Below are 559,813 nucleotides of genomic sequence, written 5' to 3'. Positions count from 1 at the left end.
ACTCAAACTCCGGTCAAATCCCTTTACCGGACTCCTACTAGGCTTAGGAAGCTTGGTGTCCCTGCCAAGGTAAGGTCGAACCTCCTGCCGAGCCATACACTCGAACTCCGAACGAGTCCTCTCGCCTAACTCTCCTACTAGGCTTAGGAATCTTGGTCTCCCTGCCGAGGTAAGGTCGAAGGTCTTGCCGAGCCTTACACTCGAAATCCGGCCAAGTCCCTTTGCCTGACTCCCACTAGGCTTATGAAGTTTGGTCTCCCTGCCGAGGTAAGGTCGAACATCCTGCCGAGTCTTACACTCGAACTCCGAACAAGTCCCCTCGCCTAACTCTCCTACTAGCCTTAGGAAGCTTGGTCTCCCTGCTGAGGTAAGGTCGAACGTCCTGCCGAGCCATACACTCGAACTCCGAACAAGTCCCCTCGCCTGACTCCTACTAGGCTCGGGAAGTGTGGTCTCCCTGCCGAGGTAAGGTCGAACGTCCTGCCGAGACTTACACTCGAACTCCGGCCAAGCCCCTTTGCCTGACTCCAACTAGGCTTAGGAAGCTTGGTCTCCCTGCCGAGGTAAGGTCGAACATCCTGCCGAGCCTTACACTCGAACTCCGAACGAGTCCTCTCGCCTAACTCTCCTACTAGGCGTAGGAATCTTGGTCTCCCTGCCGAGGTAAGGTCTAAGGTCTTGCCGAGCCTTACACTCGAAATCCGGCCAAGTCGCCTCGCCTGACTCCTACTAGGCTTAGGAAGCGTGGTCTCCCTGCCGAGTTAAGTTCGAAAGTCCTGCCGAGCATTACACTCCAACTCAGAACAAGTCCCCTTGCCTAACTCATCGACTAGGCTTAGGAATCTTGGCCTCCCTGCCGAGGTACGGTCGAATGTCCTGCCGAGCCTTACACTCGAACTCCGGCCAAGTCCCTTTGCCTGACTCCTACTAGGCTTAGGAATTTTGGTCTCCCTGCAGAGGTAAGGTCGAACGTCCTGCCGAGCCTTACACTCGAACATTGGCCAAGCCCCTTTGCTTGACTCCTACTAGGCTTAGGAAGCTTGGTGTCCCTGCCAAGGTAAGGTGGAACCTCCTGCCGAGCCATACACTCGAACTCCGGCCAAGTCCCCTCGCCTGACTCCTACTAGGCTCAGGAAGCTTGGTCTCCCTGCCGAGGTAAGGTCGAACATCCTGCCGAGACTTACACTCGAACTCCGGCCAAGTCCCCTCGCCTGACTCCTACTAGGCTTGGGAAGCGTGGTCTCCCTGCCGAGTTAAGGTTGAACGTCCTGCCGAGCCTTACACTCGAACTCCGGCCAAGTCCCTTTGCCTGACTCCTACTAGGCTTAGGAAGCTTGGTCTCCCTGCCGAGTTAAGGTCGAACGTCCGGCCGAGCCTTACACTCGAACTCTGGCCAAGTCCCTTTGCCTGACTCCTGCTAGGCTTAGGAAAATTGGTCTCTCTGTTGAGGTAAGGTCGAACGTCCTGCCGAGCCTTACACTCGAACTCCGGCCACGTCCCTTTGCCTGACTCCTACTAGGCTTGGGAAGCGTGGTCTCCCTGCCGAGTTAAGGTTGAACCCCTGCCGAGCCTTACACTCGAACTCGGGCCAAGTCCCTTTGCCTGACTCCTACTAGGCTTATGAAGCTTGGTCTCCCTGCCGAGTTAAGGTCGAACATCCTGCCGAGTCTTACACTCGAACTCCGAACAAGTCCCCTCGCCTAACTCTCCTACACGGCTTAGGAATCTTGGTCTCCCTGTTGAGGTAAGGTTGAACGTCCTGCCGAGCCATACACTCAAACTCCGGTCAAATCCCTTTGCCTGACTCCTACTAGGCTTAGGAAGCTTGGTCTCTCTGTTGAGGTAAGGTCGAACGTCCTGCCGAGCCTTACACTCGAACTCCGGCCAAGTCCTTTCACTTGACTCTCCTACTAGGCTTAGGAAGATTGGTCTCCCTGCGGAGGTAAGGACGAACGTCCTTCCGAGCCTTACACTCGAACTGCGGCCACGTCCCTTTGCCTGACTCCTACTAGGCTTATGAAGCTTGGTCTCCCTGCCAAGGTAAGGTCGAACATCCTGCCGAGTCTTACCCTCGAACTCCGAACAAGTCCCCTCGCCTAACTCTCCTACTAGGCTTAGGAATCTTGGTCTCCCTGCAGAGGTAAGGTCGAACGTCCTGCCGAGCCATACACTCAAACTCCGGTCAAATCCCTTTGCCGGACTCCTACTAGGCTTAGGAAGCTTGGTGTCCCTGCCAAGGTAAGGTCGAACCTCCTGCCGAGCCATACACTCGAACTCCGAACGAGTCCTCTCGCCTAACTCTCCTACTAGGCTTAGGAATCTTGGTCTCCCTGCCGAGGTAAGGTCGAAGGTCTTGCCGAGCCTTACACTCGAAATCCGGCCAAGTCCCTTTGCCTGACTCCCACTAGGCTTATGAAGTTTGGTCTCCCTGCCGAGGTAAGGTCGAACATCCTGCCGAGTCTTACACTCGAACTCCGAACAAGTCCCCTCGCCTAACTCTCCTACTAGCCTTAGGAAGCTTGGTCTCCCTGCTGAGGTAAGGTCGAACGTCCTGCCGAGCCATACACTCGAACTCCGAACAAGTCCCCTCGCCTGACTCCTACTAGGCTCGGGAAGTGTGGTCTCCCTGCCGAGGTAAGGTCGAACGTCCTGCCGAGCCTTACACTCGAACTCCGGCCAAGCCCCTTTGCCTGACTCCAACTAGGCTTAGGAAGCTTGGTCTCCCTGCCGAGGTAAGGTCGAACATCCTGCCGAGCCTTACACTCGAACTCCGAACGAGTCCTCTCGCCTAACTCTCCTACTAGGCGTAGGAATCTTGGTCTCCCTGCCGAGGTAAGGTCTAAGGTCTTGCCGAGCCTTACACTCGAAATCCGGCCAAGTCGCCTCGCCTGACTCCTACTAGGCTTAGGAAGCGTGGTCTCCCTGCCGAGTTAAGTTCGAAAGTCCTGCCGAGCATTACACTCCAACTCAGAACAAGTCCCCTTGCCTAACTCATCGACTAGGCTTAGGAATCTTGGCCTCCCTGCCGAGGTACGGTCGAATGTCCTGCCGAGCCTTACACTCGAACTCCGGCCAAGTCCCTTTGCCTGACTCCTACTAGGCTTAGGAATTTTGGTCTCCCTGCAGAGGTAAGGTCGAACGTCCTGCCGAGCCTTACACTCGAACATTGGCCAAGCCCCTTTGCTTGACTCCTACTAGGCTTAGGAAGCTTGGTGTCCCTGCCAAGGTAAGGTGGAACCTCCTGCCGAGCCATACACTCGAACTCCGGCCAAGTCCCCTCGCCTGACTCCTACTAGGCTCAGGAAGCTTGGTCTCCCTGCCGAGGTAAGGTCGAACATCCTGCCGAGACTTACACTCGAACTCCGGCCAAGTCCCCTCGCCTGACTCCTACTAGGCTTGGGAAGCGTGGTCTCCCTGCCGAGTTAAGGTTGAACGTCCTGCCGAGCCTTACACTCGAACTCCGGCCAAGTCCCTTTGCCTGACTCCTACTAGGCTTAGGAAGCTTGGTCTCCCTGCCGAGTTAAGGTCGAACGTCCGGCCGAGCCTTACACTCGAACTCTGGCCAAGTCCCTTTGCCTGACTCCTGCTAGGCTTAGGAAACTTGGTCTCTCTGTTGAGGTAAGGTCGAACGTCCTGCCGAGCCTTACACTCGAACTCCGGCCACGTCCCTTTGCCTGACTCCTACTAGGCTTGGGAAGCGTGGTCTCCCTGCCGAGTTAAGGTTGAACCCCTGCCGAGCCTTACACTCGAACTCGGGCCAAGTCCCTTTGCCTGACTCCTACTAGGCTTATGAAGCTTGGTCTCCCTGCCGAGTTAAGGTCGAACATCCTGCCGAGTCTTACACTCGAACTCCGAACAAGTCCCCTCGCCTAACTCTCCTACACGGCTTAGGAATCTTGGTCTCCCTGTTGAGGTAAGGTTGAACGTCCTGCCGAGCCATACACTCAAACTCCGGTCAAATCCCTTTGCCTGACTCCTACTAGGCTTAGGAAGCTTGGTCTCTCTGTTGAGGTAAGGTCGAACGTCCTGCCGAGCCTTACACTCGAACTCCGGCCAAGGCCTTTCACTTGACTCTCCTACTAGGCTTAGGAAGATTGGTCTCCCTGCGGAGGTAAGGACGAACGTCCTTCCGAGCCTTACACTCGAACTGCGGCCACGTCCCTTTGCCTGACTCCTACTAGGCTTATGAAGCTTGGTCTCCCTGCCAAGGTAAGGTCGAACATCCTGCCGAGTCTTACCCTCGAACTCCGAACAAGTCCCGTCGCCTAACTCTCCTACTAGGCTTAGGAATCTTGGTCTCCCTGCAGAGGTAAGGTCGAACGTCCTGCCGAGCCATACACTCAAACTCCGGTCAAATCCCTTTGCCGGACTCCTACTAGGCTTAGGAAGCTTGGTCTCTCTGTTGAGGTAAGGTCGAACGTCCTGCCGTGCCTTACCCTCGAACTCCGGCCAAGTCCCCTCGCCTAACTCTCCTACTAGGCTTAGGAATTTTGGTCTCCCTGCAGAGGTAAGGTCGAACGTCCGGCCGAGACTTACACTTGAACTCCGGCCAAGTCCCTTTGCCTGACTCCTACTAGGCTTAGGAAGCTTGGTCTCCCTGCCGAGTTAAGGTTGAACGTCCTGCCGAGCCTTACACTCGAACTCCGGCCGAGTCCCTTTGCCTGACTCCTACTAGGCTTAGGAAGCTTGGTCTCCCTGCCGAGTTAAGGTCGAACGTCCGGCCGAGCCTTACACTCGAACTCCGGCCACGTCCCTTTGCCTGACTCCTACTAGGCTTGGGAAGCGTGGTCTCCCTGCCGAGTTAAGGTTGAACCCCTGCCGAGCCTTACACTCGAACTCGGGCCAAGTCCCTTTGCCTGACTCCTACTAGGCTTATGAAGCTTGGTCTCCCTGCCGAGGTAAGGTCGAACATCCTGCCGAGTCTTACACTCGAACTCCGAACAAGTCCCCTCGCCTAACTCTCCTACACGGCTTAGGAATCTTGGTCTCCCTGCCGAGGTAAGGTCGAACATCCTGCCGAGCCATACACTCAAACTCCGGTCAAATCCCTTTCCCTGAATCCTACTAGGCTTAGGAAGCTTGGTCTCTCTGTTGAGGTAAGGTCGAACGTCCTGCCGTGCCTTACACTCGAACTCCGAACAAGTCCCCTCGCCTAACTCTCCTACTAGGCTTAGGAAGCTTGGTCTCTCTGTTGAGGTAAGGTCGAACGTCCTGCCGAGCCTTACACTCGAACTCTGGCCAAGTCCCCTCGCCTGACTCCTACTAGGCTCAGGAAGCTTGGTCTCCCTGCCGAGGTAAGGTCGAACATCCTGCCGAGACTTACACTCGAACTCCGGCCAAGTCCCCTCGCCTGACTCCTACTAGGCTTGGGAAGCGTGGTCTCCCTGCCGAGTTAAGGTTGAACGTCCTGCCGAGCCTTACACTCGAACTCCGGCCAAGCCCCTTTGCCTGACTCCAACTAGGCTTAGGAAGCTTGGTCTCCCTGCCGAGGTAAGGTCGAACATCCTGCCGAGCCTTACACTCGAACTCCGAACGAGTCCTCTCGCCTAACTCTCCTACTAGGCGTAGGAATCTTGGTCTCCCTGCCGAGGTAAGGTCTAAGGTCTTGCCGAGCCTTACACTCGAAATCCGGCCAAGTCGCCTCGCCTGACTCCTACTAGGCTTAGGAAGCGTGGTCTCCCTGCCGAGTTAAGTTCGAAAGTCCTGCCGAGCATTACACTCCAACTCAGAACAAGTCCCCTTGCCTAACTCATCGACTAGGCTTAGGAATCTTGGCCTCCCTGCCGAGGTACGGTCGAATGTCCTGCCGAGCCTTACACTCGAACTCCGGCCAAGTCCCTTTGCCTGACTCCTACTAGGCTTAGGAATTTTGGTCTCCCTGCAGAGGTAAGGTCGAACGTCCTGCCGAGCCTTACACTCGAACATTGGCCAAGCCCCTTTGCTTGACTCCTACTAGGCTTAGGAAGCTTGGTGTCCCTGCCAAGGTAAGGTGGAACCTCCTGCCGAGCCATACACTCGAACTCCGGCCAAGTCCCCTCGCCTGACTCCTACTAGGCTCAGGAAGCTTGGTCTCCCTGCCGAGGTAAGGTCGAACATCCTGCCGAGACTTACACTCGAACTCCGGCCAAGTCCCCTCGCCTGACTCCTACTAGGCTTGGGAAGCGTGGTCTCCCTGCCGAGTTAAGGTTGAACGTCCTGCCGAGCCTTACACTCGAACTCCGGCCAAGTCCCTTTGCCTGACTCCTACTAGGCTTAGGAAGCTTGGTCTCCCTGCCGAGTTAAGGTCGAACGTCCGGCCGAGCCTTACACTCGAACTCTGGCCAAGTCCCTTTGCCTGACTCCTGCTAGGCTTAGGAAACTTGGTCTCTCTGTTGAGGTAAGGTCGAACGTCCTGCCGAGCCTTACACTCGAACTCCGGCCACGTCCCTTTGCCTGACTCCTACTAGGCTTGGGAAGCGTGGTCTCCCTGCCGAGTTAAGGTTGAACCCCTGCCGAGCCTTACACTCGAACTCGGGCCAAGTCCCTTTGCCTGACTCCTACTAGGCTTATGAAGCTTGGTCTCCCTGCCGAGTTAAGGTCGAACATCCTGCCAAGTCTTACACTCGAACTCCGAACAAGTCCCCTCGCCTAACTCTCCTACACGGCTTAGGAATCTTGGTCTCCCTGTTGAGGTAAGGTTGAACGTCCTGCCGAGCCATACACTCAAACTCCGGTCAAATCCCTTTGCCTGACTCCTACTAGGCTTAGGAAGCTTGGTCTCTCTGTTGAGGTAAGGTCGAACGTCCTGCCGAGCCTTACACTCGAACTCCGGCCAAGTCCTTTCACTTGACTCTCCTACTAGGCTTAGGAAGATTGGTCTCCCTGCGGAGGTAAGGACGAACGTCCTTCCGAGCCTTACACTCGAACTGCGGCCACGTCCCTTTGCCTGACTCCTACTAGGCTTATGAAGCTTGGTCTCCCTGCCAAGGTAAGGTCGAACATCCTGCCGAGTCTTACCCTCGAACTCCGAACAAGTCCCCTCGCCTAACTCTCCTACTAGGCTTAGGAATCTTGGTCTCCCTGCAGAGGTAAGGTCGAACGTCCTGCCGAGCCATACACTCAAACTCCGGTCAAATCCCTTTGCCGGACTCCTACTAGGCTTAGGAAGCTTGGTCTCTCTGTTGAGGTAAGGTCGAACGTCCTGCCGTGCCTTACCCTCGAACTCCGGCCAAGTCCCCTCGCCTAACTCTCCTACTAGGCTTAGGAATTTTGGTCTCCCTGCAGAGGTAAGGTCGAACGTCCGGCCGAGACTTACACTTGAACTCCGGCCAAGTCCCCTCGCCTGACTCCTACTAGGCTTGGGAAGCGTGGTCTCCCTGCCGAGTTAAGGTTGAACGTCCTGCCGAGCCTTACACTCGAACTCCGGCCGAGTCCCTTTGCCTGACTCCTACTAGGCTTAGGAAGCTTGGTCTCCCTGCCGAGTTAAGGTCGAACGTCCGGCCGAGCCTTACACTCGAACTCCGGCCACGTCCCTTTGCCTGACTCCTACTAGGCTTGGGAAGCGTGGTCTCCCTGCCGAGTTAAGGTTGAACCCCTGCCGAGCCTTACACTCGAACTCGGGCCAAGTCCCTTTGCCTGACTCCTACTAGGCTTATGAAGCTTGGTCTCCCTGCCGAGGTAAGGTCGAACATCCTGCCGAGTCTTACACTCGAACTCCGAACAAGTCCCCTCGCCTAACTCTCCTACACGGCTTAGGAATCTTGGTCTCCCTGCCGAGGTAAGGTCGAACATCCTGCCGAGCCATACACTCAAACTCCGGTCAAATCCCTTTCCCTGAATCCTACTAGGCTTAGGAAGCTTGGTCTCTCTGTTGAGGTAAGGTCGAACGTCCTGCCGTGCCTTACACTCGAACTCCGAACAAGTCCCCTCGCCTAACTCTCCTACTAGGCTTAGGAAGCTTGGTCTCTCTGTTGAGGTAAGGTCGAACGTCCTGCCGAGCCTTACACTCGAACTCTGGCCAAGTCCCCTCGCCTGACTCCTACTAGGCTCAGGAAGCTTGGTCTCCCTGCCGAGGTAAGGTCGAACATCCTGCCGAGACTTACACTCGAACTCCGGCCAAGTCCCCTCGCCTGACTCCTACTAGGCTTGGGAAGCGTGGTCTCCCTGCCGAGTTAAGGTTGAACGTCCTGCCGAGCCTTACACTCGAACTCCGGCCAAGCCCCTTTGCCTGACTCCAACTAGGCTTAGGAAGCTTGGTCTCCCTGCCGAGGTAAGGTCGAACATCCTGCCGAGCCTTACACTCGAACTCCGAACGAGTCCTCTCGCCTAACTCTCCTACTAGGCTTAGGAATCTTGCTCTCCCTGCCGAGGTAAGGTCGAAGGTCTTGCCGAGCCTTACACTCGAAATCCGGCCAAGTCCCTTTGCCTGACTCCTGCTAGGCTTATGAAGTTTGGTCTCCCTGCCGAGGTAAGGTCGAACATCCTGCCGAGTCTTACACTCGAACTCCGAACAAGTCCCCTCGCCTAACTCTCCTACTAGGCTTAGGAAGCTTGGTCTCCCTGCCAAGGTAAGGTCGAACGTCCTGCGAAGCCTTACACTCGAACTCCGGCCAAGTCGCCTCGCCTGACTCCTACTAGTCTTAAGAAGCTTGGTCTCCCTGCCGAGTTAAGGTCGAACGTCATGCCGAGCCTTACACTCGAACTCCGGCCAAGTCCCTTTGCCTGACTCCTGCTAGGCTTAGGAAGCTTGGTCTCTCTGTTGAGGTAAGGTCGAAAGTCCTGCCGAGCCTTACACTCGAACTCCGGCCAAGTTCTTTCACTTGACTCTCCTACTAGGCTTAGGAAGCTTGGTCTCCCTGCGGAGGTAAGGTCGAACGTCCTTCCGAGCCTTACACTCGAATTCCAGCCACGTCCCTTTGCCTGACTCCTACTAGGCTTATGAAGCTTGGTCTCCCTGCCGAGGTAAGGTCGAACATCCTGCTGAGTCTTACACTCGAACTCCGAACAAGTCCCCTCGCCTAACTCTCCTACACGGCTTAGGAATCTTGGTCTCCCTGCCGAGGTAAGGTCGAACGTCGTGCTGAGCCTTACACTCAAATTCCAGCCAAGCCCCTTTGCCTGACTCCAACTAGGCTTAGGAAGCTTGGTCTCCCTGCCAAGTTCAGGTCGAACGTCTGCCGAGCCTTACGCGTGTACTCCGGCCAAGTCCCGTCGTCTGACTCTCCTACTAGGCTCGGGAAGTGTGGTCTCCCTGCCGAGGTAAGGTCGAACGTCCTGCCGAGCCTTACACTCGAACTCCGGCCAAGCCCCTTTGCCTGACTCCAACTAGGCTTAGGAAGCTTGGTCTCCCTGCCGAGGTAAGGTCGAACATCCTGCCGAGCCTTACACTCGAACTCCGAACGAGTCCTCTCGCCTAACTCTCCTACTAGGCTTAGGAATCTTGGTCTCCCTGCCGAGGTAAGTTCTAAGGTCTTGCCGAGCCTTACACTCGAAATCCGGCCAAGTCGCCTCGCCTGACTCCTACTAGGCTTAGGAAGCGTGGTCTCCCTGCCGAGTTAAGTTCGAACGTCCTGCCGAGCATTACACTCCAACTCAGAACAAGTCCCCTTGCCTAACTCATCGACTAGGCTTAGGAATCTTGGCCTCCCTGCCGAGGTACGGTCGAATGTCCTGCCGAGCCTTACACTCGAACTCCGGCCAAGTCCCTTTGCCTGACTCCTACTAGGCTTAGGAATTTTGGTCTCCCTGCAGAGGTAAGGTCGAACGTCCTGCCGAGCCTTACACTCGAACATTGGCCAAGCCCCTTTGCTTGACTCCTACGAGGCTTAGGAAGCTTGGGGTCCCTGCCAAGGTAAGGTGGAACCTCCTGCCGAGCCATACACTCGAACTCCGGCCAAGTCCCCTCGCCTGACTCCTACTAGGCTCAGGAAGCTTGGTCTCCCTGCCGAGGTAAGGTCGAACATCCTGCCGAGCCTTACACTCGAACTCCGGCCAAGTCCCCTCGCCTGACTCCTACTAGGCTTGGGAAGCGTGGTCTCCCTGCCGAGTTAAGGTTGAACGTCCTGCCGAGCCTTACACTTGAACTCCGGCCAAGTCCCTTTGCCTGACTCCTACTACGCTTAGGAAGCTTGGTCTCCCTGCCGAGTTAAGGTCGAACGTCCGGCCGAGCCTTACACTCGAACTCTGGCCAAGTCCCTTTGCCTGACTCCTGCTAGGCTTAGGAAACTTGGTCTCTCTGTTGAGGTAAGGTCGAACGTCCTGCCGAGCCTTACACTCGAACTCCGGCCACGTCCCTTTGCCTGACTCCTACTAGGCTTGGGAAGCGTGGTCTCCCTGCCGAGCCTTACACTCGAACTCGGGCCAAGTCCCTTTGCCTGACTCCTACTAGGCTTATGAAGCTTGGTCTCCCTGCCGAGGTAAGGTCGAACATCCTGCCGAGTCTTACACTCGAACTCCGAACAAGTCCCCACGCCTAACTATCCTACACGGCTTAGGAATCTTGGTCTCCCTGCCGAGGTAAGGTCGAACGTCCTGCCGAGCCATACACTCAAACTCCGGTCAAATCCCTTTGCCTGACTCCTACTAGGCTTAGGAAGCTTGGTCTCTCTGTTGAGGTAAGGTCGAACGTCCTGCCGAGTCTTACACTCGAACTCCGGCCAAGTCCTTTCACTTGACTCTCCTACTAGGCTTAGGAAGATTGGTCTCCCTGCGGAGGTAAGGTCGAACGTCCTTCCGAGCCTTACACTCGAACTGCGGCCACGTCCCTTTGCCTGACTCCTACTAGGCTTATGAAGCTTGGTCTCCCTGCCGAGGTAAGGTCGAACGTCCTGCCGTGCCTTACCCTCGAACTCCGGCCAAGTCCCCTCGCCTAACTCTCCTACTAGGCTTAGGAATTTTGGTCTCCCTGCAGAGGTAAGGTCGAACGTCCTGCCGAGACTTACACTTGAACTCCGGCCAAGTCCCCTCGCCTGACTCCTACTAGGCTTGGGAAGCGTGGTCTCCCTGCCGAGTTAAGGTTGAACGTCCTGCCGAGCCTTACACTCGAACTCCGGCCAAGTCCCTTTGCCTGACTCCTACTACGCTTAGGAAGCTTGGTCTCCCTGCCGAGTTAAGGTCGAACGTCCGGCCGAGCCTTACACTCGAACTCTGGCCAAGTCCCTTTGCCTGACTCCTGCTAGGCTTAGGAAACTTGGTCTCTCTGTTGAGGTAAGGTCGAACGTCCTGCCGAGCCTTACACTCGAACTCCGGCCACGTCCCTTTGCCTGACTCCTACTAGGCTTGGGAAGCGTGGTCTCCCTGCCGAGTTAAGGTTGAACCCCTGCCGAGCCTTAGACTCGAACTCGGGCCAAGTCCCTTTGCCTGACTCCTACTAGGCTTATGAAGCTTGGTCTCCCTGCCGAGGTAAGGTCGAACATCCTGCCGAGTCTTACACTCGAACTCCGAACAAGTCCCCTCGCCTAACTCTCCTACACGGCTTAGGAATCTTGGTCTCCCTGCCGAGGTAAGGTCGAACATCCTGCCGAGCCATACACTCAAACTCCGGTCAAATCCCTTTCCCTGAATCCTACTAGGCTTAGGAAGCTTGGTCTCTCTGTTGAGGTAAGGTCGAACGTCCTGCCGTGCCTTACACTCGAACTCCGAACAAGTCCCCTCGCCTAACTCTCCTACTAGGCTTAGGAAGCTTGGTCTCTCTGTTGAGGTAAGGTCGAACGTCCTGCCGAGCCTTACACTCGAACTCTGGCCAAGCCCCTTTGCCTGACTCCTACTAGGCTTAGGGAGCTTGGTCTCTCTGCCAAGGTAAGGTCGAACGTCCTGCCGAGCCATACACTCGAACTCCGGCCAAGTCCCCTCGCCTGACTCCTACTAGGCTCAGGAAGCTTGGTCTCCCTGCCGAGGTAAGGTCGAACATCCTGCCGAGACTTACACTCGAACTCCGGCCAAGTCCCTTTGCCTGACTCCTGCTAGGCTTATGAAGTTTGGTCTCCCTGCCGAGGTAAGGTCGAACATCCTGCCGAGTCTTACACTCGAACTCCGAACAAGTCCCCTCGCCTAACTCTCCTACTAGGCTTAGGAAGCTTGGTCTCCCTGCCGAGGTAAGGTCGAACGTCCTGCGAAGCCTTACACTCGAACTCCGGCAAAGTCGCCTCGCCTGACTCCTACTAGTCTTAGGAAGCTTGGTCTCCCTGCCGATTTAAGGTCGAACGTCATGCCGAGCCTTACACTCGAACTCCGGCCAAGTCCCTTTGCCTGACTCCTGCTAGGCTTAGGAAGCTTGGTCTCTCTGTTGAGGTAAGGTCGAAAGTCCTGCCGAGCCTTACACTCGAACTCCGGCCAAGTTCTTTCACTTGACTCTCCTACTAGGCTTAGGAAGCTTGGTCTCCCTGCGGAGGTAAGGTCGAACGTCCTTCCGAGCCTTACACTCGAATTCCGGCCACGTCCCTTTGCCTGACTCCTACTAGGCTTGGGAAGCGTGGTCTCCCTGCCGAGTTAAGGTCGAACGTCCTGCCGAGCCTTACACTCGAACTCGGGCCAAGTCCCTTTGCCTGACTCTTACTAGGCTTAGGAAACTTGGTCTCTCTGTTGATTTAAGGTTGAACGTCCTGCCGAGCCTTATACTCGAACTCCGGCCAAGTCCCCTCGCCTAATTCTCCGACTAGGCTTAAGAAGCTTTGTCTCCCTGCCGAGTTACGGTTGAACGTCCTGCCGAGCCATACACTCGAACTCTGGCCAAGTCCCTTTGCCTGACTCTTACTAGGCTTAGAAAGCTTGGTCTCCCTGCCGAGTTAGGATCGAACATCCTGCCGAGCCTTACACTCGAACTCCGAACAATTCCTCATGCCTAACTATCCTACTGGGCTTAGGAAGCTTAGTATCTATGCCGAGGTAAGGTCGAACGTCGTGCTGAGCCTTACACTCAAATTCCAGCCAAGCCCCTTTGCCTGACTCCAACTAGGCTTAGGAAGCTTGGTCTCCCTGCCAAGTTCAGGTCGAACGTCTGCCGAGCCTTACGCTTGTACTCCGGCCAAGTCCCGTCGTCTGACTCTCCTACTAGACTTAGGAAGCTTGGTCTCCCTGCAGAGGTAAGGTCGAACGTCCTGCCGAGCCTTACACTCGAACTCTGGCCAAGCCCCTTTGCCTGACTCCTACTAGGCTTAGGAAGCTTGGTCTCCCTGCCAAGGTAAGGTCGAACGTCCTGCCGAGCCATACACTCGAACTCCGGCCAAGTCCCCTCGCCTGACTCCTACTAGGCTCAGGAAGCTTGATCTCCCTGCCGAGGTAAGGTCGAACATCCTTTCGAGACTTACACTCGAACTCCGGCCAATTCCCCTCGCCTGACTCCTACTAGGCTTGGGAAGCATGGTCTCCCTGCCGAGTTAAGGTCGAACGTCCTGCCGTGCCTTACCCTCGAACTCCGGCCAAGTCCCGTCGCCTGACTCTCCTACTAGGCTTATGAAGTTTGGTCTCCCTGCCGAGGTAAGGTCGAACGTCCTGCCGAGTCTTACACTCGAACTCCGAACAAGTCCCCTCGCCTAACTCTCCTACTAGGCTTAGGAAGCATGGTCTCCCTGCTGAGGTAAGGTCGAACGTCCTGCGAAGCCTTACACTCGAACTCCGGCCAAGTCGCCTCGCCTGACTCCTACTAGGCTTAGGAAGCTTGGTCTCCCTGCCGAGTTAAGGTCGAACGTCATGCCGAGCCTTACACTCGAACTCCGGCCAAGTCCCTTTCCCTGACTCCTGCTAGGCCTAGGAAGCTTGGTCTCTCTGTTGAGGTAAGGTCGAACGTCATGCCGAGCCTTACACTCGAACTCCGGCCAAGTCCTTTCACTTGACTCTCCTACTAGGCTTAGGAAGCTTGGTCTCCCTGCGGAGGTAAGGACGAACGTCCTTCCGAGCCTTACTCTCGAACTGCGGACACGTCCCTTTGCCTGACTCCTACTAGGCTTATGAAGCTTGGTCTCCCTGCCGAGGTAAGGTCGAACATCCTGCCGAGTCTTACACTCGAATTCCGAACAAGTCCCCTCGCCTAACTCTCCTACACGGCTTAGGAATCTTGGTCTCCCTGCCGAGGTAAGGTCGAACGTCCTGCCGAGCCATACACTCAAACTCCGGTCAAATCCCTTTGCCTGACTCCTACTAGGCTTAGGAAGCTTGGTCTCTCTGTTGAGGTAAGGTCGAACGTCCTGCCGTGCCTTACCCTCGAACTCCGAACAAGTCCCCTCGCCTAACTCTCCTACTAGGCTTAGGAATCTTGGTCTCCCTGCAGAGGTAAGGTCGAACGTCCTGCCGAGCCATACATACAAACTCCGGTCAAATCCCTTTGCCTGACTCCTACTAGGCTTAGGAAGCTTGGTCTCTGTGTTGAGGTAAGGTCGAACGTCCTGCCGTGCCTTACCCTCGAACTCCGAACAAGTCCCCTCGCCTAACTCTCCTACTAGGCTTAGGAATCTTGGTCTCTCTGCAGAGGTAAGGTCGAACGTCCCGCCGAGCCTTACACTCGAACTCTGGCCAAGCCCCTTTGCCTGACTCCTACTAGGCTTAGGAAGCTTGGTCTCCCTGCCAAGGTAAGGTCGAACGTCCTGCCGAGCCATACACTCGAACTCCAAACAAGTCCCCTCGCCTGACTCCTACTAGGCTCGGGATGCGTGGTCTCCCTGCCGAGGTAAGGTCGAACGTCCTGCCGAGCCTTACACTCGAACTCCGGCCAAGCCCCTTTGCCTGACTCCAACTAGGCTTAGGAAGCTTGGTCTCCCTGCCGAGGTAAGGTCGAACATCCTGCCGAGCCTTACACTCGAACTCCGAACGAGTCCTCTCGCCTAACTCTCCTACTAGGCTTAGGAATCTTGGTCTCCCTGCCGAGGTAAGGTCGAAGGTCTTGCCGAGCCTTACACTCGAAATCCGGCCAAGTCCCTTTGCCTGACTCCTGCTAGGCTTATGAAGTTTGGTCTCCCTGCCGAGGTAAGGTCGAACATCCTGCCGAGTCTTACACTCGAACTCCGAACAAGTCCCCTCGCCTAACTCTCCTACTAGGCTTAGGAAGCTTGGTCTCCCTGCCGAGGTAAGGTCGAACGTCCTGCGAAGCCTTACACTCGAACTCCGGCCAAGTCGCCTCGCCTGACTCCTACTAGTCTTAGGAAGCTTGGTCTCCCTGCCGAGTTAAGGTCGAACGTCATGCCGAGCCTTACACTCGAACTCCGGCCAAGTCCCTTTGCCTGACTCCTGCTAGGCTTAGGAAGCTTGGTCTCTCTGTTGAGGTAAGGTCGAAAGTCCTGCCGAGCCTTACACTCGAACTCCGGCCAAGTTCTTTCACTTGACTCTCCTACTAGGCTTAGGAAGCTTGGTCTCCCTGCGGAGGTAAGGTCGAACGTCCTTCCGAGCCTTACACTCGAATTCCGGCCACGTCCCTTTGCCTGACTCCTACTAGGCTTGGGAAGCGTGGTCTCCCTGCCGAGTTAAGGTCAAACGTCCTGCCGAGCCTTACACTCGAACTCGGGCCAAGTCCCTTTGCCTGACTCTTACTAGGCTTAGGAAACTTGGTCTCTCTGTTGATTTAAGGTTGAACGTCCTGCCGAGCCTTATACTCGAACTCCGGCCAAGTCCCCTCGCCTAATTCTCCGACTAGGCTTAAGAAGCTTCGTCTCCCTGCCGAGTTACGGTTGAACGTCCTGCCGAGCCATACACTCGAACTCTGGCCAAGTCCCTTTGCCTGACTCTTACTAGGCTTAGAAAGCTTGGTCTCCCTGCCGAGTTAGGATCGAACATCCTGCCGAGCCTTACACTCGAACTCCGAACAATTCCTCATGCCTAACTATCCTACTGGGCTTAGGAAGCTTAGTATCTATGCCGAGGTAAGGTCGAACGTCGTGCTGAGTCTTACACTCAAATTCCAGCCAAGCCCCTTTGCCTGACTCCAACTAGGCTTAGGAAGCTTGGTCTCCCTGCCAAGTTCAGGTCGAACGTCTGCCGAGCCTTACGCTTGTACTCCGGCCAAGTCCCGTCGTCTGACTCTCCTACTAGACTTAGGAAGCTTGGTCTCCCTGCAGAGGTAAGGTCGAACGTCCTGCCGAGCCTTACACTCGAACTCTGGCCAAGCCCCTTTGCCTGACTCCTACTAGGCTTAGGAAGCTTGGTCTCCCTGCCAAGGTAAGGTCGAACGTCCTGCCGAGCCATACACTCGAACTCCGGCCAAGTCCCCTCGCCTGACTCCTACTAGGCTCAGGAAGCTTGATCTCCCTGCCGAGGTAAGGTCGAACATCCTTTCGAGACTTACACTCGAACTCCGGCCAATTCCCCTCACCTGACTCCTACTAGGCTTGGGAAGCGTGGTCTCCCTGCCGAGTTAAGGTCGAACGTCCTGCCGTGCCTTACCCTCGAACTCCGGCCAAGTCCCGTCGCATGACTCTCCTACTAGGCTTATGAAGTTTGGTCTCCCTGCCGAGGTAAGGTCGAACGTCCTGCCGAGTCTTACACTCGAACTCCGAACAAGTCCCCTCGCCTAACTCTCCTACTAGGCTTAGGAAGCTTGGTCTCCCTGCTGAGGTAAGGTCGAACGTCCTGCGAAGCCTTACACTCGAACTCCGGCCAAGTCGCCTCGCCTGACTCCTACTAGGCTTAGGAAGCTTGGTCTCCCTGCCGAGTTAAGGTCGAACGTCATGCCGAGCCTTACACTCGAACTCCGGCCAAGTCCCTTTCCCTGACTCCTGCTAGGCCTAGGAAGCTTGGTCTCTCTGTTGAGGTAAGGTCGAACGTCATGCCGAGCCTTACACTCGAACTCCGGCCAAGTCCTTTCACTTGACTCTCCTACTAGGCTTAGGAAGCTTGGTCTCCCTGCGGAGGTAAGGTCGAACGTCCTTCCGAGCCTTACTCTCGAACTGCGGACACGTCCCTTTGCCTGACTCCTACTAGGCTTATGAAGCTTGGTCTCCCTGCCGAGGTAAGGTCGAACGTCCTGCCGTGCCTTACCTTCGAACTCCGAACAAGTCCCCTCGCCTAACTCTCCTACTAGGCTTAGGAATCTTGGTCTCCCTGCAGAGGTAAGGTCGAACGTCCTGCCGAGCCATACATACAAACTCCGGTCAAATCCCTTTGCCTGACTCCTACTAGGCTTAGGAAGCTTGGTCTCTGTGTTGAGGTAAGGTCGAACGTCCTGCCGTGCCTTACCCTCGAACTCCGAACAAGTCCCCTCGCCTAACTCTCCTACTAGGCTTAGGAATCTTGGTCTCTCTGCAGAGGTAAGGTCGAACGTCCCGCCGAGCCTTACACTCGAACTCTGGCCAAGCCCCTTTGCCTGACTCCTACTAGGCTTAGGAAGCTTGGTCTCCCTGCCAAGGTAAGGTCAAACGTCCTGCCGAGCCATACACTCGAACTCCAAACAAGTCCCCTCGCCTGACTCCTACTAGGCTCGGGATGCGTGGTCTCCCTGCCGAGGTAAGGTCGAACATCCTGCCGAGCCTTACACTCGAACTCCGAACGAGTCCTCTCGCCTAACTCTCCTACTAGGCTTAGGAATCTTGGTCTCCCTGCCGAGGTAAGGTCTAAGGTCTTGCCGAGCCTTACACTCGAAATCCGGCCAAGTCGCCTCGCCTGACTCCTACTAGGCTTAGTAAGCGTGGTCTCCCTGCCGAGTTAAGTTCGAACGTCCTGCCGAGCGTTACACTCCAACTCAGAACAAGTCCCCTTGTCTAACTCATCGACTAGGCTTAGGAATCTTGGCCTCCCTGCCGAGGTACGGTCGAATGTCCTGCCGAGCCTTACACTCGAACTCCGGCCAAGCCCCTTTGCCTGACTTCTACTAGGCTTAGGAAGCTTGGTCTCCCTGCCAAGTTAAGGTCGAACGTCATGCCGAGCCTTACACTCGAACTCCGGCCAAGTCCCTTTGCCTGACTCCTACTAGGCTTATGAAGCTTGGTCTCCCTGCCGAGGTAAGGTCGAACATCCTGCCGAGTCTTACACTCGAACTCCGAACAAGTCCCCTCGCCTAACTCTCCTACACGGCTTAGGAATCTTGGTCTCCCTGCCGAGGTAAGGTCGAACGTCCTGCCGAGCCATACACTCAAACTCTGGTCAAATCCCTTTGCCGGACTCCTACTAGGCTTAGGAAGCTTGGTCTCTCTGTTGAGGTAAGGTCGAACGTCCTGCCGTGCCTTACCCTCGAACTCCGAACAAGTCCCCTCGCCTAACTCTCCTACTAGGCTTAGGAATCTTGGTCTCTCTGCAGAGGTAAGGTCGAACGTCCCGCCGAGCCTTACACTCGAACTCTGGCCAAGCCCCTTTGCCTGACTCCTACTAGGCTTAGGAAGCTTGGTCTCCCTGCCAAGGTAAGGTCGAACGTCCTGCCGAGCCATACACTCGAACTCCAAACAAGTCCCCTCGCCTGACTCCTACTAGGCTCGGGAAGCGTGGTCTCCCTGCCGAGGTAAGGTCGAATGTCCTGCCGAGCCTTACACTCGAACTCCGGCCAAGCCCCTTTGCAGAACTCCAACTAGGCTTATGAAGCTTGGTCTCCCTGCCGAGGTAAGGTCGAACATCCTGCCGAGCCTTACACTCGAACTCCGAACGAGTCCTCTCGCCTAACTCTCCTACTAGGCTTAGGAATCTTGGTCTCCCTGCCGAGGTAAGGTCTAAGGTCTTGCCGAGCCTTACACTCGAAATCCGGCCAAGTCGCCTCGCCTGACTCCTACTAGGCTTAGGAAGCGTGGTCTCCCTGCCGAGTTAAGTTCGAACGTCCTGCCGAGCGTTACACTCCAACTCAGAACAAGTCCCCTTGCCTAACTCATCGACTAGGCTTAGGAATCTTGGCCTCCCTGCCGAGGTACGGTCGAATGTCCTGCCGAGACTTACACTCGAACTCCGGCCAAGCCCCTTTGCCTGACTTCTACTAGGCTTAGGAAGCTTGGTCTCCCTGCCAAGTTAAGGTCGAACGTCATGCCGAGCCTTACACTCGAACTCCGGCCAAGTCCCTTTGCCTGACTCCTGCTAGGCTTAGGAAACTTGGTCTCTCTGTTGAGGTAAGGTCGAACGTCCTGCCGAGCCTTACACTCGAACTCCGGCCACGTCCCTTTGCCTGACTCCTACTAGGCTTGGGAAGCGTGGTCTCCCTGCCGAGTTAAGGTTGAACCCCTGCCGAGCCTTACACTCGAACTCGGGCCAAGTCCCTTTGCCTGACTCCTACTAGGCTTATGAAGCTTGGTCTCCCTGCCGAGGTAAGGTCGAACATCCTGCCGAGTCTTACACTCGAACTCCGAACAAGTCCCCTCGCCTAACTCTCCTACACGGCTTAGGAATCTTGGTCTCCCTGCCGAGGTAAGGTCGAACATCCTGCCGAGCCATACACTCAAACTCCGGTCAAATCCCTTTCCCTGAATCCTACTAGGCTTAGGAAGCTTGGTCTCTCTGTTGAGGTAAGGTCGAACGTCCTGCCGTGCCTTACACTCGAACTCCGAACAAGTCCCCTCGCCTAACTCTCCTACTAGGCTTAGGAAGCTTGGTCTCTCTGTTGAGGTAAGGTCGAACGTCCTGCCGAGCCTTACACTCGAACTCTGGCCAAGCCCGTTTGCCTGACTCCAACTAGGCTTAGGGAGCTTGGTCTCTCTGCCAAGGTAAGGTCGAACCTCCTGCCGAGCCATACACTCGAACTCCGGCCAAGTCCCCTCGCCTGACTCCTACTAGGCTCAGGAAGCTTGGTCTCCCTGCCGAGGTAAGGTCGAACATCCTGCCGAGACTTACACTCGAACTCCGGCCAAGTCCCCTCGCCTGACTCCTACTAGGCTTGGGAAGCGTGGTCTCCCTGCCGAGTTAAGGTTGAACGTCCTGCCGAGCCTTACACTCGAACTCCGGCCAAGCCCCTTTGCCTGACTCCAACTAGGCTTAGGAAGCTTGGTCTCCCTGCCGAGGTAAGGTCGAACATCCTGCCGAGCCTTACACTCGAACTCCGAACGAGTCCTCTCGCCTAACTCTCCTACTAGGCTTAGGAATCTTGGTCTCCCTGCCGAGGTAAGGTCGAAGGTCTTGCCGAGCCTTACACTCGAAATCCGGCCAAGTCCCTTTGCCTGACTCCTGCTAGGCTTATGAAGTTTGGTCTCCCTGCCGAGGTAAGGTCGAACATCCTGCCGAGTCTTACACTCGAACTCCGAACAAGTCCCCTCGCCTAACTCTCCTACTAGGCTTAGGAAGCTTGGTCTCCCTGCCGAGGTAAGGTCGAACGTCCTGCGAAGCCTTACACTCGAACTCCGGCCAAGTCGCCTCGCCTGACTCCTACTAGTCTTAGGAAGCTTGGTCTCCCTGCCGAGTTAAGGTCGAACGTCATGCCGAGCCTTACACTCGAACTCCGGCCAAGTCCGTTTGCCTGACTCCTGCTAGGCTTAGGAAGCTTGGTCTCTCTGTTGAGGTAAGGTCGAAAGTCTTGCCGAGCCTTACACTCGAACTCCGGCCAAGTTCTTTCACTTGACTCTCCTACTAGGCTTAGGAAGCTTGGTCTCCCTGCGGAGGTAAGGTCGAACGTCCTTCCGAGCCTTACACTCGAATTCCGGCCACGTCCCTTTGCCTGACTCCTACTAGGCTTGGGAAGCGTGGTCTCCCTGCCGAGTTAAGGTCGAACGTCCTGCCGAGCCTTACACTCGAACTCGGGCCAAGTCCCTTTGCCTGACTCTTACTAGGCTTAGGAAACTTGGTCTCTCTGTTGATTTAAGGTTGAACGTCCTGCCGAGCCTTATACTCGAACTCCGGCCAAGTCCCCTCGCCTAATTCTCCGACTAGGCTTAAGAAGCTTAGTCTCCCTGCCGAGTTACGGTTGAACGTCCTGCCGAGCCATACACTCGAACTCTGGCCAAGTCCCTTTGCCTGACTCTTACTAGGCTTTGAAAGCTTGGTCTCCCTGCCGAGTTAGGATCGAACATCCTGCCGAGCCTTACACTCGAACTCCGAACAATTCCTCATGCCTAACTATCCTACTGGGCTTAGGAAGCTTAGTCTCTATGCCGAGTTAAGGTCGAACGTCGTGCTGAGCCTTACACTCAAATTCCAGCCAAGCCCCTTTGCCTGACTCCAACGAGGCTTAGGAAGCTTGGTCTCCCTGCCAAGTTCAGGTCGAACGTCTGCCGAGCCTTACGCTTGTACTCCGGCCAAGTCCCGTCGTCTGACTCTCCTACTAGACTTAGGAAGCTTGGTCTCCCTGCAGAGGTAAGGTCGAACGTCCTGCCGAGCCTTACACTCGAACTCTGGCCAAGCCCCTTTGCCTGACTCCTACTAGGCTTAGGAAGCTTGGTCTCCCTGCCAAGGTAAGGTCGAACGTCCTGCCGAGCCATACACTCGAACTCCGGCCAAGTCCCCTCGCCTGACTCCTACTAGGCTCAGGAAGCTTGATCTCCCTGCCGAGGTAAGGTCGAACATCCTTTCGAGACTTACACTCGAACTCCGGCCAATTCCCCTCGCCTGACTCCTACTAGGCTTGGGAAGCGTGGTCTCCCTGACGAGTTAAGGTCGAACGTCCTGCCGTGCCTTACCCTCGAACTCCGGCCAAGTCCCGTCGCCTGACTCTCCTACTAGGCTTATGAAGTTTGGTCTCCCTGCCGAGGTAAGGTCGAACGTCCTGCCGAGTCTTACACTCGAACTCTGAACAAGTCCCCTCGCCTAACTCTCCTACTAGGCTTAGGAAGCTTGGTCTCCCTGCTGAGGTAAGGTCGAACGTCCTGCGAAGCCTTACACTCGAACTCCGGCCAAGTCGCCTCGCCTGACTCCTACTAGGCTTAGGAAGCTTGGTCTCCCTGCCGAGTTAAGGTCGAACGTCATGCCGAGCCTTACACTCCAACTCCGGCCAAGTCCCTTTCCCTGACTCCTGCTAGGCTTAGGAAGCTTGGTCTCTCTGTTGAGGTAAGGTCGAACGTCATGCCGAGCCTTACACTCGAACTCCGAACAAGTCCCCTCGCCTAACTCTCCTACTAGGCTTAGGAATCTTGGTCTCTCTGTTGAGGTAAGGTCGAACGTCCTGCCGAGCCATACATACAAACTCCGGTCAAATCCCTTTGCCTGACTACTACTAGGCTTAGGAAGCTTGGTCTCTGTGTTGAGGTAAGGTCGAACGTCCTGCCGTGCCTTACCCTCGAACTCCGAACAAGTCCCCTCGCCTAACTCTCCTACTAGGCTTAGGAATGTTGGTCTCTCTGCAGAGGTAAGGTCGAACGTCCTGCCGAGACTTACACTCAAACTCTGGCCAAGCCCCTTTGCCTGACTCCTACTAGGCTTAGGAAGCTTGGTCTCCCTGCCAAGGTAAGGTCGAACGTCCTGCCGAGCCATACACTCGAACTCCGAACAAGTCCCCTCGCCTGACTCCTACTAGGCTCGGGATGCGTGGTCTCCCTGCCGAGGTAAGGTCGAACGTCCTGCCGAGCCTTACACTCGAACTCCGGCCAAGCCCCTTTGCCTGACTCCAACTAGGCTTAGGAAGCTTGGTCTCCCTGCCGAGGTAAGGTCGAACATCCTGCCGAGCCTTACACTCGAACTCCGAACGAGTCCTCTCGCCTAACTCTCCTACTAGGCTTAGGAATCTTGGTCTCCCTGCCGAGGTAAGGTCTAAGGTCTTGCCGAGCCTTACACTCGAAATCCGGCCAAGTCGCCTCGCCTGACTCCTACTAGGCTTAGGAAGCGTGGTCTCCCTGCCGAGTTAAGTTCGAACGTCCTGCCGAGCGTTACACTCCAACTCAGAACAAGTCCCCTTGTCTAACTCATCGACTAGGCTTAGGAATCTTGGCCTCCCTGCCGAGGTACAGTCGAATGTCCTGCCGAGCCTTACACTCGAACTCATGCCAAGCCCCTTTGCCTGACTTCTACTAGGCTTAGGAAGCTTGGTCTCCCTGCCAAGTTAAGGTCGAACGTCATGCCGAGCCTTACACTCGAACTCCGGCCAAGTCCCTTTGCCTGACTCCTACTAGGCTTATGAAGCTTGGTCTCCCTGCCGAGGTAAGGTCGAACATCCTGCTGAGTCTTACACTCGAACTCCGAATAAGTCCCCTCGCCTAACTCTCCTACACGGCTTAGGAATCTTGGTCTCCCTGCCGAGGTAAGGTCGAACGTCCTGCCGAGCCATACACTCAAACTCTGGTCAAATCCCTTTGCCGGACTCCTACTAGGCTTAGGAAGCTTGGTCTCTCTGTTGAGGTAAGGTCGAACGTCCTGCCGTGCCTTACCCTCGAACTCCGAACAAGTCCCCTCGTCTAACTCTCCTACTAGGCTTAGGAATCTTGGTCTCTCTGCAGAGGTAAGGTCGAACGTCCCGCCGAGCCTTACACTCGAACTCTGGCCAAGCCCCTTTGCCTGACTCCTACTAGGCTTAGGAAGCTTGGTCTCCCTGCCAAGGTAAGGTCGAACGTCCTGCCGAGCCATACACTCGAACTCCAAACAAGTCCCCTCGCCTGACTCCTACTAGGCTCGGGAAGCGTGGTCTCCCTGCCGAGGTAAGGTCGAACGTCCTGCCGAGCCTTACACTCGAACTCCGGCCAAGCCCCTTTGCCTGACTCCAACTAGGCTTATGAAGCTTGGTCTCCCTGCCGAGGTAAGGTCGAACATCCTGCCGAGCCTTACACTCGAACTCCGAACGAGTCCTCTCGCCTAACTCTCCTACTAGGCTTAGGAATCTTGGTCTCCCTGCCGCGTTAAGGTCGAACGTCATGCCGAGCCTTACACTCAAACTCCGGCCAAGTCCCTTTCCCTGACTCCTGCTAGGCTTAGGAAGCTTGGTCTCTCTGTTGAGGTAAGGTCGAACGTCATGCCGAGCCTTACACTCGAACTCCGGCCAAGTCCTTTCACTTGACTCTCCTACTAGGCTTAGGAAGCTTGGTCTCCCTGCGGAGGTAAGGTCGAACGTCCTTCCGAGCCTTACTCTCGAACTGCGGCCACATCCCTTTGCCTGACTCCTACTAGGCTTATGAAGCTTGGTCTCCCTGCCGAGGTAAGGTCGAACATCCTGCCGAGTCTTACACTCGAACTCCGAACAAGTCCCCTCGCCTAACTGTCCTACACGGCTTAGGAATCTTGGTCTCCCTGTTGAGGTAAGGTCGAACGTCCTGCCGTGCCTTACCCTCGAACTCCGAACAAGTCCCCTCGCCTAACTCTCCTACTAGGCTTAGGAATCTTGGTCTCCCTGCAGAGGTAAGGTCGAACGTCCTGCCGAGCCATACACTCAAACTCCGGTCAAATCCCTTTGCCGGACTCCTACTAGGCTTAGGAAGCTTGGTGTCCCTGCCAAGGTAAGGTCGAACCTCCTGCCGAGCCATACACTCGAACTCCGAACGAGTCCTCTCGCCTAACTCTCCTACTAGGCTTAGGAATCTTGGTCTCCCTGCCGAGGTAAGGTCGAAGGTCTTGCCGAGCCTTACACTCGAAATCCGGCCAAGTCCCTTTGCCTGACTCCTACTAGGCTTATGAAGTTTGGTCTCCCAGCCGAGGTAAGGTCGAACATCCTGCCGAGTCTTACACTCGAACTCCGAACAAGTCCCCTCGCCTAACTCTCCTACTAGGCTTAGGAAGCTTGGTCTCCCTGCTGAGGTAAGGTCGAACGTCCTGCCGAGCCATACACTCGAACTCCGAACAAGTCCCCTCGCCTGACTCCTACTAGGCTCGGGAAGTGTGGTCTCCCTGCCGAGGTAAGGTCGAACGTCCTGCCGAGCCTTACACTCGAACTCCGGCCAAGCCCCTTTGCCTGACTCCAACTAGGCTTAGGAAGCTTGGTCTCCCTGCCGAGGTAAGGTCGAACATCCTGCCGAGCCTTACACTCGAACTCCGAACGAGTCCTCTCGCCTAACTCTCCTACTAGGCTTAGGAATCTTGGTCTCCCTGCCGAGGTAAGGTCTAAGGTCTTGCCGAGCCTTACACTCGAAATCCGGCCAAGTCGCATCGCCTGACTCCTACTAGGCTTAGGAAGCGTGGTCTCCCTGCCGAGCTAAGTTCGAACGTCCTGCCGAGCATTACACTCCAACTCAGAACAAGTCCCCTTGCCTAACTCATCGACTAGGCTTAGGAATCTTGGCCTCCCTGCCGAGGTACGGTCGAATGTCCTGCCGAGCCTTACACTCGAACTCCGGCCAAGTCCCTTTGCCTGACTCCTACTAGGCTTAGGAATTTTGGTCTCCCTGCAGAGGTAAGGTCGAACGTCCTGCCGAGCCTTACACTCGAACTCTGGCCAAGCCCCTTTGCCTGACTCCTACTAGGCTTAGGAAGCTTGGTCTCCCTGCCAAGTTAAGGTCGAACGTCATGCCGAGCCTTACACTCGAACTCCGGCCAAGTCCCCTCGCCTGACTCCTACTAGGCTTGGGAAGCGTGGTCTCCCTGCCGAGTTAAGGTTGAACGTCCTGCCGAGCCTTACACTCGAACTCCGGCCAAGTCCCTTTGCCTGACTCCTACTACGCTTAGGAAGCTTGGTCTCCCTGCCGAGTTAAGGTCGAACGTCCGGCCGAGCCTTACACTCGAACTCTGGCCAAGTCCCTTTGCCTGACTCCTGCTAGGCTTAGGAAACTTGGTCTCTCTGTTGAGGTAAGGTCGAACGTCCTGCCGAGCCTTACACTCGAACTCCGGCCACGTCCCTTTGCCTGACTCCTACTAGGCTTGGGAAGCGTGGTCTCCCTGCCGAGTTAAGGTTGAACCCCTGCCGAGCCTTACACTCGAACTCGGGCCAAGTCCCTTTGCCTGACTCCTACTAGGCTTATGAAGCTTGGTCTCCCTGCCGAGGTAAGGTCGAACATCCTGCCGAGTCTTACACTCGAACTCCGAACAAGTCCCCACGCCTAACTCTCCTACACGGCTTAGGAATCTTGGTCTCCCTGCCGAGGTAAGGTCGAACGTCCTGCCGAGCCATACACTCAAACTCCGGTCAAATCCCTTTGCCTGACTCCTACTAGGCTTAGGAAGCTTGGTCTCTCTGTTGAGGTAAGGTCGAACGTCCTGCCGAGCCTTACACTCAAGCTCCGGCCAAGTCCTTTCACTTGACTCTCCTACTAGGCTTAGGAAGATTGGTCTCCCTGCCGAGGTAAGGTCGAACATCCTGCCGAGTCTTACACTCGAACTCCGAACAAGTCCCCTCGCCTAACTCTCCTACTAGGCTTAGGAAGCTTGGTCTCCCTGCCGAGGTAAGGTCGAACGTCCTGCGAAGCCTTACACTCGAACTCCGGCCAAGTCGCCTCGCCTGACTCCTACTAGTCTTAGGAAGCTTGGTCTCCCTGCCGAGTTAAGGTCGAACGTCATGCCGAGCCTTACACTCGAACTCCGGCCAAGTCCCTTTGCCTGACTCCTGCTAGGCTTAGGAAGCTTGGTCTCTCTGTTGAGGTAAGGTCGAAAGTCCTGCCGAGCCTTACACTCGAACTCCGGCCAAGTTCTTTCACTTGACTCTCCTACTAGGCTTAGGAAGCTTGGTCTCCCTGCGGAGGTAAGGTCGAACGTCCTTCCGAGCCTTACACTCGAATTCCGGCCACGTCCCTTTGCCTGACTCCTACTAGGCTTGGGAAGCGTGGTCTCCCTGCCGAGTTAAGGTCAAACGTCCTGCCGAGCCTTACACTCGAACTCGGGCCAAGTCCCTTTGCCTGACTCTTACTAGGCTTAGGAAACTTGGTCTCTCTGTTGATTTAAGGTTGAACGTCCTGCCGAGCCTTATACTCGAACTCCGGCCAAGTCCCCTCGCCTAATTCTCCGACTAGGCTTAAGAAGCTTCGTCTCCCTGCCGAGTTACGGTTGAACGTCCTGCCGAGCCATACACTCGAACTCTGGCCAAGTCCCTTTGCCTGACTCTTACTAGGCTTAGAAAGCTTGGTCTCCCTGCCGAGTTAGGATCGAACATCCTGCCGAGCCTTACACTCGAACTCCGAACAATTCCTCATGCCTAACTATCCTACTGGGCTTAGGAAGCTTAGTATCTATGCCGAGGTAAGGTCGAACGTCGTGCTGAGTCTTACACTCAAATTCCAGCCAAGCCCCTTTGCCTGACTCCAACTAGGCTTAGGAAGCTTGGTCTCCCTGCCAAGTTCAGGTCGAACGTCTGCCGAGCCTTACGCTTGTACTCCGGCCAAGTCCCGTCGTCTGACTCTCCTACTAGACTTAGGAAGCTTGGTCTCCCTGCAGAGGTAAGGTCGAACGTCCTGCCGAGCCTTACACTCGAACTCTGGCCAAGCCCCTTTGCCTGACTCCTACTAGGCTTAGGAAGCTTGGTCTCCCTGCCAAGGTAAGGTCGAACGTCCTGCCGAGCCATACACTCGAACTCCGGCCAAGTCCCCTCGCCTGACTCCTACTAGGCTCAGGAAGCTTGATCTCCCTGCCGAGGTAAGGTCGAACATCCTTTCGAGACTTACACTCGAACTCCGGCCAATTCCCCTCACCTGACTCCTACTAGGCTTGGGAAGCGTGGTCTCCCTGCCGAGTTAAGGTCGAACGTCCTGCCGTGCCTTACCCTCGAACTCCGGCCAAGTCCCGTCGCATGACTCTCCTACTAGGCTTATGAAGTTTGGTCTCCCTGCCGAGGTAAGGTCGAACGTCCTGCCGAGTCTTACACTCGAACTCCGAACAAGTCCCCTCGCCTAACTCTCCTACTAGGCTTAGGAAGCTTGGTCTCCCTGCTGAGGTAAGGTCGAACGTCCTGCGAAGCCTTACACTCGAACTCCGGCCAAGTCGCCTCGCCTGACTCCTACTAGGCTTAGGAAGCTTGGTCTCCCTGCCGAGTTAAGGTCGAACGTCATGCCGAGCCTTACACTCGAACTCCGGCCAAGTCCCTTTCCCTGACTCCTGCTAGGCCTAGGAAGCTTGGTCTCTCTGTTGAGGTAAGGTCGAACGTCATGCCGAGCCTTACACTCGAACTCCGGCCAAGTCCTTTCACTTGACTCTCCTACTAGGCTTAGGAAGCTTGGTCTCCCTGCGGAGGTAAGGTCGAACGTCCTTCCGAGCCTTACTCTCGAACTGCGGACACGTCCCTTTGCCTGACTCCTACTAGGCTTATGAAGCTTGGTCTCCCTGCCGAGGTAAGGTCGAACGTCCTGCCGTGCCTTACCTTCGAACTCCGAACAAGTCCCCTCGCCTAACTCTCCTACTAGGCTTAGGAATCTTGGTCTCCCTGCAGAGGTAAGGTCGAACGTCCTGCCGAGCCATACATACAAACTCCGGTCAAATCCCTTTGCCTGACTCCTACTAGGCTTAGGAAGCTTGGTCTCTGTGTTGAGGTAAGGTCGAACGTCCTGCCGTGCCTTACCCTCGAACTCCGAACAAGTCCCCTCGCCTAACTCTCCTACTAGGCTTAGGAATCTTGGTCTCTCTGCAGAGGTAAGGTCGAACGTCCCGCCGAGCCTTACACTCGAACTCTGGCCAAGCCCCTTTGCCTGACTCCTACTAGGCTTAGGAAGCTTGGTCTCCCTGCCAAGGTAAGGTCGAACGTCCTGCCGAGCCATACACTCGAACTCCAAACAAGTCCCCTCGCCTGACTCCTACTAGGCTCGGGATGCGTGGTCTCCCTGCCGAGGTAAGGTCGAACATCCTGCCGAGCCTTACACTCGAACTCCGAACGAGTCCTCTCGCCTAACTCTCCTACTAGGCTTAGGAATCTTGGTCTCCCTGCCGAGGTAAGGTCTAAGGTCTTGCCGAGCCTTACACTCGAAATCCGGCCAAGTCGCCTCGCCTGACTCCTACTAGGCTTAGTAAGCGTGGTCTCCCTGCCGAGTTAAGTTCGAACGTCCTGCCGAGCGTTACACTCCAACTCAGAACAAGTCCCCTTGTCTAACTCATCGACTAGGCTTAGGAATCTTGGCCTCCCTGCCGAGGTACGGTCGAATGTCCTGCCGAGCCTTACACTCGAACTCCGGCCAAGCCCCTTTGCCTGACTTCTACTAGGCTTAGGAAGCTTGGTCTCCCTGCCAAGTTAAGGTCGAACGTCATGCCGAGCCTTACACTCGAACTCCGGCCAAGTCCCTTTGCCTGACTCCTACTAGGCTTATGAAGCTTGGTCTCCCTGCCGAGGTAAGGTCGAACATCCTGCCGAGTCTTACACTCGAACTCCGAACAAGTCCCCTCGCCTAACTCTCCTACACGGCTTAGGAATCTTGGTCTCCCTGCCGAGGTAAGGTCGAACGTCCTGCCGAGCCATACACTCAAACTCTGGTCAAATCCCTTTGCCGGACTCCTACTAGGCTTAGGAAGCTTGGTCTCTCTGTTGAGGTAAGGTCGAACGTCCTGCCGTGCCTTACCCTCGAACTCCGAACAAGTCCCCTCGCCTAACTCTCCTACTAGGCTTAGGAATCTTGGTCTCTCTGCAGAGGTAAGGTCGAACGTCCCGCCGAGCCTTACACTCGAACTCTGGCCAAGCCCCTTTGCCTGACTCCTACTAGGCTTAGGAAGCTTGGTCTCCCTGCCAAGGTAAGGTCGAACGTCCTGCCGAGCCATACACTCGAACTCCAAACAAGTCCCCTCGCCTGACTCCTACTAGGCTCGGGAAGCGTGGTCTCCCTGCCGAGGTAAGGTCGAATGTCCTGCCGAGCCTTACACTCGAACTCCGGCCAAGCCCCTTTGCAGAACTCCAACTAGGCTTATGAAGCTTGGTCTCCCTGCCGAGGTAAGGTCGAACATCCTGCCGAGCCTTACACTCGAACTCCGAACGAGTCCTCTCGCCTAACTCTCCTACTAGGCTTAGGAATCTTGGTCTTCCTGCCGAGGTAAGGTCTAAGGTCTTGCCGAGCCTTACACTCGAAATCCGGCCAAGTCGCCTCGCCTGACTCCTACTAGGCTTAGGAAGCGTGGTCTCCCTGCCGAGTTAAGTTCGAACGTCCTGCCGAGCGTTACACTCCAACTCAGAACAAGTCCCCTTGCCTAACTCATCGACTAGGCTTAGGAATCTTGGCCTCCCTGCCGAGGTACGGTCGAATGTCCTGCCGAGACTTACACTCGAACTCCGGCCAAGCCCCTTTGCCTGACTTCTACTAGGCTTAGGAAGCTTGGTCTCCCTGCCAAGTTAAGGTCGAACGTCATGCCGAGCCTTACACTCGAACTCCGGCCAAGTCCCTTTGCCTGACTCCTGCTAGGCTTAGGAAACTTGGTCTCTCTGTTGAGGTAAGGTCGAACGTCCTGCCGAGCCTTACACTCGAACTCCGGCCACGTCCCTTTGCCTGACTCCTACTAGGCTTGGGAAGCGTGGTCTCCCTGCCGAGTTAAGGTTGAACCCCTGCCGAGCCTTACACTCGAACTCGGGCCAAGTCCCTTTGCCTGACTCCTACTAGGCTTATGAAGCTTGGTCTCCCTGCCGAGGTAAGGTCGAACATCCTGCCGAGTCTTACACTCGAACTCCGAACAAGTCCCCTCGCCTAACTCTCCTACACGGCTTAGGAATCTTGGTCTCCCTGCCGAGGTAAGGTCGAACATCCTGCCGAGCCATACACTCAAACTCCGGTCAAATCCCTTTCCCTGAATCCTACTAGGCTTAGGAAGCTTGGTCTCTCTGTTGAGGTAAGGTCGAACGTCCTGCCGTGCCTTACACTCGAACTCCGAACAAGTCCCCTCGCCTAACTCTCCTACTAGGCTTAGGAAGCTTGGTCTCTCTGTTGAGGTAAGGTCGAACGTCCTGCCGAGCCTTACACTCGAACTCTGGCCAAGCCCGTTTGCCTGACTCCAACTAGGCTTAGGGAGCTTGGTCTCTCTGCCAAGGTAAGGTCGAACCTCCTGCCGAGCCATACACTCGAACTCCGGCCAAGTCCCCTCGCCTGACTCCTACTAGGCTCAGGAAGCTTGGTCTCCCTGCCGAGGTAAGGTCGAACATCCTGCCGAGACTTACACTCGAACTCCGGCCAAGTCCCCTCGCCTGACTCCTACTAGGCTTGGGAAGCGTGGTCTCCCTGCCGAGTTAAGGTTGAACGTCCTGCCGAGCCTTACACTCGAACTCCGGCCAAGCCCCTTTGCCTGACTCCAACTAGGCTTAGGAAGCTTGGTCTCCCTGCCGAGGTAAGGTCGAACATCCTGCCGAGCCTTACACTCGAACTCCGAACGAGTCCTCTCGCCTAACTCTCCTACTAGGCTTAGGAATCTTGGTCTCCCTGCCGAGGTAAGGTCGAAGGTCTTGCCGAGCCTTACACTCGAAATCCGGCCAAGTCCCTTTGCCTGACTCCTGCTAGGCTTATGAAGTTTGGTCTCCCTGCCGAGGTAAGGTCGAACATCCTGCCGAGTCTTACACTCGAACTCCGAACAAGTCCCCTCGCCTAACTCTCCTACTAGGCTTAGGAAGCTTGGTCTCCCTGCCGAGGTAAGGTCGAACGTCCTGCGAAGCCTTACACTCGAACTCCGGCCAAGTCGCCTCGCCTGACTCCTACTAGTCTTAGGAAGCTTGGTCTCCCTGCCGAGTTAAGGTCGAACGTCATGCCGAGCCTTACACTCGAACTCCGGCCAAGTCCGTTTGCCTGACTCCTGCTAGGCTTAGGAAGCTTGGTCTCTCTGTTGAGGTAAGGTCGAAAGTCTTGCCGAGCCTTACACTCGAACTCCGGCCAAGTTCTTTCACTTGACTCTCCTACTAGGCTTAGGAAGCTTGGTCTCCCTGCGGAGGTAAGGTCGAACGTCCTTCCGAGCCTTACACTCGAATTCCGGCCACGTCCCTTTGCCTGACTCCTACTAGGCTTGGGAAGCGTGGTCTCCCTGCCGAGTTAAGGTCGAACGTCCTGCCGAGCCTTACACTCGAACTCGGGCCAAGTCCCTTTGCCTGACTCTTACTAGGCTTAGGAAACTTGGTCTCTCTGTTGATTTAAGGTTGAACGTCCTGCCGAGCCTTATACTCGAACTCCGGCCAAGTCCCCTCGCCTAATTCTCCGACTAGGCTTAAGAAGCTTAGTCTCCCTGCCGAGTTACGGTTGAACGTCCTGCCGAGCCATACACTCGAACTCTGGCCAAGTCCCTTTGCCTGACTCTTACTAGGCTTTGAAAGCTTGGTCTCCCTGCCGAGTTAGGATCGAACATCCTGCCGAGCCTTACACTCGAACTCCGAACAATTCCTCATGCCTAACTATCCTACTGGGCTTAGGAAGCTTAGTCTCTATGCCGAGTTAAGGTCGAACGTCGTGCTGAGCCTTACACTCAAATTCCAGCCAAGCCCCTTTGCCTGACTCCAACGAGGCTTAGGAAGCTTGGTCTCCCTGCCAAGTTCAGGTCGAACGTCTGCCGAGCCTTACGCTTGTACTCCGGCCAAGTCCCGTCGTCTGACTCTCCTACTAGACTTAGGAAGCTTGGTCTCCCTGCAGAGGTAAGGTCGAACGTCCTGCCGAGCCTTACACTCGAACTCTGGCCAAGCCCCTTTGCCTGACTCCTACTAGGCTTAGGAAGCTTGGTCTCCCTGCCAAGGTAAGGTCGAACGTCCTGCCGAGCCATACACTCGAACTCCGGCCAAGTCCCCTCGCCTGACTCCTACTAGGCTCAGGAAGCTTGATCTCCCTGCCGAGGTAAGGTCGAACATCCTTTCGAGACTTACACTCGAACTCCGGCCAATTCCCCTCGCCTGACTCCTACTAGGCTTGGGAAGCGTGGTCTCCCTGACGAGTTAAGGTCGAACGTCCTGCCGTGCCTTACCCTCGAACTCCGGCCAAGTCCCGTCGCCTGACTCTCCTACTAGGCTTATGAAGTTTGGTCTCCCTGCCGAGGTAAGGTCGAACGTCCTGCCGAGTCTTACACTCGAACTCTGAACAAGTCCCCTCGCCTAACTCTCCTACTAGGCTTAGGAAGCTTGGTCTCCCTGCTGAGGTAAGGTCGAACGTCCTGCGAAGCCTTACACTCGAACTCCGGCCAAGTCGCCTCGCCTGACTCCTACTAGGCTTAGGAAGCTTGGTCTCCCTGCCGAGTTAAGGTCGAACGTCATGCCGAGCCTTACACTCCAACTCCGGCCAAGTCCCTTTCCCTGACTCCTGCTAGGCTTAGGAAGCTTGGTCTCTCTGTTGAGGTAAGGTCGAACGTCATGCCGAGCCTTACACTCGAACTCCGAACAAGTCCCCTCGCCTAACTCTCCTACTAGGCTTAGGAATCTTGGTCTCTCTGTTGAGGTAAGGTCGAACGTCCTGCCGAGCCATACATACAAACTCCGGTCAAATCCCTTTGCCTGACTACTACTAGGCTTAGGAAGCTTGGTCTCTGTGTTGAGGTAAGGTCGAACGTCCTGCCGTGCCTTACCCTCGAACTCCGAACAAGTCCCCTCGCCTAACTCTCCTACTAGGCTTAGGAATGTTGGTCTCTCTGCAGAGGTAAGGTCGAACGTCCTGCCGAGACTTACACTCAAACTCTGGCCAAGCCCCTTTGCCTGACTCCTACTAGGCTTAGGAAGCTTGGTCTCCCTGCCAAGGTAAGGTCGAACGTCCTGCCGAGCCATACACTCGAACTCCGAACAAGTCCCCTCGCCTGACTCCTACTAGGCTCGGGATGCGTGGTCTCCCTGCCGAGGTAAGGTCGAACGTCCTGCCGAGCCTTACACTCGAACTCCGGCCAAGCCCCTTTGCCTGACTCCAACTAGGCTTAGGAAGCTTGGTCTCCCTGCCGAGGTAAGGTCGAACATCCTGCCGAGCCTTACACTCGAACTCCGAACGAGTCCTCTCGCCTAACTCTCCTACTAGGCTTAGGAATCTTGGTCTCCCTGCCGAGGTAAGGTCTAAGGTCTTGCCGAGCCTTACACTCGAAATCCGGCCAAGTCGCCTCGCCTGACTCCTACTAGGCTTAGGAAGCGTGGTCTCCCTGCCGAGTTAAGTTCGAACGTCCTGCCGAGCGTTACACTCCAACTCAGAACAAGTCCCCTTGTCTAACTCATCGACTAGGCTTAGGAATCTTGGCCTCCCTGCCGAGGTACAGTCGAATGTCCTGCCGAGCCTTACACTCGAACTCATGCCAAGCCCCTTTGCCTGACTTCTACTAGGCTTAGGAAGCTTGGTCTCCCTGCCAAGTTAAGGTCGAACGTCATGCCGAGCCTTACACTCGAACTCCGGCCAAGTCCCTTTGCCTGACTCCTACTAGGCTTATGAAGCTTGGTCTCCCTGCCGAGGTAAGGTCGAACATCCTGCTGAGTCTTACACTCGAACTCCGAATAAGTCCCCTCGCCTAACTCTCCTACACGGCTTAGGAATCTTGGTCTCCCTGCCGAGGTAAGGTCGAACGTCCTGCCGAGCCATACACTCAAACTCTGGTCAAATCCCTTTGCCGGACTCCTACTAGGCTTAGGAAGCTTGGTCTCTCTGTTGAGGTAAGGTCGAACGTCCTGCCGTGCCTTACCCTCGAACTCCGAACAAGTCCCCTCGTCTAACTCTCCTACTAGGCTTAGGAATCTTGGTCTCTCTGCAGAGGTAAGGTCGAACGTCCCGCCGAGCCTTACACTCGAACTCTGGCCAAGCCCCTTTGCCTGACTCCTACTAGGCTTAGGAAGCTTGGTCTCCCTGCCAAGGTAAGGTCGAACGTCCTGCCGAGCCATACACTCGAACTCCAAACAAGTCCCCTCGCCTGACTCCTACTAGGCTCGGGAAGCGTGGTCTCCCTGCCGAGGTAAGGTCGAACGTCCTGCCGAGCCTTACACTCGAACTCCGGCCAAGCCCCTTTGCCTGACTCCAACTAGGCTTATGAAGCTTGGTCTCCCTGCCGAGGTAAGGTCGAACATCCTGCCGAGCCTTACACTCGAACTCCGAACGAGTCCTCTCGCCTAACTCTCCTACTAGGCTTAGGAATCTTGGTCTCCCTGCCGCGTTAAGGTCGAACGTCATGCCGAGCCTTACACTCAAACTCCGGCCAAGTCCCTTTCCCTGACTCCTGCTAGGCTTAGGAAGCTTGGTCTCTCTGTTGAGGTAAGGTCGAACGTCATGCCGAGCCTTACACTCGAACTCCGGCCAAGTCCTTTCACTTGACTCTCCTACTAGGCTTAGGAAGCTTGGTCTCCCTGCGGAGGTAAGGTCGAACGTCCTTCCGAGCCTTACTCTCGAACTGCGGCCACATCCCTTTGCCTGACTCCTACTAGGCTTATGAAGCTTGGTCTCCCTGCCGAGGTAAGGTCGAACATCCTGCCGAGTCTTACACTCGAACTCCGAACAAGTCCCCTCGCCTAACTCTCCTACTAGGCTTAGGAATCTTGGTCTCCCTGCAGAGGTAAGGTCGAACGTCCTGCCGAGCCATACACTCAAACTCCGGTCAAATCCCTTTGCCGGACTCCTACTAGGCTTAGGAAGCTTGGTGTCCCTGCCAAGGTAAGGTCGAACCTCCTGCCGAGCCATACACTCGAACTCCGAACGAGTCCTCTCGCCTAACTCTCCTACTAGGCTTAGGAATCTTGGTCTCCCTGCCGAGGTAAGGTCGAAGGTCTTGCCGAGCCTTACACTCGAAATCCGGCCAAGTCCCTTTGCCTGACTCCTACTAGGCTTATGAAGTTTGGTCTCCCAGCCGAGGTAAGGTCGAACATCCTGCCGAGTCTTACACTCGAACTCCGAACAAGTCCCCTCGCCTAACTCTCCTACTAGGCTTAGGAAGCTTGGTCTCCCTGCTGAGGTAAGGTCGAACGTCCTGCCGAGCCATACACTCGAACTCCGAACAAGTCCCCTCGCCTGACTCCTACTAGGCTCGGGAAGTGTGGTCTCCCTGCCGAGGTAAGGTCGAACGTCCTGCCGAGCCTTACACTCGAACTCCGGCCAAGCCCCTTTGCCTGACTCCAACTAGGCTTAGGAAGCTTGGTCTCCCTGCCGAGGTAAGGTCGAACATCCTGCCGAGCCTTACACTCGAACTCCGAACGAGTCCTCTCGCCTAACTCTCCTACTAGGCTTAGGAATCTTGGTCTCCCTGCCGAGGTAAGGTCTAAGGTCTTGCCGAGCCTTACACTCGAAATCCGGCCAAGTCGCATCGCCTGACTCCTACTAGGCTTAGGAAGCGTGGTCTCCCTGCCGAGCTAAGTTCGAACGTCCTGCCGAGCATTACACTCCAACTCAGAACAAGTCCCCTTGCCTAACTCATCGACTAGGCTTAGGAATCTTGGCCTCCCTGCCGAGGTACGGTCGAATGTCCTGCCGAGCCTTACACTCGAACTCCGGCCAAGTCCCTTTGCCTGACTCCTACTAGGCTTAGGAGTTTTGGTCTCCCTGCAGAGGTAAGGTCGAACGTCCTGCCGAGCCTTACACTCGAACTCTGGCCAAGCCCCTTTGCCTGACTCCTACTAGGCTTAGGAAGCTTGGTCTCCCTGCCAAGTTAAGGTCGAACGTCATGCCGAGCCTTACACTCGAACTCCGGCCAAGTCCCCTCGCCTGACTCCTACTAGGCTTGGGAAGCGTGGTCTCCCTGCCGAGTTAAGGTTGAACGTCCTGCCGAGCCTTACACTCGAACTCCGGCCAAGTCCCTTTGCCTGACTCCTACTACGCTTAGGAAGCTTGGTCTCCCTGCCGAGTTAAGGTCGAACGTCCGGCCGAGCCTTACACTCGAACTCTGGCCAAGTCCCTTTGCCTGACTCCTGCTAGGCTTAGGAAACTTGGTCTCTCTGTTGAGGTAAGGTCGAACGTCCTGCCGAGCCTTACACTCGAACTCCGGCCACGTCCCTTTGCCTGACTCCTACTAGGCTTGGGAAGCGTGGTCTCCCTGCCGAGTTAAGGTTGAACCCCTGCCGAGCCTTACACTCGAACTCGGGCCAAGTCCCTTTGCCTGACTCCTACTAGGCTTATGAAGCTTGGTCTCCCTGCCGAGGTAAGGTCGAACATCCTGCCGAGTCTTACACTCGAACTCCGAACAAGTCCCCACGCCTAACTCTCCTACACGGCTTAGGAATCTTGGTCTCCCTGCCGAGGTAAGGTCGAACGTCCTGCCGAGCCATACACTCAAACTCCGGTCAAATCCCTTTGCCTGACTCCTACTAGGCTTAGGAAGCTTGGTCTCTCTGTTGAGGTAAGGTCGAACGTCCTGCCGAGCCTTACACTCAAGCTCCGGCCAAGTCCTTTCACTTGACTCTCCTACTAGGCTTAGGAAGATTGGTCTCCCTGCGGAGGTAAGGTCGAACGTCCTTCCGAGCCTTACACTCGAACTGCGGCCACGTCCCTTTGCCTGACTCCTACTAGGCTTATGAAGCTTGGTCTCCCTGCCGAGGTAAGGTCAAACATCCTGCCGAGTCTTACACTCGAATTCCGAACAAGTCCGCTCGCCTAACTCCCCTACACGGCTTAGGAATCTTGGTCTCCCTGCCGAGGTAAGGTCGAACGTCCTGCCGAGCCATACACTCGAACTCCGAACAAGTCCCCTCGCCTAACTCTCCTACACGGCTTAGGAAGCTCGGTCTCTCTGTTGAGGTAAGGTCGAACGTCCTGCCGTGCCTTACCCTCGAACTCCGAACAAGTCCCCTCGCCTAACTCTCCTACTAGGCTTAGGAATCTTGGTCTCCCTGCAGAGGTAAGGTCGAACGTCCTGCCGAGCCATACATACAAACTCCGGTCAAATCCCTTTGCCTGACTACTACTAGGCTTAGGAAGCTTGGTCTCTGTGTTGAGGTAAGGTCGAACGTCCTGCCGTGCCTTACCCTCGAACTCCGAACAAGTCCCCTCGCCTAACTCTCCTACTAGGCTTAGGAATCTTGGTCTCTCTGCAGAGGTAAGGTCGAACGTCCCGCCGAGCCTTACACTCGAACTCTGGCCAAGCCCCTTTGCCTGACTCCTACTAGGCTTAGGAAGCTTGGTCTCCCTGCCAAGGTAAGGTCGAACGTCCTGCCGAGCCATACACTCGAACTCCGAACAAGTCCCCTCGCCTGACTCCTACTAGGCTCGGGAAGCGTGGTCTCCCTGCCGAGGTAAGGTCGAACGTCCTGCCGAGCCATACACTCAAACTCCGGCCAAGCCCCTTTGCCTGACTCCAACTAGGCTTAGGAAGCTTGGTCTCCCTGCCGAGGTAAGGTCGAACATCCTGCCGAGCCTTACACTCGAACTCCGAACGAGTCCTCTCGCCTAACTCTCCTACTAGGCTTAGGAATCTTGGTCTCCCTGCCGAGGTAAGGTCTAAGGTCTTGCCGAGCCTTACACTCGAAATCCGGCCAAGTCGCCTCGCCTGACTCCTACTAGGCTTAGGAAGCGTGGTCTCCCTGCCGAGTTAAGTTCGAACGTCCTGCCGAGCGTTACACTCCAACTCAGAACAAGTCCCCTTGCCTAACTCATCGACTAGGCTTAGGAATCTTGGCCTCCCTGCCGAGGTACGGTCGAATGTCCTGCCGAGCCTTACACTCGAACTCCGGCCAAGCCCCTTTGCCTGACTTCTACTAGGCTTAGGAAGCTCGGTCTCCCTGCCAAGTTAAGGTCGAACGTCATGCCGAGCCTTACACTCGAACTCCGGCCAAGTCCCTTTGCCGGACTCCTACTAGGCTTAGGAAGCTTGGTCTCTCTGTTGAGGTAAGGTCGAACGTCCTGCCGTGCCTTACCCTCGAACTCCGAACAAGTCCCCTCGCCTAACTCTCCTACTAGGCTTAGGAATTTTGGTCTCCCTGCAGAGGTAAGGTCGAACGTCCTGCCGAGCCTTACACTCGAACTCTGGCCAAGCCCCTTTGCCTGACTCCTACTAGGCTTAGGAAGCTTGGTGTCCCTGCCAAGGTAAGGTCGAACCTCCTGCCGAGCCATACACTCGAACTCCGGCTAAGTCCCCTCGCGTGACTCCTACTAAACTCAGGAAGCTTGGTCTCCCTGCCGAGGTAAGGTCGAACATCCTGCCGAGACTTACACTCGAACTCCGGCCAAGTCCCGTCGCCTGACTCCTGCTAGGCTTAGGAAACTTGGTCTCTCTGTTGAGGTAAGGTCGAACGTCCTGCCGAGCCTTACACTCGAACTCCGGCCACGTCCCTTTGCCTGACTCCTATTAGGCTTGGGAAGCGTGGTCTCCCTGCCGAGTTAAGGTTGAACCCCTGCCGAGCCTTACACTCGAACTCGGGCCAAGTCCCTTTGCCTGACTCCTACTAGGCTTATGAAGCTTGGTCTCCCTGCCGAGCTAAGGTCGAACATCCTGCCGAGTCTTACACTCGAACTCCGAACAAGTCCCCTCGCCTAACTCTCCTACACGGCTTAGGAATCTTGGTCTCCCTGCCGAGGTAAGGTCGAACGTCCTGCCGAGCCATACACTCAAACTCCGGTCAAATCCCTTTGCCTGACTCCTACTAGGCTTAGGAAGCTTGGTCTCTCTGTTGAGGTAAGGTCGAACGTCCTGCCGTGCCTTACACTCGAACTCCGAACAAGTCCCCTCGCCTAACTCTCCTACACGGCTTAGGAATCTTGGTCTCCCTGCCGAGGTAAGGTCGAACGTCCTGCCGAGCCATACACTCAAACTCCGGTCAAATCCCTTTGCCTGACTCCTACTAGGCTTAGGAAGCTTGGTCTCTCTGTTGAGGTAAGGTCGAACGTCCTGCCGTGCCTTACACTCGAACTCCGAACAAGTCCCCTCGCCTAACTCTCCTACACGGCTTAGGAAGCTTGGTCTCTCTGTTGAGGTAAGGTCGAACGTCCTGCCGAGCCTTACACTCGAACTCTGGCCAAGCCCCTTTGCCTGACTCCTACTAGGCTTAGGAAGCTTGGTCTCCCTGCCAAGGTAAGGTCGAACGTCCTGCCGAGCCATACACTCGAACTCCGAACAAGTCCCCTCGCCGGACTCCTACTAGGCTCGGGAAGCGTGGTCTCCCTGCCGAGGTAAGGTTGAACGTCCTGCCGAGCCTTACACTCGAACTCCGGCCAAGCCCCTTTGCCTGACTCCAACTAGGCTTAGGAAGCTTGGTCTCCCTGCCGAGGTAAGGTCGAACATCCTGCCGAGCCTTACACTCGAACTCCGAACGAGTCCTCTCGCCTAACTCTCCTACTAGGCTTAGGAATCTTGGTCTCCCTGCCGAGGTAAGGTCGAAGGTCTTGCCGAGCCTTACACTCGAAATCCGGCCAAGTCCCTTTGCCTGACTCCTACTAGGCTTATGAAGTTTGGTCTCCCAGCCGAGGTAAGGTCGAACATCCTGCCGAGTCTTACACTCGAACTCCGAACAAGTCCCCTCGCCTAACTCTCCTACACGGCTTAGGAAGCTTGGTCTCCCTGCTGAGGTAAGGTCGAACGTCCTGCCGAGCCATACACTCGAACTCCGAACAAGTCCCCTCGCCTGACTCCTACTAGGCTCGGGAAGTGTGGTCTCCCTGCCGAGGTAAGGTCGAACGTCCTGCCGAGCCTTACACTCGAACTCCGGCCAAGCCCCTTTGCCTGACTCCAACTAGGCTTAGGAAGCTTGGTCTCCCTGCCGAGGTAAGGTCGAACATCCTGCCGAGCCTTACACTCGAACTCCGAACGAGTCCTCTCGCCTAACTCTCCTACTAGGCTTAGGAATCTTGGTCTCCCTGCCGAGGTAAGGTCTAAGGTCTTGCCGAGCCTTACACTCGAAATCCGGCCAAGTCGCATCGCCTGACTCCTACTAGGCTTAGGAAGCGTGGTCTCCCTGCCGAGCTAAGTTCGAACGTCCTGCCGAGCATTACACTCCAACTCAGAACAAGTCCCCTTGCCTAACTCATCGACTAGGCTTAGGAATCTTGGCCTCCCTGCCGAGGTACTGTCGAATGTCCTGCCGAGCCTTACACTCGAACTCCGGCCAAGTCCCTTTGCCTGACTCCTACTAGGCTTAGGAATTTTGGTCTCCCTGCAGAGGTAAGGTCGAACGTCCTGCCGAGCCTTACACTCGAACTCTGGCCAAGCCCCTTTGCCTGACTCCTACTAGGCTTAGGAAGCTTGGTCTCCCTGCCAAGTTAAGGTCGAACGTCATGCCGAGCCTTACACTCGAACTCCGGCCAAGTCCCCTCGCCTGACTCCTACTAGGCTTGGGAAGCGTGGTCTCCCTGCCGATTTAAGGTTGAACGTCCTGCCGAGCCTTACACTCGAACTCCGGCCAAGTCCCTTTGCCTGACTCCTACTACGCTTAGGAAGCTTGGTCTCCCTGCCGAGTTAAGGTCGAACGTCCGGCCGAGCCTTACACTCGAACTCTGGCCAAGTCCCTTTGCCTGACTCCTGCTAGGCTTAGGAAACTTGGTCTCTCTGTTGAGGTAAGGTCGAACGTCCTGCCGAGCCTTACACTCGAACTCCGGCCACGTCCCTTTGCCTGACTCCTACTAGGCTTGGGAAGCGTGGTCTCCCTGCCGAGTTAAGGTTGAACCCCTGCCGAGCCTTACACTCGAACTCGGGCCAAGTCCCTTTGCCTGACTCCTACTAGGCTTATGAAGCTTGGTCTCCCTGCCGAGGTAAGGTCGAACATCCTGCCGAGTCTTACACTCGAACTCCGAACAAGTCCCCACGCCTAACTCTCCTACACGGCTTAGGAATCTTGGTCTCCCTGCCGAGGTAAGGTCGAACGTCCTGCCGAGCCATACACTCAAACTCCGGTCAAATCCCTTTGCCTGACTCCTACTAGGCTTAGGAAGCTTGGTCTCTCTGTTGAGGTAAGGTCGAACGTCCTGCCGAGCCTTACACTCGAGCTCCGGCCAAGTCCTTTCACTTGACTCTCCTACTAGGCTTAGGAAGATTGGTCTCCCTGCGGAGGTAAGGTCGAACGTCCTTCCGAGCCTTACACTCGAACTGCGGCCACGTCCCTTTGCCTGACTCCTACTAGGCTTATGAAGCTTGGTCTCCCTGCCGAGGTAAGGTCAAACATCCTGCCGAGTCTTACACTCGAATTCCGAACAAGTCCCCTCGCCTAACTCTCCTACACGGCTTAGGAATCTTGGTCTCCCTGCCGAGGTAAGGTCGAACGTCCTGCCGAGCCATACACTCGAACTCCGAACAAGTCCCCTCGCCTAACTCTCCTACACGGCTTAGGAAGCTCGGTCTCTCTGTTGAGGTAAGGTCGAACGTCCTGCCGTGCCTTACCCTCGAACTCCGAACACGTCCCCTCGCCTAACTCTCCTACTAGGCTTAGGAATCTTGGTCTCCCTGCAGAGGTAAGGTCGAACGTCCTGCCGAGCCATACATACAAACTCCGGTCAAATCCCTTTGCCTGACTACTACTAGGCTTAGGAAGCTTGGTCTCTGTGTTGAGGTAAGGTCGAACGTCCTGCCGTGCCTTACCCTCGAACTCCGAACAAGTCCCCTCGCCTAACTCTCCTACTAGGCTTAGGAATCTTGGTCTCTCTGCAGAGGTAAGGTCGAACGTCCCGCCGAGCCTTACACTCGAACTCTGGCCAAGCCCCTTTGCCTGACTCCTACTAGGCTTAGGAAGCTTGGTCTCCCTGCCAAGGTAAGGTTGAACGTCCTGCCGAGCCATACACTCGAACTCCGAACAAGTCCCCTCGCCTGACTCCTACTAGGCTCGGGAAGCGTGGTCTCCCTGCCGAGGTAAGGTCGAACGTCCTGCCGAGCCTTACACTCGAACTCCGGCCAAGCCCCTTTGCCTGACTCCAACTAGGCTTAGGAAGCTTGGTCTCCCTGCCGAGGTAAGGTCGAACATCCTGCCGAGCCTTACACTCGAACTCCGAACGAGTCCTCTCGCCTAACTCTCCTACTAGGCTTAGGAATCTTGGTCTCCCTGCCGAGGTAAGGTCTAAGGTCTTGCCGAGCCTTACACTCGAAATCCGGCCAAGTCGCCTCGCCTGACTCCTACTAGGCTTAGGAAGCGTGGTCTCCCTGCCGAGTTAAGTTCGAACGTCCTGCCGAGCGTTACACTCCAACTCAGAACAAGTCCCCTTGCCTAACTCATCGACTAGGCTTAGGAATCTTGGCCTCCCTGCCGAGGTACGGTCGAATGTCCTGCCGAGCCTTACACTCGAACTCCGGCCAAGCCCCTTTGCCTGACTTCTACTAGGCTTAGGAAGCTCGGTCTCCCTGCCGAGTTAAGGTCGAACGTCCTGCCGAGCCATACACTCAAACTCCGGCCAAGCCCCTTTGCCTGACTCCAACTAGGCTTAGGAAGCTTGGTCTCCCTGCCGAGGTAAGGTCGAACATCCTGCCGAGCCTTACACTCGAACTCCGAACGAGTCCTCTCGCCTAACTCTCCTACTAGGCTTAGGAATCTTGGTCTCCCTGCCGAGGTAAGGTCTAAGGTCTTGCCGAGCCTTACACTCGAAATCCGGCCAAGTCGCCTCGCCTGACTCCTACTAGGCTTAGGAAGCGTGGTCTCCCTGCCGAGTTAAGTTCGAACGTCCTGCCGAGCGTTACACTCCAACTCAGAACAAGTCCCCTTGCCTAACTCATCGACTAGGCTTAGGAATCTTGGCCTCCCTGCCGAGGTACGGTCGAATGTCCTGCCGAGCCTTACACTCGAACTCCGGCCAAGCCCCTTTGCCTGACTTCTACTAGGCTTAGGAAGCTCGGTCTCCCTGCCAAGTTAAGGTCGAACGTCATGCCGAGCCTTACACTCGAACTCCGGCCAAGTCCCTTTGCCGGACTCCTACTAGGCTTAGGAAGCTTGGTCTCTCTGTTGAGGTAAGGTCGAACGTCCTGCCGTGCCTTACCCTCGAACTCCGAACAAGTCCCCTCGCCTAACTCTCCTACTAGGCTTAGGAATTTTGGTCTCCCTGCAGAGGTAAGGTCGAACGTCCTGCCGAGCCTTACACTCGAACTCTGGCCAAGCCCCTTTGCCTGACTCCTACTAGGCTTAGGAAGCTTGGTGTCCCTGCCGAGGTAAGGTCGAACATCCTGCCGAGACTTACACTCGAACTCCGGCCAAGTCCCGTCGCCTGACTCCTGCTAGGCTTAGGAAACTTGGTCTCTCTGTTGAGGTAAGGTCGAACGTCCTGCCGAGCCTTACACTCGAACTCCGGCCACGTCCCTTTGCCTGACTCCTATTAGGCTTGGGAAGCGTGGTCTCCCTGCCGAGTTAAGGTTGAACCCCTGCCGAGCCTTACACTCGAACTCGGGCCAAGTCCCTTTGCCTGACTCCTACTAGGCTTATGAAGCTTGGTCTCCCTGCCGAGCTAAGGTCGAACATCCTGCCGAGTCTTACACTCGAACTCCGAACAAGTCCCCTCGCCTAACTCTCCTACACGGCTTAGGAATCTTGGTCTCCCTGCCGAGGTAAGGTCGAACGTCCTGCCGAGCCATACACTCAAACTCCGGTCAAATCCCTTTGCCTGACTCCTACTAGGCTTAGGAAGCTTGGTCTCTCTGTTGAGGTAAGGTCGAACGTCCTGCCGTGCCTTACACTCGAACTCCGAACAAGTCCCCTCGCCTAACTCTCCTACACGGCTTAGGAATCTTGGTCTCCCTGCCGAGGTAAGGTCGAACGTCCTGCCGAGCCATACACTCAAACTCCGGTCAAATCCCTTTGCCTGACTCCTACTAGGCTTAGGAAGCTTGGTCTCTCTGTTGAGGTAAGGTCGAACGTCCTGCCGTGCCTTACACTCGAACTCCGAACAAGTCCCCTCGCCTAACTCTCCTACACGGCTTAGGAAGCTTGGTCTCTCTGTTGAGGTAAGGTCGAACGTCCTGCCGAGCCTTACACTCGAACTCTGGCCAAGCCCCTTTGCCTGACTCCTACTAGGCTTAGGAAGCTTGGTCTCCCTGCCAAGGTAAGGTCGAACGTCCTGCCGAGCCATACACTCGAACTCCGAACAAGTCCCCTCGCCGGACTCCTACTAGGCTCGGGAAGCGTGGTCTCCCTGCCGAGGTAAGGTTGAACGTCCTGCCGAGCCTTACACTCGAACTCCGGCCAAGCCCCTTTGCCTGACTCCAACTAGGCTTAGGAAGCTTGGTCTCCCTGCCGAGGTAAGGTCGAACATCCTGCCGAGCCTTACACTCGAACTCCGAACGAGTCCTCTCGCCTAACTCTCCTACTAGGCTTAGGAATCTTGGTCTCCCTGCCGAGGTAAGGTCGAAGGTCTTGCCGAGCCTTACACTCGAAATCCGGCCAAGTCCCTTTGCCTGACTCCTACTAGGCTTATGAAGTTTGGTCTCCCAGCCGAGGTAAGGTCGAACATCCTGCCGAGTCTTACACTCGAACTCCGAACAAGTCCCCTCGCCTAACTCTCCTACACGGCTTAGGAAGCTTGGTCTCCCTGCTGAGGTAAGGTCGAACGTCCTGCCGAGCCATACACTCGAACTCCGAACAAGTCCCCTCGCCTGACTCCTACTAGGCTCGGGAAGTGTGGTCTCCCTGCCGAGGTAAGGTCGAACGTCCTGCCGAGCCTTACACTCGAACTCCGGCCAAGCCCCTTTGCCTGACTCCAACTAGGCTTAGGAAGCTTGGTCTCCCTGCCGAGGTAAGGTCGAACATCCTGCCGAGCCTTACACTCGAACTCCGAACGAGTCCTCTCGCCTAACTCTCCTACTAGGCTTAGGAATCTTGGTCTCCCTGCCGAGGTAAGGTCTAAGGTCTTGCCGAGCCTTACACTCGAAATCCGGCCAAGTCGCATCGCCTGACTCCTACTAGGCTTAGGAAGCGTGGTCTCCCTGCCGAGCTAAGTTCGAACGTCCTGCCGAGCATTACACTCCAACTCAGAACAAGTCCCCTTGCCTAACTCATCGACTAGGCTTAGGAATCTTGGCCTCCCTGCCGAGGTACTGTCGAATGTCCTGCCGAGCCTTACACTCGAACTCTGGCCAAGCCCCTTTGCCTGACTCCTACTAGGCTTAGGAAGCTTGGTCTCCCTGCCAAGTTAAGGTCGAACGTCATGCCGAGCCTTACACTCGAACTCCGGCCAAGTCCCCTCGCCTGACTCCTACTAGGCTTGGGAAGCGTGGTCTCCCTGCCGAGTTAAGGTTGAACGTCCTGCCGAGCCTTACACTCGAACTCCGGCCAAGTCCCTTTGCCTGACTCCTACTACGCTTAGGAAGCTTGGTCTCCCTGCCGAGTTAAGGTCGAACGTCCGGCCGAGCCTTACACTCGAACTCTGGCCAAGTCCCTTTGCCTGACTCCTGCTAGGCTTAGGAAACTTGGTCTCTCTGTTGAGGTAAGGTCGAACGTCCTGCCGAGCCTTACACTCGAACTCCGGCCACGTCCCTTTGCCTGACTCCTACTAGGCTTGGGAAGCGTGGTCTCCCTGCCGAGTTAAGGTTGAACCCCTGCCGAGCCTTACACTCGAACTCGGGCCAAGTCCCTTTGCCTGACTCCTACTAGGCTTATGAAGCTTGGTCTCCCTGCCGAGGTAAGGTCGAACATCCTGCCGAGTCTTACACTCGAACTCCGAACAAGTCCCCACGCCTAACTCTCCTACACGGCTTAGGAATCTTGGTCTCCCTGCCGAGGTAAGGTCGAACGTCCTGCCGAGCCATACACTCAAACTCCGGTCAAATCCCTTTGCCTGACTCCTACTAGGCTTAGGAAGCTTGGTCTCTCTGTCGAGGTAAGGTCGAACGTCCTGCCGAGCCTTACACTCGAGCTCCGGCCAAGTCCTTTCACTTGACTCTCCTACTAGGCTTAGGAAGATTGGTCTCCCTGCGGAGGTAAGGTCGAACGTCCTTCCGAGCCTTACACTCGAACTGCGGCCACGTCCCTTTGCCTGACTCCTACTAGGCTTATGAAGCTTGGTCTCCCTGCCGAGGTAAGGTCAAACATCCTGCCGAGTCTTACACTCGAATTCCGAACAAGTCCCCTCGCCTAACTCTCCTACACGGCTTAGGAATCTTGGTCTCCCTGCCGAGGTAAGGTCGAACGTCCTGCCGAGCCATACACTCGAACTCCGAACAAGTCCCCTCGCCTAACTCTCCTACACGGCTTAGGAAGCTCGGTCTCTCTGTTGAGGTAAGGTCGAACGTCCTGCCGTGCCTTACCCTCGAACTCCGAACAAGTCCCCTCGCCTAACTCTCCTACTAGGCTTAGGAATCTTGGTCTCCCTGCAGAGGTAAGGTCGAACGTCCTGCTGAGCCATACATACAAACTCCGGTCAAATCCCTTTGCCTGACTACTACTAGGCTTAGGAAGCTTGGTCTCTGTGTTGAGGTAAGGTCGAACGTCCTGCCGTGCCTTACCCTCGAACTCCGAACAAGTCCCCTCGCCTAACTCTCCTACTAGGCTTAGGAATCTTGGTCTCTCTGCAGAGGTAAGGTCGAACGTCCCGCCGAGCCTTACACTCGAACTCTGGCCAAGCCCCTTTGCCTGACTCCTACTAGGCTTAGGAAGCTTGGTCTCCCTGCCGAGGTAAGGTTGAACGTCCTGCCGAGCCATACACTCGAACTCCGAACAAGTCCCCTCGCCTGACTCCTACTAGGCTCGGGAAGCGTGGTCTCCCTGCCGAGGTAAGGTCGAACGTCCTGCCGAGCCTTACACTCGAACTCCGGCCAAGCCCCTTTGCCTGACTCCAACTAGGCTTAGGAAGCTTGGTCTCCCTGCCGAGGTAAGGTCGAACATCCTGCCGAGCCTTACACTCGAACTCCGAACGAGTCCTCTCGCCTAACTCTCCTACTAGGCTTAGGAATCTTGGTCTCCCTGCCGAGGTAAGGTCTAAGGTCTTGCCGAGCCTTACACTCGAAATCCGGCCAAGTCGCCTCGCCTGACTCCTACTAGGCTTAGGAAGCGTGGTCTCCCTGCCGAGTTAAGTTCGAACGTCCTGCCGAGCGTTACACACCAACTCAGAACAAGTCCCCTTGCCTAACTCATCGACTAGGCTTAGGAATCTTGGCCTCCCTGCCGAGGTACGGTCGAATGTCCTGCCGAGCCTTACACTCGAACTCCGGCCAAGCCCCTTTGCCTGACTTCTACTAGGCTTAGGAAGCTCGGTCTCCCTGCCAAGTTAAGGTCGAACGTCATGCCAAGCCTTACACTCGAACTCCGGCCAAGTCCCTTTGCCGGACTCCTACTAGGCTTAGGAAGCTTGGTCTCTCTGTTGAGGTAAGGTCGAACGTCCTGCCGTGCCTTACCCTCGAACTCCGAACAAGTCCCCTCGCCTAACTCTCCTACTAGGCTTAGGAATTTTGGTCTCCCTGCAGAGGTAAGGTCGAACGTCCTGCCGAGCCTTACACTCGAACTCTGGCCAAGCCCTTTTGCCTGACTCCTACTAGGCTTAGGAAGCTTGGTGTCCCTGCCAAGGTAAGGTCGAACCTCCTGCCGAGCCATACACTCGAACTCCGGCTAAGTCCCCTCGCGTGACTCCTACTAAACTCAGGAAGCTTGGTCTCCCTGCCGAGGTAAGGTCGAACATCCTGCCGAGACTTACACTCGAACTCCGGCCAAGTCCCGTCGCCTGACTCCTGCTAGGCTTAGGAAACTTGGTCTCTCTGTTGAGGTAAGGTCGAACGTCCTGCCGAGCCTTACACTCGAACTCCGGCCACGTCCCTTTGCCTGACTCCTATTAGGCTTGGGAAGCGTGGTCTCCCTGCCGAGTTAAGGTTGAACCCCTGCCGAGCCTTACACTCGAACTCGGGCCAAGTCCCTTTGCCTGACTCCTACTAGGCTTATGAAGCTTGGTCTCCCTGCCGAGCTAAGGTCGAACATCCTGCCGAGTCTTACACTCGAACTCCGAACAAGTCCCCTCGCCTAACTCTCCTACACGGCTTAGGAATCTTGGTCTCCCTGCCGAGGTAAGGTCGAACGTCCTGCCGAGCCATACACTCAAACTCCGGTCAAATCCCTTTGCCTGACTCCTACTAGGCTTAGGAAGCTTGGTCTCTCTGTTGAGGTAAGGTCGAACGTCCTGCCGTGCCTTACACTCGAACTCCGAACAAGTCCCCTCGCCTAACTCTCCTACACGGCTTAGGAATCTTGGTCTCCCTGCCGAGGTAAGGTCGAACGTCCTGCCGAGCCATACACTCAAACTCCGGTCAAATCCCTTTGCCTGACTCCTACTAGGCTTAGGAAGCTTGGTCTCTCTGTTGAGGTAAGGTCGAACGTCCTGCCGTGCCTTACACTCGAACTCCGAACAAGTCCCCTCGCCTAACTCTCCTACACGGCTTAGGAAGCTTGGTCTCTCTGTTGAGGTAAGGTCGAACGTCCTGCCGAGCCTTACACTCGAACTCTGGCCAAGCCCCTTTGCCTGACTCCTACTAGGCTTAGGAAGCTTGGTCTCCCTGCCAAGGTAAGGTCGAACGTCCTGCCGAGCCATACACTCGAACTCCGAACAAGTCCCCTCGCCGGACTCCTACTAGGCTCGGGAAGCGTGGTCTCCCTGCCGAGGTAAGGTTGAACGTCCTGCCGAGCCTTACACTCGAACTCCGGCCAAGCCCCTTTGCCTGACTCCAACTAGGCTTAGGAAGCTTGGTCTCCCTGCCGAGGTAAGGTCGAACATCCTGCCGAGCCTTACACTCGAACTCCGAACGAGTCCTCTCGCCTAACTCTCCTACTAGGCTTAGGAATATTGGTCTCCCTGCCGAGGTAAGGTCGAAGGTCTTGCCGAGCCTTACACTCGAAATCCGGCCAAGTCCCTTTGCCTGACTCCTGCTAGGCTTATGAAGTTTGGTCTCCCTGCCGAGGTAAGGTCGAACATCCTGCCGAGTCTTACACTCGAACTCCGAACAAGTCCCCTCGCCTAACTCTCCTACTAGGCTTAGGAAGCTTGGTCTCCCTGCTGAGGTAAGGTCGAACGCCCTGCGAAGCCTTACACTCGAACTCCGGCCAAGTCGCCTCGCCTGACTCCTACTAGTCTTAGGAAGCTTGGTCTCCCTGCCGAGTTAAGGTCGAACGTCATGCCGAGCCTTACACTCAAACTCCGGCCAAGTTCTTTCACTTGACTCTCTTACTAGGCTTAGGAAGCTTGGTCTCCCTGCCGAGGTAAGGTCGAACGTCCTGCCGAGTTATACACTCGAACTCCGGCCAAGTCCCCTCGCCTAATTCTCCGACTAGGCTTAAGAAGCTTCGTCTCCCTGCCGAGTTAAGGTTGAACGTCCTGCCGAGCCATACACTCGAACTCTGGCCAAGTCCCTTTGCCTGACTCTTACTAGGCTTAGAAAGCTTGGTCTCCCTGCAGAGTTAGGATCGAACATCCTGCCGAGCCTTACACTCGAACTCCGAACAATTCCTCATGCCTAACTATCCTACTGGGCTAAGGAAGCTTAGTCTCTATGCCGAGGTAAGGTCGAACGTCCTGCTGAGCCTTACACTCAAATTCCAGCCAAGCCCCTTTGCCTGACTCCAACTAGGCTTAGGAAGCTTGGTCTCCCTGCCGAGTTCAGGTCGAACGTCTGCCGAGCCTTACGCTTGTACTCCGGCCAAGTCCCGTCGTCTGACTCTCCTACTAGGCTTAGGAAGCTTGGTCTCCCTGCAGAGGTAAGGTCGAACGTCCTGCCGAGCCTTACACTCGAACTGTGGCCAAGCCCCTTTGCCTGACTCCTACTAGGCTTAGGAAGCTTGGTCTCCCTGCCAAGGTAAGGTCGAACGTCCTGCCGAGCCATACACTCGAACTCCGGCCAAGTCCCCTCGCCTGACTCCTACTAGGCTCAGGAAGCTTGATCTCCCTGCCGAGGTAAGGTCGAACATCCTTTCGAGACTTACACTCGAACTCCGGCCAATTCCCCTTGCCTGACTCCTACTAGGCTTGGGAAGCTTGGTCTCCCTGCTGAGGTAAGGTCGAACGTCCTGCGAAGCCTTACACTCGAACTCCGGCCAATTCGCCTCGCCTGACTCCTACTAGGCTTAGGAAGCTTGGTCTCCCTGCCGAGTTAAGGTCGAACGTCATGCCGAGCCTTACACTCGAACTCCGGCCAAGTCCCTTTGCCTGACTCCTGCTAGGCTTAGGATGCTTGGTCTCCCTGCCGAGGTAAGGTCGAACGTCCTGCCGAGCCTTACACTCGAACTCCGGCCAAGTCCTTTCACTTGACTCTCCTACTAGGCTTAGGAAGCTTGGTCTCCCTGCCGAGTTAAGGTCGAACGTCATGCCGAGCCTTACACTCGAACTCCGGCCAAGTCCCTTTGCCTGACTCCTGCTAGGCTTAGGATGCTTGGTCTCCCTGCCGAGGTAAGGTCGAACGTCCTGCGAAGCCTTACACTCGAACTCCGGCCAATTCGCCTCGCCTGACTCCTACTAGGCTTAGGAAGCTTGGTCTCCCTGCCGAGTTAAGGTCGAACGTCCTGCCGAGCCAAACACTCAAACTCCGGTCAAATCCCTTTGCCGGACTCCTACTAGGCTTAGGAAGCTTGGTGTCCCTGCCAAGGTAAGGTCGAACCTCCTGCCGAGCCATACACTCGAACTCCGAACGAGTCCTCTCGCCTAACTCTCCTACTAGGCTTAGGAATCTTGGTCTCCCTGCCGAGGTAAGGTCGAAGGTCTTGCCGAGCCTTACACTCGAAATCCGGCCAAGTCCCTTTGCCTGACTCCTACTAGGCTTATGAAGTTTGGTCTCCCTGCCGAGGTAAGGTCGAACATCCTGCCGAGTCTTACACTCGAACTCCGAACAAGTCCCCTCGCCTAACTCTCCTACTAGGCTTAGGAAGCTTGGTCTCCCTGCTGAGGTAAGGTCGAACGTCCTGCCGAGCCATACACTCGAACTCCGAACAAGTCCCCTCACCTGACTCCTACTAGGCTCGGGAAGTGTGGTCTCCCTGCCGAGGTAAGGTCGAACGTCCTGCCGAGCCTTACACTCGAACTCCGGCCAAGCCCCTTTGCCTGACTCCAACTAGGCTTAGGAAGCTTGGTCTCCCTGCCGAGGTAAGGTTGAACATCCTGCCGAGCCTTACACTCGAACTCCGAACGAGTCCTCTCGCCTAACTCTCCTACTAGGCTTAGGAATCTTGGTCTCCCTGCCGAGGTAAGGTGTAAGGTCTTGCCGAGCCTTACACTCGAAATCCGGCCAAGTCGCATCGCCTGACTCCTACTAGGCTTAGGAAGCGTGGTCTCCCTGCCGAGCTAAGTTCGAACGTCCTGCCGAGCATTACACTCCAACTCAGAACAAGTCCCCTTGCCTAACTCATCGACTAGGCTTAGGAATCTTGGCCTCCCTGCCGAGGTACGGTCGAATGTCCTGCCGAGCCTTACACTCGAACTCCGGCCAAGTCCCTTTGCCTGACTCCTACTAGGCTTAGGAATTTTGGTCTCCCTGCAGAGGTAAGGTCGAACGTCCTGCCGAGCCTTACACTCGAACTCTGGCCAAGCCCCTTTGCCTGACTCCTACTAGGCTTGGGAAGCGTGGTCTCCCTGCCGAGTTAAGGTTGAACGTCCTGCCGAGCCTTACACTCGAACTCCGGCCAAGTCCCTTTGCCTGACTCCTACTACGCTTAGGAAGCTTGGTCTCCCTGCCGAGTTAAGGTCGAACGTCCGGCCGAGCCTTACACTCGAACTCTGGCCAAGTCCCTTTGCCTGACTCCTGCTAGGCTTAGGAAACTTGGTCTCTCTGTTGAGGTAAGGTCGAACGTCCTGCCGAGCCTTACACTCGAACTCCGGCCACGTCCCTTTGCCTGACTCCTACTAGGCTTGGGAAGCGTGGTCTCCCTGCCGAGTTAAGGTTGAACCCCTGCCGAGCCTTACACTCGAACTCGGGCCAAGTCCCTTTGCCTGACTCCTACTAGGCTTATGAAGCTTGGTCTCCCTGCCGAGGTAAGGTCGAACATCCTGCCGAGTCTTACACTCGAACTCCGAACAAGTCCCCACGCCTAACTCTCCTACACGGCTTAGGAATCTTGGTCTCCCTGCCGAGGTAAGGTCGAACGTCCTGCCGAGCCATACACTCAAACTCCGGTCAAATCCCTTTGCCTGACTCCTACTAGGCTTAGGAAGCTTGGTCTCTCTGTTGAGGTAAGGTCGAACGTCCTGCCGAGCCTTACACTCGAGCTCCGGCCAAGTCCTTTCACTTGACTCTCCTACTAGGCTTAGGAAGATTGGTCTCCCTGCGGAGGTAAGGTCGAACGTCCTTCCGAACCTTACATTCGAACTGCGGCCACGTCCCTTTGCCTGACTCCTACTAGGCTTATGAAGCTTGGTCTCCCTGCCGAGGTAAGGTCGAACATCCTGCCGAGTCTTACACTCGAATTCCGAACAAGTCCCCTCGCCTAACTCTCCTACACGGCTTAGGAATCTTGGTCTCCCTGCCGAGGTAAGGTCGAACGTCCTGCCGAGCCATACACTCGAACTCCGAACAAGTCCCCTCGCCTAACTCTCCTACACGGCTTAGGAAGCTCGGTCTCCCTGCCAAGTTAAGGTCGAACGTCATGCCGAGCCTTACACTCGAACTCCGGCCAAGTCCCTTTGCCGGACTCCTACTAGGCTTAGGAAGCTTGGTCTCTCTGTTGAGGTAAGGTCGAACGTCCTGCCGTGCCTTACCCTCGAACTCCGAACAAGTCCCCTCGCCTAACTCTCCTACTAGGCTTAGGAATTTTGGTCTCCCTGCAGAGGTAAGGTCGAACGTCCTGCCGAGCCTTACACTCGAACTCTGGCCAAGCCCCTTTGCCTGACTCCTACTAGGCTTAGGAAGCTTGGTCTCCCTGCCGAGCTAAGGTCGAACATCCTGCCGAGTCTTACACTCGAACTCCGAACAAGTCCCCTCGCTTAACTCTCCTACACGGCTTAGGAATCTTGGTCTCCCTGCCGAGGTAAGGTCGAACGTCCTGCCGAGCCATACACTCAAACTCCGGTCAAATCCCTTTGCCTGACTCCTACTAGGCTTAGGAAGCTTGGTCTCTCTGTTGAGGTAAGGTCGAACGTCCTGCCGTGCCTTACACTCGAACTCCGAACAAGTCCCCTCGCCGGACTCCTACTAGGCTCGGGAAGCGTGGTCTCCCTGCCGAGGTAAGGTTGAACGTCCTGCCGAGCCTTACACTCGAACTCTGGCCAAGCCCCTTTGCCTGACTCCAACTAGGCTTAGGAAGCTTGGTCTCCCTGCCGAGGTAAGGTCGAACATCCTGCCGAGCCTTACACTCGAACTCCGAACGAGTCCTCTCGCCTAACTCTCCTACTAGGCTTAGGAATATTGGTCTCCCTGCCGAGGTAAGGTCGAAGGTCTTGCCGAGCCTTACACTCGAAATCCGGCCAAGTCCCTTTTCCTGACTCCTGCTAGGCTTATGAAGTTTGGTCTCCCTGCCGAGGTAAGGTCGAACATCCTGCCGAGTCTTACACTCGAACTCCGAACAAGTCCCCTCGCCTAATTCTCCTACTAGGCTTAGGAAGCTTGGTCTCCCTGCTGAGGTAAGGTCGAACGTCCTGCGAAGCCTTACACTCGAACTCCGGCCAAGTCGCCTCGCCTGACTCCTACTAGTCTTAGGAAGCTTGGTCTCCCTGCCGAGTTAAGGTCGAACGTCATGCCGAGCCTTACACTCAAACTCCGGCCAAGTTCTTTCACTTGACTCTCCTACTAGGCTTAGGAAGCTTGGTCTCCCTGCCGAGGTAAGGTCGAACGTCCTGCCGAGTCTTACACTCGAACTCCGGCCAAGTCCCCTCGCCTAATTCTCCGACTAGGCTTAAGAAGCTTCATCTCCCTGCCGAGTTAAGGTTGAACGTCCTGCCGAGCCATACACTCGAACTCTGGCCAAGTCCCTTTGCCTGACTCTTACTAGGCTTAGAAAGCTTGGTCTCCCTGCCGAGTTAGGATCGAACATCCTGCCGAGCCTTACACTCGAACTCCGAACAATTCCTCATGCCTAACTATCCTACTGGGCTTAGGAAGCTTAGTCTCTATGCCGAGGTAAGGTCGAACGTCCTGCTGAGCCTTACACTCAAATTCCAGCCAAGCCCCTTTGCCTGACTCCAACTAGGCTTAGGAAGCTTGGTCTCCCTGCCGAGTTCAGGTCGAACGTCTGCCGAGACTTACGCTTGTACTCCGGCCAAGTCCCGTCGTCTGACTCTCCTACTAGGCTTAGGAAGCTTGGTCTCCCTGCAGAGGTAAGGTCGAACGTCCTGCCGAGCCTTACACTCGAACTCCGGCCAAGCCCCTTTGCCTGACTCCTACTAGGCTTAGGAAGCTTGGTCTCCCTGCCAAGGTAAGGTCGAACGTCCTGCCGAGCCATACACTCGAACTCCGGCCAAGTCCCCTTGCCTGACTCCTACTAGGCTCAGGAAGCTTGATCTCCCTGCCGAGGTAAGGTCGAACATCCTTTCGAGACTTACACTCGAACTCCGGCCAATTCCCCTCGCCTGACTCCTACTAGGCTTGGGAAGCGTGGTCTCCCTGCCGAGTTAAGGTCGAACGTCCTGCCGTGCCTTACCCACGAACTCCGGCCAAGTCCCATCGCCTGACTCTCCTACACGGCTTAGGAAGCTTGGTCTCCCTGCTGAGGTAAGGTCGAACGTCCTGCGAAGCCTTACACTCGAACTCCGGCCAATTCGCCTCGCCTGACTCCTACTAGGCTTAGGAAGCTTGGTCTCCCTGCCGAGTTAAGGTCGAACGTCATGCCGAGCCTTACACTCGAACTCCGGCCAAGTCCCTTTGCCTGACTCCTGCTAGGCTTAGGAAGCTTGGTCTCCCTGCCGAGGTAAGGTCGAACGTCCTGCCGAGCCTTACACTCGAACTCCGGCCAAGTCCTTTCACTTGACTCTCCTACACGGCTTAGGAATCTTGGTCTCCCTGTTGAGGTAAGGTTGAACGTCCTGCCGAGCCATACACTCAAACTCCGGTCAAATCCCTTTGCCTGACTCCTACTAGGCTTAGGAAGCTTGGTCTCTCTGTTGAGGTAAGGTCGAACGTCCTGCCGAGCCTTACCCTCGAACTCCGAACAAGTCCCCTCGCCTAACTCTCCTACTAGGCTTAGGAATATTGGTCTCCCTGCAGAGGTAAGGTCGAACGTCCTGCCGAGCCATACACTCAAACTCCGGTCAAATCCCTTTGCCGGACTCCTACTAGGCTTAGGAAGCTTGGTGTCCCTGCCAAGGTAAGGTCGAACCTCCTGCCGAGCCATACACTCGAACTCCGAACGAGTCCTCTCGCCTAACTCTCCTACTAGGCTTAGGAATCTTGGTCTCCCTGCCGAGGTAAGGTCGAAGTTCTTGCCGAGCCTTACACTCGAAATCCGGCCAAGTCCCTTTGCCTGACTCCTACTAGGCTTATGAAGTTTGGTCTCCCTGCCGAGGTAAGGTCGAACATCCTGCCGAGTCTTACACTCGAACTCCGAAGAACTCCCCTCGCCTAACTCTCCTTCTAGGCTTAGGAAGCTTGGTCTCCCTGCTGAGGTAAGGTCGAACGTCCTGCCGAGCCATACACTCGAACTCCGAACAAGTCCCCTCGCCTGACTCCTACTAGGCTCGGGAAGTGTGGTCTCCCTGCCGAGGTAAGGTCGAACGTCCTGCCGAGCCTTACACTCGAACTCCGGCCAAGCCCCTTTGCCTGACTCCAACTAGGCTTAGGAAGCTTGGTCTCCCTGCCGAGGTAAGGTCGAAAATCCTGCCGAGCCTTACACTCGAACTCCGAACGAGTCCTCTCGCCTAACTCTCCTACTAGGCTTAGGAATCTTGGTCTCCCTGCCGAGGTAAGGTCGAAGGTCTTGCCGAGCCTTACACTCGAAATCCGGCCAAGTCGCCTCGCCTGACTCCTACTAGGCTTAGGAAGCGTGGTCTCCCTGCCGAGTTAAGTTCGAACGTCCTGCCGAGCATTACACTCCAACTCAGAACAAGTCCCCTTGCCTAACTCATCGACTAGGCTTAGGAATCTTGGCCACCCTGCCGAGGTACGGTCGAATGTCCTGCCGAGCCTTACACTCGAACACCGGGCAAGTCCCTTTGCCTGACTCCTACTAGGATTAGGAATTTTGGTCTCCCTGCAGAGGTAAGGTCGAACGTCCTGCCGAGCCTTACACTCGAACTCTGGCCAAGCCCCTTTGCCTGACTCCTACTAGGCTTAGGAAGCTTGGTGCCCCTGCCAAGGTAAGGTCGAACCTCCTGCCGAGCCATACACTCGAACTCCGGCCAAGTCCCCTCGCCTGACTCCTACTAGGCTCAGGAAGCTTGGTCTCCCTGCCGAGGGAAGGTCGAACATCCTGCCGAGACTTACACTCGAACTCCGGCCAAGTCCCCTCGCCTGACTCCTACTAGGCTTGGGAAGCGTGGTCTCCCTGCCGAGTTAAGGTTGAACGTCCTGCCGAGCCTTACACTCGAACTCCGGCCAAGTCCCTTTGCCTGACTCCTACTACGCTTAGGAAGCTTGGTCTCCCTGCCGAGTTAAGGTCGAACGTCCGGCCGAGCCTTACACTCGAACTCCGGCCACGTCCCTTTGCCTGACTCCTACTAGGCTTATGAAGCTTGGTCTCCCTGCCGAGGTAAGGTCGAACATCCTGCCGAGTCTTACACTCGAACTCCGAACAAGTCCCCACGCCTAACTCTCCTACACGGCTTAGGAATCTTGGTCTCCCTGCCGAGGTAAGGTCGAACGTCCTGCCGAGCCATACACTCAAACTCCGGTCAAATCCCTTTGCCTGACTCCTACTAGGCTTAGGAAGCTTGGTCTCTCTGTTGAGGTAAGGTCGAACGTCCTGCCGAGCCTTACACTCGAGCTCCGGCCAAGTCCTTTCACTTGACTCTCCTACTAGGCTTAGGAAGATTGGTCTCCCTGCGGAGGTAAGGTCGAACGTCCTTCCGAGCCTTACACTCGAACTGCGGCCACGTCCCTTTGCCTGACTCCTACTAGGCTTATGAAGCTTGGTCTCCCTGCCGAGGTAAGGTCGAACATCCTGCCGAGTCTTACACTCGAATTCCGAACAAGTCCCTTCGCCTAACTCTCCTACACGGCTTAGGAATCTTGGTCTCCCTGCCGAGGTAAGGTCGAACGTCCTGCCGAGCCATACACTCGAACTCCGAACAAGTCCCCTCGCCTAACTCTCCTACACGGCTTAGGAAGCTTGGTCTCTCTGTTGAGGTAAGGTCGAACGTCCTGCCGTGCCTTACCCTCGAACTCCGAACAAGTCCCCTCGCCTAACTCTCCTACTAGGCTTAGGAATCTTGGTCTCCCTGCCGAGGTAAGGTCGAACGTCCTGCCGAGCCATACACTCGAACTCCGAACAAGTCCCCTCGCCTAACTCTCCTACACGGCTTAGGAAGCTTGGTCTCTCTGTTGAGGTAAGGTCGAACGTCCTGCCGAGCCTTACACTCGAACTCCGGCCAAGCCCCTTTGCCTGACTCCTACTAGGCTTAGGAAGCTTGGTCTCCCTGCCAAGGTAAGGTCGAACGTCCTGCCGAGCCATACACTCGAACTCCGGCCAAGTCCCCTTGCCTGACTCCTACTAGGCTCAGGAAGCTTGATCTCCCTGCCGAGGTAAGGTCGAACATCCTTTCGAGACTTACACTCGAACTCCGGCCAATTCCCCTCGCCTGACTCCTACTAGGCTTGGGAAGCGTGGTCTCCCTGCCGAGTTAAGGTCGAACGTCCTGCCGTGCCTTACCCACGAACTCCGGCCAAGTCCCATCGCCTGACTCTCCTACACGGCTTAGGAAGCTTGGTCTCCCTGCTGAGGTAAGGTCGAACGTCCTGCGAAGCCTTACACTCGAACTCCGGCCAATTCGCCTCGCCTGACTCCTACTAGGCTTAGGAAGCTTGGTCTCCCTGCCGAGTTAAGGTCGAACGTCATGCCGAGCCTTACACTCGAACTCCGGCCAAGTCCCTTTGCCTGACTCCTGCTAGGCTTAGGAAGCTTGGTCTCCCTGCCGAGGTAAGGTCGAACGTCCTGCCGAGCCTTACACTCGAACTCCGGCCAAGTCCTTTCACTTGACTCTCCTACTAGGCTTAGGAAGCTTGGTCTCCCTGCGGAGGTAAGGTCGAACGTCCTTCCGAGCCTTACTCTCGAACTGCGGCCGCATCCCTTTGCCTGACTCCTACTAGGCTTATGAAGCTTGGTCTCCCTGCCGAGGTAAGGTCGAACATCCTGCCGAGTCTTACACTCGAACTCCGAACAAGTCCCCTCGCCTAACTCTCCTACACGGCTTAGGAATCTTGGTCTCCCTGTTGAGGTAAGGTTGAACGTCCTGCCGAGCCATACACTCAAACTCCGGTCAAATCCCTTTGCCTGACTCTTACTAGGCTTAGAAAGCTTGGTCTCCCTGCCGAGTTAGGATCGAACATCCTGCCGAGCCTTACACTCGAACTCCGAACAATTCCTCATGCCTAACTATCCTACTGGGCTTAGGAAGCTTAGTCTCTATGCCGAGGTAAGGTCGAACGTCCTGCTGAGCCTTACACTCAAATTCCAGCCAAGCCCCTTTGCCTGACTCCAACTAGGCTTAGGAAGCTTGGTCTCCCTGCCAAGGTAAGGTCGAACGTCTGCCGAGACTTACGCTTGTACTCCGGCCAAGTCCCGTCGTCTGACTCTCCTACTAGGCTTAGGAAGCTTGGTCTCCCTGCAGAGGTAAGGTCGAACGTCCTGCCGAGCCTTACACTCGAACTCCGGCCAAGCCCCTTTGCCTGACTCCTACTAGGCTTAGGAAGCTTGGTCTCCCTGCCAAGGTAAGGTCGAACGTCCTGCCGAGCCATACACTCGAACTCCGGCCAAGTCCCCTTGCCTGACTCCTACTAGGCTCAGGAAGCTTGATCTCCCTGCCGAGGTAAGGTCGAACATCCTTTCGAGACTTACACTCGAACTCCGGCCAATTCCCCTCGCCTGACTCCTACTAGGCTTGGGAAGCGTGGTCTCCCTGCCGAGTTAAGGTCGAACGTCCTGCCGTGCCTTACCCACGAACTCCGGCCAAGTCCCATCGCCTGACTCTCCTACACGGCTTAGGAAGCTTGGTCTCCCTGCTGAGGTAAGGTCGAACGTCCTGCGAAGCCTTACACTCGAACTCCGGCCAATTCGCCTCGCCTGACTCCTACTAGGCTTAGGAAGCTTGGTCTCCCTGCCGAGTTAAGGTCGAACGTCATGCCGAGCCTTACACTCGAACTCCGGCCAAGTCCCTTTGCCTGACTCCTGCTAGGCTTAGGAAGCTTGGTCTCCCTGCCGAGGTAAGGTCGAACGTCCTGCCGAGCCTTACACTCGAACTCCGGCCAAGTCCTTTCACTTGACTCTCCTACTAGGCTTAGGAAGCTTGGTCTCCCTGCGGAGGTAAGGTCGAACGTCCTTCCGAGCCTTACTCTCGAACTGCGGCCGCATCCCTTTGCCTGACTCCTACTAGGCTTATGAAGCTTGGTCTCCGTGCCGAGGTAAGGTCGAACATCCTGCCGAGTCTTACACTCGAACTCCGAACAAGTCCCCTCGCCTAACTCTCCTACACGGCTTAGGAATCTTGGTCTCCCTGTTGAGGTAAGGTTGAACGTCCTGCCGAGCCATACACTCAAACTCCGGTCAAATCCCTTTGCCTGACTCCTACTAGGCTTAGGAAGCTTGGTCTCTCTGTTGAGGTAAGGTCGAACGTCCTGCCGAGCCTTACCCTCGAACTCCGAACAAGTCCCCTCGCCTAACTCTCCTACTAGGCTTAGGAATATTGGTCTCCCTGCAGAGGTAAGGTCGAACGTCCTGCCGAGCCATACACTCAAACTCCGGTCAAATCCCTTTGCCGGACTCCTACTAGGCTTAGGAAGCTTGGTGTCCCTGCCAAGGTAAGGTCGAACCTCCTGCCGAGCCATACACTCGAACTCCGAACGAGTCCTCTCGCCTAACTCTCCTATTAGGCTTAGGAATCTTGGTCTCCCTGCCGAGGTAAGGTCGAAGTTCTTGCCGAGCCTTACACTCGAAATCCGGCCAAGTCCCTTTGCCTGACTCCTACTAGGCTTATGAAGTTTGGTCTCCCTGCCGAGGTAAGGTCGAACATCCTGCCGAGTCTTACACTCGAACTCCGAAGAACTCCCCTCGCCTAACTCTCCTTCTAGGCTTAGGAAGCTTGGTCTCCCTGCTGAGGTAAGGTCGAACGTCCTGCCGAGCCATACACTCGAACTCCGAACAAGTCCCCTCGCCTGACTCCTACTAGGCTCGGGAAGTGTGGTCTCCCTGCCGAGGTAAGGTCGAACGTCCTGCCGAGCCTTACACTCGAACTCCGGCCAAGCCCCTTTGCCTGACTCCAACTAGGCTTAGGAAGCTTGGTCTCCCTGCCGAGGTAAGGTCGAAAATCCTGCCGAGCCTTACACTCGAACTCCGAACGAGTCCCCTCGCCTAACTCTCCTACTAGGCTTAGGAATCTTGGTCTCCCTGCCGAGGTAAGGTCGAAGGTCTTGCCGAGCCTTACACTCGAAATCCGGCCAAGTCGCCTCGCCTGACTCCTACTAGGCTTAGGAAGCGTGGTCTCCCTGCCGAGTTAAGTTCGAACGTCCTGCCGAGCATTACACTCCAACTCAGAACAAGTCCCCTTGCCTAACTCATCGACTAGGCTTAGGAATCTTGGCCACCCTGCCGAGGTACGGTCGAATGTCCTGCCGAGCCTTACACTCGAACACCGGCCAAGTCCCTTTGCCTGACTCCTACTAGGCTTAGGAATTTTGGTCTCCCTGCAGAGGTAAGGTCGAACGTCCTGCCGAGCCTTACACTCGAACTCTGGCCAAGCCCCTTTGCCTGACTCCTACTAGGCTTAGGAAGCTTGGTGCCCCTGCCAAGGTAAGGTCGAACCTCCTGCCGAGCCATACACTCGAACTCCGGCCAAGTCCCCTCGCCTGACTCCTACTAGGCTCAGGAAGATTGGTCTCCCTGCCGAGGGAAGGTCGAACATCCTGCCGAGACTTACACTCGAACTCCGGCCAAGTCCCCTCGCCTGACTCCTACTAGGCTTGGGAAGCGTGGTCTCCCTGCCGAGTTAAGGTTGAACGTCCTGCCGAGCCTTACACTCGAACTCCGGCCAAGTCCCTTTGCCTGACTCCTACTACGCTTAGGAAGCTTGGTCTCCCTGCCGAGTTAAGGTCGAACGTCCGGCCGAGCCTTACACTCGAACTCCGGCCACGTCCCTTTGCCTGACTCCTACTAGGCTTATGAAGCTTGGTCTCCCTGCCGAGGTAAGGTCAAACATCCTGCCGAGTCTTACACTCGAACTCCGAACAAGTCCCCACGCCTAACTCTCCTACACGGCTTAGGAATCTTGGTCTCCCTGCCGAGGTAAGGTCGAACGTCCTGCCGAGCCATACACTCAAACTCCGGTCAAATCCCTTTGCCTGACTCCTACTAGGCTTAGGAAGCTTGGTCTCTCTGTTGAGGTAAGGTCGAACGTCCTGCCGAGCCTTACACTCGAGCTCCGGCCAAGTCCTTTCACTTGACTCTCCTACTAGGCTTAGGAAGATTGGTCTCCCTGCGGAGGTAAGGTCGAACGTCCTTCCGAGCCTTACACTCGAACTGCGGCCACGTCCCTTTGCCTGACTCCTACTAGGCTTATGAAGCTTGGTCTCCCTGCCGAGGTAAGGTCGAACATCCTGCCGAGTCTTACACTCGAATTCCGAACAAGTCCCTTCGCCTAACTCTCCTACACGGCTTAGGAATCTTGGTCTCCCTGCCGAGGTAAGGTCGAACGTCCTGCCGAGCCATACACTCGAACTCCGAACAAGTCCCCTCGCCTAACTCTCCTACACGGCTTAGGAAGCTTGGTCTCTCTGTTGAGGTAAGGTCGAACGTCCTGCCGTGCCTTACCCTCGAACTCCGAACAAGTCCCCTCGCCTAACTCTCCTACTAGGCTTAGGAATCTTGGTCTCCCTGCCGAGGTAAGGTCGAACGTCCTGCCGAGCCATACACTCGAACTCCGAACAAGTCCCCTCGCCTAACTCTCCTACACGGCTTAGGAAGCTTGGTCTCTCTGTTGAGGTAAGGTCGAACGTCCTGCCGAGCCTTACACTCGAACTCCGGCCAAGCCCCTTTGCCTGACTCCTACTAGGCTTAGGAAGCTTGGTCTCCCTGCCAAGGTAAGGTCGAACGTCCTGCCGAGCCATACACTCGAACTCCGGCCAAGTCCCCTTGCCTGACTCCTACTAGGCTCAGGAAGCTTGATCTCCCTGCCGAGGTAAGGTCGAACATCCTTTCGAGACTTACACTCGAACTCCGGCCAATTCCCCTCGCCTGACTCCTACTAGGCTTGGGAAGCGTGGTCTCCCTGCCGAGTTAAGGTCGAACGTCCTGCCGTGCCTTACCCACGAACTCCGGCCAAGTCCCATCGCCTGACTCTCCTACACGGCTTAGGAAGCTTGGTCTCCCTGCTGAGGTAAGGTCGAACGTCCTGCGAAGCCTTACACTCGAACTCCGGCCAATTCGCCTCGCCTGACTCCTACTAGGCTTAGGAAGCTTGGTCTCCCTGCCGAGTTAAGGTCGAACGTCATGCCGAGCCTTACACTCGAACTCCGGCCAAGTCCCTTTGCCTGACTCCTGCTAGGCTTAGGAAGCTTGGTCTCCCTGCCGAGGTAAGGTCGAACGTCCTGCCGAGCCTTACACTCGAACTCCGGCCAAGTCCTTTCACTTGACTCTCCTACTAGGCTTAGGAAGCTTGGTCTCCCTGCGGAGGTAAGGTCGAACGTCCTTCCGAGCCTTACTCTCGAACTGCGGCCGCATCCCTTTGCCTGACTCCTACTAGGCTTATGAAGCTTGGTCTCCCTGCCGAGGTAAGGTCGAACATCCTGCCGAGTCTTACACTCGAACTCCGAACAAGTCCCCTCGCCTAACTCTCCTACACGGCTTAGGAATCTTGGTCTCCCTGTTGAGGTAAGGTTGAACGTCCTGCCGAGCCATACACTCAAACTCCGGTCAAATCCCTTTGCCTGACTCCTACTAGGCTTAGGAAGCTTGGTCTCTCTGTTGAGGTAAGGTCGAACGTCCTGCCGAGCCTTACCCTCGAACTCCGAACAAGTCCCCTCGCCTAACTCTCCTACTAGGCTTAGGAATATTGGTCTCCCTGCTGAGGTAAGGTCGAACGTCCTGCCGAGCCATACACTCGAACTCCGAACAAGTCCCCTCGCCTGACTCCTACTAGGCTCGGGAAGTGTGGTCTCCCTGCCGAGGTAAGGTCGAACGTCCTGCCGAGCCTTACACTCGAACTCCGGCCAAGCCCCTTTGCCTGACTCCAACTAGGCTTAGGAAGCTTGGTCTCCCTGCCGAGGTAAGGTCGAAAATCCTGCCGAGCCTTACACTCGAACTCCGAACGAGTCCTCTCGCCTAACTCTCCTACTAGGCTTAGGAATCTTGGTCTCCCTGCCGAGGTAAGGTCGAAGGTCTTGCCGAGCCTTACACTCGAAATCCGGCCAAGTCGCCTCGCCTGACTCCTACTAGGCTTAGGAAGCGTGGTCTCCCTGCCGAGTTAAGTTCGAACGTCCTGCCGAGCATTACACTCCAACTCAGAACAAGTCCCCTTGCCTAACTCATCGACTAGGCTTAGGAATCTTGGCCACCCTGCCGAGGTACGGTCGAATGTCCTGCCGAGCCTTACACTCGAACACCGGCCAAGTCCCTTTGCCTGACTCCTACTAGGCTTAGGAATTTTGGTCTCCCTGCAGAGGTAAGGTCGAACGTCCTGCCGAGCCTTACACTCGAACTCTGGCCAAGCCCCTTTGCCTGACTCCTACTAGGCTTAGGAAGCTTGGTGCCCCTGCCAAGGTAAGGTCGAACCTCCTGCCGAGCCATACACTCGAACTCCGGCCAAGTCCCCTCGCCTGACTCCTACTAGGCTCAGGAAGCTTGGTCTCACTGCCGAGGGAAGGTCGAACATCCTGCCGAGACTTACACTCGAACTCCGGCCAAGTCCCCTCGCCTGACTCCTACTAGGCTTGGGAAGCGTGGTCTCCCTGCCGAGGTAAGGTCGAACGTCCTGCCGAGCCTTACACTCGAACTCCGGCCAAGCCCCTTTGCCTGACTCCAACTAGGCTTAGGAAGCTTGGTCTCCCTGCCGAGGTAAGGTCGAACATCCTGCCGAGCCTTACACTCGAACTCCGAACGAGTCCTCTCGCCTAACTCTCCTACTAGGCTTAGGAATCTTGGTCTCCCTGCCGAGGTAAGGTCTAAGGTCTTGCCGAGCCTTACACTCGAAATCCGGCCAAGTCGCCTCGCCTGACTCCTACTAGGCTTAGGAAGCGTGGTCTCCCTGCCGAGTTAAGTTCGAACGTCCTGCCGAGCGTTACACTCCAACTCAGAACAAGTCCCCTTGCCTAACTCATCGACTAGGCTTAGGAATCTTGGCCTACCTGCCGAGGTACGGTCGAATGTCCTGCCGAGCCTTACACTCGAACTCCGGCCAAGCCCCTTTGCCTGACTTCTACTAGGCTTAGGAAGCTAGGTCTCCCTGCCAAGTTAAGGTCGAACGTCATGCCGAGCCTTACACTCGAACTCCGGCCAAGTCCCTTTTTCCGGACTCCTACTAGGCTTAGGAGTCTTGGTCTCTCTGTTGAGGTAAGGTCGAACGTCCTGCCGTGCCTTACCCTCGAACTCCGAACAAGTCCCCTCGCCTAACTCTCCTACTAGGCTTAGGAATTTTGGTCTCCCTGCAGAGGTAAGGTTGAACGTCCTGCCGAGCCTTACACTCGAACTCTGGCCAAGCCCCTTTGCCTGACTCCTACTAGGCTTAGGAAGCTTGGTGTCCCTGCCAAGGTAAGGTCGAACCTCCTGCCGAGCCATACACTCGAACTCCGGCCAAGTCCCCTCGCGTGACTCCTACTAGGCTCAGGAAGCTTGGTCTCCCTGCCGAGGTAAGGTCGAACATCCTTCCGAGACTTACACTCGAACTCCGGCCAAGTCTCGTCGCCTGACTCCTGCTAGGCTTAGGAAACTTGGTCTCTCTGTTGAGATAAGGTCGAACGTCCTGCCGAGCCTTACACTCGAACTCCGGCCACGTCCCTTTGCCTGACTCCTATTAGGCTTGGGAAGCGTGGTCTCCCTGCCGAGTTAAGGTTGAACCCCTGCCGAGCCTTACACTCGAACTCGGGCCAAGTCCCTTTGCCTGACTCCTACTAGGCTTATGAAGATTGGTCTCCCTGCCGAGCTAAGGTCGAACATCCTGCCGAGTCTTACACTCGAACTCCGAACAAGTCCCCTCGCCTAACTCTCCTACACGGCTTAGGAATCTTGGTCTCCCTGCCGAGGTAAGGTCGAACGTCCTGCCGAGCCATACACTCGAACTCCGAACAAGTCCCCTCGCCTAACTCTCCTACACGGCTTAGGAAGCTTGGTCTCTCTGTTGAGGTAAGGTCGAACGTCCTGCCGTGCCTTACCCTCGAACTCCGAACAAGTCCCCTCGCCTAACTCTCCTACTAGGCTTAGGAATCTTGGTCTCCCTGCAGAGGTAAGGTCGAACGTCCTGCCGAGCCATACATACAAACTCCGGTCAAATCCCTTTGCCTGACTCCTACTAGGCTTAGGAAGCTTGGTCTCTCTGTTGAGGTAAGGTCGAACGTCCTGCCGTGCCTTACCCTCGAACTCCGAACAAGTCCCCTCGCCTAACTCTCCTACTAGGCTTAGGAATCTTGGTCTCTCTGCAGAGGTAAGGTCGAACGTCCCGCCGAGCCTTACACTCGAACTCTGGCCAAGCCCCTTTGCCTGACTCCTACTAGGCTTAGGAAGCTTGGTCTCCCTGCCAAGGTAAGGTCGAACGTCCTGCCGAGCCATACACTTGAACTCCAAACAAGTCCCCTCGCCTGACTCCTACTAGGCTCGGGAAGCGTGGTCTCCCTGCCGAGGTAAGGTCGAACGTCCTGCCGAGCCTTACACTCGAACTCCGGCCAAGCCCCTTTGCCTGACTCCTACTAGGCTTAGGAAGCTTGGTCTCCCTGCCAAGGTAAGGTCGAACGTCCTGCCGAGCCATACACTCGAACTCCAAACAAGTCCCCTCGCCTGACTCCTACTAGGCTCGGGAAGCGTGGTCTCCCTGCCGAGGTAAGGTCGAACGTCCTGCCGAGCCTTACACTCGAACTCCGGCCAAGCCCCTTTGCCTGACTCCAACTAGGCTTAGGAAGCTTGGTCTCCCTGCCGAGGTAAGGTCGAACATCCTGCCGAGCCTTACACTCGAACTCCGAACGAGTCCTCTCGCCTAACTCTCCTACTAGGCTTAGGAATCTTGGTCTCCCTGCCGAGGTAAGGTCTAAGGTCTTGCCGAGCCTTACACTCGAAATCCGGCCAAGTCGCCTCGCCTGACTCCTACTAGGCTTAGGAAGCGTGGTCTCCCTGCCGAGTTAAGTTCGAACGTCCTGCCGAGCGTTACACTCCAACTCAGAACAAGTCCCCTTGCCTAACTCATCGACTAGGCTTAGGAATCTTGGCCTCCCTGCCGAGGTACGGTCGAATGTCCTGCCGAGCCTTACACTCGAACTCCGGCCAAGCCCCTTTGCCTGACTTCTACTAGGCTTAGGAAGCTTGGTCTCCCTGCCAAGTTAAGGTCGAACGTCATGCCGAGCCTTACACTCGAACTCCGGCCAAGTCCCTTTGCCGGACTCCTACTAGGCTTAGGAAGCTTGGTCTCTCTGTTGAGGTAAGGTCGAACGTCCTGCCGTGCCTTACCCTCGAACTCCGAACAAGTCCCCTCGCCTAACTCTCCTACTAGGCTTGGGAATTTTGGTCTCCCTGCAGAGGTAATGTTGAACGTCCTGCCGAGCCTTACACTCGAACTCTGGCCAAGCCCCTTTGCCTGACTCCTACTAGGCTTAGGAAGCTTGGTGTCCCTGCCAAGGTAAGGTCGAACCTCCTGCCGAGCCATACACTCGAACTCCGGCCAAGTCCCCTCGCGTGACTCCTACTAGGCTCAGGAAGCTTGGTCTCCCTGCCGAGGTAAGGTCGAACATCCTGCCGAGACTTACACTCGAACTCCGGCCAAGTCTCGTCGCCTGACTCCTGCTAGGCTTAGGAAACTTGGTCTCTCTGTTGAGGTAAGGTCGAACGTCCTGCCGAGCCTTACACTCGAACTCCGGCCACGTCCCTTTGCCTGACTCCTATTAGGCTTGGGAAGCGTGGTCTCCCTGCCGAGTTAAGGTTGAACCCCTGCCGAGCCTTACACTCGAACTCCGGCCAAGTCCCTTTGCCTGACTCCTACTAGGCTTATGAAGCTTGGTCTCCCTGCCGAGCTAAGGTCGAACATCCTGCTGAGTCTTACACTCGTACTCCGAACAAGTCCCCTCGCCTAACTCTCCTACACGGCTTAGGAATCTTGGTCTCCCTGCCGAGGTAAGGTCGAACGTCCTGCCGAGCCATACACTCAAACTCTGGTCAAATCCCTTTGCCTGACTCCTACTAGGCTTAGGAAGCTTGGTCTCTCTGTTGAGGTAAGGTCGAACGTCCTGCCGTGCCTTACACTCGAACTCCGAACAAGTCCCCTCGCCTAACTCTCCTACACGGCTTAGGAAGCTTGGTCTCTCTGTTGAGGTAAGGTCGAACGTCCTGCCGAGCCTTACACTCGAACTCTGGCCAAGCCCCTTTGCCTGACTCCTACTAGGCTTAGGAAGCTTGGTCTCCCTGCCAAGGTAAGGTCGAACGTCCTGCCGAGCCATACACTCGAACTCCGAACAAGTCCCCTCGCCTGACTCCTACTAGGCTCGGGAAGCGTGGTCTCCCTGCCGAGGTAAGGTTGAACGTCCTGCCGAGCCTTACACTCGAACTCCGGCCAAGCCCCTTTGCCTGACTCCAACTAGGCTTAGGAAGCTTGGTCTCCCTGCCGAGGTAAGGTCGAACATCCTGCCGAGCCTTACACTCGAACTCCGAACGAGTCCTCTCGCCTAACTCTCCTACTAGGCTTAGGAATCTTGGTCTCCCTGCCGAGGTAAGGTCGAAGGTCTTGCCGAGCCTTACACTCGAAATCCGGCCAAGTCCCTTTGCCTGACTCCTGCTAGGCTTATGAAGTTTGGTCTCCCTGCCGAGGTAAGGTCGAACGTCCTGCGAAGCCTTACACTCGAACTCCGGCCAAGTCGCCTCGCCTGACTCCTACTAGTCTTAGGAAGCTTGGTCTCCCTGCCGAGTTAAGGTCGAACGTCCTGCCGAGCCTTACACTCGAACTCCGGCCAAGTTCTTTCACTTGACTCTCCTACTAGGCTTAGGAAGCTTGGTCTCCCTGCCGAGGTAAGGTCGAACGTCCTGCCGAGTCTTACACTCGAACTCCGGCCAAGTCCCCTCGCCTAATTCTCCGACTAGGCTTAAGAAGCTTCGTCTCCCTGCCGAGTTAAGGTTGAACGTCCTTCCGAGCCTTACACTCGAACTGCGGCCACGTCCCTTTGCCTGACTCCTACTAGGCTTATGAAGCTTGGTCTCCCTGCCGAGGTAAGGTCGAACATCCTGCCGAGTCTTACACTCGAATTCCGAACAAGTCCCCTCGCCTAACTCTCCTACACGGCTTAGGAATCTTGGTCTCCCTGCCGAGGTAAGGTCGAACGTCCTGCCGAGCCATACACTCGAACTCCGAACAAGTCCCCTCGCCTAACTCTCCTACTAGGCTTAGGAATCTTGGTCTCCCTGCAGAGGTAAGGTCGAACGTCCTGCCGAGCCATACATACAAACTCCGGTCAAATCCCTTTGCCTGACTCCTACTAGGCTTAGGAAGCTTGGTCTCTCTGTTGAGGTAAGGTCGAACGTCCTGCCGTGCCTTACCCTCGAACTCCGAACAAGTCCCCTCGCCTAACTCTCCTACTAGGCTTAGGAATCTTGGTCTCTCTGCAGAGGTAAGGTCGAACGTCCCGCCGAGCCTTACACTCGAACTCTGGCCAAGCCCCTTTGCCTGACTCCTACTAGGCTTAGGAAGCTTGGTCTCCCTGCCAAGGTAAGGTCGAACGTCCTGCCGAGCCATACACTCGAACTCCAAACAAGTCCCCTCGCCTGACTCCTACTAGGCTCGGGAAGCGTGGTCTCCCTGCCGAGGTAAGGTCGAACGTCCTGCCGAGCCTTACACTCGAACTCCGGCCAAGCCCCTTTGCCTGACTCCAACTAGGCTTAGGAAGCTTGGTCTCCCTGCCGAGGTAAGGTCGAACATCCTGCCGAGCCTTACACTCGAACTCCGAACGAGTCCTCTCGCCTAACTCTCCTACTAGGCTTAGGAATCTTGGTCTCCCTGCCGAGGTAAGGTCTAAGGTCTTGCCGAGCCTTACACTCGAAATCCGGCCAAGTCGCCTCGCCTGACTCCTACTAGGCTTAGGAAGCGTGGTCTCCCTGCCGAGTTAAGTTCGAACGTCCTGCCGAGCGTTACACTCCAACTCAGAACAAGTCCCCTTGCCTAACTCATCGACTAGGCTTAGGAATCTTGGCCTCCCTGCCGAGGTACGGTCGAATGTCCTGCCGAGCCTTACACTCGAACTCCGGCCAAGCCCCTTTGCCTGACTTCTACTAGGCTTAGGAAGCTTGGTCTCCCTGCCAAGTTAAGGTCGAACGTCATGCCGAGCCTTACACTCGAACTCCGGCCAAGTCCCTTTGCCGGACTCCTACTAGGCTTAGGAAGCTTGGTCTCTCTGTTGAGGTAAGGTCGAACGTCCTGCCGTGCCTTACCCTCGAACTCCGAACAAGTCCCCTCGCCTAACTCTCCTACTAGGCTTGGGAATTTTGGTCTCCCTGCAGAGGTAATGTTGAACGTCCTGCCGAGCCTTACACTCGAACTCTGGCCAAGCCCCTTTGCCTGACTCCTACTAGGCTTAGGAAGCTTGGTGTCCCTGCCAAGGTAAGGTCGAACCTCCTGCCGAGCCATACACTCGAACTCCGGCCAAGTCCCCTCGCGTGACTCCTACTAGGCTCAGGAAGCTTGGTCTCCCTGCCGAGGTAAGGTCGAACATCCTGCCGAGACTTACACTCGAACTCCGGCCAAGTCTCGTCGCCTGACTCCTGCTAGGCTTAGGAAACTTGGTCTCTCTGTTGAGGTAAGGTCGAACGTCCTGCCGAGCCTTACACTCGAACTCCGGCCACGTCCCTTTGCCTGACTCCTATTAGGCTTGGGAAGCGTGGTCTCCCTGCCGAGTTAAGGTTGAACCCCTGCCGAGCCTTACACTCGAACTCCGGCCAAGTCCCTTTGCCTGACTCCTACTAGGCTTATGAAGCTTGGTCTCCCTGCCGAGCTAAGGTCGAACATCCTGCCGAGTCTTACACTCGAACTCCGAACAAGTCCCCTCGCCTAACTCTCCTACACGGCTTAGGAATCTTGGTCTCCCTGCCGAGGTAAGGTCGAACGTCCTGCCGAGCCATACACTCAAACTCTGGTCAAATCCCTTTGCCTGACTCCTACTAGGCTTAGGAAGCTTGGTCTCTCTGTTGAGGTAAGGTCGAACGTCCTGCCGTGCCTTACACTCGAACTCCGAACAAGTCCCCTCGCCTAACTCTCCTACACGGCTTAGGAAGCTTGGTCTCTCTGTTGAGGTAAGGTCGAACGTCCTGCCGAGCCTTACACTCGAACTCTGGCCAAGCCCCTTTGCCTGACTCCTACTAGGCTTAGGAAGCTTGGTCTCCCTGCCAAGGTAAGGTCGAACGTCCTGCCGAGCCATACACTCGAACTCCGAACAAGTCCCCTCGCCTGACTCCTACTAGGCTCGGGAAGCGTGGTCTCCCTGCCGAGGTAAGGTTGAACGTCCTGCCGAGCCTTACACTCGAACTCCGGCCAAGCCCCTTTGCCTGACTCCAACTAGGCTTAGGAAGCTTGGTCTCCCTGCCGAGGTAAGGTCGAACATCCTGCCGAGCCTTACACTCGAACTCCGAACGAGTCCTCTCGCCTAACTCTCCTACTAGGCTTAGGAATCTTGGTCTCCCTGCCGAGGTAAGGTCGAAGGTCTTGCCGAGCCTTACACTCGAAATCCGGCCAAGTCCCTTTGCCTGACTCCTGCTAGGCTTATGAAGTTTGGTCTCCCTGCCGAGGTAAGGTCGAACGTCCTGCGAAGCCTTACACTCGAACTCCGGCCAAGTTCTTTCACTTGACTCTCCTACTAGGCTTAGGAAGCTTGGTCTCCCTGCCGAGGTAAGGTCGAACGTCCTGCCGAGTCTTACACTCGAACTCCGGCCAAGTCCCCTCGCCTAATTCTCCGACTAGGCTTAAGAAGCTTCGTCTCCCTGCCGAGTTAAGGTTGAACGTCCTTCCGAGCCTTACACTCGAACTGCGGCCACGTCCCTTTGCCTGACTCCTACTAGGCTTATGAAGCTTGGTCTCCCTGCCGAGGTAAGGTCGAACATCCTGCCGAGTCTTACACTCGAATTCCGAACAAGTCCCCTCGCCTAACTCTCCTACACGGCTTAGGAATCTTGGTCTCCCTGCCGAGGTAAGGTCGAACGTCCTGCCGAGCCATACACTCGAACTCCGAACAAGTCCCCTCGCCTAACTCTCCTACTAGGCTTAGGAATCTTGGTCTCCCTGCAGAGGTAAGGTCGAACGTCCTGCCGAGCCATACATACAAACTCCGGTCAAATCCCTTTGCCTGACTCCTACTAGGCTTAGGAAGCTTGGTCTCTCTGTTGAGGTAAGGTCGAACGTCCTGCCGTGCCTTACCCTCGAACTCCGAACAAGTCCCCTCGCCTAACTCTCCTACTAGGCTTAGGAATCTTGGTCTCTCTGCAGAGGTAAGGTCGAACGTCCCGCCGAGCCTTACACTCGAACTCTGGCCAAGCCCCTTTGCCTGACTCCTACTAGGCTTAGGAAGCTTGGTCTCCCTGCCAAGGTAAGGTCGAACGTCCTGCCGAGCCATACACTCGAACTCCAAACAAGTCCCCTCGCCTGACTCCTACTAGGCTCGGGAAGCGTGGTCTCCCTGCCGAGGTAAGGTCGAACGTCCTGCCGAGCCTTACACTCGAACTCCGGCCAAGCCCCTTTGCCTGACTCCAACTAGGCTTAGGAAGCTTGGTCTCCCTGCCGAGGTAAGGTCGAACATCCTGCCGAGCCTTACACTCGAACTCCGAACGAGTCCTCTCGCCTAACTCTCCTACTAGGCTTAGGAATCTTGGTCTCCCTGCCGAGGTAAGGTCTAAGGTCTTGCCGAGCCTTACACTCGAAATCCGGCCAAGTCGCCTCGCCTGACTCCTACTAGGCTTAGGAAGCGTGGTCTCCCTGCCGAGTTAAGTTCGAACGTCCTGCCGAGCGTTACACTCCAACTCAGAACAAGTCCCCTTGCCTAACTCATCGACTAGGCTTAGGAATCTTGGCCTCCCTGCCGAGGTACGGTCGAATGTCCTGCCGAGCCTTACACTCGAACTCCGGCCAAGCCCCTTTGCCTGACTTCTACTAGGCTTAGGAAGCTTGGTCTCCCTGCCAAGTTAAGGTCGAACGTCATGCCGAGCCTTACACTCGAACTCCGGCCAAGTCCCTTTGCCGGACTCCTACTAGGCTTAGGAAGCTTGGTCTCTCTGTTGAGGTAAGGTCGAACGTCCTGCCGTGCCTTACCCTCGAACTCCGAACAAGTCCCCTCGCCTAACTCTCCTACTAGGCTTGGGAATTTTGGTCTCCCTGCAGAGGTAATGTTGAACGTCCTGCCGAGCCTTACACTCGAACTCTGGCCAAGCCCCTTTGCCTGACTCCTACTAGGCTTAGGAAGCTTGGTGTCCCTGCCAAGGTAAGGTCGAACCTCCTGCCGAGCCATACACTCGAACTCCGGCCAAGTCCCCTCGCGTGACTCCTACTAGGCTCAGGAAGCTTGGTCTCCCTGCCGAGGTAAGGTCGAACATCCTGCCGAGACTTACACTCGAACTCCGGCCAAGTCTCGTCGCCTGACTCCTGCTAGGCTTAGGAAACTTGGTCTCTCTGTTGAGGTAAGGTCGAACGTCCTGCCGAGCCTTACACTCGAACTCCGGCCACGTCCCTTTGCCTGACTCCTATTAGGCTTGGGAAGCGTGGTCTCCCTGCCGAGTTAAGGTTGAACCCCTGCCGAGCCTTACACTCGAACTCCGGCCAAGTCCCTTTGCCTGACTCCTACTAGGCTTATGAAGCTTGGTCTCCCTGCCGAGCTAAGGTCGAACATCCTGCCGAGTCTTACACTCGAACTCCGAACAAGTCCCCTCGCCTAACTCTCCTACACGGCTTAGGAATCTTGGTCTCCCTGCCGAGGTAAGGTCGAACGTCCTGCCGAGCCATACACTCAAACTCTGGTCAAATCCCTTTGCCTGACCCCTACTAGGCTTAGGAAGCTTGGTCTCTCTGTTGAGGTAAGGTCGAACGTCCTGCCGTGCCTTACACTCGAACTCCGAACAAGTCCCCTCGCCTAACTCTCCTACACGGCTTAGGAAGCTTGGTCTCTCTGTTGAGGTAAGGTCGAACGTCCTGCCGAGCCTTACACTCGAACTCTGGCCAAGCCCCTTTGCCTGACTCCTACTAGGCTTAGGAAGCTTGGTCTCCCTGCCAAGGTAAGGTCGAACGTCCTGCCGAGCCATACACTCGAACTCCGAACAAGTCCCCTCGCCTGACTCCTACTAGGCTCGGGAAGCGTGGTCTCCCTGCCGAGGTAAGGTTGAACGTCCTGCCGAGCCTTACACTCGAACTCCGGCCAAGCCCCTTTGCCTGACTCCAACTAGGCTTAGGAAGCTTGGTCTCCCTGCCGAGGTAAGGTCGAACATCCTGCCGAGCCTTACACTCGAACTCCGAACGAGTCCTCTCGCCTAACTCTCCTACTAGGCTTAGGAATCTTGGTCTCCCTGCCGAGGTAAGGTCGAAGGTCTTGCCGAGCCTTACACTCGAAATCCGGCCAAGTCCCTTTGCCTGACTCCTGCTAGGCTTATGAAGTTTGGTCTCCCTGCCGAGGTAAGGTCGAACGTCCTGCGAAGCCTTACACTCGAACTCCGGCCAAGTCGCCTCGCCTGACTCCTACTAGTCTTAGGAAGCTTGGTCTCCCTGCCGAGTTAAGGTCGAACGTCCTGCCGAGCCTTACACTCGAACTCCGGCCAAGTTCTTTCACTTGACTCTCCTACTAGGCTTAGGAAGCTTGGTCTCCCTGCCGAGGTAAGGTCGAACGTCCTGCCGAGTCTTACACTCGAACTCCGGCCAAGTCCCCTCGCCTAATTCTCCGACTAGGCTTAAGAAGCTTCGTCTCCCTGCCGAGTTAAGGTTGAACGTCCTTCCGAGCCTTACACTCGAACTGCGGCCACGTCCCTTTGCCTGACTCCTACTAGGCTTATGAAGCTTGGTCTCCCTGCCGAGGTAAGGTCGAACATCCTGCCGAGTCTTACACTCGAATTCCGAACAAGTCCCCTCGCCTAACTCTCCTACACGGCTTAGGAATCTTGGTCTCCCTGCCGAGGTAAGGTCGAACGTCCTGCCGAGCCATACACTCGAACTCCGAACAAGTCCCCTCGCCTAACTCTCCTACACGGCTTAGGAAGCTTGGTCTCTCTGTTGAGGTAAGGTCGAACGTCCTGCCGTGCCTTACCCTCGAACTCCGAACAAGTCCCCTCGCCTAACTCTCCTACTAGGCTTAGGAATCTTGGTCTCCCTGCAGAGGTAAGGTCGAACGTCCTGCCGAGCCATACATACAAACTCCGGTCAAATCCCTTTGCCTGACTCCTACTAGGCTTAGGAAGCTTGGTCTCTCTGTTGAGGTAAGGTCGAACGTCCTGCCGTGCCTTACCCTCGAACTCCGAACAAGTCCCCTCGCCTAACTCTCCTACTAGGCTTAGGAATCTTGGTCTCTCTGCAGAGGTAAGGTCGAACGTCCCGCCGAGCCTTACACTCGAACTCTGGCCAAGCCCCTTTGCCTGACTCCTACTAGGCTTAGGAAGCTTGGTCTCCCTGCCAAGGTAAGGTCGAACGTCCTGCCGAGCCATACACTCGAACTCCAAACAAGTCCCCTCGCCTGACTCCTACTAGGCTCGGGAAGCGTGGTCTCCCTGCCGAGGTAAGGTCGAACGTCCTGCCGAGCCTTACACTCGAACTCCGGCCAAGCCCCTTTGCCTGACTCCAACTAGGCTTAGGAAGCTTGGTCTCCCTGCCGAGGTAAGGTCGAACATCCTGCCGAGCCTTACACTCGAACTCCGAACGAGTCCTCTCGCCTAACTCTCCTACTAGGCTTAGGAATCTTGGTCTCCCTGCCGAGGTAAGGTCTAAGGTCTTGCCGAGCCTTACACTCGAAATCCGGCCAAGTCGCCTCGCCTGACTCCTACTAGGCTTAGGAAGCGTGGTCTCCCTGCCGAGTTAAGTTCGAACGTCCTGCCGAGCGTTACACTCCAACTCAGAACAAGTCCCCTTGCCTAACTCATCGACTAGGCTTAGGAATCTTGGCCTACCTGCCGAGGTACGGTCGAATGTCCTGCCGAGCCTTACACTCGAACTCCGGCCAAGCCCCTTTGCCTGACTTCTACTAGGCTTAGGAAGCTTGGTCTCCCTGCCAAGTTAAGGTCGAACGTCATGCCGAGCCTTACACTCGAACTCCGGCCAAGTCCCTTTGCCGGACTCCTACTAGGCTTAGGAAGCTTGGTCTCTCTGTTGAGGTAAGGTCGAACGTCCTGCCGTGCCTTACCCTCGAACTCCGAACAAGTCCCCTCGCCTAACTCTCCTACTAGGCTTAGGAATTTTGGTCTCCCTGCAGAGGTAAGGTTGAACGTCCTGCCGAGCCTTACACTCGAACTCTGGCCAAGCCCCTTTGTCTGACTCCTACTAGGCTTAGGAAGCTTGGTGTCCCTGCCAAGGTAAGGTCGAACCTCCTGCCGAGCCATACACTCGAACTCCGGCCAAGTCCCCTCGCGTGACTCCTACTAGGCTCAGGAAGCTTGGTCTCCCTGCCGAGGTAAGGTCGAACATCCTGCCGAGACTTACACTCGAACTCCGGCCAAGTCTCGTCGCCTGACTCCTGCTAGGCTTAGGAAACTTGGTCTCTCTGTTGAGGTAAGGTCGAACGTCCTGCCGAGCCTTACACTCGAACTCCGGCCACGTCCCTTTGCCTGACTCCTATTAGGCTTGGGAAGCGTGGTCTCCCTGCCGAGTTAAGGTTGAACCCCTGCCGAGCCTTACACTCGAACTCCGGCCAAGTCCCTTTGCCTGACTCCTACTAGGCTTATGAAGCTTGGTCTCCCTGCCGAGCTAAGGTCGAACATCCTGCCGAGTCTTACACTCGAACTCCGAACAAGTCCCTTCGCCTAACTCTCCTACACGGCTTAGGAATCTTGGTCTCCCTGCCGAGGTAAGGTCGAACGTCCTGCCGAGCCATACACTCAAACTCTGGTCAAATCCCTTTGCCTGACTCTTACTAGGCTTAGGAAGCTTGGTCTCTCTGTTGAGGTAAGGTCGAACGTCCTGCCGTGCCTTACACTCGAACTCCGAACAAGTCCCCTCGCCTAACTCTCCTACACGGCTTAGGAAGCTTGGTCTCTCTGTTGAGGTAAGGTCGAACGTCCTGCCGAGCCTTACACTCGAACTCTGGCCAAGCCCCTTTGCCTGACTCCTACTAGGCTTAGGAAGCTTGGTCTCCCTGCCAAGGTAAGGTCGAACGTCCTGCCGAGCCATACACTCGAACTCCAAACAAGTCCCCTCGCCTGACTCCTACTAGGCTCGGGAAGCGTGGTCTCCCTGCCGAGGTAAGGTCGAACGTCCTGCCGAGCCTTACACTCGAACTCCGGCCAAGCCCCTTTGCCTGACTCCAACTAGGCTTAGGAAGCTTGGTCTCCCTGCCGAGGTAAGGTCGAACATCCTGCCGAGCCTTACACTCGAACTCCGAACGAGTCCTCTCGCCTAACTCTCCTACTAGGCTTAGGAATCTTGGTCCCCCTGCCGAGGTAAGGTCTAAGGTCTTGCCGAGCCTTACACTCGAAATCCGGCCAAGTCGCCTCGCCTGACTCCTACTAGGCTTAGGAAGCGTGGTCTCCCTGCCGAGTTAAGTTCGAACGTCCTGCCGAGCGTTACACTCCAACTCAGAACAAGTCCCCTTGCCTAACTCATCGACTAGGCTTAGGAATCTTGGCCTCCCTGCCGAGGTACGGTCGAATGTCCTGCCGAGCCTTACACTCAAACTCCGGCCAAGCCCCTTTGCCTGACTTCTACTAGGCTTAGGAAGCTTGGTCTCCCTGCCAAGTTAAGGTCGAACCTCCTGCCGAGCCATACACTCGAACTCCGGCCAAGTCCCCTCGCGTGACTCCTACTAGGCTCAGGAAGCTTCGTCTCCCTGCCGAGGTAAGGTCGAACATCCTGCCGAGACTTACACTCGAACTCCGGCCAAGTCTCGTCGCCTGACTCCTGCTAGGCTTAGGAAACTTGGTCTCTCTGTTGAGGTAAGGTCGAACGTCCTGCCGAGCCTTACACTCGAACTCCGGCCACGTCCCTTTGCCTGACTCCTATTAGGCTTGGGAAGCGTGGTCTCCCTGCCGAGTTAAGGTTGAACCCCTGCCGAGCCTTACACTCGAACTCCGGCCAAGTCCCTTTGCCTGACTCCTACTAGGCTTAGGAAGCTTGGTCTCTGTTGAGGTAAGGTCGAACGTCCTGCCGTGCCTTACACTCGAACTCCGAACAAGTCCCCTCGCCTAACTCTCCTACACGGCTTAGGAAGCTTGGTCTCTCTGTTGAGGTAAGGTCGAACGTCCTGCCGAGCCTTACACTCGAACTCTGGCCAAGCCCCTTTGCCTGACTCCTACTAGGCTTAGGAAGCTTGGTCTCCCTGCCAAGGTAATGTCGAACGTCCTGCCGAGCCATACACTCGAACTCCGAACAAGTCCCCTCGCCTGACTCCTACTAGGCTCGGGAAGCGTGGTCTCCCTGCCGAGGTTAGGTTGAACGTCCTGCCGAGCCTTACACTCGAACTCCGGCCAAGCCCCTTTGCCTGACTCCAACTAGGCTTAGGAAGCTTGGTCTCCCTGCCGAGGTAAGGTCGAACATCCTGCCGAGCCTTACACTCGAACTCCGAACGAGTCCTCTCGCCTAACTCTCCTACTAGGCTTAGGAATCTTGGTCTCCCTGCCGAGGTAAGGTCGAAGGTCTTGCCGAGCCTTACACTCGAAATCCGGCCAAGTCCCTTTGCCTGACTCCTGCTAGGCTTATGAAGTTTGGTCTCCCTGCCGAGGTAAGGTCGAACGTCCTGCGAAGCCTTACACTCGAACTCCGGCCAAGTCGCCTCGCCTGACTCCTACTAGTCTTAGGAAGCTTGGTCTCCCTGCCGAGTTAAGGTCGAACGTCCTGCCGAGCCTTACACTCGAACTCCGGCCAAGTTCTTTCACTTGACTCTCCTACTAGGCTTAGGAAGCTTGGTCTCCCTGCCGAGGTAAGGTCGAACGTCCTGCCGAGTCTTACACTCGAACTCCGGCCAAGTCCCCTCGCCTAATTCTCCGACTAGGCTTAAGAAGCTTCGTCTCCCTGCCGAGTTAAGGTTGAACGTCCTTCCGAGCCTTACACTCGAACTGCGGCCACGTCCCTTTGCCTGACTCCTACTAGGCTTATGAAGCTTGGTCTCCCTGCCGAGGTAAGGTCGAACATCCTGCCGAGTCTTCCACTCGAATTCCGAACAAGTCCCCTCGCCTAACTCTCCTACACGGCTTAGGAATCTTGGTCTCCCTGCCGAGGTAAGGTCGAACGTCCTGCCGAGCCATACACTCGAACTCCGAACAAGTCCCCTCGCCTAACTCTCCTACACGGCTTAGGAAGCTTGGTCTCTCTGTTGAGGTAAGGTCGAACGTCCTGCCGTGCCTTACCCTCGAACTCCGAACAAGTCCCCTCGCCTAACTCTCCTACTAGGCTTAGGAATCTTGGTCTCCCTGCAGAGGTAAGGTCGAACGTCCTGCCGAGCCATACATACAAACTCCGGTCAAATCCCTTTGCCTGACTCCTACTAGGCTTAGGAAGCTTGGTCTCTCTGTTGAGGTAAGGTCGAACGTCCTGCCGTGCCTTACCCTCGAACTCCGAACAAGTCCCCTCGCCTAACTCTCCTACTAGGCTTAGGAATCTTGGTCTCTCTGCAGAGGTAAGGTCGAACGTCCCGCCGAGCCTTACGCTCGAACTCTGGCCAAGCCCCTTTGCCTGACTCCTACTAGGCTTAGGAAGCTTGGTCTCCCTGCCAAGGTAAGGTCGAACGTCCTGCCGAGCCATACACTCGAACTCCAAACAAGTCCCCTCGCCTGACTCCTACTAGGCTCGGGAAGCGTGGTCTCCCTGCCGAGGTAAGGTCGAACGTCCTGCCGAGCCTTACACTCGAACTCCGGCCAAGCCCCTTTGCCTGACTCCAACTAGGCTTAGGAAGCTTGGTCTCCCTGCCGAGGTAAGGTCGAACATCCTGCCGAGCCTTACACTCGAACTCCGAACGAGTCCTCACGCCTAACTCTCCTACTAGGCTTAGGAATCTTGGTCTCCCTGCCGAGGTAAGGTCTAAGGTCTTGCCGAGCCTTACACTCGAAATCCGGCCAAGTCGCCTCGCCTGACTCCTACTAGGCTTAGGAAGCGTGGTCTCCCTGCCGAGTTAAGTTCGAACGTCCTGCCGAGCGTTACACTCCAACTCAGAACAAGTCCCCTTGCCTAACTCATCGACTAGGCTTAGGAATCTTGGCCTACCTGCCGAGGTACGGTCGAATGTCCTGCCGAGCCTTACACTCGAACTCCGGCCAAGCCCCTTTGCCTGACTTCTACTAGGCTTAGGAAGCTTGGTCTCCCTGCCAAGTTAAGGTCGAACGTCATGCCGAGCCTTACACTCGAACTCCGGCCAAGTCCCTTTGCCGGACTCCTACTAGGCTTAGGAAGCTTGGTCTCTCTGTTGAGGTAAGGTCGAACGTCCTGCCGTGCCTTACCCTCGAACTCCGAACAAGTCCCCTCGCCTAACTCTCCTACTAGGCTTAGGAATTTTGGTCTCCCTGCAGAGGTAAGGTTGAACGTCCTGCCGAGCCTTACACTCGAACTCTGGCCAAGCCCCTTTGCCTGACTCCTACTAGGCTTAGGAAGCTTGGTGTCCCTGCCAAGGTAAGGTCGAACCTCCTGCCGAGCCATACACTCGAACTCCGGCCAAGTCCCCTCGCGTGACTCCTACTAGGCTCAGGAAGCTTGGTCTCCCTGCCGAGGTAAGGTCGAACATCCTGCCGAGACTTACACTCGAACTCCGGCCAAGTCTCGTCGCCTGACTCCTGCTAGGCTTAGGAAACTTCGTCTCTCTGTTGAGGTAAGGTCGAACGTCCTGCCGAGCCTTACACTCGAACTCCGGCCACGTCCCTTTGCCTGACTCCTATTAGGCTTGGGAAGCGTGGTCTCCCTGCCGAGTTAAGGTTGAACCCCTGCCGAGCCTTACACTCGAACTCCGGCCAAGTCCCTTTGCCTGACTCCTACTAGGCTTATGAAGCTTGGTCTCCCTGCCGAGCTAAGGTCGAACATCCTGCCGAGTCTTACACTCGAACTCCGAACAAGTCCCCTCGCCTAACTCTCCTACACGGCTTAGGAATCTTGGTCTCCCTGCCGAGGTAAGGTCGAACGTCCTGCCGAGCCATACACTCAAACTCTGGTCAAATCCCTTTGCCTGACTCCTACTAGGCTTAGGAAGCTTGGTCTCTCTGTTGAGGTAAGGTCGAACGTCCTGCCGTGCCTTACACTCGAACTCCGAACAAGTCCCCTCGCCTGACTCCTACTAGGCTCGGGAAGCGTGGTCTCCCTGCCGAGGTAAGGTTGAACGTCCTGCCGAGCCTTACACTCGAACTCCGGCCAAGCCCCTTTGCCTGACTCCAACTAGGCTTAGGAAGCTTGGTCTCCCTGCCGAGGTAAGGTCGAACATCCTGCCGAGCCTTACACTCGAACTCCGAACGAGTCCTCTCGCCTAACTCTCCTACTAGGCTTAGGAATCTTGGTCTCCCTGCCGAGGTAAGGTCGAAGGTCTTGCCGAGCCTTACACTCGAAATCCGGCCAAGTCCCTTTGCCTGACTCCTGCTAGGCTTATGAAGTTTGGTCTCCCTGCCGAGGTAAGGTCGAACGTCCTGCGAAGCCTTACACTCGAACTCCGGCCAAGTCGCCTCGCCTGACTCCTACTAGTCTTAGGAAGCTTGGTCTCCCTGCCGAGTTAAGGTCGAACGTCCTGCCGAGCCTTACACTCGAACTCCGGCCAAGTTCTTTCACTTGACTCTCCTACTAGGCTTAGGAAGCTTGGTCTCCCTGCCGAGGTAAGGTCGAACGTCCTGCCGAGTCTTACACTCGAACTCCGGCCAAGTCCCCTCGCCTAATTCTCCGACTAGGCTTAAGAAGCTTCGTCTCCCTGCCGAGTTAAGGTTGAACGTCCTTCCGAGCCTTACACTCGAACTGCGGCCACGTCCCTTTGCCTGACTCCTACTAGGCTTATGAAGCTTGGTCTCCCTGCCGAGGTAAGGTCGAACATCCTGCCGAGTCTTACACTCGAATTCCGAACAAGTCCCCTCGCCTAACTCTCCTACACGGCTTAGAAATCTTGGTCTCCCTGCCGAGGTAAGGTCGAACGTCCTGCCGAGCCATACACTCGAACTCCGAACAAGTCCCCTCGCCTAACTCTCCTACACGGCTTAGGAAGCTTGGTCTCTCTGTTGAGGTAAGGTCGAACGTCCTGCCGTGCCTTACCCTCGAACTCCGAACAAGTCCCCTCGCCTAACTCTCCTACTAGGCTTAGGAATCTTGGTCTCCCTGCAGAGGTAAGGTCGAACGTCCTGCCGAGCCATACATACAAACTCCGGTCAAATCCCTTTGCCTGACTCCTACTAGGCTTAGGAAGCTTGGTCTCTCTGTTGAGGTAAGGTCGAACGTCCTGCCGTGCCTTACCCTCGAACTCCGAACAAGTCCCCTCGCCTAACTCTCCTACTAGGCTTAGGAATCTTGGTCTCTCTGCAGAGGTAAGGTCGAACGTCCCGCCGAGCCTTACACTCGAACTCTGGCCAAGCCCCTTTGCCTGACTCCTACTAGGCTTAGGAAGCTTGGTCTCCCTGCCAAGGTAAGGTCGAACGTCCTGCCGAGCCATACACTCGAACTCCAAACAAGTCCCCTCGCCTGACTCCTACTAGGCTCGGGAAGCGTGGTCTCCCTGCCGAGGTAAGGTCGAACGTCCTGACGAGCCTTACACTCGAACTCCGGCCAAGCCCCTTTGCCTGACTCCAACTAGGCTTAGGAAGCTTGGTCTCCCTGCCGAGGTAAGGTCGAACATCCTGCCGAGCCTTACACTCGAACTCCGAACGAGTCCTCTCGCCTAACTCTCCTACTAGGCTTAGGAATCTTGGTCTCCCTGCCGAGGTAAGGTCTAAGGTCTTGCCGAGCCTTACACTCGAAATCCGGCCAAGTCGCCTCGCCTGACTCCTACTAGGCTTAGGAAGCGTGGTCTCCCTGCCGAGTTAAGTTCGAACGTCCTGCCGAGCGTTACACTCCAACTCAGAACAAGTCCCCTTGCCTAACTCATCGACTAGGCTTAGGAATCTTGGCCTACCTGCCGAGGTACGGTCGAATGTCCTGCCGAGCCTTACACTCGAACTCCGGCCAAGCCCCTTTGCCTGACTTCTACTAGGCTTAGGAAGCTTGGTCTCCCTGCCAAGTTAAGGTCGAACGTCATGCCGAGCCTTACACTCGAACTCCGGCCAAGTCCCTTTGCCGGACTCCTACTAGGCTTAGGAAGCTTGGTCTCTCTGTTGAGGTAAGGTCGAACGTCCTGCCGTGCCTTACCCTCGAACTCCGAACAAGTCCCCTCGCCTAACTCTCCTACTAGGCTTAGGAATTTTGGTCTCCCTGCAGAGGTAAGGTTGAACGTCCTGCCGAGCCTTACACTCGAACTCTGGCCAAGCGCCTTTGCCTGACTCCTACTAGGCTTAGGAAGCTTGGTGTCCCTGCCAAGGTAAGGTCGAACCTCCTGCCGAGCCATACACTCGAACTCTGGCCAAGTCCCCTCGCGTGACTCCTACTAGGCTCAGGAAGCTTGGTCTCCCTGCCGAGGTAAGGTCGAACATCCTGCCGAGACTTACACTCGAACTCCGGCCAAGTCTCGTCGCCTGACTCCTGCTAGGCTTAGGAAACTTGGTCTCTCTGTTGAGGTAAGGTCGAACGTCCTGCCGAGCCTTACACTCGAACTCCGGCCACGTCCCTTTGCCTGACTCCTATTAGGCTTGGGAAGCGTGGTCTCCCTGCCGAGTTAAGGTTGAACCCCTGCCGAGCCTTACACTCGAACTCGGGCCAAGTCCCTTTGCCTGACTCCTACACGGCTTAGGAATCTTGGTCTCCCTGCCGAGGTAAGGTCGAACGTCCTGCCGAGCCATACACTCAAACTCCGGTCAAATCCCTTTGCCTGACTCCTACTAGGCTTAGGAAGCTTGGTCTCTCTGTTGAGGTAAGGTCGAACGTCCTGCCGTGCCTTACACTCGAACTCCGAACAAGTCCCCTCGCCTAACTCTCCTACACGGCTTAGGAAGCTTGGTCTCTCTGTTGAGGTAAGGTCGAACGTCCTGCCGAGGCTTACACTCGAACTCTGGCCAAGCCCCTTTGCCTGACTCCTACTAGGCTTAGGAAGCTTGGTCTCCCTGCCAAGGTAAGGTCGAACGTCCTGCCGAGCCATACACTCGAACTTCGAACAAGTCCCCTCGCCTGACTCCTACTAGGCTCGGGAAGCGTGGTCTCCCTGCCGAGGTAAGGTTGAACGTCCTGCCGAGCCTTACACTCGAACTCCGGCCAAGCCCCTTTGCCTGACTCCAACTAGGCTTAGGAAGCTTGGTCTCCCTGCCGAGGTAAGGTCGAACATCCTGCCGAGCCTTACACTCGAACTCCGAACGAGTCCTCTCGCCTAACTCTCCTACTAGGCTTAGGAATCTTGGTCTCCCTGCCGAGGTAAGGTCGAAGGTCTTGCCGAGCCTTACACTCGAAATCCGGCCAAGTCCCTTTGCCTGACTCCTGCTAGGCTTATGAAGTTTGGTCTCCCTGCCGAGGTAAGGTCGAACATCCTGCCGAGTCTTACACTCGAACTCCGAACAAGTCCCCTCGCCTAACTCTCCTACTAGGTTTAGGAAGCTTGGTCTCCCTGCTGAGGTAAGGTCGAACGTCCCGCCGAGCCTTACACTCGAACTCTGGCCAAGCCCCTTTGCCTGACTCCTACTAGGCTTAGGAAGCTTGGTCTCCCTGCCAAGGTAAGGTCAAACGTCCTGCCGAGCCATACACTCGAACTCCAAACAAGTCCCCTCGCCTGACTCCTACTAGGCTCGGGAAGCGTGGTCTCCCTGCCGAGGTAAGGTCGAACGTCCTGCCGAGCCTTACACTCGAACTCCGGCCAAGCCCCTTTGCCTGACTCCAACTAGGCTTAGGAAGCTTGGTCTCCCTGCCGAGGTAAGGTCGAACATCCTGCCGAGCCTTACACTCGAACTCCGAACGAGTCCTCTCGCCTAACTCTCCTACTAGGCTTAGGAATCTTGGTCTCCCTGCCGAGGTAAGGTCTAAGGTCTTGCCGAGCCTTACACTCGAAATCCGGCCAAGTCGCCTCGCCTGACTCCTACTAGGCTTAGGAAGCGTGGTCTCCCTGCCGAGTTAAGTTCGAACGTCCTGCCGAGCGTTACACTCCAACTCAGAACAAGTCCCCTTGCCTAACTCATCGACTAGGCTTAGGAATCTTGGCCTCCCTGCCGAGGTACGGTCGAATGTCCTGCCGAGCCTTACACTCGAACTCTGGCCAAGCCCCTTTGCCTGACTCCTACTAGGCTTAGGAAGCTTGGTGTCCCTGCCAAGGTAAGGTCGAACCTCCTGCCGAGCCATACACTCGAACTCCGGCCAAGTCCCCTCGCGTGACTCCTACTAGGCTCAGGAAGCTTGGTCTCCCTGCCGAGGTAAGGTCGAACATCCTGCCGAGACTTACACTCGAACTCCGGCCAAGTCTCGTCGCCTGACTCCTGCTAGGCTTAGGAAACTTGGTCTCTCTGTTGAGGTAAGGTCGAACGTCCTGCCGAGCCTTACACTCGAACTCCGGCCACGTCCCTTTGCCTGACTCCTATTAGGCTTGGGAAGCGTGGTCTCCCTGCCGAGTTAAGGTTCAACCCCTGCCGAGCCTTACACTCGAACTCCGGCCAAGTCCCTTTGCCTGACTCCTACTAGGCTTATGAAGCTTGGTCTCCCTGCCGAGCTAAGGTCGAACATCCTGCCGAGTCTTACACTCGAACTCCGAACAAGTCCCCTCGCCTAACTCTCCTACACGGCTTAGGAATCTTGGTCTCCCTGCCGAGGTAAGGTCGAACGTCCTGCCGAGCCATACACTCAAACTCTGGTCAAATCCCTTTGCCTGACTCCTACTAGGCTTAGGAAGCTTGGTCTCTCTGTTGAGGTAAGGTCGAACGTCCTGCCGTGCCTTACACTCGAACTCCGAACAAGTCCCCTCGCCTAACTCTCCTACACGGCTTAGGAAGCTTGGTCTCTCTGTTGAGGTAAGGTCGAACGTCCTGCCGAGCCTTACACTCGAACTCTGGCCAAGCCCCTTTGCCTGACTCCTACTAGGCTTAGGAAGCTTGGTCTCCCTGCCAAGGTAAGGTCGAACGTCCTGCCGAGCCATACACTCGAACTCCGAACAAGTCCCCTCGCCTGACTCCTACTAGGCTCGGGAAGCGTGGTCTCCCTGCCGAGGTAAGGTTGAACGTCCTGCCGAGCCTTACACTCGAACTCCGGCCAAGCCCCTTTGCCTGACTCCAACTAGGCTTAGGAAGCTTGGTCTCCCTGCCGAGGTAAGGTCGAACATCCTGCCGAGCCTTACACTCGAACTCCGAACGAGTCCTCTCGCCTAACTCTCCTACTAGGCTTAGGAATCTTGGTCTCCCTGCCGAGGTAAGGTCGAAGGTCTTGCCGAGCCTTACACTCGAAATCCGGCCAAGTCCCTTTGCCTGACTCCTGCTAGGCTTATGAAGTTTGGTCTCCCTGCCGAGGTAAGGTCGAACGTCCTGCGAAGCCTTACACTCGAACTCCGGCCAAGTCGCCTCGCCTGACTCCTACTAGTCTTAGGAAGCTTGGTCTCCCTGCCGAGTTAAGGTCGAACGTCCTGCCGAGCCTTACACTCGAACTCCGGCCAAGTTCTTTCACTTGACTCTCCTACTAGGCTTAGGAAGCTTGGTCTCCCTGCCGAGTTAAGGTTGAACGTCCTGCCGAGCCATACACTCGAACTCTGGCCAAGTCCCTTTGCCTGACTCTTACTAGGCTTAGAAAGTTTGGTCTCCCTGCCGAGTTAGGATCGAACATCCTGCCGAGCCTTACACTCGAACTCCGAACAAGTCCCCTCGCCTAACTCTCCTACTAGGCTTAGGAATTTTGGTCTCCCTGCAGAGGTAAGGTTGAACGTCCTGCCGAGCCTTACACTCGAACTCTGGCCAAGCCCCTTTGCCTGACTCCTACTAGGCTTAGGAAGCTTGGTGTCCCTGCCAAGGTAAGGTCGAACCTCCTGCCGAGCCATACACTCGAACTCCGGCCAAGTCCCCTCGCCTGACTCCTACTAGGCTCAGGAAGCTTGGTCTCCCTGCCGAGGGAAGGTCGAACATCCTGCCGAGACTTACACTCGAACTCCGGCCAAGTCCCCTCGCCTGACTCCTACTAGGCTTGGGAAGCGTGGTCTCCCTGCCGAGTTAAAGTTGAACGTCCTGCCGAGCCTTACACTCGAACTCTGGCCAAGTCCCTTTGCCTGACTCCTACTACGCTTAGGAAGCTTGGTCTCCCTGCCGAGTTAAGGTCGAACGTCCGGCCGAGCCTTACACTCGAACTCTGGCCAAGTCTCTTTGCCTGACTCCTGCTAGGCTTAGGAAACTTGGTCTCTCTGTTGAGGTAAGGTCGAACGTCCTGCCGAGCCTTACACTCGAACTCCGGCCACGTCCCTTTGCCTGACTCCTACTAGGCTTGGGAAGCGTGGTCTCCCTGCCGAGTTAAGGTTGAACCCCTGCCGAGCCTTACACTCGAACTCGGGCCAAGTCCCTTTGCCTGACTCCTACTAGGCTTATGAAGCTTGGTCTCCCTGCCGAGGTAAGGTCGAACATCCTGCCGAGTCTTACACTCGAACTCCGAACAAGTCCCCACGCCTAACTCTCCTACACGGCTTAGGAATCTTGGTCTCCCTGCCGAGGTAAGGTCGAACGTCTTCCGAGCCATACACTCAAACTCCGGTCAAATCCCTTTGCCTGACTCCTACTAGGCTTAGGAAGCTTGGTCTCTCTGTTGAGGTAAGGTCGAACGTCATGCCGAGCCTTACACTCGAGCTCCGGCCAAGTCCTTTCACTTGACTCTCCTACTAGGCTTAGGAAGATTGGTCTCCCTGCGGAGGTAAGGTCGAACGTCCTTCCGAGCCTTACACTCGAACTGCGGCCACGTCCCTTTGCCTGACTCCTACTAGGCTTATGAAGCTTGGTCTCCCTGCCGAGGTAAGGTCGAACATCCTGCCGAGTCTTACACTCGAATTCCGAACAAGTCCCCTCGCCTAACTCTCCTACACGGCTTAGGAATCTTGGTCTCCCTGCCGAGGTAAGGTCGAACGTCCTGCCGAGCCATACACTCGAACTCCGAACAAGTCCCCTCGCCTAACTCTCCTACACGGCTTAGGAAGCTTGGTCTCTCTGTTGAGGTAAGGTCGAACGTCCTGCCGTGCCTTACCCTCGAACTCCGAACAAGTCCCCTCGCCTAACTCTCCTACTAGGCTTAGGAATCTTGGTCTCCCTGCAGAGGTAAGGTCGAACGTCCTGCCGAGCCATACATACAAACTCCGGTCAAATCCCTTTGCCTGACTCCTACTAGGCTTAGGAAGCTTGGTCTCTCTGTTGAGGTAAGGTCGAACGTCCTGCCGTGCCTTACCCTCGAACTCCGAACAAGTCCCCTCGCCTAACTCTCCTACTAGGCTTAGGAATCTTGGTCTCTCTGCAGAGGTAAGGTCGAACGTCCCGCCGAGCCTTACACTCGAACTCTGGCCAAGCCCCTTTGCCTGACTCCTACTAGGCTTAGGAAGCTTGGTCTCCCTGCCGAGGTAAGGTCGAACATCCTGCCGAGCCTTACACTCGAACTCCGAACGAGTCCTCTCGCCTAACTCTCCTACTAGGCTTAGGAATCTTGGTCTCCCTGCCGAGGTAAGGTCTAAGGTCTTGCCGAGCCTTACACTCGAAATCCGGCCAAGTCGCCTCGCCTGACTCCTACTAGGCTTAGGAAGCGTGGTCTCCCTGCCGAGTTAAGTTCGAACGTCCTGCCGAGCGTTACACTCCAACTCAGAACAAGTCCCCTTGCCTAACTCATCGACTAGGCTTAGGAATCTTGGCCTACCTGCCGAGGTACGGTCGAATGTCCTGCCGAGCCTTACACTCGAACTCCGGCCAAGCCCCTTTGCCTGACTTCTACTAGGCTTAGGAAGCTTGGTCTCCCTGCCAAGTTAAGGTCGAACGTCATGCCGAGCCTTACACTCGAACTCCGGCCAAGTCCCTTTGCCGGACTCCTACTAGGCTTAGGAAGCTTGGTCTCTCTGTTGAGGTAAGGTCGAACGTCCTGCCGTGCCTTACCCTCGAACTCCGAACAAGTCCCCTCGCCTAACTCTCCTACTAGGCTTAGGAATTTTGGTCTCCCTGCAGAGGTAAGGTTGAACGTCCTGCCGAGCCTTACACTCGAACTCTGGCCAAGCCCCTTTTGCCTGACTCCTACTAGGCTTAGGAAGCTTGGTGTCCCTGCCAAGGTAAGGTCGAACCTCCTGCCGAGCCATACACTCGAACTCCGGCCAAGTCCCCTCGCGTGACTCCTACTAGGCTTAGGAATCTTGGTCTCCCTGCCGAGGTAAGGTCGAAGGTCTTGCCGAGCCTTACACTCGAAATCCGGCCAAGTCCCTTTGCCTGACTCCTGCTAGGCTTATGAAGTTTGGTCTCCCTGCCGAGGTAAGGTCGAACGTCCTGCGAAGCCTTACACTCGAACTCCGGCCAAGTCGCCTCGCCTGACTCCTACTAGTCTTAGGAAGCTTGGTCTCCCTGCCGAGTTAAGGTCGAACGTCCTGCCGAGCCTTACACTCGAACTCCGGCCAAGTTCTTTCACTTGACTCTCCTACTAGGCTTAGGAAGCTTGGTCTCCCTGCCGAGTTAAGGTTGAACGTCCTGCCGAGCCATACACTCGAACTCTGGCCAAGTCCCTTTGCCTGACTCTTACTAGGCTTAGAAAGTTTGGTCTCCCTGCCGAGTTAGGATCGAACATCCTGCCGAGCCTTACACTCGAACTCCGAACAAGTCCCCTCGCCTAACTCTCCTACTAGGCTTAGGAATTTTGGTCTCCCTGCAGAGGTAAGGTTGAACGTCCTGCCGAGCCTTACACTCGAACTCTGGCCAAGCCCCTTTGCCTGACTCCTACTAGGCTTAGGAAGCTTGGTGTCCCTGCCAAGGTAAGGTCGAACCTCCTGCCGAGCCATACACTCGAACTCCGGCCAAGTCCCCTCGCCTGACTCCTACTAGGCTCAGGAAGCTTGGTCTCCCTGCCGAGGGAAGGTCGAACATCCTGCCGAGACTTACACTCGAACTCCGGCGAAGTCCCCTCGCCTGACTCCTACTAGGCTTGGGAAGCGTGGTCTCCCTGCCGAGTTAAAGTTGAACGTCCTGCCGAGCCTTACACTCGAACTCTGGCCAAGTCCCTTTGCCTGACTCCTACTACGCTTAGGAAGCTTGGTCTCCCTGCCGAGTTAAGGTCGAACGTCCGGCCGAGCCTTACACTCGAACTCTGGCCAAGTCTCTTTGCCTGACTCCTGCTAGGCTTAGGAAACTTGGTCTCTCTGTTGAGGTAAGGTCGAACGTCCTGCCGAGCCTTACACTCGAACTCCGGCCACGTCCCTTTGCCTGACTCCTACTAGGCTTGGGAAGCGTGGTCTCCCTGCCGAGTTAAGGTTGAACCCCTGCCGAGCCTTACACTCGAACTCGGGCCAAGTCCCTTTGCCTGACTCCTACTAGGCTTATGAAGCTTGGTCTCCCTGCCGAGGTAAGGTCGAACATCCTGCCGAGTCTTACACTCGAACTCCGAACAAGTCCCCACGCCTAACTCTCCTACACGGCTTAGGAATCTTGGTCTCCCTGCCGAGGTAAGGTCGAACGTCTTCCGAGCCATACACTCAAACTCCGGTCAAATCCCTTTGCCTGACTCCTACTAGGCTTAGGAAGCTTGGTCTCTCTGTTGAGGTAAGGTCGAACGTCATGCCGAGCCTTACACTCGAGCTCCGGCCAAGTCCTTTCACTTGACTCTCCTACTAGGCTTAGGAAGATTGGTCTCCCTGCGGAGGTAAGGTCGAACGTCCTTCCGAGCCTTACACTCGAACTGCGGCCACGTCCCTTTGCCTGACTCCTACTAGGCTTATGAAGCTTGGTCTCCCTGCCGAGGTAAGGTCGAACATCCTGCCGAGTCTTACACTCGAATTCCGAACAAGTCCCCTCGCCTAACTCTCCTACACGGCTTAGGAATCTTGGTCTCCCTGCCGAGGTAAGGTCGAACGTCCTGCCGAGCCATACACTCGAACTCCGAACAAGTCCCCTCGCCTAACTCTCCTACACGGCTTAGGAAGCTTGGTCTCTCTGTTGAGGTAAGGTCGAACGTCCTGCCGTGCCTTACCCTCGAACTCCGAACAAGTCCCCTCGCCTAACTCTCCTACTAGGCTTAGGAATCTTGGTCTCCCTGCAGAGGTAAGGTCGAACGTCCTGCCGAGCCATACATACAAACTCCGGTCAAATCCCTTTGCCTGACTCCTACTAGGCTTAGGAAGCTTGGTCTCTCTGTTGAGGTAAGGTCGAACGTCCTGCCGTGCCTTACCCTCGAACTCCGAACAAGTCCCCTCGCCTAACTCTCCTACTAGGCTTAGGAATCTTGGTCTCTCTGCAGAGGTAAGGTCGAACGTCCCGCCGAGCCTTACACTCGAACTCTGGCCAAGCCCCTTTGCCTGACTCCTACTAGGCTTAGGAAGCTTGGTCTCCCTGCCAAGGTAAGGTCGAACGTCCTGCCGAGCCATACACTCGAACTCCAAACAAGTCCCCTCGCGTGACTCCTACTAGGCTCGGGAAGCGTGGTCTCCCTGCCGAGGTAAGGTCGAACGTCCTGCCGAGCCTTACACTCGAACTCCGGCCAAGCCCCTTTGCCTGACTCCAACTAGGCTTAGGAAGCTTGGTCTCCCTGCCGAGGTAAGGTCGAACATCCTGCCGAGCCTTACACTCGAACTCCGAACGAGTCCTCTCGCCTAACTCTCCTACTAGGCTTAGGAATCTTGGTCTCCCTGCCGAGGTAAGGTCTAAGGTCTTGCCGAGCCTTACACTCGAAATCCGGCCAAGTCGCCTCGCCTGACTCCTACTAGGCTTAGGAAGCGTGGTCTCCCTGCCGAGTTAAGTTCGAACGTCCTGCCGAGCGTTACACTCCAACTCAGAACAAGTCCCCTTGCCTAACTCATCGACTAGGCTTAGGAATCTTGGCCTACCTGCCGAGGTACGGTCGAATGTCCTGCCGAGCCTTACACTCGAACTCCGGCCAAGCCCCTTTTCCTGACTTCTACTAGGCTTAGGAAGCTTGGTCTCCCTGCCAAGTTAAGGTCGAACGTCATGCCGAGCCTTACACTCGAACTCCGGCCAAGTCCCTTTGCCGGACTCCTACTAGGCTTAGGAAGCTTGGTCTCTCTGTTGAGGTAAGGTCGAACGTCCTGCCGTGCCTTACCCTCGAACTCCGAACAAGTCCCCTCGCCTAACTCTCCTACTAGGCTTAGGAATTTTGGTCTCCCTGCAGAGGTAAGGTTGAACGTCCTGCCGAGCCTTACACTCGAACTCTGGCCAAGCCCCTTTTGCCTGACTCCTACTAGGCTTAGGAAGCTTGGTGTCCCTGCCAAGGTAAGGTCGAACCTCCTGCCGAGCCATACACTCGAACTCCGGCCAAGTCCCCTCGCGTGACTCCTACTAGGCTCAGGAAGCTTGGTCTCCCTGCCGAGGTAAGGTCGAACATCCTGCCGAGACTTACACTCGAACTCCGGCCAAGTCTCGTCGCCTGACTCCTGCTAGGCTTAGGAAACTTGGTCTCTCTGTTGAGGTAAGGTCGAACGTCCTGCCGAGCCTTACACTCGAACTCCGGCCACGTCCCTTTGCCTGACTCCTATTAGGCTTGGGAAGCGTGGTCTCCCTGCCGAGTTAAGGTTGAACCCCTGCCGAGCCTTACACTCGAACTCGGGCCAAGTCCCTTTGCCTGACTCCTACTAGGCTTATGAAGCTTGGTCTCCCTGCCGAGCTAAGGTCGAACATCCTGCCGAGTCTTACACTCGAACTCCGAACAAGTCCCCTCGCCTAACTCTCCTACACGGCTTAGGAATCTTGGTCTCCCTGCCGAGGTAAGGTCGAACGTCCTGCCGAGCCATACACTCAAACTCCGGTCAAATCCCTTTGCCTGACTCCTACTAGGCTTAGGAAGCTTGGTCTCTCTGTTGAGGTAAGGTCGAACGTCCTGCCGTGCCTTACACTCGAACTCCGAAGAAGTCCCCTCGCCTAACTCTCCTACACGGCTTAGGAAGCTTGGTCTCTCTGTTGAGGTAAGGTCGAACGTCCTGCCGAGCCTTACACTCGAACTCTGGCCAAGCCCCTTTGCCTGACTCCTACTAGGCTTAGGAAGCTTGGTCTCCCTGCCAAGGTAAGGTCGAACGTCCTGCCGAGCCATACACTCGAACTTCGAACAAGTCCCCTCGCCTGACTCCTACTAGGCTTAGGAAGCTTGGTCTCCCTGCCGAGGTAAGGTCGAACATCCTGCCGAGCCTTACACTCGAACTCCGAACGAGTCCTCTCGCCTAACTCTCCTACTAGGCTTAGGAATCTTGGTCTCCCTGCCGAGGTAAGGTCGAAGGTCTTGCCGAGCCTTACACTCGAAATCCGGCCAAGTCCCTTTGCCTGACTCCTGCTAGGCTTATGAAGTTTGGTCTCCCTGCCGAGGTAAGGTCGAACATCCTGCCGAGTCTTACACTCGAACTCCGAACAAGTCCCCTCGCCTAACTCTCCTACTAGGCTTAGGAAGCTTGGTCTCCCTGCTGAGGTAAGGTCGAACGTCCCGCCGAGCCTTACACTCGAACTCTGGCCAAGCCCCTTTGCCTGACTCTTACTAGGCTTAGGAAGCTTGGTCTCCCTGCCAAGGTAAGGTCGAACGTCCTGCCGAGCCATACACTCGAACTCCAAACAAGTCCCCTCGCCTGACTCCTACTAGGCTCGGGAAGCGTGGTCTCCCTGCCGAGGTAAGGTTGAACGTCCTGCCGAGCCTTACACTCGAACTCCGGCCAAGCCCCTTTGCCTGACTCCAGCTAGGCTTAGGAAGCTTGGTCTCCCTGCCGAGGTAAGGTCGAACATCCTGCCGAGCCTTACACTCGAACTCCGAACGAGTCCTCTCGCCTAACTCTCCTACTAGGCTAAGGAATCTTGGTCTCCCTGCCGAGGTAAGGTCGAAGGTCTTGCCGAGCCTTACACTCGAAATCCGGCCAAGTCCCTTTGCCTGACTCCTGCTAGGCTTATGAAGTTTGGTCTCCCTGCCGAGGTAAGGTCGAACGTCCTGCGAAGCCTTACACTCGAACTCCGGCCAAGTCGCCTCGCCTGACTCCTACTAGTCTTAGGAAGCTTGGTCTCCCTGCCGAGTTAAGGTCGAACGTCCTGCCGAGCCTTACACTCGAACTCCGGCCAAGTTCTTTCACTTGACTCTCCTACTAGGCTTAGGAAGCTTGGTCTCCCTGCCGAGGTAAGGTCGAACGTCCTGCCGAGTCTTACACTCGAACTCCGGCCAAGTCCCCTCGCCTAATTCTCCGACTAGGCTTAAGAAGCTTCGTCTCCCTGCCGAGTTAAGGTTGAACGTCCTGCCGAGCCATACACTCGAACTCTGGCCAAGTCCCTTTGCCTGACTCTTACTAGGCTTAGAAAGTTTGGTCTCCCTGCCGAGTTAGGATCGAACATCCTGCCGAGCCTTACACTCGAACTCCGAACAATTCCTCATGCCTAACTATCCTACTGGGCTTAGGAAGCTTAGTCTCTATGCCGAGGTAAGGTCGAACGTCCTGCTGAGCCTTACACTCAAATTCCAGCCAAGCCCCTTTGCCTGACTCCAACTAGGCTTAGGAAGCTTGGTCTCCCTGCCGAGTTCAGGTCGAACGTCTGCCGAGCCTTACGCTTGTACTCCGGCCAAGTCCCGTCGTCTGACTCTCCTACTAGGCTTAGGAAGCTTGGTCTCCCTGCAGAGGTAAGGTCGAACGTCCTGCCGAGCCTTACACTCGAACTCTGGCCAAGCTCCTTTGCCTGACTCCTACTAGGCTTAGGAAGCTTGGTCTCCCTGCCAAGGTAAGGTCGAACGTCCTGCCGAGCCATACACTCGAACTCCGGCCAAGTCCCCTCGCCTGACTCCTACTAGGCTCAGGAAGCTTGGTCTCCCTGCCGAGGTAAGGTCGAATATCCTGCCGAGACTTACACTCGAACTCCGGCCAAGTCCCCTCGCCTGACTCCTACTAGGCTTGGGAAGCGTGGTCTCCCTGCCGAGTTAAGGTCGAACGTCCTGCCGTGCCTTACCCTCGAACTCCGGCCAAGTCCCGTCGCCTGACTCTCCTACTAGGCTTATGAAGTTTGGTCTCCCTGCCGAGGTAAGGTCGAACGTCCTGCCGAGTCTTACACTCGAACTCCGAACAAGTCCCCGCGCCTAACTCTCCTACTAGGCTTAGGAAGCTTGGTCTCCCTGCTGAGGTAAGGTCGAACGTCCTGCGAAGCCTTACACTCGAACTCCGGCCAAGTCGCCTCGCCTGACTCCTACTAGGCTTAGGAAGCTTGGTCTCCCTGCCGAGTTAAGGTCGAACGTCATGCCGAGCCTTACACTCAAACTCCGGCCAAGTCCCTTTGCCTGACTCCTGCTAGGCTTAGGAAGCTTGGTCTCTCTGTTGAGGTAAGGTCGAACGTCCTGCCGAGCCTTACACTCGAACACCGGCCAAGTCCTTTCACTTGACTCTCCTACTAGGCTTAGGAAGCTTGGTCTCCCTGCGGAGGTAAGGTCGAACGTCCTTCCGAGCCTTACACTCGAACTGCGGCCACGTCTTTTTGCCTGACTCCTACTAGGCTTATGAAGCTTGGTCTCCCTGCCGAGGTAAGGTCGAACATCCTGCCGAGTCATACACTCGAACTCCGAACAAGTCCCCTCGCCTAACTCTCCTACACGGCTTAGGATTCTTGGTCTCCCTGCCGAGGTAAGGTCGAACGTCCTGCCGAGCCATACACTCAAACTCCGGTCAAATCCCTTTGCCTGACTCCTACTAGGCTTAGGAAGCTTGGTCTCTCTGTTGAGGTAAGGTCGAACGTCCTGCCGTGCCTTACCCTCGAACTCCGAACATGTCCCCTCGCCTAACTCTCTTACTAGGCTTAGGAATCTTGGTCTCCCTGCAGAGGTAAGGTCGAACGTCCTGCCGAGCCATACACTCAAACTCCGGTCAAATCCCTTTGCCTGACTCCTACTAGGCTAAGGAATCTTGGCCTCTCTGCAGAGGTAAGGTCGAACGTCCTGCCGAGCCTTACACTCGAACTCCGGCCACGTCCCTTTGCCTGACTCCAACTAGGCTTAGGAAGCTTGGTCTCCCTGCCAAGGTAAGGTCGAACGTCCTGCCGAGCCATACACTCGAACTCCGAACAAGTCCCCTCGCCTGACTCCCACTAGGCTCGGGAAGCGTGGTCTCCCTGCCGAGGTAAGGTCGAACGTCCTGCCGAGCCTTACACTCGAACTCCGGCCAAGCCCCTTTGCCTGAATCCAACTATACTTAGGAAGCTTGGTCTCCCTGCCGAGGTAAGGTCGAACATCCTGCCGAGCCTTACACTCGAACTCCGAACGAGTCCTCTCGCCTAACTCTCCTACTAGGCTTAGGAATCTTGGTCTCCCTGCCGAGGTAAGGTTGAACGTCCTGCCGAGCCTTATACTCGAACTCCGGCCAAGTCCCCTCGCCTAATTCTCCAACTAGGCTTAAGAAGCTTCGTCTCCCTGCCGAGTTAAGGTTGAACGTCCTGCCGAGCCATACACTCAAACTCTGGCCAAGTCCCTTTGCCTGACTCTTACTAGGCTTAGAAAGCTTGGTCTCCCTGCCGAGTTAGGATCGAACATCCTGCCGAGCCTTACACTCGAACTCCGAACAATTCCTCATGCCTAACTATCCTACTGGGCTTAGAAAGCTTAGTCTCTATGCCGAGGTAAGGTCGAACGTCCTGCTGAGCCTTACACTCAAATTCCAGACAAGCCCCTTTGCCTGACTCCAACTAGGCTTAGGAAGCTTGGTCTCCCTGCCGAGTTCAGGTCGAACGTCTGCCGAGCCTTACGCTTGTACTCCGGCCAAGTCCCGTCGTCTGACTCTCCTACTAGGCTTAGGAAGCTTGGTCTCCCTGCAGAGGTAAGGTCGAACGTCCTGCCGAGCCTTACACTCGAACTCTGGCCAAGCCCCTTTGCCTGACTCCTACTAGGCTTAGGAAGCTTGGTCTCCCTGCCAAGGTAAGGTCGAACGTCCTGCCGAGCCATACACTCGAACTCCGGCCAAGTCCCCTCGCCTGACTCCTACTAGGCTCAGGAAGCTTGGTCTCCCTGCCGAGGTAAGGTCGAACATCCTGCCGAGCCTTACACTCGAACTCCGGCCACGTCCTTTCACTTGACTCTCCTACTAGGCTTAGGAAGCTTGGTCTCCCTGCGGAGGTAAGGTCGAACGTCCTTCCGAGCCTTACACTCGAACTGCGGCCACATCCCTTTGCCTGACTCCTACTAGGCTTATGAAGCTTGGTCTCCCTGCCGAGGTAAGGTCGAACATCCTGCCGAGTCTTACACTCGAACTCCGAACAAGTCCCCTCGCCTAACTCTCCTACACGGCTTAGGAATCTTGGTCTCCCTGTTGAGGTAAGGTTGAACGTCCTGCCGAGCCATACACTCAAACTCCGGTCAAATCCCTTTGCCTGACTCCTACTAGGCTTAGGAAGCTTGGTCTCTCTGTTGAGGTAAGGTCGAACGTCCTGCCGTGCCTTACCCTCGAACTCCGAACAAGTCCCCTCGCCTAACTCTCCTACTAGGCTTAGGAATCTTGGTCTCCCTGCAGAGGTAAGGTCGAACGTCCTGCCGAGCCATACACTCAAACTCCGGTCAAATCCCTTTGCCGGACTCCTACTAGGCTTAGGAAGCTTGGTGTCCCTGCCAAGGTAAGGTCGAATTTCCTGCCGAGCCATACACTCGAACTCCGAACGAGTCCTCTCGCCTAACTCTCCTACTAGGCTTAGGAATCTTGGTCTCCCTGCCGAGGTAAGGTCTAAGGTCTTGCCGAGCCTTACACTCGAAATCCGGCAAAGTCGCCTCGCCTGACTCCTACTAGGCTTAGGAAGCGTGGTCTCCCTGCCGAGTTAAGTTCGAACGTCCTGCCGAGTGTTACACTCCAACTCAGAACAAGTACCCTTGCCTAACTCTCCGACTAGGCTTAGGAATCTTGGCCTCCCTGCCGAGGTACGGTCGAATGTCCTGCCGAGCCTTACACTCGAACTCCGGCCAAGTCCCTTTGCCTGACTCCTACTAGGCTTAGGAAGCTTGGTCTCCCTGCCGAGTTAAGGTTGAACGTCCTGCCGAGCCTTACACTCGAACTTCGGCCAAGTCCCTTTGCCTGACTCTTACTAGGCTTAGGAAACTTGGTCTCTCTGTTGATTTAAGGTTGAACGTCCTGCCGAGCCTTATACTCGAACTCCGGCCAAGTCCCCTCGCCTAATTCTCCGACTAGGCTTAAGAAGCTTCGTCTCCCTGCCGAGTTAAGGTTGAACGTCCTGCCGAGCCATACACTCAAACTCTGGCCAAGTCCCTTTGCCTGACTCTTACTAGGCTTAGAAAGCTTGGTCTCCCTGCCGAGTTAGGATCGAACATCCTGCCGAGCCTTACACTCGAACTCCGAACAATTCCTCATGCCTAACTATCCTACTGGGCTTAGGAAGCTTAGTCTCTATGCCGAGGTAAGGTCGAACGTCCTGCTGAGCCTTACACTCAAATTCCAGACAAGCCCCTTTGCCTGACTCCAACTAGGCTTAGGAAGCTTGGTCTCCCTGCCGAGTTCAGGTCGAACGTCTGCCGAGCCTTACGCTTGTACTCCGGCCAAGTCCCGTCGTCTGACTCTCCTACTAGGCTTAGGAAGCTTGGTCTCCCTGCAGAGGTAAGGTCGAACGTCCTGCCGAGCCTTACACTCGAACTCTGGCCAAGCCCCTTTGCCTGACTCCTACTAGGCTTAGGAAGCTTGGTCTCCCTGCCGAGGTAAGGTCGAACATCCTGCCGAGCCTTACACTCGAACTCCGGCCACGTCCTTTCACTTGACTCTCCTACTAGGCTTAGGAAGCTTGGTCTCCCTGCGGAGGTAAGGTCGAACGTCCTTCCGAGCCTTACACTCGAACTGCGGCCACATCCTTTTGCCTGACTCCTACTAGGCTTATGAAGCTTGGTCTCCCTGCCGAGGTAAGGTCGAACATCCTGCCGAGTCTTACACTCGAACTCCGAACAAGTCCCCTCGCCTAACTCTCCTACACGGCTTAGGAATCTTGGTCTCCCTGTTGAGGTAAGGTTGAACGTCCTGCCGAGCCATACACTCAAACTCTGGTCAAATCCCTTTGCCTGACTCCTACTAGGCTTAGGAAGCTTGGTCTCTCTGTTGAGGTAAGGTCGAACGTCCTGCCGTGCCTTACCCTCGAACTCCGAACAAGTCCCCTCGCCTAACTCTCCTACTAGGCTTAGGAATCTTGGTCTCCCTGCAGAGGTAAGGTCGAACGTCCTGCCGAGCCATACACTCAAACTCCGGTCAAATCCCTTTGCCGGACTCCTACTAGGCTTAGGAAGCTTGGTGTCCCTGCCAAGGTAAGGTCGAATTTCCTGCCGAGCCATACACTCGAACTCCGAACGAGTCCTCTCGCCTAACTCTCCTACTAGGCTTAGGAATCTTGGTCTCCCTGCCGAGGTAAGGTCGAAGGTCTTGCCGAGCCTTACACTCGAAATCCGGCCAAGTCCCCTTGCATGACTCCTACTAGGCTTAGGAAGTTTGGTCTCCCTGCCGAGGTAAGGTCGAACATCCTGCCGAGTCTTACACTCGAACTCCGAACAAATCCCCTCGCCTAACTCTCCTACTAGGCTTAGGAAGCTTGGTCTCCCTGCCAAGGTAAGGTCGAACGTCCTGCCGAGCCATACACTCGAACTCCGAACAAGTCCCCTCGCCTGACTCCTACTAGGCTCGGGAAGCGTGGTCTCCCTGCCGACGTAAGGTCGAACGTCCTGCCGAGCCTTACACTCGAACTCCGGCCAAGCCCCTTTGCCTGACTCCAACTAGGCTTAGGAAGCTTGGTCTCCCTGCCGAGGTAAGGTCGAACATCCTGCTGAGCCTTACACTCGAACTCCGAACGAGTCCTCTCGCCTAACTCTCCTACTAGGCTTAGGAATCTTGGTCTCCCTGCCGAGGTAGGGTCTAAGGTCTTGCCGAGCCTTACACTCGAAATCCGGCCAAGTCGCCTCGCCTGACTCCTACTAGGCTTAGGAAGCGTGGTCTCCTTGCCGAGTTAAGTTCGAACGTCCTGCCGAGCGTTACACTCCAACTCAGAACGAGTCCCCTTGCCTAACTCATCGACTAGGCTTAGGAATCTTGGCCTCCCTGCCGAGGTACGGTCGAATGTCCTGCCGAGCCATACACTCGAACTCCGGCCAAGTCCCTTTGCCTGACTCCTACTAGGCTCGGGAAGCGTGGTCTCCCTGCCGAGGTAAGGTCGAACGTCCTGCCGAGCCTTACACTCGAACTCTGGCCAAGCCCCTTTGCCTGACTCCTACTAGGCTTAGGAAGCTTGGTGTCCCTGCCAAGGTAAGGTCGAACCTCCCCCGAGCCATACACTCGAACTCCGGCCAAGTCCCCTCGCCTGACTCCTACTAGGCTCAGGAAGCTTGGTCTCCCTGCCGAGGTAAGGTCGAACATCCTGCCGAGACTTACACTCGAACTCCGGCCAAGTCCCCTCGCCTGACTCCTACTAGGCTTGGGAAGCGTGGTCTCCCTGCCGAGTTAAGGTTGAACGTCCTGCCGAGCCTTACACTCGAACTCCGGCCAAGTCCCTTTGCCTGACTCCTACTAGGCTTAGGAAGCTTGGTCTCCCTGCCGAGTTAAGGTCGAACGTCCGGCCGAGCCTTACACTCGAACTCTGGCCAAGTCCCTTTGCCTGACTCCTGCTAGGCTTAGGAAACTTGGTCTCTCTGTTGAGGTAAGGTCGAACGTCCTGCCGAGCCTTACACTCGAACTCCGGCCACGTCCCTTTGCCTGACTCCTACTAGGCTCGGGAAGCGTGGTCTCCCTGCCGAGTTAAGGTTGAACCCCTGCCGAGCCTTACACTCGAACTCGGGACGAGTCCCTTTGCCTGACTCCTACTAGGCTTATGAAGCTTGGTCTCCCTGCCGAGGTAAGGTCGAACATCCTGCCGAGCCATACACTCGAACTCCGAACAAGTCCCCTCGCCTGACTCCTACTAGGCTCGGGAAGCGTGGTCTCCCTGCCGACGTAAGGTCGAACGTCCTGCCGAGCCTTACACTCGAACTCCGGCCAAGCCCCTTTGCCTGACTCCAACTAGGCTTAGGAAGCTTGGTCTCCCTGCCGAGGTAAGGTCGAACATCCTGCCGAGCCTTACACTCGAACTCCGAACGAGTCCTCTCGCCTAACTCTCCTACTAGGCTTAGGAATCTTGGTCTCCCTGCCGAGGTAAGGTCTAAGGTCTTGCCGAGCCTTACACTCGAAATCCGGCCAAGTCGCCTCGCCTGACTCCTACTAGGCTTAGGAAGCGTGGTCTCCTTGCCGAGTTAAGTTCGAACGTCCTGCCGAGCGTTACACTCCAACTCAGAACGAGTCCCCTTGCCTAACTCATCGACTAGGCTTAGGAATCTTGGCCTCCCTGCCGAGGTACGGTCGAATGTCCTGCCGAGCCATACACTCGAACTCCGAACAAGTCCCTTTGCCTGACTCCTACTAGGCTCGGGAAGCGTGGTCTCCCTGCCGAGGTAAGGTCGAACGTCCTGCCGAGCCTTACACTCGAACTCTGGCCAAGCCCCTTTGCCTGACTCCTACTAGGCTTAGGAAGCTTGGTGTCCCTGCCAAGGTAAGGTCGAACCTCCCCCGAGCCATACACTCGAACTCCGGCCAAGTCCCCTCGCCTGACTCCTACTAGGCTCAGGAAGCTTGGTCTCCCTGCCGAGGTAAGGTCGAACATCCTGCCGAGACTTACACTCGAACTCCGGCCAAGTCCCCTCGCCTGACTCCTACTAGGCTTGGGAAGCGTGGTCTCCCTGCCGAGTTAAGGTTGAACGTCCTGCCGAGCCTTACACTCGAACTCCGGCCAAGTCCCTTTGCCTGACTCTCCTACTAGGCTTAGGAAGCTTGGTCTCCCTGCCGAGTTAAGGTCGAACGTCCGGCCGAGCCTTACACTCGAACTCTGGCCAAGTCCCTTTGCCTGACTCCTGCTAGGCTTAGGAAACTTGGTCTCTCTGTTGAGGTAAGGTCGAACGTCCTGCCGAGCCTTACACTCGAACTCCGGCCACGTCCCTTTGCCTGACTCCTACTAGGCTCGGGAAGCGTGGTCTCCCTGCCGAGTTAAGGTTGAACCCCTGCCGAGCCTTACACTCGAACTCGGTACGAGTCCCTTTGCCTGACTCCTACTAGGCTTATGAAGCTTGGTCTCCCTGCCGAGGTAAGGTCGAACATCCTGCCGAGTCTTACACTCGAACTCCGAACAAGTCCCCTCGCCTGACTCCTACTAGGCTCGGGAAGCGTGGTCTCCCTGCCGAGGTAAGGTCGAACGTCCTGCCGAGCCTTACACTCGAACTCCGGCCAAGCCCCTTTGCCTGACTCCAACTAGGCTTAGGAAGCTTGGTCTCCCTGCCGAGGTAAGGTCGAACATCCTGCCGAGCCTTACACTCGAACTCCGAACGAGTCCTCTCGCCTAACTCTCCTACTAGGCTTAGGAATCTTGGTCTCCCTGCCGAGGTAAGGTCTAAGGTCTTGCCGAGCCTTACACTCGAAATCCGGCCAAGTCGCCTCGCTTGACTCCTACTAGGCTTAGGAAGCGTGGTCTCCCTGCCGAGTTAAGTTCGAACGTCCTGCCGAGCGTTACACTCCAACTCAGAACGAGTCCCCTTGCCTTACTCATCGACTAGGCTTAGGAATCTTGGCCTCCCTGCCGAGGTACGGTCGAATGTCCTGCCGAGCCATACACTCGAACTCCGGCCAAGTCCCTTTGCCTGACTCCTACTAGGCTCGGGAAGCGTGGTCTCCCTGCCGAGGTAAGGTCGAACGTCCTGCCGAGCCTTACACTCGAACTCTGGCCAAGCCCCTGTGCCTGACTCCTACTAGGCTTAGGAAGCTTGGTGTCCCTGCCAAGGTAAGGTCGAACCTCCTGCCGAGCCATACACTCGAACTCCGGCCAAGTCCCCTCGCCTGACTCCTACTAGGCTCAGGAAGCTTGGTCTCCCTGCCGAGGTAAGGTCGAACATCCTGCCGAGACTTACACTCGAACTCCGGCCAAGTCCCCTCGCCTGACTCCTACTAGGCTTGGGAAGCGTGGTCTCCCTGCCGAGTTAAGGTTGAACGTCCTGCCGAGCCTTACACTCGAACTCCGGCCAAGTCCCTTTGCCTGACTCCTACTAGGCTTAGGAAGCTTGGTCTCCCTGCCGAGTTAAGGTCGAACGTCCGGCCGAGCCTTACACTCGAACTCTGGCCAAGTCCCTTTGCCTGACTCCTGCTAGGCTTAGGAAACTTGGTCTCTCTGTTGAGGTAAGGTCGAACGTCCTGCCGAGCCTTACACTCGAACTCCGGCCACGTCCCCTTGCCTGACTCCTACTAGGCTTGGGAAGCGTGGTCTCCCTGCCGAGTTAAGGTTGAACCCCTGCCGAGCCTTACACTCGAACTCGGGACGAGTCCCTTTGCCTGACTCCTACTAGGCTTATGAAGCTTGGTCTCCCTGCCGAGGTAAGGTCGAACATCCTGCCGAGTCTTACACTCGAACTCCGAACAAGTCCCCTCGCCTAACTCTCCTACTAGGCTTAGGAATCTTGGTCTCCCTGCAGAGGTAAGGTCGAACGTCCTGCCGAGCCATACACTCAAACTCCGGTCAAATCCCTTTGCCGGACTCCTACTAGGCTTAGGAAGCTTGGTGTCCCTGCCAAGGTAAGGTCGAATTTCCTGCCGAGCCATACACTCGAACTCCGAACGAGTCCTCTCGCCTAACTCTCCTACTAGGCTTAGGAATCTTGGTCTCCCTGCCGAGGTAAGGTCGAAGGTCTTGCCGAGCCTTACACTCGAAATCCGGCCAAGTCCCTTTGCCTGACTCCTACTAGGCTTAGGAATTTTGGTCTCCCTGCCGAGGTAAGGTCGAACATCCTGCCGAGTCTTACACTCGAACTCCGAACAAATCCCCTCGCCTAACTCTCCTACTAGGCTTAGGAAGCTTGGTCTCCCTGCCAAGGTAAGGTCGAACGTCCTGCCGAGCCATACACTCGAACTCCGAACAAGTCCCCTCGCCTGACTCCTACTAGGCTCGGGAAGCGTGGTCTCCCTGCCGACGTAAGGTCGAACGTCCTGCCGAGACTTACACTCGAACTCCGGCCAAGCCACTTTGCCTGACTCCAACTAGGCTTAGGAAGCTTGGTCTCCCTGCCGAGGTAAGGTCGAACATCCTGCTGAGCCTTACACTCGAACTCCGAACGAGTCCTCTCGCCTAACTCTCCTACTAGGCTTAGGAATCTTGGTCTCCCTGCCGAGGTAGGGTCTAAGGTCTTGCCGAGCCTTACACTCGAAATCCGGCCAAGTCGCCTCGCCTGACTCCTACTAGGCTTAGGAAGCGTGGTCTCCTTGCCGAGTTAAGTTCGAACGTCCTGCCGAGCGTTAGACTCCAACTCAGAACGAGTCCCCTTGCCTAACTCATCGACTAGGCTTAGGAATCTTGGCCTCCCTGCCGAGGTACGGTCGAATGTCCTGCCGAGCCATACACTCGAACTCCGGCCAAGTCCCTTTGCCTGACTCCTACTAGGCTCGGGAAGCGTGGTCTCCCTGCCGAGGTAAGGTCGAACGTCCTGCCGAGCCTTACACTCGAACTCTGGCCAAGCCCCTTTGCCTGACTCCTACTAGGCTTAGGAAGCTTGGTGTCCCTGCCAAGGTAAGGTCGAACCTCCCCCGAGCCATACACTCGAACTCCGGCCAAGTCCCCTCGCCTGACTCCTACTAGGCTCAGGAAGCTTGGTCTCCCTGCCGAGGTAAGGTCGAACATCCTGCCGAGACTTACACTCGAACTCCGGCCAAGTCCCCTCGCCTGACTCCTACTAGGCTTGGGAAGCGTGGTCTCCCTGCCGAGTTAAGGTTGAACGTCCTGCCGAGCCTTACACTCGAACTCCGGCCAAGTCCCTTTGCCTGACTCCTACTAGGCTTAGGAAGCTTGGTCTCCCTGCCGAGTTAAGGTTGAACGTCCGGCCGAGCCTTACACTCGAACTCTGGCCAAGTCCCTTTGCCTGACTCCTGCTAGGCTTAGGAAACTTGGTCTCTCTGTTGAGGTAAGGTCGAACGTCCTGCCGAGCCTTACACTCGAACTCCGGCCACGTCCCTTTGCCTGACTCCTACTAGGCTCGGGAAGCGTGGTCTCCCTGCCGAGTTAAGGTTGAACCCCTGCCGAGCCTTACACTCGAACTCGGGACGAGTCCCTTTGCCTGACTCCTACTAGGCTTATGAAGCTTGGTCTCCCTGCCGAGGTAAGGTCGAACATCCTGCCGAGCCATACACTCGAACTCCGAACAAGTCCCCTCGCCTGACTCCTACTAGGCTCGGGAAGCGTGGTCTCCCTGCCGACGTAAGGTCGAACGTCCTGCCGAGCCTTACACTCGAACTCCGGCCAAGCCCCTTTGCCTGACTCCAACTAGGCTTAGGAAGCTTGTCTCCCTGCCGAGGTAAGGTCGAACGTCCTGCCGAGCCTTACACTCGAACTCTGGCCAAGCCCCTGTGCCTGACTCCTACTAGGCTTAGGAAGCTTGGTGTCCCTGCCAAGGTAAGGTCGAACCTCCTGCCGAGCCATACACTCGAACTCCGGCCAAGTCCCCTCGCCTGACTCCTACTAGGCTCAGGAAGCTTGGTCTCCCTGCCGAGGTAAGGTCGAACATCCTGCCGAGACTTACACTCGAACTCCGGCCAAGTCCCCTCGCCTGACTCCTACTAGGCTTGGGAAGCGTGGTCTCCCTGCCGAGTTAAGGTTGAACGTCCTGCCGAGCCTTACACTCGAACTCCGGCCAAGTCCCTTTGCCTGACTCCTACTAGGCTTAGGAAGCTTGGTCTCCCTGCCGAGTTAAGGTCGAACGTCCGGCCGAGCCTTACACTCGAACTCTGGCCAAGTCCCTTTGCCTGACTCCTGCTAGGCTTAGGAAACTTGGTCTCTCTGTTGAGGTAAGGTCGAACGTCCTGCCGAGCCTTACACTCGAACTCCGGCCACGTCCCCTTGCCTGACTCCTACTAGGCTTGGGAAGCGTGGTCTCCCTGCCGAGTTAAGGTTGAACCCCTGCCGAGCCTTACACTCGAACTCGGGACGAGTCCCTTTGCCTGACTCCTACTAGGCTTATGAAGCTTGGTCTCCCTGCCGAGGTAAGGTCGAACATCCTGCCGAGTCTTACACTCGAACTCCGAACAAGTCCCCTCGCCTAACTCTCCTACTAGGCTTAGGAAGCTTGGTCTCTCTGTTGAGGTAAGGTCGAACGTCCTGCCGTGCCTTACACTCGAACTCTGGCCAAACCCCTTTGCCTGACTCCTACTAGGCTTAGGAAGCTTAGTCTCCCTGCCAAGGTAAGGTCGAACGTCCTGCCGAGCCTTACACTCAAACTCCGGCCAAGCCCCTCTGCCTGACTCCAACCAGGCTTAGGAAGCTTGGTCTCCCTGCCGAGGTAAGGTCGAACATCCTGCCGAGCCTTACACTCGAACTCCGAACGAGTCCTCTCGCCTAACTCTCCTACTAGGCTTAGGAATCTTGGTCTCCCTGCCGAGGTAAGGTCGAAGGTCTTGCCGAGCCTTACACTCGAAATCCGGCCAAGTCCCTTTGCCTGACTCCTGCTAGGCTTATGACGTTTGGTCTCCCTGCCGAGGTAAGGTCGAACATCCTGCCGAGTCTGACACTCGAACTCCGAACAAGTCCCCTCGCCTAACTCTCCTACTAGGCTTAGGAAGCTTGGTCTCCCTGCTGAGGTAAGGTCAAAAGTCCTGCCGAGCCTTACACTCGAACTCTGGCCACGTCCTTTCACTTGACTCTCCTACTAGGCTTAGGAAGCTTGGTCTCCCTGCGGAGGTAAGGTCGAACGTCCTTCCGAGCCTTACACTCGAACTGCGGCCACATCCCTTTGCCTGACTCCTACTAGGCTTATGAAGCTTGGTCTCCCTGCCGAGGTAAGGTCGAACATCCTGCCGAGTCTTACACTCGAACTCCGAACAAGTCCCCTCGCCTAACTCTCCTACACGGCTTAGGAATCTTGGTCTCCCTGTTGAGGTAAGGTTGAACGTCCTGCCGAGCCATACACTCAAACTCCGGTCAAATCCCTTTGCCTGACTCCTACTAGGCTTAGGAAGCTTGGTCTCTCTGTTGAGGTAAGGTCGAACGTCCTGCCGTGCCTTACCCTCGAACTCCGAACAAGTCCCCTCGCCTAACTCTCCTACTAGGCTTAGGAATCTTGGTCTCCCTGCAGAGGTAAGGTCGAACGTCCTGCCGAGCCATACACTCAAACTCCGGTCAAATCCCTTTGCCGGACTCCTACTAGGCTTAGGAAGCTTGGTGTCCCTGCCAAGGTAAGGTCGAATTTCCTGCCGAGCCATACACTCGAACTCCGAACGAGTCCTCTCGCCTAACTCTCCTACTAGGCTTAGGAATCTTGGTCTCCCTGCCGAGGTAAGGTCTAAGGTCTTGCCGAGCCTTACACTCGAAATCCGGCCAAGTCGCCTCGCCTGACTCCTACTAGGCTTAGGAAGCGTGGTCTCCCTGCCGAGTTAAGTTCGAACGTCCTGCCGAGTGTTACACTCCAACTCAGAACAAGTACCCTTGCCTAACTCTCCGACTAGGCTTAGGAATCTTGGCCTCCCTGCCGAGGTACGGTCGAATGTCCTGCCGAGCCTTACACTCGAACTCCGGCCAAGTCCCTTTGCCTGACTCCTACTAGGCTTAGGAAGCTTGGTCTCCCTGCCGAGTTAAGGTTGAACGTCCTGCCGAGCCTTACACTCGAACTTCGGCCAAGTCCCTTTGCCTGACTCTTACTAGGCTTAGGAAACTTGGTCTCTCTGTTGATTTAAGGTTGAACGTCCTGCCGAGCCTTATACTCGAACTCCGGCCAAGTCCCCTCGCCTAATTCTCCGACTAGGCTTAAGAAGCTTCGTCTCCCTGCCGAGTTAAGGTTGAACGTCCTGCCGAGCCATACACTCAAACTCTGGCCAAGTCCCTTTGCCTGACTCTTACTAGGCTTAGAAAGCTTGGTCTCCCTGCCGAGTTAGGATCGAACATCCTGCCGAGCCTTACACTCGAACTCCGAACAATTCCTCATGCCTAACTATCCTACTGGGCTTAGGAAGCTTAGTCTCTATGCCGAGGTAAGGTCGAACGTCCTGCTGAGCCTTACACTCAAATTCCAGACAAGCCCCTTTGCCTGACTCCAACTAGGCTTAGGAAGCTTGGTCTCCCTGCCGAGTTCAGGTCGAACGTCTGCCGAGCCTTACGCTTGTACTCCGGCCAAGTCCCGTCGTCTGACTCTCCTACTAGGCTTAGGAAGCTTGGTCTCCCTGCAGAGGTAAGGTCGAACGTCCTGCCGAGCCTTACACTCGAACTCTGGCCAAGCCCCTTTGCCTGACTCCTACTAGGCTTAGGAAGCTTGGTCTCCCTGCCGAGGTAAGGTCGAACATCCTGCCGAGCCTTACACTCGAACTCCGGCCACGTCCTTTCACTTGACTCTCCTACTAGGCTTAGGAAGCTTGGTCTCCCTGCGGAGGTAAGGTCGAACGTCCTTCCGAGCCTTACACTCGAACTGCGGCCACATCCTTTTGCCTGACTCCTACTAGGCTTATGAAGCTTGGTCTCCCTGCCGAGGTAAGGTCGAACATCCTGCCGAGTCTTACACTCGAACTCCGAACAAGTCCCCTCGCCTAACTCTCCTACACGGCTTAGGAATCTTGGTCTCCCTGTTGAGGTAAGGTTGAACGTCCTGCCGAGCCATACACTCAAACTCTGGTCAAATCCCTTTGCCTGACTCCTACTAGGCTTAGGAAGCTTGGTCTCTCTGTTGAGGTAAGGTCGAACGTCCTGCCGTGCCTTACCCTCGAACTCCGAACAAGTCCCCTCGCCTAACTCTCCTACTAGGCTTAGGAATCTTGGTCTCCCTGCAGAGGTAAGGTCGAACGTCCTGCCGAGCCATACACTCAAACTCCGGTCAAATCCCCTTGCCGGACTCCTACTAGGCTTAGGAAGCTTGGTGTCCCTGCCAAGGTAAGGTCGAATTTCCTGCCGAGCCATACACTCGAACTCCGAACGAGTCCTCTCGCCTAACTCTCCTACTAGGCTTAGGAATCTTGGTCTCCCTGCCGAGGTAAGGTCGAAGGTCTTGCCGAGCCTTACACTCGAAATCCGGCCAAGTCCCTTTGCCTGACTCCTACTAGGCTTAGGAAGTTTGGTCTCCCTGCCGAGGTAAGGTCGAACATCCTGCCGAGTCTTACACTCGAACTCCGAACAAATCCCCTCGCCTAACTCTCCTACTAGGCTTAGGAAGCTTGGTCTCCCTGCCAAGGTAAGGTCGAACGTCCTGCCGAGCCATACACTCGAACTCCGAACAAGTCCCCTCGCCTGACTCCTACTAGGCTCGGGAAGCGTGGTCTCCCTGCCGACGTAAGGTCGAACGTCCTGCCGAGACTTACACTCGAACTCCGGCCAAGCCACTTTGCCTGACTCCAACTAGGCTTAGGAAGCTTGGTCTCCCTGCCGAGGTAAGGTCGAACATCCTGCTGAGCCTTACACTCGAACTCCGAACGAGTCCTCTCGCCTAACTCTCCTACTAGGCTTAGGAATCTTGGTCTCCCTGCCGAGGTAGGGTCTAAGGTCTTGCCGAGCCTTACACTCGAAATCCGGCCAAGTCGCCTCGCCTGACTCCTACTAGGCTTAGGAAGCGTGGTCTCCTTGCCGAGTTAAGTTCGAACGTCCTGCCGAGCGTTACACTCCAACTCAGAACGAGTCCCCTTGCCTAACTCATCGACTAGGCTTAGGAATCTTGGCCTCCCTGCCGAGGTACGGTCGAATGTCCTGCCGAGCCATACACTCGAACTCCGGCCAAGTCCCTTTGCCTGACTCCTACTAGGCTCGGGAAGCGTGGTCTCCCTGCCGAGGTAAGGTCGAACGTCCTGCCGAGCCTTACACTCGAACTCTGGCCAAGCCCCTTTGCCTGACTCCTACTAGGCTTAGGAAGCTTGGTGTCCCTGCCAAGGTAAGGTCGAACCTCCCCCGAGCCATACACTCGAACTCCGGCCAAGTCCCCTCGCCTGACTCCTACTAGGCTCAGGAAGCTTGGTCTCCCTGCCGAGGTAAGGTCGAACATCCTGCCGAGACTTACACTCGAACTCCGGCCAAGTCCCCTCGCCTGACTCCTACTAGGCTTGGGAAGCGTGGTCTCCCTGCCGAGTTAAGGTTGAACGTCCTGCCGAGCCTTACACTCGAACTCCGGCCAAGTCCCTTTGCCTGACTCCTACTAGGCTTAGGAAGCTTGGTCTCCCTGCCGAGTTAAGGTCGAACGTCCGGCCGAGCCTTACACTCGAACTCTGGCCAAGTCCCTTTGCCTGACTCCTGCTAGGCTTAGGAAACTTGGTCTCTCTGTTGAGGTAAGGTCGAACGTCCTGCCGAGCCTTACACTCGAACTCCGGCCACGTCCCTTTGCCTGACTCCTACTAGGCTCGGGAAGCGTGGTCTCCCTGCCGAGTTAAGGTTGAACCCCTGCCGAGCCTTACACTCGAACTCGGGACGAGTCCCTTTGCCTGACTCCTACTAGGCTTATGAAGCTTGGTCTCCCTGCCGAGGTAAGGTCGAACATCCTGCCGAGCCATACACTCGAACTCCGAACAAGTCCCCTCGCCTGACTCCTACTAGGCTCGGGAAGCGTGGTCTCCCTGCCGACGTAAGGTCGAACGTCCTGCCGAGCCTTACACTCGAACTCCGGCCAAGCCCCTTTGCCTGACTCCAACTAGGCTTAGGAAGCTTGGTCTCCCTGCCGAGGTAAGGTCGAACATCCTGCCGAGCCTTACACTCGAACTCCGAACGAGTCCTCTCGCCTAACTCTCCTACTAGGCTTAGGAATCTTGGTCTCCCTGCCGAGGTAAGGTCTAAGGTCTTGCCGAGCCTTACACTCGAAATCCGGCCAAGTCGCCTCGCCTGACTCCTACTAGGCTTAGGAAGCGTGGTCTCCTTGCCGAGTTAAGTTCGAACGTCCTGCCGAGCGTTACACTCCAACTCAGAACGAGTCCCCTTGCCTAACTCATCGACTAGGCTTAGGAATCTTGGCCTCCCTGCCGAGGTACGGTCGAATGTCCTGCCGAGCCATACACTCGAACTCCGAACAAGTCCCTTTGCCTGACTCCTACTAGGCTCGGGAAGCGTGGTCTCCCTGCCGAGGTAAGGTCGAACGTCCTGCCGAGCCTTACACTCGAACTCTGGCCAAGCCCCTTTGCCTGACTCCTACTAGGCTTAGGAAGCTTGGTGTCCCTGCCAAGGTAAGGTCGAACCTCCCCCGAGCCATACACTCGAACTCCGGCCAAGTCCCCTCGCCTGACTCCTACTAGGCTCAGGAAGCTTGGTCTCCCTGCCGAGGTAAGGTCGAACATCCTGCCGAGACTTACACTCGAACTCCGGCCAAGTCCCCTCGCCTGACTCCTACTAGGCTTGGGAAGCGTGGTCTCCCTGCCGAGTTAAGGTTGAACGTCCTGCCGAGCCTTACACTCGAACTCCGGCCAAGTCCCTTTGCCTGACTCCTACTAGGCTTAGGAAGCTTGGTCTCCCTGCCGAGTTAAGGTCGAACGTCCGGCCGAGCCTTACACTCGAACTCTGGCCAAGTCCCTTTGCCTGACTCCTGCTAGGCTTAGGAAACTTGGTCTCTCTGTTGAGGTAAGGTCGAACGTCCTGCCGAGCCTTACACTCGAACTCCGGCCACGTCCCTTTGCCTGACTCCTACTAGGCTCGGGAAGCGTGGTCTCCCTGCCGAGTTAAGGTTGAACCCCTGCCGAGCCTTACACTCGAACTCGGTACGAGTCCCTTTGCCTGACTCCTACTAGGCTTATGAAGCTTGGTCTCCCTGCCGAGGTAAGGTCGAACATCCTGCCGAGTCTTACACTCGAACTCCGAACAAGTCCCCTCGCCTGACTCCTACTAGGCTCGGGAAGCGTGGTCTCCCTGCCGAGGTAAGGTCGAACGTCCTGCCGAGCCTTACACTCGAACTCCGGCCAAGCCCCTTTGCCTGACTCCAACTAGGCTTAGGAAGCTTGGTCTCCCTGCCGAGGTAAGGTCGAACATCCTGCCGAGCCTTACACTCGAACTCCGAACGAGTCCTCTCGCCTAACTCTCCTACTAGGCTTAGGAATCTTGGTCTCCCTGCCGAGGTAAGGTCTAAGGTCTTGCCGAGCCTTACACTCGAAATCCGGCCAAGTCGCCTCGCTTGACTCCTACTAGGCTTAGGAAGCGTGGTCTCCCTGCCGAGTTAAGTTCGAACGTCCTGCCGAGCGTTACACTCCAACTCAGAACGAGTCCCCTTGCCTTACTCATCGACTAGGCTTAGGAATCTTGGCCTCCCTGCCGAGGTACGGTCGAATGTCCTGCCGAGCCATACACTCGAACTCCGGCCAAGTCCCTTTGCCTGACTCCTACTAGGCTCGGGAAGCGTGGTCTCCCTGCCGAGGTAAGGTCGAACGTCCTGCCGAGCCTTACACTCGAACTCTGGCCAAGCCCCTGTGCCTGACTCCTACTAGGCTTAGGAAGCTTGGTGTCCCTGCCAAGGTAAGGTCGAACCTCCTGCCGAGCCATACACTCGAACTCCGGCCAAGTCCCCTCGCCTGACTCCTACTAGGCTCAGGAAGCTTGGTCTCCCTGCCGAGGTAAGGTCGAACATCCTGCCGAGACTTACACTCGAACTCCGGCCAAGTCCCCTCGCCTGACTCCTACTAGGCTTGGGAAGCGTGGTCTCCCTGCCGAGTTAAGGTTGAACGTCCTGCCGAGCCTTACACTCGAACTCCGGCCAAGTCCCTTTGCCTGACTCCTACTAGGCTTAGGAAGCTTGGTCTCCCTGCCGAGTTAAGGTCGAACGTCCGGCCGAGCCTTACACTCGAACTCTGGCCAAGTCCCTTTGCCTGACTCCTGCTAGGCTTAGGAAACTTGGTCTCTCTGTTGAGGTAAGGTCGAACGTCCTGCCGAGCCTTACACTCGAACTCCGGCCACGTCCCCTTGCCTGACTCCTACTAGGCTTGGGAAGCGTGGTCTCCCTGCCGAGTTAAGGTTGAACCCCTGCCGAGCCTTACACTCGAACTCGGGACGAGTCCCTTTGCCTGACTCCTACTAGGCTTATGAAGCTTGGTCTCCCTGCCGAGGTAAGGTCGAACATCCTGCCGAGTCTTACACTCGAACTCCGAACAAGTCCCCTCGCCTAACTCTCCTACTAGGCTTAGGAAGCTTGGTCTCTCTGTTGAGGTAAGGTCGAACGTCCTGCCGTGCCTTACACTCGAACTCTGGCCAAACCCCTTTGCCTGACTCCTACTAGGCTTAGGAAGCTTAGTCTCCCTGCCAAGGTAAGGTCGAACGTCCTGCCGAGCCTTACACTCAAACTCCGGCCAAGCCCCTCTGCCTGACTCCAACCAGGCTTAGGAAGCTTGGTCTCCCTGCCGAGGTAAGGTCGAACATCCTGCCGAGCCTTACACTCGAACTCCGAACGAGTCCTCTCGCCTAACTCTCCTACTAGGCTTAGGAATCTTGGTCTCCCTGCCGAGGTAAGGTCGAAGGTCTTGCCGAGCCTTACACTCGAAATCCGGCCAAGTCCCTTTGCCTGACTCCTTCTAGGCTTATGACGTTTGGTCTCCCTGCCGAGGTAAGGTCGAACATCCTGCCGAGTCTGACACTCGAACTCCGAACAAGTCCCCTCGCCTAACTCTCCTACTAGGCTTAGGAAGCTTGGTCTCCCTGCTGAGGTAAGGTCAAAAGTCCTGCCGAGCCTTACACTCGAACTCTGGCCAAGCCCCTTTGCCTGACTCCTACTAGGCTTAGGAAGCTTGGTCTCCCTGCCAAGGTAAGGTCGAACGTCCTGCCGAGCAATACACTCGAACTCCGGCCAAGTCCCCTCGCCTGACTCCTACTAGGCTCAGGAAGCTTGGTCTCCCTGCCGAGGTAAGGTCGAACATCTTGCCGAGCCTTACACTCGAACTCCGGCCACGTCCTTTCACTTGACTCTCCTACTAGGCTTAGGAAGCTTGGTCTCCCTGCGGAGGTAAGGTCGAACGTCCTTCCGAGCCTTACACTCGAACTGCGGCCACATCCCTTTGCCTGACTCCTACTAGGCTTATGAAGCTTGGTCTCCCTGCCGAGGTAAGGTCGAACATCCTGCCGAGTCTTACACTCGAACTCCGAACAAGTCCCCTCGCCTAACTCTCCTACACGGCTTAGGAATCTTGGTCTCCCTGTTGAGGTAAGGTTGAACGTCCTGCCGAGCCATACACTCAAACTCCGGTCAAATCCCTTTGCCTGACTCCTACTAGGCTTAGGAAGCTTGGTCTCTCTGTTGAGGTAAGGTCGAACGTCCTGCCGTGCCTTACCCTCGAACTCCGAACAAGTCCCCTCGCCTAACTCTCCTACTAGGCTTAGGAATCTTGGTCTCCCTGCAGAGGTAAGGTCGAACGTCCTGCCGAGCCATACACTCAAACTCCGGTCAAATCCCTTTGCCGGACTCCTACTAGGCTTAGGAAGCTTGGTGTCCCTGCCAAGGTAAGGTCGAATTTCCTGCCGAGCCATACACTCGAACTCCGAACGAGTCCTCTCGCCTAACTCTCCTACTAGGCTTAGGAATCTTGGTCTCCCTGCCGAGGTAAGGTCTAAGGTCTTGCCGAGCCTTACACTCGAAATCCGGCCAAGTCCCTTTGCCTGACTCCGACTAGGCTTAGGAAGCGTGGTCTCCCTGCCGAGTTAAGTTCGAACGTCCTGCCGAGCGTTACACTCCAACTCAGAACAAGTACCCTTGCCTAACTCTCCGACTAGGCTTAGGAATCTTGGCCTCCCTGCCGAGGTACGGTCGAATGTCCTGCCGAGACTTACACTCGAACTCCGGCCAATTCCCCTCGCCTGACTCCTACTAGGCTTATGAAGTTTGGTCTCCCTGCCGAGGTAAGGTTGAACATCCCTCCGAGTCTTACACTCGAACTCCGAACAAGTCCCCTCGCCTAACTCTCCTACTAGGCTTAGGAAGCTTGGTCTCCCTGCTGAGGTAAGGTCGAACGTCCTGCCGAGCCTTACACTCGAACTCCGGCCAAGCCCCTTTGCCTGACTCCAACTAGGCTTAGGAAGCTTGGTCTCCCTGCCGAGGTAAGGTCGAACATCCTGCCGAGCCTTACACTCGAACTCCGAACGAGTCCTCTCGCCTAACTCTCCTACTAGGCTTAGGAATCTTGGTCTCCCTGCCGAGGTAAGGTCTAAGGTCTTGCCGAGCCTTACACTCGAAATCCGGCCAAGTCGCCTCGCCTAACTCTCCTACTAGGCTTAGGAAGCTTGGTCTCCCTGCTGAGGTAAGGTCGAACGTCCTGCCGAGCCTTACACTCGAACTCCGGCCAAGTCCCTTCGCCGGACTCCTACTAGGCTTAGGAAGCTTGGTCTCTCTGTTGAGGTAAGGTCGAACGTCCTGCCGTGCCTTACCCTCGAACTCCGAACAAGTCCCCTCGCCTAACTCTCCTACTAGGCTTAGGAATTTTGGTCTCCCTGCAGAGGTAAGGTCGAACGTCCTGCCGAGCCTTACACTCGAACTCCGGCCACGTCCCTTTGCCTGACTTCTATTAGGCTTGGAAAGCGTGGTCTCCCTGCCGAGTTAAGGTTGAACCCCTGCCGAGCCTTACACTCGAACTCCGGCCAAGTCCCTTTGCCTGACTCCTACTAGGCTTATGAAGCTTGGTCTCCCTGCCGAGCTAAGGTCGAACATCCTGCCGAGTCTTACACTCGAACTCCGAACAAGTCCCCTCGCCTAACTCTCCTACACGGCTTAGGAATCTTGGTCTCCCTGCCGAGGTAAGGTCGAACGTCCTGCCGAGCCATACACTCAAACTCCGGTCAAATCCCTTTGCCTGACTCCTACTAGGCTTAGGAAGCTTGGTCTCTCTGTTGAGGTAAGGTCGAACGTCCTGCCGTGCCTTACACTCGAACTCCGAACAAGTCCCCTCGCCTAACTCTCCTACACGGCTTAGGAAGCTTGGTCTCTCTGTTGAGGTAAGGTCGAACGTCCTGCCGAGCCTTACACTCGAACTCTGGCCAAGCCCCTTTGCCTGACTCCTACTAGGCTTAGGAAGCTTGGTCTCCCTGCCAAGGTAAGGTCGAACGTCCTGCCGAGCCATACACTCGAACTCCGGCCAAGTCCCCTCGCCTGACTCCTACTAGGCTCAGGAAGCTTGGTCTCCCTGCCGAGGTAAGGTCGAACATCCTGCCGAGACTTACACTCGAACTCCGGCCAAGTCCCCTCGCCTGACTCCTACTAGGCTTGGGAAGCGTGGTCTCCCTGCCGAGTTAAGGTTGAACGTCCTGCCGAGCCTTACACTCGAACTCCGGCCAAGTCCCTTTGCCTGACTCCTACTAGGCTTAGGAAGCTTGGTCTCCCTGCCGAGTTAAGGTCGAACGTCCGGCCGAGCCTTACACTCGAACTCTGGCCAAGTCCCTTTGCCTGACTCCTGCTAGGCTTAGGAAACTTGGTCTCTCTGTTGAGGTAAGGTCGAACGTCCTGCCGAGCCTTACACTCGAACTCCGGCCACGTCCCTTTGCCTGACTCCTACTAGGCTTGGGAAGCGTGGTCTCCCTGCCGAGTTAAGGTTGAACCCCTGCCGAGCCTTACACTCGAACTCGGGACGAGTCCCTTTGCCTGACTCCTACTAGGCTTATGAAGCTTGGTCTCCCTGCCGAGGTAAGGTCGAACATCCTGCCGAGTCTTACACTCGAACTCCGAACAAGTCCCCTCGCCTAACTCTCCTACTAGGCTTAGGAAGCTTGGTCTCTCTGTTGAGGTAAGGTCGAACGTCCTGCCGTGCCTTACACTCGAACTCTGGCCAAGCCCCTTTGCCTGACTCCTACTAGGCTTAGGAAGCTTAGTCTCCCTGCCAAGGTAAGGTCGAACGTCCTGCCGAGCCATACACTCGAACTCCGAACAAGTCCCCTCGCCTGACTCCTACTAGGCTCGGGAAGCGTGGTCTCCCTGCCGAGGTAAGGTTGAACGTCCTGCCGAGCCTTACACTCAAACTCCGGCCAAGCCCCTCTGCCTGACTCCAACTAGGCTTAGGAAGCTTGGTCTCCCTGCCGAGGTAAGGTCGAACATCCTGCCGAGCCTTACACTCGAACTCCGAACGAGTCCTCTCGCCTAACTCTCCTACTAGGCTTAGGAATCTTGGTCTCCCTGCCGAGGTAAGGTCGAAAGTCCTGCCGAGCCTTACACTCGAACTCTGGCCAAGCCCCTTTGCCTGACTCCTACTAGGCTTAGGAAGCTTGGTCTCCCTGCCAAGGTAAGGTCGAACGTCCTGCCGAGCCATACACTCGAACTCCGGCCAAGTCCCCTCGCCTGACTCCTACTAGGCTCAGGAAGCTTGGTCTCCCTGCCGAGGTAAGGTCGAACATCTTGCCGAGCCTTACACTCGAACTCCGGCCACGTCCTTTCACTTGACTCTCCTACTAGGCTTAGGAAGCTTGGTCTCCCTGCGGAGGTAAGGTCGAACGTCCTTCCGAGCCTTACACTCGAACTGCGGCCACATCCCTTTGCCTGACTCCTACTAGGCCTATGAAGCTTGGTCTCCCTGCCGAGGTAAGGTCGAACATCCTGCCGAGTCTTACACTCGAACTCCGAACAAGTCCCCTCGCCTAACTCTCCTACACGGCTTAGGAATCTTGGTCTCCCTGTTGAGGTAAGGTTGAACGTCCTGCCGAGCCATACACTGAAACTCCGGTCTAATCCCTTTGCCTGACTCCTACTAGGCTTAGGAAGCTTGGTCTCTCTGTTGAGGTAAGGTCGAACGTCCTGCCGTGCCTTACCCTCGAACTCCGAACAAGTCCCCTCGCCTAACTCTCCTACTAGGCTTAGGAATCTTGGTCTCCCTGCAGAGGTAAGGTCGAACGTCCTGCCGAGCCATACACTCAAACTCCGGTCAAATCCCTTTGCCGGACTCCTACTAGGCTTAGGAAGCTTGGTGTCCCTGCCAAGGTAAGGTCGAATTTCCTGCCGAGCCATACACTCGAACTCCGAACGAGTCCTCTCGCCTAACTCTCCTACTAGGCTTAGGAATCATGGTCTCCCTGCCGAGGTAAGGTCTAAGGTCTTGCCGAGCCTTACACTTGAAATCCGGCCAAGTCGCCTCGCCTCACTCCTACTAGGCTTAGGAAGCGTGGTCTCCCTGCCGAGTTAAGTTCGAACGTCCTGCCGAGCGTTACACTCCAACTCAGAACAAGTACCCTTGCCTAACTCTCCGACTAGGCTTAGGAATCTTGGCCTCCCTGCCGAGGTACGGTCGAATGTCCTGCCGAGCCTTACACTCGAACTCCGGCCAAGTCCCTTTGCCTGACTCCTACTAGGCTTAGGAAGCTTGGTCTCCCTGCCGAGTTAAGGTTGAACGTCCTGCCGAGCCTTACACTCGAACTTCGGCCAAGTCCCTTTGCCTGACTCCTACTAGGCTTAGGAAACTTGGTCTCTCTGTTGATTTAAGGTTGAACGTCCTGCGGAGCCTTATACTCGAACTCCGGCCAAGTCCCCTCGCCTAATTCTCCGACTAGGCTTAAGAAGCTTCGTCTCCCTGCCGAGTTACGGTTGAACGTCCTGCCGAGCCATACACTCGAACTCTGGCCAAGTCCCTTTGCCTGACTCTTACTAGGCTTAGAAACCTTGGTCTCCCTGCCGAGTTAGGATCGAACATCCTGCCGAGCCTTACACTCGAACTCTGAACAATTCCTCATGCCTAACTATCCTACTGGGCTTAGGAAGCTTAGTCTCTATGCCGAGGTAAGGTCGAACGTCGTGCTGAGCCTTACACTCAAATTCCAGCCAAGCCCCTTTGCCTGACTCCAACTAGGCTTAGGAAGCTTGGTCTCCCTGCCAAGTTCAGGTCGAACGTCTGCCGAGCCTTACGCTTGTACTCCGGCCAAGTCCCGTCGTCTGACTCTCCTACTAGGCTTAGGAAGATTGGTCTCCCTGCAGAGGTAAGGTCGAACGTCCTGCCGAGCCTTACACTCGAACTCTGGCCAAGCCCCTTTGCCTGACTCCTACTAGGCTTAGGAAGCTTGGTCTCCCTGCCAAGGTAAGGTCGAACGTCCTGCCGAGCCATACACTCGAACTCCGGCCAAGTCCCCTCGCCTGACTCCTACTAGGCTCAAAAAGCTTGATCTCCCTGCCGAGGTAAGGTCGAACATCCTTTCGAGACTTACACTCGAACTCCGGCCAATTCCCCTCGCCTGACTCCTGCTAGGCTTGGGAAGCGTGGTCTCCCTGCCGAGTTAAGGTCGAACGTCCTGCCGTGCCTTACCCTCGAACTCCGGCCAAGTCCCGTCGCCTGACTCTCCTACTAGGCTTATGAAGTTTGGTCTCCCGGCCGAGGTAAGGTCGAACGTCCTGCCGAGTCTTACACTCGAACTCCGAACAAGTCCCCTCGCCTAACTCTCCTACTAGGCTTAGGAAGCTTGGTCTCCCTGCTGAGGTAAGGTCGAACGTCCTGCGAAGCCTTACACTCGAACTCCGGCCAAGTCGCCTCGCCTGACTCCTACTAGGCTTAGGAAGCTTGGTCTCCCTGCCGAGTTAAGGTCGAACGTCATGCCGAGCCTTACACTCGAACTCCGGCCAAGTCCTTTCACTTGACTCTCCTACTAGGCTTAGGAAGCTTGGTCTCCCTGCGGAGGTAAGGTCGAACGTCCTTCCGAGCCTTACTCTCGAACTGCGGCCACATCCCTTTGCCTGACTCCTACTAGGCTTATGAAGCTTGGTCTCCCTGCCGAGCTAAGGTCGAACATCCTGCCGAGTCTTACACTCGAACTCCGAACAAGTCCCCTCGCCTAACTGTCCTACACGGCTTAGGAATCTTGGTCTCCCTGTTGAGGTAAGGTTGAACGTCCTGCCGAGCCATACACTCAAACTCCGGTCAAATCCCTTTGCCTGACTCCTACTAGGCTTAGGAAGCTTGGTCTCTCTGTTGAGGTAAGGTCGAACGTCCTGCCGTGCCTTACCCTCGAACTCCGAACAAGTCCCCTCGCCTAACTCTCCTACTAGGCTTAGGAATCTTGGTCTCCCTGCAGAGGTAAGGTCGAACGTCCTGCCGAGCCATACACTCAAACTCCGGTCAAATCCCTTTGCCGGACTCCTACTAGGCTTAGGAAGCTTGGTGTCCCTCCCAAGGTAAGGTCGAACCTCCTGCCGAGCCATACACTCGAACTCCGAACGAGTCCTCTCGCCTAACTCTCCTACTAGGCTTAGGAATCTTGGTCTCCCTGCCGAGGTAAGGTCGAAGGTCTTGCCGAGCCTTACACTCGAAATCCGGCCAAGTCCCTTTGCCTGACTCCGACTAGGCTTATGAAGTTTGGTCTCCCTGCCGAGGTAAGGTCGAACATCCCTCCGAGTCTTACACTCGAACTCCGAACAAGTCCCCTCGCCTAACTCTCCTACTAGGCTTAGGAAGCTTGGTCTCCCTGCTGAGGTAAGGTCGAACGTCCTGCCGAGCCTTACACTCGAACTCTGGCCAAGCCCCTTTGCCTGACTCCAACTAGGCTTAGGAAGCTTGGTCTCCCTGCCGAGGTAAGGTCGAACATCCTGCCGAGCCTTACACTCGAACTCCGAACGAGTCCTCTCGCCTAACTCTCCTACTAGGCTTAGGAATCTTGGTCTCCCTGCCGAGGTAAGGTCTAAGGTCTTGCCGAGCCTTACACTCGAAATCCGGCCAAGTCGCCTCGCCTGACTCCTACTAGGCTTAGGAAGCGTGGTCTCCCTGCCGAGCTAAGTTCGAACGTCCTGCCGAGCCTTACACTCGAACTCCGGCCAAGTCCCTTTGCCGGACCCCTACTAGGCTTAGGAAGCTTGGTCTCTCTGTTGAGGTAAGGTCGAACGTCCTGCCGTGCCTTACCCTCGAACTCCGAACAAGTCCCCTCGCCTAACTCTCCTACTAGGCTTAGGAATTTTGGTCTCCCTGCAGAGGTAAGGTCGAACGTCCTGCCGAGCCTTACACTCGAACTCTGGCCAAGCCCCTTTGCCTGACTCCTACTAGGCTTAGGAAGCTTGGTGTCCCTGCCAAGGTAAGGTCGAACCTCCTGCCGAGCCATACACTCGAACTCCGGCTAAGTCCCCTCGCGTGACTCCTACTAAACTCAGGAAGCTTGGTCTCCCTGCCGAGGTAAGGTCGAACATCCTGCCGAGACTTACACTCGAACTCCGGCCAAGTCCCGTCGCCTGACTCCTGCTAGGCTTAGGAAACTTGGTCTCTCTGTTGAGGTAAGGTCGAACGTCCGGCCGAGCCTTACACTCGAACTCCGGCCACGTCCCTTTGCCTGACTCCTATTAGGCTTGGGAAGCGTGGTCTCCTAGCCGAGTTAAGGTTGAACCCCTGCCGAGCCTTACACTCGAACTCCGGCCAAGTCCCTTTGCCTGACTCCTACTAGGCTTATGAAGCTTGGTCTCCCTGCCGAGCTAAGGTCGAACATCCTGCCGAGTCTTACACTCGAACTCCGAACAAGTCCCCTCGCCTAACTCTCCTACACGGCTTAGGAATCTTGGTCTCCCTGCCGAGGTAAGGTCGAACGTCCTGCCGAGCCATACACTCAAACTCCGGTCAAATCCCTTTGCCTGACTCCTACTAGGCTTAGGAAGCTTGGTCTCTCTGTTGAGGTAAGGTCGAACGTCCTGCCGTGCCTTACACTCGAACTCCGAACAAGTCCCCTCGCCTAACTCTCCTACACGGCTTAGGAAGCTTGGTCTCTCTGTTGAGGTAAGGTCGAACGTCCTGCCGAGCCTTACACTCGAACTCTGGTCAAGCCCCTTTGCCTGACTCCTACTAGGCTTAGGAAGCTTGGTCTCCCTGCCAAGGTAAGGTCGAACGTCCTGCCGAGCCATACACTCGAACTCCGAACAAGTCCCCTCGCCGGACTCCTACTAGGCTCGGGAAGCGTGGTCTCCCTGCCGAGGTAAGGTTGAACGTCCTGCCGAGCCTTACACTCGAACTCCGGCCAAGCCCCTTTGCCTGACTCCAACTAGGCTTAGGAAGCTTGGTCTCCCTGCCGAGGTAAGGTCGAACATCCTGCCGAGCCTTACACTCGAACTCCGAACGAGTCCTCTCGCCTAACTCTCCTACTAGGCTTAGGAATATTGGTCTCCCTGCCGAGGTAAGGTCGAAGGTCTTGCCGAGCCTTACACTCGAAATCCGGCCAAGTCCCTTTGCCTGACTCCTGCTAGGCTTATGAAGTTTGGTCTCCCTGCCGAGGTAAGGTCGAACATCCTGCCGAGTCTTTCACTCGAACTCCGAACAAGTCCCCTCGCCTAACTCTCCTACTAGGCTTAGGAAGCTTGGTCTCCCTGCTGAGGTAAGGTCGAACGTCCTGCGAAGCCTTACACTCGAACTCCGGCCAAGTCGCCTCGCCTGACTCCTACTAGTCTTAGGAAGCTTGGTCTCCCTGCCGAGTTAGGGTCGAACGTCATGCCGAGCCTTACACTCAAACTCCGGCCAAGTTCTTTCACTTGACTCTCCTACTAGGCTTAGGAAGCTTGGTCTCCCTGTTGAGGTAAGGTCGAACGTCCTGCCGAGTCTTACACTCGAACTCCGGCCAAGTCCCCTCGCCTAATTCTCCGACTAGGCTTAAGAAGCTTCGTCTCCCTGCCGAGTTAAGGTTGAACGTCCTGCCGAGCCATACACTCGAACTCTGGCCAAGTCCCTTTGCCTGACTCTTTCTAGGCTTAGAAAGCTTGGTCTCCCTGCCGAGTTAGGATCGAACATCCTGCCGAGCCTTACACTCGAACTCCGAACAATTCCTCATGCCTAACTATCCTACTGGGCTTAGGAAGCTTAGTCTCTATGCCGAGGTAAGGTCGAACGTCCTGCTGAGCCTTACACTCAAATTCCAGCCAAGCCCCTTTGCCTGACTCCAACTAGGCTTAGGAAGCTTGGTCTCCCTGCCGAGTTCAGGTCGAACGTCTGCCGAGCCTTACGCTTGTACTCCGGCCAAGTCCCGTCGTCTGACTCTCCTACTAGGCTTAGGAAGCTTGGTCTCCCTGCAGAGGTAAGGTCGAACGTCCTGCCGAGCCTTACACTCGAACTCTGGCCAAGCCCCTTTGCCTGACTCCTACTAGGCTTAGGAAGCTTGGTCTCCCTGCCAAGGTAAGGTCGAACGTCCTGCCGAGCCATACATTCGAACTCCGGCCAAGTCCCCTCGCCTGACTCCTACTAGGCTCAGGAAGCTTGATCTCCCTGCCGAGGTAAGGTCGAACATCCTTTCGAGACTTACACTCGAACTCCGGCCAATTCCCCTCGCCTGACTCCTACTAGGCTTGGGAAGCGTGGTCTCCCTGCCGAGTTAAGGTCGAACGTCATGCCGAGCCTTACACTCGAACTCCGGCCAAGTCCCTTTGCCTGACTCCTGCTAGGCTTAGGAAGCTTGGTCTCCCTGCCGAGGTAAGGTCGAACGTCCTGCCGAGCCTTACACTCGAACTCCGGCCAAGTCCTTTCACTTGACTCTCCTACTAGGCTTAGGAAGCTTGGTCTCCCTGCGGAGGTAAGGTCGAACGTCCTTCCGAGCCTTACTCTCGAACTGCGGCCACATCCCTTTGCCTGACTCCTACTAGGCTTATGAAGCTTGGTCTCCCTGCCGAGGTAAGGTCGAACATCCTGCCGAGTCTTACACTCGAACTCCGAACAAGTCCCCTCGCCTAACTCTCCTACACGGCTTAGGAATCTTGGTCTCCCTGTTGAGGTAAGGTTGAACGTCCTGCCGAGCCATACACTCAAACTCTGGTCAAATCCCTTTGCCTGACTCCTACTAGGCTTAGGAAGCTTGGTCTCTCTGTTGAGGTAAGGTCGAACGTCCTGTCGTGCCTTACCCTCGAACTCCGAACAAGTCCTTTCGCCTAACTCTCCTACTAGGCTTAGGAATCTTGGTCTCCCTGCAGAGGTAAGGTCGAATGTCCTGCCGAGCCATACACTCAAACTCCGGTCAAATCCCTTTGCCGGACTCCTACTAGGCTTAGGAAGCTTGGTGTCCCTGCCAAGGTAAGGTCGAACCTCCTGCCGAGCCATACACTCGAACTCCGAACGAGTCCTCTCGCCTAACTCTCCTACTAGGCTTAGGAATCTTGGTCTCCCTGCCGAGGTAAGGTCGAAGGTCTTGCCGAGCCTTACACTCGAAATCCGGCCAAGTCCCTTTGCCTGACTCCTACTAGGCTTATGAAGTTTGGTCTCCCTGCCGAGGTAAGGTCGAACATCCTGCCGAGTCTTACACTCGAACTCCGAACAAGTCCCCTCGCCTAACTCTCCTTCTAGGCTTAGGAAGCTTGGTCTCCCTGCTGAGGTAAGGTCGAACGTCCTGCCGAGCCATACACTCGAACTCCGAACAAGTCCCCTCGCCTGACTCCTACTAGGCTCGGGAAGTGTGGTCTCCCTGCCGAGGTAAGGTCGAACGTCCTACCGAGCCTTACACTCGAACTCTGGCCAAGCCCCTTTGCCTGACTCCTACTAGGCTTAGGAAGCTTGGTGTCCCTGCCAAGGTAAGGTCGAACCTGCTGCCGAGCCATACACTCGAACTCCGGCCAAGTCCCCTCGCCTGACTCCTACTAGGCTCAGGAAGCTTGGTCTCCCTGCCGAGGGAAGGTCGAACATCCTGCCGAGACTTAGACTCGAACTCCGGCCAAGTCCCCTCGCCTGACTCCTACTAGGCTTAGGAAGCGTGGTCTCCCTGCCGAGTTAAGGTTGAACGTCCTGCCGAGCCTTACACTCGAACTCCGGCCAAGTCCCTTTGCCTGACTCCTACTAGGCTTATGAAGCTTGGTCTCCCTGCCGAGGTAAGGTCGAACATCCTGCCGAGTCTTACACTCGAACTCCGAACAAGTCCCCACGCCTAACTCTCCTACACGGCTTAGGAATCTTGGTCTCCCTGCCGAGGTAAGGTCGAACGTCCTGCCGAGCCATACACTCAAACTCCGGTCAAATCCCTTTGCCTGAATCCTACTAGGCTTAGGAAGCTTGGTCTCTCTGTTGAGGTAAGGTCGAACGTCCTTCCGAGCCTTACACTCGAACTGCGGCCACGTCCCTTTGCCTGACTCCTACTAGGCTTATGAAGCTTGGTCTCCCTGCCGAGGTAAGGTCGAACATCCTGCCGAGTCTTACACTCGAATTCCGAACAAGTCCCCTCGCCTAACCCTCCTACACGGCTTAGGAATCTTGGTCTCCCTGCCGAGGTAAGGTCGAACGTCCTGCCGAGCCATACACTCGAACTCCGAACAAGTCCCCTCGCCTAACTCTCCTACACGGCTTAGGAAGCTTGGTCTCTCTGTTGAGGTAAGGTCGAACGTCCTGCCGTGCCTTACCCTCGAACTCCGAACAAGTCCCCTCGCCTAACTCTCCTACTAGGCTTAGGAATCTTGGTCTCCCTGCAGAGGTAAGGTCGAACGTCCTGCCGAGCCATACATACAAACTCCGGTCAAATCGCTTTGCCTGACTCCTACTAGGCTTAGGAAGCTTGGTCTCCCTGCCAAGGTAAGGTCGAACGTCCTGCCGAGCCATACACTCGAACTCCAAACAAGTCCCCTCGCCTGACTCCTACTAGGCTCGGGAAGCGTGGTCTCCCTGCCGAGGTAAGGTCGAACGTCCTGCCGAGCCTTACACTCGAACTCCGGCCAAGCCCCTTTGCCTGACTCCAACTAGGCTTAGGAAGCTTGGTCTCCCTGCCGAGGTAAGGTCGAACATCCTGCCGAGCCTTACACTCGAACTCCGAACGAGTCCTCTCGCCTAACTCTCCTACTAGGCTTAGGAATCTTGGTCTCCCTGCCGAGGTAAGGTCTAAGGTCTTGCCGAGCCTTACACTCGAAATCCGGCCAAGTCGCCTCGCCTGACTCCTACTAGGCTTAGGAAGCGTGGTCTCCCTGCCGAGTTAAGTTCGAACGTCCTGCCGAGCGTTACACTCCAACTCAGAACAAGTCCCCTTGCCTAACTCATCGACTAGGCTTAGGAACCTTGGCCTCCCTGCCGAGGTACAGTCGAATGTCCTGCCGAGCCTTACACTCGAACTCCGGCCAAGCCCCTTTGCCTGACTTCTACTAGGCTTAGGAAGCTTGGTCTCTCTGTTGAGGTAAGGTCGAACGTCCTGCCGTGCCTTACCCTCGAACTCCGAACAAGTCCCCTCGCCTAACTCTCCTACTAGGCTTAGGAATTTTGGTCTCCCTGCAGAGGTAAGGTTGAACGTCCTGCCGAGCCTTACACTCGAATTCTGGCCAAGCCCCTTTGCCTGACTCCTACTAGGCTTAGGAAGCTTGGTGTCCCTGCCAAGGTAAGGTCGAACGTCCTGCCGAGCCATACACTCGAACTCCGGCCAAGTCCCCTCGCGTGACTCCTACTAGGCTCAGGAAGCTTGGTCTCCCTGCCGAGGTAAGGTCGAACATCCTGCCGAGACTTACACTCGAACTCCGGCCAAGTCCCGTCGCCTGACTCCTGCTAGGCTTAGGAAACTTGGTCTCTCTGTCGAGGTAAGGTCGAACGTCCTGCCGAGCCTTACACTCGAACTCCGGCCACGTCCCTTTGCCTGACTCCTATTAGGCTTGGGAAGCGTGGTCTCCCTGCCGAGTTAAGGTTGAACCCCTGCCGAGCCTTACACTCGAACTCGGGCCAAGTCCCTTTGCCTGACTCCTACTAGGCTTATGAAGCTTGGTCTCCCTGCCGAGCTAAGGTCGAACATCCTGCCGAGTCTTACACTCGAACTCCGAACAAGTCCCCTCTCCTAACTCTCCTACACGGCTTAGGAATCTTGGTCTCCCTGCCGAGGTAAGGTCGAACGTCCTGCCGAGCCATACACTCAAACTCCGGCCAAATCCCTTTGCCTGACTCCTACTAGGCTTAGGAAGCTTGGTCTCTCTGTTGAGGTAAGGTCGAACGTCCTGCCGTGCCTTAGACTCGAACTCCGAACAAGTCCCCTCGCCTAACTCTCCTACACGGCTTAGGAAGCTTGGTCTCTCTGTTGAGGTAAGGTCGAACGTCCTGCCGAGCCTTACACTCGAACTCTGGCCAAGCCCCTTTGCCTGACTCCTACTAGGCTTAGGAAGCTTGGTCTCCCTGCCAAGGTAAGGTCGAACGTCCTGCCGAGCCTTACACTCGAACTCCGAACAAGTCCCCTCGCCTGACTCCTACTAGGCTCGGGAAGCGTGGTCTCCCTGCCGAGGTAAGGTTGAACGTCCTGCCGAGCCTTACACTCGAACTCCGGCCAAGCCCCTTTGCCTGACTCCAACTAGGCTTAGGAAGCTTGGTCTCCCTGCCGAGGTAAGGTCGAACATCCTGCCGAGCCTTACACTCGAACTCCGGCCACGTCCCTTTGCCTGACTCCTACTAGGCTTGGGAAGCGTGGTCTCCCTGCCGAGTTAAGGTTGAACCCCTGCCGAGCCTTACACTCGAACTCGGGCCAAGTCCCTTTGCCTGACTCCTACTAGGCTTATGAAGCTTGGTCTCCCTGCCGAGGTAAGGTCGAACATCCTGCCGAGTCTTACACTCGAACTCCGAACAAGTCCCCACGCCTAACTCTCCTACACGGCTTAGGAATCTTGGTCTCCCTGCCGAGGTAAGGTCGAAGGTCTTGCCGAGCCTTACACTCGAAATCCGGCCAAGTCCCTTTGCCTGACTCCTGCTAGGCTTATGAAGTTTGGTCTCCCTGCCGAGGTAAGGTCGAAGGTCTTGCCGAGCCTTACACTCGAAATCCGGCCAAGTCCCTTTGCCTGACTCCTGCTAGGCTTATGAAGTTTGGTCTCCCTGCCGAGGTAAGGTCGAACATCCTGCCGAGTCTTACACTCGAACTCCGAACAAGTCCCCTCGCCTAACTCTCCTACTAGGCTTAGGAAGCTTGGTCTCCCTGCTGAGGTAAGGTCGAACGTCCTGCGAAGCCTTACACTCGAACTCCGGCCAAGTCGCCTCGCCTGACTCCTACTACTCTTAGGAAGCTTGGTCTCCCTGCCGAGTTCAGGACGAACGTCCTGCCGAGCCTTACACTCGAACTCCGGCCAAGTTCTTTCACTTGACTCTCCTACTAGGCTTAGGAAGCTTGGTCTCCCTGCCGAGGTAAGGTCGAACGTCCTGCCGAGTCTTACACTCGAACTCCGGCCAAGTCCCCTCGCCTAATTCTCCGACTAGGCTTAGAAAGCTTGGTCTCCCTGCCGAGTTAGGATCGAACATCCTGCCGAGCCTTACACTCGAACTCCGAACAATTCCTCATGCCTAACTATCCTACTGGGCTTAGGAAGCTTAGTCTCTATGCCGAGGTAAGGTCGAACGTCCTGCTGAGCCTTACACTCAAATTCCAGCCAAGCCCCTTTGCCTGACTCCAACTAGGCTTAGGAAGCTTGGTCTCCCTGCCGAGTTCAGGTCGAACGTCTGCCGAGCCTTACGCTTGTACTCCGGCCAAGTCCCGTCGTCTGACTCTCCTACTAGGCTTAGGAAGATTGGTCTCCCTGCAGAGGTAAGGTCGAACGTCCTGCCGAGCCTTACACTCGAACTCTGGCCAAGCTCCTTTGCCTGACTCCTACTAGGCTTAGGAAGCTTGGTCTCCCTGCCAAGGTAAGGTCGAACGTCCTGCCGAGCCATACACTCGAACTCCGGCCAAGTCCCCTCGCCTGACTCCTACTAGGCTCAGGAAGCTTGGTCTCCCTGCCGAGGTAAGGTCGAATATCCTGCCGAGACTTACACTCGAACTCCGGCCAAGTCCCCTCGCCTGACTCCTACTAGGCTTGGGAAGCGTGGTCTCCCTGCCGAGTTAAGGTCGAACGTCCTGCCGTGCCTTACCCTCGAACTCCGGCCAAGTCCCGTCGCCTGACTCTCCTACTAGGCTTATGAAGTTTGGTCTCCCTGCCAAGGTAAGGTCGAACGTCCTGCCGAGCCATACACTCGAACTCCAAACAAGTCCCCTCGCCTGACTCCTACTAGGCTCGGGAAGCGTGGTCTCCCTGCCGAGGTAAGGTCGAACGTCCTGCCGAGCCTTACACTCGAACTCCGGCCAAGCCCCTTTGCCTGACTCCAACTAGGCTTAGGAAGCTTGGTCTCCCTGCCGAGGTAAGGTCGAACATCCTGCCGAGCCTTACACTCGAACTCCGAACGAGTCCTCTCGCCTAACTCTCCTACTAGGCTTAGGAATCTTGGTCTCCCTGCCGAGGTAAGGTCTAAGGTCTTGCCGAGCCTTACACTCGAAATCCGGCCAAGTCGCCTCGCCTGACTCCTACTAGGCTTAGGAAGCGTGGTCTCCCTGCCGAGTTAAGTTCGAACGTCCTGCCGAGCGTTACACTCCAACTCAGAACAAGTCCCCTTGCCTAACTCATCGACTAGGCTTAGGAACCTTGGCCTCCCTGCCGAGGTACAGTCGAATGTCCTGCCGAGCCTTACACTCGAACTCCGGCCAAGCCCCTTTGCCTGACTTCTACTAGGCTTAGGAAGCTTGGTCTCTCTGTTGAGGTAAGGTCGAACGTCCTGCCGTGCCTTACCCTCGAACTCCGAACAAGTCCCCTCGCCTAACTCTCCTACTAGGCTTAGGAATTTTGGTCTCCCTGCAGAGGTAAGGTTGAACGTCCTGCCGAGCCTTACACTCGAATTCTGGCCAAGCCCCTTTGCCTGACTCCTACTAGGCTTAGGAAGCTTGGTGTCCCTGCCAAGGTAAGGTCGAACGTCCTGCCGAGCCATACACTCGAACTCCGGCCAAGTCCCCTCGCGTGACTCCTACTAGGCTCAGGAAGCTTGGTCTCCCTGCCGAGGTAAGGTCGAACATCCTGCCGAGACTTACACTCGAACTCCGGCCAAGTCCCGTCGCCTGACTCCTGCTAGGCTTAGGAAACTTGGTCTCTCTGTCGAGGTAAGGTCGAACGTCCTGCCGAGCCTTACACTCGAACTCCGGCCACGTCCCTTTGCCTGACTCCTATTAGGCTTGGGAAGCGTGGTCTCCCTGCCGAGTTAAGGTTGAACCCCTGCCGAGCCTTACACTCGAACTCGGGCCAAGTCCCTTTGCCTGACTCCTACTAGGCTTATGAAGCTTGGTCTCCCTGCCGAGCTAAGGTCGAACATCCTGCCGAGTCTTACACTCGAACTCCGAACAAGTCCCCTCTCCTAACTCTCCTACACGGCTTAGGAATCTTGGTCTCCCTGCCGAGGTAAGGTCGAACGTCCTGCCGAGCCATACACTCAAACTCCGGTCAAATCCCTTTGCCTGACTCCTACTAGGCTTAGGAAGCTTGGTCTCTCTGTTGAGGTAAGGTCGAACGTCCTGCCGTGCCTTAGACTCGAACTCCGAACAAGTCCCCTCGCCTAACTCTCCTACACGGCTTAGGAATCTTGGTCTCCCTGCCGAGGTAAGGTCGAAGGTCTTGCCGAGCCTTACACTCGAAATCCGGCCAAGTCCCTTTGCCTGACTCCTGCTAGGCTTATGAAGTTTGGTCTCCCTGCCGAGGTAAGGTCGAAGGTCTTGCCGAGCCTTACACTCGAAATCCGGCCAAGTCCCTTTGCCTGACTCCTGCTAGGCTTATGAAGTTTGGTCTCCCTGCCGAGGTAAGGTCGAAGGTCTTGCCGAGCCTTACACTCGAAATCCGGCCAAGTCCCTTTGCCTGACTCCTGCTAGGCTTATGAAGTTTGGTCTCCCTGCCGAGGTAAGGTCGAACATCCTGCCGAGTCTTACACTCGAACTCCGAACAAGTCCCCTCGCCTAACTCTCCTACTAGGCTTAGGAAGCTTGGTCTCCCTGCTGAGGTAAGGTCGAACGTCCTGCGAAGCCTTACACTCGAACTCCGGCCAAGTCGCCTCGCCTGACTCCTACTACTCTTAGGAAGCTTGGTCTCCCTGCCGAGTTCAGGACGAACGTCCTGCCGAGCCTTACACTCGAACTCCGGCCAAGTTCTTTCACTTGACTCTCCTACTAGGCTTAGGAAGCTTGGTCTCCCTGCCGAGGTAAGGTCGAACGTCCTGCCGAGTCTTACACTCGAACTCCGGCCAAGTCCCCTCGCCTAATTCTCCGACTAGGCTTAGAAAGCTTGGTCTCCCTGCCGAGTTAGGATCGAACATCCTGCCGAGCCTTACACTCGAACTCCGAACAATTCCTCATGCCTAACTATCCTACTGGGCTTAGGAAGCTTAGTCTCTATGCCGAGGTAAGGTCGAACGTCCTGCTGAGCCTTACACTCAAATTCCAGCCAAGCCCCTTTGCCTGACTCCAACTAGGCTTAGGAAGCTTGGTCTCCCTGCCGAGTTCAGGTCGAACGTCTGCCGAGCCTTACGCTTGTACTCCGGCCAAGTCCCGTCGTCTGACTCTCCTACTAGGCTTAGGAAGATTGGTCTCCCTGCAGAGGTAAGGTCGAACGTCCTGCCGAGCCTTACACTCGAACTCTGGCCAAGCTCCTTTGCCTGACTCCTACTAGGCTTAGGAAGCTTGGTCTCCCTGCCAAGGTAAGGTCGAACGTCCTGCCGAGCCATACACTCGAACTCCGGCCAAGTCCCCTCGCCTGACTCCTACTAGGCTCAGGAAGCTTGGTCTCCCTGCCGAGGTAAGGTCGAATATCCTGCCGAGACTTACACTCGAACTCCGGCCAAGTCCCCTCGCCTGACTCCTACTAGGCTTGGGAAGCGTGGTCTCCCTGCCGAGTTAAGGTCGAACGTCCTGCCGTGCCTTACCCTCGAACTCCGGCCAAGTCCCGTCGCCTGACTCTCCTACTAGGCTTATGAAGTTTGGTCTCCCTGCCGAGGTAAGGTCGAACGTCCTGCCGAGTCTTACACTCGAACTCCGAACAAGTCCCCTCGCCTAACTCTCCTACTAGGCTTAGGAAGCTTGGTCTCCCTGCGGAGGTAAGGTCGAACGTCCTTCCGAGCCTTACACTCGAACTGCGGCCACGTCTTTTTGCCTGACTCCTACTAGGCTTATGAAGCTTGGTCTCCCTGCCGAGGTAAGGTCGAACATCCTGCCGAGTCATACACTCGAACTCCGAACAAGTCCCCTCGCCTAACTCTCCTACACGGCTTAGGAATCTTGGTCTCCCTGCAGAGGTAAGGTTGAACGTCCTGCCGAGCCTTACACTCGAATTCTGGCCAAGCCCCTTTGCCTGACTCCTACTAGGCTTAGGAAGCTTGGTGTCCCTGCCAAGGTAAGGTCGAACCTCCTGCCGAGCCATACACTCGAACTCCGGCCAAGTCCCCTCGCGTGACTCCTACTAGGCTCAGGAAGCTTGGTCTCCCTGCCGAGGTAAGGTCGAACATCCTGCCGAGACTTACACTCGAACTCCGGCCAAGTCCCGTCGCCTGACTCCTGCTAGGCTTAGGAAACTTGGTCTCTCTGTTGAGGTAAGGTCGAACGTCCTGCCGAGCCTTACACTCGAACTCCGGCCACGTCCCTTTGCCTGACTCCTATTAGGCTTGGGAAGCGTGGTCTCCCTGCCGAGTTAAGGTTGAACCCCTGCCGAGCCTTACACTCGAACTCGGGCCAAGTCCCTTTGCCTGACTCCTACTAGGCTTATGAAGCTTGGTCTCCCTGCCGAGCTAAGGTCGAACATCCTGCCGAGTCTTACACTCGAACTCCGAACAAGTCCCCTCGCCTAACTCTCCTACACGGCTTAGGAATCTTGGTCTCCCTGCCGAGGTAAGGTCGAACGTCCTGCCGAGCCATACACTCAAACTCCGGTCAAATCCCTTTGCCTGACTCCTACTAGGCTTAGGAAGCTTGGTCTCTCTGTTGAGGTAAGGTCGAACGTCCTGCCGTGCCTTAGACTCGAACTCCGAACAAGTCCCCTCGCCTAACTCTCCTACACGGCTTAGGAAGCTTGGTCTCTCTGTTGAGGTAAGGTCGAACGTCCTGCCGAGCCTTACACTCGAACTCTGGCCAAGCCCCTTTGCCTGACTCCTACTAGGCTTAGGAAGCTTGGTCTCCCTGCCAAGGTAAGGTCGAACGTCCTGCCGAGCCTTACACTCGAACTCCGAACAAGTCCCCTCGCCTGACTCCTACTAGGCTCGGGAAGCGTGGTATCCCTGCCGAGGTAAGGTTGAACGTCCTGCCGAGCCTTACACTCGAACTCCGGCCAAGCCCCTTTGCCTGACTCCAACTAGGCTTAGGAAGCTTGGTCTCCCTGCCGAGGTAAGGTCGAACATCCTGCCGAGCCTTACACTCGAACTCCGAACGAGTCCTCTCGCCTAACTCTCCTACTAGGCTTAGGAATCTTGGTCTCCCTGCCGAGGTAAGGTCGAAGGTCTTGCCGAGCCTTACACTCGAAATCCGGCCAAGTCCCTTTGCCTGACTCCTGCTAGGCTTATGAAGTTTGGTCTCCCTGCCGAGGTAAGGTCGAAGGTCTTGCCGAGCCTTACACTCGAAATCCGGCCAAGTCCCTTTGCCTGACTCCTGCTAGGCTTATGAAGTTTGGTCTCCCTGCCGAGGTAAGGTCGAACATCCTGCCGAGTCTTACACTCGAACTCCGAACAAGTCCCCTCGCCTAACTCTCCTACTAGGCTTAGGAAGCTTGGTCTCCCTGCTGAGGTAAGGTCGAATGTCCTGCGAAGCCTTACACTCGAACTCCGGCCAAGTCGCCTCGCCTGACTCCTACTAGTCTTAGGAAGCTTGGTCTCCCTGCCGAGTTAAGGTCGAACGTCCTGCCGAGCCTTACACTCGAACTCCGGCCAAGTTCTTTCACTTGACTCTCCTACTAGGCTTAGGAAGCTTGGTCTCCCTGCCGAGGTAAGGTCGAACGTCCTGCCGAGTCTTACACTCGAACTCCGGCCAAGTCCCCTCGCCTAATTCTCCGACTAGGCTTAGAAAGCTTGGTCTCCCTGCCGAGTTAGGATCGAACATCCTGCCGAGCCTTACACTCGAACTCCGAACAATTCCTCATGCCTAACTATCCTACTGGGCTTAGGAAGCTTAGTCTCTATGCCGAGGTAAGGTCGAACGTCCTGCTGAGCCTTACACTCAAATTCCAGCCAAGCCCCTTTGCCTGACTCCAACTAGGCTTAGGAAGCTTGGTCTCCCTGCCGAGTTCAGGTCGAACGTCTGCCGAGCCTTACGCTTGTACTCCGGCCAAGTCCCGTCGTCTGACTCTCCTACTAGGCTTAGGAAGATTGGTCTCCCTGCAGAGGTAAGGTCGAACGTCCTGCCGAGCCTTACACTCGAACTCTGGCCAAGCTCCTTTGCCTGACTCCTACTAGGCTTAGGAAGCTTGGTCTCCCTGCCAAGGTAAGGTCGAACGTCCTGCCGAGCCATACACTCGAACTCCGGCCAAGTCCCCTCGCCTGACTCCTACTAGGCTCAGGAAGCTTGGTCTCCCTGCCGAGGTAAGGTCGAATATCCTGCCGAGACTTACACTCGAACTCCGGCCAAGTCCCCTCGCCTGACTCCTACTAGGCTTGGGAAGCGTGGTCTCCCTGCCGAGTTAAGGTCGAACGTCCTGCCGTGCCTTACCCTCGAACTCCGGCCAAGTCCCGTCGCCTGACTCTCCTACTAGGCTTATGAAGTTTGGTCTCCCTGCCGAGGTAAGGTCGAACGTCCTGCCGAGTCTTACACTCGAACTCCGAACAAGTCCCCTCGCCTAACTCTCCTACTAGGCTTAGGAAGCTTGGTCTCCCTGCGGAGGTAAGGTCGAACGTCCTTCCGAGCCTTACACTCGAACTGCGGCCACGTCTTTTTGCCTGACTCCTACTAGGCTTATGAAGCTTGGTCTCCCTGCCTAGGTAAGGTCGAACATCCTGCCGAGTCATACACTCGAACTCCGAACAAGTCCCCTCGCCTAACTCTCCTACACGGCTTAGGAATCTTGGTCTCCCAGCCGAGGTAAGGTCGAACGTCCTGCCGAGCCATACACTCAAACTCCGGTCAAATCCCTTTGCCTGACTCCTACTAGGCTTAGGAAGCTTGGTCTCTCTGTTGAGGTAAGGTCGAACGTCCTGCCGTGCCTTACCCTCGAACTCCGAACATGTCCCCTCGCCTAACTCTCTTACTAGGCTTAGGAATCTTGGTCTCCCTGCAGAGGTAAGGTCGAACGTCCTGCCAAGCCATACACTCAAACTCCGGTCAAATCCCTTTGCCTGACTCCTACTAGGCTAAGGAATCTTGGCCTCTCTGCAGAGGTAAGGTCGAACGTCCTGCCAAGCCTTACACTCGAACTCTGGCCAAGCCCCTTTGCCTGACTCCAACTAGGCTTAGGAAGCTTGGTCTCCCTGCCAAGGTAAGGTCGAACGTCCTGCCGAGCCATACACTCGAACTCCGAACAAGTCCCCTCGCCTGACTCCTACTAGGCTCGGGAAGCGTGGTCTCCCTGCCGAGGTAAGGTCGAACGTCCTGCCGAGCCTTACACTCGAACTCCGGCCAAGCCCCTTTGCCTGACTCCAACTAGACTTAGGAAGCTTGGTCTCCCTGCCGAGGTAAGGTCGAACATCCTGCCGAGCCTTACACTCGAACTCCGAACGAGTCCTCTCGCCTAACTCTCCTACTAGGCTTAGGAATCTTGGTCTCCCTGCCGAGGTAAGGTTGAACGTCCTGCCGAGCCTTACACTCGAATTCTGGCCAAGTCCCTTTGCCTGACTCTTACTAGGCTTAGGGAACTTGGTCTCTCTGTTGATTTAAGGTTGAACGTCCTGCCGAGCCTTATACTCGAACTCCGGCCAAGTCCCCTCGCCTAATTCTCCGACTAGGCTTAAGAAGCTTCGTCTCCCTGCCGAGTTAAGGTTGAACGTCCTGCCGAGCCATACACTCAAACTCTGGCCAAGTCCCTTTGCCTGACTCTTACTAGGCTTAGAAAGCTTGGTCTCCCTGCCGAGTTAGGATCGAACATCCTGCCGAGCCTTACACTCGAACTCCGAACAATTCCTCATGCCTAACTATCCTACTGGGCTTAGGAAGCTTAGTCTCTATGCCGAGGTAAGGTCGAACATCCTGCTGAGCCTTACACTCAAATTCCAGACAAGCCCCTTTGCCTGACTCCAACTAGGCTTAGGAAGCTTGGTCTCCCTGCCGAGTTCAGGTCGAACGTCTGCCGAGCCTTACGCTTGTACTCCGGCCAAGTCCCGTCGTCTGACTCTCCTACTAGGCTTAGGAAGCTTGGTCTCCCTGCAGAGGTAAGGTCGAACGTCCTGCCGAGCCTTACACTCGAACTCTGGCCAAGCCCCTTTGCCTGACTCCTACTAGGCTTAGGAAGCTTGGTCTCCCTGCCAAGGTAAGGTCGAACGTCCTGCCGAGCCATACACTCGAACTCCGGCCAAGTCCCCTCGCCTGACTCCTACTAGGCTTAGGAAGCTTGGTCTCCCTGCCGAGGTAAGGTCGAACATCCTGCCGAGCCTTACACTCGAACTCCGGCCACGTCCTTTCACTTGACTCTCCTACTAGGCTTAGGAAGCTTGGTCTCCCTGCGGAGGTAAGGTCGAACGTCCTTCCGAGCCTTACACTCGAACTGCGGCCACATCCCTTTGCCTGACTCCTACTAGGCTTATGAAGCTTGGTCTCCCTGCCGAGGTAAGGTCGAACATCCTGCCGAGTCTTACACTCGAACTCCGAACAAGTCCCCTCGCCTAACTCTCCTACACGGCTTAGGAATCTTGGTCTCCCTGTTGAGGTAAGGTTGAACGTCCTGCCGAGCCATACACTCAAACTCCGGTCAAATCCCTTTGCCTGACTCCTACTAGGCTTAGGAAGCTTGGTCTCTCTGTTGAGGTAAGGTCGAACGTCCTGCCGTGCCTTACCCTCGAACTCCGAACAAGTCCCCTCGCCTAACTCTCCTACTAGGCTTAGGAATCTTGGTCTCCCTGCAGAGGTAAGGTCGAACGTCCTGCCGAGCCATACACTCAAACTCCGGTCAAATCCCTTTGCCGGACTCCTACTAGGCTTAGGAAGCTTGGTGTCCCTGCCAAGGTAAGGTCGAATTTCCTGCCGAGCCATACACTCGAACTCCGAACGAGTCCTCTCGCCTAACTCTCCTACTAGGCTTAGGAATCTTGGTCTCCCTGCCGAGGTAAGGTCGAAGGTCTTGCCGAGCCTTACACTTGAAATCCGGCCAAGTCCCTTTGCCTGACTCCTACTAGGCTTATGAAGTTTGGTCTCCCTGCCGAGGTAATGTCGAACATCCTGCCGAGTCTTACACTCGAACTCCGAACAAGTCCCCTCGCCTAACTCTCCTACTAGGCTTAGGAAGCTTGGTCTCCCTGCCAAGGTAAGGTCGAACGTCCTGCCGAGCCATACACTCGAACTCCGAACAAGTCCCCTCGCCTGACTCCTACTAGGCTCGGGAAGCGTGGTCTCCCTGCCGACGTAAGGTCGAACGTCCGGCCGAGCCTTACACTCGAACTCTGGCCAAGTCCCTTTGCCTGACTCCTGCTAGGCTTAGGAAACTTGGTCTCTCTGTTGAGGTAAGGTCGAACGTCCTGCCGAGCCTTACACTCGAACTCCGGCCACGTCCCTTTGCCTGACTCCTACTAGGCTTGGGAAGCGTGGTCTCCCTGCCGAGTTAAGGTTGAACCCCTGCCGAGCCTTACACTCGAACTCGGGACGAGTCCCTTTGCCTGACTCCTACTAGGCTTATGAAGCTTGGTCTCCCTGCCGAGGTAAGGTCGAACATCCTGCCGAGTCTTACACTCGAACTCCGAACAAGTCCCCTCGCCTGACTCCTACTAGGCTCGGGAAGCGTGGTCTCCCTGCCGAGGTAAGGTCGAACGTCCTGCCGAGCCTTACACTCGAACTCCGGCCAAGCCCCTTTGCCTGACTCCAACTAGGCTTAGGAAGCTTGGTCTCCCTGCCGAGGTAAGGTCGAACATCCTGCCGAGCCTTACACTCGAACTCCGAACGAGTCCTCATGCCTAACTCTCCTACTAGGCTTAGGAATCTTGGTCTCCCTGCCGAGTTAAGTTCGAACGTCCTGCCGAGCCTTACACTCCAACTCAGAACGAGTCCCCTTGCCTAACTCATCGACTAGGCTTAGGAATCTTGGCCTCCCTGCCGAGGTACGGTCGAATGTCCTGCCGAGCCATACACTCGAACTCCGGCCAAGTCCCTTTGCCTGACTCCTACTAGGCTCGGGAAGCGTGGTCTCCCTGCCGAGGTAAGGTCGAACGTCCTGCCGAGCCTTACACTCGAACTCTGGCCAAGCCCCTTTGCCTGACTCCTACTAGGCTTAGGAAGCTTGGTGTCCCTGCCAAGGTAAGGTCGAACCTCCTGCCGAGCCATACACTCGAACTCCGGCCAAGTCCCCTCGCCTGACTCCTACTAGGCTCAGGAAGCTTGGTCTCCCTGCCGAGGTAAGGTCGAACATCCTGCCGAGACTTACACTCGAACTCCGGCCAAGTCCCCTCGCCTGACTCCTACTAGGCTTGGGAAGCGTGGTCTCCCTGCCGAGTTAAGGTTGAACGTCCTGCCGAGCCTTACACTCGAACTCCGGCCAAGTCCCTTTGCCTGACTCCTACTAGGCTTAGGAAGCTTGGTCTCCCTGCCGAGTTAAGTTCGAACGTCCTGCCGAGCGTTACACTCCAACTCAGAACAAGTCCCCTTGCCTAACTCATCGACTAGGCTTAGGAACCTTGGCCTCCCTGCCGAGGTACGGTCGAATGTCCTGCCGAGCCTTACACTCGAACTCCGGCCAAGCCCCTTTGCCTGACTTCTACTAGGCTTAGGAAGCTTGGTCTCTCTGTTGAGGTAAGGTCGAACGTCCTGCCGTGCCTTACCCTCGAACTCCGAACAAGTCCCCTCGCCTAACTCTCCTACTAGGCTTAGGAATTTTGGTCTCCCTGCAGAGGTAAGGTTGAACGTCCTGCCGAGCCTTACACTCGAATTCTGGCCAAGCCCCTTTGCCTGACTCCTACTAGGCTTAGGAAGCTTGGTGTCCCTGCCAAGGTAAGGTCGAACCTCCTGCCGAGCCATACACTCGAACTCCGGCCAAGTCCCCTCGCGTGACTCCTACTAGGCTCAGGAAGCTTGGTCTCCCTGCCGAGGTAAGGTCGAACATCCTGCCGAGACTTACACTCGAACTCCGGCCAAGTCCCGTCGCCTGACTCCTGCTAGGCTTAGGAAACTTGGTCTCTCTGTTGAGGTAAGGTCGAACGTCCTGCCGAGCCTTACACTCGAACTCCGGCCACGTCCCTTTGCCTGACTCCTATTAGGCTTGGGAAGCGTGGTCTCCCTGCCGAGTTAAGGTTGAACCCCTGCCGAGCCTTACACTCGAACTCGGGCCAAGTCCCTTTGCCTGACTCCTACTAGGCTTATGAAGCTTGGTCTCCCTGCCGAGCTAAGGTCGAACATCCTGCCGAGTCTTACACTCGAACTCCGAACAAGTCCCCTCGCCTAACTCTCCTACACGGCTTAGGAATCTTGGTCTCCCTGCCGAGGTAAGGTCGAACGTCCTGCCGAGCCATACACTCAAACTCCGGTCAAATCCCTTTGCCTGACTCCTACTAGGCTTAGGAAGCTTGGTCTCTCTGTTGAGGTAAGGTCGAACGTCCTGCCGTGCCTTAGACTCGAACTCCGAACAAGTCCCCTCGCCTAACTCTCCTACACGGCTTAGGAAGCTTGGTCTCTCTGTTGAGGTAAGGTCGAACGTCCTGCCGAGCCTTACACTCGAACTCTGGCCAAGCCCCTTTGCCTGACTCCTACTAGGCTTAGGAAGCTTGGTCTCCCTGCCAAGGTAAGGTCGAACGTCCTGCCGAGCCTTACACTCGAACTCCGAACAAGTCCCCTCGCCTGACTCCTGCTAGGCTCGGGAAGCGTGGTCTCCCTGCCGAGGTAAGGTCGAAGGTCTTGCCGAGCCTTACACTCGAAATCCGGCCAAGTCCCTTTGCCTGACTCCTGCTAGGCTTATGAAGTTTGGTCTCCCTGCCGAGGTAAGGTCGAACATCCTGCCGAGTCTTACACTCGAACTCCGAACAAGTCCCCTCGCCTAACTCTCCTACTAGGCTTAGGAAGCTTGGTCTCCCTGCTGAGGTAAGGTCGAACGTCCTGCGAAGCCTTACACTCGAACTCCGGCCAAGTCGCCTCGCCTGACTCCTACTAGTCTTAGGAAGCTTGGTCTCCCTGCCGAGTTAAGGTCGAACATCCTGCCGAGCCTTACACTCGAACTCTGGCCAAGTTCTTTCACTTGACTCTCCTACTAGGCTTAGGAAGCTTGGTCTCCCTGCCGAGGTAAGGTCGAACGTCCTGCCGAGTCTTACACTCGAACTCCGGCCAAGTCCCCTCGCCTAATTCTCCGACTAGGCTTAAGAAGCTTCGTCTCCCTGCCGAGTTAAGGTTGAACGTCCTGCCGAGCCATACACTCGAACTCTGGCCAAGTCCCTTGGCCTGACTCTTACTAGGCTTAGAAAGCTTGGTCTCCCTGCCGAGTTAGGATCGAACATCCTGCCGAGCCTTACACTCGAACTCCGAACAATTCCTCATGCCTAACTATCCTACTGGGCTTAGGAAGCTTAGTCTCTATGCCGAGGTAAGGTCGAACGTCCTGCTGAGCCTTACACTCAAATTCCAGCCAAGCCCCTTTGCCTGACTCCAACTAGGCTTAGGAAGCTTGGTCTCCCTGCCGAGTTCAGGTCGAACGTCTGCCGAGCCTTACGCTTGTACTCCGGCCAAGTCCCGTCGTCTGACTCTCCTACTAGGCTTAGGAAGATTGGTCTCCCTGCAGAGGTAAGGTCGAACGTCCTGCCGAGCCATACACTCGAACTCCGGCCAAGTCCCCTCGCCTGACTCCTACTAGGCTCAGGAAGCTTGGTCTCCCTGCCGAGGTAAGGTCGAATATCCTGCCGAGACTTACACTCGAACTCCGGCCAAGTCCCCTCGCCTGACTCCTACTAGGCTTGGGAAGCGTGGTCTCCCTGCCGAGTTAAGGTCGAACGTCCTGCCGTGCCTTACCCTCGAACTCCGGCCAAGCTCCTTTGCCTGACTCCTACTAGGCTTAGGAAGCTTGGTCTCCCTGCCAAGGTAAGGTCGAACGTCCTGCCGAGCCATACACTCGAACTCCGGCAAAGTCCCCTCGCCTGACTCCTACTAGGCTCAGGAAGCTTGGTCTCCCTGCCGAGGTAAGGTCGAATATCCTGCCGAGACTTACACTCGAACTCCGGCCAAGTCCCCTCGCCTGACTCCTACTAGGCTTGGGAAGCGTGGTCTCCCTGCCGAGTTAAGGTCGAACGTCCTGCCGTGCCTTACCCTCGAACTCCGGCCAAGTCCCGTCGCCTGACTCTCCTACTAGGCTTATGAAGTTTGGTCTCCCTGCCGAGGTAAGGTCGAACGTCCTGCCGAGTCTTACACTCGAACTCCGAACAAGTCCCCTCGCCTAACTCTCCTACTAGGCTTAGGAAGCTTGGTCTCCCTGCTGAGGTAAGGTCGAACGTCCTGCGAAGCATTACACTCGAACTCCGGCCAAGTCGCCTCGCCTGACTCCTACTAGGCTTAGGAAGCTTGGTCTCCCTGCCGAGTTAAGGTCGAACGTCATGCCGAGCCTTACACTCGAACTCCGGCCAAGTCCTTTCACTTGACTCTCCTACTAGGCTTAGGAAGCTTGGTCTCCCTGCGGAGGTAAGGTCGAATGTCCTTCCGAGCCTTACACTCGAACTGCGGCCACGTCTTTTTACCTGACTCCTACTAGGCTTATGAAGCTTGGTCTCCCTGCCGAGGTAAGGTCGAACATCCTGCCGAGTCATACACTCGAACTCCGAACAAGTCCCCTCGCCTAACTCTCCTACACGGCTTAGGAATCTTGGTCTCCCTGCCGAGGTAAGGTCGAACGTCCTGCCGAGCCATACACTCAAACTCCGGTCAAATCCCTTTGCCTGACTCCTACTAGGCTTAGGAAGCTTGGTCTCTCTGTTGAGGTAAGGTCGAACGTCCTGCCGTGCCTTACCCTCGAACTCCGAACATGTCCCCTCGCCTAACTCTCTTACTAGGCTTAGGAATCTTGGTCTCCCTGCAGAGGTAAGGTCGAACGTCCTGCCGAGCCATACACTCAAACTCCGGTCAAATCCCTTTGCCTGACTCCTACTAGGCTAAGGAATCTTGGCCTCTCTGCAGAGGTAAGGTCGAACGTCCTGCCGAGCCTTACACTCGAACTCTGGCCAAGCCCCTTTGCCTGACTCCAACTAGGCTTAGGAAGCTTGGTCTCCCTGCCAAGGTAAGGTCGAACGTCCTGCCGAGCCATACACTCGAACTCCGAACAAGTCCCCTCGCCTGACTCCTACTAGGCTCGGGAAGCGTGGTCTCCCTGCCGAGGTAAGGTTGAACGTCCTGCCGAGCCTTACACTCGAACTCCGGCCAAGCCCCTTTGCCTGACTCCAACTAGACTTAGGAAGCTTGGTCTCCCTGCCGAGGTAAGGTCGAACATCCTGCCGAGCCTTACACTCGAACTCCGAACGAGTCCTCTCGCCTAACTCTCCTACTAGGCTTAGGAATCTTGGTCTCCCTGCCGAGGTAAGGTTGAACGTCCTGCCGAGCCTTACACTCGAACTCCGGCCAAGTCCCTTTGCCTGACTCTTACTAGGCTTAGGAAACTTGGTCTCTCTGTTGATTTAAGGTTGAACGTCCTGCCGAGCCTTATACTCGAACTCCGGCCAAGTCCCCTCGCCTAATTCTCCGACTAGGCTTAAGAAGCTTCGTCTCCCTGCCGAGTTAAGGTTGAACGTCCTGCCGAGCCATACACTCAAACTCTGGCCAAGTCCCTTTGCCTGACTCTTACTAGGCTTAGAAAGCTTGGTCTCCCTGCCGAGTTAGGATCGAACATCCTGCCGAGCCTTACACTCGAACTCCGAACAATTCCTCATGCCTAATTATCCTACTGGGCTTAGGAAGCTTAGTCTCTATGCCGAGGTAAGGTCGAACATCCTGCTGAGCCTTACACTCAAATTCCAGACAAGCCCCTTTGCCTGACTCCAACTAGGCTTAGGAAGCTTGGTCTCCCTGCCGAGTTCAGGTCGAACGTCTGCCGAGCCTTACGCTTGTACTCCGGCCAAGTCCCGTCGTCTGACTCTCCTACTAGGCTTAGGAAGCTTGGTCTCCCTGCAGAGGTAAGGTCGAACGTCCTGCCGAGCCTTACACTCGAACTCTGGCCAAGCCCCTTTGCCTGACTCCTACTAGGCTTAGGAAGCTTGGTCTCCCTGCCAAGGTAAGGTCGAACGTCCTGCCGAGCCATACACTCGAACTCCGGCCAAGTCCCCTCGCCTGACTCCTACTAGGCTCAGGAAGCTTGGTCTCCCTGCCGAGGTAAGGTCGAACATCCTGCCGAGCCTTACACTCGAACTCCGGCCACGTCCTTTCACTTGACTCTCCTACTAGGCTTAGGAAGCTTGGTCTCCCTGCGGAGGTAAGGTCGAACGTCCTTCCGAGCCTTACACTCGAACTGCGGCCACATCCCTTTGCCTGACTCCTACTAGGCTTATGAAGCTTGGTCTCCCTGCCGAGGTAAGGTCGAACATCCTGCCGAGTCTTACACTCGAACTCCGAACAAGTCCCCTCGCCTAACTCTCCTACACGGCTTAGGAATCTTGGTCTCCCTGTTGAGGTAAGGTTGAACGTCCTGCCGAGCCATACACTCAAACTCCGGTCAAATCCCTTTGCCTGACTCCTACTAGGCTTAGGAAGCTTGGTCTCTCTGTTGAGGTAAGGTCGAACGTCCTGCCGTGCCTTACCCTCGAACTCCGAACAAGTCCCCTCGCCTAACTCTCCTATTAGGCTTAGGAATCTTGGTCTCCCTGCAGAGGTAAGGTCGAACGTCCTGCCGAGCCATACACTCGAACTCCGGTCAAATCCCTTTGCCGGACTCCTACTAGGCTTAGGAAGCTTGGTGTCCCTGCCAAGGTAAGGTCGAATTTCCTGCCGAGCCATAGACTCGAACTCCGAACGAGTCCTCTCGCCTAACTCCCATACTAGGCTTAGGAAGCTTGGTCTCCCTGCCGAGTTCAGGTCGAACGTCTGCCGAGCCTTACGCTTGTACTCCGGCCAAGTCCCGTCGTCTGACTCTCCTACTAGGCTTAGGAAGATTGGTCTCCCTGCAGAGGTAAGGTCGAACGTCCTGCCGAGCCATACACTCGAACTCCGGCCAAGTCCCCTCGCCTGACTCCTACTAGGCTTGGGAAGCGTGGTCTCCCTGCCGAGTTAAGGTCGAACGTCCTGCCGTGCCTTACCCTCGAACTCCGGCCAAGCTCCTTTGCCTGACTCCTACTAGGCTTAGGAAGCTTGGTCTCCCTGCCAAGGTAAGGTCGAACGTCCTGCCGAGCCATACACTCCAACTCCGGCAAAGTCCCCTCGCCTGACTCCTACTAGGCTCAGGAAGCTTGGTCTCCCTGCCGAGGTAAGGTCGAATATCCTGCCGAGACTTACACTCGAACTCCGGCCAAGTCCCCTCGCCTGACTCCTACTAGGCTTGGGAAGCGTGGTCTCCCTGCCGAGTTAAGGTCGAACGTCCTGCCGTGCCTTACCCTCGAACTCCGGCCAAGTCCCGTCGCCTGACTCTCCTACTAGGCTTATGAAGTTTGGTCTCCCTGCCGAGGTAAGGTCGAACGTCCTGCCGAGTCTTACACTCGAACTCCGAACAAGTCCCCTCGCCTAACTCTCCTACTAGGCTTAGGAAGCTTGGTCTCCCTGCTGAGGTAAGGTCGAACGTCCTGCGAAGCCTTACACTCGAACTCCGGCCAAGTCGCCTCGCCTGACTCCTACTAGGCTTAGGAAGCTTGGTCTCCCTGCCGAGTTAAGGTCGAACGTCATGCCGAGCCTTACACTCGAACTCCGGCCAAGTCCTTTCACTTGACTCTCCTACTAGGCTTAGGAAGCTTGGTCTCCCTGCGGAGGTAAGGTCGAATGTCCTTCCGAGCCTTACACTCGAACTGCGGCCACGTCTTTTTACCTGACTCCTACTAGGCTTATGAAGCTTGGTCTCCCTGCCGAGGTAAGGTCGAACATCCTGCCGAGTCATACACTCGAACTCCGAACAAGTCCCCTCGCCTAACTCTCCTACACGGCTTAGGAATCTTGGTCTCCCTGCCGAGGTAAGGTCGAACGTCCTGCCGAGCCATACACTCAAACTCCGGTCAAATCCCTTTGCCTGACTCCTACTAGGCTTAGGAAGCTTGGTCTCTCTGTTGAGGTAAGGTCGAACGTCCTGCCGTGCCTTACCCTCGAACTCCGAACATGTCCCCTCGCCTAACTCTCTTACTAGGCTTAGGAATCTTGGTCTCCCTGCAGAGGTAAGGTCGAACGTCCTGCCGAGCCATACACTCAAACTCCGGTCAAATCCCTTTGCCTGACTCCTACTAGGCTAAGGAATCTTGGCCTCTCTGCAGAGGTAAGGTCGAACGTCCTGCCGAGCCTTACACTCGAACTCTGGCCAAGCCCCTTTGCCTGACTCCAACTAGGCTTAGGAAGCTTGGTCTCCCTGCCAAGGTAAGGTCGAACGTCCTGCCGAGCCATACACTCGAACTCCGAACAAGTCCCCTCGCCTGACTCCTACTAGGCTCGGGAAGCGTGGTCTCCCTGCCGAGGTAAGGTCGAACGTCCTGCCGAGCCTTACACTCGAACTCCGGCCAAGCCCCTTTGCCTGACTCCAACTAGACTTAGGAAGCTTGGTCTCCCTGCCGAGGTAAGGTCGAACATCCTGCCGAGCCTTACACTCGAACTCCGAACGAGTCCTCTCGCCTAACTCTCCTACTAGGCTTAGGAATCTTGGTCTCCCTGCCGAGGTAAGGTTGAACGTCCTGCCGAGCCTTACACTCGAACTCCGGCCAAGTCCCTTTGCCTGACTCTTACTAGGCTTAGGAAACTTGGTCTCTCTGTTGATTTAAGGTTGAACGTCCTGCCGAGCCTTATACTCGAACTCCGGCCAAGTCCCCTCGCCTAATTCTTCGACTAGGCTTAAGAAGCTTCGTCTCCCTGCCGAGTTAAGGTTGAACGTCCTGCCGAGCCATACACTCAAACTCTGGCCAAGTCCCTTTGCCTGACTCTTACTAGGCTTAGAAAGCTTGGTCTCCCTGCCGAGTTAGGATCGAACATCCTGCCGAGCCTTACACTCGAACTCCGAACAATTCCTCATGCCTAATTATCCTACTGGGCTTAGGAAGCTTAGTCTCTATGCCGAGGTAAGGTCGAACATCCTGCTGAGCCTTACACTCAAATTCCAGACAAGCCCCTTTGCCTGACTCCAACTAGGCTTAGGAAGCTGGGTCTCCCTGCCGAGTTCAGGTCGAACGTCTGCCGAGCCTTACGCTTGTACTCCGGCCAAGTCCCGTCGTCTGACTCTCCTACTAGGCTTAGGAAGCTTGGTCTCCCTGCAGAGGTAAGGTCGAACGTCCTGCCGAGCCTTACACTCGAACTCTGGCCAAGCCCCTTTGCCTGACTCCTACTAGGCTTAGGAAGCTTGGTCTCCCTGCCAAGGTAAGGTCGAACGTCCTGCCGAGCCATACACTCGAACTCCGGCCAAGTCCCCTCGCCTGACTCCTACTAGGCTCAGGAAGCTTGGTCTCCCTGCCGAGGTAAGGTCGAACATCCTGCCGAGCCTTACACTCGAACTCCGGCCACGTCCTTTCACTTGACTCTCCTACTAGGCTTAGGAAGCTTGGTCTCCCTGCGGAGGTAAGGTCGAACGTCCTTCCGAGCCTTACACTCGAACTGCGGCCACATCCCTTTGCCTGACTCCTACTAGGCTTATGAAGCTTGGTCTCCCTGCCGAGGTAAGGTCGAACATCCTGCCGAGTCTTACACTCGAACTCCGAACAAGTCCCCTCGCCTAACTCTCCTACACGGCTTAGGAATCTTGGTCTCCCTGTTGAGGTAAGGTTGAACGTCCTGCCGAGCCATACACTCAAACTCCGGTCAAATCCCTTTGCCTGACTCCTACTAGGCTTAGGAAGCTTGGTCTCTCTGTTGAGGTAAGGTCGAACGTCCTGCCGTGCCTTACCCTCGAACTCCGAACAAGTCCCCTCGCCTAACTCTCCTATTAGGCTTAGGAATCTTGGTCTCCCTGCAGAGGTAAGGTCGAACGTCCTGCCGAGCCATACACTCGAACTCCGGTCAAATCCCTTTGCCGGACTCCTACTAGGCTTAGGAAGCTTGGTGTCCCTGCCAAGGTAAGGTCGAATTTCCTGCCGAGCCATAGACTCGAACTCCGAACGAGTCCTCTCGCCTAACTCCCATACTAGGCTTAGGAATCTTGGTCTCCCTGCCGAGGTAAGGTCGAAGGTCTTGCCGAGCCTTACACTTGAAATCCGGCCAAGTCCCTTTGCCTGACTCCTACTAGGCTTATGAAGTTTGGTCTCCCTGCCGAGGTAAGGTCGAACATCCTGCCGAGTCTTACACTCGAACTCCGAACAAGTCCCCTCGCCTAACTCTCCTACTAGGCTTAGGAAGCTTGGTGTCCCTGCCAAGGTAAGGTCGAACGTCCTGCCGAGCCATACACTCGAACTCCGAACAAGTCCCCTCGCCTGACTCCTACTAGGCTCGGGAAGCGTGGTCTCCCTGCCGACGTAAGGTCGAACGTCCTGCCGAGCCTTACACTCGAACTCCGGCCAAGCCCCTTTGCCTGACTCCAACTAGGCTTAGGAAGCTTGGTCTCCCTGCCGAGGTAAGGTCGAACATCCTGCCGAGCCTTACACTCGAACTCCGAACGAGTCCTCTCGCCTAACTCTCCTACTAGGCTAAGGAATCTTGGTCTCCCTGCCGAGGTAAGGTCTAAGGTCTTGCCGAGCCTTACACTCGAAATCCGGCCAAGTCGCCTCGCCTGACTCCGACTAGGCTTAGGATGCGTGGTCTCCTTGCCGAGTTAAGATCGAACGTCCTGCCGAGCGTTACACTCCAACTCAGAACGAGTCCCCTTGCCTAACTCATCGACTAGGCTTAGGAATCTTGGCCTCCCTGCCGAGGTACGGTCGAATGTCCTGCCGAGCCATACACTCGAACTCCGGCCAAGTCCCTTTGCCTGACTCCTACTAGGCTCGGGAAGCGTGGTCTCCCTGCCGAGGTAAGGTCGAACGTCCTGCCGAGCCTTACACTCGAACTCTGGCCAAGCCCCTTTGCCTGACTCCTACTAGGCTTAGGAAGCTTGGTGTCCCTGCCAAGGTAAGGTCGAACCTCCTGCCGAGCCATACACTTGAACTCCGGCCAAGTCCCCTCGCCTGACTCCTACTAGGCTCAGGAAGCTTGGTCTCCCTGCCGAGGTAAGGTCGAACATCCTGCCGAGACTTACACTCGAACTCCGGCCAAGTCCCCTCGCCTGACTCCTACTAGGCTTGGGAAGCGTGGTCTCCCTGCCGAGTTAAGGTTGAACGTCCTGCCGAGCCTTACACTCGAACTCCAGCCAAGTCCCTTTGCCTGACTCCTACTAGGCTTAGGAAGCTTGGTCTCCCTGCCGAGTTAAGGTTGAACGTCCGGCCGAGCCTTACACTCGAACTCTGGCCAAGTCCCTTTGCCTGACTCCTGCTAGGCTTAGGAAACTTGGTCTCTCTGTTGAGGTAAGGTCGAACGTCCTGCCGAGCCTTACACTCGAACTCCGGCCACGTCCCTTTGCCTGACTCCTACTAGGCTTGGGAAGCGTGGTCTCCCTGCCGAGTTAAGGTTGAACCCCTGCCGAGCCTTACACTCGAACTCGGGACGAGTCCCTTTGCCTGACTCCTACTAGGCTTATGAAGCTTGGTCTCCCTGCCGAGGTAAGGTCGAACATCCTGCCGAGTCTTACACTCGAACTCCGAACAAGTCCCCTCGCCTAACTCTCCTACTAGGCTTAGGAAGCTTGGTCTCTCTGTTGAGGTAAGGTCGAACGTCCTGCCGTGCCTTACACTCCGACTCTGGCCAAGCCCCTTTGCCTGACTCCTACTAGGCTTAGGAAGCTTAGTCTCCCTGCCAAGGTAAGGTCGAACGTCCTGCCGAGCCATACACTCGAACTCCGAACAAGTCCCCTCGCCTGACTCCTACTAGGCTCGGGAAGCGTGGTCTCCCTGCCGAGGTAAGGTTGAACGTCCTGCCGAGCCTTACACTCGAACTCCGGCCAAGCCCCTCTGCCTGACTCCTGCTAGGCTTATGACGTTTGGTCTCCCTGCCGAGGTAAGGTCGAACATCCTGCCGAGTCTGACACTCGAACTCCGAACAAGTCCTCTCGCCTAACTCTCCTACTAGGCTTAGGAATCTTGGTCTCCCTGCCGAGGTAAGGTCGAACATCCTGCCGAGCCATACACTCAAACTCCGGTCAAATCCCTTTCCCTGAATCCTACTAGGCTTAGGAAGCTTGGTCTCTCTGTTGAGGTAAGGTCGAACGTCCTGCCGTGCCTTACACTCGAACTCCGAACAAGTCCCCTCGCCTAACTCTCCTACTAAGCTTAGGAAGCTTGGTCTCTCTGTTGAGGTAAGGTCGAACGTCCTGCCGAGCCTTACACTCGAAGTCTGGCCAAGCCCCTTTGCCTGACTCCTACTAGGCTTAGGGAGCTTGGTCTCTCTGCCAAGGTAAGGTCGAACCTCCTGCCGAGCCATACACTCGAACTCCGAACGAGTCCTCTCGCCTAACTCTCCTACTAGGCTTAGGAATCTTGGTCTCCCTGCCGAGGTAAGGTCGAAGGTCTTGCCGAGCCTTACACTCGAAATCCGGCCAAGTCCCCTCGCCTAACTCTCCTACTAGGCTTAGGAAGCTTGGTCTCCCTGCTGAGGTAAGGTCGAACGTCCTGCGAAGCCTTACACTCGAACTCCGGCCAAGTCGCCTCGCCTGACTCCTACTAGTCTTAGGAAGCTTGGTCTCCCTGCCGAGTTAAGGTCGAACGTCATGCCGAGCCTTACACTCGAACTCCGGCCAAGTCCCTTTGCCTGACTCCTACTAGGCTTAGGAAGCTTGGTCTCCCTGCCGAGTTAAGGTCGAACGTCCGGCCGAGCCTTACACTCGAACTCTGGCCAAGTCCCTCTGCCTGACTCCTGCTAGGCTTAGGAAACTTGGTCTTTCTGTTGAGGTAAGGTCGAACGTCCTGCCGAGCCTTACACTCGAACTCCGGCCACGTCCCTTTGCCTGACTCCTACTAGGCTTGGGAAGCGTGGTCTCCCTGCCGAGTTAAGGTTGAACCCCTGCCGAGCCTTACACTCGAACTCGGGACGAGTGCCTTTGCCTGACTCCTACTAGGCTTATGAAGCTTGGTCTCCCTGCCGAGGTAAGGTCGAACATCCTGCCGAGTCTTACACTCGAACTCCGAACAAGTCCTCTCGCCTAACTCTCCTACTAGGCTTAGGAAACTTGGTCTCTCTGTTGAGGTAAGGTCGAACGTCCTGCCGAGCCTTACACTCGAACTCCGGCCAAGTCCCTTTGCCTGACTCCTACTAGGCTTAGGAAGCTTAGTCTCCCTGCCAAGGTAAGGTCGAACGTCCTGCCGAGCCATACACTCGAACTCCGAACAAGTCCCCTCGCCTGACTCCTACTAGGCTCGGGAAGCGTGGTCTCCCTGCCGAGGTAAGGTTGAACGTCCTGCCGAGCCTTACACTCGAACTCCGGCCAAGCCCCTCTGCCTGACTCCAACTAGGCTTAGGAAGCTTGGTCTCCCTGCCGAGGTAAGGTCGAACATCCTGCCGAGCCTTACACTCGAACTCCGAACGAGTCCTCTCGCCTAACTCTCCTACTAGGCTTAGGAATCTTGGTCTCCCTGCCGAGGTAAGGTCGAAGGTCTTGCCGAGCCTTACACTCGAAATCCGGCCAAGTCCCTTTGCCTGACTCCTGCTAGGCTTATGACGTTTGGTCTCCCTGCCGAGGTAAGGTCGAACATCCTGCCAAGTCTGACACTCGAACTCCGAACAAGTCCCCTCGCCTAACTCTCCTACTAGGCTTAGGAAGCTTGGTCTCCCTGCTGAGGTAAGGTCGAAAGTCCTGCGAAGCCTTACACTCGAACTCCGGCCAAGTCGCCTCGCCTGACTCCTACTAGTCTTAGGAAGCTTGGTCTCCCTGCCGAGTTAAGGTCGAACGTCATGCCGAGCCTTACACTCGAACTCCGGCCAAGTCCCTTTGCCTGACTCCTGCTAGGCTTAGGAAGCTTGGTCTCCCTGTTGAGGTAAGGTCGAACGTCCTGCCGAGCCTTACACTCGAACTCCGGCCAAGTTCTTTCACTTGACTCTCCTACTAGGCTTAGGAAGCTTGGTCTCCCTGCGGAGGTAAGGTCGAACGTCCTGCCGAGCCTTACACTCGAACTCCGGCCACGTCCCTTTGCCTGACTCCTACTAGGCTTGGGAAGCGTGGTCTCCCTGCCGAGTTAAGGTCGAACGTCCTGCCGAGCCTTACACTCGAACTCGGGCCAAGTCCCTTTGCCTGACTCCTACTAGGCTTATGAAGCTTGGTCTCCCTGCCGAGGTAAGGTCGAACATCCTGCCGAGTCTTACACTCGAACTCCGAACAAGTCCCCTCTCCTAACTCTCCTACACGGCTTAGGAATCTTGGTCTCCCTGTTGAGGTAAGGTTGAACGTCCTGCCGAGCCATACACTCAAACTCCGGTCAAATCCCTTTGCCGGACTCCTACTAGGCTTAGGAAGCTTGGTCTCTCTGTTGAGGTAAGGTCGAACGTCCTGCCGTGCCTTACCCTCGAACTCCGAACAAGTCCCCTCGCCTAACTCTCCTACTAGGCTTAGGAATCTTGGTCTCCCTGCAGAGGTAAGGTCGAACGTCCTGCCGAGCCATACACTCAAACTCCGGTCAAATCCCTTTGCCGGACTCCTACTAGGCTTAGGAAGCTTGGTCTCTCTGTTGAGGTAAGGTCGAACGTCCTGCCGTGCCTTACCCTCGAACTCCGAACAAGTCCCCTCGCCTAACTCTCCTACTAGGCTTAGGAATCTTGGTCTCCCTGCAGAGGTAAGGTCGAACGTCCTGCCGAGCCATACACTCGAACTCCGAACAAGTCCCCTCGCTTGACTCCTACTAGGCTCGGGAAGCGTGGTCTCCCTGCCGAGGTAAGGTCGAACGTCCTGCCGAGCCTTACACTCGAACTCCGGCCAAGCCCCTTTGCCTGACTCCAACTAGGCTTAGGAAGCTTCGTCTCCCTGCCGAGGTAAGGTCGAACATCCTGCCGAGCCTTTCACTCGAACTCCGAACGAGTCCTCTCGCCTAACTCTCCTACTAGGCTTAGGAATCTTGGTCTCCCTGCAGAGGTAAGGTCGAACGTCCTGCCGAGCCATACACTCAAACTCCGGTCAAATCCCTTTGCCGGACTCCTACTAGGCTTAGGAAGCTTGGTCTCTCTGTTGAGGTAAGGTCGAACGTCCTGCCGTGCCTTACCCTCGAACTCCGGCCAAGTCCCCTCGCCTAACTCTCCTACTAGGCTTAGGAATTTTGGTCTCCCTGCAGAGGTAATGTCGAACGTCCTGCCGAGACTTACACTTGAACTCCGGCCAAGTCCCCTCGCCTGACTCCTACTAGGCTTAGGAAGCGTGGTCTCCCTGCCGAGTTAAGGTTGAACGTCCTGCCGAGCCTTACACTCGAACTCCGGCCAAGTCCCTTTGCCTGACTCCTACTAGGCTTAGGAAGCTTGGTCTCCCTGCCGAGTTAAGGTCGAACGTCCGGCCGAGCCTTACACTCGAACTCTGGCCAAGTCCCTTTGCCTGACTCCTGCTAGGCTTAGGAAACTTGGTCTCTCTGTTGAGGTAAGGTCGAACGTCCTGCCGAGCCTTACACTCGAACTCCGGCCACGTCCCTTTGCCTGACTCCTACTAGGCTTGGGAAGCGTGGTCTCCCTGCCGAGTTAAGATTGAAGGCCTGCCGAGCCTTACACTCGAACTCGGGCCAAGTCCCTTTGCCTGACTCCTACTAAACTCAGGAAGCTTGGTCTCCCTGCCGAGGTAAGGTCGAACATCCTGCCGAGACTTACACTCGAACTCCGGCCAAGTCCCGTCGCCTGACTCCTGCTAGGCTTAGGAAACTTGGTCTCTCTGTTGAGGTAAGGTCGAACGTCCTGCCGAGCCTTACACTCGAACTCCGGCCACGTCCCTTTGCCTGACTCCTATTAGGCTTGGGAAGCGTGGTCTCCCTGCCGAGTTAAGGTTGAACCCCTGCCGAGCCTTACACTCGAACTCTGGCCAAGTCCCTTTGCCTGACTCCTACTAGGCTTATGAAGCTTGGTCTCCCTGCCGAGCTAAGGTCGAACATCCTGCCGAGTCTTACACTCGAACTCCGAACAAGTCCCCTCGCCTAACTCTCCTACACGGCTTAGGAATCTTGGTCTCCCTGCCGAGGTAAGGTCGAACGTCCTGCCGAGCCATACACTCAAACTCCGGTCAAATCCCTTTGCCTGACTCCTACTAGGCTTAGGAAGCTCGGTCTCTCTGTTGAGGTAAGGTCGAACGTCCTGCCGTGCCTTACACTCGGACTCTGGCCAAGCCCCTTTGCCTGACTCCTACTAGGCTTAGGAAGCTTAGTCTCCCTGCCAAGGTAAGGTCGAACGTCCTGCCGAGCCATACACTCGAACTCCGAACAAGTCCCCTCGCCTGACTCCTACTAGGCTCGGGAAGCGTGGTCTCCCTGCCGAGGTAAGGTTGAACGTCCTGCCGAGCCTTACACTCGAACTCCGGCCAAGCCCCTCTGCTTGACTCCTGCTAGGCTTATGACGTTTGGTCTCCCTGCCGAGGTAAGGTCGAACATCCTTCCGAGTCTGACACTCGAACTCCGAACAAGTCCTCTCGCCTAACTCTCCTACTAGGCTTAGGAATCTTGGTCTCCCTGCCGAGGTAAGGTCGAACATCCTGCCGAGCCATACACTCGAACTCTGGCCAAGCCCCTTTGCCTGACTCCTACTAGGCTTAGGGAGCTTGGTCTCTCTGCCAAGGTAAGGTCGAACCTCCTGCCGAGCCATACACTCGAACTCCGAACGAGTCCTCTCGCCTAACTCTCCTACTAGGCTTAGGAATCTTGGTCTCCCTGCCGAGGTAAGGTCGAAGGTCTTGCCGAGCCTTACACTCGAAATCCGGCCAAGTCCCTTTGCCTGACTCCTGCTAGGCTTATGAAGTTTGGTCTCCCTGCCGAGGTAAGGTCGAACATCCTGCCGAGTCTTACACTCGAACTCCGAACAAGTCCCCTCGCCTAACTCTCCTACTAGGCTTAGGAAGCTTGGTCTCCCTGCTGAGGTAAGGTCGAACGTCCTGCGAAGCCTTACACTCGAACTCCGGCCAAGTCGCCTCGCCTGACTCCTACTAGTCTTAGGAAGCTTGGTCTCCCTGCCGAGTTAAGGTCGAACGTCATGCCGAGCCTTACACTCGAACTCCGGCCAAGTCCCTTTGCCTGACTCCTACTAGGCTTAGGAAGCTTGGTCTCCCTGCCGAGTTAAGGTCGAACGTCCGGCCGAGCCTTACACTCGAACTCTGGCCAAGTCCGTTTGCCTGACTCCTACTAGGCTTATGAAGCTTGGTCTCCCTGCCGAGGTAAGGTCGAACATCCTGCCGAGTCTTACACTCGAACTCCGAACAAGTCCTCTCGCCTAACTCTCCTACTAGGCTTAGGAAACTTGGTCTCTCTGTTGAGGTAAGGTCGAACGTCCTGTCGAGCCTTACACTCGAACTCCGGCCAAGTCCCTTTGCCTGACTCCTACTAGGCTTAGGAAGCTTAGTCTCCCTGCCAAGGTAAGGTCGAACGTCCTGCCGAGCCATACACTCGAACTCCGAACAAGTCCCCTCGCCTGACTCCTACTAGGCTCGGGAAGCGTGGTCTCCCTGCCGAGGTAAGGTTGAACGTCCTGCCGAGCCTTACACTCGAACTCCGGCCAAGCCCCTCTGCCTGACTCCAACTAGGCTTAGGAAGCTTGGCCTCCCTGCCGAGGTAAGGTCGAACATCCTGCCGAGCCTTACACTCGAACTCCGAACGAGTCCTCTCGCCTAACTCTCCTACTAGGCTTAGGAATCTTGGTCTCCCTGCCGAGGTAAGGTCGAAGGTCTTGCCGAGCCTTACACTCGAAATCCGGCCAAGTCCCTTTGCCTGACTCCTGCTAGGCTTATGACGTTTGGTCTCCCTGCCGAGGTAAGGTCGAACATCCTGCCAAGTCTGACACTCGAACTCCGAACAAGTCCCCTCGCCTAACTCTCCTACTAGGCTTAGGAAGCTTGGTCTCCCTGCTGAGGTAAGGTCGAAAGTCCTGCGAAGCCTTACACTCGAACTCCGGCCAAGTCGCCTCGCCTGACTCCTACTAGTCTTAGGAAGCTTGGTCTCCCTGCCGAGTTAAGGTCGAACGTCATGCCGAGCCTTACACTCGAACTCCGGCCAAGTCCCTTTGCCTGACTCCTGCTAGGCTTAGGAAGCTTGGTCTCCCTGTTGAGGTAAGGTCGAACGTCCTGCCGAGCCTTACACTCGAACTCCGGCCAAGTTCTTTCACTTGACTCTCCTACTAGGCTTAGGAAGCTTGGTCTCCCTGCGGAGGTAAGGTCGAACGTCCTGCCGAGCCTTACACTCGAACTCCGGCCACGTCCCTTTGCCTGACTCCTACTAGGCTTGGGAAGCGTGGTCTCCCTGCCGAGTTAAGGTCGAACGTCCTGCCGAGCCTTACACTCGAACTCGGGCCAAGTCCCTTTGCCTGACTCCTACTAGGCTTATGAAGCTTGGTCTCCCTGCCGAGGTAAGGTCGAACATCCTGCCGAGTCTTACACTCGAACTCCGAACAAGTCCCCTCTCCTAACTCTCCTACACGGCTTAGGAATCTTGGTCTCCCTGTTGAGGTAAGGTTGAACGTCCTGCCGAGCCATACACTCAAACTCCGGTCAAATCCCTTTGCCTGACTCCTACTAGGCTTAGGAAGCTTGGTCTCTCTGTTGAGGTAAGGTCGAACGTCCTGCCGTGCCTTACCCTCGAACTCCGAACAAGTCCCCTCGCCTAACTCTCCTACTAGGCTTAGGAATCTTGGTCTCCCTGCAGAGGTAAGGTCGAACGTCCTGCCGAGCCATACACTCAAACTCCGGTCAAATCCCTTTGCCGGACTCCTACTAGGCTTAGGAAGCTTGGTCTCTCTGTTGAGGTAAGGTCGAACGTCCTGCCGTGCCTTACCCTCGAACTCCGAACAAGTCCCCTCGCCTAACTCTCCTACTAGGCTTAGGAATCTTGGTCTCCCTGCAGAGGTAAGGTCGAACGTCCTGCCGAGCCATACACTCGAACTCCGAACAAGTCCCCTCGCTTGACTCCTACTAGGCTCGGGAAGCGTGGTCTCCCTGCCGAGGTAAGGTCGAACGTCCTGCCGAGCCTTACACTCGAACTCCGGCCAAGCCCCTTTGCCTGACTCCAACTAGGCTTAGGAAGCTTGGTCTCCCTGCCGAGGTAAGGTCGAACATCCTGCCGAGCCTTTCACTCGAACTCCGAACGAGTCCTCTCGCCTAACTCTCCTACTAGGCTTAGGAATCTTGGTCTCCCTGCAGAGGTAAGGTCGAACGTCCTGCCGAGCCATACACTCAAACTCCGGTCAAATCCCTTTGCCGGACTCCTACTAGGCTTAGGAAGCTTGGTCTCTCTGTTGAGGTAAGGTCGAACGTCCTGCCGTGCCTTACCCTCGAACTCCGGCCAAGTCCCCTCGCCTAACTCTCCTACTAGGCTTAGGAATTTTGGTCTCCCTGCAGAGGTAATGTCGAACGTCCTGCCGAGACTTACACTTGAACTCCGGCCAAGTCCCCTCGCCTGACTCCTACTAGGCTTAGGAAGCGTGGTCTCCCTGCCGAGTTAAGGTCGAACGTCCTGCCGAGCCTTACACTCGAACTCGGGCCAAGTCCCTTTGCCTGACTCCTACTAGGCTTATGAAGCTTGGTCTCCCTGCCGAGGTAAGGTCGAACATCCTGCCGAGTCTTACACTCGAACTCCGAACAAGTCCCCTCTCCTAACTCTCCTACACGGCTTAGGAATCTTGGTCTCCCTGTTGAGGTAAGGTTGAACGTCCTGCCGAGCCATACACTCAAACTCCGGTCAAATCCCTTTGCCTGACTCCTACTAGGCTTAGGAAGCTTGGTCTCTCTGTTGAGGTAAGGTCGAACGTCCTGCCGTGCCTTACCCTCGAACTCCGAACAAGTCCCCTCGCCTAACTCTCCTACTAGGCTTAGGAATCTTGGTCTCCCTGCAGAGGTAAGGTCGAACGTCCTGCCGAGCCATACACTCAAACTCCGGTCAAATCCCTTTGCCGGACTCCTACTAGGCTTAGGAAGCTTGGTCTCTCTGTTGAGGTAAGGTCGAACGTCCTGCCGTGCCTTACCCTCGAACTCCGAACAAGTCCCCTCGCCTAACTCTCCTACTAGGCTTAGGAATCTTGGTCTCCCTGCAGAGGTAAGGTCGAACGTCCTGCCGAGCCATACACTCGAACTCCGAACAAGTCCCCTCGCTTGACTCCTACTAGGCTCGGGAAGCGTGGTCTCCCTGCCGAGGTAAGGTCGAACGTCCTGCCGAGCCTTACACTCGAACTCCGGCCAAGCCCCTTTGCCTGACTCCAACTAGGCTTAGGAAGCTTCGTCTCCCTGCCGAGGTAAGGTCGAACATCCTGCCGAGCCTTTCACTCGAACTCCGAACGAGTCCTCTCGCCTAACTCTCCTACTAGGCTTAGGAATCTTGGTCTCCCTGCAGAGGTAAGGTCGAACGTCCTGCCGAGCCATACACTCAAACTCCGGTCAAATCCCTTTGCCGGACTCCTACTAGGCTTAGGAAGCTTGGTCTCTCTGTTGAGGTAAGGTCGAACGTCCTGCCGTGCCTTACCCTCGAACTCCGGCCAAGTCCCCTCGCCTAACTCTCCTACTAGGCTTAGGAATTTTGGTCTCCCTACAGAGGTAATGTCGAACGTCCTGCCGAGACTTACACTTGAACTCCGGCCAAGTCCCCTCGCCTGACTCCTACTAGGCTTAGGAAGCGTGGTCTCCCTGCCGAGTTAAGGTTGAACGTCCTGCCGAGCCTTACACTCGAACTCCGGCCAAGTCCCTTTGCCTGACTCCTACTAGGCTTAGGAAGCTTGGTCTCCCTGCCGAGTTAAGGTCGAACGTCCGGCCGAGCCTTACACTCGAACTCTGGCCAAGTCCCTTTGCCTGACTCCTGCTAGGCTTAGGAAACTTGGTCTCTCTGTTGAGGTAAGGTCGAACGTCCTGCCGAGCCTTACACTCGAACTCCGGCCACGTCCCTTTGCCTGACTCCTACTAGGCTTGGGAAGCGTGGTCTCCCTGCCGAGTTAAGATTGAACCCCTGCCGAGCCTTACACTCGAACTCGGGCCAAGTCCCTTTGCCTGACTCCTACTAAACTCAGGAAGCTTGGTCTCCCTGCCGAGGTAAGGTCGAACATCCTGCCGAGACTTACACTCGAACTCCGGCCAAGTCCCGTCGCCTGACTCCTGCTAGGCTTAGGAAACTTGGTCTCTCTGTTGAGGTAAGGTCGAACGTCCTGCCGAGCCTTACACTCGAACTCCGGCCACGTCCCTTTGCCTGACTCCTATTAGGCTTGGGAAGCGTGGTCTCCCTGCCGAGTTAAGGTTGAACCCCTGCCGAGCCTTACACTCGAACTCTGGCCAAGTCCCTTTGCCTGACTCCTACTAGGCTTATGAAGCTTGGTCTCCCTGCCGAGCTAAGGTCGAACATCCTGCCGAGTCTTACACTCGAACTCCGAACAAGTCCCCTCGCCTAACTCTCCTACACGGCTTAGGAATCTTGGTCTCCCTGCCGAGGTAAGGTCGAACGTCCTGCCGTGCCTTACCCTCGAACTCCGAACAAGTCCCCTCGCCTAACTCTCCTACTAGGCTTAGGAATCTTGGTCTCCCTGCAGAGGTAAGGTCGAACGTCCTGCCGAGCCATACACTCAAACTCCGGTCAAATCCCTTTGCCGGACTCCTACTAGGCTTAGGAAGCTTGGTCTCTCTGTTGAGGTAAGGTCGAACGTCCTGCCGTGCCTTACCCTCGAACTCCGAACAAGTCCCCTCGCCTAACTCTCCTACTAGGCTTAGGAATCTTGGTCTCCCTGCAGAGGTAAGGTCGAACGTCCTGCCGAGCCATACACTCGAACTCCGAACAAGTCCCCTCGCTTGACTCCTACTAGGCTCGGGAAGCGTGGTCTCCCTGCCGAGGTAAGGTCGAACGTCCTGCCGAGCCTTACACTCGAACTCCGGCCAAGCCCCTTTGCCTGACTCCAACTAGGCTTAGGAAGCTTCGTCTCCCTGCCGAGGTAAGGTCGAACATCCTGCCGAGCCTTTCACTCGAACTCCGAACGAGTCCTCTCGCCTAACTCTCCTACTAGGCTTAGGAATCTTGGTCTCCCTGCAGAGGTAAGGTCGAACGTCCTGCCGAGCCATACACTCAAACTCCGGTCAAATCCCTTTGCCGGACTCCTACTAGGCTTAGGAAGCTTGGTCTCTCTGTTGAGGTAAGGTCGAACGTCCTGCCGTGCCTTACCCTCGAACTCCGGCCAAGTCCCCTCGCCTAACTCTCCTACTAGGCTTAGGAATTTTGGTCTCCCTACAGAGGTAATGTCGAACGTCCTGCCGAGACTTACACTTGAACTCCGGCCAAGTCCCCTCGCCTGACTCCTACTAGGCTTAGGAAGCGTGGTCTCCCTGCCGAGTTAAGGTTGAACGTCCTGCCGAGCCTTACACTCGAACTCCGGCCAAGTCCCTTTGCCTGACTCCTACTAGGCTTAGGAAGCTTGGTCTCCCTGCCGAGTTAAGGTCGAACGTCCGGCCGAGCCTTACACTCGAACTCTGGCCAAGTCCCTTTGCCTGACTCCTGCTAGGCTTAGGAAACTTGGTCTCTCTGTTGAGGTAAGGTCGAACGTCCTGCCGAGCCTTACACTCGAACTCCGGCCACGTCCCTTTGCCTGACTCCTACTAGGCTTGGGAAGCGTGGTCTCCCTGCCGAGTTAAGATTGAACCCCTGCCGAGCCTTACACTCGAACTCGGGCCAAGTCCCTTTGCCTGACTCCTACTAAACTCAGGAAGCTTGGTCTCCCTGCCGAGGTAAGGTCGAACATCCTGCCGAGACTTACACTCGAACTCCGGCCAAGTCCCGTCGCCTGACTCCTGCTAGGCTTAGGAAACTTGGTCTCTCTGTTGAGGTAAGGTCGAACGTCCTGCCGAGCCTTACACTCGAACTCCGGCCACGTCCCTTTGCCTGACTCCTATTAGGCTTGGGAAGCGTGGTCTCCCTGCCGAGTTAAGGTTGAACCCCTGCCGAGCCTTACACTCGAACTCTGGCCAAGTCCCTTTGCCTGACTCCTACTAGGCTTATGAAGCTTGGTCTCCCTGCCGAGCTAAGGTCGAACATCCTGCCGAGTCTTACACTCGAACTCCGAACAAGTCCCCTCGCCTAACTCTCCTACACGGCTTAGGAATCTTGGTCTCCCTGCCGAGGTAAGGTCGAACGTCCTGCCGAGCCATACACTCAAACTCCGGTCAAATCCCTTTGCCTGACTCCTACTAGGCTTAGGAAGCTTGGTCTCTCTGTTGAGGTAAGGTCGAACGTCCTGCCGTGCCTTACACTCGGACTCTGGCCAAGCCCCTTTGCCTGACTCCTACTAGGCTTAGGAAGCTTAGTCTCCCTGCCAAGGTAAGGTCGAACGTCCTGCCGAGCCATACACTCGAACTCCGAACAAGTCCCCTCGCCTGACTCCTACTAGGCTCGGGAAGCGTGGTCTCCCTGCCGAGGTAAGGTTGAACGTCCTGCCGAGCCTTACACTCGAACTCCGGCCAAGCCCCTCTGCTTGACTCCTGCTAGGCTTATGACGTTTGGTCTCCCTGCCGAGGTAAGGTCGAACATCCTGCCGAGTCTGACACTCGAACTCCGAACAAGTCCTCTCGCCTAACTCTCCTACTAGGCTTAGGAATCTTGGTCTCCCTGCCGAGGTAAGGTCGAACATCCTGCCGAGCCATACACTCAAACTCCGGTCAAATCCCTTTCCCTGAATCCTACTAGGCTTAGGAAGCTTGGTCTCTCTGTTGAGGTAAAGTCGAACGTCCTGCCGTGCCTTACACTCGAACTCCGAACAAGTCCCCTCGCCTAACTCTCCTACTAGGCTTAGGAAGGTTGGTCTCTCTGTTGAGGTAAGGTCGAACGTCCTGCCGAGCCTTACACTCGAACTCTGGCCAAGCCCCTTTGCCTGACTCCTACTAGGCTTAGGGAGCTTGGTCTCTCTGCCAAGGTAAGGTCGAACCTCCTGCCGAGCCATACACTCGAACTCCGAACGAGTCCTCTCGCCTAACTCTCCTACTAGGCTTAGGAATCTTGGTCTCCCTGCCGAGGTAAGGTCGAAGGTCTTGCCGAGCCTTACACTCGAAATCCGGCCAAGTCCCTTTGCCTGACTCCTGCTAGGCTTATGAAGTTTGGTCTCCCTGCCGAGGTAAGGTCGAACATCCTGCCGAGTCTTACACTCGAACTCCGAACAAGTCCCCTCGCCTAACTCTCCTACTAGGCTTAGGAATCTTGGTCTCCCTGCAGAGGTAAGGTCGAACGTCCTGCGAAGCCTTACACTCGAACTCCGGCCAAGTCGCCTCGCCTGACTCCTACTAGTCTTAGGAAGCTTGGTCTCCCTGCCGAGTTAAGGTCGAACGTCATGCCGAGCCTTACACTCGAACTCCGGCCAAGTCCCTTTGCCTGACTCCTACTAGGCTTAGGAAGCTTGGTCTCCCTGCCGAGTTAAGGTCGAACGTCCGGCCGAGCCTTACACTCGAACTCTGGCCAAGTCCGTTTGCCTGACTCCTGCTAGGCTTAGGAAACTTGGTCTCTCTGTTGAGGTAAGGTCGAACGTCCTGCCGAGCCTTACACTCGAACTCCGGCCACGTCCCTTTGCCTGACTCCTACTAGGCTTGGGAAGCGTGGTCTCCCTGCCGAGTTAAGGTTGAACCCCTGCCGAACCTTACACTCGAACTCGGGACGAGTCCCTTTGCCTGACTCCTACTAGGCTTATGAAGCTTGGTCTCCCTGCCGAGGTAAGGTCGAACATCCTGCCGAGTCTTACACTCGAACTCCGAACAAGTCCTCTCGCCTAACTCTCCTACTAGGCTTAGGAAACTTGGTCTCTCTGTTGAGGTAAGGTCGAACGTCCTGTCGAGCCTTACACTCGAACTCCGGCCAAGCCCCTCTGCCTGACTCCAACTAGGCTTAGGAAGCTTGGTCTCCCTGCCGAGGTAAGGTCGAACATCCTGCCGAGCCTTACACTCGAACTCCGAACGAGTCCTCTCGCCTAACTCTCCTACTAGGCTTAGGAATCTTGGTCTCCCTGCCGAGGTAAGGTCGAAGGTCTTGCCGAGCCTTACACTCGAACTCGGGCCAAGTCCCTTTGCCTGACTCCTGCTAGGCTTATGACGTTTGGTCTCCCTGCCGAGGTAAGGTCGAACATCCTGCCAAGTCTGACACTCGAACTCCGAAAAAGTCCCCTCGCCTAACTCTCCTACTAGGCTTAGGAAGCTTGGTCTCCCTGCTGAGGTAAGGTCGAAAGTCCTGCGAAGCCTTACACTCGAACTCCGGCCAAGTCGCCTCGCCTGACTCCTACTAGTCTTAGGAAGCTTGGTCTCCCTGCCGAGTTAAGGTCGAACGTCATGCCGAGCCTTACACTCGAACTCCGGCCAAGTCCCTTTGCCTGACTCCTGCTAGGCTTAGGAAGCTTGGTCTCCCTGTTGAGGTAAGGTCGAACGTCCTGCCGAGCCTTACACTCGAACTCCGGCCAAGTTCTTTCACTTGACTCTCCTACTAGGCTTAGGAAGCTTGGTCTCCCTGCGGAGGTAAGGTCGAACGTCCTGCCGAGCCTTACACTCGAACTCCGGCCACGTCCCTTTGTCTGACTCCTACTAGGCTTGGGAAGCGTGGTCTCCCTGCCGAGTTAAGGTCGAACGTCCTGCCGAGCCTTACACTCGAACTCGGGCCAAGTCCCTTTGCCTGACTCCTACTAGGCTTATGAAGCTTGGTCTCCCTGCCGAGGTAAGGTCGAACATCCTGCCGAGTCTTACACTCGAACTCCGAACAAGTCCCCTCTCCTAACTCTCCTACACGGCTTAGGAATCTTGGTCTCCCTGTTGAGGTAAGGTTGAACGTCGTGCCGAGCCATACACTCAAACTCCGGTCAAATCCCTTTGCCTGACTCCTACTAGGCTTAGGAAGCTTGGTCTCTCTGTTGAGGTAAGGTCGAACGTCCTGCCGTGCCTTACCCTCGAACTCCGAACAAGTCCCCTCGCCTAACTCTCCTACTAGGCTTAGGAATCTTGGTCTCCCTGCAGAGGTAAGGTCGAACGTCCTGCCGAGCCATACACTCAAACTCCGGTCAAATCCCTTTGCCGGACTCCTACTAGGCTTAGGAAGCTTGGTCTCTCTGTTGAGGTAAGGTCGAACGTCCTGCCGTGCCTTACCCTCGAACTCCGAACAAGTCCCCTCGCCTAACTCTCCTACTAGGCTTAGGAATCTTGGTCTCCCTGCAGAGGTAAGGTCGAACGTCCTGCCGAGCCATACACTCGAACTCCGAACAAGTCCCCTCGCTTGACTCCTACTAGGCTCGGGAAGCGTGGTCTCCCTGCCGAGGTAAGGTCGAACGTCCTGCCGAGCCTTACACTCGAACTCCGGCCAAGCCCCTTTGCCTGACTCCAACTAGGCTTAGGAAGCTTGGTCTCCCTGCCGAGGTAAGGTCGAACATCCTGCCGAGCCTTTCACTCAAACTCCGAACGAGTCCTCTCGCCTAACTCTCCTACTAGGCTTAGGAATCTTGGTCTCCCTGCAGAGGTAAGGTCGAACGTCCTGCCGAGCCATACACTCAAACTCCGGTCAAATCCCTTTGCCGGACTCCTACTAGGCTTAGGAAGCTTGGTCTCTCTGTTGAGGTAAGGTCGAACGTCCTGCCGTGCCTTACCCTCGAACTCCGGCCAAGTCCCCTCGCCTAACTCTCCTACTAGGCTTAGGAATTTTGGTCTCCCTGCAGAGGTAATGTCGAACGTCCTGCCGAGACTTACACTTGAACTCCGGCCAAGTCCCCTCGCCTGACTCCTACTAGGCTTAGGAAGCGTGGTCTCCCTGCCGAGTTAAGGTCGAACGTCCTGCCGAGCCTTACACTCGAACTCGGGCCAAGTCCCTTTGCCTGACTCCTACTAGGCTTATGAAGCTTGGTCTCCCTGCCGAGGTAAGGTCGAACATCCTGCCGAGTCTTACACTCGAACTCCGAACAAGTCCCCTCTCCTAACTCTCCTACACGGCTTAGGAATCTTGGTCTCCCTGTTGAGGTAAGGTTGAACGTCCTGCCGAGCCATACACTCAAACTCCGGTCAAATCCCTTTGCCTGACTCCTACTAGGCTTAGGAAGCTTGGTCTCTCTGTTGAGGTAAGGTCGAACGTCCTGCCGTGCCTTACCCTCGAACTCCGAACAAGTCCCCTCGCCTAACTCTCCTACTAGGCTTAGGAATCTTGGTCTCCCTGCAGAGGTAAGGTCGAACGTCCTGCCGAGCCATACACTCAAACTCCGGTCAAATCCCTTTGCCGGACTCCTACTAGGCTTAGGAAGCTTGGTCTCTCTGTTGAGGTAAGGTCGAACGTCCTGCCGTGCCTTACCCTCGAACTCCGAACAAGTCCCCTCGCCTAACTCTCCTACTAGGCTTAGGAATCTTGGTCTCCCTGCAGAGGTAAGGTCGAACGTCCTGCCGAGCCATACACTCGAACTCCGAACAAGTCCCCTCGCTTGACTCCTACTAGGCTCGGGAAGCGTGGTCTCCCTGCCGAGGTAAGGTCGAACGTCCTGCCGAGCCTTACACTCGAACTCCGGCCAAGCCCCTTTGCCTGACTCCAACTAGGCTTAGGAAGCTTCGTCTCCCTGCCGAGGTAAGGTCGAACATCCTGCCGAGCCTTTCACTCGAACTCCGAACGAGTTCTCTCGCCTAACTCTCCTACTAGGCTTAGGAATCTTGGTCTCCCTGCAGAGGTAAGGTCGAACGTCCTGCCGAGCCATACACTCAAACTCCGGTCAAATCCCTTTGCCGGACTCCTACTAGGCTTAGGAAGCTTGGTCTCTCTGTTGAGGTAAGGTCGAACGTCCTGCCGTGCCTTACCCTCGAACTCCGGCCAAGTCCCCTCGCCTAACTCTCCTACTAGGCTTAGGAATTTTGGTCTCCCTACAGAGGTAATGTCGAACGTCCTGCCGAGACTTACACTTGAACTCCGGCCAAGTCCCCTCGCCTGACTCCTACTAGGCTTAGGAAGCGTGGTCTCCCTGCCGAGTTAAGGTTGAACGTCCTGCCGAGCCTTACACTCGAACTCCGGCCAAGTCCCTTTGCCTGACTCCTACTAGGCTTAGGAAGCTTGGTCTCCCTGCCGAGTTAAGGTCGAACGTCCGGCCGAGCCTTACACTCGAACTCTGGCCAAGTCCCTTTGCCTGACTCCTGCTAGGCTTAGGAAACTTGGTCTCTCTGTTGAGGTAAGGTCGAACGTCCTGCCGAGCCTTACACTCGAACTCCGGCCACGTCCCTTTGCCTGACTCCTACTAGGCTTGGGAAGCGTGGTCTCCCTGCCGAGTTAAGATTGAACCCCTGCCGAGCCTTACACTCGAACTCGGGCCAAGTCCCTTTGCCTGACTCCTACTAAACTCAGTAAGCTTGGTCTCCCTGCCGAGGTAAGGTCGAACATCCTGCCGAGACTTACACTCGAACTCCGGCCAAGTCCCGTCGCCTGACTCCTGCTAGGCTTAGGAAACTTGGTCTCTCTGTTGAGGTAAGGTCGAACGTCCTGCCGAGCCTTACACTCGAACTCCGGCCAAGTCCCTTTGCCTGACTCCTACTAGGCTTAGGAAGCTTAGTCTCCCTGCCAAGGTAAGGTCGAACGTCCTGCCGAGCCATACACTCGAACTCCGAACAAGTCCCCTCGCCTGACTCCTACTAGGCTCGGGAAGCGTGGTCTCCCTGCCGAGGTAAGGTTGAACGTCCTGCCGAGCCTTACACTCGAACTCCGGCCAAGCCCCTCTGCCTGACTCCAACTAGGCTTAGGAAGCTTGGCCTCCCTGCCGAGGTAAGGTCGAACATCCTGCCGAGCCTTACACTCGAACTCCGAACGAGTCCTCTCGCCTAACTCTCCTACTAGGCTTAGGAATCTTGGTCTCCCTGCCGAGGTAAGGTCGAAGGTCTTGCCGAGCCTTACACTCGAAATCCGGCCAAGTCCCTTTGCCTGACTCCTGCTAGGCTTATGACGTTTGGTCTCCCTGCCGAGGTAAGGTCGAACATCCTGCCAAGTCTGACACTCGAACTCCGAACAAGTCCCCTCGCCTAACTCTCCTACTAGGCTTAGGAAGCTTGGTCTCCCTGCTGAGGTAAGGTCGAAAGTCCTGCGAAGCCTTACACTCGAACTCCGGCCAAGTCGCCTCGCCTGACTCCTACTAGTCTTAGGAAGCTTGGTCTCCCTGCCGAGTTAAGGTCGAACGTCATGCCGAGCCTTACACTCGAACTCCGGCCAAGTCCCTTTGCCTGACTCCTGCTAGGCTTAGGAAGCTTGGTCTCCCTGTTGAGGTAAGGTCGAACGTCCTGCCGAGCCTTACACTCGAACTCCGGCCAAGTTCTTTCACTTGACTCTCCTACTAGGCTTAGGAAGCTTGGTCTCCCTGCGGAGGTAAGGTCGAACGTCCTGCCGAGCCTTACACTCGAACTCCGGCCACGTCCCTTTGCCTGACTCCTACTAGGCTTGGGAAGCGTGGTCTCCCTGCCGAGTTAAGGTCGAACGTCCTGCCGAGCCTTACACTCGAACTCGGGCCAAGTCCCTTTGCCTGACTCCTACTAGGCTTATGAAGCTTGGTCTCCCTGCCGAGGTAAGGTCGAACATCCTGCCGAGTCTTACACTCGAACTCCGAACAAGTCCCCTCTCCTAACTCTCCTACACGGCTTAGGAATCTTGGTCTCCCTGTTGAGGTAAGGTTGAATGTCCTGCCGAGCCATACACTCAAACTCCGGTCAAATCCCTTTGCCTGACTCCTACTAGGCTTAGGAAGCTTGGTCTCTCTGTTGAGGTAAGGTCGAACGTCCTGCCGTGCCTTACCCTCGAACTCCGAACAAGTCCCCTCGCCTAACTCTCCTACTAGGCTTAGGAATCTTGGTCTCCCTGCAGAGGTAAGGTCGAACGTCCTGCCGAGCCATACACTCAAACTCCGGTCAAATCCCTTTGCCGGACTCCTACTAGGCTTAGGAAGCTTGGTCTCTCTGTTGAGGTAAGGTCGAACGTCCTGCCGTGCCTTACCCTCGAACTCCGAACAAGTCCCCTCGCCTAACTCTCCTACTAGGCTTAGGAATCTTGGTCTCCCTGCAGAGGTAAGGTCGAACGTCCTGCCGAGCCATACACTCGAACTCCGAACAAGTCCCCTCGCTTGACTCCTACTAGGCTCGGGAAGCGTGGTCTCCCTGCCGAGGTAAGGTCGAACGTCCTGCCGAGCCTTACACTCGAACTCCGGCCAAGCCCCTTTGCCTGACTCCAACTAGGCTTAGGAAGCTTCGTCTCCCTGCCGAGGTAAGGTCGAACATCCTGCCGAGCCTTTCACTCGAACTCCGAACGAGTCCTCTCGCCTAACTCTCCTACTAGGCTTAGGAATCTTGGTCTCCCTGCAGAGGTAAGGTCGAACGTCCTGCCGAGCCATACACTCAAACTCCGGTCAAATCCCTTTGCCGGACTCCTACTAGGCTTAGGAAGCTTGGTCTCTCTGTTGAGGTAAGGTCGAACGTCCTGCCGTGCCTTACCCTCGAACTCCGGCCAAGTCCCCTCGCCTAACTCTCCTACTAGGCTTAGGAATTTTGGTCTCCCTGCAGAGGTAATGTCGAACGTCCTGCCGAGACTTACACTTGAACTCCGGCCAAGTCCCCTCGCCTGACTCCTACTAGGCTTAGGAAGCGTGGTCTCCCTGCCGAGTTAAGGTCGAACGTCCTGCCGAGCCTTACACTCGAACTCGGGCCAAGTCCCTTTGCCTGACTCCTACTAGGCTTATGAAGCTTGGTCTCCCTGCCGAGGTAAGGTCGAACATCCTGCCGAGTCTTACACTCGAACTCCGAACAAGTCCCCTCTCCTAACTCTCCTACACGGCTTAGGAATCTTGGTCTCCCTGTTGAGGTAAGGTTGAACGTCCTGCCGAGCCATACACTCAAACTCCGGTCAAATCCCTTTGCCTGACTCCTACTAGGCTTAGGAAGCTTGGTCTCTCTGTTGAGGTAAGGTCGAACGTCCTGCCGTGCCTTACCCTCGAACTCCGAACAAGTCCCCTCGCCTAACTCTCCTACTAGGCTTAGGAATCTTGGTCTCCCTGCAGAGGTAAGGTCGAACGTCCTGCCGAGCCATACACTCAAACTCCGGTCAAATCCCTTTGCCGGACTCCTACTAGGCTTAGGAAGCTTGGTCTCTCTGTTGAGGTAAGGTCGAACGTCCTGCCGTGCCTTACCCTCGAACTCCGAACAAGTCCCCTCGCCTAACTCTCCTACTAGGCTTAGGAATCTTGGTCTCCCTGCAGAGGTAAGGTCGAACGTCCTGCCGAGCCATACACTCGAACTCCGAACAAGTCCCCTCGCTTGACTCCTACTAGGCTCGGGAAGCGTGGTCTCCCTGCCGAGGTAAGGTCGAACGTCCTGCCGAGCCTTACACTCGAACTCCGGCCAAGCCCCTTTGCCTGACTCCAACTAGGCTTAGGAAGCTTCGTCTCCCTGCCGAGGTAAGGTCGAACATCCTGCCGAGCCTTTCACTCGAACTCCGAACGAGTCCTCTCGCCTAACTCTCCTACTAGGCTTAGGAATCTTGGTCTCCCTGCAGAGGTAAGGTCGAACGTCCTGCCGAGCCATACACTCAAACTCCGGTCAAATCCCTTTGCCGGACTCCTACTGGGCTTAGGAAGCTTGGTCTCTCTGTTGAGGTAAGGTCGAACGTCCTGCCGTGCCTTACCCTCGAACTCCGGCCAAGTCCCCTCGCCTAACTCTCCTACTAGGCTTAGGAATTTTGGTCTCCCTACAGAGGTAATGTCGAACGTCCTGCCGAGACTTACACTTGAACTCCGGCCAAGTCCCCTCGCCTGACTCCTACTAGGCTTAGGAAGCGTGGTCTCCCTGCCGAGTTAAGGTTGAACGTCCTGCCGAGCCTTACACTCGAACTCCGGCCAAGTCCCTTTGCCTGACTCCTACTAGGCTTAGGAAGCTTGGTCTCCCTGCCGAGTTAAGGTCGAACGTCCGGCCGAGCCTTACACTCGAACTCTGGCCAAGTCCCTTTGCCTGACTCCTGCTAGGCTTAGGAAACTTGGTCTCTCTGTTGAGGTAAGGTCGAACGTCCTGCCGAGCCTTACACTCGAACTCCGGCCACGTCCCTTTGCCTGACTCCTACTAGGCTTGGGAAGCGTGGTCTCCCTGCCGAGTTAAGATTGAACCCCTGCCGAGCCTTACACTCGAACTCGGGCCAAGTCCCTTTGCCTGACTCCTACTAAACTCAGGAAGCTTGGTCTCCCTGCCGAGGTAAGGTCGAACATCCTGCCGAGACTTACACTCGAACTCCGGCCAAGTCCCGTCGCCTGACTCCTGCTAGGCTTAGGAAACTTGGTCTCTCTGTTGAGGTAAGGTCGAACGTCCTGCCGAGCCTTACACTCGAACTCCGGCCACGTCCCTTTGCCTGACTCCTATTAGGCTTGGGAAGCGTGGTCTCCCTGCCGAGTTAAGGTTGAACCCCTGCCGAGCCTTACACTCGAACTCTGGCCAAGTCCCTTTGCCTGACTCCTACTAGGCTTATGAAGCTTGGTCTCCCTGCCGAGCTAAGGTCGAACATCCTGCCGAGTCTTACACTCGAACTCCGAACAAGTCCCCTCGCCTAACTCTCCTACACGGCTTAGGAATCTTGGTCTCCCTGCCGAGGTAAGGTCGAACGTCCTGCCGAGCCATACACTCAAACTCCGGTCAAATCCCTTTGCCTGACTCCTACTAGGCTTAGGAAGCTTGGTCTCTCTGTTGAGGTAAGGTCGAACGTCCTGCCGTGCCTTACACTCGGACTCTGGCCAAGCCCCTTTGCCTGACTCCTACTAGGCTTAGGAAGCTTAGTCTCCCTGCCAAGGTAAGGTCGAACGTCCTGCCGAGCCATACACTCGAACTCCGAACAAGTCCCCTCGCCTGACTCCTACTAGGCTCGGGAAGCGTGGTCTCCCTGCCGAGGTAAGGTTGAACGTCCTGCCGAGCCTTACACTCGAACTCCGGCCAAGCCCCTCTGCTTGACTCCTGCTAGGCTTATGACGTTTGGTCTCCCTGCCGAGGTAAGGTCGAACATCCTGCCGAGTCTGACACTCGAACTCCGAACAAGTCCTCTCGCCTAACTCTCCTACTAGGCTTAGGAATCTTGGTCTCCCTGCCGAGGTAAGGTCGAACATCCTGCCGAGCCATACACTCAAACTCCGGTCAAATCCCTTTCCCTGAATCCTACTAGGCTTAGGAAGCTTGGTCTCTCTGTTGAGGTAAAGTCGAACGTCCTGCCGTGCCTTACACTCGAACTCCGAACAAGTCCCCTCGCCTAACTCTCCTACTAGGCTTAGGAAGCTTGGTCTCTCTGTTGAGGTAAGGTCGAACGTCCTGCCGAGCCTTACACTCGAACTCTGGCCAAGCCCCTTTGCCTGACTCCTACTAGGCTTAGGGAGCTTGGTCTCTCTGCCAAGGTAAGGTCGAACCTCCTGCCGAGCCATACACTCGAACTCCGAACGAGTCCTCTCGCCTAACTCTCCTACTAGGCTTAGGAATCTTGGTCTCCCTGCCGAGGTAAGGTCGAAGGTCTTGCCGAGCCTTACACTCGAAATCCGGCCAAGTCCCTTTGCCTGACTCCTGCTAGGCTTATGAAGTTTGGTCTCCCTGCCGAGGTAAGGTCGAACATCCTGCCGAGTCTTACACTCGAACTCCGAACAAGTCCCCTCGCCTAACTCTCCTACTAGGCTTAGGAAGCTTGGTCTCCCTGCTGAGGTAAGGTCGAACGTCCTGCGAAGCCTTACACTCGAACTCCGGCCAAGTCGCCTCGCCTGACTCCTACTAGTCTTAGGAAGCTTGGTCTCCCTGCCGAGTTAAGGTCGAACGTCCGGCCGAGCCTTACACTCGAACTCTGGCCAAGTCCGTTTGCCTGACTCCTGCTAGGCTTAGGAAACTTGGTCTCTCTGTTGAGGTAAGGTCGAACGTCCTGCCGAGCCTTACACTCGAACTCCGGCCACGTCCCTTTGCCTGACTCCTACTAGGCTTGGGAAGCGTGGTCTCCCTGCCGAGTTAAGGTTGAACCCCTGCCGAGCCTTACACTCGAACTCGGGACGAGTCCCTTTGCCTGACTCCTACTAGGCTTATGAAGCTTGGTCTCCCTGCCGAGTTAAGGTCGAACGTCATGCCGAGCCTTACACTCGAACTCCGGCCAAGTCCCTTTGCCTGACTCCTACTAGGCTTAGGAAGCTTGGTCTCCCTGCCGAGTTAAGGTCGAACGTCCGGCCGAGCCTTACACTCGAACTCTGGCCAAGTCCCTTTGCCTGACTCCTGCTAGGCTTAGGAAACTTGGTCTCTCTGTTGAGGTAAGGTCGAACGTCCTGCCGAGCCTTACACTCGAACTCCGGCCACGTCCCTTTGCCTGACTCCTACTAGGCTTGGGAAGCGTGGTCTCCCTGCCGAGTTAAGATTGAACCCCTGCCGAGCCTTACACTCGAACTCGGGCCAAGTCCCTTTGCCTGACTCCTACTAGGCTTAGGAAGCTTGGTCTCTCTGTTGAGGTAAGGTCGAACATCCTGCCGAGACTTACACTCGAACTCCGGCCAAGTCCCGTCGCCTGACTCCTGCTAGGCTTAGGAAACTTGGTCTCTCTGTTGAGGTAAGGTCGAACGTCCTGCCGAGCCTTACACTCGAACTCCGGCCACGTCCCTTTGCCTGACTCCTATTAGGCTTGGGAAGCGTGGTCTCCCTGCCGAGTTAAGGTTGAACCCCTGCCGAGCCTTACACTCGAACTCTGGCCAAGTCCCTTTGCCTGACTCCTACTAGGCTTATGAAGCTTGGTCTCCCTGCCGAGCTAAGGTCGAACATCCTGCCGAGTCTTACACTCGAACTCCGAACAAGTCCCCTCGCCTAACTCTCCTACACGGCTTAGGAATCTTGGTCTCCCTGCAGAGGTAAGGTCGAACGTCCTGCCGAGCCATACACTCAAACTCCGGTCAAATCCCTTTACCTGACTCGTACTAGGCTTAGGAAGCTTGGTCTCTCTGTTGAGGTAAGGTCGAACGTCCTGCCGTGCCTTACCCTCGAACTCCGAACAAGTCCCCTCGCCTAACTCTCCTACTAGGCTTAGGAATCTTGGTCTCCCTGCAGAGGTAAGGTCGAACGTCCTGCCGAGCCATACACTCGAACTCCGAACAAGTCCCCTCGCTTGACTCCTACTAGGCTCGGGAAGCGTGGTCTCCCTGCCGAGGTAAGGTCGAACGTCCTGCCGAGCCTTACACTCGAACTCCGGCCAAGCCCCTTTGCCTGACTCCAACTAGGCTTAGGAAGCTTCGTCTCCCTGCCGAGGTAAGGTCGAACATCCTGCCGAGCCTTTCACTCGAACTCCGAACGAGTCCTCTCGCCTAACTCTCCTACTAGGCTTAGGAATCTTGGTCTCCCTGCAGAGGTAAGGTCGAACGTCCTGCCGAGCCATACACTCAAACTCCGGTCAAATCCCTTTGCCGGACTCCTACTAGGCTTAGGAAGCTTGGTCTCTCTGTTGAGGTAAGGTCGAACGTCCTGCCGTGCCTTACCCTCGAACTCCGGCCAAGTCCCCTCGCCTAACTCTCCTACTAGGCTTAGGAATTTTGGTCTCCCTACAGAGGTAATGTCGAACGTCCTGCCGAGACTTACACTTGAACTCCGGCCAAGTCCCCTCGCCTGACTCCTACTAGGCTTAGGAAGCGTGGTCTCCCTGCCGAGTTAAGGTTGAACGTCCTGCCGAGCCTTACACTCGAACTCCGGCCAAGTCCCTTTGCCTGACTCCTACTAGGCTTAGGAAGCTTGGTCTCCCTGCCGAGTTAAGGTCGAACGTCCGGCCGAGCCTTACACTCGAACTCTGGCCAAGTCCCTTTGCCTGACTCCTGCTAGGCTTAGGAAACTTGGTCTCTCTGTTGAGGTAAGGTCGAACGTCCTGCCGAGCCTTACACTCGAACTCCGGCCACGTCCCTTTGCCTGACTCCTACTAGGCTTGGGAAGCGTGGTCTCCCTGCCGAGTTAAGATTGAACCCCTGCCGAGCCTTACACTCGAACTCGGGCCAAGTCCCTTTGCCTGACTCCTACTAAACTCAGGAAGCTTGGTCTCCCTGCCGAGGTAAGGTCGAACATCCTGCCGAGACTTACACTCGAACTCCGGCCAAGTCCCGTCGCCTGACTCCTGCTAGGCTTAGGAAACTTGGTCTCTCTGTTGAGGTAAGGTCGAACGTCCTGCCGAGCCTTACACTCGAACTCCGGCCACGTCCCTTTGCCTGACTCCTATTAGGCTTGGGAAGCGTGGTCTCCCTGCCGAGTTAAGGTTGAACCCCTGCCGAGCCTTACACTCGAACTCTGGCCAAGTCCCTTTGCCTGACTCCTACTAGGCTTATGAAGCTTGGTCTCCCTGCCGAGCTAAGGTCGAACATCCTGCCGAGTCTTACACTCGAACTCCGAACAAGTCCCCTCGCCTAACTCTCCTACACGGCTTAGGAATCTTGGTCTCCCTGCCGAGGTAAGGTCGAACGTCCTGCCGAGCCATACACTCAAACTCCGGTCAAATCCCTTTGCCTGACTCCTACTAGGCTTAGGAAGCTTGGTCTCTCTGTTGAGGTAAGGTCGAACGTCCTGCCGTGCCTTACACTCGGACTCTGGCCAAGCCCCTTTGCCTGACTCCTACTAGGCTTAGGAAGCTTAGTCTCCCTGCCAAGGTAAGGTCGAACGTCCTGCCGAGCCATACACTCGAACTCCGAACAAGTCCCCTCGCCTGACTCCTACTAGGCTCGGGAAGCGTGGTCTCCCTGCCGAGGTAAGGTTGAACGTCCTGCCGAGCCTTACACTCGAACTCCGGCCAAGCCCCTCTGCTTGACTCCTGCTAGGCTTATGACGTTTGGTCTCCCTGCCGAGGTAAGGTCGAACATCCTGCCGAGTCTGACACTCGAACTCCGAACAAGTCCTCTCGCCTAACTCTCCTACTAGGCTTAGGAATCTTGGTCTCCCTGCCGAGGTAAGGTCGAACATCCTGCCGAGCCATACACTCAAACTCCGGTCAAATCCCTTTCCCTGAATCCTACTAGGCTTAGGAAGCTTGGTCTCTCTGTTGAGGTAAAGTCGAACGTCCTGCCGTGCCTTACACTCGAACTCCGAACAAGTCCCCTCGCCTAACTCTCCTACTAGGCTTAGGAAGCTTGGTCTCTCTGTTGAGGTAAGGTCGAACGTCCTGCCGAGCCTTACACTCGAACTCTGGCCAAGCCCCTTTGCCTGACTCCTACTAGGCTTAGGGAGCTTGGTCTCTCTGCCAAGGTAAGGTCGAACCTCCTGCCGAGCCATACACTCGAACTCCGAACGAGTCCTCTCGCCTAACTCTCCTACTAGGCTTAGGAATCTTGGTCTCCCTGCCGAGGTAAGGTCGAAGGTCTTGCCGAGCCTTACACTCGAAATCCGGCCAAGTCCCTTTGCCTGACTCCTGCTAGGCTTATGAAGTTTGGTCTCCCTGCCGAGGTAAGGTCGAACATCCTGCCGAGTCTTACACTCGAACTCCGAACAAGTCCCCTCGCCTAACTCTCCTACTAGGCTTAGGAAGCTTGGTCTCCCTGCTGAGGTAAGGTCGAACGTCCTGCGAAGCCTTACACTCGAACTCCGGCCAAGTCGCCTCGCCTGACTCCTACTAGTCTTAGGAAGCTTGGTCTCCCTGCCGAGTTAAGGTCGAACGTCCGGCCGAGCCTTACACTCGAACTCTGGCCAAGTCCGTTTGCCTGACTCCTGCTAGGCTTAGGAAACTTGGTCTCTCTGTTGAGGTAAGGTCGAATGTCCTGCCGAGCCTTACACTCGAACTCCGGCCACGTCCCTTTGCCTGACTCCTACTAGGCTTGGGAAGCGTGGTCTCCCTGCCGAGTTAAGGTTGAACCCCTGCCGAGCCTTACACTCGAACTCGGGACGAGTCCCTTTGCCTGACTCCTACTAGGCTTATGAAGCTTGGTCTCCCTGCCGAGTTAAGGTCGAACGTCATGCCGAGCCTTACACTCGAACTCCGGCCAAGTCCCTTTGCCTGACTCCTACTAGGCTTAGGAAGCTTGGTCTCCCTGCCAAGTTAAGGTCGAACGTCCGGCCGAGCCTTACACTCGAACTCTGGCCAAGTCCCTTTGCCTGACTCCTGCTAGGCTTAGGAAACTTGGTCTCTCTGTTGAGGTAAGGTCGAACGTCCTGCCGAGCCTTACACTCGAACTCCGGCCACGTCCCTTTGCCTGACTCCTACTAGGCTTGGGAAGCGTGGTCTCCCTGCCGAGTTAAGATTGAACCCCTGCCGAGCCTTACACTCGAACTCGGGCCAAGTCCCTTTGCCTGACTCCTACTAAACTCAGGAAGCTTGGTCTCCCTGCCGAGGTAAGGTCGAACATCCTGCCGAGACTTACACTCGAACTCCGGCCAAGTCCCGTCGCCTGACTCCTGCTAGGCTTAGGAAACTTGGTCTCTCTGTTGAGGTAAGGTCGAACGTCCTGCCGAGCCTTACACTCGAACTCCGGCCACGTCCCTTTGCCTGACTCCTATTAGGCTTGGGAAGCGTGGTCTCCCTGCCGAGTTAAGGTTGAACCCCTGCCGAGCCTTACACTCGAACTCTGGCCAAGTCCCTTTGCCTGACTCCTACTAGGCTTATGAAGCTTGGTCTCCCTGCCGAGCTAAGGTCGAACATCCTGCCGAGTCTTACACTCGAACTCCGAACAAGTCCCCTCGCCTAACTCTCCTACACGGCTTAGGAATCTTGGTCTCCCTGCCGAGGTAAGGTCGAACGTCCTGCCGAGCCATACACTCAAACTCCGGTCAAATCCCTTTGCCTGACTCCTACTAGGCTTAGGAAGCTTGGTCTCTCTGTTGAGGTAAGGTCGAACGTCCTGCCGTGCCTTACACTCGGACTCTGGCCAAGCCCCTTTGCCTGACTCCTACTAGGCTTAGGAAGCTTAGTCTCCCTGCCAAGGTAAGGTCGAACGTCCTGCCGAGCCATACACTCGAACTCCGAACAAGTCCCCTCGCCTGACTCCTACTAGGCTCGGGAAGCGTGGTCTCCCTGCCGAGGTAAGGTTGAACGTCCTGCCGAGCCTTACACTCGAACTCCGGCCAAGCCCCTCTGCTTGACTCCTGCTAGGCTTATGACGTTTGGTCTCCCTGCCGAGGTAAGGTCGAACATCCTGCCGAGTCTGACACTCGAACTCCGAACAAGTCCTCTCGCCTAACTCTCCTACTAGGCTTAGGAATCTTGGTCTCCCTGCCGAGGTAAGGTCGAACATCCTGCCGAGCCATACACTCAAACTCCGGTCAAATCCCTTTCCCTGAATCCTACTAGGCTTAGGAAGCTTGGTCTCTCTGTTGAGGTAAAGTCGAACGTCCTGCCGTGCCTTACACTCGAACTCCGAACAAGTCCCCTCGCCTAACTCTCCTACTAGGCTTAGGAAGCTTGATCTCTCTGTTGAGGTAAGGTCGAACGTCCTGCCGAGCCTTACACTCGAACTCTGGCCAAGCCCCTTTGCCTGACTCCTACTAGGCTTAGGGAGCTTGGTCTCTCTGCCAAGGTAAGGTCGAACCTCCTGCCGAGCCATACACTCGAACTCCGAACGAGTCCTCTCGCCTAACTCTCCTACTAGGCTTAGGAATCTTGGTCTCCCTGCCGAGGTAAGGTCGAAGGTCTTGCCGAGCCTTACACTCGAAATCCGGCCAAGTCCCTTTGCCTGACTCCTGCTAGGCTTATGAAGTTTGGTCTCCCTGCCGAGGTAAGGTCGAACATCCTGCCGAGTCTTACACTCGAACTCCGAACAAGTCCCCTCGCCTAACTCTCCTACTAGGCTTAGGAAGCTTGGTCTCCCTGCTGAGGTAAGGTCGAACGTCCTGCGAAGCCTTACACTCGAACTCCGGCCAAGTCGCCTCGCCTGACTCCTACTAGTCTTAGGAAGCTTGGTCTCCCTGCCGAGTTAAGGTCGAACGTCCGGCCGAGCCTTACACTCGAACTCTGGCCAAGTCCGTTTGCCTGACTCCTGCTAGGCTTAGGAAACTTGGTCTCTCTGTTGAGGTAAGGTCGAACGTCCTGCCGAGCCTTACACTCGAACTCCGGCCACGTCCCTTTGCCTGACTCCTACTAGGCTTGGGAAGCGTGGTCTCCCTGCCGAGTTAAGGTTGAACCCCTGCCGAGCCTTACACTCGAACTCGGGACGAGTCCCTTTGCCTGACTCCTACTAGGCTTATGAAGCTTGGTCTCCCTGCCGAGGTAAGGTCGAACATCCTGCCGAGTCTTACACTCGAACTCCGAACAAGTCCTCTCGCCTAACTCTCCTACTAGGCTTAGGAAACTTGGTCTCTCTGTTGAGGTAAGGTCGAACGTCCTGCCGAGCCTTACACTCGAACTCCGGCCAAGTCCCTTTGCCTGACTCCTACTAAACTCAGGAAGCTTGGTCTCCCTGCCGAGGTAAGGTCGAACATCCTGCCGAGACTTACACTCGAACTCCGGCCAAGTCCCGTCGCCTGACTCCTGCTAGGCTTAGGAAACTTGGTCTCTCTGTTGAGGTAAGGTCGAACGTCCTGCCGAGCCTTACACTCGAACTCCGGCCACGTCCCTTTGCCTGACTCCTATTAGGCTTGGGAAGCGTGGTCTCCCTGCCGAGTTAAGGTTGAACCCCTGCCGAGCCTTACACTCGAACTCTGGCCAAGTCCCTTTGCCTGACTCCTACTAGGCTTATGAAGCTTGGTCTCCCTGCCGAGCTAAGGTCGAACATCCTGCCGAGTCTTACACTCGAACTCCGAACAAGTCCCCTCGCCTAACTCTCCTACACGGCTTAGGAATCTTGGTCTCCCTGCCGAGGTAAGGTCGAACGTCCTGCCGAGCCATACACTCAAACTCCGGTCAAATCCCTTTGCCTGACTCCTACTAGGCTTAGGAAGCTTGGTCTCTCTGTTGAGGTAAGGTCGAACGTCCTGCCGTGCCTTACACTCGGACTCTGGCCAAGCCCCTTTGCCTGACTCCTACTAGGCTTAGGAAGCTTAGTCTCCCTGCCAAGGTAAGGTCGAACGTCCTGCCGAGCCATACACTCGAACTCCGAACAAGTCCCCTCGCCTGACTCCTACTAGGCTCGGGAAGCGTGGTCTCCCTGCCGAGGTAAGGTTGAACGTCCTGCCGAGCCTTACACTCGAACTCCGGCCAAGCCCCTCTGCTTGACTCCTGCTAGGCTTATGACGTTTGGTCTCCCTGCCGAGGTAAGGTCGAACATCCTGCCGAGTCTGACACTCGAACTCCGAACAAGTCCTCTCGCCTAACTCTCCTACTAGGCTTAGGAATCTTGGTCTCCCTGCCGAGGTAAGGTCGAACATCCTGCCGAGCCATACACTCAAACTCCGGTCAAATCCCTTTCCCTGAATCCTACTAGGCTTAGGAAGCTTGGTCTCTCTGTTGAGGTAAAGTCGAACGTCCTGCCGTGCCTTACACTCGAACTCCGAACAAGTCCCCTCGCCTAACTCTCCTACTAGGCTTAGGAAGCTTGGTCTCTCTGTTGAGGTAAGGTCGAACGTCCTGCCGTGCCTTACCCTCGAACTCCGAACAAGTCCCCTCGCCTAACTCTCCTACTAGGCTTAGGAATCTTGGTCTCCCTGCAGAGGTAAGGTCGAACGTCCTGCCGAGCCATACACTCGAACTCCGAACAAGTCCCCTCGCTTGACTCCTACTAGGCTCGGGAAGCGTGGTCTCCCTGCCGAGGTAAGGTCGAACGTCCTGCCGAGCCTTACACTCGAACTCCGGCCAAGCCCCTTTGCCTGACTCCAACTAGGCTTAGGAAGCTTCGTCTCCCTGCCGAGGTAAGGTCGAACATCCTGCCGAGCCTTTCACTCGAACTCCGAACGAGTCCTCTCGCCTAACTCTCCTACTAGGCTTAGGAATCTTGGTCTCCCTGCAGAGGTAAGGTCGAACGTCCTGCCGAGCCATACACTCAAACTCCGGTCAAATCCCTTTGCCGGACTCCTACTAGGCTTAGGAAGCTTGGTCTCTCTGTTGAGGTAAGGTCGAACGTCCTGCCGTGCCTTACCCTCGAACTCCGGCCAAGTCCCCTCGCCTAACTCTCCTACTAGGCTTAGGAATTTTGGTCTCCCTACAGAGGTAATGTCGAACGTCCTGCCGAGACTTACACTTGAACTCCGGCCAAGTCCCCTCGCCTGACTCCTACTAGGCTTAGGAAGCGTGGTCTCCCTGCCGAGTTAAGGTTGAACGTCCTGCCGAGCCTTACACTCGAACTCCGGCCAAGTCCCTTTGCCTGACTCCTACTAGGCTTAGGAAGCTTGGTCTCCCTGCCGAGTTAAGGTCGAACGTCCGGCCGAGCCTTACACTCGAACTCTGGCCAAGTCCCTTTGCCTGACTCCTGCTAGGCTTAGGAAACTTGGTCTCTCTGTTGAGGTAAGGTCGAACGTCCTGCCGAGCCTTACACTCGAACTCCGGCCACGTCCCTTTGCCTGACTCCTACTAGGCTTGGGAAGCGTGGTCTCCCTGCCGAGTTAAGATTGAACCCCTGCCGAGCCTTACACTCGAACTCGGGCCAAGTCCCTTTGCCTGACTCCTACTAAACTCAGGAAGCTTGGTCTCCCTGCCGAGGTAAGGTCGAACATCCTGCCGAGACTTACACTCGAACTCCGGCCAAGTCCCGTCGCCTGACACCTGCTAGGCTTAGGAAACTTGGTCTCTCTGTTGAGGTAAGGTCGAACGTCCTGCCGAGCCTTACACTCGAACTCCGGCCACGTCCCTTTGCCTGACTCCTATTAGGCTTGGGAAGCGTGGTCTCCCTGCCGAGTTAAGGTTGAACCCCTGCCGAGCCTTACACTCGAACTCTGGCCAAGTCCCTTTGCCTGACTCCTACTAGGCTTATGAAGCTTGGTCTCCCTGCCGAGCTAAGGTCGAACATCCTGCCGAGTCTTACACTCGAACTCCGAACAAGTCCCCTCGCCTAACTCTCCTACACGGCTTAGGAATCTTGGTCTCCCTGCCGAGGTAAGGTCGAACGTCCTGCCGAGCCATACACTCAAACTCCGGTCAAATCCCTTTGCCTGACTCCTACTAGGCTTAGGAAGCTTGGTCTCTCTGTTGAGGTAAGGTCGAACGTCCTGCCGTGCCTTACACTCGGACTCTGGCCAAGCCCCTTTGCCTGACTCCTACTAGGCTTAGGAAGCTTAGTCTCCCTGCCAAGGTAAGGTCGAACGTCCTGCCGAGCCATACACTCGAACTCCGAACAAGTCCCCTCGCCTGACTCCTACTAGGCTCGGGAAGCGTGGTCTCCCTGCCGAGGTAAGGTTGAACGTCCTGCCGAGCCTTACACTCGAACTCCGGCCAAGCCCCTCTGCTTGACTCCTGCTAGGCTTATGACGTTTGGTCTCCCTGCCGAGGTAAGGTCGAACATCCTGCCGAGTCTGACACTCGAACTCCGAACAAGTCCTCTCGCCTAACTCTCCTACTAGGCTTAGGAATCTTGGTCTCCCTGCCGAGGTAAGGTCGAACATCCTGCCGAGCCATACACTCAAACTCCGGTCAAATCCCTTTCCCTGAATCCTACTAGGCTTAGGAAGCTTGGTCTCTCTGTTGAGGTAAAGTCGAACGTCCTGCCGTGCCTTACACTCGAACTCCGAACAAGTCCCCTCGCCTAACTCTCCTACTAGGCTTAGGAAGCTTGGTCTCTCTGTTGAGGTAAGGTCGAACGTCCTGCCGAGCCTTACACTCGAACTCTGGCCAAGCCCCTTTGCCTGACTCCTACTAGGCTTAGGGAGCTTGGTCTCTCTGCCAAGGTAAGGTCGAACCTCCTGCCGAGCCATACACTCGAACTCCGAACGAGTCCTCTCGCCTAACTCTCCTACTAGGCTTAGGAATCTTGGTCTCCCTGCCGAGGTAAGGTCGAAGGTCTTGCCGAGCCTTACACTCGAAATCCGGCCAAGTCCCTTTGCCTGACTCCTGCTAGGCTTATGAAGTTTGGTCTCCCTGCCGAGGTAAGGTCGAACATCCTGCCGAGTCTTACACTCGAACTCCGAACAAGTCCCCTCGCCTAACTCTCCTACTAGGCTTAGGAAGCTTGGTCTCCCTGCTGAGGTAAGGTCGAACGTCCTGCGAAGCCTTACACTCGAACTCCGGCCAAGTCGCCTCGCCTGACTCCTACTAGTCTTAGGAAGCTTGGTCTCCCTGCCGAGTTAAGGTCGAACGTCCGGCCGAGCCTTACACTCGAACTCTGGCCAAGTCCGTTTGCCTGACTCCTGCTAGGCTTAGGAAACTTGGTCTCTCTGTTGAGGTAAGGTCGAATGTCCTGCCGAGCCTTACACTCGAACTCCGGCCACGTCCCTTTGCCTGACTCCTACTAGGCTTGGGAAGCGTGGTCTCCCTGCCGAGTTAAGGTTGAACCCCTGCCGAGCCTTACACTCGAACTCGGGACGAGTCCCTTTGCCTGACTCCTACTAGGCTTATGAAGCTTGGTCTCCCTGCCGAGTTAAGGTCGAACGTCATGCCGAGCCTTACACTCGAACTCCGGCCAAGTCCCTTTGCCTGACTCCTACTAGGCTTAGGAAGCTTGGTCTCCCTGCCAAGTTAAGGTCGAACGTCCGGCCGAGCCTTACACTCGAACTCTGGCCAAGTCCCTTTGCCTGACTCCTGCTAGGCTTAGGAAACTTGGTCTCTCTGTTGAGGTAAGGTCGAACGTCCTGCCGAGCCTTACACTCGAACTCCGGCCACGTCCCTTTGCCTGACTCCTACTAGGCTTGGGAAGCGTGGTCTCCCTGCCGAGTTAAGATTGAACCCCTGCCGAGCCTTACACTCGAACTCGGGCCAAGTCCCTTTGCCTGACTCCTACTAAACTCAGGAAGCTTGGTCTCCCTGCCGAGGTAAGGTCGAACATCCTGCCGAGACTTACACTCGAACTCCGGCCAAGTCCCGTCGCCTGACTCCTGCTAGGCTTAGGAAACTTGGTCTCTCTGTTGAGGTAAGGTCGAACGTCCTGCCGAGCCTTACACTCGAACTCCGGCCACGTCCCTTTGCCTGACTCCTATTAGGCTTGGGAAGCGTGGTCTCCCTGCCGAGTTAAGGTTGAACCCCTGCCGAGCCTTACACTCGAACTCTGGCCAAGTCCCTTTGCCTGACTCCTACTAGGCTTATGAAGCTTGGTCTCCCTGCCGAGCTAAGGTCGAACATCCTGCCGAGTCTTACACTCGAACTCCGAACAAGTCCCCTCGCCTAACTCTCCTACACGGCTTAGGAATCTTGGTCTCCCTGCCGAGGTAAGGTCGAACGTCCTGCCGAGCCATACACTCAAACTCCGGTCAAATCCCTTTGCCTGACTCCTACTAGGCTTAGGAAGCTTGGTCTCTCTGTTGAGGTAAGGTCGAACGTCCTGCCGTGCCTTACACTCGGACTCTGGCCAAGCCCCTTTGCCTGACTCCTACTAGGCTTAGGAAGCTTAGTCTCCCTGCCAAGGTAAGGTCGAACGTCCTGCCGAGCCATACACTCGAACTCCGAACAAGTCCCCTCGCCTGACTCCTTCTAGGCTCGGGAAGCGTGGTCTCCCTGCCGAGGTAAGGTTGAACGTCCTGCCGAGCCTTACACTCGAACTCCGGCCAAGCCCCTCTGCTTGACTCCTGCTAGGCTTATGACGTTTGGTCTCCCTGCCGAGGTAAGGTCGAACATCCTGCCGAGTCTGACACTCGAACTCCGAACAAGTCCTCTCGCCTAACTCTCCTACTAGGCTTAGGAATCTTGGTCTCCCTGCCGAGGTAAGGTCGAACATCCTGCCGAGCCATACACTCAAACTCCGGTCAAATCCCTTTCCCTGAAACCTACTAGGCTTAGGAAGCTTGGTCTCTCTGTTGAGGTAAAGTCGAACGTCCTGCCGTGCCTTACACTCGAACTCCGAACAAGTCCCCTCGCCTAACTCTCCTACTAGGCTTAGGAAGCTTGGTCTCTCTGTTGAGGTAAGGTCGAACGTCCTGCCGAGCCTTACACTCGAACTCTGGCCAAGCCCCTTTGCCTGACTCCTACTAGGCTTAGGGAGCTTGGTCTCTCTGCCAAGGTAAGGTCGAACCTCCTGCCGAGCCATACACTCGAACTCCGAACGAGTCCTCTCGCCTAACTCTCCTACTAGGCTTAGGAATCTTGGTCTCCCTGCCGAGGTAAGGTCGAAGGTCTTGCCGAGCCTTACACTCGAAATCCGGCCAAGTCCCTTTGCCTGACTCCTGCTAGGCTTATGAAGTTTGGTCTCCCTGCCGAGGTAAGGTCGAACATCCTGCCGAGTCTTACACTCGAACTCCGAACAAGTCCCCTCGCCTAACTCTCCTACTAGGCTTAGGAAGCTTGGTCTCCCTGCTGAGGTAAGGTCGAACGTCCTGCGAAGCCTTACACTCGAACTCCGGCCAAGTCGCCTCGCCTGACTCCTACTAGTCTTAGGAAGCTTGGTCTCCCTGCCGAGTTAAGGTCGAACGTCCGGCCGAGCCTTACACTCGAACTCTGGCCAAGTCCGTTTGCCTGACTCCTGCTAGGCTTAGGAAACTTGGTCTCTCTGTTGAGGTAAGGTCGAACGTCCTGCCGAGCCTTACACTCGAACTCCGGCCACGTCCCTTTGCCTGACTCCTACTAGGCTTGGGAAGCGTGGTCTCCCTGCCGAGTTAAGGTTGAACCCCTGCCGAGCCTTACACTCGAACTCGGGACGAGTCCCTTTGCCTGACTCCTACTAGGCTTATGAAGCTTGGTCTCCCTGCCGAGGTAAGGTCGAACATCCTGCCGAGTCTTACACTCGAACTCCGAACAAGTCCTCTCGCCTAACTCTCCTACTAGGCTTAGGAAACTTGGTCTCTCTGTTGAGGTAAGGTCGAACGTCCTGCCGAGCCTTACACTCGAACTCCGGCCAAGTCCCTTTGCCTGACTCCTACTAAACTCAGGAAGCTTGGTCTCCCTGCCGAGGTAAGGTCGAACATCCTGCCGAGACTTACACTCGAACTCCGGCCAAGTCCCGTCGCCTGACTCCTGCTAGGCTTAGGAAACTTGGTCTCTCTGTTGAGGTAAGGTCGAACGTCCTGCCGAGCCTTACACTCGAACTCCGGCCACGTCCCTTTGCCTGACTCCTATTAGGCTTGGGAAGCGTGGTCTCCCTGCCGAGTTAAGGTTGAACCCCTGCCGAGCCTTACACTCGAACTCTGGCCAAGTCCCTTTGCCTGACTCCTACTAGGCTTATGAAGCTTGGTCTCCCTGCCGAGCTAAGGTCGAACATCCTGCCGAGTCTTACACTCGAACTCCGAACAAGTCCCCTCGCCTAACTCTCCTACACGGCTTAGGAATCTTGGTCTCCCTGCCGAGGTAAGGTCGAACGTCCTGCCGAGCCATACACTCAAACTCCGGTCAAATCCCTTTGCCTGACTCCTACTAGGCTTAGGAAGCTTGGTCTCTCTGTTGAGGTAAGGTCGAACGTCCTGCCGTGCCTTACACTCGGACTCTGGCCAAGCCCCTTTGCCTGACTCCTACTAGGCTTAGGAAGCTTAGTCTCCCTGCCAAGGTAAGGTCGAACGTCCTGCCGAGCCATACACTCGAACTCCGAACAAGTCCCCTCGCCTGACTCCTACTAGGCTCGGGAAGCGTGGTCTCCCTGCCGAGGTAAGGTTGAACGTCCTGCCGAGCCTTACACTCGAACTCCGGCCAAGCCCCTCTGCTTGACTCCTGCTAGGCTTATGACGTTTGGTCTCCCTGCCGAGGTAAGGTCGAACATCCTGCCGAGTCTGACACTCGAACTCCGAACAAGTCCTCTCGCCTAACTCTCCTACTAGGCTTAGGAATCTTGGTCTCCCTGCCGAGGTAAGGTCGAACATCCTGCCGAGCCATACACTCAAACTCCGGTCAAATCCCTTTCCCTGAATCCTACTAGGCTTAGGAAGCTTGGTCTCTCTGTTGAGGTAAAGTCGAACGTCCTGCCGTGCCTTACACTCGAACTCCGAACAAGTCCCCTCGCCTAACTCTCCTACTAGGCTTAGGAAGCTTGGTCTCTCTGTTGAGGTAAGGTCGAACGTCCTGCCGAGCCTTACACTCGAACTCTGGCCAAGCCCCTTTGCCTGACTCCTACTAGGCTTAGGGAGCTTGGTCTCTCTGCCAAGGTAAGGTCGAACCTCCTGCCGAGCCATACACTCGAACTCCGAACGAGTCCTCTCGCCTAACTCTCCTACTAGGCTTAGGAATCTTGGTCTCCCTGCCGAGGTAAGGTCGAAGGTCTTGCCGAGCCTTACACTCGAAATCCGGCCAAGTCCCTTTGCCTGACTCCTGCTAGGCTTATGAAGTTTGGTCTCCCTGCCGAGGTAAGGTCGAACATCCTGCCGAGTCTTACACTCGAACTCCGAACAAGTCCCCTCGCCTAACTCTCCTACTAGGCTTAGGAAGCTTGGTCTCCCTGCTGAGGTAAGGTCGAACGTCCTGCGAAGCCTTACACTCGAACTCCGGCCAAGTCGCCTCGCCTGACTCCTACTAGTCTTAGGAAGCTTGGCCTCCCTGCCGAGTTAAGGTCGAACGTCCGGCCGAGCCTTACACTCGAACTCTGGCCAAGTCCGTTTGCCTGACTCCTGCTAGGCTTAGGAAACTTGGTCTCTCTGTTGAGGTAAGGTCGAACGTCCTGCCGAGCCTTACACTCGAACTCCGGCCACGTCCCTTTGCCTGACTCCTACTAGGCTTGGGAAGCGTGGTCTCCCTGCCGAGTTAAGGTTGAACCCCTGCCGAGCCTTACACTCGAACTCGGGACGAGTCCCTTTGCCTGACTCCTACTAGGCTTATGAAGCTTGGTCTCCCTGCCGAGGTAAGGTCGAACATCCTGCCGAGTCTTACACTCGAACTCCGAACAAGTCCTCTCGCCTAACTCTCCTACTAGGCTTAGGAAACTTGGTCTCTCTGTTGAGGTAAGGTCGAACGTCCTGCCGAGCCTTACACTCGAACTCCGGCCAAGTCCCTTTGCCTGACTCCTACTAGGCTTAGGAAGCTTAGTCTCCCTGCCAAGGTAAGGTCGAACGTCCTGCCGAGCCATACACTCGAACTCCGAACAAGTCCCCTCGCCTGACTCCTACTAGGCTCGGGAAGCGTGGTCTCCCTGCCGAGGTAAGGTTGAACGTCCTGCCGAGCCTTACACTCGAACTCCGGCCAAGCCCCTCTGCCTGACTCCAACTAGGCTTAGGAAGCTTGGTCTCCCTGCCGAGGTAAGGTCGAACATCCTGCCGAGCCTTACACTCGAACTCCGAACGAGTCCTCTCGCCTAACTCTCCTACTAGGCTTAGGAATCTTGGTCTCCCTGCCGAGGTAAGGTCGAAGGTCTTGCCGAGCCTTACACTCGAAATCCGGCCAAGTCCCTTTGCCTGACTCCTGCTAGGCTTATGACGTTTGGTCTCCCTGCCGAGGTAAGGTCGAACATCCTGCCAAGTCTGACACTCGAACTCCGAACAAGTCCCCTCGCCTAACTCTCCTACTAGGCTTAGGAAGCTTGGTCTCCCTGCTGAGGTAAGGTCGAAAGTCCTGCGAAGCCTTACACTTGAACTCCGGCCAAGTCGCCTCGCCTGACTCCTACTAGTCTTAGGAAGCTTGGTCTCCCTGCCGAGTTAAGGTCGAACGTCATGCCGAGCCTTACACTCGAACTCCGGCCAAGTCCCTTTGCCTGACTCCTGCTAGGCTTAGGAAGCTTGGTCTCCCTGTTGAGGTAAGGTCGAACGTCCTGCCGAGCCTTACACTCGAACTCCGGCCAAGTTCTTTCACTTGACTCTCCTACTAGGCTTAGGAAGCTTGGTCTCCCTGCGGAGGTAAGGTCGAACGTCCTGCCGAGCCTTACACTCGAACTCGGGCCAAGTCCCTTTGCCTGACTCCTACTAGGCTTATGAAGCTTGGTCTCCCTGCCGAGGTAAGGTCGAACATCCTGCCGAGTCTTACACTCGAACTCCGAACAAGTCCCCTCGCCTAACTCTCCTACACGGCTTAGGAAGCTTGGTCTCTCTGTTGAGGTAAGGTTGAACGTCCTGCCGAGCCATACACTCGAACTCTGGCCAAGTCCCTTTGCCTGACTCTTACTAGGCTTAGAAAGCTTGGTCTCCCTGCCGAGTTAGGATCGAACATCCTGCCGAGCCTTACACTCGAACTCCGAACAATTCCTCATGCCTAACTATCCTACTGGGCTTAGGAAGCTTAGTCTCTATGCCGAGGTAAGGTCGAACGTCCTGCTGAGCCTTACACTCAAATTCCAGCCAAGCCCCTTTGCCTGACTCCAACTAGGCTTAGGAAGCTTGGTCTCCCTGCCGAGTTCAGGTCGAACGTGTGCCGAGCCTTACGCTTGTACTCCGGCCAAGTCCCGTCGTCTGACTCTCGTACTAGGCTTAGGAAGCTTGGTCTCCCTGCAGAGGTAAGGTCGAACGTCCTGCCGAGCCTTACACTCGAACTCTGGCCAAGCCCCTTTGCCTGACTCCTACTAGGCTTAGGAAGCTTGGTCTCCCTGCCAAGGTAAGGTCGAACGTCCTGCCGAGCCATACACTCGAACTCCGGCCAAGTCCCCTCGCCTGACTCCTACTAGGCTCAGGAAGCTTGATCTCCCTGCCGAGGTAAGGTCGAACATCCTTTCGAGACTTACACTCGAACTCCGGCCAATTCCCCTCGCCTGACTCCGACTAGGCTTGGGAAGCGTGGTCTCCCTGCCGAGTTAAGGTCGAACGTCCTGCCGTGCCTTACCCACGAACTCCGGCCAAGTCCCATCGCCTGACTCTCCTACTAGGCTTAGGAAGCTTGGTCTCCCTGCTGAGGTAAGGTCGAACGTCCTGCGAAGCCTTACACTTGAACTCCGGCCAAGTCCCCTCGCCTGACTCCTACTAGGCTTAGGAAGCGTGGTCTCCCTGCCGAGTTAAGGTTGAACGTCCTGCCGAGCCTTACACTCGAACTCCGGCCAAGTCCCTTTGCCTGACTCCTACTAGGCTTAGGAAGCTTGGTCTCCCTGCCGAGTTAAGGTCGAACGTCCGGCCGAGCCTTACACTCGAACTCTGGCCAAGTCCCTTTGCCTGACTCCTGCTAGGCTTATGACGTTTGGTCTCCCTGCCGAGGTAAGGTCGAACATCCTGCCAAGTCTGACACTCGAACTCCGAACAAGTCCCCTCGCCTAACTCTCCTACTAGGCTTAGGAAGCTTGGTCTCCCTGCTGAGGTAAGGTCGAAAGTCCTGCGAAGCCTTACACTCGAACTCCGGCCAAGTCGCCTCGCCTGACTCCTACTAGTCTTAGGAAGCTTGGTCTCCCTGCCGAGTTAAGGTCGAACGTCATGCCGAGCCTTACACTCGAACTCCGGCCAAGTCCCTTTGCCTGACTCCTGCTAGGCTTAGGAAGCTTGGTCTCCCTGTTGAGGTAAGGTCGAACGTCCTGCCGAGCCTTACACTCGAACTCCGGCCAAGTTCTTTCACTTGACTCTCCTACTAGGCTTAGGAAGCTTGGTCTCCCTGCGGAGGTAAGGTCGAACGTCCTGCCGAGCCTTACACTCGAACTCCGGCCACGTCCCTTTGCCTGACTCCTACTAGGCTTGGGAAGCGTGGTCTCCCTGCCGAGTTAAGGTCGAACGTCCTGCCGAGCCTTACACTCGAACTCGGGCCAAGTCCCTTTGCCTGACTCCTACTAGGCTTATGAAGCTTGGTCTCCCTGCCGAGGTAAGGTCGAACATCCTGCCGAGTCTTACACTCGAACTCCGAACAAGTCCCCTCGCCTAACTCTCCTACACGGCTTAGGAATCTTGGTCTCCCTGTTGAGGTAAGGTTGAACGTCCTGCCGAGCCATACACTCGAACTCTGGCCAAGTCCCTTTGCCTGACTCTTACTAGGCTTAGAAAGCTTGGTCTCCCTGCCGAGTTAGGATCGAACATCCTGCCGAGCCTTACACTCGAACTCCGAACAATTCCTCATGCCTAACTATCCTACTGGGCTTAGGAAGCTTAGTCTCTATGCCGAGGTAAGGTCGAACGTCCTGCTGAGCCTTACACTCAAATTCCAGCCAAGCCCCTTTGCCTGACTCCAACTAGGCTTAGGAAGCTTGGTCTCCCTGCCGAGTTCAGGTCGAACGTCTGCCGAGCCTTACGCTTGTACTCCGGCCAAGTCCCGTCGTCTGACTCTCGTACTAGGCTTAGGAAGCTTGGTCACCCTGCAGAGGTAAGGTCGAACGTCCTGCCGAGCCTTACACTCGAACTCTGGCCAAGCCCCTTTGCCTGACTCCTACTAGGCTTAGGAAGCTTGGTCTCCCTGCCAAGGTAAGGTCGAACGTCCTGCCGAGCCATACACTCGAACTCCGGCCAAGTCCCCTCGCCTGACTCCTACTAGGCTCAGGAAGCTTGATCTCCCTGCCGAGGTAAGGTCGAACATCCTTTCGAGACTTACACTCGAACTCCGGCCAATTCCCCTCGCCTGACTCCTACTAGGCTTGGGAAGCGTGGTCTCCCTGCCGAGTTAAGGTCGAACGTCCTGCCGTGCCTTACCCACGAACTCCGGCCAAGTCCCATCGCCTGACTCTCCTACTAGGCTTAGGAAGCTTGGTCTCCCTGCTGAGGTAAGGTCGAACGTCCTGCGAAGCCTTACACTTGAACTCCGGCCAAGTCCCCTCGCCTGACTCCTACTAGGCTTAGGAAGCGTGGTCTCCCTGCCGAGTTAAGGTTGAACGTCCTGCCGAGCCTTACACTCGAACTCCGGCCAAGTCCCTTTGCCTGACTCCTACTAGGCTTAGGAAGCTTGGTCTCCCTGCCGAGTTAAGGTCGAACGTCCGGCCGAGCCTTACACTCGAACTCTGGCCAAGTCCCTTTGCCTGACTCCTGCTAGGCTTAGGAAACTTGGTCTCTCTGTTGAGGTAAGGTCGAACGTCCTGCCGAGCCTTACACTCGAACTCCGGCCACGTCCCTTTGCCTGACTCCTACTAGGCTTGGGAAGCGTGGTCTCCCTGCCGAGTTAAGATTGAACCCCTGCCGAGCCTTACACTCGAACTCGGGCCAAGTCCCTTTGCCTGACTCCTACTAAACTCAGGAAGCTTGGTCTCCCTGCCGAGGCAAGGTCGAACATCCTGCCGAGACTTACACTCGAACTCCGGCCAAGTCCCGTCGCCTGACTCCTGCTAGGCTTAGGAAACTTGGTCTCTCTGTTGAGGTAAGGTCGAACGTCCTGCCGAGCCTTACACTCGAACTCCGGCCACGTCCCTTTGCCTGACTCCTATTAGGCTTGGGAAGCGTGGTCTCCCTGCCGAGTTAAGGTTGAACCCCTGCCGAGCCTTACACTCGAACTCTGGCCAAGTCCCTTTGCCTGACTCCTACTAGGCTTATGAAGCTTGGTCTCCCTGCCGAGGTAAGGTCGAACATCCTGCCGAGTCTTACACTCGAACTCCGAACAAGTCCCCTCGCCTAACTCTCCTACACGGCTTAGGAATCTTGGTCTCCCTGCCGAGGTAAGGTCGAACGTCCTGCCGAGCCATACACTCAAACTCCGGTCAAATCCCTTTGCCTGACTCCTACTAGGCTTAGGAAGCTTGGTCTCTCTGTTGAGGTAAGGTCGAACGTCCTGCCGTGCCTTACACTCGGACTCTGGCCAAGCCCCTTTGCCTGACTCCTACTAGGCTTAGGAAGCTTAGTCTCCCTGCCAAGGTAAGGTCGAACGTCCTGCCGAGCCATACACTCGAACTCCGAACAAGTCCCCTCGCCTGACTCCTACTAGGCTCGGGAAGCGTGGTCTCCCTGCCGAGGTAAGGTTGAACGTCCTGCCGAGCCTTACACTCGAACTCCGGCCAAGCCCCTCTGCCTGACTCCTGCTAGGCTTATGACGTTTGGTCTCCCTGCCGAGGTAAGGTCGAACATCCTGCCGAGTCTGACACTCGAACTCCGAACAAGTCCTCTCGCCTAACTCTCCTACTAGGCTTAGGAATCTTGGTCTCCCTGCCGAGGTAAGGTCGAACATCCTGCCGAGCCATACACTCAAACTCCGGTCAAATCCCTTTCCCTGAATCCTACTAGGCTTAGGAAGCTTGGTCTCTCTGTTGAGGTAAGGTCGAACGTCCTGCCGTGCCTTACACTCGAACTCCGAACAAGTCCCCTCGCCTAACTCTCCTACTAGGCTTAGGAAGCTTGGTCTCTCTGTTGAGGTAAGGTCGAACGTCCTGCCGAGCCTTACACTCGAACTCTGGCCAAGCCCCTTTGCCTGACTCCTACTAGGCTTAGGGAGCTTGGTCTCTCTGCCAAGGTAAGGTCGAACCTCCTGCCGAGCCATACACTCGAACTCCGAACGAGTCCTCTCGCCTAACTCTCCTACTAGGCTTAGGAATCTTGGTCTCCCTGCCGAGGTAAGGTCGAAGGTCTTGCCGAGCCTTACACTCGAAATCCGGCCAAGTCCCTTTGCCTGACTCCTGCTAGGCTTATGAAGTTTGGTCTCCCTGCCGAGGTAAGGTCGAACATCCTGCCGAGTCTTACACTCGAACTCCGAACAAGTCCCCTCGCCTAACTCTCCTACTAGGCTTAGGAAGCTTGGTCTCCCTGCTGAGGTAAGGTCGAACGTCCTGCGAAGCCTTACACTCGAACTCCGGCCAAGTCGCCTCGCCTGACTCCTACTAGTCTTAGGAAGCTTGGTCTCCCTGCTGAGTTAAGGTCGAACGTCATGCCGAGCCTTACACTCGAACTCCGGCCAAGTCCCTTTGCCTGACTCCTACTAGGCTTAGGAAGCTTGGTCTCCCTGCCGAGTTAAGGTCGAACGTCCGGCCGAGCCTTACACTCGAACTCTGGCCAAGTCCCTTTGCCTGACTCCTGCTAGGCTTAGGAAACTTGGTCTCTCTGTTGAGGTAAGGTCGAACGTCCTGCCGAGCCTTACACTCGAACTCCGGCCACGTCCCTTTGCCTGACTCCTACTAGGCTTGGGAAGCGTGGTCTCCCTGCCGAGTTAAGGTTGAACCCCTGCCGAGCCTTACACTCGAACTCGGGACGAGTCCCTTTGCCTGACTCCTACTAGGCTTATGAAGCTTGGTCTCCCTGCCGAGGTAAGGTCGAACATCCTGCCGAGTCTTACACTCGAACTCCGAACAAGTCCTCTCGCCTAACTCTCCTACTAGGCTTAGGAAACTTGGTCTCTCTGTTGAGGTAAGGTCGAACGTCCTGCCGAGCCTTACACTCGAACTCCGGCCAAGTCCCTTTGCCTGACTCCTACTAGGCTTAGGAAGCTTAGTCTCCCTGCCAAGGTAAGGTCGAACGTCCTGCCGAGCCATACACTCGAACTCCGAACAAGTCCCCTCGCCTGACTCCTACTAGGCTCGGGAAGCGTGGTCTCCCTGCCGAGGTAAGGTTGAACGTCCTGCCGAGCCTTACACTCGAACTCCGGCCAAGCCCCTCTGCCTGACTCCAACTAGGCTTAGGAAGCTTGGTCTCCCTGCCGAGGTAAGGTCGAACATCCTGCCGAGCCTTACACTCGAACTCCGAACGAGTCCTCTCGCTTAACTCTCCTACTAGGCTTAGGAATCTTGGTCTCCCTGCCGAGGTAAGGTTGAACGTCCTGCCGAGCCTTACACTCGAACTCCGGCCAAGCCCCTCTGCCTGACTCCAACTAGGCTTGGGAAGCGTGGTCTCCCTGCCGAGTTAAGGTCGAACGTCCTGCCGAGCCTTACACTCGAACTCGGGCCAAGTCCCTTTGCCTGACTCCTACTAGGCTTATGAAGCTTGGTCTCCCTGCCAAGGTAAGGTCGAACATCCTGCCGAGTCTTACACTCGAACTCCGAACAAGTCCCCTCGCCTAACTCTCCTACACGGCTTAGGAATCTTGGTCTCCCTGTTGAGGTAAGGTTGAACGTCCTGCCGAGCCATACACTCAAACTCCGGTCAAATCCCTTTGCCTGACTCCTACTAGGCTTAGGAAGATTGGTCTCTCTGTTGAGGTAAGGTCGAACGTCCTGCCGTGCCTTACCCTCGAACTCCGAACAAGTCCCCTCGCCTAACTCTCCTACTAGGCTTAGGAATCTTGGTCTCCCTGCAGAGGTAAGGTCGAACGTCCTGCCGAGCCATACACTCAAACTCCGGTCAAATCCCTTTGCCGGACTCCTACTAGGCTTAGGAAGCTTGGTCTCTCTGTTGAGGTAAGGTCGAACGTCCTGCCGTGCCTTACCCTCGAACTCCGAACAAGTCCCCTCGCCTAACTCTCCTACTAGGCTTAGGAATCTTGGTCTCCCTGCAGAGGTAAGGTCGAACGTCCTGCCGAGGCATACACTCGAACTCCGAACAAGTCCCCTCGCTTGACTCCTACTAGGCTCGGGAAGCGTGGTCTCCCTGCCGAGTTAAGGTTGAACGTCCTGCCGAGCCTTACACTCGAACTCCGGCCAAGTCCCTTTGCCTGACTCCTACTAGGCTTAGGAAGCTTGGTCTCCCTGCCGAGTTAAGGTCGAACGTCCTGCCGAGCCATACACTCAAACTCCGGTCAAATCCCTTTGCCTGACTCCTACTAGGCTTAGGAAGCTTGGTCTCTCTGTTGAGGTAAGGTCGAACGTCCTGCCGTGCCTTACACTCGAACTCCGAACAAGTCCCCTCGCCTAACTCTCCTACACGGCTTAGGAAGCTTGGTCTCTCTGTTGAGGTAAGGTCGAACGTCCTGCCGAGCCTTACAATCGAACTCTGGCCAAGCCCCTTTGCCTGACTCCTACTAGGCTTAGGAAGCTTGGTCTCCCTGCCAAGGTAAGGTCGAACGTCCTGCCGAGCCATACACTCGAACTCCGAACAAGTCCCCTCGCCGGACTCCTACTAGGCTCGGGAAGCGTGGTCTCCCTGCCGAGGTAAGGTTGAACGTCCTGCCGAGCCTTACACTCGAACTCCGGCCAAGCCCCTTTGCCTGACTCCAACTAGGCTTAGGAAGTTTGGTCTCCCTGCCGAGGTAAGGTCGAACATCCTGCCGAGCCTTACACTCGAACTCCGAACGAGTCCCCTCGCCTAACTCTCCTACTAGGCTTAGGAAGCTTGGTCTCCCTGCCGAGGTAAGGTCGAACGTCCTGCGAAGCCTTACACTCGAACTCCGGCCAAGTCGCCTCGCCTGACTCCTACTAGTCTTAGGAAGCTTGGTCTCCCTGCCGAGTTAAGGTCGAACGTCATGCCGAGCCTTACACTCGAACTCCGGCCAAGTCCCCTCGCCTAATTCTCCGACTAGGCTTAAGAAGCTTCGTCTCCCTGCCGAGTTAAGGTTGAACGTCCTGCCGAGCCATACACTCGAACTCTGGCCAAGTCCCTTTGCCTGACTCTTACTAGGCTTAGAAAGCTTGGTCTCCCTGCCGAGTTAGGATCGAACATCCTGCCGAGCCTTACACTCGAACTCCGAACAATTCCTCATGCCTAACTATCCTACTGGGCATAGGAAGCTTAGTCTCTATGCCGAGGTAAGGTCGAACGTCCTGCTGAGCCTTACACTCAAATTCCAGCCAAGCCCCTTTGCCTGACTCCAACTAGGCTTAGGAAGCTTGGTCTCCCTGCCGAGTTCAGGTCGAACGTCTGCCGAGCCTTACGCTTGTACTCCGGCCAAGTCCCGTCGTCAACTCTCCTACTAGGCTTAGGAAGCTTGGTCTCCCTGCAGAGGTAAGGTCGAACGTCCTGCCGAGCCTTACACTCGAACTCTGGCGAAGCCCCTTTGCCTGACTCCTACTAGGCTTAGGAAGCTTGGTCTCCCTGCCAAGGTAAGGTCGAACGTCCTGCCGAGCCATACACTCGAACTCCGGCCAAGTCCCCTCGCCTGACTCCTACTAGGCTCAGGAAGCTTGATCTCCCTGCCGAGGTAAGGTCGAACATCCTTTCGAGACTTACACTCGAACTCCGGCCAATTCCCCTCGCCTGACTCCTACTAGGCTTGGGAAGCGTGGTCTCCCTGCCGAGTTAAGGTCGAACGTCCTGCCGTGCCTTACCCACGAACTCCGGCCAAGTCCCATCGCCTGACTCTCCTACTAGGCTTAGGAAGCTTGGTCTCCCTGCTGAGGTAAGGTCGAACGTCCTGCGAAGCCTTACACTCGAACTCCGGCCAATTCGCCTCGCCTGACTCCTACTAGGCTTAGGAAGCTTGGTCTCCCTGCCGAGTTAAGGTCGAACGTCATGCCGAGCCTTACACTCGAACTCCGGCCAAGTCCCTTTGCCTGACTCCTGCTAGGCTTAGGAAGCTTGGTCTCCCTGCCGAGGTAAGGTCGAACGTCCTGCCGAGCCTTACACTCGAACTCCGGCCAAGTCCTTTCACTTGACTCTCCTACTAGGCTTAGGAAGCTTGGTCTCCCTGCGGAGGTAAGGTCGAACGTCCTTCCGAGCCTTACTCTCGAACTGCGGCCACATCCCTTTGCCGGACTCCTACTAGGCTTAGGAAGCTTGGTGTCCCTGCCAAGGTAAGGTCGAAACTCCTGCCGAGCCATACACTCGAACTCCGAACGAGTCCTCTCGCCTAACTCTCCTACACGGCTTAGGAATCTTGGTCTCCCTGTTGAGGTAAGGTTGAACGTCCTGCCGAGCCATACACTCAAACTCTGGTCAAATCCCTTTGCCTGACTCCTACTAGGCTTAGGAAGCTTTGTCTCTCTGTTGAGGTAAGGTCGAACGTCCTGCCGTGCCTTACCCTCGAACTCCGAACAAGTCCCCTCGCCTAACTCTCCTACACGGCTTAGGAATCTTGGTCTCCCTGCCGAGGTAAGGTCGAACGTCCTGCCGAGCCATACACTCAAACTCCGGTCAAATCCCTTTGCCTGACTCCTACTAGGCTTAGGAAGCTTGGTCTCTCTGTTGAGGTAAGGTCGAACGTCCTGCCGTGCCTTACACTCGGACTCTGGCCAAGCCCCTTTGCCTGACTCCTACTAGGCTTAGGAAGCTTAGTCTCCCTGCCAAGGTAAGGTCGAACGTCCTGCCGAGCCATACACTCGAACTCCGAACAAGTCCCCTCGCCTGACTCCTACTAGGCTCGGGAAGCGTGGTCTCCCTGCCGAGGTAAGGTTGAACGTCCTGCCGAGCCTTACACTCGAACTCCGGCCAAGCCCCTCTGCCTGACTCCTGCTAGGCTTATGACGTTTGGTCTCCCTGCCGAGGTAAGGTCGAACATCCTGCCGAGTCTGACACTCGAACTCCGAACAAGTCCTCTCGCCTAACTCTCCTACTAGGCTTAGGAATCTTGGTCTCCCTGCCGAGGTAAGGTCGAACATCCTGCCGAGCCATACACTCAAACTCCGGTCAAATCCCTTTCCCTGAATCCTACTAGGCTTAGGAAGCTTGGTCTCTCTGTTGAGGTAAGGTCGAACGTCCTGCCGTGCCTTACACTCGAACTCCGAACAAGTCCCCTCGCCTAACTCTCCTACTAGGCTTAGGAAGCTTGGTCTCTCTGTTGAGGTAAGGTCGAACGTCCTGCCGAGCCTTACACTCGAACTCTGGCCAAGCCCCTTTGCCTGACTCCTACTAGGCTTAGGGAGCTTGGTCTCTCTGCCAAGGTAAGGTCGAACCTCCTGCCGAGCCATACACTCGAACTCCGAACGAGTCCTCTCGCCTAACTCTCCTACTAGGCTTAGGAATCTTGGTCTCCCTGCCGAGGTAAGGTCGAAGGTCTTGCCGAGCCTTACACTCGAAATCCGGCCAAGTCCCTTTGCCTGACTCCTGCTAGGCTTATGAAGTTTGGTCTCCCTGCCGAGGTAAGGTCGAACATCCTGCCGAGTCTTACACTCGAACTCCGAACAAGTCCCCTCGCCTAACTCTCCTACTAGGCTTAGGAAGCTTGGTCTCCCTGCTGAGGTAAGGTCGAACGTCCTGCGAAGCCTTACACTCGAACTCCGGCCAAGTCGCCTCGCCTGACTCCTACTAGTCTTAGGAAGCTTGGTCTCCCTGCTGAGTTAAGGTCGAACGTCATGCCGAGCCTTACACTCGAACTCCGGCCAAGTCCCTTTGCCTGACTCCTACTAGGCTTAGGAAGCTTGGTCTCCCTGCCGAGTTAAGGTCGAACGTCCGGCCGAGCCTTACACTCGAACTCTGGCCAAGTCCCTTTGCCTGACTCCTGCTAGGCTTAGGAAACTTGGTCTCTCTGTTGAGGTAAGGTCGAACGTCCTGCCGAGCCTTACACTCGAACTCCGGCCACGTCCCTTTGCCTGACTCCTACTAGGCTTGGGAAGCGTGGTCTCCCTGCCGAGTTAAGGTTGAACCCCTGCCGAGCCTTACACTCGAACTCGGGACGAGTCCCTTTGCCTGACTCCTACTAGGCTTATGAAGCTTGGTCTCCCTGCCGAGGTAAGGTCGAACATCCTGCCGAGTCTTACACTCGAACTCCGAACAAGTCCTCTCGCCTAACTCTCCTACTAGGCTTAGGAAACTTGGTCTCTCTGTTGAGGTAAGGTCGAACGTCCTGCCGAGCCTTACACTCGAACTCCGGCCAAGTCCCTTTGCCTGACTCCTACTAGGCTTAGGAAGCTTAGTCTCCCTGCCAAGGTAAGGTCGAACGTCCTGCCGAGCCATACACTCGAACTCCGAACAAGTCCCCTCGCCTGACTCCTACTAGGCTCGGGAAGCGTGGTCTCCCTGCCGAGGTAAGGTTGAACGTCCTGCCGAGCCTTACACTCGAACTCCGGCCAAGCCCCTCTGCCTGACTCCAACTAGGCTTAGGAAGCTTGGTCTCCCTGCCGAGGTAAGGTCGAACATCCTGCCGAGCCTTACACTCGAACTCCGAACGAGTCCTCTCGCTTAACTCTCCTACTAGGCTTAGGAATCTTGGTCTCCCTGCCGAGGTAAGGTTGAACGTCCTGCCGAGCCTTACACTCGAACTCCGGCCAAGCCCCTCTGCCTGACTCCAACTAGGCTTGGGAAGCGTGGTCTCCCTGCCGAGTTAAGGTCGAACGTCCTGCCGAGCCTTACACTCGAACTCGGGCCAAGTCCCTTTGCCTGACTCCTACTAGGCTTATGAAGCTTGGTCTCCCTGCCAAGGTAAGGTCGAACATCCTGCCGAGTCTTACACTCGAACTCCGAACAAGTCCCCTCGCCTAACTCTCCTACACGGCTTAGGAATCTTGGTCTCCCTGTTGAGGTAAGGTTGAACGTCCTGCCGAGCCATACACTCAAACTCCGGTCAAATCCCTTTGCCTGACTCCTACTAGGCTTAGGAAGATTGGTCTCTCTGTTGAGGTAAGGTCGAACGTCCTGCCGTGCCTTACCCTCGAACTCCGAACAAGTCCCCTCGCCTAACTCTCCTACTAGGCTTAGGAATCTTGGTCTCCCTGCAGAGGTAAGGTCGAACGTCCTGCCGAGCCATACACTCAAACTCCGGTCAAATCCCTTTGCCGGACTCCTACTAGGCTTAGGAAGCTTGGTCTCTCTGTTGAGGTAAGGTCGAACGTCCTGCCGTGCCTTACCCTCGAACTCCGAACAAGTCCCCTCGCCTAACTCTCCTACTAGGCTTAGGAATCTTGGTCTCCCTGCAGAGGTAAGGTCGAACGTCCTGCCGAGGCATACACTCGAACTCCGAACAAGTCCCCTCGCTTGACTCCTACTAGGCTCGGGAAGCGTGGTCTCCCTGCCGAGTTAAGGTTGAACGTCCTGCCGAGCCTTACACTCGAACTCCGGCCAAGTCCCTTTGCCTGACTCCTACTAGGCTTAGGAAGCTTGGTCTCCCTGCCGAGTTAAGGTCGAACGTCCTGCCGAGCCATACACTCAAACTCCGGTCAAATCCCTTTGCCTGACTCCTACTAGGCTTAGGAAGCTTGGTCTCTCTGTTGAGGTAAGGTCGAACGTCCTGCCGTGCCTTACACTCGAACTCCGAACAAGTCCCCTCGCCTAACTCTCCTACACGGCTTAGGAAGCTTGGTCTCTCTGTTGAGGTAAGGTCGAACGTCCTGCCGAGCCTTACAATCGAACTCTGGCCAAGCCCCTTTGCCTGACTCCTACTAGGCTTAGGAAGCTTGGTCTCCCTGCCAAGGTAAGGTCGAACGTCCTGCCGAGCCATACACTCGAACTCCGAACAAGTCCCCTCGCCGGACTCCTACTAGGCTCGGGAAGCGTGGTCTCCCTGCCGAGGTAAGGTTGAACGTCCTGCCGAGCCTTACACTCGAACTCCGGCCAAGCCCCTTTGCCTGACTCCAACTAGGCTTAGGAAGTTTGGTCTCCCTGCCGAGGTAAGGTCGAACATCCTGCCGAGCCTTACACTCGAACTCCGAACGAGTCCCCTCGCCTAACTCTCCTACTAGGCTTAGGAAGCTTGGTCTCCCTGCCGAGGTAAGGTCGAACGTCCTGCGAAGCCTTACACTCGAACTCCGGCCAAGTCGCCTCGCCTGACTCCTACTAGTCTTAGGAAGCTTGGTCTCCCTGCCGAGTTAAGGTCGAACGTCATGCCGAGCCTTACACTCGAACTCCGGCCAAGTCCCCTCGCCTAATTCTCCGACTAGGCTTAAGAAGCTTCGTCTCCCTGCCGAGTTAAGGTTGAACGTCCTGCCGAGCCATACACTCGAACTCTGGCCAAGTCCCTTTGCCTGACTCTTACTAGGCTTAGAAAGCTTGGTCTCCCTGCCGAGTTAGGATCGAACATCCTGCCGAGCCTTACACTCGAACTCCGAACAATTCCTCATGCCTAACTATCCTACTGGGCATAGGAAGCTTAGTCTCTATGCCGAGGTAAGGTCGAACGTCCTGCTGAGCCTTACACTCAAATTCCAGCCAAGCCCCTTTGCCTGACTCCAACTAGGCTTAGGAAGCTTGGTCTCCCTGCCGAGTTCAGGTCGAACGTCTGCCGAGCCTTACGCTTGTACTCCGGCCAAGTCCCGTCGTCTGACTCTCCTACTAGGCTTAGGAAGCTTGGTCTCCCTGCAGAGGTAAGGTCGAACGTCCTGCCGAGCCTTACACTCGAACTCTGGCGAAGCCCCTTTGCCTGACTCCTACTAGGCTTAGGAAGCTTGGTCTCCCTGCCAAGGTAAGGTCGAACGTCCTGCCGAGCCATACACTCGAACTCCGGCCAAGTCCCCTCGCCTGACTCCTACTAGGCTCAGGAAGCTTGATCTCCCTGCCGAGGTAAGGTCGAACATCCTTTCGAGACTTACACTCGAACTCCGGCCAATTCCCCTCGCCTGACTCCTACTAGGCTTGGGAAGCGTGGTCTCCCTGCCGAGTTAAGGTCGAACGTCCTGCCGTGCCTTACCCACGAACTCCGGCCAAGTCCCATCGCCTGACTCTCCTACTAGGCTTAGGAAGCTTGGTCTCCCTGCTGAGGTAAGGTCGAACGTCCTGCGAAGCCTTACACTCGAACTCCGGCCAATTCGCCTCGCCTGACTCCTACTAGGCTTAGGAAGCTTGGTCTCCCTGCCGAGTTAAGGTCGAACGTCATGCCGAGCCTTACACTCGAACTCCGGCCAAGTCCCTTTGCCTGACTCCTGCTAGGCTTAGGAAGCTTGGTCTCCCTGCCGAGGTAAGGTCGAACGTCCTGCCGAGCCTTACACTCGAACTCCGGCCAAGTCCTTTCACTTGACTCTCCTACTAGGCTTAGGAAGCTTGGTCTCCCTGCGGAGGTAAGGTCGAACGTCCTTCCGAGCCTTACTCTCGAACTGCGGCCACATCCCTTTGCCGGACTCCTACTAGGCTTAGGAAGCTTGGTGTCCCTGCCAAGGTAAGGTCGAAACTCCTGCCGAGCCATACACTCGAACTCCGAACGAGTCCTCTCGCCTAACTCTCCTACACGGCTTAGGAATCTTGGTCTCCCTGTTGAGGTAAGGTTGAACGTCCTGCCGAGCCATACACTCAAACTCTGGTCAAATCCCTTTGCCTGACTCCTACTAGGCTTAGGAAGCTTTGTCTCTCTGTTGAGGTAAGGTCGAACGTCCTGCCGTGCCTTACCCTCGAACTCCGAACAAGTCCCCTCGCCTAACTCTCCTACTAGGCTTAGGAATCTTGGTCTCCCTGCAGAGGTAAGGTCGAACGTCCTGCCGAGCCATACACTCAAACTCCGGTCAAATCCCTTTGCCGGACTCCTACTAGGCTTAGGAAGCTTGGTGTCCCTGCCAAGGTAAGGTCGAAACTCCTGCCGAGCCATACACTCGAACTCCGAACGAGTCCTCTCGCCTAACTCTCCTACTAGGCTTAGGAATCTTGGTCTCCCTGCCGAGGTAAGGTCGAAGGTCTTGCCGAGCCTTACACTCGAAATCCGGCCAAGTCCCTTTGCCTGACTCCTACTAGGCTTATGAAGTTTGGTCTCCCTGCCGAGGTAAGGTCGAACATCCTGCCGAGTCTTACACTCGAACTCCGAACAAGTCCCCTCGCCTAACTCTCCTTCTAGGCTTAGGAAGCTTGGTCTCCCTGCTGAGGTAAGGTCGAACGTCCTGCCGAGCCATACACTCGAACTCCGAACAAGTCCCCTCGCCTGACTCCTACTAGGCTCGGGAAGTGTGGTCTCCCTGCCGAGGTAAGGTCGAACGTCCTGCCGAGCCTTACACTCGAACTCCGGCCAAGCCCCTTTGCCTGACTCCAACTAGGCTTAGGAAGCTTGGTCTCCCTGCCGAGGTAAGGTCGAAAATCCTGCCGAGCCTTACACTCGAACTCCGAACGAGTCCTCTCGCCTAACTCTCCTACTAGGCTTAGGAATCTTGGTCTCCCTGCCGAGGTAAGGTCGAAGGTCTTGCCGAGCCTTACACTCGAAATCCGGCCAAGTCGCCTCGCCTGACTCCTACTAGGCTTAGGAAGCGTGGTCTCCCTGCCGAGTTAAGTTCGAACGTCCTGCCGAGCATTACACTCCACCTCAGAACAAGTCCCCTTGCCTAACTCATCGACTAGGCTTAGGAATCTTGGCCTCCCTGCCGAGGTACGGTCGAATGTCCTGCCGAGCCTTACACTCGAACACCGGCCAAGTCCCTTTGCCTGACTCCTACTAGGCTTAGGAATTTTGGTCTCCCTGCAGAGGTAAGGTCGAACGTCCTGCCGAGCCTTACACTCGAACTCTGGCCAAGCCCCTTTGCCTGACTCCTACTAGGCTTAGGAAGCTTGGTGTCCCTGCCGAGTTAAGGTCGAACCTCCTGCCGAGCCATACACTCGAACTCCGGCCAAGTCCCCTCGCCTGACTCCTACTAGGCTCAGGAAGCTTGGTCTCCCTGCCGAGGTAAGGTCGAACATCCTGCCGAGTCTTACACTCGAACTCCGAACAAGTCCCCACGCCTAACTCTCCTACACGGCTTAGGAATCTTGGTCTCCCTGCCGAGGTAAGGTCGAACGTCCTGCCGAGCCATACACTCAAACTCCGGTCTAATCCCTTTGCCTGACTCCTACTAGGCTTAGGAAGCTTGGTCTCTCTGTTGAGGTAAGGTCGAACGTCCTGCCGAGCCTTACACTCGAGCTCCGGCCAAGTCCTTTCACTTGACTCTCCTACTAGGCTTAGGAAGATTGGTCTCCCTGCGGAGGTAAGGTCGAACGTCCTTCCGAGCCTTACACTCGAACTGCGGCCACGTCCCTTTGCCTGACTCCTACTAGGCTTATGAAGCTTGGTCTCCCTGCCGAGGTAAGGTCGAACATCCTGCCGAGTCTTACACTCGAATTCCGAACAAGTCCCCTCGCCTAACTCTCCTACACGGCTTAGGAATCTTGGTCTCCCTGCCGAGGTAAGGTCGAACGTCCTGCCGTGCCTTACCCTCGAACTCCGAACAAGTCCCCACGCCTAACTCTCCTACTAGGCTTAGGAATCTTGGTCTCCCTGCAGAGGTAAGGTCGAACGTCCTGCCGAGCCATACATACAAACTCCGGTCAAATCCCTTTGCCTGACTCCTACTAGGCTTAGGAAGCTTGGTCTCTGTGTTGAGGTAAGGTCGAACGTCCTGCCGTGCCTTACCCTCGAACTCCGAACAAGTCCCCTCGCCTAACTCTCCTACTAGGCTTAGGAATCTTCGTCTCTCTGCAGAGGAAAGGTCGAACGTCCCGCCGAGCCTTACACTCGAACTCTTGCCAAGCCCCTTTGCCTGACTCCTACTAGGCTTAGGAAGCTTGGTCTCCCTGCCAAGGTAAGGTCGAACGTCCTGCCGAGCCATACACTCGAACTCCGAACAAGTCCTCTCGCCTGACTCCTACTAGGCTCGGGAAGCGTGGTCTCCCTGCCGAGGTAAGGTCGAACGTCCTGCCGAGCCTTACACTCGAACTCCGGCCAAGCCCCTTTGCCTGACTCCAACTAGGCTTAGGAAGCTTGGTCTCCCTGCCGAGGTAAGGTCGAACATCCTGCCGAGCCTTACACTCGAACTCCGAACGAGTCCTCTCGCCTAACTCTCCTACTAGGCTTAGGAATCTTGGTCTCCCTGCCGAGGTAAGGTCTAAGGTCTTGCCGAGCCTTACACTCGAAATCCGGCCAAGTCGCCTCGCCTGACTCCTACTAGGCTTAGGAAGCGTGGTCTCCCTGCCGAGGTAAGGTCGAACATCCTGCCGAGACTTACACTCGAACTCCGGCCACGTCCCTTTGCCTGACTCCTATTAGGCTTGGGAAGCGTGGTCTCCCTGCCGAGTTAAGGTTGAACCCCTGCCGAGCCTTACACTCGAACTCGGGCCAAGTCCCTTTGCCTCACTCCTACTAGGCTTATGAAGCTTGGTCTCCCTGCCGAGCTAAGGTCGAACATCCTGCCGAGTCTTACACTCGAACTCCGAACAAGTCCCCTCGCCTAACTCATCGACTAGGCTTAGGAATCTTGGCCTCCCTGCCGAGGTACAGTCGAATGTCCTGCCGAGCCTTACACTCGAACTCCAGCCAAGCCCCTTTGCCTGACTTCTACTAGGCTTAGGAAGCTTGGTCTCTCTGTTGAGGTAAGGTCGAACGTCCTGCCGTGCCTTACCCTCGAACTCCGAACAAGTCCCCTCGCCTAACTCTCCTACTAGGCTTAGGAATTTTGGTCTCCCTGCAGAGGTAAGGTTGAACGTCCTGCCGAGCCTTACACTCGAACTCCGAACAAGTCCCCTCGCCTGACTCCTACTAGGCTCGGGAAGCGTGGTCTCCCTGCCGAGGTAAGGTTGAACGTCCTGCCGAGCCTTACACTCGAACTCCGGCCAAGCCCCTTTGCCTGACTCCAACTAGGCTTAGGAAGCTTGGTCTCCCTGCCGAGGTAAGGTCGAACATCCTGCCGAGCCTTACACTCGAACTCCGAACGAGTCCTCTCGCCTAACTCTCCTACTAGGCTTAGGAATCCTGGTCTCCCTGCCGAGGTAAGGTCGAAGGTCTTGCCGAGCCTTACACTCGAAATCCGGCCAAGTCCCTTTGCCTGACTCCTGCTAGGCTTATGAAGTTTGGTCTCCCTGCCGAGGTAAGGTCGAACATCCTGCCGAGTCTTACACTCGAACTCCGAACAAGTCGCCTCGCCTGACTCCTACTAGGCTTAGGAAGCTTGGTCTCCCTGCCGAGTTAAGGTCGAACGTCATGCCGAGTCTTACACTCGAACTGCGAACGAGTCGCCTCGCCTAACTCTCCTACTAGGCTTAGGAAGCTTGGTCTCCCTGCCAAGGTAAGGTCGAACGTCCTGCGAAGCCTTACACTCGAACTCCGGCCAAGTCGCCTCGCCTGACTCCTACTAGTCTTAGGAAGCTTGGTCTCCCTGCCGAGTTAAGGTCGAACGTCCTGCCGAGCCTTACACTCGAACTCCGGCCAAGTTCTTTCACTTGACTCTCCTACTAGGCTTAGGAAGCTTGGTCTCCCTGCCGAGGTAAGGTCGAACGTCCTGCCGAGTCTTACACTCGAACTCCGGCCAAGTCCCCTCGCCTAATTCTCCGACTAGGCTTAAGAAGCTTCGTCTCCCTGCCGAGTTAAGGTTGAACGTCCTGCCGAGCCATACACTCGAACTCTGGCCAAGTCCCTTTGCCTGACTCTTACTAGGCTTAGAAAGCTTGGTCTCCCTGCCGAGTTAGGATCGAACATCCTGCCGAGCCTTACACTCGAACTCCGAACAATTCCTCATGCCTAACTATCCTACTGGGCTTAGGAAGCTTAGTCTCTATGCCGAGGTAAGGTCGAACGTCCTGCTGAGCCTTACACTCAAATTCCAGCCAAGCCCCTTTGCCTGACTCCAACTAGGCTTAGGAAGCTTGGTCTCCCTGCCGAGTTCAGGTCGAACGTCTGCCGAGCCTTACGCTTGTACTCCGGCCAAGTCCCGTCGTCTGACTCTCCTACTTGGCTTAGGAAGATTGGTCTCCCTGCAGAGGTAAGGTCGAACGTCCTGCCGAGCCTTACACTCGAACTCTGGCCAAGCTCCTTTGCCTGACTCCTACTAGGCTTAGGAAGCTTGGTCTCCCTGCCAAGGTAAGGTCGAACGTCCTGCCGAGCCATACACTCGAACTCCGGCCAAGTCCCCTCGCCTGACTCCTACTAGGCTCAGGAAGCTTGGTCTCCCTGCCGAGGTAAGGTCGAATATCCTGCCGAGACTTACACTCGAACTCCGGCCAAGTCCCCTCGCCTGACTCCTACTAGGCTTGGGAAGCGTGGTCTCCCTGCCGAGTTAAGGTCGAACGTCCTGCCGTGCCTTACCCCCGAACTCCGGCCAAGTCCCGTCGCCTGACTCTCCTACTAGGCTTATGAAGTTTGGTCTCCCTGCCGAGGTAAGGTCGAACGTCCTGCCGAGTCTTACACTCGAACTCCGAACAAGTCCCCTCGCCTAACTCTCCTACTAGGCTTAGGAAGCTTGGTCTCCCTGCTGAGGTAAGGTCGAACGTCCTGCGAAGCCTTACACTCGAACTCCGGCCAAGTCGCCTCGCCTGACTCCTACTAGGCTTAGGAAGCTTGGTCTCCCTGTCGAGTTAAGGTCGAACGTCCTGCCGAGCCTTACACTCGAACTCCGAACGAGTCCTCTCGCCTAACTCTCCTACTAGGCTTAGGAATCTTGGTCTCCCTGCCGAGGTAAGGTTGAACGTCCTGCCGAGCCTTACACTCGAACTCCGGCCAAGTCCCTTTGCCTGACTCTTACTAGGCTTAGGAAACTTGGTCTCTCTGTTGATTTAAGGTTGAACGTCCTGCCGAGCCTTATACTCGAACTCCGGCCTAGTCCCCTCGCCTAATTCTCCGACTAGGCTTAAGAAGCTTCGTCTCCCTGCCGAGTTAAGGTTGAACGTCCTGCCGAGCCATACACTCAAACTCTGGCCAAGTCCCTTTGCCTGACTCTTACTAGGCTTAGAAAGCTTGGTCTCCCTGCCGAGTTAGGATCGAACATCCTGCCGAGCCTTACACTCGAACTCCGAACAATTCCTCATGCCTAACTATCCTACTGGGCTTAGGAAGCTTAGTCTCTATGCCGAGGTAAGGTCGAACGTCCTGCTGAGCCTTACACTCAAATTCCAGACAAGCCCCTTTGCCTGACTCCAACTAGGCTTAGGAAGCTTGGTCTCCCTGCCGAGTTCAGGTCGAACGTCTGCCGAGCCTTACGCTTGTACTCCGGCCAAGTCCCGTCGTCTGACTCTCCTACTAGGCTTAGGAAGCTTGGTCTCCCTGCAGAGGTAAGGTCGAACGTCCTGCCGAGCCTTACACTCGAACTCTGGCCAAGCCCCTTTGCCTGACTCCTACTAGGCTTAGGAAGCTTGGTCTCCCTGCCAAGGTAAGGTCGAACGTCCTGCCGAGACTTACACTTGAACTCCGGCCAAGTCCCCTCGCCTGACTCCTACTAGGCTTAGGAAGCGTGGTCTCCCTGCCGAGTTAAGGTTGAACGTCCTGCCGAGCCTTACACTCGAACTCCGGCCAAGTCCCTTTGCCTGACTCCTACTAGGCTTAGGAAGCTTGGTCTCCCTGCCGAGTTAAGGTCGAACGTCCTGCCGAGCCATACACTCAAACTCCGGTCAAATCCCTTTGCCTGACTCCTACTAGGCTTAGGAAGCTTGGTCTCTCTGTTGAGGTAAGGTCGAACGTCCTGCCGTGCCTTACACTCGAACTCCGAACAAGTCCCCTCGCCTAACTCTCCTACACGGCTTAGGAAGCTTGGTCTCTCTGTTGAGGTAAGGTCGAACGTCCTGCCGAGCCTTACAATCGAACTCTGGCCAAGCCCCTTTGCCTGACTCCTACTAGGCTTAGGAAGCTTGGTCTCCCTGCCAAGGTAAGGTCGAACGTCCTGCCGAGCCATACACTCGAACTCCGAACAAGTCCCCTCGCCGGACTCCTACTAGGCTCGGGAAGCGTGGTCTCCCTGCCGAGGTAAGGTTGAACGTCCTGCCGAGCCTTACACTCGAACTCCGGCCAAGCCCCTTTGCCTGACTCCAACTAGGCTTAGGAAGTTTGGTCTCCCTGCCGAGGTAAGGTCGAACATCCTGCCGAGCCTTACACTCGAACTCCGAACGAGTCCCCTCGCCTAACTCTCCTACTAGGCTTAGGAAGCTTGGTCTCCCTGCCGAGGTAAGGTCGAACGTCCTGCGAAGCCTTACACTCGAACTCCGGCCAAGTCGCCTCGCCTGACTCCTACTAGTCTTAGGAAGCTTGGTCTCCCTGCCGAGTTAAGGTCGAACGTCATGCCGAGCCTTACGCTTGTACTCCGGCCAAGTCCCGTCGTCTGACTCTCCTACTAGGCTTAGGAAGCTTGGTCTCCCTGCAGAGGTAAGGTCGAACGTCCTGCCGAGCCATACACTCGAACTCCGGCCAAGTCCCCTCGCCTAATTCTCCGACTAGGCTTAAGAAGCTTCGTCTCCCTGCCGAGTTAAGGTTGAACGTCCTGCCGAGCCATACACTCGAACTCTGGCCAAGTCCCTTTGCCTGACTCTTACTAGGCTTAGAAAGCTTGGTCTCCCTGCCGAGTTAGGATCGAACATCCTGCCGAGCCTTACACTCGAACTCCGAACAATTCCTCATGCCTAACTATCCTACTGGGCATAGGAAGCTTAGTCTCTATGCCGAGGTAAGGTCGAACGTCCTGCTGAGCCTTACACTCAAATTCCAGCCAAGCCCCTTTGCCTGACTCCAACTAGGCTTAGGAAGCTTGGTCTCCCTGCCGAGTTCAGGTCGAACGTCTGCCGAGCCTTACGCTTGTACTCCGGCCAAGTCCCGTCGTCTGACTCTCCTACTAGGCTTAGGAAGCTTGGTCTCCCTGCAGAGGTAAGGTCGAACGTCCTGCCGAGCCTTACACTCGAACTCTGGCGAAGCCCCTTTGCCTGACTCCTACTAGGCTTAGGAAGCTTGGTCTCCCTGCCAAGGTAAGGTCGAACGTCCTGCCGAGCCATACACTCGAACTCCGGCCAAGTCCCCTCGCCTGACTCCTACTAGGCTTGGGAAGCGTGGTCTCCCTGCCGAGTTAAGGTCGAACGTCCTGCCGTGCCTTACCCACGAACTCCGGCCAAGTCCCATCGCCTGACTCTCCTACTAGGCTTAGGAAGCTTGGTCTCCCTGCTGAGGTAAGGTCGAACGTCCTGCGAAGCCTTACACTCGAACTCCGGCCAATTCGCCTCGCCTGACTCCTACTAGGCTTAGGAAGCTTGGTCTCCCTGCCGAGTTAAGGTCGAACGTCATGCCGAGCCTTACACTCGAACTCCGGCCAAGTCCCTTTGCCTGACTCCTGCTAGGCTTAGGAAGCTTGGTCTCCCTGCCGAGGTAAGGTCGAACGTCCTGCCGAGCCTTACACTCGAACTCCGGCCAAGTCCTTTCACTTGACTCTCCTACTAGGCTTAGGAAGCTTGGTCTCCCTGCGGAGGTAAGGTCGAACGTCCTTCCGAGCCTTACTCTCGAACTGCGGCCACATCCCTTTGCCGGACTCCTACTAGGCTTAGGAAGCTTGGTGTCCCTGCCAAGGTAAGGTCGAAACTCCTGCCGAGCCATACACTCGAACTCCGAACGAGTCCTCTCGCCTAACTCTCCTACACGGCTTAGGAATCTTGGTCTCCCTGTTGAGGTAAGGTTGAACGTCCTGCCGAGCCATACACTCAAACTCTGGTCAAATCCCTTTGCCTGACTCCTACTAGGCTTAGGAAGCTTGGTCTCTCTGTTGAGGTAAGGTCGAACGTCCTGCCGTGCCTTACCCTCGAACTCCGAACAAGTCCCCTCGCCTAACTCTCCTACTAGGCTTAGGAATCTTGGTCTCCCTGCAGAGGTAAGGTCGAACGTCCTGCCGAGCCATACACTCAAACTCCGGTCAAATCCCTTTGCCGGACTCCTACTAGGCTTAGGAAGCTTGGTGTCCCTGCCAAGGTAAGGTCGAAACTCCTGCCGAGCCATACACTCGAACTCCGAACGAGTCCTCTCGCCTAACTCTCCTACTAGGCTTAGGAATCTTGGTCTCCCTGCCGAGGTAAGGTCGAAGGTCTTGCCGAGCCTTACACTCGAAATCCGGCCAAGTCCCTTTGCCTGACTCCTACTAGGCTTATGAAGTTTGGTCTCCCTGCCGAGGTAAGGTCGAACATCCTGCCGAGTCTTACACTCGAACTCCGAACAAGTCCCCTCGCCTAACTCTCCTTCTAGGCTTAGGAAGCTTGGTCTCCCTGCTGAGGTAAGGTCGAACGTCCTGCCGAGCCATACACTCGAACTCCGAACAAGTCCCCTCGCCTGACTCCTACTAGGCTCGGGAAGTGTGGTCTCCCTGCCGAGGTAAGGTCGAACGTCCTGCCGAGCCTTACACTCGAACTCCGGCCAAGCCCCTTTGCCTGACTCCAACTAGGCTTAGGAAGCTTGGTCTCCCTGCCGAGGTAAGGTCGAAAATCCTGCCGAGCCTTACACTCGAACTCCGAACGAGTCCTCTCGCCTAACTCTCCTACTAGGCTTAGGAATCTTGGTCTCCCTGCCGAGGTAAGGTCGAAGGTCTTGCCGAGCCTTACACTCGAAATCCGGCCAAGTCGCCTCGCCTGACTCCTACTAGGCTTAGGAAGCGTGGTCTCCCTGCCGAGTTAAGTTCGAACGTCCTGCCGAGCATTACACTCCACCTCAGAACAAGTCCCCTTGCCTAACTCATCGACTAGGCTTAGGAATCTTGGCCTCCCTGCCGAGGTACGGTCGAATGTCCTGCCGAGCCTTACACTCGAACACCGGCCAAGTCCCTTTGCCTGACTCCTACTAGGCTTAGGAATTTTGGTCTCCCTGCAGAGGTAAGGTCGAACGTCCTGCCGAGCCTTACACTCGAACTCTGGCCAAGCCCCTTTGCCTGACTCCTACTAGGCTTAGGAAGCTTGGTGTCCCTGCCGAGTTAAGGTCGAACCTCCTGCCGAGCCATACACTCGAACTCCGGCCAAGTCCCCTCGCCTGACTCCTACTAGGCTCAGGAAGCTTGGTCTCCCTGCCGAGGTAAGGTCGAACATCCTGCCGAGTCTTACACTCGAACTCCGAACAAGTCCCCACGCCTAACTCTCCTACACGGCTTAGGAATCTTGGTCTCCCTGCCGAGGTAAGGTCGAACGTCCTGCCGAGCCATACACTCAAACTCCGGTCTAATCCCTTTGCCTGACTCCTACTAGGCTTAGGAAGCTTGGTCTCTCTGTTGAGGTAAGGTCGAACGTCCTGCCGAGCCTTACACTCGAGCTCCGGCCAAGTCCTTTCACTTGACTCTCCTACTAGGCTTAGGAAGATTGGTCTCCCTGCGGAGGTAAGGTCGAACGTCCTTCCGAGCCTTACACTCGAACTGCGGCCACGTCCCTTTGCCTGACTCCTACTAGGCTTATGAAGCTTGGTCTCCCTGCCGAGGTAAGGTCGAACGTCCTGCCGTGCCTTACCCTCGAACTCCGAACAAGTCCCCTCGCCTAACTCTCCTACTAGGCTTAGGAATCTTGGTCTCCCTGCAGAGGTAAGGTCGAACGTCCTGCCGAGCCATACATACAAACTCCGGTCAAATCCCTTTGCCTGACTCCTACTAGGCTTAGGAAGCTTGGTCTCTGTGTTGAGGTAAGGTCGAACGTCCTGCCGTGCCTTACCCTCGAACTCCGAACAAGTCCCCTCGCCTAACTCTCCTACTAGGCTTAGGAATCTTCGTCTCTCTGCAGAGGAAAGGTCGAACGTCCCGCCGAGCCTTACACTCGAACTCTTGCCAAGCCCCTTTGCCTGACTCCTACTAGGCTTAGGAAGCTTGGTCTCCCTGCCAAGGTAAGGTCGAACGTCCTGCCGAGCCATACACTCGAACTCCAAACAAGTCCCCTCGCCTGACTCCTACTAGGCTCGGGAAGCGTGGTCTCCCTGCCGAGGTAAGGTCGAACGTCCTGCCGAGCCTTACACTCGAACTCCGGCCAAGCCCCTTTGCCTGACTCCAACTAGGCTTAGGAAGCTTGGTCTCCCTGCCGAGGTAAGGTCGAACATCCTGCCGAGCCTTACACTCGAACTCCGAACGAGTCCTCTCGCCTAACTCTCCTACTAGGCTTAGGAATCTTGGTCTCCCTGCCGAGGTAAGGTCTAAGGTCTTGCCGAGCCTGACACTCGAAATCCGGCCAAGTCGCCTCGCCTGACTCCTACTAGGCTTAGGAAGCGTGGTCTCCCTGCCGAGGTAAGGTCGAACATCCTGCCGAGACTTACACTCGAACTCCGGCCACGTCCCTTTGCCTGACTCCTATTAGGCTTGGGAAGCGTGGTCTCCCTGCCGAGTTAAGGTTGAACCCCTGCCGAGCCTTACACTCGAACTCGGGCCAAGTCCCTTTGCCTCACTCCTACTAGGCTTATGAAGCTTGGTCTCCCTGCCGAGCTAAGGTCGAACATCCTGCCGAGTCTTACACTCGAACTCCGAACAAGTCCCCTCGCCTAACTCATCGACTAGGCTTAGGAATCTTGGCCTCCCTGCCGAGTTAAGGTTGAACGTCCTGCCGAGCCTTACACTCGAACTCCAGCCAAGCCCCTTTGCCTGACTTCTACTAGGCTTAGGAAGCTTGGTCTCTCTGTTGAGGTAAGGTCGAACGTCCTGCCGTGCCTTACCCTCGAACTCCGAACAAGTCCCCTCGCCTAACTCTCCTACTAGGCTTAGGAATTTTGGTCTCCCTGCAGAGGTAAGGTTGAACGTCCTGCCGAGCCTTACACTCGAACTCCGAACAAGTCCCCTCGCCTGACTCCTACTAGGCTCGGGAAGCGTGGTCTCCCTGCCGAGGTAAGGTTGAACGTCCTGCCGAGCCTTACACTCGAACTCCGGCCAAGCCCCTTTGCCTGACTCCAACTAGGCTTAGGAAGCTTGGTCTCCCTGCCGAGGTAAGGTCGAACATCCTGCCGAGCCTTACACTCGAACTCCGAACGAGTCCTCTCGCCTAACTCTACTACTAGGCTTAGGAATCCTGGTCTCCCTGCCGAGGTAAGGTCGAAGGTCTTGCCGAGCCTTACACTCGAAATCCGGCCAAGTCCCTTTGCCTGACTCCTGCTAGGCTTATGAAGTTTGGTCTCCCTGCCGAGGTAAGGTCGAACGTCATGCCGAGTCTTACACTCGAACTGCGAACAAGTCGCCTCGCCTAACTCTCCTACTAGGCTTAGGAAGCTTGGTCTCCCTGCCAAGGTAAGGTCGAACGTCCTGCGAAGCCTTACACTCGAACTCCGGCCAAGTCGCCTCGCCTGACTCCTACTAGTCTTAGGAAGCTTGGTCTCCCTGCCGAGTTAAGGTCGAACGTCCTGCCGAGCCTTACACTCGAACTCCGGCCAAGTTCTTTCACTTGACTCTCCTACTAGGCTTAGGAAGCTTGGTCTCCCTGCCGAGGTAAGGTCGAACGTCCTGCCGAGTCTTACACTCGAACTCCGGCCAAGTCCCCTCGCCTAATTCTCCGACTAGGCTTAAGAAGCTTCGTCTCCCTGCCGAGTTAAGGTTGAACGTCCTGCCGAGCCATACACTCGAACTCTGGCCAAGTCCCTTTGCCTGACTCTTACTAGGCTTAGAAAGCTTGGTCTCCCTGCCGAGTTAGGATCGAACATCCTGCCGAGCCTTACACTCGAACTCCGAACAATTCCTCATGCCTAACTATCCTACTGGGCTTAGGAAGCTTAGTCTCTATGCCGAGGTAAGGTCGAACGTCCTGCTGAGCCTTACACTCAAATTCCAGCCAAGCCCCTTTGCCTGACTCCAACTAGGCTTAGGAAGCTTGGTCTCCCTGCCGAGTTCAGGTCGAACGTCTGCCGAGCCTTACGCTTGTACTCCGGCCAAGTCCCGTCGTCTGACTCTCCTACTTGGCTTAGGAAGATTGGTCTCCCTGCAGAGGTAAGGTCGAACGTCCTGCCGAGCCTTACACTCGAACTCTGGCCAAGCTCCTTTGCCTGACTCCTACTAGGCTTAGGAAGCTTGGTCTCCCTGCCAAGGTAAGGTCGAACGTCCTGCCGAGCCATACACTCGAACTCCGGCCAAGTCCCCTCGCCTGACTCCTACTAGGCTCAGGAAGCTTGGTCTCCCTGCCGAGGTAAGGTCGAATATCCTGCCGAGACTTACACTCGAACTCCGGCCAAGTCCCCTCGCCTGACTCCTACTAGGCTTGGGAAGCGTGGTCTCCCTGCCGAGTTAAGGTCGAACGTCCTGCCGTGCCTTACCCTCGAACTCCGGCCAAGTCCCGTCGCCTGACTCTCCTACTAGGCTTATGAAGTTTGGTCTCCCTGCCGAGGTAAGGTCGAACGTCCTGCCGAGTCTTACACTCGAACTCCGAACAAGTCCCCTCGCCTAACTCTCCTACTAGGCTTAGGAAGCTTGGTCTCCCTGCTGAGGTAAGGTCGAACGTCCTGCGAAGCCTTACACTCGAACTCCGGCCAAGTCCCCTCGCCTGACTCCTACTAGGCTTAGGAAGCTTGGTCTCCCTGTCGAGTTAAGGTCGAACGTCCTGCCGAGCCATACACTCAAACTCCGGTCAAATCCCTTTGCCTGACTCCTACTAGGCTAAGGAATCTTGGCCTCTCTGCAGTGGTAAGGTCGAACGTCCTGCCGAGCCTTACACTCGAACTCTGGCCAAGCCCCTTTGCCTGACTCCAACTAGGCTTAGGAAGCTTGGTCTCCCTGCCAAGGTAAGGTCGAACGTCCTGCCGAGCCATACACTCGAACTCCGAACAAGTCCCCTCGCCTGACTCCTACTAGGCTCGGGAAGCGTGGTCTCCCTGCCAAGGTAAGGTCGAACGTCCTGCCGAGCCTTACACTCGAACTCCGGCCAAGCCCCTTTGCCTGACTCCAACTAGACTTAGGAAGCTTGGTCTCCCTGCCGAGGTAAGGTCGAACATCCTGCCGAGCCTTTCACTCGAACTCCGAACGAGTCCTCTCGCCTAACTCTCCTACTAGGCTTAGGAATCTTGGTCTCCCTGCCGAGGTAAGGTTGAACGTCCTGCCGAGCCTTACACTCGAACTCCGGCCAAGTCCCTTTGCCTTACTCTTACTAGGCTTAGGAAACTTGGTCTCTCTGTTGATTTAAGGTTGAACGTCCTGCCGAGCCTTATACTCGAACTCTGGCCTAGTCCCCTCGCCTAATTCTCCGACTAGGCTTAAGAAGCTTCGTCTCCCTGCCGAGTTAAGGTTGAACGTCCTGCCGAGCCATACACTCAAACTCTGGCCAAGTCCCTTTGCCTGACTCTTACTAGGCTTAGAAAGCTTGGTCTCCCTGCCGAGTTAGGATCGAACATCCTGCCGAGCCTTACACTCGAACTCCGAACAATTCCTCATGCCTAACTATCCTACTGGGCTTAGGAAGCTTAGTCTCTATGCCGAGGTAAGGTCGAACGTCCTGCTGAGCCTTACACTCAAATTCCAGACAAGCCCCTTTGCCTGACTCCAACTAGGCTTAGGAAGCTTGGTCTCCCTGCCGAGTTCAGGTCGAACGTCTGCCGAGCCTTACGCTTGTACTCCGGCCAAGTCCCGTCGTCTGACTCTCCTACTAGGCTTAGGAAGCTTGGTCTCCCTGCAGAGGTAAGGTCGAACGTCCTGCCGAGCCTTACACTCGAACTCTGGCCAAGCCCCTTTGCCTGACTCCTACTAGGCTTAGGAAGCTTGGTCTCCCTGCCAAGGTAAGGTCGAACGTCCTGCCGAGCCATACACTCGAACTCCGGCCAAGTCCCGTCGCCTGACTCCTACTAGGCTCAGGAAGCTTGGTCTCCCTGCCGAGGTAAGGTCGAACATCCTGCCGAGCCTTACACTCGAACTCCGGCCACGTCCTTTCACTTGACTCTCCTACTAGGCTTAGGAAGCTTGGTCTCCCTGCGGAGGTAAGGTCGAACGTCCTTCCGAGCCTTACAGTCGAACTGCGGCCACATCCCTTTGCCTGACTCCTACTAGGCTTATGAAGCTTGGTCTCCCTGCCGAGGTAAGGTCGAACATCCTGCCGAGTCTTACACTCGAACTCCGAACAAGTCCCCTCGCCTAACTCTCCTACACGGCTTAGGAATCTTGGTCTCCCTGTTGAGGTAAGGTTGAACGTCCTGCCGAGCCATACACTCAAACTCCGGTCAAATCCCTTTGCCTGACTCCTACTAGGCTTAGGAAGCTTGGTCTCTCTGTTGAGGTAAGGTCGAACGTCCTGCCGTGCCTTACCCTCGAACTCCGAACAAGTCCCCTCGCCTAACTCTCCTACTAGGCTTAGGAATCTTGGTCTCCCTGCAGAGGTAAGGTCGAACGTCCTGCCGAGCCATACACTCAAACTCCGGTCAAATCCCTTTGCCGGACTCCTACTAGGCTTAGGAAGCTTGGTGTCCCTGCCAAGGTAAGGTCGAATTTCCTGCCGAGCCATACACTCGAACTTCGAACGAGTCCTCTCGCCTAACTCTCCTACTAGGCTTAGGAATCTTGGTCTCCCTGCCGAGGTAAGGTCTAAGGTCTTGCCGAGCCTTACACTCGAAATCCGGCCAAGTCGCCTCGCCTGACTCCTACTAGGCTTAGGAAGCGTGGTCTCCCTGCCGAGTTAAGTTCGAACGTCCTGCCGAGCGTTACACTCCAACTCAGAACAAGTACCCTTGCCTAACTCTCCGACTAGGCTTAGGAATCTTGGCCTCCCTGCCGAGGTACGGTCGAATGTCCTTCCGAGCCATACACTCGAACTCCGGCCAAGTCCCGTCGCCTGACTCCTACTAGGCTCAGGAAGCTTGGTCTCCCTGCCGAGGTAAGGTCGAACATCCTGCCGAGCCTTACACTCGAACTCCGGCCACGTCCTTTCACTTGACTCTCCTACTAGGCTTAGGAAGCTTGGTCTCCCTGCGGAGGTAAGGTCGAACGTCCTTCCGAGCCTTACACTCGAACACCGGCCAAGTCCCTTTGCCTGACTCCTACTAGGCTTAGGAATTTTGGTCTCCCTGCAGAGGTAAGGTCGAACGTCCTGCCGAGCCTTACACTCGAACTCTGGCCAAGCCCCTTTGCCTGACTCCTACTAGGCTTAGGAAGCTTGGTGTCCCTGCCGAGTTAAGGTCGAACCTCCTGCCGAGCCATACACTCGAACTCCGGCCAAGTCCCCTCGCCTGACTCCTACTAGGCTCAGGAAGCTTGGTCTCCCTGCCGAGGTAAGGTCGAACATCCTGCCGAGTCTTACACTCGAACTCCGAACAAGTCCCCACGCCTAACTCTCCTACACGGCTTAGGAATCTTGGTCTCCCTGCCGAGGTAAGGTCGAACGTCCTGCCGAGCCATACACTCAAACTCCGGTCTAATCCCTTTGCCTGACTCCTACTAGGCTTAGGAAGCTTGGTCTCTCTGTTGAGGTAAGGTCGAACGTCCTGCCGAGCCTTACACTCGAGCTCCGGCCAAGTCCTTTCACTTGACTCTCCTACTAGGCTTAGGAAGATTGGTCTCCCTGCGGAGGTAAGGTCGAACGTCCTTCCGAGCCTTACACTCGAACTGCGGCCACGTCCCTTTGCCTGACTCCTACTAGGCTTATGAAGCTTGGTCTCCCTGCCGAGGTAAGGTCGAACATCCTGCCGAGTCTTACACTCGAATTCCGAACAAGTCCCCTCGCCTAACTCTCCTACACGGCTTAGGAATCTTGGTCTCCCTGCCGAGGTAAGGTCGAACGTCCTGCCGTGCCTTACCCTCGAACTCCGAACAAGTCCCCACGCCTAACTCTCCTACTAGGCTTAGGAATCTTGGTCTCCCTGCAGAGGTAAGGTCGAACGTCCTGCCGAGCCATACATACAAACTCCGGTCAAATCCCTTTGCCTGACTCCTACTAGGCTTAGGAAGCTTGGTCTCTGTGTTGAGGTAAGGTCGAACGTCCTGCCGTGCCTTACCCTCGAACTCCGAACAAGTCCCCTCGCCTAACTCTCCTACTAGGCTTAGGAATCTTCGTCTCTCTGCAGAGGAAAGGTCGAACGTCCCGCCGAGCCTTACACTCGAACTCTTGCCAAGCCCCTTTGCCTGACTCCTACTAGGCTTAGGAAGCTTGGTCTCCCTGCCAAGGTAAGGTCGAACGTCCTGCCGAGCCATACACTCGAACTCCAAACAAGTCCCCTCGCCTGACTCCTACTAGGCTCGGGAAGCGTGGTCTCCCTGCCGAGGTAAGGTCGAACGTCCTGCCGAGCCTTACACTCGAACTCCGGCCAAGCCCCTTTGCCTGACTCCAACTAGGCTTAGGAAGCTTGGTCTCCCTGCCGAGGTAAGGTCGAACATCCTGCCGAGCCTTACACTCGAACTCCGAACGAGTCCTCTCGCCTAACTCTCCTACTAGGCTTAGGAATCTTGGTCTCCCTGCCGAGGTAAGGTCTAAGGTCTTGCCGAGCCTTACACTCGAAATCCGGCCAAGTCGCCTCGCCTGACTCCTACTAGGCTTAGGAAGCGTGGTCTCCCTGCCGAGGTAAGGTCGAACATCCTGCCGAGACTTACACTCGAACTCCGGCCACGTCCCTTTGCCTGACTCCTATTAGGCTTGGGAAGCGTGGTCTCCCTGCCGAGTTAAGGTTGAACCCCTGCCGAGCCTTACACTCGAACTCGGGCCAAGTCCCTTTGCCTCACTCCTACTAGGCTTATGAAGCTTGGTCTCCCTGCCGAGCTAAGGTCGAACATCCTGCCGAGTCTTACACTCGAACTCCGAACAAGTCCCCTCGCCTAACTCATCGACTAGGCTTAGGAATCTTGGCCTCCCTGCCGAGGTACAGTCGAATGTCCTGCCGAGCCTTACACTCGAACTCCAGCCAAGCCCCTTTGCCTGACTTCTACTAGGCTTAGGAAGCTTGGTCTCTCTGTTGAGGTAAGGTCGAACGTCCTGCCGTGCCTTACCCTCGAACTCCGAACAAGTCCCCTCGCCTAACTCTCCTACTAGGCTTAGGAATTTTGGTCTCCCTGCAGAGGTAAGGTTGAACGTCCTGCCGAGCCTTACACTCGAACTCCGAACAAGTCCCCTCGCCTGACTCCTACTAGGCTCGGGAAGCGTGGTCTCCCTGCCGAGGTAAGGTTGAACGTCCTGCCGAGCCTTACACTCGAACTCCGGCCAAGCCCCTTTGCCTGACTCCAACTAGGCTTAGGAAGCTTGGTCTCCCTGCCGAGGTAAGGTCGAACATCCTGCCGAGCCTTACACTCGAACTCCGAACGAGTCCTCTCGCCTAACTCTCCTACTAGGCTTAGGAATCCTGGTCTCCCTGCCGAGGTAAGGTCGAAGGTCTTGCCGAGCCTTACACTCGAAATCCGGCCAAGTCCCTTTGCCTGACTCCTGCTAGGCTTATGAAGTTTGGTCTCCCTGCCGAGGTAAGGTCGAACATCCTGCCGAGTCTTACACTCGAACTCCGAACAAGTCGCCTCGCCTGACTCCTACTAGGCTTAGGAAGCTTGGTCTCCCTGCCGAGTTAAGGTCGAACGTCATGCCGAGTCTTACACTCGAACTGCGAACAAGTCGCCTCGCCTAACTCTCCTACTAGGCTTAGGAAGCTTGGTCTCCCTGCCAAGGTAAGGTCGAACGTCCTGCGAAGCCTTACACTCGAACTCCGGCCAAGTCGCCTCGCCTGACTCCTACTAGTCTTAGGAAGCTTGGTCTCCCTGCCGAGTTAAGGTCGAACGTCCTGCCGAGCCTTACACTCGAACTCCGGCCAAGTTCTTTCACTTGACTCTCCTACTAGGCTTAGGAAGCTTGGTCTCCCTGCCGAGGTAAGGTCGAACGTCCTGCCGAGTCTTACACTCGAACTCCGGCCAAGTCCCCTCGCCTAATTCTCCGACTAGGCTTAAGAAGCTTCGTCTCCCTGCCGAGTTAAGGTTGAACGTCCTGCCGAGCCATACACTCGAACTCTGGCCAAGTCCCTTTGCCTGACTCTTACTAGGCTTAGAAAGCTTGGTCTCCCTGCCGAGTTAGGATCGAACATCCTGCCGAGCCTTACACTCGAACTCCGAACAATTCCTCATGCCTAACTATCCTACTGGGCTTAGGAAGCTTAGTCTCTATGCCGAGGTAAGGTCGAACGTCCTGCTGAGCCTTACACTCAAATTCCAGCCAAGCCCCTTTGCCTGACTCCAACTAGGCTTAGGAAGCTTGGTCTCCCTGCCGAGTTCAGGTCGAACGTCTGCCGAGCCTTACGCTTGTACTCCGGCCAAGTCCCGTCGTCTGACTCTCCTACTTGGCTTAGGAAGATTGGTCTCCCTGCAGAGGTAAGGTCGAACGTCCTGCCGAGCCTTACACTCGAACTCTGGCCAAGCTCCTTTGCCTGACTCCTACTAGGCTTAGGAAGCTTGGTCTCCCTGCCAAGGTAAGGTCGAACGTCCTGCCGAGCCATACACTCGAACTCCGGCCAAGTCCCCTCGCCTGACTCCTACTAGGCTCAGGAAGCTTGGTCTCCCTGCCGAGGTAAGGTCGAATATCCTGCCGAGACTTACACTCGAACTCCGCCCAAGTCCCCTCGCCTGACTCCTACTAGGCTTGGGAAGCGTGGTCTCCCTGCCGAGTTAAGGTCGAACGTCCTGCCGTGCCTTACCCCCGAACTCCGGCCAAGTCCCGTCGCCTGACTCTCCTACTAGGCTTATGAAGTTTGGTCTCCCTGCCGAGGTAAGGTCGAACGTCCTGCCGAGTCTTACACTCGAACTCCGAACAAGTCCCCTCGCCTAACTCTCCTACTAGGCTTAGGAAGCTTGGTCTCCCTGCTGAGGTAAGGTCGAACGTCCTGCGAAGCCTTACACTCGAACTCCGGCCAAGTCGCCTCGCCTGACTCCTACTAGGCTTAGGAAGCTTGGTCTCCCTGTCGAGTTAAGGTCGAACGTCCTGCCGAGCCTTACACTCGAACTCCGGCCAAGTCCCTTTGCCTGACTCTTACTAGGCTTAGGAAACTTGGTCTCTCTGTTGATTTAAGGTTGAACGTCCTGCCGAGCCTTATACTCGAACTCCGGCCTAGTCCCCTCGCCTAATTCTCCGACTAGGCTTAAGAAGCTTCGTCTCCCTGCCGAGTTAAGGTTGAACGTCCTGCCGAGCCATACACTCAAACTCTGGCCAAGTCCCTTTGCCTGACTCTTACTAGGCTTAGAAAGCTTCGTCTCCCTGCCGAGTTAGGATCGAACATCCTGCCGAGCCTTACACTCGAACTCCGAACAATTCCTCATGCCTAACTATCCTACTGGGCTTAGGAAGCTTAGTCTCTATGCCGAGGTAAGGTCGAACGTCCTGCTGAGCCTTACACTCAAATTCCAGACAAGCCCCTTTGCCTGACTCCAACTAGGCTTAGGAAGCTTGGTCTCCCTGCCGAGTTCAGGTCGAACGTCTGCCGAGCCTTACGCTTGTACTCCGGCCAAGTCCCGTCGTCTGACTCTCCTACTAGGCTTAGGAAGCTTGGTCTCCCTGCAGAGGTAAGGTCGAACGTCCTGCCGAGCCTTACACTCGAACTCTGGCCAAGCCCCTTTGCCTGACTCCTACTAGGCTTAGGAAGCTTGGTCTCCCTGCCAAGGTAAGGTCGAACGTCCTGCCGAGACTTACACTTGAACTCCGGCCAAGTCCCCTCGCCTGACTCCTACTAGGCTTAGGAAGCGTGGTCTCCCTGCCGAGTTAAGGTTGAACGTCCTGCCGAGCCTTACACTCGAACTCCGGCCAAGTCCCTTTGCCTGACTCCTACTAGGCTTAGGAAGCTTGGTCTCCCTGCCGAGTTAAGGTCGAACGTCCTGCCGAGCCATACACTCAAACTCCGGTCAAATCCCTTTGCCTGACTCCTACTAGGCTTAGGAAGCTTGGTCTCTCTGTTGAGGTAAGGTCGAACGTCCTGCCGTGCCTTACACTCGAACTCCGAACAAGTCCCCTCGCCTAACTCTCCTACACGGCTTAGGAAGCTTGGTCTCTCTGTTGAGGTAAGGTCGAACGTCCTGCCGAGCCTTACAATCGAACTCTGGCCAAGCCCCTTTGCCTGACTCCTACTAGGCTTAGGAAGCTTGGTCTCCCTGCCAAGGTAAGGTCGAACGTCCTGCCGAGCCATACACTCGAACTCCGAACAAGTCCCCTCGCCGGACTCCTACTAGGCTCGGGAAGCGTGGTCTCCCTGCCGAGGTAAGGTTGAACGTCCTGCCGAGCCTTACACTCGAACTCCGGCCAAGCCCCTTTGCCTGACTCCAACTAGGCTTAGGAAGTTTGGTCTCCCTGCCGAGGTAAGGTCGAACATCCTGCCGAGCCTTACACTCGAACTCCGAACGAGTCCCCTCGCCTAACTCTCCTACTAGGCTTAGGAAGCTTGGTCTCCCTGCCGAGGTAAGGTCGAACGTCCTGCGAAGCCTTACACTCGAACTCCGGCCAAGTCGCCTCGCCTGACTCCTACTAGTCTTAGGAAGCTTGGTCTCCCTGCCGAGTTAAGGTCGAACGTCATGCCGAGCCTTACGCTTGTACTCCGGCCAAGTCCCGTCGTCTGACTCTCCTACTAGGCTTAGGAAGCTTGGTCTCCCTGCAGAGGTAAGGTCGAACGTCCTGCCGAGCCATACACTCGAACTCCGGCCAAGTCCCCTCGCCTAATTCTCCGACTAGGCTTAAGAAGCTTCGTCTCCCTGCCGAGTTAAGGTTGAACGTCCTGCCGAGCCATACACTCGAACTCTGGCCAAGTCCCTTTGCCTGACTCTTACTAGGCTTAGAAAGCTTGGTCTCCCTGCCGAGTTAGGATCGAACATCCTGCCGAGCCTTACACTCGAACTCCGAACAATTCCTCATGCCTAACTATCCTACTGGGCATAGGAAGCTTAGTCTCTATGCCGAGGTAAGGTCGAACGTCCTGCTGAGCCTTACACTCAAATTCCAGCCAAGCCCCTTTGCCTGACTCCAACTAGGCTTAGGAAGCTTGGTCTCCCTGCCGAGTTCAGGTCGAACGTCTGCCGAGCCTTACGCTTGTACTCCGGCCAAGTCCCGTCGTCTGACTCTCCTACTAGGCTTAGGAAGCTTGGTCTCCCTGCAGAGGTAAGGTCGAACGTCCTGCCGAGCCTTTCACTCGAACTCTGGCGAAGCCCCTTTGCCTGACTCCTACTAGGCTTAGGAAGCTTGGTCTCCCTGCCAAGGTAAGGTCGAACGTCCTGCCGAGCCATACACTCGAACTCCGGCCAAGTCCCCTCGCCTGACTCCTACTAGGCTTGGGAAGCGTGGTCTCCCTGCCGAGTTAAGGTCGAACGTCCTGCCGTGCCTTACCCACGAACTCCGGCCAAGTCCCATCGCCTGACTCTCCTACTAGGCTTAGGAAGCTTGGTCTCCCTGCTGAGGTAAGGTCGAACGTCCTGCGAAGCCTTACACTCGAACTCCGGCCAATTCGCCTCGCCTGACTCCTACTAGGCTTAGGAAGCTTGGTCTCCCTGCCGAGTTAAGGTCGAACGTCATGCCGAGCCTTACACTCGAACTCCGGCCAAGTCCCTTTGCCTGACTCCTGCTAGGCTTAGGAAGCTTGGTCTCCCTGCCGAGGTAAGGTCGAACGTCCTGCCGAGCCTTACACTCGAACTCCGGCCAAGTCCTTTCACTTGACTCTCCTACTAGGCTTAGGAAGCTTGGTCTCCCTGCGGAGGTAAGGTCGAACGTCCTTCCGAGCCTTACTCTCGAACTGCGGCCACATCCCTTTGCCGGACTCCTACTAGGCTTAGGAAGCTTGGTGTCCCTGCCAAGGTAAGGTCGAAACTCCTGCCGAGCCATACACTCGAACTCCGAACGAGTCCTCTCGCCTAACTCTCCTACACGGCTTAGGAATCTTGGTCTCCCTGTTGAGGTAAGGTTGAACGTCCTGCCGAGCCATACACTCAAACTCTGGTCAAATCCCTTTGCCTGACTCCTACTAGGCTTAGGAAGCTTGGTCTCTCTGTTGAGGTAAGGTCGAACGTCCTGCCGTGCCTTACCCTCGAACTCCGAACAAGTCCCCTCGCCTAACTCTCCTACTAGGCTTAGGAATCTTGGTCTCCCTGCAGAGGTAAGGTCGAACGTCCTGCCGAGCCATACACTCAAACTCCGGTCAAATCCCTTTGCCGGACTCCTACTAGGCTTAGGAAGCTTGGTGTCCCTGCCAAGGTAAGGTCGAAACTCCTGCCGAGCCATACACTCGAACTCCGAACGAGTCCTCTCGCCTAACTCTCCTACTAGGCTTAGGAATCTTGGTCTCCCTGCCGAGGTAAGGTCGAAGGTCTTGCCGAGCCTTACACTCGAAATCCGGCCAAGTCCCTTTGCCTGACTCCTACTAGGCTTATGAAGTTTGGTCTCCCTGCCGAGGTAAGGTCGAACATCCTGCCGAGTCTTACACTCGAACTCCGAACAAGTCCCCTCGCCTAACTCTCCTTCTAGGCTTAGGAAGCTTGGTCTCCCTGCTGAGGTAAGGTCGAACGTCCTGCCGAGCCATACACTCGAACTCCGAACAAGTCCCCTCGCCTGACTCCTACTAGGCTCGGGAAGTGTGGTCTCCCTGCCGAGGTAAGGTCGAACGTCCTGCCGAGCCTTACACTCGAACTCCGGCCAAGCCCCTTTGCCTGACTCCAACTAGGCTTAGGAAGCTTGGTCTCCCTGCCGAGGTAAGGTCGAAAATCCTGCCGAGCCTTACACTCGAACTCCGAACGAGTCCTCTCGCCTAACTCTCCTACTAGGCTTAGGAATCTTGGTCTCCCTGCCGAGGTAAGGTCGAAGGTCTTGCCGAGCCTTACACTCGAAATCCGGCCAAGTCGCCTCGCCTGACTCCTACTAGGCTTAGGAAGCCTGGTCTCCCTGCCGAGTTAAGTTCGAACGTCCTGCCGAGCATTACACTCCACCTCAGAACAAGTCCCCTTGCCTAACTCATCGACTAGGCTTAGGAATCTTGGCCTCCCTGCCGAGGTACGGTCGAATGTCCTGCCGAGCCTTACACTCGAACACCGGCCAAGTCCCTTTGCCTGACTCCTACTAGGCTTAGGAATTTTGGTCTCCCTGCAGAGGTAAGGTCGAACGTCCTGCCGAGCCTTACACTCGAACTCTGGCCAAGCCCCTTTGCCTGACTCCTACTAGGCTTAGGAAGCTTGGTGTCCCTGCCGAGTTAAGGTCGAACCTCCTGCCGAGCCATACACTCGAACTCCGGCCAAGTCCCCTCGCCTGACTCCTACTAGGCTCAGGAAGCTTGGTCTCCCTGCCGAGGTAAGGTCGAACATCCTGCCGAGTCTTACACTCGAACTCCGAACAAGTCCCCACGCCTAACTCTCCTACACGGCTTAGGAATCTTGGTCTCCCTGCCGAGGTAAGGTCGAACGTCCTGCCGAGCCATACACTCAAACTCCGGTCTAATCCCTTTGCCTGACTCCTACTAGGCTTAGGAAGCTTGGTCTCTCTGTTGAGGTAAGGTCGAACGTCCTGCCGAGCCTTACACTCGAGCTCCGGCCAAGTCCTTTCACTTGACTCTCCTACTAGGCTTAGGAAGATTGGTCTCCCTGCGGAGGTAAGGTCGAACGTCCTTCCGAGCCTTACACTCGAACTGCGGCCACGTCCCTTTGCCTGACTCCTACTAGGCTTATGAAGCTTGGTCTCCCTGCCGAGGTAAGGTCGAACATCCTGCCGAGTCTTACACTCGAATTCCGAACAAGTCCCCTCGCCTAACTCTCCTACACGGCTTAGGAATCTTGGTCTCCCTGCCGAGGTAAGGTCGAACGTCCTGCCGTGCCTTACCCTCGAACTCCGAACAAGTCCCCTCGCCTAACTCTCCTACTAGGCTTAGGAATCTTGGTCTCCCTGCAGAGGTAAGGTCGAACGTCCTGCCGAGCCATACATACAAACTCCGGTCAAATCCCTTTGCCTGACTCCTACTAGGCTTAGGAAGCTTGGTCTCTGTGTTGAGGTAAGGTCGAACGTCCTGCCGTGCCTTACCCTCGAACTCCGAACAAGTCCCCTCGCCTAACTCTCCTACTAGGCTTAGGAATCTTCGTCTCTCTGCAGAGGAAAGGTCGAACGTCCCGCCGAGCCTTACACTCGAACTCTTGCCAAGCCCCTTTGCCTGACTCCTACTAGGCTTAGGAAGCTTGGTCTCCCTGCCAAGGTAAGGTCGAACGTCCTGCCGAGCCATACACTCGAACTCCAAACAAGTCCCCTCGCCTGACTCCTACTAGGCTCGGGAAGCGTGGTCTCCCTGCCGAGGTAAGGTCGAACGTCCTGCCGAGCCTTACACTCGAACTCCGGCCAAGCCCCTTTGCCTGACTCCAACTAGGCTTAGGAAGCTTGGTCTCCCTGCCGAGGTAAGGTCGAACATCCTGCCGAGCCTTACACTCGAACTCCGAACGAGTCCTCTCGCCTAACTCTCCTACTAGGCTTAGGAATCTTGGTCTCCCTGCCGAGGTAAGGTCTAAGGTCTTGCCGAGCCTGACACTCGAAATCCGGCCAAGTCGCCTCGCCTGACTCCTACTAGGCTTAGGAAGCGTGGTCTCCCTGCCGAGGTAAGGTCGAACATCCTGCCGAGACTTACACTCGAACTCCGGCCACGTCCCTTTGCCTGACTCCTATTAGGCTTGGGAAGCGTGGTCTCCCTGCCGAGTTAAGGTTGAACCCCTGCCGAGCCTTACACTCGAACTCGGGCCAAGTCCCTTTGCCTCACTCCTACTAGGCTTATGAAGCTTGGTCTCCCTGCCGAGCTAAGGTCGAACATCCTGCCGAGTCTTACACTCGAACTCCGAACAAGTCCCCTCGCCTAACTCATCGACTAGGCTTAGGAATCTTGGCCTCCCTGCCGAGGTACAGTCGAATGTCCTGCCGAGCCTTACACTCGAACTCCAGCCAAGCCCCTTTGCCTGACTTCTACTAGGCTTAGGAAGCTTGGTCTCTCTGTTGAGGTAAGGTCGAACGTCCTGCCGTGCCTTACCCTCGAACTCCGAACAAGTCCCCTCGCCTAACTCTCCTACTAGGCTTAGGAATTTTCGTCTCCCTGCAGAGGTAAGGTTGAACGTCCTGCCGAGCCTTACACTCGAACTCCGAACAAGTCCCCTCGCCTGACTCCTACTAGGCTCGGGAAGCGTGGTCTCCCTGCCGAGGTAAGGTTGAACGTCCTGCCGAGCCTTACACTCGAACTCCGGCCAAGCCCCTTTGCCTGACTCCAACTAGGCTTAGGAAGCTTGGTCTCCCTGCCGAGGTAAGGTCGAACATCCTGCCGAGCCTTACACTCGAACTCCGAACGAGTCCTCTCGCCTAACTCTCCTACTAGGCTTAGGAATCCTGGTCTCCCTGCCGAGGTAAGGTCGAAGGTCTTGCCGAGCCTTACACTCGAAATCCGGCCAAGTCCCTTTGCCTGACTCCTGCTAGGCTTATGAAGTTTGGTCTCCCTGCCGAGGTAAGGTCGAACATCCTGCCGAGTCTTACACTCGAACTCCGAACAAGTCGCCTCGCCTGACTCCTACTAGGCTTAGGAAGCTTGGTCTCCCTGCCGAGTTAAGGTCGAACGTCATGCCGAGTCTTACACTCGAACTGCGAACAAGTCGCCTCGCCTAACTCTCCTACTAGGCTTAGGAAGCTTGGTCTCCCTGCCAAGGTAAGGTCGAACGTCCTGCGAAGCCTTACACTCGAACTCCGGCCAAGTCGCCTCGCCTGACTCCTACTAGTCTTAGGAAGCTTGGTCTCCCTGCCGAGTTAAGGTCGAACGTCCTGCCGAGCCTTACACTCGAACTCCGGCCAAGTTCTTTCACTTGACTCTCCTACTAGGCTTAGGAAGCTTGGTCTCCCTGCCGAGGTAAGGTCGAACGTCCTGCCGAGTCTTACACTCGAACTCCGGCCAAGTCCCCTCGCCTAATTCTCCGACTAGGCTTAAGAAGCTTCGTCTCCCTGCCGAGTTAAGGTTGAACGTCCTGCCGAGCCATACACTCAAACTCTGGCCAAGTCCCTTTGCCTGACTCTTACTAGGCTTAGAAAGCTTGGTCTCCCTGCCGAGTTAGGATCGAACATCCTGCCGAGCCTTACACTCGAACTCCGAACAATTCCTCATGCCTAACTATCCTACTGGGCTTAGGAAGCTTAGTCTCTATGCCGAGGTAAGGTCGAACGTCCTGCTGAGCCTTACACTCAAATTCCAGCCAAGCCCCTTTGCCTGACTCCAACTAGGCTTAGGAAGCTTGGTCTCCCTGCCGAGTTCAGGTCGAACGTCTGCCGAGCCTTACGCTTGTACTCCGGCCAAGTCCCGTCGTCTGACTCTCCTACTTGGCTTAGGAAGATTGGTCTCCCTGCAGAGGTAAGGTCGAACGTCCTGCCGAGCCTTACACTCGAACTCTGGCCAAGCTCCTTTGCCTGACTCCTACTAGGCTTAGGAAGCTTGGTCTCCCTGCCAAGGTAAGGTCGAACGTCCTGCCGAGCCATACACTCGAACTCCGGCCAAGTCCCCTCGCCTGACTCCTACTAGGCTCAGGAAGCTTGGTCTCCCTGCCGAGGTAAGGTCGAATATCCTGCCGAGACTTACACTCGAACTCCGGCCAAGTCCCCTCGCCTGACTCCTACTAGGCTTGGGAAGCGTGGTCTCCCTGCCGAGTTAAGGTCGAACGTCCTGCCGTGCCTTACCCTCGAACTCCGGCCAAGTCCCGTCGCCTGACTCTCCTACTAGGCTTATGAAGTTTGGTCTCCCTGCCGAGGTAAGGTCGAACGTCCTGCCGAGTCTTACACTCGAACTCCGAACAAGTCCCCTCGCCTAACTCTCCTACTAGGCTTAGGAAGCTTGGTCTCCCTGCTGAGGTAAGGTCGAACGTCCTGCGAAGCCTTACACTCGAACTCCGGCCAAGTCGCCTCGCCTGACTCCTACTAGGCTTAGGAAGCTTGGTCTCCCTGTCGAGTTAAGGTCGAACGTCCTGCCGAGCCATACACTCAAACTCCGGTCAAATCCCTTTGCCTGACTCCTACTAGGCTAAGGAATCTTGGCCTCTCTGCAGAGGTAAGGTCGAACGTCCTGCCGAGCCTTACACTCGAACTCTGGCCAAGCCCCTTTGCCTGACTCCAACTAGGCTTAGGAAGCTTGGTCTCCCTGCCAAGGTAAGGTCGAACGTCCTGCCGAGCCATACACTCGAACTCCGAACAAGTCCCCTCGCCTGACTCCTACTAGGCTCGGGAAGCGTGGTCTCCCTGCCAAGGTAAGGTCGAACGTCCTGCCGAGCCTTACACTCGAACTCCGGCCAAGCCCCTTTGCCTGACTCCAACTAGACTTAGGAAGCTTGGTCTCCCTGCCGAGGTAAGGTCGAACATCCTGCCGAGCCTTTCACTCGAACTCCGAACGAGTCCTCTCGCCTAACTCTCCTACTAGGCTTAGGAATCTTGGTCTCCCTGCCGAGGTAAGGTTGAACGTCCTGCCGAGCCTTACACTCGAACTCCGGCCAAGTCCCTTTGCCTGACTCTTACTAGGCTTAGGAAACTTGGTCTCTCTGTTGATTTAAGGTTGAACGTCCTGCCGAGCCTTATACTCGAACTCTGGCCTAGTCCCCTCGCCTAATTCTCCGACTAGGCTTAAGAAGCTTCGTCTCCGTGCCGAGTTAAGGTTGAACGTCCTGCCGAGCCATACACTCAAACTCTGGCCAAGTCCCTTTGCCTGACTCTTACTAGGCTTAGAAAGCTTGGTCTCCCTGCCGAGTTAGGATCGAACATCCTGCCGAGCCTTACACTCGAACTCCGAACAATTCCTCATGCCTAACTATCCTACTGGGCTTAGGAAGCTTAGTCTCTATGCCGAGGTAAGGTCGAACGTCCTGCTGAGCCTTACACTCAAATTCCAGACAAGCCCCTTTGCCTGACTCCAACTAGGCTTAGGAAGCTTGGTCTCCCTGCCGAGTTCAGGTCGAACGTCTGCCGAGCCTTACGCTTGTACTCCGGCCAAGTCCCGTCGTCTGACTCTCCTACTAGGCTTAGGAAGCTTGGTCTCCCTGCAGAGGTAAGGTCGAACGTCCTGCCGAGCCTTACACTCGAACTCTGGCCAAGCCCCTTTGCCTGACTCCTACTAGGCTTAGGAAGCTTGGTCTCCCTGCCAAGGTAAGGTCGAACGTCCTGCCGAGCCATACACTCGAACTCCGGCCAAGTCCCGTCGCCTGACTCCTACTAGGCTCAGGAAGCTTGGTCTCCCTGCCGAGGTAAGGTCGAACATCCTGCCGAGCCTTACACTCGAACTCCGGCCACGTCCTTTCACTTGACTCTCCTACTAGGCTTAGGAAGCTTGGTCTCCCTGCGGAGGTAAGGTCGAACGTCCTTCCGAGCCTTACAGTCGAACTGCGGCCACATCCCTTTGCCTGACTCCTACTAGGCTTATGAAGCTTGGTCTCCCTGCCGAGGTAAGGTCGAACATCCTGCCGAGTCTTACACTCGAACTCCGAACAAGTCCCCTCGCCTAACTCTCCTACACGGCTTAGGAATCTTGGTCTCCCTGTTGAGGTAAGGTTGAACGTCCTGCCGAGCCATACACTCAAACTCCGGTCAAATCCCTTTGCCTGACTCCTACTAGGCTTAGGAAGCTTGGTCTCTCTGTTGAGGTAAGGTCGAACGTCCTGCCGTGCCTTACCCTCGAACTCCGAACAAGTCCCCTCGCCTAACTCTCCTACTAGGCTTAGGAATCTTGGTCTCCCTGCAGAGGTAAGGTCGAACGTCCTGCCGAGCCATACACTCAAACTCCGGTCAAATCCCTTTGCCGGACTCCTACTAGGCTTAGGAAGCTTGATGTCCCTGCCAAGGTAAGGTCGAATTTCCTGCCGAGCCATACACTCGAACTCCGAACGAGTCCTCTCGCCTAACTCTCCTACTAGGCTTAGGAATCTTGGTCTCCCTGCCGAGGTAAGGTCTAAGGTCTTGCCGAGCCTTACACTCGAAATCCGGCCAAGTCGCCTCGCCTGACTCCTACTAGGCTTAGGAAGCGTGGTCTCCCTGCCGAGTTAAGTTCGAACGTCCTGCCGAGCGTTACACTCCAACTCAGAACAAGTACCCTTGCCTAACTCTCCGACTAGGCTTAGGAATCTTGGCCTCCCTGCCGAGGTACGGTCGAATGTCCTTCCGAGCCATACACTCGAACTCCGGCCAAGTCCCGTCGCCTGACTCCTACTAGGCTCAGGAAGCTTGGTCTCCCTGCCGAGGTAAGGTCGAACATCCTGCCGAGCCTTACACTCGAACTCCGGCCACGTCCTTTCACTTGACTCTCCTACTAGGCTTAGGAAGCTTGGTCTCCCTGCGGAGGTAAGGTCGAACGTCCTTCCGAGCCTTACACTCGAACTGCGGCCACATCCCTTTGCCTGACTCCTACTAGGCTTATGAAGCTTGGTCTCCCTGCCGAGGTAAGGTCGAACATCCTGCCGAGTCTTACACTCGAACTCCGAACAAGTCCCCTCGCCTAACTCTCCTACACGGCTTAGGAATCTTGGTCTCCCTGTTGAGGTAAGGTTGAACGTCCTGCCGAGCCATACACTCAAACTCCGGTCAAATCCCTTTGCCTGACTCCTACTAGGCTTAGGAAGCTTGGTCTCTCTGTTGAGGTAAGGTCGAACGTCCTGCCGTGCCTTACCCTCGAACTCCGAACAAGTCCCCTCGCCTAACTCTCCTACTAGGCTTAGGAATCTTGGTCTCCCTGCAGAGGTAAGGTCGAACGTCCTGCCGAGCCATACACTCAAACTCCGGTCAAATCCCTTTGCCGGACTCCTACTAGGCTTAGGAAGCTTGGTGTCCCTGCCAAGGTAAGGTCGAATTTCCTGCCGAGCCATACACTCGAACTCCGAACGAGTCCTCTCGCCTAACTCTCCTACTAGGCTTAGGAAGCTTGGTCTCCCTGCCGAGGTAAGGTCTAAGGTCTTGCCGAGCCTTACACTCGAAATCCGGCCAAGTCGCCTCGCCTGACTCCTACTAGGCTTAGGAAGCGTGGTCTCCCTGCCGAGTTAAGTTCGAACGTCCTGCCGAGCGTTACACTCCAACTCAGAACAAGTACCCTTGCCTAATTCTCCGACTAGGCTTAAGAAGCTTCGTCTCCCTGCCGAGTTAAGGTTGAACGTCCTGCCGAGCCATACACTCAAACTCTGGCCAAGTCCCTTTGCCTGACTCTTACTAGGCTTAGAAAGCTTGGTCTCCCTGCCGAGTTAGGATCGAACATCCTGCCGAGCCTTACACTCGAACTCCGAACAATTCCTCATGCCTAACTATCCTACTGGGCTTAGGAAGCTTAGTCTCTATGCCGAGGTAAGGTCGAACGTCCTGCTGAGCCTTACACTCAAATTCCAGACAAGCCCCTTTGCCTGACTCCAACTAGGCTTAGGAAGCTTGGTCTCCCTGCCGAGTTCAGGTCGAACGTCTGCCGAGCCTTACGCTTGTACTCCGGCCAAGTCCCGTCGTCTGACTCTCCTACTAGGCTTAGGAAGCTTGGTCTCCCTGCAGAGGTAAGGTCGAACGTCCTGCCGAGCCTTACACTCGAACTCTGGCCAAGCCCCTTTGCCTGACTCCTACTAGGCTTAGGAAGCTTGGTCTCCCTGCCAAGGTAAGGTCGAACGTCCTGCCGAGCCATACACTCGAACTTCGGCCAAGTCCCCTCGCCTGACTCCTACTAGGCTCAGGAAGCTTGGTCTCCCTGCCGAGGTAAGGTCGAACATCCTGCCGAGCCTTACACTCGAACTCCGGCCACGTCCTTTCACTTGACTCTCCTACTAGGCTTAGGAAGCTTGGTCTCCCTGCGGAGGTAAGGTCGAACGTCCTTCCGAGCCTTACACTCGAACTGCGGCCACATCCCTTTGCCTGACTCCTACTAGGCTTATGAAGCTTGGTCTCCCTGCCGAGGTAAGGTCGAACATCCTGCCGAGTCTTACACTCGAACTCCGAACAAGTCCCCTCGCCTAACTCTCCTACACGGCTTAGGAATCTTGGTCTCCCTGTTGAGGTAAGGTCGAACGTCCTGCCGAGCCTTACACTCGAACTCCGGCCAAGCCCCTTTGCCTGACTCCAACTAGACTTAGGAAGCTTGGTCTCCCTGCCGAGGTAAGGTCGAACATCCTGCCGAGCCTTACACTCGAACTCCGAACGAGTCCTCTCGCCTAACTCTCCTACTAGGCTTAGGAATCTTGGTCTCCCTGCCGAGGTAAGGTTGAACGTCCTGCCGAGCCTTACACTCGAACTCCGGCCAAGTCCCTTTGCCTGACTCTTACTAGGCTTAGGAAACTTGGTCTCTCTGTTGATTTAAGGTTGAACGTCCTGCCGAGCCTTATACTCGAACTCCGGCCAAGTCCCCTCGCCTAATTCTCCGACTAGGCTTAAGAAGCTTCGTCTCCCTGCCGAGTTAAGGTTGAACGTCCTGCCGAGCCATACACTCAAACTCTGGCCAAGTCCCTTTGCCTGACTCTTACTAGGCTTAGAAAGCTTGGTCTCCCTGCCGAGTTAGGATCGAACATCCTGCCGAGCCTTACACTCGAACTCCGAACAATTCCTCATGCCTAACTATCCTACTGGGCTTAGGAAGCTTAGTCTCTATGCCGAGGTAAGGTCGAACGTCCTGCTGAGCCTTACACTCAAATTCCAGACAAGCCCCTTTGCCTGACTCCAACTAGGCTTAGGAAGCTTGGTCTCCCTGCCGAGTTCAGGTCGAACGTCTGCCGAGCCTTACGCTTGTACTCCGGCCAAGTCCCGTCGTCTGACTCTCCTACTAGGCTTAGGAAGCTTGGTCTCCCTGCAGAGGTAAGGTCGAACGTCCTGCCGAGCCTTACACTCGAACTCTGGCCAAGCCCCTTTGCCTGACTCCTACTAGGCTTAGGAAGCTTGGTCTCCCTGCCAAGGTAAGGTCGAACGTCCTGCCGAGCCATACACTCGAACTCCGGCCAAGTCCCCTCGCCTGACTCCTACTAGGCTCAGGAAGCTTGGTCTCCCTGCCGAGGTAAGGTCGAACATCCTGCCGAGCCTTACACTCGAACTCCGGCCACGTCCTTTCACTTGACTCTCCTACTAGGCTTAGGAAGCTTGGTCTCCCTGCGGAGGTAAGGTCGAACGTCCTTCCGAGCCTTACACTCGAACTGCGGCCACATCCCTTTGCCTGACTCCTACTAGGCTTATGAAGCTTGGTCTCCCTGCCGATGTAAGGTCGAACATCCTGCCGAGTCTTACACTCGAACTCCGAACAAGTCCCCTCGCCTAACTCTCCTACACGGCTTAGGAATCTTGGTCTCCCTGTTGAGGTAAGGTTGAACGTCCTGCCGAGCCATACACTCAAACTCCGGTCAAATCCCTTTGCCTGACTCCTACTAGGCTTAGGAAGCTTGGTCTCTCTGTTGAGGTAAGGTCGAACGTCCTGCCGTGCCTTACCCTCGAACTCCGAACAAGTCCCCTCGCCTAACTCTCCTACTAGGCTTAGGAATCTTGGTCTCCCTGCAGAGGTAAGGTCGAACGTCCTGCCGAGCCATACACTCAAACTCCGGTCAAATCCCTTTGCCGGACTCCTACTAGGCTTAGGAAGCTTGGTGTCCCTGCCAAGGTAAGGTCGAATTTCCTGCCGAGCCATACACTCGAACTCCGAACGAGTCCTCTCGCCTAACTCTCCTACTAGGCTTAGGAATCTTGGTCTCCCTGCCGAGGTAAGGTCTAAGGTCTTGCCGAGCCTTACACTCGAAATCCGGCCAAGTCGCCTCGCCTGACTCCTACTAGGCTTAGGAAGCGTGGTCTCCCTGCCGAGTTAAGTTCGAACGTCCTGCCGAGCGTTACACTCCAACTCAGAACAAGTACCCTTGCCTAACTCTCCGACTAGGCTTAGGAATCTTGGCCTCCCTGCCGAGGTACGGTCGAATGTCCTGCCGAGCCTTACACTCGAACTCCGGCCAAGTCCCTTTGCCTGACTCCTACTAGGCTTAGGAAGCTTGGTCTCCCTGCCGAGTTAAGGTTGAACGTCCTGCCGAGCCTTACACTCGAACTTCGGCCAAGTCCCATTGCCTGACTCTTACTAGGCTTAGGAAACTTGGTCTCTCTGTTGATTTAAGGTTGAACGTCCTGCCGAGCCTTATACTCGAACTCCGGCCAAGTCCCCTCGCCTAATTCTCCGACTAGGCTTAAGAAGCTTCGTCTCTCTGCCGAGTTAAGGTTGAACGTCCTGCCGAGCCATACACTCGAACTCTGGCCAAGTCCCTTTGCCTGACTCTTACTAGGCTTAGAAAGCTTGGTCTCCCTGCCGAGTTAGGATCGAACATCCTGCCGAGCCTTACACTCGAACTCCGAACAATTCCTCATGCCTAACTATCCTACTGGGCTTAGGAAGCTTAGTCTCTATGCCGAGGTAAGGTCGAACGTCCTGCTGAGCCTTACACTCAAATTCCAGACAAGCCCCTTTGCCTGACTCCAACTAGGCTTAGGAAGCTTGGTCTCCCTGCCGAGTTCAGGTCGAAGGTCTGCCGAGCCTTACGCTTGTACTCCGGCCAAGTCCCGTCGTCTGACTCTCCTACTAGGCTTAGGAAGCTTGGTCTCCCTGCAGAGGTAAGTTCGAACGTCCTGCCGAGCCTTACACTCGAACTCTGGCCAAGCCTTTTTGCCTGACTCCTACTAGGCTTAGGAAGCTTGGTCTCCCTGCCAAGGTAAGGTCGAACGTCCTGCCGAGCCATACACTCGAACTCCGGCCAAGTCCCCTCGCCTGACTCCTACTAGGCTCAGGAAGCTTGGTCTCCCTGCCGAGGTAAGGTCGAACATCCTGCCGAGCCTTACACTCGAACTCCGGCCACGTCCTTTCACTTGACTCTCCTACTAGGCTTAGGAAGCTTGGTCTCCCTGCGGAGGTAAGGTCGAACGTCCTTCCGAGCCTTACACTCGAACTGCGGCCACTTCCCTTTGCCTGACTCCTACTAGGCTTATGAAGCTTGGTCTCCCTGCCGAGGTAAGGTCGAACATCCTGCCGAGTCTTACACTCGAACTCCGAACAAGTCCCCTCGCCTAACTCTCCTACACGGCTTAGGAATCTTGGTCTCCCTGTTGAGGTAAGGTTGAACGTCCTGCCGAGCCATACACTCAAACTCCGGTCAAATCCCTTTGCCTGACTCCTACTAGGCTTAGGAAGCTTGGTCTCTCTGTTGAGGTAAGGTCGAACGTCCTGCCGTGCCTTACCCTCGAACTCCGAACAAGTCCCCTCGCCTAACTCTCCTACTAGGCTTAGGAATCTTGGTCTCCCTGCAGAGGTAAGGTCGAACGTCCTGCCGAGCCATACACTCAAACTCCGGTCAAATCCCTTTGCCGGACTCCTTCTAGGCTTAGGAAGCTTGGTGTCCCTGCCAAGGTAAGGTCGAATTTCCTGCCGAGCCATCTACTCGAACTCCGAACGAGTCCTCTCGCCTAACTCTCCTACTAGGCTTAGGAATCTTGGTCTCCCTGCCGAGGTAAGGTCGAAGGTCTTGCCGAGCCTTACACTTGAAATCCGGCCAAGTCCCTTTGCCTGACTCCTACTAGGCTTATGAAGTTTGGTCTCCCTGCCGAGGTAAGGTCGAACATCCTGCCGAGTCTTACACTCGAACTCCGAACAAGTCCCCTCGCCTAACTCTCCTACTAGGCTTAGGAAGCTTGGTCTCCCTGCCAAGGTAAGGTCGAACGTCCTGACGAGCCATACACTCGAACTCCGAACAAGTCCCCTCGCCTGACTCCTACTAGGCTCGGGAAGCGTGGTCTCCCTGCCGACGTAAGGTCGAACGTCCTGCCGAGCCTTACACTCGAACTCCGGCCAAGCCCCTTTGCCTGACTCCAACTAAGCTTAGGAAGCTTGGTCTCCCTGCCGAGGTAAGGTCTAAGGTCTTGCCGAGCCTTACACTCGAAATCCGGCCAAGTCGCCTCGCCTGACTCCTACTAGGCTTAGGATGCGTGGTCTCCTTGCCGAGTTAAGATCGAACGTCCTGCCGAGCGTTACACTCCAACTCAGAACGAGTCCCCTTGCCTAACTCATCGACTAGGCTTAGGAATCTTGGCCTCCCTGCCGAGGTACGGTCGAATGTCCTGCCGAGCCATACACTCGAACTCCGGCCAAGTCCCTTTGCCTGACTCCTACTAGGCTCGGGAAGCGTGGTCTCCCTGCCGAGGTAAGGTCGAACGTCCTGCCGAGCCTTACACTCGAACTCTGGCCAAGCCCCTTTGCCTGACTCCTACTAGGCTTAGGAAGCTTGGTGTCCCTGCCAAGGTAAGGTCGAACGTCCTTCCGAGCCTTACACTCGAACTGCGGCCACATCCCTTTGCCTGACTCCTACTAGGCTTATGAAGCTTGGTCTCCCTGCCGAGGTAAGGTCGAACATCCTGCCGAGTCTTACATCCGAACTCCGAACAAGTCCCCTCGCCTAACTCTCCTACACGGCTTAGGAATCTTGGTCTCCCTGTTGAGGTAAGGTTGAACGTCCTGCCGAGCCATACACTCAAACTCCGGTCAAATCCCTTTGCCTGACTTCTACTAGGCTTAGGAAGCTTGGTCTCTCTGTTGAGGTAAGGTCGAACGTCCTGCCGTGCCTTACCCTCGAACTCCGAACAAGTCCCCTCGCCTAACTCTCCTACTAGGCTTAGGAATCTTGGTCTCCCTGCAGAGGTAAGGTCGAACGTCCTGCCGAGCCATACACTCAAACTCCGGTCAAATCCCTTTGCCGGACTCCTACTAGGCTTAGGAAGCTTGGTGTCCCTGCCAAGGTAAGGTCGAATTTCCTGCCGAGCCATACACTCGAACTCCGAACGAGTCCTCTCGCCTAACTCTCCTACTAGGCTTAGGAATCTTGGTCTCCCTGCCGAGGTAAGGTCTAAGGTCTTGCCGAGCCTTACACTCGAAATCCGGCCAAGTCGCCTCGCCTGACTCCTACTAGGCTTAGGAAGCGTGGTCTCCCTGCCGAGTTAAGTTCGAACGTCCTGCCGAGCGTTACACTCCAACTCAGAACAAGTACCCTTGCCTAACTCTCCGACTAGGCTTAGGAATCTTGGCCTCCCTGCCGAGGTACGGTCGAATGTCCTGCCGAGCCTTACACTCGAACTCCGGCCAAGTCCCTTTGCCTGACTCCTACTAGGCTTAGGAAGCTTGGTCTCCCTGCCGAGTTAAGGTTGAACGTCCTGCCGAGCCTTACACTCGAACTTCGGCCAAGTCCCTTTGCCTGACTCTTACTAGGCTTAGGAAACTTGGTCTCTCTGTTGATTTAAGGTTGAACGTCCTGCCGAGCCTTATACTCGAACTCCGGCCAAGTCCCCTCGCCTAATTCTCCGACTAGGCTTAAGAAGCTTCGTCCCCCTGCCGAGTTAAGGTTGAACGTCCTGCCGAGCCATACACTCAAACTCTGGCCAAGTCCCTTTGCCTGACTCTTACTAGGCTTAGAAAGCTTGGTCTCCCTGCCGAGTTAGGATCGAACATCCTGCCGAGCCTTACACTCGAACTCCGAACAATTCCTCATGCCTAACTATCCTACTGGGCTTAGGAAGCTTAGTCTCTATGCCGAGGTAAGGTCGAACGTCCTGCTGAGCCTTACACTCAAATTCCGGACAAGCCCCTTTGCCTGACTCCAACTAGGCTTAGGAAGCTTGGTCTCCCTGCCGAGTTCAGGTCGAACGTCTGCCGAGCCTTACGCTTGTACTCCGGCCAAGTCCCGTCGTCTGACTCTCCTACTAGGCTTAGGAAGCTTGGTCTCCCTGCAGAGGTAAGGTCGAACGTCCTGCCGAGCCTTACACTCGAACTCTGGCCAAGCCCCTTTGCCTGACTCCTACTAGGCTTAGGAAGCTTGGTCTCCCTGCCAAGGTAAGGTCGAACGTCCTGCCGAGCCATACACTCGAACTCCGGCCAAGTCCCCTCGCCTGACTCCTACTAGGCTCAGGAAGCTTGGTCTCCCTGCCGAGGTAAGGTCGAACATCCTGCCGAGCCTTACACTCGAACTCCGGCCACGTCCTTTCACTTGACTCTCCTACTAGGCTTAGGAAGCTTGGTCTCCCTGCGGAGGTAAGGTCGAACGTCCTTCCGAGCCTTACACTCGAACTGCGGCCACTTCCCTTTGCCTGACTCCTACTAGGCTTATGAAGCTTGGTCTCCCTGCCGAGGTAAGGTCGAACATCCTGCCGAGTCTTACACTCGAACTCCGAACAAGTCCCCTCGCCTAACTCTCCTACACGGCTTAGGAATCTTGGTCTCCCTGTTGAGGTAAGGTTGAACGTCCTGCCGAGCCATACACTCAAACTCCGGTCAAATCCCTTTGCCTGACTCCTACTAGGCTTAGGAAGCTTGGTCTCTCTGTTGAGGTAAGGTCGAACGTCCTGCCGTGCCTTACCCTCGAACTCCGAACAAGTCCCCTCGCCTAACTCTCCTACTAGGCTTAGGAATCTTGGTCTCCCTGCAGAGGTAAGGTCGAACGTCCTGCCGAGCCATACACTCAAACTCCGGTCAAATCCCTTTGCCGGACTCCTACTAGGCTTAGGAAGCTTGGTGTCCCTGCCAAGGTAAGGTCGAATTTCCTGCCGAGCCATACACTCGAACTCCGAACGAGTCCTCTCGCCTAACTCTCCTACTAGGCTTAGGAATCTTGGTCTCCCTGCCGAGGTAAGGTCGAAGGTCTTGCCGAGCCTTACACTTGAAATCCGGCCAAGTCCCTTTGCCTGACTCCTACTAGGCTTATGAAGTTTGGTCTCCCTGCCGAGGTAAGGTCGAACATCCTGCCGAGTCTTACACTCGAACTCCGAACAAGTCCCCTCGCCTAACTCTCCTACTAGGCTTAGGAAGCTTGGTCTCCCTGCCAAGGTAAGGTCGAACGTCCTGCCGAGCCATACACTCGAACTCCGAACAAGTCCCCTCGCCTGACTCCTACTAGGCTCGGGAAGCGTGGTCTCCCTGCCGACGTAAGGTCGAACGTCCTGCCGAGCCTTACACTCGAACTCCGGCCAAGCCCCTTTGCCTGACTCCAACTAAGCTTAGGAAGCTTGGTCTCCCTGCCGAGGTAAGGTCGAACATCCTGCCGAGCCTTACACTCGAACTCCGAACGAGTCCTCTCGCCTAACTCTCCTACTAGGCTTAGGAATCTTGGTCTCCCTGCCGAGGTAAGGTCTAAGGTCTTGCCGAGCCTTACACTCGAAATCCGGCCAAGTCGCCTCGCCTGACTCCTACTAGGCTTAGGATGCGTGGTCTCCTTGCCGAGTTAAGATCGAACGTCCTGCCGAGCGTTACACTCCAACTCAGAACGAGTCACCTTGCCTAACTCATCGACTAGGCTTAGGAATCTTGGCCTCCCTGCCGAGGTACGGTCGAATGTCCTGCCGAGCCATACACTCCAACTCCGGCCAAGTCCCTTTGCCTGACTCCTACTAGGCTCGGGAAGCGTGGTCTCCCTGCCGAGGTAAGGTCGAACGTCCTGCCGAGCCTTACACTCGAACTCTGGCCAAGCCCCTTTGCCTGACTCCTACTAGGCTTAGGAAGCTTGGTGTCCCTGCCAAGGTAAGGTCGAACCTCCCCCGAGCCATACACTCGAACTCCGGCCAAGTCCCCTCGCCTGACTCCTACTAGGCTCAGGAAGCTTGGTCTCCCTGCCGAGGTAAGGTCGAATATCCTGCCGAGACTTACACTCGAACTCCGGCCAAGTCCCCTCGCCTGACTCCTACTAGGCTTGGGAAGCGTGGTCTCCCTGCCGAGTTAAGGTTGAACGTCCTGCCGAGCCTTACACTCGAACTCCGGCCAAGTCCCTTTGCCTGACTCCTACTAGGCTTAGGAAGCTTGGTCTCCCTGCCGAGTTAAGGTCGAACGTCCGGCCGAGCCTTACACTCGAACTCTGGCCAAGTCCCTTTGCCTGACTCCTGCTAGGCTTAGGAAACTTGGTCTCTCTGTTGAGGTAAGGTCGAACGTCCTGCCGAGCCTTACACTCGAACTCCGGCCACGTCCCTTTGCCTGACTCCTACTAGGCTTGGGAAGCGTGGTCTCCCTGCCGAGTTAAGGTTGAACCCCTGCCGAGCCTTACACTCGAACTCCGGCCAAGCCCCTTTGCCTGACTCCAACTAGGCTTAGGAAGCTTGGTCTCCCTGCCGAGGTAAGGTCGAACATCCTGCCGAGCCTTACACTCGAACTCCGAACGCGTCCTCTCGCCTAACTCTCCTACTAGGCTTGGGAATCTTGGTCTCCCTGCCGAGGTAAGGTCTAAGGTCTTGCCGAGCCTTACACTCGAAATCCGGCCAAGTCGCCTCGCCTGACTCCTACTAGGCTTAGGAAGCGTGGTCTCCCTGCCGAGTTAAGTTCGAACGTGCTGCCGAGCGTTACACTCCAACTCAGAACGAGTCCCCTTGCCTAACTCATCGACTAGGCTTAGGAATCTTGGCCTCCCTGCCGAGGTACGGTCGAATGTCCTGCCGAGCCATACACTCGAACTCCGGCCAAGTCCCTTTGCCTGACTCCTACTAGGCTCGGGAAGCGTGGTCTCCCTGCCGAGGTAAGGTCGAACGTCCTGCCGAGCCTTACACTCGAACTCTGGCCAAGCCCCTTTGCCTGACTCCTACTAGGCTTAGGAAGCTTGGTGTCCCTGCCAAGGTAAGTTCGAACGTCCTGCCGAGCCATACACTCGAACTCCGAACAAGTCCCCTCGCCTGACTCCTACTAGGCTCGGGAAGCGTGGTCTCCCTGCCGAGGTAAGGTTGAACGTCCTACCGAGCCTTACACTCGAACTCCGGCCAAGCCCCTCTGCCTGACTCCTGCTAGGCTTATGACGTTTGGTCTCCCTGCCGAGGTAAGGTCGAACATCCTGCCGAGTCTGACACTCGAACTCCGAACAAGTCCCCTCGCCTAACTCATCTACTAGGCTTAGGAAGCTTGGTCTCCCTGCTGAGGTAAGGTCGAAAGTCCTGCGAAGCCTAACACTCGAACTCCGGCCAAGTCGCCTCGCCTGACTCCTACTAGTCTTAGGAAGCTTGGTCTCCCTGCCGAGTTAAGGTCGAACGTCATGCCGAGCCTTACACTCGAACTCCGGCCAAGTCCCTTTGCCTGACTCCTACTAGGCTTAGGAAGCTTGGTCTCCCTGCAGAGGTAAGGTCGAACGTCCTGCCGAGCCATACACTCGAACACCGAACAAGTCCCCCCGCTTGACTCCTACTAGGCTCGGGAAGCGTGGTCTCCCTGCCGAGGTAAGGTCGAACGTCCTGCCGAGCCTTACACTCGAACTCTGGCCAAGCCCCTTTGCCTGACTCCTACTAGGCTTAGGAAGCTTGGTGTCCCTGCCAAGGTAAGGTCGAACGTCCGGCCGAGCCTTACACTCGAACTCTGGCCAAGTCCCTTTGCCTGACTCCTGCTAGGCTTAGGAAACTTGGTCTCTCTGTTGAGGTAAGGACGAACGTCCTGCCGAGCCTTACACTCGAACTCCGGCCACGTCCCTTTGCCTGACTCCTACTAGGCTTGGGAAGCGTGGTCTCCCTGTCGAGTTAAGATTGAATCCCTGCCGAGCCTTACACTCGAACTCGGGCCAAGTCCCTTTGCCTGACTCCTACTAGGCTTATGAAGCTTGGTCTCCCTGCCGAGGTAAGGTCGAACATCCTGCCGAGTCTTACACTCGAACTCCGAACAAGTCCTCTCGCCTAACTCTCCTACTAGGCTTAGGAATCTTGGTCTCCCTGCCGAGGTAAGGTCGAACATCCTACCGAGCCATACACTCAAACTCCGGTCAAATCCCTTTCCCTGAATCCTACTAGGCTTAGGAAGCTTGGTCTCTCTGTTGAGGTAAGGTCGAACGTCCTGCCGTGCCTTACACTCGAACTCCGAACAAGTCCCCTCGCCTAACTCTCCTACTAGGCTTAGGAAGCTTGGTCTCTCTGTTGAGGTAAGGTCGAACGTCCTGCCGAGCCTTACACTCGAACTCTGGCCAAGCCCCTTTGCCTGACTCCTACTAGGCTTAGGGAGCTTGGTCTCTCTGTTGAGGTAAGGTCGAACCTCCTGCCGAGCCATACACTCGAACTCCGAACGAGTCCTCTCGCCTAACTCTCCTACTAGGCTTAGGAATCTTGGTCTCCCTGCCGAGGTAAGGTCGAAGGTCTTGCCGAGCCTTACACTCGAAATCCGGCCAAGTCCCTTTGCCTGACTCCTGCTAGGCTTATGAAGTTTGGTCTCCCTGCCGAGGTAAGGTCGAACATCCTGCCGAGTCTTACACTCGAACTCCGAACAAGTCCCCTCGCCTAACTCTCCTACTAGGCGTAGGAAGCTTGGTCTCCCTGCTGAGGTAAGGTCGAACATCCTGCCGAGCCTTACACTCGAACTCCGGCCAAGTCGCCTCGCCTGACTCCTACTAGTCTTAGGAAGCTTGGTCTCCCTGCCGAGTTAAGGTCGAACGTCATGCCGAGCCTTACACTCGAACTCCGGCCAAGTCCCTTTGCCTGACTCCTACTAGGCTTAGGAAGCTTGGTCTCCCTGCCGAGTTAAGGTCGAACGTCCGGCCGAGCCTTACACTCGAACTCTGGCCAAGTCCCTTTGCCTGACTCCTGCTAGGCTTAGGAAACTTGGTCTCTCTGTTGAGGTAAGGTCGAACGTCCTGCCGAGCCTTACACTCGAACTCCGGCCACGTCCCTTTGCCTGACTCCTACTAGGCTTGGGAAGCGTGGTCTCCCTGCCGAGTTAAGGTTGAACCCCTGCCGAGCCTTACACTCGAACTCGGGACGAGTCCCTTTGCCTGACTCCTACTAGGCTTATGAAGCTTGGTCTCCCTGCCGAGGTAAGGTCGAACATCCTGCCGAGTCTTACACTCGAACTCTGAACAAGTCCTCTCGCCTAACTCTCCTACTAGGCTCGGGAAGCGTGGTCTCCCTGCCGAGGTAAGGTTGAACGTCCTGCCGAGCCTTACACTCGAACTCCGGCCAAGCCCCTCTGCCTGACTCCTGCTAGGCTTATGACGTTTGGTCTCCCTGCCGAGGTAAGGTCGAACATCCTGCCGAGTCTGACACTCGAACTCCGAACAAGTCCCCTCGCCTAACTCTCCTACTAGGCTTAGGAAGCTTGGTCTCCCTGCTGAGGTAAGGTCGAACGTCCTGCGAAGCCTTACACGCGAACTCCGGCCAAGTCGCCTCGCCTGACTCCTACTAGTCTTAGGAAGCTTGGTCTCCCTGCCGAGTTAAGGTCGAACGTCATGCCGAGCCTTACACTCGAACTCCGGCCAAGTCCCTTTGCCTGACTCCTGCTAGGCTTAGGAAGCTTGGTCTCCCTGTTGAGGTAAGGTCGAACGTCCTGCCGAGCCTTACACTCGAACTCCGGCCAAGTTCTTTCACTTGACTCTCCTACTAGGCTTAGGAAGCTTGGTCTCCCTGCGGAGGTAAGGTCGAACGTCCTGCCGAGCCTTACACTCGAACTCCGGCCACGTCCCTTTGCCTGACTCCTACTAGGCTTGGGAAGCGTGGTCTCCCTGCCGAGTTAAGGTCGAACGTCCTGCCGAGCCTTACACTCGAACTCGGGCCAAGTCCCTTTGCCTGACTCCTACTAGGCTTAGGAAGCTTGGTCTCTCTGTTGAGGTAAGGTCGAACGTCCTGCCGTGCCTTACCCTCGAACTCCGAACAAGTCCCCTCGCCTAACTCTCCTACTAGGCTTAGGAATCTTGGTCTCCCTGCGGAGGTAAGGTCGAACGTCCTGCCGAGCCATACACTCAAACTCCGGTCAAATCCCTTTGCCGGACTCCTACTAGGCTTAGGAAGCTTGGTCTCTCTGTTGAGGTAAGGTCGAACGTCCTGCCGTGCCTTACCCTCGAACTCCGAACAAGTCCCCTCGCCTAACTCTCCTACTAGGCTTAGGAATCTTGGTCTCCCTGCAGAGGTAAGGTCGAACGTCCTGCCGAGCCATACACTCGAACTCCGAACAAGTCCCCTCGCTTGACTCCTACTAGGCTCGGGAAGCGTGGTCTCCCTGCCGAGGTAAGGTCGAACGTCCTGCCGAGCCTTACACTCGAACTCCGGCCAAGTCCCTTTGCCTGACTCCTACTAGGCTTAGGAAGCTTGGTCTCCCTGCCGAGTTAAGGTCGAACGTCCGGCCGAGCCTTACACTCGAACTCTGGCCAAGTCCCTTTGCCTGACTCCTGCTAGGCTTAGGAAACTTGGTCTCTCTGTTGAGGTAAGGACGAACGTCCTGCCGAGCCTTACACTCGAACTCCGGCCACGTCCCTTTGCCTGACTCCTACTAGGCTTGGGAAGCGTGGTCTCCCTGTCGAGTTAAGATTGAACCCCTGCCGAGCCTTACACTCGAACTCGGGCCAAGTCCCTTTGCCTGACTCCTACTAGGCTTATGAAGCTTGGTCTCCCTGCCGAGGTAAGGTCGAACATCCTGCCGAGTCTTACACTCGAACTCCGAACAAGTCCTCTCGCCTAACTCTCCTACTAGGCTTAGGAAGCTTGGTCTCTCTGTTGAGGTAAGGTCGAACGTCCTGCCGAGCCTTACACTCGAACTCTGGCCAAGCCCCTTTGCCTGACTCCTACTAGGCTTAGGGAGCTTGGTCTCTCTGCCAAGGTAAGGTCGAACCTCCTGCCGAGCCATACACTCGAACTCCGAACGAGTCCTCTCGCCTAACTCTCCTACTAGGCTTAGGAATCTTGGTCTCCCTGCCGAGGTAAGGTCGAAGGTCTTGCCGAGACTTACACTCGAAATCCGGCCAAGTCCCTTTGCCTGACTCCTGCTAGGCTTATGAAGTTTGGTCTCCCTGCCGAGGTAAGGTCGAACATCCTGCCGAGTCTTACACTCGAACTCCGAACAAGTCCCCTCGCCTAACTCTCCTACTAGGCTTAGGAAGCTTGGTCTCCCTGCTGAGGTAAGGTCGAACGTCCTGCGAAGCCTTACACTCGAACTCCGGCCAAGTCGCCTCGCCTGACTCCTACTAGTCTTAGGAAGCTTGGTCTCCCTGCAGAGTTAAGGTCGAACGTCATGCCGAGCCTTACACTCGAACTCCGGCCAAGTCCCTTTGCCTGACTCCTACTAGGCTTAGGAAGCTTGGTCTCCCTGCCGAGTTAAGGTCGAACGTCCGGCCGAGCCTTACACTCGAACTCTGGCCAAGTCCCTTTGCCTGACTCCTGCTAGGCTTATGAAGTTTGGTCTCCCTGCCGAGGTAAGGTCGAACATCCTGCCGAGTCTTACACTCGAACTCCGAACAAGTCCCCTCGCCTAACTCTCCTACTAGGCTTAGGAAGCTTGGTCTCCCTGCCAAGGTAAGGTCGAACGTCCTGCCGAGCCATACACTCGAACTCCGAACAAGTCCCCTCGCCTGACTCCTACTAGGCTCGGGAAGCGTGGTCTCCCTGCCGACGTAAGGTCGAACGTCCTGCCGAGCCTTACACTCGAACTCCGGCCAAGCCCCTTTGCCTGACTCCAACTAAGCTTAGGAAGCTTGGTCTCCCTGCCGAGGTAAGGTCGAACATCCTGCCGAGCCTTACACTCGAACTCCGAACGAGTCCTCTCGCCTAACTCTCCTACTAGGCTTAGGAATCTTGGTCTCCCTGCCGAGGTAAGGTCTAAGGTCTTGCCGAGCCTTACACTCGAAATCCGGCCAAGTCGCCTCGCCTGACTCCTACTAGGCTTAGGATGCGTGGTCTCCTTGCCGAGTTAAGATCGAACGTCCTGCCGAGCGTTACACTCCAACTCAGAACGAGTCCCCTTGCCTAACTCATCGACTAGGCTTAGGAATCTTGGCCTCCCTGCCGAGGTACGGTCGAATGTCCTGCCGAGCCATACACTCGAACTCCGGCCAAGTCCCTTTGCCTGACTCCTACTAGGCTCGGGAAGCGTGGTCTCCCTGCCGAGGTAAGGTCGAACGTCCTGCCGAGCCTTACACTCGAACTCTGGCCAAGCCCCTTTGCCTGACTCCTACTAGGCTTAGGAAGCTTGGTGTCCCTGCCAAGGTAAGGTCGAACCTCCCCCGAGCCATACACTCGAACTCCGGCCAAGTCCCCTCGCCTGACTCCTACTAGGCTCAGGAAGCTTGGTCTCCCTGCCGAGGTAAGGTCGAATATCCTGCCGAGACTTACACTCGAACTCTGGCCAAGTCCCTTTGCCTGACTCCTACTAGGCTTAGGAAGCTTGGTCTCCCTGCCGAGTTAAGGTCGAACGTCCGGCCGAGCCTTACACTCGAACTCTGGCCAAGTCCCTTTGCCTGACTCCTGCTAGGCTTAGGAAACTTGGTCTCTCTGTTGAGGTAAGGTCGAACGTCCTGCCGAGCCTTACACTCGAACTCCGGCCACGTCCCTTTGCCTGACTCCTACTAGGCTTGGGAAGCGTGGTCTCCCTGCCGAGTTAAGGTTGAACCCCTGCCGAGCCTTACACTCGAACTCGGGACGAGTCCCTTTGCCTGACTCCTACTAGGCTTATGAAGCTTGGTCTCCCTGCCGAGGTAAGGTCGAACATCCTGCCGAGTCTTACACTCGAACTCCGAACAAGTCCCCTCGCCTGACTCCTACTAGGCTCGGGAAGCGTGGTCTCCCTGCCGAGGTAAGGTCGAACGTCCTGCCGAGCCTTACACTCGAACTCCGGCCAAGCCCCTTTGCCTGACTCCAACTAGGCTTAGGAAGCTTGGTCTCCCTGCCGAGGTAAGGTCGAACATCCTGCCGAGCCTTACACTCGAACTCCGAACGAGTCCTCTCGCCTAACTCTCCTACTAGGCTTAGGAATCTTGGTCTCCCTGCCGAGGTAAGGTCTAAGGTCTTGCCGAGCCTTACACTCGAAATCCGGCCAAGTCGCCTCGCCTGACTCCTACTAGGCTTAGGAAGCGTGGTCTCCCTGCCGAGTTAAGTTCGAACGTGCTGCCGAGCCATACACTCCAACTCAGAACGAGTCCCCTTGCCTAACTCATCGACTAGGCTTAGGAATCTTGGCCTCCCTGCCGAGGTACAGTCGAATGTCCTGCCGAGCCATACACTCGAACTCCGGCCAAGTCCCTTTGCCTGACTCCTACTAGGCTCGGGAAGCGTGGTCTCCCTGCCGAGGTAAGGTCGAACGTCCTGCCGAGCCTTACACTCGAACTCTGGCCAAGCCCCTTTGCCTGACTCCTACTAGGCTTAGGAAGCTTGGTGTCCCTGCCAAGGTAAGGTCGAACGTCCTGCCGAGCCATACACTCGAACTCCGAACAAGTCCCCTCGCCTGACTCCTACTAGGCTCGGGAAGCGTGGTCTCCCTGCCGAGGTAAGGTTGAACGTCCTGCCGAGCCTTACACTCGAACTCCGGCCAAGCCCCTCTGCCTGACTCCTGCTAGGCTTATGACGTTTGGTCTCCCTGCCGAGGTAAGGTCGAACATCCTGACGAGTCTGACACTCGAACTCCGAACAAGTCCCCTCGCCTAACTCTCCTACTAGGCTTAGGAAGCTTAGTCTCCCTGCTGAGGTAAGGTCGAAAGTCCTGCGAAGCCTTACACTCGAACTCCGGCCAAGTCGCCTCGCCTGACTCCTACTAGTCTTAGGAAGCTTGGTCTCCCTGCCGAGTTAAGGTCGAACGTCATGCCGAGCCTTACACTCGAACTCCGGCCAAGTCCCTTTGCCTGACTCCTACTAGGCTTAGGAAGCTTGGTCTCTCTGTTGAGGTAAGGTCGAACGTCCTGCCGTGCCTTACCCTCGAACTCCGAACAAGTCCCCTCGCCTAACTCTCCTACTAGGCTTAGGAATCTTGGTCTCCCTGCGGAGGTAAGGTCGAACGTCCTGCCGAGCCATACACTCAAACTCCGGTCAAATCCCTTTGCCGGACTCCTACTAGGCTTAGGAAGCTTGGTCTCTCTGTTGAGGTAAGGTCGAACGTCCTGCCGTGCCTTACCCTCGAACTCCGAACAAGTCCCCTCGCCTAACTCTCCTACTAGGCTTAGGAATCTTGGTCTCCCTGCAGAGGTAAGGTCGAACGTCCTGCCGAGCCATACACTCGAACACCGAACAAGTCCCCCCGCTTGACTCCTACTAGGCTCGGGAAGCGTGGTCTCCCTGCCGAGGTAAGGTCGAACGTCCTGCCGAGCCTTACACTCGAACTCCGGCCAAGTCCCTTTGCTTGACTCCTACTAGGCTTAGGAAGTTTGGTCTCCCTGCCGAGTTAAGGTCGAACGTCCGGCCGAGCCTTACACTCGAACTCTGGCCAAGTCCCTTTGCCTGACTCCTGCTAGGCTTAGGAAACTTGGTCTCTCTGTTGAGGTAAGGACGAACGTCTTGCCGAGCCTTACACTCGAACTCCGGCCACGTCCCTTTGCCTGACTCCTACTAGGCTTGGGAAGCGTGGTCTCCCTGTCGAGTTAAGATTGAACCCCTGCCGAGCCTTACACTCGAACTCGGGCCAAGTCCCTTTGCCTGACTCCTACTAGGCTTATGAAGCTTGGTCTCCCTGCCGAGGTAAGGTCGAACATCCTGCCGAGTCTTACACTCGAACTCCGAACAAGTCCTCTCGCCTAACTCTCCTACTAGGCTTAGGAATCTTGGTCTCCCTGCCGAGGTAAGGTCGAACATCCTACCGAGCCATACACTCAAACTCCGGTCAAATCCCTTTCCCTGAATCCTACTAGGCTTAGGAAGCTTGGTCTCTCTGTTGAGGTAAGGTCGAACGTCCTGCCGTGCCTTACACTCGAACTCCGAACAAGTCCCCTCGCCTAACTCTCCTACTAGGCTTAGGAAGCTTGGTCTCTCTGTTGAGGTAAGGTCGAACGTCCTGCCGAGCCTTACACTCAAACTCTGGCCAAGCCCCTTTGCCTGACTCCTACTAGGCTTAGGGAGCTTGGTCTCTCTGCCAAGGTAAGGTCGAACCTCCTGCCGAGCCATACACTCGAACTCCGAACGAGTCCTCTCGCCTAACTCTCCTACTAGGCTTAGGAATCTTGGTCTCCCTGCCGAGGTAAGGTCGAAGGTCTTGCCGAGCCTTACACTCGAAATCCGGCCAAGTCCCTTTGCCTGACTCCTGCTAGGCTTATGAAGTTTGGTCTCCCTGCCGAGGTAAGGTCGAACATCCTGCCGAGTCTTACACTCGAACTCCGAACAAGTCCCCTCGCCTAACTCTCCTACTAGGCTTAGGAAGCTTGGTCTCCCTGCTGAGGTAAGGTCGAACGTCCTGCGAAGCCTTACACTCGAACTCCGGCCAAGTCGCCTCGCCTGACTCCTACTAGTCTTAGGAAGCTTGGTCTCCCTGCCGAGTTAAGGTCGAACGTCATGCCGAGCCTTACACTCGAACTCCGGCCAAGTCCCTTTGCCTGACTCCTACTAGGCTTAGGAAGCTTGGTCTCCCTGCCGAGTTAAGGTCGAACGTCCGGCCGAGCCTTACACTCGAACTCTGGCCAAGTCCCTTTGCCTGACTCCTGCTAGGCTTAGGAAACTTGGTCTCTCTGTTGAGGTAAGGTCGAACGTCCTGCCGAGCCTTACACTCGAACTCCGGCCACGTCCCTTTGCCTGACTCCTACTAGGCTTGGGAAGCGTGGTCTCCCTGTCGAGTTAAGATTGAACCCCTGCCGAGCCTTACACTCGAACTCGGGCCAAGTCCCTTTGCCTGACTCCTACTAGGCTTATGAAGCTTGGTCTCCCTGCCGAGGTAAGGTCGAACATCCTGCCGAGTCTTACACTCGAACTCCGAACAAGTCCTCTCGCCTAACTCTCCTACTAGGCTTAGGAATCTTGGTCTCCCTGCCGAGGTAAGGTCGAACATCCTACCGAGCCATACACTCAAACTCCGGTCAAATCCCTTTCCCTGAATCCTACTAGGCTTAGGAAGCTTGGTCTCTCTGTTGAGGTAAGGTCGAACGTCCTGCCGTGCCTTACACTCGAACTCCGAACAAGTCCCCTCGCCTAACTCTCCTACTAGGCTTAGGAAGCTTGGTCTCTCTGTTGAGGTAAGGTCGAACGTCCTGCCGAGCCTTACACTCGAACTCTGGCCAAGCCCCTTTGCCTGACTCCTACTAGGCTTAGGGAGCTTGGTCTCTCTGCCAAGGTAAGGTCGAACCTCCTGCCGAGCCATACACTCGAACTCCGAACGAGTCCTCTCGCCTAACTCTCCTACTAGGCTTAGGAATCTTGGTCTCCCTGCCGAGGTAAGGTCGAAGGTCTTGCCGAGCCTTACACTCGAAATCCGGCCAAGTCCCTTTGCCTGACTCCTGCTAGGCTTATGAAGTTTGGTCTCCCTGCCGAGGTAAGGTCGAACATCCTGCCGAGTCTTACACTCGAACTCCGAACAAGTCCCCTCGCCTAACTCTCCTACTAGGCTTAGGAAGCTTGGTCTCCCTGCTGAGGTAAGGTCGAACGTCCTGCGAAGCCTTACACTCGAACTCCGGCCAAGTCGCCTCGCCTGACTCCTACTAGTCTTAGGAAGATTGGTCTCCCTGCCGAGTTAAGGTCGAACGTCATGCCGAGCCTTACACTCGAACTCCGGCCAAGTCCCTTTGCCTGACTCCTACTAGGCTTAGGAAGCTTGGTCTCCCTGCCGAGTTAAGGTCGAACGTCCGGCCGAGCCTTACACTCGAACTCTGGCCAAGTCCCTTTGCCTGACTCCTGCTAGGCTTAGGAAACTTGGTCTCTCTGTTGAGGTAAGGTCGAACGTCCTGCCGAGCCTTACACTCGAACTCCGGCCACGTCCCTTTGCCTGACTCCTACTAGGCTTGGGAAGCGTGGTCTCCCTGCCGAGTTAAGGTTGAACCCCTGCCGAGCCTTACACTCGAACTCGGGACGAGTCCCTTTGCCTGACTCCTACTAGGCTTATGAAGCTTGGTCTCCCTGCCGAGGTAAGGTTGAACGTCCTGCCGAGCCTTACACTCGAACTCCGGCCAAGCCCCTCTGCCTGACGCCTGCTAGGCTTATGACGTTTGGTCTCCCTGCCGAGGTAAGGTCGAACATCCTGCCGAGTCTGACACTCGAACTCCGAACAAGTCCCCTCGCCTAACTCTCCTACTAGGCTTAGGAAGCTTGGTCTCCCTGCTGAGGTAAGGTCGAAAGTCCTGCGAAGACTTACACTCGAACTCCGGCCAAGTCGCCTCGCCTGACTCCTACTAGTCTTAGGAAGCTTGTTCTCCCTGCCGAGTTAAGGTCGAACGTCATGCCGAGCCTTACACTCGAACTCCGGCCAAGTCCCTTTGCCTGACTCCTGCTAGGCTTAGGAAGCTTGGTCTCCCTGTTGAGGTAAGGTCGAACGTCCTGCCGAGCCTTACACTCGAACTCCGGCCAAGTTCTTTCACTTGACTCTCCTACTAGGCTTAGGAAGCTTGGTCTCCCTGCGGAGGTAAGGTCGAACGTCCTGCCGAGCCTTACACTCGAACTCCGGCCACGTCCCTTTGCCTGACTCCTACTAGGCTTAGGAAGCTTGGTCTCTCTGTTGAGGTAAGGTCGAACGTCCTGCCGTGCCTTACCCTCGAACTCCGAACAAGTCCCCTCGCCTAACTCTCCTACTAGGCTTAGGAATCTTGGTCTCCCTGCGGAGGTAAGGTCGAACGTCCTGCCGAGCCATACACTCAAACTCCGGTCAAATCCCTTTGCCGGACTCCTACTAGGCTTAGGAAGCTTGGTCTCTCTGTTGAGGTAAGGTCGAACGTCCTGCCGTGCCTTACCCTCGAACTCCGAACAAGTCCCCTCGCCTAACTCTCCTACTAGGCTTAGGAATCTTGGTCTCCCTGCAGAGGTAAGGTCGAACGTCCTGCCGAGCCATACACTCGAACTCCGAACAAGTCCCCTCGCTTGACTCCTACTAGGCTCGGGAAGCGTGGTCTCCCTGCCGAGGTAAGGTCGAACGTCCTGCCGAGCCTTACACTCGAACTCCGGCCAAGTCCCTTTGCCTGACTCCTACTAGGCTTAGGAAGCTTGGTCTCCCTGCCGAGTTAAGGTCGAACGTCCGGCCGAGCCTTACACTCGAACTCTGGCCAAGTCCCTTTGCCTGACTCCTGCTAGGCTTAGGAAACTTGGTCTCTCTGTTGAGGTAAGGACGAACGTCCTGCCGAGCCTTACACTCGAACTCCGGCCACGTCCCTTTGCCTGACTCCTACTAGGCTTGGGAAGCGTGGTCTCCCTGTCGAGTTAAGATTGAACCCCTGCCGAGCCTTACACTCGAACTCTGGCCAAGCCCCTTTGCCTGACTCCTACTAGGCTTAGGGAGCTTGGTCTCTCTGCCAAGGTAAGGTCGAACCTCCTGCCGAGCCATACACTCGAACTCCGAACGAGTCCTCTCGCCTAACTCTCCTACTAGGCTTAGGAATCTTGGTCTCCCTGCCGAGGTAAGGTCGAAGGTCTTGCCGAGACTTACACTCGAAATCCGGCCAAGTCCCTTTGCCTGACTCCTGCTAGGCTTATGAAGTTTGGTCTCCCTGCCGAGGTAAGGTCGAACATCCTGCCGAGTCTTACACTCGAACTCCGAACAAGTCCCCTCGCCTAACTCTCCTACTAGGCTTAGGAAGCTTGGTCTCCCTGCTGAGGTAAGGTCGAACGTCCTGCGAAGCCTTACACTCGAACTCCGGCCAAGTCGCCTCGCCTGACTCCTACTAGTCTTAGGAAGCTTGGTCTCCCTGCCGAGTTAAGGTCGAACGTCATGCCGAGCCTTACACTCGAACTCCGGCCAAGTCCCTTTGCCTGACTCCTACTAGGCTTAGGAAGCTTGGTCTCCCTGCCGAGTTAAGGTCGAACGTCCGGCCGAGCCTTACACTCGAACTCTGGCCAAGTCCCTTTGCCTGACTCCTGCTAGGCTTATGAAGTTTGGTCTCCCTGCCGAGGTAAGGTCGAACATCCTGCCGAGTCTTACACTCGAACTCCGAACAAGTCCCCTCGCCTAACTCTCCTACTAGGCTTAGGAAGCTTGGTCTCCCTGCCAAGGTAAGGTCGAACGTCCTGCCGAGCCATACACTCGAACTCCGAACAAGTCCCCTCGCCTGACTCCTACTAGGCTCGGGAAGCGTGGTCTCCCTGCCGACGTAAGGTCGAACGTCCTGCCGAGCCTTACACTCGAACTCCGGCCAAGCCCCTTTGCCTGACTCCAACTAAGCTTAGGATGCGTGGTCTCCTTGCCGAGTTAAGATCGAACGTCCTGCCGAGCGTTACACTCCAACTCAGAACGAGTCCCCTTGCCTAACTCATCGACTAGGCTTAGGAATCTTGGCCTCCCTGCCGAGGTACGGTCGAATGTCCTGCCGAGCCATACACTCGAACTCCGGCCAAGTCCCTTTGCCTGACTCCTACTAGGCTCGGGAAGCGTGGTCTCCCTGCCGAGGTAAGGTCGAACGTCCTGCCGAGCCTTACACTCGAACTCTGGCCAAGCCCCTTTGCCTGACTCCTACTAGGCTTAGGAAGCTTGGTGTCCCTGCCAAGGTAAGGTCGAACCTCCCCCGAGCCATACACTCGAACTCCGGCCAAGTCCCCTCGCCTGACTCCTACTAGGCTCAGGAAGCTTGGTCTCCCTGCCGAGGTAAGGTCGAATATCCTGCCGAGACTTACACTCGAACTCCGGCCAAGTCCCCTCGCCTGACTCCTACTAGGCTTGGGAAGCGTGGTCTCCCTGCCGAGTTAAGGTTGAACGTCCTGCCGAGCCTTACACTCGAACTCCGGCCAAGTCCCTTTGCCTGACTCCTACTAGGCTTAGGAAGCTTGGTCTCCCTGCCGAGTTAAGGTCGAACGTCCGGCCGAGCCTTACACTCGAACTCTGGCCAAGTCCCTTTGCCTGACTCCTGCTAGGTTTAGGAAACTTGGTCTCTCTGTTGAGGTAAGGTCGAACGTCCTGCCGAGCCTTACACTCGAACTCCGGCCACGTCCCTTTGCCTGACTCCTACTAGGCTTGGGAAGCGTGGTCTCCCTGCCGAGTTAAGGTTGAACCCCTGCCGAGCCTTACACTCGAACTCGGGACGAGTCCCTTTGCCTGACTCCTACTAGGCTTATGAAGCTTGGTCTCCCTGCCGAGGTAAGGTCGAACATCCTGCCGAGTCTTACACTAGAACTCCGAACAAGTCCCCTCGCCTGACTCCTACTAGGCTCGGGAAGCGTGGTCTCCCTGCCGAGGTAAGGTCGAACGTCCTGCCGAGCCTTACACTCGAACTCCGGCCAAGCCCCTTTGCCTGACTCCAACTAGGCTTAGGAAGCTTGGTCTCCCTGCCGAGGTAAGGTCGAACATCCTGCCGAGCCATACACTCAAACTCCGGTCAAATCCCTTTGCCGGACTCCTACTAGGCTTAGGAAGCTTGGTCTCTCTGTTGAGGTAAGGTCGAACGTCCTGCCGTGCCTTACCCTCGAACTCCGAACAAGTCCCCTCGCCTAACTCTCCTACTAGGCTTAGGAATCTTGGTCTCCCTGCAGAGGTAAGGTCGAACGTCCTGCCGAGCCATACACTCGAACTCCGAACAAGTCCCCTCGCTTGACTCCTACTAGGCTCGGGAAGCGTGGTCTCCCTGCCGAGGTAAGGTCGAACGTCCTGCCGAGCCTTACACTCGAACTCCGGCCAAGTCCCTTTGCCTGACTCCTACTAGGCTTAGGAAGCTTGGTCTCCCTGCCGAGTTAAGGTCGAACGTCCTGCCGAGCCTTACACTCGAACTCTGGCCAAGCCCCTTTGCCTGACTCCTACTAGGCTTAGGGAGCTTGGTCTCTCTGCCAAGGTAAGGTCGAACCTCCTGCCGAGCCATACACTCGAACTCCGAACGAGTCCTCTCGCCTAACTCTCCTACTAGGCTTAGGAATCTTGGTCTCCCTGCCGAGGTAAGGTCGAAGGTCTTGCCGAGACTTACACTCGAAATCCGGCCAAGTCCCTTTGCCTGACTCCTGCTAGGCTTATGAAGTTTGGTCTCCCTGCCGAGGTAAGGTCGAACATCCTGCCGAGTCTTACACTCGAACTCCGAACAAGTCCCCTCGCCTAACTCTCCTACTAGGCTTAGGAAGCTTGGTCTCCCTGCTGAGGTAAGGTCGAACGTCCTGCGAAGCCTTACACTCGAACTCCGGCCAAGTCGCCTCGCCTGACTCCTACTAGTCTTAGGAAGCTTGGTCTCCCTGCCGAGTTAAGGTCGAACGTCATGCCGAGCCTTACACTCGAACTCCGGCCAAGTCCCTTTGCCTGACTCCTACTAGGCTTAGGAAGCTTGGTCTCCCTGCCGAGTTAAGGTCGAACGTCCGGCCGAGCCTTACACTCGAACTCTGGCCAAGTCCCTTTGCCTGACTCCTGCTAGGCTTATGAAGTTTGGTCTCCCTGCCGAGGTAAGGTCGAACATCCTGCCGAGTCTTACACTCGAACTCCGAACAAGTCCCCTCGCCTAACTCTCCTACTAGGCTTAGGAAGCTTGGTCTCCCTGCCAAGGTAAGGTCGAACGTCCTGCCGAGCCATACACTCGAACTCCGAACAAGTCCCCTCGCCTGACTCCTACTAGGCTCGGGAAGCGTGGTCTCCCTGCCGACGTAAGGTCGAACGTCCTGCCGAGCCTTACACTCGAACTCCGGCCAAGCCCCTTTGCCTGACTCCAACTAAGCTTAGGAAGCTTGGTCTCCCTGCCGAGGTAAGGTCGAACATCCTGCCGAGCCTTACACTCGAACTCCGAACGAGTCCTCTCGCCTAACTCTCCTACTAGGCTTAGGAATCTTGGTCTCCCTGCCGAGGTAAGGTCTAAGGTCTTGCCGAGCCTTACACTCGAAATCCGGCCAAGTCGCCTCGCCTGACTCCTACTAGGCTTAGGATGCGTGGTCTCCTTGCCGAGTTAAGATCGAACGTCCTGCCGAGCGTTACACTCCAACTCAGAACGAGTCCCCTTGCCTAACTCATCGACTAGGCTTAGGAATCTTGGCCTCCCTGCCGAGGTACGGTTGAATGTCCTGCCGAGCCATACACTCGAACTCCGGCCAAGTCCCTTTGCCTGACTCCTACTAGGCTCGGGAAGCGTGGTCTCCCTGCCGAGGTAAGGTCGAACGTCCTGCCGAGCCTTACACTCGAACTCTGGCCAAGCCCCTTTGCCTGACTCCTACTAGGCTTAGGAAGCTTGGTGTCCCTGCCAAGGTAAGGTCGAACCTCCCCCGAGCCATACACTCGAACTCCGGCCAAGTCCCCTCGCCTGACTCCTACTAGGCTCAGGAAGCTTGGTCTCCCTGCCGAGGTAAGGTCGAATATCCTGCCGAGACTTACACTCGAACTCCGGCCAAGTCCCCTCGCCTGACTCCTACTAGGCTTGGGAAGCGTGGTCTCCCTGCCGAGTTAAGGTTGAACGTCCTGCCGAGCCTTACACTCGAACTCCGGCCAAGTCCCTTTGCCTGACTCCTACTAGGCTTAGGAAGCTTGGTCTCCCTGCCGAGTTAAGGTCGAACGTCCGGCCGAGCCTTACACTCGAACTCTGGCCAAGTCCCTTTGCCTGACTCCTGCTAGGCTTAGGAAACTTGGTCTCTCTGTTGAGGTAAGGTCGAACGTCCTGCCGAGCCTTACACTCGAACTCCGGCCACGTCCCTTTGCCTGACTCCTACTAGGCTTGGGAAGCGTGGTCTCCCTGCCGAGTTAAGGTTGAACCCCTGCCGAGCCTTACACTCGAACTCGGGACGAGTCCCTTTGCCTGGCTCCTACTAGGCTTATGAAGCTTGGTCTCCCTGCCGAGGTAAGGTCGAACATCCTGCCGAGTCTTACACTCGAACTCCGAACAAGTCCCCTCGCCTGACTCCTACTAGGCTCGGGAAGCGTGGTCTCCCTGCCGAGGTAAGGTCGAACGTCCTGCCGAGCCTTACACTCGAACTCCGGCCAAGCCCCTTTGCCTGACTCCAACTAGGCTTAGGAAGCTTGGTCTCCCTGCCGAGGTAAGGTCGAACATCCTGCCGAGCCTTACACTCGAACTCCGAACGAGTCCTCTCGCCTAACTCTCCTACTAGGCTTAGGAATCTTGGTCTCCCTGCCGAGGTAAGGTCTAAGGTCTTGCCGAGCCTTACACTCGAAATCCGGCCAAGTCGCCTCGCCTGACTCCTACTAGGCTTAGGAAGCGTGGTCTCCCTGCCGAGTTAAGTTCGAACGTGCTGCCGAGCGTTACACTCCAACTCAGAACGAGTCCCCTTGCCTAACTCATCGACTAGGCTTAGGAATCTTGGCCTCCCTGCCGAGGTACGGTCGAATGTCCTGCCGAGCCATACACTCGAACTCCGGCCAAGTCCCTTTGCCTGACTCCTACTAGGCTCGGGAAGCGTGGTCTCCCTGCCGAGGTAAGGTCGAACGTCCTGCCGAGCCTTACACTCGAACTCTGGCCAAGCCCCTTTGCCTGACTCCTACTAGGCTTAGGAAGCTTGGTGTCCCTGCCAAGGTAAGGTCGAACGTCCTGCCGAGCCATACACTCGAACTCCGAACAAGTCCCCTCGCCTGACTCCTACTAGGCTCGGGAAGCGTGGTCTCCCTGCCGAGGTAAGGTTGAACGTCCTGCCGAGCCTTACACTCGAACTCCGGCCAAGCCCCTCTGCCTGACTCCTGCTAGGCTTATGACGTTTGGTCTCCCTGCCGAGGTAAGGTCGAACATCCTGCCGAGTCTGACACTCGAACTCCGAACAAGTCCCCTCGCCTAACTCTCCTACTAGGCTTAGGAAGCTTGGTCTCCCTGCTGAGGTAAGGTCGAAAGTCCTGCGAAGCCTTACACTCGAACTCCGGCCAAGTCGCCTCGCCTGACTCCTACTAGTCTTAGGAAGCTTGGTCTCCCTGCCGAGTTAAGGTCGAACGTCATGCCGAGCCTTACACTCGAACTCCGGCCAAGTCCCTTTGCCTGACTCCTACTAGGCTTAGGAAGCTTGGTCTCTCTGTTGAGGTAAGGTCGAACGTCCTGCCGTGCCTTACCCTCGAACTCCGAACAAGTCCCCTCGCCTAACTCTCCTACTAGGCTTAGGAATCTTGGTCTCCCTGCGGAGGTAAGGTCGAACGTCCTGCCGAGCCATACACTCAAACTCCGGTCAAATCCCTTTGCCGGACTCCTACTAGGCTTAGGAAGCTTGGTCTCTCTGTTGAGGTAAGGTCGAACGTCCTGCCGTGCCTTACCCTCGAACTCCGAACAAGTCCCCTCGCCTAACTCTCCTACTAGGCTTAGGAATCTTGGTCTCCCTGCAGATGTAAGGTCGAACGTCCTGCCGAGCCATACACTCGAACACCGAACAAGTCCCCCCGCTTGACTCCTACTAGGCTCGGGAAGCGTGGTCTCCCTGCCGAGGTAAGGTCGAACGTCCTGCCGAGCCTTACACTCGAACTCCGGCCAAGTCCCTTTGCTTGACTCCTACTAGGCTTAGGAAGTTTGGTCTCCCTGCCGAGTTAAGGTCGAACGTCCGGCCGAGCCTTACACTCGAACTCTGGCCAAGTCCCTTTGCCTGACTCCTGCTAGGCTTAGGAAACTTGGTCTCTCTGTTGAGGTAAGGACGAACGTCCTGCCGAGCCTTACACTCGAACTCCGGCCACGTCCCTTTGCCTGACTCCTACTAGGCTTGGGAAGCGTGGTCTCCCTGTCGAGTTAAGATTGAACCCCTGCCGAGCCTTACACTCGAACTCGGGCCAAGTCCCTTTGCCTGACTCCTACTAGGCTTATGAAGCTTGGTCTCCCTGCCGAGGTAAGGTCGAACATCCTGCCGAGTCTTACACTCGAACTCCGAACAAGTCCTCTCGCCTAACTCTCCTACTAGGCTTAGGAATCTTGGTCTCCCTGCCGAGGTAAGGTCGAACATCCTACCGAGCCATACACTCAAACTCCGGTCAAATCCCTTTCCCTGAATCCTACTAGGCTTAGGAAGCTTGGTCTCTCTGTTGAGGTAAGGTCGAACGTCCTGCCGTGCCTTACACTCGAACTCCGAACAAGTCCCCTCGCCTAACTCTCCTACTAGGCTTAGGAAGCTTGGTCTCTCTGTTGAGGTAAGGTCGAACGTCCTGCCGAGCCTTACACTCGAACTCTGGCCAAGCCCCTTTGCCTGACTCCTACTAGGCTTAGGGAGCTTGGTCTCTCTGCCAAGGTAAGGTCGAACCTCCTGCCGAGCCATACACTCGAACTCCGAACGAGTCCTCTCGCCTAACTCTCCTACTAGGCTTAGGAATCTTGGTCTCCCTGCCGAGGTAATGTCGAAGGTCTTGCCGAGCCTTACACTCGAAATCCGGCCAAGTCCCTTTGCCTGACTCCTGCTAGGCTTATGAAGTTTGGTCTCCCTGCCGAGGTAAGGTCGAACATCCTGCCGAGTCTTACACTCGAACTCCGAACAAGTCCCCTCGCCTAACTCTCCTACTAGGCTTAGGAAGCTTGGTCTCCCTGCTGAGGTAAGGTCGAACGTCCTGCGAAGCCTTACACTCGAACTCCGGCCAAGTCGCCTCGCCTGACTCCTACTAGTCTTAGGAAGCTTGGTCTCCCTGCCGAGTTAAGGTCGAACGTCATGCCGAGCCTTACACTCGAACTCCGGCCAAGTCCCTTTGCCTGACTCCTACTAGGCTTAGGAAGCTTGGTCTCCCTGCCGAGTTAAGGTCGAACGTCCGGCCGAGCCTTACACTCAAACTCTGGCCAAGTCCCTTTGCCTGACTCCTGCTAGGCTTAGGAAACTTGGTCTCTCTGTTGAGGTAAGGTCGAACGTCCTGCCGAGCCTTACACTCGAACTCCGGCCACGTCCCTTTGCCTGACTCCTACTAGGCTTGGGAAGCGTGGTCTCCCTGCCGAGTTAAGGTTGAACCCCTGCCGAGCCTTACACTCGAACTCGGGACGAGTCCCTTTGCCTGACTCCTACTAGGCTTATGAAGCTTGGTCTCCCTGCCGAGGTAAGGTCGAACATCCTGCCGAGTCTTACACTCGAACTCTGAACAAGTCCTCTCGCCTAACTCTCCTACTAGGCTCGGGAAGCGTGGTCTCCCTGCCGAGGTAAGGTTGAACGTCCTGCCGAGCCTTACACTCGAACTCCGGCCAAGCCCCTCTGCCTGACTCCTGCTAGGCTTATGACGTTTGGTCTCCCTGCCGAGGTAAGGTCGAACATCCTGCCGAGTCTGACACTCGAACTCCGAACAAGTCCCCTCGCCTAACTCTCCTACTAGGCTTAGGAAGCTTGGTCTCCCTGCTGAGGTAAGGTCGAAAGTCCTGCGAAGCCTTACACTCGAACTCCGGCCAAGTCGCCTCGCCTGACTCCTACTAGTCTTAGGAAGCTTGGTCTCCCTGCCGAGTTAAGGTCGAACGTCATGCCGAGCCTTACACTCGAACTCCGGCCAAGTCCCTTTGCCTGACTCCTGCTAGGCTTAGGAAGCTTGGTCTCCCTGTTGAGGTAAGGTCGAACGTCCTGCCGAGCCTTACACTCGAACTCCGGCCAAGTTCTTTCACTTGACTCTCCTACTAGGCTTAGGAAGCTTGGTCTCCCTGCGGAGGTAAGGTCGAACGTCCTGCCGAGCCTTACACTCGAACTCCGGCCACGTCCCTTTGCCTGACTCCTACTAGGCTTGGGAAGCGTGGTCTCCCTGCCGAGTTAAGGTCGAACGTCCTGCCGAGCCTTACACTCGAACTCGGGCCAAGTCCCTTTGCCTGACTCCTACTAGGCTTAGGAAGCTTGGTCTCTCTGTTGAGGTAAGGTCGAACGTCCTGCCGTGCCTTACCCTCGAACTCCGAACAAGTCCCCTCGCCTAACTCTCCTACTAGGCTTAGGAATCTTGGTCTCCCTGCCGAGGTAAGGTCGAACGTCCTGCCGAGCCATACACTCAAACTCCGGTCAAATCCCTTTGCCGGACTCCTACTAGGCTTAGGAAGCTTGGTCTCTCTGTTGAGGTAAGGTCGAACGTCCTGCCGTGCCTTACCCTCGAACTCCGAACAAGTCCCCTCGCCTAACTCTCCTACTAGGCTTAGGAATCTTGGTCTCCCTGCAGAGGTAAGGTCGAACGTCCTGCCGAGCCATACACTCGAACTCCGAACAAGTCCCCTCGCTTGACTCCTACTAGGCTCGGGAAGCGTGGTCTCCCTGCCGAGGTAAGGTCGAACGTCCTGCCGAGCCTTACACTCGAACTCCGGCCAAGTCCCTTTGCCTGACTCCTACTAGGCTTAGGAAGCTTGGTCTCCCTGCCGAGTTAAGGTCGAACGTCCGGCCGAGCCTTACAGTCGAACTCTGGCCAAGTCCCTTTGCCTGACTCCTGCTAGGCTTAGGAAACTTGGTCTCTCTGTTGAGGTAAGGACGAACGTCCTGCCGAGCCTTACACTCGAACTCCGGCCACGTCCCTTTGCCTGACTCCTACTAGGCTTGGGAAGCGTGGTCTCCCTGTCGAGTTAAGATTGAACCCCTGCCGAGCCTTACACTCGAACTCGGGCCAAGTCCCTTTGCCTGACTCCTACTAGGCTTATGAAGCTTGGTCTCCCTGCCAAGGTAAGGTCGAACGTCCTGCCGAGCCATACACTCGAACTCCGAACAAGTCCCCTCGCCTGACTCCTACTAGGCTCGGGAAGCGTGGTCTCCCTGCCGACGTAAGGTCGAACGTCCTGCCGAGCCTTACACTCGAACTCCGGCCAAGCCCCTTTGCCTGACTCCAACTAAGCTTAGGAAGCTTGGTCTCCCTGCCGAGGTAAGGTCGAACATCCTGCCGAGCCTTACACTCGAACTCCGAACGAGTCCTCTCGCCTAACTCTCCTACTAGGCTTAGGAATCTTGGTCTCCCTGCCGAGGTAAGGTCTAAGGTCTTGCCGAGCCTTACACTCGAAATCCGGCCAAGTCGCCTCGCCTGACTCCTACTAGGCTTAGGATGCGTGGTCTCCTTGCCGAGTTAAGATCGAACGTCCTGCCGAGCGTTACACTCCAACTCAGAACGAGTCCCCTTGCCTAACTCATCGACTAGGCTTAGGAATCTTGGCCTCCCTGCCGAGGTACGGTCGAATGTCCTGCCGAGCCATACACTCGAACTCCGGCCAAGTCCCTTTGCCTGACTCCTACTAGGCTCGGGAAGCGTGGTCTCCCTGCCGAGGTAAGGTCGAACGTCCTGCCGAGCCTTACACTCGAACTCTGGCCAAGCCCCTTTGCCTGACTCCTACTAGGCTTAGGAAGCTTGGTGTCCCTGCCAAGGTAAGGTCGAACCTCCCCCGAGCCATACACTCGAACTCCGGCCAAGTCCCCTCGCCTGACTCCTACTAGGCTCAGGAAGCTTGGTCTCCCTGCCGAGGTAAGGTCGAATATCCTGCCGAGACTTACACTCGAACTCCGGCCAAGTCCCCTCGCCTGACTCCTACTAGGCTTGGGAAGCGTGGTCTCCCTGCCGAGTTAAGGTTGAACGTCCTGCCGAGCCTTACACTCGAACTCCGGCCAAGTCCCTTTGCCTGACTCCTACTAGGCTTAGGAAGCTTGGTCTCCCTGCCGAGTTAAGGTCGAACGTCCGGCCGAGCCTTACACTCGAACTCTGGCCAAGTCCCTTTGCCTGACTCCTGCTAGGCTTAGGAAACTTGGTCTCTCTGTTGAGGTAAGGTCGAACGTCCTGCCGAGCCTTACACTCGAACTCCGGCCACGTCCCTTTGCCTGACTCCTACTAGGCTTGGGAAGCGTGGTCTCCCTGCCGAGTTAAGGTTGAACCCCTGCCGAGCCTTACACTCGAACTCGGGACGAGTCCCTTTGCCTGACTCCTACTAGGCTTATGAAGCTTGGTCTCCCTGCCGAGGTAAGGTCGAACATCCTGCCGAGTCTTACACTCGAACTCCGAACAAGTCCCCTCGCCTGACTCCTACTAGGCTCGGGAAGCGTGGTCTCCCTGCCGAGGTAAGGTCGAACGTCCTGCCGAGCCTTACACTCGAACTCTGGCCAAGCCCCTTTGCCTGACTCCTACTAGGCTTAGGGAGCTTGGTCTCTCTGCCAAGGTAAGGTCGAACCTCCTGCCGAGCCATACACTCGAACTCCGAACTAGTCCTCTCGCCTAACTCTCCTACTAGGCTTAGGAATCTTGGTCTCCCTGCCGAGGTAAGGTCGAAGGTCTTGCCGAGACTTACACTCGAAATCCGGCCAAGTCCCTTTGCCTGACTCCTGCTAGGCTTATGAAGTTTGGTCTCCCTGCCGAGGTAAGGTCGAAGGTCTTGCCGAGCCTTACACTCGAACTCCGGACAAGTCCCCTCGCCTAACTCTCCTACTAGGCTTAGGAAGCTTGGTCTCCCTGCTGAGGTAAGGTCGAACGTCCTGCGAAGCCTTACACTCGAACTCCGGCCAAGTCGCCTCGCCTGACTCCTACTAGTCTTAGGAAGCTTGGTCTCCCTGCCGAGTTAAGGTCGAACGTCATGCCGAGCCTTACACTCGAACTCCGGCCAAGTCCCTTTGCCTGACTCCTACTAGGCTTAGGAAGCTTGGTCTCCCTGCCGAGTTAAGGTCGAACGTCCGGCCGAGCCTTACACTCGAACTCTGGCCAAGTCCCTTTGCCTGACTCCTGCTAGGCTTATGAAGTTTGGTCTCCCTGCCGAGGTAAGGTCGAACATCCTGCCGAGTCTTACACTCGAACTCCGAACAAGTCCCCTCGCCTAACTCTCCTACTAGGCTTAGGAAGCTTGGTCTCCCTGCCAAGGTAAGGTCGAACGTCCTGCCGAGCCATACACTCGAACTCCGAACAAGTCCCCTCGCCTGACTCCTACTAGGCTCGGGAAGCGTGGTCTCCCTGCCGACGTAAGGTCGAACGTCCTGCCGAGCCTTACACTCGAACTCCGGCCAAGCCCCTTTGCCTGACTCCAACTAAGCTTAGGAAGCTTGGTCTCCCTGCCGAGGTAAGGTCGAACATCCTGCCGAGCCTTACACTCGAACTCCGAACGAGTCCTCTCGCCTAACTCTCCTACTAGGCTTAGGAATCTTGGTCTCCCTGCCGAGGTAAGGTCTAAGGTCTTGCCGAGCCTTACACTCGAAATCCGGCCAAGTCGCCTCGCCTGACTCCTACTAGGCTTAGGATGCGTGGTCTCCTTGCCGAGTTAAGATCGAACGTCCTGCCGAGCGTTACACTCCAACTCAGAACGAGTCCCCTTGCCTAACTCATCGACTAGGCTTAGGAATCTTGGCCTCCCTGCCGAGGTACGGTCGAATGTCCTGCCGAGCCATACACTCGAACTCCGGCCAAGTCCCTTTGCCTGACTCCTACTAGGCTCGGGAAGCGTGGTCTCCCTGCCGAGGTAAGGTCGAACGTCCTGCCGAGCCTTACACTCGAACTCTGGCCAAGCCCCTTTGCCTGACTCCTACTAGGCTTAGGAAGCTTGGTGTCCCTGCCAAGGTAAGGTCGAACCTCCCCCGAGCCATACACTCGAACTCCGGCCAAGTCCCCTCGCCTGACTCCTACTAGGCTCAGGAAGCTTGGTCTCCCTGCCGAGGTAAGGTCGAATATCCTGCCGAGACTTACACTCGAACTCCGGCCAAGTCCCCTCGCCTGACTCCTACTAGGCTTGGGAAGCGTGGTCTCCCTGCCGAGTTAAGGTTGAACGTCCTGCCGAGCCTTACACTCGAACTCCGGCCAAGTCCCTTTGCCTGACTCCAACTAGGCTTAGGAAGCTTGGTCTCCCTGCCGAGTTAAGGTCGAACGTCCGGCCGAGCCTTACACTCGAACTCTGGCCAAGTCCCTTTGCCTGACTCCTGCTAGGCTTAGGAAACTTGGTCTCTCTGTTGAGGTAAGGTCGAACGTCCTGCCGAGCCTTACACTCGAACTCCGGCCACGTCCCTTTGCCTGACTCCTATTAGGCTTGGGAAGCGTGGTCTCCCTGCCGAGTTAAGGTTGAACCCCTGCCGAGCCTTACACTCGAACTCGGGACGAGTCCCTTTGCCTGACTCCTACTAGGCTTATGAAGCTTGGTCTCCCTGCCGAGGTAAGGTCGAACATCCTGCCGAGTCTTACACTCGAACTCCGAACAAGTCCCCTCGCCTGACTCCTACTAGGCTCGGGAAGCGTGGTCTCCCTGCCGAGGTAAGGTCGAACGTCCTGCCGAGCCTTACACTCGAACTCCGGCCAAGCCCCTTTACCTGACTCCAACTAGGCTTAGGAAGCTTGGTCTCCCTGCCGAGGTAAGGTCGAACATCCTGCCGAGCCTTACACTCGAACTCCGAACGAGTCCTCTCGCCTAACTCTCCTACTAGGCTTAGGAATCTTGGTCTCCCTGCCGAGGTAAGGTCTAAGGTCTTGCCGAGCCTTACACTCGAAATCCGGCCAAGTCGCCTCGCCTGACTCCTACTAGGCTTAGGAAGCGTGGTCTCCCTGCCGAGTTAAGTTCGAACGTGCTGCCGAGCGTTACACTCCAACTCAGAACGAGTCCCCTTGCCTAACTCATCGACTAGGCTTAGGAATCTTGGCCTCCCTGCCGAGGTACGGTCGAATGTCCTGCCGAGCCATACACTCGAACTCCGGCCAAGTCCCTTTGCCTGACTCCTACTAGGCTCGGGAAGCGTGGTCTCCCTGCCGAGGTAAGGTCGAACGTCCTGCCGAGCCATACACTCGAACTCCGAACAAGTCCCCTCGCCTGACTCCTACTAGGCTCGGGAAGCGTGGTCTCCCTGCCGAGGTAAGGTCGAACATCCTGCCGAGTCTGACACTCGAACTCCGAACAAGTCCCCTCGCCTAACTCTCCTACTAGGCTTAGGAAGCTTGGTCTCCCTGCTGAGGTAAGGTCGAAAGTCCTGCGAAGCCTTACACTCGAACTCCGGCCAAGTCGCCTCGCCTGACTCCTACTAGTCTTAGGAAGCGTGGTCTCCCTGCCGAGTTAAGGTCGAACGTCATGCCGAGCCTTACACTCGAACTCCGGCCAAGTCCCTTTGCCTGACTCCTGCTAGGCTTAGGAAGCTTGGTCACCCTGTTGAGGTAAGGTCGAACGTCCTGCCGAGCCTTACACTCGAACTCCGGCCAAGTTCTTTCACTTGACTCTCCTACTAGGCTTAGGAAGCTTGGTCTCCCTGCGGAGGTAAGGTCGAACGTCCTGCCGAGCCATACACTCGAACTCCGGCCACGTCCCTTTGCCTGACTCCTACTAGGCTTGGGAAGCGTGGTCTCCCTGCCGAGTTAAGGTCGAACGTCCTGCCGAGCCTTACACTCGAACTCGGGCCAAGTCCCTTTGCCTGACTCCTACTAGGCTTAGGAAGCTTGGTCTCTCTGTTGAGGTAAGGTCGAACGTCCTGCCGTGCCTTACCCTCGAACTCCGAACAAGTCCCCTCGCCTAACTCTCCTACTAGGCTTAGGAATCTTGGTCTCCCTGCGGAGGTAAGGTCGAACGTCCTGCCGAGCCATACACTCAAACTCCGGTCAAATCCCTTTGCCGGACTCCTACTAGGCTTAGGAAGCTTGGTCTCTCTGTTGAGGTAAGGTCGAACGTCCTGCCGTGCCTTACCCTCGAACTCCGAACAAGTCCCCTCGCCTAACTCTCCTACTAGGCTTAGGAATCTTGGTCTCCCTGCAGAGGTAAGGTCGAACGTCCTGCCGAGCCATACACTCGAACTCCGAACAAGTCCCCCCGCTTGACTCCTACTAGGCTCGGGAAGCGTGGTCTCCCTGCCGAGGTAAGGTCGAACGTCCTGCCGAGCCTTACACTCGAACTCCGGCCAAGTCCCTTTGCCTGACTCCTGCTAGGCTTAGGAAACTTGGTCTCTCTGTTGAGGTAAGGACGAACGTCCTGCCGAGCCTTACACTCGAACTCCGGCCACGTCCCTTTGCCTGACTCCTACTAGGCTTATGAAGCTTGGTCTCCCTGCCGAGGTAAGGTCGAACATCCTGCCGAGTCTTACACTCGAACTCCGAACAAGTCCTCTCGCCTAACTCTCCTACTAGGCTTAGGAATCTTGGTCTCCCTGCCGAGGTAAGGTCGAACATCCTACCGAGCCATACACTCAAACTCCGGTCAAATCCCTTTCCCTGAATCCTACTAGGCTTAGGAAGCTTGGTCTCTCTGTTGAGGTAAGGTCGAACGTCCTGCCGTGCCTTACACTCGAACTCCGAACAAGTCCCCTCGCCTAACTCTCCTACTAGGCTTAGGAAGCTTGGTCTCTCTGTTGAGGTAAGGTCGAACGTCCTGCCGAGCCTTACACTCAAACTCTGGCCAAGCCCCTTTGCCTGACTCCTACTAGGCTTAGGGAGCTTGGTCTCTCTGCCAAGGTAAGGTCGAACCTCCTGCCGAGCCATACACTCGAACTCCGAACGAGTCCTCTCGCCTAACTCTCCTACTAGGCTTAGGAATCTTGGTCTCCCTGCCGAGGTAAGGTCGAAGGTCTTGCCGAGCCTTACACTCGAAATCCGGCCAAGTCCCTTTGCCTGACTCCTGCTAGGCTTATGAAGTTTGGTCTCCCTGCCGAGGTAAGGTCGAACATCCTGCCGAGTCTTACACTCGAACTCCGAACAAGTCCCCTCGCCTAACTCTCCTACTAGGCTTAGGAAGCTTGGTCTCCCTGCTGAGGTAAGGTCGAACGTCCTGCGAAGCCTTACACTCGAACTCCGGCCAAGTCGCCTCGCCTGACTCCTACTAGTCTTAGGAAGCTTGGTCTCCCTGCCGAGTTAAGGTCGAACGTCATGCCGAGCCTTACACTCGAACTCCGGCCAAGTCCCTTTGCCTGACTCCTACTAGGCTTAGGAAGCTTGGTCTCCCTGCCGAGTTAAGGTCGAACGTCCGGCGGAGCCTTACACTCGAACTCTGGCCAAGTCCCTTTGCCTGACTCCTGCTAGGCTTAGGAAACTTGGTCTCTCTGTTGAGGTAAGGTCGAACATCCTGCCGAGTCTGACACTCGAACTCCGGCCACGTCCCTTTGCCTGACTCCTACTAGGCTTGGGAAGCGTGGTCTCCCTGCCGAGTTAAGGTTGAACCCCTGCCGAGCCTTACACTCGAACTCGGGACGAGTCCCTTTGCCTGACTCCTACTAGGCTTATGAAGCTTGGTCTCCCTGCCGAGGTAAGGTCGAACATCCTGCCGAGTCTTACACTCGAACTCTGAACAAGTCCTCTCGCCTAACTCTCCTACTAGGCTCGGGAAGCGTGGTCTCCCTGCCGAGGTAAGGTTGAACGTCCTGCCGAGCCTTACACTCGAACTCCGGCCAAGCCCCTCTGCCTGACTCCTGCTAGGCTTATGACGTTTGGTCTCCCTGCCGAGGTAAGGTCGAACATCCTGCCGAGTCTGACACTCGAACTCCGAACAAGTCCCCTCGCCTAACTCTCCTACTAGGCTTAGGAAGCTTGGTCTCCCTGCTGAGGTAAGGTCGAAAGTCCTGCGAAGCCTTACACTCGAACTCCGGCCAAGTCGCCTCGCCTGACTCCTACTAGTCTTAGGAAGCTTGGTCTCCCTGCCGAGTTAAGGTCGAACGTCATGCCGAGCCTTACACTCGAACTCCGGCCAAGTCCCTTTGCCTGACTCCTGCTAGGCTTAGGAAGCTTGGTCTCCCTGTTGAGGTAAGGTCGAACGTCCTGCCGAGCCTTACACTCGAACTCCGGCCAAGTTCTTTCACTTGACTCTCCTACTAGGCTTAGGAAGCTTGGTCTCCCTGCGGAGGTAAGGTCGAACGTCCTGCCGAGCCTTACACTCGAACTCCGGCCACGTCCCTTTGCCTGACTCCTACTAGGCTTGGGAAGCGTGGTCTCCCTGCCGAGTTAAGGTCGAACGTCCTGCCGAGCCTTACACTCGAACTCGGGCCAAGTCCCTTTGCCTGACTCCTACTAGGCTTAGGAAGCTTGGTCTCTCTGTTGAGGTAAGGTCGAACGTCCTGCCGTGCCTTACCCTCGAACTCCGAACAAGTCCCCTCGCCTAACTCTCCTACTAGGCTTAGGAATCTTGGTCTCCCTGCGGAGGTAAGGTCGAACGTCCTGCCGAGCCATACACTCAAACTCCGGTCAAATCCCTTTGCCGGACTCCTACTAGGCTTAGGAAGCTTGGTCTCTCTGTTGAGGTAAGGTCGAACGTCCTGCCGTGCCTTACCCTCCAACTCCGAACAAGTCCCCTCGCCTAACTCTCCTACTAGGCTTAGGAATCTTGGTCTCCCTGCAGAGGTAAGGTCGAACGTCCTGCCGAGCCATACACTCGAACTCCGAACAAGTCCCCTCGCTTGACTCCTACTAGGCTCGGGAAGCGTGGTCTCCCTGCCGAGGTAAGGTCGAACGTCCTGCCGAGCCTTACACTCGAACTCCGGCCGAGTCCCTTTGCCTGACTCCTACTAGGCTTAGGAAGCTTGGTCTCCCTGCCGAGTTAAGGTCGAACGTCATGCCGAGCCTTACACTCGAACTCCGAACAAGTCCCTTTGCCTGACTCCTACTAGGCTTAGGAAGCTTGGTCTCCCTGCCGAGTTAAGGTCGAACGTCCGGCCGAGCCTTACACTCGAACTCTGGCCAAGTCCCTTTGCCTGACTCCTGCTAGGCTTAGGAAACTTGGTCTCTCTGTTGAGGTAAGGACGAACGTCCTGCCGAGCCTTACACTCGAACTCCGGCCACGTCCCTTTGCCTGACTCCTACTAGGCTTGGGAAGCGTGGTCTCCCTGTCGAGTTAAGATTGAACCCCTGCCGAGCCTTACACTCGAACTCGGGCCAAGTCCCTTTGCCTGACTCCTACTAGGCTTATGAAGCTTGGTCTCCCTGCCGAGGTAAGGTCGAACATCCTGCCGAGTCTTACACTCGAACTCCGAACAAGTCCTCTCGCCTAACTCTCCTACTAGGCTTAGGAAGCTTGGTCTCTCTGTTGAGGTAAGGTCGAACGTCCTGCCGAGCCTTACACTCGAACTCTGGCCAAGCCCCTTTGCCTGACTCCTACTAGGCTTAGGGAGCTTGGTCTCTCTGCCAAGGTAAGGTCGAACCTCCTGCCGAGCCATACACTCGAACTCCGAACGAGTCCTCTCGCCTAACTCTCCTACTAGGCTTAGGAATCTTGGTCTCCCTGCCGAGGTAAGGTCGAAGGTCTTGCCGAGACTTACACTCGAAATCCGGCCAAGTCCCTTTGCCTGACTCCTGCTAGGCTTATGAAGTTTGGTCTCCCTGCCGAGGTAAGGTCGAACATCCTGCCGAGTCTTACACTCGAACTCCGAACAAGTCCCCTCGCCTAACTCTCCTACTAGGCTTAGGAAGCTTGGTCTCCCTGCTGAGGTAAGGTCGAACGTCCTGCGAAGCCTTACACTCGAACTCCGGCCAAGTCGCCTCGCCTGACTCCTACTAGGCTTAGGAAGCTTGGTCTCCCTGCCGAGTTAAGGTCGAACGTCCGGCCGAGCCTTACACTCGAACTCTGGCCAAGTCCCTTTGCCTGACTCCTGCTAGGCTTAGGAAACTTGGTCTCTCTGTTGAGGTAAGGTCGAACGTCCTGCCGAGCCTTACACTCGAACTCCGGCCACGTCCCTTTGCCTGACTTCTACTAGGCTTGGGAAGCGTGGTCTCCCTGCCGAGTTAAGGTTGAACCCCTGCCGAGCCTTACACTCGAACTCGGGACGAGTCCCTTTGCCTGACTCCTACTAGGCTTATGAAGCTTGGTCTCCCTGCCGAGGTAAGGTCGAACATCCTGCCGAGTCTTACACTCGAACTCCGAACAAGTCCTCTCGCCTAACTCTCCTACTAGGCTTAGGAAGCTTGGTCTCTCTGTTGAGGTAAGGTCGAACGTCCTGCCGAGCCTTACACTCGAACTCCGGCCAAGTCCCTTTGCCTGACTCCTACTAGGCTTAGGAAGCTTAGTCTCCCTGCCAAGGTAAGGTCGAACGTCCTGCCGAGCCATACACTCGAACTCCGAACAAGTCCCCTCGCCTGACTCCTACTAGGCTCGGGAAGCGTGGTCTCCCTGCCGAGTTAAGGTCGAACGTCATGCCGAGCCTTACACTCGAACTCCGGCCAAGCCCCTCTGCCTGACTCCAACTAGGCTTAGGAAGCTTGGTCTCCCTGCCGAGGTAAGGTCGAAGGTCTTGCCGAGCCTTACACTCGAAATCCGAACGAGTCCTCTCGCCTGACTCCTACTAGGCTCGGGAAGCGTGGTCTCCCTGCCGAGGTAAGGTTGAACGTCCTGCCGAGCCTTACACTCGAACTCCGGCCAAGCCCCTCTGCCTGACTCCAACTAGGCTTAGGAAGCTTGGTCTCCCTGCCGAGGTAAGGTCGAAGGTCTTGCCGAGCCTTACACTCGAAATCCGGCCAAGTCCCTTTGCCTGACTCCTGCTAGGCTTATGACGTTTGGTCTCCCTGCCGAGGTAAGGTCGAACATCCTGCCAAGTCTGACACTCGAACTCCGAACAAGTCCCCTCTCGCCTAACTCTCCTACTAGGCTTAGGAAGCTTGGTCTCCCTGCTGAGGTAAGGTCGAAAGTCCTGCGAAGCCTTACACTCGAACTCCGGCCAAGTCGCCTCGCCTGACTCCTACTAGTCTTAGGAAGCTTGGTCTCCCTGCCGAGTTAAGGTCGAACGTCATGCCGAGCCTTACACTCGAACTCCGGCCAAGTCCCTTTGCCTGACTCCTGCTAGGCTTAGGAAGCTTGGTCTCCCTGTTGAGGTAAGGTCGAACGTCCTGCCGAGCCTTACACTCGAACTCCGGCCAAGTTCTTTCACTTGACTCTCCTACTAGGCTTAGGAAGCTTGGTCTCCCTGCGGAGGTAAGGTCGAACTTCCTGCCGAGCCTTACACTCGAACTCCGGCCACGTCCCTTTGCCTGACTCCTACTAGGCTTGGGAAGCGTGGTCTCCCTGCCGAGTTAAGGTCGAACGTCCTGCCGAGCCTTACACTCGAACTCGGGCCAAGTCCCTTTGCCTGACTCCTACTAGGCTTATGAAGCTTGGTCTCCCTGCCGAGGTAAGGTCGAACATCCTGCCGAGTCTTACACTCGAACTCCGAACAAGTCCCCTCGCCTAACTCTCCTACACGGCTTAGGAATCTTGGTCTCCCTGTTGAGGTAAGGTTGAACGTCCTGCCGAGCCATACACTCAAACTCCGGTCAAATCCCTTTGCCTGACTCCTACTAGGCTTAGGAAGCTTGGTCTCTCTGTTGAGGTAAGGTCGAACGTCCTGCCGTGCCTTACCCTCGAACTCCGAACAAGTCCCCTCGCCTAACTCTCCTACTAGGCTTAGGAATCTTGGTCTCCCTGCAGAGGTAAGGTCGAACGTCCTGCCGAGCCATACACTCAAACTCCGGTCAAATCCCTTTGCCGGACTCCTACTAGGCTTAGGAAGCTTGGTCTCTCTGTTGAGGTAAGGTCGAACGTCCTGCCGTGCCTTACCCTCGAACTCCGAACAAGTCCCCTCGCCTAACTCTCCTACTAGGCTTAGGAATCTTGGTCTCCCTGCAGAGGTAAGGCCGAACGTCCTGCCGAGCCATACACTCGAACTCCGAACAAGTCCCCTCGCTTGACTCCTACTAGTCTCGGGAAGCGTGGTCTCCCTGCCGAGGTAAGGTCGAACGTCCTGCCGAGCCTTACACTCGAACTCCGGCCAAGCCCCTTTGCCTGACTCCAACTAGGCTTAGGAAGCTTCGTCTCCCTGCCGAGGTAAGGTCGAACATCCTGCCGAGCCTTTCACTCGAACTCCGAACGAGTCCTCTCGCCTAACTCTCCTACTAGGCTTAGGAATCTTGGTCTCCCTGCAGAGGTAAGGTCGAACGTCCTGCCGAGCCATACACTCAAACTCCGGTCAAATCCCTTTGCCGGACTCCTACTAGGCTTAGGAAGCTTGGTCTCTCTGTTGAGGTAAGGTCGAACGTCCTGCCGTGCCTTACCCTCGAACTCCGGCCAAGTCCCCTCGCCTAACTCTCCTACTAGGCTTAGGAATTTTGGTCTCCCTGCAGAGGTAATGTCGAACGTCCTGCCGAGACTTACACTTGAACTCCGGCCAAGTCCCCTCGCCTGACTCCTACTAGGCTTAGGAAGCGTGGTCTCCCTGCCGAGTTAAGGTTGAACGTCCTGCCGAGCCTTACACTCGAACTCCGGCCAAGTCCCTTTGCCTGACTCCTACTAGGCTTAGGAAGCTTGGTCTCCCTGCCGAGTTAAGGTCGAACGTCCGGCCGAGCCTTACACTCGAACTCTGGCCAAGTCCCTTTGCCTGACTCCTGCTAGGCTTAGGAAACTTGGTCTCTCTGTTGAGGTAAGGTCGAACGTCCTGCCGAGCCTTACACTCGAACTCCGGCCACGTCCCTTTGCCTGACTCCTACTAGGCTTGGGAAGCGTGGTCTCCCTGCCGAGTTAAGATTGAACCCCTGCCGAGCCTTACACTCGAACTCGGGCCAAGTCCCTTTGCCTGACTCCTACTAGGCTTATGAAGCTTGGTCTCCCTGCCGAGGTAAGGTCGAACATCCTGCCGAGTCTTACACTCGAACTCCGAACAAGTCCCCTCGCCTAACTCTCCTACACGGCTTAGGAATCTTGGTCTCCCTGCCGAGGTAAGGTCGAACATCCTGCCGAGCCATACACTCAAACTCCGGTCAAATCCCTTTCCCTGAATCCTACTAGGCTTAGGAAGCTTGGTCTCTCTGTTGAGGTAAGGTCGAACGTCCTGCCGTGCCTTACACTCGAACTCCGAACAAGTCCCCTCGCCTAACTCTCCTACTAGGCTTAGGAAGCTTGGTCTCTCTGTTGAGGTAAGGTCGAACGTCCTGCCGAGCCTTACACTCGAACTCTGGCCAAGCCCCTTTGCCTGACTCCTACTAGGCTTAGGGAGCTTGGTCTCTCTGCCAAGGTAAGGTCGAACGTCCTGCCGAGCCATACACTCGAACTCCGAACGAGTCCTCTCGCCTAACTCTCCTACTAGGCTTAGGAATCTTGGTCTCCCTGCCGAGGTAAGGTCGAAGGTCTTGCCGAGCCTTACACTCGAAATCCGGACAAGTCCCTCTGCCTGACTCCTGCTAGGCTTATGAAGTTTGGTCTCCCTGCCGAGGTAAGGTCGAACATCCTGCCGAGTCTGACACTCGAACTCCGAACAAGTCCCCTCGCCTAACTCTCCTACTAGGCTTAGGAAGCTTGGTCTCCCTGCTGAGGTAAGGTCGAACGTCCTGCGAAGCCTTACATTCTAACTCCGGCCAAGTCGCCTCGCCTGACTCCTACTAGTCTTAGGAAGCTTGGTCTCCCTGCCGAGTTAAGGTCGAACGTCATGCCGAGCCTTACACTCGAACTCCGGCCAAGTCCCTTTGCCTGACTCCTGCTAGGCTTAGGAAGCTTGGTCTCTCTGTTGAGGTAAGGTCGAAAGTCCTGCCGAGCCTTACACTCGAACTCCGGCCAAGTTCTTTCACTTGACTCTCCTACTAGGCTTAGGAAGCTTGGTCTCCCTGCGGAGGTAAGGTCGAACGTCCTTCCGAGCCTTACACTCGAATTCCGGCCACGTCCCTTTGCCTGACTCCTACTAGGCTTGGGAAGCGTGGTCTCCCTGCCGAGTTAAGGTCGAACGTCCTGCCGAGCCTTACACTCGAACTCGGGCCAAGTCCCTTTGCCTGACTCCTACTAGGCTTATGAAGCTTGGTCTCCCTGCCGAGGTAAGGTCGAACATCCTGCCGAGTCTTACACTCGAACTCCGAACAAGTCCCCTCGCCTAACTCTCCTACACGGCTTAGGAATCTTGGTCTCCCTGCCGAGGTAAGGTCGAACGTCCTGCCGAGCCATACACTCGAACTCGGGCCAAGTCCCTTTGCCTGACTCCTACTAGGCTTAGGAAGCTTGGTCTCTCTGTTGAGGTAAGGTCGAACGTCCTGCCGAGCCTTACACTCGAACTCTGGCCAAGCCCCTTTGCCTGACTCCTACTAGGCTTAGGGAGCTTGGTCTCTCTGCCAAGGTAAGGTCGAACCTCCTGCCGAGCCATACACTCGAACTCCGAACGAGTCCTCTCGCCTAACTCTCCTACTAGGCTTAGGAATCTTGGTCTCCCTGCCGAGGTAAGGTCGAAGGTCTTGCCGAGCCTTACACTCGAAATCCGGCCAAGTCCCTTTGCCTGACTCCTGCTAGGCTTATGACGTTTGGTCTCCCTGCCGAGGTAAGGTCGAACATCCTGCCAAGTCTGACACTCGAACTCCGAACAAGTCCCCTCGCCTAACTCTCCTACTAGGCTTAGGAAGCTTGGTCTCCCTGCTGAGGTAAGGTCGAAAGTCCTGCGAAGCCTTACACTCGAACTCCGGCCAAGTCGCCTCGCCTGACTCCTACTAGTCTTAGGAAGCTTGGTCTCCCTGCCGAGTTAAGGTCGAACGTCATGCCGAGCCTTACACTCGAACTCCGGCCAAGTCCCTTTGCCTGACTCCTGCTAGGCTTAGGAAGCTTGGTCTCCCTGTTGAGGTAAGGTCGAACGTCCTGCCGAGCCTTACACTCGAACTCCGGCCAAGTTCTTTCACTTGACTCTCCTACTAGGCTTAGGAAGCTTGGTCTCCCTGCGGAGGTAAGGTCGAACGTCCTGCCGAGCCTTACACTCGAACTCCGGCCACGTCCATTTGCCTGACTCCTACTAGGCTTGGGAAGCGTGGTCTCCCTGCCGAGTTAAGTTCGAACGTCCTGCCGAGCCTTACACTCGAACTCGGGCCAAGTCCCTTTGCCTGACTCCTACTAGGCTTATGAAGCTTGGTCTCCCTGCCGAGGTAAGGTCGAACATCCTGCCGAGTCTTACACTCGAACTCCGGCCAAGTCCCCTCGCCTAACTCTCCTACTAGGCTTAGGAATTTTGGTCTCCCTGCAGAGGTAATGTCGAACGTCCTGCCGAGACTTACACTTGAACTCCGGCCAAGTCCCCTCGCCTGACTCCTACTAGGCTTAGGAAGCGTGGTCTCCCTGCCGAGTTAAGGTTGAACGTCCTGCCGAGCCTTACACTCGAACTCCGGCCAAGTCCCTTTGCCTGACTCCTACTAGGCTTAGGAAGCTTGGTCTCCCTGCCGAGTTAAGGTCGAACGTCCGGCCGAGCCTTACACTCGAACTCTGGCACAGTCCCTTTGCCTGACTCCTGCTAGGCTTAGGAAACTTGGTCTCTCTGTTGAGGTAAGGTCGAACGTCCTGCCGAGCCTTACACTCGAACTCCGGCCACGTCCCTTTGCCTGACTCCTACTAGGCTTGGGAAGCGTGGTCTCCCTGCCGAGTTAAGATTGAACGTCCTGCCGAGCCTTACACTCGAACTCCGGCCAAGCCCCTCTGCCTGACTCCAACTAGGCTTAGGAAGCTTGGTCTCCCTGCCAAGGTAAGGTCGAACATCCTGCCGAGCCTTACACTCGAACTCCGAACGAGTCCTCTCGCCTAACTCTCCTACTAGGCTTAGGAATCTTGGTCTCCCTGCCGAGGTAAGGTCGAACATCCTGCCGAGCCATACACTCAAACTCCGGTCAAATCCCTTTCCCTGAATCCTACTAGGCTTAGGAAGCTTGGTCTCTCTGTTGAGGTAAGGTCGAACGTCCTGCCGTGCCTTACACTCGAACTCCGAACAAGTCCCCTCGCCTAACTCTCCTACTAGGCTTAGGAAGCTTGGTCTCTCTGTTGAGGTAAGGTCGAACGTCCTGCCGAGCCTTACACTCGAACTCTGGCCAAGCCCCTTTGCCTGACTCCTACTAGGCTTAGGGAGCTTGGTCTCTCTGCCAAGGTAAGGTCGAACCTCCTGCCGAGCCACACACTCGAACTCCGAACGAGTCCTCTCGCCTAACTCTCCTACTAGGCTTAGGAATCTTGGTCTCCCTGCCGAGGTAAGGTCGAAGGTCTTGCCGAGCCTTACACTCGAAATCCGGCCAAGTCCCTCTGCCTGACTCCTGCTAGGCTTATGAAGTTTGGTCTCCCTGCCGAGGTAAGGTCGAACATCCTGCCGAGTCTTACACTCGAACTCCGAACAAGTCCCCTCGCCTAACTCTCCTACTAGGCTTAGGAAGCTTGGTCTCCCTGCTGAGGTAAGGTCGAACGTCCTGCGAAGCCTTACATTCTAACTCCGGCCAAGTCGCCTCGCCTGACTCCTACTAGTCTTAGGAAGCTTGGTCTCCCTGCAGAGTTAAGGTCGAACGTCATGCCGAGCCTTACACTCGAACTCCGGCCAAGTCCCTTTGCCTGACTCCTGCTAGGCTTAGGAAGCTTGGTCTCTCTGTTGAGGTAAGGTCGAAAGTCCTGCCGAGCCTTACAATCGAACTCCAGCCAAGTTCTTTCACTTGACTCTCCTACTAGGCTTATTAAGCTTGGTCTCCCTGCGGAGGTAAGGTCGAACGTCCTTCCGAGCCTTACACTCGAATTCCGGCCACGTCCCTTTGCCTGACTCCTACTAGGCTTGGGAAGCGTGGTCTCCCTGCCGAGTTAAGGTCGAACGTCCTGCCGAGCCTTACACTCGACCTCGGGCCAAGTCCCTTTGCCTGACTCCTACTAGGCTTATGAAGCTTGGTCTCCCTGCCGAGGTAAGGTCGAACATCCTGCCGAGTCTTACACTCGAACTCCGAACAAGTCCCCTCGCCTAACTCTCCTACACGGCTTAGGAATCTTGGTCTCCCTGCAGAGGTAAGGTCGAACGTCCTGCCGAGCCATACACTCGAACTCGGGCCAAGTCCCTTTGCCTGACTCCTACTAGGCTTAGGAAGCTTGGTCTCTCTGTTGAGGTAAGGTCGAACGTCCTGCCGTGCCTTACCCTCGAACTCCGAACAAGTCCCCTCGCCTAACTCTCCTACTAGGCTTAGGAATCTTGGTCTCCCTGCAGAGGTAAGGTCGAACGTCCTGCCGAGCCATACACTCGAACTCCGAACAAGTCCCCTCGCTTGACTCCTACTAGGCTCGGGAAGCGTGGTCTCCCTGCCGAGGTAAGGTCGAACGTCCTGCCGAGCCTTACACTCGAACTCCGGCCAAGCCCCTTTGCCTGACTCCAACTAGGCTTAGGAAGCTTCGTCTCCCTGCCGAGGTAAGGTCGAACGTCCTGCCGTGCCTTACCCTCGAACTCCGGCCAAGTCCCCTCGCCTAACTCTCCTACTAGGCTTAGGAATTTTGGTCTCCCTGCAGAGGTAATGTCGAACGTCCTGCCGAGACTTACACTTGAACTCCGGCCAAGTCCCCTCGCCTGACTCCTACTAGGCTTAGGAAGCGTGGTCTCCCTGCCGAGTTAAGGTTGAACGTCCTGCCGAGCCTTACACTCGAACTCCGGCCAAGTCCCTTTGCCTGACTCCTACTAGGCTTAGGAAGCTTGGTCTCCCTGCCGAGTTAAGGTCGAACGTCCGGCCGAGCCTTACACTCGAACTCTGGCCAAGTCCCTTTGCCTGACTCCTGCTAGGCTTAGGAAACTTGGTCTCTCTGTTGAGGTAAGGTCGAACGTCCTGCCGAGCCTTACACTCGAACTCCGGCCACGTCCCTTTGCCTGACTCCTACTAGGCTTGGGAAGCGTGGTCTCCCTGCCGAGTTAAGATTGAACCCCTGCCGAGCCTTACACTCGAACTCGGGCCAAGTCCCTTTGCCTGACTCCTACTAGGCTTATGAAGCTTGGTCTCCCTGCCGAGGTAAGGTCGAACATCCTGCCGAGTCTTACACTCGAACTCCGAACAAGTCCCCTCGCCTAACTCTCCTACACGGCTTAGGAATCTTGGTCTCCCTGCCGAGGTAAGGTCGAACATCCTGCCGAGCCATACACTCAAACTCCGGTCAAATCCCTTTCCCTGAATCCTACTAGGCTTAGGAAGCTTGGTCTCTCTGTTGAGGTAAGGTCGAACGTCCTGCCGTGCCTTACACTCGAACTCCGAACAAGTCCCCTCGCCTAACTCTCCTACTAGGCTTAGGAATCTTGGTCTCCCTGCCGAGGTAAGGTCTAAGGTCTTGCCGAGCCTTACACTCGAAATCCGGCCAAGTCTCTCTGCCTAACTCCTGCTAGGCTTATGAAGTTTGGTCTCCCTGCCGAGGTAAGGTCGAACATCCTGCCGAGTCTTACACTCGAACTCCGAACAAGTCCCCTCGCCTAACTCTCCTACTAGGCTTAGGAAGCTTGGTCTCCCTGCTGAGGTAAGGTCGAACGTCCTGCGAAGCCTTACATTCGAACTCCGGCCAAGTCGCATCGCCTGACTCCTACTAGTCTTAGGAAGCTTGGTCTCCCTGCCGAGTTAAGGTCGAACGTCATGCCGAGCCTTACACTCGAACTCCGGCCAAGTCCCTTTGCCTGACTCCTGCTAGGCTTAGGAAGCTTGGTCTCTCTGTTGAGGTAAGGTCGAAAGTCCTGCCGAGCCTTACACTCGAACTCCGGCCAAGTTCTTTCACTTGACTCTCCTACTAGGCTTAGGAAGCTTGGTCTCCCTGCGGAGGTAAGGTCGAACGTCCTTCCGAGCCTTACACTCGAATTCCGGCCACGTCCCTTTGCCTGACTCCTACTAGGCTTGGGAAGCGTGGTCTCCCAGCCGAGTTAAGGTCGAACGTCCTGCCGAGCCTTACACTCGAACTCGGGCCAAGTCCCTTTGCCTGACTCCTACTAGGCTTATGAAGCTTGGTCTCCCTGCCGAGGTAAGGTCGAACATCCTGCCGTGCCTTACCCTCGAACTCCGAACAAGTCCTCTCGCCTAACTCTCCTACTAGGCTTAGGAATCTTGGTCTCCCTGCCGAGGTAAGGTCGAAGGTCTTGCCGAGCCTTACACTCGAAATCCGGCCAAGTCCCTTTGCCTGACTCCTGCTAGGCTTAGGAAGCTTGGTCTCCCTGTTGAGGTAAGGTCGAACGTCCTGCCGAGCCTTACACTCGAACTCCGGCCAAGTTCTTTCACTTGACTCTCCTACTAGGCTTAGGAAGCTTGGTCTCCCTGCGGAGGTAAGGTCGAACGTCCTGCCGAGCCTTACACTCGAACTCCGGCCACGTCCCTTTGCCTGACTCCTACTAGGCTTGGGAAGCGTGGTCTCCCTGCCGAGTTAAGGTCGAACGTCCTGCCGAGCCTTACACTCGAACTCGGGCCAAGTCCCTTTGCCTGACTCCTACTAGGCTTATGAAGCTTGGTCTCCCTGCCGAGGTAAGGTCGAACATCCTGCCGAGTCTTACACTCGAACTCCGAACAAGTCCCCTCGCCTAACTCTCCTACACGGCTTAGGAATCTTGGTCTCCCTGTTGAGGTAAGGTTGAACGTCCTGCCGAGCCATACACTCAAACTCCGGTCAAATCCCTTTGCCTGACTCCTACTAGGCTTAGGAAGCTTGGTCTCTCTGTTGAGGTAAGGTCGAACGTCCTGCCGTGCCTTACCCTCGAACTCCGAACAAGTCCCCTCGCCTAACTCTCCTACTAGGCTTAGGAATCTTGGTCTCCCTGCAGAGGTAAGGTCGAACGTCCTGCCGAGCCATACACTCAAACTCCGGTCAAATCCCTTTGCCGGACTCCTACTAGGCTTAGGAAGCTTGGTCTCTCTGTTGAGGTAAGGTCGAACGTCCTGCCGTGCCTTACCCTCGAACTCCGAACAAGTCCCCTCGCCTAACTCTCCTACTAGGCTTAGGAATCTTGGTCTCCCTGCAGAGGTAAGGTCGAACGTCCTGCCGAGCCATACACTCGAACTCCGAACAAGTCCCCTCGCTTGACTCCTACTAGGTTCGGGAAGCGTGGTCTCCCTGCCGAGGTAAGGTCGAACGTCCTGCCGAGCCTTACACTCGAACTCCGGCCAAGCCCCTTTGCCTGACTCCAACTAGGCTTAGGAAGCTTCGTATCCCTGCCGAGGTAAGGTCGAACATCCTGCCGAGCCTTTCACTCGACCTCCGAACGAGTCCTCTCGCCTAACTCTCCTACTAGGCTTAGGAATCTTGGTCTCCCTGCAGAGGTAAGGTCGAACGTCCTGCCGAGCCATACACTCAAACTCCGGTCAAATCCCTTTGCCGGACTCCTACTAGGCTTAGGAAGCTTGGTCTCTCTGTTGAGGTAAGGTCGAACGTCCTGCCGTGCCTTACCCTCGAACTCCGGCCAAGTCCCCTCGCCTAACTCTCCTACTAGGCTTAGGAATTTTGGTCTCCCTGCAGAGGTAATGTCGAACGTCCTGCCGAGACTTACACTTGAACTCCGGCCAAGTCCCCTCGCCTGACTCCTACTAGGCTTGGGAAGCGTGGTCTCCCTGCCGAGTTAAGGTTGAACGTCCTGCCGAGCCTTACACTCGAACTCCGGCCAAGTCCCTTTGCCTGACTCCTACTAGGCTTAGGAAGCTTGGTCTCCCTGCCGAGTTAAGGTCGAACGTCCGGCCGAGCCTTACACTCGAACTCTGGCCAAGTCCCTTTGCCTGACTCCTGCTAGGCTTAGGAAACTTGGTCTCTCTGTTGAGGTAAGGTCGAACGTCCTGCCGAGCCTTACACTCGAACTCCGGCCACGTCCCTTTGCCTGACTCCTACTAGGCTTGGGAAGCGTGGTCTCCCTGCCGAGTTAAGATTGAACCCCTGCCGAGCCTTACACTCGAACTCGGGCCAAGTCCCTTTGCCTGACTCCTACTAGGCTTATGAAGCTTGGTCTCCCTGCCGAGGTAAGGTCGAACATCCTGCCGAGTCTTACACTCGAACTCCGAACAAGTCCCCTCGCCTAACTCTCCTACACGGCTTAGGAATCTTGGTCTCCCTGCCGAGGTAAGGTCGAACATCCTGCCGAGCCATACACTCAAACTCCGGTCAAATCCCTTTCCCTGAATCCTACTAGGCTTAGGAAGCTTGGTCTCTCTGTTGAGGTAAGGTCGAACGTCCTGCCGTGCCTTACACTCGAACTCCGAACAAGTCCCCTCGCCTAACTCTCCTACTAGGCTTAGGAAGCTTGCTCTCTCTGTTGAGGTAAGGTCGAACGTCCTGCCGAGCCTTACACTCGAACTCTGGCCAAGCCCCTTTGCCTGACTCCTACTAGGCTTAGGGAGCTTGGTCTCTCTGCCAAGGTAAGGTCGAACCTCCTGCCGAGCCATACACTCGAACTCCGAACGAGTCCTCTCGCCTAACTCTCCTACTAGGCTTAGGAATCTTGGTCTCCCTGCCGAGGTAAGGTCGAAGGTCTTGCCGAGCCTTACACTCGAAATCCGGCCAAGTTCCTTTTCCTGACTCCTGCTAGGCTTATGAAGTTTGGTCTCCCTGCCGAGGTAAGGTCGAACATCCTGCCGAGTCTTACACTCGAACTCCGAACAAGTCCCCTCGCCTAACTCTCCTACTAGGCTTAGGAAGCTTGGTCTCCCTGCTGAGGTAAGGTCGAACGTCCTGCGAAGCCTTACACTCGAACTCCGGCCAAGTCGCCTCGCCTGACTCCTACTAGTCTTAGGAAGCTTGGTCTCCCTGCCGAGTTAAGGTCGAACGTCATGCCGAGCCTTACACTCGAACTCCGGCCAAGTCCCTTTGCCTGACTCCTGCTAGGCTTAGGAAGCTTGGTCTCTCTGTTGAGGTAAGGTCGAAAGTCCTGCCGAGCCTTACACTCGAACTCCGGCCAAGTTCTTTCACTTGACTCTCCTACTAGGCTTAGGAAGCTTGGTCTCCCTGCGGAGGTAAGGTCGAACGTCCTTCCGAGCCTTACACTCGAATTCCGGCCACGTCCCTTTGCCTGACTCCTACTAGGCTTGGGAAGCGTGGTCTCCCTGCCGAGTTAAGGTCGAACGTCCTGCCGAGCCTTACACTCGAACTCGGGCCAAGTCCCTTTGCCTGACTCCTACTAGGCTTATGAAGCTTGGTCTCCCTGCCGAGGTAAGGTCGAACATCCTGCCGAGTCTTACACTCGAACTCCGAACAAGTCCCCTCGCCTAACTCTCCTACACGGCTTAGGAATCTTGGTCTCCCTGCCGAGGTAAGGTCGAACGTCCTGCCGAGCCATACACTCGAACTCGGGCCAAGTCCCTTTGCCTGACTCCTACTAGGCTTAGGAAGCTTGGTCTCTCTGTTGAGGTAAGGTCGAACGTCCTGCCGTGCCTTACCCTCGAACTCCGAACAAGTCCCCTCGCCTAACTCTCCTACTAGGCTTAGGAATCTTGGTCTCCCTGCAGAGGTAAGGTCGAACGTCCTGCCGAGCCATACACTCGAACTCCGAACAAGTCCCCTCGCTTGACTCCTACTAGGCTCGGGAAGCGTGGTCTCCCTGCCGAGGTAAGGTCGAACGTCCTGCCGAGCCTTACACTCGAACTCCGGCCAAGCCCCTTTGCCTGACTCCAACTAGGCTTAGGAAGCTTCGTCTCCCTGCCGAGGTAAGGTCGAACATCCTGCCGAGCCTTTCACTCGAACTCCGAACGAGTCCTCTCGCCTAAATCTCCTACTAGGCTTAGGAATCTTGGTCTCCCTGCAGAGGTAAGGTCGAACGTCCTGCCGAGCCATACACTCAAACTCCGGTCAAATCCCTTTGCCGGACTCCTACTAGGCTTAGGAAGCTTGGTCTCTCTGTTGAGGTAAGGTCGAACGTCCTGCCGTGCCTTACCCTCGAACTCCGGCCAAGTCCCCTCGCCTAACTCTCCTACTAGGCTTAGGAATTTTGGTCTCCCTGCAGAGGTAATGTCGAACGTCCTGCCGAGACTTACACTTGAACTCCGGCCAAGTCCCCTCGCCTGACTCCTACTAGGCTTGGGAAGCGTGGTCTCCCTGCCGAGTTAAGGTTGAACGTCCTGCCGAGCCTTACACTCGAACTCCGGCCAAGTCCCTTTGCCTGACTCCTACTAGGCTTAGGAAGCTTGGTCTCCCTGCCGAGTTAAGGTCGAACGTCCGGCCGAGCCTTACACTCGAACTCTGGCCAAGTCCCTTTGCCTGACTCCTGCTAGGCTTAGGAAACTTGGTCTCTCTGTTGAGGTAAGGTCGAACGTCCTGCCGAGCCTTACACTCGAACTCCGGCCACGTCCCTTTGCCTGACTCCTACTAGGCTTGGGAAGCGTGGTCTCCCTGTCGAGTTAAGATTGAACCCCTGCCGAGCCTTACACTCGAACTCGGGCCAAGTCCCTTTGCCTGACTCCTGCTAGGCTTAGGAAACTTGGTCTCTCTGTTGAGGTAAGGTCGAACGTCCTGCCGAGCCTTACACTCGAACTCCGGCCACGTCCCTTTGCCTGACTCCTACTAGGCTTGGGAAGCGTGGTCTCCCTGTCGAGTTAAGATTGAACCCCTGCCGAGCCTTACACTCGAACTCGGGCCAAGTCCCTTTGCCTGACTCCTACTAAGCTTATGAATCTTGGTCTCCCTGCCGAGGTAAGGTCGAACATCCTGCCGAGTCTTACACTCGAACTCCGAACAAGTCCTCTCGCCTAACTCTCCTACTAGGCTTAGGAATCTTGGTCTCCCTGCCGAGGTAAGGTCGAACATCCTGCCGAGCCATACACTCAAACTCCGGTCAAATCCCTTTCCCTGAATCCTACTAGGCTTAGGAAGCTTGGTCTCTCTGTTGAGGTAAGGTCGAACGTCCTGCCGTGCCTTACACTCGAACTCCGAACAAGTCCCCTCGCCTAACTCTCCTACTAGGCTTAGGAAGCTTGGTCTCTCTGTTGAGGTAAGGTCGAACGTCCTGCCGAGCCTTACACTCGAACTCTGGCCAAGCCCCTTTGCCTGACTCCTACTAGGCTTAGGGAGCTTGGTCTCTCTGCCAAGGTAAGGTCGAACCTCCTGCCGAGCCATACACTCGAACTCCGAACGAGTCCTCTCGCCTAACTCTCCTACTAGGCTTAGGAATCTTGGTCTCCCTGCCGAGGTAAGGTCGAAGGTCTTGCCGAGCCTTACACTCGAAATCCGGCCAAGTCCCCTCGCCTAACTCTCCTACTAGGCTTAGGAAGCTTGGTCTCCCTGCTGAGGTAAGGTCGAACGTCCTGCGAAGCCTTACACTCGAACTCCGGCCAAGTCGCCTCGCCTGACTCCTACTAGTCTTAGGAAGCTTGGTCTCCCTGCCGAGTTAAGGTCGAACGTCATGCCGAGCCTTACACTCGAACTCCGGCCAAGTCCCTTTGCCTGACTCCTACTAGGCTTAGGAAGCTTGGTCTCCCTGCCGAGTTAAGGTCGAACGTCCGGCCGAGCCTTACACTCGAACTCTGGCCAAGTCCCTTTGCCTGACTCCTGCTAGGCTTAGGAAACTTGGTCTCTCTGTTGAGGTAAGGTCGAACGTCCTGCCGAGCCTTACACTCGAACTCCGGCCACGTCCCTTTGCCTGACTCCTACTAGGCTTGGGAAGCGTGGTCTCCCTGCCGAGTTAAGGTTGAACCCCTGCCGAGCCTTACACTCGAACTCGGGACGAGTCCCTTTGCCTGACTCCTACTAGGCTTATGAAGCTTGGTCTCCCTGCCGAGGTAAGGTCGAACATCCTGCCGAGTCTTACACTCGAACTCCGAACAAGTCCCCTCGCCTAACTCTCCTACTAGGCTTAGGAAGCTTGGTCTCTCTGTTGAGGTAAGGTCGAACGTCCTGCCGAGCCTTACACTCGAACTCCGGCCAAGTCCCTTTGCCTGACTCCTACTAGGCTTAGGAAGCTTAGTCTCCCTGCCAAGGTAAGGTCGAACGTCCTGCCGAGCCATACACTCGAACTCCGAACAAGTCCCCTCGCCTGACTCCTACTAGGCTCGGGAAGCGTGGTCTCCCTGCCGAGGTAAGGTTGAACGTCCTGCCGAGCCTTACACTCGAACTCCGGCCAAGCCCCTCTGCCTGACTCCAACTAGGCTTAGGAAGCTTGGTCTCCCTGCCAAGGTAAGGTCGAACATCCTGCCGAGCCTTACACTCGAACTCCGAACGAGTCCTCTCGCCTAACTCTCCTACTAGGCTTAGGAATCTTGGTCTCCCTGCCGAGGTAAGGTCGAACATCCTGCCGAGCCATACACTCAAACTCCGGTCAAATCCCTTTCCCTGAATCCTACTAGGCTTAGGAAGCTTGGTCTCTCTGTTGAGGTAAGGTCGAACGTCCTGCCGTGCCTTACACTCGAACTCCGAACAAGTCCCCTCGCCTAACTCTCCTACTAGGCTTAGGAAGCTTGGTCTCTCTGTTGAGGTAAGGTCGAACGTCCTGCCGAGCCTTACACTCGAACTCTGGCCAAGCCCCTTTGCCTGACTCCTACTAGGCTTATGAAGCTTGGTCTCCCTGCCGAGGTAAGGTCGAACATCCTGCCGAGTCTTACACTCGAACTCCGAACAAGTCCCCTCGCCTAACTCTCCTACACGGCTTAGGAATCTTGGTCTCCCTGCCGAGGTAAGGTCGAAGGTCTTGCCGAGCCTTACACTCGAAATCCGGCCAAGTCCCTCTGCCTGACTCCTGCTAGGCTTATGAAGTTTGGTCTCCCTGCCGAGGTAAGGTCGAACATCCTGCCGAGTCTTACACTCGAACTCCGAACAAGTCCCCTCGCCTAACTCTCCTACTAGGCTTAGGAAGCTTGGTCTCCCTGCTGAGGTAAGGTCGAACGTCCTGCGAAGCCTTACATTCTAACTCCGGCCAAGTCGCCTCGCCTGACTCCTACTAGTCTTAGGAAGCTTGGTCTCCCTGCCGAGTTAAGGTCGAACGTCATGCCGAGCCTTACACTCGAACTCCGGCCAAGTCCCTTTGCCTGACTCCTGCTAGGCTTAGGAAGCTTGGTCTCTCTGTTGAGGTAAGGTCGAAAGTCCTGCCGAGCCTTACACTCGAACTCCGGCCAAGTTCTTTCACTTGACTCTCCTACTAGGCTTAGGAAGCTTGGTCTCCCTGCGGAGGTAAGGTCGAACGTCCTTCCGAGCCTTACACTCGAATTCCGGCCACGTCCCTTTGCCTGACTCCTACTAGGCTTGGGAAGCGTGGTCTCCCTGCCGAGTTAAGGTCGAACGTCCTGCCGAGCCTTACACTCGACCTCGGGCCAAGTCCCTTTGCCTGACTCCTACTAGGCTTATGAAGCTTGGTCTCCCTGCCGAGGTAAGGTCGAACATCCTGCCGAGTCTTACACTCGAACTCCGAACAAGTCCCCTCGCCTAACTCTCCTACACGGCTTAGGAATCTTGGTCTCCCTGCCGAGGTAAGGTCGAACGTCCTGCCGAGCCATACACTCGAACTCGGGCCAAGTCCCTTTGCTTGACTCCTACTAGGCTTAGGAAGCTTGGTCTCCCTGCTGAGGTAAGGTCGAACGTCCTGCGAAGCCTTACACTCGAACTCCGGCCAAGTCGCCTCGCCTGACTCCTACTAGTCTTAGGAAGCTTGGTCTCCCTGCCGAGTTAAGGTCGAACGTCATGCCGAGCCTTACACTCGAACTCCGGCCAAGTCCCTTTGCCTGACTCCTACTAGGCTTAGGAAGCTTGGTCTCCCTGCCGAGTTAAGGTCGAACGTCCGGCCGAGCCTTACACTCGAACTCTGGCCAAGTCCCTTTGCCTGACTCCTGCTAGGCTTAGGAAACTTGGTCTCTCTGTTGAGGTAAGGTCGAACGTCCTGCCGAGCCTTACACTCGAACTCCGGCCACGTCCCTTTGCCTGACTCCTACTAGGCTTGGGAAGCGTGGTCTCCCTGCCGAGTTAAGGTTGAACCCCTGCCGAGCCTTACACTCGAACTCGGGACGAGTCCCTTTGCCTGACTCCTACTAGGCTTATGAAGCTTGGTCTCCCTGCCGAGGTAAGGTCGAACATCCTGCCGAGTCTTACACTCAAACTCCGAACAAGTCCCCTCGCCTAACTCTCCTACTAGGCTTAGGAAGCTTGGTCTCTCTGTTGAGGTAAGGTCGAACGTCCTGCCGAGCCTTACACTCGAACTCCGGCCAAGTCCCTTTGCCTGACTCCTACTAGGCTTAGGAAGCTTAGTCTCCCTGCCAAGGTAAGGTCGAACGTCCTGCCGAGCCATACACTCGAACTCCGAACAAGTCCCCTCGCCTGACTCCTACTAGGCTCGGGAAGCGTGGTCTCCCTGCCGAGGTAAGGTTGAACGTCCTGCCGAGCCTTACACTCGAACTCCGGCCAAGCCCCTCTGCCTGACTCCAACTAGGCTTAGGAAGCTTGGTCTCCCTGCCAAGGTAAGGTCGAACATCCTGCCGAGCCTTACACTCGAACTCCGAACGAGTCCTCTCGCCTAACTCTCCTACTAGGCTTAGGAATCTTGGTCTCCCTGCCGAGGTAAGGTCGAACATCCTGCCGAGCCATACACTCAAACTCCGGTCAAATCCCTTTCCCTGAATCCTACTAGGCTTAGGAAGCTTGGTCTCTCTGTTGAGGTAAGGTCGAACGTCCTGCCGTGCCTTACACTCGAACTCCGAACAAGTCCCCTCGCCTAACTCTCCTACTAGGCTTAGGAAGCTTGGTCTCTCTGTTGAGGTAAGGTCGAACGTCCTGCCGAGCCTTACACTCGAACTCTGGCCAAGCCCCTTTGCCTGACTCCTACTAGGCTTATGAAGCTTGGTCTCCCTGCCGAGGTAAGGTCGAACATCCTGCCGAGTCTTACACTCGAACTCCGAACAAGTCCCCTCGCCTAACTCTCCTACACGGCTTAGGAATCTTGGTCTCCCTGCCGAGGTAAGGTCGAAGGTCTTGCCGAGCCTTACACTCGAAATCCGGCCAAGTCCCTCTGCCTGACTCCTGCTAGGCTTATGAAGTTTGGTCTCCCTGCCGAGGTAAGGTCGAACATCCTGCCGAGTCTTACACTCGAACTCCGAACAAGTCCCCTCGCCTAACTCTCCTACTAGGCTTAGGAAGCTTGGTCTCCCTGCTGAGGTAAGGTCGAACGTCCTGCGAAGCCTTACATTCTAACTCCGGCCAAGTCGCCTCGCCTGACTCCTACTAGTCTTAGGAAGCTTGGTCTCCCTGCCGAGTTAAGGTCGAACGTCATGCCGAGCCTTACACTCGAACTCCGGCCAAGTCCCTTTGCCTGACTCCTGCTAGGCTTAGGAAGCTTGGTCTCTCTGTTGAGGTAAGGTCGAAAGTCCTGCCGAGCCTTACACTCGAACTCCGGCCAAGTTCTTTCACTTGACTCTCCTACTAGGCTTAGGAAGCTTGGTCTCCCTGCGGAGGTAAGGTCGAACGTCCTTCCGAGCCTTACACTCGAATTCCGGCCACGTCCCTTTGCCTGACTCCTACTAGGCTTGGGAAGCGTGGTCTCCCTGCCGAGTTAAGGTCGAACGTCCTGCCGAGCCTTACACTCGACCTCGGGCCAAGTCCCTTTGCCTGACTCCTACTAGGCTTATGAAGCTTGGTCTCCCTGCCGAGGTAAGGTCGAACATCCTGCCGAGTCTTACACTCGAACTCCGAACAAGTCCCCTCGCCTAACTCTCCTACACGGCTTAGGAATCTTGGTCTCCCTGCCGAGGTAAGGTCGAACGTCCTGCCGAGCCATACACTCGAACTCGGGCCAAGTCCCTTTGCCTGACTCCTACTAGGCTTAGGAAGCTTGGTCTCTCTGTTGAGGTAAGGTCGAACGTCCTGCCGTGCCTTACCCTCGAACTCCGAACAAGTCCCCTCGCCTAACTCTCCTACTAGGCTTAGGAATCTTGGTCTCCCTGCAGAGGTAAGGTCGAACGTCCTGCCGAGCCATACACTCGAACTCCGAACAAGTCCCCTCGCTTGACTCCTACTAGGCTCGGGAAGCGTGGTCTCCCTGCCGAGGTAAGGTCGAACGTCCTGCCGAGCCTTACACTCGAACTCCGGCCAAGCCCCTTTGCCTGACTCCAACTAGGCTTAGGAAGCTTCGTCTCCCTGCCGAGGTAAGGTCGAACATCCTGCCGAGCCTTTCACTCGAACTCCGAACGAGTCCTCTCGCCTAACTCTCCTACTAGTCTTAGGAAGCTTGGTCTCCCTGCCGAGTTAAGGTCGAACGTCATGCCGAGCCTTACACTCGAACTCCGGCCAAGTCCCTTTGCCTGACTCCTGCTAGGCTTAGGAAGCTTGGTCTCTCTGTTGAGGTAAGGTCGAAAGTCCTGCCGAGCCTTACACTCGAACTCCGGCCAAGTTCTTTCACTTGACTCTCCTACTAGGCTTAGGAAGCTTGGTCTCCCTGCGGAGGTAAGGTCGAACGTCCTTCCGAGCCTTACACTCGAATTCCGGCCACGTCCCTTTGCCTGACTCCTACTAGGCTTGGGAAGCGTGGTCTCCCTGCCGAGTTAAGGTCGAACGTCCTGCCGAGCCTTACACTCGACCTCGGGCCAAGTCCCTTTGCCTGACTCCTACTAGGCTTATGAAGCTTGGTCTCCCTGCCGAGGTAAGGTCGAACATCCTGCCGAGTCTTACACTCGAACTCCGAACAAGTCCCCTCGCCTAACTCTCCTACACGGCTTAGGAATCTTGGTCTCCCTGCCGAGGTAAGGTCGAACGTCCTGCCGAGCCATACACTCGAACTCGGGCCAAGTCCCTTTGCCTGACTCCTACTAGGCTTAGGAAGCTTGGTCTCCCTGCTGAGGTAAGGTCGAACGTCCTGCGAAGCCTTACACTCGAACTCCGGCCAAGTCGCCTCGCCTGACTCCTACTAGTCTTAGGAAGCTTGGTCTCCCTGCCGAGTTAAGGTCGAACGTCATGCCGAGCCTTACACTCGAACTCCGGCCAAGTCCCTTTGCCTGACTCCTACTAGGCTTAGGAAGCTTGGTCTCCCTGCCGAGTTAAGGTCGAACGTCCGGCCGAGCCTTACACTCGAACTCTGGCCAAGTCCTTTGCCTGACTCCTGCTAGGCTTAGGAAACTTGGTCTCTCTGTTGAGGTAAGGTCGAACGTCCTGCCGAGCCTTACACTCGAACTCCGGCCACGTCCCTTTGCCTGACTCCTACTAGGCTTGGGAAGCGTGGTCTCCCTGCCGAGTTAAGGTTGAACCCCTGCCGAGCCTTACACTCGAACTCGGGACGAGTCCCTTTGCCTGACTCCTACTAGGCTTATGAAGCTTGGTCTCCCTGCCGAGGTAAGGTCGAACATCCTGCCGAGTCTTACACTCAAACTCCGAACAAGTCCCCTCGCCTAACTCTCCTACACGGCTTAGGAAGCTTGGTCTCTCTGTTGAGGTAAGGTCGAACGTCCTGCCGAGCCTTACACTCGAACTCCGGCCAAGTCCCTTTGCCTGACTCCTACTAGGCTTAGGAAGCTTAGTCTCCCTGCCAAGGTAAGGTCGAACGTCCTGCCGAGCCATACACTCGAACTCCGAACAAGTCCCCTCGCCTGACTCCTACTAGGCTCGGGAAGCGTGGTCTCCCTGCCGAGGTAAGGTTGAACGTCCTGCCGAGCCTTACACTCGAACTCCGGCCAAGCCCCTCTGCCTGACTCCAACTAGGCTTAGGAAGCTTGGTCTCCCTGCCAAGGTAAGGTCGAACATCCTGCCGAGCCTTACACTCGAACTCCGAACGAGTCCTCTCGCCTAACTCTCCTACTAGGCTTAGGAATCTTGGTCTCCCTGCCGAGGTAAGGTCGAACATCCTGCCGAGCCATACACTCAAACTCCGGTCAAATCCCTTTCCCTGAATCCTACTAGGCTTAGGAAGCTTGGTCTCTCTGTTGAGGTAAGGTCGAACGTCCTGCCGTGCCTTACACTCGAACTCCGAACAAGTCCCCTCGCCTAACTCTCCTACTAGGCTTAGGAAGCTTGGTCTCTCTGTTGAGGTAAGGTCGAACGTCCTGCCGAGCCTTACACTCGAACTCTGGCCAAGCCCCTTTGCCTGACTCCTACTAGGCTTATGAAGCTTGGTCTCCCTGCCGAGGTAAGGTCGAACATCCTGCCGAGTCTTACACTCGAACTCCGAACAAGTCCCCTCGCCTAACTCTCCTACACGGCTTAGGAATCTTGGTCTCCCTGCCGAGGTAAGGTCGAAGGTCTTGCCGAGCCTTACACTCGAAATCCGGCCAAGTCCCTCTGCCTGACTCCTGCTAGGCTTATGAAGTTTGGTCTCCCTGCCGAGGTAAGGTCGAACATCCTGCCGAGTCTTACACTCGAACTCCGAACAAGTCCCCTCGCCTAACTCTCCTACTAGGCTTAGGAAGCTTGGTCTCCCTGCTGAGGTAAGGTCGAACGTCCTGCGAAGCCTTACATTCTAACTCCGGCCAAGTCGCCTCGCCTGACTCCTACTAGTCTTAGGAAGCTTGGTCTCCCTGCCGAGTTAAGGTCGAACGTCATGCCGAGCCTTACACTCGAACTCCGGCCAAGTCCCTTTGCCTGACTCCTGCTAGGCTTAGGAAGCTTGGTCTCTCTGTTGAGGTAAGGTCGAAAGTCCTGCCGAGCCTTACACTCGAACTCCGGCCAAGTTCTTTCACTTGACTCTCCTACTAGGCTTAGGAAGCTTGGTCTCCCTGCGGAGGTAAGGTCGAACGTCCTTCCGAGCCTTACACTCGAATTCCGGCCACGTCCCTTTGCCTGACTCCTACTAGGCTTGGGAAGCGTGGTCTCCCTGCCGAGTTAAGGTCGAACGTCCTGCCGAGCCTTACACTCGACCTCGGGCCAAGTCCCTTTGCCTGACTCCTACTAGGCTTATGAAGCTTGGTCTCCCTGCCGAGGTAAGGTCGAACATCCTGCCGAGTCTTACACTCGAACTCCGAACAAGTCCCCTCGCCTAACTCTCCTACACGGCTTAGGAATCTTGGTCTCCCTGCCGAGGTAAGGTCGAACGTCCTGCCGAGCCATACACTCGAACTCGGGCCAAGTCCCTTTGCCTGACTCCTACTAGGCTTAGGAAGCTTGGTCTCTCTGTTGAGGTAAGGTCGAACGTCCTGCCGTGCCTTACCCTCGAACTCCGAACAAGTCCCCTCGCCTAACTCTCCTACTAGGCTTAGGCATCTTGGTCTCCCTGCAGAGGTAAGGTCGAACGTCCTGCCGAGCCATACACTCGAACTCCGAACAAGTCCCCTCGCTTGACTCCTACTAGGCTCGGGAAGCGTGGTCTCCCTGCCGAGGTAAGGTCGAACGTCCTGCCGAGCCTTACACTCGAACTCCGGCCAAGCCCCTTTGCCTGACTCCAACTAGGCTTAGGAAGCTTCGTCTCCCTGCCGAGGTAAGGTCGAACATCCTGCCGAGCCTTTCACTCGAACTCCGAACGAGTCCTCTCGCCTAACTCTCCTACTAGTCTTAGGAAGCTTGGTCTCCCTGCCGAGTTAAGGTCGAACGTCATGCCGAGCCTTACACTCGAACTCCGGCCAAGTCCCTTTGCCTGACTCCTGCTAGGCTTAGGAAGCTTGGTCTCTCTGTTGAGGTAAGGTCGAAAGTCCTGCCGAGCCTTACACTCGAACTCCGGCCAAGTTCTTTCACTTGACTCTCCTACTAGGCTTAGGAAGCTTGGTCTCCCTGCGGAGGTAAGGTCGAACGTCCTTCCGAGCCTTACACTCGAATTCCGGCCACGTCCCTTTGCCTGACTCCTACTAGGCTTAGGAAGCTTGGTCTCCCTGCTGAGGTAAGGTCGAACGTCCTGCGAAGCCTTACACTCGAACTCCGGCCAAGTCGCCTCGCCTGACTCCTACTAGTCTTAGGAAGCTTGGTCTCCCTGCCGAGTTAAGGTCGAACGTCATGCCGAGCCTTACACTCGAACTCCGGCCAAGTCCCTTTGCCTGACTCCTACTAGGCTTAGGAAGCTTGGTCTCCCTGCCGAGTTAAGGTCGAACGTCCGGCCGAGCCTTACACTCGAACTCTGGCCAAGTCCCTTTGCCTGACTCCTGCTAGGCTTAGGAAACTTGGTCTCTCTGTTGAGGTAAGGTCGAACGTCCTGCCGAGCCTTACACTCGAACTCCGGCCACGTCCCTTTGCCTGACTCCTACTAGGCTTGGGAAGCGTGGTCTCCCTGCCGAGTTAAGGTTGAACCCCTGCCGAGCCTTACACTCGAACTCGGGACGAGTCCCTTTGCCTGACTCCTACTAGGCTTATGAAGCTTGGTCTCCCTGCCGAGGTAAGGTCGAACATCCTGCCGAGTCTTACACTCAAACTCCGAACAAGTCCCCTCGCCTAACTCTCCTACTAGGCTTAGGAAGCTTGGTCTCTCTGTTGAGGTAAGGTCGAACGTCCTGCCGAGCCTTACACTCGAACTCCGGCCAAGTCCCTTTGCCTGACTCCTACTAGGCTTAGGAAGCTTAGTCTCCCTGCCAAGGTAAGGTCGAACGTCCTGCCGAGCCATACACTCGAACTCCGAACAAGTCCCCTCGCCTGACTCCTACTAGGCTCGGGAAGCGTGGTCTCCCTGCCGAGGTAAGGTTGAACGTCCTGCCGAGCCTTACACTCGAACTCCGGCCAAGCCCCTCTGCCTGACTCCAACTAGGCTTAGGAAGCTTGGTCTCCCTGCCAAGGTAAGGTCGAACATCCTGCCGAGCCTTACACTCGAACTCCGAACGAGTCCTCTCGCCTAACTCTCCTACTAGGCTTAGGAATCTTGGTCTCCCTGCCGAGGTAAGGTCGAACATCCTGCCGAGCCATACACTCAAACTCCGGTCAAATCCCTTTCCCTGAATCCTACTAGGCTTAGGAAGCTTGGTCTCTCTGTTGAGGTAAGGTCGAACGTCCTGCCGTGCCTTACACTCGAACTCCGAACAAGTCCCCTCGCCTAACTCTCCTACTAGGCTTAGGAAGCTTGGTCTCTCTGTTGAGGTAAGGTCGAACGTCCTGCCGAGCCTTACACTCGAACTCTGGCCAAGCCCCTTTGCCTGACTCCTACTAGGCTTATGAAGCTTGGTCTCCCTGCCGAGGTAAGGTCGAACATCCTGCCGAGTCTTACACTCGAACTCCGAACAAGTCCCCTCGCCTAACTCTCCTACTAGGCTTAGGAAGCTTGGTCTCCCTGCTGAGGTAAGGTCGAACGTCCTGCGAAGCCTTACATTCTAACTCCGGCCAAGTCGCCTCGCCTGACTCCTACTAGTCTTAGGAAGCTTGGTCTCCCTGCCGAGTTAAGGTCGAACGTCATGCCGAGCCTTACACTCGAACTCCGGCCAAGTCCCTTTGCCTGACTCCTGCTAGGCTTAGGAAGCTTGGTCTCTCTGTTGAGGTAAGGTCGAAAGTCCTGCCGAGCCTTACACTCGAACTCCGGCCAAGTTCTTTCACTTGACTCTCCTACTAGGCTTAGGAAGCTTGGTCTCCCTGCGGAGGTAAGGTCGAACGTCCTTCCGAGCCTTACACTCGAATTCCGGCCACGTCCCTTTGCCTGACTCCTACTAGGCTTGGGAAGCGTGGTCTCCCTGCCGAGTTAAGGTCGAACGTCCTGCCGAGCCTTACACTCGACCTCGGGCCAAGTCCCTTTGCCTGACTCCTACTAGGCTTATGAAGCTTGGTCTCCCTGCCGAGGTAAGGTCGAACATCCTGCCGAGTCTTACACTCGAACTCCGAACAAGTCCCCTCGCCTAACTCTCCTACACGGCTTAGGAATCTTGGTCTCCCTGCCGAGGTAAGGTCGAACGTCCTGCCGAGCCATACACTCGAACTCGGGCCAAGTCCCTTTGCCTGACTCCTACTAGGCTTAGGAAGCTTGGTCTCTCTGTTGAGGTAAGGTCGAACGTCCTGCCGTGCCTTACCCTCGAACTCCGAACAAGTCCCCTCGCCTAACTCTCCTACTAGGCTTAGGAATCTTGGTCTCCCTGCAGAGGTAAGGTCGAACGTCCTGCCGAGCCATACACTCGAACTCCGAACAAGTCCCCTCGCTTGACTCCTACTAGGCTCGGGAAGCGTGGTCTCCCTGCCGAGGTAAGGTCGAACGTCCTGCCGAGCCTTACACTCGAACTCCGGCCAAGCCCCTTTGCCTGACTCCAACTAGGCTTAGGAAGCTTCGTCTCCCTGCCGAGGTAAGGTCGAACATCCTGCCGAGCCTTTCACTCGAACTCCGAACGAGTCCTCTCGCCTAACTCTCCTACTAGGCTTAGGAATCTTGGTCTCCCTGCAGAGGTAAGGTCGAACGTCCTGCCGAGCCATACACTCAAACTCCGGTCAAATCCCTTTGCCGGACTCCTACTAGGCTTAGGAAGCTTGGTCTCTCTGTTGAGGTAAGGTCGAACGTCCTGCCGTGCCTTACCCTCGAACTCCGGCCAAGTCCCCTCGCCTAACTCTCCTACTAGGCTTAGGAATTTTGGTCTCCCTGCAGAGGTAATGTCGAACGTCCTGCCGAGACTTACACTTGAACTCCGGCCAAGTCCCCTCGCCTGACTCCTACTAGGCTTGGGAAGCGTGGTCTCCCTGCCGAGTTAAGGTTGAACGTCCTGCCGAGCCTTACACTCGAACTCCGGCCAAGTCCCTTTGCCTGACTCCTACTAGGCTTAGGAAGCTTGGTCTCCCTGCCGAGTTAAGGTCGAACGTCCGGCCGAGCCTTACACTCGAACTCCGGCCACGTCCCTTTGCCTGAAACCTACTAGGCTTGGGAAGCGTGGTCTCCCTGTCGAGTTAAGATTGAACCCCTGCCGAGCCTTACACTCGAACTCGGGCCAAGTCCCTTTGCCTGACTCCTACTAAGCTTATGAAGCTTGGTCTCCCTGCCGAGGTAAGGTCGAACATCCTGCCGAGTCTTACACTCGAACTCCGAACAAGTCCTCTCGCCTAACTCTCCTACTAGGCTTAGGAATCTTGGTCTCCCTGCCGAGGTAAGGTCGAACATCCTGCCGAGCCATACACTCAAACTCCGGTCAAATCCCTTTCCCTGAATCCTACTAGGCTTAGGAAGCTTGGTCTCTCTGTTGAGGTAAGGTCGAACGTCCTGCCGTGCCTTACACTCGAACTCCGAACAAGTCCCCTCGCCTAACTCTCCTACTAGGCTTAGGAAGCTTGGTCTCTCTGTTGAGGTAAGGTCGAACGTCCTGCCGAGCCTTACACTCGAACTCTGGCCAAGCCCCTTTGCCTGACTCCTACTAGGCTTAGGGAGCTTGGTCTCTCTGCCAAGGTAAGGTCGAACCTCCTGCCGAGCCATACACTCGAACTCCGAACGAGTCCTCTCGCCTAACTCTCCAACTAGGCTTAGGAATCTTGGTCTCCCTGCCGAGGTAAGGTCGAAGGTCTTGCCGAGCCTTACACTCGAAATCCGGCCAAGTCCCTTTGCCTGACTCCTGCTAGGCTTATGAAGTTTGGTCTCCCTGCCGAGGTAAGGTCGAACATCCTGCCGAGTCTTACACTCGAACCCCGAACAAGTCCCCTCGCCTAACTCTCCTACTAGGCTTAGGAAGCTTTGTCTCCCTGCTGAGGTAAGGTCGAACGTCCTGCGAAGCCTTACACTCGAACTCCGGCCAAGTCGCCTCGCCTGACTCCTAATAGTCTTAGGAAGCTTGGTCTCCCTGCCGAGTTAAGGTCGAACGTCATGCCGAGCCTTACACTCGAACTCCGGCCAAGTCCCTTTGCCTGACTCCTACTAGGCTTAGGAAGCTTGGTCTCCCTGCCGAGTTAAGGTCGAAGGTCTTGCCGAGCCTTACACTCGAACTCCGGCCACGTCCCTTTGCCTGACTCCTACTAGGCTTGGGAAGCGTGGTCTCCCTGCCGAGTTAAGGTTGAACCCCTGCCGAGCCTTACACTCGAACTCGGGACGAGTCCCTTTGCCTGACTCCTACTAGGCTTATGAAGCTTGGTCTCCCTGCCGAGGTAAGGTCGAACATCCTGCCGAGTCTTACACTCGAACTCCGAACAAGTCCCCTCGCCTAACTCTCCTACACGGCTTAGGAATCTTGGTCTCCCTGTTGAGGTAAGGTTGAACGTCCTGCCGAGCCATACACTCAAACTCCGGTCAAATCCCTTTGCCTGACTCCTACTAGGCTTAGGAAGCTTGGTCTCTCTGTTGAGGTAAGGTCGAACGTCCTGCCGTGCCTTACCCTCGAACTCCGAACAAGTCCCCTCGCCTAACTCTCCTACTAGGCTTAGGAATCTTGGTCTCCCTGCAGAGGTAAGGTCGAACGTCCTGCCGAGCCATACACTCAAACTCCGGTCAAATCCCTTTGCCGGACTCCTACTAGGCTTAGGAAGCTTGGTCTCTCTGTTGAGGTAAGGTCGAACCTCCTGCCGTGCCTTACCCTCGAACTCCGAACAAGTCCCCTCGCCTAACTCTCCTACTAGGCTTAGGAATCTTGGTCTCCCTGCAGAGGTAAGGTCGAACGTCCTGCCGAGCCATACACTCGAACTCCGAACAAGTCCCCTCGCTTGACTCCTACTAGGCTCGGGAAGCGTGGTCTCCCTGCCGAGGTAAGGTCGAACGTCCTGCCGAGCCTTACACTCGAACTCCGGCCAAGCCCCTTTGCCTGACTCCAACTAGGCTTAGGAAGCTTCGTCTCCCTGCCGAGGTAAGGTCGAACATCCTGCCGAGCCTTTCACTCGAACTCCGAACGAGTCCTCTCGCCTAACTCTCCTACTAGGCTTAGGAATCTTGGTCTCCCTGCAGAGGTAAGGTCGAACGTCCTGCCGAGCCATACACTCAAACTCCGGTCAAATCCCTTTGCCGGACTCCTACTAGGCTTAGGAAGCTTGGTCTCTCTGTTGAGGTAAGGTCGAACGTCCTGCCGTGCCTTACCCTCGAACTCCGGCCAAGTCCCCTCGCCTAACTCTCCTACTAGGCTTAGGAATTTTGGTCTCCCTGCAGAGGTAATGTCGAACGTCCTGCCGAGACTTACACTTGAACTCCGGCCAAGTCCCCTCGCCTGACTCCTACTAGGCTTAGGAAGCGTGGTCTCCCTGCCGAGTTAAGGTTGAACGTCCTGCCGAGCCTTACACTCGAACTCCGGCCAAGTCCCTTTGCCTGACTCCTACTAGGCTTAGGAAGCTTGGTCTCCCTGCCGAGTTAAGGTCGAACGTCCGGCCGAGCCTTACACTCGAACTCTGGCCAAGTCCCTTTGCCTGACTCCTGCTAGGCTTAGGAAACTTGGTCTCTCTGTTGAGGTAAGGTCGAACGTCCTGCCGAGCCTTACACTCGAACTCCGGCCACGTCCCTTTGCCTGACTCCTACTAGGCTTGGGAAGCGTGGTCTCCCTGCCGAGTTAAGATTGAACCCCTGCCGAGCCTTACACTCGAACTCGGGCCAAGTCCCTTTGCCTGACTCCTACTAGGCTTATGAAGCTTGGTCTCCCTGCCGAGGTAAGGTCGAACATCCTGCCGAGTCTTACACTCGAACTCCGAACAAGTCCCCTCGCCTAACTCTCCTACACGGCTTAGGAATCTTGGTCTCCCTGTTGAGGTAAGGTTGAACGTCCTGCCGAGCCATACACTCAAACTCCGGTCAAATCCCTTTGCCTGACTCCTACTAGGCTTAGGAAGCTTGGTCTCTCTGTTGAGGTAAGGTCGAACGTCCTGCCGTGCCTTACCCTCGAACTCCGAACAAGTCCCCTCGCCTAACTCTCCTACTAGGCTTAGGAATCTTGGTCTCCCTGCAGAGGTAAGGTCGAACGTCCTGCCGAGCCATACACTCGAACTCCGAACAAGTCCCCTCGCTTGACTCCTACTAGGCTCGGGAAGCGTGGTCTCCCTGCCGAGGTAAGGTCGAACGTCCTGCCGAGCCTTACACTCGAACTCCGGCCAAGCCCCTTTGCCTGACTCCAACTAGGCTTAGGAAGCTTCGTCTCCCTGCCGAGGTAAGGTCGAACATCCTGCCGAGCCTTTCACTCGAACTCCGAACGAGTCCTCTCGCCTAACTCTCCTACTAGGCTTAGGAATCTTGGTCTCCCTGCAGAGGTAAGGTCGAACGTCCTGCCGAGCCATACACTCAAACTCCGGTCAAATCCCTTTGCCGGACTCCTACTAGGCTTAGGAAGCTTGGTCTCTCTGTTGAGGTAAGGTCGAACGTCCTGCCGTGCCTTACCCTCGAACTCCGGCCAAGTCCCCTCGCCTAACTCTCCTACTAGGCTTAGGAATTTTGGTCTCCCTGCAGAGGTAATGTCGAACGTCCTGCCGAGACTTACACTTGAACTCCGGCCAAGTCCCCTCGCCTGACTCCTACTAGGCTTAGGAAGCGTGGTCTCCCTGCCGAGTTAAGGTTGAACGTCCTGCCGAGCCTTACACTCGAACTCCGGCCAAGTCCCTTTGCCTGACTCCTACTAGGCTTAGGAAGCTTGGTCTCCCTGCCGAGTTAAGGTCGAACGTCCGGCCGAGCCTTACACTCGAACTCTGGCCAAGTCCCTTTGCCTGACTCCTGCTAGGCTTAGGAAACTTGGTCTCTCTGTTGAGGTAAGGTCGAACGTCCTGCCGAGCCTTACACTCGAACTCCGGCCACGTCCCTTTGCCTGACTCCTACTAGGCTTGGGAAGCGTGGTCTCCCTGCCGAGTTAAGATTGAACCCCTGCCGAGCCTTACACTCGAACTCGGGCCAAGTCCCTTTGCCTGACTCCTACTAGGCTTATGAAGCTTGGTCTCCCTGCCGAGGTAAGGTCGAACATCCTGCCGAGTCTTACACTCGAACTCCGAACAAGTCCCCTCGCCTAACTCTCCTACACGGCTTAGGAATCTTGGTCTCCCTGCCGAGGTAAGGTCGAACATCCTGCCGAGCCATACACTCAAACTCCGGTCAAATCCCTTTCCCTGAATCCTACTAGGCTTAGGAAGCTTGGTCTCTCTGTTGAGGTAAGGTCGAACGTCCTGCCGTGCCTTACACTCGAACTCCGAACAAGTCCCCTCGCCTAACTCTCCTACTAGGCTTAGGAAGCTTGGTCTCTCTGTTGAGGTAAGGTCGAACGTCCTGCCGAGCCTTACACTCGAACTCTGGCCAAGCCCCTTTGCCTGACTCCTACTAGGCTTAGGGAGCTTGGTCTCCCTGCCGAGGTAAGGTCGAACCTCCTGCCGAGCCATACACTCGAACTCCGAACGAGTCCTCTCGCCTAACTCTCCTACTAGGCTTAGGAATCTTGGTCTCCCTGCCGAGGTAAGGTCGAAGGTCTTGCCGAGCCTTACACTCGAAATCCAGCCAAGTCCCTCTGCCTGACTCCTGCTAGGCTTATGAAGTTTGGTCTCCCTGCCGAGGTAAGGTCGAACATCCTGCCGAGTCTTACACTCGAACTCCGAACAAGTCCCCTCGCCTAACTCTCCTACTAGGCTTAGGAAGCTTGGTCTCCCTGCTGAGGTAAGGTCGAACGTCCTGCGAAGCCTTACATTCGAACTCCGGCCAAGTCGCCTCGCCTGACTCCTACTAGTCTTAGGAAGCTTGGTCTCCCTGCCGAGTTAAGGTCGAACGTCATGCCGAGCCTTACACTCGAACTCCGGCCAAGTCCCTTTGCCTGACTCCTGCTAGGCTTAGGAAGCTTGGTCTCTCTGTTGAGGTAAGGTCGAAAGTCCTGCCGAGCCTTACACTCGAATTCCGGCCACGTCCCTTTGCCTGACTCCTACTAGGCTTGGGAAGCGTGGTCTCCCTGCCGAGTTAAGGTCGAACGTCCTGCCGAGCCTTACACTCGAACTCGGGCCAAGTCCCTTTGCCTGACTCCTACTAGGCTTATGAAGCTTGGTCTCCCTGCCGAGCTAAGGTCGAACATCCTGCCGAGTCTTACCCTCGAACTCCGAACAAGTCCCCTCGCCTAACTCTCCTACTAGGCTTAGGAATCTTGGTCTCCCTGCAGAGGTAAGGTCGAACGTCCTGCCGAGCCATACACTCAAACTCCGGTCAAATCCCTTTGCCGGACTCCTACTAGGCTTAGGGAGCTTGGTCTCTCTGTTGAGGTAAGGTCGAACGTACTGCCGTGCCTTACCCTCGAACTCCGAACAAGTCCCCTCGCCTAACTCTCCTACTAGGCTTAGGAATCTTGGTCTCCCTGCAGAGGTAAGGTCGAACGTCCTGCCGAGCCATACACTCGAACTCCGAACAAGTCCCCTCGCTTGACTCCTACTAGGCTCGGGAAGCGTGGTCTCCCTTCCGAGGTAATGTCGAACGTCCTGCCGAGCCTTACACTCGAACTCCGGCCAAGCCCCTTTGCCTGACTCCAACTAGGCTTAGGAAGCTTCGTCTCCCTGCCGAGGTAAGGTCGAACATCCTGCCGAGCCTTTCACTCGAACTCCGAACGAGTCCTCTCGCCTAACTCTCCTACTAGGCTTAGGAATCTTTGTCTCCCTGCAGAGGTAAGGTCGAACGTCCTGCCGAGCCATACACTCAAACTCCGGTCAAATCCCTTTGCCGGACTCCTACTAGGCTTAGGAAGCTTGGTCTCTCTGTTGAGGTAAGGTCGAACGTCCTGCCGTGCCTTACCCTCGAACTCCGGCCAAGTCCCCTCGCCTAACTCTCCTACTAGGCTTAGGAATTTTGGTCTCCCTGCAGAGGTAATGTCGAACGTCCTGCCGAGACTTACACTTGAACTCCGGCCAAGTCCCCTCGCCTGACTCCTACTAGGCTTGGGAAGCGTGGTCTCCCTGCCGAGTTAAGGTTGAACGTCCTGCCGAGCCTTACACTCGAACTCCGGCCAAGTCCCTTTGCCTGACTCCTACTAGGCTTAGGAAGCTTGGTCTCCCTGCCGAGTTAAGGTCGAACGTCCTGCCGAGCCTTACCCTCGAACTCTGGCCAAGTCCCTTTGCCTGACTCCTGCTAGGCTTAGGAAACTTGGTCTCTCTGTTGAGGTAAGGTCGAACGTCCTGCCGAGCCTTACACTCGAACTCCGGTCACGTCCCTTTGCCTGACTCCTACTAGGCTTGGGAAGCGTGGTCTCCCTGCCGAGTTAAGATTGAACCCCTGCCGAGCCTTACACTCGAACTCGGGCCAAGTCCCTTTGCCTGACTCCTACTAGGCTTATGAAGCTTGGTCTCCCTGCCGAGGTAAGGTCGAACATCCTGCCGAGTCTTACACTCGAACTCCGAACAAGTCCTCTCGCCTAACTCTCCTACTAGGCTTAGGAATCTTGGTCTCCCTGCCGAGGTAAGGTCGAACATCCTGCCGAGCCATACACTCAAACTCCGGTCAAATCCCTTTCCCTGACTCCTACTAGGCTTAGGAAGCTTGGTCTCTCTGTTGAGGTAAGGTCAAACGTCCTGCCGTGCCTTACACTCGAACTCCGAACAAGTCCCCTCGCCTAACTCTCCTACTAGGCTTAGGAAGCTTGGTCTCTCTGTTGAGGTAAGGTCGAACGTCCTGCCGAGCCTTACACTCGAACTCTGGCCAAGCCCCTTTGCCTGACTCCTACTAGGCTTAGGGAGCTTGGTCTCTCTGCCAAGGTAAGGTCGAACCTCCTGCCGAGCCATACACTCGAACTCCGAACGAGTCCTCTCGCCTAACTCTCCTACTAGGCTTAGGAATCTTGGTCTCCCTGCCGAGGTAAGGTCGAAGGTCTTGCCGAGCCTTACACTCGAAATCCGGCCAAGTCCCTTTGCCTGACTCCTGCTAGGCTTATGAAGTTTGGTCTCCCTGCCGAGGTAAGGTCGAACATCCTGCCGAGTCTTACACTCGAACTCCGAACAAGTCCCCTCGCCTAACTCTCCTACTAGGCTTAGGAAGCTTGGTCTCCCTGCTGAGGTAAGGTCGAACGTCCTGCGAAGCCTTACACTCGAACTCCGGCCAAGTCGCCTCGCCTGACTCCTACTAGTCTTAGGAAGCTTGGTCTCCCTGCCGAGTTAAGGTCGAACGTCATGCCGAGCCTTACACTCGAACTCTGGCCAAGTCCCTTTGCCTGACTCCTACTAGGCTTAGGAAGCTTGGTCTCCCTGCCGAGTTAAGGTCGAACGTCCGGCCGAGCCTTACACTCGAACTCTGGCCAAGTCCCTTTGCCTGACTCCTGCTAGGCTTAGGAAACTTGGTCTCTCTGTTGAGGTAAGGTCGAACGTCCTGCCGAGCCTTACACTCGAACTCCGGCCACGTCCCTTTGCCTGACTCCTACTAGGCTTGGGAAGCGTGGTCTCCCTGCCGAGTTAAGGTTGAACCCCTGCCGAGCCTTACACTCGAACTCGGGACGAGTCCCTTTGCCTGACTCCTACTAGGCTTATGAAGCTTGGTCTCCCTGCCGAGGTAAGGTCGAACATCCTGCCGAGTCTTACACTCGAACTCCGAACAAGTCCCCTCGCCTAACTCTCCTACTAGGCTTAGGAAGCTTGGTCTCTCTGTTGAGGTAAGGTCGAACGTCCTGCCGAGCCTTACACTCGAACTCCAGCCAAGTCCCTTTGCCTGACTCCTACTAGGCTTAGGAAGCTTAGTCTCCCTGCCAAGGTAAGGTCGAACGTCCTGCCGAGCCATACACTCGAACTCCGAACAAGTCCCCTCGCTTGACTCCTACTAGGCTCGGGAAGCGTGGTCTCCCTGCCGAGGTAAGGTCGAACGTCCTGCCGAGCCTTACACTCGAACTCCGGCCAAGCCCCTTTGCCTGACTCCAACTAGGCTTAGGAAGCTTCGTCTCCCTGCCGAGGTAAGGTCGAACATCCTGCCGAGCCTTTCACTCGAACTCCGAACGAGTCCTCTCGCCTAACTCTCCTACTAGGCTTAGGAATCTTGGTCTCCCTGCAGAGGTAAGGTCGAACGTCCTGCCGAGCCATACACTCAAACTCCGGTCAAATCCCTTTGCCGGACTCCTACTAGGCTTAGGAAGCTTGGTCTCTCTGTTGAGGTAAGGTCGAACGTCCTGCCGTGCCTTACCCTCGAACTCCGGCCAAGTCCCCTCGCCTAACTCTCCTACTAGGCTTAGGAATTTTGGTCTCCCTGCAGAGGTAATGTCGAACGTCCTGCCGAGACTTACACTTGAACTCCGGCCAAGTCCCCTCGCCTGACTCCTACTAGGCTTAGGAAGCGTGGTCTCCCTGCCGAGTTAAGGTTGAACGTCCTGCCGAGCCTTACACTCGAACTTCGGCCAAGTCCCTTTGCCTGACTCCTACTAGGCTTAGGAAGCTTGGTCTCCCTGCCGAGTTAAGGTCGAACGTCCGGCCGAGCCTTACACTCGAACTCTGGCCAAGTCCCTTTGCCTGACTCCTGCTAGGCTTAGGAAACTTGGTCTCTCTGTTGAGGTAAGGTCGAACGTCCTGCCGAGCCTTACACTCGAACTCCGGCCACGTCCCTTTGCCTGACTCCTACTAGGCTTGGGAAGCGTGGTCTCCCTGCCGAGTTAAGGTTGAACCCCTGCCGAGCCTTACACTCGAACTCGGGACGAGTCCCTTTGCCTGACTCCTACTAGGCTTATGAAGCTTGGTCTCCCTGCCGAGGTAAGGTCGAACATCCTGCCGAGTCTTACACTCGAACTCCGAACAAGTCCCCTCGCCTAACTCTCCTACTAGGCTTAGGAAGCTTGGTCTCTCTGTTGAGGTAAGGTCGAACGTCCTGCCGAGCCTTACACTCGAACTCCGGCCAAGTCCCTTTGCCTGACTCCTACTAGGCTTAGGAAGCTTAGTCTCCCTGCCAAGGTAAGGTCGAACGTCCTGCCGAGCCATACACTCGAACTCCGAACAAGTCCCCTCGCTTGACTCCTACTAGGCTCGGGAAGCGTGGTCTCCCTGCCGAGGTAAGGTCGAACGTCCTGCCGAGCCTTACACTCGAACTCCGGCCAAGCCCCTTTGCCTGACTCCAACTAGGCTTAGGAAGCTTCGTCTCCCTGCCGAGGTAAGGTCGAACATCCTGCCGAGCCTTTCACTCGAACTCCGAACGAGTCCTCTCGCCTAACTCTCCTACTAGGCTTAGGAATCTTGGTCTCCCTGCAGAGGTAAGGTCGAACGTCCTGCCGAGCCATACACTCAAACTCCGGTCAAATCCCTTTGCCGGACTCCTACTAGGCTTAGGAAGCTTGGTCTCTCTGTTGAGGTAAGGTCGAACGTCCTGCCGTGCCTTACCCTCGAACTCCGGCCAAGTCCCCTCGCCTAACTCTCCTACTAGGCTTAGGAATTTTGGTCTCCCTGCAGAGGTAATGTCGAACGTCCTGCCGAGACTTACACTTGAACTCCGGCCAAGTCCCCTCGCCTGACTCCTACTAGGCTTAGGAAGCGTGGTCTCCCTGCCGAGTTAAGGTTGAACGTCCTGCCGAGCCTTACACTCGAACTCCGGCCAAGTCCCTTTGCCTGACTCCTACTAGGCTTAGGAAGCTTGGTCTCCCTGCCGAGTTAAGGTCGAACGTCCGGCCGAGCCTTACACTCGAACTCTGGCCAAGTCCCTTTGCCTGACTCCTGCTAGGCTTAGGAAACTTGGTCTCTCTGTTGAGGTAAGGTCGAACGTCCTGCAGAGCCTTACACTCGAACTCCGGCCACGTCCCTTTGCCTGACTCCTACTAGGCTTGGGAAGCGTGGTCTCCCTGCCGAGTTAAGATTGAACCCCTGCCGAGCCTTACACTCGAACTCGGGCCAAGTGCCTTTGCCTGACTCCTACTAGGCTTATGAAACTTGGTCTCCCTGCCGAGGTAAGGTCGAACATCCTGCCGAGTCTTACACTCGAACTCCGAACAAGTCCCCTCGCCTAACTCTCCTACACGGCTTAGGAATCTTGGTCTCCCTGCCGAGGTAAGGTCGAACATCCTGCCGAGCCATACACTCAAACTCCGGTCAAATCCCTTTCCCTGAATCCTACTAGGCTTAGGAAGCTTGGTCTCTCTGTTGAGGTAAGGTCGAACGTCCTGCCGTGCCTTACACTCGAACTCCGAACAAGTCCCCTCGCCTAACTCTCCTACTAGGCTTAGGAAGCTTGGTCTCTCTGTTGAGGTAAGGTCGAACGTCCTGCCGAGCCTTACACTCGAACTCTGGCCAAGCCCCTTTGCCTGACTCCTACTAGGCTTAGGGAGCTTGGTCTCTCTGCCAAGGTAAGGTCGAACCTCCTGCCGAGCCATACACTCGAACTCCGAACGAGTCCTCTCGCCTAACTCTCCTACTAGGCTTAGGAATCTTGGTCTCCCTGCCGAGGTAAGGTCGAAGGTCTTGCCGAGCCTTACACTCGAAATCCAGCCAAGTCCCTCTGCCTGACTCCTGCTAGGCTTATGAAGTTTGGTCTCCCTGCCGAGGTAAGGTCGAACATCCTGCCGAGTCTTACACTCGAACTCCGAACAAGTCCCCTCGCCTAACTCTCCTACTAGGCTTAGGAAGCTTGATCTCCCTGCTGAGGTAAGGTCGAACGTCCTGCGAAGCCTTACATTCGAACTCCGGCCAAGTCGCCTCACCTGACTCCTACTAGTCTTAGGAAGCTTGGTCTCCCTGCCGAGTTAAGGTCGAACGTCATGCCGAGCCTTACACTCGAACTCCGGCCAAGTCCCTTTGCCTGACTCCTGCTAGGCTTAGGAAGCTTGGTCTCTCTGTTGAGGTAAGGTCGAAAGTCCTGCCGAGCCTTACACTCGAATTCCGGCCACGTCCCTTTGCCTGACTCCTACTAGGCTTGGGAAGCGTGGTCTCCCTGCCGAGTTAAGGTCGAACGTCCTGCCGAGCCTTACACTCGAACTCGGGCCAAGTCCCTTTGCCTGACTCCTACTAGGCTTATGAAGCTTGGTCTCCCTGCCGAGCTAAGGTCGAACATCCTGCCGAGTCTTACACTCGAACTCCGAACAAGTCCCCTCGCCTAACTCTCCTACACGGCTTAGGAATCTTGGTCTCCCTGCCGAGGTAAGGTCGAACGTCCTGCCGTGCCTTACCCTCGAACTCCGAACAAGTCCCCTCGCCTAACTCTCCTACTAGGCTTAGGAATCTTGGTCTCCCTGCAGAGGTAAGGTCGAACGTCCTGCCGAGCCATACACTCAAACTCCGGTCAAATCCTTTGCCGGACTCCTACTAGGCTTAGGAAGCTTGGTCTCTCTGTTGAGGTAAGGTCGAACGTCCTGCCGAGCCATACACTCGAACTCCGAACAAGTCCCCTCGCTTGACTCCTACTAGGCTCGGGAAGCGTGGTCTCCCTTCCGAGGTAAGGTCGAACGTCCTGCCGAGCCTTACACTCGAACTCCGGCCAAGCCCCTTTGCCTGACTCCAACTAGGCCTAGGAAGCTTCGTCTCCCTGCCGAGGTAAGGTCGAACATCCTGCCGAGCCTTTCACTCGAACTCCGAACTAGTCCTCTCGCCTAACTCTCCTACTAGGCTTAGGAATCTTGGTCTCCCTGCAGAGGTAAGGTCGAACGTCCTGCTGAGCCATACACTCAAACTCCGGTCAAATCCCTTTGCCGGACTCCTACTAGGCTTAGGAAGCTTGGTCTCTCTGTTGAGGTAAGGTCGAACGTCCTGCCGTGCCTTACCCTCGAACTCCGGCCAAGTCCCCTCGCCTAACTCTCCTACTAGGCTTAGGAATTTTGGTCTCCCTGCAGAGGTAATGTCGAACGTCCTGCCGAGACTTACACTTGAACTCCGGCCAAGTCCCCTCGCCTGACTCCTACTAGGCTTAGGAAGCGTGGTCTCCCTGCCGAGTTAAGGTTGAACGTCCTGCCGAGCCTTACACTCGAACTCCGGCCAAGTCCCTTTGCCTGACTCCTACTAGGCTTAGGAAGCTTGGTCTCCCTGCCGAGGTAAGGTCGAACGTCCGGCCGAGCCTTACACTCGAACTCTGGCCAAGTCCCTTTGCCTGACTCCTGCTAGGCTTAGGAAACTTGGTCTCTCTGTTGAGGTAAGGTCGAACGTCCTGCCGAGCCTTACACTCGAACTCCGGCCACGTCCCTTTGCCTGACTCCTACTAGGCTTGGGAAGCGTGGTCTCCCTGCCGAGTTAAGATTGAACCCCTGCCGAGCCTTACACTCGAACTCGGGCCAAGTCCCTTTGCCTGACTCCTACTAGGCTTATGAAGCTTGGTCTCCCTGCCGAGGTAAGGTCGAACATCCTGCCGAGTCTTACACTCGAACTCCGAACAAGTCCCCTCGCCTAACTCTCCTACACGGCTTAGGAATCTTGGTCTCCCTGCCGAGGTAAGGTCGAACATCCTGCCGAGCTATACACTCAAACTCCGGTCAAATCCCTTTCCCTGAATCCTACTAGGCTTAGGAAGCTTGGTCTCTCTGTTGAGGTAAGGTCGAACGTCCTGCCGTGCCTTACACTCGAACTCCGAACAAGTCCCCTCGCCTAACTCTCCTACTAGGCTTAGGAAGCTTGGTCTCTCTGTTGAGGTAAGGTCGAACGTCCTGCCGAGCCTTACACTCGAACTCTGGCCAAGCCCCTTTGCCTGACTCCTACTAGGCTTAGGGAGCTTGGTCTCTCTGCCAAGGTAAGGTCGAACCTCCTGCCGAGCCATACACTCGAACTCCGAACGAGTCCTCTCGCCTAACTCTCCTACTAGGCTTAGGAATCTTGGTCTCCCTGCCGAGGTAAGGTCGAAGGTCTTGCCGAGCCTTACACTCGAAATCCAGCCAAGTCCCTCTGCCTGACTCCTGCTAGGCTTATGAAGTTTGGTCTCCCTGCCGAGGTAAGGTCGAACATCCTGCCGAGTCTTACACTCGAACTCCGAACAAGTCCCCTCGCCTAACTCTCCTACTAGGCTTAGGAAGCTTGGTCTCCCTGCTGAGGTAAGGTCGAACGTCCTGCGAAGCCTTACATTCGAACTCCGGCCAAGTCGCCTCGCCTGACTCCTACTAGTCTTAGGAAGCTTGGTCTCCCTGCCGAGTTAAGGTCGAACGTCATGCCGAGCCTTACACTCGAACTCCGGCCAAGTCCCTTTGCCTGACTCCTGCTAGGCTTAGGAAGCTTGGTCTCTCTGTTGAGGTAAGGTCGAAAGTCCTCCCGAGCCTTACACTCGAATTCCGGCCACGTCCCTTTGCCTGACTCCTACTAGGCTTGGGAAGCGTGGTCTCCCTGCCGAGTTAAGGTCGAACGTCCTGCCGAGCCTTACACTCGAACTCGGGCCAAGTCCCTTTACCTGACTCCTACTAGGCTTATGAAGCTTGGTCTCCCTGCCGAGCTAAGGTCGAACATCCTGTCGAGTCTTACCCTCGAACTCCGAACAAGTCCCCTCGCCTAACTCTCCTACTAGGCTTAGGAATCTTGGTCTCCCTGCAGAGGTAAGGTCGAACGTCCTGCCGAGCCATACACTCAAACTCCGGTCAAATCCCTTTGCCGGACTCCTACTAGGCTTAGGGAGCTTGGTCTCTCTGTTGAGGTAAGGTCGAACGTACTGCCGTGCCTTACCCTCGAACTCCGAACAAGTCCCCTCGCCTAACTCTCCTACTAGGCTTAGGAATCTTGGTCTCCCTGCAGAGGTAAGGTCGAACGTCCTGCCGAGCCATACACTCGAACTCCGAACAAGTCCCCTCGCTTGACTCCTACTAGGCTCGGGAAGCGTGGTCTCCCTTCCGAGGTAAGGTCGAACGTCCTGCCGAGCCTTATACTCGAACTCCGGCCAAGCCCCTTTGCCTGACTCCAACTAGGCTTAGGAAGCTTCGTCTCCCTGCCGAGGTAAGGTCGAACATCCTGCCGAGACTTACACTCGAACTCCGAACGAGTCCTCTCGCCTAACTCTCCTACTAGGCTTAGGAATCTTGGTCTCCCTGCAGAGGTAAGGTCGAACGTCCTGCCGAGCCATACACTCAAACTCCGGTCAAATCCCTTTGCCGGACTCCTACTAGGCTTAGGAAGCTTGGTCTCTCTGTTGAGGTAAGGTCGAACGTCCTGCCGTGCCTTACCCTCGAACTCCGGCCAAGTCCCCTCGCCTAACTCTCCTACTAGGCTTAGGAATTTTGGTCTCCCTGCAGAGGTAATGTCGAACGTCCTGCCGAGACTTACACTTGAACTCCGGCCAAGTCCCCTCGCCGGACTCCTACTAGGCTTGGGAAGCGTGGTCTCCCTGCCGAGTTAAGGTTGAACGTCCTGCCGAGCCTTACACTCGAACTCCGGCCAAGTCCCTTTGCCTGACTCCTACTAGGCTTAGGAAGCTTGGTCTCCCTGCCGAGTTAAGGTCGAACGTCCTGCCGAGCCTTACACTCGAACTCTGGCCAAGTCCCTTTGCCTGACTCCTGCTAGGCTTAGGAAACTTGGTCTCTCTGTTGAGGTAAGGTCGAACGTCCTGCCGAGCCTTACACTCGAACTCCGGCCACGTCCCTTTGCCTGACTCCTACTAGGCTTGGGAAGCGTGGTCTCCCTGCCGAGTTAAGATTGAACCCCTGCCGAGCCTTACACTCGAACTCGGGCCAAGTCCCTTTGCCTGACTCCTACTAGGCTTATGAAGCTTGGTCTCCCTGCCGAGGTAAGGTCGAACATCCTGCCGAGTCTTACACTCGAACTCCGAACAAGTCCTCTCGCCTAACTCTCCTACTAGGCTTAGGAATCTTGGTCTCCCTGCCGAGGTAAGGTCGAACATCCTGCCGAGCCATACACTCAAACTCCGGTCAAATCCCTTTCCCTGACTCCTACTAGGCTTAGGAAGCTTGGTCTCTCTGTTGAGGTAAGGTCGAACGTCCTGCCGTGCCTTACACTCGAACTCCGAACAAGTCCCCTCGCCTAACTCTCCTACTAGGCTTAGGAAGCTTGGTCTCTCTGTTGAGGTAAGGTCGAACGTCCTGCCGAGCCTTACACTCGAACTCTGGCCAAGCCCCTTTGCCTGACTCCTACTAGGCTTAGGGAGCTTGGTCTCTCTGCCAAGGTAAGGTCGAACCTCCTGCCGAGCCATACACTCGAACTCCGAACGAGTCCTCTCGCCTAACTCTCCTACTAGGCTTAGGAATCTTGGTCTCCCTGCCGAGGTAAGGTCGAAGGTCTTGCCGAGCCTTACACTCGAAATCCGGCCAAGTCCCTTTGCCTGACTCCTGCTAGGCTTATGAAGTTTGGTCTCCCTGCCGAGGTAAGGTCGAACATCCTGCCGAGTCTTACACTCGAACTCCGAACAAGTCCCCTCGCCTAACTCTCCTACTAGGCTTAGGAAGCTTGGTCTCCCTGCTGAGGTAAGGTCGAACGTCCTGCGAAGCCTTACACTCGAACTCCGGCCAAGTCGCCTTGCCTGACTCCTACTAGTCTTAGGAAGCTTGGTCTCCCTGCCGAGTTAAGGTCGAACGTCATGCCGAGCCTTACACTCGAACTCTGGCCAAGTCCCTTTGCCTGACTCCTACTAGGCTTAGGAAGCTTGGTCTCCCTGCCGAGTTAAGGTCGAACGTCCGGCCGAGCCTTACACTCGAACTCTGGCCAAGTCCCTTTGCCTGACTCCTGCTAGGCTTAGGAAACTTGGTCTCTCTGTTGAGGTAAGGTCGAACGTCCTGCCGAGCCTTACACTCGAACTCCGGCCACGTCCCTTTGCCTGACTCCTACTAGGCTTGGGAAGCGTGGTCTCCCTGCCGAGTTAAGGTTGAACCCCTGCCGAGCCTTACACTCGAACTCGGGACGAGTCCCTTTGCCTGACTGCTACTAGGCTTATGAAGCTTGGTCTCCCTGCCGAGGTAAGGTCGAACATCCTGCCGAGTCTTACACTCGAACTCCGAACAAGTCCCCTCGCCTAACTCTCCTACTAGGCTCGGGAAGCGTGGTCTCCCTGCCGAGGTAAGGTCGAACGTCCTTCCGAGCCTTACACTCGAACTCCGGCCAAGCCCCTTTGCCTGACTCCAACTAGGCTTAGGAAGCTTCGTCTCCCTGCCGAGGTAAGGTCGAACATCCTGCCGAGCCTTTCACTCGAACTCCGAACGAGTCCTCTCGCCTAACTCTCCTACTAGGCTTAGGAATCTTGGTCTCCCTGCAGAGGTAAGGTCGAACGTCCTGCCGAGACATACACTCAAACTCCGGTCAAATCCCTTTGCCGGACTCCTACTAGGCTTAGGAAGCTTGGTCTCTCTGTTGAGGTAAGGTCGAACGTCCTGCCGTGCCTTAGCCTCGAACTCCGGCCAAGTCCCCTCGCCTAACTCTCCTACTAGGCTTAGGAATTTTGGTCTCCCTGCAGAGGTAATGTCGAACGTCCTGCCGAGACTTACACTTGAACTCCGGCCAAGTCCACTCGCCTGACTCCTACTAGGCTTAGGAAGCGTGGTCTCCCTGCCGAGTTAAGGTTGAACGTCCTGCCGAGCCTTACACTCGAACTCCGGCCAAGTCCCTTTGCCTGACTCCTACTAGGCTTAGGAAGCTTGGTCTCCCTGCCGAGTTAAGGTCAAACGTCCGGCCGAGCCTTACACTCGAACTCTGGCCAAGTCCCTTTGCCTGACTCCTGCTAGGCTTAGGAAACTTGGTCTCTCTGTTGAGGTAAGGTCGAACGTCCTGCCGAGCCTTACACTCGAACTCCGGCCACGTCCCTTTGCCTGACTCCTACTAGGCTTGGGAAGCGTGGTCTCCCTGCCGAGTTAAGATTGAACCCCTGCCGAGCCTTACACTCGAACTCGGGCCAAGTCCCTTTGCCTGACTGCTACTAGGCTTATGAAGCTTGGTCTCCCTGCCGAGGTAAGGTCGAACATCCTGCCGAGTCTTACACTCGAACTCCGAACATGTCCCCTCGCCTAACTCTCCTACACGGCTTAGGAATCTTGGTCTCCCTGCCGAGGTAAGGTCGAACATCCTGCCGAGCCATACACTCAAACTCCGGTCAAATCCCTTTCCCTGAATCCTACTAGGCTTAGGAAGCTTGGTCTCTCTGTTGAGGTAAGGTCGAACGTCCTGCCGTGCCTTACACTCGAACTCCGAACAAGTCCCCTCGCCTAACTCTCCTACTAGGCTTAGGAAGCTTGGTCTCTCTGTTGAGGTAAGGTCGAACGTCCTGCCGAGCCTTACACTCGAACTCTGGCCAAGCCCCTTTGCCTGACTCCTACTAGGCTTAGGGAGCTTGGTCTCTCTGCCAAGGTAAGGTCGAACCTCCTGCCGAGCCATACACTCGAACTCCGAACGAGTCCTCTCGCCTAACTCTCCTACTAGGCTTAGGAATCTTGGTCTCCCTGCCGAGGTAAGGTCGAAGGTCTTGCCGAGCCTTACACTCGAAATCCAGCCAAGTCCCTCTGCCTGACTCCTGCTAGGCTTATGAAGTTTGGTCTCCCTGCCGAGGTAAGGTCGAACATCCTGCCGAGTCTTACACTCGAACTCCGAACAAGTCCCCTCGCCTAACTCTCCTACTAGGCTTAGGAAGCTTGGTCTCCCTGCTGAGGTAAGGTCGAACGTCCTGCGAAGCCTTACATTCGAACTCCGGCCAAGTCGCCTCGCCTGACTCCTACTAGTCTTAGGAAGCTTGGTCTCCCTGCCGAGTTAAGGTCGAACGTCATGCCGAGCCTTACACTCGAACTCCGGCCAAGTCCCTTTGCCTGACTCCTGATAGGCTTAGGAAGCTTGGTCTCTCTGTTGAGGTAAGGTCGAAAGTCCTGCCGAGCCTTACACTCGAATTCCGGCCACGTCCCTTTGCCTGACTCCTACTAGGCTTGGGAAGCGTGGTCTCCCTGCCGAGTTAAGGTCGAACGTCCTGCCGAGCCTTACACTCGAACTCGGGCCAAGTCCCTTTGCCTGACTCCTACTAGGCTTATGAAGCTTGGTCTCCCTGCCGAGCTAAGGTCGAACATCCTGCCGAGTCTTACACTCGAACTCCGAACAAGTCCCCTCGCCTAACTCTCCTACACGGCTTAGGAATCTTGGTCTCCCTGCCGAGGTAAGGTCGAACGTCCTGCCGAGCCATACACTCGAACTCGGGCCAAGTCCCTTTGCCTGACTCCTACTAGGCTTAGGAAGCTTGGTCTCTCTGTTGAGGTAAGGTCGAACGTCCTGCCGTGCCTTACCCTCGAACTCCGAACAAGTCCCCTCGCCTAACTCTCCTACTAGGCTTAGGAATCTTGGTCTCCCTGCAGAGGTAAGGTCGAACGTCCTGCCGAGCCATACACTCAAACTCCGGTCAAATCCCTTTGCCGGACTCCTACTAGGCTTAGGAAGCTTGGCCTCTCTGTTGAGGTAAGGTCGAACGTACTGCCGTGCCTTACCCTCGAACTCCGAACAAGTCCCCTCGCCTAACTCTCCTACTAGGCTTAGGAATCTTGGTCTCCCTGCAGAGGTAAGGTCGAACGTCCTGCCGAGCCATACACTCGAACTCCGAACAAGTCCCCTCGCTTGACTCCTACTAGGCTCGGGAAGCGTGGTCTCCCTTCCGAGGTAAGGTCGAACGTCCTGCCGAGCCTTACACTCGAACTCCGGCCAAGCCCCTTTGCCTGACTCCAACTAGGCTTAGGAAGCTTCGTCTCCCTGCCGAGGTAAGGTCGAACATCCTGCCGAGCCTTTCACTCGAACTCCGAACGAGTCCTCTCGCCTAACTCTCCTACTAGGCTTAGGAATCTTGGTCTCCCTGCAGAGGTAAGGTCGAACGTCCTGCCGAGCCATACACTCAAACTCCGGTCAAATCCCTTTGCCGGACTCCTACTAGGCTTAGGAAGCTTGGTCTCTCTGTTGAGGTAAGGTCGAACGTCCTGCCGTGCCTTACCCTCGAACTCCGGCCAAGTCCCCTCGCCTAACTCTCCTACTAGGCTTAGGAATTTTGGTCTCCCTGCAGAGGTAATGTCGAACGTCCTGCCGAGACTTACACTTGAACTCCGGCCAAGTCCCCTCGCCTGACTCCTACTAGGCTTGGGAAGCGTGGTCTCCCTGCCGAGTTAAGGTTGAACGTCCTGCCGTGCCTTACACTCGAACTCCGAACAAGTCCCCTCGCCTAACTCTCCTACTAGGCTTAGGAAGCTTGGTCTCTCTGTTGAGGTAAGGTCGAACGTCCTGCCGAGCCTTACACTCGAACTCTGGCCAAGCCCCTTTGCCTGACTCCTACTAGGCTTAGGGAGCTTGGTCTCTCTGCCAAGGTAAGGTCGAACCTCCTGCCGAGCCATACACTCGAACTCCGAACGAGTCCTCTCGCCTAACTCTCCTACTAGGCTTAGGAATCTTGGTCTCCCTGCCGAGGTAAGGTCGAAGGTCTTGCCGAGCCTTACACTCGAAATCCAGCCAAGTCCCTCTGCCTGACTCCTGCTAGGCTTATGAAGTTTGGTCTCCCTGCCGAGGTAAGGTCGAACATCCTGCCGAGTCTTACACTCGAACTCCGAACAAGTCCCCTCGCCTAACTCTCCTACTAGGCTTAGGAAGCTTGGTCTCCCTGCTGAGGTAAGGTCGAACGTCCTGCGAAGCCTTACATTCGAACTCCGGCCAAGTCGCCTCGCCTGACTCCTACTAGTCTTAGGAAGCTTGGTCTCCCTGCCGAGTTAAGGTCGAACGTCATGCCGAGCCTTACACTCGAACTCCGGCCAAGTCCCTTTGCCTGACTCCTGATAGGCTTAGGAAGCTTGGTCTCTCTGTTGAGGTAAGGTCGAAAGTCCTGCCGAGCCTTACACTCGAATTCCGGCCACGTCCCTTTGCCTGACTCCTACTAGGCTTGGGAAGCGTGGTCTCCCTGCCGAGTTAAGGTCGAACGTCCTGCCGAGCCTTACACTCGAACTCGGGCCAAGTCCCTTTGCCTGACTCCTACTAGGCTTATGAAGCTTGGTCTCCCTGCCGAGCTAAGGTCGAACATCCTGCCGAGTCTTACACTCGAACTCCGAACAAGTCCCCTCGCCTAACTCTCCTACACGGCTTAGGAATCTTGGTCTCCCTGCCGAGGTAAGGTCGAACGTCCTGCCGAGCCATACACTCGAACTCGGGCCAAGTCCCTTTGCCTGACTCCTACTAGGCTTAGGAAGCTTGGTCTCTCTGTTGAGGTAAGGTCGAACGTCCTGCCGTGCCTTACCCTCGAACTCCGAACAAGTCCCCTCGCCTAACTCTCCTACTAGGCTTAGGAATCTTGGTCTCCCTGCAGAGGTAAGGTCGAACGTCCTGCCGAGCCATACACTCAAACTCCGGTCAAATCCCTTTGCCGGACTCCTACTAGGCTTAGGAAGCTTGGCCTCTCTGTTGAGGTAAGGTCGAACGTACTGCCGTGCCTTACCCTCGAACTCCGAACAAGTCCCCTCGCCTAACTCTCCTACTAGGCTTAGGAATCTTGGTCTCCCTGCAGAGGTAAGGTCGAACGTCCTGCCGAGCCATACACTCGAACTCCGAACAAGTCCCCTCGCTTGACTCCTACTAGGCTCGGGAAGCGTGGTCTCCCTTCCGAGGTAAGGTCGAACGTCCTGCCGAGCCTTACACTCGAACTCCGGCCAAGCCCCTTTGCCTGACTCCAACTAGGCTTAGGAAGCTTCGTCTCCCTGCCGAGGTAAGGTCGAACATCCTGCCGAGCCTTTCACTCGAACTCCGAACGAGTCCTCTCGCCTAACTCTCCTACTAGGCTTAGGAATCTTGGTCTCCCTGCAGAGGTAAGGTCGAACGTCCTGCCGAGCCATACACTCAAACTCCGGTCAAATCCCTTTGCCGGACTCCTACTAGGCTTAGGAAGCTTGGTCTCTCTGTTGAGGTAAGGTCGAACGTCCTGCCGTGCCTTACCCTCGAACTCCGGCCAAGTCCCCTCGCCTAACTCTCCTACTAGGCTTAGGAATTTTGGTCTCCCTGCAGAGGTAATGTCGAACGTCCTGCCGAGACTTACACTTGAACTCCGGCCAAGTCCCCTCGCCTGACTCCTACTAGGCTTGGGAAGCGTGGTCTCCCTGCCGAGTTAAGGTTGAACGTCCTGCCGAGCCTTACACTCGAACTCCGGCCAAGTCCCTTTGCCTGACTCCTACTAGGCTTAGGAAGCTTGGTCTCCCTGCTGAGTTAAGGTCGAACGTCCTGCCGAGCCTTACACTCGAACTCTGGCCAAGTCCCTTTGCCTGACTCCTGCTAGGCTTAGGAAACTTGGTCTCTCTGTTGAGGTAAGGTCGAACGTCCTGCCGAGCCTTACACTCGAACTCCGGCCACGTCCCATTGCCTGACTCCTACTAGGCTTGGGAAGCGTGGTCTCCCTGCCGAGTTAAGATTGAACCCCTGCCGAGCCTTACACTCGAACTCGGGCCAAGTCCCTTTGCCTGACTCCTACTAGGCTTATGAAGCTTGGTCTCCCTGCCGAGGTAAGGTCGAACATCCTGCCGAGTCTTACACTCGAACTCCGAACAAGTCCTCTCGCCTAACTCTCCTACTAGGCTTAGGAATCTTGGTCTCCCTGCCGAGGTAAGGTCGAACATCCTGCCGAGCCATACACTCAAACTCCGGTCAAATCCCTTTCCCTGAATCCTACTAGGCTTAGGAAGCTTGGTCTCTCTGTTGAGGTAAGGTCGAACGTCCTGCCGTGCCTTACACTCGAACTCCGAACAAGTCCCCTCGCCTAACTCTCCTACTAGGCTTAGGAAGCTTGGTCTCTCTGTTGAGGTAAGGTCGAACGTCCTGCCGAGCCTTACACTCGAACTCTGGCCAAGCCCCTTTGCCTGACTCCTACTAGGCTTAGGGAGCTTGGTCTCTCTGCCAAGGTAAGGTCGAACCTCCTGCCGAGCCATACACTCGAACTCCGAACGAGTCCTCTCGCCTAACTCTCCTACTAGGCTTAGGAATCTTGGTCTCCCTGCCGAGGTAAGGTCGAAGGTCTTGCCGAGCCTTACACTCGAAATCCGGCCAAGTCCCTTTGCCTGACTCCTGCTAGGCTTATGAAGTTTGGTCTCCCTGCCGAGGTAAGGTCGAACATCCTGCCGAGTCTTACACTCGAACTCCGAACAAGTCCCCTCGCCTAGCTCTCCTACTAGGCTTAGGAAGCTTGGTCTCCCTGCTGAGGTAAGGTCGAACGTCCTGCGAAGCCTTACACTCGAACTCCGGCCAAGTCGCCTCGCCTGACTCCTACTAGTCTTAGGAAGCTTCGTCTCCCTGCCGAGTTAAGGTCGAACGTCATGCCGAGCCTTACACTCGAACTCTGGCCAAGTCCCTTTGCCTGACTCCTACTAGGCTTAGGAAGCTTGGTCTCCCTGCCGAGTTAAGGTCGAACGTCCGGCCGAGCCTTACACTCGAACTCTGGCCAAGTCCCTTTGCCTGACTCCTGCTAGGCTTAGGAAACTTGGTCTCTCTGTTGAGGTAAGGTCGAACGTCCTGCCGAGCCTTACACTCGAACTCCGGCCACGTCCCTTTGCCTGACTCCTACTAGGCTTGGGAAGCGTGGTCTCCCTGCCGAGTTAAGGTTGAACCCCTGCCGAGCCTTACACTCGAACTCGGGACGAGTCCCTTTGCCTGACTCCTACTAGGCTTATGAAGCTTGGTCTCCCTGCCGAGGTAAGGTCGAACATCCTGCCGAGTCTTACACTCGAACTCCGAACAAGTCCCCTCGCCTAACTCTCCTACTAGGCTTAGGAAGCTTGGTCTCTCTGTTGAGGTAAGGTCGAACGTCCTGCCGAGCCTTACACTCGAACTCCGGCCAAGTCCCTTTGCCTGACTCCTACTAGGCTTAGGAAGCTTAGTCTCCCTGCCAAGGTAAGGTCGAACGTCCTGCCGAGCCATACACTCGAACTCCGAACAAGTCCCCTCGCCTGACTCCTACTAGGCTCGGGAAGCGTGGTCTCCCTGCCGAGGTAAGGTTGAACGTCCTGCCGAGCCTTACACTCGAACTCCGGCCAAGCCCTTCTGCCTGACTCCAACTAGGCTTAGGAAGCTTGGTCTCCCTGCCGAGGTAAGGTCGAACATCCTGCCGAGCCTTACACTCGAACTCCGAACGAGTCCTCTCGCCTAACTCTCCTACTAGGCTTAGGAATCTTGGTCTCCCTGCCGAGGTAAGGTCGAAGGTCTTGCCGAGCCTTACACTCGAAATCCGGCCAAGTCCCTTTGCCTGACTCCTGCTAGGCTTATGACGTTTGGTCTCTCTGTTGAGGTAAGGTCGAACGTCCTGCCGTGCCTTACCCTCGAACTCCGGCCAAGTCCCCTCGCCTAACTCTCCTACTAGGCTTAGGAATTTTGGTCTCCCTGCAGAGGTAATGTCGAACGTCCTGCCGAGACTTACACTTGAACTCCGGCCAAGTCCCCTCGCCGGACTCCTACTAGGCTTGGGAAGCGTGGTCTCCCTGCCGAGTTAAGGTTGAACGTCCTGCCGAGCCTTACACTCGAACTCCGGCCAAGTCCCTTTGCCTGACTCCTACTAGGCTTAGGAAGCTTGGTCTCCCTGCCGAGTTAAGGTCGAACGTCCTGCCGAGCCTTACACTCGAACTCTGGCCAAGTCCCTTTGCCTGACTCCTGCTAGGCTTAGGAAACTTGGTCTCTCTGTTGAGGTAAGGTCGAACGTCCTGCCGAGCCTTACACTCGAACTCCGGCCACGTCCCTTTGCCTGACTCCTACTAGGCTTGGGAAGCGTGGTCTCCCTGCCGAGTTAAGATTGAACCCCTGCCGAGCCTTACACTCGAACTCGGGCCAAGTCCCTTTGCCTGACTCCTACTAGGCTTATGAAGCTTGGTCTCCCTGCCGAGGTAAGGTCGAACATCCTGCCGAGTTTTACACTCGAACTCCGAACAAGTCCTCTCGCCTAACTCTCCTACTAGGCTTAGGAATCTTGGTCTCCCTGCCGAGGTAAGGTCGAACATCCTGCCGAGCCATACACTCAAACTCCGGTCAAATCCCTTTCCCTGACTCCTACTAGGCTTAGGAAGCTTGGTCTCTCTGTTGAGGTAAGGTCGAACGTCCTGCCGTGCCTTACACTCGAACTCCGAACAAGTCCCCTCGCCTAACTCTCCTACTAGGCTTAGGAAGCTTGGTCTCTCTGTTGAGGTAAGGTCGAACGTCCTGCCGAGCCTTACACTCGAACTCTGGCCAAGCCCCTTTGCCTGACTCCTACTAGGCTTAGGGAGCTTGGTCTCTCTGCCAAGGTAAGGTCGAACCTCCTGCCGAGCCATACACTCGAACTCCGAACGAGTCCTCTCGCCTAACTCTCCTACTAGGCTTAGGAATCTTGGTCTCCCTGCCGAGGTAAGGTCGAAGGTCTTGCCGAGCCTTACACTCGAAATCCGGCCAAGTCCCTTTGCCTGACTCCTGCTAGGCTTATGAAGTTTGGTCTCCCTGCCGAGGTAAGGTCGAACATCCTGCCGAGTCTTACACTCGAACTCCGAACAAGTCCCCTCGCCTAACTCTCCTACTAGGCTTAGGAAGCTTGGTCTCCCTGCTGAGGTAAGGTCGAACGTCCTGCGAAGCCTTACACTCGAACTCCGGCCAAGTCGCCTCGCCTGACTCCTACTAGTCTTAGGAAGCTTGGTCTCCCTGCCGAGTTAAGGTCGAACGTCATGCCGAGCCTTACACTCGAACTCTGGCCAAGTCCCTTTGCCTGACTCCTACTAGGCTTAGGAAGCTTGGTCTCCCTGCCGAGTTAAGGTCGAACGTCCGGCCGAGCCTTACACTCGAACTCTGGCCAAGTCCCTTTGCCTGACTCCTGCTAGGCTTAGGAAACTTGGTCTCTCTGTTGAGGTAAGGTCGAACGTCCTGCCGAGCCTTACACTCGAACTCCGGCCACGTCCCTTTGCCTGACTCCTACTAGGCTTGGGAAGCGTGGTCTCCCTGCCGAGTTAAGGTTGAACCCCTGCCGAGCCTTACACTCGAACTCGGGACGAGTCCCTTTGCCTGACTCCTACTAGGCTTATGAAGCTTGGTCTCCCTGCCGAGGTAAGGTCGAACATCCTGCCGAGTCTTACACTCGAACTCCGAACAAGTCCCCTCGCCTAACTCTCCTACTAGGCTCGGGAAGCGTGGTCTCCCTGCCGAGGTAAGGTCGAACGTCCTGCCGAGCCTTACACTCGAACTCCGGCCAAGCCCCTTTGCCTGACTCCAACTAGGCTTAGGAAGCTTCGTCTCCCTGCCGAGGTAAGGTCGAACATCCTGCCGAGCCTTTCACTCGAACTCCGAACGAGTCCTCTCGCCTAACTCTCCTACTAGGCTTAGGAATCTTGGTCTCCCTGCAGAGGTAAGGTCGAACGTCCTGCCGAGCCATACACTCAAACTCCGGTCAAATCCCTTTGCCGGACTCCTACTAGGCTTAGGAAGCTTGGTCTCTCTGTTGAGGTAAGGTCGAACGTCCTGCCGTGCCTTACCCTCGAACTCCGGCCAAGTCCCCTCGCCTAACTCTCCTACTAGGCTTAGGAATTTTGGTCTCCCTGCAGAGGTAATGTCGAACGTCCTGCCGAGACTTACACTTGAACTCCGGCCAAGTCCACTCGCCTGACTCCTACTAGGCTTAGGAAGCGTGGTCTCCCTGCCGAGTTAAGGTTGAACGTCCTGCCGAGCCTTACACTCGAACTCCGGCCAAGTCCCTTTGCCTGACTCCTACTAGGCTTAGGAAGCTTGGTCTCCCTGCCGAGTTAAGGTCAAACGTCCGGCCGAGCCTTACACTCGAACTCTGGCCAAGTCCCTTTGCCTGACTCCTGCTAGGCTTAGGAAACTTGGTCTCTCTGTTGAGGTAAGGTCGAACGTCCTGCCGAGCCTTACACTCGAACTCCGGCCACGTCCCTTTGCCTGACTCCTACTAGGCTTGGGAAGCGTGGTCTCCCTGCCGAGTTAAGATTGAACCCCTGCCGAGCCTTACACTCGAACTCGGGCCAAGTCCCTTTGCCTGACTGCTACTAGGCTTATGAAGCTTGGTCTCCCTGCCGAGGTAAGGTCGAACATCCTGCCGAGTCTTACACTCGAACTCCGAACAAGTCCCCTCGCCTAACTCTCCTACACGGCTTAGGAATCTTGGTCTCCCTGCCGAGGTAAGGTCGAACATCCTGCCGAGCCATACACTCAAACTCCGGTCAAATCCCTTTCCCTGAATCCTACTAGGCTTAGGAAGCTTGGTCTCTCTGTTGAGGTAAGGTCGAACGTCCTGCCGTGCCTTACACTCGAACTCCGAACAAGTCCCCTCGCCTAACTCTCCTACTAGGCTTAGGAAGCTTGGTCTCTCTGTTGAGGTAAGGTCGAACGTCCTGCCGAGCCTTACACTCGAACTCTGGCCAAGCCCCTTTGCCTGACTCCTACTAGGCTTAGGGAGCTTGGTCTCTCTGCCAAGGTAAGGTCGAACCTCCTGCCGAGCCATACACTCGAACTCCGAACGAGTCCTCTCGCCTAACTCTCCTACTAGGCTTAGGAATCTTGGTCTCCCTGCCGAGGTAAGGTCGAAGGTCTTGCCGAGCCTTACACTCGAAATCCAGACAAGTCCCTCTGCCTGACTCCTGCTAGGCTTATGAAGTTTGGTCTCCCTGCCGAGGTAAGGTCGAACATCCTGCCGAGTCTTACACTCGAACTCCGAACAAGTCCCCTCGCCTAACTCTCCTACTAGGCTTAGGAAGCTTGGTCTCCCTGCTGAGGTAAGGTCGAACGTCCTGCGAAGCCTTACATTCGAACTCCGGCCAAGTCGCCTCGCCTGACTCCTACTAGTCTTAGGAAGCTTGGTCTCCCTGCCGAGTTAAGGTCGAACGTCATGCCGAGCCTTACACTCGAACTCCGGCCAAGTCCCTTTGCCTGACTCCTGATAGGCTTAGGAAGCTTGGTCTCTCTGTTGAGGTAAGGTCGAAAGTCCTGCCGAGCCTTACACTCGAATTCCGGCCACGTCCCTTTGCCTGACTCCTACTAGGCTTGGGAAGCGTGGTCTCCCTGCCGAGTTAAGGTCGAACGTCCTGCCGAGCCTTACACTCGAACTCGGGCCAAGTCCCTTTGCCTGACTCCTACTAGGCTTATGAAGCTTGGTCTCCCTGCCGAGCTAAGGTCGAACATCCTGCCGAGTCTTACACTCGAACTCCGAACAAGTCCCCTCGCCTAACTCTCCTACACGGCTTAGGAATCTTGGTCTCCCTGCCGAGGTAAGGTCGAACGTCCTGCCGAGCCATACACTCGAACTCGGGCCAAGTCCCTTTGCCTGACTCCTACTAGGCTTAGGAAGCTTGGTCTCTCTGTTGAGGTAAGGTCGAACGTCCTGCCGTGCCTTACCCTCGAACTCCGAACAAGTCCCCTCGCCTAACTCTCCTACTAGGCTTAGGAATCTTGGTCTCCCTGCAGAGGTAAGGTCGAACGTCCTGCCGAGCCATACACTCAAACTCCGGTCAAATCCCTTTGCCGGACTCCTACTAGGCTTAGGAAGCTTGGCCTCTCTGTTGAGGTAAGGTCGAACGTACTGCCGTGCCTTACCCTCGAACTCCGAACAAGTCCCCTCGCCTAACTCTCCTACTAGGCTTAGGAATCTTGGTCTCCCTGCAGAGGTAAGGTCGAACGTCCTGCCGAGCCATACACTCGAACTCCGAACAAGTCCCCTCGCTTGACTCCTACTAGGCTCGGGAAGCGTGGTCTCCCTTCCGAGGTAAGGTCGAACGTCCTGCCGAGCCTTACACTCGAACTCCGGCCAAGCCCCTTTGCCTGACTCCAACTAGGCTTAGGAAGCTTCGTCTCCCTGCCGAGGTAAGGTCGAACATCCTGCCGAGCCTTTCACTCGAACTCCGAACGAGTCCTCTCGCCTAACTCTCCTACTAGGCTTAGGAATCTTGGTCTCCCTGCAGAGGTAAGGTCGAACGTCCTGCCGAGCCATACACTCAAACTCCGGTCAAATCCCTTTGCCGGACTCCTACTAGGCTTAGGAAGCTTGGTCTCTCTGTTGAGGTAAGGTCGAACGTCCTGCCGTGCCTTACCCTCGAACTCCGGCCAAGTCCCCTCGCCTAACTCTCCTACTAGGCTTAGGAATTTTGGTCTCCTTGCAGAGGTAATGTCGAACGTCCTGCCGAGACTTACACTTGAACTCCGGCCAAGTCCCCTCGCCTGACTCCTACTAGGCTTGGGAAGCGTGGTCTCCCTGCCGAGTTAAGGTTGAACGTCCTGCCGAGCCTTACACTCGAACTCCGGCCAAGTCCCTTTGCCTGACTCCTACTAGGCTTAGGAAGCTTGGTCTCCCTGCTGAGTTAAGGTCGAACGTCCTGCCGAGCCTTACACTCGAACTCTGGCCAAGTCCCTTTGCCTGACTCCTGCTAGGCTTAGGAAACTTGGTCTCTCTGTTGAGGTAAGGTCGAACGTCCTGCCGAGCCTTACACTCGAACTCCGGCCACGTCCCATTGCCTGACTCCTACTAGGCTTGGGAAGCGTGGTCTCCCTGCCGAGTTAAGATTGAACCCCTGCCGAGCCTTACACTCGAACTCGGGCCAAGTCCCTTTGCCTGACTCCTACTAGGCTTATGAAGCTTGGTCTCCCTGCCGAGGTAAGGTCGAACATCCTGCCGAGTCTTACACTCGAACTCCGAACAAGTCCTCTCGCCTAACTCTCCTACTAGGCTTAGGAATCTTGGTCTCCCTGCCGAGGTAAGGTCGAACATCCTGCCGAGCCATACACTCAAACTCCGGTCAAATCCCTTTCCCTGAATCCTACTAGGCTTAGGAAGCTTGGTCTCTCTGTTGAGGTAAGGTCGAACGTCCTGCCGTGCCTTACACTCGAACTCCGAACAAGTCCCCTCGTCTAACTCTCCTACTAGGCTTAGGAAGCTTGGTCTCTCTGTTGAGGTAAGGTCGAACGTCCTGCCGAGCCTTACACTCGAACTCTGGCCAAGCCCCTTTGCCTGACTCCTACTAGGCTTAGGGAGCTTGGTCTCTCTGCCAAGGTAAGGTCGAACCTCCTGCCGAGCCATACACTCGAACTCCGAACGAGTCCTCTCGCCTAACTCTCCTACTAGGCTTAGGAATCTTGGTCTCCCTGCCGAGGTAAGGTCGAAGGTCTTGCCGAGCCTTACACTCGAAATCCGGCCAAGTCCCTTTGCCTGACTCCTGCTAGGCTTATGAAGTTTGGTCTCCCTGCCGAGGTAAGGTCGAACATCCTGCCGAGTCTTACACTCGAACTCCGAACAAGTCCCCTCGCCTAGCTCTCCTACTAGGCTTAGGAAGCTTGGTCTCCCTGCTGAGGTAAGGTCGAACGTCCTGCGAAGCCTTACACTCGAACTCCGGCCAAGTCGCCTCGCCTGACTCCTACTAGTCTTAGGAAGCTTCGTCTCCCTGCCGAGTTAAGGTCGAACGTCATGCCGAGCCTTACACTCGAACTCTGGCCAAGTCCCTTTGCCTGACTCCTACTAGGCTTAGGAAGCTTGGTCTCCCTGCCGAGTTAAGGTCGAACGTCCGGCCGAGCCTTACACTCGAACTCTGGCCAAGTCCCTTTGCCTGACTCCTGCTAGGCTTAGGAAACTTGGTCTCTCTGTTGAGGTAAGGTCGAACGTCCTGCCGAGCCTTACACTCGAACTCCGGCCACGTCCCTTTGCCTGACTCCTACTAGGCTTGGGAAGCGTGGTCTCCCTGCCGAGTTAAGGTTGAACCCCTGCCGAGCCTTACACTCGAACTCGGGACGAGTCCCTTTGCCTGACTCCTACTAGGCTTATGAAGCTTGGTCTCCCTGCCGAGGTAAGGTCGAACATCCTGCCGAGTCTTACACTCGAACTCCGAACAAGTCCCCTCGCCTAACTCTCCTACTAGGCTTAGGAAGCTTGGTCTCTCTGTTGAGGTAAGGTCGAACGTCCTGCCGAGCCTTACACTCGAACTCCGGCCAAGTCCCTTTGCCTGACTCCTACTAGGCTTAGGAAGCTTAGTCTCCCTGCCAAGGTAAGGTCGAACGTCCTGCCGAGCCATACACTCGAACTCCGAACAAGTCCCCTCGCCTGACTCCTACTAGGCTCGGGAAGCGTGGTCTCCCTGCCGAGGTAAGGTTGAACGTCCTGCCGAGCCTTACACTCGAACTCCGGCCAAGCCCCTCTGCCTGACTCCAACTAGGCTTAGGAAGCTTGGTCTCCCTGCCGAGGTAAGGTCGAACATCCTGCCGAGCCTTACACTCGAACTCCGAACGAGTCCTCTCGCCTAACTCTCCTACTAGGCTTAGGAATCTTGGTCTCCCTGCCGAGGTAAGGTCGAAGGTCTTGCCGAGCCTTACACTCGAAATCCGGCCAAGTCCCTTTGCCTGACTCCTGCTAGGCTTATGACGTTTGGTCTCCCTGCCGAGGTAAGGTCGAACATCCTGCCAAGTCTGACACTCGAACTCCGAACAAGTCCCCTCGCCTAACTCTCCTACTAGGCTTAGGAAGCTTGGTCTCCCTGCTGAGGTAAGGTCGAAAGTCCTGCGAAGCCTTACACTCGAACTCCGGCCAAGTCGCCTCGCCTGACTCCTACTAGTCTTAGGAAGCTTGGTCTCCCTGCCGAGTTAAGGTCGAACGTCATGCCGAGCCTTACACTCGAACTCCGGACAAGTCCCTTTGCCTGACTCCTGCTAGGCTTAGGAAGCTTGGTCTCCCTGTTGAGGTAAGGTCGAATGTCCTGCCGAGCCTTACACTCGAACTCCGGCCAAGTTCTTTCACTTGAATCTCCTACTAGGCTTAGGAAGCTTGGTCTCCCTGCCGAGGTAAGGTCGAACGTCCTGCCGAGCCTTACACTCGAACTCCGGCCACGTCCCTTTGCCTGACTCCTACTAGGCTTGGGAAGCGTGGTCTCCCTGCCGAGTTAAGGTCGAACGTCCTGCCGAGCCTTACACTCGAACTCGGGCCAAGTCCCTTTGCCTGACTCCTACTAGGCTTATGAAGCTTGGTCTCCCTGCCGAGGTAAGGTCGAACATCCTGCCGAGTCTTACACTCGAACTCCGAACAAGTCCCCTCGCCTAACTCTCCTACACGGCTTAGGAATCTTGGTCTCCCTGTTGAGGTAAGGTCGAACGTCCTGCCGAGCCATACACTCAAACTCCGGTCAAATCCCTTTGCCTGACTCCTACTAGGCTTAGGAAGCTTGGTCTCTCTGTTGAGGTAAGGTCGAACGTCCTGCCGTGCCTTACCCTCGAACTCCGAACAAGTCCCCTCGCCTAACTCTCCTACTAGGCTTAGGAATCTTGGTCTCCCTGCCGAGGTAAGGTCGAACGTCCTGCCGAGCCATACACTCGAACTCCGAACAAGTCCCCTCGCTTGACTCCTACTAGGCTCGGGAAGCGTGGTCTCCCTGCCGAGGTAAGGTCGAACGTCCTGCCGAGCCTTACACTCGAACTCCGGCCAAGCCCCTTTGCCTGACTCCAACTAGGCTTAGGAAGCTTCGTCTCCCTGCCGAGGTAAGGTCGAACATCCTGCCGAGCCTTTCACTCGAACTCCGAACGAGTCCTCTCGCCTAACTCTCCTACTAGGCTTAGGAATCTTGGTCTCCCTGCAGAGGTAAGGTCGAACGTCCTGCCGAGCCATACACTCAAACTCCGGTCAAATCCCTTTGCCGGACTCCTACTAGGCTTAGGAAGCTTGGTCTCTCTGTTGAGGTAAGGTCGAACGTCCTGCCGTGCCTTACCCTCGAACTCCGGCCATGTCCCCTCGCCTAACTCTCCTACTAGGCTTAGGAATTTTGGTCTCCCTGCAGAGGTAATGTCGAACGTCCTGCCGAGACTTACACTTGAACTCCGGCCAAGTCCCCTCACCTGACTCCTACTAGGCTTAGGAAGCGTGGTCTCCCTGCCGAGTTAAGGTTGAACGTCCTGCCGAGCCTTACACTCGAACTCCGGCCAAGTCCCTTTGCCTGACTCCTACTAGGCTTAGGAAGCTTGGTCTCCCTGCCGAGTTAAGGTCGAACGTCCGGCCGAGCCTTACACTCGAACTCTGGCCAAGTCCCTTTGCCTGACTCCTGCTAGGCTTAGGAAACTTGGTCTCTCTGTTGAGGTAAGGTCGAACGTCCTGCCGAGCCTTACACTCGAACTCCGGCCACGTCCCTTTGCCTGACTCCTACTAGGCTTGGGAAGCGTGGTCTCCCTGCCGAGTTAAGATTGAACCCCTGCCGAGCCTTACACTCGAACTCGGGCCAAGTCCCTTTGCCTGACTCCTACTAGGCTTATGAAGCTTGGTCTCCCTGCCGAGGTAAGGTCGAACATCCTGCCGAGTCTTACACTCGAACTCCGAACAAGTCCCCTCGCCTAACTCTCCTACTAGGCTTAGGAAGCTTGGTCTCTCTGTTGAGGTAAGGTCGAACGTCCTGCCGAGCCTTACACTCGAACTCTGGCCAAGCCCCTTTGCCTGACTCCTACTAGGCTTAGGGAGCTTGGTCTCTCTGTTGAGGTAAGGTCGAAAGTCCTGCCGAGCCTTACACTGGAACTCCGGCCAAGTTCTTTCACTTGACTCTCCTACTAGGCTTAGGAAGATTGGTCTCCCTGCGGAGGTAAGGTCGAACGTCCTTCCGAGCCTTACATTCGAATTCCGGCCACGTCCCTTTGCCTGACTCCTACTAGGCTTGGGAAGCGTGGTCTCCCTGCTGAGGTAAGGTCGAACGTCCTGCGAAGCCTTACATTCGAACTCCGGCCAAGTCGCCTCGCCTGACTCCTACTAGTCTTAGGAAGCTTGGTCTCCCTGCCGAGTTAAGGTCGAACGTCATGCCGAGCCTTACACTCGAACTCCGGCCAAGTCCCTTTGCCTGACTCCTGCTAGGCTTAGGAAGCTTGGTCTCTCTGTTGAGGTAAGGTCGAAAGTCCTGCCGAGCCTTACACTCGAATTCCGGCCACGTCCCTTTGCCTGACTCCTACTAGGCTTGGGAAGCGTGGTCTCCCTGCCGAGTTAAGGTCGAACGTCCTGCCGAGCCTTACACTCGAACTCGGGCCAAGTCCCTTTGCCTGACTCCTACTAGGCTTATGAAGCTTGGTCTCCCTGCCGAGCTAAGGTCGAACGTCCTGCCGAGTCTTACACTCGAACTCCGAACAAGTCCCCTCGCCTAACTCTCCTACACGGCTTAGGAATCTTGGTCTCCCTGCCGAGGTAAGGTCGAACGTCCTGCCGAGCCATACACTCGAACTCGGGCCAAGTCCCTTTGCCTGACTCCTACTAGGCTTAGGAAGCTTGGTCTCTCTGTTGAGGTAAGGTCGAACGTCCTGCCGTGCCTTACCCTCGAACTCCGAACAAGTCCCCTCGCCTAACTCTCCTACTAGGCTTAGGAATCTTGGTCTCCCTGCAGAGGTAAGGTCGAACGTCCTGCCGAGCCATACACTCAAACTCCGGTCAAATCCCTTTGCCGGACTCCTACTAGGCTTAGGAAGCTTGGTCTCTCTGTTGAGGTAAGGTCGAACGTACTGCCGTGCCTTACCCTCGAACTCCGAACAAGTCCCCTCGCCTAACTCTCCTACTAGGCTTAGGAATCTTGGTCTCCCTGCAGAGGTAAGGTCGAACGTCCTGCCGAGCCATACACTCGAACTCCAAACAAGTCCCCTCGCTTGACTCCTACTAGGCTCGGGAAGCGTGGTCTCCCTTCCGAGGTAAGGTCGAACGTCCTGCCGAGCCTTACACTCGAACTCCGGCCAAGCCCCTTTGCCTGACTCCAACTAGGCTTAGGAAGCTTCGTCTCCCTGCCGAGGTAAGGTCGAACATCCTGCCGAGCCTTTCACTCGAACTCCGAACGAGTCCTCTCGCCTAACTCTCCTACTAGGCTTAGGAATCTTGGTCTCCCTGCAGAGGTAAGGTCGAACGTCCTGCCGAGCCATACACTCAAACTCCGGTCAAATCCCTTTGCCGGACTCCTACTAGGCTTAGGAAGCTTGGTCTCTCTGTTGAGGTAAGGTCGAACGTCCTGCCGTGCCTTACCCTCGAACTCCGGCCAAGTCCCCTCGCCTAACTCTCCTACTAGGCTTAGGAATTTTGGTCTCCCTGCAGAGGTAATGTCGAACGTCCTGCCGAGACTTACACTTGAACTCCGGCCAAGTCCCCTCGCCTGACTCCTACTAGGCTTGGGAAGCGTGGTCTCCCTGCCGAGTTAAGGTTGAACGTCCTGCCGAGCCTTACACTCGAACTCCGGCCAAGTCCCTTTGCCTGACTCCTACTAGGCTTATGAAGCTTGGTCTCCCTGCTGAGTTAAGGTCGAACGTCCTGCCGAGCCTTACACTCGAACTCTGGCCAAGTCCCTTTGCCTGACTCCTGCTAGGCTTAGGAAACTTGGTCTCTCTGTTGAGGTAAGGTCGAACGTCCTGCCGAGCCTTACACTCGAACTCCGGCCACGTCCCTTTGCCTGACTCATACTAGGCTTGGGAAGCGTGGTCTCCCTGCCAAGTTAAGATTGAACCCCTGCCGAGCCTTACACTCGAACTCGGGCCAAGTCCCTTTGCCTGACTCCTACTAGGCTTATGAAGCTTGGTCTCCCTGCCGAGGTAAGGTCGAACATCCTGCCGAGTCTTACACTCGAACTCCGAACAAGTCCTCTCGCCTAACTCTCCTACTAGGCTTAGGAATCTTGGTCTCCCTGCCGAGGTAAGGTCGAACATCCTGCCGAGCCATACACTCAAACTCCGGTCAAATCCCTTTCCCTGAATCCTACTAGGCTTAGGAAGCTTGGTCTCTCTGTTGAGGTAAGGTCGAACGTCCTGCCGTGCCTTACACTCGAACTCCGAACAAGTCCCCTCGCCTAACTCTCCTACTAGGCTTAGGAAGCTTGGTCTCTCTGTTGAGGTAAGGTCGAACGTCCTGCCGAGCCTTACACTCGAACTCTGGCCAAGCCCCTTTGCCTGACACCTACTAGGCTTAGGGAGCTTGGTCTCTCTGCCAAGGTAAGGTCGAACCTCCTGCCGAGCCATACACTCGAACTCCGAACGAGTCCTCTCGCCTAACTCTCCTACTAGGCTTAGGAATCTTGGTCTCCCTGCCGAGGTAAGGTCGAAGGTCTTGCCGAGCCTTACACTCGAAATCCGGCCAAGTCCCTTTGCCTGACTCCTGCTAGGCTTATGAAGTTTGGTCTCCCTGCCGAGGTAAGGTCGAACATCCTGCCGAGTCTTACACTCGAACTCCGAACAAGTCCCCTCGCCTAACTCTCCTACTAGGCTTAGGAAGCTTGGTCTCCCTGCTGAGGTAAGGTCGAACGTCCTGCGAAGCCTTACACTCGAACTCCGGCCAAGTCGCCTCGCCTGACTCCTACTAGTCTTAGGAAGCTTGGTCTCCCTGCCGAGTTAAGGTCGAACGTCATGCCGAGCCTTACACTCGAACTCTGGCCAAGTCCCTTTGCCTGACTCCTACTAGGCTTAGGAAGCTTGGTCTCCCTGCCGAGTTAAGGTCGAACGTCCGGCCGAGCCTTACACTCGAACTCTGGCCAAGTCCCTTTGCCTGACTCCTGCTAGGCTTAGGAAACTTGGTCTCTCTGTTGAGGTAAGGTCGAACGTCCTGCCGAGCCTTACACTCGAACTCCGGCCACGTCCCTTTGCCTGACTCCTACTAGGCTTGGGAAGCGTGGTCTCCCTGCCGAGTTAAGGTTGAACCCCTGCCGAGCCTTACACTCGAACTCGGGACGAGTCCCTTTGCCTGACTCCTACTAGGCTTATGAAGCTTGGTCTCCCTGCCGAGGTAAGGTCGAACATCCTGCCGAGTCTTACACTCGAACTCCGAACAAGTCCCCTCGCCTAACTCTCCTACTAGGCTTAGGAAGCTTGGTCTCTCTGTTGAGGTAAGGTCGAACGTCCTGCCGAGCCTTACACTCGAACTCCGGCCAAGTCCCTTTGCCTGACTCCTACTAGGCTTAGGAAGCTTAGTCTCCCTGCCAAGGTAAGGTCGAACGTCCTGCCGAGCCATACACTCGAACTCCGAACAAGTCCCCTCGCCTGACTCCTACTAGGCTCGGGAAGCGTGGTCTCCCTGCCGAGGTAAGGTTGAACGTCCTGCCGAGCCTTACACTCGAACTCCGGCCAAGCCCCTCTGCCTGACTCCAACTAGGCTTAGGAAGCTTGGTCTCCCTGCCGAGGTAAGGTCGAACATCCTGCCGAGCCTTACACTCGAACTCCGAACGAGTCCTCTCGCCTAACTCTCCTACTAGGCTTAGGAATCTTGGTCTCCCTGCCGAGGTAAGGTCGAAGGTCTTGCCGAGCCTTACACTCGAAATCCGGCCAAGTCCCTTTGCCTGACTCCTGCTAGGCTTATGACGTTTGGTCTCCCTGCCGAGGTAAGGTCGAACATCCTGCCAAGTCTGACACTCGAACTCCGAACAAGTCCCCTCGCCTAACTCTCCTACTAGGCTTAGGAAGCTTGGTCTCCCTGCTGAGGTAAGGTCGAAAGTCCTGCGAAGCCTTACACTCGAACTCCGGCCAAGTCGCCTCGCCTGACTCCTACTAGTCTTAGGAAGCTTGGTCTCCCTGCCGAGTTAAGGTCGAACGTCATGCCGAGCCTTACACTCGAACTCCGGACAAGTCCCTTTGCCTGACTCCTGCTAGGCTTAGGAAGCTTGGTCTCCCTGTTGAGGTAAGGTCGAATGTCCTGCCGAGCCTTACACTCGAACTCCGGCCAAGTTCTTTCACTTGACTCTCCTACTAGGCTTAGGAAGCTTGGTCTCCCTGCCGAGGTAAGGTCGAACGTCCTGCCGAGCCTTACACTCGAACTCCGGCCACGTCCCTTTGCCTGACTCCTACTAGGCTTGGGAAGCGTGGTCTCCCTGCCGAGTTAAGGTCGAACGTCCTGCCGAGCCTTACACTCGAACTCGGGCCAAGTCCCTTTGCCTGACTCCTACTAGGCTTATGAAGCTTGGTCTCCCTGCCGAGGTAAGGTCGAACATCCTGCCGAGTCTTACACTCGAACTCCGAACAAGTCCCCTCGCCTAACTCTCCTACACGGCTTAGGAATCTTGGTCTCCCTGTTGAGGTAAGGTTGAACGTCCTGCCGAGCCATACACTCAAACTCCGGTCAAATCCCTTTGCCTGACTCCTACTAGGCTTAGGAAGCTTGGTCTCTCTGTTGAGGTAAGGTCGAACGTCCTCCCGTGCCTTACCCTCGAACTCCGAACAAGTCCCCTCGCCTAACTCTCCTACTAGGCTTAGGAATCTTGGTCTCCCTGCAGAGGTAAGGTCGAACGTCCTGCCGAGCCATACACTCAAACTCCGGTCAAATCCCTTTGCCGGACTCCTACTAGGCTTAGGAAGCTTGGTCTCTCTGTTGAGGTAAGGTCGAACGTCCTGCCGTGCCTTACCCTCGAACTCCGAACAAGTCCCCTCGCCTAACTCTCCTACTAGGCTTAGGAATCTTGGTCTCCCTGCAGAGGTAAGGTCGAACGTCCTGCCGAGCCATACACTCGAACTCCGAACAAGTCCCCTCGCTTGACTCCTACTAGGCTCGGGAAGCGTGGTCTCCCTGCCGAGGTAAGGTCGAACGTCCTGCCGAGCCTTACACTCGAACTCCGGCCAAGCCCCTTTGCCTGACTCCAACTAGGCTTAGGAAGCTTCGTCTCCCTGCCGAGGTAAGGTCGAACATCCTGCCGAGCCTTTCACTCGAACTCCGAACGAGTCCTCTCGCCTAACTCTCCTACTAGGCTTAGGAATCTTGGTCTCCCTGCAGAGGTAAGGTCGAACGTCCTGCCGAGCCATACACTCAAACTCCGGTCAAATCCCTTTGCCGGACTCCTACTAGGCTTAGGAAGCTTGGTCTCTCTGTTGAGGTAAGGTCGAACGTCCTGCCGTGCCTTACCCTCGAACTCCGGCCAAGTCCCCTCGCCTAACTCTCCTACTAGGCTTAGGAATTTTGGTCTCCCTGCAGAGGTAATGTCGAACGTCCTGCCGAGACTTACACTTGAACTCCGGCCAAGTCCCCTCGCCTGACTCCTACTAGGCTTAGGAAGCGTGGTCTCCCTGCCGAGTTAAGGTTGAACGTCCTGCCGAGCCTTACACTCGAACTCCGGCCAAGTCCGTTTGCCTGACTCCTACTAGGCTTAGGAAGCTTGGTCTCCCTGCCGAGTTAAGGTCGAACGTCCGGCCAAGCCTTACACTCGAACTCTGGCCAAGTCCCTTTGCCTGACTCCTGCTAGGCTTAGGAAACTTGGTCTCTCTGTTGAGGTAAGGTCGAACGTCCTGCCGAGCCTTACACTCGAACTCCGGCCACGTCCCTTTGCCTGACTCCTACTAGGCTTGGGAAGCGTGGTCTCCCTGCCGAGTTAAGATTGAACCCCTGCCGAGCCTTACACTCGAACTCCGGCCAAGTCGCCTCGCCTGACTCCTACTAGTCTTAGGAAGCTTGGTCTCCCTGCCGAGTTAAGGTCGAACGTCATGCCGAGCCTTACACTCGAACTCCGGACAAGTCCCTTTGCCTGACTCCTGCTAGGCTTAGGAAGCTTGGTCTCCCTGTTGAGGTAAGGTCGAATGTCCTGCCGAGCCTTACACTCGAACTCCGGCCAAGTTCTTTCACTTGACTCTCCTACTAGGCTTAGGAAGCTTGGTCTCCCTGCCGAGGTAAGGTCGAACGTCCTGCCGAGCCTTACACTCGAACTCCGGCCACGTCCCTTTGCCTGACTCCTACTAGGCTTGGGAAGCGTGGTCTCCCTGCCGAGTTAAGGTCGAACGTCCTGCCGAGCCTTACACTCGAACTCCGGCCAAGTCCCTTTGCCTGACTCCTACTAGGCTTATGAAGCTTGGTCTCCCTGCCGAGGTAAGGTCGAACATCCTGCCGAGTCTTACACTCGAACTCCGAACAAGTCCCCTCGCCTAACTCTCCTACACGGCTTAGGAATCTTGGTCTCCCTGTTGAGGTAAGGTTGAACGTCCTGCCGAGCCATACACTCAAACTCCGGTCAAATCCCTTTGCCTGACTCCTACTAGGCTTAGGAAGCTTGGTCTCTCTGTTGAGGTAAGGTCGAACGTCCTCCCGTGCCTTACCCTCGAACTCCGAACAAGTCCCCTCGCCTAACTCTCCTACTAGGCTTAGGAATCTTGGTCTCCCTGCAGAGGTAAGGTCGAACGTCCTGCCGAGCCATACACTCAAACTCCGGTCAAATCCCTTTGCCGGACTCCTACTAGGCTTAGGAAGCTTGGTCTCTCTGTTGAGGTAAGGTCGAACGTCCTGCCGTGCCTTACCCTCGAACTCCGAACAAGTCCCCTCGCCTAACTCTCCTACTAGGCTTAGGAATCTTGGTCTCCCTGCAGAGGTAAGGTCGAACGTCCTGCCGAGCCATACACTCGAACTCCGAACAAGTCCCCTCGCTTGACTCCTACTAGGCTCGGGAAGCGTGGTCTCCCTGCCGAGGTAAGGTCGAACGTCCTGCCGAGCCTTACACTCGAACTCCGGCCAAGCCCCTTTGCCTGACTCCAACTAGGCTTAGGAAGCTTCGTCTCCCTGCCGAGGTAAGGTCGAACATCCTGCCGAGCCTTTCACTCGAACTCCGAACGAGTCCTCTCGCCTAACTCTCCTACTAGGCTTAGGAATCTTGGTCTCCCTGCAGAGGTAAGGTCGAACGTCCTGCCGAGCCATACACTCAAACTCCGGTCAAATCCCTTTGCCGGACTCCTACTAGGCTTAGGAAGCTTGGTCTCTCTGTTGAGGTAAGGTCGAACGTCCTGCCGTGCCTTACCCTCGAACTCCGGCCAAGTCCCCTCGCCTAACTCTCCTACTAGGCTTAGGAATTTTGGTCTCCCTGCAGAGGTAATGTCGAACGTCCTGCCGAGACTTACACTTGAACTCCGGCCAAGTCCCCTCGCCTGACTCCTACTAGGCTTAGGAAGCGTGGTCTCCCTGCCGAGTTAAGGTTGAACGTCCTGCCGAGCCTTACACTCGAACTCCGGCCAAGTCCGTTTGCCTGACTCCTACTAGGCTTAGGAAGCTTGGTCTCCCTGCCGAGTTAAGGTCGAACGTCCGGCCAAGCCTTACACTCGAACTCTGGCCAAGTCCCTTTGCCTGACTCCTGCTAGGCTTAGGAAACTTGGTCTCTCTGTTGAGGTAAGGTCGAACGTCCTGCCGAGCCTTACACTCGAACTCCGGCCACGTCCCTTTGCCTGACTCCTACTAGGCTTGGGAAGCGTGGTCTCCCTGCCGAGTTAAGATTGAACCCCTGCGGAGCCTTACACTCGAACTCCGGCCAAGTCGCCTCGCCTGACTCCTACTAGTCTTAGGAAGCTTGGTCTCCCTGCCGAGTTAAGGTCGAACGTCATGCCGAGCCTTACACTCGAACTCCGGACAAGTCCCTTTGCCTGACTCCTGCTAGGCTTAGGAAGCTTGGTCTCCCTGTTGAGGTAAGGTCGAATGTCCTGCCGAGCCTTACACTCGAACTCCGGCCAAGTTCTTTCACTTGACTCTCCTACTAGGCTTAGGAAGCTTGGTCTCCCTGCCGAGGTAAGGTCGAACGTCCTGCCGAGCCTTACACTCGAACTCCGGCCACGTCCCTTTGCCTGACTCCTACTAGGCTTGGGAAGCGTGGTCTCCCTGCCGAGTTAAGGTCGAACGTCCTGCCGAGCCTTACACTCGAACTCGGGCCAAGTCCCTTTGCCTGACTCCTACTAGGCTTATGAAGCTTGGTCTCCCTGCCAAGGTAAGGTCGAACATCCTGCCGAGTCTTACACTCGAACTCCGAACAAGTCCCCTCGCCTAACTCTCCTACACGGCTTAGGAATCTTGGTCTCCCTGTTGAGGTAAGGTTGAACGTCCTGCCGAGCCATACACTCAAACTCCGGTCAAATCCCTTTGCCTGACTCCTACTAGGCTTAGGAAGCTTGGTCTCTCTGTTGAGGTAAGGTCGAACGTCCTCCCGTGCCTTACCCTCGAACTCCGAACAAGTCCCCTCGCCTAACTCTCCTACTAGGCTTAGGAATCTTGGTCTCCCTGCAGAGGTAAGGTCGAACGTCCTGCCGAGCCATACACTCAAACTCCGGTCAAATCCCTTTGCCGGACTCCTACTAGGCTTAGGAAGCTTGGTCTCTCTGTTGAGGTAAGGTCGAACGTCCTGCCGTGCCTTACCCTCGAACTCCGAACAAGTCCCCTCGCCTAACTCTCCTACTAGGCTTAGGAATCTTGGTCTCCCTGCAGAGGTAAGGTCGAACGTCCTGCCGAGCCATACACTCGAACTCCGAACAAGTCCCCTCGCTTGACTCCTACTAGGCTCGGGAAGCGTGGTCTCCCTGCCGAGGTAAGGTCGAACGTCCTGCCGAGCCTTACACTCGAACTCCGGCCAAGCCCCTTTGCCTGACTCCAACTAGGCTTAGGAAGCTTCGTCTCCCTGCCGAGGTAAGGTCGAACATCCTGCCGAGCCTTTCACTCGAACTCCGAACGAGTCCTCTCGCCTAACTCTCCTACTAGGCTTAGGAATCTTGGTCTCCCTGCAGAGGTAAGGTCGAACGTCCTGCCGAGCCATACACTCAAACTCCGGTCAAATCCCTTTGCCGGACTCCTACTAGGCTTAGGAAGCTTGGTCTCTCTGTTGAGGTAAGGTCGAACGTCCTGCCGTGCCTTACCCTCGAACTCCGGCCAAGTCCCCTCGCCTAACTCTCCTACTAGGCTTAGGAATTTTGGTCTCCCTGCAGAGGTAATGTCGAACGTCCTGCCGAGACTTACACTTGAACTCCGGCCAAGTCCCCTCGCCTGACTCCTACTAGGCTTAGGAAGCGTGGTCTCCCTGCCGAGTTAAGGTTGAACGTCCTGCCGAGCCTTACACTCGAACTCCGGCCAAGTCCGTTTGCCTGACTCCTACTAGGCTTAGGAAGCTTGGTCTCCCTGCCGAGTTAAGGTCGAACGTCCGGCCAAGCCTTACACTCGAACTCTGGCCAAGTCCCTTTGCCTGACTCCTGCTAGGCTTAGGAAACTTGGTCTCTCTGTTGAGGTAAGGTCGAACGTCCTGCCGAGCCTTACACTCGAACTCCGGCCACGTCCCTTTGCCTGACTCCTACTAGGCTTGGGAAGCGTGGTCTCCCTGCCGAGTTATGATTGAACCCCTGCCGAGCCTTACACTCGAACTCGGGCCAAGTCCCTTTGCCTGACTCCTACTAGGCTTATGAAGCTTGGTCTCCCTGCCGAGGTAAGGTCGAACATCCTGCCGAGTCTTACACTCGAACTCCGAACAAGTCCCCTCGCCTAACTCTCCTACTAGGCTTAGGAAGCTTGGTCTCTCTGTTGAGGTAAGGTCGAACGTCCTGCCGAGCCTTACACTCGAACTCTGGCCAAGCCCCTTTGCCTGACTCCTACTAGGCTTAGGGAGCTTGGTCTCTCTGTTGAGGTAAGGTCGAAAGTCCTGCCGAGCCTTACACTCGAACTCCGGCCAAGTTCTTTCACTTGACTCTCCTACTAGGCTTAGGAAGCTTGGTCTCCCTGCGGAGGTAAGGTCGAACGTCCTTCCGAGCCTTACACTCGAATTCCGGCCACGTCCCTTTGCCTGACTCCTACTAGGCTTGGGAAGCGTGGTCTCCCTGCCGAGTTAAGGTCGAACGTCCTGCCGAGCCTTACACTCGAACTCGGGCCAAGTCCCTTTGCCTGACTCCTACTAGGCTTATGAAGCTTGGTCTCCCTGCCGAGGTAAGGTCGAACATCCTGCCGAGTCTTACCCTCGAACTCCGAACAAGACCCCTCGCCTAACTCTCCTACTAGGCTTAGGAATTTTGGTCTCCCTGCAGAGGTAAGGTCGAACGTCCTGCCGAGCCTTACACTCGAACTCTGGCCAAGCCCCTTTGCCTGACTCCTACTAGGCTTAGGGAGCTTGGTCTCCCTGCCAAGGTAAGGTCGAACGTCCTGCCGAGCCATACACTCGAACTCCGGCCAAGTCCCCTCGCCTGACTCCTACTAGGCTCAGGAAGCTTGGTCTCCCTGCCGACGTAAGGTCGAACGTCCTGCCGAGCCTTACACTCGAACTCCGGCCAAGTCCCCTCGCCTAATTCTCCGACTAGGCTTAAGAAGCTTCGTCTCCCTGCCGAGTTACGGTTGAACGTCCTGCCGAGCCATACACTCGAACTCTGGCCAAGTCCCTTTGCCTGACTCTTACTAGGCTTAGAATGCTTGGTCTCCCTGCCGAGTTAGGATCGAACATCCTGCCGAGCCTTACACTCGAACTCCGAACAATTCCTCATGCCTAACTATCCTACTGGGCTTAGGAAGCTTAGTCTCTATGCCGAGGTAAGGTCGAACGTCGTGCTGAGCCTTAAACTCAAATTCCAGCCAAGCCCCTTTGCCTGACTCCAACTAGGCTTAGGAAGCGTGGTCTCCCTGCCGAGTTAAGGTCGAACGTCCTGCCGTGCCTTACCCTCGAACTCCGGCCAAGTCCCGTCGCCTGACTCTCCTACTAGGCTTATGAAGTTTGGTCTCCCTGCCGAGGTAAGGTCGAACGTCCTGCCGAGTCTTACACTCGAACTCCGAACAAGTCCCCTCGCCTAACTCTCCTACTAGGCTTAGGAAGCTTGGTCTCCCTGCTGAGGTAAGGTCGAACGTCCTGCGAAGCCTTACACTCGAATTCCGGCCAAGTCGCCTCGCCTGACTCCTACTAGGCTTAGGAAGCTTGGTCTCCCTGCCGAGTTAAGGTCGAACGTCATGCCGAGCCTTACACTCGACCTCGGGCCAAGTCCCTTTGCCTGACTCCTGCTAGGCTTAGGAAGCTTGGTCTCTCTGTTGAGGTAAGGTCGAACGTCCTGCCGAGCCTTACACTCGAACTCCGGCCAAGTCCTTTCACTTGACTCTCCTACTAGGCTTAGGAAGCTTGGTCTCCCTGCGGAGGTAAGGTCGAACGTCCTTCCGAGCCTTACTCTCGAACTGCGGCCACATCCCTTTGCCTGACTCCTACTAGGCTTATGAAACTTGGTCTCCCTGCCGAGGTAAGGTCGAACATCCTGCCGAGTCTTACACTCGAACTCCGGTCAAATCCCTTTGCCTGACTCATACTAGGCTTAGGAAGCTTGGTCTCTCTGTTGAGGTAAGGTCGAACGTCCTGCCGAGCCATACACTCAAACTCCGGTCAAATCCCTTTGCCTGACTCATACTAGGCTTAGGAAGCTTGGTCTCTCTGTTGAGGTAAGGTCGAACGTCCTGCCGTGCCTTACCCTCGAACTCCGAACAAGTCCCCTCGCCTAACTCTCCTACTAGGCTTAGGAATCTTGGTCTCCCTGCAGAGGTAAGGTCGAACGTGCTGCCGAGCCATACACTCAAACTCCGGTCAAATCCTCTTGCCGGACTCCTACTAGGCTTAGGAAGCTTGGTGTCCCTGCCAAGGTAAGGTCGAACCTCCTGCCGAGCCATACACTCGAACTCCGAACGAGTCCTCTCGCCTAACTCTCCTACTAGGCTTAGGAATCTTGGTCTCTCTGCCGAGGTAAGGTCGAAGGTCTTGCCGAGCCTTACACTCGAAATCCGGCCAAGTCCCTTTGCCTGACTCCTACTAGGCTTATGAAGTTTGGTCTCCCTGCCGAGGTAAGGTCGAACATCCTGCCGAGTCTTGCACTCGAACTCCGAACAAGTCCTCTCGCCTAACTCTCCTACTTGGCTTAGGAATCTTGGTCTCCCTGCCGAGGTAAGGTCTAAGGTCTTGCCGAGCCTTACACTCGAAATCCGGCCAAGTCGCCTCGCCTGACTCCTACTAGGCTTAGGAATTTTGGTCTCCCTGCAGAGGTAAGGTCGAACGTCCTGCCGAGCCTTACACTCGAACTCTGGCCAAGCCCCTTTGCTTGACTCCTACTAGGCTTAGGAAGCTTGGTGTCCCTGCCAAGGTAAGGTGGAACCTCCTGCCGAGCCATACACTCGAGCTCCGGCCAAGTCGCCTCGCCTGACTCCTACTAGGCTCAGGAAGCTTGGTCTCCCTGCCGAGGTAAGGTCGAACATCCTGCCGAGACTTACACTCGAACTCCGGCCAAGTCCCCTCGCCTGACTCCTACTAGGCTTGGGAAGCGTGGTCTCCCTGCCGAGTTAAGGTTGAACGTCCTGCCGAGCCTTACACTCGAACTCCGGCCAAGTCCCTTTGCCTGACTCCTACTACGCTTAGGAAGCTTGGTCTCCCTGCCGAGTTAAGGTCGAACGTCCGGCCGAGCCTTACACTCGAACTCTGGCCAAGTCCCTTTGCCTGACTCCTGCTAGGCTTAGGAAACTTGGTCTCTCTGTTGAGGTAAGGTCGAACGTCCTGCCGAGCCTTACACTCGAACTCCAACCACGTCCCTTTGCCTGACTCCTACTAGGCTTGGGAAGCGTGGTCTCCCTGCCGAGTTAAGGTTGAACCCCTGCCGAGCCTTACACTCGAACTCGGGCCAAGTCCCTTTGCCTGACTCCTACTAGGCTTATGAAGCTTGGTCTCCCTGCCGAGGTAAGGTCGAACATCCTGCCGAGTCTTACACTCGAACTCCGAACAAGTCCCCACGCCTAACTATCCTACACGGCTTAGGAATCTTGGTCTCCCTGCCGAGGTAAGGTCGAACGTCCTGCCGAGCCATACACTCAAACTCCGGTCAAATCCCTTTGCCTGACTCCTACTAGGCTTAGGAAGCTTGGTCTCTCTGTTGAGGTAAGGTCGAACGTCCTGCCGAGCCTTACACTCGAACTCCGGCCAAGTCCTTTCACTTGACTCTCCTGCTAGGCTTAGGAAGATTGGTCTCCCTGCGGAGGTAAGGTCGAACGTCCTTCCGAGCCTTACACTCGAACTGCGGCCACGTCCCTTTGCCTGACTCCTACTAGGCTTATGAAGCTTGGTCTCCCTGCCGAGGTAAGGTCGAACATCCTGCCGAGTCTTACACTCGAATTCCGAACAAGTCCCCTCGCCTAACTCTCCTACACGGCTTAGGAATCTTGGTCTCCCTGCCGAGGTAAGGTCGAACGTCCTGCCGAGCCATACACTCAAACTCCGGTCAAATCCCTTTGCCTGACTCCTACTAGGCTTAGGAAGCTTGGTCTCTCTTTTGAGGTAAGGTCGAACGTCCTGCCGTGCCTTACCCTCGAACTCCGAACAAGTCCCCTCGCCTAACTCTCCTACTAGGCTTAGGAAGCTTGGTCTCCCTGCAGAGGTAAGGTCGAACGTCCTGCCGAGCCATACATACAAACTCCGGTCAAATCCCTTTGCCTGACTCCTACTAGGCTTAGGAAGCTTGGTCTCTGTGTTGAGGTAAGGTCGAACGTCCTGCCGTGCCTTACCCTCGAACTCCGAACAAGTCCCCTCGCCTAACTCTCCTACTAGGCTTAGGAATCTTGGTCTCTCTGCAGAGGTAAGGTCGAACGTCCCGCCGAGCCTTACACTCGAACTCAGGCCAAGCCCCTTTGCCTGACTCCTACTAGGCTTAGGAAGCTTGGTCTCCCTGCCAAGGTAAGGTCGAACGTCCTGCCGAGCCATACACTCGAACTCCAAACAAGTCCCCTCGCCTGACTCCTACTAGGCTCGGGAAGTGTGGTCTCCCTGCCGAGGTAAGGTCGAACGTCCTGCCGAGCATAACACTCGAACTCCGGCCAAGCCCCTTTGCCTGACTCCAACTAGGCTTAGGAAGCTTGGTCTCCCTGCCGAGGTAAGGTCGAACATCCTGCCGAGCCTTACCCTCGAACTCCGAACAAGTCCCCTCGCCTAACTCTCCTACTAGGCTTAGGAATCTTGGTCTCCCTGCAGAGGTAAGGTCGAACGTCCTGCCGAGCCATACACTCAAACTCCGAACAAGTCCCCTCGCTTGACTCCTACTAGGCTCGGGAAGCGTGGTCTCCCTGCCGAGGTAAGGTCGAACGTCCTGCCGAGCCTTACACTCGAACTCCGGCCAAGCCCCTTTGCCTGACTCCAACTAGGCTGAGGAAGCTTCGTCTCCCTGCCGAGGTAAGGTCGAACATCCTGCCGAGCCTTTCACTCGAACTCCGAACGAGTCCTCTCGCCTAACTCTCCTACTAGGCTTAGGAATCTTGGTCTCCCTGCAGAGGTAAGGTCGAACGTCCTGCCGAGCCATACACTCAAACTCCGGTCAAATCCCTTTGCCGGACTCCTACTAGGCTTAGGAAGCTTGGTCTCTCTGTTGAGGTAAGGTCGAACGTCCTGCCGTGCCTTACCCTCGAACTCCGGCCAAGTCCCCTCGCCTAACTCTCCTACACGGCTTAGGAATTTTGGTCTCCCTGCAGAGGTAATGTCGAACGTCCTGCCGAGACTTACACTTGAACTCCGGCCAAGTCCCCTCGCCTGACTCCTACTAGGCTTAGGAAGCGTGGTCTCCCTGCCGAGTTAAGGTTGAACGTCCTGCCGAGCCTTACACTCGAACTCCGGCCAAGTCCCTTTGCCTGACTCCTACTAGGCTTAGGAAGCTTGGTCTCCCTGCCGAGTTAAGGTCGAACGTCCGGCCAAGCCTTACACTCGAACTCTGGCCAAGTCCCTTTGCCTGACTCCTGCTAGGCTTAGGAAACTTGGTCTCTCTGTTGAGGTAAGGTCGAACGTCCTGCCGAGCCTTACACTCGAACTCCGGCCACGTCCCTTTGCCTGACTCCTACTAGGCTTGGGAAGCGTGGTCTCCCTGCCGAGTTAATATTGAACCCCTGCCGAGCCTTACACTCGAACTCGGGCCAAGTCCCTTTGCCTGACTCCTACTAGGCTTATGAAGCTTGGTCTCCCTGCCGAGGTAAGGTCGAACATCCTGCCGAGTCTTACACTCGAACTCCGAACAAGTCCCCTCGCCTAACTCTCCTACTAGGCTTAGGAAGCTTGGTCTCTCTGTTGAGGTAAGGTCGAACGTCCTGCCGAGCCTTACACTCGAACTCTGGCCACGCCCCTTTGCCTGACTCCTACTAGGCTTAGGGAGCTTGGTCTCTCTGTTGAGGTAAGGTCGAAAGTCCTGCCGAGCCTTACACTCGAACTCCGGCCAAGTTCTTTCACTTGACTCTCCTACTAGGCTTAGGAAGCTTGGTCTCCCTGCGGAGGTAAGGTCGAACGTCCTTCCGAGCCTTACACTCGAATTCCGGCCACGTCCCTTTGCCTGACTCCTACTAGGCTTGGGAAGCGTGGTCTCCCTGCCGAGTTAAGGTCGAACGTCCTGCCGAGCCTTACACTCGAACTCGGGCCAAGTCCCTTTGCCTGACTCCTACTAGGCTTATGAAGCTTGGTCTCCCTGCCGAGGTAAGGTCGAAGATCCTGCCGAGTCTTACCCTCGAACTCCGAACAAGTCCCCACGCCTAACTCTCCTACACGGCTTAGGAATCTTGGTCTCCCTGCCGAGGTAAGGTCGAACGTCCTGCCGAGCCATACACTCAAACTCTGGTCAAATCCCTTTGCCGGACTCCTACTAGGCTTAGGAAGCTTGGTCTCTCTGTTGAGGTAAGGTCGAACGTCCTGCCGTGCCTTACCCTCGAACTCCGAACAAGTCCCCTCGCCTAACTCTCCTACTAGGCTTAGGAATTTTGGTCTCCCTGCAGAGGTAAGGTCGAACGTCCTGCCGAGCCTTACACTCGAACTCTGGCCAAGCCCCTTTGCCTGACTCCTACTAGGCTTAGGGAGCTTGGTCTCCCTGCCAAGGTAAGGTCGAACGTCCTGCCGAGCCATACACTCGAACTCCGGCCAAGTCCCCTCGCCTGACTCCTACTAGGCTCAGGAAGCTTGGTCTCCCTGCCGAGGTAAGGTCGAACGTCCTGCCGAGCCTTACACTCGAACTTCAGCCAAGTCCCTTTGCCTGACTCTTACTAGGCTTAGGAAACTTGGTCTCTCTGTTGATTTAAGGTTGAACGTCCTGCCGAGCCTTATACTCGAACTCCGGCCAAGTCCCCTCGCCTAATTCTCCGACTAGGCTTAAGAAGCTTCGTCTCCCTGCCGAGTTACGGTTGAACGTCCTGCCGAGCCATACACTCGAACTCTGGCCAAGTCCCTTTGCCTGACTCTTACTAGGCTTAGAAAGCTTGGTCTCCCTGCCGAGTTAGGATCGAACATCCTGCCGAGCCTTACACTCGAACTCCGAACAATTCCTCAAGCCTAACTATCCTACTGGGCTTAGGAAGCTTAGTCTCTATGCCGAGGTAAGGTCGAACGTCGTGCTGAGCCTTACACTCAAATTCCAGCCAAGCCCCTTTGCCTGACTCCAACTAGGCTTAGGAAGCGTGGTCTCCCTGCCGAGTTAAGGTCGAACGTCCTGCCGTGCCTTACCCTCGAACTCCGGCCAAGTCCCGTCGCCTGACTCTCCTACTAGGCTTATGAAGTTTGGTCTCCCTGCCGAGGTAAGGTCGAACGTCCTGCCGAGTCTTACACTCGAACGCCGAACAAGTCCCCTCGCCTAACTCTCCTACTAGGCTTAGGAAGCTTGGTCTCCCTGCTGAGGTAAGGTCGAATGTCCTGCGAAGCCTTACACTCGAATTCCGGCCAAGTCGCCTCGCCTGACTCCTACTAGGCTTAGGAAGCTTGGTCTCCCTGCCGAGTTAAGGTCGAACGTCATGCCGAGCCTTACACTCGACCTCGGGCCAAGTCCCTTTGCCTGACTCCTGCTAGGCTTAGGAAGCTTGGTCTCTCTGTTGAGGTAAGGTCGAACGTCCTGCCGAGCCTTACACTCGAACTCCGGCCAAGTCCTTTCACTTGACTCTCCTACTAGGCTTAGGAAGCTTGGTCTCCCTGCGGAGGTAAGGTCGAACGTCCTTCCGAGCCTTACTCTCGAACTGCGGCCACATCCCTTTGCCTGACTCCTACTAGGCTTATGAAACTTGGTCTCCCTGCCGAGGTAAGGTCGAACATCCTGCCGAGTCTTACACTCGAACTCCGAACAAGTCCCCTCGCCTAACTCTCCTACTAGGCTTAGGAAGCTTGGTCTCCCTGCTGAGGTAAGGTCGAATGTCCTGCGAAGCCTTACACTCGAATTCCGGCCAAGTCGCCTCGCCTGACTCCTACTAGGCTTAGGAAGCTTGGTCTCCCTGCCGAGTTAAGGTCGAACGTCATGCCGAGCCTTACACTCGACCTCGGGCCAAGTCCCTTTGCCTGACTCCTGCTAGGCTTAGGAAGCTTGGTCTCTCTGTTGAGGTAAGGTCGAACGTCCTGCCGAGCCTTACACTCGAACTCCGGCCAAGTCCTTTCACTTGACTCTCCTACTAGGCTTAGGAAGCTTGGTCTCCCTGCGGAGGTAAGGTCGAACGTCCTTCCGAGCCTTACTCTCGAACTGCGGCCACATCCCTTTGCCTGACTCCTACTAGGCTTATGAAACTTGGTCTCCCTGCCGAGGTAAGGTCGAACATCCTGCCGAGTCTTACACTCGAACTCCGAACAAGTCCCCTCGCCTAACTCTCCTACACGGCTTAGGAATCTTGGTCTCCCTGTTGAGGTAAGGTTGAACGTCCTGCCGAGCCATACACTCAAACTCCGGTCAAATCCCTTTGCCTGACTCATACTAGGCTTAGGAAGCTTGGTCTCTCTGTTGAGGTAAGGTCGAACGTCCTGCCGTGCCTTACCCTCGAACTCCGAACAAGTCCCCTCGCCTAACTCTCCTACTAGGCTTAGGAATCTTGGTCTCCCTGCAGAGGTAAGGTCGAACGTGCTGCCGAGCCATACACTCAAACTCCGGTCAAATCCTCTTGCCGGACTCCTACTAGGCTTAGGAAGCTTGGTGTCCCTGCCAAGGTAAGGTCGAACCTCCTGCCGAGCCATACACTCGAACTCCGAACGAGTCCTCTCGCCTAACTCTCCTACTAGGCTTAGGAATCTTGGTCTCTCTGCCGAGGTAAGGTCGAATGTCTTGCCGAGCCTTACACTCGAAATCCGGCCAAGTCCCTTTGCCTGACTCCTACTAGGCTTATGAAGTTTGGTCTCCCTGCCGAGGTAAGGTCGAACATCCTGCCGAGTCTTGCACTCGAACTCCGAACAAGTCCTCTCGCCTAACTCTCCTACTTGGCTTAGGAATCTTGGTCTCCCTGCCGAGGTAAGGTCTAAGGTCTTGCCGAGCCTTACACTCGAAATCCGGCCAAGTCGCCTCGCCTGACTCCTACTAGGCTTCGGAATTTTGGTCTCCCTGCAGAGGTAAGGTCGAACGTCCTGCCGAGCCTTACACTCGAACTCTGGCCAAGCCCCTTTGCTTGACTCCTACTAGGCTTAGGAAGCTTGGTGTCCCTGCCAAGGTAAGGTGGAACCTCCTGCCGAGCCATACACTCGAGCTCCGGCCAAGTCGCCTCGCCTGACTCCTACTAGGCTCAGGAAGCTTGGTCTCCCTGCCGAGGTAAGGTCAAACATCCTGCCGAGACTTACACTCGAACTCCGGCCAAGTCCCCTCGCCTGACTCCTACTAGGCTTGGGAAGCGTGGTCTCCCTGCCGAGTTAAGGTTGAACGTCCTGCCGAGCCTTACACTCGAACTCCGGCCAAGTCCCTTTGCCTGACTCCTACTACGCTTAGGAAGCTTGGTCTCCCTGCCGAGTTAAGGTCGAACGTCCGGCCGAGCCTTACACTCGAACTCTGGCCAAGTCCCTTTGCCTGACTCCTGCTAGGCTTAGGAAACTTGGTCTCCCTGCCGAGGTAAGGTCGAACATCCTGCCGAGTCTTACACTCGAACTCCGAACAAGTCCCCACGCCTAACTATCCTACACGGCTTAGGAATCTTGGTCTCCCTGCCGAGGTAAGGTCGAACGTCCTGCCGAGCCATACACTCAAACTCCGGTCAAATCCCTTTGCCTGACTCCTACTAGGCTTAGGAAGCTTGGTCTCTCTGTTGAGGTAAGGTCGAACGTCCTGCCGAGCCTTACACTCGAACTCCGGCCAAGTCCTTTCACTTGACTCTCCTACTAGGCTTAGGAAGATTGGTGTCCCTGCGGAGGTAAGGTCGAACGTCCTTCCGAGCCTTACACTCGAACTGCGGCCACGTCCCTTTGCCTGACTCCTACTAGGCTTATGAAGCTTGGTCTCCCTGCCGAGGTAAGGTCGAACATCCTGCCGAGTCTTACACTCGAATTCCGAACAAGTCCCCTCGCCTAACTCTCCTACACGGCTTAGGAATCTTGGTCTCCCTGCCGAGGTAAGGTCGAACGTCCTGCCGAGCCATACACTCAAACTCCGGTCAAATCCCTTTGCCTGACTCCTACTAGGCTTAGGAAGCTTGGTCTCTCTGTTGAGGTAAGGTCGAACGTCCTGCCGTGCCTTACCCTCGAACTCCGAACAAGTCCCCTCGCCTAACTCTCCTACTAGGCTTAGGAAGCTTGGTCTCCCTGCAGAGGTAAGGTCGAACGTCCTGCCGAGCCATACATACAAACTCCGGTCAAATCCCTTTGCCTGACTCCTACTAGGCTTAGGAAGCTTGGTCTCTGTGTTGAGGTAAGGTCGAACGTCCTGCCGTGCCTTACCCTCGAACTCCGAACAAGTCCCCTCGCCTAACTCTCCTACTAGGCTTAGGAATCTTGGTCTCTCTGCAGAGGTAAGGTCGAACGTCCCGCCGAGCCTTACACTCGAACTCTGGCCAAGCCCCTTTGCCTGACTCCTACTAGGCTTAGGAAGCTTGGTCTCCCTGCCAAGGTAAGGTCGAACGTCCTGCCGAGCCATACACTCAAACTCCAAACAAGTCCCCTCGCCTGACTCCTACTAGGCTCGGGAAGCGTGGTCTCCCTGCCGAGGTAAGGTCGAACGTCCTGCCGAGCATAACACTCGAACTCCGGCCAAGCCCCTTTGCCTGACTCCAACTAGGCTTAGGAAGCTTGGTCTCCCTGCCGAGGTAAGGTCGAACATCCTGCCGAGCCTTACACTCGAACTCCGAACGAGTCCTCTCGCCTAACTCTCCTACTAGGCTTAGGAATCTTGGTCTCCCTGCCGAGGTAAGGTCTAAGGTCTTGCCGAGCCTTACACTCGAAATCCGGCCAAGTCGCCTCGCCTGACTCCTACTAGGCTTAGGAAGCGTGGTCTCCCTGCCGAGTTAAGTTCGAACGTCCTGCCGAGCGTTACACTCCAACTCAGAACAAGTCCCCTTGCCTAACTCATCGACTAGGCTTAGGAATCTTGGCCTCCCTGCCGAGGTACGGTCGAATGTCCTGCCGAGCCTTACACTCGAACTCCGGCCAAGCCCCTTTGCCTGACTCCAACTAGGCTTAGGAAGCTTCGTCTCCCTGCCGAGGTAAGGTCGAACATCCTGCCGAGCCTTTCACTCGAACTCCGAACGAGTCCTCTCGCCTAACTCTCCTACTAGGCTTAGGAATCTTGGTCTCCCTGCAGAGGTAAGGTCGAACGTCCTGCCGAGCCATACACTCAAACTCCGGTCAAATCCCTTTGCCGGACTCCTACTAGGCTTAGGAAGCTTGGTCTCTCTGTTGAGGTAAGGTCGAACGTCCTGCCGTGCCTTACCCTCGAACTCCGGCCAAGTCCCCTCGCCTAACTCTCCTACTAGGCTTAGGAATTTTGGTCTCCCTGCAGAGGTAATGTCGAACGTCCTGCCGAGACTTACACTTGAACTCGGGCCAAGTCCCCTCGCCTGACTCCTACTAGGCTTGGGAAGCGTGGTCTCCCTGCCGAGTTAAGGTTGAACGTCCTGCCGAGCCTTACACTCGAACTCTGGCCAAGTCCCTTTGCCTGACTCCTACTAGGCTTAGGAAGCTTGGTCTCCCTGCCGAGTTAAGGTCGAACGTCCTGCCGAGCCTTACACTCGAACTCTGGCCAAGTCCCTTTGCCTGACTCCTGCTAGGCTTAGGAAACTTGGTCTCTCTGTTGAGGTAAGGTCGAACGTCCTGCCGAGCCTTACACTCGAACTCCGGCCACGTCCCTTTGCCTGACTCCTACTAGGCTTATGAAGCTTGGTCTCCCTGCCGAGGTAAGGTCGAACATCCTGCCGAGTCTTACACTCAAACTCCGGTCAAATCCCTTTCCCTGACTCCTACTAGGCTTAGGAAGCTTGGTCTCTCTGTTGAGGTAAGGTCGAACATCCTGCCGAGTCTTACACTCGAACTCCGAACAAGTCCCCTCGCCTAACTCTCCTACACGGCTTAGGAATCTTGGTCTCCCTGTTGAGGTAAGGTTGAACGTCCTGCCGAGCCATACACTCAAACTCCGGTCAAATCCCTTTGCCTGACTCATACTAGGCTTAGGAAGCTTGGTCTCTCTGTTGAGGTAAGGTCGAACGTCCTGCCGTGCCTTACCCTCGAACTCCGAACAAGTCCCCTCGCCTAACTCTCCTACTAGGCTTAGGAATCTTGGTCTCCCTGCAGAGGTAAGGTCGAACGTGCTGCCGAGCCATACACTCAAACTCCGGTCAAATCCTCTTGCCGGACTCCTACTAGGCTTAGGAAGCTTGGTGTCCCTGCCAAGGTAAGGTCGAACCTCCTGCCGAGCCATACACTCGAACTCCGAACGAGTCCTCTCGCCTAACTCTCCTACTAGGCTTAGGAATCTTGGTCTCTCTGCCGAGGTAAGGTCGAAGGTCTTGCCGAGCCTTACACTCGAAATCCGGCCAAGTCCCTTTGCCTGACTCCTACTAGGCTTATGAAGTTTGGTCTCCCTGCCGAGGTAAGGTCGAACATCCTGCCGAGTCTTGCACTCGAACTCCGAACAAGTCCTCTCGCCTAACTCTCCTACTTGGCTTAGGAATCTTGGTCTCCCTGCCGAGGTAAGGTCTAAGGTCTTGCCGAGCCTTACACTCGAAATCCGGCCAAGTCGCCTCGCCTGACTCCTACTAGGCTCAGGAAGCTTGGTCTCCCTGCCGAGGTAAGGTCGAACATCCTGCCGAGACTTACACTCGAACTCCGGCCAAGTCCCCTCGCCTGACTCCTACTAGGCTTGGGAAGCGTGGTCTCCCTGCCGAGTTAAGGTTGAACGTCCTGCCGAGCCTTACACTCGAACTCCGGCCAAGTCCCTTTGCCTGACTCCTACTACGCTTAGGAAGCTTGGTCTCCCTGCCGAGTTAAGGTCGAACGTCCGGCCGAGCCTTACACTCGAACTCTGGCCAAGTCCCTTTGCCTGACTCCTGCTAGGCTTAGGAAACTTGGTCTCTCTGTTGAGGTAAGGTCGAACGTCCTGCCGAGCCTTACACTCGAACTCCAACCACGTCCCTTTGCCTGACTCCTACTAGGCTTGGGAAGCGTGGTCTCCCTGCCGAGTTAAGGTTGAACCCCTGCCGAGCCTTACACTCGAACTCGGGCCAAGTCCCTTTGCCTGACTCCTACTAGGCTTATGATGCTTGGTCTCCCTGCCGAGGTAAGGTCGAACATCCTGCCGAGTCTTACACTCGAACTCCGAACAAGTCCCCACGCCTAACTATCCTACACGGCTTAGGAATCTTGGTCTCCCTGCCGAGGTAAGGTCGAACGTCCTGCCGAGCCATACACTCAAACTCCGGTCAAATCCCTTTGCCTGACTCCTACTAGGCTTAGGAAGCTTGGTCTCTCTGTTGAGGTAAGGTCGAACGTCCTGCCGAGCCTTACACTCGAACTCCGGCCAAGTCCTTTCACTTGACTCTCCTGCTAGGCTTAGGAAGATTGGTCTCCCTGCGGAGGTAAGGTCGAACGTCCTTCCGAGCCTTACACTCGAACTGCGGCCACGTCCCTTTGCCTGACTCCTACTAGGCTTATGAAGCTTGGTCTCCCTGCCGAGGTAAGGTCGAACATCCTGCCGAGTCTTACACTCGAATTCCGAACAAGTCCCCTCGCCTAACTCTCCTACACGGCTTAGGAATCTTGGTCTCCCTGCCGAGGTAAGGTCGAACGTCCTGCCGAGCCATACACTCAAACTCCGGTCAAATCCCTTTGCCTGACTCCTACTAGGCTTAGGAAGCTTGGTCTCTCTGTTGAGGTAAGGTCGAACGTCCTGCTGTGCCTTACCCTCGAACTCCGAACAAGTCCCCTCGCCTAACTCTCCTACTAGGCTTAGGAAGCTTGGTCTCCCTGCAGAGGTAAGGTCGAACGTCCTGCCGAGCCATACATACAAACTCCGGTCAAATCCCTTTGCCTGACTCCTACTAGGCTTAGGAAGCTTGGTCTCTGTGTTGAGGTAAGGTCGAACGTCCTGCCGTGCCTTACCCTCGAACTCCGAACAAGTCCCCTCGCCTAACTCTCCTACTAGGCTTAGGAATCTTGGTCTCTCTGCAGAGGTAAGGTCGAACGTCCCGCCGAGCCTTACACTCGAACTCAGGCCAAGCCCCTTTGCCTGACTCCTACTAGGCTTAGGAAGCTTGGTCTCCCTGCCAAGGTAAGGTCGAACGTCCTGCCGAGCCATACACTCGAACTCCAAACAAGTCCCCTCGCCTGACTCCTACTAGGCTCGGGAAGTGTGGTCTCCCTGCCGAGGTAAGGTCGAACGTCCTGCCGAGCATAACACTCGAACTCCGGCCAAGCCCCTTTGCCTGACTCCAACTAGGCTTAGGAAGCTTCGTCTCCCTGCCGAGGTAAGGTCGAACATCCTGCCGAGCCTTACCCTCGAACTCCGAACAAGTCCCCTCGCCTAGCTCTCCTACTAGGCTTAGGAATCTTGGTCTCCCTGCAGAGGTAAGGTCGAACGTCCTGCCGAGCCATACACTCAAACTCCGAACAAGTCCCCTCGCTTGACTCCTACTAGGCTCGGGAAGCGTGGTCTCCCTGCCGAGGTAAGGTCGAACGTCCTGCCGAGCCTTACACTCGAACTCCGGCCAAGCCCCTTTGCCTGACTCCAACTAGGCTTAGGAAGCTTCGTCTCCCTGCCGAGGTAAGGTCGAACATCCTGCCGAGCCTTTCACTCGAACTCCGAACGAGTCCTCTCGCCTAACTCTCCTACTAGGCTTAGGAATCTTGGTCTCCCTGCAGAGGTAAGGTCGAACGTCCTGCCGAGCCATACACTCAAACTCCGGTCAAATCCCTTTGCCGGACTCCTACTAGGCTTAGGAAGCTTGGTCTCTCTGTTGAGGTAAGGTCGAACGTCCTGCCGTGCCTTACCCTCGAACTCCGGCCAAGTCCCCTCGCCTAACTCTCCTACACGGCTTAGGAATTTTGGTCTCCCTGCAGAGGTAATGTCGAACGTCCTGCCGAGACTTACACTTGAACTCCGGCCAAGTCCCCTCGCCTGACTCCTACTAGGCTTAGGAAGCGTGGTCTCCCTGCCGAGTTAAGGTTGAACGTCCTGCCGAGCCTTACACTCGAACTTCGGCCAAGTCCCTTTGCCTGACTCCTACTAGGCTTAGGAAGCTTGGTCTCCCTGCCGAGTTAAGGTCGAACGTCCGGCCAAGCCTTACACTCGAACTCTGGCCAAGTCCCTTTGCCTGACTCCTGCTAGGCTTAGGAAACTTGGTCTCTCTGTTGAGGTAAGGTCGAACGTCCTGCCGAGCCTTACACTCGAACTCCGGCCACGTCCCTTTGCCTGACTCCTACTAGGCTTGGGAAGCGTGGTCTCCCTGCCGAGTTAAGATTGAACCCCTGCCGAGCCTTACACTCGAACTCGGGCCAAGTCCCTTTGCCTGACTCCTACTAGGCTTATGAAGCTTGGTCTCCCTGCCGAGGTAAGGTCGAACATCCTGCCGAGTCTTACACTCGAACTCCGAACAAGTCCCCTCGCCTAACTCTCCTACTAGGCTTAGGAAGCTTGGTCTCTCTGTTGAGGTAAGGTCGAACGTCCTGCCGAGCCTTACACTCGAACTCTGGCCACGCCCCTTTGCCTGACTCCTACTAGGCTTAGGGAGCTTGGTCTCTCTGTTGAGGTAAGGTCGAAAGTCCTGCCGAGCCTTACACTCGAACTCCGGCCAAGTTCTTTCACTTGACTCTCCTACTAGGCTTAGGAAGCTTGGTCTCCCTGCGGAGGGAAGGTCGAACGTCCTTCCGAGCCTTACACTCGAACTGCGGCCACGTCCCTTTGCCTGACTCCTACTAGGCTTATGAAGCTTGGTCTCCCTGCCGAGGTAAGGTCGAACATCCTGCCGAGTCTTACACTCGAATTCCGAACAAGTCCCCTCGCCTAACTCTCCTACACGGCTTAGGAATCTTGGTCTCCCTGCCGAGGTAAGGTCGAACGTCCTGCCGAGCCATACACTCAAACTCCGGTCAAATCCCTTTGCCTGACTCCTACTAGGCTTAGGAAGCTTGGTCTCTCTGTTGAGGTAAGGTCGAACGTCCTGCTGTGCCTTACCCTCGAACTCCGAACAAGTCCCCTCGCCTAACTCTCCTACTAGGCTTAGGAAGCTTGGTCTCCCTGCAGAGGTAAGGTCGAACGTCCTGCCGAGCCATACATACAAACTCCGGTCAAATCCCTTTGCCTGACTCCTACTAGGCTTAGGAAGCTTGGTCTCTGTGTTGAGGTAAGGTCGAACGTCCTGCCGTGCCTTACCCTCGAACTCCGAACAAGTCCCCTCGCCTAACTCTCCTACTAGGCTTAGGAATCTTGGTCTCTCTGCAGAGGTAAGGTCGAACGTCCCGCCGAGCCTTACACTCGAACTCAGGCCAAGCCCCTTTGCCTGACTCCTACTAGGCTTAGGAAGCTTGGTCTCCCTGCCAAGGTAAGGTCGAACGTCCTGCCGAGCCATACACTCGAACTCCAAACAAGTCCCCTCGCCTGACTCCTACTAGGCTCGGGAAGTGTGGTCTCCCTGCCGAGGTAAGGTCGAACGTCCTGCCGAGCATAACACTCGAACTCCGGCCAAGCCCCTTTGCCTGACTCCAACTAGGCTTAGGAAGCTTGGTCTCCCTGCCGAGGTAAGGTCGAACATCCTGCCGAGCCTTACCCTCGAACTCCGAACAAGTCCCCTCGCCTAGCTCTCCTACTAGGCTTAGGAATCTTGGTCTCCCTGCAGAGGTAAGGTCGAACGTCCTGCCGAGCCATACACTCAAACTCCGAACAAGTCCCCTCGCTTGACTCCTACTAGGCTCGGGAAGCGTGGTCTCCCTGCCGAGGTAAGGTCGAACGTCCTGCCGAGCCTTACACTCGAACTCCGGCCAAGCCCCTTTGCCTGACTCCAACTAGGCTTAGGAAGCTTCGTCTCCCTGCCGAGGTAAGGTCGAACATCCTGCCGAGCCTTTCACTCGAACTCCGAACGAGTCCTCTCGCCTAACTCTCCTACTAGGCTTAGGAATCTTGGTCTCCCTGCAGAGGTAAGGTCGAACGTCCTGCCGAGCCATACACTCAAACTCCGGTCAAATCCCTTTGCCGGACTCCTACTAGGCTTAGGAAGCTTGGTCTCTCTGTTGAGGTAAGGTCGAACGTCCTGCCGTGCCTTACCCTCGAACTCCGGCCAAGTCCCCTCGCCTAACTCTCCTACACGGCTTAGGAATTTTGGTCTCCCTGCAGAGGTAATGTCGAACGTCCTGCCGAGACTTACACTTGAACTCCGGCCAAGTCCCCTCGCCTGACTCCTACTAGGCTTAGGAAGCGTGGTCTCCCTGCCGAGTTAAGGTTGAACGTCCTGCCGAGCCTTACACTCGAACTCCGGCCAAGTCCCTTTGCCTGACTCCTACTAGGCTTAGGAAGCTTGGTCTCCCTGCCGAGTTAAGGTCGAACGTCCGGCCAAGCCTTACACTCGAACTCTGGCCAAGTCCCTTTGCCTGACTCCTGCTAGGCTTAGGAAACTTGGTCTCTCTGTTGAGGTAAGGTCGAACGTCCTGCCGAGCCTTACACTCGAACTCCGGCCACGTCCCTTTGCCTGACTCCTACTAGGCTTGGGAAGCGTGGTCTCCCTGCCGAGTTAAGGTTGAACCCCTGCCGAGCCTTACACTCGAACTCGGGACGAGTCCCTTTGCCTGACTCCTACTAGGCTTATGAAGCTTGGTCTCCCTGCCGAGGTAAGGTCGAACATCCTGCCGAGTCTTACACTCGAACTCCGAACAAGTCCCCTCGCCTAACTCTCCTACTAGGCTTAGGAAGCTTGGTCTCTCTGTTGAGGTAAGGTCGAACGTCCTGCCGAGCCTTACACTCGAACTATGGCCACGCCCCTTTGCCTGACTCCTACTAGGCTTAGGGAGCTTGGTCTCTCTGTTGAGGTAAGGTCGAAAGTCCTGCCGAGCCTTACACTCGAACTCCGGCCAAGTTCTTTCACTTGACTCTCCTACTAGGCTTAGGAAGCTTGGTCTCCCTGCGGAGGTAAGGTCGAACGTCCTTCCGAGCCTTACACTCGAATTCCGGCCACGTCCCTTTGCCTGACTCCTACTAGGCTTAGGAAGCTTGGTCTCCCTGCCGAGGTAAGGTCGAACATCCTGCCGAGCCTTACCCTCGAACTCCGAACAAGTCCCCTCGCCTAGCTCTCCTACTAGGCTTAGGAATCTTGGTCTCCCTGCAGAGGTAAGGTCGAACGTCCTGCCGAGCCATACACTCAAACTCCGAACAAGTCCCCTCGCTTGACTCCTACTAGGCTCGGGAAGCGTGGTCTCCCTGCCGAGGTAAGGTCGAACGTCCTGCCGAGCCTTACACTCGAACTCCGGCCAAGCCCCTTTGCCTGACTCCAACTAGGCTTAGGAAGCTTCGTCTCCCTGCCGAGGTAAGGTCGAACATCCTGCCGAGCCTTTCACTCGAACTCCGAACGAGTCCTCTCGCCTAACTCTCCTACTAGGCTTAGGAATCTTGGTCTCCCTGCAGAGGTAAGGTCGAACGTCCTGCCGAGCCATACACTCAAACTCCGGTCAAATCCCTTTGCCGGACTCCTACTAGGCTTAGGAAGCTTGGTCTCTCTGTTGAGGTAAGGTCGAACGTCCTGCCGTGCCTTACCCTCGAACTCCGGCCAAGTCCCCTCGCCTAACTCTCCTACACGGCTTAGGAATTTTGGTCTCCCTGCAGAGGTAATGTCGAACGTCCTGCCGAGACTTACACTTGAACTCCGGCCAAGTCCCCTCGCCTGACTCCTACTAGGCTTAGGAAGCGTGGTCTCCCTGCCGAGTTAAGGTTGAACGTCCTGCCGAGCCTTACACTCGAACTCCGGCCAAGTCCCTTTGCCTGACTCCTACTAGGCTTAGGAAGCTTGGTCTCCCTGCCGAGTTAAGGTCGAACGTCCGGCCAAGCCTTACACTCGAACTCTGGCCAAGTCCCTTTGCCTGACTCCTGCTAGGCTTATGAAGCTTGGTCTCCCTGCCGAGGTAAGGTCGAACATCCTGCCGAGTCTTACACTCGAACTCCGAACAAGTCCCCTCGCCTAACTCTCCTACTAGGCTTAGGAAGCTTGGTCTCTCTGTTGAGGTAAGGTCGAACGTCCTGCCGAGCCTTACACTCGAACTATGGCCACGCCCCTTTGCCTGACTCCTACTAGGCTTAGGGAGCTTGGTCTCTCTGTTGAGGTAAGGTCGAAAGTCCTGCCGAGCCTTACACTCGAACTCCGGCCAAGTTCTTTCACTTGACTCTCCTACTAGGCTTAGGAAGCTTGGTCTCCCTGCGGAGGTAAGGTCGAACGTCCTTCCGAGCCTTACACTCGAATTCCGGCCACGTCCCTTTGCCTGACTCCTACTAGGCTTGGGAAGCGTGGTCTCCCTGCCGAGTTAAGGTCGAACGTCCTGCCGAGCCTTACACTCGAACTCGGGCCAAGTCCCTTTGCCTGACTCCTACTAGGCTTATGAAGCTTGGTCTCCCTGCCGAGGTAAGGTCGAACATCCTGCCGAGTCTTACCCTCGAACTCCGAACAAGTCCCCACGCCTAACTCTCCTACACGGCTTAGGAATCTTGGTCTCCCTGCCGAGGTAAGGTCGAACGTCCTGCCGAGCCATACACTCAAACTCTGGTCAAATCCCTTTGCCGGACTCCTACTAGGCTTAGGAAGCTTGGTCTCTCTGTTGAGGTAAGGTCGAACGTCCTGCCGTGCCTTACCCTCGAACTCCGAACAAGTCCCCTCGCCTAACTCTCCTACTAGGCTTAGGAATTTTGGTCTCCCTGCAGAGGTAAGGTCGAACGTCCTGCCGAGCCTTACACTCGAACTCTGGCCAAGCCCCTTTGCCTGACTCCTACTAGGCTTAGGGAGCTTGGTCTCCCTGCCAAGGTAAGGTCGAACGTCCTGCCGAGCCATACACTCGAACTCCGGCCAAGTCCCCTCGCCTGACTCCTACTAGGCTCAGGAAGCTTGGTCTCCCTGCCGAGGTAAGGTCGAACGTCCTGCCGAGCCTTACACTCGAACTTCAGTCAAGTCCCTTTGCCTGACTCTTACTAGGCTTAGGAAACTTGGTCTCTCTGTTGATTTAAGGTTGAACGTCCTGCCGAGCCTTATACTCGAACTCCGGCCAAGTCCCCTCGCCTAATTCTCCGACTAGGCTTAAGAAGCTTCGTCTCCCTGCCGAGTTACGGTTGAACGTCCTGCCGAGCCATACACTCGAACTCTGGCCAAGTCCCTTTGCCTGACTCTTACTAGGCTTAGAAAGCTTGGTCTCCCTGCCGAGTTAGGATCGAACATCCTGCCGAGCCTTACACTCGAACTCCGAACAATTCCTCATGCCTAACTATCCTACTGGGCTTAGGAAGCTTAGTCTCTATGCCGAGGTAAGGTCGAACGTCGTGCTGAGCCTTACACTCAAATTCCAGCCAAGCCCCTTTGCCTGACTCCAACTAGGCTTAGGAAGCGTGGTCTCCCTGCCGAGTTAAGGTCGAACGTCCTGCCGTGCCTTACCCTCGAACTCCGGCCAAGTCCCGTCGCCTGACTCTCCTACTAGGCTTATGAAGTTTGGTCTCCCTGCCGAGGTAAGGTCGAACGTCCTGCCGAGTCTTACACTCGAACGCCGAACAAGTCCCCTCGCCTAACTCTCCTACTAGGCTTAGGAAGCTTGGTCTCCCTGCTGAGGTAAGGTCGAATGTCCTGCGAAGCCTTACACTCGAATTCCGGCCAAGTCGCCTCGCCTGACTCCTACTAGGCTTAGGAAGCTTGGTCTCCCTGCCGAGTTAAGGTCGAACGTCATGCCGAGCCTTACACTCGACCTCGGGCCAAGTCCCTTTGCCTGACTCCTGCTAGGCTTAGGAAGCTTGGTCTCTCTGTTGAGGTAAGGTCGAACGTCCTGCCGAGCCTTACACTCGAACTCCGGCCAAGTCCTTTCACTTGACTCTCCTACTAGGCTTAGGAAGCTTGGTCTCCCTGCGGAGGTAAGGTCGAACGTCCTTCCGAGCCTTACTCTCGAACTGCGGCCACATCCCTTTGCCTGACTCCTACTAGGCTTATGAAACTTGGTCTCCCTGCCGAGGTAAGGTCGAACATCCTGCCGAGTCTTACACTCGAACTCCGAACAAGTCCCCTCGCCTAACTCTCCTACACGGCTTAGGAATCTTGGTCTCCCTGTTGAGGTAAGGTTGAACGTCCTGCCGAGCCATACACTCAAACTCCGGTCAAATCCCTTTGCCTGACTCCAACTAGGCTTAGGAAGCTTGGTCTCCCTGCCGAGGTAAGGTCGAACGTCCTGCCGTGCCTTACCCTCGAACTCCGAACAAGTCCCCTCGCCTAACTCTCCTACTAGGCTTAGGAATCTTGGTCTCCCTGCAGAGGTAAGGTCGAACGTGCTGCCGAGCCATACACTCAAACTCCGGTCAAATCCTCTTGCCGGACTCCTACTAGGCTTAGGAAGCTTGGTGTCCCTGCCAAGGTAAGGTCGAACCTCCTGCCGAGCCATACACTCGAACTCCGAACGAGTCCTCTCGCCTAACTCTCCTACTAGGCTTAGGAATCTTGGTCTCTCTGCCGAGGTAAGGTCGAAGGTCTTGCCGAGCCTTACACTCGAAATCCGGCCAAGTCCCTTTGCCTGACTCCTACTAGGCTTATGAAGTTTGGTCTCCCTGCCGAGGTAAGGTCGAACATCCTGCCGAGTCTTGCACTCGAACTCCGAACAAGTCCTCTCGCCTAACTCTCCTACTTGGCTTAGAAATCTTGGTCTCCCTGCCGAGGTAAGGTCTAAGGTCTTGCTGAGCCTTACACTCGAAATCCGGCCAAGTCGCCTCGCCTGACTCCTACTAGGCTTAGGAATTTTGGTCTCCCTGCAGAGGTAAGGTCGAACGTCCTGCCGAGCCTTACACTCGAACTCTGGCCAAGCCCCTTTGCTTGACTCCTACTAGGCTTAGGAAGCTTGGTGTCCCTGCCAAGGTAAGGTGGAACCTCCTGCCGAGCCATACACTCGAGCTCCGGCCAAGTCGCCTCGCCTGACTCCTACTAGGCTCAGGAAGCTTGGTCTCCCTGCCGAGGTAAGGTCGAACATCCTGCCGAGACTTACACTCGAACTCCGGCCAAGTCCCCTCGCCTGACTCCTACTAGGCTTGGGAAGCGTGGTCTCCCTGCCGAGTTAAGGTTGAACGTCCTGCCGAGCCTTACACTCGAACTCCGGCCAAGTCCCTTTGCCTGACTCCTACTACGCTTAGGAAGCTTGGTCTCCCTGCCGAGTTAAGGTCGAAGGTCCGGCCGAGCCTTACACTCGAACTCTGGCCAAGTCCCTTTGCCTGACTCCTGCTAGGCTTAGGAAACTTGGTCTCCCTGCCGAGGTAAGGTCGAACATCCTGCCGAGTCTTACACTCGAACTCCGAACAAGTCCCCACGCCTAACTATCCTACACGGCTTAGGAATCTTGGTCTCCCTGCCGAGGTAAGGTCGAACGTCCTGCCGAGCCATACACTCAAACTCCGGTCAAATCCCTTTGCCTGACTCCTACTAGGCTTAGGAAGCTTGGTCTCTCTGTTGAGGTAAGGTCGAACGTCCTGCCGAGCCTTACACTCGAACTCCGGCCAAGTCCTTTCACTTGACTCTCCTACTAGGCTTAGGAAGATTGGTGTCCCTGCGGAGGTAAGGTCGAACGTCCTTCCGAGCCTTACACTCGAACTGCGGCCACGTCCCTTTGCCTGACTCCTACTAGGCTTATGAAGCTTGGTCTCCCTGCCGAGGTAAGGTCGAACATCCTGCCGAGTCTTACACTCGAATTCCGAACAAGTCCCCTCGCCTAACTCTCCTACACGGCTTAGGAATCTTGGTCTCCCTGCCGAGGTAAGGTCGAACGTCCTGCCGAGCCATACACTCAAACTCCGGTCAAATCCCTTTGCCTGACTCCTACTAGGCTTAGGAAGCTTGGTCTCTCTGTTGAGGTAAGGTCGAACGTCCTGCCGTGCCTTACCCTCGAACTCCGAACAAGTCCCCTCGCCTAACTCTCCTACTAGGCTTAGGAAGCTTGGTCTCCCTGCAGAGGTAAGGTCGAACGTCCTGCCGAGCCATACATACAAACTCCGGTCAAATCCCTTTGCCTGACTCCTACTAGGCTTAGGAAGCTTGGTCTCTGTGTTGAGGTAAGGTCGAACGTCCTGCCGTGCCTTACCCTCGAACTCCGAACAAGTCCCCTCGCCTAACTCTCCTACTAGGCTTAGGAATCTTGGTCTCTCTGCAGAGGTAAGGTCGAACGTCCCGCCGAGCCTTACACTCGAACTCTGGCCAAGCCCCTTTGCTTGACTCCTACTAGGCTTAGGAAGCTTGGTGTCCCTGCCAAGGTAAGGTGGAACCTCCTGCCGAGCCATACACTCGAGCTCCGGCCAAGTCGCCTCGCCTGACTCCTACTAGGCTCAGGAAGCTTGGTCTCCCTGCCGAGGTAAGGTCGAACATCCTGCCGAGACTTACACTCGAACTCCGGCCAAGTCCCCTCGCCTGACTCCTACTAGGCTTGGGAAGCGTGGTCTCCCTGCCGAGTTAAGGTTGAACGTCCTGCCGAGCCTTACACTCGAACTCCGGCCAAGTCCCTTTGCCTGACTCCTACTACGCTTAGGAAGCTTGGTCTCCCTGCCGAGTTAAGGTCGAAGGTCCGGCCGAGCCTTACACTCGAACTCTGGCCAAGTCCCTTTGCCTGACTCCTGCTAGGCTTAGGAAACTTGGTCTCCCTGCCGAGGTAAGGTCGAACATCCTGCCGAGTCTTACACTCGAACTCCGAACAAGTCCCCACGCCTAACTATCCTACACGGCTTAGGAATCTTGGTCTCCCTGCCGAGGTAAGGTCGAACGTCCTGCCGAGCCATACACTCAAACTCCGGTCAAATCCCTTTGCCTGACTCCTACTAGGCTTAGGAAGCTTGGTCTCTCTGTTGAGGTAAGGTCGAACGTCCTGCCGAGCCTTACACTCGAACTCCGGCCAAGTCCTTTCACTTGACTCTCCTACTAGGCTTAGGAAGATTGGTGTCCCTGCGGAGGTAAGGTCGAACGTCCTTCCGAGCCTTACACTCGAACTGCGGCCACGTCCCTTTGCCTGACTCCTACTAGGCTTATGAAGCTTGGTCTCCCTGCCGAGGTAAGGTCGAACATCCTGCCGAGTCTTACACTCGAATTCCGAACAAGTCCCCTCGCCTAACTCTCCTACACGGCTTAGGAATCTTGGTCTCCCTGCCGAGGTAAGGTCGAACGTCCTGCCGAGCCATACACTCAAACTCCGGTCAAATCCCTTTGCCTGACTCCTACTAGGCTTAGGAAGCTTGGTCTCTCTGTTGAGGTAAGGTCGAACGTCCTGCCGTGCCTTACCCTCGAACTCCGAACAAGTCCCCTCGCCTAACTCTCCTACTAGGCTTAGGAAGCTTGGTCTCCCTGCAGAGGTAAGGTCGAACGTCCTGCCGAGCCATACATACAAACTCCGGTCAAATCCCTTTGCCTGACTCCTACTAGGCTTAGGAAGCTTGGTCTCTGTGTTGAGGTAAGGTCGAACGTCCTGCCGTGCCTTACCCTCGAACTCCGAACAAGTCCCCTCGCCTAACTCTCCTACTAGGCTTAGGAATCTTGGTCTCTCTGCAGAGGTAAGGTCGAACGTCCCGCCGAGCCTTACACTCGAACTCTGGCCAAGCCCCTTTGCCTGACTCCTACTAGGCTTAGGAAGCTTGGTCTCCCTGCCAAGGTAAGGTCGAACGTCCTGCCGAGCCATACACTCAAACTCCAAACAAGTCCCCTCGCCTGACTCCTACTAGGCTCGGGAAGCGTGGTCTCCCTGCCGAGGTAAGGTCGAACGTCCTGCCGAGCATAACACTCGAACTCCGGCCAAGCCCCTTTGCCTGACTCCAACTAGGCTTAGGAAGCTTGGTCTCCCTGCCGAGGTAAGGTCGAACATCCTGCCGAGCCTTACACTCGAACTCCGAACGAGTCCTCTCGCCTAACTCTCCTACTAGGCTTAGGAATCTTGGTCTCCCTGCCGAGGTAAGGTCTAAGGTCTTGCCAAGCCTTACACTCGAAATCCGGCCAAGTCGCCTCGCCTGACTCCTACTAGGCTTAGGAAGCGTGGTCTCCCTGCCGAGTTAAGTTCGAACGTCCTGCCGAGCGTTACACTCCAACTCAGAACAAGTCCCCTTGCCTAACTCATCGACTAGGCTTAGGAATCTTGGCCTCCCTGCCGAGGTACGGTCGAATGTCCTGCCGAGCCTTACACTCGAACTCCGGCCAAGCCCCTTTGCCTGACTCCAACTAGGCTTAGGAAGCTTCGTCTCCCTGCCGAGGTAAGGTCGAACATCCTGCCGAGCCTTTCACTCGAACTCCGAACGAGTCCTCTCGCCTAACTCTCCTACTAGGCTTAGGAATCTTGGTCTCCCTGCAGAGGTAAGGTCGAACGTCCTGCCGAGCCATACACTCAAACTCCGGTCAAATCCCTTTGCCGGACTCCTACTAGGCTTAGGAAGCTTGGTCTCTCTGTTGAGGTAAGGTCGAACGTCCTGCCGTGCCTTACCCTCGAACTCCGGCCAAGTCCCCTCGCCTAACTCTCCTACTAGGCTTAGGAATTTTGGTCTCCCTGCAGAGGTAATGTCGAACGTCCTGCCGAGACTTACACTTGAACTCGGGCCAAGTCCCCTCGCCTGACTCCTACTAGGCTTGGGAAGCGTGGTCTCCCTGCCGAGTTAAGGTTGAACGTCCTGCCGAGCCTTACACTCGAACTCTGGCCAAGTCCCTTTGCCTGACTCCTACTAGGCTTAGGAAGCTTGGTCTCCCTGCCGAGTTAAGGTCGAACGTCCTGCCGAGCCTTACACTCGAACTCTGGCCAAGTCCCTTTGCCTGACTCCTGCTAGGCTTAGGAAACTTGGTCTCTCTGTTGAGGTAAGGTCGAACGTCCTGCCGAGCCTTACACTCGAACTCCGGCCACGTCCCTTTGCCTGACTCCTACTAGGCTTATGAAGCTTGGTCTCCCTGCCGAGGTAAGGTCGAACATCCTGCCGAGTCTTACACTCAAACTCCGGTCAAATCCCTTTCCCTGACTCCTACTAGGCTTAGGAAGCTTGGTCTCTCTGTTGAGGTAAGGTCGAACGTCCTGCCGTGCCTTACACTCGAACTCCGAACAAGTCCCCTCGCCTAACTCTCCTACTAGGCTTAGGAAGCTTGGTCTCTCTGTTGAGGTAAGGTCGAACGTCCTGCCGAGCCTTACACTCGAACTCTGGCCAAGCCCCTTTGCCTGACTCCTACTAGGCTTAGGGAGCTTGGTCTCTCTGCCAAGGTTAGGTCGAACCTCCTGCCGAGCCATACACTCGAACTCCGAACGAGTCCTCTCGCCTAACTCTCCTACTAGGCTTAGGAATCTTGGTCTCCCTGCCGAGGTAAGGTCGAAGGTCTTGCCGAGCCTTACACTCGAAATCCGGCCAAGTCCCTTTGCCTGACTCCTGCTAGGCTTATGAAGTTTGGTCTCCCTGCCGAGGTAAGGTCGAACATCCTGCCGAGTCTTACACTCGAACTCCGAACAAGTCCCCTCGCCTAACTCTCCTACTAGGCTTAGGAAGCTTGGTCTCCCTGCTGAGGTAAGGTCGAACGTCCTGCGAAGCCTTACACTCGAACTCCGGCCAAGTCGCCTCGCCTGACTCCTACTAGTCTTAGGAAGCTTGGTCTCCCTGCCGAGTTAAGGTCGAACGTCATGCCGAGCCTTACACTCGAACTCTGGCCAAGTCCCTTTGCCTGACTCCTACTAGGCTTAGGAAGCTTGGTCTCCCTGCCGAGTTAAGGTCGAACGTCCGGCCGAGCCTTACACTCGAACTCTGGCCAAGTCCCTTTGCCTGACTCCTGCTAGGCTTAGGAAACTTGGTCTCTCTGTTGAGGTAAGGTCGAACGTCCTGCCGAGCCTTACACTCGAACTCCGGCCACGTCCCTTTGCCTGACTCCTACTAGGCTTGGGAAGCGTGGTCTCCCTGCCGAGTTAAGGTTGAACCCCTGCCGAGCCTTACACTCGAACTCGGGACGAGTCCCTTTGCCTGACTCCTACTAGGCTTATGAAGCTTGGTCTCCCTGCCGAGGTAAGGTCGAACATCCTGCCGAGTCTTACACTCGAACTCCGAACAAGTCCCCTCGCCTAACTCTCCTACTAGGCTTAGGAAGCTTGGTCTCTCTGTTGAGGTAAGGTCGAACGTCCTGCCGAGCCTTACACTCGAACTCCGGCCAAGTCCCTTTGCCTGACTCCTACTAGGCTTAGGAAGCTTAGTCTCCCTGCCAAGGTAAGGTCGAACGTCCTGCCGAGCCATACACTCGAACTCCGAACAAGTCCCCTCGCTTGACTCCTACTAGGCTCGGGAAGCGTGGTCTCCCTGCCGAGGTAAGGTCGAACGTCCTGCCGAGCCTTACACTCGAACTCCGGCCAAGCCCCTTTGCCTGACTCCAACTAGGCTTAGGAAGCTTCGTCTCCCTGCCGAGGTAAGGTCGAACGTCCTGCCGAGCCATACACTCGAACTCCGAACAAGTCCCCTCGCTTGACTCCTACTAGGCTCGGGAAGCGTGGTCTCCCTGCCGAGGTAAGGTCGAACGTCCTGCCGAGCCTTACACTCGAACTCCGGCCAAGCCCCTTTGCCTGACTCCAACTAGGCTTAGGAAGCTTCGTCTCCCTGCCGAGGTAAGGTCGAACATCCTGCCGAGCCTTTCACTCGAACTCCGAACGAGTCCTCTCGCCTAACTCTCCTACTAGGCTTAGGAATCTTGGTCTCCCTGCAGAGGTAAGGTCGAACGTCCTGCCGAGCCATACACTCAAACTTCGGTCAAATCTCTTTGCCGGACTCCTACTAGGCTTAGGAAGCTTGGTCTCTCTGTTGAGGTAAGGTCGAACGTCCTGCCGTGCCTTACCCTCGAACTCCGGCCAAGTCCCCTCGCCTAACTCTCCTACTAGGCTTAGGAATTTTGGTCTCCCTGCAGAGGTAATGTCGAACGTCCTGCCGAGACTTACACTTGAACTCCGGCCAAGTCCCCTCGCCTGACTCCTACTAGGCTTAGGAAGCGTGGTCTCCCTGCCGAGTTAAGGTTGAACGTCCTGCCGAGCCTTACACTCGAACTCCGGCCAAGTCCCTTTGCCTGACTCCTACTAGGCTTAGGAAGCTTGGTCTCCCTGCCGAGTTAAGGTCGAACGTCCGGCCGAGCCTTACACTCGAACTCTGGCCAAGTCCCTTTGCCTGACTCCTGCTAGGCTTAGGAAACTTGGTCTCTCTGTTGAGGTAAGGTCGAACGTCCTGCCGAGCCTTACACTCGAACTCCGGCCACGTCCCTTTGCCTGACTCCTACTAGGCTTGGGAAGCGTGGTCTCCCTGCCGAGTTAAGATTGAACCCCTGCCGAGCCTTACACTCGAACTCGGGCCAAGTCCCTTTGCCTGACTCCTACTAGGCTTATGAAGCTTGGTCTCCCTGCCGAGGTAAGGTCGAACATCCTGCCGAGTCTTACACTCGAACTCCGAACAAGTCCCCTCGCCTAACTCTCCTACACGGCTTAGGAATCTTGGTCTCCCTGCCGAGGTAAGGTCGAACATCCTGCCGAGCCATACACTCAAACTCTGGTCAAATCCCTTTCCCTGAATCCTACTAGGCTTAGGAAGCTTGGTCTCTCTGTTGAGGTAAGGTCGAACGTCCTGCCGTGCCTTACACTCGAACTCCGAACAAGTCCCCTCGCCTAACTCTCCTACTAGGCTTAGGAAGCTTGGTCTCTCTGTTGAGATAAGGTCGAACGTCCTGCCGAGCCTTACACTCGAACTCTGGCCAAGCCCCTTTGCCTGACTCCTACTAGGCTTAGGGAGCTTGGTCTCTCTGCCAAGGTAAGGTCGAACCTCCTGCCGAGCCATACACTCGAACTCCGAACGAGTCCTCTCGCCTAACTCTCCTACTAGGCTTAGGAATCTTGGTCTCCCTGCCGAGGTAAGGTCGAAGGTCTTGCCGAGCCTTACACTCGAAATCCAGCCAAGTCCCTCTGCCTGACTCCTGCTAGGCTTATGAAGTTTGGTCTCCCTGCCGAGGTAAGGTCGAACATCCTGCCGAGTCTTACACTCGAACTCCGAACAAGTCCCCTCGCCTAACTCTCCTACTAGGCTTAGGAAGCTTGGTCTCCCTGCTGAGGTAAGGTCGAACGTCCTGCGAAGCCTTACATTCGAACTCCGGCCAAGTCGCCTCGCCTGACTCCTACTAGTCTTAGGAAGCTTGGTCTCCCTGCCGAGTTAAGGTCGAACGTCATGCCGAGCCTTACACTCGAACTCCGGCCAAGTCCCTTTGCCTGACTCCTGCTAGGCTTAGGAAGCTTGGTCTCTCTGTTGAGGTAAGGTCGAAAGTCCTGCCGAGCCTTACACTCGAATTCCGGCCACGTCCCTTTGCCTGACTCCTACTAGGCTTGGGAAGCGTGGTCTCCCTGCCGAGTTAAGGTCGAACGTCCTGCCGAGCCTTACACTCGAACTCGGGCCAAGTCCCTTTGCCTGACTCCTACTAGGCTTATGAAGCTTGGTCTCCCTGCCGAGCTAAGGTCGAACATCCTGCCGAGTCTTACACTCGAACTCCGAACAAGTCCCCTCGCCTTACTCTCCTACACGGCTTAGGAATCTTGGTCTCCCTGCCGAGGTAAGGTCGAACGTCCTGCCGAGCCATACACTCGAACTCGGGCCAAGTCCCTTTGCCTGACTCCTACTAGGCTTAGGAAGCTTGGTCTCTCTGTTGAGGTAAGGTCGAACGTCCTGCCGTGCCTTACCCTCGAACTCCGAACAAGTCCCCTCGCCTAACTCTCCTACTAGGCTTAGGAATCTTGGTCTCCCTGCCGAGGTAAGGTCGAACGTCCTGCCGAGCCATACACTCAAACTCCGGTCAAATCCCTTTGCCGGACTCCTACTAGGCTTAGGAAGCTTGGTCTCTCTGTTGAGGTAAGGTCGAACGTCCTGCCGTGCCTTACCCTCGAACTCCGAACAAGTCCCCTCGCCTAACTCTCCTACTAGGCTTAGGAATTTTGGTCTCCCTGCAGAGGTAAGGTCGAACGTCCTGCCGAGCCTTACACTCGAACTCTGGCCAAGCCCCTTTGCCTGACTCCTACTAGGCTTAGGGAGCTTGGTCTCCCTGCCAAGGTAAGGTCGAACGTCCTGCCGAGCCATACACTCGAACTCCGGCCAAGTCCCCTCGCCTGACTCCTACTAGGCTCAGGAAGCTTGGTCTCCCTGCCGAGGTAAGGTCGAACGTCCTGCCGAGCCTTACACTCGAACTTCAGCCAAGTCCCTTTGCCTGACTCTTACTAGGCTTAGGAAACTTGGTCTCTCTGTTGATTTAAGGTTGAACGTCCTGCCGAGCCTTATACTCGAACTCCGGCCAAGTCCCCTCGCCTAATTCTCCGACTAGGCTTAAGAAGCTTCGTCTCCCTGCCGAGTTACGGTTGAACGTCCTGCCGAGCCATACACTCGAACTCTGGCCAAGTCCCTTTGCCTGACTCTTACTAGGCTTAGAAAGCTTGGTCTCCCTGCCGAGTTAGGATCGAACATCCTGCCGAGCCTTACACTCGAACTCCGAACAATTCCTCATGCCTAACTATCCTACTGGGCTTAGGAAGCTTAGTCTCTATGCCGAGGTAAGGTCGAACGTCGTGCTGAGCCTTACACTCAAATTCCAGCCAAGCCCCTTTGCCTGACTCCAACTAGGCTTAGGAAGCGTGGTCTCCCTGCCGAGTTAAGGTCGAACGTCCTGCCGTGCCTTACCCTCGAACTCCGGCCAAGTCCCGTCGCCTGACTCTCCTACTAGGCTTATGAAGTTTGGTCTCCCTGCCGAGGTAAGGTCGAACGTCCTGCCGAGTCTTACACTCGAACTCCGAACAAGTCCCCTCGCCTAACTCTCCTACTAGGCTTAGGAAGCTTGGTCTCCCTGCTGAGGTAAGGTCGAACGTCCTGCGAAGCCTTACACTCGAATTCCGGCCAAGTCGCCTCGCCTGACTCCTACTAGGCTTAGGAAGCTTGGTCTCCCTGCCGAGTTAAGGTCGAACGTCATGCCGAGCCTTACACTCGACCTCGGGCCAAGTCCCTTTGCCTGACTCCTGCTAGGCTTAGGAAGCTTGGTCTCTCTGTTGAGGTAAGGTCGAACGTCCTGCCGAGCCTTACACTCGAACTCCGGCCAAGTCCTTTCACTTGACTCTCCTACTAGGCTTAGGAAGCTTGGTCTCCCTGCGGAGGTAAGGTCGAACGTCCTTCCGAGCCTTACTCTCGAACTGCGGCCACATCCCTTTGCCTGACTCCTACTAGGCTTATGAAACTTGGTCTCCCTGCCGAGGTAAGGTCGAACATCCTGCCGAGTCTTACACTCGAACTCCGAACAAGTCCCCTCGCCTAACTCTCCTACACGGCTTAGGAATCTTGGTCTCCCTGTTGAGGTAAGGTTGAACGTCCTGCCGAGCCATACACTCAAACTCCGGTCAAATCCCTTTGCCTGACTCATACTAGGCTTAGGAAGCTTGGTCTCTCTGTTGAGGTAAGGTCGAACGTCCTGCCGTGCCTTACCCTCGAACTCCGAACAAGTCCCCTCGCCTAACTCTCCTACTAGGCTTAGGAATCTTGGTCTCCCTGCAGAGGTAAGGTCGAACGTGCTGCCGAGCCATACACTCAAACTCCGGTCAAATCCTCTTGCCGGACTCCTACTAGGCTTAGGAAGCTTGGTGTCCCTGCCAAGGTAAGGTCGAACCTCCTGCCGAGCCATACACTCGAACTCCGAACGAGTCCTCTCGCCTAACTCTCCTACTAGGCTTAGGAATCTTGGTCTCTCTGCCGAGGTAAGGTCGAAGGTCTTGCCGAGCCTTACACTCGAAATCCGGCCAAGTCCCTTTGCCTGACTCCTACTAGGCTTATGAAGTTTGTTCTCCCTGCCGAGGTAAGGTCGAACATCCTGCCGAGTCTTGCACTCGAACTCCGAACAAGTCCTCTCGCCTAACTCCTACTTGGCTTAGGAATCTTGGTCTCCCTGCCGAGGTAAGGTCTAAGGTCTTGCCGAGCCTTACACTCGAAATCCGGCCAAGTCGCCTCGCCTGACTCCTACTAGGCTTAGGAATTTTGGTCTCCCTGCAGAGGTAAGGTCGAACGTCCTGCCGAGCCTTACACTCGAACTCTGGCCAAGCCCCTTTGCTTGACTCCTACTAGGCTTAGGAAGCTTGGTGTCCCTGCCAAGGTAAGGTGGAACCTCCTGCCGAGCCATACACTCGAGCTCCGGCCAAGTCGCCTCGCCTGACTCCTACTAGGCTCAGGAAGCTTGGTCTCCCTGCCAAGGTAAGGTCGAACATCCTGCCGAGACTTACACTCGAACTCCGGCCAAGTCCCCTCGCCTGACTCCTACTAGGCTTGGGAAGCGTGGTCTCCCTGCCGAGTTAAGGTTGAACGTCCTGCCGAGCCTTACACTCGAACTCCGGCCAAGTCCCTTTGCCTGACTCCTACTACGCTTAGGAAGCTTGGTCTCCCTGCCGAGTTAAGGTCGAACGTCCGGCCGAGCCTTACACTCGAACTCTGGCCAAGTCCCTTTGCCTGACTCCTGCTAGGCTTAGGAAACTTGGTCTCTCTGTTGAGGTAAGGTCGAACGTCCTGCCGAGCCTTACACTCGAACTCCAACCACGTCCCTTTGCCTGACTCCTACTAGGCTTGGGAAGCGTGGTCTCCCTGCCGAGTTAAGGTTGAACCCCTGCCGAGCCTTACACTCGAACTCGGGCCAAGTCCCTTTGCCTGACTCCTACTAGGCTTATGAAGCTTGGTCTCCCTGCCGAGGTAAGGTCGAACATCCTGCCGAGTCTTACACTCGAACTCCGAACAAGTCCCCACGCCTAACTATCCTACACGGCTTAGGAATCTTGGTCTCCCTGCCGAGGTAAGGTCGAACGTCCTGCCGAGCCATACACTCAAACTCCGGTCAAATCCCTTTGCCTGACTCCTACTAGGCTTAGGAAGCTTGGTCTCTCTGTTGAGGTAAGGTCGAACGTCCTGCCGAGCCTTACACTCGAACTCCGGCCAAGTCCTTTCACTTGACTCTCCTACTAGGCTTAGGAAGATTGGTCTCCCTGCGGAGGTAAGGTCGAACGTCCTTCCGAGCCTTACACTCGAACTGCGGCCGCGTCCCTTTGCCTGACTCCTACTAGGCTTATGAAGCTTGGTCTCCCTGCCGAGGTAAGGTCGAACATCCTGCCGAGTCTTACACTCGAATTCCGAACAAGTCCCCTCGCCTAACTCTCCTACACGGCTTAGGAATCTTGGTCTCCCTGCCGAGGTAAGGTCGAACGTCCTGCCGAGCCATACACTCAAACTCCGGTCAAATCCCTTTGCCTGACTCCTACTAGGCTTAGGAAGCTTGGTCTCTCTGTTGAGGTAAGGTCGAACGTCCTGCCGTGCCTTACCCTCGAACTCCGAACAAGTCCCCTCGCCTAACTCTCCTACTAGGCTTAGGAAGCTTGGTCTCCCTGCAGAGGTAAGGTCGAACGTCCTGCCGAGCCATACATACAAACTCCGGTCAAATCCCTTTGCCTGACTCCTACTAGGCTTAGGAAGCTTGGTCTCTGTGTTGAGGTAAGGTCGAACGTCCTGCCGTGCCTTACCCTCGAACTCCGAACAAGTCCCCTCGCCTAACTCTCCTACTAGGCTTAGGAATCTTGGTCTCTCTGCAGAGGTAAGGTCGAACGTCCCGCCGAGCCTTACACTCGAACTCTGGCCAAGCCCCTTTGCCGGACTCCTACTAGGCCTAGGAAGCTTGGTCTCTCTGTTGAGGTAAGGTCGAACGTCCTGCCGTGCCTTACCCTCGAACTCCGGCCAAGTCCCCTCGCCTAACTCTCCTACTAGGCTTAGGAATTTTGGTCTCCCTGCAGAGGTAATGTCGAACGTCCTGCCGAGACTTACACTTGAACTCCGGCCAAGTCCCCTCGCCTGACTCCTACTAGGCTTAGGAAGCGTGGTCTCCCTGCCGAGTTAAGGTTGAACGTCCTGCCGAGCCTTACACTCGAACTCCGGCCAAGTCCCTTTGCCTGACTCCTACTAGGCTTAGGAAGCTTGGTCTCCCTGCCGAGTTAAGGTCGAACGTCCGGCCAAGCCTTACACTCGAACTCTGGCCAAGTCCCTTTGCCTGACTCCTGCTAGGCTTAGGAAACTTGGTCTCTCTGTTGAGGTAAGGTCGAACGTCCTGCCGAGCCTTACACTCGAACTCCGGCCACGTCCCTTTGCCTGACTCCTACTAGGCTTGGGAAGCGTGGTCTCCCTGCCGAGTTAAGATTGAACCCCTGCCGAGCCTTACACTCGAACTCGGGCCAAGTCCCTTTGCCTGACTCCTACTAGGCTTATGAAGCTTGGTCTCCCTGCCGAGGTAAGGTCGAACATCCTGCCGAGTCTTACACTCGAACTCCGAACAAGTCCCCTCGCCTAACTCTCCTACTAGGCTTAGGAAGCTTGGTCTCTCTGTTGAGGTAAGGTCGAACGTCCTGCCGAGCCTTACACTCGAACTCTGGCCACGCCCCTTTGCATGACTCCTACTAGGCTTAGGGAGCTTGGTCTCTCTGTTGAGGTAAGGTCGAAAGTCCTGCCGAGCCTTACACTCGAACTCCGGCCAAGTTCTTTCACTTGACTCTCCTACTAGGCTTAGGAAGCTTGGTCTCCCTGCCGAGGTAAGGTCGAACGTCCTTCCGAGCCTTACACTCGAATTCCGGCCACGTCCCTTTGCCTGACTCCTACTAGGCTTGGGAAGCGTGGTCTCCCTGCCGAGTTAAGGTCGAACGTCCTGCCGAGCCTTACACTCGAACTCGGGCCAAGTCCCTTTGCCTGACTCCTACTAGGCTTATGAAGCTTGGTCTCCCTGCCGAGGTAAGGTCGAACATCCTGCCGAGTCTTACCCTCGAACTCCGAACAAGTCCCCACGCCTAACTCTCCTACACGGCTTAGGAATCTTGGTCTCCCTGCCGAGGTAAGGTCGAACGTCCTGCCGAGCCATACACTCAAACTCTGGTCAAATCCCTTTGCCGGACTCCTACTAGGCTTAGGAAGCTTGGTCTCTCTGTTGAGGTAAGGTCGAACGTCCTGCCGTGCCTTACCCTCGAACTCCGAACAAGTCCCCTCGCCTAACTCTCCTACTAGGCTTAGGAATTTTGGTCTCCCTGCAGAGGTAAGGTCGAACGTCCTGCCGAGCCTTACACTCGAACTCTGGCCAAGCCCCTTTGCCTGACTCCTATTAGGCTTAGGGAGCTTGGTCTCCCTGCCAAGGTTAGGTCGAACGTCCTGCCGAGCCATACACTCGAACTCCGGCCAAGTCCCCTCGCCTGACTCCTACTAGGCTAAGGAAGCTTGGTCTCCCTGCCGAGGTAAGGTCGAACGTCCTGCCGAGCCTTACACTCGAACTTCAGCCAAGTCCCTTTGCCTGACTCTTACTAGGCTTAGGAAACTTGGTCTCTCTGTTGATTTAAGGTTGAACGTCCTGCCGAGCCTTATACTCGAACTCCGGCCAAGTCCCCTCGCCTAATTCTCCGACTAGGCTTAAGAAGCTTCGTCTCCCTGCCGAGTTACGGTTGAACGTCCTGCCGAGCCATACACTCGAACTCTGGCCAAGTCCCTTTGCCTGACTCTTACTAGGCTTAGAAAGCTTGGTCTCCCTGCCGAGTTAGGATCGAACATCCTGCCGAGCCTTACACTCGAACTCCGAACAATTCCTCATGCCTAACTATCCTACTGGGCTTAGGAAGCTTAGTCTCTATGCCGAGGTAAGGTCGAACGTCGTGCTGAGCCTTACACTCAAATTCCAGCCAAGCCCCTTTGCCTGACTCCAACTAGGCTTAGGAAGCGTGGTCTCCCTGCCGAGTTAAGGTCGAACGTCCTGCCGTGCCTTACCCTCGAACTCCGGCCAAGTCCCGTCGCCTGACTCTCCTACTAGGCTTATGAAGTTTGGTCTCCCTGCCGAGGTAAGGTCGAACGTCCTGCCGAGTCTTACACTCGAACTCCGAACAAGTCCCCTCGCCTAACTCTCCTACTAGGCTTAGGAAGCTTGGTCTCCCTGCTGAGGTAAGGTCGAACGTCCTGCGAAGCCTTACACTCGAATTCCGGCCAAGTCGCCTCGCCTGACTCCTACTAGGCTTAGGAAGCTTGGTCTCCCTGCCGAGTTAAGGTCGAACGTCCTGCCGAGCCTTACACTCGAACTCCGGCCAAGTCCTTTCACTTGACTCTCCTACTAGGCTTAGGAAGCTTGGTCTCCCTGCGGAGGTAAGGTCGAACGTCCTTCCGAGCCTTACTCTCGAACTGCGGCCACATCCCTTTGCCTGACTCCTACTAGGCTTATGAAACTTGGTCTCCCTGCCGAGGTAAGGTCGAACATCCTGCCGAGTCTTACACTCGAACTCCGAACAAGTCCCCTCGCCTAACTCTCCTACACGGCTTAGGAATCTTGGTCTCCCTGTTGAGGTAAGGTTGAACGTCCTGCCGAGCCATACACTCAAACTCCGGTCAAATCCCTTTGCCTGACTCATACTAGGCTTAGGAAGCTTGGTCTCTCTGTTGAGGTAAGGTCGAACGTCCTGCCGTGCCTTACCCTCGAACTCCGAACAAGTCCCCTCGCCTAACTCTCCTACTAGGCTTAGGAATCTTGGTCTCCCTGCAGAGGTAAGGTCGAACGTCCTGCCGAGCCATACACTCAAACTCCGGTCAAATCCTCTTGCCGGACTCCTACTAGGCTTAGGAAGCTTGGTGTCCCTGCCAAGGTAAGGTCGAACCTCCTGCCGAGCCATACACTCGAACTCCGAACGAGTCCTCTCGCCTAACTCTCCTACTAGGCTTAGGAATCTTGGTCTCTCTCCCGAGGTAAGGTCGAAGGTCTTGCCGAGCCTTACACTCGAAATCCGGCCAAGTCCCTTTGCCTGACTCCTACTAGGCTTATGAAGTTTGGTCTCCCTGCCGAGGTAAGGTCGAACATCCTGCCGAGTCTTGCACTCGAACTCCGAACAAGTCCTCTCGCCTAACTCTCCTACTTGGCTTAGGAATCTTGGTCTCCCTGCCGAGGTAAGGTCTAAGGTCTTGCCGAGCCTTACACTCGAAATCCGGCCAAGTCGCCTCGCCTGACTCCTACTAGGCTTAGGAAGCGTGGTCTCCCTGCCGAGTTAAGTTCGAACGTCCTGCCGAGCATTACACTCCAACTCAGAACAAGTCCCCTTGCCTAACTCATCGACTAGGCTTAGGAATCTTGGCCTCCCTGCCGAGGTACGGTCGAATGTCCTGCCGAGCCTTACACTCGAACTCCGGCCAAGTCCCTTTGCCTGACTCCTACTAGGCTTAGGAATTTTGGTCTCCCTGCAGAGGTAAGGTCGAACGTCCTGCCGAGCCTTACACTCGAACTCTGGCCAAGCCCCTTTGCTTGACTCCTACTAGGCTTAGGAAGCTTGGTGTCCCTGCCAAGGTAAGGTGGAACCTCCTGCCGAGCCATACACTCGAGCTCCGGCCAAGTCGCCTCGCCTGACTCCTACTAGGCTCAGGAAGCTTGGTCTCCCTGCCGAGGTAAGGTCGAACATCCTGCCGAGACTTACACTCGAACTCCGGCCAAGTCCCCTCGCCTGACTCCTACTAGGCTTGGGAAGCGTGGTCTCCCTGCCGAGTTAAGGTTGAACGTCCTGCCGAGCCTTACACTCGAACTCCGGCCAAGTCCCTTTGCCTGACTCCTACTACGCTTAGGAAGCTTGGTCTCCCTGCCGAGTTAAGGTCGAACGTCCAGCCGAGCCTTACACTCGAACTCTGGCCAAGTCCCTTTGCCTGACTCCTGCTAGGCTTAGGAAACTTGGTCTCTCTGTTGAGGTAAGGTCGAACGTCCTGCCGAGCCTTACACTCGAACTCCAACCACGTCCCTTTGCCTGACTCCTACTAGGCTTGGGAAGCGTGGTCTCCCTGCCGAGTTAAGGTTGAACCCCTGCCGAGCCTTACACTCGAACTCGGGCCAAGTCCCTTTGCCTGACTCCTACTAGGCTTATGAAGCTTGGTCTCCCTGCCGAGGTAAGGTCGAACATCCTGCCGAGTCTTACACTCGAACTCCGAACAAGTCCCCACGCCTAACTATCCTACACGGCTTAGGAATCTTGGTCTCCCTGCCGAGGTAAGGTCGAACGTCCTGCCGAGCCATACACTCAAACTCCGGTCAAATCCCTTTGCCTGACTCCTACTAGGCTTAGGAAGCTTGGTCTCTCTGTTGAGGTAAGGTCGAACGTCCTGCCGTGCCTTACCCTCGAACTCCGAACAAGTCCCCTCCCCTAACTCTCCTACTAGGCTTAGGAAGCTTGGTCTCCCTGCAGAGGTAAGGTCGAACGTCCTGCCGAGCCATACATACAAACTCCGGTCAAATCCCTTTGCCTGACTCCTACTAGGCTTAGGAAGCTTGGTCTCTGTGTTGAGGTAAGGTCGAACGTCCTGCCGTGCCTTACCCTCGAACTCCGAACAAGTCCCCTCGCCTAACTCTCCTACTAGGCTTAGGAATCTTGGTCTCTCTGTTGAGGTAAGGTCGAACGTCCCGCCGAGCCTTACACTCGAACTCTGGCCAAGCCCCTTTGCCTGACTCCTACTAGGCTTAGGAAGCTTGGTCTCCCTGCCAAGGTAAGGTCGAACGTCCTGCCGAGCCATACACTCGAACTCCAAACAAGTCCCCTCGCCTGACTCCTACTAGGCTCGGGAAGCGTGGTCTCCCTGCCGAGGTAAGGTCGAACGTCCTGCCGAGCATAACACTCGAACTCCGGCCAAGCCCCTTTTCCTGACTCCAACTAGGCTTAGGAAGCTTGGTTTCCCTGCCGAGGTAAGGTCGAACATCCTGCCGAGCCTTACACTCGAACTCCGAACGAGTCCTCTCGCCTAACTCTCCTACTAGGCTTAGGAATCTTGGTCTCCCTGCCGAGGTAAGGTCTAAGGTCTTGCCGAGCCTTACACTCGAAATCCGGCCAAGTCGCCTCGCCTGACTCCTACTAGGCTTAGGAAGCGTGGTCTCCCTGCCGAGTTAAGGTCGAACGTCATGCCGAGCCTTACACTCGAACTCTGGCCAAGTCCCTTTGCCTGACTCCTACTAGGCTTAGGAAGCTTGGTCTCCCTGCCGAGTTAAGGTCGAACGTCCGGCCGAGCCTTACACTCGAACTCTGGCCAAGTCCCTTTGCCTGACTCCTGCTAGGCTTAGGAAACTTGGTCTCTCTGTTGAGGTAAGGTCGAACGTCCTGCCGAGCCTTACACTCGAACTCCGGCCACGTCCCTTTGCCTGACTCCTACTAGGCTTGGGAAGCGTGGTCTCCCTGCCGAGTTAAGGTTGAACCCCTGCCGAGCCTTACACTCGAACTCGGGACGAGTCCCTTTGCCTGACTCCTACTAGGCTTATGAAGCTTGGTCTCCCTGCCGAGGTAAGGTCGAACATCCTGCCGAGTCTTACACTCGAACTCCGAACAAGTCCCCTCGCCTAACTCTCCTACTAGGCTTAGGAAGCTTGGTCTCTCTGTTGAGGTAAGGTCGAACGTCCTGCCGAGCCTTACACTCGAACTCCGGCCAAGTCCCTTTGCCTGACTCCTACTAGGCTTAGGAAGCTTAGTCTCCCTGCCAAGGTAAGGTCGAACGTCCTGCCGAGCCATACACTCGAACTCCGAACAAGTCCCCTCGCCTGACTCCTACTAGGCTCGGGAAGCGTGGTCTCCCTGCCGAGGTAAGGTTGAACGTCCTGCCGAGCCTTACACTCGAACTCCGGCCAAGCCCCTCTGCCTGACTCCAACTAGGCTTAGGAAGCTTGGTCTCCCTGCCGAGGTAAGGTCGAACATCCTGCCGAGCCTTACACTCGAACTCCGAACGAGTCCTCTCGCCTAACTCTCCTACTAGGCTTAGGAATCTTGGTCTCCCTGCCGAGGTAAGGTCGAAGGTCTTGCCGAGCCTTACACTCGAAATCCGGCCAAGTCCCTTTGCCTGACTCCTGCTAGGCTTATGACGTTTGGTCTCCCTGCCGAGGTAAGGTCGAACATCCTGCCAAGTCTGACACTCGAACTCCGAACAAGTCCCCTCGCCTAACTCTCCTACTAGGCTTAGGAAGCTTGGTCTCCCTGCTGAGGTAAGGTCGAAAGTCCTGCGAAGCCTTACACTCGAACTCCGGCCAAGTCGCCTCGCCTGACTCCTACTAGTCTTAGGAAGCTTGGTCTCCCTGCCGAGTTAAGGTCGAACGTCATGCCGAGCCTTACACTCGAACTCCGGACAAGTCCCTTTGCCTGACTCCTGCTAGGCTTAGGAAGATTGGTCTCCCTGTTGAGGTAAGGTCGAATGTCCTGCCGAGCCTTACACTCGAACTCCGGCCAAGTTCTTTCACTTGACTCTCCTACTAGGCTTAGGAAGCTTGGTCTCCCTGCCGAGGTAAGGTCGAACGTCCTGCCGAGCCTTACACTCGAACTCCGGCCACGTCCCTTTGCCTGACTCCTACTAGGCTTGGGAAGCGTGGTCTCCCTGCCGAGTTAAGGTCGAACGTCCTGCCGAGCCTTACACTCGAACTCGGGCCAAGTCCCTTTGCCTGACTCCTACTAGGCTTATGAAGCTTGGTCTCCCTGCCGAGGTAAGGTCGAACATCCTGCCGAGTCTTACACTCGAACTCCGAACAAGTCCCCTCGCCTAACTCTCCTACACGGCTTAGGAATCTTGGTCTCCCTGTTGAGGTAAGGTTGAACGTCCTGCCGAGCCATACACTCAAACTCCGGTCAAATCCCTTTGCCTGACTCCTACTAGGCTTAGGAAGCTTGGTCTCTCTGTTGAGGTAAGGTCGAACGTCCTGCCGTGCCTTACCCTCGAACTCCGAACAAGTCCCCTCGCCTAACTCTCCTACACGGCTTAGGAATCTTGGTCTCCCTGCAGAGGTAAGGTCGAACGTCCTGCCGAGCCATACACTCAAACTCCGGTCAAATCCCTTTGCCGGACTCCTACTAGGCTTAGGAAGCTTGGTCTCTCTGTTGAGGTAAGGTCGAACGTCCTGCCGTGCCTTACCCTCGAACTCCGAACAAGTCCCCTCGCCTAACTCTCCTACTAGGCTTAGGAATCTTGGTCTCCCTGCAGAGGTAAGGTCGAACGTCCTGCCGAGCCATACACTCGAACTCCGAACAAGTCCCCTCGCTTGACTCCTACTAGGCTCGGGAAGCGTGGTCTCCCTGCCGAGGTAAGGTCGAACGTCCTGCCGAGCCTTACACTCGAACTCCGGCCAAGCCCCTTTGCCTGACTCCAACTAGGCTTAGGAAGCTTCGTCTCCCTGGCGAGGTAAGGTCGAACATCCTGCCGAGCCTTTCACTCGAACTCCGAACGAGTCCTCTCGCCTAACTCTCCTACTAGGCTTAGGAATCTTGGTCTCCCTGCAGAGGTAAGGTCGAACGTCCTGCCGAGCCATACACTCAAACTCCGGTCAAATCCCTTTGCCGGACTCCTACTAGGCTTAGGACGCTTGGTCTCTCTGTTGAGGTAAGGTCGAACGTCCTGCCGTGCCTTACCCTCGAACTCCGGCCAAGTCCCCACGCCTAACTCTCCTACTAGGCTTAGGAATTTTGGTCTCCCTGCAGAGGTAATGTCGAACGTCCTGCCGAGACTTACACTTGAACTCCGGCCAAGTCCCCTTGCCTGACTCCTACTAGGCTTAGGAAGCGTGGTCTCCCTGCCGAGTTAAGGTTGAACGTCCTGCCGAGCCTTACACTCGAACTCCGGCCAAGTCCCTTTGCCTGACTCCTACTAGGCTTAGGAAGCTTGGTCTCCCTGCCGAGTTAAGGTCGAACGTCCGGCCGAGCCTTACACTCGAACTCTGGCCAAGTCCCTTTGCCTGACTCCTGCTAGGCTTAGGAAACTTGGTCTGTCTGTTGAGGTAAGGTCGAACGTCCTGCCGAGCCTTACACTCGAACTCCGGCCACGTCCCTTTGCCTGACTCCTACTAGGCTTGGGAAGCGTGGTCTCCCTGCCGAGTTAAGATTGAACGCCTGCCGAGCCTTACACTCGAACTCGGGCCAAGTCCCTTTGCCTGACTCCTACTAGGCTTATGAAGCTTGGTCTCCCTGCCGAGGTAAGGTCGAACATCCTGCCGAGTCTTACACTCGAACTCCGAACAAGTCCCCTCGCCTAACTCTCCTACTAGGCTTAGGAAGCTTGGTCTCTCTGTTGAGGTAAGGTCGAACGTCCTGCCGAGCCTTACACTCGAACTCTGGCCAAGCCCCTTTGCCTGACTCCTACTAGGCTTAGGGAGCTTGGTCTCTCTGTTGAGGTAAGGTCGAAAGTCCTGCCGAGCCTTACACTCGAACTCCGGCCAAGTTCTTTCACTTGACTCTCCTACTAGGCTTAGGAAGCTTGGTCTCCCTGCGGAGGTAAGGTCGAACGTCCTTCCGAGCCTTACACTCGAATTCCGGCCACGTCCCTTTGCCTGACTCCTACTAGGCTTATGAAGCTTGGTCTCCCTGCCGAGGTAAGGTCGAACATCCTGCCGAGTCTTACCCTCGAACTCCGAACAAGTCCCCTCGCCTAACTCTCCTACACGGCTTAGGAATCTTGGTCTCCCTGCCGAGGTAAGGTCGAACGTCCTGCCGAGCCATACACTCAAACTCTGGTCAAATCCCTTTGCCGGACTCCTACTAGGCTTAGGAAGCTTGGTCTCTCTGTTGAGGTAAGGTCGAACGTCCTGCCGTGCCTTACCCTCGAACTCCGAACAAGTCCCCTCGCCTAACTCTCCTACTAGGCTTAGGAATTTTGGTCTCCCTGCAGAGGTAAGGTCGAACGTCCTGCCGAGCCTTACACTCGAACTCTGGCCAAGCCCCTTTGCCTGACTCCTACTAGGCTTAGGGAGCTTGGTCTCCCTGCCAAGGTTAGGTCGAACGTCCTGCCGAGCCATACACTCGAACTCCGGCCAAGTCCCCTCGCCTGACTCGTACTAGGCTAAGGAAGCTTGGTCTCCCTGCCGAGGTAAGGTCGAACGTCCTGCCGAGCCTTACACTCGAACTTCAGCCAAGTCCCTTTGCCTGACTCTTACTAGGCTTAGGAAACTTGGTCTCTCTGTTGATTTAAGGTTGAACGTCCTGCCGAGCCTTATACTCGAACTCCGGCCAAGTCCCCTCGCCTAATTCTCCGACTAGGCTTAAGAAGCTTCGTCTCCCTGCCGAGTTACGGTTGAACGTCCTGCCGAGCCATACACTCGAACTCTGGCCAAGTCCCTTTGCCTGACTCTTACTAGGCTTAGAAAGCTTGGTCTCCCTGCCGAGTTAGGATCGAACATCCTGCCGAGCCTTACACTCGAACTCCGAACAATTCCTCATGCCTAACTATCCTACTGGGCTTAGGAAGCTTAGTCTCTATGCCGAGGTAAGGTCGAACGTCGTGCTGAGCCTTACACTCAAATTCCAGCCAAGCCCCTTTGCCTGACTCCAACTAGGCTTAGGAAGCGTGGTCTCCCTGCCGAGTTAAGGTCGAACGTCCTGCCGTGCCTTACCCTCGAACTCCGGCCAAGTCCCGTCGCCTGACTCTCCTACTAGGCTTATGAAGTTTGGTCTCCCTGCCGAGGTAAGGTCGAACGTCCTGCCGAGTCTTACACTCGAACTCCGAACAAGTCCCCTCGCCTAACTCTCCTACTAGGCTTAGGAAGCTTGGTCTCCCTGCTGAGGTAAGGTCGAACGTCCTGCGAAGCCTTACACTCGAATTCCGGCCAAGTCGCCTCGCCTGACTCCTACTAGGCTTAGGAAGCTTGGTCTCCCTGCCGAGTTAAGGTCGAACGTCATGCCGAGCCTTACACTCGAACTCCGGCCAAGTCCCTTTGCCTGACTCCTGCTAGGCTTAGGAAGCTTGGTCTCTCTGTTGAGGTAAGGTCGAACGTCCTGCCGAGCCTTACACTCGAACTCCGGCCAAGTCCTTTCACTTGACTCTCCTACTAGGCTTAGGAAGCTTGGTCTCCCTGCGGAGGTAAGGTCGAACGTCCTGCCGAGCCATACACTCGAACTCCGAACAAGTCCCCTCGCTTGACTCCTACTAGGCTCGGGAAGCGTGGTCTCCCTGCCGAGGTAAGGTCGAACGTCCTGCCGAGCCTTACACTCGAACTCCGGCCAAGCCCCTTTGCCTGACTCCAACTAGGCTTAGGAAGCTTCGTCTCCCTGCCGAGGTAAGGTCGAACATCCTGCCGAGCCTTTCACTCGAACTCCGAACGAGTCCTCTCGCCTAACTCTCCTACTAGGCTTAGGAATCTTGGTCTCCCTGCAGAGGTAAGGTCGAACGTCCTGCCGAGCCATACACTCAAACTCCGGTCAAATCCCTTTGCCGGACTCCTACTAGGCTTAGGACGCTTGGTCTCTCTGTTGAGGTAAGGTCGAACGTCCTGCCGTGCCTTACCCTCGAACTCCGGCCAAGTCCCCACGCCTAACTCTCCTACTAGGCTTAGGAATTTTGGTCTCCCTGCAGAGGTAATGTCGAACGTCCTGCCGAGACTTACACTTGAACTCCGGCCAAGTCCCCTTGCCTGACTCCTACTAGGCTTAGGAAGCGTGGTCTCCCTGCCGAGTTAAGGTTGAACGTCCTGCCGAGCCTTACACTCGAACTCCGGCCAAGTCCCTTTGCCTGACTCCTACTAGGCTTAGGAAGCTTGGTCTCCCTGCCGAGTTAAGGTCGAACGTCCGGCCGAGCCTTACACTCGAACTCTGGCCAAGTCCCTTTGCCTGACTCCTGCTAGGCTTAGGAAACTTGGTCTGTCTGTTGAGGTAAGGTCGAACGTCCTGCCGAGCCTTACACTCGAACTCCGGCCACGTCCCTTTGCCTGACTCCTACTAGGCTTGGGAAGCGTGGTCTCCCTGCCGAGTTAAGATTGAACGCCTGCCGAGCCTTACACTCGAACTCGGGCCAAGTCCCTTTGCCTGACTCCTACTAGGCTTATGAAGCTTGGTCTCCCTGCCGAGGTAAGGTCGAACATCCTGCCGAGTCTTACACTCGAACTCCGAACAAGTCCCCTCGCCTAACTCTCCTACTAGGCTTAGGAAGCTTGGTCTCTCTGTTGAGGTAAGGTCGAACGTCCTGCCGAGCCTTACACTCGAACTCTGGCCAAGCCCCTTTGCCTGACTCCTACTAGGCTTAGGGAGCTTGGTCTCTCTGTTGAGGTAAGGTCGAAAGTCCTGCCGAGCCTTACACTCGAACTCCGGCCAAGTTCTTTCACTTGACTCTCCTACTAGGCTTAGGAAGCTTGGTCTCCCTGCGGAGGTAAGGTCGAACGTCCTTCCGAGCCTTACACTCGAATTCCGGCCACGTCCCTTTGCCTGACTCCTACTAGGCTTATGAAGCTTGGTCTCCCTGCCGAGGTAAGGTCGAACATCCTGCCGAGTCTTACCCTCGAACTCCGAACAAGTCCCCTCGCCTAACTCTCCTACACGGCTTAGGAATCTTGGTCTCCCTGCCGAGGTAAGGTCGAACGTCCTGCCGAGCCATACACTCAAACTCTGGTCAAATCCCTTTGCCGGACTCCTACTAGGCTTAGGAAGCTTGGTCTCTCTGTTGAGGTAAGGTCGAACGTCCTGCCGTGCCTTACCCTCGAACTCCGAACAAGTCCCCTCGCCTAACTCTCCTACTAGGCTTAGGAATTTTGGTCTCCCTGCAGAGGTAAGGTCGAACGTCCTGCCGAGCCTTACACTCGAACTCTGGCCAAGCCCCTTTGCCTGACTCCTACTAGGCTTAGGGAGCTTGGTCTCCCTGCCAAGGTTAGGTCGAACGTCCTGCCGAGCCATACACTCGAACTCCGGCCAAGTCCCCTCGCCTGACTCGTACTAGGCTAAGGAAGCTTGGTCTCCCTGCCGAGGTAAGGTCGAACGTCCTGCCGAGCCTTACACTCGAACTTCAGCCAAGTCCCTTTGCCTGACTCTTACTAGGCTTAGGAAACTTGGTCTCTCTGTTGATTTAAGGTTGAACGTCCTGCCGAGCCTTATACTCGAACTCCGGCCAAGTCCCCTCGCCTAATTCTCCGACTAGGCTTAAGAAGCTTCGTCTCCCTGCCGAGTTACGGTTGAACGTCCTGCCGAGCCATACACTCGAACTCTGGCCAAGTCCCTTTGCCTGACTCTTACTAGGCTTAGAAAGCTTGGTCTCCCTGCCGAGTTAGGATCGAACATCCTGCCGAGCCTTACACTCGAACTCCGAACAATTCCTCATGCCTAACTATCCTACTGGGCTTAGGAAGCTTAGTCTCTATGCCGAGGTAAGGTCGAACGTCGTGCTGAGCCTTACACTCAAATTCCAGCCAAGCCCCTTTGCCTGACTCCAACTAGGCTTAGGAAGCGTGGTCTCCCTGCCGAGTTAAGGTCGAACGTCCTGCCGTGCCTTACCCTCGAACTCCGGCCAAGTCCCGTCGCCTGACTCTCCTACTAGGCTTATGAAGTTTGGTCTCCCTGCCGAGGTAAGGTCGAACGTCCTGCCGAGTCTTACACTCGAACTCCGAACAAGTCCCCTCGCCTAACTCTCCTACTAGGCTTAGGAAGCTTGGTCTCCCTGCTGAGGTAAGGTCGAACGTCCTGCGAAGCCTTACACTCGAATTCCGGCCAAGTCGCCTCGCCTGACTCCTACTAGGCTTAGGAAGCTTGGTCTCCCTGCCGAGTTAAGGTCGAACGTCATGCCGAGCCTTACACTCGAACTCCGGCCAAGTCCCTTTGCCTGACTCCTGCTAGGCTTAGGAAGCTTGGTCTCTCTGTTGAGGTAAGGTCGAACGTCCTGCCGAGCCTTACACTCGAACTCCGGCCAAGTCCTTTCACTTGACTCTCCTACTAGGCTTAGGAAGCTTGGTCTCCCTGCGGAGGTAAGGTCGAACGTCCTTCCGAGCCTTACTCTCGAACTGCGGCCACATCCCTTTGCCTGACTCCTACTAGGCTTATGAAACTTGGTCTCCCTGCCGAGGTAAGGTCGAACATCCTGCCGAGTCTTACACTCGAACTCCGAACAAGTCCCCTCGCCTAACTCTCCTACACGGCTTAGGAATCTTGGTCTCCCTGTTGAGGTAAGGTTGAACGTCCTGCCGAGCCATACACTCAAACTCCGGTCAAATCCCTTTGCCTGACTCCTACTAGGCTTATGAAGTTTGGTCTCCCTGCCGAGGTAAGGTCGAACATCCTGCCGAGTCTTGCACTCGAACTCCGAACAAGTCCTCTCGCCTAACTCTCCTACTTGGCTTAGGAATCTTGGTCTCCCTGCCGAGGTAAGGTCTAAGGTCTTGCCGAGCCTTACACTCGAAATCCGGCCAAGTCGCCTCGCCTGACTCCTACTAGGCTTAGGAAGCGTGGTCTCCCTGCCGAGTTAAGTTCGAACGTCCTGCCGAGCATTACACTCCAACTCAGAACAAGTCCCCTTGCCTAACTCATCGACTAGGCTTAGGAATCTTGGCCTCCCTGCCGAGGTACGGTCGAATGTCCTGCCGAGCCTTACACTCGAACTCCGGCCAAGTCCCTTTGCCTGACTCCTGCTAGGCTTAGGAAACTTGGTCTCTCTGTTGAGGTAAGGTCGAACGTCCTGCCGAGCCTTACACTCGAACTCCAACCACGTCCCTTTGCCTGACTCCTACTAGGCTTGGGAAGCGTGGTCTCCCTGCCGAGTTAAGGTTGAACCCCTGCCGAGCCTTACACTCGAACTCGGGCCAAGTCCCTTTGCCTGACTCCTACTAGGCTTATGAAGCTTGGTCTCCCTGCCGAGGTAAGGTCGAACGTCCTGCCGTGCCTTACCCTCGAACTCCGAACAAGTCCCCTCCCCTAACTCTCCTACTAGGCTTAGGAAGCTTGGTCTCCCTGCAGAGGTAAGGTCGAACGTCCTGCCGAGCCATACATACAAACTCCGGTCAAATCCCTTTGCCTGACTCCTACTAGGCTTAGGAAGCTTGGTCTCTGTGTTGAGGTAAGGTCGAACGTCCTGCCGTGCCTTATTCTCGAACTCCGAACAAGTCCCCTCGCCTAACTCTCCTACTAGGCTTAGGAATCTTGGTCTCTCTGCAGAGGTAAGGTCGAACGTCCCGCCGAGCCTTACACTCGAACTCTGGCCAAGCCCCTTTGCCTGACTCCTACTAGGCTTAGGAAGCTTGGTCTCCCTGCCAAGGTAAGGTCGAACGTCCTGCCGAGCCATACACTCGAACTCCAAACAAGTCCCCTCGCCTGACTCCTACTAGGCTCGGGAAGCGTGGTCTCCCTGCCGAGGTAAGGTCGAACGTCCTGCCGAGCCTTACACTCGAACTCCGGCCAAGTCCTTTCACTTGACTCTCCTACTAGGCTTAGGAAGATTGGTCTCCCTGCGGAGGTAAGGTCGAACGTCCTTCCGAGCCTTACACTCGAACTGCGGCCACGTCCCTTTTCCTGACTCCTACTAGGCTTATGAAGCTTGGTCTCCATGCCGAGGTAAGGTCGAACATCCTGCCGAGTCTTACACTCGAATTCCGAACAAGTCCCCTCGCCTAACTCTCCTACACGGCTTAGGAATCTTGGTCTCCCTGCCGAGGTAAGGTCGAACGTCCTGCCGAGCCATACACTAAAACTCCGGTCAAATCCCTTTGCCTGACTCCTACTAGGCTTAGGAAGCTTGGTCTCTCTGTTGAGGTAAGGTCGAACGTCCTGCCGTGCCTTACCCTCGAACTCCGAACAAGTCCCCTCGCCTAACTCTCCTACTAGGCTTAGGAATCTTGGTCTCCCTGCAGAGGTAAGGTCGAACGTCCTGCCGAGCCATACATACAAACTCCGGTCAAATCCCTTTGCCTGACTCCTACTAGGCTTAGGAAGCTTGGTCTCTGTGTTGAGGTAAGGTCGAACGTCCTGCCGTGCCTTACCCTCGAACTCCGAACAAGTCCCCTCGCCTAACTCTCCTACTAGGCTTAGGAATCTTGGTCTCTCTGCAGAGGTAAGGTCGAACGTCCCGCCGAGCCTTACACTCGAACTCTGGCCAAGCCCCTTTGCCTGACTCCTACTAGGCTTAGGAAGCTTGGTCTCCCTGCCAAGGTAAGGTCGAACGTCCTGCCGAGCCATACACTCGAACTCCAAACAAGTCCCCTCGCCTGACTCCTACTAGGCTCGGGAAGCGTGGTCTCCCTGCCGAGGTAAGGTCGAACGTCCTGCCGAGCCTTACACTCGAACTCCGGCCAAGCCCCTTTGCCTGACTCCAACTAGGCTTAGGAAGCTTGGTCTCCCTGCCGAGGTAAGGTCGAACATCCTGCCGAGCCTTACACTCGAACTCCGAACGAGTCCTCTCGCCTAACTCTCCTACTAGGCTTAGGAATCTTGGTCTCCCTGCCGAGGTAAGGTCTAAGGTCTTGCCGAGCCTTACACTCGAAATCCGGCCAAGTCGCCTCGCCTGACTCCTACTAGGCTTAGGAAGCGTGGTCTCCCTGCCGAGTTAAGTTCGAACGTCCTGCCGAGCGTTACACTCCAACTCAGAACAAGTCCCCTTGCCTAACTCATCGACTAGGCTTAGGAATCTTGGCCTCCCTGCCGAGGTACGGTCGAATGTCCTGCCGAGCCTTACACTCGAACTCCGGCCAAGCCCCTTTGCCTGACTTCTACTAGGCTTAGGAAGCTTGGTCTCCCTGCCAAGTTAAGGTCGAACGTCATGCCGAGCCTTACACTCGAACTCCGGCCAAGTCCCTTTGCCTGACTCCTACTAGGCTTATGAAGCTTGGTCTCCCTGCCGAGGTAAGGTCGAACATCCTGCCGAGTCATACACTCGAACTCCGAACAAGTCCCCTCGCCTAACTCTCCTACACGGCTTAGGAATCTTGGTCTCCCTGCCGAGGTAAGGTCGAACGTCCTGCCGAGCCATACACTCAAACTCTGGTCAAATCCCTTTGCCGGACTCTTACTAGGCTTAGGAAGCTTGGTCTCTCTGTTGAGGTAAGGTCGAACGTCCTGCCGTGCCTTACCCTCGAACTCCGAACAAGTCCCCTCGCCTAACTCTCCTACTAGGCTTAGGAATCTTGGTCTCTCTGCAGAGGTAAGGTCGAACGTCCCGCCGAGCCTTATACTCGAACTCTGGCCAAGCCCCTTTGCCTGACTCCTACTAGGCTTAGGAAGCTTGGTCTCCCTGCCAAGGTAAGGTCGAACGTCCTGCCGAGCCATACACTCGAACTCCAAACAAGTCCCCTCGCCTGACTCCTACTAGGCTCGGGAAGCGTGGTCTCCCTGCCGAGGTAAGGTCGAACGTCCTGCCGAGCCTTACACTCGAACTCCGGCCAAGCCCCTTTGCCTGACTCCAACTAGGCTTATGAAGCTTGGTCTCCCTGCCGAGGTAAGGTCGAACATCCTGCCGAGTCTTACACTCGAACTCCGAACAAGTCCCCTCGCCTAACTCTCCTACACGGCTTAGGAATCTTGGTCTCCCTGCCGAGGTAAGGTCGAACGTCCTGCCGAGCCTTACACTCGAAATCCGGCCAAGTCGCCTCGCCTGACTCCTACTAGGCTTAGGAAGCGTGGTCTCCCTGCCGAGGTAAGGTCGAACATCCTGCCGAGTCTTACACTCGAACTCCGAACAAGTCCCCTCGCCTAACTCTCCTACACGGCTTAGGAATCTTGGTCTCCCTGCCGAGGTAAGGTCGAACGTCCTGCCGAGCCATACACTCAAACTCTGGTCAAATCCCTTTGCCGGACTCCTACTAGGCTTAGGAAGCTTGGTCTCTCTGTTGAGGTAAGGTCGAACGTCCTGCCGTGCCTTACCCTCGAACTCCGAACAAGTCCCCTCGCCTGACTCCTACTAGGCTTAGGGAGCTTGGTCTCCCTGCCAAGGTAAGGTCGAACCTCCTGCCGAGCCATACACTCGAACTCTGGCCAAGTCCCCTCGCCTGACTCCTACTAGGCTCAGGAAGCTTGGTCACCCTGCCGAGGTAAGGTCGAACGTCCTGCCGAGCCTTACACTCGAACTTCAGCCAAGTCCCTTTGCCTGACTCTTACTAGGCTTAGGAAACTTGGTCTCTCTCTGTTGATTTAAGGTTGAACGTCCTGCTGAGCCTTATACTCGAACTCCGGCCAAGTCCCCTCGCCTAATTCTCCGACTAGGCTTAAGAAGCTTCGTGTCCCTGCCGAGTTACGGTTGAACGTCCTGCCGAGCCATACACTCGAACTCTGGCCAAGTCCCTTTGCCTGACTCTTACTAGGCTTAGAAAGCTTGGTCTCCCTGCCGAGTTAGGATCGAACATCCTGCCGAGCCTTACACTCGAACTCCGAACAATTCCTCATGCCTAACTATCCTACTGGGCTTAGGAAGCTTAGTCTCTATGCCGAAGTAAGGTCCAACGTCGTGCTGAGCCTTACACTCAAATTCCAGCCAAGCCCCTTTGCCTGACTCCAACTAGGCTTAGGAAGCTTGGTCTCCCTGCCAAGTTCAGGTCGAACGTCTGCCGAGCCTTACGCTTGTACTCCGGCCAAGTCCCGTCGTCTGACTCTCCTTCTAGACTTAGGAAGCTTGGTCTCCCTGCAGAGGTAAGGTCGAACGTCCTGCCGTGCCTTACCCTCGAACTCCGAACAAGTCCCCTCGCCTGACTCCTACTAGGCTCGGGAAGTGTGGTCTCCCTGCCGAGGTAAGGTCGAACGTCCTGCCGAGGCTTACACTCGAACTCCGAACGAGTCCTCTCGCCTAACTCTCCTACTAGGCTTAGGAATCTTGGTCTCCCTGCAGAGGTAAGGTCGAACGTCCGGCCGAGCCATACACTCAAACTCCGGTCAAATCCCTTTGCCTGACTCCTACTAGGCTTAGGAAGCTTGGTCTCTCTGTTGAGGTAAGGTCGAACGTCCTGCCGTGCCTTACCCTCGAACTTCGAACAAGTCCCCTCGCCTAACTCTCCTACTAGGCTTAGGAATCTTGGTCTCCCTGCAGAGGTAAGGTCGAACGTCCTGCCGAGCCATACACTGAAACTCCGGTCAAATCCCTTTGCCGGACTCCTACTAGGCTTAGGAAGCTTGGTGTCCCTGCCAAGGTAAGGTCGAACCTCCTGCCGAGCCATACACTCGAACTCTGAACGAGTCCTCTCGCCTAACTCTCCTACTAGGCTTAGGAATCTTGGTCTCCCTGCCGAGGTAAGGTCGAAGGTCTTGCCGAGCCTTACACTCGAAATCCGGCCAAGTCCCTTTGCCTGACTCCTACTAGGCTTATGAAGTTTGGTCTCCCTGCCGAGGTAAGGTCGAACATCCTGCCGAGTCTTACACTCGAACTCCGAACAAGTCCCCTCGCCTAACTCTCCTACTAGGCTTAGGAAGCTTGGTCTCCCTGCTGAGGTAAGGTCGAACGTCCTGCCGAGCCATACACTCGAACTCCGAACAAGTCCCCTCGCCTGACTCCTACTAGGCTCGGGAAGTGTGGTCTCCCTGCCGAGGTAAGGTCGAACGTCCTGCCGAGCCTTACACTCGAACTCCGGCCAAGCCCCTTTGCCTGACTCCAACTAGGCTTAGGAAGCTTGGTCTCCCTGCTGAGGTAAGGTCGAACGTCCTGCCGAGCCATACACTCGAACTCCGAACAAGTCCCCTCGCCTGACTCCTACTAGGCTCGGGAAGTGTGGTCTCCCTGCCGAGGTAAGGTCGAACGTCCTGCCGAGCCTTACACTCGAACTCCGGCCAAGCCCCTTTGCCTGACTCCAACTAGGCTTAGGAAGCTTGGTCTCCCTGCCGAGGTAAGGTCGAACATCCTGCCGAGGCTTACACTCGAACTCCGAACGAGTCCTCTCGCCTAACTCTCCTACTAGGCTTAGGAATCTTGGTCTCCCTGCCGAGGTAAGGTCTAAGGTCTTGCCGAGCTTTACACTCGAAATCCGGCCAAGTCGCCTCGCCTGACTCCTACTAGGCTTAGGAAGCGTGGTCTCCCTGCCGAGCTAAGTTCGAACGTCCTGCCGAGCATTACACTCCAACTCAGAACAAGTCCCCTTGCCTAACTCATCGACTAGGCTTAGGAATCTTGGCCTCCCTGCCGAGGTACGGTCGAATGTCCTGCCGAGCCTTACACTCGAACTCCGGCCAAGTCCCTTTGCCTGACTCCTACTAGGCTTAGGAATTTTGGTCTCCCTGCAGAGGTAAGGTCGAACGTCCTGCCGAGCCTTACACTCGAACTCTGGCCAAGCCCCTTTGCCTGACTCCTACTAGGCTTAGGAAGCTTGGTCTCCCTGCCAAGTTAAGGTCGAACGTCATGCCGAGCCTTACACTCGAACTCCGGCCAAGTCCCCTCGCCTGACTCCTACTAGGCTTGGGAAGCGTGGTCTCTTTGCCGAGTTAAGGTTGAACGTCCTGCCGAGCCTTACACTCGAACTCCGGCCAAGTCCCTTTGCCTGACTCCTACTACGCTTAGGAAGCTTGGTCTCCCTGCCGAGTTAAGGTCGAACGTCCGGCCGAGCCTTACACTCGAACTCTGGCCAAGTCCCTTTGCCTGACTCCTGCTAGGCTTAGGAAACTTGGTCTCTCTGTTGAGGTAAGGTCGAATGTCCTGCTGAGCCTTACACTCGAACTCCGGCCACGTCCCTTTGCCTGACTCCTACTAGGCTTGGGAAGCGTGGTCTCCCTGCCGAGTTAAGGTTGAACCCCTGCCGAGCCTTACACTCGAACTCGGGCCAAGTCCCTTTGCCTGACTCCTACTAGGCTTATGAAGCTTGGTCTCCCTGCCGAGGTAAGGTCGAACATCCTGCCGAGTCTTACACTCGAACTCCGAACAAGTCCCCACGCCTAACTCTCCTACACGGCTTAGGAATCTTGGTCTCCCTGCCGAGGTAAGGTCGAACGTCCTGCCGAGCCATACACTCAAACTCCGGTCAAATCCCTTTGCCTGACTCCTACTAGGCTTAGGAAGCTTGGTCTCTCTGTTGAGGTAAGGTCGAACGTCCTGCCGAGCCTTACACTCGAACTCCGGCCAAGTCCTTTCACTTGACTCTCCTACTAGGCTTAGGAAGATTGGTCTCCCTGCGGAGGTAAGGTCGAACGTCCTTCCGAGCCTTACACTCGAACTGCGGCCACGTCCCTTTGCCTGACTCCTACTAGGCTTATGAAGCTTGGTCTCCCTGCCGAGGTAAGGTCGAACATCCTGCCGAGTCTTACACTGGAATTCCGAACAAGTCCCCTCGCCTAACTCTCCTACACGGCTTAGGAATCTTGGTCTCCCTGCCGAGGTAAGGTCGAACGTCCTGCCGAGCCATACACTCGAACTCCGAACAAGTCCCCTCGCCTAACTCTCCTACACGGCTTAGGAAGCTTGGTCTCTCTGTTGAGGTAAGGTCGAACGTCCTGCCGTGCCTTACCCTCGAACTCCGAACAAGTCCCCTCGCCTAACTCTCCTACTAGGCTTAGGAATCTTGGTCTCCTTGCAGAGGTAAGGTCGAACGTCCTGCCGAGCCATACATACAAACTCCGGTCAAATCCCTTTGCCTGACTCCTACTAGGCTTAGGAAGCTTGGTCTCTGTGTTGAGGTAAGGTCGAACGTCCTGCCGTGCCTTACCCTCGAACTCCGAACAAGTCCCCTCGCCTAACTCTCCTACTAGGCTTAGGAATCTTGGTCTCTCTGCAGAGGTAAGGTCGAACGTCCCGCCGAGCCTTACACTCGAACTCTGGCCAAGCCCCTTTGCCTGACTCCTACTAGGCTTAGGAAGCTTGGTCTCCCTGCCAAGGTAAGGTCGAACGTCCTGCCGAGCCATACACTCGAACTCCGAACAAGTCCCCTCGCCTGACTCCTACTAGGCTCGGGAAGCGTGGTCTCCCTGCCGAGGTAAGGTCTAAGGTCTTGCCGAGCCTTACACTCGAAATCCGGCCAAGTCGCCTCGCCTGACTCCTACTAGGCTTAGGAAGCGTGGTCTCCCTGCCGAGTTAAGTTCGAACGTCCTGCCGAGCGTTACACTCCAACTCAGAACAAGTCCCCTTGCCTAACTCATCGACTAGGCTTAGGAATCTTGGCCTCCCTGCCGAGGTACGGTCGAATGTCCTGCCGAGCCTTACACTCGAACTCCGGCCAAGCCCCTTTTCCTGACTTCTACTAGGCTTAGGAAGCTTGGTCTCCCTGCCAAGTTAAGGTCGAACGTCATGCCGAGCCTTACACTCGAACTCCGGCCAAGTCCCTTTGCCGGACTCCTACTAGGCTTAGGAAGCTTGGTCTCTCTGTTGAGGTAAGGTCGAACGTCCTGCCGTGCCTTACCCTCGAACTCCGAACAAGTCCCCTCGCCTAACTCTCCTACTAGGCTTAGGAATTTTGGTCTCCCTGCAGAGGTAAGGTCGAACGTCCTGCCGAGCCTTACACTCGAACTCTGGCCAAGCCCCTTTGCCTGACTCCAACTAGGCTTAGGAAGCTTGGTGTCCCTGCCAAGGTAAGGTCGAACCTCCTGCCGAGCCATACACTCGAACTCCGGCTAAGTCCCCTCGCGTGACTCCTACTAAACTCAGGAAGCTTGGTCTCCCTGCCGAGGTAAGGTCGAACATCCTGCCGAGACTTACACTCGAACTCCGGCCAAGTCCCGTCGCCTGACTCCTGCTAGGCTTAGGAAACTTGGTCTCTCTGTTGAGGTAAGGTCGAACGTCCTGCCGAGCCTTACACTCGAACTCCGGCCACGTCCCTTTGCCTGACTCCTATTAGGCTTGGGAAGCGTGGTCTCCCTGCCGAGTTAAGGTTGAACCCCTGCCGAGCCTTACACTCGAACTCGGGCCAAGTCCCTTTGCCTGACTCCTACTAGGCTTATGAGGCTTGGTCTCCCTGCCGAGCTAAGGTCGAACATCCTGCCGAGTCTTACACTCGAACTCCGAACAAGTCCCCTCGCCTAACTCTCCTACACGGCTTAGGAATCTTGGTCTCCCTGCCGAGGTAAGGTCGAACGTCCTGCCGAGCCATACACTCAAACTCCGGTCAAATCCCTTTGCCTGACTCCTACTAGGCTTAGGAAGCTTGGTCTCTCTGTTGAGGTAAGGTCGAACGTCCTGCCGTGCCTTACACTCGAACTCCGAACAAGTCCCCTCGCATAACTCTCCTACACGGCTTAGGAAGCTTGGTCTCTCTGTTGAGGTAAGGTCGAACGTCCTGCCGAGCCTTACACTCGAACTCTGGCCAAGCCCCTTTGCCTGACTCCTACTAGGCTTAGGAAGCTTGGTCTCCCTGCCAAGGTAAGGTCGAACGTCCTACCGAGCCATACACTCGAACTCCGAACAAGTCCCCTCGCCGGACTCCTACTAGGCTCGGGAAGCGTGGTCTCCCTGCCGAGGTAAGGTTGAACGTCCTGCCGAGCCTTACACTCGAACTCCGGCCAAGCCCCTTTGCCTGACTCCAACTAGGCTTAGGAAGCTTGGTCTCCCTGCCGAGGTAAGGTCGAACATCCTGCCGAGCCTTACACTCGAACTCCGAACGAGTCCTCTCGCCTAACTCTCCTACTAGGCTTAGGAATATTGGTCTCCCTGCCGAGGTAAGGTCGAAGGTCTTGCCGAGCCTTACACTCGAAATCCGGCCAAGTCCCTTTGCCTGACTCCTGCTAGGCTTATGAAGTTTGGTCTCCCTGCCGAGGTAAGGTCGAACATCCTGCCGAGTCTTACACTCGAACTCCGAACAAGTCCCCTCGCCTAACTCTCCTACTAGGCTTAGGAAGCTTGGTCTCCCTGCTGAGGTAAGGTCGAACGTCCTGCGAAGCCTTACACTCGAACTCCGGCCAAGTCGCCTCGCCTGACTCCTACTAGTCTTAGGAAGCTTGGTCTCCCTGCCGAGTTAAGGTCGAACGTCATGCCGTGCCTTACACTCAAACTCCGGCCAAGTTCTTTCACTTGACTCTCCTACTAGGCTTAGGAAGCTTGGTCTCCCTGCCGAGGTAAGGTCGAACGTCCTGCCGAGTCTTACACTCGAACTCCGGCCAAGTCCCCTCGCCTAATTCTCCGATTAGGCTTAAGAAGCTTCGTCTCCCTGCCGAGTTAAGGTCGAACGTCCTGCCGAGCCATACACTCGAACTCTGGCCAAGTCCCTTTGCCTGACTCTTACTAGGCTTAGAAAGCTTGGTCTCCCTGCCGAGTTAGGATCGAACATCCTGCCGAGCCTTACACTCGAACTCCGAACAATTCCTCATGCCTAACTATCCTACTGGGCTTAGGAAGCTTAGTCTCTATGCCGAGGTAAGGTCGAACGTCCTGCTGAGCCATACACTCAAATTCCAGCCAAGCCCCTTTGCCTGACTCCAACTAGGCTTAGGAAGCTTGGTCTCCCTGCCGAGTTCAGGTCGAACGTCTGCCGAGCCTTACGCTTGTACTCCGGCCAAGTCCCGTCGTCTGACTCTCCTACTAGGCTTAGGAAGCTTGGTCTCCCTGCAGAGGTAAGGTCGAACGTCCTGCCGAGCCTTACACTCGAACTCTGGCCAAGCCCCTTTGCCTGACTCCTACTAGGCTTAGGAAGCTTGGTCTCCCTGCCAAGGTAAGGTCGAACGTCCTGCCGAGCCATACACTAGAACTCCAGCCAATTCCCCTCGCCTGACTCCTACTAGGCTCAGGAAGCTTGATCTCCCTGCCGAGGTAAGGTCGAACATCCTTTCGAGACTTACACTCGAACTCCGGCCAATTCCCCTCGCCTGACTCCTACTAGGCTTGGGAAGCGTGGTCTCCCTGCCGAGTTAAGGTCGAACGTCCTGCCGTGCCTTACCCACGAACTCCGGCCAAGTCCCATCGCTTGACTCTCCTACTAGGCTTAGGAAGCTTGGTCTCCCTGCTGAGGTAAGGTCGAACGTCCTGCGAAGCCTTACGCTTGTACTCCGGCCAAGTCCCGTCGTCTGACTCTCCTACTAGGCTTAGGAAGCTTGGTCTCCCTGCCGAGGTAAGGTCGAACGTCCTGCCGAGCCATACACTCAAACTCTGGTCAAATCCCTTTGCCGGACTCCTACTAGGCTTAGGAAGCTTGGTCTCTCTGTTGAGGTAAGGTCGAACGTCCTGCCGTGCCTTACCCTCGAACTCCGAACAAGTCCCCTCGCCTAACTCTCCTACTAGGCTTAGGAATCTTGGTCTCTCTGCAGAGGTAAGGTCGAACGTCCCGCCGAGCCTTACACTCGAACTCTGGCCAAGCCCCTTTGCCTGACTCCTACTAGGCTTAGGAAGCTTGGTCTCCCTGCCAAGGTAAGGTCGAACGTCCTGCCGAGCCATACACTCGAACTCCAAACAAGTCCCCTCGCCTGACTCCTACTAGGCTCGGGAAGCGTGGTCTCCCTGCCGAGGTAAGGTCGAACGTCCTGCCGAGCCATACACTCAAACTCTGGTCAAATCCCTTTGCCGGACTCCTACTAGGCTTAGGAAGCTTGGTCTCTCTGTTGAGGTAAGGTCGAACGTCCTGCCGTGCCTTACCCTCGAACTCCGAACAAGTCCCCTCGCCTAACTCTCCTACTAGGCTTAGGAATTTTGGTCTCCCTGCAGAGGTAAGGTCGAACGTCCTGCCGAGCCTTACACTCGAACTCTGGCCAAGCCCCTTTGCCTGACTCCTACTAGGCTTAGGGAGCTTGGTCTCCCTGCCAAGGTAAGGTCGAACCTCCTGCCGAGCCATACACTCGAACTCTGGCCAAGTCCCCTCGCCTGACTCCTACTAGGCTCAGGAAGCTTGATCTCCCTGCCGAGGTAAGGTCGAACATCCTTTCGAGACTTACACTCGAACTCCGGCCAATTCCCCTCGCCTGACTCCTACTAGGCTTGGGAAGCGTGGTCTCCCTGCCGAGTTAAGGTCGAACGTCCTGCCGTGCCTTACTCTCGAACTCCGGCCAAGTCCCGTCGCCTGACTCTCCTACTAGGCTTATGAAGTTTGGTCTCCCTGCCGAGGTAAGGTCGAACGTCCTGCCGAGTCTTACACTCGAACTCCGAACAAGTCCCCTCGCCTAACTCTCCTACTAGGCTTAGGAAGCTTGGTCTCCCTGCCGAGTTAAGGTCGAACGTCATGCCGAGCCTTACACTCGAACTCCGGCCAAGTCCCTTTGCCTGACTCCTGCTAGGCTTAGGAAGCTTGGTCTCTCTGTTGAGGTAAGGTCGAACGTCCTGCCGAGCCATACACTCGAACTCCGGCCAAGTCCTTTCACTTGACTCTCCTACTAGGCTTAGGAAGCTTGGTCTCCCTGCGGAGGTAAGGTCGAACATCCTTCCGAGCCTTACACTCGAACTGCGGCCACATCCCTTTGCCTGACTCCTACTAGGCTTATGAAGCTTGGTCTCCCTGCCGAGGTAAGGTCAAACATCCTGCCGAGTCTTACACTCGAACTCCGAACAAGTCCCCTCGCCTAACTCTCCTACTAGGCTTAGGAAGCTTGGTCTCCCTGCTGAGGTAAGGTCGAACGTCCTGCCGAGCCATACACTCGAACTCCGAACAAGTCCCCTCGCCTGACTCCTACTAGGCTCGGGAAGTGTGGTCTCCCTGCCGAGGTAAGGTCGAACGTCCTGCCGAGCCTTACACTCGAACTCCGGCCAAGCCCCTTTGCCTGACTCCAACTAGGCTTAGGAAGCTTGGTCTCCCTGCTGAGGTAAGGTCGAACGTCCTGCCGAGCCATACACTCGAACTCCGAACAAGTCCCCTCGCCTGACTCCTATTAGGCTCGGGAAGTGTGGTCTCCCTGCCGAGGTAAGGTCGAACGTCCTGCCGAGCCTTACACTCGAACTCCGGCCAAGCCCCTTTGCCTGACTCCAACTAGGCTTAGGAAGCTTGGTCTCCCTGCCGAGGTAAGGTCGAACATCCTGCCGAGGCTTACCCTCGAACTCCGAACAAGTCCCCTCGCCTAACTCTCCTACTAGGCTTAGGAATCTTGGTCTCCCTGCAGAGGTAAGGTCGAACGTCCTGCCGAGCCATACACTGAAACTCCGGTCAAATCCCTTTGCCGGACTCCTACTAGGCTTAGGAAGCTTGGTGTCCCTGCCAAGGTAAGGTCGAACCTCCTGCCGAGCCATACACTCGAACTCCGAACGAGTCCTCTCGCCTAACTCTCCTACTAGGCTTAGGAATCTTGGTCTCCCTGCCGAGGTAAGGTCGAAGGTCTTGCCGAGCCTTACACTCGAAATCCGGCCAAGTCCCTTTGCCTGACTCCTACTAGGCTTATGAAGTTTTGTCTCCCTGCCGAGGTAAGGTCGAACATCCTGCCGAGTCTTACACTCGAACTCCGAACAAGTCCCCTCGCCTAACTCTCCTACTAGGCTTAGGAAGCTTGGTCTCCCTGCTGAGGTAAGGTCGAACGTCCTGCCGAGCCATACACTCGAACTCCGAACAAGTCCCCTCGCCTGACTCCTACTAGGCTCGGGAAGTGTGGTCTCCCTGCCGAGGTAAGGTCGAACGTCCTGCCGAGCCTTACACTCAAACTCCGGCCAAGCCCCTTTGCCTGACTCCAACTAGGCTTAGGAAGCTTGGTCTCCCTGCTGAGGTAAGGTCGAACGTCCTGCCGAGCCATACACTCGAACTCCGAACAAGTCCCCTCGCCTGACTCCTACTAGGCTCGGGAAGTGTGGTCTCCCTGCCGAGGTAAGGTCGAACGTCCTGCCGAGCCTTACACTCGAACTCCGGCCAAGCCCCTTTGCCTGACTCCAACTAGGCTTAGGAAGCTTCGTCTCCCTGCCGAGGTAAGGTCGAACATCCTGCCGAGGCTTACACTCGAACTCCGAACGAGTCCTCTCGCCTAACTCTCCTACTAGGCTTAGGAATCTTGGTCTCCCTGCCGAGGTAAGGTCTAAGGTCTTGCCGAGCTTTACACTCGAAATCCGGCCAAGTCGCCTCGCCTGACTCCTACTAGGCTTAGGAAGCGTGGTCTCCCTGCCGAGCTAAGTTCGAACGTCCTGCCGAGCATTACACTCCAACTCAGAACAAGTCCCCTTGCCTAACTCATCGACTAGGCTTAGGAATCTTGGCCTCCCTGCCGAGGTACGGTCGAATGTCCTGCCGAGCCTTACACTCGAACTCCGGCCAAGTCCCTTTGCCTGACTCCTACTAGGCTTAGGAATTTTGGTCTCCCTGCAGAGGTAAGGTCGAACGTCCTGCCAAGCCTTACACTCGAACTCTGGCCAAGCCCCTTTGCCTGACTCCTACTAGGCTTAGGAAGCTTGGTCTCCCTGCCAAGTTAAGGTCGAACGTCATGCCGAGCCTTACACTCGAACTCCGGCCAAGTCCCCTCGCCTGACTCCTACTAGGCTTGGGAAGCGTGGTCTCTTCGCCGAGTTAAGGTTGAACGTCCTGCCGAGCCTTACACTCGAACTCCGGCCAAGTCCCTTTGCCTGACTCCTACTACGCTTAGGAAGCTTGGTCTCCCTGCCGAGTTAAGGTCGAACGTCCGGCCGAGCCTTACACTCGAACTCTGGCCAAGTCCCTTTGCCTGACTCCTGCTAGGCTTAGGAAACTTGGTCTCTCTGTTGAGGTAAGGTCGAATGTCCTGCTGAGCCTTACACTCGAACTCCGGCCACGTCCCTTTGCCTGACTCCTACTAGGCTTGGGAAGCGTGGTCTCCCTGCCGAGTTAAGGTTGAACCCCTGCCGAGCCTTACACTCGAACTCGGGCCAAGTCCCTTTGCCTGACTCCTACTAGGCTTATGAAGCTTGGTCTCCCTGCCGAGGTAAGGTCGAACATCCTGCCGAGTCTTACACTCGAACTCCGAACAAGTCCCCACGCCTAACTCTCCTACACGGCTTAGGAATCTTGGTCTCCCTGCCGAGGTAAGGTCGAACGTCCTGCCGAGCCATACACTCAAACTCCGGTCAAATCCCTTTGCCTGACTCCTACTAGGCTTAGGAAGCTTGGTCTCTCTGTTGAGGTAAGGTCGAACGTCCTGCCGAGCCTTACACTCGAACTCCGGCCAAGTCCTTTCACTTGACTCTCCTACTAGGCTTAGGAAGATTGGTCTCCCTGCGGAGGTAAGGTCGAACGTCCTTCCGAGCCTTACACTCGAACTGCGGCCACGTCCCTTTGCCTGACTCCTACTAGGCTTATGAAGCTTGGTCTCCCTGCCGAGGTAAGGTCGAACATCCTGCCGAGTCTTACACTGGAATTCCGAACAAGTCCCCTCGCCTAACTCTCCTACACGGCTTAGGAATCTTGGTCTCCCTGCCGAGGTAAGGTCGAACGTCCTGCCGAGCCATACACTCGAACTCCGAACAAGTCCCCTCGCCTAACTCTCCTACACGGCTTAGGAAGCTTGGTCTCTCTGTTGAGGTAAGGTCGAACGTCCTGCCGTGCCTTACCCTCGAACTCCGAACAAGTCCCCTCGCCTAACTCTCCTACTAGGCTTAGGAATCTTGGTCTCCTTGCAGAGGTAAGGTCGAACGTCCTGCCGAGCCATACATACAAACTCCGGTCAAATCCCTTTGCCTGACTCCTACTAGGCTTAGGAAGCTTGGTCTCTGTGTTGAGGTAAGGTCGAACGTCCTGCCGTGCCTTACCCTCGAACTCCGAACAAGTCCCCTCGCCTAACTCTCCTACTAGGCTTAGGAATCTTGGTCTCTCTGCAGAGGTAAGGTCGAACGTCCCGCCGAGCCTTACACTCGAACTCTGGCCAAGCCCCTTTGCCTGACTCCTACTAGGCTTAGGAAGCTTGGTCTCCCTGCCAAGGTAAGGTCGAACGTCCTGCCGAGCCATACACTCGAACTCCGAACAAGTCCCCTCGCCTGACTCCTACTAGGCTCGGGAAGCGTGGTCTCCCTGCCGAGGTAAGGTCTAAGGTCTTGCCGAGCCTTACACTCGAAATCCGGCCAAGTCGCCTCGCCTGACTCCTACTAGGCTTAGGAAGCGTGGTCTCCCTGCCGAGTTAAGTTCGAACGTCCTGCCGAGCGTTACACTCCAACTCAGAACAAGTCCCCTTGCCTAACTCATCGACTAGGCTTAGGAATCTTGGCCTCCCTGCCGAGGTACGGTCGAATGTCCTGCCGAGCCTTACACTCGAACTCCGGCCAAGCCCCTTTTCCTGACTTCTACTAGGCTTAGGAAGCTTGGTCTCCCTGCCAAGTTAAGGTCGAACGTCATGCCGAGCCTTACACTCGAACTCCGGCCAAGTCCCTTTGCCGGACTCCTACTAGGCTTAGGAAGCTTGGTCTCTCTGTTGAGGTAAGGTCGAACGTCCTGCCGTGCCTTACCCTCGAACTCCGAACAAGTCCCCTCGCCTAACTCTCCTACTAGGCTTAGGAATTTTGGTCTCCCTGCAGAGGTAAGGTCGAACGTCCTGCCGAGCCTTACACTCGAACTCTGGCCAAGCCCCTTTGCCTGACTCCAACTAGGCTTAGGAAGCTTGGTGTCCCTGCCAAGGTAAGGTCGAACCTCCTGCCGAGCCATACACTCGAACTCCGGCTAAGTCCCCTCGCGTGACTCCTACTAAACTCAGGAAGCTTGGTCTCCCTGCCGAGGTAAGGTCGAACATCCTGCCGAGACTTACACTCGAACTCCGGCCAAGTCCCGTCGCCTGACTCCTGCTAGGCTTAGGAAACTTGGTCTCTCTGTTGAGGTAAGGTCGAACGTCCTGCCGAGCCTTACACTCGAACTCCGGCCACGTCCCTTTGCCTGACTCCTATTAGGCTTGGGAAGCGTGGTCTCCCTGCCGAGTTAAGGTTGAACCCCTGCCGAGCCTTACACTCGAACTCGGGCCAAGTCCCTTTGCCTGACTCCTACTAGGCTTATGAAGCTTGGTCTCCCTGCCGAGCTAAGGTCGAACATCCTGCCGAGTCTTACACTCGAACTCCGAACAAGTCCCCTCGCCTAACTCTCCTACACGGCTTAGGAATCTTGGTCTCCCTGCCGAGGTAAGGTCGAACGTCCTGCCGAGCCATACACTCAAACTCCGGTCAAATCCCTTTGCCTGACTCCTACTAGGCTTAGGAAGCTTGGTCTCTCTGTTGAGGTAAGGTCGAACGTCCTGCCGTGCCTTACACTCGAACTCCGAACAAGTCCCCTCGCATAACTCTCCTACACGGCTTAGGAAGCTTGGTCTCTCTGTTGAGGTAAGGTCGAACGTCCTGCCGAGCCTTACACTCGAACTCTGGCCAAGCCCCTTTGCCTGACTCCTACTAGGCTTAGGAAGCTTGGTCTCCCTGCCAAGGTAAGGTCGAACGTCCTACCGAGCCATACACTCGAACTCCGAACAAGTCCCCTCGCCGGACTCCTACTAGGCTCGGGAAGCGTGGTCTCCCTGCCGAGGTAAGGTCGAACATCCTGCCGAGCCTTACACTCGAACTCCGAACGAGTCCTCTCGCCTAACTCTCCTACTAGGCTTAGGAATATTGGTCTCCCTGCCGAGGTAAGGTCGAAGGTCTTGCCGAGCCTTACACTCGAAATCCGGCCAAGTCCCTTTGCCTGACTCCTGCTAGGCTTATGAAGTTTGGTCTCCCTGCCGAGGTAAGGTCGAACATCCTGCCGAGTCTTACACTCGAACTCCGAACAAGTCCCCTCGCCTAACTCTCCTATTAGGCTTAGGAAGCTTGGTCTCCCTGCTGAGGTAAGGTCGAACGTCCTGCGAAGCCTTACACTCGAACTCCGGCCAAGTCGCCTCGCCTGACTCCTACTAGTCTTAGGAAGCTTGGTCTCCCTGCCGAGTTAAGGTCGAACGTCATGCCGTGCCTTACACTCAAACTCCGGCCAAGTTCTTTCACTTGACTCTCCTACTAGGCTTAGGAAGCTTGGTCTCCCTGCCGAGGTAAGGTCGAACGTCCTGCCGAGTCTTACACTCGAACTCCGGCCAAGTCCCCTCGCCTAATTCTCCGACTAGGCTTAAGAAGCTTCGTCTCCCTGCCGAGTTAAGGTCGAACGTCCTGCCGAGCCATACACTCGAACTCTGGCCAAGTCCCTTTGCCTGACTCTTACTAGGCTTAGAAAGCTTGGTCTCCCTGCCGAGTTAGGATCGAACATCCTGCCGAGCCTTACACTCGAACTCCGAACAATTCCTCATGCCTAACTATCCTACTGGGCTTAGGAAGCTTAGTCTCTATGCCGAGGTAAGGTCGAACGTCCTGCTGAGCCATACACTCAAATTCCAGCCAAGCCCCTTTGCCTGACTCCAACTAGGCTTAGGAAGCTTGGTCTCCCTGCCGAGTTCAGGTCGAACGTCTGCCGAGCCTTACGCTTGTACTCCGGCCAAGTCCCGTCGTCTGACTCTCCTACTAGGCTTAGGAAGCTTGGTCTCCCTGCAGAGGTAAGGTCGAACGTCCTGCCGAGCCTTACACTCGAACTCTGGCCAAGCCCCTTTGCCTGACTCCTACTAGGCTTAGGAAGCTTGGTCTCCCTGCCAAGGTAAGGTCGAACGTCCTGCCGAGCCATACACTAGAACTCCGGCCAATTCCCCTCGCCTGACTCCTACTAGGCTCAGGAAGCTTGATCTCCCTGCCGAGGTAAGGTCGAACATCCTTTCGAGACTTACACTCGAACTCCGGCCAATTCCCCTCGCCTGACTCCTACTAGGCTTGGGAAGCGTGGTCTCCCTGCCGAGTTAAGGTCGAACGTCCTGCCGTGCCTTACCCACGAACTCCGGCCAAGTCCCATCGCCTGACTCTCCTACTAGGCTTAGGAAGCTTGGTCTCCCTGCTGAGGTAAGGTCGAACGTCCTGCGAAGCCTTACGCTTGTACTCCGGCCAAGTCCCGTCGTCTGACTCTCCTACTAGGCTTAGGAAGCTTGGTCTCCCTGCCGAGTTAAGGTCGAACGTCATGCCGAGCCTTACACTCGAACTCCGGCCAAGTCCCTTTGCCTGACTCCTGCTAGGCTTAGGAAGCTTGGTCTCTCTGTTGAGGTAAGGTCGAACGTCCTGCCGAGCCTTACACTCGAACTCCGGCCAAGTCCTTTCACTTGACTCTCCTACTAGGCTTAGGAAGCTTGGTCTCCCTGCGGAGGTAAGGTCGAACGTCCTTCCGAGCCTTACTCTCGAACTGCGGCCACATCCCTTTGCCTGACTCCTACTAGGCTTATGAAGCTTGGTCTCCCTGCCGAGGTAAGGTCGAACATCCTGCCGAGTCTTACACTCGAACTCCGAACAAGTCCCCTCGCCTAACTCTCCTACACGGCTTAGGAATCTTGGTCTCCCTGTTGAGGTAAGGTTGAACGTCCTGCCGAGCCATACACTCAAACTCCGGTCAAATCCCTTTGCCTGACACCTACTAGGCTTAGGAAGCTTGGTTTCTCTGTTGAGGTAAGGTCGAACGTCCTGCCGTGCCTTACCCTCGAACTCCGAACAAGTCCCCTCGCCTAACTCTCCTACTAGGCTTAGGAATCTTGGTCTCCCTGCAGAGGTAAGGTCGAACGTCCTGCCGAGCCATACACTCAAACTCCGGTCAAATCCCTTTGCCGGACTCCTACTAGGCTTAGGAAGCTTGGTGTCCCTGCCAAGGTAAGGTCGAACCTCCTGCCGAGCCATACACTCGAACTCCGAACGAGTCCTCTCGCCTAACTCTCCTACTAGGCTTAGGAATCTTGGTCTCCCTGCCGAGGTAAGGTCGAAGGTCTTGCCGAGCCTTACACTCGAAATCCGGCCAAGTCCCTTTGCCTGACTCCTACTAGGCTTATGAAGTTTGGTCTCCCTGCCGAGGTAAGGTCGAACATCCTGCCGAGTCTTACACTCGAACTCCGAACAAGTCCCCTCGCCTAACTCTCCTACACGGCTTAGGAATCTTGGTCTCCCTGTTGAGGTAAGGTTGAACGTCCTGCCGAGCCATACACTCAAACTCCGGTCAAATCCCTTTGCCTGACACCTACTAGGCTTAGGAAGCTTGGTTTCTCTGTTGAGGTAAGGTCGAACGTCCTGCCGTGCCTTACCCTCGAACTCCGAACAAGTCCCCTCGCCTAACTCTCCTACTAGGCTTAGGAATCTTGGTCTCCCTGCAGAGGTAAGGTCGAACGTCCTGCCGAGCCATACACTCAAACTCCGGTCAAATCCCTTTGCCGGACTCCTACTAGGCTTAGGAAGCTTGGTGTCCCTGCCAAGGTAAGGTCGAACCTCCTGCCGAGCCATACACTCGAACTCCGAACGAGTCCTCTCGCCTAACTCTCCTACTAGGCTTAGGAATCTTGGTCTCCCTGCCGAGGTAAGGTCGAAGGTCTTGCCGAGCCTTACACTCGAAATCCGGCCAAGTCCCTTTGCCTGACTCCTACTAGGCTTATGAAGTTTGGTCTCCCTGCCGAGGTAAGGTCGAACATCCTGCCGAGTCTTACACTCGAACTCCGAACAAGTCCCCTCGCCTAACTCTCCTACTAGGCTTAGGAAGCTTGGTCTCCCTGCTGAGGTAAGGTCGAACGTCCTGCCGAGCCATACACTCGTACTCCGAACAAGTCCCCTCGCCCGACTCCTACTAGGCTCGGGAAGTGTGGTCTCCCTGCCGAGGTAAGGTCGAACGTCCTGCCGAGCCTTACACTCGAACTCCGGCCACGCCCCTTTGCCTGACTCCAACTAGGCTTAGGAAGCTTGGTCTCTCTGTTGAGGTAAGGTCGAACGTCCTGCCGAGCCTTACACTCGAACTCCGGCCACGTCCCTTTGCCTGACTCCTATTAGGCTTGGGAAGCGTGGTCTCCCTGCCGAGTTAAGGTTGAACCCCTGCCGAGCCTTACACTCGAACTCGGGCCAAGTCCCTTTGCCTGACTCCTACTAGGCTTATGAAGCTTGGTCTCCCTGCCGAGCTAAGGTCGAACATCCTGCCGAGTCTTACACTCGAACTCCGAACAAGTCCCCTCGCCTAACTCTGTTACACGGCTTAGGAATCTTGGTCTCCCTGCCGAGGTAAGGTCGAACGTCCTGCCGAGCCATACACTCAAACTCCGGTCAAATCCCTTTGCCTGACTCCTACTAGGCTTAGGAAGCTTGGTCTCTCTGTTGAGGTAAGGTCGAACGTCCTGCCGTGCCTTACACTCGAACTCCGAACAAGTCCCCTCGCCTAACTCTCCTACACGGCTTAGGAAGCTTGGTCTCTCTGTTGAGGTAAGGTCGAACGTCCTGCCGAGCCTTACACTCGAACTCTGGCCAAGCCCCTTTGCCTGACTCCTACTAGGCTTAGGAAGCTTGGTCTCCCTGCCAAGGTAAGGTCGAACGTCCTACCGAGCCATACACTCGAACTCCGAACAAGTCCCCTCGCCGGACTCCTACTAGGCTCGGGAAGCGTGGTCTCCCTGCCGAGGTAAGGTTGAACGTCCTGCCGAGCCTTACACTCGAACTCCGGCCAAGCCCCTTTGCCTGACTCCAACTAGGCTTAGGAAGCTTGGTCTCCCTGCCGAGGTAAGGTCGAACATCCTGCCGAGCCTTACACTCGAACTCCGAACGAGTCCTCTCGCCTAACTCTCCTACTAGGCTTAGGAATATTGGTCTCCCTGCCGAGGTAAGGTCGAAGGTCTTGCCGAGCCTTACACTCGAAATCCGGCCAAGTCCCTTTGCCTGACTCCTGCTAGGCTTATGAAGTTTGGTCTCCCTGCCGAGGTAAGGTCGAACATCCTGCCGAGTCTTACACTCGAACTCCGAACAAGTCCCCTCGCCTAACTCTCCTACTAGGCTTAGGAAGCTTGGTCTCCCTGCTGAGGTAAGGTCGAACGTCCTGCGAAGCCTTACACTCGAACTCCGGCCAAGTCGCCTCGCCTGACTCCTACTAGTCTTAGGAAGCTTGGTCTCCCTGCCGAGTTAAGGTCGAACGTCATGCCGTGCCTTACACTCAAACTCCGGCCAAGTTCTTTCACTTGACTCTCCTACTAGGCTTAGGAAGCTTGGTCTCCCTGCCGAGGTAAGGTCGAACGTCCTGCCGAGTCTTACACTCGAACTCCGGCCAAGTCCCCTCGCCTAATTCTCCGACTAGGCTTAAGAAGCTTCGTCTCCCTGCCGAGTTAAGGTTGAACGTCCTGCCGAGCCATACACTCGAACTCTGGCCAAGTCCCTTTGCCTGACTCTTACTAGGCTTAGAAAGCTTGGTCTCCCTGCCGAGTTAGGATCGAACATCCTGCCGAGCCTTACACTCGAACTCCGAACAATTCCTCATGCCTAACTATCCTACTGGGCTTAGGAATCTTAGTCTCTATGCCGAGGTAAGGTCGAACGTCCTGCTGAGCCATACACTCAAATTCCAGCCAAGCCCCTTTGCCTGACTCCAACTAGGCTTAGGAAGCTTGGTCTCCCTGCCGAGTTCAGGTCGAACGTCTGCCGAGCCTTAGGCTTGTACTCCGGCCAAGTCCCGTCGTCTGACTCTCCTACTAGGCTTAGGAAGCTTGGTCTCCCTGCAGAGGTAAGGTCGAACGTCCTGCCGAGCCTTACACTCGAACTCTGGCCAAGCCCCTTTGCCTGACTCCTACTAGGCTTAGGAAGCTTGGTCTCCCTGCCAAGGTAAGGTCGAACGTCCTGCCGAGCCATACACTAGAACTCCGGCCAATTCCCCTCGCCTGACTCCTACTAGGCTCAGGAAGCTTGATCTCCCTGCCGAGGTAAGGTCGAACATCCTTTCGAGACTTACACTCGAACTCCGGCCAATTCCCCTCGCCTGACTCCTACTAGGCTTGGGAAGCGTGGTCTCCCTGCCGAGTTAAGGTCGAACGTCCTGCCGTGCCTTACCCACGAACTCCGGCCAAGTCCCATCGCCTGACTCTCCTACTAGGCTTAGGAAGCTTGGTCTCCCTGCTGAGGTAAGGTCGAACGTCCTGCGAAGCCTTACACTCGAACTCCGGCCAATTCGCCTCGCCTGACTCCTACTAGGCTTAGGAAGCTTGGTCTCCCTGCCGAGTTAAGGTCGAACGTCATGCCGAGCCTTACACTCGAACTCCGGCCAAGTCCCTTTGCCTGACTCCTGCTAGGCTTAGGAAGCTTGGTCTCTCTGTTGAGGTAAGGTCGAACGTCCTGCCGAGCCTTACACTCGAACTCCGGCCAAGTCCTTTCACTTGACTCTCCTACTAGGCTTAGGAAGCTTGGTCTCCCTGCGGAGGTAAGGTCGAACGTCCTTCCGAGCCTTACTCTCGAACTGCGGCCACATCCCTTTGCCTGACTCCTACTAGGCTTATGAAGCTTGGTCTCCCTGCCGAGGTAAGGTCGAACATCCTGCCGAGTCTTACACTCGAACTCCGAACAAGTCCCCTCGCCTAACTCTCCTACACGGCTTAGGAATCTTGGTCTCCCTGTTGAGGTAAGGTTGAACGTCCTGCCGAGCCATACACTCAAACTCCGGTCAAATCCCTTTGCCTGACACCTACTAGGCTTAGGAAGCTTGGTTTCTCTGTTGAGGTAAGGTCGAACGTCCTGCCGTGCCTTACCCTCGAACTCCGAACAAGTCCCCTCGCCTAACTCTCCTACTAGGCTTAGGAATCTTGGTCTCCCTGCAGAGGTAAGGTCGAACGTCCTGCCGAGCCATACACTCAAACTCCGGTCAAATCCCTTTGCCGGACTCCTACTAGGCTTAGGAAGCTTGGTGTCCCTGCCAAGGTAAGGTCGAACCTCCTGCCGAGCCATACACTCGAACTCCGAACGAGTCCTCTCGCCTAACTCTCCTACTAGGCTTAGGAATCTTGGTCTCCCTGCCGAGGTAAGGTCGAAGGTCTTGCCGAGCCTTACACTCGAAATCCGGCCAAGTCCCTTTGCCTGACTCGTACTAGGCTTATGAAGTTTGGTCTCCCTGCCGAGGTAAGGTCGAACATCCTGCCGAGTCTTACACTCGAACTCCGAACAAGTCCCCTCGCCTAACTCTCCTACTAGGCTTAGGAAGCTTGGTCTCCCTGCTGAGGTAAGGTCGAACGTCCTGCCGAGCCATACACTCGAACTCCGAACAAGTCCCCTCGCCTGACTCCTACTAGGCTCGGGAAGTGTGGTCTCCCTGCCGAGGTAAGGTCGAACGTCCTGCCGAGCCTTACACTCGAACTCCGGCAAGGCCCCTTTGCCTGACTCCAACTAGGCTTAGGAAGCTTGGTCTCCCTGCTGAGGTAAGGTCGAACGTCCTGCCGAGCCATACACTCGAACTCCGAACGAGTCCCCTCGCCTGACTCCTACTAGGCTCGGGAAGTGTGGTCTCCCTGCCGAGGTAAGGTCGAACGTTCTGCCGAGCCTTACACTCGAACTCCGGCCAAGCCCCTTTGCCTGACTCCAACTAGGCTTAGGAAGCTTGGTCTCCCTGCCGAGGTAAGGTCGAACATCCTGCCGATGCTTACACTCGAACTCCGAACGAGTCCTCTCGCCTAACTCTCCTACTAGGCTTAGGAATCTTGGTCTCCCTGCCGAGGTAAGGTCTAAGGTCTTGCCGAGCTTTACACTCGAAATCCGGCCAAGTCGCCTCGCCTGACTCCTACTAGGCTTAGGAAGCGTGGTCTCCCTGCCGAGCTAAGTTCGAACGTCCTGCCGAGCATTACACTCCAACTCAGAACAAGTCCCCTTGCCTAACTCATCGACTAGGCTTAGGAATCTTGGCCTCCCTGCCGAGGTACGGTCGAATGTCCTGCCGAGCCTTACACTCGAACTCCGGCCAAGTCCCTTTGCCTGACTCCTACTAGGCTTAGGAATTTTGGTCTCCCTGCAGAGGTAAGGTCGAACGTCCTGCCGAGCCTTACACTCGAACTCTGGCCAAGCCCCTTTGCCTGACTCCTACTAGGCTTAGAAAGCTTGGTGTCCCTGCCAAGGTAAGGTCGAACCTCCTGCCGAGCCATACACTCGAACTCCGGCCAAGTCCCCTCGCCTGACTCCTACTAGGCTTGGGAAGCGTGGTCTCCCTGCCGAGTTAAGGTTGAACGTCCTGCCGAGCCTTACACTCGAACTCCGGCCAAGTCCCTTTGCCTGACTCCTACTACGCTTAGGAAGCTTGGTCTCCCTGCCGAGTTAAGGTTGAACCCCTGCCGAGCCTTACACTCGAACTCGGGCCAAGTCCCTTTGCCTGACTCCTACTAGGCTTATGAAGCTTGGTCTCCCTGCCGAGGTAAGGTCGAACATCCTGCCGAGTCTTACACTCGAACTCCGAACAAGTCCCCACGCCTAACTCTCCTACACGGCTTAGGAATCTTGGTCTCCCTGCCGAGGTAAGGTCGAACGTCCTGCCGAGCCATACACTCGAACTCCGAACAAGTCCCCTCGCCTAACTCTCCTGCACGGCTTAGGAAGCTTGGTCTCTCTGTTGAGGTAAGGTCGAACGTCCTGCCGTGCCTTACCCTCGAACTCCGAACAAGTCCCCTCGCCTAACTCTCCTACTAGGCTTAGGAAGCTTGGTCTCCCTGCAGAGGTAAGGTCGAACGTCCTGCCGAGCCATACATACAAACTCCGGTCAAATCCCTTTGCCTGACTCCTATTAGGCTTAGGAAGCTTGGTCTCTGTGTTGAGGTAAGGTCGAACGTCCTGCCGTGCCTTACCCTCGAACTCCGAACAAGTCCCCTCGCCTAACTCTCCTACTAGGCTTAGGAATCTTGGTCTCTCTGCAGAGGTAAGGTCGAACGTCCCGCCGAGCCTTACACTCGAACTCTGGCCAAGCCCCTTTGCCTGACTTTTACTAGGCTTAGGAAGCTTGGTCTCCCTGCCAAGGTAAGGTCGAACGTCCTGCCGAGCCATACACTCGAACTCCGAACAAGTCCCCTCGCCTGACTCCTACTAGGCTCGGGAAGCGTGGTCTCCTGCCGAGGTAAGGTCGAACGTCCTGCCGAGCCTTACACTCGAACTCCGGCCAAGCCCCTTTGCCTGACTCCAACTAGGCTTAGGAAGCTTGGTCTCCCTGCCGAGGTAAGGTCGAACATCCTGCCGAGCCTTACACTCGAACTCCGAACGAGTCCTCTCGCCTAACTCTCCTACTAGGCTTAGGAATCTTGGTCTCCCTGCCGAGGTAAGGTCTAAGGTCTTGCCGAGCCTTACACTCGAAATCCGGCCAAGTCGCCTCGCCTGACTCCTACTAGGCTTAGGAAGGGTGGTCTCCCTGCCGAGTTAAGTTCGAACGTCCTGCCGAGCGTTACACTCCAACTCAGAACAAGTTCCCTTGCCTAACTCATCGACTAGGCTTAGGAATCTTGGCCTCCCTGCCGAGGTACAGTCGAATGTCCTGCCGAGCCTTACACTCGAACTCCGGCCAAGCCCCTTTTCCTGACTTCTACTAGGCTTAGGAAGCTTGGTCTCCCTGCCAAGTTAAGGTCGAACGTCATGCCGAGCCTTACACTCGAACTCCGGCCAAGTCCCTTTGCCGGACTCCTACTAGGCTTAGGAAGCTTGGTCTCTCTGTTGAGGTAAGGTCGAACGTCCTGCCGTGCCTTACCCTCGAACTCCGAACAAGTCCCCTCGCCTAACTCTCCTACTAGGCTTAGGAATTTTGGTCTCCCTGCAGAGGTAAGGTCGAACGTCCTGCCGAGCCTTACACTCGAACTCTGGCCAAGCCCCTTTGCCTGACTCCAACTAGGCTTAGGAAGCTTGGTGTCCCTGCCAAGGTAAGGTCGAACCTCCTGCCGAGCCATACACTCGATCTCCGGCTAAGTCCCATCGCGTGACTCCTACTAAACTCAGGAAGCTTGGTCTCCCTGCCGAGGTAAGGTCGAACATCCTGCCGAGACTTACACTCGAACTCCGGCCAAGTCCCGTCGCCTGACTCCTGCTAGGCTTAGGAAACTTGGTCTCTCTGTTGAGGTAAGGTCGAACGTCCTGCCGAGCCTTACACTCGAACTCCGGCCACGTCCCTTTGCCTGACTCCTATTAGGCTTGGGAAGCGTGGTCTCCCTGCCGAGTTAAGGTTGAACCCCTGCCGAGCCTTACACTCGAACTCGGGCCAAGTCCCTTTGCCTGACTCCTACTAGGCTTATGAAGCTTGGTCTCCCTGCCGAGCTAAGGTCGAACATCCTGCCGAGTCTTACACTCGAACTCCGAACAAGTCCCCTCGCCTAACTCTCCTACACGGCTTAGGAATCTTGGTCTCCCTGCCGAGGTAAGGTCGAACGTCCTGCCGAGCCATACACTCAAACTCCGGTCAAATCCCTTTGCCTGACTCCTACTAGGCTTAGGAAGCTTGGTCTCTCTGTTGAGGTAAGGTCGAACGTCCTGCCGTGCCTTACACTCGAACTCCGAACAAGTCCCCTCGCCTAACTCTCCTACACGGCTTAGGAAGCTTGGTCTCTCTGTTGAGGTAAGGTCGAACGTCCTGCCGAGCCTTACACTCGAACTCTGGCCAAGCCCCTTTGCCTGACTCCTACTAGGCTTAGGAAGCTTGGTCTCCCTGCCAAGGTAAGGTCGAACGTCCTGCCGAGCCATACACTCGAACTCCGAACAAGTCCCCTCGCCGGACTCCTACTAGGCTCGGGAAGCGTGGTCTCCCTGCCGAGGTAAGGTTGAACAACCTGCCGAGCCTTACACTCGAACTCCGGCCAAGCCCCTTTGCCTGACTCCAACTAGGCTTAGGAAGCTTGGTCTCCCTGCCGAGGTAAGGTCGAACATCCTGCCGAGCCTTACACTCGAACTCCGAACGAGTCCTCTCGCCTAACTCTCCTACTAGGCTTAGGAATATTGGTCTCCCTGCCGAGGTAAGGTCGAAGGTCTTGCCGAGCCTTACACTCGAAATCCGGCCAAGTCCCTTTGCCTGACTCCTGCTAGGCTTATGAAGTTTGGTCTCCCTGCCGAGGTAAGGTCGAACATCCTGCCGAGTCTTACACTCGAACTCCGAACAAGTCCCCTCGCCTAACTCTCCTACTAGGCTTAGGAAGCTTGGTCTCCCTGCTGAGGTAAGGTCGAACGTCCTGCGAAGCCTTACACTCGAACTCCGGCCAAGTCGCCTCGCCTGACTCCTACTAGTCTTAGGAAGCTTGGTCTCCCTGCCGAGTTAAGGTCGAACGTCATGCCGTGCCTTACACTCAAACTCCGGCCAAGTTCTTTCACTTGACTCTCCTACTAGGCTTAGGAAGCTTGGTCTCCCTGCCGAGGTAAGGTCGAACGTCCTGCCGAGTCTTACACTCGAACTCCGGCCAAGTCCCCTCGCCTAATTCTCCGACTAGGCTTAAGAAGCTTCGTTTCCCTGCCAAGGTAAGGTCGAACGTCCTGCCGAGCCATACACTCGAACTCTGGCCAAGTCCCTTTGCCTGACTCTTACTAGGCTTAGAAAGCTTGGTCTCCCTGCCGAGTTAGGATCGAACATCCTGCCGAGCCTTACACTCGAACTCCGAACAATTCCTAATGCCTAACTATCCTACTGGGCTTAGGAAGCTTAGTCTCTATGCCGAGGTAAGGTCGAACGTCCTGCTGAGCCATACACTCAAATTCCAGCCAAGCCCCTTTGCCTGACTCCAACTAGGCTTAGGAAGCTTGGTCTCCCTGCCGAGTTCAGGTCGAACGTCTGCCGAGCCTTACGCTTGTACTCCGGCCAAGTCCTGTCGTCTGACACTCCTACTAGGCTTAGGAAGCTTGGTCTCCCTGCAGAGGTAAGGTCGAACGTCCTGCCGAGCCTTACACTCGAACTCTGGCCGAGCCCCTTTGCCTGACTCCTACTAGGCTTAGGAAGCTTGGTCTCCCTGCCAAGGTAAGGTCGAACGTCCTGCCGAGCCATACACTCGAACTCCGGCCAATTCCCCTCGCCTGACTCCTACTAGGCTCAGGAAGCTTGATCTCCCTGCCAAGGTAAGGTCGAACATCCTTTCGAGACTTACACTCGAACTCCGGCCAATTCCCCTCGCCTGACTCCTACTAGGCTTGGGAAGCGTGGTCTCCCTGCCGAGTTAAGGTCGAGCGTCCTGCCGTGCCTTACCCACGAACTCCGGCCAAGTCCCATCGCCTGACTCTCCTACTAGGCTTAGGAAGCTTGGTCTCCCTGCTGAGGTAAGGTCGAACGTCCTGCGAAGCCTTACACTCGAACTCCGGCCAATTCGCCTCGCCTGACTCCTACTAGGCTTAGGAAGCTTGGTCTCCCTGCCGAGTTAAGGTCGAACGTCATGCCGAGCCTTACACTCGAACTCCGGCCAAGTCCCTTTGCCTGACTCCTGCTAGGCTTAGGAAGCTTGGTCTCTCTGTTGAGGTAAGGTCGAACGTCCTGCCGAGCCTTACACTCGAACTCCGGCCAAGTCCTTTCACTTGACTCTCCTACTAGGCTTAGGAAGCTTGGTCTCCCTGCGGAGGTAAGGTCGAACGTCCTTCCGAGCCTTACTCTCGAACTGCGGCCACATCCCTTTGCCTGACTCCTACTAGGCTTATGAAGCTTGGTCTCCCTGCCGAGGTAAGGTCGAACATCCTGCCGAGTCTTACACTCGAACTCCGAACAAGTCCCCTCGCCTAACTCTCCTACACGGCTTAGGAATCTTGGTCTCCCTGTTGAGGTAAGGTTGAACGTCCTGCCGAGCCATACACTCAAACTCCGGTCAAATCCCTTTGCCTGACACCTACTAGGCTTAGGAAGCTTGGTCTCTCTGTTGAGGTAAGGTCGAACGTCCTGCCGTGCCTTACCCTCGAACTCCGAACAAGTCCCCTCGCCTAACTCTCCTACTAGGCTTAGGAATCTTGGTCTCCCTGCAGAGGTAAGGTCGAATGTCCTGCCGAGCCTTACACTCGAACTCCGGCCAAGCCCCTTTTGCTGACTTCTACTAGGCTTAGGAAGCTTGGTCTCCCTGCCAAGTTAAGGTCGAACGTCATGCCGAGCCTTACACTCGAACTCCGGCCAAGTCCCTTTGCCGGACTCCTACTAGGCTTAGGAAGCTTGGTGTCCCTGCCAAGGTAAGGTCGAACCTCCTGCCGAGCCATACACTCGAACTCCGGCTAAGTCCCCTCGCGTGACTCCTACTAAACTCAGGAAGCTTGGTCTCCCTGCCGAGGTAAGGTCGAACATCCTGCCGAGACTTACACTCGAACTCCAGCCAAGTCCCGTCGCCTGACTCCTGCTAGGCTTAGGAAACTTGGTCTCTCTGTTGAGGTAAGGTCGAACGTCCTGCCGAGCCTTACACTCGAACTCCGGCCACGTCCCTTTGCCTGACTCCTATTAGGCTTGGGAAGCGTGGTCTCCCTGCCGAGTTAAGGTTGAACCCCTGCCGAGCCTTACACTCGAACTCGGGCCAAGTCCCTTTGCCTGACTCCTACTAGGCTTATGAAGCTTGGTCTCCCTGCCGAGCTAAGGTCGAACATCCTGCCGAGTCTTACACTCGAACTCCGAACAAGTCCCCTCGCCTAACTCTCCTACACGGCTTAGGAATCTTGGTCTCCCTGCCGAGGTAAGGTCGAATGTCCTGCCGAGCCATACACTCAAACTCTGGTCAAATCCCTTTGCCTGACTCCTACTAGGCTTAGGAAGCTTGGTCTCTCTGTTGAGGTAAGGTCGAACGTCCTGCCGTGCCTTACACTCGAACTCCGAACAAGTCCCCTCGCCTAACTCTCCTACACGGCTTAGGAAGCTTGGTCTCTCTGTTGAGGTAAGGTCGAACGTCCTGCCGAGCCTTACACTCGAACTCTGGCCAAGCCCCTTTGCCTGACTCCTACTAGGCTTAGGAAGCTTGGTCTCCCTGCCAAGGTAAGGTCGAACGTCCTGCCGAGCCATACACTCGAACTCCGAACAAGTCCCCTCGCCGGACTCCTACTAGGCTCGGGAAGCGTGGTCTCCCTGCCGAGGTAAGGTTGAACGTCCTGCCGAGCCTTACACTCGAACTCCGGCCAAGCCCCTTTGCCTGACTCCTACTAGGCTTAGGAAGCTTGGTCTCCCTGCCGAGGTAAGGTCGAACATCCTGCCGAGCCTTACACTCGAACTCCGAATGAGTCCTCTCGCCTAACTCTCCTACTAGGCTTAGGAATCTTGGTCTCCCTGCTGAGGTAAGGTCGAAGGTCTTGCCGAGCCTTACACTCGAAATCCGGCCAAGTCCCTTTGCCTGACTCCTGCTAGGCTTATGAAGTTTGGTCTCCCTGCCGAGGTAAGGTCGAACATCCTGCCGAGTCTTACACTCGAACTCCGAACAAGTCCCCTCGCCTAACTCTCCTACTAGGCTTAGGAAGCTTGGTCTCCCTGCTGAGGTAAGGTCGAACGTCCTGCGAAGCCTTACACTCGAACTCCGGCCAAGTCGCCTCGCCTGACTCCTACTAGTCTTAGGAAGCTTGGTCTCCCTGCCGAGTTAAGGTCGAACGTCATGCCGTGCCTTACACTCAAACTCCGGCCAAGTTCTTTCACTTGACTCTCCTACTAGGCTTAGGAAGCTTGGTCTCCCTGCCGAGGTAAGGTCGAACGTCCTGCCGAGTCTTACACTCGAACTCCGGCCAAGTCCCCTCGCCTAATTCTCCGACTAGGCTTAAGAAGCTTCGTCTCCCTGCCGAGTTAAGGTTGAACGTCCTGCCGAGCCATACACTCGAACTCTGGCCAAGTCCCTTTGCCTGACTCTTACTAGGCTTAGAAAGCTTGGTCTCCCTGCCGAGTTAGGATCGAACATCCTGCCGAGCCTTACACTCGAACTCCGAACAATTCCTAATGCCTAACTATCCTACTGGGCTTAGGAAGCTTAGTCTCTATGCCGAGGTAAGGTCGAACGTCCTGCTGAGCCATACACTCAAATTCCAGCCAAGCCCCTTTGCCTGACTCCAACTAGGCTTAGGAAGCTTGGTCTCCCTGCCGAGTTCAGTTCGAACGTCTGCCGAGCCTTACGCTTGTACTCCGGCCAAGTCCCGTCGTCTGACTCTCCTACTAGGCTTAGGAAGCTTGGTCTCCCTGCAGAGGTAAGGTCGAACGTCCTGCCGAGCCTTACACTCGAACTCTGGCCAAGCCCCTTTGCCTGACTCCTACTAGGCTTAGGAAGCTTGGTCTCCCTGCCAAGGTAAGGTCGAACGTCCTGCCGAGCCATACACTCGAACTCCGGCCAATTCCCCTCGCCTGACTCCTACTAGGCTCAGGAAGCTTGATCTCCCTGCCGAGGTAAGGTCGAACATCCTTTCGAGACTTACACTCGAACTCCGGCCAATTCCCCTCGCCTGACTCCTACTAGGCTTGGGAAGCGTGGTCTCCCTGCCGAGTCAAGGTCGAACGTCCTGCCGTGCCTTACCCACGAACTCCGGCCAAGTCCCATCGCCTGACTCTCCTACTAGGCTTAGGAAGCTTGGTCTCCCTGCTGAGGTAAGGTCGAACGTCCTGCGAAGCCTTACACTCGAACTCCGGCCAATTCGCCTCGCCTGACTCCTACTAGGCTTAGGAAGCTTGGTCTCCCTGTCGAGTTAAGGTCGAACGTCATGCCGAGCCTTACACTCGAACTCCGAACAAGTCCCTTTGCCTGACTCCTGCTAGGCTTAGGAAGCTTGGTCTCTCTGTTGAGGTAAGGTCGAACGTCCTGCCGAGCCTTACACTCGAACTCCGGCCAAGTCCTTTCACTTGACTCTCCTACTAGGCTTAGGAAGCTTGGTCTCTCTGTTGAGGTAAGGTCGAACGTCCTGCCGTGCCTTACCCTCGAACTCCGAACAAGTCCCCTCGCCTAACTCTCCTACTAGGCTTAGGAATCTTGGTCTCCCTGCAGAGGTAAGGTCGAATGTCCTGCCGAGCCTTACACTCGAACTCCGGCCAAGCACCTTTTCCTGACTTCTACTAGGCTTAGGAAGCTTGGTCTCCCTGCCAAGTTAAGGTCGAACGTCATGCCGAGCCTTACACTCGAACTCCGGCCAAGTCCCTTTGCCGGACTCCTACTAGGCTTAGGAAGCTTGGTCTCTCTGTTGAGGTAAGGTCGAACGTCCTGCCGTGCCTTACCCTCGAACTCCGAACAAGTCCCCTCGCCTAACTCTCCTACTAGGCTTAGGAATTTTGGTCTCCCTGCAGAGGTAAGGTCGAACGTCCTGCCGAGCCTTACACTCGAACTCTGGCCAAGCCCCTTTGCCTGACTCCTACTAGGCTTAGGAAGCTTGGTGTCCCTGCCAAGGTAAGGTCGAACCTCCTGCCGAGCCATACACTCGAACTCCGGCTAAGTCCCCTCGCGTGACTCCTACTAAACTCAGGAAGCTTGGTCTCCCTGCCGAGGTAAGGTCGAACATCCTGCCGAGACTTACACTCGAACTCCAGCCAAGTCCCGTCGCCTGACTCCTGCTAGGCTTAGGAAACTTGGTCTCTCTGTTGAGGTAAGGTCGAACGTCCTGCCGAGCCTTACACTCGAACTCCGGCCACGTCCCTTTGCCTGACTCCTATTAGGCTTGGGAAGCGTGGTCTCCCTGCCGAGTTAAGGTTGAACCCCTGCCGAGCCTTACACTCGAACTCGGGCCAAGTCCCTTTGCCTGACTCCTACTAGGCTTATGAAGCTTGGTCTCCCTGCCGAGCTAAGGTCGAACATCCTGCCGAGTCTTACACTCGAACTCCGAACAAGTCCCCTCGCCTAACTCTCCTACACGGCTTAGGAATCTTGGTCTCCCTGCCGAGGTAAGGTCGAACGTCCTGCCGAGCCATACAATCAAACTCCGGTCAAATCCCTTTGCCTGACTCCTACTAGGCTTAGGAAGCTTGGTCTCTCTGTTGAGGTAAGGTCGAACGTCCTGCCGTGCCTTACACTCGAACTCCGAACAAGTCCCCTCGCCTAACTCTCCTATACGGCTTAGGAAGCTTGGTCTCTCTGTTGAGGTAAGGTCGAACGTCCTGCCGAGCCTTACACTCGAACTCTGGCCAAGCCCCTTTGCCTGACTCCTACTAGGCTTAGGAAGCGTGGTCTCCCTGCCGAGGTAAGGTTGAACGTCCTGCCGAGCCTTACACTCGAACTCCGGCCAAGCCCCTTTGCCTGACTCCAACTAGGCTTAGGAAGCTTGGTCTCCCTGCCGAGGTAAGGTCGAACATCCTGCCGAGCCTTACACTCGAACTCCGAACGAGTCCTCTCGCCTAACTCTCCTACTAGGCTTAGGAATATTGGTCTCCCTGCCGAGGTAAGGTCGAAGGTCTTGCCGAGCCTTACACTCGAAATCCGGCCAAGTCCCTTTGCCTGACTCCTGCTAGGCTTATGAAGTTTGGTCTCCCTGCCGAGGTAAGGTCGAACATCCTGCCGAGTCTTACACTCGAACACCGAACAAGTCCCCTCGCCTAACTCTCCTACTAGGCTTAGGAAGCTTGGTCTCCCTGCTGAGGTAAGGTCGAACGTCCTGCGAAGCCTTACACTCGAACTCCGGCCAAGTCGCCTCGCCTGACTCCTACTAGTCTTAGGAAGCTTGGTCTCCCTGCCGAGTTAAGGTCGAACGTCATGCCGTGCCTTACACTCAAACTCCGGCCAAGTTCTTTCACTTGACTCTCCTACTAGGCTTAGGAAGCTTGGTCTCCCTGCCGAGGTAAGGTCGAACGTCCTGCCGAGTCTTACACTCGAACTCCGGCCAAGTCCCCTCGCCTAATTCTCCGACTAGGCTTAAGAAGCTTCGTCTCCCTGCCGAGTTAAGGTTGAACGTCCTACCGAGCCATACACTCGAACTCTGGCCAAGTCCCTTTGCCTGACTCTTACTAGGCTTAGAAAGCTTGGTCTCCCTGCCGAGTTAGGATCGAACATCCTGCCGAGCCTTACACTCGAACTCCGAACAATTCCTAATGCCTAACTATCCTACTGGGCTTAGGAAGCTTAGTCTCTATGCCGAGGTAAGGTCGAACGTCCTGCTGAGCCATACACTCAAATTCCAGCCAAGCCCCTTTGCCTGACTCCAACTAGGCTTAGGAAGCTTGGTCTCCCTGCCGAGTTCAGGTCGAACGTCTGCCGAGCCTTACGCTTGTACTCCGGCCAAGTCCCGTCGTCTGACTCTCCTACTAGGCTTAGGAAGCTTGGTCTCCCTGCAGAGGTAAGGTCGAACGTCCTGCCGAGCCTTACACTCGAACTCTGGCCAAGCCCCTTTGCCTGACTCCTACTAGGCTTAGGAAGCTTGGTCTCCCTGCCAAGGTAAGGTCGAACGTCCTGCCGAGCCATACACTCGAACTCCGGCCAATTCCCCTCGCCTGACTCCTACTAGGCTCAGGAAGCTTGATCTCCCTGCCGAGGTAAGGTCGAACATCCTTTCGAGACTTACACTCGAACTCCGGCCAATTCCCCTCGCCTGACTCCTACTAGGCTTGGGAAGCGTGGTCTCCCTGCCGAGTTAAGGTCGAACGTCCTGCCGTGCCTTACCCACGAACTCCGGCCAAGTCCCATCGCCTGACTCTCCTACTAGGCTTAGGAAGCTTGGTCTCCCTGCTGAGGTAAGGTCGAACGTCCTGCGAAGCCTTACACTCGAACTCCGGCCAATTCGCCTCGCCTGACTCCTACTAGGCTTAGGAAGCTTGGTCTCCCTGCCGAGTTAAGGTCGAACGTCATGCCGAGCCTTACACTCGAACTCCGGCCAAGTCCCTTTGCCTGACTCCTGCTAGGCTTAGGAAGCTTGGTCTCTCTGTTGAGGTAAGGTCGAACGTCCTGCCGAGCCTTACACTCGAACTCCGGCCAAGTCCTTTCACTTGACTCTCCTACTAGGCTTAGGAAGCTTGGTCTCTCTGTTGAGGTAAGGTCGAACGTCCTGCCGTGCCTTACCCTCGAACTCCGAACAAGTCCCCTCGCCTAACTCTCCTACTAGGCTTAGGAATCTTGGTCTCCCTGCAGAGGTAAGGTCGAATGTCCTGCCGAGTCTTACACTCGAACTCCGAACAAGTCCCCTCGCCTAACTCTCCTACACGGCTTAGGAATCTTGGTCTCCCTGTTGAGGTAAGGTTGAACGTCCTGCCGAGCCATACACTCAAACTCCGGTCAAATCCATTTGCCTGACACCTACTAGGCTTAGGAAGCTTGGTCTCTCTGTTGAGGTAAGGTCGAACGTCCTGCCGTGCCTTACCCTCGAACTCCGAACAAGTCCCCTCGCCTAACTCTCCTACTAGGCTTAGGAATCCTGGTCTCCCTGCAGAGGTAAGGTCGAACGTCCTGCCGAGCCATACACTCAAACTCCGGTCAAATCCCTTTGCCGGACTCCTACTAGGCTTAGGAAGCTTGGTGTCCCTGCCAAGGTAAGGTCGAACCTCCTGCCGAGCCATACACTCGAACTCCGAACGAGTCCTCTCGCCTAACTCTCCTACTAGGCTTAGGAATCTTGGTCTCCCTGCCGAGGTAAGGTCGAAGGTCTTGCCGAGCCTTACACTCGAAATCCGGCCAAGTCCCTTTGCCTGACTCCTACTAGGCTTATGAAGTTTAGTCTCCCTGCCGAGGTAAGGTCGAACATCCTGCCGAGTCTTACACTCGAACTCCGAACAAGTCCCCTCGCCTAACTCTCCTACTAGGCTTAGGAAGCTTGGTCTCCCTGCTGAGGTAAGGTCGAACATCCTGCCGAGCCATACACTCGAACTCCGAACAAGTCCCCTCGCCTGACTCCTACTAGGCTCGGGAAGTGTGGTCTCCCTGCCGAGGTAAGGTCTAAGGTCTTGCCGAGCCTTACACTCGAACTCTGGCCAAGCCCCTTTGCCTGACTCCTACTAGGCTTAGGAAGCTTGGTCTCCCTGCCAAGGTAAGGTCGAACGTCCTGCCGAGCCATACACTCGAACTCCGAACAAGTCCCCTCGCCTGACTCCTACTAGGCTCGGGAAGCGTGGTCTCCTGCCGAGGTAAGGTTGAACGTCCTGCCGAGCCTTACACTCGAACTCCGGCCAAGCCCCTTTGCCTGACTCCAACTAGGCTTAGGAAGCTTGGTCTCCCTGCCGAGGTAAGGTCGAACATCCTGCCGAGCCTTACACTCGAACTCCGAACGAGTCCTCTCGCCTAACTCTCCTACTAGGCTTAGGAATCTTGGTCTCCCTGCCGAGGTAAGGTCTAAGGTCTTGCCGAGCCTTACACTCGAAATCCGGCCAAGTCGCCTCGCCTGACTCCTACTAGGCTTAGGAAGGGTGGTCTCCCTGCCGAGTTAAGTTCGAACGTCCTGCCGAGCGTTACACTCCAACTAAGAACAAGTCCCCTTGCCTAACTCATCGACTAGGCTTAGGAATCTTGGCCTCCCTGCCGAGGTACAGTCGAATGTCCTGCCGAGCCTTACACTCGAACTCCGGCCAAGCCCCTTTTCCTGACTTCTACTAGGCTTAGGAAGCTTGGTCTCCCTGCCAAGTTAAGGTCGAACGTCATGCCGAGCCTTACACTCGAACTCCGGCCAAGTCCCTTTGCCGGACTCCTACTAGGCTTAGGAAGCTTGGTCTCTCTGTTGAGGTAAGGTCGAACGTCCTGCCGTGCCTTACCCTCGAACTCCGAACAAGTCCCCTCGCCTAACTCTCCTACTAGGCTTAGGAATTTTGGTCTCCCTGCAGAGGTAAGGTCGAACGTCCTGCCGAGCCTTACACTCGAACTCTGGCCAAGCCCCTTTGCCTGACTCCAACTAGGCTTAGGAAGCTTGGTGTCCCTGCCAAGGTAAGGTCGAACCTCCTGCCGAGCCATACACTCGAACTCCGGCTAAGTCCCATCGCGTGACTCCTACTAAACTCAGGAAGCTTGGTCTCCCTGCCGAGGTAAGGTCGAACATCCTGCCGAGACTTACACTCGAACTCCGGCCAAGTCCCGTCGCCTGACTCCTGCTAGGCTTAGGAAACTTGGTCTCTCTGTTGAGGTAAGGTCGAACGTCCTGCCGAGCCTTACACTCGAACTCCGGCCATGTCCCTTTGCCTGACTCCTATTAGGCTTGGGAAGCGTGGTCTCCCTGCCGAGTTAAGGTTGAACCCCTGCCGAGCCTTACACTCGAACTCGGGCCAAGTCCCTTTGCCTGACTCCTACTAGGCTTATGAAGCTTGGTCTCCCTGCCGAGCTAAGGTCGAACATCCTGCCGAGTCTTACACTCGAACTCCGAACAAGTCCCCTCGCCTAACTCTCCTACACGGCTTAGGAATCTTGGTCTCCCTGCCGAGGTAAGGTCGAACGTCCTGCCGAGCCATACACTCAAACTCCGGTCAAATCCCTTTGCCTGACTCCTACTAGGCTTAGGAAGCTTGGTCTCTCTGTTGAGGTAAGGTCGAACGTCCTGCCGTGCCTTACACTCGAACTCCGAACAAGTCCCCTCGCCTAACTCTCCTACACGGCTTAGGAAGCTTGGTCTCTCTGTTGAGGTAAGGTCGAACGTCCTGCCGAGCCTTACACTCGAACTCTGGCCAAGCCCCTTTGCCTGACTCCTACTAGGCTTAGGAAGCTTGGTCTCCCTGCCAAGGTAAGGTCGAACGTCCTGCCGAGCCATACACTCGAACTCCGAACAAGTCCCCTCGCCGGACTCCTACTAGGCTCGGGAAGCGTGGTCTCCCTGCCGAGGTAAGGTTGAACAACCTGCCGAGCCTTACACTCGAACTCCGGCCAAGCCCCTTTGCCTGACTCCAACTAGGCTTAGGAAGCTTGGTCTCCCTGCCGAGGTAAGGTCGAACATCCTGCCGAGCCTTACACTCGAACTCCGAACGAGTCCTCTCGCCTAACTCTCCTACTAGGCTTAGGAATATTGGTCTCCCTGCCGAGGTAAGGTCGAAGGTCTTGCCGAGCCTTACACTCGAAATCCGGCCAAGTCCCCTCGCCTAACTCTCCTACTAGGCTTAGGAAGCTTGGTCTCCCTGCTGAGGTAAGGTCGAACGTCCTGCGAAGCCTTACACTCGAACTCCGGCCAAGTCGCCTCGCCTGACTCCTACTAGTCTTAGGAAGCTTGGTCTCCCTGCCGAGTTAAGGTCGAACGTCATGCCGTGCCTTACACTCAAACTCCGGCCAAGTTCTTTCACTTGACTCTCCTACTAGGCTTAGGAAGCTTGGTCTCCCTGCCGAGGTAAGGTCGAACGTCCTGCCGAGTCTTACACTCGAACTCCGGCCAAGTCCCCTCGCCTAATTCTCCGACTAGGCTTAAGAAGCTTCGTCTCCCTGCCAAGGTAAGGTCGAACGTCCTGCCGAGCCATACACTCGAACTCTGGCCAAGTCCCTTTGCCTGACTCTTACTAGGCTTAGAAAGCTTGGTCTCCCTGCCGAGTTAGGATCGAACATCCTGCCGAGCCTTACACTCGAACTCCGAACAATTCCTAATGCCTAACTATCCTACTGGGCTTAGGAAGCTTAGTCTCTATGCCGAGGTAAGGTCGAACGTCCTGCTGAGCCATACACTCAAATTCCAGCCAAGCCCCTTTGCCTGACTCCAACTAGGCTTAGGAAGCTTGGTCTCCCTGCCGAGTTCAGGTCGAACGTCTGCCGAGCCTTACGCTTGTACTCCGGCCAAGTCCCGTCGTCTGACACTCCTACTAGGCTTAGGAAGCTTGGTCTCCCTGCAGAGGTAAGGTCGAACGTCCTGCCGAGCCTTACACTCGAACTCTGGCCGAGCCCCTTTGCCTGACTCCTACTAGGCTTAGGAAGCTTGGTCTCCCTGCCAAGGTAAGGTCGAACGTCCTGCCGAGCCATACACTCGAACTCCGGCCAATTCCCCTCGCCTGACTCCTACTAGGCTCAGGAAGCTTGATCTCCCTGCCAAGGTAAGGTCGAACATCCTTTCGAGACTTACACTCGAACTCCGGCCAATTCCCCTCGCCTGACTCCTACTAGGCTTGGGAAGCGTGGTCTCCCTGCCGAGTTAAGGTCGAGCGTCCTGCCGTGCCTTACCCACGAACTCCGGCCAAGTCCCATCGCCTGACTCTCCTACTAGGCTTAGGAAGCTTGGTCTCCCTGCTGAGGTAAGGTCGAACGTCCTGCGAAGCCTTACACTCGAACTCCGGCCAATTCGCCTCGCCTGACTCCTACTAGGCTTAGGAAGCTTGGTCTCCCTGCCGAGTTAAGGTCGAACGTCATGCCGAGCCTTACACTCGAACTCCGGCCAAGTCCCTTTGCCTGACTCCTGCTAGGCTTAGGAAGCTTGGTCTCTCTGTTGAGGTAAGGTCGAACGTCCTGCCGAGCCTTACACTCGAACTCCAGCCAAGTCCTTTCACTTGACTCTCCTACTAGGCTTAGGAAGCTTGGTCTCCCTGCGGAGGTAAGGTCGAACGTCCTTCCGAGCCTTACTCTCGAACTGTGGCCACATCCCTTTGCCTGACTCCTACTAGGCTTATGAAGCTTGGTCTCCCTGCCGAGGTAAGGTCGAACATCCTGCCGAGTCTTACACTCGAACTCCGAACAAGTCCCCTCGCCTAACTCTCCTACACGGCTTAGGAATCTTGGTCTCCCTGTTGAGGTAAGGTTGAACGTCCTGCCGAGCCATACACTCAAACTCCGGTCAAATCCCTTTGCCTGACACCTACTAGGCTTAGGAAGCTTGGTCTCTCTGTTGAGGTAAGGTCGAACGTCCTGCCGTGCCTTACCCTCGAACTCCGAACAAGTCCCCTCGCCTAACTCTCCTACTAGGCTTAGGAATCTTGGTCTCCCTGCAGAGGTAAGGTCGAATGTCCTGCCGAGCCTTACACTCGAACTCCGGCCAAGCCCCTTTTCCTGACTTCTACTAGGCTTAGGAAGCTTGGTCTCCCTGCCAAGTTAAGGTCGAACGTCATGCCGAGCCTTACACTCAAACTCCGGCCAAGTCCCTTTGCCGGACTCCTACTAGGCTTAGGAAGCTTGGTCTCTCTGTTGAGGTAAGGTCGAACGTCCTGCCGTGCCTTACCCTCGAACTCCGAACAAGTCCCCTCGCCTAACTCTCCTACTAGGCTTAGGAATTTTGGTCTCCCTGCAGAGGTAAGGTCGAACGTCCTGCCGAGCCTTACACTCGAACTCTGGCCAAGCCCCTTTGCCTGACTCCAACTAGGCTTAGGAAGCTTGGTGTCCCTGCCAAGGTAAGGTCGAACCTCCTGCCGAGCCATACACTCGAACTCCGGCTAAGTCCCCTCGCGTGACTCCTACTAAACTCAGGAAGCTTGGTCTCCCTGCCGAGGTAAGGTCGAACATCCTGCCGAGACTTACACTCGAACTCCAGCCAAGTCCCGTCGCCTGACTCCTGCTAGGCTTAGGAAACTTGGTCTCTCTGTTGAGGTAAGGTCGAACGTCCTGCCGAGCCTTACACTCGAACTCCGGCCACGTCCCTTTGCCTGACTCCTATTAGGCTTGGGAAGCGTGGTCTCCCTGCCGAGTTAAGGTTGAACCCCTGCCGAGCCTTACACTCGAACTCGGGCCAAGTCCCTTTGCCTGACTCCTACTAGGCTTATGAAGCTTGGTCTCCCTGCCGAGCTAAGGTCGAACATCCTGCCGAGTCTTACACTCGAACTCCGAACAAGTCCCCTCGCCTAACTCTCCTACACGGCTTAGGAATCTTGGTCTCCCTGCCGAGGTAAGGTCGAATGTCCTGCCGAGCCATACACTCAAACTCCGGTCAAATCCCTTTGCCTGACTCCTACTAGGCTTAGGAAGCTTGGTCTCTCTGTTGAGGTAAGGTCGAACGTCCTGCCGTGCCTTACACTCGAACTCCGAACAAGTCCCCTCGCCTAACTCTCCTACACGGCTTAGGAAGCTTGGTCTCTCTGTTGAGGTAAGGTCGAACGTCCTGCCGAGCCTTACACTCGAACTCTGGCCAAGCCCCTTTGCCTGACTCCTACTAGGCTTAGGAAGCTTGGTCTCCCTGCCAAGGTAAGGTCGAACGTCCTGCCGAGCCATACACTCGAACTCCGAACAAGTCCCCTCGCCGGACTCCTACTAGGCTCGGGAAGCGTGGTCTCCCTGCCGAGGTAAGGTTGAACGTCCTGCCGAGCCTTACACTCGAACTCCGGCCAAGCCCCTTTGCCTGACTCCAACTAGGCTTAGGAAGCTTGGTCTCCCTGCCGAGGTAAGGTCGAACATCCTGCCGAGCCTTACACTCGAACTCCGAATGAGTCCTCTCGCCTAACTCTCCTACTAGGCTTAGGAATATTGGTCTCCCTGCCGAGGTAAGGTCGAAGGTCTTGCCGAGCCTTACACTCGAAATCCGGCCAAGTCCCTTTGCCTGACTCCTGCTAGGCTTATGAAGTTTGGTCTCCCTGCCGAGGTAAGGTCGAACATCCTGCCGAGTCTTACACTCGAACTCCGAACAAGTCCCCTCGCCTAACTCTCCTACTAGGCTTAGGAAGCTTGGTCTCCCTGCTGAGGTAAGGTCGAACGTCCTGCGAAGCCTTTCACTCGAACTCCGGCCAAGTCGCCTCGCCTTACTCCTACTAGTCTTAGGAAGCTTGGTCTCCCTGCCGAGTTAAGGTCGAACGTCATGCCGTGCCTTACACTCAAACTCCGGCCAAGTTCTTTCACTTGACTCTCCTACTAGGCTTAGGAAGCTTGGTCTCCCTGCCGAGGTAAGGTCGAACGTCCTGCCGAGTCTTACACTCGAACTCCGGCCAAGTCCCCTCGCCTAATTCTCCGACTAGGCTTAAGAAGCTTCGTCTCCCTGCAGAGGTAAGGTTGAACGTCCTGCCGAGCCATACACTCGAACTCTGGCCAAGTCCCTTTGCCTGACTCTTACTAGGCTTAGAAAGCTTGGTCTCCCTGCCGAGTTAGGATCGAACATCCTGCCGAGCCTTACACTCGAACTCCGAACAATTCCTAATGCCTAACTATCCTACTGGGCTTAGGAAGCTTAGTCTCTATGCCGAGGTAAGGTCGAACGTCCTGCTGAGCCATACACTCAAATTCCAGCCAAGCCCCTTTGCCTGACTCCAACTAGGCTTAGGAAGCTTGGTCTCCCTGCCGAGTTCAGGTCGAACGTCTGCCGAGCCTTACGCTTGTACTCCGGCCAAGTCCCGTCGTCTGACTCTCCTACTAGGCTTAGGAAGCTTGGTCTCCCTGCAGAGGTAAGGTCGAACGTCCTGCCGAGCCTTACACTCGAACTCTGGCCAAGCCCCTTTGCCTGACTCCTACTAGGCTTAGGAAGCTTGGTCTCCCTGCCAAGGTAAGGTCGAACGTCCTGCCGAGCCATACACTCGAACTCCGGCCAATTCCCCTCGCCTGACTCCTACTAGGCTCAGGAAGCTTGATCTCCCTGCCGAGGTAAGGTCGAACATCCTTTCGAGACTTACACTCGAACTCCGGCCAATTCCCCTCGCCTGACTCCTACTAGGCTTGGGAAGCGTGGTCTCCCTGCCGAGTCAAGGTCGAACGTCCTGCCGTGCCTTACCCACGAACTCCGGCCAAGTCCCATCGCCTGACTCTCCTACTAGGCTTAGGAAGCTTGGTCTCCCTGCTGAGGTAAGGTCGAACGTCCTGCGAAGCCTTACACTCGAACTCCGGCCAATTCGCCTCGCCTGACTCCTACTAGGCTTAGGAAGCTTGGTCTCCCTGCCGAGTTAAGGTCGAACGTCATGCCGAGCCTTACACTCGAACTCCGGCCAAGTCCCTTTGCCTGACTCCTGCTAGGCTTAGGAAGCTTGGTCTCTCTGTTGAGGTAAGGTCGAACGTCCTGCCGAGCCTTACACTCGAACTCTGGCCAAGTCCTTTCACTTGACTCTCCTACTAGGCTTAGGAAGCTTGGTCTCTCTGTTGAGGTAAGGTCGAACGTCCTGCCGTGCCTTACCCTCGAACTCCGAACAAGTCCCCTCGCCTAACTCTCCTACTAGGCTTAGGAATCTTGGTCTCCCTGCAGAGGTAAGGTCGAATGTCCTGCCGAGCCTTACACTCGAACTCCGGCCAAGCCCCTTTTCCTGACTTCTACTAGGCTTAGGAAGCTTGGTCTCCCTGCCAAGTTAAGGTCGAACGTCATGCCGAGCCTTACACTCGAACTCCGGCCAAGTCCCTTTGCCGGACTCCTACTAGGCTTAGGAAGCTTGGTCTCTCTGTTGAGGTAAGGTCGAACGTCCTGCCGTGCCTTACGCTCGAACTCCGAACAAGTCCCCTCGCCTAACTCTCCTACTAGGCTTAGGAATTTTGGTCTCCCTGCAGAGGTAAGGTCGAACGTCCTGCCGAGCCTTACACTCGAACTCTGGCCAAGCCCCTTTGCCTGACTCCTACTAGGCTTAGGAAGCTTGGTGTCCCTGCCAAGGTAAGGTCGAACCTCCTGCCGAGCCATACACTCGAACTCCGGCTAAGTCCCCTCGCGTGACTCCTACTAAACTCAGGAAGCTTGGTCTCCCTGCCGAGGTAAGGTCGAACGTCCTGCCGAGCCTTACACTCGAACTCCGGCCACGCCCCTTTGCCTGACTCCAACTAGGCTTAGGAAGCTTGGTCTCTCTGTTGAGGTAAGGTCGAACGTCCTGCCGAGCCTTACACTCGAACTCCGGCCACGTCCCTTTGCCTGACTCCTATTAGGCTTGGGAAGCGTGGTCTCCCTGCCGAGTTAAGGTTGAACCCCTGCCGAGTCTTACACTCGAACTCCGAACAAGTCCCCTCGCCTAACTCTGTTACACGGCTTAGGAATCTTGGTCTCCCTGCCGAGGTAAGGTCGAACGTCCTGCCGAGCCATACACTCAAACTCCGGTCAAATCCCTTTGCCTGACTCCTACTAGGCTTAGGAAGCTTGGTCTCTCTGTTGAGGTAAGGTCGAACGTCCTGCCGTGCCTTACACTCGAACTCCGAACAAGTCCCCTCGCCTAACTCTCCTACACGGCTTAGGAAGCTTGGTCTCTCTGTTGAGGTAAGGTCGAACGTCCTGCCGAGCCTTACACTCGAACTCTGGCCAAGCCCCTTTGCCTGACTCCTACTAGGCTTAGGAAGCTTGGTCTCCCTGCCAAGGTAAGGTCGAACGTCCTACCGAGCCATACACTCGAACTCCGAACAAGTCCCCTCGCCGGACTCCTACTAGGCTCGGGAAGCGTGGTCTCCCTGCCGAGGTAAGGTTGAACGTCCTGCCGAGCCTTACACTCGAACTCCGGCCAAGCCCCTTTGCCTGACTCCAACTAGGCTTAGGAAGCTTGGTCTCCCTGCCGAGGTAAGGTCGAACATCCTGCCGAGCCTTACACTCGAACTCCGAACGAGTCCTCTCGCCTAACTCTCCTAATAGGCTTAGGAATATTGGTCTCCCTGCCGAGGTAAGGTCGAAGGTCTTGCCGAGCCTTACACTTGAAATCCGGCCAAGTCCCTTTGCCTGACTCCTGCTAGGCTTATGAAGTTTGGTCTCCCTGCCGAGGTAAGGTCGAACATCCTGCCGAGTCTTACACTCGAACTCCGAACAAGTCCCCTCGCCTAACTCTCCTACTAGGCTTAGGAAGCTTGGTCTCCCTGCTGAGGTAAGGTCGAACGTCCTGCGAAGCCTTACACTCGAACTCCGGCCAAGTCGCCTCGCCTGACTCCTACTAGTCTTAGGAAGCTTGGTCTCCCTGCCGAGTTAAGGTCGAACGTCATGCCGTGCCTTACACTCAAACTCCGGCCAAGTTCTTTCACTTGACTCTCCTACTAGGCTTAGGAAGCTTGGTCTCCCTGCCGAGGTAAGGTCGAACGTCCTGCCGAGTCTTACACTCGAACTCCGGCCAAGTCCCCTCGCCTAATTCTCCGACTAGGCTTAAGAAGCTTCGTCTCCCTGCCGAGTTAAGGTTGAACGTCCTGCCGAGCCATACACTCGAACTCTGGCCAAGTCCCTTTGCCTGACTCTTACTAGGCTTAGAAAGCTTGGTCTCCCTGCCGAGTTAGGATCGAACATCCTGCCGAGCCTTACACTCGAACTCCGAACAATTCCTCATGCCTAACTATCCTACTGGGCTTAGGAATCTTAGTCTCTATGCCGAGGTAAGGTCGAACGTCCTGCTGAGCCATACACTCAAATTCCAGCCAAGCCCCTTTGCCTGACTCCAACTAGGCTTAGGAAGCTTGGTCTCCCTGCCGAGTTCAGGTCGAACGTCTGCCGAGCCTTACGCTTGTACTCCGGCCAAGTCCCGTCGTCTGACTCTCCTACTAGGCTTAGGAAGCTTGGTCTCCCTGCAGAGGTAAGGTCGAACGTCCTGCCGAGCCTTACACTCGAACTCTGGCCAAGCCCCTTTGCCTGACTCCTACTAGGCTTAGGAAGCTTGGTCTCCCTGCCAAGGTAAGGTCGAACGTCCTGCCGAGCCATACACTCGAACTCCGGCCAATTCCCCTCGCCTGACTCCTACTAGGCTCAGGAAGCTTGATCTCCCTGCCGAGGTAAGGTCGAACATCCTTTCGAGACTTACACTCGAACTCCGGCCAATTCCCCTCGCCTGACTCCTACTAGGCTTGGGAAGCGTGGTCTCCCTGCCGAGTCAAGGTCGAACGTCCTGCCGTGCCTTACCCACGAACTCCGGCCAAGTCCCATCGCCTGACTCTCCTACTAGGCTTAGGAAGCTTGGTCTCCCTGCTGAGGTAAGGTCGAACGTCCTGCGAAGCCTTACACTCGAACTCCGGCCAATTCGCCTCGCCTGACTCCTACTAGGCTTAGGAAGCTTGGTCTCCCTGCCGAGTTAAGGTCGAACGTCATGCCGAGCCTTACACTCGAACTCCGGCCAAGTCCCTTTGCCTGACTCCTGCTAGGCTTAGGAAGCTTGGTCTCTCTGTTGAGGTAAGGTCGAACGTCCTGCCGAGCCTTACACTCGAACTCCGGCCAAGTCCTTTCACTTGACTCTCCTACTAGGCTTAGGAAGCTTGGTCTCCCTGCGGAGGTAAGGTCGAACGTCCTTCCGAGCCTTACTCTCGAACTGCGGCCACATCCCTTTGCCTGACTCCTACTAGGCTTATGAAGCTTGGTCTCCCTGCCGAGGTAAGGTCGAACATCCTGCCGAGTCTTACACTCGAACTCCGAACAAGTCCCCTCGCCTAACTCTCCTACACGGCTTAGGAATCTTGGTCTCCCTGTTGAGGTAAGGTTGAACGTCCTGCCGAGCCATACACTCAAACTCCGGTCAAATCCCTTTGCCTGACACCTACTAGGCTTAGGAAGCTTGGTCTCTCTGTTGAGGTAAGGTCGAACGTCCTGCCGTGCCTTACCCTCGAACTCCGAACAAGTCCCCTCGCCTAACTCTCCTACTAGGCTTAGGAATCTTGGTCTCCCTGCAGAGGTAAGGTCGAATGTCCTGCCGAGCCTTACACTCGAACTCCGGCCAAGCCCCTTTTGCTGACTTCTACTAGGCTTAGGAAGCTTGGTCTCCCTGCCAAGTTAAGGTCGAACGTCATGCCGAGCCTTACACTCGAACTCCGGCCAAGTCCCTTTGCCGGACTCCTACTAGGCTTAGGAAGCTTGGTCTCTCTGTTGAGGTAAGGTCGAACGTCCTGCCGTGCCTTACCCTCGAACTCCGAACAAGTCCCCTCGCCTAACTCTCCTACTAGGCTTAGGAATTTTGGTCTCCCTGCAGAGGTAAGGTCGAACGTCCTGCCGAGCCTTACACTCGAACTCTGGCCAAGCCCCTTTGCCTGACTCCAACTAGGCTTAGGAAGCTTGGTGTCCCTGCCAAGGTAAGGTCGAACCTCCTGCCGAGCCATACACTCGAACTCCGGCTAAGTCCCCTCGCGTGACTCCTACTAAACTCAGGAAGCTTGGTCTCCCTGCCGAGGTAAGGTCGAACATCCTGCCGAGACTTACACTCGAACTCCAGCCAAGTCCCGTCGCCTGACTCCTGCTAGGCTTAGGAAACTTGGTCTCTCTGTTGAGGTAAGGTCGAACGTCCTGCCGAGCCTTACACTCGAACTCCGGCCACGTCCCTTTGCCTGACTCCTATTAGGCTTGGGAAGCGTGGTCTCCCTGCCGAGTTAAGGTTGAACCCCTGCCGAGCCTTACACTCGAACTCGGGCCAAGTCCCTTTGCCTGACTCCTACTAGGCTTATGAAGCTTGGTCTCCCTGCCGAGCTAAGGTCGAACATCCTGCCGAGTCTTACACTCGAACTCCGAACAAGTCCCCTCGCCTAACTCTCCTACACGGCTTAGGAATCTTGGTCTCCCTGCCGAGGTAAGGTCGAATGTCCTGCCGAGCCATACACTCAAACTCCGGTCAAATCCCTTTGCCTGACTCCTACTAGGCTTAGGAAGCTTGGTCTCTCTGTTGAGGTAAGGTCGAACGTCCTGCCGTGCCTTACACTCGAACTCCGAACAAGTCCCCTCGCCTAACTGTCCTACACGGCTTAGGAAGCTTGGTCTCTCTGTTGAGGTAAGGTCGAACGTCCTGCCGAGCCTTACACTCGAACTCTGGCCAAGCCCCTTTGCCTGACTCCTACTAGGCTTAGGAAGCTTGGTCTCCCTGCCAAGGTAAGGTCGAACGTCCTGCCGAGCCATACACTCGAACTCCGAACAAGTCCCCTCGCCGGACTCCTACTAGGCTCGGGAAGCGTGGTCTCCCTGCCGAGGTAAGGTTGAACGTCCTGCCGAGCCTTACACTCGAACTCCGGCCAAGCCCCTTTGCCTGACTCCAACTAGGCTTAGGAAGCTTGGTCTCCCTGCCGAGGTAAGGTCGAACATCCTGCCGAGCCTTACACTCGAACTCCGAATGAGTCCTCTCGCCTAACTCTCCTACTAGGCTTAGGAATCTTGGTCTCCCTGCTGAGGTAAGGTCGAAGGTCTTGCCGAGCCTTACACTCGAAATCCGGCCAAGTCCCTTTGCCTGACTCCTGCTAGGCTTATGAAGTTTGGTCTCCCTGCCGAGGTAAGGTCGAACATCCTGCCGAGTCTTACACTCGAACTCCGAACAAGTCCCCTCGCCTAACTCTCCTACTAGGCTTAGGAAGCTTGGTCTCCCTGCTGAGGTAAGGTCGAACGTCCTGCGAAGCCTTACACTCGAACTCCGGCCAAGTCGCCTCGCCTGACTCCTACTAGTCTTAGGAAGCTTGGTCTCCCTGCCGAGTTAAGGTCGAACGTCATGCCGTGCCTTACACTCAAACTCCGGCCAAGTTCTTTCACTTGACTCTCCTACTAGGCTTAGGAAGCTTGGTCTCCCTGCCGAGGTAAGGTCGAACGTCCTGCCGAGTCTTACACTCGAACTCCGGCCAAGTCCCCTCGCCTAATTCTCCGACTAGGCTTAAGAAGCTTCGTCTCCCTGCCGAGTTAAGGTTGAACGTCCTGCCGAGCCATACACTCGAACTCTGGCCAAGTCCCTTTGCCTGACTCTTACTAGGCTTAGAAAGCTTGGTCTCCCTGCCGAGTTAGGATCGAACATCCTGCCGAGGCTTACACTCGAACTCCGAACAATTCCTAATGCCTAACTATCCTACTGGGCTTAGGAAGCTTAGTCTCTATGCCGAGGTAAGGTCGAACGTCCTGCTGAGCCATACACTCAAATTCCAGCCAAGCCCCTTTGCCTGACTCCAACTAGGCTTAGGAAGCTTGGTCTCCCTGCCGAGTTCAGTTCGAACGTCTGCCGAGCCTTACGCTTGTACTCCGGCCAAGTCCCGTCGTCTGACTCTCCTACTAGGCTTAGGAAGCTTGGTCTCCCTGCAGAGGTAAGGTCGAACGTCCTGCCGAGCCTTACACTCGAACTCTGGCCAAGCCCCTTTGCCTGACTCCTACTAGGCTTAGGAAGCTTGGTCTCCCTGCCAAGGTAAGGTCGAACGTCCTGCCGAGCCATACACTCGAACTCCGGCCAATTCCCCTCGCCTGACTCCTACTAGGCTCAGGAAGCTTGATCTCCCTGCCGAGGTAAGGTCGAACATCCTTTCGAGACTTACACTCGAACTCCGGCCAATTCCCCTCGCCTGACTCCTACTAGGCTTGGGAAGCGTGGTCTCCCTGCCGAGTCAAGGTCGAACGTCCTGCCGTGCCTTACCCACGAACTCCGGCCAAGTCCCATCGCCTGACTCTCCTACTAGGCTTAGGAAGCTTGGTCTCCCTGCTGAGGTAAGGTCGAACGTCCTGCGAAGCCTTACACTCGAACTCCGGCCAATTCGCCTCGCCTGACTCCTACTAGGCTTAGGAAGCTTGGTCTCCCTGCCGAGTTAAGGTCGAACGTCATGCCGAGCCTTACACTCGAATTCCGGCCAAGTCCCTTTGCCTGACTCCTGCTAGGCTTAGGAAGCTTGGTCTCTCTGTTGAGGTAAGGTCGAACGTCCTGCCGAGCCTTACACTCGAACTCCGGCCAAGTCCTTTCACTTGACTCTCCTACTAGGCTTAGGAAGCTTGGTCTCTCTGTTGAGGTAAGGTCGAACGTCCTGCCGTGCCTTACCCTCGAACTCCGAACAAGTCCCCTCGCCTAACTCTCCTACTAGGCTTAGGAATCTTGGTCTCCCTGCAGAGGTAAGGTCGAATGTCCTGCCGAGCCTTACACTCGAACTCCGGCCAAGCCCCTTTTCCTGACTTCTACTAGGCTTAGGAAGCTTGGTCTCCCTGCCAAGTTAAGGTCGAACGTCATGCCGAGCCTTACACTCGAACTCCGGCCAAGTCCCTTTGCCGGACTCCTACTAGGCTTAGGAATTTTGGTCTCCCTGCAGAGGTAAGGTCGAACGTCCTGCCGAGCCTTACACTCGAACTCTGGCCAAGCCTGTTTGCCTGACTCCTACTAGGCTTAGGAAGCTTGGTGTCCCTGCCAAGGTAAGGTCGAACCTCCTGCCGAGCCATACACTCGAACTCCGGCTAAGTCCCCTCGCGTGACTCCTACTAAACTCAGGAAGCTTGGTCTCCCTGCCGAGGTAAGGTCGAACATCCTGCCGAGACTTACACTCGAACTCCAGCCAAGTCCCGTCGCCTGACTCCTGCTAGGCTTAGGAAACTTGGTCTCTCTGTTGAGGTAAGGTCGAACGTCCTGCCGAGCCTTACACTCGAACTCCGGCCACGTCCCTTTGCCTGACTCCTACTAGGCTTATGAAGCTTGGTCTCCCTGCCGAGCTAAGGTCGAACATCCTGCCGAGTCTTACACTCGAACTCCGAACAAGTCCCCTCGCCTAACTCTCCTACACGGCTTAGGAATCTTGGTCTCCCTGCCGAGGTAAGGTCGAACGTCCTGCCGAGCCATACACTCAAACTCCGGTCAAATCCCTTTGCCTGACTCCTACTAGGCTTAGGAAGCTTGGTCTCTCTGTTGAGGTAAGGTCGAACGTCCTGCCGTGCCTTACACTCGAACTCCGAACAAGTCCCCTCGCCTAACTCTCCTATACGGCTTAGGAAGCTTGGTCTCTCTGTTGAGGTAAGGTCGAACGTCCTGCCGAGCCTTACACTCGAACTCTGGCCAAGCCCCTTTGCCTGACTCCTACTAGGCTTAGGAAGCGTGGTCTCCCTGCCGAGGTAAGGTTGAACGTCCTGCCGAGCCTTACACTCGAACTCCGGCCAAGCCCCTTTGCCTGACTCCAACTAGGCTTAGGAAGCTTGGTCTCCCTGCCGAGGTAAGGTCGAACATCCTGCCGAGCCTTACACTCGAACTCCGAACGAGTCCTCTCGCCTAACTCTCCTACTAGGCTTAGGAATATTGGTCTCCCTGCCGAGGTAAGGTCGAAGGTCTTGCCGAGCCTTACACTCGAAATCCGGCCAAGTCCCTTTGCCTGACTCCTGCTAGGCTTATGAAGTTTGGTCTCCCTGCCGAGGTAAGGTCGAACATCCTGCCGAGTCTTACACTCGAACACCGAACAAGTCCCCTCGCCTAACTCTCCTACTAGGCTTAGGAAGCTTGGTCTCCCTGCTGAGGTAAGGTCGAACGTCCTGCGAAGCCTTACACTCGAACTCCGGCCAAGTCGCCTCGCCTGACTCCTACTAGTCTTAGGAAGCTTGGTCTCCCTGCCGAGTTAAGGTCGAACGTCATGCCGTGCCTTACACTCAAACTCCGGCCAAGTTCTTTCACTTGACTCTCCTACTAGGCTTAGGAAGCTTGGTCTCCCTGCCGAGGTAAGGTCGAACGTCCTGCCGAGTCTTACACTCGAACTCCGGCCAAGTCCCCTCGCCTAATTCTCCGACTAGGCTTAAGAAGCTTCGTCTCCCTGCCGAGTTAAGGTTGAACGTCCTACCGAGCCATACACTCGAACTCTGGCCAAGTCCCTTTGCCTGACTCTTACTAGGCTTAGAAAGCTTGGTCTCCCTGCCGAGTTAGGATCGAACATCCTGCCGAGCCTTACACTCGAACTCCGAACAATTCCTAATGCCTAACTATCCTACTGGGCTTAGGAAGCTTAGTCTCTATGCCGAGGTAAGGTCGAACGTCCTGCTGAGCCATACACTCAAATTCCAGCCAAGCCCCTTTGCCTGACTCCAACTAGGCTTAGGAAGCTTGGTCTCCCTGCCGAGTTCAGGTCGAACGTCTGCCGAGCCTTACGCTTGTACTCCGGCCAAGTCCCGTCGTCTGACTCTCCTACTAGGCTTAGGAAGCTTGGTCTCCCTGCAGAGGTAAGGTCGAACGTCCTGCCGAGCCTTACACTCGAACTCTGGCCAAGCCCCTTTGCCTGACTCCTACTAGGCTTAGGAAGCTTGGTCTCCCTGCCAAGGTAAGGTCGAACGTCCTGCCGAGCCATACACTCGAACTCCGGCCAATTCCCCTCGCCTGACTCCTACTAGGCTCAGGAAGCTTGATCTCCCTGCCGAGGTAAGGTCGAACATCCTTTCGAGACTTACACTCGAACTCCGGCCAATTCCCCTCGCCTGACTCCTACTAGGCTTGGGAAGCGTGGTCTCCCTGCCGAGTTAAGGTCGAGCGTCCTGCCGTGCCTTACCCACGAACTCCGGCCAATTCCCCTCGCCTGACTCCTACTAGGCTTGGGAAGCGTGGTCTCCCTGCCGAGTTAAGGTCGAACGTCCTGCCGTGCCTTACCCACGAACTCCGGCCAAGTCCCATCGCCTGACTCTCCTACTAGGCTTAGGAAGCTTGGTCTCCCTGCTGAGGTAAGGTCGAACGTCCTGCGAAGCCTTACACTCGAACTCCGGCCAATTCGCCTCGCCTGACTCCTACTAGGCTTAGGAAGCTTGGTCTCCCTGCCGAGTTAAGGTCGAACGTCATGCCGAGCCTTACACTCGAACTCCGGCCAAGTCCCTTTGCCTGACTCCTGCTAGGCTTAGGAAGCTTGGTCTCTCTGTTGAGGTAAGGTCGAACGTCCTGCCGAGCCTTACACTCGAACTCCGGCCAAGTCCTTTCACTTGACTCTCCTACTAGGCTTAGGAAGCTTGGTCTCTCTGTTGAGGTAAGGTCGAACGTCCTGCCGTGCCTTACCCTCGAACTCCGAACAAGTCCCCTCGCCTAACTCTCCTACTAGGCTTAGGAATCTTGGTCTCCCTGCAGAGGTAAGGTCGAATGTCCTGCCGAGTCTTACACTCGAACTCCGAACAAGTCCCCTCGCCTAACTCTCCTACACGGCTTAGGAATCTTGGTCTCCCTGTTGAGGTAAGGTTGAACGTCCTGCCGAGCCATACACTCAAACTCCGGTCAAATCCATTTGCCTGACACCTACTAGGCTTAGGAAGCTTGGTCTCTCTGTTGAGGTAAGGTCGAACGTCCTGCCGTGTCTTACCCTCGAACTCCGAACAAGTCCCCTCGCCTAACTCTCCTACTAGGCTTAGGAATCCTGGTCTCCCTGCAGAGGTAAGGTCGAATGTCCTGCCGAGCCATACACTCAAACTCCGGTCAAATCCCTTTGCCGGACTCCTACTAGGCTTAGGAAGCTTGGTGTCCCTGCCAAGGTAAGGTCGAACCTCCTGCCGAGCCATACACTCGAACTCCGAACGAGTCCTCTCGCCTAACTCTCCTACTAGGCTTAGGAATCTTGGTCTCCCTGCCGAGGTAAGGTCGAAGGTCTTGCCGAGCCTTACACTCGAAATCCGGCCAAGTCCCTTTGCCTGACTCCTACTAGGCTTATGAAGTTTGGTCTCCCTGCCGAGGTAAGGTCGAACATCCTGCCGAGTCTTACACTCGAACTCCGAACAAGTCCCCTCGCCTAACTCTCCTACTAGGCTTAGGAAGCTTGGTCTCCCTGCTGAGGTAAGGTCGAACATCCTGCCGAGCCATACACTCGAACTCCGAACAAGTCCCCTCGCCTGACTCCTACTAGGCTCGGGAAGTGTGGTCTCCCTGCCGAGGTAAGGTCTAAGGTCTTGCCGAGCCTTACACTCGAACTCTGGCCAAGCCCCTTTGCCTGACTCCTACTAGGCTTAGGAAGCTTGGTCTCCCTGCCAAGGTAAGGTCGAACGTCCTGCCGAGCCATACACTCGAACTCCGAACAAGTCCCCTCGCCTGACTCCTACTAGGCTCGGGAAGCGTGGTCTCCTGCCGAGGTAAGGTTGAACGTCCTGCCGAGCCTTACACTCGAACTCCGGCCAAGCCCCTTTGCCTGACTCCAACTAGGCTTAGGAAGCTTGGTCTCCCTGCCGAGGTAAGGTCGAACATCCTGCCGAGCCTTACACTCGAACTCCGAACGAGTCCTCTCGCCTAACTCTCCTACTAGGCTTAGGAATCTTGGTCTCCCTGCCGAGGTAAGGTCTAAGGTCTTGCCGAGCCTTACACTCGAAATCCGGCCAAGTCGCCTCGCCTGACTCCTACTAGGCTTAGGAAGGGTGGTCTCCCTGCCGAGTTAAGTTCGAACGTCCTGCCGAGCGTTACACTCCAACTAAGAACAAGTCCCCTTGCCTAACTCATCGACTAGGCTTAGGAATCTTGGCCTCCCTGCCGAGGTACAGTCGAATGTCCTGCCGAGCCTTACACTCGAACTCCGGCCAAGCCCCTTTTCCTGACTTCTACTAGGCTTAGGAAGCTTGGTCTCCCTGCCAAGTTAAGGTCGAACGTCATGCCGAGCCTTACACTCGAACTCCGGCCAAGTCCCTTTGCCGGACTCCTACTAGGCTTAGGAAGCTTGGTCTCTCTGTTGAGGTAAGGTCGAACGTCCTGCCGTGCCTTACCCTCGAACTCCGAACAAGTCCCCTCGCCTAACTCTCCTACTAGGCTTAGGAATTTTGGTCTCCCTGCAGAGGTAAGGTCGAACGTCCTGCCGAGCCTTACACTCGAACTCTGGCCAAGCCCCTTTGCCTGACTCCAACTAGGCTTAGGAAGCTTGGTGTCCCTGCCAAGGTAAGGTCGAACCTCCTGCCGAGCCATACACTCGAACTCCGGCTAAGTCCCATCGCGTGACTCCTACTAAACTCAGGAAGCTTGGTCTCCCTGCCGAGGTAAGGTCGAACATCCTGCCGAGACTTACACTCGAACTCCGGCCAAGTCCCGTCGCCTGACTCCTGCTAGGCTTAGGAAACTTGGTCTCTCTGTTGAGGTAAGGTCGAACGTCCTGCCGAGCCTTACACTCGAACTCCGGCCACGTCCCTTTGCCTGACTCCTATTAGGCTTGGGAAGCGTGGTCTCCCTGCCGAGTTAAGGTTGAACCCCTGCCGAGCCTTACACTCGAACTCGGGCCAAGTCCCTTTGCCTGACTCCTACTAGGCTTATGAAGCTTGGTCTCCCTGCCGAGCTAAGGTCGAACATCCTGCCGAGTCTTACACTCGAACTCCGAACAAGTCCCCTCGCCTAACTCTCCTACACGGCTTAGGAATCTTGGTCTCCCTGCCGAGGTAAGGTCGAACGTCCTGCCGAGCCATACACTCAAACTCCGGTCAAATCCCTTTGCCTGACTCCTACTAGGCTTAGGAAGCTTGGTCTCTCTGTTGAGGTAAGGTCGAACGTCCTGCCGTGCCTTACACTCGAACTCCGAACAAGTCCCCTCGCCTAACTCTCCTACACGGCTTAGGAAGCTTGGTCTCTCTGTTGAGGTAAGGTCGAACGTCCTGCCGAGCCTTACACTCGAACTCTGGCCAAGCCCCTTTGCCTGACTCCTACTAGGCTTAGGAAGCTTGGTCTCCCTGCCAAGGTAAGGTCGAACGTCCTGCCGAGCCATACACTCGAACTCCGAACAAGTCCCCTCGCCTGACTCCTACTAGGCTCGGGAAGCGTGGTCTCCTGCCGAGGTAAGGTTGAACGTCCTGCCGAGCCTTACACTCGAACTCCGGCCAAGCCCCTTTGCCTGACTCCAACTAGGCTTAGGAAGCTTGGTCTCCCTGCCGAGGTAAGGTCGAACATCCTGCCGAGCCTTACACTCGAACTCCGAACGAGTCCTCTCGCCTAACTCTCCTACTAGGCTTAGGAATCTTGGTCTCCCTGCCGAGGTAAGGTCTAAGGTCTTGCCGAGCCTTACACTCGAAATCCGGCCAAGTCGCCTCGCCTGACTCCTACTAGGCTTAGGAAGGGTGGTCTCCCTGCCGAGTTAAGTTCGAACGTCCTGCCGAGCGTTACACTCCAACTAAGAACAAGTCCCCTTGCCTAACTCATCGACTAGGCTTAGGAATCTTGGCCTCCCTGCCGAGGTACAGTCGAATGTCCTGCCGAGCCTTACACTCGAACTCCGGCCAAGCCCCTTTTCCTGACTTCTACTAGGCTTAGGAAGCTTGGTCTCCCTGCCAAGTTAAGGTCGAACGTCATGCCGAGCCTTACACTCGAACTCCGGCCAAGTCCCTTTGCCGGACTCCTACTAGGCTTAGGAAGCTTGGTCTCTCTGTTGAGGTAAGGTCGAACGTCCTGCCGTGCCTTACCCTCGAACTCCGAACAAGTCCCCTCGCCTAACTCTCCTACTAGGCTTAGGAATTTTGGTCTCCCTGCAGAGGTAAGGTCGAACGTCCTGCCGAGCCTTACACTCGAACTCTGGCCAAGCCCCTTTGCCTGACTCCAACTAGGCTTAGGAAGCTTGGTGTCCCTGCCAAGGTAAGGTCGAACCTCCTGCCGAGCCATACACTCGAACTCCGGCTAAGTCCCATCGCGTGACTCCTACTAAACTCAGGAAGCTTGGTCTCCCTGCCGAGGTAAGGTCGAACATCCTGCCGAGACTTACACTCGAACTCCGGCCAAGTCCCGTCGCCTGACTCCTGCTAGGCTTAGGAAACTTGGTCTCTCTGTTGAGGTAAGGTCGAACGTCCTGCCGAGCCTTACACTCGAACTCCGGCCACGTCCCTTTGCCTGACTCCTATTAGGCTTGGGAAGCGTGGTCTCCCTGCCGAGTTAAGGTTGAACCCCTGCCGAGCCTTACACTCGAACTCGGGCCAAGTCCCTTTGCCTGACTCCTACTAGGCTTATGAAGCTTGGTCTCCCTGCCGAGCTAAGGTCGAACATCCTGCCGAGTCTTACACTCGAACTCCGAACAAGTCCCCTCGCCTAACTCTCCTACACGGCTTAGGAATCTTGGTCTCCCTGCCGAGGTAAGGTCGAACGTCCTGCCGAGCCATACACTCAAACTCCGGTCAAATCCCTTTGCCTGACTCCTACTAGGCTTAGGAAGCTTGGTCTCTCTGTTGAGGTAAGGTCGAACGTCCTGCCGTGCCTTACACTCGAACTCCGAACAAGTCCCCTCGCCTAACTCTCCTACACGGCTTAGGAAGCTTGGTCTCTCTGTTGAGGTAAGGTCGAACGTCCTGCCGAGCCTTACACTCGAACTCTGGCCAAGCCCCTTTGCCTGACTCCTACTAGGCTTAGGAAGCTTGGTCTCCCTGCCAAGGTAAGGTCGAACGTCCTGCCGAGCCATACACTCGAACTCCGAACAAGTCCCCTCGCCGGACTCCTACTAGGCTCGGGAAGCGTGGTCTCCCTGCCGAGGTAAGGTTGAACAACCTGCCGAGCCTTACACTCGAACTCCGGCCAAGCCCCTTTGCCTGACTCCAACTAGGCTTAGGAAGCTTGGTCTCCCTGCCGAGGTAAGGTCGAACATCCTGCCGAGCCTTACACTCGAACTCCGAACGAGTCCTCTCGCCTAACTCTCCTACTAGGCTTAGGAATATTGGTCTCCCTGCCGAGGTAAGGTCGAAGGTCTTGCCGAGCCTTACACTCGAAATCCGGCCAAGTCCCCTCGCCTAACTCTCCTACTAGGCTTAGGAAGCTTGGTCTCCCTGCTGAGGTAAGGTCGAACGTCCTGCGAAGCCTTACACTCGAACTCCGGCCAAGTCGCCTCGCCTGACTCCTACTAGTCTTAGGAAGCTTGGTCTCCCTGCCGAGTTAAGGTCGAACGTCATGCCGTGCCTTACACTCAAACTCCGGCCAAGTTCTTTCACTTGACTCTCCTACTAGGCTTAGGAAGCTTGGTCTCCCTGCCGAGGTAAGGTCGAACGTCCTGCCGAGTCTTACACTCGAACTCCGGCCAAGTCCCCTCGCCTAATTCTCCGACTAGGCTTAAGAAGCTTCGTCTCCCTGCCAAGGTAAGGTCGAACGTCCTGCCGAGCCATACACTCGAACTCTGGCCAAGTCCCTTTGCCTGACTCTTACTAGGCTTAGAAAGCTTGGTCTCCCTGCCGAGTTAGGATCGAACATCCTGCCGAGCCTTACACTCGAACTCCGAACAATTCCTAATGCCTAACTATCCTACTGGGCTTAGGAAGCTTAGTCTCTATGCCGAGGTAAGGTCGAACGTCCTGCTGAGCCATACACTCAAATTCCAGCCAAGCCCCTTTGCCTGACTCCAACTAGGCTTAGGAAGCTTGGTCTCCCTGCCGAGTTCAGGTCGAACGTCTGCCGAGCCTTACGCTTGTACTCCGGCCAAGTCCCGTCGTCTGACACTCCTACTAGGCTTAGGAAGCTTGGTCTCCCTGCAGAGGTAAGGTCGAACGTCCTGCCGAGCCATACACTCGAACTCCGGCCAATTCCCCTCGCCTGACTCCTACTAGGCTCAGGAAGCTTGATCTCCCTGCCAAGGTAAGGTCGAACATCCTTTCGAGACTTACACTCGAACTCCGGCCAATTCCCCTCGCCTGACTCCTACTAGGCTTGGGAAGCGTGGTCTCCCTGCCGAGTTAAGGTCGAGCGTCCTGCCGTGCCTTACCCACGAACTCCGGCCAAGTCCCATCGCCTGACTCTCCTACTAGGCTTAGGAAGCTTGGTCTCCCTGCTGAGGTAAGGTCGAACGTCCTGCGAAGCCTTACACTCGAACTCCGGCCAATTCGCCTCGCCTGACTCCTACTAGGCTTAGGAAGCTTGGTCTCCCTGCCGAGTTAAGGTCGAACGTCATGCCGAGCCTTACACTCGAACTCCGGCCAAGTCCCTTTGCCTGACTCCTGCTAGGCTTAGGAAGCTTGGTCTCTCTGTTGAGGTAAGGTCGAACGTCCTGCCGAGCCTTACACTCGAACTCCAGCCAAGTCCTTTCACTTGACTCTCCTACTAGGCTTAGGAAGCTTGGTCTCCCTGCGGAGGTAAGGTCGAACGTCCTTCCGAGCCTTACTCTCGAACTGTGGCCACATCCCTTTGCCTGACTCCTACTAGGCTTATGAAGCTTGGTCTCCCTGCCGAGGTAAGGTCGAACATCCTGCCGAGTCTTACACTCGAACTCCGAACAAGTCCCCTCGCCTAACTCTCCTACACGGCTTAGGAATCTTGGTCTCCCTGTTGAGGTAAGGTTGAACGTCCTGCCGAGCCATACACTCAAACTCCGGTCAAATCCCTTTGCCTGACACCTACTAGGCTTAGGAAGCTTGGTCTCTCTGTTGAGGTAAGGTCGAACGTCCTGCCGTGCCTTACCCTCGAACTCCGAACAAGTCCCCTCGCCTAACTCTCCTACTAGGCTTAGGAATCTTGGTCTCCCTGCAGAGGTAAGGTCGAATGTCCTGCCGAGCCTTACACTCGAACTCCGGCCAAGCCCCTTTTCCTGACTTCTACTAGGCTTAGGAAGCTTGGTCTCCCTGCCAAGTTAAGGTCGAACGTCATGCCGAGCCTTACACTCGAACTCCGGCCAAGTCCCTTTGCCGGACTCCTACTAGGCTTAGGAAGCTTGGTCTCTCTGTTGAGGTAAGGTCGAACGTCCTGCCGTGCCTTACCCTCGAACTCCGAACAAGTCCCCTCGCCTAACTCTCCTACTAGGCTTAGGAATTTTGGTCTCCCTGCAGAGGTAAGGTCGAACGTCCTGCCGAGCCTTACACTCGAACTCTGGCCAAGCCCCTTTGCCTGACTCCAACTAGGCTTAGGAAGCTTGGTGTCCCTGCCAAGGTAAGGTCGAACCTCCTGCCGAGCCATACACTCGAACTCCGGCTAAGTCCCCTCGCGTGACTCCTACTAAACTCAGGAAGCTTGGTCTCCCTGCCGAGGTAAGGTCGAACATCCTGCCGAGACTTACACTCGAACTCCAGCCAAGTCCCGTCGCCTGACTCCTGCTAGGCTTAGGAAACTTGGTCTCTCTGTTGAGGTAAGGTCGAACGTCCTGCCGAGCCTTACACTCGAACTCCGGCCACGTCCCTTTGCCTGACTCCTATTAGGCTTGGGAAGCGTGGTCTCCCTGCCGAGTTAAGGTTGAACCCCTGCCGAGCCTTACACTCGAACTCGGGCCAAGTCCCTTTGCCTGACTCCTACTAGGCTTATGAAGCTTGGTCTCCCTGCCGAGCTAAGGTCGAACATCCTGCCGAGTCTTACACTCGAACTCCGAACAAGTCCCCTCGCCTAACTCTCCTACACGGCTTAGGAATCTTGGTCTCCCTGCCGAGGTAAGGTCGAATGTCCTGCCGAGCCATACACTCAAACTCCGGTCAAATCCCTTTGCCTGACTCCTACTAGGCTTAGGAAGCTTGGTCTCTCTGTTGAGGTAAGGTCGAACGTCCTGCCGTGCCTTACACTCGAACTCCGAACAAGTCCCCTCGCCTAACTCTCCTACACGGCTTAGGAAGCTTGGTCTCTCTGTTGAGGTAAGGTCGAACGTCCTGCCGAGCCTTACACTCGAACTCTGGCCAAGCCCCTTTGCCTGACTCCTACTAGGCTTAGGAAGCTTGGTCTCCCTGCCAAGGTAAGGTCGAACGTCCTGCCGAGCCATACACTCGAACTCCGAACAAGTCCCCTCGCCGGACTCCTACTAGGCTCGGGAAGCGTGGTCTCCCTGCCGAGGTAAGGTTGAACGTCCTGCCGAGCCTTACACTCGAACTCCGGCCAAGCCCCTTTGCCTGACTCCAACTAGGCTTAGGAAGCTTGGTCTCCCTGCCGAGGTAAGGTCGAACATCCTGCCGAGCCTTACACTCGAACTCCGAATGAGTCCTCTCGCCTAACTCTCCTACTAGGCTTAGGAATATTGGTCTCCCTGCCGAGGTAAGGTCGAAGGTCTTGCCGAGCCTTACACTCGAAATCCGGCCAAGTCCCTTTGCCTGACTCCTGCTAGGCTTATGAAGTTTGGTCTCCCTGCCGAGGTAAGGTCGAACATCCTGCCGAGTCTTACACTCGAACTCCGAACAAGTCCCCTCGCCTAACTCTCCTACTAGGCTTAGGAAGCTTGGTCTCCCTGCTGAGGTAAGGTCGAACGTCCTGCGAAGCCTTACACTCGAACTCCGGCCAAGTCGCCTCGCCTTACTCCTACTAGTCTTAGGAAGCTTGGTCTCCCTGCCGAGTTAAGGTCGAACGTCATGCCGTGCCTTACACTCAAACTCCGGCCAAGTTCTTTCACTTGACTCTCCTACTAGGCTTAGGAAGCTTGGTCTCCCTGCCGAGGTAAGGTCGAACGTCCTGCCGAGTCTTACACTCGAACTCCGGCCAAGTCCCCTCGCCTAATTCTCCGACTAGGCTTAAGAAGCTTCGTCTCCCTGCAGAGGTAAGGTTGAACGTCCTGCCGAGCCATACACTCGAACTCTGGCCAAGTCCCTTTGCCTGACTCTTACTAGGCTTAGAAAGCTTGGTCTCCCTGCCGAGTTAGGATCGAACATCCTGCCGAGCCTTACACTCGAACTCCGAACAATTCCTAATGCCTAACTATCCTACTGGGCTTAGGAAGCTTAGTCTCTATGCCGAGGTAAGGTCGAACGTCCTGCTGAGCCATACACTCAAATTCCAGCCAAGCCCCTTTGCCTGACTCCAACTAGGCTTAGGAAGCTTGGTCTCCCTGCCGAGTTCAGGTCGAACGTCTGCCGAGCCTTACGCTTGTACTCCGGCCAAGTCCCGTCGTCTGACTCTCCTACTAGGCTTAGGAAGCTTGGTCTCCCTGCAGAGGTAAGGTCGAACGTCCTGCCGAGCCTTACACTCGAACTCTGGCCAAGCCCCTTTGCCTGACTCCTACTAGGCTTAGGAAGCTTGGTCTCCCTGCCAAGGTAAGGTCGAACGTCCTGCCGAGCCATACACTCGAACTCCGGCCAATTCCCCTCGCCTGACTCCTACTAGGCTCAGGAAGCTTGATCTCCCTGCCGAGGTAAGGTCGAACATCCTTTCGAGACTTACACTCGAACTCCGGCCAATTCCCCTCGCCTGACTCCTACTAGGCTTGGGAAGCGTGGTCTCCCTGCCGAGTCAAGGTCGAACGTCCTGCCGTGCCTTACCCACGAACTCCGGCCAAGTCCCATCGCCTGACTCTCCTACTAGGCTTAGGAAGCTTGGTCTCCCTGCTGAGGTAAGGTCGAACGTCCTGCGAAGCCTTACACTCGAACTCCGGCCAATTCGCCTCGCCTGACTCCTACTAGGCTTAGGAAGCTTGGTCTCCCTGCCGAGTTAAGGTCGAACGTCATGCCGAGCCTTACACTCGAACTCCGGCCAAGTCCCTTTGCCTGACTCCTGCTAGGCTTAGGAAGCTTGGTCTCTCTGTTGAGGTAAGGTCGAACGTCCTGCCGAGCCTTACACTCGAACTCTGGCCAAGTCCTTTCACTTGACTCTCCTACTAGGCTTAGGAAGCTTGGTCTCTCTGTTGAGGTAAGGTCGAACGTCCTGCCGTGCCTTACCCTCGAACTCCGAACAAGTCCCCTCGCCTAACTCTCCTACTAGGCTTAGGAATCTTGGTCTCCCTGCAGAGGTAAGGTCGAATGTCCTGCCGAGCCTTACACTCGAACTCCGGCCAAGCCCCTTTTCCTGACTTCTACTAGGCTTAGGAAGCTTGGTCTCCCTGCCAAGTTAAGGTCGAACGTCATGCCGAGCCTTACACTCGAACTCCGGCCAAGTCCCTTTGCCGGACTCCTACTAGGCTTAGGAAGCTTGGTCTCTCTGTTGAGGTAAGGTCGAACGTCCTGCCGTGCCTTACGCTCGAACTCCGAACAAGTCCCCTCGCCTAACTCTCCTACTAGGCTTAGGAATTTTGGTCTCCCTGCAGAGGTAAGGTCGAACGTCCTGCCGAGCCTTACACTCGAACTCTGGCCAAGCCCCTTTGCCTGACTCCTACTAGGCTTAGGAAGCCTGGTGTCCCTGCCAAGGTAAGGTCGAACCTCCTGCCGAGCCATACACTCGAACTCCGGCTAAGTCCCCTCGCGTGACTCCTACTAAACTCAGGAAGCTTGGTCTCCCTGCCGAGGTAAGGTCGAACGTCCTGCCGAGCCTTACACTCGAACTCCGGCTACGCCCCTTTGCCTGACTCCAACTAGGCTTAGGAAGCTTGGTCTCTCTGTTGAGGTAAGGTCGAACGTCCTGCCGAGCCTTACACTCGAACTCCGGCCACGTCCCTTTGCCTGACTCCTATTAGGCTTGGGAAGCGTGGTCTCCCTGCCGAGTTAAGGTTGAACCCCTGCCGAGCCTTACACTCGAACTCGGGCCAAGTCCCTTTGCCTGACTCCTACTAGGCTTATGAAGCTTGGTCTCCCTGCCGAGCTAAGGTCGAACATCCTGCCGAGTCTTACACTCGAACTCCGAACAAGTCCCCTCGCCTAACTCTGTTACACGGCTTAGGAATCTTGGTCTCCCTGCCGAGGTAAGGTCGAACGTCCTGCCGAGCCATACACTCAAACTCCAGTCAAATCCCTTTGCCTGACTCCTACTAGGCTTAGGAAGCTTGGTCTCTCTGTTGAGGTAAGGTCGAACGTCCTGCCGTGCCTTACACTCGAACTCCGAACAAGTCCCCTCGCCTAACTCTCCTACACGGCTTAGGAAGCTTGGTCTCTCTGTTGAGGTAAGGTCGAACGTCCTGCCGAGCCTTACACTCGAACTCTGGCCAAGCCCCTTTGCCTGACTCCTACTAGGCTTAGGAAGCTTGGTCTCCCTGCCAAGGTAAGGTCGAACGTCCTACCGAGCCATACACTCGAACTCCGAACAAGTCCCCTCGCCGGACTCCTACTAGGCTCGGGAAGCGTGGTCTCCCTGCCGAGGTAAGGTTGAACGTCCTGCCGAGCCTTACACTCGAACTCCGGCCAAGCCCCTTTGCCTGACTCCAACTAGGCTTAGGAAGCTTGGTCTCCCTGCCGAGGTAAGGTCGAACATCCTGCCGAGCCTTACACTCGAACTCCGAACGAGTCCTCTCGCCTAACTCTCCTACTAGGCTTAGGAATATTGGTCTCCCTGCCGAGGTAAGGTCGAAGGTCTTGCCGAGCCTTACACTCGAAATCCGGCCAAGTCCCTTTGCCTGACTCCTGCTAGGCTTATGAAGTTTGGTCTCCCTGCCGAGGTAAGGTCGAACATCCTGCCGAGTCTTACACTCGAACTCCGAACAAGTCCCCTCGCCTAACTCTCCTACTAGGCTTAGGAAGCTTGGTCTCCCTGCTGAGGTAAGGTCGAACGTCCTGCGAAGCCTTACACTCGAACTCCGGCCAAGTCGCCTCGCCTGACTCCTACTAGTCTTAGGAAGCTTGGTCTCCCTGCCGAGTTAAGGTCGAACGTCATGCCGTGCCTTACACTCAAACTCCGGCCAAGTTCTTTCACTTGACTCTCCTACTAGGCTTAGGAAGCTTGGTCTCCCTGCCGAGGTAAGGTCGAACGTCCTGCCGAGTCTTACACTCGAACTCCGGCCAAGTCCCCTCGCCTAATTCTCCGACTAGGCTTAAGAAGCTTCGTCTCCCTGCCGAGTTAAGGTTGAACGTCCTGCCGAGCCATACACTCGAACTCTGGCCAAGTCCCTTTGCCTGACTCTTACTAGGCTTAGAAAGCTTGGTCTCCCTGCCGAGTTAGGATCGAACATCCTGCCGAGCCTTACACTCGAACTCCGAACAATTCCTCATGCCTAACTATCCTACTGGGCTTAGGAATCTTAGTCTCTATGCCGAGGTAAGGTCGAACGTCCTGCTGAGCCATACACTCAAATTCCAGCCAAGCCCCTTTGCCTGACTCCAACTAGGCTTAGGAAGCTTGGTCTCCCTGCCGAGTTCAGGTCGAACGTCTGCCGAGCCTTACGCTTGTACTCCGGCCAAGTCCCGTCGTCTGACTCTCCTACTAGGCTTAGGAAGCTTGGTCTCCCTGCAGAGGTAAGGTCGAACGTCCTGCCGAGCCTTACACTCGAACTCTGGCCAAGCCCCTTTGCCTGACTCCTACTAGGCTTAGGAAGCTTGGTCTCCCTGCCAAGGTAAGGTCGAACGTCCTGCCGAGCCATACACTAGAACTCCGGCCAATTCCCCTCGCCTGACTCCTACTAGGCTCAGGAAGCTTGATCTCCCTGCCGAGGTAAGGTCGAACATCCTTTCGAGACTTACACTCGAACTCCGGCCAATTCCCCTCGCCTGACTCCTACTAGGCTTGGGAAGCGTGGTCTCCCTGCCGAGTCAAGGTCGAACGTCCTGCCGTGCCTTACCCACGAACTCCGGCCAAGTCCCATCGCCTGACTCTCCTACTAGGCTTAGGAAGCTTGGTCTCCCTGCTGAGGTAAGGTCGAACGTCCTGCGAAGCCTTACACTCGAACTCCGGCCAATTCGCCTCGCCTGACTCCTACTAGGCTTAGGAAGCTTGGTCTCCCTGCCGAGTTAAGGTCGAACGTCATGCCGAGCCTTACACTCGAATTCCGGCCAAGTCCCTTTGCCTGACTCCTGCTAGGCTTAGGAAGCTTGGTCTCTCTGTTGAGGTAAGGTCGAACGTCCTGCCGAGCCTTACACTCGAACTCCGGCCAAGTCCTTTCACTTGACTCTCCTACTAGGCTTAGGAAGCTTGGTCTCTCTGTTGAGGTAAGGTCGAACGTCCTGCCGTGCCTTACCCTCGAACTCCGAACAAGTCCCCTCGCCTAACTCTCCTACTAGGCTTAGGAATCTTGGTCTCCCTGCAGAGGTAAGGTCGAATGTCCTGCCGAGCCTTACACTCGAACTCCGGCCAAGCCCCTTTTCCTGACTTCTACTAGGCTTAGGAAGCTTGGTCTCCCTGCCAAGTTAAGGTCGAACGTCATGCCGAGCCTTACACTCGAACTCCGGCCAAGTCCCTTTGCCGGACTCCTACTAGGCTTAGGAAGCTTGGTCTCTCTGTTGAGGTAAGGTCGAACGTCCTGCCGTGCCTTACCCTCGAACTCCGAACAAGTCCCCTCGCCTAACTCTCCTACTAGGCTTAGGAATTTTGGTCTCCCTGCAGAGGTAAGGTCGAACGTCCTGCCGAGCCTTACACTCGAACTCTGGCCAAGCCCCTTTGCCTGACTCCTACTAGGCTTAGGAAGCTTGGTGTCCCTGCCAAGGTAAGGTCGAACCTCCTGCCGAGCCATACACTCGAACTCCGGCTAAGTCCCCTCGCGTGACTCCTACTAAACTCAGGAAGCTTGGTCTCCCTGCCGAGGTAAGGTCGAACATCCTGCCGAGACTTACACTCGAACTCCAGCCAAGTCCCGTCGCCTGACTCCTGCTAGGCTTAGGAAACTTGGTCTCTCTGTTGAGGTAAGGTCGAACGTCCTGCCGAGCCTTACACTCGAACTCCGGCCACGTCCCTTTGCCTGACTCCTATTAGGCTTGGGAAGCGTGGTCTCCCTGCCGAGTTAAGGTTGAACCCCTGCCGAGCCTTACACTCGAACTCGGGCCAAGTCCCTTTGCCTGACTCCTACTAGGCTTATGAAGCTTGGTCTCCCTGCCGAGCTAAGGTCGAACATCCTGCCGAGTCTTACACTCGAACTCCGAACAAGTCCCCTCGCCTAACTCTCCTACACGGCTTAGGAATCTTGGTCTCCCTGCCGAGGTAAGGTCGAACGTCCTGCCGAGCCATACACTCAAACTCCGGTCAAATCCCTTTGCCTGACTCCTACTAGGCTTAGGAAGCTTGGTCTCTCTGTTGAGGTAAGGTCGAACGTCCTGCCGTGCCTTACACTCGAACTCCGAACAAGTCCCCTCGCCTAACTCTCCTATACGGCTTAGGAAGCTTGGTCTCTCTGTTGAGGTAAGGTCGAACGTCCTGCCGAGCCTTACACTCGAACTCTGGCCAAGCCCCTTTGCCTGACTCCTACTAGGCTTAGGAAGCGTGGTCTCCCTGCCGAGGTAAGGTTGAACGTCCTGCCGAGCCTTACACTCGAACTCCGGCCAAGCCCCTTTGCCTGACTCCAACTAGGCTTAGGAAGCTTGGTCTCCCTGCCGAGGTAAGGTCGAACATCCTGCCGAGCCTTACACTCGAACTCCGAACGAGTCCTCTCGCCTAACTCTCCTACTAGGCTTAGGAATATTGGTCTCCCTGCCGAGGTAAGGTCGAAGGTCTTGCCGAGCCTTACACTCGAAATCCGGCCAAGTCCCTTTGCCTGACTCCTGCTAGGCTTATGAAGTTTGGTCTCCCTGCCGAGGTAAGGTCGAACATCCTGCCGAGTCTTACACTCGAACACCGAACAAGTCCCCTCGCCTAACTCTCCTATTAGGCTTAGGAAGCTTGGTCTCCCTGCTGAGGTAAGGTCGAACGTCCTGCGAAGCCTTACACTCGAACTCCGGCCAAGTCGCCTCGCCTGACTCCTACTAGTCTTAGGAAGCTTGGTCTCCCTGCCGAGTTAAGGTCGAACGTCATGCCGTGCCTTACACTCAAACTCCGGCCAAGTTCTTTCACTTGACTCTCCTACTAGGCTTAGGAAGCTTGGTCTCCCTGCCGAGGTAAGGTCGAACGTCCTGCCGAGTCTTACACTCGAACTCCGGCCAAGTCCCCTCGCCTAATTCTCCGACTAGGCTTAAGAAGCTTCGTCTCCCTGCCGAGTTAAGGTTGAACGTCCTACCGAGCCATACACTCGAACTCTGGCCAAGTCCCTTTGCCTGACTCTTACTAGGCTTATAAAGCTTGGTCTCCCTGCCGAGTTAGGATCGAACATCCTGCCGAGCCTTACACTCGAACTCCGAACAATTCCTAATGCCTAACTATCCTACTGGGCTTAGGAAGCTTAGTCTCTATGCCGAGGTAAGGTCGAACGTCCTGCTGAGCCATACACTCAAATTCCAGCCAAGCCCCTTTGCCTGACTCCAACTAGGCTTAGGAAGCTTGGTCTCCCTGCCGAGTTCAGGTCGAACGTCTGCCGAGCCTTACGCTTGTACTCCGGCCAAGTCCCGTCGTCTGACTCTCCTACTAGGCTTAGGAAGCTTGGTCTCCCTGCAGAGGTAAGGTCGAACGTCCTGCCGAGCCTTACACTCGAACTCTGGCCAAGCCCCTTTGCCTGACTCCTACTAGGCTTAGGAAGCTTGGTCTCCCTGCCAAGGTAAGGTCGAACGTCCTGCCGAGCCATACACTCGAACTCCGGCCAATTCCCCTCGCCTGACTCCTACTAGGCTCAGGAAGCTTGATCTCCCTGCCGAGGTAAGGTCGAACATCCTTTCGAGACTTACACTCGAACTCCGGCCAATTCCCCTCGCCTGACTCCTACTAGGCTTGGGAAGCGTGGTCTACCTGCCGAGTTAAGGTCGAACGTCCTGCCGTGCCTTACCCACGAACTCCGGCCAAGTCCCATCGCCTGACTCTCCTACTAGGCTTAGGAAGCTCGGTCTCCCTGCTGAGGTAAGGTCGAACGTCCTGCGAAGCCTTACACTCGAACTCCGGCCAATTCGCCTCGCCTGACTCCTACTAGGCTTAGGAAGCTTGGTCTCCCTGCCGAGTTAAGGTCGAACGTCATGCCGAGCCTTACACTCGAACTCCGGCCAAGTCCCTTTGCCTGACTCCTGCTAGGCTTAGGAAGCTTGGTCTCTCTGTTGAGGTAAGGTCGAACGTCCTGCCGAGCCTTACACTCGAACTCCGGCCAAGTCCTTTCACTTGACTCTCCTACTAGGCTTAGGAAGCTTGGTCTCTCTGTTGAGGTAAGGTCGAACGTCCTGCCGTGCCTTACCCTCGAACTCCGAACAAGTCCCCTCGCCTAACTCTCCTACTAGGCTTAGGAATCTTGGTCTCCCTGCAGAGGTAAGGTCGAATGTCCTGCCGAGTCTTACACTCGAACTCCGAACAAGTCCCCTCGCCTAACTCTCCTACACGGCTTAGGAATCTTGGTCTCCCTGTTGAGGTAAGGTTGAACGTCCTGCCGAGCCATACACTCAAACTCCGGTCAAATCCATTTGCCTGACACCTACTAGGCTTAGGAAGCTTGGTCTCTCTGTTGAGGTAAGGTCGAACGTCCTGCCGTGCCTTACCCTCGAACTCCGAACAAGTCCCCTCGCCTAACTCTCCTACTAGGCTTAGGAATCCTGGTCTCCCTGCAGAGGTAAGGTCGAACGTCCTGCCGAGCCATACACTCAAACTCCGGTCAAATCCCTTTGCCGGACTCCTACTAGGCTTAGGAAGCTTGGTGTCCCTGCCAAGGTAAGGTCGAACCTCCTGCCGAGCCATACACTCGAACTCCGAACGAGTCCTCTCGCCTAACTCTCCTACTAGGCTTAGGAATCTTGGTCTCCCTGCCGAGGTAAGGTCGAAGGTCTTGCCGAGCCTTACACTCGAAATCCGGCCAAGTCCCTTTGCCTGACTCCTACTAGGCTTATGAAGTTTAGTCTCCCTGCCGAGGTAAGGTCGAACATCCTGCCGAGTCTTACACTCGAACTCCGAACAAGTCCCCTCGCCTAACTCTCCTACTAGGCTTAGGAAGCTTGGTCTCCCTGCTGAGGTAAGGTCGAACATCCTGCCGAGCCATACACTCGAACTCCGAACAAGTCCCCTCGCCTGACTCCTACTAGGCTCGGGAAGTGTGGTCTCCCTGCCGAGGTAAGGTCTAAGGTCTTGCCGAGCCTTACACTCGAACTCTGGCCAAGCCCCTTTGCCTGACTCCTACTAGGCTTAGGAAGCTTGGTCTCCCTGCCAAGGTAAGGTCGAACGTCCTGCCGAGCCATACACTCGAACTCCGAACAAGTCCCCTCGCCTGACTCCTACTAGGCTCGGGAAGCGTGGTCTCCTGCCGAGGTAAGGTTGAACGTCCTGCCGAGCCTTACACTCGAACTCCGGCCAAGCCCCTTTGCCTGACTCCAACTAGGCTTAGGAAGCTTGGTCTCCCTGCCGAGGTAAGGTCGAACATCCTGCCGAGCCTTACACTCGAACTCCGAACGAGTCCTCTCGCCTAACTCTCCTACTAGGCTTAGGAATCTTGGTCTCCCTGCCGAGGTAAGGTCTAAGGTCTTGCCGAGCCTTACACTCGAAATCCGGCCAAGTCGCCTCGCCTGACTCCTACTAGGCTTAGGAAGGGTGGTCTCCCTGCCGAGTTAAGTTCGAACGTCCTGCCGAGCGTTACACTCCAACTAAGAACAAGTCCCCTTGCCTAACTCATCGACTAGGCTTAGGAATCTTGGCCTCCCTGCCGAGGTACAGTCGAATGTCCTGCCGAGCCTTACACTCGAACTCCGGCCAAGCCCCTTTTCCTGACTTCTACTAGGCTTAGGAAGCTTGGTCTCCCTGCCAAGTTAAGGTCGAACGTCATGCCGAGCCTTACACTCGAACTCCGGCCAAGTCCCTTTGCCGGACTCCTACTAGGCTTAGGAAGCTTGGTCTCTCTGTTGAGGTAAGGTCGAACGTCCTGCCGTGCCTTACCCTCGAACTCCGAACAAGTCCCCTCGCCTAACTCTCCTACTAGGCTTAGGAATTTTGGTCTCCCTGCAGAGGTAAGGTCGAACGTCCTGCCGAGCCTTACACTCGAACTCTGGCCAAGCCCCTTTGCCTGACTCCAACTAGGCTTAGGAAGCTTGGTGTCCCTGCCAAGGTAAGGTCGAACCTCCTGCCGAGCCATACACTCGAACTCCGGCTAAGTCCCATCGCGTGACTCCTACTAAACTCAGGAAGCTTGGTCTCCCTGCCGAGGTAAGGTCGAACATCCTGCCGAGACTTACACTCGAACTCCGGCCAAGTCCCGTCGCCTGACTCCTGCTAGGCTTAGGAAACTTGGTCTCTCTGTTGAGGTAAGGTCGAACGTCCTGCCGAGCCTTACACTCGAACTCCGGCCACGTCCCTTTGCCTGACTCCTATTAGGCTTGGGAAGCGTGGTCTCCCTGCCGAGTTAAGGTTGAACCCCTGCCGAGCCTTACACTCGAACTCGGGCCAAGTCCCTTTGCCTGACTCCTACTAGGCTTATGAAGCTTGGTCTCCCTGCCGAGCTAAGGTCGAACATCCTGCCGAGTCTTACACTCGAACTCCGAACAAGTCCCCTCGCCTAACTCTCCTACACGGCTTAGGAATCTTGGTCTCCCTGCCGAGGTAAGGTCGAACGTCCTGCCGAGCCATACACTCAAACTCCGGTCAAATCCCTTTGCCTGACTCCTACTAGGCTTAGGAAGCTTGGTCTCTCTGTTGAGGTAAGGTCGAACGTCCTGCCGTGCCTTACACTCGAACTCCGAACAAGTCCCCTCGCCTAACTCTCCTACACGGCTTAGGAAGCTTGGTCTCTCTGTTGAGGTAAGGTCGAACGTCCTGCCGAGCCTTACACTCGAACTCTGGCCAAGCCCCTTTGCCTGACTCCTACTAGGCTTAGGAAGCTTGGTCTCCCTGCCAAGGTAAGGTCGAACGTCCTGCCGAGCCATACACTCGAACTCCGAACAAGTCCCCTCGCCGGACTCCTACTAGGCTCGGGAAGCGTGGTCTCCCTGCCGAGGTAAGGTTGAACAACCTGCCGAGCCTTACACTCGAACTCCGGCCAAGCCCCTTTGCCTGACTCCAACTAGGCTTAGGAAGCTTGGTCTCCCTGCCGAGGTAAGGTCGAACATCCTGCCGAGCCTTACACTCGAACTCCGAACGAGTCCTCTCGCCTAACTCTCCTACTAGGCTTAGGAATATTGGTCTCCCTGCCGAGGTAAGGTCGAAGGTCTTGCCGAGCCTTACACTCGAAATCCGGCCAAGTCCCTTTGCCTGACTCCTGCTAGGCTTATGAAGTTTGGTCTCCCTGCCGAGGTAAGGTCGAACATCCTGCCGAGTCTTACACTCGAACTCCGAACAAGTCCCCTCGCCTAACTCTCCTACTAGGCTTAGGAAGCTTGGTCTCCCTGCTGAGGTAAGGTCGAACGTCCTGCGAAGCCTTACACTCGAACTCCGGCCAAGTCGCCTCGCCTGACTCCTACTAGTCTTAGGAAGCTTGGTCTCCCTGCCGAGTTAAGGTCGAACGTCATGCCGTGCCTTACACTCAAACTCCGGCCAAGTTCTTTCACTTGACTCTCCTACTAGGCTTAGGAAGCTTGGTCTCCCTGCCGAGGTAAGGTCGAACGTCCTGCCGAGTCTTACACTCGAACTCCGGCCAAGTCCCCTCGCCTAATTCTCCGACTAGGCTTAAGAAGCTTCGTCTCCCTGCCAAGGTAAGGTCGAACGTCCTGCCGAGCCATACACTCGAACTCTGGCCAAGTCCCTTTGCCTGACTCTTACTAGGCTTAGAAAGCTTGGTCTCCCTGCCGAGTTAGGATCGAACATCCTGCCGAGCCTTACACTCGAACTCCGAACAATTCCTAATGCCTAACTATCCTACTGGGCTTAGGAAGCTTAGTCTCTATGCCGAGGTAAGGTCGAACGTCCTGCTGAGCCATACACTCAAATTCCAGCCAAGCCCCTTTGCCTGACTCCAACTAGGCTTAGGAAGCTTGGTCTCCCTGCCGAGTTCAGGTCGAACGTCTGCCGAGCCTTACGCTTGTACTCCGGCCAAGTCCCGTCGTCTGACACTCCTACTAGGCTTAGGAAGCTTGGTCTCCCTGCAGAGGTAAGGTCGAACGTCCTGCCGAGCCTTACACTCGAACTCTGGCCGAGCCCCTTTGCCTGACTCCAACTAGGCTTAGGAAGCTTGGTGTCCCTGCCAAGGTAAGGTCGAACCTCCTGCCGAGCCATACACTCGAACTCCGGCTAAGTCCCCTCGCGTGACTCCTACTAAACTCAGGAAGCTTGGTCTCCCTGCCGAGGTAAGGTCGAACATCCTGCCGAGACTTACACTCGAACTCCAGCCAAGTCCCGTCGCCTGACTCCTGCTAGGCTTAGGAAACTTGGTCTCTCTGTTGAGGTAAGGTCGAACGTCCTGCCGAGCCTTACACTCGAACTCCGGCCACGTCCCTTTGCCTGACTCCTATTAGGCTTGGGAAGCGTGGTCTCCCTGCCGAGTTAAGGTTGAACCCCTGCCGAGCCTTACACTCGAACTCGGGCCAAGTCCCTTTGCCTGACTCCTACTAGGCTTATGAAGCTTGGTCTCCCTGCCGAGCTAAGGTCGAACATCATGCCGAGTCTTACACTCGAACTCCGAACAAGTCCCCTCGCCTAACTCTCCTACACGGCTTAGGAATCTTGGTCTCCCTGCCGAGGTAAGGTCGAATGTCCTGCCGAGCCATACACTCAAACTCCGGTCAAATCCCTTTGCCTGACTCCTACTAGGCTTAGGAAGCTTGGTCTCTCTGTTGAGGTAAGGTCGAACGTCCTGCCGTGCCTTACACTCGAACTCCGAACAAGTCCCCTCGCCTAACTCTCCTACACGGCTTAGGAAGCTTGGTCTCTCTGTTGAGGTAAGGTCGAACGTCCTGCCGAGCCTTACACTCGAACTCTGGCCAAGCCCCTTTGCCTGACTCCTACTAGGCTTAGGAAGCTTGGTCTCCCTGCCAAGGTAAGGTCGAACGTCCTGCCGAGCCATACACTCGAACTCCGAACAAGTCCCCTCGCCGGACTCCTACTAGGCTCGGGAAGCGTGGTCTCCCTGCCGAGGTAAGGTTGAACGTCCTGCCGAGCCTTACACTCGAACTCCGGCCAAGCCCCTTTGCCTGACTCCAACTAGGCTTAGGAAGCTTGGTCTCCCTGCCGAGGTAAGGTCGAACATCCTGCCGAGCCTTACACTCGAACTCCGAATGAGTCCTCTCGCCTAACTCTCCTACTAGGCTTAGGAATATTGGTCTCCCTGCCGAGGTAAGGTCGAAGGTCTTGCCGAGCCTTACACTCGAAATCCGGCCAAGTCCCTTTGCCTGACTCCTGCTAGGCTTATGAAGTTTGGTCTCCCTGCCGAGGTAAGGTCGAACATCCTGCCGAGTCTTACACTCGAACTCCGAACAAGTCCCCTCGCCTAACTCTCCTACTAGGCTTAGGAAGCTTGGTCTCCCTGCTGAGGTAAGGTCGAACGTCCTGCGAAGCCTTACACTCGAACTCCGGCCAAGTCGCCTCGCCTTACTCCTACTAGTCTTAGGAAGCTTGGTCTCCCTGCCGAGTTAAGGTCGAACGTCATGCCGTGCCTTACACTCAAACTCCGGCCAAGTTCTTTCACTTGACTCTCCTACTAGGCTTAGGAAGCTTGGTCTCCCTGCCGAGGTAAGGTCGAACGTCCTGCCGAGTCTTACACTCGAACTCCGGCCAAGTCCCCTCGCCTAATTCTCCGACTAGGCTTAAGAAGCTTCGTCTCCCTGCAGAGGTAAGGTTGAACGTCCTGCCGAGCCATACACTCGAACTCTGGCCAAGTCCCTTTGCCTGACTCTTACTAGGCTTAGAAAGCTTGGTCTCCCTGCCGAGTTAGGATCGAACATCCTGCCGAGCCTTACACTCGAACTCCGAACAATTCCTAATGCCTAACTATCCTACTGGGCTTAGGAAGCTTAGTCTCTATGCCGAGGTAAGGTCGAACGTCCTGCTGAGCCATACGCTCAAATTCCAGCCAAGCCCCTTTGCCTGACTCCAACTAGGCTTAGGAAGCTTGGTCTCCCTGCCGAGTTCAGGTCGAACGTCTGCCGAGCCTTACGCTTGTACTCCGGCCAAGTCCCGTCGTCTGACTCTCCTACTAGGCTTAGGAAGCTTGGTCTCCCTGCAGAGGTAAGGTCGAACGTCCTGCCGAGCCTTACACTCGAACTCTGGCCAAGCCCCTTTGCCTGACTCCTACTAGGCTTAGGAAGCTTGGTCTCCCTGCCAAGGTAAGGTCGAACGTCCTGCCGAGCCATACACTCGAACTCCGGCCAATTCCCCTCGCCTGACTCCTACTAGGCTCAGGAAGCTTGATCTCCCTGCCGAGGTAAGGTCGAACATCCTTTCGAGACTTACACTCGAACTCCGGCCAATTCCCCTCGCCTGACTCCTACTAGGCTTGGGAAGCGTGGTCTCCCTGCCGAGTCAAGGTCGAACGTCCTGCCGTGCCTTACCCACGAACTCCGGCCAAGTCCCATCGCCTGACTCTCCTACTAGGCTTAGGAAGCTTGGTCTCCCTGCTGAGGTAAGGTCGAACGTCCTGCGAAGCCTTACACTCGAACTCCGGCCAATTCGCCTCGCCTGACTCCTACTAGGCTTAGGAAGCTTGGTCTCCCTGCCGAGTTAAGGTCGAACGTCATGCCGAGCCTTACACTCGAACTCCGGCCAAGTCCCTTTGCCTGACTCCTGCTAGGCTTAGGAAGCTTGGTCTCTCTGTTGAGGTAAGGTCGAACGTCCTGCCGAGCCTTACACTCGAACTCTGGCCAAGTCCTTTCACTTGACACTCCTACTAGGCTTAGGAAGCTTGGTCTCTCTGTTGAGGTAAGGTCGAACGTCCTGCCGTGCCTTACCCTCGAACTCCGAACAAGTCCCCTCGCCTAACTCTCCTACTAGGCTTAGGAATCTTGGTCTCCCTGCAGAGGTAAGGTCGAATGTCCTGCCGAGCCTTACACTCGAACTCTGGCCAAGCCCCTTTTCCTGACTTCTACTAGGCTTAGGAAGCTTGGTCTCCCTGCCAAGTTAAGGTCGAACGTCATGCCGAGCCTTACACTCGAACTCCGGCCAAGTCCCTTTGCCGGACTCCTACTAGGCTTAGGAAGCTTGGTCTCTCTGTTGAGGTAAGGTCGAACGTCCTACCGTGCCTTACGCTCGAACTCCGAACAAGTCCCCTTGCCTAACTCTCCTACTAGGCTTAGGAATTTTGGTCTCCCTGCAGAGGTAAGGTCGAACGTCCTGCCGAGCCTTACACTCGAACTCTGGCCAAGCCCCTTTGCCTGACTCCTACTAGGCTTAGGAAGCTTGGTGTCCCTGCCAAGGTAAGGTCGAACCTCCTGCCGAGCCATACACTCGAACTCCGGCTAAGTCCCCTCGCGTGACTCCTACTAAACTCAGGAAGCTTGGTCTCCCTGCCGAGGTAAGGTCGAACATCCTGCCGAGACTTACACTCGAACTCCAGCCAAGTCCCGTCGCCTGACTCCTGCTAGGCTTAGGAAACTTGGTCTCTCTGTTGAGGTAAGGTCGAACGTCCTGCCGAGCCTTACACTCGAACTCCGGCCACGTCCCTTTGCCTGACTCCTATTAGGCTTGGGAAGCGTGGTCTCCCTGCCGAGTTAAGGTTGAACCCCTGCCGAGCCTTACACTCGAACTCGGGCCAAGTCCCTTTGCCTGACTCCTACTAGGCTTATGAAGCTTGGTCTCCCTGCCGAGCTAAGGTCGAACATCCTGCCGAGTCTTACACTCGAACTCCGAACAAGTCCCCTCGCCTAACTCTCCTGCTAGGCTTAGGAAACTTGGTCTCCCTGCCGAGGTAAGGTCGAACGTCCTGCCGAGCCATACACTCAAACTCCGGTCAAATCCCTTTGCCTGACTCCTACTAGGCTTAGGAAGCTTGGTCTCTCTGTTGAGGTAAGGTCGAACGTCCTGCCGTGCCTTACACTCGAACTCCGAACAAGTCCCCTCGCCTAACTCTCCTACACGGCTTAGGAAGCTTGGTCTCTCTGTTGAGGTAAGGTCGAACGTCCTGCCGAGCCTTACACTCGAACTCTGGCCAAGCCCCTTTGCCTGACTCCTACTAGGCTTAGGAAGCGTGGTCTCCCTGCCGAGGTAAGGTTGAACGTCCTGCCGAGCCTTACACTCGAACTCCGGCCAAGCCCCTTTGCCTGACTCCAACTAGGCTTAGGAAGCTTGGTCTCCCTGCCGAGGTAAGGTCGAACATCCTGCCGAGCCTTACACTCGAACTCCGAACGAGTCCTCTCGCCTAACTCTCCTACTAGGCTTAGGAATATTGGTCTCCCTGCCGAGGTAAGGTCGAAGGTCTTGCCGAGCCTTACACTCGAAATCCGGCCAAGTCCCTTTGCCTGACTCCTGCTAGGCTTATGAAGTTTGGTCTCCCTGCCGAGGTAAGGTCGAACATCCTGCCGAGTCTTACACTCGAACTCCGAACAAGTCCCCTCGCCTAACTCTCCTACTAGGCTTAGGAAGCTTGATCTCCCTGCTGAGGTAAGGTCGAACGTCCTGCGAAGCCTTACACTCGAACTCCGGCCAAGTCGCCTCGCCTGACTCCTACTAGTCTTAGGAAGCTTGGTCTCCCTGCCGAGTTAAGGTCGAACGTCATGCCGTGCCTTACACTCAAACTCCGGCCAAGTTCTTTCACTTGACTCTCCTACTAGGCTTAGGAAGCTTGGTCTCCCTGCCGAGGTAAGGTCGAACGTCCTGCCGAGTCTTACACTCGAACTCCGGCCAAGTCCCCTCGCCTAATTCTCCGACTAGGCTTAAGAAGCTTCGTCTCCCTGCCGAGTTAAGGTTGAACGTCCTGCCGAGCCATACACTCGAACTCTGGCCAAGTCCCTTTGCCTGACTCTTACTAGGCTTAGAAAGCTTGGTCTCCCTGCCGAGTTAGGATCGAACATCCTGCCGAGCCTTACACTCGAACTCCGAACAATTCCTAATGCCTAACTATCCTACTGGGCTTAGGAAGCTTAGTCTCTATGCCGAGGTAAGGTCGAACGTCCTGCTGAGCCATACACTCAAATTCCAGCCAAGCCCCTTTGCCTGACTCCAACTAGGCTTAGGAAGCTTGGTCTCCCTGCCGAGTTCAGGTCGAACGTCTGCCGAGCCTTACGCTTGTACTCCGGCCAAGTCCCGTCGTCTGACTCTCCTACTAGGCTTAGGAAGCTTGGTCTCCCTGCAGAGGTAAGGTCGAACGTCCTGCCGAGCCTTACACTCGAACTCTGGCCAAGCCCCTTTGCCTGACTCCTACTAGGCTTAGGAAGCTTGGTCTCCCTGCCAAGGTAAGGTCGAACGTCCTGCCGAGCCATACACTCGAACTCCGGCCAATTCCCCTCGCCTGACTCCTACTAGGCTCAGGAAGCTTGATCTCCCTGCCGAGGTAAGGTCGAACATCCTTTCGAGACTTACACTCGAACTCCGGCCAATTCCCCTCGCCTGACTCCTACTAGGCTTGGGAAGCGTGGTCTCCCTGCCGAGTTAAGGTCGAACGTCCTGCCGTGCCTTACCCACGAACTCCGGCCAAGTCCCATCGCCTGACTCTCCTACTAGGCTTAGGAAGCTTGGTCTCCCTGCTGAGGTAAGGTCGAACGTCCTGCGAAGCCTTACACTCGAACTCCGGCCAATTCGCCTCGCCTGACTCCTACTAGGCTTAGGAAGCTTGGTCTCCCTGCCGAGTTAAGGTCGAACGTCATGCCGAGCCTTACACTCGAACTCCGGCCAAGTCCCTTTGCCTGACTCCTGCTAGGCTTAGGAAGCTTGGTCTCTCTGTTGAGGTAAGGTCGAACGTCCTGCCGAGCCTTACACTCGAACTCCGGCCAAGTCCTTTCACTTGACTCTCCTACTAGGCTTAGGAAGCTTGGTCTCTCTGTTGAGGTAAGGTCGAACGTCCTGCCGTGCCTTACCCTCGAACTCCGAACAAGTCCCCTCGCCTAACTCTCCTACTAGGCTTAGGAATCTTGGTCTCCCTGCAGAGGTAAGGTCGAATGTCCTGCCGAGTCTTACACTCGAACTCCGAACAAGTCCCCTCGCCTAACTCTCCAACACGGCTTAGGAATCTTGGTCTCCCTGTTGAGGTAAGGTTGAACGTCCTGCCGAGCCATACACTCAAACTCCGGTCAAATCCCTTTGCCTGACACCTACTAGGCTTAGGAAGCTTGGTCTCTCTGTTGAGGTAAGGTCGAACGTCCTGCCGTGCCTTACCCTCGAACTCCGAACAAGTCCCCTCGCCTAACTCTCCTACTAGGCTTAGGAATCCTGGTCTCCCTGCAGAGGTAAGGTCGAACGTCCTGCCGAGCCATACACTCAAACTCCGGTCAAATCCCTTTGCCGGACTCCTACTAGGCTTAGGAAGCTTGGTGTCCCTGCCAAGGTAAGGTCGAACCTTCTGCCGAGCCATACACTCGAACTCCGAACAATTCCTAATGCCTAACTATCCTACTGGGCTTAGGAAGCTTAGTCTCCCTGCCGAGGTAAGGTCGAAGGTCTTGCCGAGCCTTACACTCGAAATCCGGCCAAGTCCCTTTGCCTGACTCCTACTAGGCTTATGAAGTTTGGTCTCCCTGCCGAGGTAAGGTCGAACAACCTGCCGAGTCTTACACTCGAACTCCGAACAAGTCCCCTCGCCTAACTCTCCTACTAGGCTTAGGAAGCTTGGTCTCCCTGCTGAGGTAAGGTCGAACATCCTGCCGAGCCATACACTCGAACTCCGAACAAGTCCCCTCGCCTGACTCCTACTAGGCTCGGGAAGTGTGGTCTCCCTGCCGAGGTAAGGTCGAACATCGTTCCGAGCCTTACACTCGAACTCCGGCCAAGCCCCTTTGCCTGACTCCAACTAGGCTTAGGAAGCTTGGTCTCCCTGCCGAGTTAAGGTTGAACGTCCTGCCGAGCCTTACACTCGAACTCCGAACGAGTCCTCTCGCCTAACTCTTCTACTAGGCTTAGGAATCTTGGTCTCCCTGCCGAGGTAAGGTCTAAGGTCTTGCCGAGCCTTACACTCGAAATCCGGCCAAGTCGCCTCGCCTGACTCCTACTAGGCTTAGGAAGCGTGGTCTCCCTGCCGAGTTAAGTTCGAACGTCCTGCCGAGCATTACACTCCAACTCAGAACAAGTCCCCTTGCCTAACTCATCGACTAGGCTTAGGAATCTTGGCCTCCCTGCCGAGGTACGGTCGAATGTCCTGCCGAGCCTTACACTCGAACACCGGCCAAGTCCCTTTGCCTGACTCCTACTAGGATTAGGAATTTTGGTCTCCCTGCAGAGGTAAGGTCGAACGTCCTGCCGAGCCTTACACTCGAACTCTGGCTAAGCCCCTTTGCCTGACTCCTACTAGGCTTAGAAAGCTTGGTGTCCCTGCCAAGGTAAGGTCGAACCTCCTGCCGAGCCATACACTCGAACTCCGGCCAAGTCCCCTCGCCTGACTCCTACTAGGCTCAGGAAGCTTGGTCTCCCTGCCGAGGGAAGGTCGAACATCCTGCCGAGACTTACACTCGAACTCCGGCCAAGTCCCCTCGCCTGACTCCTACTAGGCTTGGGAAACGTGGTCTCCCTGCCGAGTTAAGGTTGAACGTCCTGCCGAGCCTTACACTCGAACTCCGGCCAAGTCCCTTTGCCTGACTCCTACTACGCTTAGGAAGCTTGGTCTCCCTGCCGAGTTAAGGTCAAACGTCCGGCCGAGCCTTACACTCGAACTCTGGCCAAGTCCCTTTGCCTGACTCCTGCTAGGCTTAGGAAACTTGGTCTCTCTGTTGAGGTAAGGTCGAACGTCCTGCCGAGCCTTACACTCGAACTCCGGCCACGTCACTTTGCCTGACTCCTTCTAGGCTTGGGAAGCGTGGTCTCCCTGCCGAGTTAAGGTTGAACCCCTGCCGAGCCTTACACTCGAACTCGGGCCAAGTCCCTTTGCCTGACTCCTACTAGGCTTATGAAGCTTGGTCTCCCTGCCGAGGTAAGGTCGAACATCCTGCCGAGTCTTACACTCGAACTCCGAACAAGTCCCCACGCCTAACTCTCCTACACGGCTTAGGAATCTTGGTCTCCCTGCCGAGGTAAGGTCGAACATCCTGCCGAGTCTTACACTCGAACTCCGAACAAGTCCCCACGCCTAACTCTCCTACACGGCTTAGGAATCTTGGTCTCCCTGCCGAGGTAAGGTCGAACGTCCTGCCGAGCCATACACTCAAACTCCGGTCAAATCCCTTTGCCTGACTCCTACTAGGCTTAGGAAGCTTGGTCTCTCTGTTGAGGTAAGGTCGAACGTCCTGCCGAGCCTTACACTCGAACTCCGGCCAAGTCCTTTCACTTGACTCTCCTACTAGGCTTAGGAAGATTGGTCTCCCTGCGGAGGTAAGGTCGAACGTCCTTCCGAGCCTTACACTCGAACTGCGGCCACGTCCCTTTGCCTGACTCCTACTAGGCTTATGAAGCTTGGTCTCCCTGCCGAGGTAAGGTCGAACATCCTGCCGAGTCTTACACTCGAATTCCGAACAAGTCCCCTCGCCTAACTCTCCTACACGGCTTAGGAATCTTGGTCTCCCTGCCGAGGTAAGGTCGAACGTCCTGCCGAGCCTTACACTCGAACTCCGAACAATTCCTAATGCCTAACTATCCTACTGGGCTTAGGAAGCTTAGTCTCTATGCCGAGGTAAGGTCGAACGTCCTGCTGAGCCATACACTCAAATTCCAGCCAAGCCCCTTTGCCTGACTCCAACTAGGCTTAGGAAGCTTGGTCTCCCTGCCGAGTTCAGGTCGAACGTCTGCCGAGCCTTACGCTTGTACTCCGGCCAAGTCCCGTCGTCTGACTCTCCTACTAGGCTTAGGAAGCTTGGTCTCCCTGCAGAGGTAAGGTCGAACGTCCTGCCGAGCCTTACACTCGAACTCTGGCCAAGCCCCTTTGCCTGACTCCTACTAGGCTTAGGAAGCTTGGTCTCCCTGCCAAGGTAAGGTCGAACGTCCTGCCGAGCCATACACTCGAACTCCGGCCAATTCCCCTCGCCTGACTCCTACTAGGCTCAGGAAGCTTGATCTCCCTGCCGAGGTAAGGTCGAACATCCTTTCGAGACTTACACTCGAACTCCGGCCAATTCCCCTCGCCTGACTCCTACTAGGCTTGGGAAGCGTGGTCTCCCTGCCGAGTCAAGGTCGAACGTCCTGCCGTGCCTTACCCACGAACTCCGGCCAAGTCCCATCGCCTGACTCTCCTACTAGGCTTAGGAAGCTTGGTCTCCCTGCTGAGGTAAGGTCGAACGTCCTGCGAAGCCTTACACTCGAACTCCGGCCAATTCGCCTCGCCTGACTCCTACTAGGCTTAGGAAGCTTGGTCTCCCTGCCGAGTTAAGGTCGAACGTCATGCCGAGCCTTACACTCGAACTCCGGCCAAGTCCCTTTGCCTGACTCCTGCTAGGCTTAGGAAGCTTGGTCTCTCTGTTGAGGTAAGGTCGAACGTCCTGCCGAGCCTTACACTCGAACTCCGGCCAAGTCCTTTCACTTGACTCTCCTACTAGGCTTAGGAAGCTTGGTCTCTCTGTTGAGGTAAGGTCGAACGTCCTGCCGTGCCTTACCCTCGAACTCCGAACAAGTCCCCTCGCCTAACTCTCCTACTAGGCTTAGGAATCTTGGTCTCCCTGCAGAGGTAAGGTCGAATGTCCTGCCGAGCCTTACACTCGAACTCCGGCCAAGCCCCTTTTCCTGACTTCTACTAGGCTTAGGAAGCTTGGTCTCCCTGCCAAGTTAAGGTCGAACGTCATGCCGAGCCTTACACTCGAACTCCGGCCAAGTCCCTTTGCCGGACTCCTACTAGGCTTAGGAAGCTTGGTCTCTCTGTTGAGGTAAGGTCGAACGTCCTGCCGTGCCTTACGCTCGAACTCCGAACAAGTCCCCTCGCCTAACTCTCCTACTAGGCTTAGGAATTTTGGTCTCCCTGCAGAGGTAAGGTCGAACGTCCTGCCGAGCCTTACACTCGAACTCTGGCCAAGCCCCTTTGCCTGACTCCTACTAGGCTTAGGAAGCTTGGTGTCCCTGCCAAGGTAAGGTCGAACCTCCTGCCGAGCCATACACTCGAACTCCGGCTAAGTCCCCTCGCGTGACTCCTACTAAACTCAGGAAGCTTGGTCTCCCTGCCGAGGTAAGGTCGAACATCCTGCCGAGACTTACACTCGAACTCCAGCCAAGTCCCGTCGCCTGACTCCTGCTAGGCTTAGGAAACTTGGTCTCTCTGTTGAGGTAAGGTCGAACGTCCTGCCGAGCCTTACACTCGAACTCCGGCCACGTCCCTTTGCCTGACTCCTATTAGGCTTGGGAAGCGTGGTCTCCCTGCCGAGTTAAGGTTGAACCCCTGCCGAGCCTTACACTCGAACTCGGGCCAAGTCCCTTTGCCTGACTCCTACTAGGCTTATGAAGCTTGGTCTCCCTGCCGAGCTAAGGTCGAACATCCTGCCGAGTCTTACACTCGAACTCCGAACAAGTCCCCTCGCCTAACTCTCCTGCTAGGCTTAGGAAACTTGGTCTCCCTGCCGAGGTAAGGTCGAACGTCCTGCCGAGCCATACACTCAAACTCCGGTCAAATCCCTTTGCCTGACTCCTACTAGGCTTAGGAAGCTTGGTCTCTCTGTTGAGGTAAGGTCGAACGTCCTGCCGTGCCTTACACTCGAACTCCGAACAAGTCCCCTCGCCTAACTCTCCTACACGGCTTAGGAAGCTTGGTCTCTCTGTTGAGGTAAGGTCGAACGTCCTGCCGAGCCTTACACTCGAACTCTGGCCAAGCCCCTTTGCCTGACTCCTACTAGGCTTAGGAAGCTTGGTCTCCCTGCCGAGGTAAGGTCGAACATCCTGCCGAGCCTTACACTCGAACTCCGAACGAGTCCTCTCGCCTAACTCTCCTACTAGGCTTAGGAATATTGGTCTCCCTGCCGAGGTAAGGTCGAAGGTCTTGCCGAGCCTTACACTCGAAATCCGGCCAAGTCCCTTTGCCTGACTCCTGCTAGGCTTATGAAGTTTGGTCTCCCTGCCGAGGTAAGGTCGAACATCCTGCCGAGTCTTACACTCGAACTCCGAACAAGTCCCCTCGCCTAACTCTCCTACTAGGCTTAGGAAGCTTGATCTCCCTGCTGAGGTAAGGTCGAACGTCCTGCGAAGCCTTACACTCGAACTCCGGCCAAGTCGCCTCGCCTGACTCCTACTAGTCTTAGGAAGCTTGGTCTCCCTGCCGAGTTAAGGTCGAACGTCATGCCGTGCCTTACACTCAAACTCCGGCCAAGTTCTTTCACTTGACTCTCCTACTAGGCTTAGGAAGCTTGGTCTCCCTGCCGAGGTAAGGTCGAACGTCCTGCCGAGTCTTACACTCGAACTCCGGCCATGTCCCCTCGCCTAATTCTCCGACTAGGCTTAAGAAGCTTCGTCTCCCTGCCGAGTTAAGGTTGAACGTCCTGCCGAGCCATACACTCGAACTCTGGCCAAGTCCCTTTGCCTGACTCTTACTAGGCTTAGAAAGCTTGGTCTCCCTGCCGAGTTAGGATCGAACATCCTGCCGAGCCTTACACTCGAACTCCGAACAATTCCTAATGCCTAACTATCCTACTGGGCTTAGGAAGCTTAGTCTCTATGCCGAGGTAAGGTCGAACGTCCTGCTGAGCCATACACTCAAATTCCAGCCAAGCCCCTTTGCCTGACTCCTAGTACGCTTAGGAAGCTTGGTCTCCCTGCCGAGTTCAGGTCGAACGTCTGCCGAGCCTTACGCTTGTACTCCGGCCAAGTCCCGTCGTCTGACTCTCCTACTAGGCTTAGGAAGCTTGGTCTCCCTGCAGAGGTAAGGTCGAACGTCCTGCCGAGCCTTACACTCGAACTCTGGCCAAGCCCCTTTGCCTGACTCCTACTAGGCTTAGGAAGCTTGGTCTCCCTGCCAAGGTAAGGTCGAACGTCCTGCCGAGCCATACACTCGAACTCCGGCCAATTCCCCTCGCCTGACTCCTACTAGGCTCAGGAAGCTTGATCTCCCTGCCGAGGTAAGGTCGAACATCCTTTCGAGACTTACACTCGAACTCCGGCCAATTCCCCTCGCCTGACTCCTACTAGGCTTGGGAAGCGTGGTCTCCCTGCCGAGTTAAGGTCGAACGTCCTGCCGTGCCTTACCCACGAACTCCGGCCAAGTCCCATCGCCTGACTCTCCTACTAGGCTTAGGAAGCTTGGTCTCCCTGCTGAGGTAAGGTCGAACGTCCTGCGAAGCCTTACACTCGAACTCCGGCCAATTCGCCTCGCCTGACTCCTACTAGGCTTAGGAAGCTTGGTCTCCCTGCCGAGTTAAGGTCGAACGTCATGCCGAGCCTTACACTCGAACTCCGGCCAAGTCCCTTTGCCTGACTCCTGCTAGGCTTAGGAAGCTTGGTCTCTCTGTTGAGGTAAGGTCGAACGTCCTGCCGAGCCTTACACTCGAACTCCGGCCAAGTCCTTTCACTTGACTCTCCTACTAGGCTTAGGAAGCTTGGTCTCTCTGTTGAGGTAAGGTCGAACGTCCTGCCGTGCCTTACCCTCGAACTCCGAACAAGTCCCCTCGCCTAACTCTCCTACTAGGCTTAGGAATCTTGGTCTCCCTGCAGAGGTAAGGTCGAATGTCCTGCCGAGTCTTACACTCTGACTCCGAACAAGTCCCCTCGCCTAACTCTCCTACACGGCTTAGGAATCTTGGTCTCCCTGTTGAGGTAAGGTTGAACGTCCTGCCGAGCCATACACTCAAACTCCGGTCAAATCCCTTTGCCTGACACCTACTAGGCTTAGGAAGCTTGGTCTCTCTGTTGAGGTAAGGTCGAACGTCCTGCCGTGCCTTACCCTCGAACTCCGAACAAGTCCCCTCGCCTAACTCTCCTACTAGGCTTAGGAATCCTGGTCTCCCTGCAGAGGTAAGGTCGAACGTCCTGCCGAGCCATACACTCAAACTCCGGTCAAATCCCTTTGCCGGACTCCTACTAGGCTTAGGAAGCTTGGTGTCCCTGCCAAGGTAAGGTCGAACCTTCTGCCGAGCCATACACTCGAACTCCGAACAATTCCTAATGCCTAACTATCCTACTGGGCTTAGGAAGCTTAGTCTCCCTGCCGAGGTAAGGTCGAAGGTCTTGCCGAGCCTTACACTCGAAATCCGGCCAAGTCCCTTTGCCTGACTCCTACTAGGCTTATGAAGTTTGGTCTCCCTGCCGAGGTAAGGTCGAACAACCTGCCGAGTCTTACACTCGAACTCCGAACAAGTCCCCTCGCCTAACTCTCCTACTAGGCTTAGGAAGCTTGGTCTCCCTGCTGAGGTAAGGTCGAACATCCTGCCGAGCCATACACTCGAACTCCGAACAAGTCCCCTCGCCTGACTCCTACTAGGCTCGGGAAGTGTGGTCTCCCTGCCGAGGTAAGGTCGAACATCGTTCCGAGCCTTACACTCGAACTCCGGCCAAGCCCCTTTGCCTGACTCCAACTAGGCTTAGGAAGCTTGGTCTCCCTGCCGAGTTAAGGTTGAACGTCCTGCCGAGCCTTACACTCGAAATCCGGCCAAGTCGCCTCGCCTGACTCCTACTAGGCTTAGGAAGCGTGGTCTCCCTGCCGAGTTAAGTTCGAACGTCCTGCCGAGCATTACACTCCAACTCAGAACAAGTCCCCTTGCCTAACTCATCGACTAGGCTTAGGAATCTTGGCCTCCCTGCCGAGGTACGGTCGAATGTCCTGCCGAGCCTTACACTCGAACACCGGCCAAGTCCCTTTGCCTGACTCCTACTAGGATTAGGAATTTTGGTCTCCCTGCAGAGGTAAGGTCGAACGTCCTGCCGAGCCTTACACTCGAACTCTGGCTAAGCCCCTTTGCCTGACTCCTACTAGGCTTAGAAAGCTTGGTGTCCCTGCCAAGGTAAGGTCGAACCTCCTGCCGAGCCATACACTCGAACTCCGGCCAAGTCCCCTCGCCTGACTCCTACTAGGCTCAGGAAGCTTGGTCTCCCTGCCGAGGGAAGGTCGAACATCCTGCCGAGACTTACACTCGAACTCCGGCCAAGTCCCCTCGCCTGACTCCTACTAGGCTTGGGAAACGTGGTCTCCCTGCCGAGTTAAGGTTGAACGTCCTGCCGAGCCTTACACTCGAACTCCGGCCAAGTCCCTTTGCCTGACTCCTACTACGCTTAGGAAGCTTGGTCTCCCTGCCGAGTTAAGGTCAAACGTCCGGCCGAGCCTTACACTCGAACTCTGGCCAAGTCCCTTTGCCTGACTCCTGCTAGGCTTAGGAAACTTGGTCTCTCTGTTGAGGTAAGGTCGAACGTCCTGCCGAGCCTTACACTCGAACTCCGGCCACGTCACTTTGCCTGACTCCTTCTAGGCTTGGGAAGCGTGGTCTCCCTGCCGAGTTAAGGTTGAACCCCTGCCGAGCCTTACACTCGAACTCGGGCCAAGTCCCTTTGCCTGACTCCTACTAGGCTTATGAAGCTTGGTCTCCCTGCCGAGGTAAGGTCGAACATCCTGCCGAGTCTTACACTCGAACTCCGAACAAGTCCCCACGCCTAACTCTCCTACACGGCTTAGGAATCTTGGTCTCCCTGCCGAGGTAAGGTCGAACATCCTGCCGAGTCTTACACTCGAACTCCGAACAAGTCCCCACGCCTAACTCTCCTACACGGCTTAGGAATCTTGGTCTCCCTGCCGAGGTAAGGTCGAACGTCCTGCCGAGCCATACACTCAAACTCCGGTCAAATCCCTTTGCCTGACTCCTACTAGGCTTAGGAAGCTTGGTCTCTCTGTTGAGGTAAGGTCGAACGTCCTGCCGAGCCTTACACTCGAACTCCGGCCAAGTCCTTTCACTTGACTCTCCTACTAGGCTTAGGAAGATTGGTCTCCCTGCGGAGGTAAGGTCGAACGTCCTTCCGAGCCTTACACTCGAACTGCGGCCACGTCCCTTTGCCTGACTCCTACTAGGCTTATGAAGCTTGGTCTCCCTGCCGAGGTAAGGTCGAACATCCTGCCGAGTCTTACACTCGAATTCCGAACAAGTCCCCTCGCCTAACTCTCCTACACGGCTTAGGAATCTTGGTCTCCCTGCCGAGGTAAGGTCGAACGTCCTGCCGAGCCATACACTCGAACTCCGAACAAGTCCCCTCGCCTAACTCTCCTACACCGCTTAGGAAGCTTGGTCTCTCTGTTGAGGTAAGGTCGAACGTCCTGCCGTGCCTTACCCTCGAACTCCGAACAAGTCCCCTCGCCTAACTCTCCTACTAGGCTTAGGAATCTTGGTCTCCCTGCAGAAGTAAGGTCGAACGTCCTGCCGAGCCATACATACAAACTTTGGTCAAATCCCTTTGCCTGACTCCTACTAGGCTTAGGAAGCTTGGTCTCTGTGTTGAGGTAAGGTCGAACGTCCTGCCGTGCCTTACCCTCGAACTCCGAACAAGTCCCCTCGCCTAACTCTCCTACTAGGCTTAGGAATCTTGGTCTCTCTGCAGAGGTAAGGTCGAACGTCCCGCCGAGCCTTACACTCGAACTCTGGCCAAGCCCCTTTGCCTGACTCCTACTAGGCTTAGGAAGCTTGGTCTCCCTGCCAAGGTAAGGTCGAACGTCCTGCCGAGCCATACACTCGAACTCCAAACAAGTCCCCTCGCCTGACTCTTACTAGGCTCGGGAAGCGTGGTCTCCCTGCCGAGGTAAGGTCGAACGTCCTGCCGAGCCTTACACTCGAACTCCGGCCAAGCCCCTTTGCCTGACTCCAACTAGGCTTAGGAAGCTTGGTCTCCCAGCCGAGGTAAGGTCGAACATCCTGCCGAGCTCTACACTCGAACTCCGAACGAGTCCTCTCGCCTAACTCTCCTACTAGGCTTAGGAATCTTGGTCTCCCTGCCGAGGTAAGGTCTAAGGTCTTGCCGAGCCTTACACTCGAAATCCGGCCAAGTCGCCTCGCCTGACTCCTACTAGGCTTAGGAAGCGTGGTCTCCCTGCCGAGTTAAGTTCGAACGTCCTGCCGAGCGTTACACTCCAACTCAGAACAAGTCCCCTTGCCTAACTCATCGACTAGGCTTAGGAATCTTGGCCTCCCTGCCGAGGTACGGTCGAATGTCCTGCCGAGCCTTACACTCGAACTCCGGCCAAGCCCCTTTGCCTGACTTCTACTAGGCTTAGGAAGCTTGGTCTCCCTGCCAAGTTAAGGTCGAACGTCATGCCGAGCCTTACACTCGAACTCCGGCCAAGTCCCTTTGCCGGACTCCTACTAGGCTTAGGAAGCTTGGTCTCTCTGTTGAGGTAAGGTCGAACGTCCTGCCGTGCCTTACCCTCGAACTCCGAACAAGTCCCCTCGCCTAACTCTCCTACTAGGCTTAGGAATTTTGGTCTCCCTGCAGAGGTAAGGTCGAACGTCCTGCCGAGCCTTACACTCGAACTCTGGCCAAGCCCCTTTGCCTGACTCCTACTAGGCTTAGGAAGCTTGGTGTCCCTGCCAAGGTAAGGTCGAACCTCCTGCCGAGCCATACACTCGAACTTCGGCCAAGTCCCCTCGCGTGACTCCTACTAGGCTCAGGAAGCTTGGTCTCCCTGCCGAGGTAAGGTCGAACATCCTGCCGAGACTTACACTCGAACTCCGGCCAAGTCCCGTCGCCTGACTCCTGCTAGGCTTAGGAAACTTGGTCTCTCTGTTGAGGTAAGGTCGAACGTCCTGCCGAACCTTACACTCGAACTCCGAACAAGTCCCCTCGCCTAACTCTCCTACTAGGCTTAGGAAGCTTGGTCTCCCTGCTGAGGTAAGGTCGAACATCCTGCCGAGCCATACACTCGAACTCCGAACAAGTCCCCTCGCCTGACTCCTACTAGGCTCGGGAAGTGTGGTCTCCCTGCCGAGGTAAGGTCGAACATCGTGCCGAGCCTTACACTCGAACTTCGGCCAAGCCCCTTTGCCTGACTCCAACTAGGCTTAGGAAGCTTGGTCTCCCTGCCGAGTTAAGGTTGAACGTCCTGCCGAGCCTTACACTCGAACTCCGAACGAGTCCTCTTGCCTAACTCTTCTACTAGGCTTAGGAATCTTGGTCTCCCTGCCGAGGTAAGGTCTAAGGTCTTGCCGAGCCTTACACTCGAAATCCGGCCAAGTCGCCTCGCCTGACTCCTACTAGGCTTAGGAAGCGTGGTCTCCCTGCCGAGTTAAGTTCGAACGTCCTGCCGAGCATTACACTCCAACTCAGAACAAGTCCCCTTGCCTAACTCATCGACTAGGCTTAGGAATCTTGGCCTCCCTGCCGAGGTACGGTCGAATGTCCTGCCGAGCCTTACACTCGAACACCGGCCAAGTCCCTTTGCCTGACTCCTACTAGGCTTAGGAATTTTGGTCTCCCTGCAGAGGTAAGGTCGAACGTCCTGCCGAGCCTTACACTCGAACTCTGGCCAAGCCCCTTTGCCTGACTCCTACTAGGCTTAGAAAGCTTGGTGTCCCTGCCAAGGTAAGGTCGAACCTCCTGCCGAGCCATACACTCGAACTCCGGCCAAGTCCCCTCGCCTGACTCCTACTAGGCTCAGGAAGCTTGGTCTCCCTGCCGAGGGAAGGTCGAACATCCTGCCGAGACTTACACTCGAACTCCGGCCAAGTCCCCTCGCCTGACTCCTACTAGGCTTGGGAAACGTGGTCTCCCTGCCGAGTTAAGGTTGAACGTCCTGCCGAGCCTTACACTCGAACTCCGGCCAAGTCCCTTTGCCTGACTCCTACTACGCTTAGGAAGCTTGGTCTCCCTGCCGAGTTAAGGTCGAACGTCCGGCCGAGCCTTACACTCGAACTCTGGCCAAGTCCCTTTGCCTGACTCCTGCTAGGCTTAGGAAACTTGGTCTCTCTGTTGAGGTAAGGTCGAACGTCCTGCCGAGCCTTACACTCGAACTCCGGCCACGTCACTTTGCCTGACTCCTTCTAGGCTTGGGAAGCGTGGTCTCCCTGCCGAGTTAAGGTTGAACCCCTGCCGAGCCTTACACTCGAACTCGGGCCAAGTCCCTTTGCCTGACTCCTACTAGGCTTATGAAGCTTGGTCTCCCTGCCGAGGTAAGGTCGAACATCCTGCCGAGTCTTACACTCGAACTCCGAACAAGTCCCCACGCCTAACTCTCCTACACGGCTTAGGAATCTTGGTCTCCCTGCCGAGGTAAGGTCGAACGTCCTGCCGAGCCATACACTCAAACTCCGGTCAAATCCCTTTGCCTGACTCCTACTAGGCTTAGGAAGCTTGGTCTCTCTGTTGAGGTAAGGTCGAACGTCCTGCCGAGCCTTACACTCGAACTCCGGCCAAGTCCTTTCACTTGACTCTCCTACTAGGCTTAGGAAGATTGGTCTCCCTGCGGAGGTAAGGTCGAACGTCCTTCCGAGCCTTACACTCGAACTGCGGCCACGTCCCTTTGCCTGACTCCTACTAGGCTTATGAAGCTTGGTCTCCCTGCCGAGGTAAGGTCGAACATCCTGCCGAGTCTTACACTCGAATTCCGAACAAGTCCCCTCGCCTAACTCTCCTACACGGCTTAGGAATCTTGGTCTCCCTGCCGAGGTAAGGTCGAACGTCCTGCCGAACCATACACTCGAACTCCGAACAAGTCCCCTCGCCTAACTCTCCTACACGGCTTAGGAAGCTTGGTCTCTCTGTTGAGGTAAGGTCGAACGTCCTGCCGTGCCTTACCCTCGAACTCCGAACAAGTCCCCTCGCCTAACTCTCCTACTAGGCTTAGGAATCTTGGTCTCCCTGCAGAAGTAAGGTCGAACGTCCTGCCGAGCCATACATACAAACTTTGGTCAAATCCCTTTGCCTGACTCCTACTAGGCTTAGGAAGCTTGGTCTCTGTGTTGAGGTAAGGTCGAACGTCCTGCCGTGCCTTACCCTCGAACTCCGAACAAGTCCCCTCGCCTAACTCTCCTACTAGGCTTAGGAATCTTGGTCTCTCTGCAGAGGTAAGGTCGAACGTCCCGCCGAGCCTTACACTCGAACTCTGGCCAAGCCCCTTTGCCTGACTCCTACTAGGCTTAGGAAGCTTGGTCTCCCTGCCAAGGTAAGGTCGAACGTCCTGCCGAGCCATACACTCGAACTCCAAACAAGTCCCCTCGCCTGACTCTTACTAGGCTCGGGAAGCGTGGTCTCCCTGCCGAGGTAAGGTCGAACGTCCTGCCGAGCCTTACACTCGAACTCCGGCCAAGCCCCTTTGCCTGACTCCAACTAGGCTTAGGAAGCTTGGTCTCCCTGCCGAGGTAAGGTCGAACATCCTGCCGAGCTCTACACTCGAACTCCGAACGAGTCCTCTCGCCTAACTCTCCTACTAGGCTTAGGAATCTTGGTCTCCCTGCCGAGGTAAGGTCTAAGGTCTTGCCGAGCCTTACACTCGAAATCCGGCCAAGTCGCCTCGCCTGACTCCTACTAGGCTTAGGAAGCGTGGTCTCCCTGCCGAGTTAAGTTCGAACGTCCTGCCGAGCGTTACACTCCAACTCCGGCCAAGTCCCCTCGCCTAACTCATCGACTAGGCTTAGGAATCTTGGCCTCCCTGCCGAGGTACGGTCGAATGTCCTGCCGAGCCTTACACTCGAACTCCGGCCAAGCCCCTTTGCCTGACTTCTACTAGGCTTAGGAAGCTTGGTCTCCCTGCCAAGTTAAGGTCGAACGTCATGCCGAGCCTTACACTCGAACTCCGGCCAAGTCCCTTTGCCGGACTCCTACTAGGCTTAGGAAGCTTGGTCTCTCTGTTGAGGTAAGGTCGAACGTCCTGCCGTGCCTTACCCTCGAACTCCGAACAAGTCCCCTCGCCTAACTCTCCTACTAGGCTTAGGAATTTTGGTCTCCCTGCAGAGGTAAGGTCGAACGTCCTGCCGAGCCTTACACTCGAACTCTGGCCAAGCCCCTTTGCCTGACTCCTACTAGGCTTAGGAAGCTTGGTGTCCCTGCCAAGGTAAGGTCGAACCTCCTGCCGAGCCATACACTCGAACTTCGGCCAAGTCCCCTCGCGTGACTCCTACTAGGCTCAGGAAGCTTGGTCTCCCTGCCGAGGTAAGGTCGAACATCCTGCCGAGACTTACACTCGAACTCCGGCCAAGTCCCCTCGCCTGACTGTTGCTAGGCTTAGGAAACTTGGTCTCTCTGTTGAGGTAAGGTCGAACGTCCTGCCGAGCCTTACACTCGAACTCCGGCCACGTCCCTTTGCCTGACTCCTATTAGGCTTGGGAAGCGTGGTCTCCCTGCCGAGTTAAGGTTGAACCCCTGCCGAGCCTTGCACTCGAACTCGGGCCAAGTCCCTTTGCCTGACTCCTACTAGGCTTATGAAGCTTGGTCTCCCTGCCGAGCTAAGGTCGAACATCCTGCCGAGTCTTACACTCGAACTCCGAACAAGTCCCCTCGCCTAACTCTCCTACACGGCTTAGGAATCTTGGTCTCCCTGCCGAGGTAAGGTCGAACGTCCTGCCGAGCCATACACTCAAACTCCGGTCAAATCCCTTTGCCTGACTCCTACTAGGCTTAGGAAGCTTGGTCTCTCTGTTGAGGTAAGGTCGAACGTCCTGCCGTGCCTTACACTCGAACTCTGAACAAGTCCCCTCGCCTAACTCTCCTACACGGCTTAGGAAGCTTGGTCTCTCTGTTGAGGTAAGGTCGAACGTCCTGCCGAGCCTTACACTCGAACTCTGGCCAAGCCCCTTTGCCTGACTCCTACTAGGCTTAGGAAGCTTGGTCTCCCTGCCAAGGTAAGGTCGAACGTCCTGCCGAGCCATACACTCGTACTCCGAACAAGTCCCCTCGCCTGACTCCTACTAGGCTCGGGAAGCGTGGTCTCCCTGCCGAGGTAAGGTTGAACGTCCTGCCGAGCCTTACACTCGAACTCCGGCCAAGCCCCTTTGCCTGACTCCAACTAGGCTTAGGAAGCTTGGTCTCCCTGCCGAGGTAAGGTCGAACATCCTGCCGAGCCTTACACTCGAACTCTGAACGAGTCCTCTCGCCTAACTCTCCTACTAGGCTTAGGAATCTTGGTCTCCCTGCCGAGGTAAGGTCGAACATCCTGCCGAGCCTTACACTCGAAATCCGGCCAAGTCCCTTTGCCTGACTCCTGCTAGGCTTATGAAGTTTGGTCTCCCTGCCGAGGTAAGGTCGAACATCCTGCCGAGTCTTACACTCGAACTCCGAACAAGTCCCCTCGCCTAACTCTCCTACTAGGCTTAGGAAGCTTGGTCTCCCTGCTGAGGTAAGGTCGAACGTCCTGCGAAGCCTTACACTCGAACTCCGGCCAAGTCGCCTCGCCTGACTCCTACTAGTCTTAGGAAGCTTGGTCTCCCTGCCGAGTTAAGGTCGAACGTCCTGCCGAGCCTTACACTCGAACTCCGGCCAAGTTCTTTCACTTGACTCTCCTACTAGGCTTAGGAAGCTTGGTCTCCCTGCCGAGGTAAGGTCGAACGTCCTGCCGAGTCTTACACTCGAACTCCGGCCAAGTCCCCTCGCCTAATCCTTTGACTAGGCTTAAGAAGCTTCGTCTCCCTGCCGAGTTTAGGTTGAACGTCCTGCCGAGCCATACACTCGAACTCTGGCCAAGTCCCTTTGCCTGACTCTTACTAGGCTTAGAAAGCTTGGTCTCCCTGCCGAGTTAGGATCGAACATCCTGCCGAGCCTTACACTCGAACTCCGAACAATTCCTCATGCCTAACTATCCTACTGGGCTTAGGAAGCTTAGTCTCTATGCCGAGGTAAGGTCGAACGTCCTGCTGAGCCTTACACTCAAATTCCAGCCAAGCCCCTTTGCCTGACTCCAACTAGGCTTAGGAAGCTTGGTCTCCCTGCCGAGTTCAGGTCGAACGTCTGCCGAGCCTTACGCTTGTACTCCGGCCAAGTCCCGTCGTCTGACTCTCCTACTAGGCTTAGGAAGCTTGGTCTCCCTGCAGAGGTAAGGTCGAACGTCCTGCCGAGCCTTACACTCGAACTCTGGCCAAGCTCCTTTGCCTGACTCCTACTAGGCTTAGGAAGCTTGGTCTCCCTGCCAAGGTAAGGTCGAACGTCCTGCCGAGCCATACACTCGAACTCCGGCCAAGTCCCCTCGCCTGACTCCTACTAGGCTCAGGAAGCTTGGTCTCCCTGCCGAGGTAAGGTCGAATATCCTGCCGAGACTTACACTCGAACTCCGGCCAAGTCCCCTCGCCTGACTCCTACTAGGCTTGGGAAGCGTGGTCTCCCTGCCGAGTTAAGGTCGAACGTCCTGCCGTGCCTTACACTCGAACTCCGGCCAAGTCTCGTCGCCTGACTCTCCTACTAGGCTTATGAAGTTTGGTCTCCCTGCCGAGGTAAGGTCGAACGTCCTACCGAGTCTTACACTCGAACTCCGAACAAGTCCCCTCGCCTAACTCTCCTACTAGGCTTAGGAATTTTTGTCTCCCTGCTGAGGTAAGGTCGAACGTCCTGCGAAGCCTTACACTCGAACTCCGGCCAAGTCGCCTCGCCTGACTCCTACTAGGCTTAGGAAGCTTGGTCTCCCTGCCGAGTTAAGGTCGAACGTCATGCCGAGCCTTACACTCAAACTCCGGCCAAGTCCCTTTGCCTGACTCCTGCTAGGCTTAGGAAGCTTGGTCTCTCTGTTGAGGTAAGGTCGAACGTCCTGCCGAGCCTTACACTCGAACTCCGGCCAAGTCCTTTCACTTGACTCTCCTACTAGGCTTAGGAAGCTTGGTCTCGCTGCGGAGGTAAGGTCGAACGTCCTTCCGAGCCTTACACTCGAACTGCGGCCACGTCTTTTTGCCTGACCCCTACTAGGCTTATGAAGCTTGGTCTCCCTGCCGAGGTAAGGTCGAACATCCTGCCGAGTCATACACTCGAACTCCGAACAAGTCCCCTCGCCTAACTCTCCTACACGGCTTAGGAATCTTGGTCTCCCTGCCGAGGTAAGGTCGAACGTCCTGCCGAGCCATACACTCAAACTCCGGTCAAATCCCTTTGCCTGACTCCTACTAGGCTTAGGAAGCTTGGTCTCTCTGTTGAGGTAAGGTCGAACGTCCTGCCGTGCCTTACCCTCGAACTCCGAACATGTCCCCTCGCCTAACTCTCTTACTAGGCTTAGGAATCTTGGTCTCCCTGCAGAGGTAAGGTCGAACGTCCTGCCGAGCCATACACTCAAACTCCGGTCAAATCCCTTTGCCTGACTCCTACTAGGCTTAGGAAGCTTGGTCTCTCTGTTGAGGTAAGGTCGAACGTCCTGCCGTGCCTTACTCTCGAACTCCGAACAAGTCCCCTCGCCTAACTCTCCTACTAGGCTAAGGAATCTTGGCCTCTCTGCAGAGGTAAGGTCGAACGTCCTTCCGAGCCTTACACTCGAACTCTGGCCAAGCCCCTTTGCCTGACTCCTACTAGGCTTAGGAAGCTTGGTCTCCCTGCCAAGGTAAGGTCGAACGTCCTGCCGAGCCATACACTCGTACTCCGAACAAGTCCCCTCGCCTGACTCCTACTAGGCTCGGGAAGCGTGGTCTCCCTGCCGAGGTAAGGTTGAACGTCCTGCCGAGCCTTACACTCGAACTCCGGCCAAGCCCCTTTGCCTGACTCCAACTAGGCTTAGGAAGCTTGGTCTCCCTGCCGAGGTAAGGTCGAACATCCTGCCGAGCCTTACACTCGAACTCTGAACGAGTCCTCTCGCCTAACTCTCCTACTAGGCTTAGGAATCTTGGTCTCCCTGCCGAGGTAAGGTCGAACATCCTGCCGAGCCTTACACTCGAAATCCGGCCAAGTCCCTTTGCCTGACTCCTGCTAGGCTTATGAAGTTTGGTCTCCCTGCCGAGGTAAGGTCGAACATCCTGCCGAGTCTTACACTCGAACTCCGAACAAGTCCCCTCGCCTAACTCTCCTACTAGGCTTAGGAAGCTTGGTCTCCCTGCTGAGGTAAGGTCGAACGTCCTGCGAAGCCTTACACTCGAACTCCGGCCAAGTCGCCTCGCCTGACTCCTACTAGTCTTAGGAAGCTTGGTCTCCCTGCCGAGTTAAGGTCGAACGTCCTGCCGAGCCTTACACTCGAACTCCGGCCAAGTTCTTTCACTTGACTCTCCTACTAGGCTTAGGAAGCTTGGTCTCCCTGCCGAGGTAAGGTCGAACGTCCTGCCGAGTCTTACACTCGAACTCCGGCCAAGTCCCCTCGCCTAATCCTTTGACTAGGCTTAAGAAGCTTCGTCTCCCTGCCGAGTTTAGGTTGAACGTCCTGCCGAGCCATACACTCGAACTCTGGCCAAGTCCCTTTGCCTGACTCTTACTAGGCTTAGAAAGCTTGGTCTCCCTGCCGAGTTAGGATCGAACATCCTGCCGAGCCTTACACTCGAACTCCGAACAATTCCTCATGCCTAACTATCCTACTGGGCTTAGGAAGCTTAGTCTCTATGCCGAGGTAAGGTCGAACGTCCTGCTGAGCCTTACACTCAAATTCCAGCCAAGCCCCTTTGCCTGACTCCAACTAGGCTTAGGAAGCTTGGTCTCCCTGCCGAGTTCAGGTCGAACGTCTGCCGAGCCTTACGCTTGTACTCCGGCCAAGTCCCGTCGTCTGACTCTCCTACTAGGCTTAGGAAGCTTGGTCTCCCTGCAGAGGTAAGGTCGAACGTCCTGCCGAGCCTTACACTCGAACTCTGGCCAAGCTCCTTTGCCTGACTCCTACTAGGCTTAGGAAGCTTGGTCTCCCTGCCAAGGTAAGGTCGAACGTCCTGCCGAGCCATACACTCGAACTCCGGCCAAGTCCCCTCGCCTGACTCCTACTAGGCTCAGGAAGCTTGGTCTCCCTGCCGAGGTAAGGTCGAATATCCTGCCGAGACTTACACTCGAACTCCGGCCAAGTCCCCTCGCCTGACTCCTACTAGGCTTGGGAAGCGTGGTCTCCCTGCCGAGTTAAGGTCGAACGTCCTGCCGTGCCTTACACTCGAACTCCGGCCAAGTCTCGTCGCCTGACTCTCCTACTAGGCTTATGAAGTTTGGTCTCCCTGCCGAGGTAAGGTCGAACGTCCTACCGAGTCTTACACTCGAACTCCGAACAAGTCCCCTCGCCTAACTCTCCTACTAGGCTTAGGAATTTTTGTCTCCCTGCTGAGGTAAGGTCGAACGTCCTGCGAAGCCTTACACTCGAACTCCGGCCAAGTCGCCTCGCCTGACTCCTACTAGGCTTAGGAAGCTTGGTCTCCCTGCCGAGTTAAGGTCGAACGTCATGCCGAGCCTTACACTCAAACTCCGGCCAAGTCCCTTTGCCTGACTCCTGCTAGGCTTAGGAAGCTTGGTCTCTCTGTTGAGGTAAGGTCGAACGTCCTGCCGAGCCTTACACTCGAACTCCGGCCAAGTCCTTTCACTTGACTCTCCTACTAGGCTTAGGAAGCTTGGTCTCGCTGCGGAGGTAAGGTCGAACGTCCTTCCGAGCCTTACACTCGAACTGCGGCCACGTCTTTTTGCCTGACCCCTACTAGGCTTATGAAGCTTGGTCTCCCTGCCGAGGTAAGGTCGAACATCCTGCCGAGTCATACACTCGAACTCCGAACAAGTCCCCTCGCCTAACTCTCCTACACGGCTTAGGAATCTTGGTCTCCCTGCCGAGGTAAGGTCGAACGTCCTGCCGAGCCATACACTCAAACTCCGGTCAAATCCCTTTGCCTGACTCCTACTAGGCTTAGGAAGCTTGGTCTCTCTGTTGAGGTAAGGTCGAACGTCCTGCCGTGCCTTACCCTCGAACTCCGAACATGTCCCCTCGCCTAACTCTCTTACTAGGCTTAGGAATCTTGGTCTCCCTGCAGAGGTAAGGTCGAACGTCCTGCCGAGCCATACACTCAAACTCCGGTCAAATCCCTTTGCCTGACTCCTACTAGGCTTAGGAAGCTTGGTCTCTCTGTTGAGGTAAGGTCGAACGTCCTGCCGTGCCTTACTCTCGAACTCCGAACAAGTCCCCTCGCCTAACTCTCCTACTAGGCTAAGGAATCTTGGCCTCTCTGCAGAGGTAAGGTCGAACGTCCTGCCGAGCCTTACACTCGAACTCTGGCCAAGCCCCTTTGCCTGACTCCAACTAGGCTTAGGAAGCTTGGTCTCCCTGCCAAGGTAAGGTCGAAAGTCCTGCCGAGCCATACACTTGAACTCCGAACAAGTCCCCTCGCCTGACTCCTACTAGGCTCGGGAAGCGTGGTCTCCCTGCCGAGGTAAGGTCGAACGTCCTGCCGAGCCTTACACTCGAACTCCGGCCAAGCCCCTTTGCCTGACTCCAACTAGACTTAGGAAGCTTGGTCTCCCTGCCGAGGTAAGGTCAAACATCCTGCCGAGCCTTACACTCGAACTCCGAACGAGTCCTCTCGCCTAACTCTCCTACTAGGCTTAGGAATCTTGGTCTCCCTGCCGAGGTAAGGTCTAAGGTCTTGCCGAGCCTTACACTCGAAATCCGGCCAAGTCGCCTCGCCTGACTCCTACTAGGCTTAGGAAGCGTGGTCTCCCTGCCGAGTTAAGTTCGAACGTCCTGCCGAGCGTTACACTCCAACTCAGAACAAGTACCCTTGCCTAACTCTCCGACTAGGCTTAGGAATCTTGGCCTCCCTGCCGAGGTACGGTCGAATGTCCTGCCGAGCCTTACACTCGAACTCCAGCCAAGTCCCTTTGCCTGACTCCTACTAGGCTTAGGAAGCTTGGTCTCCCTGCCGAGTTAAGGTTGAACGTCCTGCCGAGCCTTACACTCGAACTTCGGCCAAGTCCCTTTGCCTGACTCTTACTAGGCTTAGGAAACTTGGTCTCTCTGTTGATTTAAGGCTGAACGTTCTGCCGAGCCTTATACTCGAACTCCGGCCAAGTCCCCTCGCCTAATTCTCCGACTAGGCTTAACAAGCTTCGTCTCCCTGCCGAGTTAAGGTTGAACGTCCTGCCGAGCCATACACTCAAACTCTGGCCAAGTCCCTTTGCCTGACTCTTACTAGGCTTAGAAAGCTTGGTCTCCCTGCCGAGTTAGGATCGAACATCCTGCCGAGCCTTACACTCGAACTCCGAACAATTCCTCATGCCTAACTATCCTACTGGGCTTAGGAAGCTTAGTCTCTATGCCGAGGTAAGGTCGAACGTCTGCCGAGCCTTACGCTTGTACTCCGGCCAAGTCCCGTCGTCTGACTCTCCTACTAGCCTTAGGAAGCTTGGTCTCCCTGCAGAGGTAAGGTCGAACGTCCTGCCGAGCCTTACACTCGAACTCTGGCCAAGCCCCTTTGCCTGACTCCTACTAGGCTTAGGAAGCTTGGTCTCCCTGCCAAGGTAAGGTCGAACGTCCTGCCGAGCCATACACTCGAACTCCGGCCAAGTCCCCTCGCCTGACTCCTACTAGGCTCAGGAAGCTTGGTCTCCCTGCCGAGGTAAGGTCGAACATCCTGCCGAGACTTACACTCGAACTCCGGCCAAGTCCCCTCGCCTGACTCCTACTAGGCTTGGGAAGCGTGGTCTCCCTGCCGAGTTAAGGTCGAACGTCCTGCCGTGCCTTACCCTCGAACTCCGGCCAAGTCCCCTCGCCTGACTCTCCTACTAGGCTTATGAAGTTTGGTCTCCCTGCCGAGGTAAGGTCGAACGTCCTGCCGAGTCTTACACTCGAACTCCGAACAAGTCCCCTCGCATAACTCTCCTACTTGGCTTAGGAAGTTTGGTCTCCCTGCTGAGGTAAGGTCGAACGTCCTGCGAAGCCTTACACTCGAACTCCGGCCAAGTCGCCTCGCCTGACTCCTACTAGGCTTAGGAAGCTTGGTCTCCCTGCCGACTTAAGGTTGAACGTCCTGCCGAGCCTTACACTCGAACTTCGGCCAAGTCCCTTTGCCTGACTCTTACTAGGCTTAGGAAACTTGGTCTCTCTGTTGATTTAAGGTTGAACGTTCTGCCGAGCCTTATACTCGAACTCCGGCCAAGTCCCCTCGCCTAATTCTCCGACTAGGCTTAAGAAGCTTCGTCTCCCTGCCGAGTTAAGGATGAACGTCCTGCCGAGCCATACACTCAAACTCTGGCCAAGTCCCTTTGCCTGACTCTTACTAGGCTTAGAAAGCTTGGTCTCCCTGCCGAGTTAGGATCGAACATCCTGCCGAGCCTTACACTCGAACTCCGAACAATTCCTCATGCCTAACTATCCTACTGGGCTTAGGAAGCTTAGTCTCTATGCCGAGGTAAGGTCGAACGTCCTGCCGAGCCATACACTCAAACTCCGGTCAAATCCCTTTGCCTGACTCCTACTAGGCTTAGGAAGCTTGGTCTCTCTGTTGAGGTAAGGTTGAACGTCCTGCCCAGCCTTACACTCGAACTCCGGCCAAGTCCTTTCACTTGACTCTCCTACTAGGCTTAGGAAGATTGGTCTCCCTGCGGAGGTAAGGTCGAACGTCCTGCCGAGCCATACACTCAAACTCCGGTCAAATCCCTTTGCCTGACTCCTACTAGGCTTAGGAAGCTTGGTCTCCCTGCCAAGGTAAGGTCGAACGTCCTGCCGAGCCATACACTCGAACTGCGGCCACGTCCCTTTGCCTGACTCCTACTAGGCTCAGGAAGCTTGGTCTCCCTGCCGAGGTAAGGTCGAACATCCTGCTGAGCCTTACACTCGAACTCCGGCCAAGTCCCCTCGCCTGACTCCTACTAGGCTTGGGAAGCGTGGTCTCCCTGCCGAGTTAAGGTCGAACGTCCTGCCGTGCCTTACCCTCGAACTCCGGCCAAGTCCCGTCGCCTGACTCTCCTACTAGGCTTATGAAGTTTGGTCTCCCTGCCGAGGTAAGGTCGAACGTCCTGCCGAGTCTTACACTCGAACTCCGAACAAGTCCCCTCGCATAACTCTCCTACTAGGCTTAGGAAGTTTGGTCTCCCTGCTGAGGTAAGGTCGAACGTCCTGCGAAGCCTTACACTCGAACTCCGGCCAAGTCGCCTCGCCTGACTCCTACTAGGCTTAGGAAGCTTGGTCTCCCTGTCGAGTTAAGGTCGAACGTCATGCCGAGCCTTACACTCAAACTCCGGCCAAGTCCCTTTGCCTGACTCCTGCTAGGCTTAGGAAGCTTGGTCTCTCTGTTGAGGTAAGGTCGAACGTCCTGCCGAGCCTTACACTCGAACTCCGGCCAAGTCCTTTCACTTGACTGTCCTACTAGGCTTAGGAAGCTTGGTCTCCCTGCGGAGGTAAGGTCGAACGTCCTTCCGAGACTTACACTCGAACTGCGGCCACGTCCCTTTGCCTGACTCCTACTAGGCTTATGAAGCTTGGTCTCCCTGCCGAGGTAAGGTCGAACATCCTGCCGAGTCATACACTCGAACTCCGAACAAGTCCCCTCGCCTAACTCTCCTACACGGCTTAGGAGGCGTGGTCTCCCTGCCGAGGTAAGGTCGAACGTCCTGCCGAGCCATACACTCAAACTCCGGTCAAATCCCTTTGCCTGACTCCTACTAGGCTTAGGAAGCTTGGTCTCTCTGTTGAGGTAAGGTCGAACGTCCTGCCGTGCCTTACCCTCGAACTCCGAACATGTCCCCTCGCCTAACTCTCTTACTAGGGTTAGGAATCTTGGTCTCCCTGCAGAGGTAAGGTCGAACGTCCTGCCGAGCCATACACTCAAACTCCGGTCAAATCCCTTTGCCTGACTCCTACTAGGCTTAGGAAGCTTGGTCTCTCTGTTGAGGTAAGGTCGAACGTCCTGCCGTGCCTTACACTCGAACTCCGAACAAGTCCCCTCGCCTAACTCTCCTACTAGGCTAAGGAATCTTGGCCTCTCTGCAGAGGTAAGGTCGAACGTCCTGCCGAGCCTTACACTCGAACTCTGGCCAAGCCCCTTTGCCTGACTCCTACTAGGCTTAGGAAGCTTGGTCTCCCTGCCAAGGTAAGGTCGAACGTCCTGCCGAGCCATACACTCGAACTCCGAACAAGTCCCCTCGCCTGACTCCTACTAGGCTCGGGAAGCGTGGTCTCCCTGCCGAGGTAAGGTCGAACGTCCTGCCGAGCCTTACACTCAAACTCCGGCCAAGCCCCTTTGCCTGACTCCTACTAGGCTTAGGAAGCTTGGTCTCCCTGCCGAGGTAAGGTCGAACATCCTGCCGAGCCTTACACTCGAACTCCGAACGAGTCCTCTCGCCTAACTCTCCTACTAGGCTTAGGAATCTTGGTCTCCCTGCCGAGGTAAGGTCTAAGGTCTTGCCGAGCCTTACACTCGATCTCTGGCCAAGCCCCTTTGCCTGACTCCTACTAGGCTTAGGAAGCTTGGTCTCCCTGCCAAGGTAAGGTCGAACGTCCTGCCGAGCCATACACTCGAACTCCGGCCAAGTCCCCTCGCCTGACTCCTACTAGGCTCAGGAAGCTTGGTCTCCCTGCCGAGGTAAGGTCGAACATCCTGCCGAGACTTACACTCGAACTCCGGCCAAGTCCCCTCGCCTGACTCCTACTAGGCTTGGGAAGCGTGGTCTCCCTGCCGAGTTAAGGTCGAACGTCCTGCCGAGCCTTACACTCGAACTCCGGCCACGTCCCTTTGCCTGACTCCTACTAGGCTTGGGAAGCGTGGTCTCCCTGCCGAGTTAAGGTCGAACGTCCTGCCGAGCCTTACACTCGAACTCGGGCCAAGTCCCTTTGCCTGACTCCTACTAGGCTTATGAAGCTTGGTCTCCCTGCCGAGGTAAGGTCGAACATCCTGCCGAGTCTTACACTCGAACTCCGAACAAGTCCCCACGCCTAACTCTCCTACACGGCTTAGGAATCTTGGTCTCCCTGTTGAGGTAAGGTCGAACGTCCTACCGAGCCATACACTCAAACTCCGGTCAAATCCCTTTGCCTGACTCCTACTAGGCTTAGGAAGCTTGGTCTCTCTGTTGAGGTAAGGTCGAACGTCCTGCCGTGCCTTACCCTCGAACTCCGAACAAGTCCCCTCGCCTAACTCTCCTACTAGGCTTAGGAAGCTTGGTGTCCCTGCCAAGGTAAGGTCGAACCTCCTGCCGAGCCATACACTCGAACTCCGAACGAGTCCTCTCGCCTAACTCTCCTACTAGGCTTAGGAATCTTGGTCTCCCTGCCGAGGTAAGGTCGAAGGTCTTGCCGAGCCTTACACTTGAAATCCGGCCAAGTCCCTTTGCCTGACTCCTACTAGGCTTATGAAGTTTGGTCTCCCTGCCGAGGTAAGGTCGAACATCCTGCCGAGTCTTACACTCGAACTCCGAACAAGTCCCCTCGCCTAACTCTCCTACTAGGCTTAGGAAGCTTGGTCTCCCTGCTGAGGTAAGGTCGAACGTCCTGCCGAGCCATACACTCGAACTCCGAACAAGTCCCCTCGCCTGACTCCTACTAGGCTCGGGAAGTGTGGTCTCCCTGCCGAGGTAAGGTCGAACGTCCCGCCGAGCCTTACACTCGAACTCTGGCCAAGCCCCTTTGCCTGACTCCATCTAGGCTTAGGAAGCTTGGTCTCCCTGCCGAGTTAAGTTCGAACGTCCTGCCGAGCATTACACTCCAACTCAGAACAAGTCCCCTTGCCTAACTCATCGACTAGGCTTAGGAATCTTGGCCTCCCTGCCGAGGTACGGTCGAATGTCCTGCCGAGCCTTACACTCGAACTCCGGCCAAATCCCTTTGACTGACTCCTACTAGGCTTAGGAATTTTGGTCTCCCTGCAGAGGTAAGGTCGAACGTCCTGCCGAGCCTTACACTCGAACTCTGGCTAAGCCCCTTTGCCTGACTCCTACTAGGCTTAGGAAGCTTGGTGTCCCTGCCAAGGTAAGGTCGAACCTCCTGCCGAGCCATACACTGGAACCCCGGCCAAGTCCCCTCGCCTGACTCCTACTAGGCTTATGAAGCTTGGTCTCCCTGCCGAGGTAAGGTCGAACATCCTGCCGAGTCTTACACTCGAACTCCGAACAAGTCCCCACGCCTAACTCTCCTACACGGCTTAGGAATCTTGGTCTCCCTGTTGAGGTAAGGTTGAACGTCCTACCGAGCCATACACTCAAACTCCGGTCAAATCCCTTTGCCTGACTCCTACTAGGCTTAGGAAGCTTGGTCTCTCTGTTGAGGTAAGGTCGAACGTCCTGCCGTGCCTTACCCTCGAACTCCGAACAAGTCCCCTCGCCTAACTCTCCTACTAGGCTTAGGAAGCTTGGTGTCCCTGCCAAGGTAAGGTCGAACCTCCTGCCGAGCCATACACTCGAACTCCGAACGAGTCCTCTCGCCTAACTCTCCTACTAGGCTTAGGAATCTTGGTCTCCCTGCCGAGGTAAGGTCGAACGTCCTGCCGAGCCTTACACTCGAACTCCAACCACGTCCCTTTGCCTGACTCCTACTAGGCTTGGGAAGCGTGGTCTCCCTGCCGAGTTAAGGTTGAACCCCTGCCGAGCCTTACACTCGAACTCGGGCCAAGTCCCTTTGCCTGACTCCTACTAGGCTTATGAAGCTTGGTCTCCCTGCCGAGGTAAGGTCGAACGTCCTGCCGTGCCTTACCCTCGAACTCCGAACAAGTCCCCTCCCCTAACTCTCCTACTAGGCTTAGGAAGCTTGGTCTCCCTGCAGAGGTAAGGTCGAACGTCCTGCCGAGCCATACATACAAACTCCGGTCAAATCCCTTTGCCTGACTCCTACTAGGCTTAGGAAGCTTGGTCTCTGTGTTGAGGTAAGGTCGAACGTCCTGCCGTGCCTTACCCTCGAACTCCGAACAAGTCCCCTCGCCTAACTCTCCTACTAGGCTTAGGAATCTTGGTCTCTCTGCAGAGGTAAGGTCGAACGTCCCGCCGAGCCTTACACTCGAACTCTGGCCAAGCCCCTTTGCCTGACTCCTACTAGGCTTAGGAAGCTTGGTCTCCCTGCCAAGGTAAGGTCGAACGTCCTGCCGAGCCATACACTCGAACTCCAAACAAGTCCCCTCGCCTGACTCCTACTAGGCTCGGGAAGCGTGGTCTCCCTGCCGAGGTAAGGTCGAACGTCCTGCCGAGCATAACACTCGAACTCCGGCCAAGCCCCTTTGCCTGACTCCAACTCGGCTTAGGAAGCTTGGTCTCCCTGCCGAGGTAAGGTCGAACATCCTGCCGAGCCTTACACTCGAACTCCGAACGAGTCCTCTCGCCTAACTCTCCTACTAGGCTTAGGAATCTTGGTCTCCCTGCCGAGGTAAGGTCTAAGGTCTTGCCGAGCCTTACACTCGAAATCCGGCCAAGTCGCCTCGCCTGACTCCTACTAGGCTTAGGAAGCGTGGTCTCCCTGCCGAGTTAAGTTCGAACGTCCTGCCGAGCGTTACACTCCAACTCAGAACAAGTCCCCTTGCCTAACTCATCGACTAGGCTTAGGAATCTTGGCCTCCCTGCCGAGGTACGGTCGAATGTCCTGCCGAGCCTTACACTCGAACTCCGGCCAAGCCCCTTTGCCTGATTTCTACTAGGCTTAGGAAGCTTGGTCTCCCTGCCAAGTTAAGGTCGAACGTCATGCCGAGCCTTACACTCGAACTCCGGCCAAGTCCCTTTGCCTGACTCCTACTAGGCTTATGAAGCTTGGTCTCCCTGCCGAGGTAAGGTCGAACATCCTGCCGAGTCTTACACTCGAACTCCGAACAAGTCCCCTCGCCTAACTCTCCTACACGGCTTAGGAATCTTGGTCTCCCTGCCGAGGTAAGGTCGAACGTCCTGCCGAGCCATACACTCAAACTCTGGTCAAATCCCTTTGCCGGACTCCTACTAGGCTTAGGAAGCTTGGTCTCTCTGTTGAGGTAAGGTCGAACGTCCTGCCGTGCCTTACCCTCGAACTCCGAACAAGTCCCCTCGCCTAACTCTCCTACTAGGCTTAGGAATCTTGGTCTCTCTGCAGAGGTAAGGTCGAACGTCCCGCCGAGCCTTACACTCGAACTCTGGCCAAGCCCCTTTGCCTGACTCCTACTAGGCTTAGGAAGCTTGGTCTCCCTGCCAAGGTAAGGTCGAACGTCCTGCCGAGCCATACACTCGAACTCCAAACAAGTCCCCTCGCCTGACTCCTACTAGGCTCGGGAAGCGTGGTCTCCCTGCCGAGGTAAGGTCGAACGTCCTGCCGAGCCATACACTCAAACTCTGGTCAAATCCCTTTGCCGGACTCCTACTAGGCTTAGGAAGCTTGGTCTCTCTGTTGAGGTAAGGTCGAACGTCCTGCCGTGCCTTACCCTCGAACTCCGAACAAGTCCCCTCGCCTAACTCTCCTACTAGGCTTAGGAATTTTGGTCTCCCTGCAGAGGTAAGGTCGAACGTCCTGCCGAGCCTTACACTCGAACTCTGGCCAAGCCCCTTTGCCTGACTCCTACTAGGCTTAGGGAGCTTGGTCTCCCTGCCAAGGTAAGGTCGTACCTCCTGCCGAGCCATACACTCGAACTCTGGCCAAGTCCCCTCGCCTGACTCCTACTAGGCTCAGGAAGCTTGATCTCCCTGCCGAGGTAAGGTCGAACATCCTTTCGAGACTTACACTCGAACTCCGGCCAATTCCCCTCGCCTGACTCCTACTAGGCTTGGGAAGCGTGGTCTCCCTGCCGAGTTAAGGTCGAACGTCCTGCCGTGCCTTACTCTCGAACTCCGGCCAAGTCCCGTCGCCTGACTCTCCTACTAGGCTTATGAAGTTTGGTCTCACTGCCGAGGTAAGGTCGAACGTCCTGCCGAGTCTTACACTCGAACTCCGAACAAGTCCCCTCGCCTAACTCTCCTACTAGGCTTAGGAAGCTTGGTCTCCCTGCTGAGGTAAGGTCGAACGTCCTGCGAAGCCTTACACTCGAACTCCGGCCAAGTCGTCTCGCCTGACTCCTACTAGGCTTAGGAAGCTTGGTCTCCCTGCCGAGTTAAGGTCGAACGTCATGCCGAGCCTTACACTCGAACTCCGGCCAAGTCCCTTTGCCTGACTCCTGCTAGGCTTAGGAAGCTTGGTCTCTCTGTTGAGGTAAGGTCGAACGTCCTGCCGAGCCATACACTCGAACTCCGGCCAAGTCCTTTCACTTGACTCTCCTACTAGGCTTAGGAAGCTTGGTCTCCCTGCGGAGGTAAGGTCGAACATCCTTCCGAGCCTTACACTCGAACTGCGGCCACATCCCTTTGCCTGACTCCTACTAGGCTTATGAAGCTTGGTCTCCCTGCCGAGGTAAGGTCAAACATCCTGCCGAGTCTTACACTCGAACTCCGAACAAGTCCCCTCGCCTAACTCTCCTACTAGGCTTAGGAAGCTTGGTCTCCCTGCTGAGGTAAGGTCGAACGTCCTGCCGAGCCATACACTCGAACTCCGAACAAGTCTCCTCGCCTGACTCCTACTAGGCTCGGGAAGTGTGGTCTCCCTGCCGAGGTAAGGTCGAACGTCCTGCCGAGCCTTACACTCGAACTCCGGCCAAGCCCCTTTGCCTGACTCCAACTAGGCTTAGGAAGCTTGGTCTCCCTGCTGAGGTAAGGACGAACGTCCAGCCGAGCCATACACTCGAACTCCGAACAAGTCCCCTCGCCTGACTCCTATTAGGCTCGGGAAGTGTGGTCTCCCTGCCGAGGTAAGGTCGAACGTCCTGCCGAGCCTTACACTCGAACTCCGGCCAAGCCCCTTTGCCTGACTCCTACTAGGCTTAGAAAGCTTGGTCTCCCTGCCGAGGTAAGGTCGAACATCCTGCCGAGGCTTACACTCGAACTCCGAACGAGTCCTCTCGCCTAACTCTCCTACTAGGCTTAGGAATCTTGGTCTCCCTGCAGAGGTAAGGTCGAACGTCCTGCCGAGCCATACACTCAAACTCCGGTCAAATCCCTTTGCCTGACTCCTACTAGGCTTAGGAAGCTTGGTCTCTCTGTTGAGGTAAGGTCGAACGTCCTGCCGTGCCTTACCCTCGAACTCCGAACAAGTCCCCTCGCCTAACTCTCCTACTAGGCTTAGGAATCTTGGTCTCCCTGCAGAGGTAAGGTCGAACGTCCTGCCGAGCCATACACTGAAACTCCGGTCAAATCCCTTTGCCGGACTCCTACTAGGCTTAGGAAGCTTGGTGTCCCTGCCAAGGTAAGGTCGAACCTCCTGCCGAGCCATACACTCGAACTCCGAACGAGTCCTCTCGCCTAACTCTCCTACTAGGCTTAGGAATCTTGGTCTCCCTGCCGAGGTAAGGTCGAAGGTCTTGCCGAGCCTTACACTCGAAATCCGGCCAAGTCCCTTTGCCTGACTCCTACTAGGCTTATGAAGTTTGGTCTCCCTGCCGAGGTAAGGTCGAACATCCTGCCGAGTCTTACACTCGAACTCCGAACAAGTCCCCTCGCCTAACTCTCCTACTAGGCTTAGGAAGCTTGGTCTCCCTGCTGAGGTAAGGTCGAACGTCCTGCCGAGCCATACACTCGAACTCCGAACAAGTCCCCTCGCCTGACTCCTACTAGGCTCGGGAAGTGTGGTCTCCCTGCCGAGGTAAGGTCGAACGTCCTGCCGAGCCTTACACTCGAACACCGGCCAAGCCCCTTTGCCTGACTCCAACTAGGCTTAGGAAGCTTGGTCTCCCTGCCGAGGTAAGGTCGAACATCCTGCCGAGGCTTACACTCGAACTCCGAACGAGTCCTCTCGCCTAACTCTCCTACTAGGCTTAGGAATCTTGGTCTCCCTGCCGAGGTAAGGTCTAAGGTCTTGCCGAGCTTTACACTCGAAATCCGGCCAAGTCGCCTCGCCTGACTCCTACTAGGCTTAGGAAGCGTGGTCTCCCTGCCGAGCTAAGTTCGAACGTCCTGCCGAGCATTACACTCCAACTCAGAACAAGTCCCCTTGCCTAACTCATCGACTAGGCTTAGGAATCTTGGCCTCCCTGCCGAGGTACGGTCGAATGTCCTGCCGAGCCTTACACTCGAACTCCGGCCAAGTCCCTTTGCCTGACTCCTACTAGGCTTAGGAATTTTGGTCTCCCTGCAGAGGTAAGGTCGAACGTCCTGCCAAGCCTTACACTCGAACTCTGGCCAAGCCCCTTTGCCTGACTCCTACTAGGCTTAGGAAGCTTGGTCTCCCTGCCAAGTTAAGGTCGAACGTCATGCCGAGCCTTACACTCGAACTCCGGCCAAGTCCCCTCGCCTGACTCCTACTAGGCTTGGGAAGCGTGGTCTCTTTGCCGAGTTAAGGTTGAACGTCCTGCTGAGCCTTACACTCGAACTCCGGCCAAGTCCCTTTGCCTGACTCCTACTACGCTTAGGAAGCTTGGTCTCCCTGCCGAGTTAAGGTCGAACGTCCGGCCGAGCCTTACACTCGAACTCTGGCCAAGTCCCTTTGCCTGACTCCTGCTAGGCTTAGGAAACTTGGTCTCTCTGTTGAGGTAAGGTCGAATGTCCTGCTGAGCCTTACACTCGAACTCCGGCCACGTCCCTTTGCCTGACTCCTACTAGGCTTGGGAAGCGTGGTCTCCCTGCCGAGTTAAGGTTGAACCCCTGCCGAGCCTTACACTCGAACTCGGGCCAAGTCCCTTTGCCTGACTCCTACTAGGCTTATGAAGCTTGGTCTCCCTGCCGAGGTAAGGTCGAACATCCTGCCGAGTCTTACACTCGAACTCCGAACAAGTCCCCACGCCTAACTCTCCTACACGGCTTAGGAATCTTGGTCTCCCTGCCGAGGTAAGGTCGAACGTCCTGCCGAGCCATACACTCAAACTCCGGTCAAATCCCTTTGCCTGACTCCTACTAGGCTTAGGAAGCTTGGTCTCTCTGTTGAGGTAAGGTCGAACGTCCTGCCGAGCCTTACACTCGAACTCCGGCCAAGTCCTTTCACTTGACTCTCCTACTAGGCTTAGGAAGATTGGTCTCCCTGCGGAGGTAAGGTCGAACGTCCTTCCGAGCCTTACACTCGAACTGCGGCCACGTCCCTTTGCCTGACTCCTACTAGGCTTATGAAGCTTGGTCTCCCTGCCGAGGTAAGGTCGAACATCCTGCCGAGTCTTACACTCGAACTCCGAACAAGTCCCCTCGCCTAACTCTCCTACACGGCTTAGGAATCTTGGTCTCCCTGCCGAGGTAAGGTCGAACGTCCTGCCGAGCCATACACTCGAACTCCGAACAAGTCCCCTCGCCTAACTCTCCTACACGGCTTAGGAAGCTTGGTCTCTCTGTTGAGGTAAGGTCGAACGTCCTGCCGTGCCTTACCCTCGAACTCCGAACAAGTCCCCTCGCCTAACTCTCCTACTAGGCTTAGGAATCTTGGTCTCCTTGCAGAGGTAAGGTCGAACGTCCTGCCGAGCCATACATACAAACTCCGGTCAAATCCCTTTGCCTGACTCCTACTAGGCTTAGGAAGCATGGTCTCTGTGTTGAGGTAAGGTCGAACGTCCTGCCGTGCCTTACCCTCGAACTCCGAACAAGTCCCCTCGCCTAACTCTCCTACTAGGCTTAGGAATCTTGGTCTCTCTGCAGAGGTAAGGTCGAACGTCCCGCCGAGCCTTACACTCGAACTCTGGCCAAGCCCCTTTGCCTGACTCCTACTAGGCTTAGGAAGCTTGGTCTCCCTGCCAAGGTAAGGTCGAACGTCCTGCCGAGCCATACACTCGAACTCCGAACAAGTCCCCTCGCCTGACTCCTACTAGGCTCGGGAAGCGTGGTCTCCCTGCCGAGGTAAGGTCTAAGGTCTTGCCGAGCCTTACACTCGAAATCCGGCCAAGTCGCCTCGCCTGACTCCTACTAGGCTTAGGAAGCGTGGTCTCCCTGCCGAGTTAAGTTCGAACGTCCTGCCGAGCGTTACACTCCAACTCAGAACAAGTCCCCTTGCCTAAATCATCGACTAGGCTTAGGAATCTTGGCCTCCCTGCCGAGGTACGGTCGAATGTCCTGCCGAGCCTTACACTCGAACTCCGGCCAAGCCCCTTTTCCTGACTTCTACTAGGCTTAGGAAGCTTGGTCTCCCTGCCAAGTTAAGGTCGAACGTCATGCCGAGCCTTACACTCGAACTCCGGCCAAGTCCCTTTGCCGGACTCCTACTAGGCTTAGGAAGCTTGGTCTCTCTGTTGAGGTAAGGTCGAACGTCCTGCCGTGCCTTACCCTCGAACTCCAAACAAGTCCCCTCGCCTAACTCTCCTACTAGGCTTAGGAATTTTGGTCTCCCTGCAGAGGTAAGGTCGAACGTCCTGCCGAGCCTTACACTCGAACTCTGGCCAAGCCCCTTTGCCTGACTCCAACTAGGCTTAGGAAGCTTGGTGTCCCTGCCAAGGTAAGGTCGAACCTCCTGCCGAGCCATACACTCGAACTCCGGCTAAGTCCCCTCGCGTGACTCCTACTAAACTCAGGAAGCTTGGTCTCCCTGCCGAGGTAAGGTCGAACATCCTGCCGAGACTTACACTCGAACTCCGGCCAAGTCCCGTCGCCTGACTCCTGCTAGGCTTGGGAAGCGTGGTCTCCCTGCCGAGTTAAGGTCGAACATCCTTTCGAGACTTACACTCGAACTCCGGCCAATTCCCCTCGCCTGACTCCTACTAGGCTTGGGAAGCGTGGTCTCCCTGCCGAGTTAAGGTCGAACGTCCTGCCGTGCCTTACTCTCGAACTCCGGCCAAGTCCCGTCGCCTGACTCTCCTACTAGGCTTATGAAGTTTGGTCTCACTGCCGAGGTAAGGTCGAACGTCCTGCCGAGTCTTACACTCGAACTCCGAACAAGTCCCCTCGCCTAACTCTCCTACTAGGCTTAGGAAGCTTGGTCTCCCTGCTGAGGTAAGGTCGAACGTCCTGCGAAGCCTTACACTCGAACTCCGGCCAAGTCGTCTCGCCTGACTCCTACTAGGCTTAGGAAGCTTGGTCTCCCTGCCGAGTTAAGGTCGAACGTCATGCCGAGCCTTACACTCGAACTCCGGCCAAGTCCCTTTGCCTGACTCCTGCTAGGCTTAGGAAGCTTGGTCTCTCTGTTGAGGTAAGGTCGAACGTCCTGCCGAGCCATACACTCGAACTCCGGCCAAGTCCTTTCACTTGACTCTCCTACTAGGCTTAGGAAGCTTGGTCTCCCTGCGGAGGTAAGGTCGAACATCCTTCCGAGCCTTACACTCGAACTGCGGCCACATCCCTTTGCCTGACTCCTACTAGGCTTATGAAGCTTGGTCTCCCTGCCGAGGTAAGGTCAAACATCCTGCCGAGTCTTACACTCGAACTCCGAACAAGTCCCCTCGCCTAACTCTCCTACTAGGCTTAGGAAGCTTGGTCTCCCTGCTGAGGTAAGGTCGAACGTCCTGCCGAGCCATACACTCGAACTCCGAACAAGTCTCCTCGCCTGACTCCTACTAGGCTCGGGAAGTGTGGTCTCCCTGCCGAGGTAAGGTCGAACGTCCTGCCGAGCCTTACACTCGAACTCCGGCCAAGCCCCTTTGCCTGACTCCAACTAGGCTTAGGAAGCTTGGTCTCCCTGCTGAGGTAAGGACGAACGTCCAGCCGAGCCATACACTCGAACTCCGAACAAGTCCCCTCGCCTGACTCCTATTAGGCTCGGGAAGTGTGGTCTCCCTGCCGAGGTAAGGTCGAACGTCCTGCCGAGCCTTACACTCGAACTCCGGCCAAGCCCCTTTGCCTGACTCCTACTAGGCTTAGAAAGCTTGGTCTCCCTGCCGAGGTAAGGTCGAACATCCTGCCGAGGCTTACACTCGAACTCCGAACGAGTCCTCTCGCCTAACTCTCCTACTAGGCTTAGGAATCTTGGTCTCCCTGCAGAGGTAAGGTCGAACGTCCTGCCGAGCCATACACTCAAACTCCGGTCAAATCCCTTTGCCTGACTCCTACTAGGCTTAGGAAGCTTGGTCTCTCTGTTGAGGTAAGGTCGAACGTCCTGCCGTGCCTTACCCTCGAACTCCGAACAAGTCCCCTCGCCTAACTCTCCTACTAGGCTTAGGAATCTTGGTCTCCCTGCAGAGGTAAGGTCGAACGTCCTGCCGAGCCATACACTGAAACTCCGGTCAAATCCCTTTGCCGGACTCCTACTAGGCTTAGGAAGCTTGGTGTCCCTGCCAAGGTAAGGTCGAACCTCCTGCCGAGCCATACACTCGAACTCCGAACGAGTCCTCTCGCCTAACTCTCCTACTAGGCTTAGGAATCTTGGTCTCCCTGCCGAGGTAAGGTCGAAGGTCTTGCCGAGCCTTACACTCGAAATCCGGCCAAGTCCCTTTGCCTGACTCCTACTAGGCTTATGAAGTTTGGTCTCCCTGCCGAGGTAAGGTCGAACATCCTGCCGAGTCTTACACTCGAACTCCGAACAAGTCCCCTCGCCTAACTCTCCTACTAGGCTTAGGAAGCTTGGTCTCCCTGCTGAGGTAAGGTCGAACGTCCTGCCGAGCCATACACTCGAACTCCGAACAAGTCCCCTCGCCTGACTCCTACTAGGCTCGGGAAGTGTGGTCTCCCTGCCGAGGTAAGGTCGAACGTCCTGCCGAGCCTTACACTCGAACACCGGCCAAGCCCCTTTGCCTGACTCCAACTAGGCTTAGGAAGCTTGGTCTCCCTGCCGAGGTAAGGTCGAACATCCTGCCGAGGCTTACACTCGAACTCCGAACGAGTCCTCTCGCCTAACTCTCCTACTAGGCTTAGGAATCTTGGTCTCCCTGCCGAGGTAAGGTCTAAGGTCTTGCCGAGCTTTACACTCGAAATCCGGCCAAGTCGCCTCGCCTGACTCCTACTAGGCTTAGGAAGCGTGGTCTCCCTGCCGAGCTAAGTTCGAACGTCCTGCCGAGCATTACACTCCAACTCAGAACAAGTCCCCTTGCCTAACTCATCGACTAGGCTTAGGAATCTTGGCCTCCCTGCCGAGGTACGGTCGAATGTCCTGCCGAGCCTTACACTCGAACTCCGGCCAAGTCCCTTTGCCTGACTCCTACTAGGCTTAGGAATTTTGGTCTCCCTGCAGAGGTAAGGTCGAACGTCCTGCCAAGCCTTACACTCGAACTCTGGCCAAGCCCCTTTGCCTGACTCCTACTAGGCTTAGGAAGCTTGGTCTCCCTGCCAAGTTAAGGTCGAACGTCATGCCGAGCCTTACACTCGAACTCCGGCCAAGTCCCCTCGCCTGACTCCTACTAGGCTTGGGAAGCGTGGTCTCTTTGCCGAGTTAAGGTTGAACGTCCTGCCGAGCCTTACACTCGAACTCCGGCCAAGTCCCTTTGCCTGACTCCTACTACGCTTAGGAAGCTTGGTCTCCCTGCCGAGTTAAGGTCGAACGTCCGGCCGAGCCTTACACTCGAACTCTGGCCAAGTCCCTTTGCCTGACTCCTGCTAGGCTTAGGAAACTTGGTCTCTCTGTTGAGGTAAGGTCGAATGTCCTGCTGAGCCTTACACTCGAACTCCGGCCACGTCCCTTTGCCTGACTCCTACTAGGCTTGGGAAGCGTGGTCTCCCTGCCGAGTTAAGGTTGAACCCCTGCCGAGCCTTACACTCGAACTCGGGCCAAGTCCCTTTGCCTGACTCCTACTAGGCTTATGAAGCTTGGTCTCCCTGCCGAGGTAAGGTCGAACATCCTGCCGAGTCTTACACTCGAACTCCGAACAAGTCCCCACGCCTAACTCTCCTACACGGCTTAGGAATCTTGGTCTCCCTGCCGAGGTAAGGTCGAACGTCCTGCCGAGCCATACACTCAAACTCCGGTCAAATCCCTTTGCCTGACTCCTACTAGGCTTAGGAAGCTTGGTCTCTCTGTTGAGGTAAGGTCGAACGTCCTGCCGAGCCTTACACTCGAACTCCGGCCAAGTCCTTTCACTTGACTCTCCTACTAGGCTTAGGAAGATTGGTCTCCCTGCGGAGGTAAGGTCGAATGTCCTTCCGAGCCTTACACTCGAACTGCGGCCACGTCCCTTTGCCTGACTCCTACTAGGCTTATGAAGCTTGGTCTCCCTGCCGAGGTAAGGTCGAACATCCTGCCGAGTCTTACACTCGAACTCCGAACAAGTCCCCTCGCCTAACTCTCCTACACGGCTTAGGAATCTTGGTCTCCCTGCCGAGGTAAGGTCGAACGTCCTGCCGAGCCATACACTCGAACTCCGAACAAGTCCCCTCGCCTAACTCTCCTACACGGCTTAGGAAGCTTGGTCTCTCTGTTGAGGTAAGGTCGAACGTCCTGCCGTGCCTTACCCTCGAACTCCGAACAAGTCCCCTCGCCTAACTCTCCTACTAGGCTTAGGAATCTTGGTCTCCTTGCAGAGGTAAGGTCGAACGTCCTGCCGAGCCATACATACAAACTCCGGTCAAATCCCTTTGCCTGACTCCTACTAGGCTTAGGAAGCATGGTCTCTGTGTTGAGGTAAGGTCGAACGTCCTGCCGTGCCTTACCCTCGAACTCCGAACAAGTCCCCTCGCCTAACTCTCCTACTAGGCTTAGGAATCTTGGTCTCGCTGCAGAGGTAAGGTCGAACGTCCCGCCGAGCCTTACACTCGAACTCTGGCCAAGCCCCTTTGCCTGACTCCTACTAGGCTTAGGAAGCTTGGTCTCCCTGCCAAGGTAAGGTCGAACGTCCTGCCGAGCCATACACTCGAACTCCGAACAAGTCCCCTCGCCTGACTCCTACTAGGCTCGGGAAGCGTGGTCTCCCTGCCGAGGTAAGGTCTAAGGTCTTGCCGAGCCTTACACTCGAAATCCGGCCAAGTCGCCTCGCCTGACTCCTACTAGGCTTAGGAAGCGTGGTCTCCCTGCCGAGTTAAGTTCGAACGTCCTGCCGAGCGTTACACTCCAACTCAGAACAAGTCCCCTTGCCTAAATCATCGACTAGGCTTAGGAATCTTGGCCTCCCTGCCGAGGTACGGTCGAATGTCCTGCCGAGCCTTACACTCGAACTCCGGCCAAGCCCCTTTTCCTGACTTCTACTAGGCTTAGGAAGCTTGGTCTCCCTGCCAAGTTAAGGTCGAACGTCATGCCGAGCCTTACACTCGAACTCCGGCCAAGTCCCTTTGCCGGACTCCTACTAGGCTTAGGAAGCTTGGTCTCTCTGTTGAGGTAAGGTCGAACGTCCTGCCGTGCCTTACCCTCGAACTCCAAACAAGTCCCCTCGCCTAACTCTCCTACTAGGCTTAGGAATTTTGGTCTCCCTGCAGAGGTAAGGTCGAACGTCCTGCCGAGCCTTACACTCGAACTCTGGCCAAGCCCCTTTGCCTGACTCCAACTAGGCTTAGGAAGCTTGGTGTCCCTGCCAAGGTAAGGTCGAACCTCCTGCCGAGCCATACACTCGAACTCCGGCTAAGTCCCCTCGCGTGACTCCTACTAAACTCAGGAAGCTTGGTCTCCCTGCCGAGGTAAGGTCGAACATCCTGCCGAGACTTACACTCGAACTCCGGCCAAGTCCCGTCGCCTGACTCCTGCTAGGCTTAGGAAACTTGGTCTCTCTGTTGAGGTAAGGTCGAACGTCCTGCCGAGCCTTACACTCGAACTCCGGCCACGTCCCTTTGTCTGACTCCTATTAGGCTTGGGAAGCGTGGTCTCCCTGCCGAGTTAAGGTTGAACCCCTGCCGAGCCTTACACTCGAACTCGGGCCAAGTCCCTTTGCCTGACTCCTACTAGGCTTATGAAGCTTGGTCTCCCTGCCGAGCTAAGGTCGAACATCCTGCCGAGTCTTACACTCGAACTCCGAACAAGTCCCCTCGCCTAACTCTCCTACACGGCTTAGGAATCTTGGTCTCCCTGCCGAGGTAAGGTCGAACGTCCTGCCGAGCCATACACTCAAACTCCGGTCAAATCCCTTTGCCTGACTCCTACTAGGCTTAGGAAGCTTGGTCTCTCTGTTGAGGTAAGGTCGAACGTCCTGCCGTGCCTTACACTCGAACTCCGAACAAGTCCCCTCGCATAACTCTCCTACACGGCTTAGGAAGCTTGGTCTCTCTGTTGAGGTAAGGTCGAACGTCCTGCCGAGCCTTACACTCGAACTCTGGCCAAGCCCCTTTGCCTGACTCCTACTAGGCTTAGGAAGCTTGGTCTCCCTGCCAAGGTAAGGTCGAACGTCCTACCGAGCCATACACTCGAATTCCGAACAAGTCCCCTCGCCGGACTCCTACTAGGCTCGGGAAGCGTGGTCTCCCTGCCGAGGTAAGGTTGAACGTCCTGCCGAGCCTTACACTCGAACTCTGGCCAAGCCCCTTTGCCTGACTCCAACTAGGCTTAGGAAGCTTGGTCTCCCTGCCGAGGTAAGGTCGAACATCCTGCCGAGCCTTACACTCGAACTCCGAACGAGTCCTATCGCCTAACTCTCCTACTAGGCTTAGGAATATTGGTCTCCCTGCCGAGGTAAGGTCGAAGGTCTTGCCGAGCCTTACACTCGAAATCCGGCCAAGTCCCTTTGTCTGACTCCTGCTAGGCTTATGAAGTTTGGTCTCCCTGCCGAGGTAAGGTCGAACATCCTGCCGAGTCTTACACTCGAACTCCGAACAAGTCCCCTCGCCTAACTCTCCTACTAGGCTTAGGAAGCTTGGTCTCCCTGCTGAGGTAAGGTCGAACGTCCTGCGAAGCCTTACACTCGAACTCCGGCCAAGTCGCCTCGCCTGACTCCTACTAGTCTTAGGAAGCTTGGTCTCCCTGCCGAGTTAAGGTCGAACGTCATGCCGTGCCTTACACTCAAACTCCGGCCAAGTTCTTTCACTTGACTCTCCTACTAGGCTTAGGAAGCTTGGTCTCCCTGCCGAGGTAAGGTCGAACGTCCTGCCGAGTCTTACACTCGAACTCCGGCCAAGTCCCCTCGCCTAATTCTCCGACTAGGCTTAAGAAGCTTCGTCTCCCTGCCGAGTTAAGGTTGAACGTCCTGCCGAGCCATACACTCGAACTCTGGCCAAGTCCCTTTGCCTGACTCTTACTAGGCTTAGAAAGCTTGGTCTCCCTGCCGAGTTAGGATCGAACATCCTGCCGAGCCTTACACTCGAACTCCGAACAATTCCTCATGCCTAACTATCCTACTGGGCTTAGGAAGCTTAGTCTCTATGCCGAGGTAAGGTCGAACGTCCTGCTGAGCCATACACTCAAATTCCAGCCAAGCCCCTTTGCCTGACTCCAACTAGGCTTAGGAAGCTTGGTCTCCCTGCCGAGTTCAGGTCGAACGTCTGCCGAGCCTTACGCTTGTACTCCGGCCAAGTCCCGTCGTCTGACACTCCTACTAGGCTTAGGAAGCTTGGTCTCCCTGCAGAGGTAAGGTCGAACGTCCTGCCGAGCCTTACACTCGAACTCTGGCCAAGCCCCTTTGCCTGACTCCTACTAGGCTTAGGAAGCTTGGTCTCCCTGCCAAGGTAAGGTCGAACGTCCTGCCGAGCCATACACTAGAACTCCGGCCAATTCCCCTCGCCTGACTCCTACTAGGCTCAGGAAGCTTGATCTCCCTGCCGAGGTAAGGTCGAACATCCTTTCGAGACTTACACTCGAACTCCGGCCAATTCCCCTCGCCTGACTCCTACTAGGCTTGGGAAGCGTGGTCTCCCTGCCGAGTTAAGGTCGAACGTCCTGCCGTGCCTTACCCACGAACTCCGGCCAAGTCCCATCGCCTGACTCTCCTACTAGGCTTAGGAAGCTTGGTCTCCCTGCTGAGGTAAGGTCGAACGTCCTGCGAAGCCTTACGCTTGTACTCCGGCCAAGTCCCGTCGTCTGACTCTTCTACTAGGCTTAGGAAGCTTGGTCTCCCTGCCGAGTTAAGGTCGAACGTCATGCCGAGCCTTACACTCGAACTCCGGCCAAGTCCCTTTGCCTGACTCCTGCTAGGCTTAGGAAGCTTGGTCTCTCTGTTGAGGTAAGGTCGAACGTCCTGCCGAGCCTTACACTCGAACTCCGGCCAAGTCCTTTCACTTGACTCTCCTACTAGGCTTAGGAAGCTTGGTCTCCCTGCGGAGGTAAGGTCGAACGTCCTGCCGAGCCTTACACTCGAACTCTGGCCAAGCCCCTTTGCCTGACTCCTACTAGGCTTAGGAAGCTTGGTCTCCCTGCCAAGGTAAGGTCGAACGTCCTACCGAGCCATACACTCGAATTCCGAACAAGTCCCCTCGCCGGACTCCTACTAGGCTCGGGAAGCGTGGTCTCCCTGCCGAGGTAAGGTTGAACGTCCTGCCGAGCCTTACACTCGAACTCTGGCCAAGCCCCTTTGCCTGACTCCAACTAGGCTTAGGAAGCTTGGTCTCCCTGCCGAGGTAAGGTCGAACATCCTGCCGAGCCTTACACTCGAACTCCGAACGAGTCCTATCGCCTAACTCTCCTACTAGGCTTAGGAATATTGGTCTCCCTGCCGAGGTAAGGTCGAAGGTCTTGCCGAGCCTTACACTCGAAATCCGGCCAAGTCCCTTTGTCTGACTCCTTCTAGGCTTATGAAGTTTGGTCTCCCTGCCGAGGTAAGGTCGAACATCCTGCCGAGTCTTACACTCGAACTCCGAACAAGTCCCCTCGCCTAACTCTCCTACTAGGCTTAGGAAGCTTGGTCTCCCTGCTGAGGTAAGGTCGAACGTCCTGCGAAGCCTTACACCCGAACTCCGGCCAAGTCGCCTCGCCTGACTCCTACTAGTCTTAGGAAGCTTGGTCTCCCTGCCGAGTTAAGGTCGAACGTCATGCCGTGCCTTACACTCAAACTCCGGCCAAGTTCTTTCACTTGACTCTCCTACTAGGCTTAGGAAGCTTGGTCTCCCTGCCGAGGTAAGGTCGAACGTCCTGCCGAGTCTTACACTCGAACTCCGGCCAAGTCCCCTCGCCTAATTCTCCGACTAGGCTTAAGAAGCTTCGTCTCCCTGCCGAGTTAAGGTTGAACGTCCTGCCGAGCCATACACTCGAACTCTGGCCAAGTCCCTTTGCCTGACTCTTACTAGGCTTAGAAAGCTTGGTCTCCCTGCCGAGTTAGGATCGAACATCCTGCCGAGCCTTACACTCGAACTCCGAACAATTCCTCATGCCTAACTATCCTACTGGGCTTAGGAAGCTTAGTCTCTATGCCGAGGTAAGGTCGAACGTCCTGCTGAGCCATACACTCAAATTCCAGCCAAGCCCCTTTGCCTGACTCCAACTAGGCTTAGGAAGCTTGGTCTCCCTGCCGAGTTCAGGTCGAACGTCTGCCGAGCCTTACGCTTGTACTCCGGCCAAGTCCCGTCGTCTGACTCTCCTACTAGGCTTAGGAAGCTTGGTCTCCCTGCAGAGGTAAGGTCGAACGTCCTGCCGAGCCTTACACTCGAACTCTGGCCAAGCCCCTTTGCCTGACTCCTACTAGGCTTAGGAAGCTTGGTCTCCCTGCCAAGGTAAGGTCGAACGTCCTGCCGAGCCATACACTAGAACTCCGGCCAATTCCCCTCGCCTGACTCCTACTAGGCTCAGGAAGCTTGATCTCCCTGCCGAGGTAAGGTCGAACATCCTTTCGAGACTTACACTCGAACTCCGGCCAATTCCCCTCGCCTGACTCCTACTAGGCTTGGGAAGCGTGGTCTCCCTGCCGAGTTAAGGTCGAACGTCCTGCCGTGCCTTACCCACGAACTCCGGCCAAGTCCCATCGCCTGACTCTCCTACTAGGCTTAGGAAGCTTGGTCTCCCTGCTGAGGTAAGGTCGAACGTCCTGCGAAGCCTTACGCTTGTACTCCGGCCAAGTCCCGTCGTCTGACTCTTCTACTAGGCTTAGGAAGCTTGGTCTCCCTGCCGAGTTAAGGTCGAACGTCATGCCGAGCCTTACACTCGAACTCCGGCCAAGTCCCTTTGCCTGACTCCTGCTAGGCTTAGGAAGCTTGGTCTCTCTGTTGAGGTAAGGTCGAACGTCCTGCCGAGCCTTACACTCGAACTCCGGCCAAGTCCTTTCACTTGACTCTCCTACTAGGCTTAGGAAGCTTGGTCTCCCTGCGGAGGTAAGGTCGAACGTCCTTCCGAGCCTTACTCTCGAACTGCGGCCACATCCCTTTGCCTGACTCCTACTAGGCTTATGAAGCTTGGTCTCCCTGCCGAGGTAAGGTCGAACATCCTGCCGAGTCTTACACTCGAACTCCGAACAAGTCCCCTCGCCTAACTCTCCTACACGGCTTAGGAATCTTGGTCTCCCTGTTGAGGTAAGGTTGAACGTCCTGCCGAGCCATACACTCAAACTCCGGTCAAATCCCTTTGCCTGACACCTACTAGGCTTAGGAAGCTTGGTTTCTCTGTTGAGGTAAGGTCGAACGTCCTGCCGTGCCTTACCCTCGAACTCCGAACAAGTCCCCTCGCCTAACTCTCCTACTAGGCTTAGGAATCTTGGTCTCCCTGCAGAGGTAAGGTCGAACGTCCTGCCGAGCCATACACTCAAACTCCGGTCAAATCCCTTTGCCGGACTCCTACTAGGCTTAGGAAGCTTGGTGTCCCTGCCAAGGTAAGGTCGAACCTCCTGCCGAGCCATACACTCGAACTCCGAACGAGTCCTCTCGCCTAACTCTCCTACTAGGCTTAGGAATCTTGGTCTCCCTGCCGAGGTAAGGTCGAAGGTCTTGCCGAGCCTTACACTCGAAATCCGGCCAAGTCCCTTTGCCTGACTCCTACTAGGCTTATGAAGTTTGGTCTCCCTGCCGAGGTAAGGTCGAACATCCTGCCGAGTCTTACACTCGAACTCCGAACAAGTCCCCTCGCCTAACTCTCCTACACGGCTTAGGAATCTTGGTCTCCCTGTTGAGGTAAGGTTGAACGTCCTGCCGAGCCATACACTCAAACTCCGGTCAAATCCCTTTGCCTGACACCTACTAGGCTTAGGAAGCTTGGTTTCTCTGTTGAGGTAAGGTCGAACGTCCTGCCGTGCCTTACCCTCGAACTCCGAACAAGTCCCCTCGCCTAACTCTCCTACTAGGCTTAGGAATCTTGGTCTCCCTGCAGAGGTAAGGTCGAACGTCCTGCCGAGCCATACACTCAAACTCCGGTCAAATCCCTTTGCCGGACTCCTACTAGGCTTAGGAAGCTTGGTGTCCCTGCCAAGGTAAGGTCGAACCTCCTGCCGAGCCAGACACTCGAACTCCGAACGAGTCCTCTCGCCTAACTCTCCTACTAGGCTTAGGAATCTTGGTCTCCCTGCCGAGGTAAGGTCGAAGGTCTTGCCGAGCCTTACACTCGAAATCCGGCCAAGTCCCTTTGCCTGACTCCTACTAGGCTTATGAAGTTTGGTCTCCCTGCCGAGGTAAGGTCGAACATCCTGCCGAGTCTTACACTCGAACTCCGAACAAGTCCCCTCGCCTAACTCTCCTACTAGGCTTAGGAAGCTTGGTCTCCCTGCTGAGGTAAGGTCGAACGTCCTGCCGAGCCATACACTCGAACTCCGAACAAGTCCCCTCGCCCGACTCCTACTAGGCTCGGGAAGTGTGGTCTCCCTGCCGAGGTAAGGTCGAACGTCCTGCCGAGCCTTACACTCGAACTCCGGCCACGCCCCTTTGCCTGACTCCAACTAGGCTTAGGAAGCTTGGTCTCTCTGTTGAGGTAAGGTCGAACGTCCTGCCGAGCCTTACACTCGAACTCCGGCCACGTCCCTTTGCCTGACTCCTATTAGGCTTGGGAAGCGTGGTCTCCCTGCCGAGTTAAGGTTGAACCCCTGCCGAGCCTTACACTCGAACTCGGGCCAAGTCCCTTTGCCTGACTCCTACTAGGCTTATGAAGCTTGGTCTCCCTGCCGAGCTAAGGTCGAACATCCTGCCGAGTCTTACACTCGAACTCCGAACAAGTCCCCTCGCCTAACTCTCCTACACGGCTTAGGAATCTTGGTCTCCCTGCCGAGGTAAGGTCGAACGTCCTGCCGAGCCATACACTCAAACTCCGGTCAAATCCCTTTGCCTGACTCCTACTAGGCTTAGGAAGCTTGGTCTCTCTGTTGAGGTAAGGTCGAACGTCCTGCCGTGCCTTACACTCGAACTCCGAACAAGTCCCCTCGCCTAACTCTCCTACACGGCTTAGGAAGCTTGGTCTCTCTGTTGAGGTAAGGTCGAACGTCCTGCCGAGCCTTACACTCGAACTCTGGCCAAGCCCCTTTGCCTGACTCCTACTAGGCTTAGGAAGCTTGGTCTCCCTGCCAAGGTAAGGTCGAACGTCCTACCGAGCCATACACTCGAACTCCGAACAAGTCCCCTCGCCGGACTCCTACTAGGCTCGGGAAGCGTGGTCTCCCTGCCGAGGTAAGGTTGAACGTCCTGCCGAGCCTTACACTCGAACTCCGGCCAAGCCCCTTTGCCTGACTCCAACTAGGCTTAGGAAGCTTGGTCTCCCTGCCGAGGTAAGGTCGAACATCCTGCCGAGCCTTACACTCGAACTCCGAACGAGTCCTCTCGCCTAACTCTCCTACTAGGCTTAGGAATATTGGTCTCCCTGCCGAGGTAAGTTCGAAGGTCTTGCCGAGCCTTACACTCGAAATCCGGCCAAGTCCCTTTGCCTGACTCCTGCTAGGCTTATGAAGTTTGGTCTCCCTGCCGAGGTAAGGTCGAACATCCTGCCGAGTCTTACACTCGAACTCCGAACAAGTCCCCTCGCCTAACTCTCCTACTAGGCTTAGGAAGCTTGGTCTCCCTGCTGAGGTAAGGTCGAACGTCCTGCGAAGCCTTACACTCGAACTCCGGCCAAGTCGCCTCGCCTGACTCCTACTAGTCTTAGGAAGCTTGGTCTCCCTGCCGAGTTAAGGTCGAACGTCATGCCGTGCCTTACACTCAAACTCCGGCCAAGTTCTTTCACTTGACTCTCCTACTAGGCTTAGGAAGCTTGGTCTCCCTGCCGAGGTAAGGTCGAACGTCCTGCCGAGTCTTACACTCGAACTCCGGCCAAGTCCCCTCGCCTAATTCTCCGACTAGGCTTAAGAAGCTTCGTCTCCCTGCCGAGTTAAGGTTGAACGTCCTGCCGAGCCATACACTCGAACTCTGGCCAAGTCCCTTTGCCTGACTCTTACTAGGCTTAGAAAGCTTGGTCTCCCTGCCGAGTTAGGATCGAACATCCTGCCGAGCCTTACACTCGAACTCCGAACAATTCCTCATGCCTAACTATCCTACTGGGCTTAGGAATCTTAGTCTCTATGCCGAGGTAAGGTCGAACGTCCTGCTGAGCCATACACTCAAATTCCAGCCAAGCCCCTTTGCCTGACTCCAACTAGGCTTAGGAAGCTTGGTCTCCCTGCCGAGTTCAGGTCGAACGTCTGCCGAGCCTTACGCTTGTACTCCGGCCAAGTCCCGTCGTCTGACTCTCCTACTAGGCTTAGGAAGCTTGGTCTCCCTGCAGAGGTAAGGTCGAACGTCCTGCCGAGCCTTACACTCGAACTCTGGCCAAGCCCCTTTGCCTGACTCCTACTAGGCTTAGGAAGCTTGGTCTCCCTGCCAAGGTAAGGTCGAACGTCCTGCCGAGCCATACACTAGAACTCCGGCCAATTCCCCTCGCCTGACTCCTACTAGGCTCAGGAAGCTTGATCTCCCTGCCGAGGTAAGGTCGAACATCCTTTCGAGACTTACACTCGAACTCCGGCCAATTCCCCTCGCCTGACTCCTACTAGGCTTGGGAAGCGTGGTCTCCCTGCCGAGTTAAGGTCGAACGTCCTGCCGTGCCTTACCCACGAACTCCGGCCAAGTCCCATCGCCTGACTCTCCTACTAGGCTTAGGAAGCTTGGTCTCCCTGCTGAGGTAAGGTCGAACGTCCTGCGAAGCCTTACACTCGAACTCCGGCCAATTCGCCTCGCCTGACTCCTACTAGGCTTAGGAAGCTTGGTCTCCCTGCCGAGTTAAGGTCGAACGTCATGCCGAGCCTTAAACTCGAACTCCGGCCAAGTCCCTTTGCCTGACTCCTGCTAGGCTTAGGAAGCTTGGTCTCTCTGTTGAGGTAAGGTCGAACGTCCTGCCGAGCCTTACACTCGAACTCCGGCCAAGTCCTTTCACTTGACTCTCCTACTAGGCTTAGGAAGCTTGGTCTCCCTGCGGAGGTAAGGTCGAACGTCCTTCCGAGCCTTACTCTCGAACTGCGGCCACATCCCTTTGCCTGACTCCTACTAGGCTTATGAAGCTTGGTCTCCCTGCCGAGGTAAGGTCGAACATCCTGCCGAGTCTTACACTCGAACTCCGAACAAGTCCCCTCGCCTAACTCTCCTACACGGCTTAGGAATCTTGGTCTCCCTGTTGAGGTAAGGTTGAACGTCCTGCCGAGCCATACACTCAAACTCCGGTCAAATCCCTTTGCCTGACACCTACTAGGCTTAGGAAGCTTGGTTTTTCTGTTGAGGTAAGGTCGAACGTCCTGCCGTGCCTTACCCTCGAACTCCGAACAAGTCCCCTCGCCTAACTCTCCTACTAGGCTTAGGAATCTTGGTCTCCCTGCAGAGGTAAGGTCGAACGTCCTGCCGAGCCATACACTCAAACTCCGGTCAAATCCCTTTGCCGGACTCCTACTAGGCTTAGGAAGCTTGGTGTCCCTGCCAAGGTAAGGTCGAACCTCCTGCCGAGCCATACACTCGAACTCCGAACGAGTCCTCTCGCCTAACTCTCCTACTAGGCTTAGGAATCTTGGTCTCCCTGCCGAGGTAAGGTCGAAGGTCTTGCCGAGCCTTACACTCGAAATCCGGCCAAGTCCCTTTGCCTGACTCCTACTAGGCTTATGAAGTTTGGTCTCCCTGCCGAGGTAAGGTCGAACGTCCTGCCGAGCCATACACTCGAACTCCGAACAAGTCCCCTCGCCTGACTCCTACTAGGCTCGGGAAGTGTGGTCTCCCTGCCGAGGTAAGGTCGAACGTCCTGCCGAGCCTTACACTCGAACTCCGGCCACGCCCCTTTGCCTGACTCCAACTAGGCTTAGGAAGCTTGGTCTCCCTGCTGAGGTAAGGTCGAACGTCCTGCCGAGCCATACACTCGAACTCCGAACGAGTCCCCTCGCCTGACTCCTACTAGGCTCGGGAAGTGTGGTCTCCCTGCCGAGGTAAGGTCGAACGTCCTGCCGAGCCTTACACTCGAACTCCGGCCAAGCCCCTTTGCCTGACTCCAACTAGGCTTAGGAAGCTTGGTCTCCCTGCCGAGGTAAGGTCGAACATCCTGCCGAGGCTTACACTCGAACTCCGAACGAGTCCTCTCGCCTAACTCTCCTACTAGGCTTAGGAATCTTGGTCTCCCTGCCGAGGTAAGGTCTAAGGTCTTGCCGAGCTTTACACTCGAAATCCGGCCAAGTCGCCTCGCCTGACTCCTACTAGGCTTAGGAAGCGTGGTCTCCCTGCCGAGCTAAGTTCGAACGTCCTGCCGAGCATTACACTCCAACTCAGAACAAGTCCCCTTGCCTAACTCATCGACTAGGCTTAGGAATCTTGGCCTCCCTGCCGAGGTACGGTCGAATGTCCTGCCGAGCCTTACACTCGAACTCCGGCCAAGTCCCTTTGCCTGACTCCTACTAGGCTTAGGAATTTTGGTCTCCCTGCAGAGGTAAGGTCGAACGTCCTGCCGAGCCTTACACTCGAACTCTGGCCAAGCCCCTTTGCCTGACTCCTACTAGGCTTAGAAAGCTTGGTGTCCCTGCCAAGGTAAGGTCGAACCTCCTGCCGAGCCATACACTCGAACTCTGGCCAAGTCCCCTCGCCTGACTCCTACTAGGCTTGGGAAGCGTGGTCTCCCTGCCGAGTTAAGGTTGAACGTCCTGCCGAGCCTTACACTCGAACTCCGGCCAAGTCCCTTTGCCTGACTCCTACTACGCTTAGGAAGCTTGGTCTCCCTGCCGAGTTAAGGTTGAACCCCTGCCGAGCCTTACACTCGAACTCGGGCCAAGTCCCTTTGCCTGACTCCTACTAGGCTTATGAAGCTTGGTCTCCCTGCCGAGGTAAGGTCGAACATCCTGCCGAGTCTTACACTCGAACTCCGAACAAGTCCCCACGCCTAACTCTCCTACACGGCTTAGGAATCTTGGTCTCCCTGCCGAGGTAAGGTCGAACGTCCTGCCGAGCCATACACTCAAACTCCGGTCAAATCCCTTTGCCTGACTCCTACTAGGCTTAGGAAGCTTGGTCTCTCTGTTGAGGTAAGGTCGAACGTCCTGCCGAGCCTTACACTCGAACTCCGGCCAAGTCCTTTCACTTGACTCTCCTACTAGGCTTAGGAAGATTGGTCTCCCTGCGGAGGTAAGGTCGAACGTCCTTCCGAGCCTTACACTCGAACTGCGGCCACGTCCCTTTGCCTGACTCCTACTAGGCTTATGAAGCTTGGTCTCCCTGCCGAGGTAAGGTCGAACATCCTGCCGAGTCTTACACTCGAATTCCGAACAAGTCCCCTCGCCTAACTCTCCTACACGGCTTAGGAATCTTGGTCTCCCTGCCGAGGTAAGGTCGAACGTCCTGCCGAGCCATACACTCGAACTCCGAACAAGTCCCCTCGCCTAACTCTCCTACACGGCTTAGGAAGCTTGGTCTCTCTGTTGAGGTAAGGTCGAACGTCCTGCCGTGCCTTACCCTCGAACTCCGAACAAGTCCCTTTGCCGGACTCCTACTAGGCTTAGGAAGCTTGGTCTCTCTGTTGAGGTAAGGTCGAACGTCCTGCCGTGCCTTACCCTCGAACTCCGAACAAGTCCCCTCGCCTAACTCTCCTACTAGGCTTAGGAATTTTGGTCTCCCTGCAGAGGTAAGGTCGAACGTCCTGCCGAGCCTTACACTCGAACTCTGGCCAAGCCCCTTTGCCTGACTCCAACTAGGCTTAGGAAGCTTGGTGTCCCTGCCAAGGTAAGGTCGAACCTCCTGCCGAGCCATACACTCGAACTCCGGCTAAGTCCCATCGCGTGACTCCTACTAAACTCAGGAAGCTTGGTCTCCCTGCCGAGGTAAGGTCGAACATCCTGCCGAGACTTACACTCGAACTCCGGCCAAGTCCCGTCGCCTGACTCCTGCTAGGCTTAGGAAACTTGGTCTCTCTGTTGAGGTAAGGTCGAACGTCCTGCCGAGCCTTACACTCGAACTCCGGCCACGTCCCTTTGCCTGACTCCTATTAGGCTTGGGAAGCGTGGTCTCCCTGCCGAGTTAAGGTTGAACCCCTGCCGAGCCTTACACTCGAACTCGGGCCAAGTCCCTTTGCCTGACTCCTACTAGGCTTATGAAGCTTGGTCTCCCTGCCGAGCTAAGGTCGAACATCCTGCCGAGTCTTACACTCGAACTCCGAACAAGTCCCCTCGCCTAACTCTCCTACACGGCTTAGGAATCTTGGTCTCCCTGCCGAGGTAAGGTCGAATGTCCTGCCGAGCCATACACTCAAACTCCGGTCAAATCCCTTTGCCTGACTCCTACTAGGCTTAGGAAGCTTGGTCTCTCTGTTGAGGTAAGGTCGAACGTCCTGCCGTGCCTTACACTCGAACTCCGAACAAGTCCCCTCGCATAACTCTCCTACACGGCTTAGGAAGCTTGGTCTCTCTGTTGAGGTAAGGTCGAACGTCCTGCCGAGCCTTACACTCGAACTCTGGCCAAGCCCCTTTGCCTGACTCCTACTAGGCTTAGGAAGCTTGGTCTCCCTGCCAAGGTAAGGTCGAACGTCCTGCCGAGCCATACACTCGAACTCCGAACAAGTCCCCTCGCCGGACTCCTACTAGGCTCGGGAAGCGTGGTCTCCCTGCCGAGGTAAGGTTGAACAACCTGCCGAGCCTTACACTCGAACTCCGGCCAAGCCCCTTTGCCTGACTCCAACTAGGCTTAGGAAGCTTGGTCTCCCTGCCGAGGTAAGGTCGAACATCCTGCCGAGCCTTACACTCGAACTCCGAACGAGTCCTCTCGCCTAACTCTCCTACTAGGCTTAGGAATATTGGTCTCCCTGCCGAGGTAAGGTCGAAGGTCTTGCCGAGCCTTACACTCGAAATCCGGCCAAGTCCCTTTGCCTGACTCCTGCTAGGCTTATGAAGTTTGGTCTCCCTGCCGAGGTAAGGTCGAACATCCTGCCGAGTCTTACACTCGAACTCCGAACAAGTCCCCTCGCCTAACTCTCCTACTAGGCTTAGGAAGCTTGGTCTCCCTGCTGAGGTAAGGTCGAACGTCCTGCGAAGCCTTACACTCGAACTCCGGCCAAGTCGCCTCGCCTGACTCCTACTAGTCTTAGGAAGCTTGGTCTCCCTGCCGAGTTAAGGTCGAACGTCATGCCGTGCCTTACACTCAAACTCCGGCCAAGTTCTTTCACTTGACTCTCCTACTAGGCTTAGGAAGCTTGGTCTCCCTGCCGAGGTAAGGTCGAACGTCCTGCCGAGTCTTACACTCGAACTCCGGCCAAGTCCCCTCGCCTAATTCTCCGACTAGGCTTAAGAAGCTTCGTCTCCCTGCCAAGGTAAGGTCGAACGTCCTGCCGAGCCATACACTCGAACTCTGGCCAAGTCCCTTTGCCTGACTCTTACTAGGCTTAGAAAGCTTGGTCTCCCTGCCGAGTTAGGATCGAACATCCTGCCGAGCCTTACACTCGAACTCCGAACAATTCCTAATGCCTAACTATCCTACTGGGCTTAGGAAGCTTAGTCTCTATGCCGAGGTAAGGTCGAACGTCCTGCTGAGCCATACACTCAAATTCCAGCCAAGCCCCTTTGCCTGACTCCAACTAGGCTTAGGAAGCTTGGTCTCCCTGCCGAGTTCAGGTCGAACGTCTGCCGAGCCTTACGCTTGTACTCCGGCCAAGTCCCGTCGTCTGACACTCCTACTAGGCTTAGGAAGCTTGGTCTCCCTGCAGAGGTAAGGTCGAACGTCCTGCCGAGCCTTACACTCGAACTCTGGCCGAGCCCCTTTGCCTGACTCCTACTAGGCTTAGGAAGCTTGGTCTCCCTGCCAAGGTAAGGTCGAACGTCCTGCCGAGCCATACACTCGAACTCCGGCCAATTCCCCTCGCCTGACTCCTACTAGGCTCAGGAAGCTTGATCTCCCTGCCAAGGTAAGGTCGAACATCCTTTCGAGACTTACACTCGAACTCCGGCCAATTCCCCTCGCCTGACTCCTTCTAGGCTTGGGAAGCGTGGTCTCCCTGCCGAGTTAAGGTCGAACGTCCTGCCGTGCCTTACCCACGAACTCCGGCCAAGTCCCATCGCCTGACTCTCCTACTAGGCTTAGGAAGCTTGGTCTCCCTGCTGAGGTAAGGTCGAACGTCCTGCGAAGCCTTACACTCGAACTCCGGCCAATTCGCCTCGCCTGACTCCTACTAGGCTTAGGAAGCTTGGTCTCCCTGCCGAGTTAAGGTCGAACGTCATGCCGAGCCTTACACTCGAACTCCGGCCAAGTCCCTTTGCCTGACTCCTGCTAGGCTTAGGAAGCTTGGTCTCTCTGTTGAGGTAAGGTCGAACGTCCTGCCGAGCCTTACACTCGAACTCCGGCCAAGTCCTTTCACTTGACTCTCCTACTAGGCTTAGGAAGCTTGGTCTCCCTGCGGAGGTAAGGTCGAACGTCCTTCCGAGCCTTACTCTCGAACTGCGGCCACATCCCTTTGCCTGACTACTACTAGGCTTATGAAGCTTGGTCTCCCTGCCGAGGTAACGTCGAACATCCTGCCGAGTCTTACACTCGAACTCCGAACAAGTCCCCTCGCCTAACTCTCCTACACGGCTTAGGAATCTTGGTCTCCCTGTTGAGGTAAGGTTGAACGTCCTGCCGAGCCATACACTCAAACTCCGGTCAAATCCCTTTGCCTGACACCTACTAGGCTTAGGATGCTTGGTCTCTCTGTTGAGGTAAGGTCGAACGTCCTGCCGTGCCTTACCCTCGAACTCCGAACAAGTCCCCTCGCCTAACTCTCCTACTAGGCTTAGGAATCTTGGTCTCCCTGCAGAGGTAAGGTCGAATGTCCTGCCGAGCCTTACACTCGAACTCCGGCCTAGCCCCTTTTCCTGACTTCTACTAGGCTTAGGAAGCTTGGTCTCCCTGCCAAGTTAAGGTCGAACGTCATGCCGAGCCTTACACTCGAACTCCGGCCAAGTCCCTTTGCCGGACTCCTACTAGGCTTAGGAAGCTTGGTCTCTCTGTTGAGGTAAGGTCGAACGTCCTGCCGTGCCTTACCCTCGAACTCCGAACAAGTCCCCTCGCCTAACTCTCCTACTAGGCTTAGGAATTTTGGTCTCCCTGCAGAGGTAAGGTCGAACGTCCTGCCGCGCCTTACACTCGAACTCTGGCCAAGCCCCTTTGCCTGACTCCAACTAGGCTTAGGAAGCTTGGTGTCCCTGCCAAGGTAAGGTCGAACCTCCTGCCGAGCCATACACTCGAACTCCGGCTAAGTCCCCTCGCGTGACTCCTACTAAACTCAGGAAGCTTGGTCTCCCTGCCGAGGTAAGGTCGAACATCCTGCCGAGACTTACACTCGAACTCCAGCCAAGTCCCGTCGCCTGACTCCTGCTAGGCTTAGGAAACTTGGTCTCTCTGTTGAGGTAAGGTCGAACGTCCTGCCGAGCCTTACACTCGAACTCCGGCCACGTCCCTTTGCCTGACTCCTATTAGGCTTGGGAAGCGTGGTCTCCCTGCCGAGTTAAGGTTGAACCCCTGCCGAGCCTTACACTCGAACTCGGGCCAAGTCCCTTTGCCTGACTCCTACTAGGCTTATGAAGCTTGGTCTCCCTGCCGAGCTAAGGTCGAACATCCTGCCGAGTCTTACACTCGAACTCCGAACAAGTCCCCTCGCCTAACTCTCCTACACGGCTTAGGAATCTTGGTCTCCCTGCCGAGGTAAGGTCGAATGTCCTGCCGAGCCATACACTCAAACTCCGGTCAAATCCCTTTGCCTGACTCCTACTAGGCTTAGGAAGCTTGGTCTCTCTGTTGAGGTAAGGTCGAACGTCCTGCCGTGCCTTACACTCGAACTCCGAACAAGTCCCCTCGCCTAACTCTCCTACACGGCTTAGGAAGCTTGGTCTCTCTGTTGAGGTAAGGTCGAACGTCCTGCCGAGCCTTACACTCGAACTCTGGCCAAGCCCCTTTGCCTGACTCCTACTAGGCTTAGGAAGCTTGGTCTCCCTGCCAAGGTAAGGTCGAACGTCCTGCCGAGCCATACACTCGAACTCCGAACAAGTCCCCTCGCCGGACTCCTACTAGGCTCGGGAAGCGTGGTCTCCCTGCCGAGGTAAGGTTGAACGTCCTGCCGAGCCTTACACTCGAACTCCGGCCAAGCCCCTTTGCCTGACTCCAACTAGGCTTAGGAAGCTTGGTCTCCCTGCCGAGGTAAGGTCGAACATCCTGCCGAGCCTTACACTCGAACTCCGAATGAGTCCTCTCGCCTAACTCTCCTACTAGGCTTAGGAATATTGGTCTCCCTGCCGAGGTAAGGTCGAAGGTCTTGCCGAGCCTTACACTCGAAATCCGGCCAAGTCCCTTTGCCTGACTCCTGCTAGGCTTATGAAGTTTGGTCTCCCTGCCGAGGTAAGGTCGAACATCCTGCCGTGCCTTACCCTCGAACTCCGAACAAGTCCCTTTGCCGGACTCCTACTAGGCTTAGGAAGCTTGGTCTCTCTGTTGAGGTAAGGTCGAACGTCCTGCCGTGCCTTACCCTCGAACTCCGAACAAGTCCCCTCGCCTAACTCTCCTACTAGGCTTAGGAATTTTGGTCTCCCTGCAGAGGTAAGGTCGAACGTCCTGCCGAGCCTTACACTCGAACTCTGGCCAAGCCCCTTTGCCTGACTCCAACTAGGCTTAGGAAGCTTGGTGTCCCTGCCAAGGTAAGGTCGAACCTCCTGCCGAGCCATACACTCGAACTCCGGCTAAGTCCCATCGCGTGACTCCTACTAAACTCAGGAAGCTTGGTCTCCCTGCCGAGGTAAGGTCGAACATCCTGCCGAGACTTACACTCGAACTCCGGCCACGTCCCTTTGCCTGACTCCTATTAGGCTTGGGAAGCGTGGTCTCCCTGCCGAGTTAAGGTTGAACCCCTGCCGAGCCTTACACTCGAACTCGGGCCAAGTCCCTTTGCCTGACTCCTACTAGGCTTATGAAGCTTGGTCTCCCTGCCGAGCTAAGGTCGAACATCCTGCCGAGTCTTACACTCGAACTCCGAACAAGTCCCCTCGCCTAACTCTCCTACACGGCTTAGGAATCTTGGTCTCCCTGCCGAGGTAAGGTCGAATGTCCTGCCGAGCCATACACTCAAACTCCGGTCAAATCCCTTTGCCTGACTCCTACTAGGCTTAGGAAGCTTGGTCTCTCTGTTGAGGTAAGGTCGAACGTCCTGCCGTGCCTTACACTCGAACTCCGAACAAGTCCCCTCGCCTAACTCTCCTACACGGCTTAGGAAGCTTGGTCTCTCTGTTGAGGTAAGGTCGAACGTCCTGCCGAGCCTTACACTCGAACTCTGGCCAAGCCCCTTTGCCTGACTCCTACTAGGCTTAGGAAGCTTGGTCTCCCTGCCAAGGTAAGGTCGAACGTCCTGCCGAGCCATACACTCGAACTCCGAACAAGTCCCCTCGCCGGACTCCTACTAGGCTCGGGAAGCGTGGTCTCCCTGCCGAGGTAAGGTTGAACGTCCTGCCGAGCCTTACACTCGAACTCCGGCCAAGCCCCTTTGCCTGACTCCAACTAGGCTTAGGAAGCTTGGTCTCCCTGCCGAGGTAAGGTCGAACATCCTGCCGAGCCTTACACTCGAACTCCGAATGAGTCCTCTCGCCTAACTCTCCTACTAGGCTTAGGAATATTGGTCTCCCTGCCGAGGTAAGGTCGAAGGTCTTGCCGAGCCTTACACTCGAAATCCGGCCAAGTCCCTTTGCCTGACTCCTGCTAGGCTTATGAAGTTTGGTCTCCCTGCCGAGGTAAGGTCGAACATCCTGCCGTGCCTTACCCTCGAACTCCGAACAAGTCCCTTTGCCGGACTCCTACTAGGCTTAGGAAGCTTGGTCTCTCTGTTGAGGTAAGGTCGAACGTCCTGCCGTGCCTTACCCTCGAACTCCGAACAAGTCCCCTCGCCTAACTCTCCTACTAGGCTTAGGAATTTTGGTCTCCCTGCAGAGGTAAGGTCGAACGTCCTGCCGAGCCTTACACTCGAACTCTGGCCAAGCCCCTTTGCCTGACTCCAACTAGGCTTAGGAAGCTTGGTGTCCCTGCCAAGGTAAGGTCGAACCTCCTGCCGAGCCATACACTCGAACTCCGGCTAAGTCCCATCGCGTGACTCCTACTAAACTCAGGAAGCTTGGTCTCCCTGCCGAGGTAAGGTCGAACATCCTGCCGAGACTTACACTCGAACTCCGGCCACGTCCCTTTGCCTGACTCCTATTAGGCTTGGGAAGCGTGGTCTCCCTGCCGAGTTAAGGTTGAACCCCTGCCGAGCCTTACACTCGAACTCGGGCCAAGTCCCTTTGCCTGACTCCTACTAGGCTTATGAAGCTTGGTCTCCCTGCCGAGCTAAGGTCGAACATCCTGCCGAGTCTTACACTCGAACTCCGAACAAGTCCCCTCGCCTAACTCTCCTACACGGCTTAGGAATCTTGGTCTCCCTGCCGAGGTAAGGTCGAACGTCCTGCCGAGCCATACACTCAAACTCCGGTCAAATCCCTTTGCCTGACTCCTACTAGGCTTAGGAAGCTTGGTCTCTCTGTTGAGGTAAGGTCGAACGTCCTGCCGTGCCTTACACTCGAACTCCGAACAAGTCCCCTCGCATAACTCTCCTACACGGCTTAGGAAGCTTGGTCTCTCTGTTGAGGTAAGGTCGAACGTCCTGCCGAGCCTTACACTCGAACTCTGGCCAAGCCCCTTTGCCTGACTCCTACTAGGCTTAGGAAGCTTGGTCTCCCTGCCAAGGTAAGGTCGAACGTCCTGCCGAGCCATACACTCGAACTCCGAACAAGTCCCCTCGCCGGACTCCTACTAGGCTCGGGAAGCGTGGTCTCCCTGCCGAGGTAAGGTTGAACAACCTGCCGAGCCTTACACTCGAACTCCGGCCAAGCCCCTTTGCCTGACTCCAACTAGGCTTAGGAAGCTTGGTCTCCCTGCCGAGGTAAGGTCGAACATCCTGCCGAGCCTTACACTCGAACTCCGAACGAGTCCTCTCGCCTAACTCTCCTACTAGGCTTAGGAATATTGGTCTCCCTGCCGAGGTAAGGTCGAAGGTCTTGCCGAGCCTTACACTCGAAATCCGGCCAAGTCCCTTTGCCTGACTCCTGCTAGGCTTATGAAGTTTGGTCTCCCTGCCGAGGTAAGGTCGAACATCCTGCCGAGTCTTACACTCGAACTCCGAACAAGTCCCCTCGCCTAACTCTCCTACTAGGCTTAGGAAGCTTGGTCTCCCTGCTGAGGTAAGGTCGAACGTCCTGCGAAGCCTTACACTCGAACTCCGGCCAAGTCGCCTCGCCTGACTCCTACTAGTCTTAGGAAGCTTGGTCTCCCTGCCGAGTTAAGGTCGAACGTCATGCCGTGCCTTACACTCAAACTCCGGCCAAGTTCTTTCACTTGACTCTCCTACTAGGCTTAGGAAGCTTGGTCTCCCTGCCGAGGTAAGGTCGAACGTCCTGCCGAGTCTTACACTCGAACTCCGGCCAAGTCCCCTCGCCTAATTCTCCGACTAGGCTTAAGAAGCTTCGTCTCCCTGCCGAGTTAAGGTTGAACGTCCTGCCGAGCCATACACTCGAACTCTGGCCAAGTCCCTTTGCCTGACTCTTACTAGGCTTAGAAAGCTTGGTCTCCCTGCCGAGTTAGGATCGAACATCCTGCCGAGCCTTACACTCGAACTCCGAACAATTCCTCATGCCTAACTATCCTACTGGGCTTAGGAATCTTAGTCTCTATGCCGAGGTAAGGTCGAACGTCCTGCTGAGCCATACACTCAAATTCCAGCCAAGCCCCTTTGCCTGACTCCAACTAGGCTTAGGAAGCTTGGTCTCCCTGCCGAGTTCAGGTCGAACGTCTGCCGAGCCTTACGCTTGTACTCCGGCCAAGTCCCGTCGTCTGACTCTCCTACTAGGCTTAGGAAGCTTGGTCTCCCTGCAGAGGTAAGGTCGAACGTCCTGCCGAGCCTTACACTCGAACTCTGGCCGAGCCCCTTTGCCTGACTCCTACTAGGCTTAGGAAGCTTGGTCTCCCTGCCAAGGTAAGGTCGAACGTCCTGCCGAGCCATACACTAGAACTCCGGCCAATTCCCCTCGCCTGACTCCTACTAGGCTCAGGAAGCTTGATCTCCCTGCCGAGGTAAGGTCGAACATCCTTTCGAGACTTACACTCGAACTCCGGCCAATTCCCCTCGCCTGACTCCTACTAGGCTTGGGAAGCGTGGTCTCCCTGCCGAGTTAAGGTCGAACGTCCTGCCGTGCCTTACCCACGAACTCCGGCCAAGTCCCATCGCCTGACTCTCCTACTAGGCTTAGGAAGCTTGGTCTCCCTGCTGAGGTAAGGTCGAACGTCCTGCGAAGCCTTACACTCGAACTCCGGCCAATTCGCCTCGCCTGACTCCTACTAGGCTTAGGAAGCTTGGTCTCCCTGCCGAGTTAAGGTCGAACGTCATGCCGAGCCTTAAACTCGAACTCCGGCCAAGTCCCTTTGCCTGACTCCTGCTAGGCTTAGGAAGCTTGGTCTCTCTGTTGAGGTAAGGTCGAACGTCCTGCCGAGCCTTACACTCGAACTCCGGCCAAGTCCTTTCACTTGACTCTCCTACTAGGCTTAGGAAGCTTGGTCTCCCTGCGGAGGTAAGGTCGAACGTCCTTCCGAGCCTTACTCTCGAACTGCGGCCACATCCCTTTGCCTGACTCCTACTAGGCTTATGAAGCTTGGTCTCCCTGCCGAGGTAAGGTCGAACATCCTGCCGAGTCTTACACTCGAACTCCGAACAAGTCCCCTCGCCTAACTCTCCTACACGGCTTAGGAATCTTGGTCTCCCTGTTGAGGTAAGGTTGAACGTCCTGCCGAGCCATACACTCAAACTCCGGTCAAATCCCTTTGCCTGACACCTACTAGGCTTAGGAAGCTTGGTTTTTCTGTTGAGGTAAGGTCGAACGTCCTGCCGTGCCTTACCCTCGAACTCCGAACAAGTCCCCTCGCCTAACTCTCCTACTAGGCTTAGGAATCTTGGTCTCCCTGCAGAGGTAAGGTCGAACGTCCTGCCGAGCCATACACTCAAACTCCGGTCAAATCCCTTTGCCGGACTCCTACTAGGCTTAGGAAGCTTGGTGTCCCTGCCAAGGTAAGGTCGAACCTCCTGCCGAGCCATACACTCGAACTCCGAACGAGTCCTCTCGCCTAACTCTCCTACTAGGCTTAGGAATCTTGGTCTCCCTGCCGAGGTAAGGTCGAAGGTCTTGCCGAGCCTTACACTCGAAATCCGGCCAAGTCCCTTTGCCTGACTCCTACTAGGCTTATGAAGTTTGGTCTCCCTGCCGAGGTAAGGTCGAACATCCTGCCGAGTCTTACACTCGAACTCCGAACAAGTCCCCTCGCATAACTCTCCTACACGGCTTAGGAAGCTTGGTCTCTCTGTTGAGGTAAGGTCGAACGTCCTGCCGAGCCTTACACTCGAACTCTGGCCAAGCCCCTTTGCCTGACTCCTACTAGGCTTAGGAAGCTTCGTCTCCCTGCCAAGGTAAGGTCGAACGTCCTGCCGAGCCATACACTCGAACTCCGAACAAGTCCCCTCGCCGGACTCCTACTAGGCTCGGGAAGCGTGGTCTCCCTGCCGAGGTAAGGTTGAACAACCTGCCGAGCCTTACACTCGAACTCCGGCCAAGCCCCTTTGCCTGACTCCAACTAGGCTTAGGAAGCTTGGTCTCCCTGCCGAGGTAAGGTCGAACATCCTGCCGTGCCTTACACTCGAACTCCGAACGAGTCCTCTCGCCTAACTCTCCTACTAGGCTTAGGAATATTGGTCTCCCTGCCGAGGTAAGGTCGAAGGTCTTGCCGAGCCTTACACTCGAAATCCGGCCAAGTCCCTTTGCCTGACTCCTGCTAGGCTTATGAAGTTTGGTCTCCCTGCCGAGGTAAGGTCGAACATCCTGCCGAGTCTTACACTCGAACTCCGAACAAGTCCCCTCGCCTAACTCTCCTACTAGGCTTAGGAAGCTTGGTCTCCCTGCTGAGGTAAGGTCGAACGTCCTGCGAAGCCTTACACTCGAACTCCGGCCAAGTCGCCTCGCCTGACTCCTACTAGTCTTAGGAAGCTTGGTCTCCCTGCCGAGTTAAGGTCGAACGTCATGCCGTGCCTTACACTCAAACTCCGGCCAAGTTCTTTCACTTGACTCTCCTACTAGGCTTAGGAAGCTTGGTCTCCCTGCCGAGGTAAGGTCGAACGTCCTGCCGAGTCTTACACTCGAACTCCGGCCAAGTCCCCTCGCCTAATTCTCCGACTAGGCTTAAGAAGCTTCGTCTCCCTGCCGAGTTAAGGTTGAACGTCCTGCCGAGCCATACACTCGAACTCTGGCCAAGTCCCTTTGCCTGACTCTTACTAGGCTTAGAAAGCTTGGTCTCCCTGCCGAGTTAGGATCGAACATCCTGCCGAGCCTTACACTCGAACTCCGAACAATTCCTCATGCCTAACTATCCTACTGGGCTTAGGAATCTTAGTCTCTATGCCGAGGTAAGGTCGAACGTCCTGCTGAGCCATACACTCAAATTCCAGCCAAGCCCCTTTGCCTGACTCCAACTAGGCTTAGGAAGCTTGGTCTCCCTGCCGAGTTCAGGTCGAACGTCTGCCGAGCCTTACGCTTGTACTCCGGCCAAGTCCCGTCGTCTGACTCTCCTACTAGGCTTAGGAAGCTTGGTCTCCCTGCAGAGGTAAGGTCGAACGTCCTGCCGAGCCTTACACTCGAACTCTGGCCGAGCCCCTTTGCCTGACTCCTACTAGGCTTAGGAAGCTTGGTCTCCCTGCCAAGGTAAGGTCGAACGTCCTGCCGAGCCATACACTAGAACTCCGGCCAATTCCCCTCGCCTGACTCCTACTAGGCTCAGGAAGCTTGATCTCCCTGCCGAGGTAAGGTCGAACATCCTTTCGAGACTTACACTCGAACTCCGGCCAATTCCCCTCGCCTGACTCCTACTAGGCTTGGGAAGCGTGGTCTCCCTGCCGAGTTAAGGTCGAACGTCCTGCCGTGCCTTACCCACGAACTCCGGCCAAGTCCCATCGCCTGACTCTCCTACTAGGCTTAGGAAGCTTGGTCTCCCTGCTGAGGTAAGGTCGAACGTCCTGCGAAGCCTTACACTCGAACTCCGGCCAATTCGCCTCGCCTGACTCCTACTAGGCTTAGGAAGCTTGGTCTCCCTGCCGAGTTAAGGTCGAACGTCATGCCGAGCCTTAAACTCGAACTCCGGCCAAGTCCCTTTGCCTGACTCCTGCTAGGCTTAGGAAGCTTGGTCTCTCTGTTGAGGTAAGGTCGAACGTCCTGCCGAGCCTTACACTCGAACTCCGGCCAAGTCCTTTCACTTGACTCTCCTACTAGGCTTAGGAAGCTTGGTCTCCCTGCGGAGGTAAGGTCGAACGTCCTTCCGAGCCTTACTCTCGAACTGCGGCCACATCCCTTTGCCTGACTCCTACTAGGCTTATGAAGCTTGGTCTCCCTGCCGAGGTAAGGTCGAACATCCTGCCGAGTCTTACACTCGAACTCCGAACAAGTCCCCTCGCCTAACTCTCCTACACGGCTTAGGAATCTTGGTCTCCCTGTTGAGGTAAGGTTGAACGTCCTGCCGAGCCATACACTCAAACTCCGGTCAAATCCCTTTGCCTGACACCTACTAGGCTTAGGAAGCTTGGTTTTTCTGTTGAGGTAAGGTCGAACGTCCTGCCGTGCCTTACCCTCGAACTCCGAACAAGTCCCCTCGCCTAACTCTCCTACTAGGCTTAGGAATCTTGGTCTCCCTGCAGAGGTAAGGTCGAACGTCCTGCCGAGCCATACACTCAAACTCCGGTCAAATCCCTTTGCCGGACTCCTACTAGGCTTAGGAAGCTTGGTGTCCCTGCCAAGGTAAGGTCGAACCTCCTGCCGAGCCATACACTCGAACTCCGAACGAGTCCTCTCGCCTAACTCTCCTACTAGGCTTAGGAATCTTGGTCTCCCTGCCGAGGTAAGGTCGAAGGTCTTGCCGAGCCTTACACTCGAAATCCGGCCAAGTCCCTTTGCCTGACTCCTACTAGGCTTATGAAGTTTGGTCTCCCTGCCGAGGTAAGGTCGAACATCCTGCCGAGTCTTACACTCGAACTCCGAACAAGTCCCCTCGCCTAACTCTCCTACTAGGCTTAGGAAGCTTGGTCTCCCTGCTGAGGTAAGGTCGAACGTCCTGCCGAGCCATACACTCGAACTCCGAACAAGTCCCCTCGCCTGACTCCTACTAGGCTCGGGAAGTGTGGTCTCCCTGCCGAGGTAAGGTCGAACGTCCTGCCGAGCCTTACACTCGAACTCCGGCCACGCCCCTTTGCCTGACTCCAACTAGGCTTAGGAAGCTTGGTCTCCCTGCTGAGGTAAGGTCGAACGTCCTGCCGAGCCATACACTCGAACTCCGAACGAGTCCCCTCGCCTGACTCCTACTAGGCTCGGGAAGCTTGGTCTCTCTGTTGAGGTAAGGTCGAACGTCCTGCCGAGCCTTACACTCGAACTCCGGCCAAGTCCTTTCACTTGACTCTCCTACTAGGCTTAGGAAGATTGGTCTCCCTGCGGAGGTAAGGTCGAACGTCCTTCCGAGCCTTACACTCGAACTGCGGCCACGTCCCTTTGCCTGACTCCTACTAGGCTTATGAAGCTTGGTCTCCCTGCCGAGGTAAGGTCGAACATCCTGCCGAGTCTTACACTCGAATTCCGAACAAGTCCCCTCGCCTAACTCTCCTACACGGCTTAGGAATCTTGGTCTCCCTGCCGAGGTAAGGTCGAACGTCCTGCCGAGCCATACACTCGAACTCCGAACAAGTCCCCTCGCCTAACTCTCCTACACGGCTTAGGAAGCTTGGTCTCTCTGTTGAGGTAAGGTCGAACGTCCTGCCGTGCCTTACCCTCGAACTCCGAACAAGTCCCTTTGCCGGACTCCTACTAGGCTTAGGAAGCTTGGTCTCTCTGTTGAGGTAAGGTCGAACGTCCTGCCGTGCCTTACCCTCGAACTCCGAACAAGTCCCCTCGCCTAACTCTCCTACTAGGCTTAGGAATTTTGGTTTCCCTGCAGAGGTAAGGTCGAACGTCCTGCCGAGCCTTACACTCGAACTCTGGCCAAGCCCCTTTGCCTGACTCCAACTAGGCTTAGGAAGCTTGGTGTCCCTGCCAAGGTAAGGTCGAACCTCCTGCCGAGCCATACACTCGAACTCCGGCTAAGTCCCATCGCGTGACTCCTACTAAACTCAGGAAGCTTGGTCTCCCTGCCGAGGTAAGGTCGAACATCCTGCCGAGACTTACACTCGAACTCCGGCCAAGTCCCGTCGCCTGACTCCTGCTAGGCTTAGGAAACTTGGTCTCTCTGTTGAGGTAAGGTCGAACGTCCTGCCGAGCCTTACACTCGAACTCCGGCCACGTCCCTTTGCCTGACTCCTATTAGGCTTGGGAAGCGTGGTCTCCCTGCCGAGTTAAGGTTGAACCCCTGCCGAGCCTTACACTCGAACTCGGGCCAAGTCCCTTTGCCTGACTCCTACTAGGCTTATGAAGCTTGGTCTCCCTGCCGAGCTAAGGTCGAACATCCTGCCGAGTCTTACACTCGAACTCCGAACAAGTCCCCTCGCCTAACTCTCCTACACGGCTTAGGAATCTTGGTCTCCCTGCCGAGGTAAGGTCGAATGTCCTGCCGAGCCATACACTCAAACTCCGGTCAAATCCCTTTGCCTGACTCCTACTAGGCTTAGGAAGCTTGGTCTCTCTGTTGAGGTAAGGTCGAACGTCCTGCCGTGCCTTACACTCGAACTCCGAACAAGTCCCCTCGCATAACTCTCCTACACGGCTTAGGAAGCTTGGTCTCTCTGTTGAGGTAAGGTCGAACGTCCTGCCGAGCCTTACACTCGAACTCTGGCCAAGCCCCTTTGCCTGACTCCTACTAGGCTTAGGAAGCTTGGTCTCCCTGCCAAGGTAAGGTCGAACGTCCTGCCGAGCCATACACTCGAACTCCGAACAAGTCCCCTCGCCGGACTCCTACTAGGCTCGGGAAGCGTGGTCTCCCTGCCGAGGTAAGGTTGAACAACCTGCCGAGCCTTACACTCGAACTCCGGCCAAGCCCCTTTGCCTGACTCCAACTAGGCTTAGGAAGCTTGGTCTCCCTGCCGAGGTAAGGTCGAACATCCTGCCGAGCCTTACACTCGAACTCCGAACGAGTCCTCTCGCCTAACTCTCCTACTAGGCTTAGGAATATTGGTCTCCCTGCCGAGGTAAGGTCGAAGGTCTTGCCGAGCCTTACACTCGAAATCCGGCCAAGTCCCTTTGCCTGACTCCTGCTAGGCTTATGAAGTTTGGTCTCCCTGCCGAGGTAAGGTCGAACATCCTGCCGAGTCTTACACTCGAACTCCGAACAAGTCCCCTCGCCTAACTCTCCTACTAGGCTTAGGAAGCTTGGTCTCCCTGCTGAGGTAAGGTCGAACGTCCTGCGAAGCCTTACACTCGAACTCCGGCCAAGTCGCCTCGCCTGACTCCTACTAGTCTTAGGAAGCTTGGTCTCCCTGCCGAGTTAAGGTCGAACGTCATGCCGTGCCTTACACTCAAACTCCGGCCAAGTTCTTTCACTTGACTCTCCTACTAGGCTTAGGAAGCTTGGTCTCCCTGCCGAGGTAAGGTCGAACGTCCTGCCGAGTCTTACACTCGAACTCCGGCCAAGTCCCCTCGCCTAATTCTCCGACTAGGCTTAAGAAGCTTCGTCTCCCTGCCAAGGTAAGGTCGAACGTCCTGCCGAGCCATACACTCGAACTCTGGCCAAGTCCCTTTGCCTGACTCTTACTAGGCTTAGAAAGCTTGGTCTCCCTGCCGAGTTAGGATCGAACATCCTGCCGAGCCTTACACTCGAACTCCGAACAATTCCTAATGCCTAACTATCCTACTGGGCTTAGGAAGCTTAGTCTCTATGCCGAGGTAAGGTCGAACGTCCTGCTGAGCCATACACTCAAATTCCAGCCAAGCCCCTTTGCCTGACTCCAACTAGGCTTAGGAAGCTTGGTCTCCCTGCCGAGTTCAGGTCGAACGTCTGCCGAGCCTTACGCTTGTACTCCGGCCAAGTCCCGTCGTCTGACACTCCTACTAGGCTTAGGAAGCTTGGTCTCCCTGCAGAGGTAAGGTCGAACGTCCTGCCGAGCCTTACACTCGAACTCTGGCCGAGCCCCTTTGCCTGACTCCTACTAGGCTTAGGAAGCTTGGTCTCCCTGCCAAGGTAAGGTCGAACGTCCTGCCGAGCCATACACTCGAACTCCGGCCAATTCCCCTCGCCTGACTCCTACTAGGCTCAGGAAGCTTGATCTCCCTGCCAAGGTAAGGTCGAACATCCTTTCGAGACTTACACTCGAACTCCGGCCAATTCCCCTCGCCTGACTCCTTCTAGGCTTGGGAAGCGTGGTCTCCCTGCCGAGTTAAGGTCGAACGTCCTGCCGTGCCTTACCCACGAACTCCGGCCAAGTCCCATCGCCTGACTCTCCTACTAGGCTTAGGAAGCTTGGTCTCCCTGCTGAGGTAAGGTCGAACGTCCTGCGAAGCCTTACACTCGAACTCCGGCCAATTCGCCTCGCCTGACTCCTACTAGGCTTAGGAAGCTTGGTCTCCCTGCCGAGTTAAGGTCGAACGTCATGCCGAGCCTTACACTCGAACTCCGGCCAAGTCCCTTTGCCTGACTCCTGCTAGGCTTAGGAAGCTTGGTCTCTCTGTTGAGGTAAGGTCGAACGTCCTGCCGAGCCTTACACTCGAACTCCGGCCAAGTCCTTTCACTTGACTCTCCTACTAGGCTTAGGAAGCTTGGTCTCCCTGCGGAGGTAAGGTCGAACGTCCTTCCGAGCCTTACTCTCGAACTGCGGCCACATCCCTTTGCCTGACTCCTACTAGGCTTATGAAGCTTGGTCTCCCTGCCGAGGTAACGTCGAACATCCTGCCGAGTCTTACACTCGAACTCCGAACAAGTCCCCTCGCCTAACTCTCCTACACGGCTTAGGAATCTTGGTCTCCCTGTTGAGGTAAGGTTGAACGTCCTGCCGAGCCATACACTCAAACTCCGGTCAAATCCCTTTGCCTGACACCTACTAGGCTTAGGAAGCTTGGTCTCTCTGTTGAGGTAAGGTCGAACGTCCTGCCGTGCCTTACCCTCGAACTCCGAACAAGTCCCCTCGCCTAACTCTCCTACTAGGCTTAGGAATCTTGGTCTCCCTGCAGAGGTAAGGTCGAATGTCCTGCCGAGCCTTACACTCGAACTCCGGCCTAGCCCCTTTTCCTGACTTCTACTAGGCTTAGGAAGCTTGGTCTCCCTGCCAAGTTAAGGTCGAACGTCATGCCGAGCCTTACACTCGAACTCCGGCCAAGTCCCTTTGCCGGACTCCTACTAGGCTTAGGAAGCTTGGTCTCTCTGTTGAGGTAAGGTCGAACGTCCTGGCCTGCCTTACCCTCGAACTCCGAACAAGTCCCCTCGCCTAACTCTCCTACTAGGCTTAGGAATTTTGGTCTCCCTGCAGAGGTAAGGTCGAACGTCCTGCCGCGCCTTACACTCGAACTCTGGCCAAGCCCCTTTGCCTGACTCCAACTAGGCTTAGGAAGCTTGGTGTCCCTGCCAAGGTAAGGTCGAACCTCCTGCCGAGCCATACACTCGAACTCCGGCTAAGTCCCCTCGCGTGACTCCTACTAAACTCAGGAAGCTTGGTCTCCCTGCCGAGGTAAGGTCGAACATCCTGCCGAGACTTACACTCGAACTCCAGCCAAGTCCCGTCGCCTGACTCCTGCTAGGCTTAGGAAACTTGGTCTCTCTGTTGAGGTAAGGTCGAACGTCCTGCCGAGCCTTACACTCGAACTCCGGCCACGTCCCTTTGCCTGACTCCTATTAGGCTTGGGAAGCGTGGTCTCCCTGCCGAGTTAAGGTTGAACCCCTGCCGAGCCTTACACTCGAACTCGGGCCAAGTCCCTTTGCCTGACTCCTACTAGGCTTATGAAGCTTGGTCTCCCTGCCGAGCTAAGGTCGAACATCCTGCCGAGTCTTACACTCGAACTCCGAACAAGTCCCCTCGCCTAACTCTCCTACACGGCTTAGGAATCTTGGTCTCCCTGCCGAGGTAAGGTCGAATGTCCTGCCGAGCCATACACTCAAACTCCGGTCAAATCCCTTTGCCTGACTCCTACTAGGCTTAGGAAGCTTGGTCTCTCTGTTGAGGTAAGGTCGAACGTCCTGCCGTGCCTTACACTCGAACTCCGAACAAGTCCCCTCGCCTAACTCTCCTACACGGCTTAGGAAGCTTGGTCTCTCTGTTGAGGTAAGGTCGAACGTCCTGCCGAGCCTTACACTCGAACTCTGGCCAAGCCCCTTTGCCTGACTCCTACTAGGCTTAGGAAGCTTGGTCTCCCTGCCAAGGTAAGGTCGAACGTCCTGCCGAGCCATACACTCGAACTCCGAACAAGTCCCCTCGCCGGACTCCTACTAGGCTCGGGAAGCGTGGTCTCCCTGCCGAGGTAAGGTTGAACGTCCTGCCGAGCCTTACACTCGAACTCCGGCCAAGCCCCTTTGCCTGACTCCAACTAGGCTTAGGAAGCTTGGTCTCCCTGCCGAGGTAAGGTCGAACATCCTGCCGAGCCTTACACTCGAACTCCGAATGAGTCCTCTCGCCTAACTCTCCTACTAGGCTTAGGAATATTGGTCTCCCTGCCGAGGTAAGGTCGAAGGTCTTGCCGAGCCTTACACTCGAAATCCGGCCAAGTCCCTTTGCCTGACTCCTGCTAGGCTTATGAAGTTTGGTCTCCCTGCCGAGGTAAGGTCGAACATCCTGCCGTGCCTTACCCTCGAACTCCGAACAAGTCCCTTTGCCGGACTCCTACTAGGCTTAGGAAGCTTGGTCTCTCTGTTGAGGTAAGGTCGAACGTCCTGCCGTGCCTTACCCTCGAACTCCGAACAAGTCCCCTCGCCTAACTCTCCTACTAGGCTTAGGAATTTTGGTCTCCCTGCAGAGGTAAGGTCGAACGTCCTGCCGAGCCTTACACTCGAACTCTGGCCAAGCCCCTTTGCCTGACTCCAACTAGGCTTAGGAAGCTTGGTGTCCCTGCCAAGGTAAGGTCGAACCTCCTGCCGAGCCATACACTCGAACTCCGGCTAAGTCCCATCGCGTGACTCCTACTAAACTCAGGAAGCTTGGTCTCCCTGCCGAGGTAAGGTCGAACATCCTGCCGAGACTTACACTCGAACTCCGGCCACGTCCCTTTGCCTGACTCCTATTAGGCTTGGGAAGCGTGGTCTCCCTGCAGAGGTAAGGTTGAACCCCTGCCGAGCCTTACACTCGAACTCGGGCCAAGTCCCTTTGCCTGACTCCTACTAGGCTTATGAAGCTTGGTCTCCCTGCCGAGCTAAGGTCGAACATCCTGCCGAGTCTTACACTCGAACTCCGAACAAGTCCCCTCGCCTAACTCTCCTACACGGCTTAGGAATCTTGGTCTCCCTGCCGAGGTAAGGTCGAACGTCCTGCCGAGCCATACACTCAAACTCCGGTCAAATCCCTTTGCCTGACTCCTACTAGGCTTAGGAAGCTTGGTCTCTCTGTTGAGGTAAGGTCGAACGTCCTGCCGTGCCTTACACTCGAACTCCGAACAAGTCCCCTCGCATAACTCTCCTACACGGCTTAGGAAGCTTGGTCTCTCTGTTGAGGTAAGGTCGAACGTCCTGCCGAGCCTTACACTCGAACTCTGGCCAAGCCCCTTTGCCTGACTCCTACTAGGCTTAGGAAGCTTGGTCTCCCTGCCAAGGTAAGGTCGAACGTCCTGCCGAGCCATACACTCGAACTCCGAACAAGTCCCCTCGCCGGACTCCTACTAGGCTCGGGAAGCGTGGTCTCCCTGCCGAGGTAAGGTTGAACAACCTGCCGAGCCTTACACTCGAACTCCGGCCAAGCCCCTTTGCCTGACTCCAACTAGGCTTAGGAAGCTTGGTCTCCCTGCCGAGGTAAGGTCGAACATCCTGCCGAGCCTTACACTCGAACTCCGAACGAGTCCTCTCGCCTAACTCTCCTACTAGGCTTAGGAATATTGGTCTCCCTGCCGAGGTAAGGTCGAAGGTCTTGCCGAGCCTTACACTCGAAATCCGGCCAAGTCCCTTTGCCTGACTCCTGCTAGGCTTATGAAGTTTGGTCTCCCTGCCGAGGTAAGGTCGAACATCCTGCCGAGTCTTACACTCGAACTCCGAACAAGTCCCCTCGCCTAACTCTCCTACTAGGCTTAGGAAGCTTGGTCTCCCTGCTGAGGTAAGGTCGAACGTCCTGCGAAGCCTTACACTCGAACTCCGGCCAAGTCGCCTCGCCTGACTCCTACTAGTCTTAGGAAGCTTGGTCTCCCTGCCGAGTTAAGGTCGAACGTCATGCCGTGCCTTACACTCAAACTCCGGCCAGGTTCTTTCACTTGACTCTCCTACTAGGCTTAGGAAGCTTGGTCTCCCTGCCGAGGTAAGGTCGAACGTCCTGCCGAGTCTTACACTCGAACTCCGGCCAAGTCCCCTCGCCTAATTCTCCGACTAGGCTTAAGAAGCTTCGTCTCCCTGCCAAGGTAAGGTCGAACGTCCTGCCGAGCCATACACTCGAACTCTGGCCAAGTCCCTTTGCCTGACTCTTACTAGGCTTAGAAAGCTTGGTCTCCCTGCCGAGTTAGGATCGAACATCCTGCCGAGCCTTACACTCGAACTCCGAACAATTCCTAATGCCTAACTATCCTACTGGGCTTAGGAAGCTTAGTCTCTATGCCGAGGTAAGGTCGAACGTCCTGCTGAGCCATACACTCAAATTCCAGCCAAGCCCCTTTGCCTGACTCCAACTAGGCTTAGGAAGCTTGGTCTCCCTGCCGAGTTCAGGTCGAACGTCTGCCGAGCCTTACGCTTGTACTCCGGCCAAGTCCCGTCGTCTGACACTCCTACTAGGCTTAGGAAGCTTGGTCTCCCTGCAGAGGTAAGGTCGAACGTCCTGCCGAGCCTTACACTCGAACTCTGGCCGAGCCCCTTTGCCTGACTCCTACTAGGCTTAGGAAGCTTGGTCTCCCTGCCAAGGTAAGGTCGAACGTCCTGCCGAGCCATACACTCGAACTCCGGCCAATTCCCCTCGCCTGACTCCTACTAGGCTCAGGAAGCTTGATCTCCCTGCCAAGGTAAGGTCGAACATCCTTTCGAGACTTACACTCGAACTCCGGCCAATTCCCCTCGCCTGACTCCTACTAGGCTTGGGAAGCGTGGTCTCCCTGCCGAGTTAAGGTCGAACGTCCTGCCGTGCCTTACCCACGAACTCCGGCCAAGTCCCATCGCCTGACTCTCCTACTAGGCTTAGGAAGCTTGGTCTCCCTGCTGAGGTAAGGTCGAACGTCCTGCGAAGCCTTACACTCGAACTCCGGCCAATTCGCCTCGCCTGACTCCTACTAGGCTTAGGAAGCTTGGTCTCCCTGCCGAGTTAAGGTCGAACGTCATGCCGAGCCTTACACTCGAACTCCGGCCAAGTCCCTTTGCCTGACTCCTGCTAGGCTTAGGAAGCTTGGTCTCTCTGTTGAGGTAAGGTCGAACGTCCTGCCGAGCCTTACACTCGAACTCCGGCCAAGTCCTTTCACTTGACTCTCCTACTAGGCTTAGGAAGCTTGGTCTCCCTGCGGAGGTAAGGTCGAACGTCCTTCCGAGCCTTACTCTCGAACTGCGGCCACATCCCTTTGCCTGACTCCTACTAGGCTTATGAAGCTTGGTCTCCCTGCCGAGGTAAGGTCGAACATCCTGCCGAGTCTTACACTCGAACTCCGAACAAGTCCCCTCGCCTAACTCTCCTACACGGCTTAGGAATCTTGGTCTCCCTGTTGAGGTAAGGTTGAACGTCCTGCCGAGCCATACACTCAAACTCCGGTCAAATCCCTTTGCCTGACACCTACTAGGCTTAGGAAGCTTGGTCTCTCTGTTGAGGTAAGGTCGAACGTCCTGCCGTGCCTTACCCTCGAACTCCGAACAAGTCCCCTCGCCTAACTCTCCTACTAGGCTTAGGAATCTTGGTCTCCCTGCAGAGGTAAGGTCGAATGTCCTGCCGAGCCTTACACTCGAACTCCGGCCAAGCCCCTTTTCCTGACTTCTACTAGGCTTAGGAAGCTTGGTCTCCCTGCCAAGTTAAGGTCGAACGTCATGCCGAGCCTTACACTCGAACTCCGGCCAAGTCGCCTCGCCTGACTCCTACTAGTCTTAGGAAGCTTGGTCTCCCTGCCGAGTTAAGGTCGAACGTCATGCCGTGCCTTACACTCAAACTCCGGCCAAGTTCTTTCACTTGACTCTCCTACTAGGCTTAGGAAGCTTGGTCTCCCTGCCGAGGTAAGGTCGAACGTCCTGCCGAGTCTTACACTCGAACTCCGGCCAAGTCCCCTCGCCTAATTCTCCGACTAGGCTTAAGAAGCTTCGTCTCCCTGCCAAGGTAAGGTCGAACGTCCTGCCGAGCCATACACTCGAACTCTGGCCAAGTCCCTTTGCCTGACTCTTACTAGGCTTAGAAAGCTTGGTCTCCCTGCCGAGTTAGGATCGAACATCCTGCCGAGCCTTACACTCGAACTCCGAACAATTCCTAATGCCTAACTATCCTACTGGGCTTAGGAAGCTTAGTCTCTATGCCGAGGTAAGGTCGAACGTCCTGCTGAGCCATACACTCAAATTCCAGCCAAGCCCCTTTGCCTGACTCCAACTAGGCTTAGGAAGCTTGGTCTCCCTGCCGAGTTCAGGTCGAACGTCTGCCGAGCCTTACGCTTGTACTCCGGCCAAGTCCCGTCGTCTGACACTCCTACTAGGCTTAGGAAGCTTGGTCTCCCTGCAGAGGTAAGGTCGAACGTCCTGCCGAGCCTTACACTCGAACTCTGGCCGAGCCCCTTTGCCTGACTCCTACTAGGCTTAGGAAGCTTGGTCTCCCTGCCAAGGTAAGGTCGAACGTCCTGCCGAGCCATACACTCGAACTCCGGCCAATTCCCCTCGCCTGACTCCTACTAGGCTCAGGAAGCTTGATCTCCCTGCCAAGGTAAGGTCGAACATCCTTTCGAGACTTACACTCGAACTCCGGCCAATTCCCCTCGCCTGACTCCTTCTAGGCTTGGGAAGCGTGGTCTCCCTGCCGAGTTAAGGTCGAACGTCCTGCCGTGCCTTACCCACGAACTCCGGCCAAGTCCCATCGCCTGACTCTCCTACTAGGCTTAGGAAGCTTGGTCTCCCTGCTGAGGTAAGGTCGAACGTCCTGCGAAGCCTTACACTCGAACTCCGGCCAATTCGCCTCGCCTGACTCCTACTAGGCTTAGGAAGCTTGGTCTCCCTGCCGAGTTAAGGTCGAACGTCATGCCGAGCCTTACACTCGAACTCCGGCCAAGTCCCTTTGCCTGACTCCTGCTAGGCTTAGGAAGCTTGGTCTCTCTGTTGAGGTAAGGTCGAACGTCCTGCCGAGCCTTACACTCGAACTCCGGCCAAGTCCTTTCACTTGACTCTCCTACTAGGCTTAGGAAGCTTGGTCTCCCTGCGGAGGTAAGGTCGAACGTCCTTCCGAGCCTTACTCTCGAACTGCGGCCACATCCCTTTGCCTGACTCCTACTAGGCTTATGAAGCTTGGTCTCCCTGCCGAGGTAACGTCGAACATCCTGCCGAGTCTTACACTCGAACTCCGAACAAGTCCCCTCGCCTAACTCTCCTACACGGCTTAGGAATCTTGGTCTCCCTGTTGAGGTAAGGTTGAACGTCCTGCCGAGCCATACACTCAAACTCCGGTCAAATCCCTTTGCCTGACACCTACTAGGCTTAGGAAGCTTGGTCTCTCTGTTGAGGTAAGGTCGAACGTCCTGCCGTGCCTTACCCTCGAACTCCGAACAAGTCCCCTCGCCTAACTCTCCTACTAGGCTTAGGAATCTTGGTCTCCCTGCAGAGGTAAGGTCGAATGTCCTGCCGAGCCTTACACTCGAACTCCGGCCTAGCCCCTTTTCCTGACTTCTACTAGGCTTAGGAAGCTTGGTCTCCCTGCCAAGTTAAGGTCGAACGTCATGCCGAGCCTTACACTCGAACTCCGGCCAAGTCCCTTTGCCGGACTCCTACTAGGCTTAGGAAGCTTGGTCTCTCTGTTGAGGTAAGGTCGAACGTCCTGGCCTGCCTTACCCTCGAACTCCGAACAAGTCCCCTCGCCTAACTCTCCTACTAGGCTTAGGAATTTTGGTCTCCCTGCAGAGGTAAGGTCGAACGTCCTGCCGCGCCTTACACTCGAACTCTGGCCAAGCCCCTTTGCCTGACTCCAACTAGGCTTAGGAAGCTTGGTGTCCCTGCCAAGGTAAGGTCGAACCTCCTGCCGAGCCATACACTCGAACTCCGGCTAAGTCCCCTCGCGTGACTCCTACTAAACTCAGGAAGCTTGGTCTCCCTGCCGAGGTAAGGTCGAACATCCTGCCGAGACTTACACTCGAACTCCAGCCAAGTCCCGTCGCCTGACTCCTGCTAGGCTTAGGAAACTTGGTCTCTCTGTTGAGGTAAGGTCGAACGTCCTGCCGAGCCTTACACTCGAACTCCGGCCACGTCCCTTTGCCTGACTCCTATTAGGCTTGGGAAGCGTGGTCTCCCTGCCGAGTTAAGGTTGAACCCCTGCCGAGCCTTACACTCGAACTCGGGCCAAGTCCCTTTGCCTGACTCCTACTAGGCTTATGAAGCTTGGTCTCCCTGCCGAGCTAAGGTCGAACATCCTGCCGAGTCTTACACTCGAACTCCGAACAAGTCCCCTCGCCTAACTCTCCTACACGGCTTAGGAATCTTGGTCTCCCTGCCGAGGTAAGGTCGAATGTCCTGCCGAGCCATACACTCAAACTCCGGTCAAATCCCTTTGCCTGACTCCTACTAGGCTTAGGAAGCTTGGTCTCTCTGTTGAGGTAAGGTCGAACGTCCTGCCGTGCCTTACACTCGAACTCCGAACAAGTCCCCTCGCCTAACTCTCCTACACGGCTTAGGAAGCTTGGTCTCTCTGTTGAGGTAAGGTCGAACGTCCTGCCGAGCCTTACACTCGAACTCTGGCCAAGCCCCTTTGCCTGACTCCTACTAGGCTTAGGAAGCTTGGTCTCCCTGCCAAGGTAAGGTCGAACGTCCTGCCGAGCCATACACTCGAACTCCGAACAAGTCCCCTCGCCGGACTCCTACTAGGCTCGGGAAGCGTGGTCTCCCTGCCGAGGTAAGGTTGAACGTCCTGCCGAGCCTTACACTCGAACTCCGGCCAAGCCCCTTTGCCTGACTCCAACTAGGCTTAGGAAGCTTGGTCTCCCTGCCGAGGTAAGGTCGAACATCCTGCCGAGCCTTACACTCGAACTCCGAATGAGTCCTCTCGCCTAACTCTCCTACTAGGCTTAGGAATATTGGTCTCCCTGCCGAGGTAAGGTCGAAGGTCTTGCCGAGCCTTACACTCGAAATCCGGCCAAGTCCCTTTGCCTGACTCCTGCTAGGCTTATGAAGTTTGGTCTCCCTGCCGAGGTAAGGTCGAACATCCTGCCGTGCCTTACCCTCGAACTCCGAACAAGTCCCTTTGCCGGACTCCTACTAGGCTTAGGAAGCTTGGTCTCTCTGTTGAGGTAAGGTCGAACGTCCTGCCGTGCCTTACCCTCGAACTCCGAACAAGTCCCCTCGCCTAACTCTCCTACTAGGCTTAGGAATTTTGGTCTCCCTGCAGAGGTAAGGTCGAACGTCCTGCCGAGCCTTACACTCGAACTCTGGCCAAGCCCCTTTGCCTGACTCCAACTAGGCTTAGGAAGCTTGGTGTCCCTGCCAAGGTAAGGTCGAACCTCCTGCCGAGCCATACACTCGAACTCCGGCTAAGTCCCATCGCGTGACTCCTACTAAACTCAGGAAGCTTGGTCTCCCTGCCGAGGTAAGGTCGAACATCCTGCCGAGACTTACACTCGAACTCCGGCCACGTCCCTTTGCCTGACTCCTATTAGGCTTGGGAAGCGTGGTCTCCCTGCCGAGTTAAGGTTGAACCCCTGCCGAGCCTTACACTCGAACTCGGGCCAAGTCCCTTTGCCTGACTCCTACTAGGCTTATGAAGCTTGGTCTCCCTGCCGAGCTAAGGTCGAACATCCTGCCGAGTCTTACACTCGAACTCCGAACAAGTCCCCTCGCCTAACTCTCCTACACGGCTTAGGAATCTTGGTCTCCCTGCCGAGGTAAGGTCGAACGTCCTGCCGAGCCATACACTCAAACTCCGGTCAAATCCCTTTGCCTGACTCCTACTAGGCTTAGGAAGCTTGGTCTCTCTGTTGAGGTAAGGTCGAACGTCCTGCCGTGCCTTACACTCGAACTCCGAACAAGTCCCCTCGCATAACTCTCCTACACGGCTTAGGAAGCTTGGTCTCTCTGTTGAGGTAAGGTCGAACGTCCTGCCGAGCCTTACACTCGAACTCTGGCCAAGCCCCTTTGCCTGACTCCTACTAGGCTTAGGAAGCTTGGTCTCCCTGCCAAGGTAAGGTCGAACGTCCTGCCGAGCCATACACTCGAACTCCGAACAAGTCCCCTCGCCGGACTCCTACTAGGCTCGGGAAGCGTGGTCTCCCTGCCGAGGTAAGGTTGAACAACCTGCCGAGCCTTACACTCGAACTCCGGCCAAGCCCCTTTGCCTGACTCCAACTAGGCTTAGGAAGCTTGGTCTCCCTGCCGAGGTAAGGTCGAACATCCTGCCGAGCCTTACACTCGAACTCCGAACGAGTCCTCTCGCCTAACTCTCCTACTAGGCTTAGGAATATTGGTCTCCCTGCCGAGGTAAGGTCGAAGGTCTTGCCGAGCCTTACACTCGAAATCCGGCCAAGTCCCTTTGCCTGACTCCTGCTAGGCTTATGAAGTTTGGTCTCCCTGCCGAGGTAAGGTCGAACATCCTGCCGAGTCTTACACTCGAACTCCGAACAAGTCCCCTCGCCTAACTCTCCTACTAGGCTTAGGAAGCTTGGTCTCCCTGCTGAGGTAAGGTCGAACGTCCTGCGAAGCCTTACACTCGAACTCCGGCCAAGTCGCCTCGCCTGACTCCTACTAGTCTTAGGAAGCTTGGTCTCCCTGCCGAGTTAAGGTCGAACGTCATGCCGTGCCTTACACTCAAACTCCGGCCAGGTTCTTTCACTTGACTCTCCTACTAGGCTTAGGAAGCTTGGTCTCCCTGCCGAGGTAAGGTCGAACGTCCTGCCGAGTCTTACACTCGAACTCCGGCCAAGTCCCCTCGCCTAATTCTCCGACTAGGCTTAAGAAGCTTCGTCTCCCTGCCAAGGTAAGGTCGAACGTCCTGCCGAGCCATACACTCGAACTCTGGCCAAGTCCCTTTGCCTGACTCTTACTAGGCTTAGAAAGCTTGGTCTCCCTGCCGAGTTAGGATCGAACATCCTGCCGAGCCTTACACTCGAACTCCGAACAATTCCTAATGCCTAACTATCCTACTGGGCTTAGGAAGCTTAGTCTCTATGCCGAGGTAAGGTCGAACGTCCTGCTGAGCCATACACTCAAATTCCAGCCAAGCCCCTTTGCCTGACTCCAACTAGGCTTAGGAAGCTTGGTCTCCCTGCCGAGTTCAGGTCGAACGTCTGCCGAGCCTTACGCTTGTACTCCGGCCAAGTCCCGTCGTCTGACACTCCTACTAGGCTTAGGAAGCTTGGTCTCCCTGCAGAGGTAAGGTCGAACGTCCTGCCGAGCCTTACACTCGAACTCTGGCCGAGCCCCTTTGCCTGACTCCTACTAGGCTTAGGAAGCTTGGTCTCCCTGCCAAGGTAAGGTCGAACGTCCTGCCGAGCCATACACTCGAACTCCGGCCAATTCCCCTCGCCTGACTCCTACTAGGCTCAGGAAGCTTGATCTCCCTGCCAAGGTAAGGTCGAACATCCTTTCGAGACTTACACTCGAACTCCGGCCAATTCCCCTCGCCTGACTCCTACTAGGCTTGGGAAGCGTGGTCTCCCTGCCGAGTTAAGGTCGAACGTCCTGCCGTGCCTTACCCACGAACTCCGGCCAAGTCCCATCGCCTGACTCTCCTACTAGGCTTAGGAAGCTTGGTCTCCCTGCTGAGGTAAGGTCGAACGTCCTGCGAAGCCTTACACTCGAACTCCGGCCAATTCGCCTCGCCTGACTCCTACTAGGCTTAGGAAGCTTGGTCTCCCTGCCGAGTTAAGGTCGAACGTCATGCCGAGCCTTACACTCGAACTCCGGCCAAGTCCCTTTGCCTGACTCCTGCTAGGCTTAGGAAGCTTGGTCTCTCTGTTGAGGTAAGGTCGAACGTCCTGCCGAGCCTTACACTCGAACTCCGGCCAAGTCCTTTCACTTGACTCTCCTACTAGGCTTAGGAAGCTTGGTCTCCCTGCGGAGGTAAGGTCGAACGTCCTTCCGAGCCTTACTCTCGAACTGCGGCCACATCCCTTTGCCTGACTCCTACTAGGCTTATGAAGCTTGGTCTCCCTGCCGAGGTAAGGTCGAACATCCTGCCGAGTCTTACACTCGAACTCCGAACAAGTCCCCTCGCCTAACTCTCCTACACGGCTTAGGAATCTTGGTCTCCCTGTTGAGGTAAGGTTGAACGTCCTGCCGAGCCATACACTCAAACTCCGGTCAAATCCCTTTGCCTGACACCTACTAGGCTTAGGAAGCTTGGTCTCTCTGTTGAGGTAAGGTCGAACGTCCTGCCGTGCCTTACCCTCGAACTCCGAACAAGTCCCCTCGCCTAACTCTCCTACTAGGCTTAGGAATCTTGGTCTCCCTGCAGAGGTAAGGTCGAATGTCCTGCCGAGCCTTACACTCGAACTCCGGCCAAGCCCCTTTTCCTGACTTCTACTAGGCTTAGGAAGCTTGGTCTCCCTGCCAAGTTAAGGTCGAACGTCATGCCGAGCCTTACACTCGAACTCCGGCCAAGTCCCTTTGCCGGACTCCTACTAGGCTTAGGAAGCTTGGTCTCTCTGTTGAGGTAAGGTCGAACGTCCTGCCGTGCCTTACCCTCGAACTCCGAACAAGTCCCCTCGCCTAACTCTCCTACTAGGCTTAGGAATTTTGGTCTCCCTGCAGAGGTAAGGTCGAACGTCCTGCCGAGCCTTACACTCGAACTCTGGCCAAGCCCCTTTGCCTGACTCCAACTAGGCTTAGGAAGCTTGGTGTCCCTGCCAAGGTAAGGTCGAACCTCCTGCCGAGCCATACACTCGAACTCCGGCTAAGTCCCCTCGCGTGACTCCTACTAAACTCAGGAAGCTTGGTCTCCCTGCCGAGGTAAGGTCGAACATCCTGCCGAGACTTACACTCGAACTCCAGCCAAGTCCCGTCGCCTGACTCCTGCTAGGCTTAGGAAACTTGGTCTCTCTGTTGAGGTAAGGTCGAACGTCCTGCCGAGCCTTACACTCGAACTCCGGCCACGTCCCTTTGCCTGACTCCTATTAGGCTTGGGAAGCGTGGTCTCCCTGCCGAGTTAAGGTTGAACCCCTGCCGAGCCTTACACTCGAACTCGGGCCAAGTCCCTTTGCCTGACTCCTACTAGGCTTATGAAGCTTGGTCTCCCTGCCGAGCTAAGGTCGAACATCCTGCCGAGTCTTACACTCGAACTCCGAACAAGTCCCCTCGCCTAACTCTCCTACACGGCTTAGGAATCTTGGTCTCCCTGCCGAGGTAAGGTCGAATGTCCTGCCGAGCCATACACTCAAACTCCGGTCAAATCCCTTTGCCTGACTCCTACTAGGCTTAGGAAGCTTGGTCTCTCTGTTGAGGTAAGGTCGAACGTCCTGCCGTGCCTTACACTCGAACTCCGAACAAGTCCCCTCGCCTAACTCTCCTACACGGCTTAGGAAGCTTGGTCTCTCTGTTGAGGTAAGGTCGAACGTCCTGCCGAGCCTTACACTCGAACTCTGGCCAAGCCCCTTTGCCTGACTCCTACTAGGCTTAGGAAGCTTGGTCTCCCTGCCAAGGTAAGGTCGAACGTCCTGCCGAGCCATACACTCGAACTCCGAACAAGTCCCCTCGCCGGACTCCTACTAGGCTCGGGAAGCGTGGTCTCCCTGCCGAGGTAAGGTTGAACGTCCTGCCGAGCCTTACACTCGAACTCCGGCCAAGCCCCTTTGCCTGACTCCAACTAGGCTTAGGAAGCTTGGTCTCCCTGCCGAGGTAAGGTCGAACATCCTGCCGAGCCTTACACTCGAACTCCGAATGAGTCCTCTCGCCTAACTCTCCTACTAGGCTTAGGAATATTGGTCTCCCTGCCGAGGTAAGGTCGAAGGTCTTGCCGAGCCTTACACTCGAAATCCGGCCAAGTCCCTTTGCCTGACTCCTGCTAGGCTTATGAAGTTTGGTCTCCCTGCCGAGGTAAGGTCGAACATCCTGCCGAGTCTTACACTCGAACTCCGAACAAGTCCCCTCGCCTAACTCTCCTACTAGGCTTAGGAAGCTTGGTCTCCCTGCTGAGGTAAGGTCGAACGTCCTGCGAAGCCTTACACTCGAACTCCGGCCAAGTCGCCTCGCCTGACTCCTACTAGTCTTAGGAAGCTTGGTCTCCCTGCCGAGTTAAGGTCGAACGTCATGCCGTGCCTTACACTCAAACTCCGGCCAAGTTCTTTCACTTGACTCTCCTACTAGGCTTAGGAAGCTTGGTCTCCCTGCCGAGGTAAGGTCGAACGTCCTGCCGAGTCTTACACTCGAACTCCGGCCAAGTCCCCTCGCCTAATTCTCCGACTAGGCTTAAGAAGCTTCGTCTCCCTGCCGAGTTAAGGTTGAACGTCCTGCCGAGCCATACACTCGAACTCTGGCCAAGTCCCTTTGCCTGACTCTTACTAGGCTTAGAAAGCTTGGTCTCCCTGCCGAGTTAGGATCGAACATCCTGCCGAGCCTTACACTCGAACTCCGAACAATTCCTAATGCCTAACTATCCTACTGGGCTTAGGAAGCTTAGTCTCTATGCCGACGTAAGGTCGAACGTCCTGCTGAGCCATACACTCAAATTCCAGCCAAGCCCCTTTGCCTGACTCCAACTAGGCTTAGGAAGCTTGGTCTCCCTGCCGAGTTCAGGTCGAACGTCTGCCGAGCCTTACGCTTGTACTCCGGCCAAGTCCCGTCGTCTGACTCTCCTACTAGGCTTAGGAAGCTTGGTCTCCCTGCAGAGGTAAGGTCGAACGTCCTGCCGAGCCTTACACTCGAACTCTGGCCAAGCCCCTTTGCCTGACTCCTACTAGGCTTAGGAAGCTTGGTCTCCCTGCCAAGGTAAGGTCGAACGTCCTGCCGAGCCATACACTCGAACTCCGGCCAATTCCCCTCGCCTGACTCCTACTAGGCTCAGGAAGCTTGATCTCCCTGCCGAGGTAAGGTCGAACATCCTTTCGAGACTTACACTCGAACTCCGGCCAATTCCCCTCGCCTGACTCCTACTAGGCTTGGGAAGCGTGGTCTCCCTGCCGAGTTAAGGTCGAACGTCCTGCCGTGCCTTACCCACGAACTCCGGCCAAGTCCCATCGCCTGACTCTCCTACTAGGCTTAGGTAGCTTGGTCTCCCTGCTGAGGTAAGGTCGAACGTCCTGCGAAGCCTTACACTCGAACTCCGGCCAATTCGCCTCGCCTGGCTCCTACTAGGCTTAGGAAGCTTGGTCTCCCTGCCGAGTTAAGGTCGAACGTCATGCCGAGCCTTACACTCGAACTCCGGCCAAGTCCCTTTGCCTGACTCCTGCTAGGCTTAGGAAGCTTGGTCTCTCTGTTGAGGTAAGGTCGAACGTCCTGCCGAGCCTTACACTCGAACTCCGGCCAAGTCCTTTCACTTGACTCTCCTACTAGGCTTAGGAAGCTTGGTCTCTCTGTTGAGGTAAGGTCGAACGTCCTGCCGTGCCTTACCCTCGAACTCCGAACAAGTCCCCTCGCCTAACTCTCCTACTAGGCTTAGGAATCTTGGTCTCCCTGCAGAGATAAGGTCGAATGTCCTGCCGAGTCTTACACTCGAACTCCGAACAAGTCCCCTCGCCTAACTCTCCTACACGGCTTAGGAATCTTGGTCTCCCTGTTGAGGTAAGGTTGAACGTCCTGCCGAGCCATACACTCAAACTCCGGTCAAATCCCTTTGCCTGACATCTACTAGGCTTAGGAAGCTTGGTCTCTCTGTTGAGGTAAGGTCGAACGTCCTGCCGTGCCTTACCCTCGAACTCCGAACAAGTCCCCTCGCCTAACTCTCCTACTAGGCTTAGGAATCCTGGTCTCCCTGCAGAGGTAAGGTCGAACGTCCTGCCGAGCCATACACTCAAACTCCGGTCAAATCCCTTTGCCGGACTCCTACTAGGCTTAGGAAGCTTGGTGTCCCTGCCAAGGTAAGGTCGAACCTCCTGCCGAGCCATACACTCGAACTCCGAACGAGTCCTCTCGCCTAACTCTCCTACTAGGCTTAGGAATCTTGGTCTCCCTGCCGAGGTAAGGTCGAAGGTCTTGCCGAGCCTTACACTCGAAATCCGGCCAAGTCCCTTTGCCTGACTCCTACTAGGCTTATGAAGTTTGGTCTCCCTGCCGAGGTAAGGTCGAACATCCTGCCGAGTCTTACACTCGAACTCCGAACAAGTCCCCTCGCCTAACTCTCCTACTAGGCTTAGGAAGCTTGGTCTCCCTGCTGAGGTAAGGTCGAACATCCTGCCGAGCCATACACTCGAACTCCGAACAAGTCCCCTCGCCTGACTCCTACTAGGCTCGGGAAGTGTGGTCTCCCTGCCGAGGTAAGGTCGAACATCGTGCCGAGCCTTACACTCGAACTCCGGCCAAGCCCCTTTGCCTGACTCCAACTAGGCTTAGGAAGCTTGGTCTCCCTGCCGAGTTAAGGTTGAACGTCCTGCCGAGCCTTACACTCGAACTCCGAACGAGTCCTCTCGCCTAACTCTTCTACTAGGCTTAGGAATCTTGGTCTCCCTGCCGAGGTAAGGTCTAAGGTCTTGCCGAGCCTTACACTCGAAATCCGGCCAAGTCGCCTCGCCTGACTCCTACTAGGCTTAGGAAGCGTGGTCTCCCTGCCGAGTTAAGTTCGAACGTCCTGCCGAGCATTACACTCCAACTCAGAACAAGTCCCCTTGCCTAACTCATCGACTAGGCTTAGGAATCTTGGCCTCCCTGCCGAGGTACGGTCGAATGTCCTGCCGAGCCTTACACTCGAACACCGGCCAAGTCCCTTTGCCTGACTCCTACTAGGATTAGGAATTTTGGTCTCCCTGCAGAGGTAAGGTCGAACGTCCTGCCGAGCCTTACACTCGAACTCTGGCCAAGCCCCTTTGCCTGACTCCTACTAGGCTTAGAAAGCTTGGTGTCCCTGCCAAGGTAAGGTCGAACGTCCTGCCGAGCCATACACTCGAACTCCGGCCAAGTCCCCTCGCCTGACTCCTACTAGGCTCAGGAAGCTTGGTCTCCCTGCCGAGGGAAGGTCGAACATCCTGCCGAGACTTACACTCGAACTCCGGCCAAGTCCCCTCGCCTGACTCCTACTAGGCTTGGGAAACGTGGTCTCCCTGCCGAGTTAAGGTTGAACGTCCTGCCGAGCCTTACACTCGAACTCCGGCCAAGTCCCTTTGCCTGACTCCTACTACGCTTAGGAAGCTTGGTCTCCCTGCCGAGTTAAGGTCGAACGTCCGGCCGAGCCTTACACTCGAACTCTGGCCAAGTCCCTTTGCCTGACTCCTGCTAGGCTTAGGAAACTTGGTCTCTCTGTTGAGGTAAGGTCGAACGTCCTGCCGAGCCTTACACTCGAACTCCGGCCACGTCACTTTGCCTGACTCCTTCTAGGCTTGGGAAGCGTGGTCTCCCTGCCGAGTTAAGGTTGAACCCCTGCCGAGCCTTACACTCGAACTCGGGCCAAGTCCCTTTGCCTGACTCCTACTAGGCTTATGAAGCTTGGTCTCCCTGCCGAGGTAAGGTCGAACATCCTGCCGAGTCTTACACTCGAACTCCGAACAAGTCCCCACGCCTAACTCTCCTACACGGCTTAGGAATCTTGGTCTCCCTGCCGAGGTAAGGTCGAACGTCCTGCCGAGCCATACACTCAAACTCCGGTCAAATCCCTTTGCCTGACTCCTACTAGGCTTAGGAAGCTTGGTCTCTCTGTTGAGGTAAGGTCGAACGTCCTGCCGAGCCTTACACTCGAACTCCGGCCAAGTCCTTTCACTTGACTCTCCTACTAGGCTTAGGAAGATTGGTCTCCCTGCGGAGGTAAGGTCGAACGTCCTTCCGAGCCTTACACTCGAACTGCGGCCACGTCCCTTTGCCTGACTCCTACTAGGCTTATGAAGCTTGGTCTCCCTGCCGAGGTAAGGTCGAACATCCTGCCGAGTCTTACACTCGAATTCCGAACAAGTCCCCTCGCCTAACTCTCCTACACGGCTTAGGAATCTTGGTCTCCCTGCCGAGGTAAGGTCGAACGTCCTGCCGAGCCATACACTCGAACTCCGAACAAGTCCCCTCGCCTAACTCTCCTACACGGCTTAGGAAGCTTGGTCTCTCTGTTGAGGTAAGGTCGAACGTCCTGCCGTGCCTTACCCTCGAACTCCGAACAAGTCCCCTCGCCTAACTCTCCTACTAGGCTTAGGAATCTTGGTCTCCCTGCAGAGGTAAGGTCGAACGTCCTGCCGAGCCATACATACAAACTTTGGTCAAATCCCTTTGCCTGACTCCTACTAGGCTTAGGAAGCTTGGTCTCTGTGTTGAGGTAAGGTCGAACGTCCTGCCGTGCCTTACCCTCGAACTCCGAACAAGTCCCCTCGCCTAACTCTCCTACTAGGCTTAGGAATCTTGGTCTCTCTGCAGAGGTAAGGTCGAACGTCCCGCCGAGCCTTACACTCGAACTCTGGCCAAGCCCCTTTGCCTGACTCCTACTAGGCTTAGGAAGCTTGGTCTCCCTGCCAAGGTAAGGTCGAACGTCCTGCCGAGCCATACACTCGAACTCCAAACAAGTCCCCTCGCCTGACTCTTACTAGGCTCGGGAAGCGTGGTCTCCCTGCCGAGGTAAGGTCGAACGTCCTGCCGAGCCTTACACTCGAACTCCGGCCAAGCCCCTTTGCCTGACTCCAACTAGGCTTAGGAAGCTTGGTCTCCCTGCCGAGGTAAGGTCGAACATCCTGCCGAGCTCTACACTCGAACTCCGAACGAGTCCTCTCGCCTAACTCTCCTACTAGGCTTAGGAATCTTGGTCTCCCTGCCGAGGTAAGGTCTAAGGTCTTGCCGAGCCTTACACTCGAAATCCGGCCAAGTCGCCTCGCCTGACTCCTACTAGGCTTAGGAAGCGTGGTCTCCCTGCCGAGTTAAGTTCGAACGTCCTGCCGAGCGTTACACTCCAACTCAGAACAAGTCCCCTTGCCTAACTCATCGACTAGGCTTAGGAATCTTGGCCTCCCTGCCGAGGTACGGTCGAATGTCCTGCCGAGCCTTACACTCGAACTCCGGCCAAGCCCCTTTGCCTGACTTCTACTAGGCTTAGGAAGCTTGGTCTCCCTGCCAAGTTAAGGTCGAACGTCATGCCGAGCCTTACACTCGAACTCCGGCCAAGTCCCTTTGCCGGACTCCTACTAGGCTTAGGAAGCTTGGTCTCTCTGTTGAGGTAAGGTCGAACGTCCTGCCGTGCCTTACCCTCGAACTCCGAACAAGTCCCCTCGCCTAACTCTCCTACTAGGCTTAGGAATTTTGGTCTCCCTGCAGAGGTAAGGTCGAACGTCCTGCCGAGCCTTACACTCGAACTCTGGCCAAGCCCCTTTGCCTGACTCCTACTAGGCTTAGGAAGCTTGGTGTCCCTGCCAAGGTAAGGTCGAACCTCCTGCCGAGCCATACACTCGAACTTCGGCCAAGTCCCCTCGCGTGACTCCTACTAGGCTCAGGAAGCTTGGTCTCCCTGCCGAGGTAAGGTCGAACATCCTGCCGAGACTTACACTCGAACTCCGGCCAAGTCCCGTCGCCTGACTCCTGCTAGGCTTAGGAAACTTGGTCTCTCTGTTGAGGTAAGGTCGAACGTCCTGCCGAGCCTTACACTCGAACTCCGAAGAAGTCCCCTCGCCTAACTCTCCTACTAGGCTTAGGAAGCTTGGTCTCCCTGCTGAGGTAAGGTCGAACATCCTGCCGAGCCATACACTCGAACTCCGAACAAGTCCCCTCGCCTGACTCCTACTAGGCTCGGGAAGTGTGGTCTCCCTGCCGAGGTAAGGTCGAACATCGTGCCGAGCCTTACACTCGAACTCCGGCCAAGCCCATTTGCCTGACTCCAACTAGGCTTAGGAAGCTTGGTCTCCCTGCCGAGTTAAGGTTGAACGTCCTGCCGAGCCTTACACTCGAACTCCGAACGAGTCCTCTCGCCTAACTCTTCTACTAGGCTTAGGAATCTTGGTCTCCCTGCCGAGGTAAGGTCTAAGGTCTTGCCGAGCCTTACACTCGAAATCCGGCCAAGTCGCCTCGCCTGACTCCTACTAGGCTTAGGAAGCGTGGTCTCCCTGCCGAGTTAAGTTCGAACGTCCTGCCGAGCATTACACTCCAACTCAGAACAAGTCCCCTTGCCTAACTCATCGACTAGGCTTAGGAATCTTGGCCTCCCTGCCGAGGTACGGTCGAATGTCCTGCCGAGCCTTACACTCGAACACCGGCCAAGTCCCTTTGCCTGACTCCTACTAGGCTTAGGAATTTTGGTCTCCCTGCAGAGGTAAGGTCGAACGTCCTGCCGAGCCTTACACTCGAACTCTGGCCAAGCCCCTTTGCCTGACTCCTACTAGGCTTAGAAAGCTTGGTGTCCCTGCCAAGGTAAGGTCGAACCTCCTGCCGAGCCATACACTCGAACTCCGGCCAAGTCCCCTCGCCTGACTCCTACTAGGCTCAGGAAGCTTGGTCTCCCTGCCGAGGGAAGGTCGAACATCCTGCCGAGACTTACACTCGAACTCCGGCCAAGTCCCCTCGCCTGACTCCTACTAGGCTTGGGAAACGTGGTCTCCCTGCCGAGTTAAGGTTGAACGTCCTGCCGAGCCTTACACTCGAACTCCGGCCAAGTCCCTTTGCCTGACTCCTACTACGCTTAGGAAGCTTGGTCTCCCTGCCGAGTTAAGGTCGAACGTCCGGCCGAGCCTTACACTCGAACTCTGGCCAAGTCCCTTTGCCTGACTCCTGCTAGGCTTAGGAAACTTGGTCTCTCTGTTGAGGTAAGATCGAACGTCCTGCCGAGCCTTACACTCGAACTCCGGCCACGTCACTTTGCCTGACTCCTTCTAGGCTTGGGAAGCGTGGTCTCCCTGCCGAGTTAAGGTTGAACCCCTGCCGAGCCTTACACTCGAACTCGGGCCAAGTCCCTTTGCCTGACTCCTACTAGGCTTATGAAGCTTGGTCTCCCTGCCGAGGTAAGGTCGAACATCCTGCCGAGTCTTACACTCGAACTCTGAACAAGTCCCCACGCCTAACTCTCCTACACGGCTTAGGAATCTTGGTCTCCCTGCCGAGGTAAGGTCGAACGTCCTGCCGAGCCATACACTCAAACTCCGGTCAAATCCCTTTGCCTGACTCCTACTAGGCTTAGGAAGCTTGGTCTCTCTGTTGAGGTAAGGTCGAACGTCCTGCCGAGCCTTACACTCGAACTCCGGCCAAGTCCTTTCACTTGACTCTCCTACTAGGCTTAGGAAGATTGGTCTCCCTGCGGAGGTAAGGTCGAACGTCCTTCCGAGCCTTACACTCGAACTGCGGCCACGTCCCTTTGCCTGACTCCTACTAGGCTTATGAAGCTTGGTCTCCCTGCCGAGGTAAGGTCGAACGTCCTGCCGAGTCTTACACTCGAATTCCGAACAAGTCCCCTCGCCTAACTCTCCTACACGGCTTAGGAATCTTGGTCTCCCTGCCGAGGTAAGGTCGAACGTCCTGCCGAGCCATACACTCGAACTCCGAACAAGTCCCCTCGCCTAACTCTCCTACACGGCTTAGGAAGCTTGGTCTCTCTGTTGAGGTAAGGTCGAACGTCCTGCCGTGCCTTACCCTCGAACTCCGAACAAGTCCCCTCGCCTAACTCTCCTACTAGGCTTAGGAATCTTGGTCTCCCTGCAGAGGTAAGGTCGAACGTCCTGCCGAGCCATACATACAAACTTTGGTCAAATCCCTTTGCCTGACTCCTACTAGGCTTAGGAAGCTTGGTCTCTGTGTTGAGGTAAGGTCGAACGTCCTGCCGTGCCTTACCCTCGAACTCCGAACAAGTCCCCTCGCCTAACTCTCCTACTAGGCTTAGGAATCTTGGTCTCTCTGCAGAGGTAAGGTCGAACGTCCCGCCGAGCCTTACACTCGAACTCTGGCCAAGCCCCTTTGCCTGACTCCTACTAGGCTTAGGAAGCTTGGTCTCCCTGCCAAGGTAAGGTCGAACGTCCTGCCGAGCCATACACTCGAACCCCAAACAAGTCCCCTCGCCTGACTCTTACTAGGCTCGGGAAGCGTGGTCTCCCTGCCGAGGTAAGGTCGAACGTCCTGCCGAGCCTTACACTCGAACTCCGGCCAAGCCCCTTTGCCTGACTCCAACTAGGCTTAGGAAGCTTGGTCTCCCTGCCGAGGTAAGGTCGAACATCCTGCCGAGCTCTACACTCGAACTCCGAACGAGTCCTCTCGCCTAACTCTCCTACTAGGCTTAGGAATCTTGGTCTCCCTAGCGAGGTAAGGTCTAAGGTCTTGCCGAGCCTTACACTCGAAATCCGGCCAAGTCGCCTCGCCTGACTCCTACTAGGCTTAGGAAGCGTGGTCTCCCTGCCGAGTTAAGTTCGAACGTCCTGCCGAGCGTTACACTCCAACTCAGAACAAGTCCCCTTGCCTAACTCATCGACTAGGCTTAGGAATCTTGGCCTCCCTGCCGAGGTACGGTCGAATGTCCTGCCGAGCCTTACACTCGAACTCCGGCCAAGCCCCTTTGCCTGACTTCTACTAGGCTTAGGAAGCTTGGTCTCCCTGCCAAGTTAAGGTCGAACGTCATGCCGAGCCTTACACTCGAACTCCGGCCAAGTCCCTTTGCCGGACTCCTACTAGGCTTAGGAAGCTTGGTCTCTCTGTTGAGGTAAGGTCGAACGTCCTGCCGTGCCTTACCCTCGAACTCCGAACAAGTCCCCTCGCCTAACTCTCCTACTAGGCTTAGGAATTTTGGTCTCCATGCAGAGGTAAGGTCGAACGTCCTGCCGAGCCTTACACTCGAACTCTGGCCAAGCCCCTTTGCCTGACTCCTACTAGGCTTAGGAAGCTTGGTGTCCCTGCCAAGGTAAGGTCGAACCTCCTGCCGAGCCATACACTCGAACTCCGGCCAAGTCCCCTCGCGTGACTCCTACTAGGCTCAGGAAGCTTGGTCTCCCTGCCGAGGTAAGGTCGAACATCCTGCCGAGACTTACACTCGAACTCCGGCCAAGTCCCGTCGCCTGACTGTTGCTAGGCTTAGGAAACTTGGTCTCTCTGTTGAGGTAAGGTCGAACGTCCTGCCGAGCCTTACACTCGAACTCCGGCCACGTCCCTTTGCCTGACTCCTATTAGGCTTGGGAAGCGTGGTCTCCCTGCCGAGTTAAGGTTGAACCCCTGCCGAGCCTTACACTCGAACTCGGGCCAAGTCCCTTTGCCTGACTCCTACTAGGCTTATGAAGCTTAGTCTCCCTGCCGAGCTAAGGTCGAACATCCTGCCGAGTCTTACACTCGAACTCCGAACAAGTCCCCTCGCCTAACTCTCCTACACGGCTTAGGAATCTTGGTCTCCCTGCCGAGGTAAGGTCGAACGTCCTGCCGAGCCATACACTGAAACTCCGGTCAAATCCCTTTGCCTGACTCCTACTAGGCTTAGGAAGCTTGGTCTCTCTGTTGAGCTAAGGTCGAACGTCCTGCCGTGCCTTACACTCGAACTCCGAACAAGTCCCCTCGCCTAACTCTCCTACACGGCTTAGGAAGCTTGGTCTCTCTGTTGAGGTAAGGTCGAACGTCCTGCCGAGCCTTACACTCGAACTCTGGCCAAGCCCCTTTGCCTGACTCCTACTAGGCTTAGGAAGCTTGGTCTCCCTGCCAAGGTAAGGTCGAACGTCCTGCCGAGCCATACACTCGTACTCCGAACAAGTCCCCTCGCCTGACTCCTACTAGGCTCGGGAAGCGTGGTCTCCCTGCCGAGGTAAGGTTGAACGTCCTGCCGAGCCTTACACTCGAACTCCGGCCAAGTCCCTTTGCCTGACTCCTGCTAGGCTTATGAAGTTTGGTCTCCCTGCCGAGGTAAGGTCGAACATCCTGCCGAGTCTTACAATCGAACTCCGAACAAGTCCCCTCGCCTAACTCTCCTACTAGGCTTAGGAAGCTTGGTCTCCCTGCTGAGGTAAGGTCGAACGTCCTGCGAAGCCTTACACTCGAACTCCGGCCAAGTCGCCTCGCCTGACTCCTACTAGTCTTAGGAAGCTTGGTCTCCCTGCCGAGTTAAGGTCGAACGTCCTGCCGAGCCTTACACTCGAACTCCGGCCAAGTTCTTTCACTTGACTCTCCTACTAGGCTTAGGAAGCTTGGTCTCCCTGCCGAGGTAAGGTCGAACGTCCTGCCGAGTCTTACACTCGAACTCCGGCCAAGTCCCCTCGCCTAATCCTTTGACTAGGCTTAAGAAGCTTCGTCTCCCTGCCGAGTTAAGGTTGAACGTCCTGCCGAGCCATACACTCAAACTCTGGCCAAGTCCCTTTGCCTGACTCTTACTAGGCTTAGAAAGCTTGGTCTCCCTGCCGAGTTAGGATCGAACATCCTGCCGAGCCTTACACTCGAACTCCGAACAATTCCTCATGCCTAACTATCCTACTGGGCTTAGGAAGCTTAGTCTCTATGCCGAGGTAAGGTCGAACGTCCTGCTGAGCCTTACACTCAAATTCCAGCCAAGCCCCTTTGCCTGACTCCAACTAGGCTTAGGAAGCTTGGTCTCCCTGCCGAGTTCAGGTCGAACGTCTGCCGAGCCTTACGCTTGTACTCCGGCCAAGTCCCGTCGTCTGACTCTCCTACTAGGCTTAGGAAGCTTGGTCTCCCTGCAGAGCTAAGGTCGAACGTCCTGCCGAGCCTTACACTCGAACTCTGGCAAAGCCCCTTTGCCTGACTCCTACTAGGCTTAGGAAGCTTGGTCTCCCTGCCAAGGTAAGGTCGAACGTCCTGCCGAGCCATACACTCGAACTCCGGCCAAGTCCCCTCGCGTGACTCCTACTAGGCTCAGGAAGCTTGGTCTCCCTGCCGAGGTAAGGTCGAATATCCTGCCGAGACTTACACTCGAACTCCGGCCAAGTCCCCTCGCCTGACTCCTACTAGGCTTGGGAAGCGTGGTCTCCCTGCCGAGTTAAGGTCGAACGTCCTGCCGTGCCTTACACTCGAACTCCGGCCAAGTCCCGTCGCCTGACTCTCCTACTAGGCTTATGAAGTTTGGTCTCCCTGCCGAGGTAAGGTCGAACGTCCTGCCGAGTCTTACACTCGAACTCCGAACAAGTCCCCTCGCCTAACTCTCCTACTAGGCTTAGGAATTTTTGTCTCCCTGCTGAGGTAAGGTCGAACGTCCTGCGAAGCCTTACACTCGAACTCCGGCCAAGTCGCCTCGCCTGACTCCTACTAGGCTTAGGAAGCTTGGTCTCCCTGCCGAGTTAAGGTCGAACGTCATGCCGAGCCTTACACTCAAACTCCGGCCAAGTCCCTTTGCCTGACTCCTGCTAGGCTTAGGAAGCTTGGTCTCTCTGTTGAGGTAAGGTCGAACGTCCTGCCGAGCCTTACACTCGAACTCCGGCCAAGTCCTTTCACTTGACTCTCCTACTAGGCTTAGGAAGCTTGGTCTCGCTGCGGAGGTAAGGTCGAACGTCCTTCCGAGCCTTACACTCGAACTGCGGCCACGTCTTTTTGCCTGACCCCTACTAGGCTTATGAAGCTTGGTCTCCCTGCCGAGGTAAGGTCGAACATCCTGCCGAGTCATACACTCGAACTCCGAACAAGTCCCCTCGCCTAACTCTCCTACACGGCTTAGGAATCTTGGTCTCCCTGCCGAGGTAAGGTCGAACGTCCTGCCGAGCCATACACTCAAACTCCGGTCAAATCCCTTTGCCTGACTCCTACTAGGCTTAGGAAGCTTGGTCTCTCTGTTGAGGTAAGGTCGAACGTCCTGCCGTGCCTTACCCTCGAACTCCGAACATGTCCCCTCGCCTAACTCTCTTACTAGGCTTAGGAATCTTGGTCTCCCTGCAGAGGTAAGGTCGAACGTCCTGCCGAGCCATACACTCAAACTCCGGTCAAATCCCTTTGCCTGACTCCTACTAGGCTTAGGAAGCTTGGTCTCTCTGTTGAGGTAAGGTCGAACGTCCTGCCGTGCCTTACTCTCGAACTCCGAACAAGTCCCCTCGCCTAACTCTCCTACTAGGCTAAGGAATCTTGGCCTCTCTGCAGAGGTAAGGTCGAACGTCCTGCCGAGCCTTACACTCGAACTCTGGCCAAGCCCCTTTGCCTGACTCCAACTAGGCTTAGGAAGCTTGGTCTCCCTGCCAAGGTAAGGTCGAACGTCCTGCCGAGCCATACACTTGAACTCCGAACAAGTCCCCTCGCCTGACTCCTACTAGGCTCGGGAAGCGTGGTCTCCCTGCCGAGGTAAGGTCGAACGTCCTGCCGAGCCTTACACTCGAACTCCGGCCAAGCCCCTTTGCCTGACTCCAACTAGACTTAGGAAGCTTGGTCTCCCTGCCGAGGTAAGGTCGAACATCCTGCCGAGCCTTACACTCGAACTCCGAACGAGTCCTCTCGCCTAACTCTCCTACTAGGCTTAGGAATCTTGGTCTCCCTGCCGAGGTAAGGTCTAAGGTCTTGCCGAGCCTTACACTCGAAATCCGGCCAAGTCGCCTCGCCTGACTCCTACTAGGCTTAGGAAGCGTGGTCTCCCTGCCGAGTTAAGTTCGAACGTCCTGCCGAGCGTTACACTCCAACTCAGAACAAGTACCCTTGCCTAACTCTCCGACTAGGCTTAGGAATCTTGGCCTCCCTGCCGAGGTACGGTCTAAGGTCTTGCCGAGCCTTACACTCGAACTCTGGCCAAGCCCCTTTGCCTGACTCCTGCTAGGCTTGGGAAGCGTGGTCTCCCTGCCGAGTTAAGGTCGAACGTCCTGCCGTGCCTTACCCTCGAACTCCGGCCAAGTCCCGTCGCCTGACTCTCCTACTAGGCTTATGAAGTTTGGTCTCCCTGCCGAGGTAAGGTCGAACGTCCTGCCGAGTCTTACACTCGAACTCCGAACAAGTCCCCTCGCATAACTCTCCTACTAGGCTTAGGAAGTTTGGTCTCCCTGCTGAGGTAAGGTCGAACGTCCTGCGAAGCCTTACACTCGAACTCCGGCCAAGTCGCCTCGCCTGACTCCTACTAGGCTTAGGAAGCTTGGTCTCCCTGCCGAGTTAAGGTTGAACGTCCTGCCGAGCCTTACACTCGAACTTCGGCCAAGTCCCTTTGCCTGACTCTTACTAGGCTTAGGAAACTTGGTCTCTCTGTTGATTTAAGGTTGAACGTTCTGCCGAGCCTTATACTCGAACTCCGGCCATGTCCCCTCGCCTAATTCTCCGACTAGGCTTAAGAAGCTTCGTCTCCCTGCCGAGTTAAGGATGAACGTCCTGCCGAGCCATACACTCAAACTCTGGCCAAGTCCCTTTGCCTGACTCTTACTAGGCTTAGAAAGCTTGGTCTCCCTGCCGAGTTAGGATCGAACATCCTGCCGAGCCTTACACTCGAACTCCGAACAATTCCTCATGCCTAACTATCCTACTGGGCTTAGGAAGCTTAGTCTCTATGCCGAGGTAAGGTCGAACGTCCTGCCGAGCCATACACTCAAACTCCGGTCAAATCCCTTTGCCTGACTCCTACTAGGCTTAGGAAGCTTGGTCTCTCTGTTGAGGTAAGGTTGAACGTCCTGCCCAGCCTTACACTCGAACTCCGGCCAAGTCCTTTCACTTGACTCTCCTACTAGGCTTAGGAAGATTGGTCTCCCTGCGGAGGTAAGGTCGAACGTCCTGCCGAGCCATACACTCAAACTTCGGTCAAATCCCTTTGCCTGACTCCTACTAGGCTTAGGAAGCTTGGTCTCCCTGCCAAGGTAAGGTCGAACGTCCTGCCGAGCCATACACTCGAACTCTGGCCAAGTCCCCTCGCCTGACTCCTACTAGGCTCAGGAAGCTTGGTCTCCCTGCCGAGGTAAGGTCGAACATCCTGCTGAGCCTTACACTCGAACTCCGGCCAAGTCCCCTCGCCTGACTCCTACTAGGCTTGGGAAGCGTGGTCTCCCTGCCGAGTTAAGGTCGAACGTCCTGCCGTGCCTTACCCTCGAACTCCGGCCAAGTCCCGTCGCCTGACTCTCCTACTAGGCTTATGAAGTTTGGTCTCCCTGCCGAGGTAAGGTCGAACGTCCTGCCGAGTCTTACACTCGAACTCCGAACAAGTCCCCTCGCATAACTCTCCTACTAGGCTTAGGAAGTTTGGTCTCCCTGCTGAGGTAAGGTCGAACGTCCTGCGAAGCCTTACACTCGAACTCCGGCCAAGTCGCCTCGCCTGACTCCTACTAGGCTTAGGAAGCTTGGTCTCCCTGTCGAGTTAAGGTCGAACGTCATGCCGAGCCTTACACTCAAACTCCGGCCAAGTCCCTTTGCCTGACTCCTGCTAGGCTTAGGAAGCTTGGTCTCCCTGCCGAGTTCAGGTCGAACGTCTGCCGAGCCTTACGCTTGTACTCCGGCCAAGTCCCGTCGTCTGACTCTCCTACTAGGCTTAGGAAGCTTGGTCTCCCTGCAGAGGTAAGGTCGAACGTCCTGCCGAGCCTTACACTCGAACTCTGGCCAAGCTCCTTTGCCTGACTCCTACTAGGCTCAGGAAGCTTGGTCTCCCTGCCGAGGTAAGGTCGAATATCCTGCCGAGACTTACACTCGAACTTCGGCCAAGTCCCCTCGCCTGACTCCTACTAGGCTTGGGAAGCGTGGTCTCCCTGCGGAGTTAAGGTCGAACGTCCTGCCGTGCCTTACCCTCGAACTCCGGCCAAGTCCCGTCGCCTGACTCTCCTACTAGGCTTATGAAGTTTGGTCTCCCTGCCGAGGTAAGGTCGAACGTCCTGCCGAGTCTTACACTCGAACTCCGAACAAGTCCCCTCGCCTAACTCTCCTACTAGGCTTAGGAATTTTGGTCTCCCTGCTGAGGTAAGGTCGAACGTCCTGCGAAGCCTTACACTCGAACTCCGGCCAAGTCGCCTCGCCTGACTCCTACTAGGCTTAGGAAGCTTGGTCTCCCTGCCGAGTTAAGGTCGAACGTCATGCCGAGCCTTACACTCAAACTCCGGCCAAGTCCCTTTGCCTGACTCCTGCTAGGCTTAGGAAGCTTGGTCTCTCTGTTGAGGTAAGGTCGAACGTCCTGCCGAGCCTTACACTCGAACTCCGGCCAAGTCCTTTCACTTGACTCTCCTACTAGGCTTAGGAAGCTTGGTCTCGCTGCGGAGGTAAGGTCGAACGTCCTTCCGAGCCTTACACTCGAACTGCGGCCACGTCTTTTTGCCTGACCCCTACTAGGCTTATGAAGCTTGGTCTCCCTGCCGAGGTAAGGTCGAACATCCTGCCGAGTCATACACTCGAACTCCGAACAAGTCCCCTCGCCTAACTCTCCTACACGGCTTAGGAATCTTGGTCTCCCTGCCGAGGTAAGGTCGAACGTCCTGCCGAGCCATACACTCAAACTCCGGTCAAATCCCTTTGCCTGACTCCTACTAGGCTTAGGAAGCTTGGTCTCTCTGTTGAGGTAAGGTCGAACGTCCTGCCGTGCCTTACCCTCGAACTCCGAACATGTCCCCTCGCCTAACTCTCTTACTAGGCTTAGGAATCTTGGTCTCCCTGCAGAGGTAAGGTCGAACGTCCTGCCGAGCCATACACTCAAACTCCGGTCAAATCCCTTTGCCTGACTCCTACTAGGCTTAGGAAGCTTGGTCTCTCTGTTGAGGTAAGGTCGAACGTCCTGCCGTGCCTTACTCTCGAACTCCGAACAAGTCCCCTCGCCTAACTCTCCTACTAGGCTAAGGAATCTTGGCCTCTCTGCAGAGGTAAGGTCGAACGTCCTGCCGAGCCTTACACTCGAACTCTGGCCAAGCCCCTTTGCCTGACTCCAACTAGGCTTAGGAAGCTTGGTCTCCCTGCCAAGGTAAGGTCGAACGTCCTGCCGAGCCATACACTTGAACTCCGAAAAAGTCCCCTCGCCTGACTCCTACTAGGCTCGGGAAGCGTGGTCTCCCTGCCGAGGTAAGGTCGAACGTCCTGCCGAGCCTTACACTCGAACTCCGGCCAAGCCCCTTTGCCTGACTCCAACTAGACTTAGGAAGCTTGGTCTCCCTGCCGAGGTAAGGTCGAACATCCTGCCGAGCCTTACACTCGAACTCCGAACGAGTCCTCTCGCCTAACTCTCCTACTAGGCTTAGGAATCTTGGTCTCCCTGCCGAGGTAAGGTCTAAGGTCTTGCCGAGCCTTACACTCGAAATCCGGCCAAGTCGCCTCGCCTGACTCCTACTAGGCTTAGGAAGCGTGGTCTCCCTGCCGAGTTAAGTTCGAACGTCCTGCCGAGCGTTACACTCCAACTCAGAACAAGTACCCTTGCCTAACTCTCCGACTAGGCTTAGGAATCTTGGCCTCCCTGCCGAGGTACGGTCGAATGTCCTGCCGAGCCTTACACTCGAACTCCGGCCAAGTCCCTTTGCCTGACTCCTACTAGGCTTAGGAAGCTTGGTCTCCCTGCCGAGTTAAGGTTGAACGTCCTGCCGAGCCTTACACTCGAACTTCGGCCAAGTCCCTTTGCCTGACTCTTACTAGGCTTAGGAAACTTGGTCTCTCTGTTGATTTAAGGTTGAACGTTCTGCCGAGCCTTATACTCGAACTCCGGCCAAGTCCCCTCGCCTAATTCTCCGACTAGGCTTAACAAGCTTCGTCTCCCTGCCGAGTTAAGGTTGAACGTCCTGCCGAGCCATACACTCAAACTCTGGCCAAGTCCCTTTGCCTGACTCTTACTAGGCTTAGAAAGCTTGGTCTCCCTGCCGAGTTAGGATCGAACATCCTGCCGAGCCTTACACTCGAACTCCGAACAATTCCTCATGCCTAACTATCCTACTGGGCTTAGGAAGCTTAGTCTCTATGCCGAGGTAAGGTCGAACGTCTGCCGAGCCTTACGCTTGTACTCCGGCCAAGTCCCGTCGTCTGACTCTCCTACTAGGCTTAGGAAGCTTGGTCTCCCTGCAGAGGTAAGGTCGAACGTCCTGCCGAGCCTTACACTCGAACTCTGGCCAAGCCCCTTTGCCTGACTCCTACTAGGCTTAGGAAGCTTGGTCTCCCTGCCAAGGTAAGGTCGAACGTCCTGCCGAGCCATACACTCGAACTCCGGCCAAGTCCCCTCGCCTGACTCCTACTAGGCTCAGGAAGCTTGGTCTCCCTGCCAAGGTAAGGTCGAACGTCCTGCCGAGCCTTACACTCGAACTCCGGCCAAGTCCCCTCGCCTGACTCCTACTAGGCTCAGGAAGCTTGGTCTCCCTGCCGAGTTAAGGTCGAACGTCCTGCCGTGCCTTACCCTCGAACTCCGGCCAAGTCCCGTCGCCTGACTCTCCTACTAGGCTTATGAAGTTTGGTCTCCCTGCCGAGGTAAGGTCGAACGTCCTGCCGAGTCTTACACTCGAACTCCGAACAAGTCCCCTCGCATAACTCTCCTACTAGGCTTAGGAAGTTTGGTCTCCCTGCTGAGGTAAGGTCGAACGTCCTGCGAAGCCTTACACTCGAACTCCGGCCAAGTCGCCTCGCCTGACTCCTACTAGGCTTAGGAAGCTTGGTCTCCCTGCCGAGTTAAGGTTGAACGTCCTGCCGAGCCTTACACTCGAACTTCGGCCAAGTCCCTTTGCCTGACTCTTACTAGGCTTAGGAAACTTGGTCTCTCTGTTGATTTAAGGTTGAACGTTCTGCCGAGCCTTATACTCGAACTCCGGCCAAGTCCCCTCGCCTAATTCTCCGACTAGGCTTAAGAAGCTTCGTCTCCCTGCCGAGTTAAGGATGAACGTCCTGCCGAGCCATACACTCAAACTCTGGCCAAGTCGCCTCGCCTGACTCCTACTAGGCTTAGGAAGCTTGGTCTCCCTGTCGAGTTAAGGTCGAACGTCATGCCGAGCCTTACACTCAAACTCCGGCCAAGTCCCTTTGCCTGACTCCTGCTAGGCTTAGGAAGCTTGGTCTCCCTGCCGAGTTCAGGTCGAAGGTCTGCCGAGCCTTACGCTTGTACTCCGGCCAAGTCCCGTCGTCTGACTCTCCTACTAGGCTTAGGAAGCTTGGTCTCCCTGCCAAGGTAAGGTCGAACGTCCTGCCGAGCCTTACACTCGAACTCTGGCCAAGCTCCTTTGCCTGACTCCTACTAGGCTCAGGAAGCTTGGTCTCCCTGCCGAGGTAAGGTCGAATATCCTGCCGAGACTTACACTCGAACTTCGGCCAAGTCCCCTCGCCTGACTCCT

This window comes from Lonchura striata, chromosome W (assembly GCF_050655825.1).
Source record: "Lonchura striata isolate lonStrDom1 chromosome W, ASM5065582v1, whole genome shotgun sequence".
In the NCBI taxonomy this organism is placed as follows: domain Eukaryota; kingdom Metazoa; phylum Chordata; class Aves; order Passeriformes; family Estrildidae; genus Lonchura; species Lonchura striata.
The sequence above is the reverse complement of the archived record's forward strand: the minus strand, read 5'-3'. Positions refer to the sequence as shown.